General features: G+C 39.7%; 2 protein-coding genes, 2 long non-coding RNA genes and 7 pseudogenes across 91 annotated transcripts, besides 29 other annotated features; 7 read left to right on the top strand and 4 right to left on the bottom strand.

Moving 5' to 3' along the window:
* The first annotated feature begins 17676 nt into the window (after positions 1-17676).
* On the top strand, positions 17677-264344 carry PLEKHA5 (pleckstrin homology domain containing A5). 78 transcript variants are annotated; one of them, NR_169820.1, is made up of 32 exons: positions 17677-17832; positions 17995-18074; positions 20337-20394; positions 141884-141967; positions 142989-143109; positions 145377-145481; positions 148893-148965; positions 153694-153794; positions 157714-157829; positions 158132-158149; positions 162460-162927; positions 171224-171689; positions 175417-175500; positions 178456-178740; positions 179588-179641; positions 202758-202838; positions 207965-208000; positions 208506-208568; positions 210254-210334; positions 210462-210611; positions 224459-224560; positions 231267-231378; positions 233786-233832; positions 234938-235126; positions 236343-236463; positions 241828-241946; positions 246172-246381; positions 247356-247490; positions 249526-249650; positions 253908-254053; positions 257637-257742; positions 263475-264344. NR_169820.1 is itself a non-coding variant. In NM_001256470.2 (32 exons), the coding sequence occupies exons 1-31, from the start codon at positions 17744-17746 to the stop codon at positions 257729-257731; spliced, it is 3849 nt and encodes a 1282-aa protein (NP_001243399.1). In that variant the 5' UTR covers positions 17677-17743; the 3' UTR covers positions 257732-257742; positions 263475-264344. The 78 variants fall into 78 exon arrangements, 71 of the variants coding, with proteins under 71 accessions (NP_001243399.1, NP_001372855.1, NP_001372858.1 ...); NM_001256470.2 differs by having other exon boundaries at positions 178621-178740; NR_169818.1 differs by lacking the exon at positions 207965-208000 and having other exon boundaries at positions 235051-235126.
* Positions 64232-64533, bottom strand: RN7SL459P (RNA, 7SL, cytoplasmic 459, pseudogene; annotated as a pseudogene).
* Positions 85493-85993: an enhancer, noted in NCBI's record as "H3K27ac hESC enhancer chr12:19350483-19350983 (GRCh37/hg19 assembly coordinates)". NCBI's record gives its function as "activates a minimal SCP1, AML or CMV promoter by ChIP-STARR-seq in naive H9 embryonic stem cells {active_cell/tissue: H9 hESC(naive)}" and the evidence as "EXISTENCE:reporter gene assay evidence [ECO:0000049][PMID:30033119]".
* LOC124902892 (uncharacterized) lies at positions 163628-166830 on the bottom strand. Its single transcript, XR_007063235.1, has 3 exons — positions 166741-166830; positions 164510-164686; positions 163628-163709 (listed from the first exon to the last, which is right to left on the bottom strand). It is a non-coding gene; the product is annotated as an uncharacterized LOC124902892 (long non-coding RNA).
* RN7SL67P (RNA, 7SL, cytoplasmic 67, pseudogene) lies at positions 191424-191719 on the top strand (annotated as a pseudogene).
* On the top strand, positions 194615-196180 carry SRSF11P1 (serine and arginine rich splicing factor 11 pseudogene 1; annotated as a pseudogene).
* Positions 270005-270254: an enhancer, noted in NCBI's record as "active region_6073". NCBI's record gives its function as "activates an Ori minimal core promoter by ATAC-STARR-seq in GM12878 lymphoblastoid cells {active_cell/tissue: GM12878}" and the evidence as "EXISTENCE:reporter gene assay evidence [ECO:0000049][PMID:35858748]".
* Positions 270285-270334: an enhancer, noted in NCBI's record as "active region_6074". NCBI's record gives its function as "activates an Ori minimal core promoter by ATAC-STARR-seq in GM12878 lymphoblastoid cells {active_cell/tissue: GM12878}" and the evidence as "EXISTENCE:reporter gene assay evidence [ECO:0000049][PMID:35858748]".
* Positions 292016-410171, top strand: AEBP2 (AE binding protein 2). 8 transcript variants are annotated; one of them, XM_047428299.1, is made up of 9 exons: positions 292016-292160; positions 350454-350661; positions 361192-361299; positions 381744-381930; positions 388041-388165; positions 400342-400409; positions 402615-402728; positions 406031-406057; positions 406619-410171. In XM_047428299.1, the coding sequence occupies exons 2-9, from the start codon at positions 350470-350472 to the stop codon at positions 406662-406664; spliced, it is 867 nt and encodes a 288-aa protein (XP_047284255.1). In that variant the 5' UTR covers positions 292016-292160; positions 350454-350469; the 3' UTR covers positions 406665-410171. The 8 variants fall into 8 exon arrangements, with proteins under 8 accessions (XP_047284255.1, XP_016874295.1, NP_001107648.1 ...); XM_017018806.2 differs by having other exon boundaries at positions 292016-292068; NM_001114176.2 differs by lacking the exon at positions 292016-292160 and adding an exon at positions 327436-328314.
* Positions 295976-296476: an enhancer, noted in NCBI's record as "H3K27ac hESC enhancer chr12:19560966-19561466 (GRCh37/hg19 assembly coordinates)". NCBI's record gives its function as "activates a minimal SCP1, AML or CMV promoter by ChIP-STARR-seq in primed H9 embryonic stem cells {active_cell/tissue: H9 hESC(primed)}" and the evidence as "EXISTENCE:reporter gene assay evidence [ECO:0000049][PMID:30033119]".
* Positions 298513-299405: an enhancer, noted in NCBI's record as "H3K27ac hESC enhancer chr12:19563503-19564395 (GRCh37/hg19 assembly coordinates)". NCBI's record gives its function as "activates a minimal SCP1, AML or CMV promoter by ChIP-STARR-seq in naive H9 embryonic stem cells {active_cell/tissue: H9 hESC(naive)}" and the evidence as "EXISTENCE:reporter gene assay evidence [ECO:0000049][PMID:30033119]".
* On the top strand, positions 301096-301532 carry PDCD5P1 (programmed cell death 5 pseudogene 1; annotated as a pseudogene).
* Positions 319212-320411: an enhancer, noted in NCBI's record as "MED14-independent group 3 enhancer chr12:19584202-19585401 (GRCh37/hg19 assembly coordinates)". NCBI's record gives its function as "activates an origin of replication core promoter dependent on BRD2, BRD4, P300/CBP and CDK7 cofactors, and independent of MED14, by STARR-seq in HCT116 cells {active_cell/tissue: HCT116}" and the evidence as "EXISTENCE:reporter gene assay evidence [ECO:0000049][PMID:35650434]".
* Positions 319540-320271: an enhancer, noted in NCBI's record as "H3K27ac-H3K4me1 hESC enhancer chr12:19584530-19585261 (GRCh37/hg19 assembly coordinates)". NCBI's record gives its function as "activates a minimal SCP1, AML or CMV promoter by ChIP-STARR-seq in primed H9 embryonic stem cells {active_cell/tissue: H9 hESC(primed)}" and the evidence as "EXISTENCE:reporter gene assay evidence [ECO:0000049][PMID:30033119]".
* Positions 319784-319843: an enhancer, noted in NCBI's record as "active region_6075". NCBI's record gives its function as "activates an Ori minimal core promoter by ATAC-STARR-seq in GM12878 lymphoblastoid cells {active_cell/tissue: GM12878}" and the evidence as "EXISTENCE:reporter gene assay evidence [ECO:0000049][PMID:35858748]".
* Positions 319864-320133: an enhancer, noted in NCBI's record as "active region_6076". NCBI's record gives its function as "activates an Ori minimal core promoter by ATAC-STARR-seq in GM12878 lymphoblastoid cells {active_cell/tissue: GM12878}" and the evidence as "EXISTENCE:reporter gene assay evidence [ECO:0000049][PMID:35858748]".
* Positions 322514-322613: an enhancer, noted in NCBI's record as "active region_6077". NCBI's record gives its function as "activates an Ori minimal core promoter by ATAC-STARR-seq in GM12878 lymphoblastoid cells {active_cell/tissue: GM12878}" and the evidence as "EXISTENCE:reporter gene assay evidence [ECO:0000049][PMID:35858748]".
* Positions 327304-327553: a silencer, noted in NCBI's record as "silent region_4283". NCBI's record gives its function as "represses an Ori minimal core promoter by ATAC-STARR-seq in GM12878 lymphoblastoid cells {active_cell/tissue: GM12878}" and the evidence as "EXISTENCE:reporter gene assay evidence [ECO:0000049][PMID:35858748]".
* Positions 327614-327763: a silencer, noted in NCBI's record as "silent region_4284". NCBI's record gives its function as "represses an Ori minimal core promoter by ATAC-STARR-seq in GM12878 lymphoblastoid cells {active_cell/tissue: GM12878}" and the evidence as "EXISTENCE:reporter gene assay evidence [ECO:0000049][PMID:35858748]".
* Positions 327774-327873: a silencer, noted in NCBI's record as "silent region_4285". NCBI's record gives its function as "represses an Ori minimal core promoter by ATAC-STARR-seq in GM12878 lymphoblastoid cells {active_cell/tissue: GM12878}" and the evidence as "EXISTENCE:reporter gene assay evidence [ECO:0000049][PMID:35858748]".
* Positions 328524-328573: an enhancer, noted in NCBI's record as "active region_6078". NCBI's record gives its function as "activates an Ori minimal core promoter by ATAC-STARR-seq in GM12878 lymphoblastoid cells {active_cell/tissue: GM12878}" and the evidence as "EXISTENCE:reporter gene assay evidence [ECO:0000049][PMID:35858748]".
* Positions 328604-328693: an enhancer, noted in NCBI's record as "active region_6079". NCBI's record gives its function as "activates an Ori minimal core promoter by ATAC-STARR-seq in GM12878 lymphoblastoid cells {active_cell/tissue: GM12878}" and the evidence as "EXISTENCE:reporter gene assay evidence [ECO:0000049][PMID:35858748]".
* On the bottom strand, positions 333893-333999 carry RNU6-254P (RNA, U6 small nuclear 254, pseudogene; annotated as a pseudogene).
* EEF1A1P4 (eukaryotic translation elongation factor 1 alpha 1 pseudogene 4) lies at positions 343995-345653 on the bottom strand (annotated as a pseudogene).
* Positions 345682-345731: an enhancer, noted in NCBI's record as "active region_6080". NCBI's record gives its function as "activates an Ori minimal core promoter by ATAC-STARR-seq in GM12878 lymphoblastoid cells {active_cell/tissue: GM12878}" and the evidence as "EXISTENCE:reporter gene assay evidence [ECO:0000049][PMID:35858748]".
* Positions 346242-346291: an enhancer, noted in NCBI's record as "active region_6081". NCBI's record gives its function as "activates an Ori minimal core promoter by ATAC-STARR-seq in GM12878 lymphoblastoid cells {active_cell/tissue: GM12878}" and the evidence as "EXISTENCE:reporter gene assay evidence [ECO:0000049][PMID:35858748]".
* Positions 346372-346451: an enhancer, noted in NCBI's record as "active region_6082". NCBI's record gives its function as "activates an Ori minimal core promoter by ATAC-STARR-seq in GM12878 lymphoblastoid cells {active_cell/tissue: GM12878}" and the evidence as "EXISTENCE:reporter gene assay evidence [ECO:0000049][PMID:35858748]".
* Positions 346807-347330: an enhancer, noted in NCBI's record as "H3K4me1 hESC enhancer chr12:19611797-19612320 (GRCh37/hg19 assembly coordinates)". NCBI's record gives its function as "activates a minimal SCP1, AML or CMV promoter by ChIP-STARR-seq in naive H9 embryonic stem cells {active_cell/tissue: H9 hESC(naive)}" and the evidence as "EXISTENCE:reporter gene assay evidence [ECO:0000049][PMID:30033119]".
* Positions 370799-371093: a silencer, noted in NCBI's record as "tiled region #4185; K562 Repressive DNase matched - State 5:Enh". NCBI's record gives its function as "represses a minimal TATA promoter and a strong SV40 promoter by Sharpr-MPRA in K562 cells {active_cell/tissue: K562}" and the evidence as "EXISTENCE:reporter gene assay evidence [ECO:0000049][PMID:27701403]".
* Positions 370799-371308: a biological region, named in NCBI's record as "Sharpr-MPRA regulatory region 4185".
* Positions 370807-371308: an enhancer, noted in NCBI's record as "H3K27ac-H3K4me1 hESC enhancer chr12:19635797-19636298 (GRCh37/hg19 assembly coordinates)". NCBI's record gives its function as "activates a minimal SCP1, AML or CMV promoter by ChIP-STARR-seq in primed H9 embryonic stem cells {active_cell/tissue: H9 hESC(primed)}" and the evidence as "EXISTENCE:reporter gene assay evidence [ECO:0000049][PMID:30033119]".
* Positions 384039-384668: an enhancer, noted in NCBI's record as "NANOG hESC enhancer chr12:19649029-19649658 (GRCh37/hg19 assembly coordinates)". NCBI's record gives its function as "activates a minimal SCP1, AML or CMV promoter by ChIP-STARR-seq in primed H9 embryonic stem cells {active_cell/tissue: H9 hESC(primed)}" and the evidence as "EXISTENCE:reporter gene assay evidence [ECO:0000049][PMID:30033119]".
* RPL34P25 (ribosomal protein L34 pseudogene 25) lies at positions 396799-397235 on the top strand (annotated as a pseudogene).
* Positions 410172-440987: 30816 nt separating the features above from the next.
* Positions 440988-561033, top strand: LOC101928387 (uncharacterized). 4 transcript variants are annotated; one of them, XR_007063236.1, is made up of 7 exons: positions 440988-441336; positions 446290-446323; positions 448364-448451; positions 538340-538422; positions 539319-539967; positions 559083-560696; positions 560950-561033. It is a non-coding gene; the product is annotated as an uncharacterized LOC101928387 (long non-coding RNA). The 4 variants fall into 4 exon arrangements; XR_001749036.2 differs by lacking the exons at positions 440988-441336; positions 446290-446323; positions 448364-448451; positions 560950-561033 and adding exons at positions 490733-491257; positions 537642-537841 and having other exon boundaries at positions 559083-560029; XR_007063237.1 differs by lacking the exons at positions 440988-441336; positions 446290-446323; positions 448364-448451; positions 559083-560696; positions 560950-561033 and adding exons at positions 507504-508430; positions 541186-541396 and having other exon boundaries at positions 539319-539383; positions 539475-539967.
* Positions 461089-461178: an enhancer, noted in NCBI's record as "active region_6083". NCBI's record gives its function as "activates an Ori minimal core promoter by ATAC-STARR-seq in GM12878 lymphoblastoid cells {active_cell/tissue: GM12878}" and the evidence as "EXISTENCE:reporter gene assay evidence [ECO:0000049][PMID:35858748]".
* Positions 516148-516648: an enhancer, noted in NCBI's record as "H3K27ac hESC enhancer chr12:19781138-19781638 (GRCh37/hg19 assembly coordinates)". NCBI's record gives its function as "activates a minimal SCP1, AML or CMV promoter by ChIP-STARR-seq in primed H9 embryonic stem cells {active_cell/tissue: H9 hESC(primed)}" and the evidence as "EXISTENCE:reporter gene assay evidence [ECO:0000049][PMID:30033119]".
* Positions 531575-532134: an enhancer, noted in NCBI's record as "OCT4-NANOG hESC enhancer chr12:19796565-19797124 (GRCh37/hg19 assembly coordinates)". NCBI's record gives its function as "activates a minimal SCP1, AML or CMV promoter by ChIP-STARR-seq in primed H9 embryonic stem cells {active_cell/tissue: H9 hESC(primed)}" and the evidence as "EXISTENCE:reporter gene assay evidence [ECO:0000049][PMID:30033119]".
* Positions 535591-536092: an enhancer, noted in NCBI's record as "NANOG hESC enhancer chr12:19800581-19801082 (GRCh37/hg19 assembly coordinates)". NCBI's record gives its function as "activates a minimal SCP1, AML or CMV promoter by ChIP-STARR-seq in primed H9 embryonic stem cells {active_cell/tissue: H9 hESC(primed)}" and the evidence as "EXISTENCE:reporter gene assay evidence [ECO:0000049][PMID:30033119]".
* Positions 549523-549688: a silencer, noted in NCBI's record as "fragment chr12:19814513-19814678 (GRCh37/hg19 assembly coordinates)". NCBI's record gives its function as "represses an EF-1alpha promoter that drives an FKBP-Casp9 reporter gene in an ReSE screen in phorbol 12-myristate 13-acetate-treated (for megakaryocytic differentiation) K562 erythroleukemia cells {active_cell/tissue: K562(+PMA)}" and the evidence as "EXISTENCE:reporter gene assay evidence [ECO:0000049][PMID:32094911]".
* Positions 553865-554364: an enhancer, noted in NCBI's record as "H3K4me1 hESC enhancer chr12:19818855-19819354 (GRCh37/hg19 assembly coordinates)". NCBI's record gives its function as "activates a minimal SCP1, AML or CMV promoter by ChIP-STARR-seq in primed H9 embryonic stem cells {active_cell/tissue: H9 hESC(primed)}" and the evidence as "EXISTENCE:reporter gene assay evidence [ECO:0000049][PMID:30033119]".
* Positions 561034-576716: the final 15683 nt, after the last annotated feature.

A 576716-nucleotide genomic window follows, 5' to 3' on the forward strand; every position in this document is an offset into this window, starting at 1 on the left:
TGAGGTCAGGAGTTCAAGACCAGCCTGGCCAACATGGAGAAAACCCATCTCTACTAAAAATACAAAAATTAGCTGGGCGTGCTGGTGGGCACCTATAATCCCAGCTACTCAGGAGGCAGTAGCTGAGGCAGGAGAATCGCTTGAATCCGGGAGGCAGAGGTTGCAGTGACCCAAGATCACACCACTACACTCCAGTCTGGGCGACAGAGCAAGACTCTGTCTCAAAAAAAAAAAAAAAAAGAAAAAGAAGAAAGAAAGAAAGAAGGAAGGAAGGAAGGAAGGGAGGGAAGGAAGGGAAGGAAAGAAAGGAAAGAAAGAAAGAAAGACAGACAGACAGACAGACAGACAGACAGACAGAAAGAAAGAAAAGAAAAGAAAAGAAAAGAAAAGAAAAGAAAAGAAAAGAAAAGAAAAGAAAAGAATATGGGATTTTAGAGTAAAGGAATGACCCTGTTTAATGCAAAAGGTCCTCTTTTAGGCAGCACACTCCTGTGGTTTGTCCAATTTCTTTCTGATACTGTGTTGTATTCAATATTACTCAAAAGGAACTGTCATCTGTAGATCTTAGAAATCTTTTATTATTATTCTGAAATTTCATTATGTTTCCCCCTAAAGATAATTAACATTAACATTTTCTTATAATCCTTCTAGAAATTTTTCTCTGCATATTATTTTACTAATAAAATTGAGATTAAAATAGCACCAGACTACCAGTGTGTGTGTGTGTGTGTGTGTGTGTGTGTGTGTGTATCTGGCTTCTTTAACTTCATATTAATTTTTGAAAGTTGTCTTTTTACTTCACAAAATGTGATGATTATAAAAATATTTTTATCTATACAATTACAAATGTAAAGATAAGTTACTGAGTGAGGTTCTGAATGGATCTATTGTCCTAGGTATTTTTATGGATAGGATTTGTTAAATAAGAACTTATAAAAAGTGCTCTGCAAGAAGTCTTAATAACGTTCCTATCCATGTTTGTTAGTTCATTTTCTGTTGCTGTAAAGGAACAACGGAGCCTGGGTAATAAAGAAGAGAGGTTTATTTGGCTTACAGTTCTTCGGGCTGCACAAAAATGGCACCAGCATCCACTTGGCTTCTGGTGAGGCCTCAGGAAGCTTTGACTTATAGTGAAAAGTGGAAGAGGAGCAGGTGTGTCACATGGCAAGAAAGGGAGCAGAAAGAGAGATGCCAGCCTCTTTAAAACAACCAGGTCTCACATAAACAAATAGAGTAAGAATTCCCTCATTACAAAGGGGATGACACCAAGTCATTCATGAGGAATCAGCCCAAGCATCTGTCACTAGGGGATCACATTTCAACATGAGATTTGGAGGGGACACACATCCAAACTATGTCACCATGCATTTCAAAATAGATTCTTGGCTAGGCATGGTGGCTCACGCCTGTAATCCCAGCACTTTGGGAGGCTGAGGAGAGGGGGATCGCTTGGGCCCAGGAGTTTGAGAACAGCCTGGGCAAAAAAATGAGATCCCATCTTTACAAATAAAATTAACCAGATGTGGAGGGATGCAACTATAGTCCCCGCTACTCAGGAGGCAAAGGCAGATCACCTGAGCCCAGGAGATTTGAGGCCATAGTGAGCTGTGATTGCATCACCATACTCTAGCCTGGGTGACAGAGTGAGACGCTGTCTGAAGTAAAATAAATTCATTAACTTAATTAAATAATAGAAAAATAAAGTCTCTGGTGAATGATGACACTAGACATAGTAAAGAGCAAATACAGTGGCCAAAAGTCAATTTTTCAATTTGAGAATGATTTTTCAAAGAGCATCTATTCACTAAAACCCACTCTTGCCTTTACCATGCACAATTACACCTAAATGACCAGTGTAGTTACCAAATATTGGTGCTGTGATTCCAGATTGGCTTCTATTGGTTATAATTTAGCTAAGATCCAGCTTTTTCATGAATAAAAAAATCTGTCTCTAAATCCAGTAAGCTTAGATCACTTATCAAGTATATTATAGATCCAAATTATACTTTAGTTGGAAGATTAGATATATGACTGGTAAGGATTCTTTCCACTATATGGGGAATATTTTAATTCATTTGTTCATGATAGATATTTAGTTAAGTCTACCATGAGCTTTTACGTGTGAAACTTAAGCTTTAATTTTTTCCAATGGTGAAATGTAGAATTGCTGGCCTTCCTCTCTAGACATTTGAGACAACACAGATTTTCATAGTTTGATACAGATAGAGCTTAAAATTTTTTATTATAAAAAGAAAATATGCTCAGTAAGGAAATATTGGAAAATACAAGTAAGTACAAAGAGAAAGACTATTACAAGAAGCTAATCACTGGCCAGATGTGGTGGCTCATGCCTGTAATCCCAGCACTTTAGGAGGCCAAGACAGCTGGATCACTTGAGGACAGGAGTTCAAGACCAGCCTGGCCAACATGGCAAAACCTCGTCTCTACTAAAAATACAAAAATTAGCCGGGTGTGGTGGCATGCACCTGTAGTCCCAGCTACTTGGGAGGCTGAGGCAGAGGAATCGCTTGAACCCGGGAGGCAGAGGTTGCAGTGAGCCAAGATCATACCACTGCACTCCAGCCTGGGTGACAAAGCACGACTCCATCTCAAAAACAATAATAATAATTATCACTGCTTACAGTTGGATGTATGTCCTCCTCTGCTTTCCTCGTTACAAACATATTTTCTAACCTGCCCCCCAAAATAGGTATCGTGTTATCCATATTACTTTAAGCCTTTCTTTTTCACCATTTATACATTATGAACATTTTCCCAGGTTTGTGGTCTTCTAAAACCACACTTTTAATGGCATGCATTGTTTAATAGCCTAGTTATACCAAAATATGCCCAATAAAACCCAAATTCCTGGGCATTTATAAGGGAAAAAAAGCACTATGGTGAATAACTCTTCACATATCACTTTGCCCACATCTCTTATTATTTCCTTAGGATGAACTCCAGGAAGCATTATTTCTGGGCCAATGGGTATACACATTTTTAGACATTTGTCTCATATGGTCAAGTTGCCTTCCAGAAAATTAATATCTATTTTAACTCCCATTAGTAGTATATGAGAGTTCCACCTTCCCTACAACCTCTATAGAAATGGGTATATTTCCCCCTCAAGTTCTTTTTCTACACCCAGTACTTAAGGAATTGTGTCTTATAACTGTTTCCCTAATTGCTAATAGTGTCTGCCACATAGTCCGTGTTCAAGAAATATTTATTAAAGAGAATGAATGAATAATAAACATTCTTCTAAGCTAAACATGAAGTGGATACGGGGAAATAATAGAATGCAGAGGAAAAAAAAGGAAAACTAAACAAGGAATCAGGAGGCTGGCTCTGCTGCTAAGCTGTTGTATCACTAAGGGCAAATAATTTAACCCTGTCTGACCTCTTCTCAGAAATGGTTTCATGGGCATTCAACCTGAACAGCCACACAGGGCCCTGTACTCAGAGGGACCTGTGATTTACTTACTGCTCTGCTGTTGCCTTCTTGAAACCCTTAACAATTTTTGAGCAGGAAGCCCAACATTTTCATATTGCAGTGTGCACTGCAAATGATGTAGCTGATGCTGCCTCTACCTTAACTGTAAAGCAAGATAGTAGAGAAAATGAGGCCAATTCATGCCAAAGCAATTTGATTCTATGAGTTTTTCCTAAATTCAACCCAAGAGGCTACGATTTAGGTACATAAACATCTCGGAACAAGTTTGAGAGCCATTCTAATTGCTTGATGAAGATTCTTCATTCTGTGAAATACTTGGCCCTTTTCTTCAACCCATCTCTATCAAGTGGTCTCCTTCAGCCATTCCTTCTAATTCTGCTTCATAATTGCATTGGATTATAGTTACTCCTGCAGCACTGCAACCATTAACCTTTAAGTATGAAGGGACTGGAAAAGAGAAAGTTCCTTTTGATGACAAATTCTTCTGGTGTGAAAAGAAAGGCTTATCCAATACAGTTTACTATAATGAAGGTATTTTTTGAGCAGAAAAAAGAAAGACTTTGAAAGATCACTTCGAGCTTCTAAGCAAGTCATAGATAATCAGAATCTTAGTACAATGTGGTTCCTTTCTATTTTGTTTAACTGTTTGTAAAAGCAACTCATTTCCATCCCCAAATTAAGTATAATTTCATAGGGGACAGTTCTCATATACAACATTTAAGAAGGAAACAAACCCTGCTCCAAGTTTATTCTTGAGTAATCATTTCGAAAATAAGTAATGAACTATAGAGAAAAAAAACACAGCAAGCTGTCCAGAGATGGGAACTGCATGTAAATTACTACTAATCTCAAGATTACCTATCCTTCTTCTCTACTCTAGAAAAATGCCATCTTTATTTTAAAACATTGCTTTTTCTTTTTATTTATTTATTTATTATTTTATTTTATTTTTTTGAGACGGAGTCTTGCTCTTGTCACCCAGGCTGGAGTGCAATGGCGCGATCTCGGCTCACTGTAACCTCTACCTCCCGGGTTCAAGCAATTCTCCCTGCCTCAGCCTACCGAGTAGCTGGGATTACAGTCGCTCTCCACCACATCCAGCTAATTTTTGTATTTTTAGTAGCAACAAGGTTTTACCACGGTGGCCAAGCTGGTCTTGAACTCCTGACCTCAGGTGATCCGCCTGCCTCAGCCTCCCAAAGTGCTGGGATTACAGGTGTGAACCACCGTGCCCAGCCTTTTTTAAAACTTTTCTATCTGAGCAGGTCAAGCTATTTTAAGATGTTATCTGTTTCAACACACGCAATGAAATGTGGAGGGCAAACATGCTGCCATTTTACAGAGATAGAAAGTGAAAATAATCTGCACAAAAGTTGCATGAAGCTTAGATCTTTCTGTCTAATGATCTTGGCTCCATCTTGAAATGTTTAATAAAAACTCATGGCCAACTAATGGACTGAAACAATTTGGGAAGTTTTTAATGGTTTTTTTTAGTGTTTACTCTTTAGACTTCATTATATATAGAACAAACCATATGATTTAAATCTTCTTGACAATTTTGTCTTATTCCTAATCATTATTATTATTATTGTTATTTGAGACAGAGTCTCACTTGATCAGCCAGGCTGGAGTGCAGTGGTGTGATCTCGGCTCACTTGCAACCTCTGCCGCACAGGTTCAAGCAATTCTCTTTCCTCCGCCTCCTGAATAGCTGGGATTACATGCGCCTGCCACCATGCCCAGCTAATTTTTGTATTTTTAGTAGAGACGGGGTTTCACCATCTTGGCCAGGCTGGTCTTGAACTCCTGACCTCGTGATCCACCCGCTTCGGCCTCCCAAAGTGCTGGGATTATAGGCATCAACCACCACACCCAGCCAATCATTATTATTATTAATAGTACTTTTCTACAGAGTATGTGTTTGGGAGAATTTTGTTAATATTGGCGTTGTTGATATTCTGAGCCTCTCACTGAGAGCTGAGTAAACAGAATTTAATCACAATATATGTCTGTCAGTGCATAGTTGGCAAAGGTCCCTATTTGGTTCAAGTTTTCTGTCAAGTCTGCTTTCTGGTTGCAATAATATATTTGTAATGGGTAGTCTATAAATAGAGTAAAGTAGTAGGAACATTTGGAAGGTCAACTAACTTTTGACTGTTCAAGTTAAATTATCAAAGAAGTTGAGAGTCTAATTACCAGAATGATTTAAAGCAGCTTCTGTGTTTGCCTCTCTCTCAGGAAACAAGGTAAGCAATGAGAAAATCTGGTTTATCTAAGACTTACTGAGGCATATGGCCACTTTTATGTATGTGATTTTGAATGTGTGTGTGGGGATTCATACGTTCGTTCACTCATGCAAAAAAGATTATTGAACACCTGACATGTACCAGTAATTGTGCTAAGTCCTGGTGAACAAGATAGATATATCAGATAAGACTAAGTTTCACTGAGTGGCGACTGCCCTCCAAATAGCATTAGCTTAATCAAGATAGAATTTGATTTGTCTTTAATTTGTAAGTCTGAAGGAAGCAGTCCAGAGCAGTTATGTTGGCTCTGCTGCCTGAAGTCCTTAGGGACCCAGGCTGTATCCAGGTGTCTGCTCTGCCATTCCTAGGGTGTGGCCCTTGTCTTCATCATCCAAGACGGAGCTACACCCTTCCTATACACATTCCAAGCAGCAGGTAAGGAAGAAGGAAAGAAGCAGGACCAAGTTATTTGCCAACCATCATTTAAGGAAATTTTCCATAACCTGCCATACATTTCTGTTCTCATTTACCAGAACACAATCCTAGGGCTCACATCTAGGTACAGGGAGCCTGGGAAATATGTATTTTGTTCAGGCATCAGTGGGTTCGTTTAAAAATAAGTGGAGGTCTAATAAGGAAGAACTGATGTTAGCAATGTCTGCCATTCATTGCCCCAGACCTCTTCCTCTTGTATCTCATATCCTACCAGAACTGGAGGAGGAAGGAAGGAGGGCAGAATTAGCTTAAAATGTAATTTATGAATTTCAAGAAATACCTGTAAAGGTGATGATAGTTAACAACACAACTCAGGTGTCACTTTTTAGGAAGATTTTCCTAACCACCTCTCCGCACAGTCAAGGATGGATGCCCTTTTTACAAGCTTTTATCTTCCATCTCGTGCAGTACCTATCATGCCATTTATTGATGATACAATAATTGTCTATTTCTCTCTTCCCAACTGTTTCTCACATCAACTTAACTATAATGGCTTCAGTTAAAACCTGAATTTATATTTCTTTGTATCTCCAGTATCTCTCGCCTAATGTATAACATACATTAGATTCACAAAAAGTGTTTATTACTTAAATTGGTTGAAAAAATTGCAAACAAAAAATCTCTACTTAAATGTCATAAAGGTTTTGTAAAGTAATAGTATAGAGAGAACTTCTCCAGCTATCAAAATATTTAGCACCAAATTTTTTGCTTATGAACATAAAAGAATCTTTTATTTCCATCAATATTAAGACTATCATCTGATCTTCTGAACATGTTCAATATTGCTGGCAAACAGAATTACCTGCATTTTGTCAATGATGAATGTTAAGACAATTATAAATATTTTAAAATCATTCTTTTATCAAGGTTGTGAAAAAAAACTCTCATAAAATACTCTAAAAAAACACAAATAGTGAATCCTATCCACTTTATGTAAATGGTAAAGTTGGGCTCAGGGTGACAAAATTTGAAATAGAATAACACATTGACTCTCCAACCAATGTTATCTCCTCCACATAATCCTAGTGGGGCAGGCCTGAAGTGGACAGCAAGACTTTCACCAAAACAGTTCCCACACAGCTCAATCTCTCCTCTTCCCTCTGTTACCCCACATGGCATTGTAAAAAAAACAGAAATTTAAGCTGATATGATTCATTTTCTCAGCCCTTTTCAGTTTAAATCTGTTCACATTTCTTATTGTAGTTATTCATAACTTTTTCTTGATTTTCTTAGGTCGGACACATATGTTCTTCAGATCAGAAATTCAACTGATAAAGATACTTCTGAATTTACAACTGCTTGGTTTTAAGAAAAATGTATCCAAGACAGAGGAGTTTGTTCAAAAGTCTCCATTTTTTCCCCTAGCACTGTACACTGTTATTTTATGATTCATTCAGTTACCAAACATTTGTTGAATACAAACTATGCACAAGGCAAATGCTATGATAATGCGCAAATTTGCATTCGCATTAAATTTTCCTTAATTTGAGCTATAAAATACAATTAACTAAAGATATTGCATTATATATTATTATTTATATAATCCCACATGTAACTGGATCAAACATTGAATTGGAAATTGAGGGAAATTGGTTAAAATCAAATAAGTGTGTGTGTGTATAATTTTCTGTTAAAAGATATGAATTGTCAGATGGGAAAAAATTTCTTGCTTTAAGCAAGTACTGACCCAAAATATTAAATAAAAATAGTCCATTTAGAATCTACTTACAGAGTACTCATGCACTGTGTAAAATGCTAATGATGAGGGAGAAAATGAGTCTCCTTCACTCTTTCACTCATCTCTTGGGCTAAGGGCATGAGATCTGATAGCCATTGTCACTTACAGCTACACACATCTTCAGCAATTATAAATTTACACGTTTTTCCCTCCAGTTAATGTAGCTAAATTTTATTTTATCTTCTAAGTACTACACATTACTTTTATCAATACTACTTTCTCTAGGAAGAATTTGTACATAAATGAAGGACCATAGGTCCCTTAAATATATATCTATATTATATATATATAATATATATAAATATATTTATATAATGCTGAATTCCTTCTGTCCTTCAGTGTCTTACTCAAAATATCTATAAATCCTTAGTAATGTTTAAGCCAGGTAGACAGCTCTATGGAAAGCAGCTATTTTCATATACTGCTATGCTGCTCTTGGGCCCATGCCATTTTTTCTCTTCTATATGGGACAGTCTATAAAAAGCTGAACGGAGTGTTAAATCTAAGAAAGGATAGAACCATAACTCACTGGCAGGTCACAGTAATACAAGCAGAAATAAGTATCAAATATGGAGTGCTTTGTAAAATATAGAGCATTATGTAAATGTTAAGTATTATTCTTCATTCACTTAAATAATGTTTATTGAATGCTAGATGATGAAGATAAATAAAATGTTTCATTTAGGAAGTTTAAGGAGGAGAAAAAGATATAAGCTATAATATTTCAGTCGTGAAGATATGTGAGTATGGTAGAAGAAGTTATCAGATTGGTCCAAAGGAATCAGGGATGATTTCATACCAGAAGCAACTTTTGGGCTAAGAATTTAAACATTGGTAGGCGTTCGTTACATAAACAGGTAAGAGGGCATTTTAGAGAGAGAGAGGGTAGCATGTGCAGAGGCTTGAAAGAAACTGGCTGGTTCAGAGATCAGTGGGCCATTCCATATGACTAACATGTAGGCTGGCAGGGCTTAGATCATCAGGAAGCACCTCAAATGACAAACAACAGGCTTGGGATTTTATCCTGTAAGTGTTTTGAGTCACGAGAGGATTTTAAGCAAGAAAGAACCATAATTAGATTTGCATTTTTGAAAAGATCATTTGGGTGGCAGTGATGAGTGCTCATATTAGGATGTGGAAATAAGGAAGAGAGAATCATGTGATATATTTAATGGATAGATAATACAATTTATTAACTGACTAGTTGTGGGGAAATGATTTTGAAGTTTCTGATGTGGGTATTTTGGTTGGATGCTGGTACCACATTCACTAAGAGGGTAAATGGAGTGTTGCAAGTATTTGGAGGAAAAGTGACTTGTTTTGGCATGTTGAGTTTGAAGTACTTAAGGAACATCCAGAAGTAATGTTCCAGAAGAAACATGTCTAGAAGAAAATTTGACATATGGTCTTCAACTTAGGAGACAGGTCTAGGGCGGAAACATAGATTTAGGAATTATAATCCTATTGGGCAGTAGTTCTCATACATTAGTATATGTAAGAATCACCAAAGTGCTTGTTAAATGCCAACTTCTCTGTCTAACCCTCAGAAGCTCTGGTTGAATGGGTCTGGGGAAGGGCTCAGGAATGAATTTAAATAAGCATCTCCAGTGACTCGGCTGCAGATGATTTATAGAACACACTTTGATAAATATTGCTACAAGAGCAAGAGAACTACAGGAAGTGATGCCATAAAACCAAAAAGTAGAGAGTTTCAAGGAGTAGGAGTGGTGACTATGTCAATACAGTATGAAGGTTGGAAAAGCTCAGAACTGAAATACCCCTGGACTTGGTAGCTTACAGCAGGGCAACTGGTGACCCAGAAGAGCAGGCACAGTGAAGTGGTGAGAGCAGATAACAACTGCAGTGGGTAGAAGAGTGACTGGGGCTGGGGAAATAGACACAATGAATGAAGCTTCACTCAGAAGGGAATGTCTTGTGGACAAAAGTTAAAACCTAATGTCTGAAGAAGGTGGTTCAAGCCCTAAGTCTACCACTTAATGGCTATGGCATATAATATATATGAGGAGCCCATTTTCTTGCTTAGAACGTGCTATAATGTCTATGTTATAGAGCCCTTTATACAAGGGAAATACAAGTGTCTGTGGAAAAAAATGTGTAAATTGCTCTTCCAAACTTTTTTATTAACAAGCCATCTAAGTGGCAGAAAATCCTAAACAATTGTATAGATCAGGCATCTTACTCGTGTCTGTTCACTGTGACAAAACATCCCCAACTTCAGTCATTGGCGTGCACAGGACTTTAGAGGGAAAAAGTGTCATATTTAATGTCTTAAATAGACCTATGGCCTCACTTTCCACATGAGGATCCAGAGGTCTGAGTGGGAAGTGGAGGTTAAAAGATTTGTCTAAAGTCACACAACTAACTAATGGCAAGGCCAAGTATAAAATTCAGCCAGACTCCTGACTCAATGTTCCCCCTCCCTACCCTGCCCCCGCTCCTGCATTATAACATATTTCTTTTCTTAATTCTCTGCTATTGGAATTTTGCTCTTTCTCTTTTATAGCAAAGAGAGGTGTAGATGATTACAGTTTCCCTGACTGAGGTAAAGAAGAGGTGTTTAATTTGAACAGGTCCAGGGGCTCAGACGCAAGCTCTTTGAAAACATTTTAAACCACCTTCTTCCTTTTATTCTCCATGCCTCCAGGCAGATGCCCTAAACTTTGTCTAGAATCCCTGCTGTAGTCAAGAGATCAGCCAGCAGCAAAATAACTAGTGCTATTACATATTTCTTTCAATCCTCCCTTTTCATAACTGAAGAGCACTCCAAAACATCAACATTAAAAGACTGTAGTTCAGGATAGACCTTGAATGGTTCATGGGACACCCTTGAAAAATAACCGTTACAGAAGATTTATAGTCTATGACAAGGACGGATATGCTACTTCCCACACTATACTTACATTACATCTCCATCTCCCTTTCTAAGCTGCCCAAAGTAAGCCGAGTCTTTTAGTTGCTATCACCCAGCAGAATGGTAGGGACCCTATACAGTCTATGGTTGTTGAATGAATGAATGAAAGAAATAATTTTATTTGTATCTCCCTGTATCCAGTTCTTAACAGAAAAAAAAGCTTTAATAAATTGATTTCCAGATTTTATTTTTGTTCTCTGCCTTAGACTCTCAGTCTCCAGTCTTTCTGCCTAGATTTCCACTAAACTAATTGGATCATATATTTTGCCCTTCACTATAGACTTCTGATGGTATGTAACACCTTACTGTTGACTAGTTAAAAGTTAGAGGAACCGTTTACAATATTCTTTATTGTCAGCTGGGTGTGGTGATCACACCTGTAATCCCAGAACTTTGGGAGGCCGAAGTGGGTGGGTGCATTGCCTGAGCTTGGGAGTTCAAGACCAGTCTGAGCAACGTGATGAAACCCCATCTCTAACCAAAAATATAAAAAGTTACCTAGGCCTGGTGGTGTGCACCTGTGGTCCCAGCTATTCGGGAAGCTTAGGTGGGAGCATCACTTGGGCCTGGGAAGCGGAGGTTGCAATGAGCAGAGATCATGCCACTGCACTCCAGCCTGGGCAACAGAGTGAGACCTCATCTCAAAAAAAAGAAAAAAAATCCTTATTTTGTGAATTAATAATGCAACATGTGATATATGAGGTATATCATGCAATAATGTTATATATGAGGTATCACAAATATATTTGGAAAGACAACCACATAAAAGTCACAAAAGTTTGTTGGTAGGTTTTAATAAACATTCATATATATACGAATGATAGATGCTTCTTAATAGTAAAAGGAATTACCTTCTCTCTCATGAGCCTCTTTCTCCATTTTCTAGAACTCATAAATTTTTCCCATTCCTTTTTAAAAAGGAAACAAATTGATTAGCTGCTTTCTCAGATGTCACCTTGTTCTTTTTCCTTTCACATATTTTAGGAAATTTAACTTTGTGTTTTTCTTGTTATTATGTGTGTTTTTCTGCTTTGTTTGAACTATAAGCTCTTTAGAACAAGGATTTTCCTCCATATATGGAGCGAGTGACGTTTATTTTTAGTGTTCAGTACTTGTTAAACCTCCTCTTTTTTTGGCTGTGCTGTGATAGTCATCGGATAATGCTGCTCCAAAAGGCAGATCATGATATAAGAAATTGAATAGTCTCATAGGATGGAAATATGAAAAAAAAAAACAATAAAAAGCAGAGGTTAGATATGAGTTTATATCTGAATCAGTTATTGAAGAGGTATGGGGTGATAAAAAAGGGGATATGTTATTGGGAAATAACTCTGTTGGGAGGTAGAAGCATTGGGAAGAAAATTAAATTCAGTAACCATTCTAGTGCTGACTCAAGGTTGCAGAGATTCTGTGATGGGAAGGGCATGATTCTTACCTCACTACAGTGAAGGAGACTCACATATACACACAACTACAAGATAAAGCAGAACTAGATAAAGACATAGTTACAGAGAGAGGGCATTCTAGAAAAATACCATTTTATTCATTAAGGATGGAAATTATTCACAGCGCCCATCTTTCTAATATTGAGGCTGCTTTTACTGGCTCTTGGAAGTCCTAAGGGCAATTATTTCCCCAAATCAGAAGCATGCCTCTTTTTGTATATGTGTCACTAAGTTTTTTATTTACTGTTTTTCCTAAATTTGGGTGCACATTATAGAATTGTACTTAAGATTCTAGACTGCCATTTAAGCACTGTGAATGTGATTTCTTAAGATACACGTTTTTATGAAGTGAATTTCTATTGATTTTTGAAATGTGCCTTGCAATAATAAATCTTGTAGTATCAAAAGATTTAGAGCTAAAAGGAATACCAGTACTGCATATGGTCAACTTACAGGCTTCCCAGTAGTACACAGTCAAAAAGTCAAATGCTATAGCTGGACTAACTGGTACTAGAATTGCAAAGTTATAATCATATTAAAAGACTAACTTTAGATTTTTTATTTGCAATGACAACATAATACAAAGTCAGTAGCTCTTGATTTTCTTGCTATATTATATCCAGTGACTACTGACGCTAATGTGGAACATTTCCTGCTAGTTATTCATTGATTAAAAAAAAGGAGTCATTTTTTTTTTTTCCAGAGACTGGGCAGGAGATAAGATGTCAAGAAGTAATAAGTAGTGAAATGAAAGAGGAGAATGCAAAGGAACCAAAAGAGAAAACATTAAAATGATGTTATTTTTTCCCCCTTGTGTATGCAGATGGACAGGAAAATTAGAGCAGTAATTGCAGACTCCTTTTCACTGAAGACAGAATGGCCTTGGGGAATCAGAGTATGGGAGAAAAAGTTCAGTGAAACTACATTCTCATCCAGGCCCCAACTGACTTGCTGGATATGGCTTTGTCCGAGGTCATTTACCCTTTCTGTGCCTTAGTTTCCTTAACTGTTGAAAAACATTATTTACCATTTTAAGTTACTGAGAAGATGAATGAGATCATGCTCCAGAAACACCCAAAACTGGTCACAAAATTAGGTGCTATAAGAATACTAAGTAGTACTATTATTACTGTACTGTGCATCCTGTTGGAATGAGTCATCTTGCTGCAAAGATGCATAAGCGATTCCAAGTGTGGTAAAAGACCAGAGACAATGAGAAGAGGCAGTTTACTCTTAGATGGCATTAAGGGAGAAGATCCCAGTCGCAGTGAAATCTGCCCTTGTTCAACGAACAAAAGCAGGAGGAAGGGAGACAAGACTCTCTTTTCTTTTTTCTTTTTTTTTTTTTTTGAGACGGAGTCTAGCTCTGTCGCCCAGGCTGGAGTGCAGTGGTGCGATCTCCTCTCACTGCAAGCTCCGCCTCCCGGGTTCATGCCATTCTCCTGCTTCAGCTTCCGGAGTAGCTGGGGCTACAGGCGCCCGCCACCATGCCCGGAGAATTTTTTGTATTTTTAGTGGAGACGGGGTTTCACCATGTTAGCCAGTATGGTCTCAATCTCCTGACCTCGTGATCCGCCCGCCTCGGCCTCCCAAAGTGCTGGGATTACAGGCGTGAGCCACCGCGCCCAGCCAACAAGACTTATTTTTTAACTACAGGCATACCTAGGAGACACTGCTGGTTCATTTCTAGACCAGCACAATAAAGTGAACATAGCAATAAAGTGAGTCACACCATTTTTTTGGTTCCTAGTGCATATATTAGTTATATTTATTATACTGTAATCCATTAAGTGTGCAATAGCATTATGGCTAAAAAACGTACATGCCTTAATTTAAAAAATACTTTAGCCAGGCGCGGTGGCTCACGCCTGTAATCCTAGCACTTTGAGAGGCCAAGGCAGGTGGATCACCTGAGGTCAGGAGTTCCAGATCAGTCTGGCCAACATGGTGAAACCCTGTCTCTAATAAAAATACAAAAATTAGCTGGGCATGGTGATGCGCACCTGTAGTCCCAGCTACTAGGCAGGCTGAGACAGGAAAATTGCTTGAGCCTGGGAGATGGAGGTTGCAGTGAGCTGAAATTGTGCCACTGCACTCCAGCCTGGGCAACCAAGTGAGACTCCATCTCAAAAACAACAACAACAACAAAAAAAAAACTTTAATGGTTAAAAAATGCTAATGGATCATCTGAGTCTCCAGCAAGTCTTAATCTTTTCGCTGGTGGATCTTGCCTCAATGTTGTTGAAGGCTGCTGACCAGTCAGGCTAGTGTTGATGCAGGTAAGAGCAGTTGTTGCAGTTTCTTAAAGACAATAGAGAAGTTTGCTGCATCGATTGACCCTTCCTTCCATGAAGGATTTCTCTGTAGCATGTGATACTGTTTGACAGCATTTTACACACAGTATAATTTCTTTCAAAATTGGAATCTATCCTTTCAAACCCTGCCACTACTTTATCAACTAAGTTTATATTATATTCTAAACTATTTGTTGTCATTTCAACAATATTTACAGTATCTTCACCAGGAATAGATTCCCTCTCAAGAAATCACTTTCTTTGCTCATCCATAAGAAGCAACTCCTCATCCCTTCAAATTTTACCATGAGATTGTGGCATTTCAGCCCCATCTTCAGGCTCTATCTCTAATTCTAGTTCTCTTGCTATTTCCATATTTCTAGTTACTGCCTCCACTGAAGTCTTGAACCCCTCAAACTCATCCATGAGGGTTGGAATCAACTTCTTCCAAACTCTTGATAATGTTGATCTTTTGGCTTCCTTCCTTAAGTCACAAATGTCCTTGATGGCATCTAGAATTATGAATTTTTTCAATTTACTTTTTCCAGATCCATCCAAGGACCCCCTATCTCTGGCAGCTATAGCCTTATGAAATGTACTTTCTACATAATAAGACTTGAAAGTCACAATGACTCCTTGATCCATGAACTGTGGAATGCATGTTGGGTTAGCCAACATGAAAACAACACTAATCTCTTGTATGTCTCCAGGAGAACTCTTGGGTAAACAGGTACACTGTCAATGAACAGAAATATTTTGAAAGGAATCACTTTTTCTTTTCTTTTTTTTTTTTTTTTTTTGAGCAGTAGGTCTCAACAGCAGACTTAAAATGTTCAGTCAGCCATGACAGATGTGCTGTCATCTAGGCTTTGTTGTTCCATTTATAGAGCACAGGAAGAGTATATTTAGCATAATTTTTAAGGGTCTTAGAATTTTTGGAATGGTCAATGAGAATTGGCTTCAACCTAAAATCACCAGCTGCATTATCTCCTAACAAAAAAGTCAGCCTGCCCTTTGAAGCTTTGAAGCCAGGCATTGACTTTTCCTCTCTAGCAGTGAAAGTCCTAGATGGCATCTTCTTTCAATAGTAGGCTGTTTTGTCTACATTGAAAATATGTTTAGTGTATCCACCTTCAATGATCTTGACTAGATTTTCTGGATAACTTGCTGCAGCTTCTACATCATTTGCTGCTTCATCTTGCACTATTATGTTACGGAGATGGTGTTTTTCCTTAAATCCCTGATAGCTTCAACCTTTTCTTCTGCAGCTTCCTCAGCTCTCTCAACCTTCATAAGATTGAAGAGAGTTAGAGCCTTGCTCTGGATTAGGCTTTGGCTAAAGGGAATGTTGTAGCTAGGTTGATCTTCTCCCCAGACCACTAAAATTTTCTCCCTATCTGCAATGAGGCTGTTTTGTTTTCTTATAATTCATGTTTTCACCAGAGTAGCATTTTCAATTTCCTTCAAGAACATTTCCTTTGCATTCCCAACTTGTCTAATTATTTGACACAAGGCCGAGCTTTTGGCCTCTCTTGGCTGTTGATACATCTGAGCTTAATCGTTTCTAGCTTTTCATTTAAAGTAAGGGACATGCAACTCTTCCTTTCACTTGGTCACTTAAAGGGCATTGTAGGGTTACTGGTTGGCCTAATTTCAATATTAGGCCATTATTATTAGACAATTATTAGTGTTTCATTTCAGGGAATATGGAGGCCCAAGATGAAGCAGAGAGACAGAGGAACAGCTGGTTGGTGGAGCAGTCAGAACACACACATTTATTAAGTCCCTGTCTTACATGGGCTCAGTTCATGGTGCCCTCAAAACAATTTCAACAGTAACATCAAAGATCACTGATTACAGATCACTATAACAGGTACAATAATGAAAAAGTTTGAAAGATTGCAAGAATTACCAAAATGTGCCACAGAGACATGTAGTGAGCAAATGCTGTTGAAAAACGGTGCTAGGACTTGCTTAATGCAGAGTTGCCACAAACCTTCAATTTGTAAGATGTGAAAGATCTGCAAACAGCAATAAAGTGAATCGCAGTAAAACAAAGTGGGCTTGTACAGCAAGGAGGTTATACAAATATACTTTTGAAATCCTACAGCCAGTTTGAATCCAGGCTTTGGCAGTTATTACTATGACTGGGCAAACTACTGTGTTTTTAAACTTCATTTTTCCTATCTGTAAAATGGGGATTTTTTATAGATTGTGTGTGTGTGTGTATATATACACACACACACACACATATATATATATACACACATATATATATAGTTGTTGTGAAGATTTAAAAATGTACACCGTCACAAGGACTCCATAAAATAAGCTATTATTGTAATCTATTGGAGACAGGGCAAGTAAAAATCCACACTGATGTTAAGTGAATCTTTAAAAACAAGTACCAGAAAAAGACGAGTTTTTATTTTATAAGATATGACCTAAGGGGCCTAGGAAGAGAAAAAACTTGTTTTGTCAAGTCTAAATCCACTCATATTTCATGGGGCCACGTATCACGTCCAACCTTTGATATCTGGCACACAACAAACAAACAGGAAAGGCCTTTCGTGTGCTTTAATAAAAACAGCTTTCCATTTTAAAACGATAAATATATTGGAAAAATCTGTTGGCTCTCCAACAGCTCTTATAAAACAAAGCTCAGACGCTGTGTTTTTGTTGTTTGAAAGAGAGAAATCAGGGGCTTGGGCATTATTAGGCTCCCTTTGATCGCGCCCTGGGATGGGAAGCCTTCGGGCAAAGCCCTGGGGGCAGGACGCGTTTTTTTTTTTTTTTTTTTTTTTTTTTAATCGATCCCGGAACCTTCGCGCGGCGGAGGGGGCGGGCGCGCCGCAGGGGCCCGAGGGAGGGGTCTGGGGCGCGGCGCCGCTTGCCCATCCCCCGAGCGCGCGGCGGGGCGGCCGGCCGGCGGCCGCCGGGATGCGGAGGGGCGGCGACGGGGGCCGGACCCTGCCGGGGCGGCGGGGCGGGCACCGCCCGAGGGGGTAGGGCGCGCGCGGGGGCGCGCCGGGCCGGGGAGGCGCGCTCGCTCCGCGCTCCCTTCGCTCGCTCGTTCCCTCCTCCCTCGGCAGCCGCGGCGGCAGCAGGAGAAGGCGGCGGCGGCGGCTAGGGATCAGACATGGCGGCGGATCTGAACCTGGAGTGGATCTCCCTGCCCCGGTCCTGGACTTACGGGATCACCAGGGGCGGCCGAGTCTTCTTCATCAAGTAAAGAGCCGGGGACGGCACGGGGGCCCGCGGGGGCGGGAGGGCAGGAGGCGGGCGGCTGGCGACACGGGGGAGAGCCCGGGTCTGTGCTCCTGCAGCCCCTCGGCTCGCCCCCGCGTCCCCTCTCACGCTCCGTGTCTGCCCCTTCTCTCACCCCTGCAGCGAGGAGGCCAAGAGCACCACCTGGCTGCACCCCGTCACCGGCGAGGCGGTGGTCACCGGACACCGGCGGCAGAGCACAGGTAACGCCGGGCCCAAACGGAGTTGGGCTCCGCCTGGAGGAGGCGGCAGAGCCCGGGCCGCCCGGCTCCCCGCAACCTGCCCCGCGCCGCGGGCCCCGGGAGGCGGCGAGGCGGGGCGGAGGCCGGGCGGGAGCGGCCGCAGGTAGAGGGGCCACGGGGACTCCGCCGCCGGGAGTTCTCTCCAGTCTCGGGGCGCCTCTTTCTCCTCAGCCTTTCATCAGCACTTGGAGACGGCGCCCTCTTCCTGCGCCTTCTCCCCCCATCCCAGCCTAGACGACCCTCGCGACCCTAGAGTGGCGACGCTCCCCTCCCTGAAACCTGGAGTCCTGAGTTTTTCCTCCGCGGCCGCTACTCACTCCCCGGTGACCCCCAGCTGCCGTCTTGCCCCCCAGCAATCTTCAGGCAGTCCTTACCCACTCCCCTCCCTGCAGCCCCGGACCCCGATCGCCCGCCGGGATAACGTAACCACATCCTCCCCCTCCTCCCAGGAGCGCTGCCTCCTGCCGTGCAGCTTCCTCCTCCTAGGTGGGACTTGTGGGTAGGTGGCTGATGAAGGAGGAGGAGGAGGAGGAGAGGAGTTCGGGGGTGCTGCGATCCTCTCTGTGACAGGGAACGGCTCGGGAAACGCTTGGCGCGTTCCCTCCTGCCACGGGAGGAGCAGCCGGAGCCGGAGGAGGCGTTCGCAGCCTCAGTTGCTGGCGATCCGGATCTAAAGTCCCCGCCAGCCGCACGGAGGTTGCACAGACTGCCAGGAGGCGGTGGGCGTGCGAGGGGGTGTCCCGTATGGGGGCACCCGGGCCCTGTTTGGAGGGAGTCCGTGGGGAAGCGGCTCTCTCGGGTGGCTTTGGGAGCTTGTTTGAATGCTAAGTGTGAGTGGAGCTGGAAAAGGCTCCTCGTAGTTTCTGTACTGGTCTGGGTTTCTTTTATCATTCTTTGTTTACATTCGTGACTTGTTTGTCTTTGAAATGTAACATGTGTTCTCTTACTGGCCTGCCTCTAGTCCTGGTGATTGGAAAGGCTTGAGAGCAGTTTGGGTCGAAGGCGAGGCCAGTTTCAGCAGTCCTCAGAGCTGGCCTCTGGGGTACATTCTCTCGGACTCTGACATTCCGTGAATCTGTTAAAGTTGCCAGGATATTGAACAAACCTGCCTCTCTGTGAAATGCTGGAGTTCACTGAAGTGACTAATGTCTCCAAATTTGCAAAAAGGTGGAGGAAGAAAGGAAAGGCTGGTGTAGCAAGCATGATGAGCTTACATTTTTAAGGCATTTCTGACTAATACACTATCATGTTTCTCAATTCCCCGGTGCAGGCTTTTGCTTCAATATACCTTTCTGGTGTTTTACACGCATATTCCAACTTTGATGGCCTCTTTGCTTTTATGGATAATGATAGATTTATTTCATGAAAGACGATATGACATTTAAATTATTTAGACTAATTATCCTATGGAATTATGAGTGATATAAATAAGTGTCCTAGTTAACCCCACAGATTTGGTAACATTCACGCCACAGAAAAATTTTATTCTTTTATGTGATTTCACTTTTTTTTTTTTCTGGTTTGGTTTTACTTTGCTTGGACTCTGGTTTTGTACACACATCGGTTGTTTTTACTTCCAAGAGGCATTTTGATGAAATCCAAACAACTTGTCATTAATAATAATATGTAGCACATAATGACCATTGTTCACCTGAATCATCCCCAACTTTACTACTTGAAACTTCACGTCTCTTAGTCAAATTTTTAGAAACACACACGGAAGTATTCGGTGTCATTTCTTTTCCATTAATTAAGTAGTTAGGAAGTTCTGCCTTCTTTTTGGTGACACTTCCTAGATGGATTCATTTGTGTAGCTGAAAAATACGGTCTTAAATAGACACAATATACCCAAGAAGAGGCAGGCGTTGCCTGTTATACCCAGCTTTTTTTTTTGCTAGTCATTCATGAGTGTTCCACCTGGGATGAGAAGGCTTCCCTTTGCTTTCTTGGGTGCCAGAACATAGTTCCTCTCCACCCTAATATATTACAGTGTGTGCTCAGGTCAGATAATCTCTAATATTATGGTTACTTTTCTGGTGGCTCTAAATTTGAATTGCTGTTTTTCAAAAAATGATATCTGTTGTATTGCCAGCTCAACACTTTTTTTGTTAGTAATCTACTTAATTAAAACAGCTAATAAATGAAAATGGATAATTAAAATGGATTGAGACTTATTTTGCTATCATTGAAGTAATACTAATTGTAATATATGTATTGTTTTAGATTTGCCTACTGGCTGGGAAGAAGCATATACTTTTGAAGGTGCAAGATACTATATAAAGTGAGTTTTTTGACTTTCATTTTTTTCCTTCGTAATTAGAATGCTGTGATTACTCCTCAGCTGAATAGTTGTATGTCCAGTCTTGATCATGATTTTCTGAAGTTTATCATATAATGGTGACTGTATTCTTTATTTTGTATAGTGTCAGAATTTTGAGAGAAGAAAATGGCACTCTTACTTTTCTAATGTTATTTGCCTGGAATATTCATCGATTCATTGATTTGGAAATTAGATCATTTATGGCCACTTTTAAAAATAATTTTGTATCTTCGTTTTTTTCTTTTGGAATCGTCCAGCTTCATCAGAATATGACCACAATTACCTTTTTTTTTTTTTTTTTTTGGTGCTTCTGTGTATATTCCTGGGTAATAGAGGATTATTGGTCATTAGCTATGTGGTACTTAAAGTTTTGATCTTTGATTATCTGTGCTGAGAGATAACAAACAAAAAAAAATCTGAGTTACGTGAACATCTTTTTTTTTTTTTTTTTTTTAGTGAACCTTGTTCATGTATATTTTGACCAGGGCTGTTTATAGGTAGCAAAAGTGATGTAAAGCTAGGCACAATTTGATAAACAATGACGGTCAGGGAGTAAAAATAGAAATAGTTACTGAATATTTCATGAGCATATATTGGAGCATTGTTTGTATTTTTGCCTCAGTTTATTTAAATATGTCTAAGTCAAGATGTTTTATTGATATGTTTGTTTAAAAAAGGCTTTTAGTAGAGCTTGAGAGAAAAGATGACCAGTCAGTCCCAATCTTAAAACCAGTTCTTTAGAATATTAAACTAATTTATGTTCAAACTTAATAACTTAGTACTACTTGGAGACAAATACAAAGCTGGAGGTCAACATCATGTAGGAAAAATTTTAATCCCCCAACGAAAAATATGGGTGGTTTTGTCTTTTTATTTTTATATTAGAAACTATTTACCTAAGAGTTTGTTTTTATTGTTTAACCTTATTTGTTCTTTAATTTTAATAAACTGAGACATGAAAGAGAATGCTGAAATGCCAAACTGGGTTAAGACTTCAGTAGTTTATAAACAATAACAGATACCTAGCTAAAGTTACCTTTATTTCATTGAGCCTAGAAAGTTATTTTTACTGTGACATTTTTAAGATCATGTTATACTTCCAGTAAATTATAATTACCTGTATGGTTCTTTAATCTTTTAGAAAGATACTTAGATAAAACGTCAAGGGCTTTTTTATAAGTATTAGGAATGCTTGCTTTTGGATGTAGAAATAGAGAAAGCAGAAGATACAGGAATGGAATAGTTTCATGGTATGGTCTTTCTGTGAATATTTTTGGGTGAAATCTTTTCTTTGGAGATTATACTATACATTATTAGATGGCCTAAAAAAATACTTGAGTGAAATGCAGTCATCAAATGTTTTTCTATTGGTTATTTCCATCCTAAATTAAAGTGAGTTGATATTGCCACGAAAAGGGATACTTCTTTTCTTGTCAAGCTAGTAGTATGGTATATGTGAAGAAAAACAGTTTTTTCATTTCAGGTCATTTATTCAATGTAATTTTGACTACTGTACATTAAGCCTAGCTCATCTTATAAAAACAGAGGTAACATTTCAATTTTCAATAACATTTTAATTTCTTTGCGTGCATTCTTGGATGAATGTTTATTTGATAGTACAAAATCTTATTCTGTGTGGGCTGAGTATGTATGTTTTAATTTAGAACTAAGCTGTTAGGAAGACATTGAGTGAGTTTCTTTTGTTTTACGAGCCATTTTGATTAGGTTTTCTTTTATGTTTACTTAAACAAATTAGAATTTTATTTGAGTGCCATGTCTAATGCCTAAGTAGGTTTCTCTGGAAAATTAAGACAATATTAAGAAAGCTATAATAATTTTACTTTAAAGACATTTTTAAACTTGTAGGTTTTAATCATTTTGGTATTCATAGCCAGTAATTGTGTCCAAAAGTAGCAATAAATAACTTATAATATTATGGAAGTAATTTCTCCTAAAATTGAGCATAGTGTTGCATATCACTCATTAAACTTTTAAAAAAACTAACCATTGATAAATATATGATGTACTGAATGTTAGGTGCTACTGCTTTATCTTCTGGGTAATGTCAGAAGACTAATTTCTTTTAAGGTTAGTTAAATCCCTAATGTGCACTGTAATTTCCTAGAAACTTTTTACTTGTTTGTATTGTTATTTATCATTCTAATAGGATAGGGGCACTACTTTTATCTTAAACTTTACAATTTAGAGTACCTTCACATACATTATTCATTCATGAAGTAGTCAGAGTTACTACTCCCATTGTCACACACATAATAAAACAGCAGAAACATGCCTTTGGAACTTACAGTTTGCAAAGACAGCAGGATGAGAAACCCCAGGAACATAAACTATATTTAGAATATTCAGAGTGGAGGAAAAGATAGGAGTCTGAAGTAGGAAAGTGATTCGTGTTGGTGGCTATAGTTTTTCATTGTCATTTCTTTCTCAGATGAAGAAAGGTGGTTATTGATCAAATTGTATGTAAAGGAGGTTACAGGGTTATCGGGGTGGATTTTGTTCACATGGGAAGTGGAAAGATAGGAATGCCAATAAAAGACATGTCAGCCCTTTGACTATTCCTAATCCTGTGTTCTGGAAAGTTCTCACTGCAAGAAGGGAGACCTAAAGAATTTCAGTTGTTTCTGCTTCCATTGTGAAGTGAAATATATATAACTCTTAAATTATTCCTCTCCTGGACAAATGTTGGTTGGTGTTAAAAATGGCAGGTTACCAGAAAGAATTTATCTCTTAATTATATTTTGGTATTGACACTTGCATCTCTGTAGGTGGTAAGAGGAGAGGATTGTAGTGGGGAAGTCATAGGAACTGAAATGTGGTCTTGACCTTAATGACTTTGGAGCTCAGTCTTCACGTCTTTAAATTAGGTTACCTGGAAAAGGCAACCTCTAAATTCCATTTCTAAATTTCTTTGAATTTTGTACTGTTCTGGGATTTATAATATTCTGGAAAACAAGGAACTCACAATGCCAAGCAGAGATGATGCGGGAAATATGGAAAGCTAGCTTTTCTATCCTTCTTAACTATTTTATCCTCCCTCTTTAAGCTTTGGATAGACAATCACAGATAAGTATGATGTATGTAGTGCCAGGGTTGTGTGTACTTTCTTTTGCTGCTTTTTGTGCTTACGTTTCCTTGTAAAATGTTTGTATACATATCTTCATGTAAACAGATAGTACTGCTAATGTAAACAAAGGACCTGATCAGCGTAAGAGTTGTATAGGTTTGAGTTAATCAGTTTATTTTATACACTTTGAAATTGGTTCTTTAATACAAGTTTGCAGCTAGATTAAAAAAATATGTAATATAGAGAATGTATTTTCCTTCACATCCATTTGGCCAAAAAACAGTAAAATATGAAAAATCTTACTTTGTTTTTTTTTTTTTTTTTGAGGGGGGTTTCACTGTGTCACCCAGGCTGGAGTGCAGTGGCTCTATCACAACACACTGCAGCCTTGACCTCCTGGGCTTAAGCGATCCTCCCACCTCAGCCTTACGAGTAGCTGGGACCACAAGTGTGTACCACCATGCCTGGCTAATTTGATTGATTGATTGATTGAGAGAGACAGGGTCTTCCTATGTTGCCCAGCCTGATCTTGAACTCCTAGGCTCACGCAATCCTCCTGCCTTGGTCCCCGAAAATGGGGGATTATAGGCATGAGCCATGGTGCCTGGCCAAAAATCTTTATCTTTAAAGATATTTAATACTTTTTTTCTGAATAATTTTTCTATGTGCCCTAAGCTAGCCAGCCTCTTAATTATGTTACTATGTGTTTGTGTGTGTAAATACATTACACAGAGTTTGAGTTTGATTATTGAATTTTCATATTGTTTTTATAACTTAATTTATGCTGTTATCTTTATGAAGAATGCTGAAAATAAGTGAATTTTATAACTTGTAAAGTGTGGCTTTAAATATTCCGTATTCTTATGAGAACGCAAATAACTTAGCCCATAAAGCACAGAAGAAAATCTTATACGTTTGAGTTATAAAGCTTTCTGCTTGCTCCTTGAAAATATTGCTTAATGATTCTGTAATGACAGGCCATGGTAACTTAAAATGGATGTGTCATTTACTATTCCTTTGTGCTTCAAAGCTTTAAGATGGTTAACTTAGAGTGCCAAGTAAATCTTAAGGCTCTCTGAATAGTGAGAAACTTTATTCTGATTATTTAAAGGTCATTGCAGGACTGGGTATCAAAACAATATTTGCGGGGGTAAAATAGTATGCAAATTTTTTAAGGTTATGTTTTCATACTGCTTTTTTTAACTTAAAATTCTAAGTTCTGAAAATTGAACTTTTTCTTACATAGGCAAATAGAGTATGAGGTTTTGTTTCAATATCTGCAATAGCTGGATCTAATGTATGCTAATTCCAAACTTACCAAAACTAGCGTTGCAAGTAAGGAGAAAAATCTGTTTCTTCAGATTTTCACAATTCAAAATATGAATGAAGATGGGGAATCTAACAAGTGCCATAAAAAACATTAGAATATATTAACTATGTATTTGATATTTAAAGTTGTTTTATACTTTACTTTTTTTTTTTCTTTGAGACGGAGTTTCACTCTTGTTGCCCAGGCTGGCATGATCTCAGCTCACGCAACGTCCACCTCCCGGGTTCAAGCAGTTCTCCTGCCTCAGTCTCCCAAGTAGTTGAGATTACAGGTGCCCACCACCACCACGCCTGGCTAATTTTTTGTATTTTTAGTAGAGAAGGGGTTTCGCCACGTTGGCCAGGCTGGTCTCAAACTCCTGACCTCAGGTGATCCGCCCACCTCGGCGTCCCAAAGTGCTGGGATTACCACCACCCCTGGCCAAAAACTGTTTTATACTTTCTATAATAATATAACCAAATTTTGATTACTAGAGCTATATAATTCTTTAGAACACTTTGTGGGCATTATATTTCTTTTCCATATTTATAACAAGAGTTTTGGACTGTTAATATGTGATTCCTTACATTGATAAAGCACTTTATGCTAATTCATTAGTTACAAAACAACTACGAACTATGATCTCAGCTTTCAAGGAGTTTGTAGTGTAGAGATAAATATGCAGTATATTAAAACAGGGAGATGGTTTGGGGAACATAGACTTATTTAGTGCTAGGCACTTCAGCATAGCATTAAACTCCTATAATCCTCACAATAGCCTTTTTGTTGTTGTTGTCTCTTTCGTTTTCAAGTTGGTGTGCCAGGACTACCAGCCTCAGTAGACTTTGTTGTGGAATTCTTTTATTTTTAGCCCCAGGACCACTGCTTAGGGCCAGGTTTGCTCAATATCCTCCTTGTATTTCCTGTGATGCCCAGCATCTAGTCAGCCTCTAAAGAAGTGGTATCTGTGATGATGATGATGCTGGCTCCTAGTTATTTAAGGAGTTAATCAAGATGGGGAAAGAATAGTCCCCACAACTCAAGTGGTTGCATTTTAAGAACACTTTCTGGATTTGTCAAGGGACTTTTTCTTCCCTAATCTGGATAGACCCCTTCGTTTCTTCTTATTCTCAAAGCTGGCCTATATTTAGGAAGGGGGAGGAAGTGGTCAATACAAAAACACAAAAAGTATTGGAAGAGTTGAAGAGTCGATGACCTGGAGACAGGGCCTTACATAGGACCTGTCTGTCCTATACAGGATGGAATTTCTTTGAATTTGTTAGCAGATGCTCTTTTCTTGTGACTGTTTCATTTTTTTAAATAACAGATAAATATAAGATGAAATTAAGGGTGAAAAGTTATGTGTATATGTGTATGTGTAAGTTAGAGTTAATGGTGTAAAAAAATGGCACGGCATGGTGGCTCATGCCTGTAATCCTAGCACCTTGGGAGGCTGAGGCAGGCGGATCACTTGAAGTCAGGAGTTTGAGACCAACCTGGCTAACATGGTAAAACCCTGTCTCTACTAAAAATACAAAAATTAGCCGGGTGTGGTGGCGGGCTCCTGTAGTCCCAGCTACTCGGGAGGCTGAGGCAGGAGAATCGCTTGAACCCAGGAGGGAGAGGTTGCAGTGGGCCGAGATCACGCCACTGCACTCCAGCCTGGGTGACAGAGTAAGACTCTGTCTCAAAAAAAAAAAAAAAAGAAGATGCTAGTTTGAGTCATAAGAATTCAGAGGAGGAAGAGGCAGCCTAGGCTGGGCTGCCCTGGAACGACTTGAAGAGGTGGGAGTTGAGCTAGGCCTGAGGGTATAGATGGGATTCACTTTCAGATGAGTTGATAAGACTGGGAGGATACATTCATGGGGCTGGGAACACGTATAATATGTGAATATGTGTGATGAGTAATACTAACTAGGCTTGTTAGTGATGGTTCTGTAGAAAATGCTAGGATGATGGGAGGTGAGTCTAGGAATGCTGTTTGGAACCATACTGTGTCCGGTCTTTGAATGTCAGGCTGAGGTTTTTATTTTCCGGGCAAGCCTTTGCAGATGTTTTTTAGTATAGCGTTAATTATGCAACATGAAGGTTTTAGGGAGATTTCAATACAGGCAGCATGGATTGGACAGGAGCAAAGTGGGAATCAAGGAGACCATTTCTGAGTCTGTTGCCATAATTGGGTAGTTACTTGAACTAAGTTTGTGGCAGCGGGAATGGAAAGGAAAGGCCATTGATCAAAGATGTTAAAGACGAGCTGACAGGCCTTAGGAGTCTTGCTGAGCAAGGAGGTTGACAGAAAAAAAGAGGTCAAAAGCTCCTCAAAGCCTTTGTGTCTGAGTGTCTACAAGAATGATGATGAGACCCTTGACCGGAATAAAGGAGTAGGTGTGGGAGGGGGAGCCCCAGGTGGACATATTAATGGTGGTTTGGTTTTTGAGCTGCTTGAGAGGACATAGCATTTCAGGTGGCTAAAATCCGACTTTCACAAAGGACTCCTGACATTATCTTTTTACTCCCCTCAAAAAGCAAACACAACCCACTCCCCTATCCTATCTCAGCTACCTAAATGACTATCTAGCTATTTATAGATTCAGGCTGGGAATTTCATATTCATCCATCTAATTATTCATTCAACAAATGCTTATTGAATATTTACTGTGTGCCAAGTGCTTTAAGCTTTATGAATGAAACAGACATGGACACTACTCTTAAGAACTTTATAGTTGAATTAGTGGGGGAGCCAGTAATAAAATAATCATGCAAATATGTAAGATAGACTGTGATAAATGCTATGAAGAATATCTAATGTTTTGACTACGTATATTGAAAGGCCTTAGCCCGTTGTGGGGGTTGCTGGGAGAGGCATTTCTCACAGTTAAGCTCCAAACCCCTGCAGAGTGGATCAGAATAGAGCAGTGTAAAGTCACTGGAAAGATGAAGAATAAATAGCCTCCTGGTCTTGAGATTGGACCACAACCTGAGTGAAAGCATTGCTATATATAAAGAAAGACTTGGGGGATGGGGTTGGTATGGTATGGCAATTTATGAAAAGGAGAAAGCTGCTGCAGAAGCTGCTCTTTATCATCCAATAGATAACAATGTTTAGCCAACTGATTTTAATGATTATCTCAGTCCCAGTGGCAAGGTCTTCCAATTAGTCACTCACTCATGTGTTCTTCCAATTCTCTTGAATACATTTTGAACTCATAGTTGTGTGCCTTAGTGATTAGTGTACATCAGTAAATGAAATAAACCAAAAAATTCTGCCCGTCTGGGGAGTGGGATGATGGGGGAGAGAATGTCAAAGTAAACAATAAATAAGTACATTTTATAGTATGTTAGACTACACATAAATCCTCTAAGCAAAAAGTCTACTTTTTAAGTCTACTTTGGTTTCAAGAAAACAAGGAAATATATTACTGAAGTCTGTACTATCGTGATTAGTATGGAAGAAGTGAATGTAGACTAAATTTTAAAATACTGAAATCAGTGGGTCCAGTAGAAACCCAAAAGAAATAAAGAGGTCCTCATGAGGTACAGATGATAGACATTTCAGAGCCACTGGGGGAACATCTTGGCCACTAAGGAGTGTCCTCTGAACTACTTAGGAATTATGCTCTGAAGTGACCAGTAAGCCACCCACACCAAGAGAATCTTTTGGACTATTAGGTCTCAGAAGGCAGAGATAGTCTTATACTGTAGCCACCTTTATGCTTCCAGTGCCTGGCATGTAATAGACAATTAGGTGTTTGAAATGAAGCCCTAAAACAAATTGTAAGAAAAGCAAGCCTCTTTACCTAAATCTGAACATCCCAGGGCATTTTTTTCTTCTCATTTGTCATCTAGTCACAACCCTTGTTGTTGTAAAAGTCACTGGCCCAAAGCCAACTAGTATAAGCAAAAAGGAAACTATTTTCTTTTTGGAGACAGAGTCTCGCTCTGTTGCCTAGGCTGGAGTACAGTGACTCAGTCTCGGTTCACTGCAACCTCTGCCTCCTGGGTTCAAGTGATTCTCCTGCTTCAGCCTCCTGAGTAGCTGGGATTACAGGTGGCCCGCCACTACGCCCGGCTAATTTTTTTGTATTTTTAGTAGATATGGGAGTTTCACCATGTTTGGCCAGGCTGGTTTCCAACTCCTGACCTCAGGTCATCCACCTGCCTTGGCCTTCCAAAGTGCTGGGATTATAGGCATGAGCCACCGTGCCCAGCCAGGAAACACTTCACACTGATTTCAAGAGTGATGCAAGTAAATTCTTCAAGGCTCTTCCTCACCTGCTTTCCACCCCTCCCCCCCAACAGAAAGCTTCTCTTTAACCAGAAAAAATGGTTACGTGCAGCCCCAAATTACACCCGTTTAGCTTTTTAACCTAAAATGTAAGTTTTCTTCTCTAGTTGCAAATTAAAAAAATCTCGGACAAGGACTTTTGACTACCTTGGATCACATGCCTGTTCCTAGAGCAGACATTGGCCTGCTAGTCTTCAGTCATTGTCTGTCCTTAGCTAGAGCCAAGGCACTAACATTGGCAAGCCATCCAGAAACATACAGTTAGAGAGGAAGGCCCAGTTCATCATTGGAAGTCAAGATGTGAAAGACTAGAGATCAGAGGTCTTCTTATAATATAGTGCAAAATGCCTAAAGGCCAGGGAGACCTGAGCATCTGTAAACTTCTGAGAAAAGAAGTAATGGTACCAGTGATATTCAGGGAAGCTTTTTGCCTTGTGTTGCAGAAGTAATAGTTGAAGTTATTCGGGATGGTTCAGGCCAGGACCAGGGAGGATGAAGAGAAAGTGCTGAATTTTGAGGAAGAATGAGTAGAAGCCAGTCCTAGATTGGCTGTCCTGAGCAAGTGAGTTTGAAGAAACTGATTTAGCACAAGTGGCAGTAGAACTTCACTGTGGTGGAAACCTCACCCTGCTAGGTGAGGCCAGGGATTCTCTTCGGTGCTTCTGAAATTACTGGCCACTTGAAGAGTAATTCCCAAACAGTGTCAGTGCTTGAGTAATATTGCCAATGCTTGCTTGCTATGATGCTGTCTACATGGGGAGTGGTTTTTGTTCCCTATCCCTTCCAAATAACTTGGATTATTTACATATATTGTTTCTTTGGATAGACATGCTCTAAAAAAGTTTGCCTCTAAGGTGAAAATTCCAACTTTCGCTAAAGTGGTTGAAGTTGCATATTATTAAATGTTAAGGCCAGGTGCTGTGGCTCACGCCTGTAATCCCAACACTTTGGGAGGCCGAGGCAGGAGGATTCTTTGAAGCCAGGAGTTCAAGACCAGCCTACACAACATAGTGTGACCCCCAATCTCTACAAAAAAAAATTGTTTTTTTAATTAGCTGGTCATGGTGGTGTACCCCTATAGTCCTGGTTACCCAGGAGGCTGAGGCAGAAGGATTGCTTGAGCCCAGGAACTCAAAGCTGAGGTGAGCTATGATCATGCCACTGCACTTCAGCCTGGGCAACTGAGCGAGACCCCATCTCTAAAAAAATTTTTTTAAAAGCTATTCAACATAAAATATAAAACTCAGTAAAATAGGACATGATGACAAAATTTTGAAAAGAAATAACTCCTTGCCCAATTTTCACAATACAAAGAAATTATATAACATGGTAAAATTAGTGTGAATTTTTTCTCTGTGGAAAACACATCTGTATTTATTTTGAAAAATCAATTCTGTTCTATCACAATATAGATGTAGTCTGATAACAATAGCTTTTTAGTGTATAAGTGTAAGGTGTACATGTTTGATGTACGTAATGAAATCGTTACAGTAGTCAATCAAATTCACATATCCACCTATAATCTACTTGATCAGCAAATTTCCAGTATACAATACATTATCTCAGTCCTCTACTGTAGTCTCTAAATTTATTCATCTTCTATAAGTGTAACTCTATACTCACTTTGATCTGCATATTCCCATCCCCCCATTTCTATTCTATTTTTATGTATTTTACTTTACAAACTTCTTTTAGCTTCCACATTTAAGATCATGCAGTATTTTTCTTTTTGTCTGGTTTATTTCACTTAGCATAATGTCCTCCAGTTCTATCTATGTTGTCACAAAAGGCAAGGTCTCATTTTTTATAAGAATATGATGAATAATATTCCATCATATTTTCTTTATCCATTCATCTCTTGATGGACATGTGGGTTATTTCCTTATTTTGGCTATTGTCAGTAATGCTGCAGTGAACATGGGAGCACAGATGTTCCTATGAGGTGGCAATTCATTTCTTTTGGGTATACACCCAGAGGTGGGATTGTAGATCATATATGGTAGTTCTATTTTTAATTTCTTGAGGAACCTCCATACTGTTTTCCATAATGGCTGCACTAATTTATTTTCCTACCAACAATGTGCAAGGATTTCCTTTTTTCTGCACCTTGCAGGCACTTGCTTGATGGCATTTTTTTAAAGTTAGTAAAGAAATACCACAGAATGATTCCAAATCAAATAATAAAAGTGTACGTTTAGTGTATATGCTTCTTTTTAACCTGTTTTATAATGTTAAGTGTTTTTTTCTTATAGAAGCAATTCATTTTTATTGTAGAACATTTGGAAAATACTAAGGAGTATAAAGATGGAGAAAATAAAAATCATTCACAGTCCTGTTGTGCAGAGAGAATTTCTACTAATATAATTATTGTGTACAATTATATGCATATATTATGCATATATAACACATAATTATATATGCAGCATAGATGCATGTATTATATGTAATTATATGTGCAATTATGCACAATTATGTATGCGGCACATATGCATATATTATGCATTTATAATGTTTCACATTGACAGTTAATATGTATATATATTTTTAAAGATTTGAGTCTTATTGCTATTGATAATACTGTGTCAAATCCTATTTTCATTAGCTGTATTAGTATCCTTATATCGTTATATATTTATTCAGTAGAAGGTTTTTAATAACTATGATGTTCTGTCTTATGAATATATGGTATTTATTCCTCTACTTCCAGGTAACTTTGTTGTTTGTGAGTTTTTGCTGTGAGAAAAATGTTTATATGAATACTCTTGTATGCATGTCTGTTTTTTGTAGAATTGGAATTGAGAAAATACATGAGCTTTTTAGATGGTTCATCACTTAACATTTGCCAAATTGCCCTTTAGAAAATTTGTGCAGATTTATGTTCTCACTTGAGAACATATAAGAATGTATGAAAGTGCCTTCATTTCTCCATAACTGCAATAAGTGCTTCTGATTGAATAGATGAAATTTGAAAGGTAACTGATAGAGAGTCTGTATGGATTATTACTAGAGATTCAGATGGTTTGAAACACAGATTAGTCCTTCAGTTATGTATGTCTACATAAACAACTACCCCAGAACTCAGTGGCTTAAAACGATGATTTCTAATTTCTCACTTTTCTTTAAGTTGACTAGGCTCAGCTGTGCTGGTCTTCAGTTCCATGCGGTATAACTGAGGTCATGAGTCTGGAACAAACACCAGCGTCTCTCCTCGTGGCCTCTCATCAGTTAGTCTGTCTCAAGTTTTCTTTGTAGCGTGGCAGTTGGCTTCTAAGAGGAATTATCCTAGGAGAACAGACCACAGTTTTAGACACTTATAAAACTTCTGCTTATATCATGCTTTCCCATGTGGTCCTGGTTGATGTAAGTCAAAGTCAGATGTGGGAGGAGAGCTACATAGGAGTGCAAATACAAGGAGTGTGGGACGTAATGTAATGGACAGCCAGAGATGATAAATAAGTTTCAGCCAGCATTGCAACTCTGTTTAGCGATAACTGTTTGAAGCAATGTATTCAAAAGAATTTGGAGACCAACTTCTGGATCAGTGGGAAAGCATATTGTGATAAGCTAGTGATGTACGCAAGGATTTAGGTGAGGAAGTGGATATACTGGTGTGTTTACCAGTACTAATTCAATATCTGTTAATTTTTATCATAAAGTCAGAGACTTAGAAAATCAAAGTAAGTCATGAACTTGAATGTAAGCCCAAATATTTTAAAAACATTTGAATACCTGAGTAAATTTAGTCTTGATCTTTAGTTTATTCCAGTTTCACATTGACAGTTAATACACTTGGTAGTAAAAGATATAAATAATTGGTATCTTAAGGCTAGATTACTTTGCACAATACAATTATTTTACACCAGGGCTGCTGTTTCCCACTGATAAATGACACAGCTGTAGCAGAGTTCAAACATGAGGATCAAAGTACCTATGCTAGTAATCAAGATAGTAGTGCCTTGGGTTATATGAGTGTGTAGACAGATATCTCACATATGTGTTTGTGTGAGGGGAGTGTGTGTGTGTGAGAGAGAGAGAGACAGAGATTTTATGTGCTTGACTGAACTGTCGATTTGACCTTTGGACTAACTCTATGATCGTTAGTAGTTATTATCAGTGGCAGTATTTGAATAGGAGTAGCACTATAGCCCTCTGCCTTCCAAGAGGACTTGTAGGAAGATGTTCCTACTCCTCCTGATGCAGTAAAGTCCTCTTTTATGATTTTTCCCTTCTACCCCATACTCTGCTCCCCAAGAAGTTATAAGTATCAGTGGTTTAGGGTCCATTTTTCTACTGTTCTTTCTTTGCATGTACATACTTATATATACATAAATATTTTAACAAAAATGGGATTGTCCTGTAGGTACTATTCTTTAACTTTTTATTTAATAAATATCTTAGGTCTTTTCATAGTACTGGTTAAAGGTCAATATCGTTCTTTCAATAACTGTAAAACATGTCTTGATGGTTTTGTTATACTCCTGTTGTTGGACATCGAGGTTTTTTCCTATTTCCCCCGCCCCCTGCCCAATTGCTAGAAGTATGATAGTGAACCAATTTAAACAGAATCTTTGTGGTCACATGCAAATATTTTTATAAAACAGTTGTTTTATAAAACAACTATTTAGATGTGGAATTGCTGAAATAGGCTGTATTCGTAGTTGAGCTTTGGTAAGTTGTAGTAAGATCCTGCTAAACCCCGTAAGTAGAGTTCAAAAAATTGGAAATGCTTAAATGTGCAATCATAATATTGAAAAATAATACTTTTTAATAAGTCTGTGGAGCTACAAAAAAACTTACAAAAGTAATAATATGACACATTGTGCAAAACTGACTGCATAATGATTCAAAAAGCCCCAAATGATAACAATACATTCACTTCTTAAACTCCTCTGAGAATTAGGGTTGGCCAAATCATTGGAGACATTTGCCAATCACATTCAGATTAATTTCTGGTTTTCCTATTTGGTTTACTGTTAGACAGCTTTCTTCCAAAAAGTCTTAATTATTTATCCTTACTTATATCCTTGCCAGCACTTGGTGTTACTGTACTTAAGTTTTGGCTAGGCCAATGGGCAAAAATGGTATCTTCTTGTTTGAATTTACATGCTCCTGATTTCAGCCATGCATGGCATCTTTTTCAATATTTATTGCCCATTTGAATCTCTTCTGTAAATTTCCTGTTTCACATATTTTCTGTGTTTTTCTATTGAGTTATTTTTCTTAGTGATTTATGTTAGGTATTTATTTGTATTTTTGATATCTAGGCCAGTTAGCTTAGTAGACATCTCGAAAATATTTTGGTTGTGCACCCCTACAAATAAAAAGTTTTTGAGTATATACCCTCAAGTACGAACATTATACATGTATTTATTTAAAAAGTATATACATGTAATGCTGTCAATCTGTGTCTTACATATTAGTAAAGCTGTTTTTTCTTATTATTTAAAAATAAGTGTAAATAGAGGTACTAAATATTTTCTCCTGCAACCCAGTGGAAAGCCCAGTGTGCACCCACTTAGGCAGTTAGGAGTTCAGAACATAATATACCTTAGACCAGTTAGAGTTGCCAACAGGAATATGCTCTCTGTTTTGTGACCACAGTGTGCATCTTCATAAGCCTGTGGGCACCAAGAATTGTGGTGAAGTGGAAAGTAGCAATGTGTTAGACCTTGACTCTCTTACCTTAGTTAGCTGTATTACTTTGATAAAATTGATACTGTTATATACCAGTTTTCTCTCATGTAAAGTGGAGAGGATAATTCTTGTCTTGCCCATTTTAATAGGCTTATGATGTTGTGAGTTAATTTATATGAACAAACTTTGAAAAACTGTGAAACATTACATAAAGAGATAAAGTACGTGGGTATATGTTTTCCAAGTTTATGCCATTGGGGTTCTAAGAGAATATGCCTCAATATCATTTATGCTGAAAAACAACTTAAAATGCATGGCCTGCTCAGAGTGGTTTAGAAATGTGATCATTTAGTCTTCCTCTTATATAGATTTTACACCTCTTGAAAGTAGGAACTGTTACACATAAGTCAATGAGTATTTGTTGATAGTGTAGTGTTCACTTAATAATATACGTATTTCTTTTTTCTATTTAAGAAAGCCTTGTGACTTAGGAATTAGAAATCAGTTTCTTTGTGAAATGCCTAGACAGTGGTACTAAGGAGAGCTTTCCTTAAAGAGAAAGTTTAGGGCTGCACATAAAAGGCAGGACTTAGCTTGAATATATTCTACAGGAATGAAGAATTCAAGGTGTTGTAACGTTAGGGACACTTACATAGGTGAGTGGAACTGAAGTGTGAGGAGGCAATACTAAAGGCAGTATGTGGTATAGGATACCCAGGAGTGACTATGAAAAGACAACTTTGAATGAAGGTGTTGCTGCTGTTTGAAAAAGATATTTTGTAGTTTCTTTTTTCTTTTTTTTTTTTTTTGGCAAATGAATGAATTTAACTGCAGAATGAATTATTACCAGTAAAGGGGGATGGTGGAGAGAGAAGTAAAAGAAACTTATGCCTCAAATTGGGATTGCAACTGTATAATTAAACAGGTTTGAAATATTGTATTTTATTTTTAGAGACAGGGTCTCACTCTGTTGCCCAAGGCTGGAGTGCAGTGGCATGATCAGAGCTCACCTCAGCTTTGAATTCCTGGCTTCAAGTGATCCTTCTGCCTCAGCCTCCCGAGTAGCTGGGACCAAGGCGTGTGCCACCACACCTAGCTAATTTATCTATTTTTTTTTAGAGATGGGGTCTCACTATGTTGCCCAGGTTGATCTCGAACTCCTGGGCCCACGCCATTCTCTTGCCTTGGCCTCCCAAAGTGTTAAGATTATAGGCATTGAGCAGCTGCACCTAGCTTTTGAAGTATTTTATTTTATTTATTTATTTATTTTTTGAGACGGAGTCTCGTTCTGTTGCCCGGGCTGGAGTGCAGTGGCAGGATCTCAGCTCACTGCAACCTCCGCCTCCCAGGTTCAAGCAATTCTCCTGCCTTAGCCTCCTGAGTAGCTGGCATTTCAGGCACCTGCCACCACGCCTGACTAATTTTTGTATTTTTAGTAGAGACAGGGTTTCACTATGTTGGCCAGGCTGGTCTTGAATTCCTGACCTCAAGTGATCCACCCGCCTTGGCCTCCCAAAGTGCTGGGATTACAGGTGTAAGCCACCATGTCCGTGAAGTTATTTTAAATGTATTAATACTCAGGCTCTGCAAAGGTGCTGGAGATTAGGCATGCTCAGGCACGTACTGCTGGCTGACACAGGCAGAGCCCCTGACCAGTAGTAGCCCCTGAACACACTACGTGTGGGCGACGGGCCTAGCAGGTCACATTCCTTCTGAACCCTCTCTTCTTCTCATTTGATTCTCAGGACAACCCCACAGAGTAGGAAACAGGACAGGCCTGGTTCGATTCAAGTTAGTAAACTTTTTATGCTTACCCAGATGAATGAGAAGAGGAGGTAACATGTATATTATCTACTTTCAAAAACTTAATTACTTAAACTCTTGAAGAAGGTGGAAGACTTCAAAAAAGAAATTCTTTTGAGAATTTGGAAAAGTAGATGCATTTCTCAGAAATAGTTCACTGAAAAAATTGTGTATCAGAAAAGAAGGATGAAAATAAAAGGAAATCAGCTAGTTATTTTGTTGTTAACAGAATAATCTCAGGCTCTTTCACACCTAGTCATCTGGATTTTTACAATATCAAGTCAGCCCCTCCCCTCCATTATTCTTATGAAAGTCTGGCTGCTATTCCTTTCTCAGCAGGTTCTCTAAAAGAAGCTCTAGAAAGGAAACAAACATTATTATTGGTAGTAGAAGTAAAGTCCTTTGGGGTTGTGAGTCTTTACTGTATATAACACTTCCTTTCTGACCTGCTATTTAAGCCTCATTACAGAAGATGACCCTGAAATTGAAATATTTCACAATTATTGGTTTCAGTTCCTCAAAAACATTAATGGAGACAATTAATATATTATCAGAGTTGAATAGAGGTAAATCATTATAATCTTGCTGTATCAGTTATTGCTCTATGACAAACCATTCAAAAACTCAGTGGCTTGCCTGTAATCCCAGCACTTTGGGGAGGCCAGCGTGGACGGATCACGAGGTCGGGAGATCGAGACCATCCTGGCTAGCACGGTGAAACCCCATCTCTACTAAAAATGCAAAAAACATTAGCTGGATGTGGTGGTGGGTGCCTGAGGTCCCAGCTACTCAGGAGGCTGAGGCAGGAGAATGGCGTGAACCCGGGAGGCGGAGCTTGCAGTGAGCCGAGAGAGCGCCTCTGTACTCCAGCCTGGGCGACAGAGCGAGACTCCATCTCAAAAAAAAAAAAAAAAAAAAGAAAAGAAAAAAAAACTCAGTGGCTTAAAACAATAACTATATATTATTGTGCATACTTTTCATGGGTTTGCTGGGCAGTTTCTCCCGTTTGTTTCTTTCTCTAGTTTCTGTGGGGCCTGCTCTTATCTGAGATCACCTAGTCAGGTAAGAGGCTTTGCTGATCTTGGCAGGTCTAGCATGGCCTTATCCAGGATGATGGGAATGACTCTTCCTCTAATAGGTTCCGGCTTCATCTGCTAGGCCCAGGCTTGCTGTGATTGATGAAGACAGGCATCCACCCGAGTGAGCAGAAGCACCTAAGGGTCTCTTGAGGCCTAGATTCAGAACTGGGACAGTGTCACTTTTACTGCTTTCTGTTGGCTAAAGGCAGTCACAAGGTCAGTTCAGATTCAAAAAGTGGAGAAATGGACTCCATCTTTGGATAGGAGGAGTTGCAGACTAACATTGTACAAGGTTGTAGATACAAGGAGAGGTGGAAGATGGAGGCATTTTTGTAATCCATGTAAGGTACATGCTGAAAAAATTACTGAACCCAGCTAAAGTTTAGGTTCTTCAGTCTGAAATATGGGATTACACTTGATCCTGAACACACTGCTGATCATATATGTACTCCTTAGATTATATAGAAATCTATGTGGACATGTGTGGGATGACCCTCTTTATTAAAACTGTTAATTCCTAACTCCTGTAGAATAGAGTTATTATGTTTTTTTCTTTTGATGCCCTGTTTAGTTGGTTTGGTACTTTCACTGGGGCTGTGTCAGTTTAAGGTCCAAAATAGATCTGACTGATTCTGTTTTGGGGGATGGAGGAAGGTATCTTAGGTCTCAGTGTGCTTCTGAGAAGTCTTTCAAGTAGATGACCTCCCCTGTTCTGCCCACACCCAAAACCCACTGACCAAGCACTTGCTGTCATGTTACCCTGTTTTGTTTTCCCTGTGGCACTTATCACTGGTTAAAATTCTTATTCACTTACGTGTTTTCTTTTTCTGCCTTGTGATATGAGCCTCACAAGAGTGGGGACCTCCTCTGACCCTCTTTGCTGCTAAATTCTCACAGTTAAGAATAGTGCCTTTCTGTTCTTAGGAAATGCTCAATAAATATCTGTTGAACATTTGTAATAAATATTTTGTAATAAACAAGTCAGCAGTTTGTTAAAATACAGTGTGTTTAAATGCTATGTCACTGGTGCATTGCAGACACTTGTTGGGTATTTATGGAATCTTGAGGGAGGGCCGTGGTCAGTAGGAGCTCAAGGAGAATGAAAGCTTGAAGCCACAAAGGGTTTTTCTAGATTAATCCAGTGAAAGACAGATGAGCAGGAGAGTTAGGGTATGATAGATTTGTTGAAATGTTGAACTGTTAGACTTCAGGCTGGGAAGGAGGGAAGTAGAGCAAAAAGTGATCTGATAGATTGGGATAGAGATTCTTCCAAGACCAGAGAACTCCCACAGGGAAGTAGTTAAACATGTATACTGCAAGGTTGGAGATTTGGTGTTGCAGTGTGATCATTGAAGTCATGATTTTAGATGTGCCAGGTTATGGGTATGACAAGGTTCTGGGATTAAGAGAATGGATGGCTCAGGTAGTTGAAGGACCTTGGGGGAATGGGGAATAAATATCTGTTCTTTGAGAGAATGCAGTAGGACAGCTGATGGGAGAAAGTCCTTAACAGCCAAGGTACTGAGGTAATGCTTTGAAAAGAGGTTGAGGGTATAGAGGAGTTTGCTAATTATGGAGCACCATTTCCATAGGTAGTTAAATTTGTAAGATAGAAGGTGGACTGTAGACTAGGTCAGGGATGGAAAAAACAAAGCCTTGTAGGGTTAATGCCAGGTCAGTAGATGGATTGAGAGAGGAATTGGAGATAAAGTTAATTTGGGCATTGAGAGGTTTGCTGAATTTAGTTTCAGTAGACTCCTAGAGAAAGGTGACCCTGGGACTTACAGAGGCCGTGACTCATTTGGCCAAGAGTGGTGGTCAGCCCAGGAATTTGTGGGTTCTGCCTGTGCTCCTTAAAGGGTATTTGGGTAGGTAGATTGTGAACTCTTAATAGCTTACATACTAAGCAGATACATAGTCATTAGCAGCTTCCATATTTTCACTATGGTTTTTCAGAATATTTTAAGTATTTTTTTATTAGAAATGACATTTTCCAAATGTAAACTCTTTAGAGATGGAAAACATTAATGATATATGCAAATACTAAAGGACAGTGATTTAATTTAAGTAATACTGTTGTCAAGTGTAAAATTCAAAGATCTAAGCCTGGAACCTGGACTTAAAAAAAAAATTCAAGGATCAAGATTTTCAGGTTAGCATTTTCTATTTTTTGGTCATACTTTTTTTTTTTTTTTTTTTTGAGACAGGGTCTTGCACTGTCACCCAGGCTGGAGTGTAGTGACACGATCTCGGCTCACTGCAAGCTCCACCTCCAGAGTTCATGCCATTCTCCTGCCTCAGCCTCCCGAGTAGCTGGGACTACAGGCGCCTGCCACCACGCCCGGCTAATTTTTTGTACTTTTAGTAGAGACAGGGTTTCAGCATGTTAGCCAGGATGGTCTCGATCTCCTGACGTCGTGATCCACCCTCCTTGGCCTCCCAAAGTGCTGGGATTACAGGCGTGAGCCACCGCGCCCGGCCACATTTTTTTTACATTGGTATTAGCAGTAGATATTTTAATGTAAATATTTAATCTTTTTTGCTGTTAGTCATTTTGAAAGTTCAAACTGTGTGATGAACCAGACCAAAACTTCATAATCTTTAAACCACAAAGTTGCCTAATAGGCAACAAAGTAAGCAGGACAACAGTGGAAGATTTTACAAATTCTCAGAAACACCTGGAAATAATTTAGGAAAAGCTTTTGACTCTAGGCTCATAGATAGAGACTGTACATGAAGAATAATTAATAGCAATTACTTTCTTGTCTTTAGTCTTTCGTCAGATTTGTTTCTTTGAAAAGAGCAAGGCAGGTTAAAATAATCTGTATAATATAAATTGCCCATGCAATGCAGGTCAGTTTGTTTTATGCAGGTAGCAGTAGTACGAACTTGGGGTCCAATGATATTTTTTATATACTACTTATATATGATGGTAATAATTAAAATCTTTGAGTATGTTTTATTTCTTTAATTATGACAATTTAATTAAATGCCAAATGAATATAACATTTGTCAGACATAAGGGAAAATAAGATGAATAAGCACTGCACATGATACTCAGCTTAAAATAAGAACATTTTTTTTATGTCAAAGAGCTTCTCTAGGATCTGTAAATAGGAGTGTAATTGAAGTTGTAAAGTACATGCATTTGATTTTGGGAATTTCTTTATTATAATCTTTTATCCATAATATGTGTGGCAAATTTACTCTCCTACATTGTAGCTTACCTTCACATTCCAAGAGATCTTTTGACGAACAGAGTTCTTAATTTTAATAAAATTATGTCAGTCTTCTGTAAATTAACACAGGTTTTTTGTTTTTTTTTTTGTTGTTTTTAATTCCTTTCCAGTACTTTAATCTTTTTCCATTCCAGTCCTTACATTTCTTTATATTGCTGGCTAGTATTGCCAGTACAGTGATAGAAGCAACTACAGCTCTGATGTAAAAATGAAGGATTCTAATTTTTACCACTAAGAATGATATCTGATGAAGATTTTTGGAAGGTATCATTTCCAGGTGAAGGAAATTCTCTATTTCTACTTTAGTAAGAACTTTTATTATGAGTTTAAGTATTGAATTTTATCAACTATTTGTTCTGCATTCATTAAGATTTTTTTTCTTTTAGTTTGCTTATTCAGTGAATTCCATGAATTGCATTAATACTCTTGTTAATGCTAAACCATTAATGGTAAATCTTACATTGTTGGGATCAACCCAACTTGGTCATGAAGTACTCTTTTTTCCAAGTTAATAAAGTTTGTATTTTTTAGAGCACTTTTAGGTTCATGGCAAAATTTAGTAGAAAATGTATAAAGTTCTCTGTTACGCGTACACACACACAAACCTTTACCCCCTCCCCCACTGTGGACATCTTGCACCACAGTGATACAGTTGTTACAATTGTACCTACATTGTCACATCATTATCACCCAAAGTTCATAGTTTACCTTAGGATTCACTCTTGGTGTTGTGTGTTCATTGAGTTTTGACAAATGTAAATGACATGTATCCACCATCACAGTATCATACAGAATAGTTTCACCCCCCTAAAATCATCTGTACATTGTTCTGTTGGGTTTGTTGATACTTCATTTAAGACTTTGATATTTATGATAACAAAGTGAAATTGCCCTGTAATTTTCTTCTCTTGTACTGTCATTGTCTGGCTTTGATAGCAAGGTTGGTCTAGCCTCAGAAAATGAGTTGGAAGGTGTTCCACTTTTTTGTACTCTGGAAGAGTTTGTATGAGGTTAGAATCAGTCATGGAGAAAGGGATATTATAGTTTTCAAATGTTGCAGTGACTTCTTGTTTTCTCTGTGTACTCTGTCCTTTTATTTTGAGTTTATATTATCAGATGCATTTAAGTATAGAATTGTTATGTTCTGTTAAGTGTAGAATATGCCATCAGAATGAAGCCAACATTTTTATCATGAGGGGACCTCCACCTCCGGTAGTACTTGTGCCTTTATCTGTTTTGTCTGATTTTGATATATAAACTTTCTTTTATTTAGCATTACCTACTCTAATTTTTTTTCACCCTTTTAAAATATCTGTTTATCCGTATATTTGGGTGTATCTTTTTAAAATAGTATATAATGAATCTTTTTCCAGTTTTATAAACTTTTTTTTAACTTATAGTCAACTTATGATTGTTGGTATATTTAGGTTTATTTATACCTTATTTTGTTCTTTCTTCTCTTCCTTGTTTTCTTGTTGGTTATTTAAAAGGTATATAGTTTTAAAATTGTGTACAACCAAGATACTCAGCAATGGATAATCAATTTTCCTCTCAATCTTTGACTTTCAAGAAACTGGAATAGATTTCAGTATGTACTACAAATTGAGTGAGAAATTATTCGGGAAAATGCCCAATAAAAGGCCTTCATAATTTTGGAAGAAGTAATTGGAATAAAGGTGACTCATCTCTTATTAGTGAGAATGGTTAAATATGCTAATTAAATGCCTTTCACTTTTTGTGTTTACTTGTTTGTATTCATTGATGGAAGCAGAATGTTTGGTGTGTCTTTTAGATTTAAAAACTGGAATCTACTAGTAACATATTTATATTGGCCTTTTTGTGATTTAAAATATAATGTTATCTTTTATAACGGCATCAGACCACACTGAGTGCCTTCTAATTACAGTCTGTGAGTCTTGTGAGTACAGAGAAATGACAAGCTTTGCCCTGAAGGATTTCATATGCCCCAGCAATGTCTAATGATGTTAAGTTAAAGCCAGATAAGATTGAGAAACCTTTCTGTATGTGTCAGTATTAGGTCAAACCTCTGGATTTACACTGGTGGGGCTCAGGCATCAGAAAGAAAATGAGGAAAGGGGTGAGAAGCTATAAGGGAGTCAGAAACGTAGGAAGGAATACTACAGGAGTTGTGCATGTGGAGTAGAGTGCCACTCACAAGTTCCTTCAGTTGCCTGTCTTGAAGCAGATTATTCAAAAAACGTACATAGGAATTCTTAGTCTTCATCAGGAAGGTCATTATCACTAGGAAGACCTCACAAGCTCTATGTAAAATAAATATGTTTTTATAATATCAACTGCTTTACCTGGCAAGAAGCAAATTCAGACAATCCTAAACCTGTTTTGACCATGAGGTTACATCAAAACACTCCTATTATATGCTTCTGAATCATGAACTCAAGTCCATTTATTTAGTAAGAAGGAGCCTGCTGGGAATGGAAGAAAGCTAGATTTTTCTATTAAGTCCCGAAACCTTGTTTTTTCTTCACGTCCTTTTTTTGTATGTGTGCATTTTGCTTAGTCTTTAGTCAGCCATTTCTAGTGCAGTTTGAGGACCTGTGAATTTTTATATAAGCCTAGGAATCATCGGTATTAGGGCTTTAAATGTGACCTATTTTGAATCAAATGGAATCTGTTTTCCTCTGCAATTGAAGGTAACAGTTTTAAAGTGTTAACCATAGTCTTGGACATAAAATATTATTAGTCTTTATCTTGAATTTGTTACTACTTTGCACTAAGATTACAAGGGCCTTCACTTAGGTGACAAGGTTCTTACTATAGATATAATGTTTTTCTCATAATCCTCATAATAAATCAAACACATGGGGAAGAAGAGTGACCATTTCAGGATTCTGTGGAACTTGAATATGATAATACCTTACTGTCCTGAATGTACGCATACCCCTAGAAATAACTTATATCACTGACTCTGAAAATAACTCATCTGTGGTTGAACATCTTTTTCTTCAGAGACATTCCTGTAAAGTATACGTTGAGTAGCCCCTTTCTCTGTGATAGATTAAGCAGGCAAACCCAGAAGTTCAGAGAAGGTAATTTTTATAATTGCTACATGTTATTTTTGTTTGCTTTTTGAGAGAATTATTTGTGTTAAAAAGTAGTTTCCGTTTTATAATCTTGCTTTTTGAGCTTTCCTATATCAGTTATCGCGCAAAGTTCTTATTGCAGGGACCGCCCTGGAGTATGTTCTTGAATTGTTGGGGGTGGTCAAAAGGTTAGGAGCACTTCCTTGATTTGTTTTTTTTCCTTTTTTTGTTTTTTTTTTTCTCCTCAGGGAGTGAGCAAGCCAGTCATTTCTTCTTCTGTGAGACACAAGAGGAAATAATTAAAGAGTTTTTTATGGAGCAGTGTGAAAATTTGGTTTTTTACTTTAGAAAACTGATTTTATGGAGTATTTCTCAGGTGAAACCCATGTATTATTGGTAAAATTATATACATATGAGAGACTGATTTTTTTTTCATGTTTTATTTTTAGTAAGAAAGGAGGCAAAAGTTCAGTATGCCACTTAGACTAAATGTTTCTAGGATCCAAAATAACATTGATGTTAGTCCCTTTACTGTGATCACCTTACTCTGCTGCTGCTTCTACTTGTCACATCTGAGACTGTTTCTTAAAATAGAGCTCCCCAGCAGCAATTTTTCATTATATGGCCTCATCGTGCATGTATTTGGTATGAACTCTGATAAGAGATTATGATGTTGATATCATAAGAATTTCCCTCTTTTACAGAACATGAAAAAATGCATGCATTTAGGTTAAGCATTGACTATATATTGGAAATGTAGTTAAAAAAAACTGTACAGGTCCAGCACGGTGGCTCACGCCTGTAGTCCCTGCACTTTGGGAGGCCAGGGCAGGTGGGTCACTTGAGATCAGGAGTTAGAGACCAGCCTGGCCAACATGGTAAAAACAAATCTCTACTAACAAAAAATACCAAAAAAAAAAAAAAAATTAGCTGGGCATGGTGGCACTCCTGTAATCCCAGCTACTTGGGGGGCTGAGGCAGGAGAATCGCTTGAACCCGGGAGCCAGAGTGCAGTGACCTGAGATTGAGCCACTGCACCGTAGCCTGGTGACAGAGTGAGAATCTGTCTCCAAAAAAAACCATATATATGGTTTTTATATCTATATGTACATACACACACACACACACACACACACACACACGGAGCTGTATATGTTATACAGCTTACCCTCGTATATGTTATAGTGTAATCACAAAACCCTCATGCTGAGTTTAAAATTACAAAGAAAAAGTTTTAAAAATTCAAATAAATGTACTTTTTGGTTGAGTGGGAAAAGATGAAATTAAACAAATACTTTATGTCAGATAATCTGCCAGGCACTGGGGATACGAAGAGGAAATAAGCAGTCTACAAACTCTTCATGAACTTCATGATTTATTTTGTTGATGGTCATTATTTAGTAATGCAACAAAATTTCTCTAATATCTACCATTTTGTAGGTCTGGTGCTAGATGGTAGAGATAACATACTGCATGCTAATAAGTGGGTTTTTTTTTTTAGATTTTAAGAAAAGTTATTTAAATCCGAAACTATTTTTACTGGTTTTAAATTTTTGTCCACTTGTTTTGTGTATTATCTTCTGTTTATGGAACACTTAACTATATGTTCCAAGCACTCTGCTGGGTCTTTTATATGCATATGTCATTTATTGCATACACCATACCAATCTACCCGTCAGTTATTGAGCATTTATGTACCTGTCACTGTGCAACCATTTAATCTTGCAAATGAGGACCCTAAACCTTACAGGGCTGGCAGAGCTGGGATTCAAGTTTGAATCAGGTGGGTCAGCATTCTACCCAAAAAGATTTTTTATCAATTGTGCTTTATGATAAAACTGCCATGTACAATATAAACAATAGGTCATCAGATTATTAAAAATTCACCAGATTGAAAAAGAGGCAATGGAAGATTTAAGTGATGCCGAACTCTGGAATAATTAGTCATCATTTTGTGTAACATATATGGTATCTATTATGACAGCTTTTTAAAAAACCTCTACTCATGTCAACTAATACAGCTATTGCCATAAACTTGGATCAAGTTTATAATCAAGTTTTAAAAATTTAAGTTTGGCGGGTGCTGGGATTACAGGATTACTCATGCCTGTAATGCTAGCACTTTGGGAGGCCGAGGTGGATGGATCACGAGGTCAGGAGATCGAGACCATTCTAGCTAACACAGTGAAACCCCCATCTCTACTGAAAATACAAAAAATTAGCCGGGCGTGGTGGCGGGTGCCTGTGGTCCCAGCTACTCAGGAGGCTGAGGTAGGAGAATGACGTGAACCCAGGAGGTGGAGCTTGCAGTGAGCCGAGATCGCACCACTGCACTCCAGCCTGGGCGACAGAGTGAGACTCCGACTCAAAAAAAAAAATTTAAGTTTATAAACTTAGATTTAAACTTAGACTATGTCCTACAATCAAGCGTCCTGTGTAAAGGTGGCTGTGGTATGCTGGTGGCATTGAAAACTGGTAGCTTGAAGAATGTGTACTTTCAGTACATTCCGTGGATGTCCTCTTCTTGATTTTTCTTTTTTTTCAGGTTCTGAGCTTCCACTGACTGTGGTTTTCCATTTAAAGGAACAAAAAAGCACTAGTACCTAAAATTTGCTGTAAAAGACATTTCACCTGCTTTGGTATTACCTCACTGCCATCTGACTGTATCCCTGCCTTTCCTGATTTCTGTGGCTATAGTAGAAGTCTTGTGGAGTTTGTGGAGTTTTTGAAGTTTGTGTAGTTTTGAAGTTTTGAGAACAGACCTGTTTGTAGTTATGATCCAGTGGCATAAGCTGACCTCAGGATATACCAGCTTGCTTTATTAGTGACTTAATTTTCTTACTGTAGTAAATTGGGTGTGATTTTAACTTGTTCATTCTTTGTATATGTATACTTTAAGTATACATATTTTGTATATGTATATTTTAACTTGTAAGTGATCAGACATCTCTATCATCATCTCTGAATTAAAATTAAAATTGTTTAACTCCTGAAAAATTCAACTGATGTTATGCAACTTGGAACATAAGACCGGACAAATTACTGAATCTGACATTTCAAATATTTCCTAATGTGCTTTTAACTTTTGCTGGGCACAAATGGAATTTCTCAGCCTCTGTCATAAAAAAAGAGTTTGTTATTGTTTGGTAAGACAGATTAAAACACAGCTGGGAATGAAGTAGTTAGCCCAGTCTCAAAGACATTAGCCTCCCTCTGTTTATTTCCTCCTGTTTGTATTCCTAGAAGCAAACAGCTGTGCATTCCATTTTATTCTTTATTCCTTTACTTAAAATCTGGATCCCAAAAGAAGTAAATTGGGCATTTAGGCTTAGAAAAGTTGCCTTATCTGTAATTTTTATTGCCCTTTTCACTTGAAACAATGATGTATTCATAGTCTTAAATATTTTTAAAAGTAGTTACCCACAATCTCACCATCAAACATTTTCATATAGTTTACCCATAATATAGATACCATTCAGTAGTCTGCTTTTCTCAGATGATTGCTATAACATTTTCTTACCCATCTACAGACTTATAGTTTTAACTTCTGCTGTTCTGTTATTCTGTTTATTCTGTTATTAAATGTTTCATTTAAAATTGTGCACAGTTCACTTAGTTCCAAAATAATATTACTTTCATGTATGAATAACATACATTTTAAACTTTTAAATGTCTTTTCTAGACTGATTAAATGTTTAAATTCTCATAAAGCCATTTATGCTATACAAATTAGCATAGGTCTGCAGGTTTCAGTTCAAAGAATGTCAGGTATAGGTAAATAAAAACTTTAATTTGAAAAATTGAAATAAATACTCAAAAGTATTTGAAGCCCGTAGAGACAGGCAAGGCCTTTAGGAATGCATCAGTGAATTCATTTTTTATGTATATACAGGAATGCATGGTCATGCATAATTATATATAATTGGCAATAGTAAGCTGTTTATTATAGTAAGTTGATGTGGGTCCTTCAGATGACAATTTTGTGGATGGTGGAATTAAGATGATCTTGTGGTAGAGCATAGTTGGCTTCTGTGATTTATTTGTTGATGGGCCCCCATATAGCTCTCATTTTAGTTAACATATTGTTATTTATCTGTCATCCATGGACTTATTTTTACACTGTTAAATCTATTTTTTAGTATGTATTAAGTAAATAACTTTATGTTTTAGTTTTTTCTTTTATTTCTCTTAAAATGATTTATTATGACATGTAGTCATAGAATTCCAGTGTTCTTATTTTTAAGATAAAGTTCATGTTATTGAACACTGACAGTCATCTCATCCCATTCCTATCATTTTCTTCATCATCATCATCATCTGTCTTATAGTATGAAATTATACCTTGGGTCATAAATTACTCCTTTCATTCTTTTTAAACCAAAAGCTTTTTAACTTTAAGTTGTTATATTGCAACCAAATGGGACATAACAACAATATACTCCTTGAAAAAATGTTTTTTCTGAATAGAAAGGAATATGTGCTTCTGTTGGGAAACGTAGAATATCACACCAAAAAATGTTAATACCTGTACTCTACCACTGTATATGTAACTATTGACATGTATTCTTTCAGTTTCCTTCCTATACATTTATATAATAAGAGAATTGGGATTATAGTTCACACATTCATAACTTGATTCACTTAATGTGTCTTGAGTATTTACTATTAAATATTGATGTACATCTTTTTAGTTATTATTAGAAAAGCTATATGTATTGATGATAATTCCCCTGCCTTTTCAGCCTTCTTTTGTCAGCTACTGATGAAACTTTTTTATATAATAATAAACAGTGCTGGGTCAATGTATGTTTTAGATTTTTGACATTTTAATATTAAATTTTAATTTGTAGGGGTGTAGAGGCTTATAATCTCAATATTGTCCTAAGAATTTTTGTTATTCAAGGATTTTATGGATAAACATGGAAATAGAATCAATAATAACAGTATTAGTAATAGTAAAAGCGTACATGTATGAAACAAAAGAGTAAGGTTTTGTTTTCATTTTAATCAAAGGATTTATTATAGAAACACTAGTCTTTTAATCTTTTATTGAAATGTCCAACACTGTTTTGTTTAGTAAATCTGAGTTTTTAGAAGTTCATGTCCCTTCTTAGTAGAGCTATATTAATATTTTAAGTTAGAAATATTCAGATCATTCTCTGAATAAAGGCATTAGAACAATTCTCTGAAGAAAGGGAGTAGGAAAACTTCATGTATTTTTTTTCCCCACTCTTTACTTCCATTATTTTAAAGGAAGAGAAAATGAAATGTGCCAATTGCCCTCACTTGTGCTCCCAAGTGCTTGTTCTCCCTTCCCCCCACAGCTTATTTGAGTTAATCATTGGTTCTTCACTGGAAAAACACTTCAGTGAATGTCATAAAACTTCTATCTGAATTGGAGAAAATACGTTCTCCAAAAATATTAATATCTAACTTATAAGAAAACCCTTTGGGTGTTAAAAACTAACAGACTTACCGGTTAGCTGCTTATTAAAACGCACAATCAGCACCCCTCTCCCACCCCATCTCCGTGTCTCCACCCCTCATATTTGTGGGCATCCCACAGAATTCCATTATAATTTACAGCTTCTCAGGTGATCCCAGTGTGCAGCCAACCAAGGGTGCGAACCACCGTTTTAAACTGATGTAATGATAAAATTTTGCTCAAAGTAAAAACCAAACGTCTATAGATTTAAAATAGGACTTTAACTTTCTAAAGTGTGTTGGCCATTCTTGCTCTCCAGGATTAGCAGATATTGAGATATAGATTGAGAAGATACCAGTAAAACCATTTCTAGGAGCAAAAACTTTTTGGCATTGAAAGAAGAGGATTTACTATAACGTACGTGTTCTGGGAGATTAACCAAGATTGAGTATGTGGATGCCAACTTCAAAACAGAACTGCGAATATTCTTTCCTTCAGGGGAAAGAAGTATAATCTTGATTATATTCATATTAGATGTCTCTTTTTAAAGCGGGTATCTGCAATAACTGTAATTTGATATGAAATATCTAAATTCTATTGGTGACAAATCAGAGATACTGCTAATACAAGTGTGGCTTGTTGCATGCATCCATAATGGAAGGAAATGCTAAATTTTAGTTAGAGAATAGTGAAAATAAAGGAAAATTTATTTTCTACCCAACTTAGTGGGTTTTCTGAATTCATCTCTAGACCCCTTTGATTCCCTGGATTCCATGGAATACTAGGTTTATGTATGTTAGGGGCTGTCTTCATCTAAAAATTATTTATTTCAGTGGATAGTAGAGATAACACTGAAATAATGTGCCTTCCCCCAATGAAATATTCATGTAAACATAGAAGGCAGGCAAAGATTGTAATAAGTATTAAATTATTAACAATTTTTAGGGTTCAGTCAGAAGCTGTTTTGCACATCGATAAATATTTATTGGGTGCTTTTTATGCTAGGTACTGATCTGGCTAATTTTACATACATTAATTTTAGATATTCTCTATTTTATGGATAGCATTTACCTTGTACCCTTTAAAAAAGACATGTGAAATGATTGACAAATTAAAGCACAATGAAAATAAGATATAAATGAAATCAGAAGTAAGTTAGCTTTAAAAAAAAAAAAAAGAGTTGGGGGCAGAGAGCCTGTTGTCTGCTACAGAGACAGGCCATCTTTCTTTTTAATGAACTTCAGCAACTTTATTGAACAAAGATAACCTAATGAACATTAAATTGATATGGAACAAGTCATTCAATCTCCCTGCCTCTCAGTTTGCTCATAGGCTCTGGCAGCTAAGTGCCCTGTCTACCTAAGAGTGTTGTTCTCAGGACTAATGAGACAATGAAAGTAAAGTGGTATAATTATGGGCGGTGATGGTGGTGGTAGAAAGTAACTCACAATATTTAAAGTGTGTGAGGTGTGGCTAACACAACTAAATCTAAGACAGAATTTTATAGGAGGCTAGGACTCTAGACTAGTCTAGTGTCTTCATTTTATGCAGAGAAAAAAACCTAATATTTATTTAGTGCCTTTTAAGTGTTAAGAAACATTGCTGGCTCTTTTTATATATTGTCTCCTTTAATACTTAAAATAATTTGACAAAGGTAGGTATTGTAAATTGTCCCTTCTCCCTTTTAAGCAGATGAGAAACTTAAGACACAAAAAAGTAGCCAGTCCAACATCATGGCTAGTTAACCAGGATCCAGAATTTGAATTCACTTTTTTTTTTTTTTTGAGATGGAGTCTCACTCTATCGCCCAGGCTGGAGTGCAGTGGCACAATCTCGGCTCACTGCAAACTCCACCTCCTGGGTTCACGCCATTCTCCTGCCTCAGCCTCCCTAGTAGCTGGGACTACAGGCGCCAGCCACAACGCCTGGCTTATTTTTTTGTATTTTTAGTAGAGACGGGATTTCACTGTGTTAGCCAGGATGGTCTCAATCTCCTGACCTCGTGATCCGCCCACCTCGGCCTACCAAAGTGCTGGGATTATGGGTGGCTCACACCCACCGCGCCCAGCCTGAATTCACTTTCATTTGCTCTTTTCCGCCATACTGTGGAGGCCCTGAGAGTCTATTTTGTCTGAGATGAAGGTTATGTACCTTCAAATGTTATCCCCGCTGTCCATCACTGATGTGTTTCAGTGTCCTGGAAAACTATGTTTAACTTCTTGTTTGTGATTTTATTACTAGTTTTTCAGTGTGGTCTTCCTATCTATCTATCTATCTATCTATCTCTTTCCTGTTCTCTTGGGAAAAATAAAATAACTCATTTGGGACCATTACAAATTTCTAATTTCCAGATTTCACCTGAGTCCTCAGTAAACACTCAGTGGCTCTTTAAATGGCCCCTAACCTCCTAACCACCTCTGTAGAGGTTACACAACCACACCCTTCTCTCTCAATAGAGAAAAGTTGGCTGACAAGAATGTTCTTTATCCAAATTTTTCCTTCTAGCAACCAAACTCAGAATTTTCTTCCATTTTTACTTCCATTCTTTCTGTTTGAAGGGGTAACCATTATTCTTCTCTCTCAAGAAATTTTTCTTGCCCTTTTGCTATGGATTTCCACCCCCTGACCAAGGCTCTTTAGGATGTTACTTGGGTAACACTCTTTTCACTTTGTTTTATTTCTTCAAATCAGAAAACTTGCTTAAGCCACCCCCTTTCTGAAAAGGCTTCTTTTAACTTGCCCTCATTCTTGATATTTTCCCCACTTCTTGCTCTCCAGATGTTTTTGTTTTTTTTTTTTTTTTTTTGAGATGGAGTCTCTCTCTGTTGCCCAGGGTGGAGTGCAGTGGTGCAAACTCTGCTCACTGTAACTTCCGCCTCCCGGGTTCAAGCGATTCTCCTGCCTCAACCTCCCAAGTAGCTGGGATTACAGGCGTGTGTCACCACAGCTAATTTTTGTATTTTTAGTAGAGACGGAGTTTCACCATGTTGGCCAAACTGGTCTCAAACTCCTGACCCCAAGTGATCCACTCACCTCAGCCTCCCAAAGTGCTGGGATTACAGGCGTGAGCCACTGCTCCTGGCCTTTCCAGATTATTTTTTTAATAGCCAGATTCATTGACACCTTTTGAATGTGGCTATGATGTTAATCTTTCTTTCTTGGCACTATTGCCCACCCCTTAAAATCCCCTTCTTTACCTGGCTCAGCACTGCTCTCAGTGGAACATCTCTGTGCTTCTCTGAAGACAACTCAGTCTTGTCCCTTGGCTCATCTTCTACCTTAAATGCTGGTGGCCTTGCTTGCTTATATCCTTAATGTGTGCTTATTCTCGATATCTGTTCTCCCTGAGTGGCCTTATTCTTTCAATATGTATCATCCACAGCCACAGTTGATACCTCATAAAATTTTATCTCTGGCTGTCTTCTTTCCCCAGCTTCAAACCCTTTTTTTCCATTTCTACTTGCGGATGTCACAGACTTATCAATTGAAGATATTCCAAAGTAAACACATTCTTCCTCCCTGCCGTTTTTCCCCACCTCAACTCCTCTGTTTTCCCTCTATTTTTTCTCCTCAAAGCAAGCAACCAACTAACCTGGACAAAGCTCACCAAACCAACTAACCTCCCCAAAATAAAACAGCAACAGCAAAAATACCCCGTTCTGTCCTTCATGAAGACCCCAGTCTCTGGGACACTCACCCACTCAAATTATATAGAAGACCTTAAGAGTTAGAGTTTTGGAGCTGCTGAAAATTTCTTTTCTTGATGGGGTGGAGATGACGATCCCACCAGTGGATATATTGCAGGTCTTCAAAGAAGTGCTACATGATGTTTGGTTTTCCTGTTTAGTAGTCTATAAATGGCTTTGTAAGAAACACACACTGTCTATCCCATGATCACAGCACTATTTATGTCAAGCTTACACACGTGCATCTTTGCAGCTAATACATGCCTGATGCTCAGTAAACATTTGTTTTTTGATTTAGAAACCGAGGATATGAGTACCTCACCTCTTTTCTGTGTACTCTATTTTTTTTTTTTTTAATTTATGAATTACATTTTGGATCAAAAGAATCTTATTTCTGGGTAGGAACTTTTTATGTTATGGCCTCCTAGACATCATTTTACAGGTTTTTAGAGAGTGTTTATTTAATCAGTTTTAAATTGGCAGTGATAGGCTCTTTGACATTCAGAGGTGAGGTCTGAAGTACAGAAGAGTTAAACTAGAAACCTGTAATACCTGTTCAACCTGTGCTTTAACCAAGACTGGGAAGTTTCTCTGTAGGATTCACTTGGGGGAACTTCCTACACTTAGTAGTTTGTACTGTCATTTACGCTCTAAAACCTCTGTATTTTGGTCTAACTATCAAATGGCCAGACCACTTTGGGGGTGCAATTTCATCATAGTTACACAATGAGCAGTTTTGAAGAAGGTTCGCAAAAGGGAAAGTACAGTACATCCTCACTTAATGTTGTCAGTAGGTTCTTAGAAACTTCAACTTTAAGCAAAAGGACATTCAGCAAGTCCTTGAACCTTGTTTTCCTCCTTGTCATTTTGTTACGAGGTTGATGAAAAAAATGGTTTTATTGTACTTCATTTCATTTTATAGATGGCAACTGAGGCAAAAAGAAGGCAGTAACTGCCCAAGGTCAGACAGGCAGTAAGTGGCAGAGTTGGGATCTGGCTCCCAAGTCCCTGTTCTTCAGTAACATTATGCTGCCTCTCATAATGTTCTTTTTTTCAATAAACTGTGTGTGGGCTTCTAAAATAGTAACAGTTCTTTATATAAAAGGGGAAAAAAGTTTTAAATTAGAGCAGGGTTGAAGAAAGTTCAACTTAAACTTAACATTTGACTGAATTTTATCTGACTTTTTCCATGTAATATTGACGTCATCGAAACATACTGTAGTTATTTAAACGTGTCGTGGTTCTAAATGTCTTGCATCTAATGTTATATAACTAAATGGCCAAAGATAACAGTGTTACCTCGTTATCCCTGCTTTTGCCTCTTTTTATTTGAGTGTCTGTGGCTGTCTTTTCCTGCGGGTTTTTTGCGCCCGTACTCATCTTTCACACATTATTGATTATCACGCCTGAGTGATCTGCCACATCCCAAATTTGTCCTTTTATACCTTACCTGACTAGTGGCTGTGATCCAGGAACTTTCCTCCCTGGCACCTATGCAAAGATCAGTGGCTGCCAGCTCTAAGTTCCAGATCATGATTTCTCTACTCTCTGCAATTTACTAGTTAAGTATCAACTTTCCATGTTTGTAACTATAATAATGTAGATAATGATAAACTGAACTTTAAAGAAAACCCTATATATTTCACTTTTTCCACCTTCTCTTTGAAAGTAGTAATGACCATGGCAACATAAATTTATTTTTCCCTAACTACGTGAATCATCTGACCTTTGATTTGTCAATCTTTGTGACTCCTATTAATGTATAGTCCACCTTATATTTGTTTAAATTAAGTTATCAAATTCCAAATAAGCCATTGGTTTTAAAACTACAAAGTATTATCTTTTTGCTACCAAAAACATAAACAATTAAAGAAGTCACTAAACATATATTCGAGACAGATGATAACTACTCCCTGTAGACTTAACACTTCATTAGCAAACTAATACTCTTCACACACCCATGCCCCACCTTCCCCACCTCATTATTTACCTGTTGTATCTGTTAAGGATTGTTTCCCTTTTTGCAATCCATGCTTTGTATAGAAAAGTGAAGAAAGCAATCTCCAGAGTAACCTTGGAGCAGTAATCTGATCTCAGATTGTTCTGGGAGCTAAGAAGAATAGAGCCAGAGAGGTAAAAAGAATGTCAGTTTCAAAAGGGATACTGAACATAGCCTACTTATATGATATATAAAAGTGACATCAGATGCAATCGCTTGTTTGATTTAGGAACCTATGCAGGAAGAGGCCTTGATTTTAATGTTGGCATCATACTTGCTAACAACACTCTGCAAGTCTTCTGAGGCTTAATTTTTTTTTTTTTTTTTTTTTTTTTTTTTGCTTTGGAAGCATGGTTGTGGGCAGAGCTGGGATAATTTTGTGTGTGCGTGATTCTTAGTTATGCTGACAGCTTTCAGGTTTTGAAATCCTGTCTCTTCCCTGTTGGTTTAACCTGTGTTATCCACATTTTTTTATCTCATTTATTTCATTAATTTCATTCACTCAGCCCAAAGATGATTATTTGGCCTCTACTGTGCACTAGGTGATGTGTTCTTTACTGGGCTTTCTTGTTGTGAGTGAACATAGACATGGTCGTTGTACTTATGGAGTCTTCATTTTACTGGGGCAGGTAGTCATTAAACAGTTGTCATATAAATAAACATAAAATTACAACTATGATCAGCTTGGTGAAGGAGAAGAATGCAGTGTCATAAGATGTCTGCTGGGGAAAGTGACACACCACTTGATATTTTCCTCTTCTACTTGTCATTGGGTGGCTGGAGGTTTTCATAGTTCCCTCAGCCTTCCATAAGTCACCCCTGGTAGTATGTGAATCAGTCTAGTTTCTGTTAGTTGATAATTCCATATTTAATCACAGCCTGCATTACTGTTCTAGTCTGAAAGTATGATATGTATATCGGTTAGTGGAGAGACTAAAACTACTTCATACTGGTTGAGAGCTTCTATTTGTTCCTATCCCCATCCTGTCCCAGAAGGAGTTCTTGATTACTTTCAAAACATAAGATTTCAAGTCATAAAGTCATGGGTTTTAAATAGAGATAAACTTCAGCTTGGCTTTAGGATTTAAGCTATTCTTAGATAATCGGAAGGAATCACCTTCTGGCTGCCATTTTGCTGTATTTCTTTTGAGGTATTCTCTTTGGTGGACTTTACAGTTTTTGAGATTCTATTGAAATTGTGTATTTGGATTCAGTTGGTGGAAAAAATATTATGTTTTATGTATAAATAGACTATTCTAATACAAAATAAAGCTTCAGAGTTTGTATAACCAAAGTGAATTATATCTTATTTGTGCCACAGATGAAACAAATCATTTGTGGCCAATACATGGGTGGAAACCACAAGACCCCAAATTGAAGGCAGTTTATTGCAGTGATTTAAAAAAAAAACAAAAAACAAAAAAACTCAGTAGGAGAAATAAAATTTGATACGATTAGTAGTATTTTTGCCTGTGTTTGAATATTAAATTCACTTAAAATTCTGCACCTTCCTATGCATTCCCCCCTCCCATATATACACCTGCAACATACATATGTGCACATTCTGATTTTCATAATGCTTTACTACAAATAATAACAGCAATAAGAAAGGGCTCTTCAAATGAGTGTAATAATAATGGATAATACTGAATTATAAGATTCCTTCTAAGAATGTGTTATGGTCAGAAACACAGTAAAAGGTGGTAAATGAATAATGGTGAAATAATGAGTCAATATGCTGGAGGTAACTGGGTGAAGTGAAAAGAGCTGGGCATTGGAATCAGCCAGGCTTAGCTTTGAATTCCAGCCCTGATTCTAGCCATATAACCTCTTTGAGTTTCTGTCTCTTTTTCTGTAAAGTGAGCTTAATCACCTGCCATGCAGGATTAGAATAATATTCTTTAAGCTACTGGCACATGATGGATATTCAAATAATTTATCAAAGAAAACAAATTACTGATTTATTCTGTTTGTAGTCCTAGAAAACGTGGCATATTTTCCTTATTTTTACTCTTAAAGAAAAATGGAAAAATCAGCAATTGGCTTAGCAGCTTTACTAATATTGTAGTTAGTTTAGACCCAGGTGGCTAACTTAAGGAACAATGTTGAGTTTTAATATTTGAATTTAAGTAAAGGTCTGTTAATTGCTATTTAAAGGTTGTCAAGTTAAAAAAAAAAAAAAGAGGGTTGTAAACTAAAGCCAACATAGATAAATTAAGTTAGTGTTGCTTGCCTAGGTGGCTTCCGCTGACAGTGAAAGGAATCTGAGCCCTTTCTCCCTGCCTAGTACTGGCAGAGCCTCCAGCATCTTCTGGTCTTCACTTATAGGGCAGTGCTAAGTTGGCTCTGCCCACCAGTGGTAGGCTTGTTTCTAATATTGCCTCCTGACACACTGATTGAAACATCTACCAGTGATTTAATACCATCTTGTCTATGAGAACAAGCTACCACATTAAATGCACACATTGAATCTAAAATGAGCCAAATTTCAAATGCATTAAAATGTTAAACAAAATAGATAAATTCAGGAAATATGTGATTGGAAGAACCCATACAAGTCTTTTCAGACCTTGTATGTGTTGATTCAATTAAGGTCTTCCTAAACCTTGTCTTCCTTCTTTATCCTGCAAACCATCATTGGCTTTTGGGAAATGGCCCGGGTAAAAACCAGGTCAAGATTTAATTGGGCCACAGTCTCTTGGACTTGGATTGAGCATCTTTCTGGGCCATTACCGATAACTTGCAGTTCTTTCTCATCTACTTTGTGTAACTTTTCTCCACTGTTTTTTTGTAAACTGTTTCTGTCATTTTCTTCTGATTCCCGACTCAATGGTGTGCGCTAAGAAATGAATGTTAATCACTATCTGTAGAGAAAAGGCAATATATAAGAGAAACAAATTCATATTTAGTCAGTACTTATTATCTGTTGTTAATTATGTGTAGTCTAACTGTCCTAGAGCTGCCTGGTAACCTCTAGCCCTGAGTTAACCATTTTTAGGAAGCAGCCTACATATAAACCAGGAAATAAGGTATGAAATGAGATCAGGTAGAAACCCCAATCCCAGTATCTGGAAATGCCTCTCTTACCTATTTTCATTCGTTGATAAAATCAAAATGTCTGGCCTTTGCTGAATGACTAAAAATATGTGGATGGCTTATATGGAATGTTTTTTTTCTTTGAGTTAAAAAACCTTGTACAATAACTATACTTGAGTACTGATGTTTCCGCAGATATTTTGTGTATAAATAATAAGAATTGAAAGTGTAGGAATGGGTGAGGTGAAAACTTTTAATTGTATGAGGGAGACTTGTGAGCGTAACAATTCAGAAGACTTTTTTTTTTTTTTTGGAGACAGAGTCTCCCTCTGTTGCCCAGGCTGGAGTGCAGCGGCACAATTTCCACTCCTGCAACCTCTGCCTCCTGGGTTTAAGCAATACTCCTGCCTCCGGAGTAGCTGTGATTACAGGCACCTGCCACCACGCCCAACTAATTTTTGTATTTTTAGTAGAGACGAGGTTTCACCATGTTGGCCAGGATAGTCTCGATCTCTTGACCTCGTGATCCGCCTGCCTTGGCCTCCCAAAGTGTTGGGATTACAGGCGTGAGCCACCGTGCCCAGCCTCTCTAATAATTTTATATTTAACTGACTTATCATTCTTCATTTCTGGAGACGACATACTTTTTTGAAACTTGCTGTCTTTTCTTACATACTTTGGTTCAAAGTAAGCAGCCTTCCTGGCTGAGAGGGCAGGGTAGTTGAATTACTTGGGAGGATGACTGTGCCACAGACCCTACATTTATTAAACCACAGTTGTAAAACTCTTGTTTATAGTTGTAGTCTGTTACCATTGTGTCTTTTGGTGTTTGACTAATAAGACAATTGCAAGAAGTTTATAAAATCTTTAATCAAGTGAAAACTTTTCTGCAGTTTGGTATGTAAAATGAGAATAGTAATTAATTGTGATAGAGATATTTCTCCTTGCTTTTTCCCATCCCCTATTTCAGAGAAAAACCCCAGACACCTTGACTTGACTTATAAAGGGGCTCTATAGAGAGACTACTTTATTAATAGCTTGAGGATTGTGATGTCCAGTTATTCCTGAAAAGACTGTGATTGTTAAGAAGAAATCAATTGAGAGAGGGAGTGAGCATTTACATTCTGTGACAAGACTTTGATGAAAGGACTGAGGAAGATGAAGATAATCAGTTTCTTCATCTGCCTCTGGGAAGATTTTAATGTTTCTTTTAATATAAAAATGAAGAGACACTCATACCCTGTAAAAAAATAGCTACCTGTAAATATAGATTTACCAAGCTTAAGAAAGCTTGATTTAGCTATTCTAAAATTTATGTGGATTTATTTATATTGATATACAATTTTAACTTTTTTGAGATGGAGTTTTGCTTTGTTGCCCAGGCTGGGGTGCAGTGGCGGTACCTCGGCAGAGACAGGGATTTTACCATGTTGGCCAGGCTGGTCTTGAACTACTGACCTCAAATAATCAGCCCACCTTAGCCTCCCAGAGTGCTGGAATTACAGGCATGAGCCACCATGCCTGGCCCTTTAAAATGTTTTAAAATTCTTGCAATTTTTAAAAATTCTTGACTCTTGTAATAACAATTAGCTTAAAACACAAACACGTTGCACAACTACACAAAAATGTTTTCTTTATATCCTTATTCTGTATGCTTTTTTATATTAAACTTTTTTGTTAGCTTTTTAAACTTTTTTGTTAAGAACTAAGGCACAAACACACACATTAGCCTGGGGCTACACAGGGTCAGGATCATCAGTATCACTGTATTCTACCACCACATCTTGTCCCACTGTAAGATCTTCAGGGGCAGTAACACTCATGGAGCTGTCATCTCTTGTGATAACAATGCCTTGCTTCCGGAATACCTCCCTAAGGACCTGCCTGAGGCTGTTTACAGTTAGCTTCTTTTAATAAGTAGAAGGAGTACACTCTAAAATAACAATAAAAAGAAAAGTTTGGTAAATACATAAGCCATTAACAGTCATTTATCATTACCCAATATTATGTACTATACATAATTGTATGTGTTATATACTTTTATATGATTGGCAGCACAGGAGGTTTGTTTACATCAGCATCACTACAAACAGTTGAGTAATGCATTGTGGTATGATATTATGATGGCTACAACTTAACCAGGTGGTAGGAATTTGTCCGCCCCATTATAATCTTAGGGGACTACTGTTATCTATGCTGTCTGTTGTTGACCAAAATGTCATTATGTGGTTCATGACTATATTTGCAGTTCATATATCTGGCAAAGAAATCATATCCAAGTAACATAAAGAACTCCCAAAACTCACCAATAAGAAAACAAACGACCCGGGGGGGCAAAAGATTTGAGCAGTCACTTCCTCAAGAAGATATACAGATTGCAAATACATACTTGAAAATCTGCGCAACATCAGTAGTCATTAGGGAAATGCAAATTAAAATCACAGTTATATACATCGCATACCTGTTAGAATGGTTCAAAACAAAACAATGGAGACAACTGTTTGCTTGATTAAGTGCTTATCATTTACCAGGCACAGTTCTCTTATATATACGAACTCATTGGATCTTTGCAGTAACCCTTAAGAGAGCACCATCATTATTCTTATTTTCAGATGATACACCTGAAGCACAGATAAATCAAATTGGCTACAGTCACATGGCTAGAAAATGGCAGAGCCAGGAAAATAACACAGAATTTCATGAACACTGTATTTATTGCTCCACCATATTCAGTGTGTCCTGTGCTTTTGGGGTGTTAAAGTAGTGGTGGTGATCATTCTCCTCGTGTCTCGGGTATGTTTTGCATCTGAGCAATAGAATGGGAAAAAAGTTGTTTTTTTTTTTTTAAAGAAAATTGCTACTGATTTCCCTTTCTTTTTTTTTTTTTTTTTTTTTTTTTTTTTGAGACGGAGTCTCGCTCTGTCGCCCAGGCCGGACTGCGGACTGCAGTGGCGCAATCTCGGCTCACTGCAAGCTCCACTTCCTGGGTTCACGCCATTCTCCTGCCTCAGCCTCCCGAGTAGCTGGGACTACAGGCGCCCGCCACCGCGCCCGGCTAATTTTTTGTATTTTTAGTAGAGACGGGGTTTCACCTTGTTAGCCAGGATGGTCTCGATCTCCTGACCTCATGATCCACCCGCCTCGGCCTCCCAAAGTGCTGGGATTACAGGCGTGAGCCACCGCGCCCGGCCCTTGATTTCCCTTTCTTGTATGCATACACCCATACACATAAAATTTTGCCATCTGTTTATGAAAAAGTACAGCTTTAATTTCTTTTTATTGCCAGTTTTCAATCTCTGCCCATCAGAATAGTAAAGAAAGGATTCTCCAAAAAAAAAAATGTGCTCCATTATCGGAGCCAGACACAGTTGAGTGTGGGGACGAAACCAGTGCTAGCTGGGAGCAGTGCTTTTTACTTTTTTCCCCCAGGTAACAGTAATGACATGGTACTAATACTTTTTATTAGCAGTAAGACCTCAAAGATTCTCAAATCACTCACTATTTGAAGCTGTCATTATCCCACGAATCCCTTTGGCTCCAGGGAACAGGACAAAGAAGAGGAATACAGCCTAGGGGATAGCTTAAGGTGTCATGTTTGATTTCTTGTAATTAACTTTATCATTTAAAAAGGCATCATGTATTTTTATACTTTTTGAATTTGGCCAGGTCTCATGCGGATGATAGTGGTCTAGATAGTTCATGTTAGTAGTGATAAAAAATTAGGAGCCACCATCAAAAATCAAACATTAGGTTTTAAGTATTGGAATTAGGAGGTTTTTACCTTTCAGGACTCATAGACTGAAGCTACTGTTGCTATAGAAATGATTTTCCACCTACATAATTTGTGTTTGAGACAATTCTTTCTTAAATACATTTTTAAAACTATAAAATGAATAAGCGTAGGCATCACAGCACAGAAATAATTCTTCAGATGGGAGAAAAGTGATTTGTTTTTAATAATATCATGAGTAGAACCATGAAAACCCAACTACAAATCTAATTTTATTTTAAGATATTTCTTTAATACAAGGATTGAAAAATTAAAACAATGTAAATGCCTGTAAGGGGCATGGTACTATTCTGGCAACAAGGAGCTTTTAAGAGCAGTGGGCTCTTAAATAGGTTTCGTTTTTTGTTGTTCTTCCTGCTAAACTGCTCTTAAAATGATTATCAGAAAATCGCACTGGAGGTGTTAATTCTTTGAATATATTCGCTCTATGTGTATATTTCCCCAAGTTTCTAATATTCTGAGAACTTAAAAAAGCAAACATGGGTAGTATCATGTTGCTAATCTTGTTATAATATGATTTGAGTTTTATTTTTAACATATACTTAAATGTTATTTGTTTTTTACTTCATAATAACCAGTTATTTCATTTTGTCCTATAGGTGTTTCATGCTCTAAGAAAAACATTGCGAGCTCTTAGAGGCGTGGGATTTACACTTGGAAGCAGGCGTAGGGACCGTTCTGCCCAACTTTTTCATTTTACTGACCGATGAGCTGATACTTTGAGGGCTAAGGTGACACCTAGGTTATTCAGCTTATTGTAGCAGAGCCGAGACCAGAATTAGATTTACCCTAAGCCTTTTATTATTTACATGATGCTGTGTCTTTGTTAGCCTCTTCCATACTAGAGGGCCACTTGGTTGTATTTTTATCTGTACAATAGATTTATGTATGTAAACATAAATCTCCATGCAGTCATCTCTGTTGGATTTAGATGAATAAGTTCAAGAATCTAAACAAGCAGTTCATACAACACAGGGAAACTACAGCCAGTCTTCAAAATTGTTTTGTAGTGAGAGAAATTTTATTTGCATATGTAGCATTTTAACATAGTTGATTCCCATTAAGAAAATAATGATCAAGCTAATAAGAAATGTGAATAAAAAATGGGAACAGTGAAAGTCAGACAAAAAGAAACATAAATGGCCAATTTTTTAGAAGACAGCTGGAATGAGGTATCTTATTCCTGTATCAAATTGGCAAAGATTTCAATGTGGGAATATCCCTATGTTAGTGAAGGCAGAGGGAAATAGTTAACTCTCTTTTACTACTGATCGAGTGTAAACTGTGAAAATAGTCAAATATAAAATGCTCATTCATCAGTTCTATACCTGGAGATTTATCCTGCAAATTTAATAGTACAGTATTGATATTGAGTTGAACTTGCATATTGTTTTTAAGGATGGCCATTGAAATGTTGTTTATACACCCAACACATACAAAATAGCAAAAATAGAAATTAACCAGACTTTTTTCAGTTTTATAAATTATGGAACAGTAGAATATATGTAGCAATAGATTTGTATGTGCTAACATCTGATATTAAGAGAAAAAAAGCAAGTTTTAAAGCATGTTATATACTAATAAAGTTTTTATTTATGCTTTTCTATATAAAAATTCTGGTAGGACACAAAAGAAAATGTTAGCAATAATTACTTCCAGGTTTTATTGGGTTTTGATGTGGATGCAGTGGAAGAGATTTTCTTTTACACTTTAAATCCTTTGTAGGTTGTGGGAAAAAAATTTATATGTGCACTATACACATGTGTTAGCTTTGTTAAGAAAATTTGAAACAGTAAAGTGTACATAACATTGTTGAAACTCTTTTGCTTAGTAACTGTGACTGAAGAAATCTTTCCCTTATTTTGAAATAATTTTGAAAAGTTTGTTCTTGATTTCTTTATAATTTAAATTCTCTTAAACAAACATATTTAGTACCAAGATACAATTAAAGTATATTGGGAGTCAACCAACAAAGTTTCACAATCAATAGGATTCTGCCCGGGTTGTACCCCACACCTCAGTATTCATTCAGGAAGATAGGTTTGCCTAAGAAATACGTATTAAAAGCCAGAAGGTAATCCCTTTTGAATTCTGTAATTCTGTTTCTGGGTCTAGATGTTAAAAAAAATTAAATAACCTTCAAAATAGTGAGAAGTGAATATAACACAAATGTCTAACAATTGACTTATTTTATTAAACCATGAGATAACAAGATACAATGTTGTATAGCTTTGGAGGGAGTTCTCCAGACACTCTCTCTCTCTCTCTCTGTCCCCCCCCCACCTTCCTCCCTCCCTCTGTCTTCCTCCCTCCCTCTGTCTCTATTATTTAAAATAAATAAAGTAGATAAGTAATTTTTTTTTTTTTTAAGATGGAGCCTTATTATATGCCGAGGCTGGAGTGTAGTGCTGTTCGCGGGCACAATCCCTCTAGTGATCAGATCAGCACAGGAGTTTTGACCTGCTCTGTTTCCAGTCTGGGCCAGTTCACCACTCCTTAAGCAATCTGGTGGTCTCCCGCTCCCAGGAGTTCAGCATATTGATGCTGAACTTAGTACGGACACGCTATCAGCATAGCATGCTGCAGCCCGGAACTTTTGGACTCAAGCAGTCCTCCAGCTTCAGCTTCCTAAGTAGCTGGGACTATAGGCGTGAGCCACCATGCCTGCCTTTCTCTTCATTAACAGAGATTAGCAAGTGTTGTAAAGGTATTAAGTCTTGTACCAAACTGAAGTGTTTTCCTTGATAGAAGCTTAGGTATAGGAAAGAAAACTGAAGAGGAAATCACCTTCTTATTTTGAGACATAAGGCATTTTTTTTAACTTTCTGTATTTACTTAAATTGACAAATAATATATATATCATATGCTACATAATGTTTTGAAATATGTATACACTGTGGAATGGCCAGATCAATCTCATTAGCATATGCATTACCTCACATATTTATCTTTTTTTCTTTTGAGACAGAGTCTCACTCTGTCGCCAGGCTGGAGTGGAGTGGCACGATCTTGGCTCACTGGAACCTCTGACTCCCTGGTTCAAGCGAGTCTCTCTCCCGCCTCGGCCTCCTGAGTAGCTGGGATTACAGGCACGCACCACCACACCCAGCTAATTTTTGTATTTTTAGTGGAGACAGGGTTTCACCATGTTGGCCAGGATGGTCTTGATCTCCTGACCTCGTGATCTACCCATCTTGGCCTCCCAAAGTACTGGAATTACAGGTGTGAGCCACCACGCAGGGCCCACATATTTATCTTTTGTTTTTGTGGTAAGAACACCTAAAATGTCTCTTATCAGTTTCCAAGAATACGATACATTGTTATTTATGTAGCTTTTAAAAATATTGAACATAGAGATGTGATAATTAATGATGTGTTAAAAATACAGTACAAAATAGTACTAGTGATTACAATTATTCTTTTTGAGTGCATATGACTACCAGACACGTGGTAGAAACCAGATTTCATGTATTATCTGTAATCCTCATAACAGAACATATAAGGAAGATGATATTTCATTTGATAGATAGGGAAACTAAGGATGAGGGAGGCTAAGCAGTTGTTATGCAGACGAGTTTCATTTTGAAAGGGTCAAAGCCTTTGGATCAGTTCCCACTGCAACACATCTAATACACCCACAGTGCCGTGTTGTCCTTCGGGAAGAAGTTTTGTGCTCTTCTTTTGGTAATGTTGCTCAAATGATCATAATAATTTTAAAGCACACCAAGAGTTGACCTGGAGCCTGTTTGAACTATGGCATGCCCAAGTAGTGGTTTCCTTTATGCCCCATTTCCAGTTTATAGTTGAGGATAATCAGGCCTGTGCTATGTATTTATTTACTTCAATAAGTTATAATTTATAGGTGCATTTTTAATTCTACGGATCAGTAAGAGGTGATTTCCCTACTCAAAAATACTTGATTTGGCTTTCTAGTGGTAGGAATATTTTCTGCCATGATTACTTTTCTGTGATGTAGCCAGTGCTGATGATCAGCTTCTGTGTGACTAATTGGATAGCTCTGTGAGTTCACTGTGGAAATGTAAACTCTAGCTTTGAAATTGAGCATACTGTTCCTTATGGCAGTTAAGGCTGTGATGTTAGTGTCATCATCTTCATACTCCTGCACACAACTTCCACGGCTCCTGGTGTGCTGTGATTAGGTTTCTGGAACCATTGAGCACTCACCCCCACCCACGTTTCAGAAATCTCCTTGGTCTATTATTCCAGTGTGCTGCCCAAGTATTGTCATTTCCTTTGTGTGCTGTGACGTGAAAAAAACTGAGGATGCATTCACTGGTAGCAAGCCACATATTTATAAATGAGTACAACACAGAAATTGGTTTGATTTTTCTCTTGTACATTATATTTTGTTCAGAATTCATTATTCCCTAGGTAAATGCAGGAGACATCGCTGAAACATCAAACTGATCCCATCATTAAAGACAGTAGCATATTCAGGGATTATGCCAGCATAATTTTGTAGAAAATAAAAGAAGTCACAAGTTAGAGAGACAGGTGCAGCATTGCAGCTACACGAAGTGGAGCGTGCAGTTTTCCAAGTAGGTAGTTAATTTTATCCTTAGTTTTCATGATTGAAGTAATAACATTGATAAAATGAAATAAGTTAAAATATGACAGTGTTGGGAAAATGTAGAATGATAATACTCCGTAGCTTTTGAGAACCTGCTTACCTCTTTCTAGTGAGAGATCCAGGATTTTTCTGGTTGATAGAGATCTGTCCTGGGCAGAAAATGGCAAAACTGAGATTCGGCTCATGACTTCATTGCTTTTATTGTGTCCTTAGTCTGCCTTACTGGGCGTTAGTTTCCTTAATCTCTACAGAGGAGTTGTGGGCTAATATGCAGTGATGTCTGTGGATTGATTTCTTTAAAACAACAACAAAAATAAAAAACAAACAACTCTCAAAACACAAAGTAGTAGAAGTAGAAATATTTATAGTGGCTGGTGGAGTGCTGTTGGATATATCAGTCTAATTTGTTGAAACCTAGAAATCATGTATGTCCTAGTTGGTTTATTCTACTTGGGATTAGAAACCAAGTGCTTAGGGTAAAGGAGGAGAGATTCTGCATTTGTTTTATTTTCATTGCAGATGCACATTACCTCTTTCAGAAATTCCTGAGTCATACATGATTACATTATGTTTTTATGCGAGACATTTAATTCCTTTGCACTGGGAAATAAGTTTTTCAGTTGCAGTTTTTTAAAATGTGAAATTGGCTGCTTTATATAACAATTGTTTAATGCTCTTTTTATTATTCCATTTTTGATCCCATAGGTTGTTGTTAGGGCCTCTGTTTAACAGTATGTATTATTTATATTGAAACAGAAGAAACAGTTGTGTCACACTGTGATCTCAGTTTTATGAATTTATGCATAAGGCTAAGGACTGGAGGGGAACCTGAAAAAACAATTGAACAAAAGAATGAAGTGTTGGCCGGGCGTGGTGGCTCACACCTGTAATCCCAGCACTTTGGGAGGCTGAGGCAGGCAGATCACCTGAGGTCAGGAGTTTGAGACCAGCCTTACCAACATGGAGCGAAAGCCCGTCTTTACTAACAAATAACAAAATTAGCCTGGCGTGGTGGCACATACCTGTAATCTCAGCTACTCGGGAGGCTGAGGCAGGAGAATCGCTTGAACCCGGGAGGCAGAGGCTGCGGTGAGCCAAGACTGCACCGTTGGACTCCAGCCTGGGCAACAGGAGATAAACTCCGTCTCAAAAAAGAAAAAACTAAAACAGTGAAGTGTTAGTTAAATATAAATGTTTAGAGCGTAAATTTTTCCCTGGTATATGGGGGAGAGGTGGGTTTATTGCAGTAATTACAGGTGAGTTAATTAAGTAGCTGAAAGTTAGCCTCTCATTTGTAAAGACACACAATAATAACCTTTTTTAGCTAAAAATTAGAGACACTGAAAAAAAATTAGAAAAATATTTTTTAAAGAGAAAGGGTCTCGCTATATTTCCCAGGCCGGACTTCAACTCCTAGACTCAAGATATCCTCCTGTCTCAGCTTCCTGAGTATCTAGGACTACAGGCATGTGCCATGCACCACCACGCCTGGCTAACAGGATAAATTTATATGAAAAGACTTGTAAACAAAAGTCTTTCAGGCTGCTCTCAAAACACACACATGATTAATGATACTTAGTTTTTGTACCTTGTATCAAGGTGCAGTATGCTGGTGATTATTTTTTAGAGCACGGAAATGCCAGCGGTAGTAAGCAAATCTCAAACTGTCAGCTTAGAGGTTTATTGTGCGTGTCTGCTCTTTGAGTCTATAAAGGGATTAACAGCTGAATATAGACTTTAAATCACTGTTGGGATTTAAATTTTTACTCTGAAAGACTAGGTCATTTGACAGTAATCAAGGGTATTTTCATTCTCAAGACTGTTTTGCAGGCCCAGCAGAAAACCCCTCTATTTAACCCATGAGGGGAGTCATCCTCAGGGCTGAGGCATATGAAATCTGGGGTACTTCACACAGAAAAATAATAAAAATGTAGGGGGATTTGCCTTGTGGTTGAATCCAGGAAGTTCTAAATTGGCAATAAGCAGATAGGGAACAATTTTGTCAGATACTGTGGATTAATGGTATTTAAAAGGCACCTTGTTATTATTTTTGATGCACAAATAATTTTACATCTGCAAGCATATTTTAGAAATTCACCAATATGATGACTAATTATTTGGCCAAAAAAATTGACAGTGATTGTTGCAATTATATTTCTAAAGACCCATGCAATACAATGGTGATTTAAAATATGTTGGTCATATGAGTTTTTAAAACTGAATTGTTTGTTATAGAAGTAATATAAATATTTAAAAAATATATATCTTTGAAAAATATAGTGTTTTTTTTTTTTTAAACTGTATTCCAAAGCCGATTCCTGAGACTGTGCTTTATATGCACCTACGGCTCCTAAAAAACATCAGCCACAGCTTCAAGCCTAAGCTCACCCGAGACCCAAGTCAGACACCTCTGGTGTGGAGCCTGGGGATCTGTTTTTAAAGAACTCCACAGTGCACAGTCAGCATTCAGAACCACCATTCTAAAGTTTTATATGTTTCACATGGATAGGCAGATAGTTGAAATTGTAAAAAAAAAAAAAAATCAATTTTGATTCTCTAATATAATGGAAAATATCAGATTAAAAAGAACTCTATAGTAATATTTCACTATTTACTTGAGATGACCTGAACTAGGTATAACGAAATGGAAGACTATAGCACATTGGATAGCCACAGACCAGTACTGGTATGAATTAGAATTGAATTCTGCTTAGATTGTAAAGGAACTTAAATTTAGCACTAAGATAAGATTATTAAAGGAAAATAATGTGATTAAATGAAGTAGAACAACAGTACCTAAAATGTGTTATCTTTTAAAGTTTTTGAAATCTCTTGTTGAATAAAGCACAATAATTGTATAGCATTGAAATAAAGATTTTGAAGTCTTACTATACCACTAACTCAATATAGTAAAAGGTGATGCTGAAAAAACATTAATGTGGCTGTATTGGTTATTTTGATATTTTAAAAAGCCCTTTAGGGCTGGGCATGGTGGCTAACGCCTGTAATCTCAGCAATTTGGGAGGCCTAGGCGGGTGGATCACTTGAGGTCAGGAGTTTGAGACCAGCCTGGCCAACATGGTGAAACCCCGTCTCTACTAAAAATACAAAAAATTAGCCGGGTGTGGTTGCAGGCGCCTGTAATCCCAGCTGCTCGGGAGGCTGAGACTCGAGAAGTGCTTGAACCTGGGAGGCAGAGGTTACAGTGAGCCGAGATCGCGCCACTGCACTTCAGCCTGGGTAACAAACAGAGTGAGACTCTGACTCAAAAAAAGCCCCTTAGAGAACAAATTATTAATCTAAGACAACTAAGGTAAGGTAATGGGTAATGTCAAGGATGTTTTTGCTGATTGGGACAATTTGTATTCAACTGCAATTCGACTACATTCATTAGCTTCATCAGAAATAAAACTGAGGATTATGTGTCTAGATCTGGGTGAGCTCAAAGATGATTACTGCTACATAGTCCTTGCTCTCAAGAGATTATATATTACATAATTTGCTTTCTATCTTATGGTTTCAGTAGTTATTTTTAGCAGCAAACAGTTATGTTTTTTAAAGGCAGCAAAAATTTATGTTGTTGGGTTATTATTTATTTTTACTTTTTAAGACTTATTTATATACCAATTAAAGCCCAGAAAATTAGTCTTGAGCAAGAGTTAACACATGCTCCTAAAATTTTAAGTTTTTTGTTTGGCCAGATGAGGGCACTTTTTCTTTACATTTCTAGAATTTGAGCTGTGAAGCAGATTGTTTTTTCGCATCCAAGCGATTTCTTTCTTTCTTTTATTATTGCCAGTGAGACAGTTTTGGCATTTTTGATGTTTTGATTGTGCTGTATTCTCATAGATTAATCCTTTCCATCAATCCTTTCCTAAAGGAAAAGCTTCAGTTTCTTGCAAAGGTGTTGTATATGGGAACTTTAAAATGAATGACAAAATTTAATGGAACCAAGGTGGTTTTAGGAAAATGTCCATGTTATTTGTAATTTTGCTTATAGTTAATAATGGAAGTTGAAATGTACTTTTAATTTGAGTACTCTAACAATAGCAAGACGAAGTAGCATTGACTAGACCCTCCTCTTCTCCCTTACCATATTTCTAGTGCCTGCTTTACATTGAATTAATGTTGCCTTGCATTATTGCCGTCAGAATTATACAGAAGTAATGGAGAAGAAATAAAATACCAGAAACATTTTGTCTGCTGCTTAGAAATAAACAAAAATAAGTATAAGTACTGAACCCAACAAGTATAATATTAGAAATACAGCATATTTAACTTTCTTATTTGCTGTCAAATGCCAGACTGAATAGGATAAGGTTTCTAAGGTTATGTGTAATGTACTAAAACAACACAGACTGCAACTATTTGGTGTCAGTGTGAACAGTCTTAAGAAGAAAATCAAAGAGAATAATGTTTAAACGTCCCACAAAACAAAGCTGTTGTCATTTCGTCACAGATGAACAAAACAAGTTTATGTTTTTTGAAAGTTAAATTTCTGAAGAGCAATGAAACAGAGCTGTTGCTAATTAAAGTTTAAAAACCACTAGTGAAAATAAACACCAAAACATGGTTAACTTAAAGGAGATTAAAAGGAGAGTGGGGGAAACAGCAAGGATGAATTCAATGTGCAAGTTTGTTTAAAATTATATACAACTTAAGGAGTCATGAAAAGGAAATATTATTGTATTTTACATAGATAGATAGATGAGTATAAATAGTATCTCCCTTGTATAGATTAAAGAAAGCTGTTATCATTATCAGCTGACTCTGGAAAGAGGTGTCAGCTTAGTGAAGCCAGCAAACCTTAGTTTCCTCTGAGTGCCAGAGAGCCACTGTTATCATATTCTCTTTCATGAGCACCAAATGTGCTTTAGGTACTTTTCCTACATGTTCACTTATTATCAACAACCCTGTGGGATAATTATTAGTATTATCATTTTACAGGTGAGAAAATGTAGAATATTAAGTAGTATGTTTAGTGTCACAGAAACCGATAATAATGAATTTCTCAAACCAAAATTCAGATTGTAACGACACTTTAATGTTAAGAGGCATGTCACTGAGAAGCAAGTGGTTTGGGTTTCAATGATTGAGTTAGTTGTTCTCAGTCTGCTCTGCCCCAAAAGGCCATCTCTTGGTGTTTCAAGGAACAGCAGCTGGATTGCTTGATACTTACAAGGGAAAATTTTTTTATTTTCTTTCTTTTTTTATTTTTTGAGATGGAGTCTTGCTCTATTGCCCAGGCTGGAGCACAGTGGCGTGATCTTGGCTCACCGCACCCTCTGCCTGCCAGGTTCAAACGATTCTCCTGCCTCAGCCTCCCGAGTAGGTGGGACTACAGGTGTGCACCACCACGCCCAGCTAATTTTTGTGTTTTTTTGTAGAGACAGGGTTTCACCATGTTGGCCAGGCTGGTCTCGAACTCCTGACCTCAGATTATCCACCTGCCTTAGCCTCCCAAAGTGCTGGGATTACAGGCATGAGCCACTGTGCCTGGTCTTATAAGGAAAAATTTGTTAAGGCCTCTACAGAAACCACGTCTGGTGCCTATGGATGGACTGTTGTTTTTAGTCCTTTGGAGGAACAAAGTTTCCTAGTGTTTAATATCTATTATTATTATTTTAAAAGTAATTTTAAAAATCCTCGGGGAATGGCTATGAAAAAGATAAGAAGAAAGTAGTGATTTTTAAATTTTCATTCTATTCCCTGACTTTTTGCTGTATAAATTTTGGTAGCAGTCTTGTTGCCTAGACCTTATTTATCAAGCCATAGTCTATTTGAATAGTAAACCCCCAAAAATCTGGTTTTATGGCTGACAGATCTTTAATAAAAATGAATCCCTCTGCCCCTTTCTCATTAAACATTTGCTGGGGACTTTTTATGTACTGGCTATTTGTACTTGGATGTAGGATGTACATGTGAGATACAGCTATGCCCTTGCTAGTGAGTTTATATTCTCGTGTAAGAGCTCAGTAAGTAAGCTAGTCATCACAATGAAATGGGATAAGTACTGTGCCGGTGAGTAGGGTGCTGTGAAAGCATACCCCTGTCTTGTGAAGAGAGAGGGGAAGGAAGTCTTCATGGAAGACAGAATGTCTGAATGATCAGATCATTTCACAGATAGATTGAGAGGTAGGAAAGGCTAATTTTGTTGAAGAGAATAAGTGATGTTTGTTTTGAATATTTTGGGTGTGGCTATAGGTTTTGAGATCTACATTTGGTTTTTAAAAATGCGGGAATGGAATTTTTCAAAGAATTTTTAGCCTGGAAATGAATATTTGAGAGTTACTTGAATAGAAGTGATAAGATAGAAAAAGAGGAGAGGACACTGGGGAATACCTATAAAAATCAGAGAGGTAGAACTCCGCTAATGCAGGTCCTGGAAGCCACAGTCAGAAGACAAAACAGTACTTCAAGAAGTGATTGTTATATAGTCGGTGGAGGCAAATGCAGTGCTTACAAGTTGAGGAAGCAGAGTAAGGCACTGTATTTGATTAAGGTATCAGTTACTTGTGAGCAATATAGTGCAGGGTTAGATTTAAATCGACATTTTAGAAATGTACTTCTTCTCTATACCTTTTTTTTTTTTCTTTTAACATTGGTTCTTCACTTTGGAGAGGAGATTAATGGACCTCTTTGAAACTGTGATACAGAGATGGCGTACATTTCTTTTGTGCCCTGTCCATCCTCTGTTTCTTCTGAGAATCTAACTCACATTTACCTTGGAGAAAAACTCCTTATTCAGTACTTGTTATTATACTCAGGTCTGGTCAGTATTTGTTCCATACCTCCTGATCCTGTCATTGACCAGGGTGTGCACATTATGTAAGCTGGACCAGTAATACTAGATCCTGGGACTTTCCTTAAGCTCTGGAGAACGAGAATGTCTTATGTTGGATTTGAAGCTGTAAAGATGTCAGCCTAGAGCTGTCCTCATGGGGCAATAACAGAGAGAAAGACAGAGAGAGGAGGGGTAGGGATGGCCTGGGAGGAGGAGAGAGAAGAGTAGGAGGTAAAGAACGGAGACAGATAGATACACACTTTATCATATTAGTTGAGTCTCTGGATCTAGCCATTCCTGAATCTACTCCTGAACTTTTAAATTAATTGAACCAATACATTCCCTCCTTTTGTTTAAGCTAATTTGAATTGGATTTTCTGTTATTTGAGGCTGGAAGAGTCCCATTCCCATGAAGAATGCCTGTGTACTTAACATATCTTAAAGAATGCAAATGATTCGGGAGTCTCCATATCTGTAGGGGCCCAATGAAACAAAAAGTAATGAAGATCAAGTTGTTCCAAGGATAGCCATTAACTAATTAATAACACACACATACATATAAAATCTTGTTATTTATTGTAGTTGAGGGGATGGGATATTTTTATTAATGCCTTTTGGATTAATCAAGAATTAACACATTTATCTTCTTCAGTCTCTTTCATAAGAATATCCTTTGTGAAATATTTGGATTGCATTTCATTTGTTATCTGTCTCTCTAGGCTTATAAATATACTTGCCAACCACATACATGTCTTAGGACTCAGACCATAAACCCATAGATACAACGTAATTTGCCAGAGGTCCCATAAAATACTAATAATAAGGCTAGTTGTCCCTGGCTCTAGCTTAGTTAGGTAACTTGAAGAAAAAAGGAAAATGGCTGTGCTAATTTTGTTAGGAGTAAGCTTTCAGTTCAGTAGAAAATGACGATATATAGAAATATAATTCAATAAACTGTTTGATGGGTGGTACCATTAAAAATAACAGAGCAGTTGGGAAGTACTTGATATATAATAAAATATCAAAGGACATTGTCACATCTGCAGTCAGATAATAGTTCTAAGTTAGGTTGGCCACAGTGAGGGTGATTGTTTCTTTCTGGTCACTGCACTTGGCAGTAGATGTAGCTCCTGGCAGGTTCACAATGATGTTCGTTTTGATGAAATAGAACAAGAAAGTTGGATGGTAATAACGTGAATAACTGAAAATAAGCTCGAATTTAGTATACCAAATTTACTTTCTTCTATAGAATAATGCCAACTACTTTCTAATTAGTAGCTAGAAGAAATGGAGTAAGAGTAAAAAGTTTAGATTGAAATTGAGTCCAGTCTACATTCCCTCTGGTCATGTTTTTTTGAAACTGACCCAAAGCTCTCAACCTCTTGTTTTTTGCTTTCTTCCTTTTTTAGAATACCATTTATGGTTCGTATCCACCCCTTGAAGTCCTATATTCTAACTGAGCTTTCATCTATAAGCTTTTTTGGGCATTGTATGCAGAATTTAATAGCTTCCTATTTATTAAGAAACATTCCTTTCTCTTTGGGCAGAATTTATATTTTATTCCTTCTAAATGCTTTGTTAAATCAGAAGGTCGAGGAATAACAATATGCTGTTTCTGCCCTCTGGTGGTTGAAAGAGATGTTGTAAATAAGTAATTACAAAGATGTGTGTCCTATGACTCTAACCACCTATGGCATTATAGTTTCTTTTATTCCACCTGCATTTATTGGTTCACTGATGTATCAAGCATGTAATGAGCATCTTCTATATGAATGTCTTTATCAGTACTCTAAAGTGCCTTGTCTAGTAGCATTCTGGCCATTAGAAACAAGTTAACATATGTGAGGTCTTACAAATGAAGTTCCAAAAGCCCGCTTTTGCTATGTCTAGATCTGACTTTTTGCACTCCAGGTTTGGATTGCAAAGTGTTTTCCTATCTAAATCTAAAATTTCTAGATACACTGAACTTAATTGGTAGTACACATGGTGAATGAAAACTGAGGAAATATTGTGTCTTAGTCAACAGTAAGTATTTAATATCTCAGTTTCTGTGAGTCAGGAATTATGTAAGTGACTTAGCTGGGTGGTTCTGGCTCAGGTTCTCTTAGGAGATTATAGTTAAGATGTTAGTCTTAATTACAGTTAAGATGCAGGCTTGTCTGGGGCTAGAGGAACTGTTTCCAGGTTGATCCAGGTTGTTAGCAGGTGGCTTCAGTTCGTCAGTCATGGTGCTTGGCTTTACCCCTAGTTAGTGATGCAAGAGAAAGCAAAGAGAAGCCACAAGGGCTTCAGTGACCTAGCTCAGAGGTCAAGTTTTGCCATTTCTGCAATATCCTACTGGATATAAAAGTCAGATCTTTTTAGTGTGGAAGGGGACCAGAATATAGATAAGTTCTGTATTCCTATCTGATGATTTTAAATGGAACACTTAGAGAAGTAGGAAAAGAATGGTAATTGAGATGAATGAGTGTCTCTACCTTACTGAGGTGTAGAACCCATAAAGGTAACATACAAGAACATATTTTTATGAAAATGAAACTAGACCATTTTAATATTTTTTAAATGTGATCTGTTTCAATTTATGTTTCTTTCCCAGTTGGGTGAGAAACATTTCTTCTGATAGAGTGCCTAGTAAGTGGTGGCTGACCAAGCTTCACAGAAACGACTACTTGTTTGCTAAGATTCTTTGACAAATTACTTACATATTTGTGTTTTTTTCTTCAAGCAATGAAAACCATTTTTGGTCTGCCACCTGTCAGAACATTGCCATTCTCATCAAGGTCATTATGAAAAATAGAAAAAAATGAAGTCAATTGGGTGGTAAGGAAAGTGTGGCCACTTCACACATATGCAGGTTTGAACATTACTAGGTTGTCAAGAGCAGGTACAAATAGAGTTGAGTGTAAAGAAGTGTCCAGACTAGAATTTTACTTTAACATTAAGGACATAAGGACTTTGAAGTAGAATTAGAGAGGCAATTTAAAGTTACCAATCCTCTCTGCTCCTACCTTCCCCCAAAATTGTTATTTCCCTCCTCTTTCTTTCATCCTACCTTAATACATTTTTTTCATAAATAAAATCTGTTTTCAGATCAGCATGTTATTTTCACTTTGAAAAGACAAAAATTATACTTCTAGTGTAATGAATGTATGAGAAAGAAAAATATAGGAAGATAAGAATTTAAAACATTAAAATTTCATTAATCTGTCTTTCATATAAAGATTTCAATCATATTAGATTAGAAATGATGTTTCTGGTTCTGAAATTTTATTGATGCTTCTGGCAATGGCCAACTTAGAGTAAATATTTCAACGGAATAACTGTATCAGACCATGATGCTTGTTTACCTTTAAGGTCTTATTTTGCAGATTCAACTTATGAAAGTACTGTATTAATAAACTTGTAATCCCTAAAGACAAAAGAACAGATTTATAATACATATTATGTTGATTTAGATTCTATTCCTTTTTCAAATTAAATTCATTTTTTATTTTACCTTGTCATTGTCTGTTTGCATTTATAATTTATGTGTAAAGGCATTATATATACTTAATGGTAAATGGGATTCGATGTAAAAGAAAGCCTTTCAATGACCAATGTTTACTGAGCTTTTATTATACACCAAGACCTCTGGTAACTTTTGGGGTTACAGTGATGAATAAAACAGGCACTGTCCCTGAATTCTTGCAGCTGTCAACATAGAGCAAAGATAGACATTAGTCAAGTTTTTACACAGGTCAATAAAGTGTGTTTAAATGGGTTGAACCTGAGACTGGACATATATTTAGTTTACCAGAGAAGAATCTTCTAGGCTGAAGACACTCACAGGGTCTAAAAGAACCCAGTGTGCCTGGAACTAGGCAAGCAAGATGGGGTCCCCTAGCCATGGCTGGTGAGGGGGACCGGGGCCACACTGTGCAGGACCAAGTAGCTTCATTGAAGTCTTGGCAGTTTTTGGAGAATTAAATGATGTGAGAATTAGAGTAGAAACAAGGAGAATAGTTAAGAAGCTATTGCGTTTGTCTAAATGAAGAAAGATGGTAAATAGATGAAGAAAGTGTCAGCAGAGATGGAGGAAGGTAGACCATTTGAAGTGGAGATTTTGCAGATAGACTACATAGGATTTCTTGGGTTAGAAGAGAGGAATAAATTGCAGCCCTGTGATTCATGCAGCTGAGTGGAGAGTTCATGCTTAGAAATGGGAAAAAATATTTGTTCTTTTGGGGGAAAGGGCAGGGGGTCAGGGAGGAGTTGTGGATTGAAGGTGGGAGATCAACAAGAGATTCGTTTTTGGTAGGTTAAGTTTGAGATGGTTGTGGGAAAGCCAATGGAAATTTCAGGCAGGAAGTTTGGTATACCAGTCTGCAACTCAGGAATGGGTTAGGAAAATAAATTTGACTCATATCAACATATTCATGCTATTCAGACCATTAAACAGACTGCTCTCAAGTCTTGTGTAGACCAATGATAAGGACTAGGGTGACATAACTGCTAAAATTTTATTGACATAAATAACTCCTTTCTGAAAAACTAATAAAAATGAGAATGTTGCTTAGAAAAGGGCTCTTTTGAGAACAGCCAGAATTTTCCTTTCATTAGAGCTTTTGTGATTTAATGCCCCCACTTTCTATTCTTGATCTCATTCTAGTGGAATTTGGTTACTTGCTTTTCTGTGCTTTTCCAAAGACATTAATTTGTTTCTTTATTAATTGTTAAAATCTGCTTACAACGTGCGCTTCTTCATTTCCTCCTTGTGTCGTATATTTTAAAAGTTATTATTCAGCTGAGTCTTACTCTTTGAACTCTTACTCTTAGTGTCAGCTTCACTTCACCTTTTGAAAGAAAAAACCCAATCTTGAAATCCTCCTTTATCTTGTTAAAAAGTTTTAGGAAATATTTTGTTATATTTACTGGTAATTATATTTTCAGGGATAGAAATACTGGTTTAAAGCTAGGAAAACTTCCTTATGGATAATAATGCCTTTCTCTTGAAGCATTGCAAACAAGTAAATGAATTATCAGTTGGATAAATATTTCCTTTTTTGGTCTTTCAATTCCCCAAATAATTTCTTTTAAAAAATACTCATTTATTCAGGTTAATGCAAAGCACTGTGCCAGGTGCTGCAAGAGAGAAGGCTGAGAGATAACTGATTGCATTCAAGATGTGTACTACATGTGTGGCCCTCATCATGAAATCAGAGAGCTTTACATGCTGCGCATGAGTGATAACAATCTAAAAGTCTTAGTAGGAAATATAGTTATTGCTTGGACATTCTAGACTTAAAAATTAACCTTGAAAGCCCAGCATATCTAATCATTTCTAGCATGTTGGAGAACTGAAGATGATTCATTTAGCCAGAAATTTCAGTTATCTCAGTGTTATTGCAAGTTCCCTATCTGATCTTCCTCTTTTTGCTTGCCTTACTCTTGTGAGACAACTATTAGGTGTGTTTTAAATGGGTTGTCCCAAAGGAGAAGAGACTTTCCTATTCTCAGCCCTCTCAAGATAAGCAGAACTGAGATTAGGAAAAAAGCAACTGAGCCAGAGCCAATTTTCACAGGAATTTAAAAATATCAGTGTGAAAACAAAATGAGCAGTGAAGCCTAGCTATTTAAAGGGCATGCAAAAGAGAAGTTGGAAAAGGAACATGAGCTGGCAGCTAACTGGACGAGTGTGGTGACTAATTAGTTTCCTATGATGTAAACATATTTGGTATTTTATGTCATTTATTTTAATTTTTTTTGACCATGACTCGCAATAAGAAATAAATATTATTGGATGACCCACTGTCCACTTTATATAATACTAAAATGAAAATACTTTCTTCCCTTTACCACCTATACCTTCTCTTCTGTTTTGTTATTTTAAAGTACTGGTAGCAAACATCCTGTTAACTGCATTTCATTATCTACTAATGGGTCAGACCAAGATTTAAAAACACAGTGCCCTGTGAAACAGTGAGATTTACATGGGCAAGAATGGGAGTGAAGTAGGGATTATTTCTTGCATGTAACTGTGGGTCATAGACCAGTATGTAGAAATCAAACTGTTAATACTTTAATACCCTGACACACAGCTTCCCACACTGAATGCTTTGAGTTAATGTTGAGTGTTGTTGAATGAACAGCCTAGCATCCATCACTACCATGCGGCCTAATTGGTTGTTGTTGTTGTCAGTCTTGTCCCCTAAACTCATCTTATTGCAGTACAGATGATTGTTTTTCAACTGCTGCTGCCAAGAACCAAAATATTCAGTTATACAAAATAAGATACGTTGTAACCTAATTAGATACAGGTATATCAGCTGTTTTCTCAAATCACCTCTAAACATAATGCAATAATCATTTATTAACATTCCCTGTTCCTGTGAGTCAGGAATTCTCAAGCTGCTTGGTTGGGTAGTTCTGGCTCAGGTTCTCTTACGAGGTTGGATGAGCCTTATGAGCTTAAGGCTTTAGTCTCTGCAAGCTTGAAAGCTCATGCTGGAGGATCACGTGTCTGGCAAGTTGATGGTGGGTAGTTGGTTTCTCTGCATAAGGCTGCGTGACCCATGACATGGTGGTTGGCTTTGTCCATAGTGACCAAGCCTAAGAGAGTAAGGTAGAAGCCGCACTGCCATTATGACTTAGCTTTGGGTGTCACTTTTGTCATATTTTATTGGTGAAAAAGGCCAGCCTTGATTCATTGCAGGAGGGGACTATACAAAGGTGTGTATACCCTTGTATAGTCCGTGTATAGGCTGGGGATCACTGAGGGTCATCTTAGAGGCTTGCTACCATACTTTAAAAGGATATCTTTATTAACAATTGACTTGAATTTAAAAAAAATTTTAGTATTTTTATTTTTAATTTTAATGAAGGAAAAAGTAAACATGTAAATGCTTGCTTTATTTTTCAATTTTATAAAAGCAGTTAATTACAGAGAAGTGCTGACATTTCTACTTTTCATAGGAAACTTGGAGAGAAGTCAAAGGTGTAAAAAGGACAAATTTTAGAAAATGAGATTCATGAGGAAAGACTGATTAAGTTCACTTTAGTTAATGAAATGTGGAATTATGAAAAATTAAATATTAAGGAGAACCCTAATGAAATTATAAGAATAGAAAATAATTTACTCTTGGCCTGGCACAGTGGCTCACACCTATAATCCCAGCACTTTGGGAGGCCGAGGCGGGCAGATCACTTGAAGTCAGGAGTTCAAGACCAGCCTGGCCAACATGGTTGAAACCCCGTCTCTACTCAAAATACAAAAAAAATTTAGCCGGGCGTGGTGGCATTCGCCTCTAGTCCCAGCCACTCGGGTGGCTGAGGCAGGAGAATTGCTTGAACCTGGGAGGTGGAAGCGGTTTCATTGAGCCCAGATGGCACCTCTGCAGTGCAGCGTGGGCCACAGAGTCAGACCCTATGTCTCAAAAAATAAAAAAGAAAAGAATTTATTCTTACTAAAATTAGTAAACCTAATCATTAATAAGTGAAATTGATCTAGTAAATAATTGATCAGAGGCATGTGGTACTAAGCTTTTAAGGAGTGATGAGACTATCATAGACATTCTACTTAACTAATACTTTCGATTAGGGGTTAGTAACTGTGGCTGTGGACCAAATCCAGCCTGCTGCCTGTTTTTGTAAATAAAGCTTTGTTGGAATGCAGCCATACTCATTTATGTAATGTCTATGGCTACTTTCTCACTATAGCAAAGTTGATAGTTTTGACAGACTGTTGGGTCCACAAGGCCTGAAATATTTACTATCTGGTCCTGTACAGAATAAATTTGTTGACCCCTGTTTCAGATTTTAGACTTTTACATTGTAGATTAGGTTTTGGAGTGTTTATGAGGTGCATAAATCCAAGGACAGTAGCATGTGAGTCAACTTTAAACATAAGAGGGTGCAATGTTAATGTGGTTTTGATTTTTTAAGAAGGAAAGTCTTAATACTTAGAAGAGGGGCAGAATATAGTAAGATTCACAAGAATGATGCTTCATTAGGTAAGACTTTGTTTATTAAGATAATTTATGAGCTTTCAGTAGACCCCATGTTGGGAACACATGAAGCCAATATTTTAAAAGCAAATAATGTTGGTTAAATTAGGTTCTTGTGAGAAGGCAGTTTAAATTTTTAATCAATTTCTTACTTCAAATGGAAAGTTAGATATGAATTTTATACTTGGACGTTTATTCTGATTTAGAGTTTTGATTTTTTTAATTTGTATATAATCATAGGGTACAAGTGCAGTTTTACTACATTGATATATATTGCATTGTGGTAAAATCAGGGCCTTCAGTGTGCATCTATCACTGGAGCAATGCACGTTGTACCTACCAGAGAGCCTCCCAGCACATCGTACCTACGAAGCAACCTCCTATCATCCACCCTTCTCCTACCCTCCCATCCCTCTGAGTCCCTGTATTAGGCCATTCTTGCATTGCTATAAAGAAATATCTGAGGCTGGATAATTTATAAAGAAAAGAAATTTAATTGGCTCATGGTTCTGCAAGGCTGTGCAAGGATGGTGCTGGCATTTACTCTGCTTCTGGGGAGGCCTTGGGGAGCTTTTACTTATGGCAGAAGGGAAAGTGGGAGCAGGCATGTCACAGAGCCAGAGCAGGAGCTTTAAAAGAAAGAATGGTAGGGAGAGAGGTGCCTCACACTTTTAACAACCAGATCTCATGAGAACTCACTCAGTATTGCTACTACAGCACCAAGCCATGAGGGATCCACCGCCATGACCCAAACACCTCCCACCAGGCCTCACCTCCAACATTGGGGATTGCATTTCAGCATGAGACTGGGGCAGAACAAATATCCAAATCATGTCAGTCGCCATTGTCCTTCATTCCATACTCTGCTTCCATGTGTACACGTTATTTAGTTCCCACTTATAAGTGAGAGCTGCAGTATTTATCTTTCCTGTGTCTGAGTTGTTTCACTTAAGATAATGACCTTCAGTTCCATCCATGTTGCTGCGAAAGAAATGATTTTATTATTTTTTCATGGCCGAATAGTATTCCACTGTGTATATGCACATTTACTTTATCCAGTCCTCCACTGATGGACAGTTAGATTGATTCCGTATCTTTGCTATTGTGAATGGTGCTACAATAAACATACAAGTGCATGTATCTTTATGATATAATGAATTCTTTTCCTTTGGGTAGATATCCAGTAGTGGGATTGCTAGATCACCTGGTAGTTCTATTTCTGGTTTATTGAGAAATCTTCATACTGATTTCCATAGAGGTTGTACAAATTTACATCCCTACCAAGTGATTTTTTTAAATATGAAAGAATGGTCTGGAGAAATGCCCCTCATTAGTATCCCCCTTTTACCTCTCTACTGCAGAATGACTTCAAGGGGTACAGGTATTTACAAGTTTCATTATACAGACAAATTGAATATTGAAATTTCTGCATAAGAGGCACAGATTTTAGGATTCAAAGTTGTATGAACAAGGACAAGTGCTCTAGGGACTTGCAAAGCTGGAATTGGAAATCTCAGATGAAATACATTTCTAGTAGTACCACCAGCATATATTCTACTGAATTGGCTTTGTGATCATCATTAATACCTACTTATTAAAACTAATGAAAAGGGTTTATATCAAATATACTTTAAGGTATAAAAATCAAATTATAGGTAAAGCTGTTTTCTTTAGCATTTTAATTTCAAAACATAAAATAGCTACCGTCTATTGGGCATTTATACTGTACCAGACACTGTGTTTGTCACATTTCAAAAATGTTCTCATGGTAATGTTCACAATAATTCTGTAGGGTGAGAAATAGTCTTACCGTAGTAAGACTATTCAGTAAACGAAACCTCTGAACCTTGGAGTTCAACTTGCGCAAAGTTAGTAACAGGACTAGGACTTGAACCTGAACCATCACACTCCAGATCTCTCCATACCACACTGCTAGCACATGTGCCTGTCATCTTATTCCTGGCTCCTGTTATTTCCCTTTTTATTTCCTTTCCCTTCCTCCCACAACCCCTTTTTCCCCCCATTTCTTTTCTTTCTTTTTAATTGTTAATTACATAACTAATACATGCTTATCAGAACAATTGATATAGCACAAAAGGATATAAAGTACGGGTGAGTGATAGCTCATCCCTGTAATCCTAGCACTTTGGAAGGCCAAGGCAGGCAGATCACTTGAGTCCAGAGTTCGAGACCAGCCTGGGCAACATGGTGAAACCCTGTCTCTACAAAAAAATACAAAAATTTAGCCGGGCGTGCTGGCACACACCTGTAGTCTCAGCTACTCTGAGGGCTGAGGTGGGAAGATTGATTGAGCCCAGGAGGTGGAAGCTGCAGCAGTGCGCTGAGATTGCGCCATTGCACTCCAGCCTGGGTGAGAGAGAGAGACCCTGTCTCAAAAAAAAAAAAAAAAAAAAAAAAGTGAAAGTAGCCTGTATTTAGGCTATTAACATATACCATTCGGTTACCTGCCTTTTAGGTATATATCTATGAGATATATATATATACACATACATACAAAAATAATGTATGTATATCATAGATATCTTCCATGGCAGTGCACACACTTCTACCTATTATTTTTGACAGCTGCATGATGTGTTCCATACTACAGATGAACTTCAATTTGTGAAGCCATTCTCTATTGACTATTCTGTTTACTTTGGCATCTTTCTCTTTGTTGCAATTAAATAACTTTGTTTAATGAGCATCTGGTGTTTGCCTTACCTACACTAATTGAGATGATTGAAGTGTATCTAGTTTCAATTTTCAAAAAGCAATAGTTATGTTTTTTTCCATGACATTGAACAGTATTTTATTGAGTCTGATTTCTTGAATAATATTTTATTTCTACAATGTGAGCTCTCATGAGTCTTTTCTAAACTTTTTGAAAAATCTATCATCTTCCTTTCTCAGTTGTCAACAAAGATTATATTTTATATGTCAGTACTGATTAAGCATTTTTTAAGGATTAACTATTTCAATCAAATGTTTTCAATTAACACATAAAGACAATTTAATAGTAGATTTTTCATAGGTCTTTAGACTGTAAAATCTTGTATATTGTTAAATGCATATAGTGAAAAAATTTGAACCACAAACTGTCAACAAGTAATTTGTAATTTTTCCAATAGAGCATTAAGGTAACTAACATAATTCCTGGTGTTATAAAGAATAAAAAATATCATATCTAGCTAGCAAGAGTGTCTCTTACAAAGCAAGAAGAAAACCTACCCCTATGTGATCTCTTGTTCTGAGCAGGTGTGAATAAAAGAGGGACACTGGCAAAGTAGAAAAAGCATAAGCTCCTTCTAATCCCTTCCTGCCATTTCCTAGCAGAGAAACCCTGTTTTACCTTTCCTCATACACAGTATGAATAGTAAAACCTCTGTGACAATATTCCTGTACAAACAAAAGATTATTAATGTATCCACAACACCCAGAGTGGATCTCAATAAATGGTGGCTGCTATCGTGTTGCTGCCAAAGCTGCTACTCTGGCTTATGAGTTTTTAACTTGTTTTTTCTTTTTTTTTTCTTTTTTTTTTTTTTTTAGAGAAATAGTGATTTTTCTTTTCATGGTTTATAATTGAATGAGAAAATAAAATGAGTTTTTTGGATTCCAGCACTGATTGACCATGTTGACATAATTAAAATTTTCAAATCCTGTTCACTGGCTGTGATAGAGTAAGAATTTAGTTAAATCCCAAGAGCCAACCTGTCCTATTACCTTTAGAAGTGAATATACCTCCTGCCATCTGTACTTCCTCCCCTGCCCTTCTGTAGAGGTAGCTCTCTTCCCCACTGACTCCACACTGCACTTCCAACACTAGGGACCTCTCTGTTCAGATCTTACTTCACTTCCTGGCAGCGTTCAGCATCGTTGAGCCTTAACACCCTTTTCTCCTGACTTCTATGACATCATACCCTTCTGGGTTTCATGCTGCTTTCATGACCATTCCTTTTCTGGCCCTTTTCTCACTGCTGCAATCCTGCTGGTCTCCCATTCAGACCAGTCTCTCATACTGTTCTGGCTATTTTTCAAATATGTCACCAATACTTATTTTGGAAAATGTTATGTATTCCTGCCTCAGGGTCTTAACACTGACCTTTTCCTCTGCCTGTCTTTTTGTTCCCTTTTTGCTCACGTCTCACCTTTTGAATGATGCTTATCCTGACTCCTCTTTAATTTCACTACGGTAACCACACTCCTGAGCCACACTCTGCTTTTTCTTTCATAGCACTTACCACTTTCTAATGTACTACATCGTTTATTGTGTTTGCACTTGTCTTCTCTGATAGAAGCTCCCTGAAGACAAAGATCTGTTTTTCCCAAAGATACACCGAGCATAGGACTAGGCACACAGTTGGCATTGTTGAAGTCACAGAGTCTATCCGGTGCTGTGTGTGTGTGTGTGTGTGTGTGTGTGTGTGTGTGTGTGTGTGTGTGTGTGTGTGTTTAAGTCGCCTCGTTCACTTCCAAGGCTCTTTTTACACCGTATGCCAGTCAGCCATAAATCTTCATCTCCACCTCTTTCCTCATCTCCACATTCACTGACCTCTTCATATAGTGTCTAATATACAGTCAGAGAAAACAACTTTGCTGCCTTGCAGCCATTCTCAATTTTTCTCTTTCCTTCAGTTAACATCACCCCACCTCCCCTCCAGTCTGTCATCAGTGAGCCCTGTTGACACTTCCTCCCCTCCAAAACGTATCCCAAATCTGCTCACTTCTCTCCATCTCTGCCACACCTCTCGTCTTTGCCACCATCATCTTTCACTCAGACAACTGTGGCAGCCTCTTTGCTTTTCCCCTGCTTCTCCGCTCTTGACCCTTTACAATCCATTCTCCACACTAGCTAGATTCATTTTCTTAAAATATAAAAATGTAATTCAGATCTTGTCAATGTCTTCCAGTGGCTTTCCATAGCACTTAGAATAAAATCCAAAGTTCATTATCTGACTTGTAAGTCTAACCCTAGTTGACTTTTCTACTTCTACAGCTGTTTTCCTCTCACCCTACCATACTCTAGTCACAGAGGCCTTCTTTCATCTCAGATATGCCAGGCTTAGAGCCTTTAAACTAACTGTCCACTCTCTCTATCCGGATTTCTTTTCCCCTTTTTGTGACATTAAGTCAGTGCTTAACTGTTGGCCCTCGGGGCTTTTCCTGACAATCCATTCTCTGAGTCACTGAACCTGTCTTAGTTCTTTGCATAACCCTTTTCCACTATCTCATGTAGTCTTTTGTTTATTGAGTTTCATCCCCCATGAGAATATATGCTCCATGAGAGCATAGACCTTTTTACTGCTGTTATGTGTAATACATAGAACAGTGTCTGGTACATAGTTAATGCTTAGTAGATATTTGTGGAATGAATGATTGTGTGAATGAACAAAGGGAGCAGATTTTTTTAATTACAAATTTTTAATACTTAAGATATTAACTATCTGATTAACAATATCCTTAGGCAGAGTGGGAAAAAAAGTGACTATTCTGATTTTGGGGAAAGGAGCGCTAAGAAATATTTATTTTTCTGTCTTTTAGCAGAATGCAGGAATAGTTATCCCCATTTTTTTATTTACATAGTGAAATATTTTTTAAAAATTTTTCTATAAGACCATTACTCAGCAGCAAAATTATTTCATGTATGGTTTTGTTTTTTTGTTTTTCTAGCAAAACATGACAGATTTTCTTATAGTCTAAACATTGTCTATAGCAAAAGACAGCTTGAATGCCAAAATAATGTATAATTAGGTCTATTCATTATCTTGCCATATGCTAAGTAGATGCTAAGGATTTATCACTGCAGTAAAAGTCACTGGATCATTACAGTTATTTTATGGAAATATGTTTTAAAATTTACAATTCTTTTTTGTAAGACAGTAACAAATTATTATGCAGAATTTATACCTCTGCCTAAGACTCTTGCAAATATAAGCTCCTGATTTGGTAGAGATCTTCCTAAAGATTGAATATTTAAAAATCAAAATACTTGTTTTCTTTTTTTGAAAAAATGCCTTCTGTAGATATATCTGGGTGAGAAAGCAATAAAATATAAATAAAAATCTTTTATCAACAACATGTAGTGTCATTACTTCATGACTGATTGTCAGTGTGTTGTACTGAGGAGTGTCACTGGTTTGTCCCAAAGAATGAAGTGGTGGCAGTGATGGCAGCATCTGTTTCTAACTTGTGGTTTATTTCTCATTTTCAAGATCCTGTTGCCACTGGTTTTTCTCCCCAGTGGTTGGTTAAAATTCAGACTTGTTTCATGAATACATGGCAGTGTGATCTTAGGAGCTTGCAGTTGCTCAGTAGCCAACCACACTTAGAAAGTTTGATGTAAATATTTGTACTGCAAGATACTCTTTGTTGAGATACCAAGTCCCAGCAAAAAGTAGCATTAAACCTGAAGACCACAGAAGCCATGGAGGAAAAGCACATTCTACGACTTGAGCTTTTTTTCTGAAGCTGTGTGTAGCTGATTCTATATTTTATTCTCTAAGGTGAAATCTCAAACTTTTTGAAAAGGGTCACTAAAAGAGAATGAAATCATGTCTTTTGCAGCAACATGGATGGAACTGGAGGTCATTAAGTGAAATAAGCCAGGCACAGAAAGACAAACAGCACATGTTCACATTCTTAAGTGGAAGCTAAAAAAATGAATATCATGGAGGTCGACAGTGGAATGATGACAGTATAGGGGGAAGGGGAGCTGGAGAAAGGTTGGTTAGTGGGTACAAACATACAGTTAGATGGAAGGAAGAAGCTCAAATGTTGGATAGCAGAGTAGGGTGACTATAGTTAACAGCAATGTATTAAATGCATTTCTGAATAAATAGCTAGAAGACCTAAAATGTTCCCAACACAGAAAAATGATTAGTACTTGAGGTGATGGATCCCCTCAAATAACCTAACTTGATCATTACACTTTCCATGCAGCAACAAAAGTATCACCCATCCCCCTTAAATATGTATAGATATTATGTACCAATAAAAAAAAATTTAAACATTAAAACAATTTTTTTTATCCTTTATCCTTCCAGCTGAATAGATTTCCTTTTCATTCTTCCTGGGAATAGAAGATGTAATGGAAGTTCCAGTATCTGTATGCAGGCCTATGACTAGCTTCACTTCTTGGTGACTAATACTAGTTGACAAAACAGCATATTCTAAACTGATTGTCTTCGTTATCCAGTAGCTTTCCTATTCTCCATAACAAATGTTCCAAATCTTTGATTACTCACCTCAGAATGCTTGTCTCACTCCTCTTTTCCTCATTCCTAGTAGATCATACCTTGGAGAAGAAAGTAGAAACTATCAGGCCTGAACTTCATTAGCTTTTTCTTCCTCTTCAATCCAAATCTGTCTGTATCTTCATTCATTTTTCTTAACCCTTTCCTTGCTTGCTATTTCTGCTTTCCAAAACCAAGGAAGGAATTTTGACAGAGGTACCCAAGGAATTCACTGGGGGAAAATGAATGATTCAATAAATGATGTTATGATAATTAGATAGATAGCTATATGTAAGCATAAAAAATTTTTAAAACCTTAGGCCCTTATTATCATATCATGCACAAAAATTAAGTGGATTATTGATTTAAATGTAAAAACAAAAAGTATAAAACTTTTAGAAAAAAGAGATTATTTGTGACATTGGGTCTGGCAAAGATTTCTTAGATGCGATTAAAGATTTACAAAAGAAAAAATTGATAAATTAGACTTCATCAAAATTTAGAAATTTTGCTTTATCTGTGTAGGATACTGAAGAGAATGAAAAGACAAGTCACAGACTGGGAGAAAGTACAGGCAAATCACATATTTGTCAAATAACTCATATCCAGAATTTTTAAAGAACTTTTACAACTCAATAATAACAAGACAAACAGCTCAATTTTTTAAATGAGGGAAAAATTTAAATATATTTCACATGAGAATATACTCAAATAGCCAGTGAGCACATGAAAAGATGTTCAGCATCATTAGACATTAGCAAATTGCAAATTAAAACCACACTGAGGAACCCACTAGGAATGGCTATAATCAAAGACGATCAGTATCAAGTATTGCGGAGAATGTGGAGAAACTCAAACTCTGTTACACTAGTAATAGAAATATAAAATGTTAGAACCACTTTGGAAAGAGATTGGCAGTTTCTGGAAAAAATTAATTGTAAATTTGACCAAGCAATTTTACTACGTAAGTATGTTAAGAATGAAAACGTGTGCACACAAAGATCTGTACTAAAATGTTGATAGCATTATTCATAACAGCCTAACAGTGCAAATGTCTGTCAACTACTGTGAATGGAGAGACAAAATGTGTTTATTAATACAATAAAACTACCCAGCAATAAAAAGAAATAATTGACTGATAAATGGTATACGATGACTGAACTTTAAAACCTTGATGCTGCCTAAAAGAGCCAGACACAGACTACACATTGTATAATTCCATTTTTATGAATTTCCCAGAAAGGCAAATTATAGAGACAAAACAAATCAGTGGTTGCCTAGGGCTGGTGGTGGACGTGGAGATTGACTGTAAATGGGACATGAGGGAATTTTTTTGTGGTGATAGAAATGTTATAAAACTAGATGTGGTAATAGTTGCACAACTCTGTAAATTCACTAAAAGTCACTGAACTGTACACTTAACCATAGGTGGGTTTAATGAAATGTGAATTACACTGCAATAAAACTAAATAAAAGCTGAGTTAGTACCACTTGCCTTGGGTTCATTACTTTTTGTTCGTTCTTAATTATTCCCTTCACAGTTACTCCCCACTCTTCCCCTACCTTTTTCCATATTTCTTTACTCTTGAAAATTATTTTCAGTAGTTTTGCCTGCTGAGTTCACTGCCTTTTAGGTCACATTTAGACCTTGGGTTTCTATTACCACAAAAAAATTCCAAAATCTGGGTCCAAATTTCAACTCTATTCACTTATCTGTGTGACACTGGAGAAGCCTCTGAGTCTCTGTGTCCAGATTTGTTTACCAGGTAGAATATTAATAAGATCTATTATGTGAGGATTTGTGAATATTAAATGAAATCATATATATGAGACATTCCGTAAGTGCTAGCTGTCATTCATCACCTTAAAACAAGACTCATAAGTTGAAAGGCTGTGAACTGGTGAGCATCTAGAGCAGTGGTTCTTAATCAGAGCAAACTCAAAATTTAGGGAGGTTTTACAGACTGGCTCCACTGACAGGTCAGGTTGAAAGGTTTCTGGACCCTGAGAGTATGTGTGTGTGTGTTCTCCAGCTTCACAAATGGTTCTGCTATAACCCAATGGTAAACAAAACAACAACAGATTGCAGTGTTAAGACTCAGCCCGTAGAATGTACAAACGCCAATTGTGAACCCTAACAAACTCCAATTGTGAACCCTAACAAACTGTGGTCTCTGGGTGATAATGATGTGATAATGATAATTGCCGTATAAGGCTCATGTATTCATTTCCAGTCTTGCTCCTCTCATTCCCTCCCTTTGGTTAGGTATCAGATGGAAGGCAGATACGTTTAAGTCATGAGCGAGATCCACCCATCCTCATGTATCAGTTACAAATGCACTGTCCTACCTGCGTTAGGACAAATGCACTAAAACTGTATAAAGTCTTCAGAGGATATTCAGTTGTCATAGAAGTGAGTTATATCTTTGGTTGAGTTTTTAAACATTCATTCTTACTGGGGTAGTATTTGGGAAACATTGTATCAGGTTTTGCTGGTAGAGAAAGGGTAAATCAGTAAGTTAAAGAATAAGTGATATATAAGGATTTAAAAAAGAAGGCCTCAAGTTTAAAGGATATATGTAATTACAAGATGATCTCAATTTTAAATCAGAACACTTAAGTTGGATGTATAGGAGACAGGAAATGCATGTTAGAGAGCAATTTAGTGGTATGGAGGAATTCATAAAGTGAATTTGAAATGAGTAAGTACTATGCCGGTGTGACTGGAATTACCACCTCTTTACCTGTCCTCATTTACCTGTTTTTCTGTCTGTCTCTTAGAGTTGACTCCCTCACTCTTCCATTATCCAGGGTATAGAACACTTCTTGCCATCTGCTTCCAGATTCCATCCCAGAATAATTAGTTTTTATCTCTTTCTTTCTTCCCATTGTTGACAGCCGTCACTTTCTAGTATTCGCATTGTCAATACAAGTTCTCCAGTCTCCACACCACCAGTTCCCAGGTCCTCCACTGTGCCATATCTCAGCCTTGACCTGGCTGTTTCCTCCTCTTTCTCTCTCCTGTCTAGTCTAGATCCTTAGTATTCACCTGGGCATTTCAGAAAGTTCACCCCTCTCACAAAGACTACTAATTGCCTTCCTTCAAATGCTTTCTCTCTTTTCTCTAAACTCTCAAGAACACTAAAGCACCTGTCTTTTGCTGTAATACTTAGATTAGTTATATGTATATGTACTCTTGCCTAGTCTTTCCTATCAGTTGAACTCTTTTAAAAGCAGAGATAGTTGTACTCATTTTTGTTTCCATTGTGTATTGCAGCGTACCGTGACTCATATATAACCTGTTCTCAAATAATACTTAGAGATCACAGTTAGATTTTTTATTTGTTTCTTTTTAGTGAAGAATTTTCACTTTCTCATTTAGGAATCATAGAGCTTTCTTTGAGTACTGTAGGTAACTTACTCTTTCTACAGAACTACCGCACCCCCATACATACAGTACTTAGAGACACAAAACATATGCGTATTGACACATTTTAATTTTTGCGACCTTTTGATAACCTTGTCCCAGGAAGGGCCTTATCTTAGCTGTTTCCATGGGATGGCTATTTCCTATGTCTTCTTACCTTCCCACACCCTCCATGTTAAGAGGCAGGAGGGTAGAGGATTGTGAGGCTACTGTTCTCAAAAATGAGACATTTATATAGAAGGGTGATTTACAATAGGGAAGTAATAGAGGTGACCAGGAAGGGTTGGGAAGAAGGGAAAAGCACTAATTAGCATATGGGTACATTTAAAGATGGGTCAGCCCCACTCTGTCAGTGACTTGCTGTCGTGAGCTTGGTGCATGTCAAGTGTTCAAACACTTCCTATTTTTGCTCATCTACCCAAGGTGAAAGTGGAAAGTAGATATGAAAGAGTTGTCTGGCTGGTTTTAGTGGGGCTGTACTAGATCTGGATTTATGGAGGAAAATTAAAATGGAGCAGAGGAGAAAACTTCTTGACCATATTTTCATCATCCCAGACTAATGGCCATTGCAGCAATTTACTTAACAAACTAGGTGAATTATGTATTTGATGGCATAAACATGCATACACAGAATATTTTGCTGATTTTTGTGCCATTTTTATAAAACTTTTTCTCAAACTTGCAACATTATTTAAAAATTTTTGTATAGGTTTGTCAATATTTGGGTGATGTATGATCTATAAATCAATTATTTAATATGTAAACAACAGATAAGAAAAATCCTATCACTGTAGTTTGAAGATAGCAAACATTTTAATAAATACATTGAACATTTCAGTTTATTAGTCTTTATTAATATTTCCAAAGGAGAAGTTAAAATACCACTGCATAGTTTTCAGATTGTTTTACTTGGTGAACAGGCAAGAGAACAGAATAAGAGATTGAAAAGTGAAATAAGGATAGTTTATAGTTTGTTTAATTTATCACTGGTCCCATTTACATTTTGGGATCACATCTTGGATGTTTTGCAACTTCCAATTCATTCTAGCATTTTGGGATTCTTATGTTGACATAGTTAATTCTATATTGAAACCTAAGGACTTGTTATTTAATAAACTTGTAGAAATAATCATTTCCAGTTAAATGAACCACAAAGATTATGAAGTTAAAAACAAATCAGTTATCATTTGGTAGTTCTGTATAGTTTATTGTCAGTTAATGATCTTTATTAAATTTGCAGCTTTCTCAGTTTATTTGCATGTAGGTCATCATATGCTGAGATGAAATACCAAGTCATTTAAATTAGATACTGAGCATGCTCATATGAAGTACTTACTCTTGGAGACTGCGGTGTGGTTCAGTTTTCTTATAGTGGAAAGAGCAGAAAAGAGATCACGGTGTGCCCCTTTGTCATCGTTCTGTCAGGAAGCATGTAATTTGTCTTTAGAAACCAGAAGCCTGAGACAAAGAAAAGAACACAGATTTTTAGCAAAAGGCTATTTGGTGAGTTAATTGGCTGTTTTGTTCTATTTTGCTCTAATCGGTCAGTTATTCCTAGCTAGTCTATGTATTTACTTATATCTGCTGCTTTTTTGTACTGTGCTGAAGCTTTATGTAGCAAGCAACTTAGCCGAGATGGGGAGAAAATTGTTTCTGCAGTCTAAATCTTATTCTTCTGAAATATTTCCAGTACATTTCTGAGGTGACAAGTTCATAAATTGCTATGATGATACTTTCTCATGTTCTCCACAAATTTTCTTGCTGACTTGTTTTGAATAATGCTGGCGGAATTATGTGCCGAGATACTTCAGGATTTGTTTTTTTGGACAGTATAGCATTTTTGTTCTTACATCTTAATGAAATTACAATTTTTGCTTTCACATTTCTATATTGTATCTACCAAAGTAATAGGTAAGACCCAGTTTGCATAAGATCAAAAATTCTTTAAAGAAAATGATAGGGTATATTACAGTAATATGTACACATATTATTAAAAAGGTCGTTTAAAAATGAAAGTTTGCTGTGTAATACAGTTGATCATATAAACTATTCTAAAATAAAATGAAATTGACAACATTTTGTAAAATAAAAGGTGTTACAGTTATTCTGTATTCATATTTAGAATTCTATCTTTATTTACTGATTAGCTACAGAAGAGTTGCATGATAATAGTTTTGCCAGTTTAGGCTGTTACTTTCTCTGAGCTCATATTATGGTGATCAATAGGAAGATAATCTTATTTAAATGTTTTGTGATTTTTTTTTAAATCCAAAGTGTTCATGTTTTACCATGAAGTTAAAGGGCGATATTTTTATGCGTTTTCTCCATATTATGCTCTTATAATATTATGTAATATTTAAAATCTATACATTGTTATTTTCATGATGAACACAATTTTGATTATGTATTTATAATAGGTGAACTTGGCAACCAAATATTCAGAGTCTTCTCCTGGAGATTAAAATAGCATTACTCTGCTAGAGATAAACCATTATATGTTTTGATGATTTGAAGAAAAAGCATAAAATTACCATATTTATTTCCTTCGGGGAAAATCATGTTTGTTAGTACACATAAATGTCAGGTAGGGAATTTGAGGCTATAAGGTGCTTTAAAGAGGTCTAGAAAAATGATGTGGGGGGTGGGAACGATAGGAAGAGACTACTGAAAGCTTAGTACCTTCAAATGCCAGGCAATTATGTGAGGCTTTCCTGAAATATCTTTATTTTGTGAACTTCCCCCACTATGCCATTTTCCAGGATTGGCACATATGAAGGAGGTGGGTGTATACTTAAGTTTATATATTCATGAAAAGGGAGGGTTAGCGTTTAGAGATGAGGACTGGGTGACAGGACTCAAGAAATCTATTCCCACTTCTTTATACTGACTCACTTGTTTGACCTTGCACATGATGCATACCTTGTTTATTTCTACTTACTTTTAGTGTAATACTTTACCATGGCAATAAAGTGGTTCATTTATAGTTTCTAAAGCAATAAAATTATTTCACAGACTGTGACAAAGATTCATGAGGGGATAAGTCATTCGCTAATAGCCATTGTGGGAAGAAAACAAACAAGTATTGCTTTTCCGAATTCTATTAAATTTTTTTCAACTAAAATATTTCAAGTGTATAAAATCTATAAAGTCCTCTGTAGTCTTTGAAACTAATCTCAGAAATACATATTCTATGTGTATTATGTAATGGTGACAGATGTGGTTTTAACTTCTTTCTCATATTCACTGTAAACTTGATGATCACAAAATTTTCATGGCAAGATTGTATTATTATACTATTTTATACTATTTTCTCTTATTTTTTTAGTCCCAGATACCTCTAATCATAAGTCTTCATAGATCAATAGAAGAGAAATAATGAATAGAAGATCTATGAAAGAAAAGTGTGGAGAAATACTGGGAAAATGAAAGAAGAATACAGAAAGAAAAATTACCAATGGCAAGGGTGTCTTTGCCAGGTTTCTAGATATTAAGCATATACCTATCTATCTTATTGATTTCCAAATCATTACATTCATCTGCTCATTTAACTTAACATCTACCCATTAAGGAACACTTATTTCCTTAATTTTGATGAATCTCAGTAGTGCTTAAAGATCCTAAGTAGTGGTAGATGAAAATGGGTTTTGTGGTCAAGTACGTTTGGGGAATAATAGACCATAAAGGATTGTTCATAGCAGAACTTCTTGCCCTTTAATATCTTATTCAGAACCTTACCCTGGAACTTAATTTTTTCTGGCATATGGTTTACTTTTAAAAGGAAAAACTGTAATATATAATATTAAACATTTGGCAAGCATTTCAGTAATTGTAACTATGAATTTCTATATTAAAATATCTGGATAAGTGAAGGAAAAATTGTCAGTTTGCTTTTTATCTTCTATTTTGTAATCTTAGAATTACACGGTAATGAGAAGTAAAATGTATAATTAGTAGATAAGGTGATTGTAATAGTTATATAAGTTAAAATGGCATTTTTGAAAGCCACTAGGAGTGTAGTCAATGACTACTACATGAAATATTTATAATAAAATAGTAACCAAGTAAAGACTTTGATAATTCTCACAAGTTTCGACTCATTCTCTACTCTAGAGAACCTACTCTCATACTCTAAAGAACCTAGCATGGTGTTAGTCACAAAGTAGGCATTCAATAAATGTTTATCTAGGCCAGGTGTGGTGGCTCACACCTGTAATCCTAGCACTTTGGGAGGCCTAGATGGGTGGATCACCTGAGGTCAAGAGTTCGAGACCAGCCTGGCCAACATGGTGAAACCCTGTCTCTACTAAAAAATACAAAAATTAGCTGGCATGGTGGAAGGCGCCTATAATCCCAGCTACTCAGGAGGCTGAGGAGGAGAATCGCTTGAACCCAGGAGTCGGAGGTTGCAGTGAACCGATATCATGCCATTGCACCCCAGCCTGGGCAACAGAGCAAAAACTCTGTCTCAAAAAAAAAAAAAAGTTCATTTTTTCACTCGAATTTAAACCTTCTGCCTCTTCATTGAAACACATCATACTCATGGACGTAGAATACCTGTTGTCTGCTCCATTGGCCCAGCCACCTACTTTAGGGGACTTTTTCTTAAATTGTATTTTGAAAAATTGATAGTTGGATTTGGTTTCCAGCTAAGCTCTCATTTTTTGGCACTCCTGTGAAATTTGAAACCTAATTTAAATAGCAGTTTTCTTTGCTGTAACCTAATGACTAATACATGTTCTCAAATCATTGTTTATTCTAAAAAGAGAGGATACAAATATTAACAGATCTAGGGGCAAGACTTCCTATTCTTAGCTACTTAAGAGCCTGAGATGGGCTAGTTGCTTGATCCCAGGGTACTCTGCAGATCGAATGTTGGCCTCAAATATTTGACATCAATATGATTGTCCCTGAGAATGGAGATAGATTGAGTTTCCATTAAGATTAGTGTAAAATTGATATTTTGGTAGTTTAGTAGCCATATTTTTCTCAAAATAAAGTACTAGAAATTGAATATGCAATTCAGAGAGAAATAGTGAAAAATATGAGGGGACTTCAAAAATTCATGGAAAATGGATATTGTGATAAAACTATGCATGGATTTAATAAATTTTTTTACACCAAAATAAGCCTGTATGAATGTGTTATAGCAAGTCTGAACAGGACCTAGTTTGAGGCACTAAGAAGGATAAGACATCAGCTTGAAAAGAACTCCTATCAGAGCAACATGAATTCTGCTAAAATTGAAGGAAGAATAAACATCAAATTTATGGTAAAGCTTGGGTGGAAGGATGGTGAAATCATTGATGATTCACAAAAAGTTTATGGGGACAACACTCCAAAGAAATCAGCAGTTTACAAATGGATAACTCATTTTAGGAAGGGACAAGACAATGTTAGAGATGAAGCTTGCACCAACAGACTATCCACATCAGTTTTCAAGGAAAAAATAAATCTTGTTCATGCCCTAATTGAAGACTGACAGTTAACAGCAGAAATAGGAGGCACCACCATAGACCGCTTGATTGATTCAGTATACACAAATCTGACTGAAAAATTAGTTGAGCAAACTTTCCACTCAGTGAGTGCCAAAACTGTTGCACCCAGATTAGCTCCAGAGAAGAGCAGAGCTTCCAGTGGAAATTTTAAACAAGTGGGATCAAGATCCTGAAGCATTTCTTTGAAGAATTGTAGCAGAAGATGAAATATGGCTTTACCAGTATGGTCCTGAAAACAAAGTACAATCAAAGCAGTGGCTACCAAGAGGTGGAAGTGGTTTAGTCAAAGCAAAAGTGAACTGGCCAAGACCAAAGATCACAGCAACGATTTTGAAAGATGCTCAAGGCATTTTCCTTGTTGACTTTCTCAAGGGCCAAGGAACAATAACATCTGCTTATGAGAGTTTTGAGAAAGTTAGTCAAAGCTTTAGTAGAAATGTCTGGGAAGTCATCTTCACAGAGTTCCTCTCCACCACAACAATGCTCCTGCTCATTCCTCTCATCAAACAAAGGAATTTTGTGAGAGTTTCTGTGGGAAGTCATGGGGCATACATCTCATCATCCTGTTTTGGCTTCTTCTGACTTCTTGTTTCCTAATGTTAAAAAAATCTTTAACGGATGTCCATTTGTATTCAGTTAATAACGTGAAAAAGACTACATTGACATGGTTAAATTCTTAGGGCTCTCAGTTATTTAGGGATGGACTAAATGGCTGATATTCTCATTTACGAAAGTGTTTTAACCTTAATGGAGTTTTTGTTAAGGATTAGTTTATAATATTTATCTTTTCTTTCATTTTTCCACAGACGTTTTGAAGTCCCCTGATACATCTTAGTAAAATGTTACAAATATTCAGAGATTTTTATTTCTGACATTTTTAAAAGTATAAGTTCAAAATCTACTTTGTAAAGGTAACAAAGACTGTAAATCCAGAACAGAGGACCTGTGACTTATTAATACAAATGGAACTTTTCCCATTAGTTGTCATTTAACATGAATGATTTCCGGTGGAAGAGTTCTGGATTTTAGGAATTGGAATCTTCTCCCATTCTTCTTGATGTCTGGTGTACAGCTTGTCTGCTGTCTAGCACACATCTTTGGGTTATTTTCCATTCCAGATGAGCTATGATTTTTTATGCATAATTTTTTGGAGCTATACATTTTCCTTGAGAATAAATATCTGAAATTATAGTTTAAGTCAATAAGAAAGTATGATTTTTAAGTATATATCAGAAACATATTTTCCCTTTGAGGTCACATTGTCAGAGGCAGGAAAGGAAGAAGTGCAGCAGTTAATATCTAGCCAGCAAAATTTATCTGGGAGATGGATTACTAAGGTTAATAAGAAGTAGAAATTATAGAGCAAAGGATGTGAATGTTGGGAGACTTAATCAGTGTATATGTTTCCTGATTGGTCAGAGACATTGTCATTTTCACTGCCTTTTCTCCACTTTCTAAAGAGTTGATAAGGAAACAATTTTTTTTTTTATATTTGAAGAGTTGATCTATTTATAAATTTTAACAATGACATTCAATAGAGTTACTGCTGTAAATCTAGACATTAACATGAAACTTAGCCGTGTATTTTAAGGCTTAAGGAGGTATTGTCTAGGGTTTATGGAGGACTATTACATTATATTCTTTTTCTTGTTTTTAATACTTAAAAATTATGAAATAATTAATGTAAAAAATTACAGATATACCAAAGATATGAATAAGATAGAGAGTTGCCCCTACACTTTGTTCTTTGGTTTTATAACACATACCCTGCCCCCACCAAGTTGAATAATACTCCCCCACTTCAGAGTGTGTACTGATAATATTCTGATCCCAGAACCTGTGAAGGCTACTTTCTGTGGCAAATACTTAGCAGATGTGATTAAATTAAGGACTTTGAGATGAGGTTTTCCTTGATCTTGGTGGGGAGGGCGGTGGCGAATGCAGTCACAAGTGTCCTTAGAAGGGGAGGTGGGCAGAGGGAAATTTCAGAGAGCAGCGTGACTCCTGAGGCAGAGATGGAGTGATGGGACCACAAGCCAAGGCATGCAGAAGCTGGAAGAGGCGACCATGAACTTATTCTCCTTTACGGCCTATGGAATCCCTCTCAACACCTTAATATCTGCCCATTAAAACTGATTTTGGCATGAATTCTGGCCTCTAGAGCTGAAAGAAAATAAATTTCTATTTTAAGTCAATAGAAGATATCAAATGACCTAGTCACAAAAAAAATTTATTTTAAAGATCTTAATTGGCTTTTATTTGCAATTCTAGAATCAGATGAGACCTCATCCTATAAAACAGAATGAGTGTTGTGATGAGCTGAGCAGAGGAGGTTGGTTTTATTGACAGAAAAGGGCTGAAGAAAGCCGAAACAGAGAACAAAAAGCAGTTTGGTTGTTTTAAAGTTACTTACCTTTTTTAAAGTTTAAAGCAGGAGGTACTGCCTTATCATGCCAGCTAAAATTGGCCTGCTTGGGGATTTGGCTGTTATCTCCATTCCTCTCCCGATTTCTTGGAAGGTCAGATAAACAACTTGGTTTTGGCTTGGTGGTGTGAACTTCAGCATGAGTAACTCCATTTTGGTTTGGTCTGTTGAGCCTAGTGCAGGAGCTCAGTCCAAACCAATGAACTTCTATAAATTTTATTTAACGGAGGCTTGTATTAGTTTCCAATGACTACTGTAACAAATTACCACAACATTGGTGACTTTGGTAATTCAGTCACATCTGCTAAGTCTTTGTCACAGTTGGGATCACGTGGAATAATCGCTTGAACCCAGGAGGTGAAGGTTGCAGTGAGCTGAGGCGACGGCCACTGCCCTCCAGCCTGGGAGACAGAGCGAGATTCCATCTTAAATTTAAACATGGGGCAGCTATCAACCAAAGTCAAAAGAGAAACAAAAATATAAGGCATCTGTTAAAACATTACTTTCAAGTAAATGTAAGCAGGTTTTGAAAAATTAATTGGCTGCGTGTGGTGGCCCACGCCTGTAATCCCAACACTCAGAGGCCGAGGCGGGCTGATCACCTGAGGCCAGGAGTTCAAGACCAGTCTGGCCAACATGGTGATATCTCATCTCTGCTTAAAATACAAAAATTAGCCAGGCATGGTGGCGGGTGCCTGTAATCCCAGCTACTCCGGAGGCGGAGACACAAGAATTGCTTGAACCCAGGAGGCAGACAGGGCAAAACCCTGTCTCGAATAAAAGAAAAAAAGAAAAAGAAAAATTAATCCATGCTCATTAGTTTAGCTTTAATCTTAAATATTTATAACTTTTGAAATGTTGCATGACCAGTATGTTCATAAATTCATCAAACATATCCTCACAGCATCTACAGGGAAGATATCATTCCCATTTCAGAAAGAGGAAAACATGATGAGAGTGGGTTTTTTTTTGTTGTTTTTTTTTTTTTTTTAATTTCAGGCTCCCGGAGACTGTAAGTGGCAGAGTTAGAATTTAAGCCCAGATCTATGTAACTCCAAAATTCTTAATCTCTAAACTGAAGAATTGTTTTCAGTCTTGTTCCAGTACCTATACTAGATTTCCAAGAATTCAGACAACTCCTAATCTACCACATAGGGGAAATAGGGTCTATAAGAATATCATTTATGTCAGATAGTGAAACAAACATGAGATTATTTACACATTCCAGACCCAGGTGACCTAAATCTTCAAAGAAGGTGACTGATCCCTTTGGAGCAGGTGCTGCGTACAGTGAGAGAGAAGTATGTGTATTGTGTGCAGCGGCATGGATGGGGAACGATTTCTTCTGCCCAAGGATATGAGGGTGTGGGTGGCTTCTCAGAGCAGATTATGTCTGTGTTGGGTTTTGAAGGATGAATAGGCATTTGCTAAGCATGGTTTCTTTGAAAAAAAAAAATTGCTAAGCAGAAAAGCAGGGATGTGTGGCACTCTAGACAAGAGTGAACAGCAAGACCAAAAGATTATAGATGTCTTCAAGGAACAGGTCCTTCAGTGCTGCTAGAGTATTCAATGTGAGGTGCTTGGGGGCAGGGAGCACAGGCAGATGAGGAAGGCAGATCTGAAAAGCCTTGTATGCCATGCTAAGGAGCATAGACAATCCTGCAGGCTTTGGTGAGGGTCATTTTTAAGGGTTTCAGTAGGGGAGCAGAACAGGACAAATTGCATATTAGAGAAACTTGCAGCAGTGTGGAGGACAAATTGAAGGAGGAGGAGATAGGGCATAGATTCCTTAATGTTTGAAATAGTACAGTTGAAAATGGGACAAGGATTTTAAACTGTGGCAGTGGAAATAGAGATAGATCAATACAACGTAAGTTAAGGAGATGGAATGTTAGGTTTGATGAACTGGGATGGCAGGTAGCGAATGTGAGAGGGAGAACTGTTCTCTCTGGCATTTGAATTGTGTTTGAGATGAGACATTTTCAGGGGAAAAACAGGTTTAACTGGGAATGAAGATTGGACCTTTTAAGTTTGAAATGTAGATAGGATATTCTTTTTGTTGAGAAGCAAAAATTGGATATAGGGCTGTACACAACAAAATAATAATAATTATGATAATACTAATATTATCAGAGCAATAGATTTAGAATGTAAAGGTTTAGTTAAAACATCAATATTGTTATTGAATGATAAGGTTAATAAGGAATGGATTGAACCACTTAAGGATGGAGTGTGTAAAATGAAGTAGGTTTGGAGGTAGAACCATAAAAGAAACAAATGTCTAGCTGCTGTGTAAAGGAATGCTAATTCAGCAGAGCAGACCTAGCAGAAGTGATTAGCATAAAAGAACCAGAGGACTGAGATTAGGAAAACCAGGAGAGGGGAGTGTTAACTGTCTCAGGTGCTACACATCAGTCCTTTGAGATGCGGACCAAGAAGCACCTTTTGACTTTGTCAGTTAAAGAGACATCAGTGACCTTTGCTGAGGCAATAGGGAGAATAGAATTAAGATTACAGTTAATGGAGGAGGGAAAGAGGTGGGAGGGAGGAAGTGAGAAGTACAAATAGCCTTTTTGACTGAGAAGGAAAAGAGAAATTCAACAACATCAAAGAATGGGAGTGACTAAAGTGTGTTTTTCAGCTGGTACATAGGAGCCAGTAGAGAGAAAAGGTTGAAGATGGAGGGAAGAGAAGAACCAGTTGTTAGGACAAGGTGCCAGGGATGTTGGGAAGAAAACAGATCCAGCGACATATGATGGAGGGTGGACTTAACTACCCTAAGATTTGAGGGCAACAAATATTTGCTTGGGGCATGGGAGTGATTAGGATGGTGGCTTAAGGAGAGTGACAAAAATTTTAGAATAGCTGCTAAAGGGAGAATGAAAGCAAATGAAAGAGTTGTCTGCCAGATGGTGTTAAGAGCCCATCTGAAAGTGAAAACCATGAATTGTTCATCACATCATTCAATCTGCATGGGTAGATGCTGCCTTTCATTTGAAAGCAGCATATTTCTTTCCTTAAAAAAAAAAAAAATTGGCTGGGTGCGGTGGCTCATGCCTGTAATCCCAGCACTTTGGGAGGCCGAGGTGGGCGGATCACCTGAGGTCAGGAGTTCGAGGCCATCCTGGCCAACATGGTGAAACCCCGTTTCTACTAAAAATAAAAAATTAGCTGGGTGTGGTGGCGCATGCCTGTAATCCCAGCTACTCCAGAGGCTGAGGCAGGAGAATCACTTGAACCTGAGAGGCAGAGGTTGCAGTGAGCTGAGATGGTGCCACTGCACTCCATCCTGGAAGACAGAGTGAGATTCCGTCTCAAAAAAAAAAAATTGCTCTAAAATGTATCTGCTTACTAAAAACTATTTCTTCTTTTGCACTACTTGGAACTTCCTTGTCAGTTTAAGCTGGTTTAGGTTAGCCAGCTAGCCAAAAGTTTTTTTTTAAATGTAAAATATAAAAATATGTTATGAGTTATAAATAATATGGAAGCTATAATAGAATCCAGACGCTGAGTAACTATTTATTGAGTGTTTAGTGCTTTCTAGCATGCAGAAATGGCCAGGGAAATATGTCCTCTGACATGTTAACAGCTAACATTTTATCCTCATGTGTGTGGAGGTAAGGGGCGTTGCATATAGTAGTTTGGATAACAGCATCCCCTGTCACTTCAAGTTATACTTTTTAAAAATTGTAAAGCATTCTTATATTTGAAATCATATAATCATATTCTTCTGAGAACATTTCATAAAATAAGCCATATAAAGAGCCCTGTTCTACTCTGAGACCCCTTTAAAAATTTTAGCAGTTTTAAATTTAGTCTCAAGTAATTCAGCAAGTTTAAAAAAATTGTTCTAGCCAACAAGAGCTATAATAGGCACTTAATAATTGCCAACATGGTAAATATAATATCAATAGCTTGAAGAAGCACTGACTTTTGGCTTTCTGACTAAATTTGTGTCTCCAAAGGTAAAATGGTAATTTAACAACAAGTCAGCCCCCAACTTACAAATAAGATGTGTTAGAAAAGGTTGTATAATATTGAGTTGGGTATGAATTACATTTATTTTTATTGTTTTTTTCTAGAAAACTTAAAAGATAAGTGTAAGCAATAAAATATAGATAAGTTTAGAAGTAAAGAAAATCACAAAATACCGACTTGCTAAACATAGAAGTCAATAACATTGCTGTAATTGAACTTCAGTTTTAGCTCCGTTTCCCATTGTAAAAGGGAAATATAAGTTACCATGCTGTCAGAAAGAAGAGGCATTTTGGTTTATCCGGAGAGACAGTTTTTCCTTGAATAGAATTTCTCATGTGGGTTTTTATTTAGGAACACTGGGTGGTATAATAGACAATTTGCTGTACAAAATTTTTGCAGCTAAATAGGCAGGCTTCCTTTGGTTTTTTATTACAGCTGTCTTTGGAAAAAATCTAAGAGAGTAACATTGAACTCATCTTAATATAGGTGATTCTTAGAGGTCCTAAACTAATGTGATCCTTCTAGTGGTTAAATGTTCTGTTGGCCGGGCACAGTGGCTCATGCCTGTAATCCCAGCACTTTAGGAGGCCAAGGTGGGCAGATCATTTGAGGTCAGGAGTTCGAGACCAGCCTGGCCAACATGCCGAAACCCCATCTCTACTAAAAATACAAAAATTAGCCAGGCGTGGTAGCAGGCACTTGTAGTCCCATCTACTTTGGAGGCTGAGGCAAGAGAATTGCTTGAACCTGGGAGGTGGAGGTTGCAGTGAGCCCAGATCACACCACTGCACTCCAGCCTGGGTGACAGAGCGAGAATCCATCTCAAAAAAAAAAAAAAAAGTTCTGTTAAGGGCAGAGCCTAGACTACCTAAGGGATTCACTGCCTGGATGGCTGTGGGCTAAGAACCGTTATTAGGACAGGGAGAAAATGAAGGTGAGACATAGGTTTTTCCTATCATGTTTTCTTGTAAATGTGATTACTATCTTCCAGATCTACTACTGATTGTCTGCCTGCTACTGTTACCTCTTAATATGTTAAATATAACCTGGGATGCTTCTAATCCTTCTTTCCTTGACTCTCTCTCCAGAAAAAGTCCTCCATGACTTCTTTTCTCAATACTGTAATTACTGATGTAGTTATTTTGATTGTGTTTTATAGTCATAGCAGTGAGACTGCCTTACAACAATATTGTCTAAATTAAGTAAATGCAATAGCCAATATTAGACTGGTTTTGACCTTCAGAATGGCAACGCCAAGGATTCATCCCCATGTTGTAATTATGATTTTTAAACGTATTATAATCAAAAACACAGTATTAAAAGGGATACATGGGGTTTTTCAGTCATGCAACAAATATTTTACTCTGTGCTCCATAAACACCTACTATGTGTTAAGCATTATTCTCTATGCCAGGGAGATGATTGATATGATAGTAAACAAGAGAATTACACGTGTGGAATGCAGTTTACTCCCAGAAAGGGAAAGATTGAATAAAGCAGTAGGTTACCCAGAATTGCAGAAATATTTAGGCACCAAGGAGTAATGGAAAGGCTAAATATGTACAGGATGATATATGTGATAGGAGCTTGGCATACGGCCTGAGCACATAAATGCTTAATAAATTTTAATTGTGCCAGTTGCTTTTGTTGCTGTCACTATGCCAATTGTGGGATAAGGTAGGGATGCAAATCAGAATAAAAATGTTCAACAGGTATGAATAAAAATACAGCCCATGAAGGAAGTTGGAAAATTAGTCCAAGTAGGAAAATTCTCCCTGGGTCAGAGCTAAGGAGAATTCAGTGCTGCGGAAGCCAAGAATGTAAAGATTTCCAGTCGTCAAAAGCTGCGTAGACATCAACAGTATGAGAAAGAAACAGAGATCATTAATGTGGCAATGATGAGAATATTGATTGACCTTTAAGAAAGCAGTTTCAGTAGCATGATTGGTGTGGACTCTCTGGAGGAGTTTGGCAGAAGGAGAAAGATGAAAGAGCTGAGGGAAGAAGTGTGCTTTTTAAATTTGAGGACTTAACAATATTTACAAGCTTTCAGAATAGTTAAATGGATTACATTAAGTTATCTATTGCTGCATAAGAAATCATCCCAAAATACAGTGTTTAAAACAACAATAAATGTTTCTGTGGGTCAGGAAATTGCTACAGTTTAGCTGGATGACTGCCTCAAGATTGTTGGATACCATCTTGGGGGCTGGCTACCACAGGTGGTTGAGAGAAGACGTCAGATGATTTAAGTTATTTCAGTAAATTAGAAAGTAAGATTATCTGCTGGGACTTGTTCGAAGCTTAAGAATAGTTGAAAAATCAGTAGCTTCTCTGTGGCTGGGGGACATTAATCAGAGAGGGATAGGATTGTCAAATAGCATTGTTTTAGATACATCCGAGACATTGCTCCACAGAGAGTTATAACAGGTTACCAGTAATGTTTGCACAAAATGTTTTCTCCTCCAGTGTTACATGAGAAAACGGAGTTATTTTTGCCTAACTTCTAGCTCTTAACCTTCCCTGTAATTTAAAAAAGTCAAAGATGCCAGTGATTTTTTAAAAAGTGATGCCATATATTTAATGTAATTGGCAAGAATAGAGGATAAAGATTGGAATGCTAAACTCTTGAATAGATAACATTTTATTCTCATTTATGAAAGAAACCTAAATTTCATTAGATACAACAAGAATAAGAGATAAGAACATATTAGTCTGTATTTATAAATTCATGATCTTTGTAGCAATATCCAAAAATCCTGTAGAATAAAAATGTTTCTCCATAAAATATTTTCTCTGTAAAAAACATGTCTAAAGTTGTATGATTGATTTTTCTCCAGTAAAAAGGAATGGAGGAGTATTTCAATAATTTGTATATCTGAAACAGTTGATAGAAAGGTTGCCTGGATAGCTTTGAATTATCTAATTATATGTATATATTGTGTTTACTTATTTTTGTATATCAGCAGATTATCCTGGGCAATGGGATCACTGTTCTGTTACATTTTCCTCTATATGTTATTACATTTTTAAAAAAGAAAAAAGGCCACAAATAATTATTATTATTATTTTTTTTTTTACTTTTTAATTTTCTTTTTTTTTTTAATTTTTTTTTTTATTATACTCTAAGTTTTAGGGTACATGTGCACATTGTGCAGGTTACAAATAATTATTATTTATTGAAAAAGAAACTACAGTTGACCCTTGAACAACACAGATTTGAACTGCGCTGGTCCACTTATATGTGGATTTTTTTTCTAACCAAAAGAGGATTGAAAATACAGTATTCTCAGGATGCAAAATCTGCATATACTAAGGGCTGACTTTTCACATACATGGGCTCTGCAAGGACTTGCATATGCACTGATTTGGGTTTACACGGGGGTGATGATTTGGATATAGGCAGGTGGTCCTGAAACCGAATTCCCGAGCATGCTGAGGGATGACTGTATATGTGAATAAGACTTAAATTATATTTCCAAACTTGGGATGGAATCAAACATTTTAGTAACAATTCTGTTGATTACACTTCTATTTTTAATCTTGTAGGACTGTATTTATTTTTTATTTTTGTGTTTGAATATATGTGTGTGTATGTGTGTTGTTTTGGGAAACAATTATAAAAGATTTGTGAATTATTTGGATGTATGCTATTCCAAATACTCCTGTTTCCCTTCTTTTTTTTTTTTTTAAGTTCTTCCCTTGAATTGGCAATCATAATTTACAGAGATTTGTTACTATACATTGAATACTTATAGGTTACCTGTTATTATTTTAAAAGCATGCTAATATAACATTTTACATATGCCTTTATTTTTAAAATATGGTTAAATTGCTTTTAATCTTAGGCTTTAATTGATTTTTTTCCCATGGATTTTTCAGAGGGGAAGGTTATTCTCTGTACCTAATGTATAGGCTCAATTTCTGGTGTCATTCAGAGAAAAATAACTGATACAAGATCTTTATATAATTGGTTTTGGTGTGGGTATGGATGGGGGAGTCATTTAAAAAGTAGGAACAATAGAAGTACCTTTCTGGTTTTGTCAAGCATACCATAAAACAACAGTTAATACTTTCAAAACAATTTTCTTCTTTCTAAAAAACAATTTCACACAAAAGATGAGTTGATAGAAGAATTGTAGATAGATGTGTGGTAAACAAATACAATGTTATGTAATTACAAAACCTAAATGATGAGTATAGATGTTAACCATACAATTAATTCAACTTTTAACTAGAAACTTTTCATAATAAAATGCTGGAAACTGCTCCCATCCCCACCCCACCCCACCCCCAAAAAAAGAAAAAGAAACAATTTCACACAGAGAAAGTCCAAGAAACTCTCCAATTGCTTTTTTCTCTTTTCTTTTTTTTTTTAAGCTTTGAGTAAATGCTTTCATCAATCATATGTGTTCATGGAATGCAGTTGTAATTTCTACATAAAATGAAGTTAATTGTCTTTAAATAGTTGTTAGCCACATTTCCAGATGAAATGCCCAATACTTCCTGAGAAAAGTTATCAGTTAACTGACGTCATCTAGCTTGCAGTCTGCGTCATTAAGTTTGACAGAGGTATGAAAATGAAACATAGATGTATGCTAGAGCCCCGGTTGTGGACAAGCTATGTCATTCATGACTCATTTTAAACAATACAACTTTAGATGTTTTATAAAGCCAAATTGTAGTTAGAATTTATAGTTAGCATGTTAAAAGCTATGGTGTGCACTATTTCTATGAATGTACATTAATATCTTTAATCCCTTCTCCATAAGAGATTGTGACCTTTGGGTTGATTCCATTTTTTGTGCTGCTTTTAAAAAGAAAACTGAAAAGTTGAGTCGTTTATTATTGGTTCCTGTGTGAAATGCAGACCTAGACAAATTGTTGAAATTTATTTGTAATCTATTGTCTAGCAAATTATGTGAATTTTAACAGAAAGCGTAATTCCTTCATTAAAAATATCTGAACTCAATAAGAAAACAGACAACCCAATTAAAATATGAGCAAATGATTTGAACAGACACTTTGTCAAAGAAAACACACAGATGGCAAATGAACATGCAAAAAAAATGCTTAACACGTTTGTCTGTAGGGAATTGCAAATTAAATAACAGTGAGATACTACTACACACCCATTAAAATGGCTAAAATTCAAAAAACTGGCCATACCAACTGCTGGCAAGATTGTGAATCAACAGGAGCTCTTATTCATTGTGGTTGGAATGCAAAATTGGAAGACATTTTGGCAGTCTCTTACTGAAGTTAAACATAGTCTTACCATATGATTCTGCAGTCATGCTCCTAGGTATTTCCCCAAATCAGTTGAAAACATGTCCACACAAAAACCAGCACTTGAATGTCTATAGCAGCTTTATTCATAGTTGCCAAAACTGGAAGCAACCAAGATGTTTTTCAGTGGGTGAATGAATAAATAAACTGTGGTATATCCAAATAATGGAATATTATTCAGCAGTAAGAAGAAATGGGCTGTCAAGCTACAAAAATGACATAAATGGGTCTTAAATGCATATTGCTAAGTGAAAGAAGGCAATGTAAAAAGTCTACTTACTGTATTATTCCCATACACGTTCTGGAAATGGCAAAACTATAGAGTGGAAAGACCAGGGGTTTAGGGGGTGAGAGGAAGGGTTGAATAGGTGAAGCGCAGGAGAGTTTATGGTGGTGAAACTATTCCGTATGACACTGTAATTATGTTCATGCGACACTGTCTGTCAAAACCCATTGAAGTTTACAACACAAAAAGTAAAACCCGACCGTATGCAAAAAATCCTTGGGGATGTCAAAGGAGATCCCAAGGTAGAATGCAGACTATGACAAAGGAGCCTATTACAAATGTATGACACAACCTCACTGAACGGCATGGGGCAAAAAAGGTGCTCACCTAATTAACTTTGGAAGTGTATGGAGTCTGTAAGACGAAAGACAAACAAAACTACATACTTTATTTCAGTAAGGTCATCAAAAACAAGAAAGTCTGGGGAACTATCATAGCCAAGAGAAGCCTAAGGAGACATGATGACTAAATGTAATGTGATATCCTACAACAGAAAAAGCACTGGGTGAAACCTAAGGGAATCTGAAGAAACAATTGACTTTAGTTAATTTTTAAAAATATTGCCAGGCATGGTGACATGTGCCTGTAGTCCCAGCTACTCAGGAGGCTGAGGTTAGAAGGATTGCTTGAGCCTAGGAATTTGAGACCAGCCTGACAGCCTGAGCAACATAACGAGACCCCCGTCTCTAAAATATATATGTGTGTGTATGTATATATATGTATATTTATGAATATGTATATTTGTATACATACTTATATATATTTATACACACGCACCCACAGTCCAGCTTTCTTTGAGATTATCAAAGAAAGATCCTCAAACAAAGCTACATTTTTTTAATCCTTTGGAGTTACAGATGGGTTGGATTTAGGAATATTTATGTTCATTTCCTAGTGTCTGTAATTTCTGTTTTATGCTTCAAATAATTTTGTGCTTTGTAAAAATCTTGGTACAGTTTCCCTTTGCAAATGTAAGCAGAGCCTAATTTAATGATTTGTTCGTTCTCAGCTTTGGGAATTACAGAGTGCACTCACACATGCGGACGCCTCACACTCACCATCCCTTTTTGCAATGTATACTCAATGATTATTGATTGAAATAGCAACTTAGTCATAACCAGCCTCTTCCTATGAAGATTTTGAAATGGCCTATAATAAAAAGGCAATCAATTAATAATATATAAATAAGAGGAAGTGGAAAGTCAGTACCGGAGAAAATATGTGTTTGAGTCAGACCCACAGGGATGTGTAAATGATTTTTGAAATGTCAGCACATCAGGTTTTCTTTTAGCTACTCTTTAATTCTGGAATGACAAGCTCAAATGCCTTTGAGAGCTGGGCAGATGCTGTAAATATGTGCAGTTGGTGAAGTGTAATATAGTAGGAGGTGGTGGAGTCTCTGCTTACCCTGCCAAAGACATTCACTCGATTGAACACCACACTTCGGGGGGTAGCTGCCAGTTTGCTTTAATTTTGGCCTAAATTTTTGCAGTGAATCAGCTCATATAATCCAAGGGATATTATTAAGTAAGCATTTGATTGTTTTATGGAGAAGGAAGAAACAATAGATGTGAGTGAAATTTTGTCTTTTTTTTTTTTTTTTTTTCATTGTTGTGTGACATCAAACCTGATACCCTCCAGATAGCTTTGCAGTTAGGCAGGCCTAGCCTAATTTTGATCCCTGTATCCAAAATGTTGCTGAGTGCCTCCCGCTACAACCCGTGGCTCCTAAGTGGAAATGTGTGCTCTGCTGTTGTCTCTAGGGTTGCCAAGACATTAACACACTCTCTACCTCTGTTATTCAAGCATACATGGGTAATGAAAACAATATCATAATTGCCACCTGGTGGACAGTGATCATAAAATCCATCAGATATGAAAGAAGCCTCTTAATTTCAGCTGTTTCTTAATTTCAGCTGTTAAAATGTTTTTGTTTTTTTAAAAAGTATTAGAGTAAAATAAGTAGGGTACTCTAGGAATGTTTATATAGTTGTTTTCGTTGTGAGATCATATACCAATACTTTAGAACACCAGTAACTTATCTGGGAAATCTGGGACTTTCAATCCACAGCCATACTTGTTTGTTTTGTTATATTTAAATTACTCACTTTTTCTTTGTACAGGTTTAATTTGGTTTTTCCCAAAGCATGGTATACATATCACCGATAGTATATAAAATGATTTTTAGGTATGTTGTGAGCTGAGATAAACAAATTTGGGCATTTGTAATAGGTATAAAAATGGTCATTTAAACTGTTCCTATAAGAATAGAGTCCCTCTCTGTTCTTTTTAGGCATTCCAGCAAGTATCTTACATCAGAGATTAACTCAAAACATAATATTCTGGCAGAGGGATCAGCTCAGTTAATGGGGTCAAGCAGCAGAATCCTTCACTGTGAGGGAGGAAGAGCCAAGTAAAATTCTTTGCTGGACCGCTACTCCAAAGTTGTTTGGCTTCCAGGATAGCCAGGGATCTTGTTTCTTATTTATGTAAAGACTAGAGAACCAGCCACATACTTTGAATATCACTCATCTCACTGTGAAAAAATATTTCCAACATCCCTTATGCTAATTAATGAACCTTCTGATACAGAATTAGTTAGTGATACTTGTAGTGCCTGTGTGATTGTTGTCTAGGTTTCCTTGAATGTGAATCATTAATAGGATATTTAATAGATTAACTGTCTTCCTCCACTGTTTATACTAAAGTGTTTTAAAGTTAATTACAGTGTAACAAGGTAGTATGTGGATGAAATTTTCTCATTTTAATATTGTGTGTTAGAAAACTATAGCTATTTTTTGAATAAAAATCTGCAATTTTGCGGATACTGCTTAGGATGAGACTAGGTTGCTTTTTTAATAAAGTAACTCTCAAGTATGGTTAATAGTACATGTGGCACTCAAGTTCAATGAGATCCAGGAATGATGAAGTTTGGAAGTCTGGTTTAATTGAATGACTTTTGTTTTTGTTTTTGTTTTTTTCCTGGGCAGAATTCTACCATTAACTTCTTTTCCCACTCACTTGCCCATTATCAGTGGGTTTTGCTCTTACATGGTATAAACCAGTTTTCTGCATTTCATAGTAAAACATTATCCCAAGGAACACCTACCTTCTTTACAACCAAATAGGGCCATATGAAAAATTTTTTTAAAAATTGTTGCATAAAATAAGTTTAAATGGCCTTCAGTTTTGGAGAGTTTAATGAAATATTTCTAAATAAATATGACTAAGTTACAGAATTTTAGACAATTTGCTTCAGTGACTATCTCTGCTTAAAGCATTTTCAATGACCATCATTCAGTGTTCTAATGAAATAAAAATTACATTTCATTACATAATGATAGTGATATTTCAAAAGTATATGGCTTTAAATATATAGATACAGTATACACGTTCTAAAAGCAATGTTTTTGACATTTACTTGGAAAAAATTAGTGTTTTAGCCAGGCATGATGGTGTGCACCTTTAGTCTCAGCTGACAGGAGGCTGGAGTGGGAGGATTACTTGAGGCCAGGAGGTCAAGGCTATAGTGTGCTATTGTGACTGTGAATCCAGCCTGGGCAACATAGCAAGACCTCATCGCCATAAAAAGGGGAGAAAAGAATCTGTTAAAATTGGGGTTATCTCTTCTGTTAGCCACAACGGGATGGCAGTTTTAAGACAATGAAGGACAGATACCAGTGGAAAGGGTTTTTGCAATCCCTTGATTCCATACAGTAGGAAGTGCCCATCAGTACTTGTCCTTTTACAGCTACTTTCAGTCCGCTTTCCCAAAGGTGAGAGTCTCAATATTTCACGGCCACAAAACTGCTCCTTTTTACTCCATCTTTGGGGAGAGATGATAAACCATTGCCTACTGCGTGTGTCAGAGCATGTAGTCCTTTTCATAACGTTCCTCAGAGCAGAAATTGTGGACCAGTGCAGAATTTGCTTACTACATCTAAAACATCTGAGGGTAGGATTTTAATTTTCTGTCTCTTTTTTAATTGAAAATTTGCAAACAAGTAAAATTCTAGAAAATATGGGGTTTTAGTTTTAGCATTTGTGGAGTTTTAGTACAGAATTTGCAGTTCTTGCTTATTATTTTCCCTCGTTACATTATGCTGTATGGTCTGCCTTCTAGAGAGGACCACTCTGATCCTTGTAGAAGAACAAGACAGTAGGAAACAATCTGTTAAACCCATTTTTCTCATGAGAAGCAACAAAAGCATTATAAGGTGATGTTAGAGGGTCCCAAACTACCAAAAAGTTTCCTCAAGGATCTTCATAACTGTAAATTATTAGGATCTCCTTCATTTGTGGTTTAGATCAGAATGCTTTTTAACCTGTTTGTCTTCTGAACAAGTTGGATGTGCAGTTTGGCAATTCCATTTGCAGTGTGGGGATTAATCTGAATGTAGACTCACATTTTAAGTCTTCTTAGAGGGCTGGAAGTAATGAAGATCATCCCAGGATATATTCAGTTGGGAAAAAATTGTAGAAAATTGTGCGATTAAAGCAAGTCAAAATCCTACTAACTAGAACTGATTAAATTCCAATGCACATCTTCCTTCAGATCTTTACATATTTCATATTAATGCTACGTTAGTTATTTTTCAATTGTGGTAAAATTCATATCGTGTAAAAGTAACCGTTTTAAAATGTACAGTACATTGGTATTTAATACATTCATTCACAATGGAATGCAACCATCACCTCTATCCAGTTCCAAAGATTAATCTGCTTTCTGTCTCTATGGATTTACTATTTGGGGCATTTCTTATAAATGAAATTCTACAATATGTGATCTTTTGTGTCTAGCTTTTTTCACTTAGCATAATGGTTTTGTGATTCATGTTGTAGCATGTATCAGTACATCATTCCTTTTTATGGCTGAATAATATTCCATCATTTGTAAATGCTACGTTTTGTTTTTCCATTCATTTGTTGATTGGACATGTGGGTTCTTTCCACCTTTTGGCTATTATGAATAGTATTGCTGTGAACATGTATGTACAAGTATTTGTTTGAATACCTGTTTTTAATTATTTGGGTATATATACCTGGGAGTTGAATTGCTAGGTCATATGGCAATTTTGTGTCCAACTTTTTGAGCTAAACTGTTTTCCATAGCACCTGCACCATTTACATTCCTGTCAACACTAAATATTTATGCTGAGATCCTGAACTGACTCTTGGACTTCCAAATTAAATTGTGAACAATCTGGAATTTTTTGTTATAGTTAGGTAACACTAGCATATATTGTTATGAAATTTTTCAAAGAAAAGCTGTGAAACTGGTCCATTTTTAAAGTTTGTGTTTGGATAGTCGTAATTTTTTATGTCTGATCTTCAGTCATCTGAACATACTTTTTAAGAACAGTGTTTAAGAACTGAATGTGCTCTGTTATTTAAATTATTATGCCTTATTCCTTTCTTGTTTTGTCTTTTATATCTAATATGTAGGTAACATTTTTGAAATATTTAGCCAATTTAGGAATCAAAGAGTTATACAGATTATTTAGAATTGGAGAATCTTTCTGGATAGCAATTTTTAAGTTTTTTTTTACTTGATTGACAGTAATTTTACTGTATAAGGAAGTCGGTTATATCCTTCCAGTTCCCAGTTCCATACCTCTTTTGTGATGTTTTCTATTATGCAGAACTTAAAGTTTTGGCAGCTTAATCTTTTGTTGCTCATTGTTAATGTTTTCAGTTTCTTAATACACAGAACTGGCTTTTTCATTTTAAATTACATTTCCATTGATTAAATGTACTTTTTTGGGGGTCACAGAATGTGATAGACCATTCTTGGTGCCTACCAAATTGCTATCCACTCTTCCTTCCAACTTTCTTCCTATTGGAAAGAATCCCAATTTTGTTCTAGTGATTTCTTTTTTTTTTTTTTTTTCCCTCATGTCCTCTGGGAAGGTAAGCTTCCTCAGCCCCAGGGGCTAAATAATAGTTATTCTTGTAGAGTTAATCCTGTTCCCCATGCCAGTAATTGGTTTAAGCTGAAGAGCTTCTGTGAGTAGTTTAAACACAGAGTAGTTTATTCTTTCAAGTAAAGCAGTCCCAGAGATAAGTATTCCAGGGTTGGAATCAGAGTTCCTTCCATTTTCCTGCTTTACTGTCCTAGAATGTGAGTGATTTTCTCAAGATTAATTCATGCTCTGAAATGGCTCTCATTATGTCCAGAAGGTATAAAAATCAGAAGGGCAAATGAATTAATTTCCTAAGGTCCCCCACCTCATTGGCTGTGCCTAATTAACATGCCTGTACCTAGTTGCAAGGGAAGCCAGGAAATGTAGTACTTTTGCAGGGTGCATTCCTTCCCTGAATAAAGTTGAGCAAGAAAAAAAGAATGGGCAGTGGATAGCAATGACCGATCTCTGCCACAGCAGCAGTTGTTGAAGGTTAACCAGGTTTAGAGTTCAGTAGCAGCTGTTTTGCAAAAACCTTTATAAGAGAACGTTTCATTCAAAATCTAAACAGTAATATAAGCTAAGTCAAACTTGTTTTGTGATGTGAACTTAAGTTCATATCACATCTCATTTTCTTTCATATTCATTTCTGTAGTCATTCACTGCATCACCTCTGGACAATGGGAGCCCGCTAAGATCCCAGCTTAGTGCTTTTAATTGTTGTGGTGGGTCCTTAGTATAAGCCCTGCATCACAGTAAGTGAAACTACTTCATGGGAAAATCAGCTTTCTCAAGGGCATTTGTGATAAATCCAAATCCTTGCCAATCCTCCATGTGACTTATGGTCCTCTGCTGATAAATCTCCTTTGATTATAACCCTTGTCTCTTTAGTAGCTGTTTGTGGCCTACTATGTTACACCAGGTCCCTTTGTCTAATACTCACAACCTTTCAGTCCTGCTCTTCATATACCTTACTAAGCCATTGCATTATACAACTAAGCCAAACTAACCATTTCATTTTTACCCCAATATATTTGCATCATGACTTCCTGTTTTCTACTCTCCAGATCCTACCTATCCTTTATAGGATTCAAACTCAAAGCCTATTTATATTTTTCTCTGTTTTTTTCTGATCTACATGTCTTTTAGAACAATAGCTATTGCAAAATGAGCTCTAATTATATGTCAGACACTATTGTTGTAAGTCTTGTAATGTTTTCATTTGTTTCATCGTAACAATTATATGAGGAAGATGTTATTAGACCCATTCTAGAGATGAAGGAAGAACTGAGGCACAGAGACGTACAATAGTTTTCCTCAGACCTGATCCAGAATTCTGATCTAGGCAGCCAAAGTCCATTTGTGCAGTAGCATATCTAATATTCTCACTTGTATTTTACTTCTGTACTTATCTATTCCACTTACCCACCCACACCTAGACATTCTCTTTTTTTCTTTTTAATTTTTTAATTCTCCTACAGGATCTAGAAAAAATGCTTATTTTATGGAAAAAGCATTACACTCTAAATATTTGCTAAACAAATGAAAAATCTATTAGCCAAGTAATCAAATCTCAAACCATTTATGTGATTTTTTTAACACTAGACAGCAGTATGTGTAACATTTTCAATAGATTTCCAAAATAAGGATAAGTGGTTTCATTTAAAAGGGAAGAAAAAACTTGTTGACAAAGGAATTTATACAAATGAAGTGTAAAAACAGACAAAGAAATCTGCCCTCCAGTATCAGAAATATGAATGTAGAAGTGTGGCAAGTTAAAACTTGTTTTTGTTTTTTAAGTCACTCATAGCAGAGAAATGTTTAGTTTGTTTTTTGTTTGGTTTTAAGGGAAAATAGCCATACCCCAGTAAAACTTGATGTTGGCAGGCAGATGGTCTTGGTTAGAGTTGTTGACATGAGACCACATGACTGTGTCTGTTATGCAATATTGTGTCCGGAATTGGTGGGTTCTTGGTGTCACTGACTTCAAGAATGAAGCCGCGGACCCTTGCGGTGAGTGTTACAGTTCTTAAAGGTGGCGTGTCCAGAGTTTGTTCCTTCTGATGTTCAGATGTGTTCGGAGTTTCTTCCTTCTGGTGGGCTCCTGGTCTCACTGGCTTCAGGAGTGAAGCTGCAGACCTTCGCGGTGAGTGTTACAGCTCTTAAGGTGGCATGTCTGGAGTTGTTTGTTCCTCCTGTCTAGAGTTGTTCATTCCTCCCGGTGGGTTTGTGGTCTCGCTGGCCTCAGGAGTGAAGCTACAGACCTTCGCAGTGAGTGTTACAGCTCATAGAGGCAGTGCGGACCCAAAGAGTAAGCAGCAGCAAGATATATCGCAAAGAGCGAAAGAACAAAGCTTCCACAGTGTGGAAGAAGACCCAAGCAGGTTGCCACTGCTGGCTTGGGCAGCCAGCTTTTATTCCCTTATCTGGCCCCACCCACATCCTGCTGATTGATCCATTTTACAGAGAGCTGATTGATCTGTTTTACAGAGAGCTGATTGGTCCGTTTTGACAGGGTGCTGATTGGTGCATTTACAATCCCTGAGCTAGACACAAAAGTTCTCTAAGTCCCCACAGGGCACTGATTGGTGCATTTACAAACCTTGAGCTAGATACAGGGTGCTGATTGGTGTGTTTACAAACCTTGAGCTAGATACAGAGTGCTGATTGGTGTATTTACAATCCCTTAGGTAGACATAAAGGTTCTCCAAGTCCGCACCAGATTAGCTAGATACAGAGTGCTGGTTGGTGTATTTACAATCCCTTAGCTAGACACAGAGTGCTGATTGGTGTATTTATAATCCTTTAGGTAGACATAAGGGTTCTCCAGGTCCCCACCAGATTAGCTAAGATACAGAGTGCTGATTGGTACATTTACAAACCTTAAGCTAGACACAGTGCTGATTGGTGTATTTACAATCCCTTAGGTAGACATAGAGGTTCTCCAAGTCCCCACTAGACTCAGGAGCCCAGCTGGCTTCACCTAGTGGATCCCGCACTGGGCCGCAGGCGGACCTGCCCACCAGTCCCATGCCGTGCGCCCGCACTCCTCAGCCCTTGGGTGGTTGATGGGACCGGGCGTCGCAGAGCGGGGGCGGTGCTCGTCGGGGAGGCTTGGGCCGTGCAGGAACCCATGGCGGAGGGGAGGCTCGGGCATGGCGGGCTGCAGGTCCAGAGCCCTGCCCTGTGGGGAAGCAGCTGAGGCCCGGCGAGAATTTGAGCACGGTGCGGGTAGGCTGGCAGTGCTGGGGCACCCGGCGCCCCCTCCACAGCTGCTGGCCTGGGTGCTAAGCCCCTCACTGCCTGGGGCCAGCAATGCCGGCCGGCCACTCTGAGTGCGGCCCGCGGAGCCTGTGCCCACCTGAAACTTGCGCTGGCCCACAAGCGCTACGTGCACCCCGGTTCCCACCGGCACCTCTCCCTCCACCCCTCCCTGCAAGCAGAGGGAGCCGGCTCCAGCCTTGGCCAGCCCAGAGAGGGGCTCCCACAGTGCAGTGGCAAGCTGATGGGCTCCTCAGGCACGGCCAGAGTGGGCGCCGAGGCCAAGGAGGCGCTGAGAGCACGCGAGGGCTGCCACCACACTGTCACCTCTCAATATCATGGTGAGTAAAGGACAACTTATGAAGTCAGTTACTTTTTCAGGACCTTTCATTGAGTTTGTTGCAGAGATAGAATTGTCTTTTAGGTCCTAAGGCTGTGTCTTAATCATGAGTCTCCATAACACAGTCTGTCCTGTACTGTGGTTTTTTTTAAAACATGGGTATTTTCTTCCTTCCCTACAAAAGGGTAAACAGGAGTTTCTTAATAAGTAAATCAAGCTAACACACAAAGCAACCATTGTAAGAGTTTCTTTGAGGCCTGTTTTTTTGATGATAATGAAACTGGTAACACTATCATATGTTTAATTCTATTCCTACATCAAAAACATACCATGTATCTTCCAAGCAGATGGTACAAGTGTAGAATTGACTGTTAGTACTTGAATAATAGATATTGTTAGTAAATCAGACTCTGTAGAAAACGAGTTAGATTTTATTTCCTTTAGAATGAAAATCATTTTATATACAGTTAGAGTGTAAGTCACAAACTACCATTCACAAGTGTACATTCACATAAATATGTGCAATTTTTGTCCATTTTAAGAAATGTATATTCATCCAAAAGGTTATACTTAGGACCTAGGTAAGGAAACTACAACTAAATTTGTATATATGTACACATATATATGTATATATATTTATATATGTACACATATATATGTATATATATTTATATATGTACACATATATATATATAAATACTCATAAAGCTTGAGTTATTTTATATTCATCATATTTATGATTTCATATTCATCAACGTGTTCTTGAATCAGAATTTATCATGCTAGAATTTGAAGATTATCTTTCATAAGGCACAAATTTTTACAAACCTAATTTTTTATTACTACTATATATTTAATTATAAAATCAGTAAATTTAAGTTTTTATACTACATTTGTTGCATATATACTCTGACTGGAAATTTTTCTAGAACTGTAGTGATTAAGATGAAAATGTAAAGATTCCATTAAAAGAATCACCACTCAATCTGTTTTTTTCCATCGAGAAAAATTGTCTTCAAGCACCCAAAGATAGAGTTTAAATATGCCAAAGGGGATATAAATATAACCACACATTTCTCCTATAGCTCAGAAGCTGAGATGCCCTATGAAAACAAGGACACGGGGAAGAAATAGGATTAGTTTTATTGCTCAAATAATTGCTGCTTTTTAGATTGTATTTCTCATTTTGGTTTGTATTTGGCTGTATGAATGAACTTATTAGATGTTAGTCCAGTCTCCATGAGTACATACTTTCCATCTGTTGTGCAAGATAGTTTATATTAACAGATTATTTGAGATGGAAGTACCCATGTCTCTAAATTTTGTTGGTTATGCTGATTGTTCCTAATATGTAGTACTGGAACTACCTGAGTGAGGGAGATTGGGGTAGATCTCTCTGAGAAGGTAACATTTGAGCTGGACCTGAATAATGTAAATTAGTGAGATATGCAAGTTATGACAGAGTTCAGAAGGAGGAACTTGTGGCTACTAATCTCGTACAAGAAGTGGAAAGAATTTAGAAAGGATTTGGAAGAAATAAGGAGAATAAAAAATGTCTAAGTCTCTTATTAAACTGGCCTTAGAGGGGTAACTCGTCATTGATAACTTGAAAACTTGATATTTTCAAATTAAACAGTTCTGAATCCCATTAGTAAGCAAATGTATTTTAGAAGTTGTCACTCTCTGAGGAGGAAGATTCTAGTGTATGAAGGGCTTTCTCATTATAAATGGTCTCTTCCTAAGCAGGTGTTTATGGATTCATTTGATTCTTAAATCATTCAACTCTTCCAGTTACTGTTTCTAAGAGTTGCTGTGTAGTGAAATTTCACCTCTAAAAGAAAACCAAGATGATAGCATGGAGCAACCCTTGAACATTTCTTGGGTAGTGGATGAAAAATATCTGAACTATTATGTCAGTATCAAATGAGGATGACTAGACTGACATTGTGTTTAGAAGTTGTTGGCCCCATACCCATGTCGATTGTCTTCCTTGGTGGCATAGAGTTTATTCTTATACTCTACTTCAGTTTATATAGTTGTTACCTGTGCCATAAGTTCATGGGATATTTGAAACCTACCTCAGGTAATCATTAGGTGTGAGAGTTTAATTTCTGTAAGCTGATTTACCCCTTACCTGATTACCAACTTTTAGCAGAAGATAATGAGGATATGAGAGAGAGAAAGACACTATATTTTCAAATTATTTTAAAATTTACTTTTGTAATTAGTGTTACTTTGGTTTTTCTTTTTTTAAGTCATGAACAAATGGTATGTGCTATACCAAAATAAATGAATTTGGAAATTTGGGAAAAAGTGAGAAAGGAGGTTTTCATTATCCTTAATTTTTGCCTCTGTTTAAACTTGGGATTTAATGTGCAGTTGTGCTTTTCTCGTACTAGTATTTTTCTGATCTGAACAATTTGTATTAAATGACCTAGGCAATAAAAATCAGTAGTCAACTGATGAAACATTTGCATGCATCATGTCGTACAGCACTGTTAGGTACTGTATGGAAAAGAGATTGGTAGGAGATCTGTTTCTTAACCGTTAAAAGAACTACTTTAAATATGTGTGATGAGTAAATTGGTACCAATTTACGGTATTCAGAACACCTCAATGCTGGATTTAGTTGTTTGAACATAAGCCTGTTTACTAGAGTGAATGCTGGGAAACTAGGTTAAGTCAAGGTCAAGGCTGGCACTTTGAAGAAGAGAGTGGTCAAAGTTTTAAATGGCACTGAGAAGTAAAGTAACATAAGGGCTGAAAAATTACAAATATCACAATTAGATCTTTAGTCATTATCACAAATATTGCTGAGGAATGTGCTGAAACGTTATTTGGTGGAGAGTACTTTGGAGGCCCTCACTGGATTTTTTCTGTGGCTTTTTAATGAAGCATTGTTCTTCACCTATAGTATAGAGATAACGTGAAAAGAGAATCAGGATTAATTGAGATTTAGGATTCCCCTTGATTTAAAGACGTTTATTAGCTCTCACGAAGTAGTGGAGCATTGATCCGCAGTCTACCTCAGCTTCTTTTCCTAAAACGTGGTTTGGGCAGAATTGAGAAAGTTAAACTTGTCATCAGTGACATTTGGGGAAAACTGGGCAGAATTTTACAAGGAACTTGTGAGAATTGCCCTATTTGTAACCTATTCTTTTCCTTAAATGAATAGTTTCTCTTTAACAGGGCATCCTTTTTAAATGTAAAATTTAGATTACATCTTAGATTTGCGCTTTTATAACTACTGCTACCTCTAACTGAAATCGCCTCTTGAAACAGTCAGGTCAGCTGTCAGTTTGTTAAGCCTTTTCCAGATTCCCCCAGGCATTTAGCCATTTCCTCTTCTGTGCTCTACAAATGAGGTTGTGTTATAATGATCTGTTTACAGCTCTTTCTCCTTCTTATTAAACTGTCACTTCAGGCTGTTAGGGCCTTGAGAGCAGGGACCTTATCTTATGGCCCCCTTCACAACTGTGTTTTCCCTGTGGCAGTCCTTCTGTAAACGGTGGCTGTATTAAAGGGCCTGACCTTCACAGGTTCTACAGAAGCTGTGCAGGGTGCTGGTAACTTCATAAGCCAAACACTTGGTTGACTTGATGCCTCTTAGTATCCCTCATAAGCTTCCAGAGTCTCTTGACACATCCCTGCTGATTCGATGTATTGTTTTTCTCCTGGCAGCCATATGCAGAACCACCATACCACTGTGTGATTATGCAAACATTGTGCTGCAATTTTATTACAAAAATGTCTGCCTTCAAATGGGGTGATCTTATAGCATATGCAACAGTGAATACACCTAAACCAACTCTGCCAGGATAATACAAAATTCCTTCTCAGTAAGTTTTAGAGGTGTTTTGTTACAGCTGTCTGATGAGAACAGTGAAGGCTTTATTATATAATAGAAGATCAAATTGATTTGGGGGTAAGGATAGTAAGCTTACTATATTTTAATCTTCATACAGTATTTATAGGTTATGGTTTATGTTTTTTATTATCTTTTAGTTTCTCTGATTTATGTTTTTTAAAGGGGGCTGTCGTTGGCTTTTAGAACTGTGGAAAAGTTGTTTCATTGACTTCTTTTTCATGTTTCTGAGAATGGATTTGTTTTCTTTTATTGTATGAGGAGTTTAAACTTGAACATATTTGAAACTAACAAAGCCTTCACTGAAAAAAATGAGAAGGATCATGAATCACTACTTCTCTAAAACATATGCAAACCCTTCTGGTTATAGCAAACTGTGTTGGCTTGCTTATCTATATTTCAAATTACATGATGAAATAATTTTGTTTTCTCAACTTGAGATGCTATTTTTAATTTTTGTTACAGCAGTTTCATATGAAAGGAATTTGTTTTAGCACCAGTTATGTTGCGTGCTAGATTTAGTTGTAAGACAACTCAGATTGAGGTATCTAAAAATTTTTATATCAGTAGCATTCTAACAAGGTATGTACAATATGTTTTGTAAAATGGTTTGCCCATACACTGTTAAAAATCCCCATTTTGGGTAAAGGGCATGAACTGTAGAAGAAATACAGTCAGCCACTAAATGTCAGTCAGCATTTAATTAAACACTTACAATGTGGTAAGCACTGTTCTAATTGCTTGACATGGTTTTTCTCATACAATAATCAGAAAAATCTCATGAGTATTACATTATTATGTTTATTTTCTGAGTAAGGAAATGGAGTCACGGGGAGGCTAAGTAACCTGCCTGTGGTCAGAAAACTGTTGAGAAAAGGAGCTGGGCTTGAACTGGGGTCATCTGACTTCATAGCTGATGTGCTTTTGACCTTTAAGCTGTACTGCTTTCTGTGTGAATAGGCATATGAAGAAAGGTTTAACCTCACTTTAAATTAAAACATACACACACACAATTAAAACAGTGCAATGGCTTTCTTGCAAAGAAGAAAAATAATTGTCAGTATTCAATATGAGCTGAAATGTGGGGAAAGGAGAAATTTAATGCACTGAGGTACAAATATACATTGTTACCTCTTTTTGGAGGATAGTGTGTGTAAATGTTGAAAACATGCACGTGTTTTGACCTATCCATTCCACTTCTGAGAATTATCCTACATAGCTAAACACAGAAAAGCACAAAGATATCTGAGCAGTCATCACAAAAGGAAAGTTAGGAATGTAATTGCTGACATGGAAACCTGTCCACAGCATATTATTGAGCAAAAGAAAGCATGTTGCAAAACATATATAGTTTTATTTCCTTCTGTTGAATAAATACCAACAAACTCTGGTTTGAAATGATGTTCACCACGATGTTAACAACTCTTACCTTTTCTGCTAGTTAGTATACGTTGGTAATCAAATGTCTGGGCAGCGCAGGCACTCTACCTGGGTTTGAATCCTATTTAATCACTTATTAGCATTGTGACTGTGGGCAAATTACTTAACTACTTTGTGCCTTAGTTACTTCAGTAAAATGGAGATCACTACTATAGAATCTATCTTGTTGGGTTATGAGGCTCACATGAATTTGTAAAGTGCTTAACATAGTAAGTGATCAATAAAACTGAGCAACCATCATCATCGTTTCTGGGTGGTGGAATTCCAGGCAATTTTAGCCTTTTGTATACCTTTTATTGCTTGAATTTTTGAAACAAATATATATCATCTTGGAAAAAACAGGAAAAACTGTTTTTAGAGTCATTTTAGTTGGGGTGCTTACAGTTTAAACAAGAAATATGCATTTATTTAGAGCTAAGTTTATTTTAATACTCAGTAAACGTTTTCTTCAGTAACTATTTGCATCCATATATCTTAGTGTTTTATCCTATGCTATATGCCAATTTTAAGGGAATTGAAATCATATTTTACTCTTATGGCTGGAAGGCATGCATAATCACAACAGATTCTTCCTGGAGGAGCTGCCTTAATTTGCGGCTGCAATGACATGTTCTGATGTGACGTCAGTCTGGTGTCAGACTTCCAGAGTGGCAGGCCAGCCTCACAACCACAGTGTATTTCCTCAGTGCTTCATCCCCACAGTGCTCACTGAGAACAGCTCAAAGACAAAGCAGTTGAGTCTTATTTTTACTCCAGTGTTCTTTTTGCCTGTAATTGAATATCCTTTTAAGAATTGATTTTGATGAAGGCTGGTGAGTAATTCTTGTTACTTTAATGTATTAATAATAAATAGCTAATAGCTAAGTGAACAGTAGTCCTTTTCCTCAGTTAATGATCCTATGGCAAATAATCTTGGTAGCTCTGGTGCCAGGCATAATATCTAGTGCAAAGGATTTACATACTATAAATATTTTTATAAACAAAGTATTGTTTTGTTGTAGAAATATAAGTATATTCATTAGGTTTGCAAATGCTTGAACATTTTAAGATTTGAGCATTGGGAATGTCTTCCTCTTAGTCTCTCCTTAACTTTAGGCTACATGAATACATAGTAGTCACAAATTGCTTTAAAACCTAAAGATTTTTATTTAAAATCTTATTGTTCCTTATTTTTAACTTACTCACAGAAGATGCTTGATTTGCCCCTAGACCTCCAAAGATAATTAGATGAATAATTCCTCAGATGTTCCTGTGGAGGTACTAACAGTATGCATTATGTAATTTTTTTTAAGGTATATCGATACTAGTCTAAACTTATTAATAGAAGCTGCTATGTCTTTAATTCTTCAATTATTTGGGCCATATCAGTGATATGATTCAAAGTAGGAATGTTTATTGACTTAAAATTTAAGAGCAATATAATGGCAGGAGATTATATATTACAGATCGTATTTTATTTAGCATTTAAAGAAATTAAGAAGTTTCTTAATTTTTTAAAGAAATTAAGAGTTCTGCTATTAATTGTAGAGGCCAGGCAAGATTTATTATTAATAATATCAATTCATGTTTCTTTGAATTGTACTATGTAAATTGATTTTGTTGTTTTAAAAGCATTAGTTTAAAAAGTAGGTTATGTTGGGTAAGCTTTTTCTTTTGTTTTTAGACATAGCTATTTTGCTTATAAATTCTTTTTCCCTATTTCATAGGGATGAATGATATTATTGTAATTTCATTCTATTTATATTGTACAAACAAAAGCCTACAAAGTCTTACATTTTGCTATTTCTCGCATAATTGTTTTCTTGCATTTTCAGCAGCAGCATTGTGATTTCAAGGTCTTTTAGAAGAATTTCCAAAGTTTTTTCTTAAAGAATAAAAAAAGATTAGTTTTTTTCTTATAATTGTGCTACTCTAGTTTTTTGTTTGTTTGCTACTCTAGTTTTCAAGTCTAGATGAGGAAAACATGATATGGAAATTCTTACTAAATATGTTAAATATTTTCACTTCAGTTTTCTGAAGCAGTTGAAGAATGACTTGCTGTACATATTTTTTGTGAATAATATAGTTAGGTATTGAAGTGATCTAAATCAGCTTTTTATATGTGAATGTAAAAAGAATAACAAGTTTTAGGAATTAACACTAACTGCTTCATATTATGACTCCCAGTATATTATACATCTATACTTAGAAGCATTGAAATATAGAAGTAGGGTTTCAAGTTTGCTCTATTTGACTTGACAGTCCTAATTTAAGAGCCACAATTTTTTCCTTAAGTTGCAGAATTTTCAGATTCCAACTAAGATTCTACCCAATTTAACTATACAGAGGAATATTTCTATTCCCTTTTAAAATTTATCTTGAATCCGCTGAAAATGTTTTAACGTGGCTTTAAGTCTGTATTTTAAACTTAATCGGTAAGTTACTGTGGTGATGATGAATTGGAATATTCAGTATACATTTTAAACAAAGATGTTTTTGAGACATTATGACATCATAGGTCATGGGTTGCTACTAAAGTTCAAGTGAAGAGAAACTATTTCAACTTTTTTTTGTATGAACAGGAAATTAAATCTGGCCAAAAAAAAAAAAAAAAAAAAAGGAAGAGGGCAATGAGCAGAGCTGTGGGGATAACTTGAAATTAACATAAAAGTTTTACTCAAGAATAAAGCAGTAAAACAGAGCACTTGTCTGTTTTCCAGTGAATAAGGTATGCTTTGAGGAACGCTTTCCACCAATACTATAGACTGCTTGAAAAAGTGTAATTGTGCTACTCTTCTTTGTTTGAAGTTTAGCCTAGTAAACTCAGATGGAATAGTATTTCTTAAGGCCCTTATAGTCTTAAACTATATTTTTGTTCCCTTGTGGTAGACAGTACAAAACGTTGTATATATAGGATGCTTAATAAATAATTTCAACACGAAGAAATGAATTGGCAAAGCAAGTTAAATACGAGGAGGATATCTTGATCTTTGCATTGTAGAGATTCCATCTTCACTCTGATGATCAAAACCTGCTAGTTAACTAGCCTGTTGATAGCATGCCCTGCGTTGTACTCTGCTGGAAGGAAATGTGTCTCCAGAGTGAAATATTGCCATCACAGTGTCCTGTAGTGGCCATTGGATTTCCCCCCATGTCTCCAGTTATTGCCCACTCTGCTCACAATGTCACTGCTATTGGAAACTGGGTTACTTACCCTGCTATTCTGGATTGAATTTCTGTCCCCCTCGTGCCTCATCTGCAAGTGAGAAATTTCTCAGTGCTTGAGGATAATGATTTGTTGACTAAACTGAACCTAAATTAGGTGTTATGTGCATCACATAAAGTGCATTACTATCTGGGCCTTTTCAGAGTTTTAACAAATATATTATTTTGGAATTGAAGTAAAAGAAAACCTAGGAGGGGAGCAAATACATTGTTTCAAAACTTATATAACACATTTTATATACATAAACATATTGTTAGTCAAAGCCTAGATTTTCAACCACATTTCTTTGTGCCCTAGCCAGCTTCAATCTGTGCTGAACTCCAGCCACATCTGACTAATCCCGCTGATTCCACCAGGCTCAATTCAAATGGTAGCCACTTCCGTGATGCCTTCTCTGCTCTTTTCCTTTCTAAGCAAGATCAATCCCTAATCGGTTTCCCCTTTGTATTTTGTTTATGGTTATGAGACTCTTCATGTTTATTTATTTGTATTTGTGATATTATTAAGGCTGTGTCACCAGTGCCTAGCACATATAGAATGAATAAAAGTGTTTGTTATGCTACAAGATAGCTATTTTGAAAGAAAGCCAAACGTTTTTTACAAAATCTTTTTGTATCATAGGAATATCATTTGACTTATGAGTCAGCTCCTTTTTTATTCTTGAAGAAATTGTTTAAAGCTCATGCAGTATATGAAAATGAATACTGCACGATACGGAATAAGTGATTAGCAGTTTTTCCCCTTTTGAATTGAACTGTTACTCTGTCAGTTTGACTCTACTGGAAAGAATGTGTTTTATCTACAATAAAATAATTGGATCTCTTTAAATTGTGTGGCAATTTATGTATAGGTTATAATTTGGTTAACTTTCTAAAGTGGAGTGTGACCACACGCAAAAGAGTGGATACTTAAACTTTTTCTAATTTGCCTTTTGCTTCCTTCCCAAAGGTATAATAAACTTCTATATAATGCATGTTACAATAAAATATTACAAATTAGCATTCATTAGGGAGTTTTTTTTTTTTTTTTTTTAAAGACAGGGTCTTGCTGTTGCCCAGGCTGGAGCATAATGGCACCATCATAGCTCACTGCAGCCTTGAACGCCTAAGCTTAAGGGATCCTCCCACCTCAGCTTCCTGAGTAACTGGGACTACAGGGATGCACCACCTCACCTGGCTAAGTTTTAATATTATTATTATTAATTATTATTATTATTATTTTTTTTTAAGAGACAGGGCCTTTCTTTATTGCCCAGGCTAGCCTCAAACTCCTGGCCTAAAGCAGTCCTCTCACTTCAGCTTCCCAAAGTGCTGGGATTACAGGCTGTGTATATTTTTGAATGCCATGTTATTGCTTTTAAATGACGAGAATATTTCTGATTATTGAAATGTTTCTGAGTTAGGGTTCTGCCCAGTTTTATTTTGAAAGTCAGTAAGACTCTTGTGACACAATATTTTTATACAAGTGACTCTGCAACTTTTCGAGTAAGTATTCTTTTTAACCCGCTAAAATATACCCTGTGAGCATTTTTATTCTGTTATGTGGCTTTATAAGTGCTTTTTCCATATATCATTCAACAGTAAACTTTAACCTTGGATCACATTATCAGTGTTCCTTATTCATTAAATTACAGTTGTATGCAAGCCATTATACTTCACATTAAAGATGATGCAGAGAACCAACAATTATTTAAAGCAAGGAAGTGACATAATTTACTTGTTTTTAAGAAATCTGATTCTACTAACACATTCAAGTTCAGCTGTTATATGGTGAGGACTCTATTAGATCCAGCTAATATGCCTTGATGTGTAACCAGATAATTTATCCTTTTAAAGGGGTAGGGGTTTTGTTGTGCTGCTGGTTTGGTTTTTTGGTTTTAATTCCTATTCTACAGAAAGAAGCTGAAGCTCAGCTTGGAGGATAGACTCAATAGTGAAGAGTCTTGTTACAATGAGGTGGATTCAGATGCTGTTAAGAGAGTCTTATGTTGTACACGATAAATACATACTGTCTTAATTTTTCAGTTGAAAAATAAATTGTAAAAATAGCTGGGTGTGATAGGCTCATGCCTGTAATCCCAGCACTATGGGAAGCCGAGGCGGGCGGATCACTTGAGGCTAGGAGTTCAAGACCAGCCTGGCCAACATGGTAAAACCCCGTCTCTACTAAAAATACACAGATTAGCTGGGCATGGTTGTGGTGCCTGTAATCCCATCTACTTGGGAGGTTGAGGCAGGAGAATCACTTGAACCCAGGAGTTAGAGGTTGCAGTGAGCCCAAAATCACACCACTGTACTCCAGCCTGCCTGGGTAATAGAGTGAGATTCCATCTAAAAAAAAAAAAAGAAAAGAAAAATAAATTGTAAAGATAAATACATACAATTTTTTTTTTAAAAAGAGTCTTAGAACCATATGCGCCTGCACAGTGGCTGAGATGTTATTAGCAGTCAATATCACTTAATTCTTGAATACTTGGCAGAAAATTACTTTGGCAAATTAGTGTGTACATTTTAAGAATCATATTTCTGTTTTAACCATATAGTACCAGTTAACCTTCCCATTCTCTTAAATGGTTAAGTTCAGATTCACTCAAATTACTTACAGGTGAAAGAATTATCTAAATTATGTTAAGCACTTTTGCTTTTAATTTATCAAGTGATCTAAAATGTAACTCTGCTGTAATACTCGGGATGGATGTGATAGGTACATTTTAACTAGCATGGTGTTAATTGAATCATTCTTACATTACTTTCAAAATTGCTTTAAATTCATTAAAAGGTGTTCATTTTGTAAATTCCTTTTTTTGTTTTTTTTTGTTTTTTTTGTTTTGAGACAGAGTCTCACTCTGTCATCCAGGCTGGAGTGCAGTGGCACGATCTTGGCTCACTGCAGCCTCCGCGTCCTGGGTTCAAGCAATACTCATGCCTCATCCTCCCTAGTAGCTGGGACTACAGATGGGCGCCACTGCACACCTGGCTAATTTTTGTATTTTTAGTAGAGACACGGTTTCACCATTTTGGCCAGAGTGGTCTCAAACTCCTGACCTCAGGTGATCCACCTGCCTCTGCCTCCCAAAGTGCTAGAATTACAGGCGTGAGCCACCACACCCAGCCCATTTTGTAGATTCTCAGTGTGTATGCTGGTTTTATTTAAGAGAGCTTTTAAGAAAGATAACTTAGAAATTATCAGTGAAAAACCAAATCCTAAAACAGGTGAGTTGGCATGTGAGCTTTTTATGTTTTGAACATTTAATTTTTTTCCCCTTAATGTTCTTAATGTCTATAATAATGGTTTTAGCTTTGTACTTACAGTGTTACATCATACTCATATTTTCTCACTGGGGTTTAAGTCATCTCTTCTGAGTCAAGCAAGATTTTCAGTTCCTGTTGGGTGCAACACATGCTTTATAATTGTTATTATTTGTATTTAAATTCTTTGATACCTGTAATGGTAGAAATGTGAGGTAACATTTCTAAATCTGTTTTGGAGGTAATTTTGTCTGAACAGCTAAGAGTAGGAAATGATTATGAAGCTTCCAAGGATGAGAGGCATTGGGTTTAAAATTAAACTGGAATTGGGAAAGCTTTCATTACTGTGCTTCAGATAGAAATGATCCTGGGGTGATGGTAGGCAGTGAGATGAGAGGAGGAGGGAAGAGGAGCAGTGAGAGAGGCAGCATGTGCATGGCACATCTGCTGTCAGTGGAAGAAGGAAAGGGCCTCTAAGGAAAGTATGGCTTTATTCTGTTCTAGTGTCATTGAACAGAAGATGAAAGGCAGAACTGAGAAGTCTCATTGGCTGTGGAAGAGTTGGAGAAAGGGGCAGCTGTTGAAAGGTTGGGATCTGAAAAGGAAAGCAGCTCAAGCCTTGGAGGCACTCCTACTTGGAGTATGACTTCTGGCAACTTTCTAAATGCTATGAGCCTCGGTTTATGTATTCATAAACTGCAAATAATAACACCTACCTCAAATGGGCTCTGTGAGGATTGTCAAGGCCATTACGTGACAGCTGAATATGTGAGTAGCACTGAAATGCTTAAGGGTAGCTGTTATGGTGGTGATCATAATATTTATTGCTGGAGGTGAGGTTGAGTGAGGTTTTCACACCTGATTAATCCCTTCCTTTCTCCCAAGAAATTGGAAATTATCCGTTTTCTAAATGATGAGAGGAGAAAGAATAGAAATTAAAGGGTTAAGACCTTAAGGAGAATTTGTAGATGGTGGGTAAATGAAACATTGAGGTTTGAGCAGGATGTCTGGAAGCAGTTAGTTCTAAGTTAAAGGCAAATGACATTTAGAACTAAATGTGGGGAAAGGAAATATATACTTTTCATGTTTTACCCCTCAAAAAAAATTACAGTCTTTGAGATTGCTAACTCAGTGGTTATTTCTTCACATAAAAAAGCCTCAAGAATTCAGTTTCAAGAAAGGCAAAGCACTTTTAATGTTTTTCTTTTGTTCTTAAAACATTGCCTTTAATTGTAGGCACAATTTTCTATGCCAGCGTATTTTCAGTTTAAAAATAAATTGCAGAAACTGTCTTTGTGGCAGCCAGATTTCAACAGGACATTTTTCTCCTTTTTATTACAATGAAAGTAAATGAAAAGTTATCTATGTGAAACATTAAGAAATTTTATATTTAATAATAATTTTTAAATTACTTGACTAGCATAGGCTGAGTTGATTTAATAACTAAATGGCTGCTACAAACATGTTTTTTAAACCTAATTAAGATTTGATTGTTTGAGTTGCAAAATTACAAGACACTGTGTGATTTCTATTGATGAAATCTCTTCAATTTTAAGGCAAGCTAGAGAGTATAATTGTTTTTAATAGAGTAATGAAACTAAGGCCAACTTAAGAAGCTAGTAAATTATAGTTAAAAATTATGGTACTCTTTTTGGTTTCACTAGAAGGATACTGAAAACACAAGTTAAAAGCACACATCTGAGCTTTTTGCTGCATAGTTTTCTTCATAGAGAAATACAGTAGCTTCCATAGTTTCCACACCTCTTCTGCCCCACTCCAGTCTAACATTATTGTGGATGTGTGGCAGCTTTTGTGGGTTGGGCCTTTGCAAAAGTCCAAGTCATGATACTGGCCTTTGTTGCCAGGAGTGGCAGAAGAATTGCCAAATGGCAGCTGCCAAACCACTATGCTATTCTATTTTTCTTAAACTAAATTAAATCTTTTTCTTTTTCCCTTAAGGGAAATACATGATTCAGAGCAAATCATATAAATGGGTACACATGTGAGTTTAGTAAGAAACAACTGAAATCTCTTCTGTGGGATTCTAAAATATATATTACTCGTTTTGCGCAGTAGATACATTTTCAACGATATTACCATGGTTACATATATGAAACACTGCATAATAAAGGTTGCTTTGCCTGACTGTAATGGATCACTCAGAAGAATAGTATTGGCTGTTATTGGCAATATGTTAATAGCAATTTCAATATTCTTTTAAAAAAGCAGAGTGGATTTTGGATTAAAAAGCAGAGTGGATTTTAACTGCTTTGTCACTGAAGTTGCCCATGAAATAGAGATTTAAAAAAAAACCCCACCAAAAACACATGCTCCCACAAGGAAGAATTGCATTATGAAAGGTAGTGTGTAGCCAAAACATTAAAACATTTTTCTGAAGGTAGAAACAAAATCTCTAAAGGTCTGAAGTTCAGGTTAAATTACCCTTTTACCTTCCCAAAGCAAGAAACTAGTAAAACCATTTTCCTCTTTTACCATATAAAACAAGAGAAATCTACTTTTGAATATGCTAGCGCAGATATTTTCTTTGGACCATGTGTAAGTTGCTTTGTCTAAGAAAACAGAATATTTCTTAGCTAATAGCCTCTTCCTTCCCCTTTTTCCTTGCTATTATAATATAACTGCATTTTATTCAGTTTCCTCTAGGTCGGCCACAGACAAAGTTGTGAATTTTGACTGGAGTTAGCTCGCTCACCATAGTAGTCCCACTTATTTTGCCGTTGGTTGAATTGGACATAGAATCTCATATCTCTGACTAGTGAGATTCTTGAGAAAGATGGCCAGGGAGATTTTGGGAAACTTAGAGGGCAGATCACCTGAGGTCAGGAGTTCGAGACCAGCCTGGCCAATATGGTGAAACCCCGTCTCTACTAAAAATACAAAAATTAGCCGGGCGTGGTGGCAGGCGCCTGTAATCCCAGCTACTCGGGAGGCTGAGGCAGGAGAATAGCTTGAACCCGGAGACAGAGCTTGCAGTGAGCCGAGATCACGCCATTGCACTACTGCCTGGGGAACGAGAGTGAGACTGTCAAAAAAAAAAAAAAAAAAAAAAAAAAACCTTCCTTTTAACTCTAGACTTCGTGGTTCAGAGTATTGCTTTGTGATACAGCAGCCACCTTGGGCTTGAGAGGATGCCTAACTAAAAGGCACAGGGCAACCCAATAAAGATGGCAGTGCTGCAGTATTAAGCAATCCTGAGTCATCATCTCTTTGAAATCATAAGTATTATTTTAAAATAGTTCTTTCCGTATGTGGTTTAAAGAATATATCTCATTTACTGCCTTTTTTTTTTTTTTCCTTTTTTTGACAGAGTCTCACTCTGTCGCCCAGGCTGTAGTGTAGTGGCATGATCTTGGCTCACTGCACGCTCCATCTCCCAGGTTCATGCCATTCTCCTGCCTCAGCTTCCCGAGTAGCTGGGACTACAGGCGCCCGCCACCACACCCGGTTAACTTTTTGTATTTTTAGTAGAGACGGGGTTTCACCGTGTTAGCCATGATGGTCTCGAACTCTTGACCTCGTGATCCACCCGCCTTGGCCTCCCAAAGTGCTGGGATTACAGGCATGAGCCACTGCGCCTGGCTTGCTGCTTTGTTATATATATGTAACATTACTTGAATTTTTAAATGTTTAAATCTAGTACATTTAAGGCTGGGTGCGGTGGCTCACGCCTGTAATCCCAGCACTTTGGGATGCTGAGGTGGGTGGATCATGAGGTCAGGAGTTTGAGACCAGCCTGGCTATGATGGTGAAACCGCATCTCTACTAAAAATACAAAAATTAGCCAGGCATGGTGGCAGGCGCCTGTAATCCCAGCTACTTGGGAGGCTGAGGCAGGGAACTGCTTGAACCCAGGAGGCGGATGTTGCATTTAGCCGAGATTGCGCCACTGCACTCCAGCCTGGGCAACAGAGCAAGACCAAAAAAAAAAAAAAAACAATCTAGTACATTTAGTACTGGATTCATTTCTATAAAAATCAAATTCTGATTTTTAAATAACTTCTAATAAGGGTATTTTACCTATAGATATCAGATAAAAAAAGATTTTTGCATTCAATGAAGTTTCGCATGGTTTTGGTCTTATTGGATAACAGGAATCTTAATACCAAATTTCTTTTGTCAGTTAGTACTTAATTCCATTGAATACTTTAGTTTCTTTCCTTGTATAATTTGAAGTAACTCTCCATTAAGAATGAAATAGGCCCCTCACTTTTATGGGCTTTTATTATTTTAACTGGAAATTTGAAACACCATATTAACAAACAAGTTTTTTTTCTAATTGCCTATTTTTATTGGGGTTTATATTGAAATGTGCACTTTATGCGTTTATTTTCATGAGAGAATGTGTGCATGGTTATGATGTTTTTTAAGGAATGCCATTGGCATCCTCCTTTGTATGTCTCCTGAGGAGGGAAAACCATAGCAATGTCGACTCTACGAAAAGTATCTTCCTTTAATTACCCTGGAAAGGGAGGCAAACAACAGCTTCCCCCGTTTTCAGAGTGCTGTCATACAGTTTTAGTTATTTATATAAAAGAAACCTGTCACTTAAAGTTGATTTAAACCTGGTAAATTGCTCTTCCTTCCATCAGTAGTTTATAGGAGCTGTGTGCTTTAGCTTTCTCTTTTTATCTAAGCTTCCAGAAAGCTCAGAACTAAGATGTCTGCTTAAAAGTTCAGCATAGCCCAGGTGTTCCAGTAGTTACCTACGTAATTCATTATTTGGTTTATAAAATACATAAGATTGGAAAAGGAATTAGGTAGACTAATGAATTTCTATTTTATCTCCAGTAGACATGTCATTTTAGTGTTATACAGTTTGATGGAAATATATATACCATTTTATATACACACTGATTTAGTCATCTTAAAATCCTTCACAACCAAATTATTATTAAATGAAATAATAGTTTCATAGAAGCTTTAAAGTATCAGGCCTTTCATTTACTCTTCTGATTGTAGTAAATGATTAAAACTCTGGTAATAAATAGGAAAAAAACAATGCCAAGCCCAAGCAATCTGTGTTGCTATTTATCAATTCCTTGGTATCTTTTCTTTTTTTAAAAAAAAAAAAGGTAGGGGGTGAGGGCATTCGTTCATTTTATGCTGACCTTTAGTAGAGCATAATCATCAAGTTGAGCTTGTAAATATGACCTGTTTTCTTTAGCCCTGGAAGCTCTAGAATAACAGAGTGCTTTTAAAAAAAAAATTAACTTTTAATTTAAATTTAATTAAAAAAAAAAGAGAGAGAGAGAGAGAGACAAGGTCTTGCTCTGCTGCCCAGGCTGGAGTGCAGTGGTAATCATAGCTCACTGCAGCCTCAAACTCCTGGGCTCAAACATTTCTCCTGCTTCAGCCTCCTAAGTAGCTATTTTAAAAATTAGGTGGGTGTGATGGCGTGCACCTTTAGTCCCAGCTACTTGAGAGGCTGAGGTAAGAGGACTGCATGAACTTGGGAGGTTGAGGCTGCAGAGAGTTGTGTTCACATCACTGCATTATGGCCTGAGGGATAGAGTGTTTAATCTTTAATGCCATAGTTTTTTGCCCAGACTTTAGTGCATTGGCACTATCTCAACTCACTGCAGCCTCTGCCTCTTGGGGTCAAGCGATTCTCATGCCGCAGCCACCAGAGTAGCTGGGATTACAGGCGTGTGTCACTATGCCTGGCTAATTTCTGTATTTTTAGTAGAGACAGGGTTTCGCCATGTTGTCCAGGCTGGTCTCAAACTCCCGGCCTCAAGTGATCCACCCTCCTTGGCCTCCCAAAGTGCTGGGATTACAGGCTTAATACCATATTTTTTAATGTACCTTTTCTGTGTTTAGATATATTTAGATACACAAATAATTAACATTATACTGCAATGGCCTATAGTATTCAATACAGTAACATGCGTTACCTGTTTTTATCCTAGAAGCAATAAGCTATACTATATAGCCTAGGTTTATATATAAATATATTTTCTATTTTTATAGTAGGCAGTACCAACTAGGTTTGTGTATATACACTTTATGATGTTCACACAACTAAAATCACCTAATATATTTTAGAATGTATCACCATAGTTGGGGTTGAGTATGATGAAACAAACAAACAAAATGTATTACCATAGTTAAGTGACACATGACTGTATGGGTAGGCACGAAGTTAAACTTTTAATTTAAATAATTGACCAAATACTAATATAATGATGACATATACTGAATGTCCTGCAGTTCATAATAATTGTAAATAACATTTATCAAGTGCTTATTATTTTCTACAGCTTCTATTATAAAGTAAGTTCCATGAGGGCAAGGATTTTTTATGTTTTTCTCACTGCTTTATGATACATTTTAATTTATAAATTAGGCACAGTGGGACAGGCATGCTGATTCATGCCTGTAATCCCAGCAGTTTGGGAAACCAAAGTAGGAAGATCACTTGAGCCCAGGAGTTTGAGGCCAGACTGGGCAACCCAGCAAGACCCCATCTCTGTTTTTTAAAAAATTAGGCACAGTAAAAGATTAACTACAATAACTAATAAAAGTGTAACAGCATGCCAGCATCACTAGTCTTGTACTTTAGGGGGTGGGGTGGGGTCATTATTAAGTAAAGTAAAGGTTGTTTGAACACAAAAACTGCAATACCTCAACAGTTAATCTGAGAACCAAGCCAACTACTAAGTAACTAACGGGGCAGGTTGCATCGACAGTTTAGAGACACTGGACAAAGGGATGATTCACATCATAGATGGGATGGAGCAGGATGGAGAGAGATTTCATCACACTACTCAGAACAGCTCACAATTTAAAACTTAAGAATTGTTTATTTCTGGGATTTTCTATTTAATATTTTTGGGCGGCAATTGACTGAGGGTAACTGAAACCATAGAAAGCAAAACCACAGATAAGGGAGGACTACTGTATATAAATATATGTCTATATAGATGTTATATTTTTGAAAATATTTGTGTGTATATACATGTATATGCTGACTAAATGAAGGAATAACCTGTGACATAGCTGCCTTTATTCAGTTGAGACACAGAGAGGTAAAGTAAGTTGCCAAAGATCACCTAGCTATTAAGTGGAGGAGCTGGGATTCAAACCTATGTAGTCTGATTTCAGAAACTGTGCTCTCAACTGCCATTGTTTTCTGCTACCTCTGTTGTGTTTACAGAAATACAGGAACACGAATAGTAAATATTGCTTTTCTTATTCAGTCGAGTCAGTTATTTTAAGGGTTATGATAGCCTAGTGCAGGGCTTCCCACCCTCAGCACTGCTGACCTTTCTGGAGGTTTATTTGGACATGGAGGGCTCTGCTCTGCATTATAAACTGTTTAGCAGCACCCTGGCCTCTACCCACTAGACACCAGTAACATTTCCCCAGTTATGACATTCAAAATGTTACCAGGGATTGCCAAATGCTCCCCTGGAGGCGAAATCACCCAATTGAGAACCACTTGTCTAGACCTATATATTAAAAGTCTGGAAGTAAGAGTAGGTAAACACTGGCATTGTATTTAGAAAAGTTTGGACTTCCTACTAGGCCACAGTGACTACAGAGACAAGGTGGGAATTAGTTTGTTCTGTGACCATAGGTATGTATTATATCAAGACCTGAATTTGGCCGGGCGCAGAGGCTCATACCTGTAATCCCGGCACTTTGGGAGGCCAAGGCGGGTGGATCGCGTGAGGACAGGAGTTTGAGACCAGCCTGACCAACATGGTGAAACCCCTCTCTACTAAAACTACAAAATTAGCCAGGCGTCGTGGTGCATACCTGTAGTCTCAAATACTTGGGAGGCTGAGGCAGGAGAATCGCTTGAACCTGGGAGGCGGAACTTGCAGTGAGCTGAGATTGTGCCATTGCACTCCAGCCTGGGCAACAAGAGTGAAACTCCGTCTCCAAAAATAAAGATAATAAAATAAAAAAAAATAAAGACTTGAATTTTATCCTTTTTATAAGGATTCTTCTAGAAATACAAATTTTTTAAATACTTTTTTTTATTCTCGGTTTTTATTAAGCATAAAATATCTGGCAAGAATTTTTTAAGTGACACCTTGTTTCAGTGTCTGTTAAAATTCTAATGCATTTTTAATAGGATAGTGATATGTTAGTTTGTAATTTAGTAGTGCAATACGTATTGCAAAAATATAGCATGTGTGTCCCTAAAAATCACCTCTTCATGCAAAATCTGGAAACAAAAAACGCAGGGCTTGGGGGGAAAATGGATCTAGGAGCACACTACACAAAAACTTCATTAGTGACACATGGGAATAAAGATAGGAACCGAATAAAAATGGTAGCATAATAAATATGACATTTGGCCTTGAAAAAGACCCGCATTTTGCTTGTGAAAGTAACTGAGTGTTGAAAGGGTTTCAGCATGTGAATTATTGGGAGGTGCTGGGAGGAAGGTTATCTGAAATTGAGTTGAAAGCTGTAGGCCTGGTGCGGTGGCTCACAGTGTAATCCCAGCACTTTGGGAAGCCAAGGCTGATGGATCACTTGAGGCCAGGAGTTCAAGACCAGCCTGGCCAACATGGCAAAACCCCATCTCTACTAAAAATGGAAAAAATTAGCCAGGCATGGTGACACACGCTCGTAATCCCAGCTAACTTGGGAGGCTGAGGCAGGAGGATCCTTTGAACCCAGGAGGCAGAGGTTGCAGTGATCTGAGATTGCGCCACTTCACTGCAGCCTGGGCAACAGAGCAAAACTCTGTCTCAAAAAAAAAAAAAAAGAAAAGAAAAGAAAAAAAAGTTGTATCACCAGATGAGGATAGGTGTGTTTCATAAAACAGGCAGTGAACTGAAGTAGCTGGTACATGTTTGAGGTGTGTGCAGATATACATTTTGTGTATTCCTACATGGCTGGGTTTTGTTGGGTGCAGTTTTTTGCATCCATCTAGAGTCTCTCACAGATAAAATCATGCATAAGCAAATGCCAAGTTGTGTTGTGCTCAAATTGTTCCTTTAACGTACAAATCATGTTGAAACAGTTCCAGCAAGCGTTATAGCAGAACTGATGATTCTCTTGATCTGAATTTTGAGGCCCATCCAAAAAAAAAAAAAAAAAAAAAAAACTTGTGAAATGCAGAAAAGAATGGCAGCTCTAAGATAAAAACATACAATTTGTAATAATACAGGGGACAAACTTTGGTAGAATTGAGAAAAGGCTAGAATCATTGTCTTCCCTTCCCTGCCCTTCCTGTGGTCCTGAGCAGTCCACTCCTCCGTTGTGCCAAGACAATGGTCAGGACCTAACAGTGAGCCAGCTACCTCCCAGGGTGTCAAGTGCTGTATCTATTAAATTTTTTCTAAATATTAACAGATGGCTCTATGTGCTTCTTAGACTACTTGATTTAAGGAATAATAGAAACACTATGTTTCATTAATGATTCTACTCTTACAATAGTCAATATGGAATTTTTTTAAAACTATCTATATCTTTATATTAATACTGTTTCAATTTTATTTAATGGATAAAGCTTCAGAGTATTGAGTTACCCAAAAAAATATGAAAATTAGGATTTGGAAAAAGAACTTAAGCATATGAAATTTACCTGGAAGTTTGCAGGTTGTGGTTATAGACTTCTCACCATACACAGCACATGTACTAATATTTTAAGATTAACAAAAGAAAACTAATATTCAATACAGACCTTACAAGGTAAATTTTCTAATGTCAGGCATGTCAATGATAGGTCTCTGTTACAGATTACTTTATGGTATATGACTTAATGAAAATTATTATAGACTATTTAATATATCAATGTATATTGCATATTATTTTGAGCATCTAATATTTTTGGCTTAAATAAATAGGGTTTTTTTCCTTCTTTCATTCAAGAAGACAGTTGAAGACCTAATCTTATCATTCAACCTAGAAAGAATACTATTTCTTAGGCAAACATCTTTTTCTCCAAAAATAGTCATAACTTAATTCAAAGCAATTTTTTTCAGTAAATATAACAGATTTTTCTTTGTTTTTGTTGTTGTTTCCACATTTCATTTAAGATTTTTGCTTCTCCTTCAGATTTCATTTTTTTCTACAACATACCTTCCTCAAGTGTCAAAAAATTAATCTCATTACATTATCTATATAAAGGTTATTTTTAAAACAGAAACACTGTAAATTATTCCTGTTTCAGAACCTTCTATTTTTTTAAGGTACTGGTGCCCATATAGTAGTACTGTTAGGTTTTCTTTCCATTTATGAATTTGGCATTAGTACTCTGTAATGCACCCATGTTGGACCATAAAACAGTGGAGGTAAGTAGACACTCATACTTACTTTTCATGACCCACCTATGAAGTGTAAAATACAGTAATCATTGTATTTTACAATGCAGTGTAAAGAGCTAAACAGCCAAATCAACTTACCTTTTTTTTTTTTTTTTTTTTTTTTTTGGGAGACAGAGGCTTGCTCTGTTGCCCAGAGTGGAGTGCAGTGGCACAATCTCAGCTCACTGCAACCTCCATCACCCAGGTTCAAGCGATTCTCCTGCCTCAGCCTCCCGAGTAGCTGGGATTACAGGCACACGCCACCACACCTGGCTAATTTTTGTATTTTTAGTAGAGATGGTGTTTCACCATGTTGGTCAGGCTGGTCTTGAACGCCTGACCTCAAGTGATCCACCTTCCTTGGCGCTCCAAAATGCTGGGATTACAGGCGTGAGCCATGGCACCTGGCCTACAACTTAACCTTTGTTTATAAAATAATGAAAAAGGATTGAGGCCAGACTGAGAAGGGATGCATTTAACTTTTTTGTAAAAATATAAGTAACATTTACACACATATACACTCTCAATAGATAGTAGGAAAGATATATTTAGGAATCTCAAAAGGCTGGCGGCCAGGTGCCGTGTCTCATGCCTGTAATCCCAGCACTTTGTGAGGCCGAGGCGGGTGGATCACCTGAGGTCAGGAGTTCAAGACCAACCTGACCAACATGGTGAAATCCTGTCTCTACTAAAAATACAAAAAATTAACTGGGCGCGTGATGGTGGGCGCCTATAATCCAAGCTACTTGGGAGGCTGAGGCAGAAGAATTGCTTGAACCCAGAAGGCAGAGGTTGTAGTAAGCCGAGAATGCGCCATTGCACTCCAACCTGGGCGACAAGAATAAAACTCCGTCTCAAAAACAAAAAAAAAGGCTGGAAGTTTGAATTTCATTTCCTTTGTAGACTAATGTTACAATAAATAAATGGGAATTTTAAATACCTGCATGTTCTGTTTTTCTTTTTTCCTTTTTTCAGCCATAATGAAAGGAAAGTGACCTGCAAACATCCAGTCACAGGACAACCATCACAGGACAATTGTATTTTTGTAGTGAATGAACAGTAAGTAAAGAGTTTCATGGAATGCCTGTATTCAAAATTGGGTTAGCATTGAAATTGCTGTTATTTATATTTCAATTTAGCAGTTTTCTTATCTGGACATTTGTAGTCAAGTATAATAACAGAATGCCAGCTGTTCACAATGTGTCATATAGAAACCTGAGTTAAACATTTTTTTCATGAAGAATGTAATTTCAGAAGCTGTTTTTATAGTACTTCAAACGCAGTAAGCTCAAGAACCCGGGATGCAAGCTTAGAGAAACTGTGTAAATGGTTAGATTATTAAACTAATTTGAGCTCACTTTTCTCATCCTTAAATCAGATAGTGGTAATTACTATTTCACAAGAGTTTTATAAGCATCAAAGAATGTATTATACTATAAAGCTATTCACAGAGTTAGTTACTGAAATTGTTATTGTTTTTAAAATTAGAATAATCTCATAATTCATTTTTAATTTTTCAGTTGGGTGACCAAGTAGAATATCTGCAATAATGCCTATTATAAATAAACATGATAGGCCGGGCACAGTGGCTCACGCCTGTAATCCTAGCACTTTGGGAGGCCAAGGTGGGCGAATCACTTGAGGTCAGGCATTCAAGACCAGCCTGGCCAACATGGTGAAACCCTGACTGTACTAAAAAAATAGAAAAATTAGCCGGGCATGGTGGAACGTGCTGGTAGTCCCAGCTACTGAGGAGTCTGAGGCAGGAAAATCACTTGAACCTGGGAGGCAGATTCTACAGTGAACCAAGATTACGCCACTGCACTGTAGCCTGAGCAACAGAGTGAGACTCTTGTCTTAAAAACTAATAATAAATAAACATGATAATAATGTATTTTTGGCTTAGGAAAAGCGTTAGCTGTATTTAAAGTTGTTGTAAGTATTAAGGCCTGACTCTAGAGTAACTAGGATCCAAGTACTGTGAAAAAGTAGGACACTCGCATTGTTAACTGTAGAGAAGTGTAATTATAAAGCGGGTTACATACACAGCAAGTTCTAGCATTTTGACATATATTTTCAGGACTGTTGCAACCATGACATCTGAAGAAAAGAAGGAACGGCCAATAAGTATGATAAATGAAGCTTCTAACTATAACGTGACTTCAGATTATGCAGTGCATCCAATGAGCCCTGTAGGCAGAGTAAGTTATTTTGCTTTATATTAATTATTGATAAGGAGTAAACAGTATCTATACCGTTACTCATAATGGACTTAAAAGTATAGAATAATAATTACATTTTTATTATTACATGAATTTGAAGGTAATTGATATAAGAAGCAACAGCCCGAAATACAAAGTAATAAGATTGTAATTCAGTGACTTAAATTTTTAAATTTGGAATAATTTTAGAAATACATTGATATTTGTGAGAGAGAATGGGTACACTTAAGTTTTAAAGGTGATTATTCATGTAATAGCCTAGAAATCAAATTATCTGACTATAAGAATGCTTAGATGGAGAAAACATTTTTCAGCAAAACCATTGTAATAGTATATTATGTTTATTGTAAGGAAATAGATAATTATAAGATAATTATAATAATAGTATTTTAAATGCCAGTTAAGGTTTTTGAAATAAAATTTTGTTAGGAGATTATAAATGAATGTAAATTTTCAAGTAATATAAATAATTTCTGATTATTAAGTAAAATAAATCCAACAGGCTAACTGAGCATAATGCTTTATGAGTATATTTTAATTAAAATCTGGAGAAATTGATGAATGGATTGAGAGCCACTAGGTCATTGTCTTGAAAGAAAGTTGAATCTGTTCCTCATACTTTACACCAGAAATTTTCTAGATGGATCAGTTGTTGAAATGTTAAAAACAAAACTAAGAAAAAAACAATGGAAGATTTGAAAAAAAAAAAAAAAGAAAAGCTCAGAATGCAGATGGGCTTTCTAAATATGACATAAAACTCAGAAGTAACAATATAAAATAATGAGAAATTCAACCACACGTAATTATTATCCATGCAGAGTATCTGTAATTCATATAACAATTAAAGAATAATTTCCTTATAATTAAAGAAGTGCTGTGAATCAATAAGAAAAGGGCTTATGAGCCAGTTTGGAAATGGAAAAATTATATGAAATCAGTTTTCGGGAAAGAAAATGGAATTTACTCTTAAATATATGAAAAAAGATTCTCAGCCTCATCCATAATATGAAAAATACTAATTAAAACCAGAAAAAGACACCATTTCCACCTGCAGATTTCCAAAGATCAGAAAGTTTCATAACACAGCACACTAACAACAGTATGGGTAAATAGGCATTCGGTTTATATAGTGAGCTCCAAGAAATAATGGAACAGAAGAGTGGATATTAAAATATGCAGTCATTTCAGAAAAATACTCATTAATCATGAGAACAATTATTTTAGATAGATAGGCACACACATACAGTGATATTGGTTGCCACACAGTTGTGAGTGGGGCTAGCTGGGTGCTGGAGCCCAAGAGTGAGTAGATTGATCTTTGTGTATCTTTTTGTGTCGTTTGAGTTTTATACTGTTTTTAAGCATTACCTGTTTGAAAGTAAATTAAAATCTATCAAGAAAACATGCTTTAGGAAAAATTTTGTTGATATTGGGCCTTAAAATTTTCTTATATACTAATAAAAGCTTCCCAAAACAAAATTCTAAAGAAGTATGCTGGATTTCCAAAGATTCTGAACAAGTAGAAAAGTAAGAGATAATTTTATGTTACTTTATAGCTTCATTGTTTTCATCTTTGTTGGTCACCATTATGATTCCTGCCAAAATAAATCTTCATGGTAACCATAGCAGTATTTTTAAAGACTGTATATCCTTATGTGTATTTTGAAGAATCCAGTAAACCCCATCTGTCTAGTTTAAGTTCAGAGTTGTCCATAAAAAAGAAAACACTACATCACATTAAGCAGATCCTTCCTGTCCTGTTTTGACTTGATGTGATATATTTGTTTATATTTAATATCTGTATATTTCTCCTCAGACTGAGTGCCATTAACTTTCTTTAATTGAACCTGCACTATTAAATGCAGATATAAAGGGAAAAGTTCTGTCATTTGGTTTATTCTTAAAGATCTGTTAACAGTTTTTACTCAAGATCTATTCATTTTATATAGCAGGTAGGACAAAATACTGCCACATACTCTGTGTTTCTAAAAATTGTATATCCTATCCAGATTTTAAAGGAAAGATTGTAAAACTTGTGATACCCTGGGGGAAAAATTTTTGGTGCGGAATTCTTACACTTCAAAAAACTAACCCAGCAAAAGTAGAATTTTAATAATTTTTCTGAAAAGATTTAAGTCCTGCAAGTCTTGGGAAAATCTGAAAAGAGATTAAATTTTAAGAGGAAGATAAGCTCAAATCTCTAGGCATTAATACCACATTTTCTGTCATGCTCTTTTTCTATTTAGACTTCACGAGCTTCAAAAAAAGTTCATAATTTTGGAAAGAGGTCAAATTCAATTAAAAGGAATCCTAATGCACCGGTTGTCAGACGAGGTTGGCTTTATAAACAGGTATTTTTTTTTTTTTGATATGAAACAAAAGACAGAATTAGAAGGAACCTTTTAAACTGAATGTACCTAAGACAATTCTATAAAATCATAAAATTAAGAAGGAACTATGGAGAAGCCACCCAGGTTATTTGACTGCTTGTTACCCCTGAAGAATATCAAGGGAACAGTGAAGACAGAAAAAGGAGTGGACATTACTTACAACTGAGATTGTGTGTTTGTTATGGGTATTTCTAGACTTAAAATTAAATATATGCTGTATGAAAATGTTAGAAATAGCATGGTAAAAGTATCCAGACAGAAATATTTTTAAAATGTCAAAATTGAAATAAACAACTAAATATTAATACAAGGGTACTCATTTTTCTATTGATATAAAAATTGTTAGAGAAATATACAGTTGTATATTTCCCCCCTTTATACAGAAATTTTACAATAATTTCAGATTTTTCTGAGTTTTTTCAGATTTTTGATTCTATAATATGAGATTATTCTTTCTTCCTCTTATTTTTTTTGGTTATTTATTTTTTCTTTTCTTTTTAATTTGCTCATACAGGGTTTACTCTCAGGCGTCCTGATTGGTTGATATTGCTGCACTGACTGGGGAACTTGCTATCTAAGCTCTTTTGGAACCTTATTAGTTTTGCAATTAGTAAATATATATGTACATTACTTCCTTGGATTTTGACATCATTTCGATTACATAGAGGCTATTTACTTCCCAGTTTGCAGCTAGGTTTCAGATAAGTGACTGGTAGATAACTGAGGTGACATCCTCAATCTTCAAGGCTTTTTTCTTTCTGATTCTATATACGTACAGATGATACAAAGCAAGTTAAATATTAGTTCATTGGTGTCAGTTTATTCTGTTAAATATTGCTGATTGCTTTCAGGTGACCTAATGATTTTTATTTATTGAGTCATAATTTTTATTGAAAGATCATTGACTATATTTTAACCATCTGATATTTAAGCTTTCCAGGCTAAAAGGTTTTTGCACATTTAGTTTCTTTTTTTTTTCTTTTTCTTTTTTTTTTTTTTTGTGAGACAGGGTCTCACTCTGTCACCTGCCCAGACTGGAGGGCAGCGGTGTGATCTCAGCTCACCGCAACCTCTGCCTCCCGGGCTCAAGCAATTCTCCTGCCTCAGCTTCACGAGTAGCTGGGATTACTGGCATGTGCCACTACCGCCAAGCTAATTTTTGTATTTTTAGTAGAGACGGGTTTTCACCACCTTGGCCAGGCTGGCCTTGAATTCCTTTCCTCAAATGACCACCCACCTTGGCCTCTCAAAGTGCTGGGATTACAGGCGTGAGCCACCACACCCAGCCCAGTTTCTAATAGAAAATTTTCTCCATATTTTCCAGCTAGTCTTTCTAATAAGTCCAAATTATGATCCACTATTTCAGTGCAAAACTGAGCCTCATACCCTAATGGCATTCCTTATTTAAAATAGCTCTTGTTCTTATTTCTTGATCCCTTGGTTAATTTAGCATTGCAAAAGTATTACCAAGTAGCTTCTCTAACAAGTGTTTATTTTGGGCCTAGTACAGTGGTTCACGCCTGTAATCCCAGCACTTTGGGAGGCCGAGGCAGGAGAATCACTTGAGCCCAGGAGTTCGAGACCAGCTTGGGCAACATAGTGAGACCTCATCTCTACTTTAAAAAAAAACAAAAAACAAAGATTAACCTGGTGTGGTGGTGTGCATCTGTAGTCCCAGCTACTCCGGAGGCTGAAGTGGGAGGATCACTTGAGCCCAGGATTTGAGCTTGCAGTGAGGTATGATCATGCCACTGCACTCCAGCCTGGGTGACAGAGCAAGACCCTGTCTCCAAAAAAAAAAGTGTTTATTTTGTAATATGTGTGTGACACATATTTGTTTACAGTGTCCCTTATCTGTACTAAAGAAAGAATATAATGAAGTAATTGAAGATGGCTGGGTGTGATGGCTCACACCTGTTATTCCAACACTTTGGGAGGCCAAGGTGGGTGGATCACCTTAGGACAGGAGTTCAAGACCAGCCTGGCCAACATGGAGAAACCCTGTCTCTACCAAAAATACAAAAATTAGCCAGCTGTAGTGGTGCACGACTGTAATCCTAGCTACTCGGGAGGCTGAGACACGAGAATCACTTGAAACCAGGAAGCAGAGGTTGCAGTGAGCTGAGATTGTAGCACTACACACCATCCTGGGTGACAGTGTGAGACTGTCTCGGAAAAAAAAAAAAATTGAAGATATCATTTGCCATTTAATTTTTTTTTTTTTTTTTGGTTTCTTTTTTGGTATAGCTGTCAATTTTAAGGCCAAATCTTTTATTTTGAAAGATTTTACCCATGTTAATTTCTATAATTCTGAAGTCATTACTCACAGCTAGAAATAAATTTAGAAATAATCAATGCACATCCAAACTGGCCTCTCGTTTTTTCTTTTTTCTTTTTTCTTTTTTTTTGGTATCTGTTTAATTCTCACTTCCAATTTTGCTACATTGCATATGGGAAAGTAATTTTTATTAAAATTCTAATTTTGTTTGAGCCTGATATTTTAATGAACTAAATTACTTAGAAATAGCTGCCAAAAAGTCTCTCTTTTTTGCATGATGAGCAAATCCCAAACTATAGGTGTAAGAAAAAAATGTTTATGAATTGCATTTGTATATTAAGGTTTCTTTATTCATAGTCATTTTAAATCACATTACCTTTGGAATAATTTCAATTCACATATTTCTCTTCTTGTTGAAGATTAACATATTTATTAAATCTGGTTTACCAGAACACATGCACTGCTGCATGGTTACATTATTCTCATCCTAGCAGATGTTTGTGTTGAGAAGAGTGAATTCCAAATTGCTTACAAATACGAAGCCAAATCAAATTGCCTTAATATATTCCTTTTGCATGATGGTATTTTCGGAGACCAGTCTAGTTGGGAATATCTAAGGCCCTAGAAAACTACCTCCAAATTTTTAATTGGCCTTTTAGATAGGTTATATTACACATGTATCAAACATACCTTGTTTTAAAAGTTTAAATAAATGCACAAGGCCAGGAACAGTGGCTCAAGCCTGTAATCCCAGCACTTCGGAAGGCCAAGGCGGGTGGATCACCTGAGTCAGGAGTTAGAGACCAGCCTGACCAACATGCTAAAACCCTGTCTCTACTAAAAATACAAAAAAAAATTAACCTGGCATGGTGGCAGGCGCATGTAACCCCAGCTACTCTGGAGGCTGAGACAGGAGAATCGCTTGAACCCAGGAGGCAGAGGTTGCAGTGAGCAGAGGTTGCACCATTGCACTCCAGCCTGGGCAACAAGAGCGAAACTCCATCTCAAAAAAATAAAAATAAATAAATAAATAAATGCACATGTGAGTTTTTGTTGTTTGAGAAATAATCCTTAAATATGCTGATTTAATCCAGGACAGTACTGGCATGAAATTGTGGAAGAAACGCTGGTTTGTGCTTTCTGACCTTTGCCTCTTTTATTATAGAGGTAAGTTTACCCTACTGTCTTAGTGTATTATTTTGTAATTGATATGTAATATAAGTTAAGTATCAGATACTTTAAAAAGTATTGTAACTCTGTGTGCTATTTTATTATCAACAAATAGTATCAAACAGATTTTTTCTCCTTTGACATATCATTCTGAGTTTTGGGGTTATGATAGAATAAATATGGTGCTTCAGACCGTGTTTGGTCTGAGTTTTGGTTCAGCTTCCCTAATCTTTGCTCTATAATGCTACTCTTGAATTCGGTGCTTAATAGATACAATCCTTAGTTTGAGGAGGTTCTTTTCACATGTCAGTTTTGTCAGATCTAGCTTATGGGTCCTTCAAGCACCCAATTCTGCTCCCCAGCAAATGATATTAGAATATTAAGGACTACTATTATGTAATGGCAAATGAAAAAAGTGAAATACAAATTTCATTTTGAACTTTTTTTTTGACCAAACACTGATAGCTTTTCTCTGGTTAGTAAATTATTAATTCAGTTTTAAATAAAAATCCAGAGATGTTTCATACACCACATGGATCTCTTAGATACTACAAGATACTACAAAGTTGTTACCTGCCAATGAAAGGCATACCTGGGTGGCACTCTCCGGAAAAGTCTGTCTCAGCTATAGTATAAAATGATGAATCTGGATAATCTCTCCTTCTTCTCTACTTTAAACTTTGGATAATGAAAGAATTAGATTGTCAAGCCATAATTAATAATTTATGACTTTTCTCTAGAAGTATAGCTTATAAGATATAACAGAGTTTTAGAACTGATTAGCAGTTTCTACATTTTTTGACTGCACAAAAGACCGGTAGCAAAATTTATAGTTGTGTATTGAAGCATTGTAATACATATTAACCTTCAAAATTTGGAATTACTAGAATTGTTTCCATCTGCAAATTGTAGTTGAGAATTACTGCTGAGTCAGAATTAACCAACCGTATAAAATTGCATTTTGTCATAGAGATGTTCCTTAGGCTGCAATTGCGGTGTTGTCTTTAGTTAAATGCTAAGCTTACTCTACAATTTTTCTTAGGGGTTTTCTCACTCTTTCAGAAAGTTAGGAGTTGTATTTCAGGCATTATCCTTAAGCTTATAATTTCTCTTCTCGTCTCTTTTTCAGTATATTTATGGACTACTTATAACAAGAAATGTTTATTATTTCTAATATTTTAAATTTCTAATACAAGAATTTGTTGGGTTTTGTTTTGTTTTGTTTTTGAGACAGAGTCTTGCTCTGTTGCCCAGGCTGGAGTGCAGTGGTGCAATCTTGGCTCACTGCAACCTCCACCTCCCGGGTTCAAGTGATTCTTGTGCCTCAGCCTCCCAAGTAGCTGGGATTACAGGCACGCGCCACCACACTTGGCTAATTTTTTGTGTGTATTTTTAGTAGAGACGGGGTTTCACCATGTTGTCCAGGCTGGTCTCAAACTCCTGACCTTAAATGATCCACCTGCCTCAGCCTCCCAAAGTGCTGGGATTACAGGTGTGAGCCACCATGCCCAGCCAAGAATTTATTGATGTTAATTTGCAACAAAAACCACTGAATTCCTTGTAATTTGCTATTGTTGTTGCTCAGGGAAAGGTGGGACTCATCACTTTTACTATAATAGGAAAGCTTTTGATCATATTTCAAAAATGTAAAAGTGAATCAGAAGCCATGCTGATGGATATAAAGATGAGAACAGTAGACACTGGGGAGCACAAGAGAGGGGAGGGCTGAACATAGTACCAACTGGGTACTGTGCTATCTGGGAGACTGATTCATTTGTACTCCAGACCTCAGCATCACGCAATTTACCTTTGTAACAAATCCACATGTGTACCCCTGAACCTATAATAGAAGTTGGAAAAACAAACAAACAAAAAACAAGCCATGCTGAGTCTGAGATTCCTTATTATTAACCACCTGCATTTTATATGCAATGTATTTATTAATTTTAGTAGTTTCCCAGATGGGGAATATAAAAAAGAAGAAACTGTAGAAACAAGAGAAATATCATTTAACTCATTTCAGATGACTGCTCTGCAGGCTGTTGGAAAGAAGTATATGATATTATACATTTTTACTATTTTATCAATAAGAAATATTAGATTTTAAATTAAAATAATTAGATTTCAGTGAGATCATAATAGCCTATATATTTTTTTTTGCATATTTAGTATTTGTTGAGTACTGTGCTGAGCAAGTTATATAGATGCTCTATTTTATCTAACCCTCACAGCTACCTGATAACGTGGGGAATCTTATGTTCATTGCACGCGAGGGGAAACTCATATACAAAGTGCTTACCTCAGGTCTCACAATTCGCAAGTGGCACAGTCAGGATTTGAACTCAGGCACTCTGACTCCAGAGCTGACACTGTTAGTTTCTATTCTCTTAATCACGAGTTTTTGCCCCCACTCAGATATCCTCTTCACTTAAATGCTGAGGGCAGTGGCCCCATTCATTTCTTCTCCATTTCTCAAAGCATCTAGTCTACTGACATAAAAAGTGTGTTGTCAGAATTTTTTGGAGATCAGTCCATGTTTTACAGATAATGGAAATTAAGACAGAGAAAATAACTGATTTGCTAAAGATATTCCCAAATATCTTTAAAACTAAGTAGAAATGGGGAATCTAAAATGTCACTTGAATCCAGTAAAATGTTGAGATTCTTACGGCTCTTGTCCCAGCTCATCTTCCCTACGAAGCAAATTTTGTGATGGAGATTAATATGTAGAAAGCTTTTTGGAGAGTGTTGTTCTTGGAACCATCAGCTGTGGCAAAGTGAAGGAAGGAAATGGCAGAGACAAAAGAAAATGGGATGCCATGCAGTCTCAGAAAGGCCTCGGCTGACCCCATAGAGAGTTCTTTCATTCTACAAACATTACTGAGTACTTACTCTTTGTCAGTCTATGAGTCTCTCTAGGTAATAGAAACTAGGACAGTGCTTCCATCAGGCTTGATATAGAACTAAACAGAAGAATGTCATGATTAGAAGCAGTTTAAGAAGCTGAAGAACTCAGGATAGTCATTTGATAGAAGGTGAAGATTTTTTACACGCACTGTCTTTGATTTTATATAATAATGGCAATATTTATTTAATGCTTCACTCTCAGTGCTGTTTTTGATGTGTATTAACTCATTTAACCCTCATAACAATCTTTTGAGGTAAGTCCTATTATCCTCAATTTTATAGATGATAAAACAGATACTAAGCATCAATAACTTGGCAAGGATTTCACAGCTAGTTAGTGTTAGGCAGGAAAACGGCCTCACGTAATCTAGGGAAATCACCCTGTGCTTTAGTGCCTCTGTCTATTCTGAAGCAACTTTAGAAAAGATTATTTTATTATGGGACATAGAAGGATGTATTATTTGATTAAAATGATTTTTTAATAAAGATGACTTCATGTGCTGTTTGTGACTATACCCTTTACATGAACATAAAACATAAAATTGGATTCAAAATTAGGGTTTGACTTATTCTTTTAAATTGTCACATTCTCTGTAATTCATGACTGCTTTCCAACTCTTTTTAACCTTTTGGACTAAATCTGTACTTCCGTTCATCCTTTTACGCATTAACGAATCGTACCTGAATGAGCACAGAATAGTAAAAACAAAATTTTGTTCCATTGCTATGAGAAAAGCTATTGAAAAAAGCCTCCATTTAATGTAACTTTTTCCCTTCTGGATGTTTCACCAGATACTCTGGAAATGAGGGCGAAATAAATAAAATCCCATGTTAAGTTTTTGATAATTAGGAAAAACAAAAAAGTCACACACAGCAAACATAATAAAAAGAATTATTTCACTTTTATGATTTCTCATTGGTGAGTTTATTAGCCTGATGACACCGCTTTATTAACTTGTCTTATAGGTCTATAACAATGAAGTACATATTTCAAGTTTCATAAACATCTCTGCCCCCAAGCAGCAAGTTAATAATGTGAATCTATACTGTGTCAAGATTAATGTTTATCATTTTCCTAGGTATATTTTATGTGCTTGCCTTGTAGGCCTGTAATTTAGTCACACTATTGTATATCAGAATGATTAGTAAAAAGCAGACCTTCAAAGTTAAATGTTTTAAAAAGCGTATAATTTATATAGCATAGTTCAAATATGTATTCACATGTCGTCTTCATTTATTCAACAAATTCTTTTGAGCATCTACCACTGTCATTCTAAGTGTCTTTGTAGAACTTACATTCTAGCATGGAGAAAAAGATAATAAGCAAATAAATAGCTAAAACATATAGTTTGCCGGAGGTATTGAGAGTAGGCAATGGTAACATTCTCGAAGGAGAACAGAGAAAACGTTAAATAAATAACATTTTAAAATACAGTAGTCAAGGAAGGCCTCATTGATGAGACCTTTGAGCAAAGCCTGAAGGATGTAACCAAGAAAGCCATGTATTTGTCTGGGGATAGAATGGTTGGGCATTTAAATCCTATCAGAGATGTGGGTGGGTTAATGCCATTACTTATATGCCAGTATGTTTTTCAGTGAATGACATGTAAAGGGGCTTTGTAGAATGCAGTATATATACCAAAGTATAAATTCTTGTGCTATTTGATATTTTCATTTAAAACCTTATAAAGGCCTGCCTGAACATGAATATAGTTCATTTATGTACAAGAACCTTTTGATTTGGCAAAAATAGATCTTGAAAAACTTTGCTTCATAAGAACATTTAAAATTCTAATCAGATGTTAAATTATCTCTTAGATGAGAAAGAAGAGGGTATCCTGGGAAGCATACTGTTACCTAGTTTTCAGATAGCTTTGCTTACCTCTGAAGATCACATTAATCGCAAATATGCTTTTAAGGTAAGGAAATAATGCAGTTTTTAATTCTGTGTTCAAAACTTGCGTTGGTTAAAATGGATATTGAGCCATAGATTATTACAAAAAAGCTACCTTATAGTGATTTTTATATTTAAAATATATTAATTAATGGTCTTATGGTTGTATAGAAGAATGTCCCTCTAATTAGGAAGCACGTGCTAAAATATTTAGGGGTCAAGTGTCTTCATGTCTGTGCTTTCAAATGGTTCTAGATAAAATGAACATGTCAGAATGCTAATAATTGATGAATATAATTATGGATGTCCTGGTGATTATTATACGTTTTTTCAACGTTACTGTATGTTTGAATTTTTTAATAATAAATTTGGGGTCTGGGCACAGTGGCGGTAATTCCAGCACTTCCGGAGACCAAGGTGGGAGGATCACTTGAGTCCAGGAGTTGAGCCTGGGGAATATAGTGAGACCCTGTCTCTAAAACAAAACAAAACAAAACAAAACCAAAAAAAAAAACATACTAGCCGGGCATGGTGGCTAGTCCCAGCTACTTGGGAGGCCGAGGTGAAAGGATCACTTGGGCCTGGGAGGTCAAGGCTGTAGTGAGACAGGATCACGCCACTGCAGTCCGGCCTGGGCAACACAGTAAGACCCTGTCTCAAAAAAAAATTATTAATAAGATGGGCACAGTGGCTCATGCCTGTTATCCTAGCACTTCAGGAGGCCGAGTTGGACAGAAAGCTTGAACCCAGGAGTTCAAGACCAGCCTGGCCAACATGGTAAAACCCCGACTCTACTAAAATTACAAAAATTAGCCAGGTGTGGTGGTGTGTGCCTGTAGTCCCAGCTACAGAAAAGGCTCAGGTGGGAGGATCGCTTGAGCCCTGGAGGCAGAGGTTGCAGTGAGCCAAGATTGCACCACTGTACTCCAGCCTAGGTGACAGAGTGAGACTCTGTATTAATAATTATTAATAATAAATTTGGAGGAAGAGTACTATAAGAGACAACAATATTTTTTAATAAAGATATATATATGTACCTTTATTGAAAAACTTAGAGAATAATTGCAAAGATGTTCTTGGGTCTAAGTACATCATGATCATCGGGTACTTTACAGAGAACACTGAAGTCAGGATGTGAAATCTGCTGTTATTAAATCCAAGCAGACCTGAGATCCCCTTCCCTGATTAATAGTACCCACCAATCTTTGTGGTATTACTGGTTTGTGGATCACTCTCAAGTAAGAGGTCTTCAATGCTATTTTTGGAGATTTTTGTTTTCAAAAATCATTCTGCATTCTTTGCTTTATGATTATGGCTAAAATAAATTTCAGAGGTCACCTAGTTTTTCAGTCTGTTTTAGAGTAAGGAACTATAAGGTTCTTGCAGAAATTTCATTTTAAGAGAAAAGAGGGGGGAAGTGCTGCTGGTTAACAATGAACATGTTTGTACCATTATAAAATTGATTCAATTTTAAATTCCCACCACTTGTAGAGAATACTGAGGACTGCAGCTGATTTATAACTTTTGCTAATTAATATGTTACATGAGCAGGCCGGGCACAGGGGCTCATGCCTGTAATCCCAGCACTTTGGGAGGCTGAGGCAGGTCAGGATCAACTGAGGTCAGGAGTTTGAGACCAGCCTGGCCAACATGGTGAAACCTCGTCTGTACTAAAAATACAAAAATTAACCAGACATTGTGGTGCTTGCCTATAGTCCTTGCTACTGGGGAGGCTGAGGTGGGAGAATCACTCGAACCTGGGAGGCGGAGGTTGCAGTAAGCCGAGATCGTGCCACTGCACTCCAGCCTGGGCGACAGAGTAAGACTCCCTCCCTCCCCCAACCCCCCAAAAAAATAGCCAGGCACGGTGGCTCATGCCTGTAATCCCAGCACTTTGGGAGGCTGAGGCTGGCAGATCACCTGAGGTCAGGAGTTCAAGACCAGCTTGACCAACATGGAAAAACCCTGTCTCTACTAAAAATACAAAATTAGCCAGGTATGGTGGCACATGCCTGTAATCCCAGCTACTTGGGCTGAGGCAGGAAAATCACTTGAACCTGGGAGGCGGAGGTTGCAGTGAGCCGAGATCGCGCCATTGCACTCCAGCCTGGGCAACAAGAGCGAAACTCTGGCTCAAAAAAAAAAAATTGTTACATGAGCTATGGAGAAAAAGAACAGGAAAGGTATAGTGGTGAGGTTAAGGGGTTGGGTGATGGACGGCCTCAATGAGAAGGTAATGTAACTGGAGCAAAGACCTAAGGATAAGAGGGGAGTATCTTCATAGTTAAATTAACTTTATCAAAATAAACTGTATCAACAGTATAAACCAGAGAAACATAATTAAGTATTTTATGATGTTAAAACAAAAGTTAACACTTTGAAAATTTAAAATTATAACTTTATGAAGTACACATGTAGAGGTGCGTGATATTAGCACTATTATTAGGCCATGAATTTAAATTTTTTTGTTGCTTATCAATTTAGCAAATGTTTATCAATTTATGCTATTTGTAGGACTTTTTTCTGCGTTTTTAGACTCTTAAAAAATACTACAATGTTAAAATAGCAATAAAAGTGACCATACATGTTAAGTATATTTTCTCTGCAATTATTTGGTTCAGTTTTAATTTTATCTGTAACAATGATAGTAATTGCTGTTTCACTTTCTCTCTTCTGTGATGTTGTTTCCTCTGAATGTATGAGCTGCTTTACTCCTAAGTTTGCTGACATTGTTGCAAATGCTTATCAGAATGGTAAGTAGAAACTTTATAGACAATTATTGAACACAAGCATGAAACTTAAAGCTAGACTGGGTACTTTGACATCATCTAGTAAATATTTCCATTTGACTGATGGCGAGCATGGTGGGGATTCTTAGTGTCTTGAGTCATGGCTAGAACTGGATCGTCTTGATACCAACCCAGTGTTCCTTACATTGATCACAAATATGGGCAGTGGTCTTTATTTTTCCAAAACCCCACTCAGGGAGTCCAGTAACATTTTGTAGGTGGTTTTAATTATCTTAACATAGAACATTTGAGTAGTTTATTAAGGAACAGCTCAAAAAGAAAACACCATTTCGGATCATTTATAAATCTTTTGTGTTTGGGTGTAGATACCTATAAAGGATTCTATAAAATACAGCAGTGCCTTTTGAGGCCTAAAGAAATTGCTAACGCAGGAGGGAAATGCCATAACATGTACATTTCTATTAATTTTGTTGCTGGTTGCTGGGAATATTCTTAAATAAAGAATATTTATTCAAGAATAAATATTCTTATTCTGGGTGTGGTGGCTCACACCTGTAATCCCAGCACTTTGGGAGGCTGAGGCAGGCAGATCACTTGAGGTCAGAAGTTCGAGACCAGCCTGGCCAACATGGCAAAACCCCGTCTCTACTAAAATACAAAAATTAGTTGGGCATGGTGGCACATGCCTGTAATCCCAGCTAATCGGGATGCTGAGGCAGGAGAATCGCTTGAACCAGGGAGGCAGATGTTGCAGTGAACCAAGATTGCTCCACTGCACTCCAACCTGGGCAACAGAGTGAGACTCTGTCTCAAAAAAAAGAAAAAAAAAAAAAAAGGTGTGAATTGCAGTAAATGGAAATTGCTAGAAATGTGGAGATGGAAGAGGCACCACTAAGTACTTCATTTCTCACCTCCTTTCCTTTCCATGCACTCTTTTTTTTTTTTATTTTTAATTTTAGAGTGTGCACACAACTAAAAGAAAGAGGGTAAAATTAAGGGGGAAATTAATATATATTTTTCAAGTTAATAGTTATATTTTTTCTTGATTCATTTCCATATCTCAGGTAAAAGATAAGTCTACTTTCTCTGAAATTTGATAGCAACGTTCTATGTCAGGAATCACTTACCTTTTTTTCTTTTTCTTTTACAGAATCCTATATTTTTATTTAAAATGATCGTGTCATTTTCAATCAGGCAGCCCATCCAAACATGCGGACCTATTATTTCTGCACTGATACAGGAAAGGAAATGGAGTTGTGGATGAAAGCCATGTTAGATGCTGCCCTAGTACAGACAGAACCTGTGAAAAGGTAAAGGCTTGTAGAAAAAATGATGGTGATTTCCACTTCCATTTTATTCCATGCCTTGCAAGTATTTCACTGTCATAGTACATATCATTTTAATAGTCATGGTATGAAATCATTTTTTCCTCAGAAAGCAAGGATCAATTCCTGTTCTGAATTAAATTAATACACATTTTGTTAGTTTGCGATACCACCTACATTTTTATTCCACTTTTCTTCTTTTTCTTCTTTATTCATTTTCACCTATCGGTGTACTGGGGTGAATCCAGAATCCTAACATTCAAACTGAATGTTCTTTCTTCTTACAGAATTACCTTTAATTTCCGGTGAGTACGTTTTTAATTGTTACCTTAAAGCTACACAGATTTTTATCCTTTGAGATAGTGTTTTTAAGATTCTAAATCTTAGAAGAGAGTTTATTTTTATGAAGTTAATTTGTGTTTTTCTGTAATAGTGTGTTGATGTTTCTAAAGTGTGATGAATTACAGTAAGAAACTTTGATAGTTTCATTTTTTCAACATTTCTGATTAATTTTTATTGTTTTTGTAATGAATGTCTCCAGAAAATAGTTCGTCAAGCATTTAGATTGTTTCCAAATCCACTTCTTGGTGAATTGTACCTTTTTTATATTGAAACTCCACTACTCAGATTCCTTGATAATATAGATAAGTGCTGTTAAAATTGACCCATGTATTTTTCCCTGCTTGAAGATACGAATCATTTTAATATTCTTCAGTATAGCTAGTTAGAGGAAATCTGATTCTCAGACTACATAAATACAAGTAGTATAATGTGCTTTTTAAAAAATATATATTCCTGTAATTCGAAGAAAAAATTATGATGCAAGTTAATTTTTCTTCCAGTCAGTGACAGCTGAGCACATATCTTATGTAAGAAAGATGCTAATGTGCATCTTTTTTCCCTCTTCTTTTTTTTCCCTCTTCTCAGGAAATTAGGGATTGTTACAGTATACATCTAGTCCTTTGTTTTTCTTATTCTAGTGTGCATTTTAATAAAGTCTTGGCTTTTTGGCTAAAAGACTTAGGTTGATGCTGTGTATTTGTGCTATTTTTGTAAATATCAAGTCTAAATCAAGTTACCCAATCACTAGTAATTAGAGCTGGGGAAAAACTGAAAAGAAAAGAGGGTCTAGGATATAGCTCTAGGACATCTATTTTTAAGAAAAACCACTTTTGCCACATGCATATTGCAGGATGAGAGCAGATAGAAGGAAAATCTGTTTTTGGAATTGCATGTGTAAAAATTACCTGAGTAGCATAAAGATGAGGTGGTTAGCACTGATAACGAGAGAAAATGTGTAGGTGAAGAGAATTCATTTAAAATCTTCAGGCTGAGCATGGTGGCTCACACCTGTAATTCTAGCACTTTGGGAGGTTGAGGGATCACTTGAGCCCAGGATTTTGAGATCAGCCTGGGCAACATGATGAAACACCATCTGTACCAAAAATACAAAAATTAGCTGGGCGTAGTACCACACTCTTGTAGTCCCTGCTACTCAGGAGGCTGAAGCATGAGGATCACTTGAATCAGGAGGTTGAGGCTGCTGTGAGCTGTGACTGTGCCACTGCACTCCAGCCTAGACAACGGAGTGAGACCCTGTCAAAAAAAAATAAAAATAAAACTTCAATACTTTTAACTTCAAAGCAAAATTTTTAGGAAATTGTTTAGAATACAGAAATCTGTATAATAATTAAAATATTTATGTCCAAATAATTTCAATATTGTATATTATACTTTTCTCAGAATTTCAGCATGTTTCTACTTTATTTTATTAAATTTACCACTCTAAAAACTGATAATTACTCGTAATTTGGGATGATAAAGATGGCAATTATTTGGCTTGGCTTTTGGCAACCTGATAGTTCACTAGTTAGGTGCTTATACAGTTTTCAGCCGTCTTTGTTAGTGTAATCTACTCAGACAAGATTTATTAATACCACCTGCGTGCCCAGCTTAGAGTCCGTTATCCTGTAGAAATTATGTGTTTTCTTCTACTCCTAGTTGTTGGCATTTTTATCCCACTCTATTAGATTTAGTCATTCAAAGTGAAAGTAAGTATAGAGAGATTTTGTTTGCTTGGTTTTAAGCTAATGCACTCATTTTGCTGTATGGCTCAAATACTTAAAATATTTATCAGAGCTTATCACTGTAATACAACATCCAGTTTTTAACTTGAGAGTTCATTCTCCCTAACTTTATAAAGTATTTCACCTGTTCACGATAATGTCATAGTCTCCTAGTGTGCAGATCATTGATGGCCCAAAGAAAAAAAAATCTAAGTATAATATGGATTCTCTGAATAATTTTCATCTCTAAGCCCATTATTTTCATTTTATATATCTCAGTGTATTTTCTGCAATAACTTAAATGTCACTTTTTAAAATTAGATCACAAGTTTTATATTATTTATGGTACCTTAGCATACTTTTCTGAGTCAGCTTTGTTCCATTTAGAGAAAAGTCATCATATGTGTCTTTTTGACTACTTTTTCAATGATAAATCTTGGGGAAAAAGAAAAAAAACCCACCACAGTTTTAATTTAAAATAATAGCTTTAGGCTGAGCACGGTGGCTCACGCTTGTAACCCCAATAATGTAGGAGGCCAAGGTGGGAGGATTGCTTGAGCCCAGGAGTTCAAGACCAACCTAGGTGACCAGTGAGACCCCGTCTCTAAAAAAATTTAAAAATTAGCTAGGTGTGGTGGCGTGTACCTATAGTCCCGGCTGCTCGGGAGGCTGAGAGGGAAGGATCACTTGAGCCCAGAAAGTTGAGGTTGCAGAGAGCCAAGATCACGTCACTGCACTCCCCCCTGGGTTATACGGCAAGAGACCTTATCTCAAATAATAATGATAATAATCATGATGACAGTAATAATAATAGCTTTAGATAGACTACAGTAAATATGTTTTAAAAATCTTTTCAGTTATTTTATGTTTAATGTTAAAATTCCTACCCTCCCAAATAGCAAGGGATACATATGCTTTTAGTGTAAATGTTCTATGCCTTCTTTGTTGTTCTTGTTTTGAGATGGAGTCTCGCTCTGTCGCCCAGGCTGGAGTGCAGTGGCACGATCTCAGCTCACTCCAAACTCTGCCTCTCAGGTTCAAGCAATTCTCCTGCCTCAGCCTCCCGAGTAGGTGGGATTACAGATGTCCTCCACCAAGCCAGCTAATTTTTTTTTTATTTTTCGTAGAGACGGGGTCTCACCATTTTGGCCCGGCTGGTCTCAAACACCTGATCTTAGGTGATCCACCCACCCTGGCCTCCCAAAGTGCTGGGATTACAGGCATCAGTGGCCACACCTGGCCAACTTTTATTTTTCAAGAGAAAGAAGCACATAGTCTATCTTAGTAAATTTTCCCAATGTCTAATGTTGCCTCCAATCTAGAAGCCATGGTTTATATTTAACCTAAATATATGGATGGTTCATAACTTTACTCCAAGAAAAATAGTCACCTTTTTTTTTTAATTTTTTTTCCTTGGTGACCATATTCCAAAGCTTCTAGATATCTTCATCTATAGTTGATTACAGATATATGTATATAGATCTACATCCTTTCCACACGTCATAAACATTGGCAGCATTACCACACCTAGTTTCTGATAGAAGCATTTTTATTTATTGGAATATGGAGGGTTGGCTGGCTCCTGAGAGGCCTCCTAGAGTGGCATGATCTTGGCAGTTTCGTGCAGGTTCACACACTCAGCTTGATCTTTTCAGAGTCTGGAAGTGATTAGGCTCAGGGAAAGACCTAGATATGGCAACTAGAATAGTGAGCAAGTACAACTGTCGAGTGACCTAGACACATGCTGTTAACGAGCTCATTCTTTCAGTGGCCAGGTGGACATGGGATGCCAGATTCTAACCCAAGATTGCTTGATGTGTTGGAATTATAATGGTAAAATAAGGTCTGTGCCAGCCACTCATTAACTCATCTGATTCTCACAAGAACCCTCTGATCTTGGTGGCACAATCATACCCATTTACCAAAGAGGAAGCATAGGCACTTTAAGTGTTCTGTACTTTGCCTGAAGACTCAGCTAGTAAGAACAGAGTTGCAAGCTGGACATGTGCAGTCAGACTCCAAGAGCTCTAAAATCATACTGAGTTCCTCTTGAATACAAACAAAAGGAGTTAATTATATGGTTCAGATCTTTGATAGCATCAGACTATGATTTCCTGTTGCAGCCATTTCCACAACCAGACTCATGTTTGTCTCATGAGTCAACAAGCAGCTAACCTTGGCTGGGAGCCATGTGGCTCCTTTCAAGGGACTATCTACTGTGGTCCTTTAAGTGTAGACTTTGTGGTTTAACTGTCATAAGGCAATCTTAATTTGCTTTATTTTCAGATTCCTAATGGTGGGAGCACACATCACTTTTTACGCTCTAGTTCTTTATGTTTTCTTTTTCCCCCTTTCTGTTTATACATTCTGGTGTTGTGCTTGAATGTTAATATCACAGCATTGGGTATTTGTGTAGACTTGTCCACTGTGACCCTTTCCAGTCCCCTGGCCCCCACCCCCGTAAAGTATAATTTTTCCTAGATTGAATCCCAGAAGTAATATGTACATTATTTCATCTGATTTACTATGATTTTCTTCTCTGATTTCAGAGTGGACAAGATTACATCTGAAAATGCACCAACTAAAGAAACCAATAACATTCCCAACCATAGAGTGCTAATTAAACCAGAGATCCAAAACAATCAAAAAAACAAGGAAATGAGCAAAATTGAAGAAAAAAAGGCATTAGAAGCTGAAAAATATGGATTTCAGAAGGATGGTCAAGATAGACCCTTAACAAAAATTAATAGTGTAAAGCTGAATTCTCTGCCATCTGAATATGAGAGTGGGTCAGCATGCCCTGCTCAGACTGTGCACTACAGACCAATCAACTTGAGCAGTTCAGAGAACAAAATAGTCAATGTTAGCCTGGCAGATCTTAGAGGTGGAAATCGCCCCAATACAGGGCCCTTATACACAGAGGCCGATCGAGTCATACAGAGAACAAATTCAATGCAGCAGTTGGAACAGTGGATTAAAATCCAGAAGGGGAGGGGTCATGAAGAAGAAACCAGGGGGTAAGTGTCTGTCTTGTCATTATGAACCCAGGTTTCTTTGATGCTGTGTTGGTGGAGATTGGTTTCTGAGCTACTGATTAAAATATTGGTTTAAATTGTGTTTTAGCTGTTATAGCTTCATTACTACGTCTTTTGTTTATAATGATCAGATATAAGTATTTATTCTCTGTCTCTTATGTTCTGTCACCCAACTTTGCTAATGGCAAGGAGTCATCCTTCCTGGCCAAGCACAAGGAAAGGCTTGGGTTACAGGCAGAGATCGAGTTTATTTGGGAGAGGGAGGGAGCAAGCCCTGTCCTCCCAACCCACCCCTGTCTTGTCCCCTGCCATTATCACCTCTTCTCTGACTGTCCTCCATTACCAGTTTCTGCAGGTTGGTACAATGCAAGGATCTCCTGAGACAAGTAATATGGAGGCAGCAAAGGCCTACTGCTCTCTAATTCCCAGTCTTATTCTTGGGCTTTCTTTAAATCAGAATGCACATAACTATTAAATTCAAGGCCAGGCGCAGTTTTTCGGCTTGTAATCCCAGCACTTTGGGAGGCCAAAGCAGGAGAATCGTTTGATGCCAGGAGTTTGAGACCAGCCTGGGCAACCTAGCAAGACCCTATCTCTGTAAAAAATTCTTAAAAATTAGCCAAGCATAGTGGTGCATACCTGTAGTACCTACTACTTGGGGGAAGTTGAAGTGGGAGGATTGCTTGAGCCCAGGAGTTGGGAGCTGCAGTGAGCTATGACTGTGCCAGTGCACTCCAGCGTGGCAGCACAGTGAGAACCCAACTCTAAAAAAAAAAATGTAAATATATTTATATGAGCATTTATTCATTTTTGCATGCACCTTTTCTTAATATATTTATTTTGCAACTACTATATGCTAATTGTGGGACCGCAAAGTAAAATAATGAAAAGATACAGTCCAGATACTCACAGAGATAATTCTCTAGTAGAGGAGACAATTGAATAAGTAGATGCAATTTAGTGTGACAAATACAATGAAGGCAGACCAGGGTGCTGTAGGAACACATTTCGGGACAACAGCACAATCTTAAGGATTCAGAGTCTAGGAAAACCTTTGTAGAGGAAGCAAAACACAAGCAGTGATACGAAGAATAACATGCATATTATGGCTTAGATATGCAAAGCGCCAGGCTTGGTAGAGAACAGAAGAATCAAAAGAAATCCAGTATGACTTGATTGTAACTGGGGAATCAATGAGTGAAGAACAGGCTAGAGACATAAGCTAGGAGAGAGAGATTCAGATTGGTGTCTCAGAAATCTGGATAATAAATTGGAGAAAGTTCAAAAGTTACTTAAGTGATTGAAGTGAGAAGAGGATGAGGATGTATTCGGGATATAATTGACAAGTCTAGTTGATTGCTTTGATGTGCTTGATTGCAAACTCGTCTTGCTCAAGATTAAGTTTGGTGCCGGGCAAGGTGGCTTGAGTCTGTAATCCCAGCACTTCGGGAGGCCAAGGCGGGCAGTTCAGTTGAGGCCAGGAGTTCGAGACCAGCCTGGCCAAGATGGTGAAACCCCATGTCTACTAAAAATACAAAGATTAGCCAGACATTTTAGTGCTCACCTGTAATCTCAGCTACTGGGGAGGCTGAGGCAGGAGAATCTCTTGAACCCGGGAGGCAGAGGTTGCAGTGAGCCAGGATCGTGCCACTGCACTCCAATCTGGAAGTTTCTTGAAGGAAATCAAAAATGACACCCTGCCTTTTAGGCCTGGGCAACTAGGGTGATTTGGTGCCTTTTACTGCAAAGAAAAGATTTGGGAAAAGAGAAGATAGTGGTTGGATGGGTTATGTGAGGTAATACATATGTTAATTAGCTTGGTTTAGCCATTCCACAATATACATATTTCAAAACATGTTGTTCACCATAAATATATATAATCTTATTTGTCAATTTTCTTTAAAAAGGAAACTGGCAGATGCTCAAATTTACCAGTAATCAGGGAATTGCACATTAAAGAAACAATTAGGCATTATTTTTCACTTACCAGATTGACCAAAATCATAAATAAAAGAATTAAGGCATAGATGAATAAAAATTAGATTACTTAATGTTGGATGGAATGACAGACATGAATAAGCTTATATATTACTAGCAGGAAAATAAATTAATACAATGTGATTAGACAGAAAAGAAGCAGGAAGCAGGTCTGGGGGGAAAAAAATGAAAGGATGTTTGGAAGTACTTGGGAAAGTAATCACTTTCAGAAAAATTATAAAAATCCAAATCAGAAGATTGGTGCGTCTCTGCTCACCAAGTTAAATCTTACTTCAAAGAAGAATCACTTTTCCCCGAAAATCATACTTTCTTAAGTTTAAAAGTGTATAGAGAGAGTCAACAGATATCTGGAAATTAGAGGATTTTTAAAAATTGTGAAGTATAAATACTAGTTTTAGGTTCCTTTATGAGTGTAATTAATATCAGTAAAGTCTTTCAGTGACTTCTTCCTTTTGGACATACACCAACAGCTTCTGAAGGCTGGTTTTAGGTTATTTTGAGCTAAGATTTTCTCTGGGTTCCTCCTACATTTTTGGGTTAACTGTTATGCCAGTTTTTATAAATACTGTTATTTAGATGTTCTTTTGAAATGGCTTGAGTCCACTTTGGATCATAAGAAAATATCATCTACATTATGATATAAACTTCATCATAAAAATAGTTGTAGTGTTTTATAATGAAATGATTTTTTATTGGTGGAATGAAACAATTGTAATTCAATATATAAATCATTTTTTAAAAAGCTTTATGAAAGTCTTCTATTATTAAAGTTCTGATAGAAAGAAAAAGGTTTAATATTTAGTCAAAATAGTAGATCCCTGCATCTGTGAACAAAGCTTTAAAGTTTCATTCTGAGTGGCAGGCACTGTTAAGATGCATGGTCCTTAAGCCATTGTTCTGCATGGCAGAATCACAGGGAAAGGGCTTTTATGGTGCTTGACAGGCAGCTGCTGGCCAATGGGGCACTAAATCTGATGTAGGAGCTTAGAGTGTTCATTTCTTAAGCTTTCAGTTAAAAGTAAATCACACTTTGCTTAATTTGAATTTCTTTGGGGAAAAAAGTCACTAAAGGGAATTGTAGTTTTGAAAAACAGGTCTCAAAGTGCTAGAAATATATGGGATAAAAATAAATTTGCTTGATAATAATTTAATTTTTAATTAAAATTCCCCAAATGTGGTTCCAAAGATGACAGAAGAGCCTTTTAATGTCATTAATTAGGCAAGCTTACTAAAAATATATATATCCTGCTGTTAATGATCATATGATAGTTGACAGTTCAGGTTCAATATACGTCTCTACAACAGGGTCCAACCCAAACATTATGAATACTTCAGAGCACTTGACAAAAGTGTTTTAGTGTAATTATATTTTTGAACTATAATTTAGATATTAGTTTATAAGCAACTTTGGGTGTGTTTTAGATTGATAATGTATGTCCCCTTCCTTACATGTTTCTATGATATAGCTCAGTGCTTAATCTCTAGCTTTTTGCATATTAAGCCTCCTGTAGTATTTCTTCAATTTATGAATGACCAAACAAACCAAGGTGTGTCAGAGTAAATTGCTTTAGTACTAGGGCAGTCTCTTTGATGGAGTCAGCTTTCCCTAGCTGACATATTTGCACATAGTCATGGGATTGCCAGCTCTGGATGTTTTCCAGTTTCTGGCTTTCGTGTGATAGGAGACGGTGAAGATGGGGAGGAAGACCAAGCAGAAACAAAATAGGAAATACCCATGGAGGGAAAGCCTCAAGGAATTGAACTCTTTATACTGGTTATATAAGAGCAATTGGGTACCTTTCTCCCTCTCTCCACCCCGAAGGCATCGAATCGGATGGTTGGCCTGAATGCAGCGGTTCTTGTCTGGAGACATTTCGTTCAATTTTGAACAACCTCTTTTTGAGTAGAGACATTGAAATCCTGAAGAACAACCACCATGATGAAGGAAATTTAGTTTAGGAGAAACGGTTGAAAGAATTAGAAATATTTAAAATACAAAATAAGGCATAGAATTTTAGAGCTCTAGAATAAGTTTATGATGAAATCATCTTCTAGATGAGAAAAGAGGATCCCAGTTTCAGTTGGCCATTGGCTAGATTTTAATAGCATATTAAAGAGCTCTCTGGTGCGATAAGATTATATCCTTCCTAATTTTTAATACCTTTTTATTTTTAACTAAGTCATTGTGATAGATGAGTATGGTTTTTTAAAAATAATATTCATATCGTGGCAAAATTTAAAAATAGAGGGATTTTTTTAAAAAATCAAAAAGTTTAGGGATCACTGGCATAGTTAAAAGAGTGCTGCTTTAGAAAGTAGGAGACCTGCATTTTAGTTCTATTTAGCCCGCAAGCTCTTTCTGTAACCCCAAGTATGATCTCTTGGACCAGGTGTGGCTCACACCTGTAATCCTGGCACTTTGGGAGGCCAAGGTGGTTGGATCACCTGAGGTCCGGAGTTCAAGACCAGCCTGGCCAACATGGTGAAACCCTGTCCCTACTAAAAATACAAAAATTAGCTGGGTGTAGCAGCAGGCACCTGTAATCACAGCTACTCGGGAGGCTGAGGCAGGAGAATCGTTTGAACCTGGGAGACAGGTCCAGTGAGCGGAGATCATGCCATTGCACTCCAGCCTGGACGACAGAGTGAGACTCCATCTCAAAAAAAAAAAAAATACATACATATATATATAAAATCTCTTGGTCTTTTCTCCCCTACTCCCCTACCCTGCCCCCAATATTCTGAAAGCCCCAGAATATGTAACTCATCCAAGGTCTAAGTACTTAATAGGAAAGCAAGAATCAAAACTTGGCTGTCTTGATTTTTGATCAACCACTTTTCCTGTTTTACTGTTTTCCCACTATATCCCCTCTGGATGCTTTAACCCACAAAGAGAAGGTATATTTAACATGAGATTTTTCTCTTAGTGTAAAGGTAACATAATTTTACTGCCCCAATAGACACAAATTATGCCGGCAGTTTATTAATTAGGTGCCTCATAGTCCAGAATGCACTTAATTCATCACAATGAAACCTGTTTTTTTTTTTTTTTTTTTTTTTTTTTTTGGAGACAGGGCCATCCCTCTGTTGGCCAGGCTGGAGTACAGTGGCACAATCTCAGCTCACTGCAACCTCTGCCTCCTGGGTTCAAGCAGTTCTCCTGCCTCAACCTCCCGAGTAGCTGGGAGTGCAGGAGCATGCTACCACACCTGACTAATATTTTCTAGTTTTTGTAGAGACGGGATTTTGCTATGTTGAACTCCTGACCTCAAGTGATCCACCCGCCTTGGCCTCCCAAAGTGCTGGGATTACAGGGGTGAGCCGCTGCACCCAGCCTGAAATCTTTTTGTAACTATAATATATCAGTATTTGTGCATTGTTACTGACAGGTCTTTGGGTCAAAAGAGAGCTCTTATATCCAGATTATCAGCGAAGGATTCCCAGATTATTAAGAGTATGGTCAAATGATTTTCCCATCAAATATTTAATCCCTTCGGGTCCATGTAATTACCAATATCTCTGACATTTTCACAACCAGTAGGAGCCCATGTAATATTAGGAAAAAGTTGTTAACTAAACATTGAAAGAAGAGATCAGAAAACCTGAGTTTGTGGAGTCCCAACCCTTCCACATACTTGGTTCATTGAATTCTGTTGATTTTGATATTAGGATATAAATTTATGCCTATGGAGATGATTGTATAAGATGAATACTTGTAATTTAATTTTTCTTTTTCTTTTTTTTTTTTTGAGACAGAGTGTCTGTCACCAGCACGATTTCAGCTCACTGCAACCTCCACCTCCCAGGTTTAAGTGATTCTCCTGCCTCAGCCTCCCGAGTAGCTGGAACTACAGGCGTGCGTCACCACACCTGGCTGATTTTTGTATTTTTAGTAGAGACAGGGTTTCACCATGTTGGCCAAGCTGGTCTTGAACTCCTGGCCTCAAGCGATCTGCCTGCCTCAGCCTCCCAAAGTACTGGGATTACAGGCGCAAGCCACCACGCCCAGCCTAATCTTACTTTTTCTAATCTAGATGTTTCTTGTTCTGGTGGTGGTTAAAAAGTTACGTTTGGGAAAAATAAAAAATTAGCCACACATGGTGGCATATATCTGTAGTCCTAGCTACTTAGGAGGCTGAGGCAGGAAGATCACTTGAGCTCAGGAGGACCGGGCTGCAGTGTACTCCACTGCACTCCAGCCTGGGTGACAGAGTGAGAATCCATCTCAAAAAAAAAAAAAAAAGTATGTTTGTATTTAGAATTTGAATTATACCTACACCTCTGTATCTAAAGGAAATGGAGGCCAGGCGCTCACTCCTGTAATCCTGGCACTTTAGGAGGCTGAGGCAGGCAGATTGCCTGAGCTCAGGAGTTTGAGATCGCCCTGGGCAACATGGCAAAACCCCATCTCTACAAAAGTACAAAAAATTAGCTGGGCATGGTGGCTGGTGCCTGTAGTCCCAGCTACTCAGGGGCCTGAGGCAGGAGAATCACTCGAACCTGAGAGGCGGAGGTTGCAGTGAGCTGAGATTGTGCCAATGCACTTCAGCCTGGGCAACAGAGCAAAACACTATCTCCAAAAAAAAAAAAAGATAATAGGGAAACACAAATGCTAACTTTACGTAGAGTTTTTAATTGATTCTTTTTTTTCTGGCTCACTTCTCCCCTAACTTTTAAAAATCTTTTTTATATCATGAATTTCACCTAGTATGAAGTTGGCACTGTGATAGTTTTATAAACTCAAAAGAGTATGTTTATCAAAGTGGTTTTTGTTGTTGTTGTTGTTGTTGTTGTTGTTTTGAGATGGAGTCTCACTCTGTCGCCCAGGCTGGAGTGCACTGGCGCGATCTTGTCTCGCTGCAAGCTCGGCTTCCTGGGGTCACGCCATTCTCCTGCCTCAGCCTCCCAAGTAGCTGGGACTACAGGCACCTGCCACCACGCCCGGCTAATTTTTTTGTATTTTTCGAAGAGACGGGGTTTCACTGTGTTAGCCAGGATGGTCTCGATCTCCTGACCTCTTGATCCGCCTGCCTCCGCCTCCCAAAGTGCTGGGATTACAGGCGTGAGCCACTGCGCCCGGCCCAAAGTGGTTTTTTTAAAAATAGTAAACTGAAATTGTATTCTTTCATTTTTGGAAATGGTAGTATTCTGTGCTTAGTAATATGCAATTACATATCCAATTCCCAAAATTAACATTTTAAAAGAATTATACTTTGCATGCATAATGTACATGAAGCATTTTTAGATTGCTTTAAGAAGCCTCCTGAAAAATATTCTACCATCTATGAAGTGGAATATTAATTACTGTGCTGGAAACTTTGCAAAATTGCTGAGATTGCACTTTTATATCTGAAATATTGTGATATTTAAGTATTTTATCTTTAATAGAATTCTGAGCATCAGCTCCAAGTCACTTTTATATCTCAAGTTAGGAAAAGCTATGAAAGGAAGTTATTCCTTCAAACCAAATGTACTGATGTATTTACTCCCATAAATAACCATACTTCCTGAAAGAAAACATACAACAGAATAGTCAACATATACTTGTAGTAATTTATTTCCTGTCTTTATGCTCTATGGGTATAACTCACTTCATATTTCATCCATACATAGAAATCCTAGTCCTCTGATGAGATGTATAAAAATGAGAGTTTATTTATATAAAAACAAATAAAATATAGTGACAGAATTGAGATTAGATTTTAAACATTCTTATTTCTCAAATGAAGTATAATACTCTTTCATCTTTAAATCAAACTCTACATTGTGTGGAACTAATAGTCTTTTGTGTAATTGATATAGATGCTGTTTATCTTGTATTAAGTGTGTTAAATCGAATTTCATTAAAAAGATTAAAATCTGTTAATAGTTTATACCTTGGATAATATTTTGATCTTTAAAAAAATACATTCTAAGCTGGGCACGGTGGCTCATGCTTGTAATCCCAGCACTTTGGGAGGCCGAAGTGGGTGGATTACCTGAGGTCAGGAATTCAAGATCAGCCGGGCATGGTGGTGGATGCCTGTAATCCCAGCTACCCAGGAGGCTGAGGCAGGAGAATCGCTTGAGCCCAGGAGGCGGAGGTTGCAGTGAGCCGAGATCACGCCATTGCACTCCAGCTTGGGCAACAGAGCGAGACTCTTGTCTCCCAAAAAAAAAAAAAAAAAAAAAAAATTCTAATGTATATTTTACTTACTGGAACAAAAGAAATGTACTCTAATTTAGAATTTGGAAAATAACCCTCCTTCATGTTTACATTTTAATTATTTTTTTATTTTAGAGTAATTTCTTACCAAACATTACCAAGAAATATGCCAAGTCACAGAGCCCAGATTATGGCCCGCTACCCTGAAGGTTATAGAACACTCCCAAGAAACAGCAAGACAAGGCCTGAAAGTATCTGCAGTGTAACCCCTTCCACTCATGACAAGACATTAGGACCCGGAGCGGAGGAGAAACGGAGGTCCATGAGAGATGACACAATGTGGCAGCTCTACGAATGGCAGCAGCGTCAGTTTTATAACAAACAGAGCACCCTCCCTCGACACAGTACTTTGAGTAGTCCCAAAACCATGGTAAATATTTCTGACCAGACAATGCACTCTATTCCCACATCACCTTCCCACGGGTCAATAGCTGCTTATCAGGGATACTCCCCTCAACGAACTTACAGATCGGAAGTGTCTTCACCAATTCAGAGAGGAGATGTGACAATAGACCGCAGACACAGGGCCCATCACCCTAAGGTAAAATAGCTGCTGATTTTGTGTTAACTCACTACCTTATAAATGCTGTGTTTTCTTTCTAGTATACTATTTTAAATGTGAGAGACAAAAGAATGGGGATAAAGTAAGCAAGGCAGCTCTTTTTTGTTTTAAAAAATAAATAAAAATATTTTACAACATTAAGATCTCATGTATAAAAAATACCTAATTGCAACACTTCATCTCTCAGGAACACAGGAGCAGTTCTTTTGAGCAGATGCATTCTGTTTTCTCTGCTTGATACCATATCTCATCAGTTCTCCGTGTAGCTTAACACCACATGCATTTTTCTGTTGTTTTTGTTGTTGTTGTTGTTTTGTTTTGAGATGGAGTCTCTCTCTGTTGCCCAGGCTGGAATGCAGAGGCATAATCTCAGCTCACTGCAACCTCTGCCTCCCGGGCTCAAGCGATTCTCCTTCCTCAGCCTCCCGAGTAGCTGGGATTACAGACATGCGCCACCACACCTGGCTAATTTTTGTATTTTTAGTAGAGATGTGGTTTCACCGTGATGCCCAGGCTGGTCTTGAACTCCTGATCTCAAGTGACCCACTGGCCTCAGCCTCCCAAAGTGCTGAGATTGCAGGTGTGAGCCACTGTGCCTGGCCTAGACCACATTCATTTTTATTGGCTTTTTACACACTTGGAAATTCTACACCTACTGTCTTCTGGCATACCTGAAATTTTGTATCAAGCTCATCCTGTTGTTCATGAGGATAAAAGTGTTAACTTTATCTTCTAACCAATGAATATATGGCATATTGAGATAACTCCTTAAACACTCGATTTAATATTGTAGCTTAATGGTATGTATACATTTTAAAAATGGAGATCATGTTTTACTTTGTATATTAAGTTGGTTTAAGCATTGCTTAGTATAGATTATTTGAAGTGAATTCAAAGTGCTTTGTATCAATCAGCTTTTCATAATGCTAAAGCAGTGGCTTTGATTAGTCAGCTAGTACACAACCAGTTCCCTAATGTCTATCCTAAAGTGCTTTTTTTTTCATACTGAAGAGTTCTTTGACCGGACATAGTGGCTCACACCTGTATTCCCAACACTTTGGGGAGCCAAGGCCATAGGATCACTTGAACATGGAAGGTTGAGGCTGTAGTAAGCTGTGATTGCACCACTGCACCCAAGCCTGGGAGACAGAGCAGGACTCTGACTCAAAAAATAGTAATAATAAGTTATTGCTTTATACTGTTTTAAAATGCTCTTTTCTTATCCTTGTGACAAGCTGATTTCTTCAGCTGCGTTATTACCTAAGCATTTGCTTGATATTTCCATAAATAAGCATTTGTTAAGATTAATAGATTAATCAGGAATTTTCCTTTGAAGAAAGTTTTAATTTGCCTCACAACAAAAGGCTCACTTTGAACTCCATCGTAACAAAGTTCAGTGTTTCCTCACTTTTTCCAAAGACTAAATCATGATTGATAAAAATAGTAACAATATATAAGAAAAATCTGATCTAATACAACTTAATGTGTATGGTCTAACAATTGGCTCTAAATTACATGCTCTCATGGTTAATAGTATTTTTCATGTTCTTGGCCAGAATATATCATCTGTTTCGACAGCAAATATGAGATGAATCTATATTCTCTATCCAATTCTCAACTGTCTGCTACTGCTACTCCCAAAAGACTTCTCCAAAATTGCCAAATTTTTCTTTCAAACTATCCTATCCTCTTCCTTGATCTAGATCAGTGGTTCTTAAAGTGTAGTTCATGGACCCCTGTGGGGGTTCCCTCCCATGACCGTTTCAGGGAGTCAAAACTATTTTTATGATCATAATAAGGCATTATTCATTGTGTTCCTATTTGCTCTAGTAGTGCAGAAGCGATGGTGAGTAAAATTTCTGGCACCTTAGCATAAATCAAGGCAGTGGATCCAGACTATGCTAGTGGTCATTGTAGCCCTCCCTGCCACACACTTGAAGTAAAAAATAAAGTATCAGGTTCACTTATAAATCTCATTCATGAAACAGTAGAAAATAATTTTATTGAACCTTAACATTTTGTTACATATTCTTTTACTATTACTTGTGATGAAATGGTAAATGCATAAAGCATTTCTATGGCATACCAAAGTGCTAACCGTTGTCTCACAGTAAAACACATGATGGAGTTGCAAGCTGAATTAGTTCCTTTTATTGTGAAACATATTTTTACTTGAACAAAAGACAACTGTCAATATTCAGACGTGGTATTTGATAGACACACTTTCTCAAAGTGAATGCTATCCTGTCACTTCAAGGAAAACAACTGACAGTATTTGTTACTGATAACAACGTTTGAGTTTTCAAGCAAAAAATAGAATTTTGAAAATCATGTATCTGCCACCCTGAACTTGACAGCTTTCCGGTGCTTAAAGATTGGCGGTGATATTAACAGTTGTGATGTTTTTATATTGTATACTGACATATGTCAATATTTAGAACATTGCATAACTCACTGAACCAATATTTTCCAGATGACCAGTGTTTGATGTCACAAGATTCATTTAAAGTACAAATAGACCAAGTGGATATTAATGTAACAGAGTATCAAAAGTTCATTGATAAGGTTTCAGATATCACTTTGTAACTAACCTTTAAAAAATATCAGTTTTTTGAGCTATAGCGCAGTGTCAAAGATGAACATCTATAATTATCAAGAAAAACTATTAAAATTCTCTCCTTTTTTCCAACTATATATATTGAGGGTAGATTTTCTTCACATACTTCCACTAAAAGAGATTATCACAACAGATTAAATACAGAAACAGATACAAGAATCCAGCCAGACATTAAAGATTTGCAAAACTGTAAAACAATGCCACTCTTGCCACTAAATTTTCTTTTTAAGAATATAAAGGGATCCTGAGGTCAAAGAGTTTTTGAGAACCTCTAAACCAGATTTTAGAATTACTCTGTTCAGGCCGGGCAAGTGGCTCAAGCCTGTAATCCTAGCACTTTGGGAGGCCGAGGTAGGTGGATTGCTTGAGGCCAGGAGTTCGAGACCAGCCTGGCCAACATGGTGAAACCCCGTCTCTACTAAAAATACAAAAATTAGTCAGACGTGGTGGCATGCGCCTGTAATCCCAGCTACTTGAGAGGCTGCGGTAGGAGGATCTCTTGAACCCAGGAGGTGGAGGTTGCAGTGAGCTGAGATCTTGCCATACACTCCAGGCTGGGCAACAGAGTGAGACTCTGCTTCAAAAAACAAAAAAAAAAAGAATTACTCTGCTCATCCACATCATTATTTTTTTAGATGGAGCCTCGCTCTGTTGCCCAGGCTGGAGTGCAGTGGTGCTATCTCGGCTCACTGCAACCTCTGCCTCCCGGGGTCAAGCACTTGTCCCACGTCAGCCTTCCGAGTAGCTAGGATTACAGGCCCACGCCACCACACCTGGCTAATTTTTTATACTTTTAGTAGAGAAAGGACAGGGTTTCACCATGTTGGCTAGGCTGGTCTCGAACTCCTGACCTCAAGTGATCTGTCCACCCTGGCCTTTCAAAGTGTTGGGATTACAGGCGTGAGCCACCGCACCCAGCCCCACATCAGTATTTTATGTCAAGAAATGTTAGTCTCTATCATCTTTCATAAGCACTAATAGCAATTTTAAATGGTATTTCATAATAGGAATTTAAGATTTCTCCTTGCTGACATTGATAAGAAAAAAAAAACTTTACCACAGAATTACATTGTGCCTTTACTTTCCTAGCATGTCTATGTGCCTGACAGAAGGTCAGTGCCAGCTGGCCTGACTTTACAGTCTGTTAGTCCCCAGAGCCTCCAAGGGAAAACGGTGAGTAATATCTTTATTTACCATACCATGTTTTATTTATGTGCTGCACAGGAAGGTACATATCTAACATAATTTTTAAGTTTGAATTTTCAGAGGTTCTCCCAAAGAAAAAACATTACTGCTTTTGTGCAAGAGATGCTCATCAGAATTTGAAATCATGTAGCCATTTCAGTGTTTTAGTGGATACCTTTTCCTAAGTGTCTGACTGGCCAAATAAAAGATTATATTTTGAAACTTTATGGCCGGGCACGGTGGCTCATGCCTGTAATCCCAGCACTTTGGGAGGCCAAGGCAGGCGGATCGCTTGAGGTCAGGAGTTCAAGACCAGCCTGGCCAACATGTTGAAACCCCATCTCTACTAAAAATACAAAATTAGCCGGGCATGGTGGTGCGTGCCTGTAATCCCAGCTACTTGGGAGGCTGAGGCAGGAGAATCACTTGAACCCAGGAGGTGGAGTTTGCAGTGAGCCGAGATCCTGCCATTGCACTCCAGCCTGGGCAACAGAGCAAGACTCTGTCTCAAAAAAAAAAAAAAAAAAAAGAAACTTTATTGTATGAACTAGGTGGGTTTCTTTACTTTCATTCCCTTATCCTTAAAACAGAAGTTGCAGTAATTCATTAGTGAACAAATCCAGCAAGCAGTTATTTGTAGTCAAACTACCAGCGTATTAAGTTTTTCGTGTGAATTTTTAGATTAACTTCTTTAGAGCTGTTTGTAAAATAAACTGATTTACATATCAGCAGAAAAAGACTGTAACAAGCGTTCGATCAAAGCAAGTATTTACCATTACCATTTCATTGTCAGTGTTATGTTAATTGGAAAGGAGTTACATTAGCAGGACACTTCTTCTAGTTAAAGAGAAAAGATGACTTTTCCTCACTTCAGTTTATTTTAATGGTATTCTTTTATCAGGGGCACTGGCTTTATTGTCAGTAGATAACCTCAGTTTCTGTAAAGATGTGATTTTAGCACCTGTGTGTATAGTTGTTCATTATTTAAAATTCTCTTCCTGCAGTAATCAAATTCATCTTATGTGTTTTGTAAAAACATTGTTTTATTTTATCTTTTACACATTTAGATAAAATGAAATATTTCCTTGCTTTAAGCTTCCTGCAGTTTATTTGCCAAAGATTATTTGATTAAGACTAAGGACTTTTAAATGTGGGAATCTTAAAACATTAGATTGTTGGCCTGACAAATAGTCATTAATCATAGAGTAAATGCTAAATAGCATACCACAAATGTTTCTCTTCTGCCTTGCTCCCTCTAGTGGATATTTAGCCAAAATTTATTTACCACCACCTACTTTCTTTGGTCAAATGTGCCTCTTTATTTGGCCTCAAAATCTAAATAAAGTTATTGGTATCTTTCATCCTTTTGAAAATCTCTTAGTCTGTTTAGCTCCATAAATAATAAACCAGAGTTTCAGTATTCCTTGCGGTATCACTCTGGGTTCTTAGAATATCTAAATCCCTTTGCCCATCTTACCTTCTCCCTGGCAAGACCTCAAGTGTTGGAGATGATGATCATAAAACAAGGACTATCCTAGCATCATGAGGTCACGAGATAGGATTGGCATCAGAGCAAAAGCAACTGTTCTTTTTCTCTTACATGGTTTATTTAAATCTCATACACCAAATATTCTTTGACCATTTAATATACAGTAAAAAACTGTTGTCTCACCTGTGGATACCCAGTTTTATCTAAGGAATCCAATAGTAACTTCTGCTAACACTTTTTCTTCTGAAGGCAATAATTTTTAATATGATTTTGGATAATGGTTAAAAATGATTTCTGTTTTTGAAAAGAATTGTCAGAAAATAAAGAGCAATAGCAAATAAACAGAACGGAAGAGAGTTAATGCAATGCTGTCGTGTAGGCAAAACAAACCAATCTTGGGAATACTTTTTAGCCTGGAATTTTTAAGAGTACATTGCAGCACTCCAGTGAGGAAAGCCTGTAGCCTGCTTTCAGTTGTTAATCATAACAAAGCTCAGAGAAATACCAAGTAATATTTTATGGGCTATAAGAATGCCAATGATCATACTTTACTGTATTTCTAAGAAAAGTATATTAAATTGGCCCATTAAGGAATTTCATCCACTGTTGAAAATTTATTTTCCTTTGGATCACAGTCACCAATCAGGAACCAAAAAAAGGTTCTCTTCTTTTCCCAGAGTGAAGAAGGAGGGTTTATGTGCCCATGGAAACTCTCTTTTTCTTAAAAAATAAAACTGATCTTTTGGTCATAAAAAATGCTATATGAAAGCACTAACAGTGACATTTCAGAGTATAACTGGGAAGCAATTAATAGAACCCAGATCCCAAATTTAATAATGTGAAGATATCCAAGTTTTATTTTATTTTATTTTATTTTTATTTATTTTTTTATTTATTTATTTTGAGATGGAGTCTCGCCGTGTCGCCCAGGTTGGAATGCAATGGCGTGATCTCGGCTCACTGCAAACTCCACCTCCTGGATTCAAGCGATTCTCCTGCCTCAGCCTCCCGAGTAGCTGGGATTACAGTTGCGTGCCACCATGCCTGGCTAATTTTTCTTTAATCTTTAGTAGAGGCAGGGCTCAGGCTGGTCTCGAACTTCTGACCTTGTGATCCGCCTCCCTCAGCCTCCCAAAGTGCTGGGATTACAGGCGTGAGCCACTGTGCCCGGACTACATTTATTTTAATTATTTTATGTAGTTCTGTTAGAAAGTTGGACATGCAGGTATTTGTACTATTGCTGGGAAAAGGTGTAATTTTTTTAGATATCTTAGTAAAATATCTTTTAATAATTTTTTAGTAGCACTTATGTACAAACCTTTATAATGTTTTTTTGGCATTGTGCTTTTTTGTACTTAACATTTAAATGTTCTCATGAGTTCTGAGAAAATGCCTTAATTTACTGTTGTTTTGCTGTATCTTTTAAAGTAACACTGTTCCTTCTATTTCTCTAGATATCTATGCATTTATGTAGGACCTATCATCATAGTGCCTAGGCACTATGTTTGATGTCAACCATAAGAGGAAACTTGCCAAGAAATCTTGGTTTAATATCTGTCACTTAAGACAACAATTAATCTGTTTTCCACTGTTTGGATTCTTAAATTGTACTCCTTCAGCCAGAGGAGCTTACGCTGCTGCTAATAAAGCTGAGACGGCAGCAAGCCGAACTGAGTAGTATCCGGGAGCATACGTTAGCACAGCTCATGCAGCTAAAGCTTGAGGCCCACAGCCCAAAGGTCAGCTATGGAGAGATTTGTCTGTGTCGTCTGCCATCATCTCTTATTTTGAAACACTCATCAGTCAATATGATCAGCATCATTAGTGTTGAGCATGAGCCCATACCATCATTATAGTGACAACATTAGAATCTCCTATTAACCCTTTGAGAATTCAACTTATTTATACATTACTGAAAGAAAATACAGGTAGGGTGCATTTCTTCTTAGCCTTCTACCCCACCCGCTCACCCACTGGCTTTTGGTTTTGAGGAAGGCAATGCGTACAATACTTCATGTACGCATTAACTTCATGTTGTTACTCACTGAATACTGTGACTTCCATATCTGGTAAAACAAATATTGAGAAGTCCTATAATTTCCAATAAAACAATAAATTAAAAATTCATTATAGCTTTAATAATACTGCCTTTTAAATGTTAAAAATTAATTTTAAAATGTCTTATTTTTAATGAAAAGAACGAACACATAACCGTTTCTCAAAGGGTTTATAGCTCTGGTTATATAAGAAAGATCTTATTTAAAGAAGTAGTACTATATTAGAGGAAATAATTGACATGTAAAAGTTCTAACAGTCAGTTTGCTAAAGCTATTTTAAGGAATTTTTCTGCTTAATAGTTCATTGTTCATATGCATGTCTACGTAATTTCTTACAAAACAAAATATAATTTTGTAATTTAATATGTCAGCGGTACCATTTACAGGGGAGCATGTGCGTGAAAGTTGTCGTGTACTGTGATATAATAGGTTGTAGTAAATTACCTGTTTTTCTTATTCCAAAATTGACCTTTTCTTGAATTCCACATCCTCTTTCTCTGTCCCTTTTTTCTTAATTGGTGCCTACTAGAATGAAATTCTTTCACATCATCTCCAAAGGAACACCATATATTTGGATCATCAGGTGGGATTCATAGAGATTTTCTTACTTTTAATACTTAATAGAACTTCTTAAATATAATACAGTTTTTCAGGCTTCTCAGCTATTTCAGTCACGTTGAATTAATAACATGACTTTTACAAGTGATAGAATATGAAATCTCTGACCAGGTGGATTCAGGAATTCCATAATAAACAGGGAGAAAGGACAGGTGTGGAGGTAAAGAGGGATACAAATGCTGGGTCACCTGAAATTGAGGGCCTAAATTCTCTAGACTTCGTTCTTCTTATCCCATTAAAACACCTACTCCTTGAGGCTTATCTCAGCTTGGAGCTGACCTAATTAAAGGAACAGACACCAAGCTGTGAATTGTCTTGTTGGAAGGCAAGAAGGAGGGTGAATGTAGTGTGCTCTGTATTCCTAAAGGGGAGTTTAAAGGTGGGTGAAGTTGGCTGGATGCAATGGCTCATGCCTGTAATCCCAGCACTTTGGGAGGCTGAGGCAGGCGGCTCACTGGAGGCCAGGAGTTCGAGACGAGGCTGGCCAACATGGAGAAACCCTGCCTCTACTAAAAATACAAAAATGAGCCGGGCGTCACAGTGAACGTCTGTAATCCCAGCAGCTTGGGAGGCTGAGGCATGAGAATTGCTTGAACCCGGGAGGTGGAGGTTGCAGTGAGCCGAGATCATGCACCACTGCACTCCAGCCTGGGCTACAGCGCAAGACTCTGTCTTAAAAATAAAGAAACAGAGAAAGAGAGAGAGGGAGGGAGTAAGGGAGGAAGGAAGATGGGTGAAGTGTGTAGTGGAGGTGATTTGCAGTTGCCTGTCCTTATTCCCTGTTTGCTGTGTACTTCCAATGTTTGGTCTTTGCCAACGTGTGTAGAGCCAGTTTTATAGGAGGCTCACATTCCTAGCATTACCTCAGTGGTGGCACCAGGTGTGCCTGGTTGAGGTGAATGTTCAAAAGTGAAAATGGCAATGGGCCGGGTGTGGTGGCTCCCGCCTGTAATCCCAGCACTTTGGGAGGCTGAGGCAGGTGGATCACCTAAGGTCAGGAATTTGAGACCAGCCCAGCCAACGTGGCGAAACACCGTCTCTACTAAAAATACAAAAACTAGCCGAGCATGGTGGTGTGCACCTGTAATCCCTGCTACTTGGGAGGCTGAGGCAGGAGAATCACTTGAGCCCTGGAGGCAGAGGTTGCAGTGAACCAAGATCACACCACTGCACTCCAGCTTGGGTAACAGAGCGAGACTCTATCTCAAAAAAAAAGAAAGTGGCATTTAACAAGGAGTGACTCAGTTTTTATAAAATGTTCTATTAATATTTAATTTTAATTTGTTGGGAATTTTTTGTTATTAGACATAATTTCTTTCATTGAATACATTTTTTTATATAAATCAAGCTAAAACTTATTCTAGCTTGTTTCAAAATGTCCAAACTTGACTATTTTATCAAATAAAGAGGTTACTGTAGAAAATAAGACAAATGCTTTCATATTTATATTTGCCTGTTTGAAACAAAACAGTAATGTGCTACTTTAAATTAGTTGTATTTAAAGAGGGATTTTGCATTAGGATAACCCTTTGAAAGGTGTTAAATCATTTTCCTTATTTTAATTTTTAAAAGTAACACACTTTTGTTAATATAAAATTTATATATTTTCCACAAAACATTTTCATCAGCATTTTGGCCATTGGAATACTTTAAAAATCAGCATTTCATGTATCCGAATTCCAGATCTTCAATCCAGAGATTGAGGCTATTGAAATTTAACCACAGTGTATATTATGCACTTTGTATATTATGCACTAGAAAAATGCATCTTCCTTCAAAATTCTACACTGCCAGAAAGCTGCTAAGATACATGGGAAATAAAAAACTCCTTTGTATTTAGAGCTGCAAATAGTCCTAAAAAATAGGTTTAAAAAACAATGATATAAACATGAATCTGAAGTTACCCCACATCTCTGAAAATAAACCTTGTGGTTTACTGTAATTTATTACTGACCTCATTGAATCAAAACTTGCAGAGACATAGAACTTCAGAAAATTTTAGAAAAGGACAGGTAAATATATCAAAAACACCACCATATGCTAAGATGCCCTTCCTCAATCACTTTCCCACATCGAGATTGTGTTTTATCCCTTTACCTAAATGACCTAGACCTCGTTGAGGTTCACATTCCCATCTCTCCTCTCAAAGAAAGCTTTGTTGAACCTTTTCTACTGCTCCATGCTTGTGGTCCTACTGGTGACTTCTAAACATCCTAATGTGTTATTGATCTTCTCTATTCTCTCAACATCTCACCAAAGCTTTTCCAGTAATTTATCTGAAGTAAAGCTATTCAATTTTTAAAGTTTGTGATAATGAGAAGAATTACAGAATTGTTTGAATGGTACTTGTGTTTGAAGTAAGAATATTTTGATAGCAAAAATTGGGCCATTTTTAGGTAATAATTAGACAGCATATGAAAACATGGTGGAGACTGCCCAAAAACTCAGATATACTTAAATGTATGTATCCTTAAGGTTTCCTAAAGAAAATCTCTCCTTAGATAATTTTATTAAAAATTTATGATTTAGATAACTTTGAATTTTAATAAAATTTTTCATTCAGCTCAAACATTTCCAGCTTTTAATCTTGTTACTGCCAGTAGCGTAACATTTTAGAGTACCAGGTCCGTTGCTTTTGTAGGGATTATTGGTTCCCTGGATTTATGAATTGATTCATCAGTTTTATGTAACCACAAATTTGAGAGTAAATTATAAAATCTGAAAGAGGAAAAGGCTCTGGTCACATTTTATACTATATATCATAACAAATGAACATGTACTAATCTATTCTCACTCTAACACTTACTCTGCCTCCCCTAATAAATCATCAGAATAACCCAAGACCAGCAACAAAATGTAGTTTTCCTCCTGCCCCTTGTGAGGTATTACAATAATCAAAAGCAAAACTGTAATTTCTTTAAATTCTGTTAATCACTGTCAGTATTCACAAAACACATAGACCCAAAGAGTATTCTCATAGTTACTTCAGAGGTCAACTCATTTCTGATGCTACTGGAATGTTTAATAACAAATAAAAAATAAAATAGCCTTATCTGAAAGTCTGCAGATTTACATATTAAGCAGGCAATCCAAAAATCTTGACTTCTGGTGCCTGTAACTTCAGCAATATAATTTGATTCTCACTGTCACCGTTTATGAGGATGAATCATGTATTAAAGTGGTTTAAAAATAACAATAGATATACTAATTACATGGTAGAATTTTCTTCAGTTTTTTGTTTCATCATTAAGTACACTATTACAGTTTGTTTATGCTTCCATAGCCCAGTTAGTGTATTATTCAAAGTCCACATTTATATAAGACTAGCCCTGGTTTATTTGTCATTTTTGTGAATTTTAAGATAGCATAGGCCCAAAGTAGAACCTGTATACATACAGTAATCCCAACTATATATTTTATGTACCTCATCCATGCTCTATGTAGAGAATGAATAAATGCATAATATATCAGTAACTCATTTTCTTCTCATCCAGCTTAGTTGTTGCTGAATATTGGAGACACTTTTGGTTACAGTTTAAGTGAAACTTGCCAGCTTCATCCTAAAATGCATGTACTGAATGGATTTAACATTTATTAGCTTTTTCCATGTTTATTTTTCTGCCTAACAGAATATAATAGGGATGGAGGGAAGCCATAAGTAAAGTGTTGCCCTTGCTGTGTACTTGCCAGGAGGTTGGAAGTAAATTTCAGATTATCAGCAGTTAAAGTGGGGTCTCCTCCCCTGAAGAATGAAATATCCTGTTGTAGTTCTTTGAAAGTGCCATAGTAGCTGGTGTTTATTTTATGAGGGAAAAAGAAAATTTTGAAAAAAATTTTTTTTCTTAACAGGGCAGATCAAGCATAAGCTGCCCTGCTGAGCAATCATTTTATGATTAGGAGTCCCTAAAAGGTTCCATAGAGCCAACTATAAGTCATTTGTTTGAAACTGGAGTAACAGGTTTCCATAGGAGCTGATTGTAGCCAAACCATTTGATGATATTTGGTTGTAAGATAGAGAAGAAGGAGCACACTGGTTGTTTTGGCTCCTGTACCCTACTGGTTATTAAGGATTTTTCATAGTATCCCTGGTGGTTAGATTCCCAAGCCAGGCCATGAAAGATAGTATTTTACCCTGTGCTATATCTGAAGACCAGACTAACAGTATCACACACCCTAACCACACTGAAGAAAATATCTCTTTTAAAAATGTATTCAGTGGCTGGGCACAGTGGCTCATGCCTGTAATCCCAAAACTTTGGGAGGCCAAGGCAGGTGCATCACCTGAGGGCAGGAGTTCGAGACCAGCCTGGCCAACGTATAGTGAAACCTCGTCTCTACTAAAAACACAAAAATTAGCCAGGCATGGTGGTGGGCACCTGTAATCTCAGCTACTTGGGAGGCTGAGACAGGAGAATCACTTGAATCCGGGAGGTGGAGGCAGAGGTTGTGGTGAGCCAAGATCACGCCACTGCACTACAGCCCGGGCGACAGAGTGAGACTCCGTCTGAAAAAAAAAAAAAATTACTCAGTGTGGCCAGGCACTGTGGCTCACGCCTGTAATCCCAAGACTTTGGGAGGCCAAGGTGGGTGGATCACCTGAGGTCAGGATTCCGAGACCAGCCTGGGACAACATGGTGAAAGCCCATCTCTACTAAAAACACAAAAATTAGCCGGGCCTGGTGGTGTGTGCCTGTAATGCCAGCTACTTGGTAGGCTGAGGAATGAGAATCACTTGAAGCTAGGAAGCAGAGGTTGCAGTGAGCCAAGATCATGCCCTGCACTCCAGCCTGGGTAACAGAGCAAGACTCTATCTCAAAAAAAAAAAAAAAATGTATTCAGTGTGCAAACCTCAGATCTTAGGAACACGTATGCCTTCTTCAGCAGATCTAACATTGGGAGTAGGGACTTGAAGTTTCTCAGTCTTGTCACTTACTAGATCTACGCTAGTTTCTAGTTCTTGGCTCCTGTAGCCTGGACCAGGTCTGGTTGGGTTGAGCAAAAGAATGAAATTAGGCGTTTAGAAACTAGACCAGGAGCTGAAGACAGGAAGCAGTCAAAAACTCTCCATGAGTGAAGAGGTAGCACTTTTTTGATCCAGGCATGAAAGGAGTATTAATAGGAATGGGGAAGTTGGAACGTGTTTCCCTCCATATTCCTCACGTCTATTTTAGCTTTTCCTTCCATTTGTTTCTTACTCTTTTTCTTTCTAACATTCTCTGCTAGTGTTTGAAGAGCAGTTGTGAGGGAACTTAAATGATATTCCCCTTTTCCTTTTCCCTAATAACCTTCCTGCCAGATTTTCAAGTAGGCAATGATAACAGCAGGTGAGATATTAGGAACTGTGACTACGAAGTATGTAGATGGAGATGTGCAGAAGGATCCAGAGACTTAGAGCAATGCTTCACATGCTTTTGGTAAGCATGCTCCCTACTGTGGGTAAACCAAACATGTACCAACCCCCCCAGAATTATGATATTCTACTGCAGTAACCAGCCTCTTCTTTTAACATCAGATAGCTAAAGGACGTTATCCTCAAAGTCATGGAAAAGCAGGAAGTTTTTCATGACAAATCAGTTTGCCATAGTACAGTTAAAAAAAAAAAAATACAGGCCGGGCGCGGTGGCTCACGCCTGTAATCCCAGCACTTTGGGAGGCCGAGGCAGGTGGATCATGAGGTCAGGAGATCGAGACCATCCTGGCTAACAAGGTGAAACCCCGTCTCTACTAAAAATACAAAAAATTAGCCGGGCGCGGTGGCGGGCGCCTGTAGTCCCAGCTACTGGGGAGGCTGAGGCAGGAGAATGGCGTGAACCCGGGAAGCGGAGCTTGCAGTGAGCCGAGATTGCGCCACTGCAGTCCGCAGTCCGGCCTGGGCGACAGAGCGAGGCTCCGTCTCAAAAAAAAAAAAAAAAAAAAAATACAGTGCAAGCATACCTATGTATTCTTTTTTGCATGAAAATGTTTAAGGTTTGCCAGAGTCAATAGCTAAATCCTTCTTTATAATTTACCAGTAAATTATTATTTTTTTTTTTTTTTTGAGAATGAAAAACATTTCATGTTTATTTGGAGATCCAGTAGACTGGGGATAGATTGTCAACAGAGTCAGCACCTATATATGTGTCTTTTTATCAGTACATTTTTTAAAAAACAATTATCAAATTCTGAGGAGGAGGGTAAGAAAATCTTTTTTGGGCTGGGCACAGTGGCTCACGCCTGTAATCCCAGCACTTTGGGAGGCCAAGGTGGGTGGATCACCTGAGGTCAGGAGTTTGAGACAGCCTGGCCAACATGGTGAACCCCATCTCTACTAAAAATACAAAAAATTAGCCGGGCATAGTAGTGCGTACCACCCGCTACTTGGCAGGCTGAGGCAGGAGAATTGCTTGAACCTGGGAGGCAGAGGTTGCAGTGAACCGAGATCGCACCACTGCACTCCAGCCTAGGCAACAGAGGGAGACACCATCTCCAAAAAAAGAAGAGGAGTAGGAGGGACAGAGATAAAACTGAGAAAATCCTTGAGCAGGATATGAAATAATAATAATGGCAGAACTGTAAGACTAAATGGATAATGGAGTAAATTAGAATTTAATATGTGTCTCTTAAATTGGCCTATTTAGTGCTCTTACATTATTATCATGGGTCTGTTCTTAGCAGTAATCTGTCCTATTTTTTTAGCTTTTTTTTTTTTTTTTTTTTTGTAACCTATCTCAGTGCTAACTGGGGAAGATCTCCGTCTCTTGGTGTCCCTGCCTCAGCCTCCCGAGTAGCTGTGATTACAGGCACCCACCACCACGCCTGGTGAATTTTTGTATTTTTAGTAGAGATAGGGTTTCACCATGTTGGCCAGGCTGGTCTCGAACTCCTGCCCTCAGGTGATCCACCCGCCTCAGCCTCCCAAAGTGCTGGGATTACAGGTGTAAGCCACCGCGCCTGGCCCAAAGCTTGTCATCTTTATCCCTCAAGTCCCTCACCAAAAAGCTAAAGCAAAAAAATAAAATAATTTAAAAAAAATGGTTCAGAATATCAGTTGCTATTAACGTTGGTCATGTCACAAGCATTTATTGAATACATCTTCCTTCAGAAGGAACTCACTGGGCTTTGAGAGCCGTCAGCACTCTTGCTTTACTATTTGCTTAGACTAGGAACTTAAGGCTGGCACCTTAAAACCCCCAGCGGAAAAGAGGATAACACATAGAGAAAGTGAGGCCGAGTCTCCTCTACAGGCTATGGCTGGGACAGCCTGACACCAGTCTCTCACAGTCTGGCTGACTGATGAAGAAGAAGAAAAACAAGTGGCAGAATAACTGGAAGGACCTAAGGTATGACAAGCCTCCTTGGCATCCTGCCTGCCTCTCCATCACTGTAAGGATGGAGATTTTCCAAATTTGTGAAAATGGCAGAATTAAGTCAGACAAGTGCCTGGAGTTCTATTATGTTCTCCTAAAATCTTGTCTGCCCAACATCAGCATGTATTAAAGTTAAACTGATGACTTTAAACTGGAATTAAATGTACTTTAAAAACAGTTTCACTGAAAATGGAAAAATCATGAGATTCTGTAGAACTGTCTGAACAGATTTTTTTTAGCTGATTACATGTTGGCATGGTGTTTGCTCAGGAGAACAAAGGCTACCATAACACCTTATGTATATGAGATCCCTCATTACCATTTAGTCAGCAAATCTTGGCAATGCTTCTCCTGAATCTTTAGTCAGCAAATCATTTAGTCAGCAAATCTCTGTAATGCTTCTCCTGAATCTTTGCACGCACATAGCAATATTCCTGGTCTCACATCTAGATTTCGTCACGTATCCCGTTTTATTGTATAATAGTCTTGGATATTCCTCATCTTAATTTCCCTGGCTTTGGATAATAAGTTTGTTAACTGTAAGCCTCCACTCTCACATTTGTAACAGAGTAGTAATGTGAACCTTTAAGGGTTGTTAGGGATTAATTGAGGTAATATCTATAAACTTCTGAACACAGTAAGAGGAGCTTGTAAGCCCTCGGTAAATGGGAAGTCTGTGACTGCTGAAATTGAAATTAGGTCCAGTTGCTCATTTGATCTTCCTAAAGCTCCTGCCACATTATGTCTTTTAGCCAACTCAGGAAATGTCACAGACTCCTTTTGCCTTACAAAAAAAAGTCTCTTTTTGTCATTTAAGCCTTCAGTCTTCCACCACCACGCCACAACTTGTGAAATAATTCCTCCCCCATAAACCCGTTTCTCCAGCCAGTGACTCACCATTTCTCAGATACTTCCAAAGCACTCCGTTCTCTGCATGGTGTACCTGTGTAGTGCCTGTTCAACCTTACTGTGTAAGTATCACTTTACAGTTCACAAAGCACCATCCTATACAACATCCCACTTGTTTCACATACACAGGCTCTGCAGCATATGGACCAATTAACCTTTATCCCCATTAAATCAGATTCCATGACTTGCCCAAAATCATAAGCTAGAGTGAAAACCTTGTATTAATGGATTTTCTTTCATCTTTTAAAAATTCTATTTTAACTTCTTTCAAAGTTAATGGATCATTCTGTTCTTAGAGTTTGGCTGCAGTCTTTGTTACCTGAGGAATATCAGCTTCTAGCTATGGCTCTAACAAGACAGCAAAGTGAAAACAAAATGTCCCTACCTATTCTAAAATGCATAATAGTTATACAATTCTATTTTTATTTACAAAATATTATAAATACTATTTTACAGTTACAAAATTATAAAAGTAGCTCATTATACCAGGCTTTGCTTCTGTCTTAATTTTACAGTAGGTTTTGCCTCTGTCTTAATTTTATGTACATTTTTCAGCAAGTTTATTCATTCTGCAAAGATTTATGGAACTCAGGATGCAAAGATAAGCCATGATGCTAATGCCCACAATGTAGAATTCTTGTTCAAAACTTGGAAGGAAATGAGGTTGAGTATAAATGCCAAAAACATTTCTAAAATTGACCTAAAGGTGTCATTATGTTGTTGAAACATAAGCTGATAAATCTTTGAATTAATGGTAGGAATTCAGCTACTCAGTGCCATTTGTAACTTTGTAAGAACACAGTTAACCATTGATAAAATCCAGATCCTTCTATCTAGAAGTTATTTTAATTTTGATTTAAAATTTGGACGGGTGCGGTGGCTCACACCTGTAATCCTAGCACTTTGGGAGGCCGAGGTGGGCGGATCACCTGAGGTTGGGAGTTCAAGACCAGCCTGACCAACATGGAGAAACCCCATCTCTACTAAAAAAAAAAAAAAAAAAAAATACAAAATTAGCCTGGTGTGGTGGCACATACCTGTAATCCCAGCTACTCAGGATCCTGAGGCAGGAGAATCTCTTTTACCCAGGAGGCGGAGGTCATGGTGAGCCGAGATCGCGCCATTGCATTCCAGCCTGGGCAACAAGAGCGAAACTCCGTCTCAAAAATAAAATAAAATTCAAGTATATTTTAGAATAGATTTATCCATGGCAAGAACAAGTACCTTTTTGACTAACAGAGATGTAAGATTTTCACTTCAGGAATGTTTTTTCACTTAAAAATGGTAGATTTTAGTGTATCCTTAAAATATTTGCAAAGAAGAAAATGTGACAATTTCAAACCTTATGTTCACAGTAAAAGATTTTTTTTAATTCATCTTGAGTTCTTTTAATATTTCCTGTTTCCTGTGGATGCCAGGGATAAACATAGTAGTAGCCTTGCTTGAAATTAAAGGAACAGGGATTAGGAAAAGGCCATTAAACAAGGAAAATACATTAAGCTACTGAAGTAAAAAAAAAATCAGATCTGTAAAACTTATCCCTAGCCAAATGTAAGTAAATTATTTGGAATGGCACTAGCCCAGGCCTTCAAAGTTTGCTTTCAAATATACCACAAGGACATAATCTATCTTCCTTGAAGAAAAGGGGAAATATTATAAAGTCTAGCTATATCTTTAAAAATATTGTTGATTCTTATGACTATATAACAATAGTAATGTTTGCAGGTTTTACTTACAGGAAAAAACGTATGATAATTTATTCAAATTACTTTAAAACTTCTGAAGTAATCTCAATAACCCCTTCAGTTATAAAGAGACTTATTTACATTCTTCTGTTACTGAAGTCACTTCACATTTCCCTGCTTCCTGTTGAAGAGTGGTTTCAATAGGTAGCATACCCTTCAATCTCAGGTTCTTGGACTTTCAGGTGTGCCTAGAGAGAGTGGAAGGCAAATTTACATTGTTATTATCTAAATGACCTATTTATAAAGACCCCTGCATTCCCTAAAGCCTCACCCTGGGCACATCAAATTCTTTAGCTTTTTAGTTTTGCTGCACATCTTAAGAGCTTATTGATGTAGACACAGAAGGACATTCTTGAGAAAATGGAGTATTCTGTGATTACGCTATGGAGTTTTTTGCTTTTGTTAAGACAGATTCCCAACTGAAAAAATCTTTTCCGAAGAAGTCATTAAGAACTCAGGAAAAAGTCCCTTTTTCTCTTAAATGGAAAATGACAGCAAGAGATGGGTCTTCTTCTTAGTTAACAGTGAAGGACAGAAGCTCTGCTCTGTATCCACCCACACTGTTCAAGAAAAAGGAACTATTGGCACAGAATTCAGACTCAAGTAAACTAAGTTACAAGACAGCTTGAGCAAAGGTTTCCCCTCCTGCAAATGACTTGCAGATCATGGGGAAAATCATACTTGCTTTACTGGTCCTCTGTCGCCGAGGCTGGAGTGCAGTGGCATGATTTTGGCTCACTGCAACCTCTACCTCCCAGGTTCAAGTGATTCTCCTGACTCAGCCACCTGAGTAGCTAGGATTACAGGCGCCCACCACCACACCCAGCTAATTTTGGTATTTTTTATTAGAGATGGGGTTTCACCATGTTAGCCAGGCTGGTCTTGAACTCCTGACCTCAAGTGGTCCTCCCACCTTGGCCTCCCAAAGTGCTGCCGTTACAGATGTGAGCCACCACCCCCAGCCTACTGGTGTAGAATTTTTAGACCTGGTATCTAATATGATAGCCACTAGCAACATGTGGCTATTTAAATTTGTAGTTACATATATATATAAGTAAAAACATGTCCTCAGTCATGCTAGCCCCATTTCAAGTAGTCAATATTGAACTACACAGATGTGGAACATTTCCATCATCACAGAAAGTTCTGTTGGACAGCACTGTTCTGTATGAAATTTTTTTTTTTTTTTTTTTTTTTTTTTTTTTTTGAGATGGAGTCCTGCTCTGTTGCCCGGACTGGAGTGCAGCAGCGCCATCTCGGCTCACTGCAACCTCCATTTCCCGGGTTCAACTGATTCTCCTGTCTCAGCCTCCTGAGTGAGTGAGACTACAGGCGCACACCACCGCACCCAGCTAATTTTTGCATTTTTAGTAGAGACGGGGTTTCACCATGTTGGCCAGGCTGGTCTCGAACTCCTGAACTCAGGTGATCCACCCACCTCAGCCTCCCAGAGTGAGTCACCGCATCCAGCCTCTAGATTATTATATAAACTTTTAAGAGAGCAATTAAGCCACTGCTTAATCACTTGTTATTTTTAAAGGGAGTATGGAGAATTAATTTTTTCTAAGGATGAATTATATGAATGACCATCTTGGCTCTGCTCACTACTCATCTCTTTTCCCCCTCCCCAAATGATTCAGGAGCATTTTACCTCATGAGTTAGAATATCCTATTTTTTCTGAGTTCAGAGCTGGTCCAATTTCTCCAGAGATAGATTTGAAACAGACATTTAAAAGCTACTAAAGTAGCTGGCACAGTGGCGCAAGGCTATATAGTCCCAGCTACCAGGTAGACTGAGGCAGAAAGATCACTTGAGTCCAGGAGTTGTGGGCTTTTGTGCACTATGCCGATCAGGTGTCCACACTAAGTTCAGCATCAATATGGCAACCTCCTGGGAACGGAGGACCACTGGGCTGCCTAAGGAGGGGTGAGCCAGCCCAGTAGGAAATGCAGCAGGTCAAGACTTCTGTGCTGATCAGTAGTGGGATCACATCTGTGAATAAGCACTGCACTCAAGCCTGGGCAACATAGTGAGACCCCGTTGTTTTTGTTTTTGTTTTTTTAAGATATCCTTTCTTTGAGCTTTTTTTTTTTTTTTTTTTTTCTTGAGACATGATCTGGCTTTGTCACCCAGGAGTGCAGTGGCAATCATGGCTCACTGCAGCCTCAACCCCCTAGGCTGAAGTGATCCTTCTGCCTCAGCCTCTCAAGTAACTGGGACCACAGGCCTGCACCACCATGCCCAGCTAATTTTTTGTAGAGGGGGGGGTTTCACCATGTTGCCCATGCTGGTCTTGAACTCCTGGCCTCAAGTGATCCACCTGCCTTGGCCTCCCAAAGTGCTGGTACTATAGGCGTGAGCCACCGCGCATGGCCGAGACCCCATCTCTTAAGAAAAAGAGTAACTGGCCAGGCACGGTGGCTCACGCCTGTAATCCCAACACTTTGGGAATCCTGAGGTCAGGCGTTCAAGACCAGCCTGGCCAACATGGTGAAACCCGGTCTCTACTAAAAACTCAAAAATTAGCCGGGCGTAGTAGTGGGCACCTGTAATCCCAGCTACTCACGAGGCTGAGGCAAGAGAATCGATTGAACCAGGGAGGTGGAGGTTGCAGTGAGCTGAGATTGCGCCATTGCACATCAGCTTTTAAAAGGCAGTTAAAATCTCTTAATGCTATATCTTAGACAACAAGAAAATATTTTAATCTAGATCCAATATTTGTGTTTACTTAGTTTGAAGTTTTTTATCTTTGATAGTTGTGCAATTACCTTGATCAGTATCTGATATCAACTCATCTGGACCTTGAAAAATTCTTTGGCAGTCATGTTTACTTGAATTGATGCCAGGATAGGACCATGGTTCACAAGCCTGACTTCTCAGAACTGACAGTAAATCTTCAGAAAGACAAAAACAAAGTACAATACTCAAGGCTGTCTTTCCCCCAGTCCCCAATAAGAATTGCCAGGGCCCAGACCTGTAAAGGTTTTAAATCTCCACAGGTAGTTTTATGGGGGCCGGGGGGCTTTTTTTTTTTTCTTTTGCCAGATATGAGAACTACACCAAAGAAAGAAGAAAAGTCAGCTGGATGTGATGCCTCATGCCTGTAATCCTACCACTTTGGGAGGCCAACACGGGTGGATCTCTTGAGCCCAGGAGTTCGAGACTAGCCTGGCCAACATGGCGAAACCCCTTCTCTCTTTCTTTTTTTAAAATTTTTTAGTTAGAAATGAAAAAAAGAAAGAAGTCTAGGTTTTCTGAAACAAGCACTGTCTTGGTGCTACCTTTTTTCATGTGTGGACACATAGAAAGCGAGGATATTTGTACAGCACCTTGAAACAAATAAGCAGGAGGTGATGTCATGAGCCTTAGCCCTGCAGGGACCAGACTAGGCCTTCTGAAGCTGAGGTGGTCCTTGTCCCCACACCTTGTAACCCATTTCCAGCCCATGGGTGTCAGTTGGGAAATTCTACACAAGATCCTAGTAGATGTAATTACATATAATTCAGTGGTTTTTGATGATGGGGTTTTAAAATCAAGTTATTCAATAGGTGGGGTGCAGTGGCTCACGCCTGTAATTCCAGCACTTTGGGAGGCCGAGGAGGGCAGATCACAAGGTCGGGAGTTCAAGACCAGCCTGACCAACATGGTAAAACTCCGTCTCTACTAAAAATACAAAAATTAGCCTGACAGGGTGATGAGCGCCTGTAATCCCAGCTACTCAGGAGGCTGAGGCAGGAGAATCACTTGAACCTGGGAGGCAGAGGTTGCAGTGAGCCAAGATGGCACTGCTGCACTCCAGCCTGGGTGACAGCGAGACTGTGTCTCAAAAAAAAAAAAAAAAGACCCAGCACGGATGGCTTGAGGCCTGTAATTCCAGCACTTTGGGAGGCCAAGGCGGACGAATCACCTGAGATCAGGAGTTTGAGACCAGCCTGACTACCGTGGAGAAACCCCGTCTCTACTAAAAATACAAAAAATTAACTGGGCATTGTGGCACATGCCTGTAATCCCAGCTGCTCGGGAGTCTGAGACAGGAGAATCGCTTCAACCTGGGAGTCGGAGGTTGCAGTGAGCCAAGATTGCGCCATTGCCCTCCAGCCTGGGGCAACAACAGCAAAACTCCATCTCAAAAAAAAAAAAAAAAAAAAAAACAACTATGAAGACTGGGCGCGGTGGCTCTACTAAAAATACAAAAAATTGGCTGGACTTGGTGGCGCACGCCTGTAATCCCAGCTACTCGGGAGGCTGAAGCAGGAGAATCGCTTGAACCCAGGAGGCAGAGGTTGCAGTGAGCTGAGATCGCCCCATTGTACTCCAGCCCAGGCGACAATCCGATACTCCGTCTAAAAAAAAAACAAGTTATTCGTATTTGCCAAACAGACCTCAAAACTGCTGAAGAGGCCAGGATTAAGTATCAGATTTTCTAGATAGTTTTTCTAAACATTTGGACTTAGAAATTTCAAGTAAAAATGTGTTTTGTTGTGAACAGAAATTCACCGGCATTATTACCTAAGTGTATTTCCGAGATGTTGCCACGTATGTTTTCTTATTTACAGCTAGAGTTAATTATGAAAATTGTGGGGTTGGAGGCGAGGTGGGGGTGGCCGTTTGTTTTCTCGTGCTCTCCAACTAGCGTGCTCTCTTCCCCTCCCCCGCGGCGTGCAGTGGGGTAGAGAAAAGGTGGCGACGGCGACTGGAGCAGCAGAGGCTGTAGCATCGGATACCCACCTCCCACGAACCGGTTCCTCTTCCCCCTCCTTGCTGTGTGTTTGATGTGTTGAAGCAGGAGGGAGAACGCCGCGAGCAGCGCCGTGAGCAACACTACCATCGTCCCCAGCACTGCGGATCCGGGCCCTAGCGGCGGGCCCAGTAGCGGAGGTGGTGGCGGCGGTGGAGGCGGCGGCATCGAGGTAATAGGTGACTGATCTCCCCGGGCGCTAGCTCTGAGCAGATGCGGACTCTCTTCGGTTTCCTAGGCAAGATCGACGAACCACACCTCTTCCCGCCGGATAATTCACCTTTGCCAATCGCAATCTCGTTAAATTCCATGATCCAGACTCAGCAGTTGTCGCACCATGTCTGACAAACACTGTATTCCTTGACAGAGCTTTGATAACGTACCATATGCAGAAGGAGTTATTCCTGATAAGGCTAAGGCTTGTCTCTGTTGGCACCAGCTAATGCAATGGCAGGTCTTCTGCTTGGTGTTGGGCTCCTGCCTACTCCTAACCCACTTACTCAGACTGGCGCTGTTCCACCGGCTGCTTTGGGGGCTCCTACTCTTGTTCCTGCCCTTGCTGCGCTTGGGCTTCCTGGAGCAAACTTGAACTCAATCTGTTGCCACAGATAGTTGCTGAAGCTTATGAGCACTGTTGGTCCCAAGTTGAAGCATGTAGCTGCTGGTCTTGTTTCACCAAGTCTGAAATCGGATACCTCTAGTAAAGAAATAGAGAAAGGGGCCCCACATGGTGGCTCAGGCCAGTAATCCCAGAGCTTTGGGAGGCTGAGGAGGGTGGATCACTTGAGGTCAGGAGTTCGAGACCAACCTGACCAACATGGTGAAACCTTGTCTCTACTAAAAATTCAAAATTAGCCGGGCATGGTGGCGCATGCCTGTAATCCCAAATACTTAGGAGGCTGAGGCAGGAGAATCGCCTGAATCCTGGAGGCGGAGGTTGCAGTGAGCCGAGATTGTGCCATTGCACTCCAGCCTGGGCAACGAGCACAAAACTCTTGGCTCAAAAAAAAATAGAGGAAGCTATGAAAAGAGTACAAGAAGCACACTGCCTAATTTCGGCTGCTATAGAACCAGAGAAAGAAAAAAGAAGGCATTCAAGATCACATTCTAGGAGGAGGAGGACTCTCATCTTCTAGACACAGTCAAGGAGCAGATCAAGAGAGTGATTACATTGTCAGTCTAGGAGTCGTTGATGATTCAAAAGCCCAAGACAGAGAAGATCTCATTCCAGAGAGAGAGGCAGAAGGTCAAGGAGCACATCAAAAACGAGAGACAGAAAGAAAGAAGACAAAAGAAACATTCAAAAACACCCCCAGAAAGTTACAGCACGGCTAGACATTATAGAAGTACAAACAGAGAGACAACAACGAAGAAGCAGGAGTGGAACAAGATCTCCTAAAAAGTCTCGGTGTCCTAAAAGAAAATTGTCTCTCTCACCATCCCCTGGGAAACATAAAAAGAAGAAGAAAGATAAAGAGAGAAATAGGTATGAAAGAGAACGATCAACAAGCAAGAAGAAGAGTAAAGATAGGGAAAAGGACCAGGAAAGAAAATCAGAGAGTGATACAGATGTAAAAGTTACACGGGTTTATGATGAAGAGGAACAAGGGTATGACAGTGAGAGAGAGGAAAAAAAGAGAAGAAAGCAATAGAAGCAGATTCCCCTAAAACAAAGAAACGTTCTGTGGAAAAGGGAACTGGTGATTCACTAGGAGAACCCATAGTGAATGGGAATGATCATCATGAAGAAGACATGGATATGAGTGACTGAATATTGCCTCTATGGGAATCCAGCTGTATACATGCATCAGTGTCATTGCTTTGTGTGATTTCTGAATGTTGTATTTGTTCATCTCAACCCTAGATGTATATAGCTCTGAGTTATTAATGGTTATAAAGCTCTTGTTATTGATATTACCTATTTACATCAAAAAGCTTTTAGAAAATGGTATGATGTAAGCAATTCTTGTCATGGTGAAATCTGATGGTGTAACCCGTTTTACTATTGGCGCTGCTTCATAACAAAAATGAAAAGCTATATACATCTACAGCCAGAATGGATTGTTTATGTCATATAATTTCCTTTACTAAGTTCACTTACATTACTTACAGAGTTTTATTCATTGCCATAATAGAGCCATGTAGGAAATGCACTGACTGCATGTTATTGTGGCAAGAATATCCTAAATGTCATTAAAATCCTCCAACATGATGGATCTCCTTATGGTCTTGTTTGTTGACATGCCAAATTAACATAGTTCCATCTGGAAATGAGCATTTGAAATGATAATCCGGCTGGGCACAGTGGCTCACCCCTGTAATTTTAGCACTTTGGGAGGCCGAAGGGGGGCAGATCACCTGAGGTAAGGAGTTCCAGACCAGCCTGGCTAACATGGCGAAACCTTGTCTCTACTAAAACACAAACGCACACACACACAAAATTAGCCAGGCATGGTGGTGCATGCCTGTAATCCCAGCTACTCCAGATTCTGAGGCAGGAGAATCACTTGAACCCAGGAGGCAGAGTTTGCAGTGAGCCGAGATTGCGCTACTGCACTCTAGCCTAGGCGACAGAGCAAGACTCCATCTCAAAAAAAAAGAAAAAAAGAGAAAAGAAATAGATAATTTTTTAAGCCTTGTAGCAAAATTTTTGTGATTTTGGTTTAACTTTGGACGGTTATTATGCACTAACCTTTTTTGATGGCTAATTAGGGTTTAATTACAGAAACAAGGTTTCAAGTAAAACTGTCTTTGGCAGTGAACAAATAGTATATTTTGAAGTAGAGTTGTATAGTTTTTCATAAGATGTTTGGGAATTTTTTTTCCTGAAATAATTTATTCCACATCTACATCAGTGAAAGCTGTCTACCTATCCTGAGTCCATCTTAAAGAAAAAAAAAACTCATCTCTTGCCCTTATTTTGAATTTTCCACTCTTTCATTAATTTATTTGTTTTAAACTCTGTTGGAAATTGACCTTCATATGCTTTTAAAATAAGACAAATCTGGGTGTAGTGGCTCACACCTGTAATCCCAACACTTTGGGAGGCCGAGGCGGGCGGATCCCCTGAGGTCAGGTGATCGAGATCAGCCTGGCCAACATGGTGAAACCCCGTCTTTACTAAAAATAGAAAAATTACTGGTAGGCGCCTGTAATCCCAGCTACTCGGGAGTCTGAGGCAGGAGAACACTTGAACCCGGGAGGTGGAGGTTGCAGTGAGCCTAGATCGTGCCACTGCACTCCAGCCTGGGCGACAGAGTGAGACTCTGTCTCAAAAAAAAAAATAATAAAATCTCAAGTTGTATAAAACCGATACATTTGTGTTACTGCAGTAGTATTCTTAGGCACACAGTGATTTCATGTTATATATGCAAAGTAGTTAGGCAACTGCTTTCTTTGTTACAGACATTTCAAGCTCCACTATGTGCAGTAAAAACAAAAGTAGGCTACAGTCTGTGCCATGTTGATGTACAATTTCGAAATTATTTTACAAGACTTTGATAATAAAACCCTTTAACTTAAAAAGAAAAGAAAATTGTGTAATGCCTGAATCATACATTTTCATTCCTATTATTATGAAATAATCTGCCTTTTATAATAGCTTTATAATTTAGCAATTAAATGTAAATCTGTATTACCTGTTACTTCAAAGAAGGAATTAAAGTAAGAAGCAAAGCATTTAACTCATTTCAAGTGAATCCTTAAACATCCTACGTGTACTATTTAGTCTTTCCTCTGATTCCTTACACAATATGTAGACTGTTAACACCACTCTTAAAATGGTTTCTTGGATTCTTATATTCAAACCAGAAGTGAATTATATGTATTCTTTATTTATTTATGTATTTATTTTAAGAACTTGAAGGCCAGGCTCATGCCTGTAATCCCAGCACTTTGGGAGGCCGAGGCAGGTGAATCATCTTAGGTCAGGAGTTAGAGACCAGCCTGACCAACATGGTGAAACCCCGTCTCTATTAAAAATACAAAAATTAGCTGAGTGTGGTGGTGGGCACCTGTAATCCCAGCTACTCAGAAGGCTGAGGCAGGAAAATTGCTTGAACTCGGGAGGCAGAGGTTGAAGTGAGCCAAAATGGTGCCATTGCACTCCAGCCTGTGTGACAGAGCGAGACTCCCTCTCAAAAAAAAAAAAAAAAAAGAATGCAGGCTAGGCACAGTAGCTCTCGCCTATAATCCCAGCACTTTGGGAAGCCAAGGCGGGCGGATTGCTTTGAGCTCAGAACTTCAAGACCAGCCTGGGAAACATGGCAAAACCCCATCTCCACAAAAATTAGCTGGGCGTGGTTTTTTGTTTTTTTGTTTTTTTGGTTTCCCAGTGCCTGTAAAAGTAATGATTATACTGTATTCTGTTAAATGTGCAATAGCATTATGTCTAAGAAAAAAAATCCTGTATTGCTAAAAAACACTAATGATCATCTGAGCCTTCAGCAAGTCCTAATCTTTTTGCTAGTGGAAGGTCTTGCCTTGATGTTGATGCTTGCTAACTGATCAGGGTGGTGGTTGCTGAAGGTTGGGATAGCTGTGGCAGTTCCTTAAAATAAGACAACAGTGAAGTTTGTTACATCAATTGACTCTTCTTTTCACGAAAACATTTCTCTGTAGCATGCAGTGGTGTTTGAGAACATATTGCCCGTCGTAGAACCTCTTTCAGAATTGGAGTGGGGTCGGGCATGGTGTCTCATGCCTGTCACTTTGGAAGGATAAGGTGGGAGGCTTGCATGAGGCCAGGAGTTTGAGACCAGCCTTGGCAACATACCAAGACCCTGTCTCTGCAAAAAAAAAAAAAAAAATTTTTAATCAGCCAGGATTAAAAATGTACTTGCCTATAGTCCCAGCTACTTGGGAGGCTGAAGCGGCAGGATCGCTTGAGCCCAGGAGAGGAGGTCAAGGCTGCAGTGAGCTGTGATTACTCCACTGCACTCCAGTCTGGGCAACAGAGCAAAACTCTGTCTCGAAAAATTAAAAAAAAAAAAAAAAGTAAAATTGAACTGAATCCTCTCAAACTCTGCTGCTGCTTTATCAACCAAGTTTATATATTCTAAATGCTTTGTTGTCAACAATGTTCACAGTACCTTCACCAGGAGTAGATTTTATCTCAAGAAACTACTTTCTTTGCTCATCCATAAGATGCAGTTCCTCATCCACTCAAGTTTTAGTATGAGATTGAAGCAATTCGCTCACATCTTCAGGCTTCACTTCTGATTCTTTTTATTTCCACCACATCTGCAGTTCCTTCCTCCACTGAAGTTCTAAACCCCTCAACCTCATTCATGAGAGTTGGAACCAGTGTTTTCAAACTTCTGTTAATGTTGCTATTTTGACCTCCTCTCTTAAATCACAAATATCTAGTATCCAGAATGGTGAATTCTTTCCAGAAGTTTCTTCTTTAATTCACCCATATCCATCAGAAGAATCACTATCTGTAGCAGCTAGAGCCTTATGAAATGCATTTCCTAAATAATAGTAATTGAAAGTTGAAATGACTCCTTGATCCATGGGCTGCAGAATGGATGTTATGTTAACAGTCGTGAAAACCACATTCATCCACTTACATGTTTCCATCAGAGCTCTTGGGTAACTAGGTTCATTGTCAGTGGGCACTCATATTTTGAAAGGAATCTTTCTTTCTGAGCATTAGTTCTCAACAGTGGATTTAAGATATTCAGTAAACCATGCTGTAAACAGATGTGCTATCATCCAGGCTTTGTTCCTTTTTTGGAGCATAAGCAAAGTAGATTTAACATCAGGATTTTCACAATAGTAAATGAGCATCAGCTTCAGCTTGAATTACCAGCTGCATTATCCCCAAACAAGAGTGTCATCCTATTTGAAGCTTTGGAGCCAGGCATTGACTTTCCCTCTCTAGCTATGAAAGTCCTAGGTGGCATCTGATTCCCATACAAGGCTATTTCGTCTACATTGAAAATCTATCATTGAATTCAGCCACCTTCTTCAGTTATCTTAGCTAGATCTTCTGAATAACTTGCTGCAGCTTCTCCATCAGCACCTGCTGCTTCACCTTGCACTTACATGTTATGGAGATGGCTTCTTTCCATAAACCTCATGAACCAAACTGCCAGCTTCCAAGTTTCCTTCTGCAGCTTCCTCATCTCTCTCAACCTTCATAGGATTGAAGAGAGTTAGGGCCTTGCTCTGGAATAGGCTTTGGCTTAAGGGAATGTTGTGACTGTTTGATCTTCTCTTCAGACCACTAAAACTTTCTCCCTATTAGCAGCAAGGCTGTTTTGCTTTCTTATCATTTGTATGTTGACTGGAGTAGCACTTATAATTTCTTTCAACAACTTGTTTCTTTGCCTTCTCAACTTGGGTAAATGTTTACCACAAGAGGTCTAGTTTTCGGCCTGTCTCAGCTTTTCCACATGCCTTCCTCACTAACCTTAATCATTTCTAGCTTTTGATTTAAAGTGATAAGCATGCAAGTCTTCCTTTCACTTGCACTGTTAGAAGCCATTGTAGGGTTATTAATTGGCCTGATTTCAATATTGTTGTGTCTCGAGGAATAGGCAGGCCCAAGGAAAGGAAGAGAGATGGGATAACGGCTGGTCAGTGAAACAGAACACACAACCTTTATCGATTTCATCATCTCTTATGAGCGAGGTTCCTGGCTCCCCCAAAACAATTATAAAGGATGAGCCAGGAGGATTGCTTGAGCCCAGGAGTTCAAGACCAGCCTGGGCAACATAATGAGGCCCCTGTCTCTACAAAAAATAAAAAATTAGCTGGGCATGGTGGCATGTGCCTGTAGTCCTAGCTATGCGAGAGGCTGATGTGGGAGGATCGCCTAAGCCTAGGAGTTTGAGGCTGCAGTGAGCCATGATAGGGCCACTGCATTCCAATCTGGGCAACAGATCACCGTAACACTTAAGAATTTTTTGTTTAACTGATGTGTTGTTCCAAATACCTTTACATGTAATTATTAAGTTTGACAAAATTAATTTATTAATTAATCAGGTTGGTGGTAAAGTAACATGAGGGAACTACCTGGGTAGATGGAAACATTCTGTATGTTTTGATTGTTACATATGTGAATACTTTTGTCAAAAGTCGTTGATGTATAACTAAAATTTGTCAATTTATTCTTCAGTGAAGTTTTTTTTTTAATATCCTCACTTCCAAAAAGCAGTTGTAGGCACAGAGATTTAAAAATAAATGGTCTAGTCTGAATGAAATTTTTAATTGGGATATTGTTAAAAGACAAACATGTGTTTCATTATCACTTAACTGACTAAAAAGTAGATTAAACCAGTCACAGGAGGTTTCTAATTTGATAACTAAACAAATTTTATTGGCAATTAGACTGAAAATATAATTGTCTAGAAAAAGAGTTTTAAGATTTAGTTTTTTCTTACATTATATTAATAAATTTATTAATTTTGAGATTAATGAACTTTTGTTGTAGACTTAGCTGAACCAGTAAAGTAGCATTTGTCAACCACGATAGAAATGCTTATTTTCTGTATATGAAAGATGAAAATTAAGCGTTACAAATTACCATTATAAACAGACCTGTCGACTTACAAATGGTAAAGCTTTCTTGGCCTTTTACTATATACATCATGATGGTCTTTTGAGTGCTTTAACTCAAGTACAGAGCCTGCTAAAACAAATATTTTTCTAGAGGCAGTAATTAAGTACAACATAGCTGGAAATGTTAAGCTTGGTTTCAGACTACCTTTTTAGAAGCTAAGGAGACATACCAAGTCTTTGCTGAATAAGTCTTAGTTTGCATATCCTTGAGTAATTCTACATGTGGTATTATACTGTGAGAAAATCCAAAATAGAGTCTCTATAAATGTCAAGATTACCTTTAATAAAATATGTGATTAAGTGACACATTCAGTATATTATATTTTAATACTTGTAGAGAACTAATTTTTTATAACCTTACACAGAACTGAATATCATTTTCAGCTTTATTACTGAATTCATAATCAAATTGTACCATTTTTCTCCTGATTGTGTAGGTTCTCACCCTTTAGTTTACCCTTTGAATTATGATTTATCATCTATTTTATTATATGTAGAAATATTCATTAATTGACTATATCATGATTATATGTATGAAGTAAAACTAGTTGTGACAGTGTTGCAATTAGTAGTTTTTTCTTGGAAGTATTTCACAGCGTTTAATACTTGTTTGAAATGGTTTATATGAATTAAATCTGTACAACCATGGGGTAAAATGTAAACAACTGCACTATTAGGAAGATATTAAAGTAGAGGCTATATTTACAGTGTCGTCTTTCAAATCTAGCTATGCTGTAAACTGATGTTTGCTGTATGCTCCTCCTGATTTGAAATAGATGAAAGAAAATGAACCTATTATCACCATGGTTCACACAATGATTGAGAACTCGGCGCTAAGACCCCAACTGTACCAGCAAGTAAGGTCTTGGACAGTGAATGATACTGCTTTATCATCTGCAAAATCCCTCAGTGACAGTTTTGATTTATTCTCAGATTTACTCATGACATCAGTGTTTTTCTTATTTTATTTTTTGTTTATGTTTATTTGGAAAACCACAATTCATCCATGCTTTTCAAGATGCTGCAGTATTCTTAGCATGGCTTCGCTGAACATTTTGCTGTTGAATATTAAATGTGCCATTTTCCTAAAGTTTTTGTGCAGAGTATTTGATTGATATGTACTTGGAGGTCTGCAGTACATTTGCAAAATTACTAGATTTTCATATGGTTTTATTAACTTTAAAAGCATTATACCTATTTTTTAGGGAAAAGGCTTTGTAAAAATATTTACTTTCAGGGGTTGCCCTCCACAACTTCCCCCAACCTAGTGTTTTAAGAATACATTATATTTGTATGGGCGTTATTTAAATCTAGTTTCTGTACTATGGTATGGTAAAACTTAAAGATAGCCACTTTTTAACATACTGGGGGTATTTTGTCGCTGTATTCTTACCATTCTCAAGCAGTCGTCAAGACTATCATAAGTTACCCTATTGTTTTTCCTTATTCAAAATGTGTGTCATGGAGTTGGCTGGCTTTAACTTAGGAACCTTAGTAATCTGCAGATCTGCAAAAGAAGTCATATGTTTCTATCAAATTTTTGTGTATCTCATGGTCTAAATGTTTCTAGCTATGTGTTTCTCAACATCAGCTTCTTTCACTTCAACACCCTCAAATTACTCTGGCGTATGACCTTTACAATCTTTAAAAATCATGCAGAAGAAGAAAATTAACTAACATGAAAAATGAATATATATTTTGATTTAAATATATAAGGCACCTAGTAAAAAGAACGACTTTGAGCTCATGCTGGCTTTTAAGGCCTCTATTTGGTTCAGTTGCCATGGGATCTGCATCACAGGGCCATGTAACTGAGGAATGGATACAATTGATCAGAGGGTGACTTATATTTCAGCACAGTTTTCAAAATATTTAAAGTATATTATTAGATGACTGAAAATAGTCTCAAATTTGCAATAAAGAGATTAACAAACTATTAAATATTTAAAGTTAAACAGCTTTACTTATCAAAAGAAAATGGAATCTTTCAATTCTTAAAGTCACCAGATTATAGACCTTGGTACTCTATTCCAAAGTACCACACCGAGAGTATTTGGAATAAGTATTATTCCGAATAAGTATTATTCCAAAACTGATACCTTCTGCAGTGTCTGAAGCTGTCAGTAAAATATATCATCTATAAGATGCTAAATTGACATGAGATCAAAGGGATTTTGTTGTAATAGGTTATGTTTTTATCACATTTTGCATATTTTAGATGAGAATGGTAGCCTGGATTTCAAATCTGTTTGGTTTGGTTGGGTTTTTTTTTATAATGCTCAACATTCATGGTTCAGGATGCGGAAGTCTGATAGTTTAAATTATTTGGTTGCATTAAAAGTTCTAATTGGGGTTTTCCCAAAGTGTGGAGATCTGAAATGGGAAGGGCTGAGGGGGGGGAAAGTGAAGATGTCTGAGACTGGCACATTATAGCATCACTGACCTTGAATACCGAAAGAGCAATAGATTTGTATAAATATTTCTTTATATTAATATGTGAAAGAAAACTAAAATTGTATAGAACAGAAAGATCTGAATGTCTAATGTCAGCAGCCTTGCCTGGGCATGGCTGAGTCACCAGTTACCAGGAAATCAGTGTTAACTCTCAGTGCTGTTAAGGCTAGGGAGTCTTCAGACTGTCTTATTTTTATTCAGCCACTAGTAAAGGACTTAATTATTAAGCAGGGCATCCTTAATAGATTAAAGTGACAGCCCGACACATTTTTTAAACTGTGTTTATAAATTTGCACAAACTGAAATTATATTTTATTTTTCTCCAGGTTTCCCTCATCATGTTATTATCCAGGGAAAATGTACTGCTACAGTTTGCTTTTCTGAAGTTGAATGACAGTGTTTTATTAATAAGTTATTGATATTTAGCTAGAAATACAATGGCAAAATGTTTTATAACCTATTTTATTCTGAATCATAGCCACTCAGTTTTTGGAAATGTTTGCATTTTTCTTCCTTGGAGAACACTCAAGAAATTACCTAGGCAGTAATTTTCTTAAAATTGGTCAATTAAAAAAGACTTAAAACTGAATCCAGGCTTGTCGAGGTGGCTTATGCCTGTAATCCCAACAATTTATGAGGCCAAAGCTGAAGGATCGCTTGAGGCCAGGAGTTTGAGACTAGCCTGGGCAACAAAGCAAGACCCTGTCTCTGCAAAATATAAAAAAATTAGCCAGGCATGGTGGCACACACCTATAGTCCTAGCTACTCAGGAGGCTGAGACAGGAGTCCGAAGCTGCAATGAACTGTGATTACGATTACACCACTGTGCTCTAGCCTGGTGGGTGACAGAATGAGATACTATCTCTTTTTTTTTTTTTTTAAGCATTCTGTATTCTACACCACCTTTCACAGTTACATTTTAGGACCATAGTTTTTATAACATGATTAATACCAGTGAAATTAATCACCTGATAAGTAATTTGTCCTAAAAGATGCAATATCAACAAATGCCTATAGTCCTATGAGCATTTTTTTTGCCATCTGTGGATATAATGTCTAATTTTATCAAATTTTAAAATATTTCCCCAAAACTCCTTTTTGGAGTTTATGTATCATGTTCATATACTCTAAAATATATATAGTCCACATACCTAAGGGATATTGAAGTTGAATTTTAATTAACATATGTAACTTTGTTTTAATGCCAAGACAGTTTATAAAAAAAAAAAGTATCAGATACTTTAAATGGTTCCGACATCCTAAATAAAATATAACACATGTCCTTATGTAGTTAATAAAATCCATATAACACACTCCTCAACCTGAAGTTGGAGCACTGCACAAGTTTATGTAATTACTACATAGCCCATTTTTTCATTTGCTTTTCTAGTGTTGCTAAGGTACTTCGAATGAAGTATTCAAACCAAACCTTTTTTTTTTTTTTTTTTTTTTTTGGCTAAAGGTGTATTTGAAAAAAATGATAAACAGTGTTACCATGAACTTAAATTAACCAGAATGCTCATGAAATTTACTTTTCTTTTTTTTCGGTAGGGCCAGGGGTTGGGATGAGGAGTCAGGATTTTCATGTTGAGGACAAAATAGCAACCTTTTCAATTCTATGAAGGCGTTTTTTGTTTGTTTAAGGAAAAATTTTGTTTTCTTATGCTTTTATTCTGTCATAAAAGCAATGTGTGGGGAGAGGTTTAAGGATTTGGTTAGTTGATGTCTAATGAATATCTTTATTGAATAACTTGATAAAAGATTTCAAGAAAAATTTCGGTGGTACTAAAAGTAGAAATACCACAAAAATCTGATTGATATGTATAATATATTTATATGGCTATAAAGGATATATCGCTCTAAAGTTGTAACTACAGTAGACATTTTTCTCTATTATGATATGCTAACTGATGTAAAAATAAATCTGCAATAAGATTCCCCAAATAAAAATAGTATATCAATATCCTAAAGATTTACTATAAATTAGTAAGTTTTCACTTTAATATACTAATGTTTTTTTCTGTTGACTCTGAGATATAGGGTACATTTGATATTTTAATCTAGATGAAACACTGTCTGCTAGTTATATTCAGATTCTGTAATCTAGTAAAGCTGTTTTGCATTTAACTTTAAATATTAAGCAAACTACGGCTGGGCGTGGTGGCTCACGCCTATAATCCCAGCACTTTGGGAGGCCAAGATGGGAGGATCACTTGAGGTCAGGAGTTCCAGACCAGCCTGGCCAACATGGTGAAACCCCGTCTCTATTAAAAATACAAAAATCAGCCAGGCATGATGGTGCACGTATAATCCCAGCTACTCTGGAGGCTGAGGCAAAAGAATCACTTGAACCCTGGAGGCAGAGGTTGCAATGAGCCGAGATCGCACCACTGCACTCCAGGCTGGGCAATAACGAGACTCCATCTCAAAAAATAAATAAATATTAAGCAAACTATATTTGAACATCTTAGTAGCTTATGACTTTTCATCTTTAATTTGTTATAAATATGAAAATGGAATTTTGGCATTGTCTTACTTTTTTTATCATAGATCTACCTATTTAAAACTTACTTCATATTACTTTTTTTCCAGATAGGAATATAAATTATTTTCTTGGATCTAGGTGCTTTAATTTACAATGACAGTTGACACTTCTCAGGACACACCTGAGGATACTTATTTTGAATAGTATAAGAGTATTCTAACTTTTGTCATTAAATTCATTTTTCATGTAATATTCATTCCTATGAAAGTTTTGTGGTTTAACAATCACTGCATACCCTTAAATAGTCACAGATTCATTTGCATGAGGTATGTGAAAGTAATGTCTTGAAATGAAATATAAATCCAGGATTTATTGTATGTTTGGAATGCTTATATTTTTAACCTTCTCCTGATTCCCACATTTCTAGATCAATTCAAAGTTATCTCCTGTTTAAATGATGCTTCCTTTTAAAGCTGTAACTGTCAAGCAGTTTCTTTCATAGAGAAAACATATAGAATTGTCATTTATACATTCTTATGTATTATGCGTATATGAAATTTAATTTTTTAAACTGGAATGTAATTGGGACACATTACTTCTAACCCCACCTTGAAAACATTGTGCCATTTAGTAAACATGCAATGAGCCCCATTTAAATTTTTTCTACTGTGTTTTTGTTATTTTCTCACAGTCAATATAAAAATCAAAAGACAAGAAAAATAGTGAAGTATTGCCTGCAGAGGCTGTGATGTTATCTGTGGTATAACTGACTGGGATGGCTATTGAAATCTTGCTAAGCACAATCAGAAGTAACCAAAATATCTTTTAACCAAAATGTACTGGGCAGAAGCTGAAGAAAGGATATTTAAGTACACTGAATAATTCCTTACAATATAGTAACATAAATGGAGTCAACTAACACACATAAACTTTTTATGAAATTTGACTATCCATAGTTTATAACATAGGCTTTCAGTTTTATAAGATTTCGAATGATTTTCCTCTTTTCAATTAAACCCATCCTTTTCCTTCATTATCTTTTAGTTCTTAAGACAGAAGAGCAAGATAAGTCTATATTGTGTATGTGTGTTTATATATTATATATATGTATACAATATGTTATAGGTTTTGTTAAGATGTGTTGACATTTGAGTGTACACATACACAGTGTGTGTTTATGTATATACCGTGAAGGATGGTTTTGGCTGTTGAACTATGCTTAATTTAAGTATTTGATTTGACACAGTTGCTACGATTGTATTTGTCAGTTTTTTTATTAAAATAATGTGTGTCTTTAAAAGAAATGATGTAAGATACTGTATTAGTTTTGTTTGACCAGCATATTATTATGTTTAACAAGCTTGTTACATACATCGTTCGTATGTATCTTGCATATTATATCACTGTTAAGTATTTTCTACTTTGTTGATCAGTGTTTGAATTAAACTTCTAAAAGTGTAAGAATCATTAAAATCTATTTTTGTTATGTTATATATATTTAATATAAATCCAAAGTATTAATTAATAGGGTAAATATATTTTTAAATAAGATTTTTTAAGTTGCTATATGATTTTTTTCTTATAGCTGTCACAAGATGAAGGTAGAGGCACATTATACAAATACAGACCTGAAGAAGTAGATATTGATGTAAGTATTAGTATGATATATGTGGTCAGTACTCTGTCGTATTCTCCGCCAAAAACACTGGAAATAAGCATGACCAAAAAACTTCTTTCTCCCAAGTCCTCCAAAGTGACATCAGGTAAATTCATATTTTATGTGTGTGCTCTAAATTATTATTCCCTGCCCTCTACGTCCCACTGCTCCCTATTGTTAGCAGTCCAACGTTATTAAGCATCACTTAAATGAAAGTAAAAACTGTTTCTGATTTTTAGAAGTTACAGATTGGCTGGACACGGTGGCCCACACCTTTAATCCCAGCACTTTGGGAAGCCGAGGCGGGCGGATCAGTTGAGGCCAGGAGTTTGAGACCAGCCTGGGCAACATAGCAAGACCCTGTCTCTACTAAAAATACAAAAATTAGCTGGGCATGGTGGTACACGCTTGTAATCCCAGCTACTCGGGAGTCTGAGGCCTGAGAATCTCTTGAACCCAGGAGGGACAGGTGCAGTGAGCCAAGATCATTCCACTGCACTCTAGCCTGGGTTATGGCGTGAGACCCTGCCTCAAAAAAAAAAAAAAGTTATGGAAGACTAGAGACTGGAGACGAATTGCTGTGTTTTTCAGATAAAGTTCGGCCTTTAGAAATTTTATCACTACTCCTTTTTAAATTTAGTTTCTTTTAAATCATATTTTAGATTGCTGATTTGCCATACATTCTTCACTCATTATACCCCCTTTTCTTTTCTTTTCTTTTCTTTTCTTTTTTTTTTTTTTTTTTTTTGAGTCAGGGTCTCTCTCTGTCACCCGGGTTGGAGTGCAGTGTCATGATCTCAACTCACTGCAACCTCCACCTCCCGGGTTCAAGTGATTCTTATGCCTCAGACACCCAAATAGCTGGGATCACGGGAGCATGCCACCATGCCCAGCTAACTTTTTGTATTTTTTTTTTTTTTTAGTAGACAGGGTTTTGCCATGTTAGCCAGGCTGGTCTCGACCTCCTGACCTCAGGTCATCCACCCACCTTGGCCTCCCAAAGTGCAGAGATACGGGGGTGAGCCACCGAGCCCAGCCCCCTACTTTTTCTTTTTAACACCTTTCATTTTGTGTAGGCTGAGTCTTGTTGTCTGACAAAGATAAGGTAGTTATTTTAATAGATAAATGGCAAAGAAAGTAAAGTCTCAAATTTCTTGCTTATGTGTCATTATGCCATAAAGTTGGGGACATATTTCCAATTTGTCCAGTGTTTTCATTTTGAAACATTAAAACTGGTTTATTGTACTATTGAAATTTTATTAGAATACTTTCTTGTACTTTCATAATTAAGAAATTAGGGTAATATTAAGAATTTAAACACTAAAACCCTGATGAAAGTTATTTTTCTCCATTAATAATATTTTTATTTGTATTTCAATTAGAAGTGATCTATTGTTTATATTATTTTCTAAGAATCTAAGAGTGTGTTTTTTAAACATATAACAATAGAATCCAGTAAGCATTTTAATTAAGGACTGCATATTATCACTTAACCTATTTAGCAGATTGTAGAGGCAAAATGCTTGCATGCCTATTTTTTAAGGATTCTATCTTTGTAAGCTATATTTTAACTTTTATTGATTGAAATATAGATTTTTGGTCATATAATGACTGCCTACCTCCAATTACAGAAAAAATAAAAAATTGCTAACAAGACATCTTCTCTTATAACCTAGGCCAAGTTAAGCCGATTATGTGAACAAGATAAAGTGGTGCATGCTCTGGAAGAGAAACTTCAGCAACTCCACAAGGAGAAAGTAGGACAATTATGTTTATTGTCTACAATTGATGTTACTTAATATGATTATTATCAGGACACTGATAAGTAAAAAGAATTAATACAATGATGCAGAACATTAAGTGTAATTCTTTTTATCATAATAGTACACGCTTGAGCAAGCTTTGCTATCAGCCAGCCAAGAGATAGAAATGCATGCAGATAACCCAGCAGCCATTCAGACAGTGGTGTTACAAAGGGATGATTTACAAAATGGACTGCTTAGTACGTGTCGAGAACTTTCTCGAGCCACTGCCGTAAGTAGATTTTTTTTTTCCCCTAATAAAAGTAGCTTAAATATGTAGTTCTATTTTCTTCTCTTTTTTTTAATACTGGGCTCTCTTTAGGATTCTTCTATATTATTATAGCAGAAAATATTAATTTGTTATTAGTGTGCTTCTGTTTAGGAACATAAAATTAAAAGATTATTTAATTAGTGGGCATTCTGTTATTTACTTATGAGACAAGGTCTCACTCTGTCACCCAGGCTGGAGTACAGTATTTTGACTATAACTCACTTGTAGCCTGAATCTCTTGGACTCAAGTGAGTGCTTCAGCCTCCCAAGTAGCTGGGACTACAGGCTGGCACTACTACACCTGGCTAGATTTTTTTTTTTTTTTTTTTTTTTTTTCATAGAAATGGGGCCTCACTATGTTGCCCAGACTGGTCTCAAACTCCTGGTCTCAAGTGATTCTCCTGGCTTGGCCTGCCAAAGTGCTGCGATTACAGGTGTAAGCCACCACACCCAGCCAAACATTTTGTCCTTTGTGAAATGAGTGTTTTACAGGGGAGATGAGTACTCCTGTTTATTGCATTAAGAAAATAAGTAGTCTGGATGTGGTGGCTCACTCCTGTAATACTAGCACTTTGGGAGGCCAAGGTGGGTGGATCACCTGAAGTCAGGAGTTCAAGACCAGCCTGACCAGCATGGTGAAAACCCATCTCTACTAAAAATACAAAATTAGCCAGGTGTGGTGGCATGCACCTGTAATGAGGCAGGAGAATCATCTGAGCCCGGGAGGCAGAGGTTGCAGTGAGCTGAGATCGCGCCATTACGTTCCAGCCTGGGCAACAAGACTGAAACTCTGTCTCAATCAATCAATCAATAGAAATATAAATAGCAAGGCTGGGTGCGGTGGCTGACACCGTAATCCCAGGACTTTGGGAGGCCGAGGCAGGTGGATCACTTGAGGTCAGGAGTTTGAGACTAGCCTGGCCAACATGGTGAAACCTCGTCTCTACCAAAATACAAAAATTAGCTGGGTGTGGTGGCAGGTGCCTGTAATCCTAGCTACTTGGGAGGCTGAGGCACGAGAATTGCTTGAACCTAGGAGGCAGAGGTTGCAGTGAGCCAAGATCATGCCATTGCACTCCAGCCTGGGCAACAGAGTGAGACTCTGTTTCAAAAAAAAAAAAAAAAAGAAAGAAATGTACGTAACAGAACCGTGTAACTCATAGTCATATAACTATGACTGTGAGTCTCTTGGAATTACCAAATCTAAAAGTCTTAACTTGCAGCTTATAAACTGTTTTATGAGTTTAAACAGCTGGCTTTAGGTCCTATGATGTGGTCATCTCTATAAACATAGTAAGAGCACCAGTCTAAGCAGCTCTTTGAAAGAGAAATCTTAGGAAAAACTGCCATGTTATATAAAACTGCTCCCAAACCCTTGTCTGTACCTTCAATGGGCTAGGGAGCAGCTATCTTTTAAGAAGGGCCACAGACAGTATAGCTTAATTTAGAGGAGTCTTTCCAGGCTGGCAAGATCCCAGAATCTCAACTTGGCTTCTATTCTGAACCCTGAATTCCAAACGTGAGCCATTTTTAAAGGAATATACCATGATTTTAAAATCACTGAAAACTTAGTTTGAGGAATTCTTAAATACCTTACATTTCTATTTCCATTTTTAAAATACTGTTATTTCTGTTGTCTCATTTGAGTCTTAATTATATTGTCATGTTTGTAGACTTTTTTGAAATTTAATATCCTTTCCATTGTGAGTATCTTGAAATAAGAAACTATGTCTCATTCACATTGGATGAATGATTGAGCTGAATGACTTACCCAAGGTTACAAAGCTAATAAATAATATACCTAAAACTCAAATCCAGATCTTCTTACCACATTTCTGAAGATTTAGATCTACATGGATTTCTGTAATATAGTCATAAAGAAAATATAAGCACCTGAAATACTGTCTACAAGGAAGTAGTACTGAGCTAATCAAGGATAGGTAGGATTTGGATACAATGAGAAGAGAAGTGAAGAGTGGTTTATTCAAATAATACAAAACACCCTAAGCCACAGCAAAGATGAGAACATAGGAGACATGTTTGGAAAAGGAGGAAATAGAACTAACAGCCTGACTGGGATAGAGGATTCCTGTGAGAGGATAGAAAATGTGAGATTAGAAAGGGAAAATGGGGTTAAACTGTCAATGCCAAGCTAATGAGAAGCTCAGGGTCTCTGTGACAACTTGAGTCAAATCAAAATGGTAGGCTCTACAGACATTTAGTTGGAAACTATTTAATGATTTGGTATCTGCTCTTGAAATTCCGATTTTAGGGAATCCCTTTCCTTATCAACTGGGATTAATAAATTAAATCTCATCAGTAGGTTTAGAATTTGCTGCATCTCAAGGTTAACTTTAGCCCAGATGGGAAATTTGTTAAAAATATCTTAATAGAAATGAATTTTGCCAGGAGTGCTGGCTCACGCCTGTAATCTCAGTACTTTGGAAGGCTGAGGCAGGAGGATTGCTTGGGCCCAGGAGTTTGAGACCAAACTGGGCAATTTAGGGAGACCCTATCTCTACAAGAAACAAAAAAGTAGCTGGGCATGGTGGTGTACACCTGTGATCCTAGCTACTTAGGAGACTGAGGTGGGAGGATCTCTTGAGCCCAGGAGGTCAAGGTTGTGTGATTGTGCCACTGCACTCCAGCCTGGGTGATAGAGTGATACACTGTCTCTAAAACAAAATCGTTAATAATAGAAGGCCAGGCATGGTGGCTCACGCCTGTAATCCCAGCACTTTGGGAGGCCGAGACGGGCGGATCACAAGGTCAGGAGTTCGAGACCAGACTGGCTGACACGGTGAAACCCCGCCTCTAATAAAAATACAAAAATTAGCCAGGTGTGGGGGCAGATGCCTGTAATCCCAGCTACTCAGGAGGCTGAGGCAGGAGAATTGCTTGAACCCGGGAGGCGGTGGTTGCAGTGAGCCGAGATCGTGCCATTGCACTCCAGCCTGGGCGACAGAGCGAGACTCTGTCTCAAAAAAAAAAAAATAGTAATAATAAATAGAAAATAGGCCAGGCAGGTGCGGTGGCTCAAGCCTGTAATCTTAGCACTTTGGGAGGCCAAGGCAGGCAGATCACCTGCGGCCAGGAGTTCAAACCAGCCTGACCAACATGGAGAAACCCCACCTCTACTAAAAATACAAAATTAGCCAGGCATGGTGGCGCATGCCTGTAATCCCAGCTACTCAGGAGGCTGAGACAGGAGAATCGCTTGAACCCGGGAGGCTGAGGTTGCGGTAAGCCGAGATCACGCCATTGCACTCCGGCCTGGGCAACAAGAGTGAAACTCTGTCTCAAAAAAATAAAATAAATAAAATAAAATAAAATAAATAAAATAGAATAAAATAAAATTTGATCTTGTTTGAGTATCCCTTTTTCTGGTTTTTGTCTTATGTAATCACTTTCCTGGTTTCTTTTTCCTTGCCTTCAACAATAATCAGTGGTTATGACAAACCCTCAGAATATATTCTTCTAAGACAAGTCTTATTGCATAGAATACAAACTATGTTATTTGTGCCTTTATGTAAACTTATTTATATTTGTAGCTTAAGGCTGCAAATGTTAGCATGTGCATAACATCATACTGGGCATATGGTTGGCACTCAGTGAATGTTGATTAGATTTAAATTTGAATTACATTTTTGCTGGCAGAATCTCAAAGGATTTCACTGAATCTTTCACAGTCAGTTCATAGCACTAGTTCAAATCTAAGCCCCAAGCATAAGGGGTATAACATTAGCACCTCTGTAGATCAAAGCTGTGATTCTGAAAACATCTTCTCCTCACCTGGTAGGCCACAAAAGTACACAAAACTAGGATTAGCACAAGGGAAGCATGTAAAGCAGTGTTCCCTATACTTTTTATTTATTTTTATTTTATTTTAGGTTTGGGGGTACATGTGTAGGTTTGTTAACTGGGTCTATTGTGTGATGCTGAGGTTTGGAGTATGAATGAGCCCATCACCCAGGTACCTAGCATAGTACTCGATTTCAACCTTTATCTTCCATTCTTTCCCCACCCACAGTAGTCCCCAGTTTCACTGTTACCATCTTTATGTCCACGAGTACCAGTGTTTAGCTTCCACCTGTAAGTGAGAACATACGGTATTTGGTTTTCTTTTCCTGCATTAATTTACTTAGGATAATGGCCTATGGCTGCATCCATGATGCTGCAAAGGACATGATTTCATTCTTTGTTATGGTTGTGTAGTACCGTGGTATATATGTACCACATTTTCTTTATCCAGTCCACCATTGATGGGCATCTAGGTTGGTTCCATGTCTTTGCTATTGTAAATAGTTCTGTGGTGAACATGCAAGTGCATGTGTATGTTTGGTAGAAAGATTTGCTTTCTTTTGGATATACTTTTGGATATATACCCAGTCAATGCAATTGCTTGGTCAAATGGTAGTTCTGATTTAAGTTCTTTGAGAAATCTCCAAACTGCTGTCCATAGTGGCTGAACTAATTTATATCTCCACTCACTGTGTATAAGCATTTCCTTTTCTCTGCAGTCTTGCCAGCATCTGTTTTTGTTTTTTTTTTTTTTTTTACTTTTTAATAGTAGCCATTCTGATGAATGTGAGATGGTATCTCATTGTGATTTTAATTTGTATTTCTCTGATGATTAGTGATATGGAGCATTTTTTTATATGCTTATTGGCCACTTGTATGTCTTCCTTTAAGTGTCTGTTCATGTCTTTTGCCCATTTTTTAAAAGGGTTATTTGTTTTGTTTTTTCCTCGTTCAATTGCTTAAGCTCCTTATAGATTCTGGATATTCAACCTTTGTCGGATGGGTAGTTTGCGAGTATTTTCTCTCATTCTGTAGGCTGTTTACTCCATTGATAGTTTCTTTTGCTTTACAGAAGCTCTTTAATTAGCTCCCACTTGTCAGTTTTTGTTTTTGTTGCTATTACTTTTTTCTTTTTTCTTTTTTTTTTTTTTTTCTGAGACAGAGACTCACTCTGTTGCCCAGGCTAGAGTGCAGTGGCGCGATCTTTGCTCACTGCAACCTCCACCTTCCAAGTTCAAGCAGTTCTTGTGCCTCAGCCTCCCAAGTAGCTGGGATTGTAAATGCCCGCTACCAAGCCTGGCTACTTTTTGTATTTTTAGTAGAGACAGGGTTTCACCATGTTGGCCAGGCTGGTCTTGAACTCCAAGCCTCATGTGATCTGCCCACTTTGGTCTCCCATAATACTGGGATTACAGGCGTGAGCCACCATGCCTGGCTAAAGGATTCTTATAGTTTGAGGCCTGACACTTAAATCTTTAATCCACCTTGAGTTAATTTTTGTATATGGTGAAAGTAACGGGTCAGTTTCATTCTTCTGCATATGGCTAGCCAGCTATTCCAGCACCATTTATTGAATAAGAAGCCCTTTCCACATTGCTTATTTTTGTCAATTTGATCAAATATCAGATGGCCATAGGTGTATGGCTTAACTGCTGGGTTTTATATTCTGTTCCCTTGGTCTGCGTCTGTTTTTGTACTAGTACCATGAAGTTTTAGTCTGTAGCCTTATAGTATAGTTTGAAGTCAGGTAGTGTAATGCCTCTGGCTTTGTTTTTGTTTAGGATTGCTTTATCTGTTTGGACTCTTGGTTCAATATGAATTTAAGAATTTGTTTTCTAGTTCTGTGAAAAATGATGGTAGTTTGATAGAAATGACATTGAATCTGTAGATTGCTTTGGGCAGTATGACCATTTTAACAATATTGATTCTTCTAATCCATGAACATGGAATGTTTTTCCATTGGTTTGTGTCATCTATGATTTCTTTCAACAGTGTTTTGTAGTTCTTCCTATAGACATCTTTCACCTCCTTGGTTAGATGCTTTCCTAGGAGTGTGTGTGTGTGTGTGTGTGTGTGTGTGTGTGTGTGTGTATTGTAAATGGAATTGCATTCTTGATTTGGCTCTCAGCTTGAACATTATTGGTGTATAGAAATGCCAGTGATTTTTGTACATTGATTTTGTGTCCTGAAACTTTCCTGAAGTCATTTATCAGTTGTAGGAGCCTTTTGATAGGGTCTTTAGGGTTTTCTAGGTATAGGTCACATTGTCCGTGAAGAGAGGTAATTTGACTTCTTTTCCTATTTGGATGCATTTTATTTCTTCCTCTTGCCTGATTGCTCTGACTAGGACTTCCAGTACTATGTTGAATAGGAGTGGTGAGAGTGGGCATCCTTGTCTTTTTCCAGTTCTCAAGGGAAATGCTGCCAGTTTTTGCCCATCTCAGTATGATGTTGGCTGTATATTTGTCATAGATGGCCTTTACTATTTTAGGGCATATTCCTTCAATATGGATTTATTTCGTAAGGGTTTTTATCATGAAGAGATGCTAGATTTTATCAAAAGCCTTTTCCATGTCTACTGAGATGATCATATGTTTTTTGTTTTTTATTCTGTTTATGTGGTGACTCACATTTGTGATTTGTATATGTTGAACCAATCTTGCATCTTAGAAATGAAGCCTATTTTATCATGGTGAATTAACTTTTTGATATGCCACTGAATTTGGCTTGCTTGTATCTTGTTGAGGATTTTTGCATCTATGTTCATCAGGGATATTGGCCTTTGTTTTCTTTCTTCTTTGTGTCTTTACCAAGTTTTGGTATGAGGGTGATGTTGGCTTCATAGAATGAGTTAAAGAGGAGACCCTCCTCCTTATTTTTTTGGAATAGTTTCAGTAGAATTAATACCAGCTCTTTGTATGTCTGGTAGAAATCGGCTGTGAATCCATCTGATCCGTGCCTTTTTTTGTTTGGCAGGTTTTTTATTACAGATTCAATTTCAGAACTCAATATTGGTCTGTTAAGTGTTTCAGTTTCTTCCTGATTCAATCTTGGGAGATTGTATATTTCCAGGAATTTATCTATTTCATCTAGATTTTCTAGTTTGTGTGCATAGTGGTGTTCGTAATTGTCTCTAAGAATCCTTTGTATGTCTGTGGGATCCATTGTAATGTCATCTTTGTTGCTTCTCATTGTGCTTATTTGGATCTTCTTTTTTTCTTTATTATTCTAGCTAACAGTCTGTCAATCTTGTTTTTGTTTTCAAAGAACCAACTTTTGATTTCCCCAGGCTGGTGTGGTGGCTCATACTTGTAATCCTAGCACTTTGGGAGGCTGAGGTAGGCAGATTACTTGAGCCCAGGAGTTTGGGACCAACCTAAGCAATATGGTGAAACTCCATCTCTACAAAAAAAAAAGCAAAAAACAAAAAAAACTAGCCGAGCGCAGTGGCGTGTGCCTGGAGTGCCAACTACTCAGGAGGCTGAGGCAGCAGGATGACCTGAGCCCAGAGAGGTCCCGGACAACAAAGTGAGACCCTGTTTCAAAAAACAAAACAAAAGAAAATCCACAAAAAAGCCAACAGAAGTGTGGCGCAGTAATAGTTATTTATTTAAATCTTCCCCTGTGTGCTAGCCTTTCTATTTTTATTATATCTAGAATTTTTAACAATAAAAAGCAAGCACTTTCTTTGAGATGAGAAGTTAGTTTTGTTTCATTGAAAACATTAGAGAAGAAACTAAACATGGGAGTTAACAATTACAAATAGCTAAAACATAGAATGACTACAATTGTGGTCATAAACTAGAAATTTAAAATATGGATAGCTTTATAATTGTGGCTGATAGTTGAGCCTCACTTTATACAGTTTGAGTTGGTGCCCTTTTAAACATCTTTTTTAGTGTGTTTCAAGTCGAGGCTAAGTGAAAAAATAATAATAAAACGTAAACATCTTTTTAGGTTAAAAAAAGCCAGTGTAGTCATTAGATAGTGTAATGAGGCATGCCATGTGCTTAATAAGTAGTGATTTTATTTGAGAAGCAGTTACATGACAAGTATAAATTCGTAAAAAAAAATTATTTTTTAAAAAACTCCTTAAATAATTAAGCACATTCTTCAAATGTGAGCCAGGAAATCTCTACATCCTGAAGGTAAAATGAAAAAATGAATAAATCAGACATAAGTTTCTTTTGATTGACCTGAAAAATCAACTGCTTCTAATACCAGTTGGCAGGACTGTTATGGTGGAGTATTAGTGACCAAAAATTAACATTTTAATTTTTTTGCCTGATCCTCGAAATATACCAGTAAAATTAATTTAAATATCATAAGGCTTTGATTTTCCAAGATATAGTGGTGGGCATTAATTTGTAATATTACTTAAATTTGGAAAGAGATGTTTGAGTTTAAATTAGGAAGTTAATGAATAATTACACTACATCTATTGCCTCTCCCTCATTTTGATATTAAAAACCTATGTCAATACTTTTCCAAAGTTGTAGGTTTTATTTTTTAATGAAAAGCAGAAAAATGAATTGACATTTCTTAAATTAAAACTTAGAAACCCTAATTGAGAAGCAAACCAGAAGTAAAACAGTTTATTAGCTCTAAGAATAATAGTAATTATTTGCTTTTTTTTAAACTATAGCCACCTGTAGTCTTACAATATTTACTTGATTATTTTAAAAAGAGGCAATGTGACAGCAAAATACAGAGAAAACAATTTGAGATTTGTGTCTAGTGTATTGTGTAACCATTCCCTTGAGTAGATTTTGTTGTAAATTGCCATTGATTTTAGATAAGAAAAGGAAAGTTTTCCTCATATTAAAAACTTGGAAATGCATCATTGGTTTTGATTTTTTTTTAAATAGAATTTTTTTGTAGAGATGAGATCTCCCTATGTTGCCCAGGCTGGTCTTGAGTTCCTGAGCTCAGGAGATTTCTCCCACCTCAGCCTCCCAAACTGCTGGGATTACAGGCGTAAGCCACCATGCCCGGCCATTAATCCTTTCTTAATAAAGGACATAGTATATATCTGCTATATAGCCGTCTAGCTAAATATTAAAATCCTTAACTGATTTTTTTGGAAATCTGGAATTTCATTACATTCCTGCTTCACTTTCTCCCCCGCACAGTGGCCAAGTCTTGTCTCAGTACAGACTACATAGAAGTAAGCACTATTAAAATTTACTTGTTCCATACCCTAAACTTAGACAATTTTTTTAAAAAAAATCTTGGCCGGGCCTGCTGGCTCCTATGTGTAATCCCAGCACTTTGGGAGGCTGAGGCAGGAGAATTGCTTTAGCCTAGGAGTTCAGGACCAGCCTGGACAACATAGTGAGACCTCAAGTTTACAGAAGATTAAAAAACAATGCCCCAGCATGGTGGTGTGCACCTGTACTACTCAGGAGGCCAAGGTGGGAGGATTGCTTGAGCCTGGGGAGTTGAGGCTGCAGTGAGCTGAGATCACACCACTGCACTCCAGCCCAGGTGACAGAGTAAGAAAAGTCTGGCCTGGCACAGAGGCTCACACCTGTAATCCCAGTTCTTTGGAAAGATTGCTTGAGCCCAGGAGTTCAAGACCAGCCTGAGCAACATGGTGAAACCCCAAATTAAAAAATTATCTGGACATGGTGGTGCAAACCTGTAGTCCTAGCTACTTGGGAGACTGAGGCAGGAGGATCGCTTGAGCCCAGGAGTTCAAGGCTGCAGTGAATTATGATCATGCCACTGCCTTCTAGCCTGGGCAGCAGAGCAAAACCCTGTCTCTAGAAAACTCTGCAGCAATCCCTCCTCCTGCCCAACATGCACACTATTTTTTTCTTTTCTTGGAATATAACATGTTCTCAGAAAAGCACACAGTTTAGGAGTTTAGCCAATATCTATATCAAGACATTGAATTTTACTAGCATACCAGAAGCTCCTCTCCCAAAAGGAACACTGCCAGACTTTTTTCTTCTTTCTTTTCCTTTAACTTTTTAAAATTGTTTTAGAGACAGGGTATTGCTACATTGCCCAGATGGGAGTGCAGTGGCTATTCACAGGTGCAGTCATAGCACACCACAGCCTCCAACTCTTAGCCTCAAGTGATCCTCCCCCTGCCCAGTCTCCTGAGTAGCTATAGCCTAGCACCTGACATTTAAACTATAGGTGAGTTTTGCCTATTTTTGAACTTGTTTTTTGGAGACAAAGTCTCTTACACAGGCTGGAGTACAATGGCACAATCTCAGCTCACTGCAACCTGCACCTCGCTCAAGCGATCCTCTCACCTCAGCCTCCCAAGTAGCTGGGACTACAGACATGCGCCACCATACCTAATTTCTGTATACTTTGCAGAGATGGGATTTCACCATGTTGCCCAGGCTGGTCTCAGATTCCTGGGCTCAAGCGATCCGTCCATCTCGGCCTCCTAAACTGCTGGGATTACAGGCATGAGCCACTGCACTCAGTCTTGAACTTTATGTGAAGTGTAACCATATACTCTTTGCCTGGCTTCCTTTAACTTACGAGGTTCATCCATATAGTTCCAGATTGAAAGAATCCATTCAGGCGGGCAGATCACCTGAGGTCAGGAGTTCAAGACCAGCCTGACCAACATGGAGAAACCCCGTCTCTACTAAAAATACAAAAATTAGCCGGACATGGTGGCGCATGCCTGTAATCCCAACTACTCGGGAGCCTGAGGCAGGCGAATCGCTTGAACCCAGGAGGCAGAGGTTGCGATGAGCTGAGATCGCACCGTTACACTCCAGCCTGGGCAACAAGAGTGAAACTCCATCTCAAAAAAAAGAAGGCCAGCCGCGGGTGGCTCATGGGTGTAATCCCAGCACTTTGGGAGGCTGAGGCAGGCGGATCATGAGGTCAGGAGATTAAGACCATCCTGGCTAACACGATGAAACCACGTCTCTACTAAAAATAAAAAAAAATTATCCAAGCGTGGTGGTGCGCACCTGTAGTCCCAAGTATCCCAGCTACTCGGGAGGTCGATGCAGAAGAATCACTTGAACCCGGGAGGCAGAGGTTGCAGTGAGCCAAGGTCATGCCACTGCACTCCAGCCTAGGCAACAGCATAAGGCTCCATCTCAAAAAAGAGTTCATTCATTCTCTTTTTTTTTTTTTTTTGAGATGGAGTCTCGCACTGTCGCCCGAGCTGGAGTGCAGTGACACCATCTCGGCTCACTGCAACCTCCACCCCCCAGGTTCAAGCAATTCTCCTGTCTCGGCCTCCCAAGTAGCTGGGACTACAGGCACCCACCACCAAGCCCAGATAATTTTTTTGTATTTTTAGTAGAGACAGGGTTTCACTATGTTGACCAGGCTGGTCTTAAACTCCTGACCTCGTGATCCCCCTGCCTCAGCCTCCCAGAGTGCTGAGATTACAGGCGTGAGCCACCGCACCTGGCCTTCATTTATTCTTTTAACTGTATAGCCTGGCATTCTCTACTTTTTATTGAAAGCACTATTTTGTGGCAAGTACTTGAGATTTTAAGGTAATTGTATATTTGAAAAGTATTAGCCCTTGTAAATTATCTTGCTATATTAGCTTCTTGACCACAAATACGTAAGGTCATATTTAAAGATTATTAGCATGGTACTCATATAATCTAGTAAATTCTTTAATGAAATACCCAGCCAGATGTTGGGAGGAAATGTGTTGTGCCATTGCTGTCCTTTCCTCGCTGTCCTCTGTTGTCTTGTGTTCCTACCCACCTGGTAATCATGTTTGAGGAGCTGAAGTAAAGACAGAAACAGGTAGGCCTAGCAGGATTACAGGACTTGGGCCAGTTCAGTGGCAGGACTCTCCAGGTTAGGAAAATTGAAAGTATACTGTGCCTCTTCACTTCTAAAATACTGATAAAGGAATGTCTAGCTCTCAATCTGTATTTTTAATGTTTCTTTAAGAAAGAGAAGGATTCCTACCATCCTGAAATGTTCTTATACTTAAATGCCTCTGCAGTGCAGTTAAGCCTACCCTGAACTCTGCATTTCCACAAGGGAGCTTAGGTGTTAGCCTGTAATACCCTCTTAGCCACTGGGCTGTCATTGGATCTGTTGTCTTAATTTACTCTCCCTAAAGCCATCAAAGACCCACTATTTGCAGTTTTTGTGGTGCACACAAATTAAACCATGGCTAGAATTAATTTTTGTTAAAGGAAATTAATTTTCATATTTATTCATGTAAAAAGAATTTGCTGACTAGATGTGGTGGCTCACACCTGTAATCTCAGCACTATGAGAGGCCAAGGCTGGTGGAATCACTTGAGACCAGCAGTTAGAGAGCAACCTGGGCAACATGGCAAAATCCTGTCTTCACAAAAAAAAAAAATATATATATATATATATATATATATATATATATATATATCTCTGTATACGCACACACACACAAAATATTAGCCGGGCATAGGGGTGATGGCACACATCTGTTTTCCCAGTACATTTTGAATAATTTTTCTTCACCTAAGATTTTTTTTTTATGAAAAAAAAAAAAAAAAAAAAGACTGGCAAGATAGCTTCAGTTTTTTGTTTTTTTTTTTTTCTTTTTGGAGACATGGTCATCTGTCACCCAGGCTGGAGTGCAGTAGCACAATTTTGGCTCACTGCAACCTCCGCCTCTGGGCTCAAGCAATCCTCCCACCTCAGCCCTGCCCCGAGTAGCTGGGACCACAGGCAAGCGCCACCGCACCCAGAGAATTTTTGTATTTTTTCGTAGAGATGGGGTCTCTCTATGTTGCCCAGGCTGGTCTCGAGCTCCTGGGCTCAAGTGATCCACCTGCCTCAGCCTCCTAAAGTGCTGGGATTATAGGCGAGAACCACCACACCCAGCCAATCACCTAAATTTTCTAAAGTTATTTTAAGTTAGTTACAGAATATACAAAATAAGATAGCTCTTTATTTTTTTTCTTTTACTTTATTTATTTTTTTTTTTGAGTCGGAGTCTCGCACTGTCACCCAGGGTGGAGTGCAATGGTGCAATCTCGGCTCACTGCAACCTCCGCCTCCCAGGTTCAAGCGATTCTCCTGCCTCAGCCTCCTAAGCAGCTGGGATTACAGGCGCCTGCCACTGCGCCTGGCTAATTTTTTTTTTTTTTTTTTTTGTATTTTTAGTAGAGACAGGGTTTGGTTACGTTGGTCAGGTAGTTTCAAACTCCTGACCTCGTGATCTGCCTGCCTCAGCCTCCTGAGGCGCAATCTCGGCTCACTGCAACCTCTGCTTCCTAGGTTCAAGCGATTCTCCCTCCACAGGCTTCCAAGTAGCTAGGACCACAGGCACAAGTCATCGGGCCCAGCTAATTTTTGTGTTTTCAGTAGAGACAGGGTTTCACCATGTTGGCCAGGGTGGTCTCAAACTGCTGAGCTCAAGTGATCTGCCCCCGTCAGCCTCCCAAAGTGCTGAGATTACAGATGTGAGCCACTGCGTCTGGCAGATGATGTATTTTTAAGCACCTCTAGAATTATTCTATATTCAACAAATGACAAGCTGTTAAAGACCAAACATCAAAATCTTCTCTGTGATATTATTGGTTTGGGGGTGATTTTTTTTCCAAAGGAGAAAAGTACAGATGGATAATAGTGTCTATATTGAGTCCTCACAAACAGGATTCACTGAATTGTTTAAATAGCTAGCTAAATTCATTTGTTTTATTGTATTACTATAAGCTTATTGTAAGTAAAGTCATGTCAAGCCTCTGATGTTATTGAAATTCCAATATGCTAAAATACAAACTATTTCCATTCATGGAGAACTTTTAATGAAGACAGATAAGAAAATGCTTTATTTATGCCTCTTCTACATTTTAGGAAATAAACAGCAGCACAATAATACTTAGGTTGCTTAGTAAATTTTTGTTGAATTGAGTTTTAAAAAGGGACAAAAATGGTTATAAAAATTCCTGTTTTGCTAAGTATAAACTATATGACTTTCTAAAATCTAGAAAGTTACAATTGGAGTGATAACACCATAAAAGCACATTTTCCCCATTAAAGTAATTAACACTTTTTGGTTTTAGGAATTGGAACGAGCATGGAGAGAATATGATAAGTTAGAATACGATGTAACTGTTACCAGGAACCAGATGCAAGAGCAGCTGGATCACCTTGGTGAAGTTCAGGTACAAAAGTATAATATTCTTTATATTGTTTTAACTGTTTTTACTGGTACTGTACAATCCACCTTGTTAGATTTACGCATACCCATAACAGTTTTTACATTATTGGCTACCTGAGACCTGGATTTGAATACTTTTAATGACAGGAATCTTACTATCTCACAAAGGAGACCATCCCCTCTTGTTTAAGAGTTCTTTGTTCTGTTGGGCACATGGTGAGCCCTGGAGTGTTCTGTGCTCCTATCAGTCTCAGCTCTACAGTTTCCTAAAAACATGGTTTCATATCCTTTCACAGGTCCATCTGTGTCACTTGGTATTGAGATGTTGAATTATATGGATTTATCAAATAATGAATATTTTATCTTTTATCTTTTTTTTTTTTTTTTTTTTTGAGACAGAGTTTTGCTCTTGTTGCCCAGGCTGGAGTGCAATGGCGCGATCTTGGCTCACCGCAACCTCTGCCTCCCGGGTTCAAGCGATTCTCCTGCCTCAGCCTCCCGAGTAGCTGGGATCACAGGCATGCACCACCAAGCCTTATTAGAATAGGGGAAGATACAGCACCATTTGCTATAAAGAATCCAGTTAATAAGCAAACAGATCTGAGACCTAGTTCCAAGGGTTAGTTTTCTTATCTATAAAATAGAAATAATAATACTTGGCCGGGCATAGTGGCTCACGCCTATAGTCCCAGCACTTTCGGAGGCTGAAGTGGGTAGATCACCTGAGGTCAGGAGTTTGAGACCAGCCTGGCCAACATGGCGAAACCCTGTCTCTACTATAAATACAAAAATTAGGTGTAGTGGCAGGCATCTGTAATCCCAGCTACTTGGGAGGCTGAGGCAGGAGAATCACTTGAACCCACGAGGTGGAGGTTGCAGTGAGCTGAGATCGCACCACTGTACTCCAGCCTGAGCGACAGAGCGAGACTCTATCTCAAAAAAAAAAAAAAAAAAAAAGAAATAATAATACTTGTCTTAAAATGTTGCTCTGAGGAACGCAGATAATACATGTTTAAGAAAATAATAAAAGTTACGTCACGCTTATGACCCAATGTAAATTTGAACATTTTAGTTGGAAATGCATGGACTTAACAGACAGATCAATACAATGAATGAAAAATTAGTTAAGTTCAAGACCAACCAGCCTGACCAACATGGGGAAACCCCATCTGTACTAAAAAATACAAAATTAGCCAGGATCACGAGGTCAGGAGCTCAAGACCAGCCTGGCCAAGATTGTGAAAGCCCATCTCTACTAAAAATACAAAATTAGCCGAGCTTGGTGGCAGGCACCTGTAATCCCAGCTACTCCAGAGGCTGAGGCAGGAGAATCGCTTGAACCCGGGAGGTGGAGGTTGCAGGGAGCCAAGACCACTCCATTGTACTCCACCCTGGGCAACAAGGGCGAAGCTCCATCTCAAAAAAAAAAAAAAAAAGATTAGTAAGGTTGAATCAGAAATTCAGCTGCCCTCTATCTGTGCTGTCCAGCATAGTACTGGCCACATGTAGTTGTTGGGCATATGAAATGTGACTATTGTGACTACACAATTAAAACTGAACTTTTAGTTGTATTCATGTTAACTATCTAAATGTATTTACTTGTTTATTGAATCAGGGTTTTGTTCTGTCACCCAGGCTGGAGTGCAGTAGCATGATCCTAGATGAAACCTTGAACTCCTGGGCCCAAGTGATCCTCCCACCTCAGCCTTCCAAAGTTCTGGGATCGGCTGGACACATTGGCTCATGCCTGTAATCCCAGCACTTTGGGAGGCCGTGGTGGGAGGATCACTTGAGGCCAGAAGTTTGAGACCAGCCTGGCCAACGCAGTGAAACCCCACCTCTACAAAAATACAAAAATTAGCTGGGCACTTGTGGTCCCAGCTACTTGGAAGGCTGAGGCAGGAGAATCGCATGAGCCTGGGAGGCAGAGGTTGCAGTGGAGTGGAGATCACGCAACTGTATGCCAGCCTGGGCGACAAAGGGAGACTCTGTCTCAAAAAAAAAAAACACAAAGTGCTGAGATTACAGGCATGAGTCACCAAGCCCAGTTTGTCTAAATTTAAATGGCCACATGTGGCTGGGACTTCTGTATTGGACACTGAAGTTACACTGTCAGTAATCAGCTACAATAATCAGCTACAGGCACCTGTAATCCCAGCTACTCGGGAGGCTGTGGCAGGAGAATCACTTCAACCTGGGAGGCGGAGGTTGCAGTGATCGGAGATCACACCATTGCACTCCAGCCTGAGTGATGGGCAAAAGTCCATCTCAAAAAAAAAAAAAAATAAGAAATCAGCTACAAAAATGAGATGCTAAATACACTAGAAAAATAGCTATAAATACCTAAGATATTACTAGAGGTCAGCAAACTTTCTGTAAAAGGCCAGATCTGTCACATATTATTTAATGTTTTTTGTTATTTTATAACTTCTCTTTTTTTTTTTTGAGACAGAGTTTCACTCTTGTTGCCCAGGCTGGTGTGCAGTGGTGTGATCTCTGCTCACTGCAACCTCCGCCTCTCATGTTGAAGTGATTCTCCTGCCTCAGCCTTCCTAGTAGCTGGGATTACAGGCATGTGCCACCATACCTGGCTAATTTTTGTATTTTTAGTAGAGACAAGGTTTCACCATGTTAGCCAGGCTGGTCTTGAACACCTGACCTCAGGTGATCTGCCCGCCTTGGCCTCCCAGAGTGCTAGGATTACAGGCATGAGCCACCGTGCCCGGCTATAACTTCTTAAAAATAGTAAAATTTGTTCTTAACTCACAGGCCATACCAAAAGAGGCTGCAGGCCACAGAAATTTGCCAATCCCAGATTTAACCTGCCAAAAAATATATTTATTATGAAAATTTAGTAACCTTATTACAGGATATAAGAGAAGACCTGAATTAATGGAGAGGTGTAATTGGTATACCATATTCATGGATGGTCTGATTTAACATTATCACAATGAAAATTCTTCCTGTAAATGCAATTTTATTCCAACCAAATTTCCAGTAGAATTTTCTAAAGAAATTTCTGAAATGGCTCTAATATTTTTAAGGTATAATAAAAACCACAAGTAGTTAAGACATTTCAAAAAAAAATAAAAGAATGAGAAGTCATACTCTATGAATGGTAACATTGCATATACAGCCTTAGACCAGTTACATAACAACTCTGGGTCTCAGTTTCCACAACTATAAAATAAAATAATACCTACTCCTGCTAGGTTATTATGAGGATAAATATGTTTATATTTTGCAGCATGTAGAATAAAACCAGGCATATAAAACACGCTATATAAGTGTTTGTTAAATAAATAAACAAGGAAACATAATGTAAAACTATAGTGTTAAACATGGTACAGGAAAAAATAGACCAATGGAACAGAATAGAGAGTTTAGCAGCAGGCCATGAATATCCACAAAGCAGAGAGAGAAAGAAAGAGAGAGAATTGTTGAACAGCATTTGGCTTTATCAAAGTTAAAGATTTACCCTCAATGAAGGCAACATAGACAGAGTAAAAAGATGACCTACTGGGAGGATGTATGTTTTACCTCAAAAATTCAACAAGGGATAACTATTTAGATTTGCAAGGAAGTTTTTCTTTTTGATTTGGAGAAATAATCCTTTAGAAAAACATACAAAAAACATGAGTAACTAATCATAGGAAAACTCAAATTACTAACACGTGTTTGAAAAATAGTTCAAAGTTACTGGGAAGAGAGGAGCCCCTCTGCCCGGCCAGCCGCCCCGTCCAGGAGGGAGGCGGGGAGGTCAGCCCCCCGCCCGGCCAGCCGCCCCGTCCGGGAGGTGAGGGGCGCCTCTGCCCGGCCACCACCCCGTCTGGGAGGTGTACTCAACAGCTCATTGAGAACGGGCCATGATGACAATGGCGGTTTTGTGGAATAGAAAGGGGGGAAAGGTGGGGAAAAGATTGAGAAATCGGATGGTTGCCGTGTCTGTGTAGAAAGAGGTAGACATGGGAGACTTTTCATTTTGTTCTGTACTAAGAAAAATTCTTCTGCCTTGGGATCCTGTTGATCTGTGACCTTACCCCCAACCCTGTGCTCTCTGAAACATGTGCTGTGTCCACTCAGGGTTGAATGGATTAAGGGTGGTGCAAGATGTGCTTTGTTAAACAGATGCTTGAAGGCAGCATGCTCGTTAAGAGTCATCACCACTCCCTAATCTCAAGTACCCAGGGACTCAAACACTGCGGAAGGCCGCAGGGTCCTCTGCCTAGGAAAACCAGAGACCTTTGTTCACTTATCTGCTGACCTTCCCTCCACTATTGTCCTGTGACCCTGCCAAATCCCCCTCTGCGAGAAACACCCAAGAATGATCAATAAAAAAAAAAAAAAAAAGAAAGAAAAGAAAAATAGTTCAAAGTTGGCTGGGCACAGTGGCGTATGCCTGTAATCCCAGCACTTTGGGAGGCCAAGTCAGACAGATCACTTGAGGGTCAGGAGTTCAAGACCAGCCTGGCCAACATGGCGAAACCTCATCTCTACTAAAATACAAAAAAAGAGAGAGCTGGGCATGGTGTCACACACCTGTAATTCCAGCTATTTGGGAGGCTGAGGCAGGAGGATTGCTTGAACCCAAGAGGCAGAGGTCACAGTGAGCCAAGATCACATCGCTGCACTCCAGCCTGGGTGGCCGAGTGAGACTCAGCCTCAAAAAAAATGAAAGGAAAAGAAAAATAGTTCAAAGTTAGTAGTAACCAGAGAAATGCAAATAAAATAAAAATTAGATTTGCATTGTATACCGTTTCAGATTGGCAAAAATGTGTCTATACATATATATATCTTTTAAATTTTATGAAAGTAATACATGTTGTATATAGATGTGCAAGGATCTGTTATTTATAGTGACCTTCCCATCCTCTGTGTCAGTATTTACATCTCTGGGCTGTCGTTGTGTTTGGCTCTTGCATGGGTACTTTCTTTTTTTTTACTTTTTGATGCTTCCAGGCTGTAGCTTGGAAAACTAGATAACTTAGGTTATGTAGTGCCTTTTTGGAGCAGCATTAATTCATAGTCTTTAGGCTTATAGACTTTTCTTGAGTTTTTTCTTTTTCTTTTTTTAATCTTTTGATCAACTCCCAAGTGCTTGGAAGACTTTGAAAACATATTGCTTTTTTTTTCCCCCTGTGACAGAGTCTCACTCTGTCACCTAGGCTGGAGGACAGTGGCACGATCTTGGCTCACTGCAACCTCTTCCCCCAGGCTCAAGTGATCCTCTCACCTCAGCCTCCCAAGTAGCTGGGACCACAGACATACACCACCCCGCCCAGCTAAGTTTTTGTATTTTTGGTAGAGATGGGGTTTTTCTGTGTTGCCCAGGCAGGTCTTGAACTCCTGAGCTTAAGCAATCCACCCACTTCAGCCTCCCAAAGTGCTGGGATTATAGGTGTGAGCCACTGTGCCTGGCTGAAAACATATTTCTACCCATTAGAGGACTTTTTTAGCATATTGATGCAATACTGATTATATTCTAATATCTATAGTCATTAATAACTGATACTCAGCCAAAGAAAGTATTGTTCTAGGCAATGTGACAGTTTTTGTATGTCATTGCCTATTTTTAAAAATAAAGTTACATTCCTAGAATAGTGTTTAGTATTATCCAGAATGGTGTTATTATTACCCTATTTATGAATAAGAGTCATAGATTTCTAATAGAATCTCAGAGAAAACCAATGTAATCTTATTTTGGTTTCAGTTAGTGTATTTAACCTGAGGGCATGATGTGGAATTTTAGAAGTAAGAAAATTGGCCGGGCGCGGTGGCTCACACCTGTAATCCCAGCACTTTGGGAGGCTGAGGAGAGCGGATCACCTGAGGTCAGGAGTTCAAGACCAGCCTGGCCAACATGGTGAAACCCCATCTCTACTAAAAATACAAAATTAGCCGGGTGTGGTGGCACATGCCTGTAATCCTAGCTACTCGGGAGGCTGAGGCAGGGCAATTGCTTGAACCTGGGAGGTAGAGTTTGCAGTGAGCTGAGATTATGTCGTTGCACAAAATACAAAAATTATGGCATAGCACGTGCCGTAATCCCCACTACTGAGGAAGCTGAGGCAGCAGAATCACTTGCGCCCAGGAGGCAGAGGCTGCAGTGAACTGAGAGCTTGCCACTGCACTCCAGCCTGGGCGACAGAGCAAGACTCTGTCTCAAAAAAAAATAAAAATAAAAAAATACATTTAAACTCTGTCAGTCAAAATTCATCTTGATATATTTTGTTAGTTGTACCTTTGTTGTTGTTTTTATGTTCTAGAACCTAGGAAGTTAGTACACCTTCCATTTCTCACCCATTCCCCAATGCCCTGCCACATCTCCCCCTCCCAGAAATTATTTTTTCTTTTGGGGTTTGTTTCTGCTCTGTTTTCATTCTCTCTGTTTGTATTTTCCATTTTGGGTCCCTTTTAATCAATATGCCTTCCTGGTATCATAAATAATGTAAGACAAAGCTTATTGGAAAGATTTAAAATAGTATATTTAAGTATGAAAATTAAATATTTTTCTTGCTCTGCTCAGTCTTTTATATTTGCCACTGGACTTGCAAAATTGGGAGAGTCACATCAATCATATTAAATATTCGTAACACTTAATTCACTGCAATTTGCATTTTTAGATGTAATTTATATAATTAATATATAATCATTTAACTTCAGTGAATGATTTTTTTTCTTATATATGGTCTATCCATTTTTACTGATAGACGGAATCAGCAGGAATTCAGCGTGCACAGATTCAGAAAGAACTTTGGCGAATTCAGGATGTCATGGAAGGGCTGAGTAAACATAAGCAGCAAAGAGGTACTACAGAAATAGGTAAATTAGCTTTGCATTTTATTTTGTGACTGACCACAGTATTACAGTCATGTGTCGCTTGGTGACAGATTACATTCTGAGAAATGCATTGTTAGGTGATTGTGTTGTACAATCAGAGTGTACTTAAACAAATCTAGTTGTATGGCCTACTACACACCTAGGCTATGTGGTATATAGCTTATTGCTCCCAGGTTGCAAACCTGCACAGCATGTGACTGTACTGAATACTGTAGACAGTTGTAACACAATGTTATTTGTATATCTAAACATAGAAAAGGTAATGTGTTACACTCTGACATGAGGGCAACAACTAGGCAATAGATATTTCTCAGCTCTGGCTGGGCACAGTGGCTCACACCTGTAATCCCAGCATTTTGGGAGGCTGAGGTGGGCAGATCACCTGAGGTCAGGAGTTCAAGACCAGCTTGGCCAACGTGGTGAAACCCTGTCTCTACTAAAAATACAAAAAAAGCCAGGCATGGTGGCGCATGCCTGTAGTCCCAAATACTCAGGAAGCTTAGACAGGAGAATCGCTTGAACCCGGGAGGTGGAGGTTGCAGTGAGCCAAGATCATGCCAGTGTGCTCCAGCATGGGCAGCAGAGGGAAACTGTCCCAAAAAAAAAAAAAAAAATTTTCTCAGCTGCATTATAATCTTATGGGACCACTGTCGTATATGTAGTCTGTTGCTGACCAAAACATTGGTATGTGGCACATGACTGAATGTCTAAATGGAATGACATATATAATTGAGTTTCTTTTGTTATTTTAATGCATTTTTCTGAACAGGCACTCTTAACATTGAATCAGAGCACAGGTTTATAAAGTAAAAAGTGAAAGCTCTGTCAACCATACCTAAACAAAAATAATTATTGTCTTGTGTGTATAATTATAAATATCCACAATGTTTACACTTTAGAAGTTTTATCCCCACAACAAGAACTGGGATCATCCTATATCTATTTTTCAATAATTTGCTTTTTTCTCCATAACAATGCAGTGTAAGAATCCATTGTATAAGGGAACTGTAATATATTTATCCATTTCCATATTGATGGATAATGTATGTTGTTTCCAGAGTTTTTTATGAATGCTGTCATAAGCCATGCCATAGTGAACATTATTAATACATACAACTAAACACATATGTTAGTACTTAATGGATTTTAAAAGGTGAGAAATAAGCACATGTTTTCCATTTGGATAACTGCGGCCAAAATGCCCTCCTGAAGGATTATTTCACATTATGTTAATACCAGTAATGTTTGAGAAAACCCATTTCCCCATACTCTTGTTTAAATATTTGTTGCCTTTTTAATGTAATTGCTTTCCAATTCTGAAAACAATAAGTGAATGATTAGAAACTGAAGACTTCATTTAAAATATGTGAAATCGGCCAGGCGTGGTTGCTCACGCCTGTAATCCCAGCACTTTGGGAGGCCGAGGCAGGCGGATCACTTGAGGTCAGGAGTTCAAGACCAACCTGGCCAACATGACAAAACCCCGGCTCTACTGAAAAAAAAAAAAAAAAGTACAAAAATTGGCCAGGTGTGGTGGTACGCACCTGTGGTCCCAGCTACTTGGAAGTCTGAGGCAAGAGAATCTCTTGAACCCGGGAGGCAGAGATCACGCCACTGCACTCCAACCTGGGCAACAGAGTGAAAAACAATAAAGAAATAAAAATAAGCCGGGCGCAGTGGCTCATGCCTGTAATCCGAGCACTTTGGGAGGCCAAGGCGGGCAGATCACCTGAGGTCAGGAGTTCGAGACCAGGCTGGCCAACTTGTTGAGACCCCATCTCTACTAAAAATACAAAAATTAGCCATGCATGGTGGCGTGCACCTATAGTCCCAGCTGCTCGGGAGGCTGAGGCAGAAGAATTGCTTGAACCTGGGACGCAGAGGTTGCAGTGAGCCGAGATCTTGCCACTGCACTCCAGCCTGGGCGACAGAGCGAAACTCTGTCTCAAAAAAAAATAAAAATAAAAAATAAAAATAAATAAAAATAAAAATAAATTTAAAAAAAAATACATGAAATTGTTCTTTTTTTGGCTGGACGCCATGGCTCACGCCTGTAATCCCAGCACTTTGGGAGGCCGAGGCAGGTGGATCACTTGAGGTTAGGAGTTCAAGACCAGCCTGACCAACACGGTGAAACCCCATCTCTACTAAAAATAAAAAAAATCAGTTGGGCGTGGTGGCGCACGCCTGTAGTCCCAGCTACGAGAGGCTGAGGCACAAGAATTGCTTGAACCCAGGAGGCGGAGGTTGCAGTGAGCTGAGATCACGCCACTACACTCCAGCTTGGGCAAACAGCAAGACTTCATTTCAAAAAAACAAAAGAAATTGTTCTTTTTTTATAGTATTAGAAAGATATGTTTAATATAGTTACGTTTTCTAATATTCCCAGGTATGATAGGATCAAAGCCTTTCTCAACAGTTAAGTACAAAAATGAGGTAAGTTTGGATTGTTTTTCTAATTATAAATTACTTTTAATGCTTAAGAGATGAATTAGAAGTAATTGTCTTCTCTAATCTTAATAACAAAAATATTTTTTAAATATATTGAACAGATATTGTTTTAGTCTTGAAATTTTATTGGATCAGTAATTTGGTGCTTCTAATATGTGATTTTTCTTCCCTTTTTTAATGCAAAAAAATGGAATCTCTGCTTTTTATCTGTTAGAATTTTAACGTTGTCATACTTTTTCTAATCTAAGTAATGTTTGAATACTTATCATTGTTTCTTATACTATGTAAAATTTATAGGATGATCGATAGATAAGTTGGTTGTATGTCATGCGTAGCATAAAGAAATTACAACTACAAAGAGATACTGTCAACCTAACCAAAAGAATCTATTATTTTGAATTTCGTATAAAAACCAAAGAGGTAACTTTTTTTTTTCCTCTCTTAAAAATTGGGGGGCCAGGTGCAGTGGCTCATGCCTGTAATCCCAGCACTTTAGGAGGCCAAGGCAGGAGGATGTCTTGAGCCCAGGAGTTTGAGACCAGCCTGGTAAACATAGCAAGACCCCCATCTCTAGAAAACATTGAAAAATTAGACGGGCATGGTGTGCCTGTGGTCCCAGCTACTCGGGAGGCTGAGCCAGGAGGATCCCTTGAGCCCAGGAGTTCAAAGGTGCAGTGAGCTATGTATGATCAAATCACTGCACTATAGCGAGACCCCATCTCTACCAAATAAATAAATAAGATAAATTGTGAAAATATAAGAATAGGATTTTAAAATCAGTTCTTTCCTTCTAGTTTTAAAATGAAACCCAGTAATTAGTTTTAAATAGTAATCTCTTTCAATGTTGAGTTTCAGTGTGAAGCTAACCTATATGTTACAGGAAAGAATCAGATGTAATTATATGTTAAATTCCAATTATTGGCTATGATAAAAAATTTTTGATTTTACTTTTCATTATTAGACTTTTGGCTTGGCAGTGTCCCTTTTAGTATCTTAAAGTAAATTTAAGTTAATATACCATTGCAAAGAATTTAGATATGCTTAATTCAATCTGCTTATCTAAATAAGGTGACTGTTCTACAATCTTTAGGAAGAGGAAGTAGTCCCACCTCGTCCTCCACTTCCTCGGTCCTATGACTTTACAGAGCAGCCTCCCATAATCCCCCCTCTGCCCAGTGATAGCAGCTCCTTGCTCTGTTATAGCAGGGGCCCAGTTCATCTGCCTGAAGAAAAGAAGATGTATCAAGTTCAAGGATATCCAAGAAATGGATCTCACTGTGTAAGTGGCTGGAATAGCCACAGAATAATCAATCCTACATGTCCTCTCATTTTTGAAAATTAATTTATTTTACACTCAAACTTTTTTTTTATTATAACCTTTATAACCTCATTTTTGGCCAGCAGTTTTTAGTTTATATATGACTTTATCATTTGTGTCTTTCCTGTTTTGGTTTTGCTATTCTCATTTTTAATATTTTTATAATTTTAATATTTTATAATTTCATAGCATTTTTCATATTTTCATAAAGTGGTAACTTTTCCCATGATGAAGCAGCCGTATTTTAGATATACCATTTTAGGGTATTGGAGGCAAGATTATACCTTCAGATCAGAAAGAAGGGAGAAAGAAAAAGACCGTTACTAGGGATGGTAAAGGGGCTGGGATGTGGACATTTTGGTCTAGGAAAACTACTCAAAGATGTGGATGTTGCTAAGGAGAGATGTCACCCCTGAAAATGGGAAATACGTTTAGGGTTAAGCAAATAATGTAGGATATAATAAGCAAAGAGAAAAAGGAAATTAGAATTGAGCTAATTTGAGAACAACAAAATGTCTGTGACAGGAATTTTAGTGCTGGGATGGGCCTCACTTAGACTACCTTGTGAATGAAAATTTATTGAATTAATATAGTTATTTTTAGCCCTCAATTATTCCATCATAAAAATGTGACTTTGTTCCTAAGAGGAACAGAAATATTCTTTTTTTTTTTTTTTTTTTTGAGACAGGGTCTCACTCTTTCCCAGGCTGGAGTGCAGTAGAGCAATCTCAGCTCACTGCAAGCTCCGCCTCCCAGGTTCAAGTGATTCTCCTGCCTCAGCCTTCTGAATGGCTGGGATTATAGGCGCACACCACCATGCCCAGCTAATTTTTGTATTTTTAGTAGAGACAGGGTTTCACCATGTTGGCTGGGCTGGTCTCAAACTCCTGGCCTCAGGTGATACACCCACCTTGGCCTCCCAAAGTGCTGAGATTACAGGTGTGAGCCACTGCACCCGGCCAGAAATATTCTTAATATTAAAACGAAGTTTTGCCACTTAAAAATTTCTCAAATTTCTTCTTTCCACGTAATTGTGACATAGGTATTATTTGTGTTATATCCCAGATGGCTCACTAGGGCTACTAATGTTTAGAGTTTGATTTGTGTCTTTAGCAGTAAACATTTTAAAAGAAACTTTTAGCAGTTTTTTAGGGTAATTACATGTCTTCCTTTCAAGGGTCCAGATTATAGACTCTACAAGAGTGAACCAGAGTTAACAACAGTGGCAGAAGTTGATGAATCTAATGGAGAAGAAAAATCAGAACCTGTTTCAGAGATAGAAACTTCAGTTGTTAAAGGTCAGCATTTGTAATATGTTTTACCTCTTGGTTTTTGTTTTTGAAGACAATTTACTGCCAAAATAGTAGTAAATTCCATTTACATGTTGACTCATATATGAGTCCAACCCTTTATCTGAAACCTTTGGACTCTGATGAGTTTCTAAATTAAGAAATTTTCAGATATTAAAAGATAAAATGGCCCATAAATGATATATGTCATCTCAGCTAGGTATGAGGCAGCACCCTTTTTTTAACACTATTTCTACAATATTCATTCCAAGTGGCATAAATAAATGCTAAAAATAAAAGACATTAGCTGGGCATGGTGGCACGTGCCTGAATCCCAGTTACCCGGGAGGCTGAGGCAGGAGAATCACTGGAACCCAGGAGGTGCAGGCTGCAGTGAGCCGAGATCGCACCACTGCACTCCAGCCTGGGCAACAGAGCAAGACTTCGTCTCATAAATAAAAATAAAAGACATCACATCAGATTAGGTTTTACTAAGAAATAAGTTTATGTCAAACTTTAAAGTTTCCCATTTCCTGGGAGAGTTTTCTTTTTTTTTTTTTCTGTTTCTGGTGGTTGTTTTTGTTGTTGTTGTTGTTGTTGTTGTTGTTGTTTGTGATGTGTTGTTGTGTGTGAGGTCTCACTCTGTCACCTGAGCTGCTGTACTGGAGCAAACATGGCTCACTGTAGCCTCGACCTCCCAGACTCGGTGATCCTCTCACTTCAGCCTTCCAAGTAGCTGGGACTACAGGCACACACCACCATACCCAACTAATTTTTTAAGTATTTGTAGAGACAAGGTCTTGCCGTGTTGCCTAAGCTGGTCTTGAACTCTGGGGATCAAGCATTCCTTCCACCTCAGCCTCCCAAGGTGTTGGGATTACAAGCATGTGCCACCACACCTGGACAGGGTCTTTTCTGTGTGTGTGTTTAAAATTATGCATAAGGTATTAATGGCTGAAACAAATTTTCACACAATATCAACAAAGTAAATTCTAAAATAATATTTCTGTAATGTATACTCTGATTTTTTTCTTAATGCTGGTCATTTTTCTAGAAGGCAATTGCGTAAAGAAAAGAGTAGAGAGAGAACTATCCTAGATTAAAAAGATAGATAGGCCAGGGGTGGTGGCTAACGCCTGTAATCCCAGCACTTCAGGAGGCCGAGGTGGGCGGATCACCTGAGGTCAGGAGATCAACAACAACAGCAACAACAACAACAACCAGAAACAGAAAAAAAAAAAAAACTCTCCCAAGAAATGGAAACTCTACCAGCCTGGCCAATATGGTGAAACCCCATCTCTACTAAAAATACAAAAGTTTGGCTGGGCACGGTGGCTCACTCCTGTAATCCCAGCACTTTGGGAGGTGGAGGCGGGCAGATCGCAAGGTCAGGAGGTGGAGACCATCCTGGCTAACATGGTGAAACCCTGTCTCTACTAAAAATACAAAAAATTAGCCATGCATGGTAGCACACACCTGTAGTCCCAGCTACTCAGGAGACTGAGACAGGAGAATCACTTGAACCCAGGAGTCAGAGGTTGCAGTGAGCCAAGATCGTGCCACTGCACTCCAGTCTGGGTGACAGAGTGAGACTCCGTCACACACAAAAAAATAACAGATAGATATATCGCACTGTTTGAAACTTGATTGGACCATGGTTTAAAAGAAGAATCTCTAAAGTAGCACAATTAATGGAAATTTAAACATGTTCTAGATATTAGCTAACAGTGTGATTGTGATATTGTGGTTGTGTAGTAGAATGTAGTATGTGAATTCTGAAACACTTAGGACAAAAGCATCTGCCACTTTTAAAGGATTCGCCAGAAAGAATGTGTATGTATTTATGCAGAGATAATGTAAGTGTGACAAAATGTAAAACTTTTTAGAAAAATAAGTGCTTATCATAACCCACTGGACTGATTTTTGTAATCTGCTAAAGGATCACTAAGTAAAGTTTGAAAAACATCAAAGTGAGGCCAGGCTTGGTGGCTCACGCCTATCTATAATCCCAGCATTTTGGAAGGCAGAGGCGGGCGGATCACAAGGTCAGGAGTTCAAGACCAGCCTGGCCAACATGGCGAAGCCCCATCTCTACTAAAAATACAAAAATTAGCCAGGTGTGGTGGCGGGCACCTGTAATTCCAGCTACTCGGGAGGCAGAGGCAGGAGAATCACTTGAACTGGGAGGCAGAGGTTACAGTGAGCCAAGATCGTGCCACTGCACTCCAGCCTAGACAGTGACTCCATCTCAAAAAAAAACACAAAAGCAAACAAACAAGAAAACACCTAAGTGGTAGTAATGTTCACATAGCTTTTTTCATTGTTGGAATATTTTTCTAGGTTATCTAATGTCGTTTTTTAAATTTAAAAATACTGGCATCTTGAAAATTTAATATTTATACACCTTTTCTTTCTCATCCTAATCCTGTCTCCTTATTCAAAGTCTTTTTTTTTTTTTTTTTTTTTGAGACAGGATCTCACCATCGGCCCAGGCTGGAGTACAGTGGTGAGATCATGGCTCACTGTAGCCTCCTTCCTCCTCTGCCTGCCAAGTAGCTGAGACTACACACGTGTGCCACCACACCTGGCTAATTTTTGTATTTATTGTAGAGACAGGGTTTCACCATGTTGCCCAGGCTTGTCTCAAACTTCTAGGCTCAAGCAATCTGCCTGCCTCAGCCTCCCAGAGTGTTGGGATTACAGGCGTGAGCCACCACACCTGGCCACAACAAAGACTTTAAATGGGCTGGGAATGATGGCTCATTCCTGTAATCTCAGCACTTTGGGAGGCCGAAGCAGATGGATTGCTTGAGTCCAGGAGTTCAAGACCAGCCTGGGCAACATAACCAGACCTCATCTCTATTTTATAAAGTAAAAAATGTATTTAGCTTTTTTTTAAGCATATACAACAACTATTTGACAAAAATAGCATATAAATGAGGAGGAAGTTTATTGATATTAATACGCTTTAACATCTTTGTTTTGTTCTGAATCATGGTAATGATTTTGACTAACTTCAGACTTTCATAAGTTTAAGTATGCATGCTAGGGTTTAAGATAAAAGAAATTGTTGAGACTGCAGAGAGCTGTGATCGTGCCACTTACACTTCAGCCTGAACAACACAGCAGGACTCTGGAAGGAGAGAAAGATAATCCAAAAAAGAAAAGAAGCTGGAGAAAATGCAAAGCAAAAAAATACATTGTTAGAAATAAATCTAAATACATTGGCAATTACAACAAATATAATTGGACTGAATGCTTCACTTAAAAAGACTGGCCAAGGCAGGGCGCAGTGGCTCACACCTGTAATCTCAGCATTTTGGGAGGCCGAGACAGGCAGATCACCTGAGGTCAGGAGTTCCAGACCAGCCTGACCAACATGGCGAAACCCTGTCTCTACTAAAAATACAAAATTAGCTAGGCATGGTGGCATAGTTTGCCTGTAATCCCAGTTACTCAGGAGGCTGAGGCAGGAGAATCGCTTGAATGCAGGAAGCAGAGATTACAGTGAGCCGAGATCACGCCATTGTACTCCAGCCTGGGCAACAAGAGCGAAACTCCATCTCAAAAAAAAAAAAAAAAAAAAAGACTGGCTGGGCCTAGTGGCACGCGCTTGTAATCCCAGCACTTTGGGAAGCTGAGGCAGGAGGATGGTTTGAGCCCAAGAGTTCAAGACCAGCCTGGACAACGTGGCAAGATCCTGTCTGTCTCTACAAAAAAATAAATTAGCCAGGCGTGGTAGCACATGCCTGTAGTCCCACCTACTCAGGAGGCTGAGGTGGGAGGATCGCTTGAGCCCAGGAGGCAGAGGTTGCAGTGAGCCGAGATCGTGCCATTGTACTTCAGCCTGGGTGACACAGCAAGACTCCATCTCAAAAAAAAAAAAGAAAAATACAGAAGATAAAGTGAAAATGAGTACCTATAGTTAGCTATTGTTAACATTGTTAGTGGACACTTTGAGGCAATATTGTATGATTTTTTTAAAGCCAAGCAGAAATTAAGAACATTTAGGTTGAACTAACTTGTTAACGATGATGATAGAGATGTATCAGTATGACAAAGAAGGCTTTTTTTTTTTTTTTTTTTTTAAATAGAGATGGGTCTGTGTTGAGCAGGCTGGTCTCAAACTCCTGGCCTCAAGTGATCCTCCCATCTCAGCCTCCCAAAGTGCTAGGATTATAGGCAATGAGCCACAGCACCTGGCCAAAAGAGGGCATTTTATAATTAATGTTCTTAAAAATGTCATCAGTTAATCTGTACAATTTTTTCTTCTCTTTTTTCTTTTTTTTTGTTTTAAGGAGACAAGTTCTTACTTGCTCTGTTGCCCAGGCTGGAGTGCAGTGGTGCGATCTCAACTCACTGTAACCTCTGCAGTGATCCTCTCACCTCAGCCTCCTGAGTAGCTGGGACTATAGGTGTACACCACCACACCCAGCTTTTTTTTTTTTTTCAATTTTTTTGGAGACAGGGTCTCACTATATTACCCAGGCTGGTCTGAAAATCCTGAGCTCAAGTGATCATCCCGCCTCAGCCTCCCAAAGTGCTAGGATTACAGGCATGAACAGAATTTTGTTTTTAAATATAACCCTAAATTTATCTGGTGGTATCATTGACTGACTTTGACTCTTTTATTTTTATTTATTTATTTTTTTATTTATTTTTGAGACAGAGTCTTCTCTGTCACCCAGGCTGGAGTGCCGTGGCGCTATCTCAGCTCACTGCAACCTGCACCTCCTGAGTTCAAGCGATTCTCCTGCCTCAGCTTCCTGAGTTGCTGGAATTATAGACACCTGACACCATGCCTGGCTAATTTTTGTATTTTTTATAGTAGAGATAGGGTTTCACCATGTTGGCTAAGCTGGTCTTGAACTCCTGAGTTCAGGTGATTCACCCGCCTCAGCCTCCCAAAGTGCTGGGATTACAGGCGTGAGTCACCACGCCCAGCCTGACTCTTTTTTTTTTATTTTTAGACAGAGTTTCGTTCTTTGTTGCCCACGCTGGTGCAATGGTGCGATCTCGGTTTACTGCAACCTCTGACTGCTGGGTTCAAGTGATTCTCCTGCCTCAGCCTCCCGAGTAGTTGGGATTACAGGCATGCGCCACCACGCCCATCTAATTTTGTATTTTTAGTGGAGACGGGGTTTCTCCATGTTGGTCAGGCTGGTCTCAAACTCCTGACCTCAGGTCATCCGCCTGCCTTGGCCTCCCAAAGTGCTGGGATTACAGGCGTGAGCCACCGCGCCAGGCCAGCCTGACTCTTTTTAAATAAATTTGCTTTCTGATTTTAAAAAGTGTCAGAAATTAAGTAAGCTAAAAGAAAGCAATGCTGTATAAAAGATGTTTTGTAAAACTTACTGCTGTTTTAATTTTTAGGTTCCCACTTTCCTGTTGGAGTAGTCCCTCCAAGAGCAAAATCACCAACACCCGAATCTTCGACAATAGCTTCCTATGTAACCTTGAGGAAAACTAAGAAGATGATGGATCTAAGAACGGTATTTAACTGGAAATTAATCTTCTAGGAAGATTCTCACATCTATTTATTGCTTTCTTACATGTTTTCATTTTCAGTGTCTTATCAAAATTATTTTTGCATACTCAAAGAAAAACTTAGTAATCTTAGTTATTCTTTATTCTTTTTTTTTTTTTTTTTTTTTTTTTTGAGACGGAGTCTCGCTCTGTCGCCCAGGCTGGAGTGCTGTGGCGCGATCTCGGCTCACTGCAAGCTCCGCCTCCCGGGTTCACGCCATTCTCCTGCCTTAGCCTCCGGAGTAGCTGGGACTACAGGCGCCCGCCACCACGCCCGGCTAATTTTTTTTGTATTTTTAGTAGAGACGGGGTTTCACCGTGTTAGCCAGGATGGTCTCGATCTCCTGACCTCGTGATCTGCCCACCTCGGCCTCCCAAAGTGCTGGGATTACAGGTGTGAGCCACCGCCCCCCAGCCCGATCTTAGTTATTCTTAAAAAAAAAAAATTGTTTTTTTTTTTTTGAGATGGAGTCTCGCTCTCTCGCCTGGGCTGGAGTGCAGTGGCGTGATTTCAGCTCACTGCAAACTCTGCCTCCCGGGTTCACACCATCCTCCTGCCTCAGCCTCCCAAGTAGCTGGGACTACAGGCGCCCACCACCACGCCTGGCTAAATTTTTTTGTATTTTTATTAGAGACAGGGTTTCACCATGTTAGCCAGGATGGTCTCAATCTCCTGACCTTGTGATCCGCCCGCCTCGGCCTCCCAAACTGCTGGGATTACAGGCGTGAGCCACCGCGCCCGGCCTTAAAATTTTGTTTAAAGAATTAGCACGTCAGAGGACAGACCTAGTCAACACCTAATTTAAGTTTCTTTTGATCAGCCTAGACATGGGGTCATAGTCGTAGTCCACAATTTGTAGAATCTATTCTCTAATCACTGTACTACACTCCTTGATGCCTCTTAAGAATTTTCTCGATGAGAGGTATAGATGTGTCCTGTGGCCTCCCAAAAGTTAGTGGATTTTCTAGCTATCATGAGGTTGCAGGGCCTTTTAGCTATGGTATTAATAGCTTTAGAGTTTGCCAGTCCTCTGGTTACTCTGAGAAATGTGAGTTGGAACTAGAAAATAAATCCTATATTTTACATTTTCATCTGAGATTCATTTAATTCAAACTCCAAACCAGTCGAGTTTTGTTCTTTGGAAAATGCTGAGAACACTTAACTCCCTTTCTTCAAGTATTCTCTAGAAATTTGGGCTGCAAAAATGCTTCTACTTCTTATCTTTATCAATACTCTACCTATTTGGTATGAGATAATTTTAGGCTATAAGACAAGAAAGGTACTACATATAAGATATATGGCTAGTCTTTTTTTTTTTTTTTTTTTTTTCAATGGATAGGGTTTCACTCTATTGCCTGGGCTGAAGTGCAGTGGCATGATCATAGCTCACTGCAGCCTCCAACTCGTGGACTCAAGGGATCCTCTCACCCCAGCCTCCTGGCTAGCTGGGACAATAAGCACGTACCACCATACTCGGCTAAATTTTTTTTTCTTTTTTATTAGTAGTGACGGGGTCTCTCTCTGTTGCCCAGGCTAGCTGTTCTTCAAAGATATTAAAGTACAACTACAAAGTACATGCCAAAAAAAACTCAGCTGCATTTATACATAGGAAATGTAATGTTTTCAATTAGTACAAAAGTATAAAGATCTATAGAAATAATTATCATGGAATAAAGATAATATATCAGCATTAACATTAATGGTCATGATTCTGTAATACTATTGTTTGTTCAGAGTTAGGCATTTTTTACAGATTGGAAGATTTCATTGGAAATGGTAAAGCTAAAATAACAAGTCTACAGAAAAAGGACTACAAAAAGTGCATGTTAAAATCAAGCAGAGGCCAGGTGCTGTAGCTTACACCTGTCATCCCAGCACTTTGAGAGGCCAAGGCTGGCAGGCAGATCATTTGAAGTCAGGAGTTCGAGACCAGCCTGGCCAACATGGTGAAACGCTGTCTCAACTAAAAATCCAAAAATTAGCCGGGAATGGTGGCAGGCACCTGTAGTCTCAGCTACTCGGGAGGCTGAGGCATAAGAATTACTTGAACCCAGGAGGCGGAGGTCGCAGTGAGTCGAGATTGTACCACTGCACTCCAGCCTGGGCAACAGAGTGAGACTCTGTCTCAAAAAAAAACAAAAAAAAACAACACACACACAAATATAAAATCAAGCAGAAAGATACTAGCAGGTTTAGGCCAGGCATAGTAGCTCATACCTATAATTCCAGCACTTTGGGAGGCCAGGTCTGGAGGATTGCTTGAGCTCAGGAATTCAAGACTAGCCTGAGCAACATAAGGAGACCCCATCTCTACAAAAATTACCAAAAAAAATTAGCCAGGCATGGTGGCCTGTGCCTATGGTCTCACCTACTCAAGAAGCTGAGATAGGGTGGATCACTTGAGCCCAGGAGGTCGAGGTGAGCCATGATTGCTCCACTGCACCCCAGCCTAGGCAGCAGAGTGACAGCCTGTCTCAAAAAATAAATACATAAATAAATAAAATTAATTAAAATTATAAGGGAAAATATATTTTACCACTTATTAAGTGGAAATAGTTCATCATAAAGATCTTCATCCTCATCATCTTCACATTGACTGGGTGGAAGAAGAGGAAGTTGTTTTTCTTTTTTTTTTTTTTTTTTTTTTGAGACAGAGTCTCTCCCTGTCGCCCAGGTGCAATGGCGTGATCTCAGCTCATTGCAACCTCTGCCTCCCGGGTTCAAATGATTCTCCTGCCTCGGCCTCCCGAGTAGCTGGGCCTACAGGCGCCCGCCATCATGCCCAGCTAATTTCTGTATTTTTAGTAGACACAGGGTTTCACCATGTTGGCCAGGCTGGTCTCTAACTCCTGACCTCGTGATCTGCCTGCCTCGGCCTTCCAAAGTGTTGGGATTACAGGTGTGAGCCACCGCGCCCGGCCTAAGCATTTTCAAATATGACTGATTTATAGAAAATAAGTGTTTTCGTAGTTTTATTACTGATGAGAAAGAAAATAGAGGTGTTTGTTTTATTAGTCTTTTCACGGTAAATGTATAACTTAAAACATTACGTTTTCATCAAAATAAAAGAAATCTCTAATATTTAGACACTGTGCCCCTGCTTTTCTCCTCATTTGAGTTTTATTCAGTTTTCTCTTTCAGGGTCAAGTTTTATGCAATTTTCTATTTCAGGGTCATGGGACTGGCTTGCTCCAGAGCTGCCATATTCTTTATATTCTTTTTTTTTTTTTTTTTTTGAGACAGACTCTCACTCATTGCCCAGGTTGGCACAATCTCAGTTCACTACAACCTCTGCCTCCTGGGTTCAAGCAATTCTCCCACCTCAGCCTCCCGAGTAGCTGGGACTACTGGCATGAGCCACCATGCCTGGCTAAATTTTTTGTACTTTTATAGAGACAGGGTTTCGCCATGTTGGCCAGGCTGGTCTTGAACTCCTGATCTCAAGTGATCCACCTGCCTCAGCCTCCCAAAGTACTGGGATTATAGGCGTGAGCCACTGCACCCAGCCTGCCCTGCCCTTTTATGGTGGTGGTGATGGTGTTTTTTGTTTTACCCAGATTTACTGGAACTGAGTTATGGGGGTTTGTTTGTTTGTTTGTTTGTTTGTTTGAGATGGCATCTGGCTCTGTCATGTCATCTGCATGCTGGAGTGCAGTAGCACGATCTCAGCTCGCTGCAACCTCCACCTCCTGGGCTCAAACCATCCTCCTACCTCAGCCTCCCAAGTAGCTGGGACTATAGGCATATACCACCACACCTGCCTGGCTAATTTTTGTATTTTTGGTAGAGACGGGTTTTTACCATGTTGCCCAGGCTGGTCTCAAACTCCTGGGCTCAAGTAATCCACCCACCTCAGGGTCCCAAAGTGCTGGGATTATAGGTGTGAGCCACCACTCCTGGTCCATATTTTTTTTTTAAGCCAAAAAAATATTTTCTATTCCTCTTTTCTCTCTCCTCCCTTATAATATCGTCTCTTTTTCTTTCTGTTATTGAGCATACATCACCAATTACTAGTTAAGGATCAAATAGCAATTTCATGTGCCTTTCTGGTGATATCTAAATGACATTCAAAACCTCTTCTTGTGATTTTGAAAACAAAATAAATAAATGCACTTTACAACATTTTTTATTCCATCATACTTTTCAGAAGTTTTCATTTATGTATTGATATGTTCATTTTTACATTGAAGGAAAGACCAAGAAGTGCAGTGGAACAGCTCTGTTTGGCTGAAAGTACTCGACCAAGGATGACTGTGGAAGAGCAAATGGAAAGAATAAGAAGACATCAACAAGCGTGCCTGAGGGAGAAGAAAAAAGGGTTAAATGTTATCGGTGCTTCAGACCAGTCACCCTTACAAAGCCCTTCAAATTTAAGGGATAATCCATTTAGGACTACTCAGGTATATGAATTGCATTTGATTATTATTTTGTGTAAATCTAGTATCACTGAATTTTGGAATCAGAGTTACATGATTGATAGGTCTTAAAAGGTCTGCAGTATGGATACTTATTTTATATTATTTAATTCTCCTAATAATAAGCTAAGACAGCTAAGTAAAATGTAAATAACCCTGAGTTCAAGAGACCAGAGCTAAACTACATGTTGGATGCCCGTGGACTAGTTGTGGACTTAATGTCTTCAACTTTACAGTGATGATACAGCTGCCCAGACTCCTTAGAGACACTAAGAAAATAAAAGGGTTTTCAACAAATGTAAAATGCTATGCAGGTTACCAAGATAGTCCCCAATTCCCCTCTCAATAAAATATGTATTGCTCTGTGTCCTGATTTAACATGACCTAAATTGTAGCAGGAGAGAGCTTCTAAATAAAGTTCCAAGTGTGCTGTCCATCACCTCTCAACTTCAGGCTTATAAAGTGATGCCATTTTGTTTCTTTTTGTTTTTTGCCCCTCTTTATAAATTCAGAGACAGCAGCCTAGCCAACCTGTTCAGTAGCTTCTGTCTGGTCTTTCCCTGTTTGTAGACACTTGTCACCTAGCAATAGTATCTTAAAAGTTTGTCTATAATGGCATAAACTGAATGCATCAGCTGAACATGCTTTCCTGTCCTAATGAATATCCCCTCTTTCCACCGAATCAAGTGCAGGCATTGCTAATGGAGACTAAACAAAGCAACAGTTTGAATTGTGGCACATTCTGCAAATTACAAAATGAATGGTTTTTTTTAAAAGAGTTGAGAAAAATGTGTGGAATAGTGCTATATATATAAATTTTCTTTGTTAGTTTTCATAGGAAAACTTCTTCATGAGTGGAGATCCAGCTTTGTTCTATTTTGAGAATTAACAGGCACTATTTATAAAATATACATGCATGCACAGTATGAGTATAAAAATGCTATATGTCTTTTGAGCAGACTCGAAGGAGGGATGATAAGGAACTGGACACTGCCATTAGAGAAAATGATGTAAAGCCAGACCATGAAACTCCTGCAACAGAAATTGTTCAACTAAAAGAAACCGAACCCCAAAATGTGGACTTCAGCAAAGAGGTAGCGAGATTATTTTATGAAAGGTATTCCAAAGGAATAGATTTGTGAAGATTAAATCAAGTGGTAAGGTTGAAAATAAAGTGTGTTTCTTTCAGTCACAGAGTCCATAGAGCTAAATGAAAAAATAAGCTTTCTGGCCGGGCGCGGTGGCTCACGTCTGTAATCCCAGCACTTTGGGAGGCTGAGGCAGGCGAATCACGAGGTCAGGAGATCGAGACCATCCTGGCTAACACGGTAAAACCCCGTCTCTACTAAAAATGCAAAAAAAAATTAGCCGGGCTTGGTGGCAGGCTCCTGTAGTCCCAGCTACTGGGGAGGCTGAGGCAGGAGAATGGCGTGAATCTGGGAGGCGGAGCTTGCAGTGAGCCGAGATCGCGCCACTACACTCCAGCCTGGGCGACAGAGGGAGGGAGACTCCATCTCAAAAAAAAAAAGAAAAAGGAAAAATTAAGCTTTCTTTAGTTTGATTGATGTATTCAGCCACATCAAGATATGCATTAATTGACTGGGCACGGTGGCTGGTGTGTGTAATCCCAGCACTTTGAGAAGCTGAGGCAGGCGGATCACTTGAGCCCAGAAGTTTGAGACCAGCCTGGGCAACATGGTGAAACCCTGCCAATACTGAATACAAAAATTAGCCAGGTGTGGTGGCATGCACCTGTAGTCCCAACTGCTACTGGGGAAGCTGAGGTGGGAGGATCACCTGAGCCCAAGTCGCAGTGAGTAGAGATGGGCCACAGAGTGAGATCCTGTTTCAAAAAAAAAAACAAAAAAAACGTGGCGGGCACAGTGGCTCATGCCTGTAATCCCAGCACTTTGGAGGCCAAGGCGAGTGGATCACTTGAGGCCCGGAGTTCGAGATCAGCCTCGCAAACATAGTGAAACCCCATATCTACTAAAAAATACAAGAGTTAGCCAGGCACAGTGACACATGCCTGTAATCACTACTTGGGAGGCTGAAGCAGGAGAATCGCTTGAACCCGGGAGTCAGAGGTTGCAATGAGCTGAGATCGCGCCACACTACCCTGCAGCCTGGAGGACAGAGTGAGATTCCGTCTCAAAAAAAAGAAAAAAGAAAAAGAAAAAAAGAAAAATTAAAAAAAAATGCATTAACTGAAAATTTAAAACATAATCAGTCACAGCTAGATTAAATTATCATTAATCCCGGTTAAGGAATCTTATATCCCAACAGCTAGGTCTTAGCAATATGCACCATCTCTTTTTTTTGAGACAGAATCTGACCCTGTCGCCCAGGCTGGAGTACAGTGGCGTGATCTTGGCTCACTGCAACCTCTGCCTCCCAGGTTCAAGTGATTCTCCTGCCTTAGCCTCCCAAGTAGCTAGGATTACAGGCATGTGCCACCACGCCCAGCTAATTTTTTGTGTTATTAGTAGAGACGGAGTTTCACCATGTTGACCAGGCTGGTCTCGAACTCCTGACCTCGTGATCTGCCCGCCTCAGCCTCCCAAAGTGCTGGGATTACAGGTGTGAGCCACTGTGCCCGGCCTGCATCATCTCTTTAGACAAATAACTTTTTGCATCCTAGTAGTAAAGAATGTTAATATTATTAATATACTTGAACCTAAATTTATTATCAGTAAATATTTGATAGAGTGTGATTGTTTATTTATTTTTTTGTTTGTTTGTTTGTTTTGAGACGGAGTCTCGCTCTGTCACCCAGGCTGGAGTGCAGTCCGCGATCTCCGCTCACTGCATGCTCCACCTGCCAGGTTCACGCCATTCTCCTGCCTCAGCCTCCCGAGTAGCTGGGACTACAGGCGCCCGCCACCACACCCCACTAATTTTTTTGTATTTTCAGTAGAGACAGTGTTTCACCGTGTTAGCCAGGATGGTCTCAATCTCCTGACCTCGTGATCCGCCCTTCTCGGCCTCCCAAAGTGCTGGGATTACAGGCGTGAGCCATCACGCCCGACCGTGATTGTTCAATAAACTTTATTTTGGAATTATTTTAGATATGCTAATCTAATGTGATAAGAATTCTTTGAAAAGAAAATTTTTCTTTTTATTCTACAGTTAAAAAAAACTGAAAACATTTCATATGAAATGCTTTTTGAACCTGAGCCAAATGGAGTAAATTCTGTGGAAATGATGGATAAAGAAAGAAACAAAGACAAAATGCCTGAGGATGTTACATTCAGGTAATATTTAAGAAAAGCAAAGGAATCATTCACAAAACTGTGTAACTGCTTAAAAATGGTGAACTTCAGAGTCAAAAGTACTGGATTTCAGCCCCAGCTTAGCTACCTAGGAGCTATAGAATCTTGAGCAAGTTATATAACCTCTTAAACTACACATTCCTCACTTGTAAAAATGGCAATAGGGCTGGACGCACTGGTGCACATCTATAATTCCAGCACTTTGAAAGGCCAAGGCAGGAGGATCACCTGAGCCCAGGAATTCAAGACCAGCCTGGGCAACATAATGAGACCTCATCTCTGAAAAAAAAAATTAGCCAGGCATGGTGGCATGTGCCTGTAGTCCTAGTCTGTACTCGGAGGCTGAGGTGAGAAGATCACTTGAGCCCAAGAGCTCGAGGCTGCAGTGACCCATGATTGTGCCAGTATACTCCAGCCTGGGCAACAGAGTGAGACTCTGTCTCAAAAAAAAAAAAAAAAAAAAAAAAGGCATAATAACAGTATCTATCTGACAGGTGTGTTGTAAAGATTAATACGAAAACACATGTGGCCAGGAGCAGTGGCTTATGCCTGTAATCCCAGCACTTTGGGAGGCCAACGGGGGCAGATCACTAGAAGTCAGGAGTTTGAGACCAGCCTGGCCAACATGGTAAAACCCTGTCTCTACTAAAAGTACAAAAATTAGCCAGACATGGTGGTGCATGTCTGTGGTCCCAGCTACTTGGGAGGCTGAGGCAGGAGAAATGCTTGAACCCAGGAGGCAGAGGTTGCAGTGAGCCAAGATCACACCACTACACTCCAGCCTGGGCGTCAGAGTGAGACTCCATCTCAAAAGAAAAGGAAAAAAAAAGAAAATACATGTACAGCACTTTACACTGTGCTTAGCACCTAGGAAGTATTCAATAAATGATACCTTACCCCAGGTGCATGCCTGTAGTTCCAGCTACTCAGGAAACTGAGGTGGGAGGATTGCTTGAACATGGGAGGTCAAGGCTGCAGTGAGCCATGATCACGTTACTACACTCCAGCCTCGGCAACAGAGCAAGACCCTGTCTCAAAAAAATTTTAAAAAGAGAGATAAATACCTTAAAAAAAAAAAGTCAAAAGGCATATAAGCTGTAGCAGAGTAAGCAATTCATCACTGCCTATGCAGTCGGCCCTCCATATTCATGGATTTATGCCTTTACAGTCGGCCCTCCATATCCATGGATTCCGAACCCATGGATCTGGAGGGCCAACTGTACTATGCCATTTGATATAAGGGACTGGAGCATCTGCAGATTTTGCTATCTGTGGGGGGGCCCTGAAATCAGTCTTCCCAGGTAATGATTGACATTGGTCAAAATTCTAAGCTGTCTCATAAGAGTTCCAGAAATTATGGTGATTTTCTTTTTTCTTTTAGCTATATTTCTTTTTTTGTTTTTTTTTTGTTGTTGTTTTTTTGTTTTTGAGACAGAGTCTCGCTCTGTTGCCCTGGCTGGAGTGCAATGGCGCAATCTTGGTCCACTGCACTCGGTTCCCGGAGGGAACCTCTGCCTCCTGGGTTCAAGCAATTCTCCTGCCTCAGCCTCCTGAGTAGCTCAGACTACAGGCGCGTGTCACCACGCATGGCTAATTTTTATTTTTTTATTTTTTTTTTTATTTTTAGTAGAGACGGGGTTTCACCGTGTTAGCCAGGATGGTCTCGATCTCCTGACTCATGATCAGCCCGCCTTGGCCTCCCAAAGTGCTGGTATTACAGGCGTGAGCCATCGTGCCTGGCCATTTTTAGCTATATTTCTTAACTAGCCTTCTTTTTTTTTTTTTGAGACAGAGTCTCACTCTGTCACCCAGGCTGGAGTGCAGTAGTGCAATCTAGGCACACTGCAACCTCCACCTCCTGGGTTCAAGCGATTCTCCTGCCTCAGCCTCCCAAGTAGCTGGGATTACAAGCGTGTGCCACCATGCCCAGCTAATTTTTGTATTTTTAGTAGAGACGGGGTTTCGCCATGTTGGCCAGGCTGGCCTCAAATTCCTGACCTCAGGTGATCCACCCGCCTCAGCCTCCCAAAGTGCTGGGATTACAGACATAAGCCACCATACCCAGCCTTAACTGGCCTTAAGAGTATATCTTCAATCTTTCCCTCCATTAAACATATTACCGGCACTAGAAAACAGAAATGCTGTGGTTTACTGTTATTAGGAATGCCTTGATTTCTTAAATGAATAGCAAGATTGAATTTGAAAAGTATTTGGCAATGTCTGCTAAGAAAAATATCTCTGCTGAATTTTTGTATTAAGAAGCATAGATTAAAACACAGTATATTAAAAATTGATGAGTTCATAATGATACAACAACAAAAAAATTACTTGTTGGCCATTTTGGAGGATGCTAGAGAATCAACTTTTAATTCCAAAACTTGGTACATTAAGGGAAAGGATCAAGTATTTATCATGTTTTTTTCCCAAATTGTAACCAAATAGTTTGAGGAAACTTATTTTTAGAAGAATTTCAAGTGGGAGTCAGAGTATCATTGTTTTGTGGCAGGGTGCAGTGGCTCGTGCCTGAAATCCCAGCAGTTTGGGAGGCTGAGGTGGGCAGATCAATTGAGGTCAGGAGTTTGAAACTAGCCTGGCCAATAATATGGTGAAACACTGTCTCTACTAAAAATACAAAAATTATCCGGGCATAGTGGTACATTCCTGTAATCCCACCTGCTTGTGAGACTGAGGCACAAGAATTGCTTGAGCCAGGGAGGCGGAGGTCTCAGTGAGCCGAGATCCCGCCACTGTACTCCAGCCTGGGCGACAGAGTGAGAATCTGCCTCAAAAAAAAAATATATATGTGTCATTGCTTTGCTAGCCCTAATGCCATAATGGATTTGAACAATATTCCTCAGTGGCTGCCAAAGCTATCAGCTGAAAATCTGACAAGGATCTTTATATGAATGGGTCAACCCAATAACCCCTGAACTCACTAATGTTTGTTTTTTTTTTGAGACGGGATCTCACTCTGTCGCCCAGGCTGGCGTGCAGTGGCGCAATCTTGGCTCACTGCAACCTCTGCCCCGCCGCCCGATTCAAGCAGTTCTCCTGCCTCAGCCTCCCAAGTAGCTGGGTTTATAGGCGCCTGCCACTGTGCCCGGCTAATTTTTGTATTTTAGTAGAAACAGAGTTTCACCATCTTGGCTAGGCTGGTCTTGAACTCCTGACCTCATGATCCTGCCTTGGCCTCTCAAAGTGCTGTGATTACAGGCGTGAGCCACCGCGCTCAGCCACACTGATCATTTTTAACATCACAAAAAGAAACAATCTGTTAATGCAATAGTTCATGACACCCACCTAATGAAGTGCTACTTGCCCCTCCAAAACCTAAATTTGAATAAGCCTTAAAATCATATAACTTTGGCCAGGCGCAGTAGGTCACGCCTGTAATCCCACCACTTTGGGAGGCTGAGGTGGGCAGATCAAGAGGTCAGGAGATCGAGACCATCCTGGCTAACACGGTGAAACCCCGTCTCTACTAAAAATACAAAAAGCCGGACGTGGTGGCAGGCGCCCGTAGTCCCTGCTACTCGGGAGGCTGAGGCAGGAGAATGGTGAGAACCTGGGAGGTGAGCTTGCAGTGAGCCTAGATCGCGCCACTGCACTCCAGCCTGGGCGACAGAGTGAGACTCCGTCTCAAAAAAAAAAAAAAAAATCTTATAACTTTATAGAAAATCCTGAGGGATACAATCATCAGAATCCAGAATGTGATAAACTATATAGGACAGATAGACCAAGTTCTTTTACATATAAATGGCAAAGAATAAAAGGGATCTGGGGCAGTTTGTTTTGGATTAAAGTAGACTTTAAGGAATTTGTCAGGCAATATATGGACCTTGTTTGGATCCTGATTCTAATTCTAAAATGACATTATGAGGCACCAGGAAAATTTAAGCACTGACTGGATATTTGATGGCATTAACATATTAAAAATATGTTCTGAAGTACTTACAAATTAAATATCATATGTAGAATCTGCTTTAAATGGTTTAGGGAGCAAGGATTTTAGGGCTTAGATGAAGCAAGATTGGCAAACCAAGTAATTATTGAAATGAATATACAGGTTTATTATTTGCTCTAATTCTTTTGTTTGAAACTTTCAAAAGAAAGAAAAGATTAATTGTAAGAAAATGTTCGTTGTTAAACATAGGTGGTGGCATCTTTTATAACAAAAAAAAGAAAAATTAATTGTATTCTATAGTGACAAATTTTTAAATACCAATCTATTTTCATCAGCCCTCAAGATGAAACACAGACCGCAAATCATAAACCAGAAGAGCATCCTGAAGAAAATACAAAGAACAGTGTTGACGAACAGGAAGAAACTGTTATTTCTTACGAATCAACTCCTGAGGTTTCTAGAGGAAATCAAACAATGGCAGGTAGGTAGTATACACTTCATAATTTTCTACCTGGTGCTTCCTCTGAACTTCTAAATTTATTTTCCATGGGGAGATTCTAAGAAGGGAATCGCTTAAGTACCTTGACTACAGATGAGTCAACGTTTGCCTCCCCAAGTGTACCTTCAGGAGGATGCAGCCCCTGCCAGAGTCTACCCTGGCAGAGGGATCAACACATTGGCTTTGGTTTTGCTTTTTCCTTTCAATTTTAACACATAGAGTAAACTTTTTCTAATAAAATCTTTTGGCCGGGTGCGGTGGCTCACACCTGTAATCCAGCATTTTGGGAGGCCGAGGCAGGTGGACCACGAGGTCAGGGGTTCAAGACCAGCCTGGCCAAGATAGTGAAACCCCGTCTCTACTAAAAATACAAAAAATTAGCCGGGCATGGTGGCAGCCACCTCCAATCCCAGCTACTCAGGAGGCTGAGGCAGAGAATTGCTTGAACCCCAGAGGCGGAGGTTGCAGTGAGCCGAGATCGTGCCACTGCACTCCAGCCTGGGTGACAGAGCGAGACTCCTTCTCAGAAAAGAAAAGAAAATCTTTCAGTACTTGGAAAATCTATCTGTTCTCAGGGCTAGATTCTCAGAGTATTCACAAGCCTGCCACATTGGGAACTGTGGAGGATTTAATATCTAAACTAATAGAATGGGTTTGTTTACTCCAGCATTGCTATAATCCATACCTGGCTGTTCCTTCAATTGTAGAAAATTATTATCCATGGCATTTTAAAAAAAACAAGTTGTTCTGTGCTCTATTCTCTCATATTTTTTGGACTCTTCACAAATCTTTTCTTTTTTTTTCCTGGAGGCAGAGTACTCCCTCTGTTGCCAGCGCTGGAGTGCAGTGGCGCTATCTTGGCTCACTGCAACCTCTGCCTCCCTAGTAGCTGGGACTACAGGTGTGTGCCACCACACCCGGCTAATTTTTTGTATTTGTAGTACAGATGGGGGTTACTATGTTGGCCAGGCTGGTCTGGAACTCCTGACCTCCAGTGATCAGCGCGCCTCAACCTCCCAAAGTGCTGGGATTACAGGCATAAGCCACCATGCCCGGCCCTTTTACTCTTTTTCTTTATGATTTTTTGGGAACAGGGATGGGAATTAGTGCATATTATCGCTTTGCTTCTTCTTTTTTTTTTTTTTTTTTTTTTTTTGAAGCTCTTTCACCCAGGCTGGAGTGATGTGGCGTGATCTCAGCTCACTGCAATCTCCACCTCCCAGGTTCAAGCGATTCTCCTGCCTCAGCCTCCCAAGTAGCTGGGATTATAGGTGCCCACCACCACGCCCAGCTAATTTTTGTATTTTTGTAGAGGCAGGGTCTCGCCATGTTGGCCAGGCTGGTCTTGAACTCCTGACCTCAGGTGATCCACCCACCTCAGCTTCCCAAAGTGCTAGGATTACAGGCGTGAGCCACCATGCCCAGCCAGCTTTGCTTCTTTTTTATTTTATTTTATTTTATTTTATTTTTGAGATGGAGTCTTGCTCTGTTGCCCAGGCTGGAGTGCAGTGGCGCGATCTCCACTCACTGCAAGCTCCGCCTCCTGGGTTCATGCCATTCTTCTGCCTCAGCCTCCTGAGTAGCTGGGACTGTAGGTGTCCGTCACCACGCCTGGCTAATTTTTTGTATTTTTTTTTTTTTTAGTAGAGATAGGGTTTCACTGTTAGCCAGGTTGGTCTCAATCTCCTGGCCTCGTGATCCGCCCGCCTCGGCCTCCCAAAGTGCTGGGATTATAGGCATGAGCCACTGCGCCCGGCCCAGCTTTGCTTCTTGTAGTCCATAAGTAAAAAACCATTCCTACAAAACCCCGCCACCACTCCTGCCCTTTTGCAGAAGAGTAAGAAACAATGAAATTCAAGTATTCAGGACCATTCTTCTTAGGAAAAGCATGGGGTTCTGGGCAGAACATCTTCCGTATCTTATATAAATATAACGTGTATGTTATAAATTTAAATAAAATAAACTTTATTTAATTTACTTATTTAAAATAAATTATAAATTTATATTACCAGTCATGTTCCCTTGTAACAAATACTAAGCACTGCCTTTTCCTTTGCCTCTGTCACTTACAAGGCAGTATGAGCTGGGTGCAGTGGCTCACGCCTATAATCTCAGCACTTTCGGAAGCCAAGGCAGGAGTATTGCTTGAGCTCAGGAGTTCAAGACCAGCCTAGGCAATGTAACAAGACAACGTTTCTACTAAAAATAATGCTTTTAAAAAATTAGCCGGATGGGATGGCACTATAGACCCAGCTTCTCAGGAGGCTGAGGTAGGAGGATCACCTGAGCCCAGGAGGTTGAGGCTACAATGAGCTGTGTGACTGCATTACTGCTTTCCAGCCTGAGCAACAGAGCAAGACCCTGTCTCAAAAAATAAATAAATAGCCAGGCACAGTGGCTCACGCCTATAATCCCAGCACTTTGGGAGACTGAGGCAGGTGGATCACCTGAGGTTTGGAGTTCGAGACCAGCCTGACCAACATGGAGAAACCCCGTCTCTACTAAAAATACAAAATTAGCCAGGCATGGTGGCCATGCCTGTAATCCCAGCTACTCAGGAGGCTGAGGCAGGAGAATCGCTTGAACTTGGGAGGCAGAGGTTGTGATGAGCCGAGATCACGCCACTGCACTCCAGCCTGGGCAACAAAGAGCGAAATTCTGTCTCTAAATAAATGAATAAGGTAGTGTGCACAGGAGGTCTCACTTGTTAAAAAAAAAATTGTCACTGGCCAGTTTTGGTTATTATGCAGCAGGTCTGGATCAAAGTGTTATGATAGTATTAAAACCACAACATTTAAATCATCCATAGTATTTAGCTGCATAGAACTAAAAAAAGTTCCAACAGAAAATTAACCTCAAAGCAGAAAAAAAAAATGTAAAGTATTTTTTTTGTTTGTTTGTTTTTTGTTGTTGTTGTTGTTGTTTGAGACAAAGTCTTGCTCTCTTGCCCAGGCTAGAGTACAGTGGTACAATCTCAGCTCATTGCAGCCTCTGGCTCTTGGGTTCAAGCATTTCTCCTACCCCGGCCTCCTAAGTAGCTAGGACTACAGGCACGAGCTACCATGTCTGACTAATTTTTGTATTTTTAGTAGAGTCGGGGTTTCACCATGTTGGCCTGGCTGGTCTCGAACTCCTGACCTCAAATGATCCGCCTGCCTCGGCCTCCCAAAGTGGTGGGATTACAGACATGAGCCACCACGCCCAGCCAAAAAAAAAAAAATTTTTAAGTAGTTGTCAGGAAATATTTTATACTGAATAATTAGATTGCAAATTAGAAAATAACAGGCTGGGCACATAATCCCAACACTTCGGGAGACCAAGATGGGAGGATTGCATGATGCCAGGAGTTCAAGACCAGCCTGGTCAACATGGTGAGACCCCATCTCAATTAATAAAAATTTGTTTTTAATTATTTAAAAAGAAAAAATCACAATAGAACCAAATGTATCTATTACTTCCTTCTCAAAACATGTTCTAATTTTTGTGGGATTACAGCATCAGGATTTACTTCTCCAAATGTGTCTTAAAGATTTTTATCTTCTCCCATTTTCTTTGTGTGTTTTAGTGAAAAGTCTGTCCCCATCTCCTGAGTCCTCGGCATCGCCAGTTCCATCCACTCAGCCGCAGCTCACAGAAGGATCACATTTCATGTGTGTGTAGTCTTAGAAGAAGTACGTCATTTCCCTTTGCATTTGTGCTTTAGTTTTTTACTTGAATTTTATGACTTATCTGTTGGTTTAGTGAATCAAAACTGGGATTAGTTCTGGACTGTACATAGGGATAGTTGGCAGAACAAGTAGGCATATCTTGGAACCAGGGTTGGTAACAGATTGCTAACATTGGCTCCTCTGATGATTTGCTGTGTGACAGCATTTTCTTTGTCTCTTATTTCATCATCCAGAAAAACAACAAAATTTGGAGGGTATGGCCTGTGCCAAGACTTGCAGTGTTGTGCAGCTGTGCTTCTACTTAATGTTCCTTTCCATAGCGACCTGAGAATTTTGTTTAAGTCATTACACGTTGACTATGTAATGCTTTTTACAGTTAGGGTGACATGTCTGCCCACTGGGAGTTTGCTAATTATTGTAAATGACAATGAAATGTTTATGGTACAGCCAACTTGATGGAATATTAAAATCTTTAATGTCTATCTGATATTATTTCTAAGTAATTGAATTCTATTAAGTCAGGGAGGTAATTACTAAAACCATGGATGGTATCAGGGAGAAGAAGGAATCCTTTCTTGAACAATGTTCCTTAGAGCACAGATTTATAATTGAGAATAGTTTCCTGAATTCTTACTTTTAAACTTTCTAGACAATTGCTAATTTTAACCTAGAATTTAGTACTTATAGCGTACTCTAAAAGTTTTTTAACTTTTTATAAAAGCTCTGGTGTAGAGTAAGAATGTTATGCCTTTTTCTGCATTTTCTTTCTCACAGCATCTACCATATCTAGTAAGTTTGGTGCTTTAGGATTACCACCATTTTCTGCTGAACAGCAGCAGAAACATATAGAGACATTATAAGCATTAGTACTAACATCTTTTTGTTTTTTTATTTTCTTGTTTTTTTTATGTTATTTCTTTTTTCAGAGATGTCCCCCATGCTGGAGTGTAGTGGCATAATCACAGCTCACTGCAGCCTTGACCTCCTGGGCTCAAGCAGTCGTCCTGCCTCAGCCTCACAAGTAGCTGGGATCACAAGTGCACGCCACCACACTCGGCTGATATTTCGATTTTCTTATAGAGACAGTCTTACTAAGTTGTCCACGCTGGTCTCAAACTCCTGAATTCAAGCTACCCTCCCACTGCATGAGCCACTGTGCCTAGCCTCTTTGATTTTCACATTCTCAAAATATTTCTTTTATTTTCTCTCCTTTTTTTTTTTTTTTCGAGGCAAGGTCTTACTCTGTCACCCAGGCTGGAGTGCAGTGGTGCAAGATCATGGCTCAATGGCTCACTGAAGGCTGACCTCCCAGGCTCAAGCAATCCTCCCACCTCAGCCCCCTGAGTAGCTGGGACTACAGGTGTATGCCACCATGCCAGGCTAATTGTTTTGCAGAGATGGAGTTTTCACCATGTTGCCCAGGCTGATCTCAAGCTCCTGAGCTCAAGTGATCTGTCCGCCTCAGCCTCCCAAAGTGCTGAGATTACAGGTGTGAGCCACCACACCCAGCCTTTTTTCTTCCTTTTCAAGCATTTTTTAAATTTCACTAGCTTTGGGTACAAGTGGTTTTGGGTTACATGGAAGAATTGTATAGTGGTGAAGTCTGAGATTTTAGTGCACCCATTACCCGAGTAGTGTATGTTGTACCCAATCCTTCACCGACCTTCCACCCTCTCCCTTCTGAGTCTCCAAAGTCCATTATACCACACTGTATGCCTTTGCATACCCATAGTGTAGCTCCAACTTATAAGTGAGAACATATGATATTTGGTTTTCCTTTCCTGAGTTACTTTACTTAGAATAATGGCCTCCAGCTCCATCCAAGTTGCTGCAAAATACATTATTTTGTTCCTTTTTATTGCTGAGTAGTATTCCATGGTGTATATAAACCACATTTTCTTTATCCACTCCTTGGTTGGTGGACTCTTAGGTTGGTTCCATACCCTTGGAGTTGCAAATTGTGCTGCTATAAACATGCATGTGCATGTATCTTTTTTATGTAATGACTTGTTTTCTTTTGGGTCGATACTCAGTAGTGGGATTGCTGGATCAAATGCTGGATCTACTTTTAGTTCTTTAAGGAATCTCCACACTGTTTTCCGTAGTGGTTGTACTAGTTTACATTCCCACCAGCAGTGTAAAAGTGTTTTCTTCTCACCACATCCATACCAACATCTGTTGTTTTTTGACTTTTAAATTATGGCCATTCTTTTTTTTTGTTTTTGAGATGGAGTCTCGCTCTGTCAGCAGGCTGGAGTGCAGTGGCGTGATCTTGGCTCACTGCAACCTCCTCCTCCAGGGTTCAAGTGATTCTCCTGCCTCAGCCTCCCCCGTAGCTGGGACTACAGGCGTGTGCCACCACACCCAGCTAATTTTTGAATTTTTAGTAGAGATGGGGTTTCACCATGTTGGCCAGTATGGTCTCGATCTCTTGACCTCATGATCCGCCCACCTCGGCCTCCCAAAGTGCTGGCGTGACCCACTGCACCCGGCCAATTATGGCCATTCTTGCAGGAATAAGGAGGCATCTCATTGTTGTGTACCTTCTTTTGAGAAATGCCTATTCGCGTCATTTGCCCACTTTTTGATGGGATTATTTGTTTTTGTTTTTTTTTTCTTGCTGATTTGTTTTGAGTTCCTTCCAGATTCTGGATATTAGTCCTTTGTTGGATGCATAGTTTGCAAATATTTCCTCCCATCCTGTTTTCTGGAATCTACTTCCTTTCACACCTTATTGTAGGAACTATAATCTGTGCCCTTTTTTTCAGCCCAAAGTATTTTGTTGTCTTTTCATATTTGTAACTTTTATTTGAGATTATGTCTACCTGGAACCTCAAAGAGGCTTCTGTTTTTGTCAGTTGGTATCTGTGCAGGACTGAAGTGCTTGCTGGAGAGTTACAAATAACCTAACTGTGATAGTCTTACCTGTGTTCTGCCTTTGTCACTTGTGTTTAAGCCTTTTTTCTTTTTTCTTTTTTCTTTTTTTTTTTTTTGTTGAGACCAGGTCTCACCCTGTCACCCACACTGGAGTGCAATGGTGAGATCTTGGAGCCTTGCCCTCCTGGGCTTAAGTGATCCTCCCACGACAGCCTCCCAAGTAGCTGGGACCACACGCCTGTGCCACCAAGCCTGGCTGATTTTTTTGTATTTTTTGTAGAGTAGGGGTTTCACCGTGTTGCCCAGGCTGGTCTCAAACTCCTGAGCTCAAGCGCTCTGCCCGCCTCAATCTCCCAAAGTGCTGAGATTACAAGATTGAGCCATCACGCCTGGCTATGTTTAAACTTTTAATTTAATATGTTTAGAAATGACTGTTGAGGCCAGGTGCGGTAATGCCAGCACTTTGGGAGGCCAGGGCTGGTGGATCACTTGAGGTCGGGAGTTCAGGACCAGCCTGGCCAACATGGTAAAACCCCATCTCTACTTAAAAATACAAAAATTAGCTGGGCATGGTGTCAGGCGCCTGTAATCCCAGCTACCTGGGAGGCTGAGACAGGAGAATCGCTTGAACCTGGGAGGCAGAGGTTGCAGTGAGCCGAGATCACACCATCGCACTCCGGCCTGGGTGACAGAACAAGACTTTGTCTCAAAAAAAAAAAAAAAAATCTGGGTGTGGTGGCCCACACCTGTAATCCCAGCACTTTGGGAGGCCGAGGCAGGCAGATCACCTGGCTCCTGACCAGCGTGACCAACATGGAGAAACCCAGTCTCTACTAAAATTACAAAATTAGCTGGGCGTGGTGGCACATGCCTGTAATCCCAGCTACTTGGGAGGCTGAGGCAGGAGAATCGCTTGAACCCAGAGGCAGTGGTTGCAGTGAGCCGAGGTCGTGCCATTGCACTCCAGCCTGGGCAACAAGAACGAAACTCTGTCTCAAAAAAAAAAAAAAATGGTGACTGTTGCTACTGGTGACGTAATAACACAAAACATAGGAAAAATAAACATTGGACTCATTTGATTTCATCTATGTAAAGACTTGATGACCTCTTAGTAGAAAAATGTATACATTAAGAGCCATTCACATAATATTTTGATTCAATAAACAGATTATGACTGTACACATATCCTTCCAATAATAAAGGATATTCAGAGTTAAAACTCAAGTATATTTCCAGGTTCCTTAAATTGTTATAGGATTTTATTTTGTTTTCTTCTTATTCCAAGAGCAGTGGCATACTGTAATGAGGTATGATTATTGTCGGATATTTTCTAGTCTCATGGTATGCAACTACCACAAATAACTAAAGGCATGAAAACTTGTATTATTTCATATCTTCCTATTATGCATATGCCATCTTTCTGAACTAGTGGTTTTGGCAGGATTTAGGAAACCTTTACAAATGACACTACGATGTAGGCAGCTCAATAATTATTACGTATTTTAGTGGAGTTATGCAAATGTTTGCTCATTTTGTTGATCTTTTGGATTCAGCTACGTTTGGTACTTTTTTTTTTTTTTTGCAGTTGCAAGATTTAATAGAGTGAAAACAGAGCTCCCCTAAAATGGGAGGGGACCCAAAGGGGGTTGCCGTTGCCAGCGGTACATTTTTTATTCTGTATTGCTATTTATAATCACATTATGTTGGCCGGGCACAGTGGCTCACGGCTGTAATCCCAACACTTTGTGAGGCCGAGGCGGGCGGAACACAAGGTCAGGAGATCGAGACCATTGTGGCCAACATGGTTGAAACTCCGTCTCTACTGAAAATACAAAAATTAGCTGGGCGTGGTGGCATGCACCTGTAGTCTCAGCTACTCTAGAGGCTGAGGCAGGAAAATCACTTGAACCCGGGAGGTGGAGGTTGCAGTGAGCCAAGATTGCGCCACTGCACTCCAGCCTGGGCGACAGAGCGAGACTCAGTCTCAAAAATAATAAGAAGGCCAGGTGCAGTGGCTCACACCTGGAATCCTAGCACTTTGGGAGGCCGAGGCGGGCGGATTGCCTGAGTTCAGGAGTTTGAGACCAGCCTGGGCAACACGGTGAAACCCCGTCTCTACTAAAATACAAAAAATTAGCTGGATGTGGTGATGTGCACCTGTAGTCCCAGCTACTCAGGAGGCTGAGGCAGGAGAATTGTTGGAACCCAGGAGGCAGAGGTTGCAGTGAACTGAGATCGTGCCACTGCACTCCACCCTGGGCAACAGAGCAAGACTCCGTCTCCAAAATGATGATAATAATAATAATAATGAAGAGAAGGAGGAGGAGGAGGAAGGAAGAAGAATTGCATTACATTATGTTTCCTTGTGGGGCCGGGTATAGTGGCTCATGCCTGTAATCCTAGCACTTTGGGAGGCCAAGGCAGTCAGATCAGTTGAGGCCAGGGGTTCGAGACCAGCCTGGCCAACATGGTGAAACCCCGTCTCTACTAAAAATACAAAAATTAGCCAGGCATGGTGATATGTGCCTGTAATCCCAGCTAGTTGGGAGACTGAGGCAGGAGAATCGCTTGAACCCAGGACGCAGAGGTTGCAGAGAGCCGGGATCATACCACTGCACCCCAGCCTAGGCGATAGTGATACCCTGTCTCAAAAAAAAAAAATTGCATTATGTTTCTTTGCTTTGTGAATTAAGCTATGGAAATGAAGAAAAATATCCTTTGATGTATTGTATTTTAGGATTTTCATGGCCATGCTTGTCAGTTCTGTTGTTACAGAATGTCACCCTTAGTTACTTTGGGAAATGGTAATTAATTAACGTTGCAGGTGTCAAAGTAATTTCCTCTCTCTTATTTTTCAGCTATACTGACTTCTGTTGAAACCATTCAAAGCTAAAGACATGGACCTTCAGCAGTGTAAGAAGATATTGTACAGTATATTTTAAATCTATGAAATTCATAGTTCTGATGCTTTTGGTCACAGAGCATCATTTTATCACTTCTGGAAAATGTTTATTCCAAAACAGCTTTAATGGCCCATATGTACACTTCGTAATCTCAAGGTTATTATTCTGACACCAGCTTGCTGCTATGATTTCAGAGCACATAAGTAAAGGTGCTTTTTAATGTGCAGTCTATTTCCAGAGCTTACTTAGTTGCTGATTTCCAGATTTCGATGTTTCTTAAGTCTAGGTGAATTTATATATATATTTTTTTGCTTTTCATTTTCTAAAGTTAGTTATTATTTCCATTGAAGCTTGTTTTCTTTTTTTTCTTCCCATTTTAGCTACTGCAGTGCTTTTGTTTCACACTTGATTTGTAAAAATTTTATATATATGTATTTAAAATGTGCCATTTTATTGCTAAGTGAAGTATGTCCTGTTTTCTGCTATAATTCTTTCTCGGTCAGATTGCAATGTCAGCAGTTACTGCCACACTCCTGTCAGCTTAAACACAAATGTTACTGCTTATCTTTTCTTAAAAAAAAAAAAAACAAAGTGTAGGTATTTTGAAGTACTGGGCTTATATTTCATTGGAATACATGTGTACAGCAATAAGCAGGTTTCCAAATCCGGTACTTAGTTTGTGTACAAATGTAATTATGTTCATTGTGTATATATTATACAATGAGCACATGTAATGTATTAAAGGCTACTTACTATTGTTTAAATGCAAATGTTCATATCTCATTTCTTTTTTTATCATGTTAAATAAATGTTGATGTTCTTAAATCAGTGTTAGAATTTTTGTTCTTTCCATCCAAAATTGAAAGTCTTAAGACTCAAGAGACCTCTAGAAGAAAAGGTACTCTGTTAATTTTATAATCCTAGACAACATCTTAAAAGATCCTTGTCGGTCCAACCCTCCCATGTCAAAGTTGAGGACCTTGAGGCTCAAAGAGATCAATTGAGTTGGCCACAATTTAATGACAGAATTTTGACCAGACTATAGTTTTTTCTGACTTTTTCTCTAAGTACATTACATTAGCTCATTACCACTAGAGGAGTTTAGTTTTGTGAAGTCTTTTACCACGTTTCTATTTGCTTCCATGTTTCAGAAAGTAACTTCAAGCATCAGTAGTCCTGCTCTGTTTAGGGATTGGACTTTGAGAGAGGTGTGTAAGGCAGCTGTTTGTCTGACATGGGTAGCTAGAAACCGTTTCATCGTAAGTAGGACCCTCAGAGATCATTTTCTCTTACAATACATTCTTTGCAGATGTTCACGCTCTTCAGAATCAATTACATTTTCTTCCCTCTGTAACCTTTTGTTCATGCTATATATTGTTCCCAGAAAACACGGAAATTTGATGCTTTTGGATTCCTGCATAAAATGGCTGAAACTAAATTGGCACTAGTCAGTCTTTTTTTCCTCCCCATCCTATGTTAAAGAGGATTTTGATTTAATTCAAAATGCAAATGTATAAAAATTCTTCTGCAAACACAATGAAATGAAAATAGATACAATGTATATTGGGAGGTGAAAGAAAACAGAAGTTAAAATGGACACCTCTCTGTGTCCATGTACATATGTGTAATATGTTTACACATACTACCTTTCTCTAAAGGTGTCACACAAAAGTCTTCTCAAAAGAAATAGTCACCAAATTATTATTTCCCTTTAGTCATGATACAATGATTGTTTCAGATCCTTTGTCAGTGTGTTGGGGAACAATTGCTATTATTCGGGTTTTGTTTGGGGTTTTTTTATTTTTATTTATTTATTTATTTATTTTTTTTTTGAGATGGAGTCTTGCTCTGTCACGCAGTCTGCAGTATAGTGGTGTGATCTCGGCTCACTGCAACCTCTGCCTCCTGGGTTCAAGCGATTCTCCTGCCTCAGCCTCCTGAGTAGCTGGGATTACAGGCTCATTTTGGGGGGTTTTGGGGGGATTTTTTGAGATGGAGTCTCGCTCTGTTGCCAGGCTGGAGTGCAGAGGCCTGATCAAGGCTCACTGCAACCTCCGCCTCTTGGGTTCAAGGGATTCTCCTGCCTCAGCCTCCCGAGTAGCTGGGATTACAGGAGCCCGCCACCACGCCCAGCTGATTTTTGTATTTCTTTGTTTTGTTTTTTTGAGATGGAGTCTTGCTCTGTCGCCCAGGCTGGAGTGCAGTGGCACGATCTCCGCTCACTGCAAGCTCCACCTCCCAGGTTCACGCCATTCTCCTGCCTCAGCCTCCTGAGTAGCTTGGACTACAGGCGCCCGCCACCATGCCCGGCTAATTTTTTGTATTCTTTAGTAGAGACGGGGTTTCACCATGTTAGCCAGGATGGTCTCAATCTCCTGACCTCATGATCCACCCACCTTGGCCTCCCAAAGTGCTGGGATTACAGGTGTGAGCCACCGCACCCAGCTGATTTTTGTATTTTTAGTAGAGATGGGGTTTCACCGTGTTGACTAGGATGGTCTCGATCTCTTGACCTCATGATCCGCCCACCACAGCCTCTCAAAGTGCTGCGATTACACCGAGCCTGGCCTAATTTTTGTATTTTTAAATAGAAACGGGGTTTCACCATGTTAGCCAGGCTGGTCTCAAATTCCTGACCTTGTGATCCACCCACCTTGGCTTCCCAAAGTGCTAGGATTACAGGCATGAGCTACCGTGCCCAGCCTTGTTTGGGTTTTTGTGGGAAGGGAGTATATGTGTGTGTGTGTCTCTTTGGTTTTATTAAGCACAACATTTTTTAACTATTCCAAGAAGGAAAAATGTTACTTACTGGGATCCCTAGAAGCCTAGGAAATATGGAGAAAGCAGCATGAACTAGTTGTGATTCTTGTCAACATTTCAGAAAGCCAGATGAAAATCATTTATTCACAAACAGTAAGTCCATCAGGCATGGTGGCTCATGCCTGTAATCCCAGCATTCTGGGAGTCTGAGGCAGGTGGATCACCTGAAGTCGGGAATTCGAGACCAGCCTGGCCAACATGGTGAAATCCTCTCTCTACTAAAAATACAAAAAGTAGCCAGGCATGGTGGCGCGTGCCTGTAATCCCAGCTACTTGGGAGGCTGAGGCAGGAGAATCGCTTGAACCCGAGGTTGTGGTGAGACAAGATCGCATCACTGCACTCTAGCTTGGGCGACATAACGAAACTCTGTCTCAAAAAAAACACAAAAACAGTAAGTCAGCACAGATGCTTATTACATGCCATAACAAAAAGGAATACTAGTTCTTCAAAATTTTTAATTAGATCAGTACCTTCCATCTTACCCAGAGTTTGCCTTATCTAACTCCCCCTTACTGGAGTGGTGCACACACAGTCCTGGAAGTGTGGAGACTAATGGTAAGGAAGGCAGACAGGTTGGCATGGCCTTTACTTCAGGTGGGGAAATCAGCATGAGGGAGCTGCTTCCCAGAGGCTTAGAAGCTTGCTCTGAAGTTCTTAGTGCTCACTCTCCTGGTGAGTTGATGGCTGTCTTAGTGCTCAGTGTCCTGTTGGGTTGATGGCTTTACAAGTCCCTCATACCTACCTACCCCCAGTTTATAGAAAGATGACAGTCATACTGCTATGGTGATCAAAAATGAAACATAACATTTTTTTGCTGGCATACCCTCAAAATTGTTTTTAAAAACTCAGCTGGGTACAGTGTCTCACATCTGTAATCCCAGCACTTTGGGAGGCTGGGATGGGAGGATCACTTGAGGCCAGGAGTTCAAGACCAGCCTGGCTGACATAGTGAGAACCCATCTCTACAAAAATAAAATAAAAAAATTAGCTGGGTACAGTGGTGCATGCCTGTAGTCCTAGCTACTCAGGAGACCAAAGCAGGAGGATCACTTGAGCCTGGGAGATGAAGGCTGCAGTGAGGTGTGATTGCACTGCTGTACTCCAGCCTGGGTGACAGAGCAAGACCCTCTCTAAAAAAACCAAAAAACAAAAACCAACTCTGTACCTCCTTGTACATTTTCAAGTTGACATCTACAACTTTTCATAAATTCAAATAGAAGAAAAGGGCCAAGTGCGGTGGCTCACGCCTGTAATCCTAGCACTTTGAGAGGCCAAGGTGGGCGGATCACTTGAGGTCAGGAGTTCGAGACCAGCCTGGCCAACATGATGAAACCTCGTCTGTACTAAAACTGCAAAATTTAGGCAGGCATGGTTGGGGGTGCCTGTAATCCTAGCTACTCAGGAGGCTGCAGCAGGAGAATTGCTTGAACCCGGGAGGCGGAGGTTGCAGTGAACCAGGATCATATCACTGCACTCCAGCCTGGGCAATACAGCAAAACTCAGCCTCAAAAAAAAAAAAAAAACAGAAGAAAAGGATGCAAGTTCTGACATACTGTCAGTACTGCCTGTTTTTTTGTTTTTTTTCTGAGATGAAGTTTTGCTCTGTCCCCCAGGCTGGAGTGCAATGGCAAAATCCCAGCTTACTGCAACCTCTGCCTCCAGGGTTCAAGCGACTCCCCTGTCTCAGCCTCCTGAGTAGCTGGTATTACAGGTGCCTGCCCACCGTGCCCAGCTAATTTTTGTATTTTCAGTAGAGATGGGGTTTCATCGTGTCGGCCAGGCTGTTCTCGAACTCCTGACCTCAAGTGATCCGCTTGCCTCGGCCTCCCAAAGTGCTGAAATTACAGGCATCAGCCACCGTGCCTGGCCCAATACTGACTTTTTAAATAAATTGTTACATCAGTCTTTATTTTATTTTATTTTATTTTGAGACAGAGTTTCACTGTTGTTGCCCAGGCTGGAGTGCAATGGTGCAGTCTCAACTCACTGCAACCTCTGCCTCCTGGGTTTAAGTGATTCTCCCGCCTCAGCCTCCTGAGTAGCTGAGAGTACAGGCACCCGCCACCACTCCTGGCTAATTTTTTTGTATTGTTAGTAGAAATGGGCTTTCACTGTGTTGTCCAGGCTGGTCTTGAACTCCTGACCTCAGGTGATCTGCCCACCTCAGCCTCCCAAAGTGCTGGGATTACAGGCATGAGCCACCATACCCAGCCCTATACCTTTTTTAATAGGGGTTTTACATCATTCCTTTTTCTTCTTGAACTTTTATTTTTACTTTATTTCTCTTATACTTTGTCGCAATAAATTATGATATGTTAAATTTAATGACTTTAGTTATTTCTAATTCCATCCATCCATTTCTGTGAAATCTTGTTCCTTGGACATTACAGTCATTCACTTCTCACCACCCTGGAGGATTTTACACCCTGAGGTAAGTATGTTTCAGAGAAGTAAGTTTTTCATGTGTAAAGAAGAACTCATGTGAGGCCGGACCCCATTCACTTCTCACCACCCTGGAGGATTTTACACCCTGAGGTAAGTATGATTCAGAGAAGGAAGGTTTTCATGTGTAAAGAAGAGCTCATGTGGGGCCGGACCAGGTGGCTCATGCTGGTAATCCCAGCACTTTAGGAGGCTGAGGCAGGTGGATCACCTGATGTCAGGAGTTCGAGACCAGCCTGACTAACATGGTAAAACCCCACCTCTACTGAAAATACAAAATTAGCCGGGCGTGGTGGCACATGCCTGTAATCCCAGCTACTCGGGAGGCTGAGGCAGGAGAATCACTTGAACCTGGGAGGTGGAGGTTGCGGTGAGCCGAGATAATGCCATTGCACTTCAGCTCCGTCTCAAAAAAAAAAAAAAAAAAAAACTCATCACAGGACCTCTGGAGCCTTGGGGCAGGAAATCAGAGAGAAGGTAACTAGAGACTGAGTTCAAGAAAATTATGAAAATTCTTCTCGCTCACAAACCCTTGAGATGTTTCTGTGTACTGATTTGAAGAAAGCTGTCCCAGACTATTTGGCCTCTAAAATATTTGTAAGTTTATTGATTTGTGCATACTTCTCACTTTACCCACAACAAGGTTTTGTTTTGTTTTGTTTTTTGAGACGGTTTTGTTCTGTCACCCAGTCTGGAGTGCAGTGGCACCATATTGGCTCACTGCAACCTTTGACTCCCAGGCCCAAGCGATCCTCTTACCTCAGCCTTCCGAGTAGCCGGGACTACAGGCACACGTCACCACAGCTAATTTTCGTACTTCTTGTAGAGATGGGTTTCACCATGTTGCCCAGGCAGGTCTCAAACTCCTGAGCTCAAGCAGCTTCTCACCTCAGCCTCCCAAAGTGCTGGGATTACAGGCATGAGCCACTGTGCCTGGCCCAAAACAGTTTTATATAGATTTAGCATATGGCAGAGAGACTCACTTTTGAGCAACTGTATGAATGTGTAAGGAATAAACTGATTCACTTAATGCAGGAACAAATGATTTTTTTGTTATGCTAAAGTAATTTGGGAGGAGTTTTCCCAGAACTGTTTCTGAAAAATGGATCAAATGCTTCATGGATAGGTTGAAAATAAATGTTTAAAGTGTATGATTGGTATTTTAAAAGCAGAAATTTTAAATGTTTTATTTAGTTTTAAAATTATTTACAGTGAAAAGTCAACCGAAAACAAAGTAAAAGGCTGGGTGAAAGGCATGGAGAAAATATGGCAGGACTAGTTTATGTAATTCAAGCCTGAGACAACACATTTAAGAACAGGAGATAGAACCCCCAGCTATGTCCCGGCGCTCAGTGACTCACCAGCTTACTGGAAAGTCCCTCGAGTCCTCTATTAACTAGATTCAGAAAAGCCTACCCAATCTCTTTGAGTGAAAGCTCACTCATTCCAGCCCTTCCCTAGAAGGAGCTTCACCTTCATTCTTCTGGTGTAGGAAACAGTATAGGCGATTATTCTAGCTTGGCAGGAGGGACCCTCCACCAACTCTGTTGCCAGGAAGCCTGAGTTCCTCCAGAACACCCTGTTGCTGCTATGGGGCCTCATTGTATATTGGGGAGGAGCACAGAGGCTGGTGCTAGGCTACCTGAGTTGGAACTGAGCTCTGCCACTTTTACTGTGTGTTCTCAGGCCAAGGTATTCATCCTTCCTAAACCTAAGTTTTTCCACGAAATTGGTCCGTGTCTTAGTTTGTTTTCTGTTGCTTATAACAGAACACCTAAAATGGTATCTTATAAAGAAAAGGAATATATTTTTTACAGTTCTGGAGACTGAGAAGTCCAAGGTCAAGAGGCCGTGTCTGGCGAGGGCTTTGTTGCTGGTGGGTATGCTACAGAGTCCCAGGGAGGCTCAGGGCATCACACACAATGAGAGGCAGAGCGTGTCACCATGCTGACAAGCTAGCTCAGGCCTGTCTTCCACGTACAAAGCTGACAGTTCTCCAGTGATAACCCATTCATTCATCAACCCACGAATAAATGAATCCCTGGCCTCGAGATGCAGTCATCTCTCTCAAAGGCCCCTGCCACATTGAGAATTAAATTTCGACATGAGTTTTGGAGTGGACTGATACTCAAACCATAACAGCCTACTAAGAGTTATTACACTATATGGTTGTAAAGACTAAATATGTTAACACATCAGGTGTAGAATAGTGCCTAGCAGCATATAAATACTTGCTACCATTAGCTGTTATTCACTAAGGCTAACCTCATCTAACTGTAACTGTTTCTAAGTTTACCAGAGCACTGTTGTTAATCATCTTAGTTAATCAGCATTTAATTTTTATTCATTTATTTATTTATTTATTTAGAGACGGAGTCTTGCTCTGTCACCCAGGCTGGACTGCAGTGGCACAATCTCAGCTCACTGCAAGCTCCACCTCCCGGGTTCACGCCATTCTCCTGCCTCAGCCTCCCAAGTAGCTGGGACTATAGGCGCCCGCCACCACGCCCGGCTAATTTTTTTGTATTTTTAGTAGTGACGGGGTTTCACCATGTTAGCCAGGATGGTCTCGGATCTCCTGACCTCGTGATCCACCTGCCTTGGCCTCCCAAAGTGCTGGGATTACAGGCAGGAGCCACCGCGCCCAGCTGTTAATCAGCATTTTAAAACTGAGTCACATGCCAGGAGCCGTGGCTCACGCCTGTAATCGCAGCACTTTGGGAGGCTGAGGCGGGCAGATCACCTGAGGTCAGGAGTTCGAGACCAGCCTGACCAACATGGCAAAACCCCATTTCTACTAAAAATACAAAATTAGTTGGGCATGGTGGTGGGCACCTGTATTCCCAGCTACTTGGGAGTCTGAGGCAGGAGAATTGCTTGAACCCGGGAGGCGGAGGTTGTGGTGAGCCGAGATCGCGCCATTGCACTCCAGCCTGGGCAACAAGAGCAAAACTCCGTCTCAAAAGACAAACAAAACTGGTCACAATTTAGAATGCATCAGACTCACCAGAAGGGCCTTTTAAAACTTTGCTATTGCTGGGCCTCGTCCCTAAAATAACTTATTCAGTCAGTCTGGAGGGAGATCCAAGAATTTGCTTTCTAATAAATTCCCAGGTAATACTAATGCTGATAGTCCAACATCACTTTGAGGTCTAGTCACTTTGAGAACTGGCATATAGTAAGCCTCTGTGTTTATTGGATTTTTGTTTTATTTGTGGGGATAAATTCAGGAGTGTTTATTTACAAAGGTATGCACAGAGTATAGAAGGACTGAAGATTGATAATCCAAGAGCTGTTTTCACTCCTAGGCCCAAAGGGAAGAGGGGAGGAGTAACTGGAATCCATAGGAAACAATCATTTGAGAGAAGCCCTTACGCTCCTTTCAAGAGACACAGCCAGCCTCGGTGTGAGCAATCTCTACAAGGATCGAGCCAAGAGAATAAATACTTTGATGGCATGCTTCCTTGACACAATTTCTTTTTTTTTTTTTTTTTTTTTTGAGACAGAGTCTCGCTCTGTCACCCAGGCTGGAGTGCACTGGCGCAGTCTCAGCTCACTGCAACCTCCACCTCCCAGGTTCACGCCATTCTCCTGCCTCAGCCTCCCAAGCAGCTGGGACTACAGGCACCCGCCACCATGCCTGGCTAATTTTTTGTATTTTTAGTAGAGAGGGGGTTTCACCGTGTTAGCCAGGATGGTCTCGATCTCCTGACCTCATGATCCACCCGCCTCGGCCTCCCAAAGTGCTGGCATTTGTGCCGGCCCCTTGTCACAATTTCTTAATGGGGCTCCCACTGGCTGAACCCAACAGGATTCAAAGGTCACAGGAGTTCTGCTGGGTGTTGCCAGGAACTCCTGGGGATCTCCAAGACCTTTTCAGGAAATCCCATGAAGTCACAACTGTTTTCATAGTAATGGTAAGATGTTATTTGCCTTTTTTACTCATTCTCTCAATAGTGAACAGTGGAGTTTCCAAAAGGCTGCATGGCCTGTGATATCTCAGCAGATTGAATGCAGAAGCAGACATGAATATCTGTCTTCTATTAACCCAGATATTAAAGAAAGTTATAGCCGGGTGTGGTGGCTCACACCTGTAATCCCAGCTCTCAGGGAGGCTAAGAGGCGGGAGGATAGCTTGAGCCCAGGAGTTCGAGACCTGCCTGGGCAATATAGCGAGACCCCGTTCTCCAGAAAAAGGAAAAAAAAAAAAAGTTATAAAAGTGAAAAACAGTGTCTGTCTTCTCAGTTTTGTTTTGGAACATAGAGGTTTTTATTTATTAAAAACTATGTTATTTGTATTAAGTTATAGCAGGTTTATTGTTATTTTAGATGAATGAGTAAATATTTTAAACATTTCTCAGTTTTCACTTCCACTGCAGTGAATACACATAGATGTAACCTACACAAACAAGCTATCTAGGATCCTCAATAGTTGTTAAGCATGTGAGAATCCTGAGACCCCAAAAGTTTGGGAACCACCCATATAGTCCATACAGCTTGGCCTCCTGTGACAGGGCACTGCTGAAAAATGTGAGATCTGGAGGTGCAAATAGAAGATATCAGCTCATCCCAGCCTGGGCAACATACAGAGACTCTGTCTCTACAACATAAATAATTAAAAAAACAACCTAGCCAAGTAAGTGCCTGTGGTCCCACTTACTTGGGAGGCTGAGGTAGGAGGATTGCTTGGGCCTGGGAGGTCAATGCTGCAGTGAGCCATAATTGCATCACTGCACTCCAGCCTGGGTGACAAAGTGAGACCCTGTCTCAAAAAACAAAGACAAAAACAAAAATATTAGCCCATCTTCCCAAGTAAGATGCCAATCGCTGTTGCCGCTTCCAAATCAGCGGTAGTCTGCGTGTGTGTGTGTGTGTGTGTGTGTGTGTGTGTGTGTGACGGAGTTTTGCTCTTGTCGCCCAGGCTGAAGCGCAACGGCATGATCTCGGCTCACTGCAACCTCTGCCTCCCGGTTTCAAGCAATTGTCCTACCTCAGCCTCCCGAGTAGCTAGGATTACAGGAGCCCCACACCATGCCCGGCTTATTTTTGTATTTTTAGTAGAGGTGGGGTTTCACCACGTTGGCCAGGCTGGTCTCAAATTTCTGACCTCAGGTGATCTGCCCGCCTCGGCCTCCCAAAGTGCTGGAATTACAGGCGTGAGTCACCACGCCCGGCGGTAGTCTGCTTCTTTTTTTTTTTGAGACGGAGTCTCGCTCTGTCGCCCAGGCTGGAGTACAGTGGCGGGATCTCCGCTCACTGCAAGCTCCGCCTCCCGGGTTCACACCATTCTCCTGCCTCAGCCTCCCGAGTAGCTGGGACTGCAGGCGCCCGCCACCACGCCCGGCTAATTTTTTGTATTTTTAGTAGAGACGGCGTTTCAGCACGTTAGCCAGGATGGTCTCGATCTCCTGACCTTGTGATCCGCCCGCCTCGGCCTCCCAAAGTGCTGGGATTACAGGCGTGAGCCACCGCGCCCGGCCGGTAATCTGCTTCTTGAAGTGAAAGCCCCAGTGTCTAAGAATGCTAGCCTGAGCCTGTAGGTTCCCCTTGGGCCCTGCAGGCTGAGAATCACTCACGGAAAATGATTTGGAAAGGCAGAGACCATACATGCAAAGGTCTAGACAGCCAGAGTCTCCCTAGACTCTCTGTTCTCTTTTTTCTGTGTCAGCTTCAGCACATACTTTTGGCCCTGCCTCTGTCCCCAGGTGTAACGGACTTAGAATCTAGCCCTTATAACCAGTCAAAACTTATTTTTATTAGCCCTGGGTGATTACAAAAACATGCGTTAAAAATGGATCGGCCGGGCGCAGTGGCTCACGCCTGTGATCCCAGCACTTTGGGAGGCCGAGGCGGGCGGATCACGAGGTCAGGAGATCGAGACCATCCTGGCTAACACGGTGAAACCCCGTCTCTACTAAAAATACAAAAAATTAGCTGGGAGTGGTGGCGGGCACCTGTAGTCCCAGCTACTCGGGAGGCTGAGGCAGGGGAATGGCGTCAACCCAGGAGGCGGAGCTTGCAGTGAGCGGAGATCGTGCCACTGCACTCCAGCCTGGGCGACAGAGCGAGACTCCGTCTCAAAAAAAATCGATGAAGACTTGACTTGTTATTCCATGTCAAAATGGAGTGGCGCCCACGAAAAAAATCCATGTTATCTATCCAAATTATCATATTACTTGAAATGTGTGATTTATGTGGAGGCATTTGTGTTGCTTATAAGAAATTACTGTTCTTTGCCTTATTAGGCTATCTGGGTCTACCCAACATAAGAAAATGAAAGATTCGTCACACTGTATTTGAAGTAGCAACCAAAGCTGTCCAAAAACTTGTTCAGCATATATGCCTTAAGTAGCAGATGCTGAAGGGACCCCAGTTTTTTTTTCTCATCTAGATTTTTGCCAAGTGTTTTGGGGGTTGTGCAGCATCTAAAAGCAGGCCAAAGAGCAGGCCTGAGACAGAGTTAATGCCTGTAATACCCTCTGGAAAATAGCAGGGACATAATGGAGTTGCTAACATTTCAAACCGGTTGGCTTCTAGCCATATCCCCGAAAACTGTCCACAAGCAAAGATGAGGGAAGCAGCTGCTTCTAGTCAAATTCCCTAACTTGAAGCTTACAAAAGAAGAAATACAAGCATTGGATAAACATATGAACAGATGCTCAGTATCTGTGGTAATCAAAGATATGCAAATTAAAATGATGAGTTATCCTTTTTTACCCATCAGATTGGAAAAGACTAAGAAGAGTGATAATGCACAGAGTTAGCAGGATGTAGGGAAAGCGATGTACTCACATGGGAATGGTGGGAGTGTAATTGATAAAACCTTTCCAAAGCCTTACAAATGTATCCTCTTTGACCCAGCAATTCTACTTCTGGGAATATATCTCCAAGAAATCACCTGGTGAGTACCCAGAGGCATTTCGCAGTTTGTTTTAGATGTGGTTTAAATACAGGGTCTACTTATCTCTGGCCTGGCAGGTGCGGTGGCTCACACCTGTAGTAATCCCAGCACTTTGGGAGGCCAAGGCGGGCAGATCACCTGAGGTCAGGAGTTCAAGACCAGCCTAGGCAATATGGCGAAACCCCGTCTCTATCAAAAAATACAAAAATTAGCCAGGCTTGGTGGCACACGCCTGTAGTCCCAGCTACTCGGGAGGTTGCAGTGAGTCAAGATTGCACCACTGCACTCCAGCCTGGGTGACAGAGCGAGACTCTGCCTCAAAAAAAAAAATAAAATAAAATAAAATAAAATAAGTAAGTAAATAAATAAATACAGGGCCTACTTATCTCATGCCATAAGAAGTCCAACGTGGGGAGGGAGTGCAGGGCTTGCTGGAGACTCCAGGGTGCTATGAAGAAGCCAAGCCCCTCTCTCCCTGTTCTATCAGCAGTGATTGCTCCAACTCAGGCATTGCCACCTGTGCAGAACGGGAAGCCAAAGAGGCATTCTCAGCTGTCTCCTTTTGTGTCTCTGTGCTGTTGTGAAATATATATTAGGTCTTCATCTGGTTTCCTGCTCCTAAAATTCTTGGAATCTCCATAGTGATGAGTGTTTTTTGAGACAGGATCTTGCTCCATCACCCAGGCTGGAGTGCAGTAGAGCAATCACAGCTGACTACAGCCTTGACTTCCTGACTTCCTGGGTCCAAGCAATCCTCCAACCTCAGCCTCCTGAGTAGCTGGGACCATAGGTGAATGCTGCCTCACCTGGTTAGGTTCTTGTTTCTTTTGGTGTTTTGTTGTTGTTGTTGTTTATTTTTTTTACTTCTTTCTCTTTTCTCTTCTTTTTTTTTCTTCTTTTCTTCTTCTTCTTCTTCTTCTTCTTCTTCTTCTTCTTCTTCTTCTTCTTCTTCTTCTTTCTTCTCCTCCTCCTCCTCCTTCTTCTTTGTGTGGTTTTATTTTGTTTGTTTGTTTTATAGGGACGAGGTCTTGTGATGTTACCCAGGTTGGTGTCAAACTCCTGGGCTCAAGCAATCTTCCCGCCTCAGCCTCCCACAGTGCTGGATTACAGGCGTGAGCAACCACTTTTAGCCAAAGAGTGTATTTTGTCTGCTAATGAGAAGACTCGTAGCTGAGGCTCCTAGATAGGCTCTGGTTGGGGATTCGTTGTCAGGGGAACTAACTAGATGACTAAAGGGTTGGACCTCTCAGCCCCACCCCTAGACCTATGGGGAAGGGAGAAAACCTGAAGGTTAAGTTGATCAGCAATGGTCAATGATTGAATCAATCTTACCTGTGCCATGAAGCCTCCATAAAAGACACGGTTCTGATGAGCTTCCAGATGATTGAATGTATGGAGGTTCCTGGAGAGTGTGGAAGCTCCACACCCCTTACCCCATACCTCACCCTATGCATCTCTTCATCTGTATCCTTTATTATAAACCATCAGCGTAAGTGTTTCCCTGAGTTCTGTGAGCCCTCCTAGCAAATTAATCAAGCCCAAGAGAGGGTCTGGTTTGTAGCCAGTCAGAAAGTCTGGGGAGGCACGGACTTGTGATTGGCATCTGAAGTGGAGGCAGTTTTAGTGGGGCTGATCCTTCCACCTGTGGGAACGGACACTATCTCCAGGTATGTAGTGTCAGAATTGAATTAGAGGACACCTAGCCGGTATGCGCTGGAGAATCTGCTGGAGGTTTGCTTGGTGGGCTGATGGGGAGAAATCCACACACATTTTGGTGAGCAGGTGTGCTATGTCAAATTGAGTGGTCTCAACACAGTCTCATATTCTCACTGGCCAGAACCAAATGACATGGCCACCCTAGCCATCGGGGTGTCTGGGAAAACAAGTGTTTCTCTTCCCAAACTTTAGAATAGAGAAAGGCAAGGAGAAAAGAGTTGAAATGGGTGTTGAGTGAGCCAAGCTGCAAAAAATATCCCACAAACTAACATCCACCTCACAAACTAAATGTCACCTGCAGCGAACTGGTTAAATAAATCAGAGACTATCCAGTGCATGTTGTTCCTTATTGTATGGTGTGGTTAATCTATGAAAAGCTGTTCACTGTATATGTAGTAAACAGGGCAGTTTATAAAACAATATGTCCTGCAGGATCCCATTTTGTTAAAGAGACATGTATACTATTCATTCACAGAAAAGCCTGGATATACACGATAATGTTCATTCTGGATCTTCTTTAAACACTTCCACATTCTATGATTTATTTTTGGCAAGAAATCACGTCTTTGTTTTAGAATAAGGAGCAGAAAGTAAATTTCCATTTTTAGTTTCCCATTGGGCCAGAAACTGGAGATAAACTAGTCAGTTAAAATCAACCTGATGATGCCTTCTGCCCCCCACGTGACCTCTAAATGTTAGCTGTAAAACTTTGTGAGTTGAGTCAAAGCCAAGTTTAAAGGGAAAACCATAAATAAGCCATTTTGGAAAATATAGCTATTGGCAATCTGTTACATTTCACTTGTATTTCTAAGAGGACACACTCCAGCACATCCCTAGTTGCCTGACTAAAGCTCGCTTGGTAAAACAAAGTGATAATTATTTCAGCAATAGGCTCAGCGCACAATCATGTAGAACCTGTTTTTGAAGGAAGACTGATTGGCATGCCAAAAAGAAAGTCTTGGGTCAGGATGCTAAGTAAAAACTTATTTGTGAAATGGTCTGGAAGAATTTGATAGTGTGAATGTATCATCTCTGAGGAAATCTCAGGAACATCAACATAAAACAAGCTCTCCTTTGAGTTTCCAGTGATTTGGTTCATTTGCTTGTTTTTTGGAATGACTCATAGTTGATTTAAAACATTGTAATAGACAACTTACACAGTTACCTTTTTTTTTTTTTTTTCTGAGACAGAGTCCTGCTCTGTTGCCCAGGCTGGAGTGCAGTGGCGCGATCTCTGCTCACTGCAAGCTCCACCTCCTGGGTTCATGCCATTCTCCTGCCTCAGCCTCCCGAGTAGCTGGGACTACAGGTGCCCGCCACCAGGCCCGGCTAATTTTTTTGTATTTTTAGTAGAGACGGGGTTTCACCATGTTAGCCAGGATGGTCTCGATCTCCTGACCTCGTGATCCACCTGCCTCAGCCTCCCAAAGTGCTGGGATTACAGGCTTGAGCCACCCACCACGCCCGGCCACAGTTACATTTTAAAATCAAACCTAGCCCTAAAAAAATAATACCAGCATAACATAAGTCTATTATCTTGTCTACTATCTTGATCTGAAGAGAACTCTAGGCTTTGGTCCTTAACACCATCTGGGCTAAAATGTTCTGGGAGACTCAAGGAAGGACTGTGATTGCTTTCAGAGAGACAATAACCAGTTCTCGTAAGATTCCTGTGGATGGACCAAAAGTAGACTCAGCACATACATTTTGTGGAAACAACATATAATCCGTGGCACATCTGCCTCCTTTTACAAAAGTAAAAGAAATAAGAATTTAAAGGAAGGAAAGAAAGTGGAATCTGGAAGCAGTAAAAAGGCTATAAGCTTGAGGATTGGAGGCAGAAGGGAGCAAGGATCAGAAGGTGCATCAGGCATCAGGTTCAACTGAAGAGAACAATGAAGGTCACAGCCAGCAATAGAACTCACTGAGAATCTTCATAAATGTCTGATGAAACCACCAAAGAATATATTGTTTAAAATCTATTTTTATTTTCTTTTATTTTACTTTATTTTTGAGACAGAATCATGCTCTGTCGCCCAGGTGGGAGTGCAGTGGTACGATCTCAGCTCACTGCAACCTCTGCCTCCTCGGTTCAAGTGATTCTCACGCCTCAGCCTCCTGAGTAGCTGGGATTACAGGCATGTGCCACCACACCCAGCTAATATTTGTATCTCCTTTTTTTTTTTTTTTTTTTTGGAGAAGGAGTTTCGCTCTTGTTGCCCACGCTGGAGTGCAATGGCGCCATCTCGGCTCACTGCAACCTCCGGCTCCTGCGTTCAAGCTATTCTCCTGCCTCAGCCCCCCGAGTAGCTGGGATAACAGGCATGTACCACCACGCTCGGCTAATTTTGTATTTTTAGTAGAGACAGGGTTTCTCCATGTTGGTCAGGCTGGTCTCAAATTCCTGACATCAGGTGATCCGCCCACCTCAGCCTCCCAAAGTGCTGGGATTACAGGCATGAGCCACCACACCCAGCCGTCTCTCTCTCTTTTATTGTGAACAGGGTCTCACTGTGTCACCCAGGCTGGAGTGCAGTAGCATGATCCTGGCTTACTTCTTACTTCAGCCTCAACCTCCTGGGATCAAGCAATCCTCCCACCTCAGCCTACTGAGTAACTGGGACTATAGGCTCATGCCACTACACCCGGCTAATTTTTAAATTTTTTTATAGAGACAAGGTCTCACTATGTTGCCCAGGCTGCTCTCAAACTCCTAAACTCAAGCAATCTTCCAGCTCCAGCTGGAAAAATATGTATATGTTTTGCTCTTTGTTGCCCAGGCTGGAGTGCAATGGTGTGATCTCAGCTCACAGCAATGTCTGCCTCCCGGGTTCAAACAATTCTCCTGCCTCAGCCTCCCAAGTAGCTGGAATTACAGGAGCCTGCCTCCACACCTGGCTAATTTTTTTTATTTTTAGTAGAGATGGGGGTTTCACTGTGTTAGCCAGGATGGTCTCGATCCCCTGACCTCATGATCCGCCCACCTCGGCCTCTGAAAGTGCTGGGATTACAGGAGTGAGCCACTGTGCCTGGACTGTTTTGTTTTTGTTTTTGTTTTTGTTTTTTTTTGAGACAGAGTTTTGCTCTTGTTGCCCAGAGTGGAGTGCAATGGCACGATCTTAGCTCACCGCAACCTCTGCCTCCTGGGTTCAAGCGATTCTCCTGCCTTAGTCTCCCGAGTAGCTGGGATTACAGACATGTGCCACCACACCCGGCTAATTTTGTATTTTTAGTAAAGACGGGGTTTCTCCATGTTGGTCAGGCTGGTCTCGAACTCCTGACCTCAGGTGATCCACCTGCCTCGGCCTCCAACAGTGCTGGGATTACAGACTTAAGCCACCACGCCCGGCCCTGAGGTATTTTAAGTAGGAGATTGACAGGACCAGATTTGCCTTTTGAATAGATAACTGTGTCACTTTTGTATATTCATACAATGAAAAGGTTATGCTGCACTGAAAATAGACTTGGATGACACGTCTCAGCATGAAAATTTCACACAGATGTAAGATTAGTGGGCTAGGGGTAGCGACCAAGTGACAGAAGGATACATACAATGTAATTTTATCTATATAAGCATAAAATATTCATGAAAATATACACACACATATATGGACACATAAATATTGTAAAAATATAAAGACCTGTGGAAAAGGATAAATGGCAAAATCAGGTTATAGTTATCTCTGGAATGCTAGGCCGGGCAAGGTTGCCCATGCCTGTAATCCCAGCACTTTGGGAGGCTGAGGCAGTGACAGAGCGAGACTCCATCAAAAGGAAGGAAGGAAGGAAGGAGGGAGGGAGGGAGGGAGGGAGGAAAGGGGAAGGGGAAGGGGAAGGGGGAAGGGGGAAGAAAGGAAGCATTATGCTAAGTGAAGAACGAATTTACAAAAGGCCACATATTGTATGATTCCATTGATATGAAATATCCATCATAGGCAAATTCATAAAGACAGAAAGCTGATTAGTAGTTGCCAGGTGCTTAGAAAGAGGGAAATGAGAAGTGACTACTTGATGGGTATGGGGTTTCCATTTGGGATGAAGAAAAGGTTTTGTTAACGAGGTCATGATGTCTGCACACTATGAATGAATGTCTGCACATCATGAATACCTGTACTTAATGCCACCGAATTGTACACTTTCAAATTGTTAAAATGGTAAATTTTATGTTATGTGCCTTTTACCACAATTTAAAGGGAAAGAAAATGAGGAGGCTCAGGTTTGTGCACTTAACCATACCACTCATCTAACTTTATGTACTTGCTCATGCTTCACAGAATGTAGAGATCCAGGCTGGGTGTGATGGCTCACGCCTGTAATCCCAGCATTTTGGGAGGCTGAGGTGGATGGATCATCTTAGGTTGGGAGTTTGAGACCAGCCTGGCCAACATGGTGAAACCCGGTCTCTACTAAAAATACAAAAATTAGATGGGCGTGGTGGCGGGCGCATGTAATCCCAGCTACTAGGGAGACTGAGCCACGAGAATCACTTGAACCTGGGAGGTGGAGGTGACAGTGAGCTGAGGTCATGCCACTGCACTGCAGCCTGGGTGACAGAGTGAGACTACATCTCAAAAAAAATAAATAAATAAAAAATAAAATTAGAGACTGTGTCTCAAAAATAAATAAATAAAATTTAAAAATAGGCCAGGGGCAGTGGCTCACACCTGTAATCCCAGCACTTTGGGAGGCCGAGGCGGGTGGATCACGAGGTCAGGAGATCGAGACCATCCTGGCTAACACAGTGAAACCCTGTCTCTACTAAAAAAATATAAAAAATTAGCCGGGCGTGGTGGCCGACACCTGTAGTCCCAGCTACTTGGGAGGCTGAGGCAGGAGAATGGCGTGAACCCGGGAGGTGGAGCTTGCAGAGAGCCAAGATCACTGCCACTGCACTCCAGCCTGGGCAACAGAGCGAGACTCCGTCTCAAAAAAAAAAAAAAGAATGTGGAGATCCAAGTTGATCAAAAAGACATGGTGTTCCCTCTGCTTGAGACAATCTCCTTTCAGGCACACATGAACTCACACCCACACACCCTTTCCTTTGTTCTAGGAAATCCTACCTACCTTTCAGCTAAGACCTCACTACTTCCAGAAATATTTTCCTGACTGCCTTATGCCTCTTGGGACAAAACATCCCTCTATTGTGTACTTCACAGCTTTAGCTTCTTCCCTATTGTAGCATTAATAGACTTGTGAGTCCCCCACTGTATCCCCACGGTATCTCCCGACTTAGCAGAGTGTTATGCACATAGTAAATCTTTGCTGAGTGAAAACATATGTTATAAATATCTTGTTTTTTAATAAAAAAGATTATTATCTCTCTGTCTCCCAAAATTACAAGGATCTGGAATCTCACAGACAGGAGGAGAGAATAGGGCGGGACACTATGGCTCATGCCTGTAATCCCATCACTTTGGGAGGCTGAGATGGGAGGATCACTTAAGCCCAGGAGATGAAGGCTGCGGTGAGCAAGCATTGGGCCACTGCAATTCAGCCTGGGCAACAGAGTGATGAGAACTTGTCCAAAAAAAAAAAAAAAAAAAAAAAAGGTTAACCAAGTTCTGAGCTGTTAACATGACAGTAATAACAGACTTTTTTTGTTTTTATTTTTGTTTTTTTGAGACAGAATCTCACTCTGTCATCCAGGCTGGAGTGCAGTGGCGCCATCTTGGCTCACTGCAACCTCCGCCTCCCGGGTTCACGCCATTCTCCTGCCTCAGCCTCCCGACTAGTTGAGACTACAGGCGCCCACCACCACGCCCGGCTAATTTTTGTATTTTTAGTAGAGACGAAGTTTCACCATATTGGCCAGGCTGGTCTCAAACTCCTGACCTTGTGATCTGCCTGCCTTGGCGTTCCAAAGTGCTAGGATTACAGGCATGAGCCACTGCATCCGGCCTGGACTTATGTTTTAAATGGTGCTAATCTAGATTAATTAATTAGAAAAACCTCCTTTGAGCACCCACCATGTTTCTAGTATTGTGTTCCATGTGGTTTAAGTTGCATAAGACACAGTTACAACCCAGAAGGATCCTGTACTACCACTGCTCAAGCAATGGGGTCACCCACAACTTCATCACTTTTCTCTCCTCCCTGCTCCAGTTGTGCAGCAATGATCCCTCCACTTCTATTCTTTCTCTCTTCCTACCAGGGACCAGTTCTTCAGCGAGGTGCTGGGGATAACAGCATGAGCCAGACTAGAGACCCTGCTTACGGTTTACTTACCCATCATCCTCAGATATCCTAGATGAGTTTTCTCATCTGTATAAAAAGGAAATAGGGACTGGGCGCGGTGGCTTATGCCTGTAATCCCAGCACTTTGGGAGGCCGAAGTGGATGGATCACTTGAGGCCAGGAGTTCAAGGCCAGCCTGGCCAACACAATGAAACCCTGTCTTTACCAAAAAATGCAAAAATTAGCTGGGCATGGTGGCATGTGCCTGTAATCCCAGCTACTCGGGAGGCTGAGGCAGGAGAATTGCTTGAACCCAGGAGGGGGAGGTTGCAGTGAGCCAAGATCACACCACTGCACTCCAGCCTGTGCAACAGAGTGAGACCCTGTTTAAACAAACAAACAAACAAACAAACAAAAAGAGGAAATAGAGTTACCTGATCCTGAACCTGGCCCTAAGGTATGCTTTCAAAATAGGTTATTTCCCTTTCCCTCCTCTCATTTGACCAAGAGCTATGAAAGAAGTGTTGTGTGCTCAGAAAGTCCAGCTCCAAGTTCAACCAGCCAAGCATGGTGACTCACGCCTCTAATCCCAATATTTTGGGAGATCAAGGTGGAAGGATCACTTGAGGCCAGGAGCTCAGGAGGTCAAGATCAGATTGGGCAACACGGCAAGTCCCCGTCTCTTAAAAAGAAAAAAAAAATTAAAAAAGAAATTGGCCGGACGCGGTGGCTCATGCCTGTAATCCCAGCACTTTCGGGGGCAGAGGTGGGCAGATCATGAGGTCAAGAGATCAAGACCATCCTGGCCAATATGGTGAAAACCCGTCTCTACTAAAAGTACAAAAAAATTAGCTGAGCATGGTGGCATGTGCCTGTAGTCCCAGCTACTCTGGAGGCTGAGGCAGGAGAATCGCTTGAACCTGAGAGGGGGAGGTTGCAGTCAGCCGAGATTGCGCCACTTCACTCCAGCCTGGGTGACAGAGCGAGACCCCGTCTCAAAAAAAAAAAAAAAAAAGAGGGAAATTAGTCACTTAGGAAAATAATACCTTTTCTTTTTCTAAATAAAATACAAACAGAGTCTTGCTGTGTTGCCGACAATTGTCTTGAACTCCTGCTCTTAAGTAATCCTACTCCTTTGACCTCCCATGGTGCTGAGAACAGGCGTGAGCCACTGCACCCAGGCTGCCTTTCTAAAATAGAAAGATGGCTTTCAAGGCTGGACGCAGTGGCTCAAGCCTGGGAGGCCAAGGTGGGTGGATCATTTGAGGTCAGGAGTTCGTGACCAGCCTGGCCAACATGGTGAAACCCCATCTCTACTAAAAATACAAAAATTGTCGGGCGTGGTGGCTCACACCTGCAGTCCCGGCACTTTGGGAGGCCGAGGCGGGCAGATTACCTGAGGTCGGGAGTTTGAGACCAGCCTGACCAACATGGAGAAACCCCGTCTCTACTAAAAATACAAAATTAGCCATGTGTGGTGGCGCATGCGTGTAATCCCAGCTACTCAGGAGGCTGAGGCAGGACAATCACTTGAACCCGGGAGGTGGAGGTTGCAGTGAGCCGAGATGGCACCATTGCACTCCAGCCTGGGCAACAAGAGCGAAACTCCATCTCAAAACAAAACAAAACAAAACAAAACAAAACAAAACAAAAATTACCTGGGCATGGTGTTGCGCACCTGTAGTCTCAGCTACTCGGGAGGCTGAGGCAGGAGACTCTCTTGAACCTGGGAGGTGGAGCTTGCAATGAGCTGAGATCTCGCCATTGCACTCCAGCCTGGGTGACAAGACTGAAATTCTGTATCAAAAAAAAAAAATTTTAAATGAACCAGGCATAATGGCACATCCATGTAGTCCCAGCTACCTGGGAGGCTAAGGTAGGAGGATCACTGGAGCCCAGGAGTTCTAGGCTGCAGTGAGCTATGATGGTGACACTGCACTCCAGCCTAGGAGACAGAGCAAGATGTTGTCTCTAAAAAAAAACAAAACGAAAACCTTTCTTTATCAAATTCTTATTTCGCCTCCGGGGACTCCGCCCCATCTAAGATAGTCTGCCTTTGATAGCTGTTTCAGCTGCCTGCTGAATCTTGCCTACAAAGATTACAAACAAATGACACATCATGAAGCCATCTTGCTGGCAGGTTGGATGAGAAAGTTTTCCATCTGAGAACTTGCTCTGGAGCTGTGCTGAAGGATAACAGGTTGTAACTTGGCTCTAAACTCTGGGACTGTTCAGCAGGTCCCAGTGGTGACCTCCAGTTATAATTAGGCAATGACCCATAAATGTGCAGACAGATTAGAAAATTAGAGGAGGCCAGCAGCGAGTCTCATGCCTATAATTGCAGCAGTTGGGGAGGCCAAGGCGGGTGGATCTCTTCAACTCAAGAGTTCAAGACAAGCCTTGGCAACATGGTGAGACCCCTGTTTCCGTTTCTACTAAAAATACAAAAATATGTGTGTGTGTGTGTGTGTGTGTGTGTGTATATATATATATATGTATATATATATAGCTAGGTGTGGTGGTGTGCACCTGTAGTACCAGCTACTCGGGAGGCTGATGTAGGAGGCGGGAGGATCACTTGGGCCCAGGAGGCAGAGGTTGCAGTGAGCCCAGATGGTGTCAGCCTGAGCGACAGAGTGAGACACCATCTCAAAAAAAAAAAAAAAAAAAAATTAGGGGAGAGAGACAGGGATTTTTTTTTCCCCTGCACCATGTGTCTCACTTAAAACATTGAGATGTGGCCTGGCACAGTGGCTCCCCCCTCTAATCCCAGCACTTTGGGAGGCTAAGGAGAGAGAATTGTTTGAGCCCAGGAGTTCAAGACCAACATAGGGAGTTCAAGGGAAACACAGGGAGACCCCATCTCTAAAAATATTTCAAAAATTAGCTGGGTGTGGTGGCTCACACCTGTAGTTGCAGCTACCCAGGAGGCTGAAGAGAAAAGATCACTTGAGCTCAGGAGGTCAAGGCTACAGTGAGCAGGGCATGGGGCCACTGCATAGCAGCCTAGGTGACAGAGCAATACTCTGTCACAAAAACAAACAAAAAACAAAGCAGCAACATAAAGAAAACAACCAAACATTCAGCTGTGAAATAATTGCCTTTAAGTAGAGTATGTACCAATTCACTCAGCTTGTTGGACTCTGATGTCAATGAGGCCAGGAGCTTACCCCCCCCGGGGGGCCAGGAGATTCAAATACAGGCAACATTTCTTCCATCATCAACATCCCTACTTCCAATTTGTCATCGCAAAAGTGCTGTTATTCCCAAGGGATTTTAAGGAGGTGATGTAGACAGGACATTTTCAACACTCCTGGGGAAAGTGTGTCTTTATATATTTGTAATGTCAGATCAGTAGTATCATCTTGATATTCAAGGGACTGCCCTATCCTAAAACATAAACTTGAGAAACTTATGTTAAGTGAATAGCATGGAAGTTAATGGTCAAATGCAGTATGTCTCTTACCAAAGGAGACTTGGACACAGAAGAGCCTCACATTTGTAAATGCTTTAAATCCTGATTTCCTTTTAGGTCACAAGTCTGTCTTCCCTTGCCAACTTCATACGTAATGCAATGGCATCAGCTTTTGGTGAAAGCTTGATTGATTCCTTCTTCTTCTTCTTTTTTTTTTTTTGAGACGGAGTTTTGCTCTTGTTGCCCAGGCTGGAGTGCAATGGCGCAATCTTGGCTCATCGCAACCTCTGCCTCCCAGGTTCAAGTGATTCTCCTGCCTCAGCCTCCTGAGTAGCTGGGATTACAGGCATGTGCCACCACACCCAGCTAATTTTTTTGTATTTTTAGTAGAGTCGGCGTTTCACCATGTTGGCCAGGCTGGTCTCAAACTCCTGACCTTGTAATCCGCCTGCCTCGGCCTCCCAAAGTGCTGGGATTATAGGTGTGAGCCACCACACCCGGCCGATTCCTTCTCTTTCAAAAGCAATCAAGAGAATGAAGCAATTAAACTTAATAACACACAGTAGAAAGAAAACAGCTTTGTTTGTGTTTCAGTCCTACCTTAGGAAGATCCTGTAGCTTTGCATTAATTTTAAAGAATTTTATGACAATAGTTATATTGGTTATTCGTATACTCCTAATTGAATCAACCTGTCCCAACAGTTCAAATTTTATGGAGTTAAAGTGTTCTTAAGTAATTAAATAGAAGGTTTCTTAGTAGGATATTTAAGGGCATTTCAAGTGAATAAGGCCAGCATTATAGATCTAAATTATGACTCGGGCTCATCTTACACATAGGCAAACATTAAGGACCTACTAGCCTACTTCTTCCTAAATTATACAGGGCAACAAATTGTTGTGATTCATTTTAATCAGTAGAGATTAATAAACTTCCTGAAATGGTTCTTTATAAGTTTTTAACTAACTCCCTCATTAAGATTTCCTTACTAATCGACCTGTAGATGTAATCAGTGCCTAGTCCTTTATGGCCTTACTAATATGCCAATGCTATGCTTGCTATATGAATATAGAGAAGACTTTTTGTATACTGATTGGAGCCAAACAGATAAAACCTAAGTTTTATTTCCAAATCTAATTTTGTGTGTGTGTGTGTGTGTGTGTGTGTGTGTGTGTTTTGAGACAGAGTCTCACTCTGTTGCCCAGGCTGGAGTGCAGTGGCGCAATCTTGGCTCACGGCAACCTCCGCCTCCCGAGTTCAATTGATTCTCCTGCCTCAGCCTCCCAAGTAGCTGGGATTACAGGCACCTACCACCACACCCAACTAACTTTTTTTTGGATTTTTAGTAGAGATGGGGTTTCACCATGTAGGCCAGGCTGGTCTCAAACACCTGCCCTCAGGTGATCCACTCACCTCGGCTGCCCAAAGTGCTGGGATTTCAGGCGTGAGCCACCGCGCCTGGCCTATTTTTTTTTTTTCTTTTTTGAGATGGAGTCTCGCTCTGTTGCCCAGAGTGCAGTGGCGCAATCTTGGCTCACTGCAACCTCTGCCTCCCGGGTTCAAGCATATCTTCTGCCTCAGCTTCCCGAGTAGCTGGGATTACAGGTGCGCACCACCCCACTGGCCAATTTTTAAATTTTTGGTAGAGACAGGGTTTCACCATGTTAGTCAGGCTGGTCTTGAACTCCTGACCTCGTGATCCGCTCTCCTTGGCCTCCCAAAGTGCTGGAATTACAGGCTTGAGCCACTGCGCCTGGCCTTCAACTATTTCTTTTAATTATTTTTGAATTTATTTTTTATTTGACTGACTTTTATTTATTTATTATTTATTTATTTATTTGAGACAGGGCCTCTGTCTCAAAATGGCATGATCTCAGCTCACCTCAACCTCTGCCTCCCAGTCTCAAACAATCCTCCTGTCTTAGCCTCCTGAGTAGCTGGGACTACAAGTGTGCATCCCCATGCCTCGTTACGTTTTGTGTTTTTTGTAGAGTCAGGGTTTCTCCATGTTGCCCAGGCATGTCTCAACTACTGGGATCAAGTGTCTGCCTGCCTCTGCCTCCTGAAGTGCCGAGATTACACTGAGATGACATGCCTGAGCCACTGCGTCCAACTGTGTTTTTGGTTTTGTTTTGTTTTGTTTTGTTTTGTTTTGTTTGAGACAGAGTCTTGCTTTGTCACCCAGGCTGGAGTGCAATGGCAATGGCACGATCTCAGCTCACTGCAAACTCCACCTCCCAGGTTCAAACGATTTTCCTGCCTCAGTCTCCCAAGTAGCTGGGACTACAGGAGACTGCCACCATGCCAGGCTAATTTTTTTTATTTTGGTTTGTTTGTTTTTTTGAGACAGAGTCTCGCTGTTACCCAGGCTGGAGTACAGTGGCACGATCTTGGCTCACTGCAACCTCCGCTTCCCGGGTTCAAGCGATTCTCCTGCCTCAGCCTTCCAAGTAGCTGGGACTACAGGAGGGTGCCACCAAGCCCAGTTAATTTTTGTATTTTTAGTAGAGATGAGGTTTCACTATATTAGCCAGGCTGGTCTCAAACTCCCGACCTCAGGTGATCTCCCGCCTCGGCCTCCCAAAGTGCTAGGATTACAGACATGAGCCACCATGCCCGGCCTGTTGTTGTGTTTTTGTTTGTTTGTTTGTTTTTCTATTTTCAAGATGAGGTCTTGCCATGTTGCCAAGACTCATCTCAAATTACTGGGGTCAAGTGATCCACCTGCCTCAGCCTCCTAAAGTGTTGGGATTACAAGTATGAACAACTGTGCCCAGCCAAGTTTTTAAATTTTATTTTTATTTCCCCCTTGAGGATGTCACTTTAATACTTACAGTTTACTGTCAGCTACCTTTGGCTCCGGGTGCTTTCAGTGATGCAGATTCTGTATGTGCTCCTTGGTTAAAGAGAATCTTTGTGCAATGGCTTCCTCAGATGCTGGTTGTAGTAGCAAGGTACAGGCTGTGTACATTGTTTCACTGTCTCTTGTGGGGCTGGAATAGCAGAGGTCTCACGAAGCTTACCTCATTCCCCAATGTGCACACTTAAAGAAGTTTTTCCCCCAGTATTTTATTCACTGGGTTGAACAGTTCAGGCTTCAAGCCAGTAGGAGTTACCCATGGGTAGAAACTGGCTGCAGCTAAAGCAGGTGGGTAAATGCAATACCCCAATGATTGGCAGAGGCCCCACTCTTGACAGAGGCAGCTGAGGAGGCTCTCAGCGAAACGCACTGTCTTTTCAGGGGGAAGAGAGGGAGCCACCTCAGCTCCCTTGCCAGGTCAGCAGGAAGCGGATCTACCTCCTAGTTACACTTCTGACCCAGCATTCCGACTGTTCTGGTGAGACAAGCACCTCTGTTCATCTGCAGGAATGCTGTTGTTCCACATAGAGAGGGACTGCGACTCTCCCTCTCATGCAAGCCTGAACCTGGATGGCACTCCTCCTGTGGGGTTGCAGTCACCCTATAGTGTTCCAGAAAGGTTGTCTACGAATGCACCTATGCCAAGTTCTCATGGGGGAAGGTCCAGCTATGTCTGCAGTGGTGGGAAAGGGAGAGGAGAAGTTCTCTTCTCCAAGACCCTTCATGAGTGCCAGGGATGCTTGACTATTGGGGTAGGGCCACAGACTTTCCTCACTGAGCCTACCACTGAACCTGTGGCTTTGCTGAAAGAAACTTCCCACAAGTGGAAATACTAGGAACTCAAGTCCTGCAGCCTGGTTTCTTTTGTCCCAGAGGGTGCTCCCTTAAGGTAGTACACTTCCCTTTCCCCTAGGAGTAGCAGTCCCTGAGGGCCAGACTACTGTGAATACTGCTCCTCTGGGTCTAGCTGCTCAGTGGGGCTGTCACACTCCAGATTGGTGCTGGGGAATGTCTGCAAGGGATCCAGAGATGTGACCTGTCCTCAAGTCTCCCAGCAGCAGGTACCAGCACCAGCTCTGATGGGGTCAGGAGGAGAGTGACACAGACTCTGAGATTTCCTTGGTTACAAATGGCTTAGTGTGTTGGCCTCCTCAAATGCCAGCTGTCGTAGTAATGTACTGGGCATGTGGACAGACTCAAGACCTCCTAGTTAGCCAAGGTGATGCAGGCAGTGGCAATAGCTGAGGTCACTCAAGTTTTCTCCTTCCTGAACACTGCGTTATTGTGTCTGCAAATGTACTGGGCTGCACTGGTTGGCCTCCAGCCAGGAATTGGTGCTTGCAAAAAGCGCCAGCTGTGGTGGTAGCAATGGAATTTGTGCTTGCCTTATGTCACCCAGGAGAAGTACTCTGGCCTCTCAGACCATGGGTAGGGCCATGGAGCTCCACTCCTAAATGTCCCAGTCCCTTGTGTTACACTATCTGTGCGGGTGGATTGGCAAAACCAGGTGGGGGCTGGGTCAGGCAAGTCCACCCTCCGGCTCCCCAGATGTAGGCACAAGCAGTGGCCTTAGTGGGGATCAGAGGGAAGTTTCCTGGCTGCTGGAGTAATGTTCCAGGGAAAAGCACAGCTGCCTCTGCTGCACGAAAGAATCTGCATGGGGAACCGAGGGTAGCAGGCGGCAGTAAGCCCCAAACAGCTCCCACCCGCAGTGTTCCACTAGCAACAGTTAGGTAGGTTCCAGGCAGCCTGCACTCAGAACTCAAAAATGCTCCAGGCCGGCGGGGCGCGGTGGCTCACGCCTGTAATCCCAGCACTTTGGGAGGCCAAGGCAGGCGGTTCACGGGTCAGGAGATCGAGACTATCCTGGCTAACACGGTGAAACCCCGTCTCTACTAAAAATACTAAAAATTAGCCAGGCGTGGTGGCTGGCGCTGTAGTCCCAGCTACTTGGAGGCTGAGGCAGGAGAATGGCGTGAACCCGGGAGGCGGAGGTTGAAATGAGCCAAGATCACGGTACTGCACTCCAGCCTGGGCGACAGAAGGAGACTCCGTTTCAAAAAAAAAGCTCCAGGCCATAAGCCTTCCTAGAGAGATAGCAACCCTGGCTTTCAGGCCACGCCCCTCCCAGCGTCCACCTGTAAAGCAAGGGCAACCAGCTCCTTCGCCGCACTTCCCGCTCGACCCTCGGTTCTGGACAACGGAGATCGTCCCCAGTCAAGGTGATTATATCGCAGATCTCACTTGGGAGCTTCTCTTAACCTGTGACCATCGCCTGAGTTAGCTGGCCGACTTCCCAGCGGTCCTTTGTGAGGTAGGATCAGGAATGGCTTCCCTCTGTCCCTGCGTGAGTCTGGGAGTGCGTGCAGAGCACTTCCCAGAGCCACTCTTTCTCACACATTCCCCATCACTCACTAAATCAGCAACAGCTGGGTAGGGTTAAGGCCTTCCCCTGTGGCCTGGGTTGCCCAGCTCTTTTAGGGCGTGTGTGGCATGGCGGCCATCGCGCTTCCTCTCAGGCTCTGAAAACTCAACAGTTTTCTACTTCACAGTGTAGGGTGCTACCCACTGCTTCTTTCAAAGGGTCTGTGGTTTTCTGTTAAGTTCCTGTGTTGCTTCTCGGAAAAATGTTCACAGTGTGAATCTCTACACACTATTCTGTCTTTCCAAGTGGGAGAGGCACGCTAACACCGGCTCCTATCCGCCATATTGGAAAAACAAGGTTTCAAAGATTTTCTGATTTACAACTGGTTAAGGAAGGGAAGCATTTATAAAGACTGGGTTCCGCAGAAAAGAACGTTGGGTCTGGCTCGTGGGTGTGGCTTTCTCCAGGCTCCTCAGGAAGAAATTTAGAACAAAGAATGCGGGAGAGTTGAGTTCTCAGTTCTCCCTTATCTGAGGTCTATGTGGCAGTGGATCCATTTGTTAGGGATCCATGTTTATGAAACGCAGGGCCATATGTTACGATATTATTTTTAGTTTCTATAGGGAACCAAACATCTCGTGATTCCAACTTCCTTGGCTACTCTTTTTTTTTTTTTTTTTTTTTTCAGACAAGGTCTCACTGTGTTGCCCAGGCTGGAGTGCAGTGGCGAGATCTGGACTCACTGCAACCTCTGCCTCCAGGGTTCAAGTGATTCTCCTGCCTCAAGCCTCCTGAGTAGCTGGGACTACAGGCATGCCCCACCACGCCCAGCTAATTTTTTGCCTTTTTAGTAGAGATGGGGTTTCACCATGTTGCCAAGGCTGTTCTGGAACTCAAGTGATCTGTCCGACTCGTCCTCCCAAAGTGCTGGGGTTACAGGCGTGAGCCACCTCGCCCAGTTGGCTATCGTTTTAGGCTACTATTACCTTCTTGCTTATCAAATTGCTTATTTACTTCTCAGCACTAGCTAGGTATCTGGAATTGTTATTTTTATTTTATTTACTTATTTTTTTTTTTGAGACGGAGTCTCGCTCTGTCGCCAGGCTGGAGTGCAGTGGCGCGATCTCGGCTCACTGCAACCTCTGACTCCGATTTCAAGCAATTCTCCTGCCTCAGCCTCCTGAGTAGCTGGGACTGACAGGCATGTACCACCATACCCAGCTAATTTTTGTATTTTTAGTACAGACAGGGTTTCACCATGTTGGTCAGGATGGTCTCCATCTCTTGACCTCGTGATCCGCCCACCTCACCCTCCCAAAGTCCTGGGATTACAGGCGTGATCCACTGCGCCCGGCTGGATTTGTTCTTAAAGAAATTCAAGATTTTCCTCTATTTTCATGCTTGTGGCAGGATGGTAGAGAGGTGGGAGGACTGGCAGGCCCCTAACAGGGGTTCCTGCTTCGTCTCACACCCCCATTATGAACATCCCTCACCAGAGGATACATTTATTAAAATCAATGAACCTATAAACCTACATTGATACTTTATCTTTTTTTTTGAGATGGAGTCTGTGTCCCCAGGCTGGAGTACAGTGGGCCATCTCAGCTCACTGCAACCTCCACCTCCCGAGTTCAAGTGATTCTCCTGTGTCAGCCTCCGGAGTAGCTGGGACTACAGATGTGCACCACCATGCCTGGCCAGTTTTTTTTTTTTTTTTCTTTTTTGAGACGGAGTCTCACTCCAGGCTGGAGTGCAGTGGTGCAATCTTGGCTCACTGCAACCTCTGCCTCCCGAGTCAAAGGACTCTCCTGCTTTAGCCTCCCAAGTAGCTGGGATTACAGGAGCCTGCCACCACGCCTGGCTAATTTTTGCATTTTTAGTAGAGATGGGGTTTCACCATATTGGCCAGGCTAGTCTCGAACTTCTGACCTCAAGTGATCCACTGCCTAGGGCTCCCAAAGTGCTGGGATTATAGGCATGAGCCACCACACCCAGCCTACATTGATACATCATTATCACCCAAAGTCCATAGTTTACATTAGGGCTCACTCTTGGCATCATACATTCTGTGGGTTTACAAAAATGTATAATGACATGCATCATGATTATATTATCATACAAAATAGTTTAACTGCACTAACAATCTTCAGATAAATAGACGCACACTTTGGGAGGCCCAGGTGGGTGGATTACCTGAGGTCAGGAGTTCGAGATCAGCCTGACCAATATGATGAAACCCCGTCTCTACTAAAAATACAGAAAATAGCCGAACGTGGTGGCATGCACCTGTAATCCCAGCTTACTCTGGAGGCTGAGACAGGAGAATTCGCTTGAACCCAGGAGGCGGAGGTTGCAGTGAGCTGAGATTGCGCCATTGCACTCCAGCCTGGGCAGCAAGAGCGAAACTCTGTCTCAAAAAAAAAAAAAAATTTTACTGAGGTCTATTTTATCAATTATTTCTCTCACGGATCTTGCCTTTGGTGTTCTATCTAAAAAGTGATCACCAAATTCAAGATCATCTGGATTTTCTCCTATGTTATCTTCTGTGAGCTTTATAGTTTTGCGTTTTACATTTAGGTCTGTGATCCATTTTGAACTAATTTTTGTGAAGGATGTAAGGTCTGTCTAGTTTCATATTTTGCATGTGGATGTCCAGTTGTTCAACAACATTTGTTGAAAAGACTATCTTTTCTCTATTGTATTACCTTTGCTCCTCTGTCAAAGAAATTTTTTACGTTTAAAAAAATGTAAAGATTGGGCATGGTGTCTCACACTTGTAATCTCGGCTACTCAGGAGGCTGAGACAGGAAGATTACTCAAGCCCAATAATTTGAGAACATTATGAACAACATAGCGAAACCCCATCTCTAACAACAAAAAAGAATTAGCCTGGCATGGTGCACACCTGTAGTCCCAGCTACTCCGGAGGCTAAGGTGGGAAGATTATTTGAGCCCAGAAGTTCAACGCAAGGTTGCAGTAAGCTATTGGTACCGCTGCACTTCAGCTCGGGTGACACAGAAAGACCCCATCTCTTTTTTCTTTTTTCTTTTTTTTTTCTTTTGAGATGGAGTCTGGGTCTGTAGCCCGGGCGCAATCTTGGCTCACTGCAACCTCCACCTCCCAGGTCCCAGCTCAAGCAATTCTCCTGCCTCAGCCTCCCAAGTAGCTGGGATTACAGGCGCACGCCACCATGCCCAGTTAATTTCTGTATTTTTAGTAGAGACGGGGTTTCACCATGTTGGCCAGGCAGGTCTTGAACTCCTGACCTCATGATCTGACTGCCTTGGCCTCCCAAAGTGCTGGTATTACAGGCGTGAGCCACTACGCCCAGCCTCCATCTCTTTTTTCTTTTTAGAGACAGGGTCTTACTATGTTGCCCAGGCTGGTCCTGAACTCCTGGGCTCAAGCAATCCTTCTGTCTTGGCCTCCCAAAGTGCTGGGATTACAGGTGTGAGCCACTGAGCCCAGCCGAGCCTATTGCTTAAAAAAGTTAAAAATGGCTGGACGTGGTGGCTTACTCCTGTAATCCCAGTACTTTGGGAGGCCGAGGCGGGCGGGTCACCTGAGGTTGGGAGTTCGAGACCAGCCTGACCAACATGGAGAAACTCCGTCTCTACTGAAAATACAAAAAACTTATCCCGGCTAGGTGGTGCATGCCTGTAATCCCAGCTACTCAGGAGTCTGAGGCAGAAGAATTGCTTGAACCCCGGAGGCGGAGGTTATAGTGAGCTGAGATTGCGCCATTGCACTCCAGCCTGGGCAACAAGAGTGAAACTCTGTCTCAAAAAAAAAAAAAAAGTTTAAAATGTAAGGAAGATGTTTCTGTTAAGCTATGCTGTTCTTTTTGTAAGGATTAAGTTTGGGACTTAGAGAATACGTATGTGTAGCTACTTAAGTATACATAAAATATCTCACCATAACAAAAATACAAAACCAAATTAGAATATTAGTTGTTTTGGAAAGGGAAACTGGGCAGTTGGGAGGCAGAAGTAGAAAGACTTTTCTTGGCCGGGTGTGCTGGCTCATGCCTGTAATCCCAGCACTATGGGAGGCCGAGGTGGACGGATCACCTGAGGTCAGGAGTTCGAGACCAGCCTGGCCAACATGGTGAAACTCTGTCTCTACTATAAATACAACAAAAAATTAGCTGAGCATGGTGGTGCATAGTTACTTGGGAGGCTGAGACAGGAGAATCGCTTGAACCCAGGAGGTGGAAGTTGCGGTGAGCCGAGATTGCACCACTGCGCTCCAGCCTGGGCCACAGAGCAAGAAAAAAAAAAAAAAAGAAAGCGTTTTCTCGTATACACTTTCTGGATTTAATGTGAATGAATCGCCTATTTCAAAAATGCAAGGCCGGGCGCGGTGACTCACACCTAAAATCCCAGCACTTTGGGAGGCCGAGGCAGGTGGATCACGAGGTCAGGAGTTCAAGAGCAGCCTAACCAACGTGGTGAAACCCCGTCTCTACTAAAAAAATGCAAAAAATTAGCTGGGCATGGTGGCGCACACCTGTAATTCCAGCTGCTCAGGAGGCTGAGGTAGGAGAATCGCTTGAACCCGGGAGGCAGAGGTTGCAGTGACCCGAGATCTCGCTACTGCACTCCAGCATGGGTGACAGAGTGAGACTCTGTCTCAAATAAATAAATAAATAAATAAATAAAGTAAAAATAAATAAAGCAAAACAGCAAAAAAAATTTTTTTTTGTTTCTTTTCCGGAAGATATATTTTATGTAAATATAAGCAAACACATATCTATCTTTTTTACCTGGCATAGAGTTTGGCATAGAATCGGGGAAAAATTGGGCAAAGGAAGTCAGGTACCCCCAAAAGAACCCAACTTGACTACAAAAGCTTGCAGCCTTCAACTAGTGATTTTTAATTAGTTTATTTAATTTTGCAACACCAAAACAAAAAAGTTTTTCCTGCATCATTTAATCTACTTGCGTTAGTGTTGCCCTGAGAGGTGGCTGCAAAATCATATTAGTTCAATTACAGAACTTCGCATTATATTAGGCATAACTATTCCCTTTGGGTCCTAATTAAATAAGGTTGAATCAACTTTCTGCCTTCAGCATTTGTGCTAAAAAAAAAAAAAAATCCCTATTGCATTATCCTACATACCCTTGGAAAAATAAAAAAAGAGAGAATGAATATCTTGTCCCAAAGGGTTAAAACCTCAGAATCATATTTTTTTAACTCACTGGAAAATGGCTTCCACATTCCACAGGATAAGGAAGGAAAACTGTGAAATCACTTTGAATGGATTTGTTCAGCAAGGGAAGAGCTGGCTCATTTTCCACGTGGACTGCCAAGTTCACCAGCCGTGGGGGGAAATGATTTTAGTCTTACTTTCTTACTTCACATACATTTTTAAACTGCAGTCTTATGGAAATGAAAATCCCATTTGGAGATCAGATTCTTCAGATGGATTTAATTTATATACCATTTGACCAAGTCAATCAGACCAGCTTAGTGGAAGGCTTTTTTCATTATAATGTCGTGGGCTTTGCCTAGGAATCTTCTTTTCTAAGTTATAGAAAGTCAATTTAGTAAGTACAGCATCTAATTTAGGCTTTGTACTTAATTACCTTGGGACTGCATTAAAACTTTCTTCTGAGCAATAATTACATTGCTTCTCCTTAAAATGCAAACTCTCTGAATCATAGTCTGATTTAACCTTCCAAAAGCTAGAGTTTCCCTAGATTGACTGGTAGCTAAAAATGCTCCAGGGACCTGATTTCAACCCATAGCTTTTTTGTGTAGTAGTTATAAAAGTGCAAAAATGGAGCAGACCAGGGCAAGAAAACAGAACATGTAGGGCTTCTCTCTCAAGAAATTAGACCCTCTCTCACTCTAAGATAGGGCCAGCGCCCTAATCTTCACTGCTCAACCTCCTTTTTCTCATCCCCCGCTATGGTTGTGGAGTATAAATGAATTAATTTACTCTTATCTGACAGAGCTGGAGCCAGTTGGATTTAACAAAAACTGCAAACCAGCACGTGCTCCCACTCTTATATGTGTACCCTGGGGTTCACCGAAGAACTTTCTGCCACTATTCTTTCCCTTCAAGGGAAGCTGGAGTAAACACACCTCCTGCCACTTCATTACATCAGAGGTTTGTCTCTCCCATTAGTAAATCCACAGAGAGTAGGGACTTCCTGTCTGCCAAATGGTGTAGATGGAAGAGATTCAAATATTTGAGACAGAACCTGCATTGCGTCTGGCCCTTTATAGATGTTTTCTCTAGCTGAGACAGCCAATTCGAATACCCTGCGCTCTCCCTAGCTTCCTTGTGCCTCTAGGAACTGCTTCTCCCCTGTTTCGTGACCTTCATCTACCCCCTTCCCCAACCAAAAGATTTTTGTATTCTTTACCAGAGACCCTACAAAATCCTGGTACATAGTAGGTGTTCAGTAATTATTTGTTGAGTAAATTAAAATACTAAATTATGACTATCTAGGACCTGTTTCCCAGGCTTCTGGAAATAATCAGGATGGTTTCAGCCCATGCGGATCTCAGTATCTAAGAATTCGGGAGCAGGAAACATTTGTAAGACCGTTTAATGCTTGAGCTTGAAGAGACCTGTCAGTGAAGTGCTAATAAATGTAAATAGCTGTGTTTGAGGAAGGAGGGACGGCTTAACTTGCATTGCAGGTGCTAAAATGCGTAATTGGTTTTGGGTAAACTAATTTTACTTAAACTAAACTTAACTTCCATATCAATGGCAGAGAAATTGCTGATGTCAGCAATGATTAAGTTCACTGGCTGTGAGGCGGTCACGGCAAAAAAAAACATTCACTGAAAGCTTATAGGGATGTTAACAGATGTGGAACAACACCCATTTTACTGACATAAACTAAAGAAAAGGCAAAGCTATTAGCAAAAGTCACTTGGAAGCTTGGACTACAATTTGAGAGTGGATCTCCTGAAATTATTTAACTCTGTAAAACAAACAAATTAGCCTATTCTCATCTATAATCCTTGTTCACTCTTAGCTGGAGTGTTAGAACAACTATCCAGCTGATTTACTAATTCGCAATATTAAAGGAAGCTTGGTCCAGAGGGAGGATGTAGCTCACTGTTTCAGCCTGGGAACCTCCTCTACCACATCCCGTGCCCTGATGGGGAGACCCAGCCTTGCCAGAGAGCCACACAGACTGAAAATGCAGAGAGAATTTCCTCTTCTGTCTTTGGTTCTTAGCTCTTACTGAGCCAGAGGAGCCCCAGGACATTTTGGCCAGGGCCTTTTTGCATCTCTAAAAGGGGATTTTACAAATTCCTGCTTCTTAGAGTTGGGAGGATTAAATGAGTTAATCCATGTAAAGTTCTCAGAACAGTGCCTGGCACAAGTAAAGACTTATAATACATACTTGTTATTATTACTATGATTATTCTTCTCTCAGGTTCTGGCACATCTAAGACCTCTACAGTGCTGGAACATCGCCCGAAGGAAACACATTCATTCACATTTCTATTAAGCTCTTCCAGGGAAACTAGCATTTAATGAGCAGCAACTATAAGACAGAAAGAAAACACTTGACATAGATTGACTCGTTTACTCCTCATAATAACTCTAAAAATTATTGCGCACATTTTAGAGGTTGGAGAACAGACTCAGACCATGTACAGTGAAGCTCAGAATTTCCTGGCATAAGGCTGGCTTGGAATTGAAAAGGTATGTCTGACTCTAAACTGGGTCCTCATTCACATCACCCACGTGAAAGGCATGAATCACCAGACTCCTGTCCGTAAGTGCTGCGCAGGTTCTGTACTACAAGGGCACTGGTGGAGACAGCAAGGCTGAGTTCTTCTTATTCTGCAGCTGCTCTCAGCAGGGCTGTATCTGTCCGGAGGTAGTGCCTTTTCCAAGTCACACAGAGGTGTTCTGTGGACTCTCAGAGGCCCTGGAATCTTGTATCTTAAGATTCAAAATTGAAGTCACATATGAACACTAGAGCTGATGTGAAGACTGCATATTTTGATTCCCAAAGTTTTTTATTTTTTTAATTTTTTTTATCTTTTATTTTTGAGACAGGGTCTTGTGCTATCGCCAGGCTGGAGTGCAGTGGTGTGATCTTAGTTCACTACAACCTCCACCTCCTGGGTTCAAGCGATTCTCCTGCCTCAGCCTCCCGAGTAGCTGGGACTATAGGCACACGCCACCACACCTAGCGAATTTTTTTGTATTTTTAGTAGAGAAGGGGTTTCACCATGTTGGCCAGGATGGTCTCGATGTCTTGACCTCTTGATCTGCCCACCTTGGTCTTCCAAAGTGCTGGGATTACAGGTGTGAGCCACTGCACCCGGCCTCCGAAGGTTATTATTATTATTATTATTTTTAATTTTATGGAGACAGAATCTCACTATGTTGCCCAGGCTAGTCTCAAACTCCTGGCCTCAAACAATCCTCCTGCCTCGGCCTCGCAAAGTGCTGGTGTTACAGGACAGAGAAATATGTTATGGAAAGGGGTCCCGAACAAGACCCTAAGAGAGCGTTCTTGGATTTCGTGCAAGAAAGAATTCAGGGAGAGTCCGCAGTGCAAAGTGAAAGCAAGTTTATTAAGACAGTAAAGAAATAAAAGAATGGGGAGGCTCTGGGTGCCTCCCCGGGGGCCCGGTCCCTGGCGCTGCCCTGGCGGCCTCATGGCCGGCTCCGAGGTGGCCATGCCGCTTTCCCCGTCACGAGGGGCCCAGGAGGCTCGCGGCAGGGGCTGCCACATGCAGGACCTGCCCCGGCGTTGGGGTGTGGGGTCCCCTGGCCTGGAGCGGGCTCGTCCTGGCGGGCCTGGATCCAAGCACAGTCTCAGCTTTTGGAGCCAGCAGCAGCCGGGCCGAATTCAGTTTTTCCGGAATTCATTTGTTCTGACCCAAGTTTAGCCGACAGGATCCTGGCGATGCAGCCCAACAGGAAGCAAAGCACAGGGAAGCAGAAATGAGAAACAGTATCTTAACCCAAGTTTTGGATCAGTCGGCCGGGCCAGGTTTAAGTAACTTAGCACTTGTAAAGCCTGAAAAAACTAAAGCAGTAGAGAATTACCTTATACAGATGGCAAGATATGGACAACTGAGAAGGTGTCAGAACAAGGTTTAATAGAAATCCTTTAAAAAGTAAGCCAACAAACAGAAAAGACAACAACAGTGAAATTCAACAGAAGAAAAGTAATGGACTCTGATGAAGAAGACGATTATTGAACTACAAGTGCTCACAGACTAGAACTTAACAGAACAATTCTAGGACAGAAGTTAAGATCTGATTAAATATTTAGTTTGTTTATTGTCTATATGCCTTTTAAAAAATAAACTTGTTATGCAAAATAAAAAAAAAGAAATAAAAGAATGGCTATTCCATAGACAGAGCAGCCCAGCGGGCCGCTGGTTGTCCATTTTTATGGTTATTTATTGATGATATGCTAAACGAGGGGTGGATTATTCATGCCTCCCCTTTTTAGACCATATTGGGTAACTGCCTGATGTTGCCATGGCATTTGTAAACTGTCATGGTGCTGCTGGTAGTGAGCAGTGAGGACAACCAGAGGTCACTCTTGTGGCCATCTTGGTTTTGGTAGGATTTAGCTGGATTCCTTACTGCAACCTATTTTATCAAGGTTTTTTTTTTGTTTGTTTTTGTTTTTTGTTTTTTTTTTTGAGACAGTCTCACTGTGTCACCCAGGCTGGAGTGCAGCGCCGCCATCTCAGCTCACTGCAACCTCTGCTGCCTAGGTCCAAGCGATTCTCCTGCCTTAACCTCCCGAGTAGCTGAGATTACAGGCGCCTGCCATCGTGCCTGGCTAATTTTTGTATTTTTAGTAGAGATGTGGTTTCACCATGTTTGCCAGGCTGATCTTGAACTCCTGACCTCGTGATCCTCCCGCCTCAGCCTCCCAAAGTGCTGGGATTACAGGTGTGAGCCATTGCGCCCGGCCAACAAGGTCTTTATGACCCGTATCTTGTGCTGATCTCCTATCTCATCCTGTGATTTAGAATGCCTTAACTGTCTGGGAATACAGCCCCGTAGGTTTCAGCCTCATTTTACCCAGCTCCTATTCAAGATGGAGTTGTTCTGGTTCACATGCCTCTGACACTGGCATGACAGGCAGCCAGCATACCTGGCCAATTCCCAAAGTTACTTTAAGAGGGCATCTCAAAATCAGTGGGCTTTCAGGATGCACTGAAATTGTATGTGCATGTGAAGTGCCTAAGATTTTCAGGGAATAGGCCTGGCACTAGGATGAGGTGAGAGAGGCACCCAGGATGCAAAAGCTAAGGAGGCATCACTCTCAACATGGGACAAGTGCAGGCTCAGCACTGGAGGGCGATGTCTTTTTCCATTTTGTGCTCTAGGCACCTCACTCTTCTCACCCTAGTCCCAGCTTTATCTGAACAATGAAGAGCTTGGGGACCAGCACAGATAATGTAGGAAAGTGGTTTGAGATCACTTGAGGTCAAGAGTTCGAGACCAACCTGGCCAACATGGTCAAACCTCGTCTGTACCAAAAATACAAAAATTAGCCAGATGTGGTGGTGGGCACCTGTAATCCCAGCTACTCAGGAGGCTGAGGCAGGAGAATTGCTTGAATCTGGAAAGTGGAGGTTTTAGTGAGCCGAGATTGTGCCACTGCACTCCAGCTTGGGCAACAGAATAAGATTCTATCTCCAAAAAAAAAAAAACAGTTTGAGTCCAAATCCCAGAGAACCTTCAGGGTCATACCTGAGAGTTTGCATGTTTCATTATACTTGTCTCTGTACTTTTCTATCTATATGGATATGGGCCAGGTGTGGTGGCTCATGCCTGTAACTTTGGGAGACTGAGGCGGGTGGATCAGTTGAGGCCAGGAGTTCAAGACAGTCCTGGACAACGTGGCGAAACCCCATCTCTACTAAAAAAAAATACAAAAATTAGCCTGGCATGGTGGTGGGCACCTGTAGTCCTAGCTACTTGGGGGGCTGACGTGGGAGAATCGCTTGAGCTGGAAGGCAGAGGTTGCAGTGAGACAAGATTGTGCCACTGCACTCCAGCCTGGATGATAGACGGAATGAGACCCTGTCTCAAAAAAAAAAAAAAAAAAAAAAAAAAAAAAAAAAATATATATATATATATATATATATATATGAAAAATTAAAAAGTGCACAGTCTAGGGGTGGTGATTTTCTAGCATTCAGAGGCCACTTTTGCAAATACTTCTGTTACTAGTATCTTGATCATAGCAACACTTTGTAATTCACCTACTAAATGTGAGAAATGGGTTTTTACTGTTAAAAAGTGACATGTTGACCAACATGATGAATGTTAGAAATCAGATTTTTTTGTCAAAATGAAGGATACTCAATATATCTGATTACCTAAAATTTTTCCAGATCCAGAGGTTTACAGAGATGAGAGATTAAATCAATACAATACAATACAATACAATACAATACAATACAATACAATACAATACAATACAATACCTCCAGAGGCTCTCTTTGCCCTTTCATTACTAGGGTGTAGGAATCCCTAGAGGCCTGTAACCCACACCCATGGCAATGATGTTTTCAGCTAAATCCCTTAAGCAGTCTCTGGCCAAGAACACTAGAGGATTCTGGATGCCTGACCCAACTGATATTCTTTCTGGAATCTTGGCTTTTTCTTGAAATTTCTGGCCAGGTGTGGTGGCTCATGCCTGTAAACCCAGCATTTTGGGAGGCCAAGGAGGGAGGATCACTTGAGAGTTCCAGACCAGCCTGGGTAACATAAGGAGACACTGTCTCTACAAAAATAGAAAAGTTAGCTGGGCATGGTGGTGCGTGCCTGTGGTCTCAACTACTTGGGAGGCTGAGGTGGAAGAATCACTTGAATCTGAGAGGTCAAGGCCACAGTGAGCCACGATAGCGTTGCCGTACTCCAGCTTTAGTGACAGAGTGAAACCTTGTCTTTAAAAAACAAAAGAAAACAAAACAAAACCCAACTTTGGTTACTTGTATCTGCCAAACAGAATTTATCTAAAAGTCATTCATGTCCAAATTGGTTCAGGTTAGTTTGGAATAATAGGATTTGCATATAATTGGTATTCAATATTGCTCATTACTTCCATTTCTAAGTTTTGAGCTTTTTGCTATTATAAATAATCTGAGATACAAATGGTCTTAGCTATCTTTTCTTTTTTTTTCTTTTTTTGAGACAGAGTTTCACTCTTGTCACCCAGGCTGGAGTGCAGTGGCACCATCTTGGCTCACTGCAACCTCCGTCTCCCAGGCTCAAGCGATTCTCCTGCCTCAGGCTCCCGAGTAGCTGGGATTACAGGCACATGCCACCACACACAGCTAATTTTGTATTTTTAGTAGAGATGGGGTTTCACCATGTTGGCCAGGCTGGTCTTTTTTTTTTTTTTTTCTTGAGACAGAGTCTCGTTCTGTCGCTTGGGCTGGAGTGCAGTGGCGTGATCTCAACTCACTGCAGCCTCCGCTTCCTGGGTTCAAGCAATTCTCCGGGTTCAGGATTTCTCCATGTTTGCCAGGCTAGTCTTGAACTCCTGACCTCAGGTAATCAGCCCACCTCAGCCTCCCAAAGTGTTGGAATTACAGGTGTCAGCCACCACTCCTGGCCTATCTTTTCTGTTCTTTTCTTTTTTCTTTTTTTTTTTTGAGTTGGAATCTCGCTCTGTCGCCCGGGCTGGAGTGCAGTGGCGTGATCTTGGCTCCCTGCAACCTCCACCTCTCAGGTTCAAGTGATTCTCCTGCCTCAGCCTCCTGAGTAGCTGAGACTACAGCCATGTGCCACCATGCGTGACTAATTGTTTGTATTTTTAGTAGAGACGGGATTTCACCGTGTTAACCAGGATGGTCTCGATCTCCTGATCTCATGATCCGGCCCACCTCAGCCTCCCAAAGTGCTGGGATTACAGGCGTAAACCACTGCGCCCGGCCCCTATCCTTTCAAGATAAAAATGCCTCATAATTTCCTTTTACTTACCACACACTCCAGCTAAAGTGATTATTCAAACTACTACCTAGATCTTCTAAATACACGCCGTACAACTTTCTTTTCTTTGAAACATCAGACATAAAGTAAACACCAATAAATACTGTGATGTTCTTAAAAGAATCATTCTGTATATATTTCTTAGAAGTTGATGTCGTGGATACATGTCACAGTTTTCTTATGATTCTTTCTTTTATTGAGACAGAGTCTCACTCTGTCACCCAGGCTGGAGTGCAGTCATATGATCTCGGCTCACTGCAACCTCCGCCTCCCGGGCTCAACCGATTCTCCTGCCTCAGCCTCCCAGAGTAGCTGGGATTATAGGCACGCACCACCACACCCGGCCAATTTTTATATTTTTAGTAGAGACGGGGTTTCTCCATGTTGGCCAGGCTGATCTCGAACTCTTGGCCTCAAGTGATCCTCTTGCCTCAGCCTCCCAAAGTGCTGGGATAACAGGTGTGAGCCACTGAGCCCAGCCTCTTTTTTTTTTTTTGAGACTGAGTCTCACTCTGTTGCTTAGGCTGGAGTGCAGTGGCACGATCTCGGCTCACTGCAATTTCCACGTCCTGGGTTCAAACGATTCTCCTGCCTCAGCCTCCTGAGTAGCTGGGACTATAGGCATGTGCCACCACGCCCAGCTATTTTTTGTGTTTTTAGTAGAGATGGGGTTTTATCATGTTGGCCAGGATTGTCTCAATCTCCTGACCTCTGATCCACCTGCCTCGGCCTCCCAAAGTGTTGGGATTACAGTCATGAGGCACTGCGCCCGGCCTAAGAATCTCTATTAACACAACTAGATCTTTCCCCTTCCAGGCCCTCCCAATCCTGAAGCGAATGGAGAGTCTAGCTTCTTTTTAAAGGTCTAAATAGGAAACATTCACCATCTGTTGTCTCTAAGGGTGACCCTCTATGAGACTTCATCTACATAATAAGAGCCTTGGTCTCTACAACCCCTTATCGTAACTGAGACACCCCTTTCTATTGATTACAGGTCTTTATTTTATTTATTTTTTGAGACAGGGTCTCACTTTGTAGCCCAGGCTAGAGTGCAGTGGCACAATTATGGCTCACTGCAGCCTCGACCTCCTGGGTTCAAGTGATCCTCCCACCTCAGCCTCCTGAGTACCTGGGACTACAGGTGCATGCTAACTATGCCTGGCTTTTTTTTTTTTTTTTTTTTTTGTGGATATGAGGTCTCACCATATTGCCCAGGCTAGTCTTGAACTCCTGGGCTCAAGCAGTCTTCTTGCCTTGGCCAGCTAATATGCTGAGATTACTGGCGTGAGCCACCATACTTGGCCCCAGATCTTTATAATTTAACTCTTTCAACTAACTGCCAATCAGAAAATATTTGAATCTACCCAATATGAGTCTGTAAGAATCCCCCCACTTTGAGTTGTCCTGCCTTTCCAGACCAAAACAATGTATACATCACATGTATTGATTGATGTCTTATGTATCCCTAAAATGTATAAAGCCAAGCTGTAACCCAACTACCTTGGGCATGTGTGGTCAGGACCTCTTGGCACTGTGCCTCGGGCCATGGTTTCTAGTATTTGGCTCATAATAAACCTCTGTAAATATCCTGACGAAAGGATCACTTGAGCCCAGGAGGTCGAGGCTGCAGTGAGCCATGATAGTGCCACTGCACTCTAGCCTGGGTGACAGCCTCTGAGCCAGCCTCTGAGCCAACCTCTCCTACATTGAGCACAAGACAATTTTCGTCAATATCTCAAAGATGTGCTTAGTGTAGGAGAGGTTGTCTTTGTCCGGCTAGTGGCTCTTCAGGAAGCTAAACCAGACATCGCCAGTAGTGATCTCCTCACTCTTTTCACTGGGGATGTCCTTCTTACAGGTTGACTTGTGCTGTTTCAGATCTTTAAGGGTGATATTGTTGGTCAGATCCTGGAGGAGGGTCCCATACCCAGCCATCATGCCTCTGGAGCTGAACACTCAGGGTGCAGGCACTCGTGGGTCCCCAGTTCCTGAGCAGCACCCGGAGCCTCCTCCTCCTCGGCTCCCAGCGCCGCCGCTTCCACCTGCCTCAGTTTCCTTGTAATGATAAGATATGGAAAATAGGCCGGGTGCGGTGGCTCATGCCTGTAATCCCAGCACATTGGGAGGCCCAAGCTGGCGGATCACGAGGTCAGGAAATCGAGACCATCCTGGCTACAACAGTGAAACCCCGTCTCTACTAAAAATACAAAAACTTAGCCAGGCGTAGTGGCACGTGCCTATAGTCCTAGCTACTCAGGAGGCTGAGGCAGGAGAATCGCTTGAACCCAGGAGGCAGAGGTTGCAGTGAGCTGAGATCGCGCCACTGCACTCCAGCCTGGGCGACAGAGAGAGACTCCGTCTCAAAAAATAATAATAAAAAAAAAAAGATGGGAAAAACATCTTTGTGTTAAAGTAGCAGTCGGCCGGGCATGGCGGCTCACCCCTGTAATCCCAGCACTTTGGGAGGCCGAAGCGGGCAGATAGACTGAACTCCGGAGTTTGAGACTAGACTGGCCAACATGGCGAAACCCTGTCTCTACTAAAAATACAAAAATTAGCCGGGCGTGGTGGTGTGCGTCTGTAATCCCAGATACTCATGAGGCTGAGGCAGGAGAATCATTTGAACCCGGGAGGTGGAGGTTGCAGTGAGCTGAGATCGCACCACTGCGCTCCAGCCTGGGCCACAGAGTGAGACTCCGTCCTTCCAAAACATCAGATTATCCTTGGTACGGTATCTATATACCTATATAAACTGACCATAACCTAGGACAATAATTTCAAGTGTGCATTAATAGTTTTTTTTTTTTTTTTTTTGAGATGGAGTTTTGCTTTTGTCGCCCAGGCTGGAGTGCAATGGCACGATCTCAACTCACTGCAACTTACGCCTCCCAGGTTCAAGGGATTCTCCTGCCTCAGCCTCCCCAGTAGCTGGGATTACAGGCACCCGACACCTTGATTGGCTAATTTTTTTTTTGTATTTTTAGTAGAGACGGGGTTTCACCACGTTGGCCAGGCTGGTCTCGAACTCCTGACCTCAGGTGATCCACCCACCTTGGCCTCCCAAAGTGCTGGGATTACAGGCATGAGCCACTGTGCTGACCATTTTTTTTTTTTTTTTTTTTTTTGAGACAGAGTCTCACTCTGTCACCCAGGCTGGAGTACGATGGTGCTATCTCGGCTCACTACAGTCTCTACCTCCCGGGTTCAAGAGATTCTCCTATCTCAGCCTCCCAAGTAGCTGGGATTACAGGTGTGCACCACCATGCCTTGCTAATTTTTCTATTTCTAGTAGAGACAGGGTTTTGCTGTGTTGGCCAGGCTGGTCTTGAACTCCTGTGATCTGCCTGCCTCTGCCTCCCAAAGTGCTGGGATTACAGGCTTGAGCCACTGCGCCCGGCCAATAGCTCTTTTTATGTAAGTAAAATTGTCTATTACACATAATTTAATAAAGTCCTGTTTTTACTTCCCTTTCCATCCAATTTACGTTCCATGTCCACTATCCTGCTTACACCTTTAACTGTTTTGGTTCTTTGCCCTCTTGATTGACCTTCCTGGCAAAATGCTGACACTGGGGCAATCCAGTAACCCTGCCATGGACACCTGCAGATTGTCTGCAAGCATCTCCATCACCCCACCCCACAAGCAGCCTCCCATGTCAAGGTCCTGTGGCACAGCCAATCCTAGTAAATTTTGGCGTAAGTCCCAGGCCCAACCTGGGATGTTGAAAATTTCTTCCCCAGGGTATTTAAGGTTGAGATTCAGAAAATCTTCTCAGTTTCTTCATGGCTGAAGATTTGAGTAAGAGTGCTATTCACTAATTAGAATGGCTTGAGAGGGGTTGGGCGAGGTGACTCACACCTGTAATCCAAGCACTTTGGAAGACCAAGGTGGAAGGATCATCTGAGGTCAGGAGTTCGAGACCAGCCTGGCCACATAGTGAAACCCTGTCTCTACTGTAAATACAAAAATTAGCTGGGCGTAGTGCTGGACACCTGTAATCCCTGCTACTCAGGATGCTGAGCCAGAAGAATTGCTTGAACCCAGGAAGTGGAAGTTGCAGTGAGCTAAGATTGCACTACTGTACTCCCCGCCTGGGTGACAGAGCGAGACTCTGTCTCAAAAAAAAAAAAAAAAAAAAAAGAAACAAACAAAAAAAAGAATGGCATGAGAGGGCCCAGTATTTTGGCAGGCTGAGGTGGGTGATTGCTTGAACCCTGGAGTTCGAGACCAGTCTGGAAAAGAAAAATTAGCTGGGCATTGTGGTATGTGCCTGTGGTCCCAGCTATTTGGGAGGCTGAGGTGGGAGAGTCATTTGAGCCCAGGAGGTTGAGGCTGCAGTAAACTGTAATCATGCTACTGCACTCCAACATGGATTACAGAGTGAGACTCTGTCTCAAAAAAATAAAACAAAAAGGAAACATTCAAAAAAGAAAACGAAACATTCAGAATGGATGCAAACCTTGTCACATAGCAGGGGGGCCTGGAGGCCCCTGATGTGCATGTTGTTGTTCCTGTAGTTAGTTGTTTGATGGTGGGGAGGCTAAGGAAGCTATTTAGCATGAGGAGGGTGTTCCAGGAACTCACACAGTAGAATTTACCTGCAGTACAAATATCTTCAGTATTTAAAAAGCAGTATATCAAGGATAGGTGTGGTGGCTCTCGCCTGTAATCCCAGCACTTTGGGAGGCTGAGACAGGTGGATCACAGGAGTTCGAGACTAGCTTGGCCAACATGGAGAAACCCCACCTCTATTAAAAACACAAAAATTAGCTGGGTGTGGTGGCTCGCACCTGTGGTCCCAGCTACTCGGGAGGCTGAGGCAGGAGAATCACTTCAACCTGGGAGGCAGAGCTTTCAGTGAGCTGAGATTGCGCCACTGCACTCTGGCCTGGGTGATAGAGCAAGACTCTGGGTGGAGGGGGGAGGGGAAAGAAACTTTATAAAACCAGTATGTCATACTTGGAAGATCTGGGCAACCATACTTCCTGTCATGTTGTTATATTGCCTTTGTTATAATTTACTTTAAAATACCTACTTATAAACACTGTAATGTACTAGTGTGTAAATTAACTTTAATCTACACTCGAAAGGAAGTTAGTTATTATTAGAGTTACCCTATTAGGAATTCACACCCTGGGGCTGGTTGGTTATAGTTTGAAATGCCCTAATCAGAAAATCCATACTCCCCAGGTGGCTACTTAGGCATTTCAAGGATTTTTTAAAAAATTTATACCGGAAGGTTAAGTAATTAGCAAAAGGGATGCTAGAAATACATTTTTTTTTTTTTGAGACAGAGTTTTACTCTTGTTGCCCAAGCTGGAGTGCAGTGGTGCAATATTGGCTCACTGCAACGTCCACCTCCCGGATTCAAGCGATTCTCCTGCCTCAGCCTCCTGAGTAGCTGGGATTACAGGCATGTGCCACCATGCCTGGTTAATTTTTGTAGAAATCCGTTTTCATTGGTGAAATGTATGGTGTTCCAGATATATGGGAGGGTAGAAAGATTTCACAGTCTGATAACTCTTGTGTGAAAGAGCTGTAAGAACATCTGCCCAGGCCGGGCATGGTGGCTCATGGCTGTAATCACAGCACTTTGGGAGGCCAAGGCGGGCAGATCACCTGAGGTCAGGAGTTCGAGACCAGGCTGGCCAACTTGTTGAGACCCCATCTCTACTAAAAATACAAAATATTAGCTGGGCATGGTGGTGCATGCCTGTAATCCCAGCTACTCAGGAGGCTGAGGCAGGACAATCACTTGAACCCGGAAGGCAGAGGTTGCAGTGAGCCGAGATTGTGCCACTGCACTCCAGGCTGGGTGACAGAGTGAGACTCTGTCTCAAAAAAAAAAAAAAAAAAAAAAAAAAAAAAGAACATCTGACCAGAGTATAAGTTTCATGAGAGCAGAGTTATTAATTGACTTTATTCACAGCTATATGCCCAGTGCTAAGAGCAGTGCCTCATACATAGTAGACACTCAATATATGGTGAATAAGCTGCTAGAAAACCCAGCAACCTCCTACTTTCCAGGTCTAAGTTCTATTTGATTTTATATTGTTCATCCCTCCCCATTGCCTTCAGTTCAATTTTTGGAAGCCTCTGCTGACAGATCTGAATAGAAGATTGGCTGATCCTGCTATTTGGCTAGTACTGCAGCCACGTCAGAGTGAAGCTCCCATACAAGATGCTTTAGGCATGCTTGAAGACAGAGTGAGGATTTCCTCAAGCTTACATGAGCAGATGAGATGAGTTTTTTTGGGCCCACTTGCTAATACAGGTTAATACATTTGGAATAATCTGGGCTAAGACTAACTTGCATGGTAATCTACTACCTGATATCAAGGTCGCAGGGGCAGGCATGTTTAGCTTCCACTTATATAAATCAGCGGATGCTATTGATCTTTACTAAAATAATCTGACAGCTGCTGAAGGGCCACATAGGCTGAGGTTAATGTAAAATACATGAGAGGGGCCGGGCACCATGGCTTACGCCTGTAATCCCAGCTACTCAGGAGGCTGAAGCAGGAGAATTGCTTGAACCCCCGAGACGGAGGCTGCAGTGAGCCGAGATTGCGCCACTGCGCTCCAGCCTGGGCGACAGAGTGAGATTCTGTCTCAAAAACAAATAAATAAATGAATAAATAAAAAATAAAATACATGAGAGGTGTCCAGTCCTCCTCATGTTATGTGAGACGGAAACACATAAAATTTTATATATTGGTCCCAGTATAATTAAGGGTCCCATATCTCAAGGAGGCATCAATACTGTACGGCAGCATGGAGGATGAATCTGGGAGGCTCTCAGCAGAGATCAGCATCATGAGAATGGATGTTATTTACCGGGAAGACCTTGTAGAATAAGAAGAGAGTTGGGCCAAGTAGGTAGACTTGGAAATCAATACTTAAAAAGCAAGGAGATCAAGAAGAAACCATGAAAGCTATAGATCATTGAAATGAGTGTGGTATCAGAGAAATCAAGAGAAGAGTGGCAAGGAAGGAAAAGGAGAGGGGAAAACGTGGCAAAGCATGCAACACAGAAAAGACTTGATCATGCTCATGAACAGCAGAGAAGGAGCCAGTACAGAGGACAGTGTTGAACACACAGTAGAGGACATGAAAGATGATGGGATCAAGATGCAAAGTAAAGGTTTGTTAAGTAAAGGCTAAGATGTCTTTTTTTCTTTTTTTTTTGAGACGGAGTCTTGCTCTGTCATCCAGGCTGGAGTGCAGTGGCGCGATCTCGGCTCACTGCAAGCTCTGCCTCCCGGGTTCACGCCACTCTCCTGCCTCAGCCTCCTGAGTAGCTGGGACTACAGGCGCCCGCCACCTCGCCTGGCTAATTTTTTGTATTTTTAGTAGAGACGGGGTTTCACCCTGTTAGCCAGGATGGTCTCGATCTCCTGACCTCATGATCCGCCCGCCTCAGCCTCCTAAAGTGCTGGGATTACAGGCGTGAGCCACCGCGCCCGGCCTAAGATGTCATTTTTTAAAAAAAGTACCCTAGCTAGGTGTGGTGGCTCACACCTACAATCCCAGCACTTTGGGAAGTCGAGGTGGGTGGATCACTTGAGGTCAGGAGTTCAAGACCAGCCTGGCCAACATGGTGAAACCCCATCTCTACTAAAAATACAAAAAATTAGCCAGGCATGGTTGTGTGCACCTGTAGGCCCAGCTACTCAGGAGGCTGAGGCGGGAGAATCACTTGAACCCAGGAGGTGGAGGTTGCATTGAGCTGAGATTGAGCCACTGCACTCTAGCCAGGGTGACAATGTGAGACTCCATCTCAAAACAAACAAACAAACAAAGACCTTAAAATATAGTAGCTTAAATAAGATAGAGGTTTATTTTTCTCTGTCATGTAACAGTCTAGCCACTAAACTGGCATGCAACTTTGCACCACAAGTCACTCAGGGACCCACCTTCCTTCCATATTGTTGCTTCACTGTCTCTACATGTTGAAGGTGGGTCAACGACACAGTCCTGTTCCAGCACACGGGAAAGGAAGTCAAGCTAGCATTACATCAGAAAGGGACCATACACAGAGATTACTGCTAATAAATTCTTCTACTGTTAATACCTCTATAACATCATGCTAGCTGGTATTTTGAATGTTAAAATGTGTTTTGTATTGGTGAAGCTAGTGATTTGTTAAATAGCATGATGAATATTAGAAATAGTGGAATTAGGCCAGGCACGGTGGCTCATGCCTGTAATCCCAGCACTTTGGGAGGCCGAGCTGGGTGGATCAAATAGATGAATTAGGCCAGGTCTGGCGGCTCATGCTGTAATCCCAGCACTTTGGGAAGGCAAGCTGGGTGGATCACCTGAGGTCAGGAGTTTGAGAGTTCGAGACCAGGCTGGCCAACATGCTGAAACCCTGTCTCTACTAAAAATACAAAATTAGCCGGGTATGATGGCACACCCCTGTAGTCCCAGCTACTTGGAAGGCTGAGACAGGAGAATCACTTGACCTGGGAGGTGTAGGCTGCAGCAAGCCGAGATCCTGCCACTGCACTCCAGCCTGAGTGAGACAGAGTGAGACTCCATCTCAAAAAAAAAAAAAAAAAAAAAGTGGAATTAAAGGTATTCAAGGTACGAGGGTTGTCTGTAATAGTTGGGAGACTTTCCTTATGTTTGCATGAACAGCAAATTTTGTTATCTGATATCTTAGGATGCTTTCTGATGCTTGATTCCCAAGCTGTCCTATGGTGGGATTTCTGTTTTTCTTTTTGAGACAGGGTCTTGCTCTGTTTCCCAGGCTGGAATGCAGTGGCACCATCATGGCTCACTGCAAGCTTTGCCTCCTGGCTCAAGCGATCCTCCCACCTCAGCCTCCTGAGTAGCTGGGACTACAGGCGTGCACCACCACAACTGGCTAATTTTTATATTTTTTGTAGAAACGGGGTTTCACCATGTTGCCCAGGCTGATCTCAAACTCCGGAGCTCAAGTGATCACCCACTTCAGCCTCCCAAAGTGCTGGGATTACAGGCATGAGCCACCGCAGCCGACCCTATGTTGGGATTTCTAATTCAATGATGGTGACTAGAGGGCACATGATACTGCTCCTGAAATGTGTTTGTCTGTCTTGAGTGCATCTGTCATTCAACAGCACCTAAAAGGACAGAGGAGAGAGCTGAAATTCCACTGACTTTACAGAATCGGTTATATTCACAATTCTTTGGTAACTACTGTTATCTACCTAAAAAATTCCAACACTTAGATTAACTAAATATGCTTAGGTTAATTAACTGGGTGTAAGACAGCATAAAAGAGTCTGGGAAATGTGGTCTCCAGCTGAGCTGCCATGTACCGAAGAAGAGAGGTGTGATGGTTAATTTTATGTGTCAACCTTGAATGGACTAAGGGGTGCCCAGATAGCTGGTTAAACATTATTTCTGGCCAGGCGTGGTGACTCACTCCTGTAATCCCAGCACTTTGGGAGGCCGAGGAGGGAGGGTCACCTGAGGTCAGGAGTTCAAGACCAGCCTGGCCAACATGGTGAAACCCCATCTCTACTAAAAATACAAAAATTAGCCGGCTGTGGTGTGCACCTGTAATCCCAGCTACTCAGGAGGCTGAGGCAGGAGAATCGCTTGAACCCAAGAAGCGGAGGTTGCAGTGGGCCAAGATCATGCCACTGCACTTCAGCGTGGGCAACAGAGCGAGACTCAAAAACAAACAAAATAACCAAAAAACATTATTTCTGAGACTGTCTGTGAGGACGTTTCTGGAAGAGATTAGTGTTGGAATCTGTAAACTGAGTAAAGATCTACACTCATAAATGTGGGCAAGCATTATCCAATTGATTGAGGATTTGTGGGCAAGCATTATCCAACTGACTGAGGATTCGATAGAATAAAAAGGCAGAGGAAGGTCGGGCACGGTGGCTTATGCCGCCTGTAATCCCTTTGGGAGGCTGAGGTGGGTGGATCACATGAGGTCAGGAGTTTGAAACCATCCTTGCCAACATGGTGAAACCCCATCTCTACTAAAAATACAAAAGTTAGCCAGGTGTGTTGGCATGTGCCTGTAGCCCCAGCTACTCTGGAAGCTGAGGCAGGAGAATCGCTTCTTGAACCCGGGAGGCAGAGGTTGCAGTGAGCCGAGAATGTGCCACTGCTTTCCAGTTTGGCCAACATAGTGAGTCTGTCTCAAAAAAAAAAAAAAAAAAAAAACGCAGAGGAAGGGTGAACTCTCTCTGTTCTTGAGGTGTGACATGCATCTTCTCCTATGTTTGAAACTTCTGGTTTAGACTCTGGGACTTATACCAGTGACTCCATCCAATTCTCAGCCTTTGAACTTGGTCTGAATTACATAACCAGCTTTCCTGGTTCTCCAGCTTGTAGACAGTAGGTTGCTGGACTTCTATGAGCGAATTTCCATAATAAGTAACCTTTCCTATTGCCCTTGTTTCTCTAAAATTCCCTAAAACAAGGAGGCAAAAAACCATACATACAAACATAGTATTTTTATTATTTTTTTTAGAACACCTAAGAGTCTGTCATAGTAGAAAGCTTTGGCTTTTATAGTGAAGGAAACAATAGGCAAGGACAGAGATGAGTTTATAGATAGTAGGGTGGGAAGGACAGGAAATTGAAGGATTTTACTCCTCAGAGCCTCCGTTTTCTGGGAATTAAAAAAAATCACATTTGTGTGTTTATTTTACCTGCACTAATTAGGATTTTTTTTTTCTTTTTTCTGAGACGAAGTTTCTCTCTTGTTGCCCAGGCTGGAGTGCAATGGTGTGATCTCCCGTAATCCCAGCACTTTTAGAGGCTGAGGCTGGTGGATCGCTTGAGCTCAGGAGTTCGAGACCAGCCTGGGCAACATGGCAAAACTCTGTCTCCACAAAAAAATACAAAAATTAGCTGGCATGGTGGCATGTGCCTGTAGTCCCTGCTACTTGGGAGACAGGCGGGAGGATCACCTGGGTCCTGGGAGGTCAAGGCAGCAATGAGCCGAGATTGCACCACTGCACTCCAGCCTGGGCAAAAAACCAAGACCCTGTCTCAAAAAAATAAAAGAGACAAACTGGATAAAAGATTTCTTTCTCCCTTACAAAATGTCTGAGTTTTCAGTCCACGGGGTGGATGGCATTGCAAAATGAGGTCATCTAGAGGTCCATGTTTCTTTTGTGGTTCTGTCCTTCTCCAATGTGGTGATGGTATGCATGGCTGAGGTTGCTTCACCTTCACCATCATGTCTGTGTCCCAGCCCATGAACAGGAAGGAGATAGGAATCAGACACATGTGGTGTTAGGGAGGAGGAAGGAGGATTAGCAGGTTCTGCAAAAACAGAAACAAAAGGCTGGGTGCGGTGGCTCACGCCTGTAATTCCAGCACTTTGGGAGACTGAGGTGGGCGGATCACCTGATGTCAGGAGTTTCAGGCCAGCCTGGCCAACATAGTGAAACGCTGTCTCTACTAAAAATACAACAAATTAGCTGGGTGTGGTGGTGCACACCTGTAGTTCCAGCTACTTGGGAGGGTGAGGCAGGAGAATCCCTTGAACCTGGGAGGCAGAGGTTACAGTGAGCCGACATCACACCATTGCACTGCAGCCTAGGCTACAAGAGTGAAACTCCATCTCAAAAAAAAAAAAGGAAAGAAAATGTACTTTAAAAAATCATTTAGGCGGGGCCTGGTGGCACATGCCTGTAATTCCAGCACGTTGGGAGGCCAAAGTGAGAGGACTGCTTGAGCCCAGGAGTTCGAGCCCAGCCTGGGCAACGTGACAAAACCCCATCTCTACAATTTTTTTTTTCCATTATACTTTAAGTTTTAGGATACATGTGCACAACGTGCAGTTTTGTTACATGTGTATACATGTGCCATGTTGGTGTGCTGCATCTATTAACTCGTCATTTAACATTAGGTATATCTCCGAATGCTATCCCTCCCCAATCCTCTCACCCCACAACAGGCCCCGGTGTGTGATGTTCCCCTTCCTGTGTCCATGTGTTCTCATTGTTCAATTCCCACCTATGAGTGAGAACATGCGGTGTTTGGTTTTTTGTCCTAGTGATAGTTTGCTGAGAATGATGGTTTCCAGCTTCATCCATGTCCCTACAAAGGACATGAACTCATCCTTTTTTATGGCTGCATAGTATTCCTTGGTGTATATGTGCCACATTTTCTTAATCCAGTCTATCACTGGTGGACATTTGGGTTGGTTCCAAGTCTTTGCTATTGTGAATAGTGCCGCAATAAACACACGTGTGCATGTGTCTTTATAGCAGCATGATTTATAATCCTTTGGGTATATACCCAGTAATGGGATGGCTGGGTCAAATGGTATTTCTAGTTCTAGATCCCTGAGGAATCGCCACACTGACTTCCACAATGGTTGAACTGATTTACAGTCCCACCAACAGTATAAAAGTGTTCCTATTTCTCCACATCCTCTCCAGCACCTGTTGTTTCCTGACTTTTGAATGATTGCCATTCTAACTAGTGTGAGATGGTATCTCATTGTGGTTTTGATTTGCATTTCTCTGATGGCCAGTGATGATGAGCATTTTTTCATGTGTCTTTTGGCTGCATAAATGTCTTCTTTTGAGAAGTGTCTGTTCATATCCTTCGCCCACTTGTTGATGGGAGTTTTTTTTTTTTCTTGTAAATTTGTTTGAGTTCATTGTACATTCTGAATATTAGCCCTTTGTCAGATGAGTAGATTGCAAAATTTTCTCCCATTCTGTAGGTTGCCTGTTCACTCTGATGGTAGTTTCTTTTGCTCTGCAGAAGCTATTTAGTTGAATTAGATCCCATTTGTCAATTTTGGCTTTTGTTGCCATTGCTTTTGGTGTTTTAGACATGAAGTCCTTGCCCATGCCTATGTCCTGAATGGTATTGCCTAGGTTTTCTTCTAGGGTTTTTATGGTTTTAGGTCTAACATTTAAGTCTTTAATCCATCTTGAATTGATTTTTGTATAAGGTGTAAGGAAGGGATCCAGTTTCAGCTTTCTACATATGGCTAGCCAGTTTTCCCAGCACCATTTATTAAACAGGAATCCTTTCCCCATTTCTTGTTTTTGTCAGGTTTGTCAAAGATCAGATAGTTGTAGATATGTGGCATTATTTCTGAGGGCTCTGTTCTGTTCCATTGGTCTATATATCTGTTTTGGTACCAGTACCATGCTGTTTTGGTTACTGTAGTCTTGTAGTATAGTTTGAAGTCAGGTAGTGTGATGCCTCCAGCTTTGTTCCTTTGGCTTAGGATTGACTCGGCAATGCAGGCTCTTTTTTGGTTCCATACGGATTTTAAAGTAGTTTTTTCCATTTCTATGAAGAAAGTCATTGGTAGCTTGACGGGGATGGCATTGAATCTATAAATTACCTAGGGGAGTATGGCCAATTTTCACGATATTGATTCTTCCTACCCATGAGCATGGAATGTCCTTCCATTTGTTTGTATCCTCTTTTATTTCATTGAGCAGTAGTTTGTAGTTCTCCTTGAAGAGGTCCTTCACATCCCTTGTAAGTTGGATTCCTAGGTATTTTATTCTCTTTGAAGCAATTGTGAATGGGAGTTCACTCATGATTTGGCTCTCTGTCTGTGTGTTATTGGTGTATAAGAATGCTTGTGATTTTTGCACATTGATTTTGTATCCTGAGACTTTGCTGAAGTTGCTTATGAGCTTAAGGAGATTTTTAGCTGGGTGTGATGGCGCATTCCTGTAGTTACAGCTACTCAGGAGGCTGGGGCAGAAGGATAGCTTGAGCCCCAGAGGTTGAGGTTGCAGTGAGCCACTGCACTCCAGTCCAGGCAATAGAGCCAGACCCTGTCTAAAAAAAAAAAAAAGAAAAAAATTATTTAAGGATTATTTAAGGTAGTTTACCAAGATGTAGACATGACAAAATAGATATACAGGCAAGTAAAGAAATAAGGGAGAAAGTGAAAAAGGAGGAAAAATAGGGGTATGACTAAAGCTAGCAAGGAAAATAGCTGCCATACATACTTAAGAAAGGAGGGCTGGTTGCTTTATTTTGGCTGAAGGCCAAGTTGATTTATCCAGACTGCTGATAGACTTTTATTTTATATTTCACTTATTAAATATTAAGTTTAGGTTTTTCTACCCTACCTTCCCAGGGATTTGATGGATAAAGTACTAACTGGTATTGTGACTTGTATGTTACAATAAACAATCTGTCAATTTCAATTTTTTTAATAATCGAGAGAGTTTTGAACATCACATGAAGTTTTTTGGCAAGTCAGATATAAAATACACGAAAAGACAAAAAATGTGGCAGCTATGCTATTCACCTTTCACATTTTGCCTATCTTTTTATCTGAAGTTTATAGAAAAGGCATTTTACTAAATTCAAAGTGAGAACTACTAATACTACACCTACATATGACCTCCTTATGGTGGACGGGTGTCAGCCAAAGCAGTTAAGTTTCAAAATGGCTATACTGATAGACTTTAACTCAAAAACTATAATCATTATTTGGTCATGTTTTGGTTGGATTACAATCTACAGAATGGGAAAACTTGCATCAGATTTCTAGTTCTTTCCAGCTTTAAGATCCTATCATTTCCATCATCCTGTAAGATGTTATCTCTTTTTATGCATACTTTCTTTAAAGTCCAAGTCACTCAGAGAATGAGGTCATTATGCTGCTATTGATCTTGCTCACCATGGCAATATCAACACACAGAACCTAAATAAAGGAGCCTAAAATAAAAGTGCAAAATGTAACACAGCTGCCAATTTTAGAGAATTTTTCAGAAGTATGTCATTTGTAGTATAGTAGGAATCTCAGCTCCAGTCTAAGCTGGGTCTGTTGCTGGGCTCAAGCATGTCTGGGCATGTCTGGCAAACTGGCGAGGCAGGACTACAAGAAACCTGCTGCCATGGGGGCTGAAGCTGCTTCCTGGAACAGAACTCATTTTAGTGGAAGAGAGAATTAGAGAAGCCCTACAAGAAAGACTTAGTCATTGAATGGAGAGTAACAAATGCAGCGTGGGGTAGCTGTTACTCAAATCTGTCGCCAGTCTAGGCCCATGAAAGCATGTCTGGATCCCTAAGAGAAACAGAGCTCTGAGTAAAAACATAAAGGGCTGTTTCACTAAAAACCATATGATATTGGGCACAAGCAGTCTGCTTCGGGGTTCCCCTAACACAATGATCTCCATTTCTTCTGACTGTACTATGACTTTGGCTGTTTTGTTTGTATCCCAAATTTTGGCAGGGCATGGTGGCTCATGCTTGTAATCCCAGCACTTTGCTAGGCCAAGTTGGGCGGATCGCTTGAACTTGGGAGTTAGAAACCAGCCTGGGCAACATGGCAAAATCCCATCTCTACAAAAAATGCAAAAATTAGCCCGGCATGATGGCATGCACCTGTAGTACCAGCTACTCAGGGGGCTGATGTGGGAGGATGGCTTGAATCCAGAAGGTTGAGTCTACAGTGAGCCATGATTGCGTCACTGCACTCCAGCCTGGGCAACAGAGCAAGACCCTGTCTCAAGAAAACCCAGAAGACAAAGTAAACACACACACACAAATCCTGGTAGGTGTCTGCAGTACCTAGAATAGCAGAGCAGAGGAAGGGGTCCTGGGAGAGGATTTGACTTAGTGAGAGACCCTTGCCCTTCTGGGACTCCCAGAAGGCTGGAGATGTCCTGACTACCTTAGTAGGCTTGGTAGGTAGATGAACCAATGAAATTCAAATTATTGTTGCTAATTTGACCCCATCAGTGCTGTGGTTGATGAGTTTGAATATGACTCCTAATCAAATAGCCCTTATGCAATAGTGTGTTATTGGGCAACTTACAATTACCTATAGCATCACACGTTCACCAAGCTGGAAAAAAAGAACTGTAGAACAGTGATTCTCAATTTGTGAAAGACCAGTATTTAAAAAAAAAAATTTCTGGGCTGGGCACAGTGGCTCACGCCTATAATCTTGGCACTTTGGGCGGCCAAGGCAGGCGGATCATTTGAGTTCAGGAGTTCGAGACCAGCCTGGCCAACATGGTGAAACTTTGTCTCTACTAAAAATACAAACAAATGAGTCAGGTGTGGTGGCGCATGCCTGTAATCCCAACTACTTGGGAGGATGAGGCAGGACAATTGCTTGAACCCAGGAGGCAGAGGTTGCAGTGAGCCAGGATCTCACCACTGCATGCCAGCCTGGGTGACAGAGTGAGACCCCTTCTCCAAAAAAACAAAAAATTCTAGTGGACTGGTACTTTTGTAAAATACAGTAAAAATGAATTCCCAGTGTAATAAAATAAAATAACTGATGACATAGAAAGTATAAACTCTAAGGCCAGGCACGGTGGTTCATGCCTGTAATCCTAGCACTTTGGCGGGCTGAGGCAGGTGGATCACATTAGGTCAGGAGTTTGAGACCAGCCTGGCCAACATAATGAAACCCCATCTCTATTAAAAATGCATAAATTAGCTGGGCGTGATGGCAGGCGCCTGTGATCCCAGCTACTCGGGAGGCTGAGGCAGGAGAATCACTTGAACCGTGGGTGGAAAGGGGTGGGAGGGTGGCAGGTGGAGGTTGCAGTGAACCGAGATCATGCCACTTTGCTCTAGCCTGGGTGAAAGAGTGAAACTCCGTCTCAAAAAAAAAAAAGTATAAACTCTAGTTTTTAAATTTTTATTTATTTATTTGTTTGTTTATTTGAGATGGAGTCTCGCTCTGTCACCTAGGCTGGAGTGTAGTGGCGCGATCTCGGCTCACTGCAACCTCTGCCTCCTGGGTTCAAGTGATTCCTCTGCCTCAGCCTCCCTAGTAGCCGGGACTACAGGCACACGCCACCATGCCCGACTAATTTTTTTTATTTTAGTAGGGACGAGGTTTTACCATGTTGGCCAGGATGGTCTCGATCTCCTGACCTTGTGATCCACCCACCTCACCCTCCCAAAGTGCTGGGATTATAGGCATGAGCCACTGCGCCCAGCCAACTCTAGTTTTTTTATTGTTAGATTAGTAATTTTTTTTTTTTTTTGAGATGGAGTTTTGCTCTTGTTGCCCAGGCTGGAGTGCAATGGTGTGCTCTTCACTCACCACAACCTCCACCTCCCGGGTTCAAGCGATTCTCCTGCCTCAGCCTCCCGAGTAGCTGGGGTTACAGGCATGTGCCACCATGCCTGGCTAATTTTGTATTTGTAGTAGAAATGGGGTTTCTCCATGTTGGTCAGGCTGGTCTTGAACTCCCGACCTCAGGTGATCCACTCGCCTTGGCCTCCCAAAGTGCTGGGATTACAGGCGTAAGCCACTGTGCCTGGCCCTTAGATTAGTAATTTTATGCAGACATAAAACTGCTCTGTCAAGTTGTTATAAAAGTTTATAAAAGTTTATGAAAGCTACTTTTAGTACCTATGTAGCTACAAACCGGGAATGCACAGTTTATGAATGGGTACTGAGCTGGGGAATGACTTTGGTCCTCAGGATCATCAAACCTGTCACCTGATGCTGCCAAAAGAAACTGTCACACAGAGGTTCTGCTCTAGTTCAACACTTCAGTTATTTAAATTTTGAGAGTGAAATAATGACATCCTGTCACTGTGGTTATGGAGGAGTGTGGCCTTGTTCTAAGGAGATGCATGCAGAGCAGTGATGTCTGCAACTAAACCAAGAGGAAGACAGGGAAACTCTCCAGTGATGGGAAACACAATTTTCTGCAAAATGCCAATTCCGAGACAGTTCATTTTAGTCTTCAAGTATAAATACCACAGCTAAAATATTCGTTTGTGGCTTTGATACTTGCCATTTCCATGTGTCTAATCTCCATTCACTTTTGACACTTTTTTTTTCCCTTAATAAATCCTTCACTGGAACTTTTCACACTTTTCATCCTATCTCCTATATATTAGATTCTACAGATGTACAATATAATCTAATCATATCATACCTTTATTAAAATATCTTAGTACATACCTGTCAGAACTTTTTTTTTTTTTTTGAGACAAAGTCTCACTCTGTCACCCAGGCTGAAGTGCAGTGGTGCTTGGCTTACTGAAAGCCTGGACCTCCCTAGGCTCAGGTGATCCTCCCACCTCAGCCTCCCATAGCTGTGTGCCACCATGACTGGCTAATTTTTTTTTTTTTTTCTTGAGACGGTGTCATGCTCCGTCACCCAGGCTGGAGTGCAGTGGCGCAATTTCGGCTCACTGCAACCTCCACCTCCCGGGTTCAAGTGATTCTCCTGTGCCTGGCTAATTTTTTTATTTTTTGTAGAGATAGGGTTTCACCTTGTTGGCCAGGCTGGCCTTGAACTCGTAACCTCAAGTGATTTGTCTGTCTCAGCTCTCCACAGTGCTGGATTACAGGCATGAGCCACTGTGACTGGTCCCCAACATCAACTTTTTATTCATGTCCTTCTTCAATCTAATATTTAACTATTTTTAGCTTTCTTGCCATGATTTCTTATGGTTAATTAACCTTGTCATGAATAAATGTTGATGCTTTTCCGTATATTGCTTCTCAGTTTGAGTTCCCCAACACAGAATTCTGTTCGCTCTTCAAAATCCAGCTCAAATTAATGAAACCAGATATAGTTATTGTATGTCTTACTATACACTTTGTCGAAATCCTACATTTTTCATGAAGCTTTCCTTGATTAACTCGGCCAAACATGAACCATAATCTCCAGGGCTTAACACAGTGTCTGGCACATACATTTGTTGGGGCTCAGAAAATGATACCCCAAAGTATGGTGCTTTGGCATGCTGAGTACTTTTGTCAGAGGTGTTCGAACCACAGCGACTCGCATCGTGAATACGGGATGGGTAAAATAAGGCTGAAACCTACTGGGCTGCATTCCCAGGAGGTTAGGCATTCTAAGTTAGGATAAGATAGCAGGTCAGCACAAGATACAGGTCACAAACTCCTTGCTGGTAAAAGGATGTGGTAAAGAAGCTGACCAAAACACACAAAAACCAAGATGCGATGTAAGTGACCTCTGGTCATCGTAGCTACTCATTATGTGCTAATTATAATACATTAGCATGCTAAGAGACAACTCCCACCAGTGCCTTGACAGTTTACAAATGCCATGCCAATGTCGGGAAGTTACCCTATCGTCTAAAAAATGGAGAAACCCTCATTTCCAGGAACTGCCCACCCTTTTCCTGGAAAACTCATGAATAATCTACCCCTTGTTTAGCGTATAATCAGGAGATGACCATAAAAGTGGCCAGCCAGAAGCCCTCAGTGCTGCTCTGTCTATGGAGTAGCCATTCTTTTATTCCTTTACTTTCTTAATAAACTTGCTTTCACTTTACTGTATGGACTTACCCCAAATTCTTTCTTGTGTGAGGTCCAAGAACCCTCTCCTGGGGTCGGGATCGGGGCCCCTTTCTGGTAACACTTTGTGTTTTCTTTTGTTTTCTTTTCTTTTTTCTTTTTTTTTTGGGGGGGGGATAAGGTCTTACTCTATTGCCCAAACTGGAGTGCAATGGCTCTTGATCACTCACAGTTCACTGCAGCCTCAATCTCCTGGCTCAAGCTGTCCTCCCACCTCAGCCTCCCAAGTAGCTGGGACTACAGGTGCACACCACCACACCTGGCTAGTTAACAACAAAAAAAAGTGTTTTGTAGCGATGGAGTTTCATCCCATTGCTCAGGCTGGTCTCGAACTCCTGGGCTCAAGTGATCCCCCTGCTTCAGTTTCCCAAAGTGCTGGGATTACAAGAGTGAGCCACTGCACCTGGCCCCCATGCTGAGTACTTTGAACTAAAGGAGATTGGAAAGCCTGAGAAGCAAAGTCTCTCACTGAACCTCTGTCCTGCTGTCTCCTATCCCTGTTACTCACCCTAGGCTAGTCATATAAACCAGAACTCCTTTCCCCACAAAGTAAGCCATGAAACGAAGAAAGGTCACTCTCTGCCTTCTCATTTGAAGACTCTCATTCCAGAGAAGTCTGCTCTATACCTGGGTGTGGAAGGAATGCTACACAGAGAGGTCAAGACGAATCTGGACAGGCCTTGCTGGGTTTCCACACTCAGTCTATTACTATTAGTTCATTCTCTTTTTGTACAATCACATTTCTACATGGATGTCCACTCTGTTGAATCTAGGCATACAAATGGACAGCTTTCTCTGGGTCTTTACTTCTGAAGGCTCCTGTGTCACATAAGACTTCCATTAAATTAATTTGTTACACTTTTCTCTTGTTAACCTGTCTTTTGTTGTAGAAGTGTTGGCCATGACCCTTATGATGGGTGAGGAAAGGTATGGAGTGCAGTGGCATGATCATGGCTCACTGCAGCCTCAACCTCCAGGGCTCAAGTGAACCTCCCACTTCAGCCTCCTGAGTAGCTGGGACTACAGGTGTGCCGTAGAGACAGGGTCTCGCTATTTTACCCAGGCTGGTCTCAAACTCCTGGGCTCAAGTGAGCCTCCTACTTTGGCCTCCCAAAGTGCTGGGATTACAGGTATAAGCCACCCTGCCGGCCTTCTGATAGTTTTTAATTTACAGTTTACAGTGTATTTCACTTTAATACATTCCTTATCTAAGATTGCCTTTGAGGTTTAAAATGTTGGAAGTTAATACCTTACATTGTATGTGCCTCTGAAGGTATCTGTAAATGATGTCCCATGTTATTATTTTTGCATTCCCTTAGAGGCAACATTTTATATAACAGTTGTCCAAAGGCCTAAGGCAGAGGATGTAATACTGGGTACTCACGGTATATGACGACTTTCCCAAATGGGAAATGAGCATGGAGGCTCTGTTTTCAGGCAGTCAGTTCTATCCTCATTTTCCTTGAGTAGAAGCATCCCTAAAATTGGCCTGAAAATGTGTCCTTGGGTCAGGGTGTAATGTGGGCTCTTTTCCAGTCTCCTTTCTTCCAATGACCTCTTCCCTACTTTACAAAAGAAAGGCATAATTCTTCCTCATGCTAAATCTTAGTAAGGTGCAATACCCGGTTATGCAAAAACCTCCAGGACACCAAAGAAAGGCACAATTGACTGGTGAATAAGAATGGGGTAACACATCCTTTCACAAGTCAGGTGGTTTTCAGTTGCTTGCTTTCAACAAGTTGAAAGAGAACCTAATCAGAGTTGTCAGCTGACAGATCATTAAAAGTATTTTTTCTTTGTTAGATCTTTATGCGATTTTTGGGCATATAATGCGAAAGGCATTCAAAGAATTGTGTGGCATTACTATAACAAAACTCCATTCATTCTCATCTGCTTTTTTTATGCGAACAAGTTTTCTCAACACTTATATCCATGGAATTGAAAACTTGGAATAGAACTGATGCTGAACTATTTCTCAAAAAAATCCATCCACTGAAGGTCATAATGTATATTAGAAAAAAGTCCACCCAAGTTCATTTCTGCAAGATGCATTGCCAATAAAATTTTGCTTTTGTGTTTAGTACTTACAAACATTTGAAATAGATTTGTTTTGATCGGTTGAAATAAGAGCTTTATGATCACAGAAAATATAAAAAACAACCCAGATACTTCAATTTATGTTCACATTTTTATTACAAGTAAGACGATCAAAATAGTTCAAATATAAAATATATTACTAGGATAAAATTCTAGAGGAGATATGCAACGTCAATATGAGTTCCAGAAAACAATATTTGGAAATTGTATTTTCCAAACTGTATTTTAAAAAAATGGATATTAGTGGGTGTTAAATCCCTATGGTATTTAGAATCCATTGGCTATACAGTATTTAAACAATGCGACAGATGAAATATTTATAAGCCGGAAAAATGTAGCTGTCATTCTAAACTGTATAAGAACATACACAGCTTTACGAAATTGTTTTAGAAGGCTCATGAAGTAAAAAGTTTGAGGACCCTGAACCAAGATGTTTGCTCTGGGTTCAGGATGTCAACATCTCCAGGGGTATTCAAACATAGGGTGTATTAAAACCTGTCGCCCTGTGTTGCGCATAAAAATTTAGTACCTTACACCGTAGTGTTTTAATTTTTGCCCATTTTAAACCGCTCTCTTCGTAGACTGTAGGCTCGTTCTATTCCTGGCTCAGCTCCTGTACAGAGGGGACACTCCTCAAACACCCCCGGAATGAATGAGTTTATCGTGAGAACTCGGAAGGCTGCTAAAATCCCCGGCCAGCGTTGGAGTTTTCAGTCCGCGTGTCCCTGGGCTTCGAAGCCCGGCAGGGCGTGGGAAGGCCCCGAGGAAACGCTGAGCACTTGCAGGCGCCGGGGCGGGGGCGGGGGCGGGCACTGGGCAGCGGGGCGGGCGCCGGGCGGGGGCGGGGGCGCAGAACCCGCAGCCGGGGGAGGTGCTGCCTCGTGCCGCCGCGCAGGCGCGCAGCAGTCTCCGTGTGAGTGCGCGTAGTCGCGCGCCTGTCCCCGCGCGGGCTCCGTAGCGCGTGTGCAGGCTGACGCAGCTCGCGGGCCCTCCTCCTGCTCTGCAGCGGCGTCGGCGGAGTTTTGGGCGTTTGGGAGGGGGGCGAGGGAGAGAGAGTCGAGAGAGGGAGGCGGCGGTGGGGAGGAGGAGGAGGAGGAGGAGCAGGCGCCGCCATGGCCGCCGCTATCACCGACATGGCCGACCTGGAGGAGCTCTCCCGCCTGAGCCCTCTGCCCCCCGGCAGCCCGGGTTCGGCGGCGCGGGGCCGGGCTGAGCCCCCCGAGGAGGAGGAGGAAGAGGAGGAGGAGGAAGAGGAGGCGGAGGCCGAGGCGGTGGCGGCGCTGCTGCTGAACGGCGGCAGCGGTGGGGGCGGCGGAGGCGGCGGCGGAGGAGTGGGGGGCGGCGAGGCAGAGACGATGTCGGAGCCGAGCCCCGAGAGCGCCAGCCAGGCCGGGGAGGACGAAGACGAGGAGGAGGACGACGAGGAGGAGGAAGATGAGAGCAGCAGCAGCGGCGGGGGTGAGGAGGAGAGTAGCGCCGAGAGCCTGGTGGGCAGCAGCGGCGGGAGCAGCAGCGACGAGACCCGCTCGTTGAGCCCCGGCGCCGCCAGCAGCAGCAGCGGGGATGGGGACGGCAAGGAGGGCCTGGAGGAGCCCAAGGGACCGCGGGGCAGCCAGGGCGGCGGCGGGGGCGGCAGCAGTAGCAGCAGCGTAGTCTCCAGCGGCGGCGACGAGGGCTACGGGACTGGGGGAGGCGGAAGCAGCGCGACCTCCGGGGGCCGGCGGGGCAGCTTGGAGATGTCGTCGGATGGGGAACCCCTGAGCCGCATGGACTCGGAGGACAGGTCAGTGCTCTGAAGCGTTTCCCCTTCCCTTCCTCCTCTTGAACTCCCGGGCCCCTCAGAGGGGGACCAAGGCGACGTTTTGCCGCGATCCCCCTGCTCCCCGAATCCTCGGCCCCTCCCCCAGACTCTCAACTCGGAAATCTCTCGCCGTCGCCGCCGCGCCCCTCTCGCAGCGCATCGCGGCTTCCAACTCTCAAACCGTTCCCCCCCAACTCTCCTTTCCCCGCCCTCTTTCCCCTCGGCGCTTCGCTCCTCACGGACCTCAGGACGGCTCTAACTCGGAAACAGTCCCCAAACGGGCCCAGATCCTCTGGCGGAGCAGAAGAGGGCCTTGATGTACACACGTCGGTACTCAAGGTTAGCTTCTTCCAACCGTGTTCGGGAACACTTGTCAGAACTACAATTGACAAGTGTTTCCAATATGGCTGGTCTCGCCTGGATTTAACAGAACTTCCTTGTCCATGGGAGAGACCCCAGCTATCACTTTTCTCTACTTAAACAAAAAAAGGACTGTTCTTTTATATTAAATCATTGCCTCCCAAATCCCTCATTTGTAGTCAGTCATGTGGTCTCCAACGTGATTTTAACAATCTTTTCTATTTGTTTTGGGAGCATATCTGGGAAAAAGTTTTAAACACGTATAAATGGTTGTGGAAAAGAATAGTGAATTGATGGCCTTTTAAGATAACTTTGCGGAATCAGAGAGTTGGAATCGTAACAAAATACAGTCTTGAAGGTACAACGTAGTTTGCGGCTTTATAGTAATGTTTCAACATGAGAGTCATGATTTTAAATGATAATATTTAAAGTCATGCATTGGAGAGGTCTCGGAAGGAATGAGTATTATTTTTCTTACTAAAGCTTGTTAGAAGTAACTGGAGAGTGACAAAAATGCGCATTTTTTCAGAACATTTAAAAAGTGTGATAGTGTATGTTTCAATTGTCTTATCATTACTTTTGATCTGTTTGGGTTAGTTGGTTTTTAATGTACTTTTAAAAAAACGAGAATCACATGCATATTATGCCACTTCTAAAGTGTATTAGCGTTTATTTTGACCATCTATGTTTTGACAATCACATTTTTTTTAAACATGCTCTCCAGAAAAGTATAGCAATGGAAATTTTAGTGGTCGATAGTGATTTTCATTTAAGAGTTTAATATTCTAAAGTTCTAGGAATTCTGATTAATTGATTAAAAACGAACACCTTAGTATTTAATGCTACAAGTAATACAGAGTCCTGGATATTTTGAAAATCTGGCATTAGATTCTGTTTGACATTAACGTCTAGTTAAGAAAATATCTTCGGGTAAAGTAGACTGTATAAACCTTAGAAAAATTGTGTTGAACTGTGTAGGCATGGGTAGGAAGGAGAATGTCTTCAAGAAAATTAAAAATTGATGTAAACTGCACAATGAAGCATGTGCTATTTTTACCATTTTATGCTCCTCTGATACCATTACATATCTGAAAGTTGACATTAGTTTATAAAATCAGCGTTTTTCATTTACTCAGTATACACGTATTATGCTTGCCTACCACTGTACAAATTAGATGTCTTCCATTTCATTCCCACAACTATGGTGCAAGATAGGTATTATTTTGACTTCTGTTTAACAGATGAAGAAGCAAGTTGAGTATCTTACTCAGGACAGTAAATACAGCATGGAAATGGTGGGCTGGATATGAGCAAAGGTTCTCAAGTCCCCTATTATTTCCACTGAAGAGTTAAAATAATTCGCCTTAAATAAGTTGAGGCCGGGCGCGGTGGCTCAGGCCTGTTAACCCCAGGACTTTGGGAGGCCGAGGTGGGCGGATCACCTGAGTTGGGAGTTTGAGATCAGCCTGGCCAACATAGTGAAACCTTATCTACATTAAAAATACAAAAATTACCCGAGAGTGGTGGCGCGCGCCTGTGTTCCCAGCTACTCGGGAGGCTGAGGCAGGAGAATCGCTTGAACCCGGGAGGCAGAGGTTGCAGTGAGCTGAGATGGTGCCACTGCACTCCAGCCTGGGCGACAGAGCGAGACTCCGTCTCAAAAAAAAACCAAGTGATATGTGTCAGAGTTTTGTTTTTAGTTAGTGTCCATTTACTACATCACTTCAGGAGACGAATTATTGGTTAAGTACATTTAGGAAGTGGAGTTGTGGCTTTTATTTGACATTAATGAGATATTTACTTGAGTATATAATTTTTACATCTTATTTCAGAATAAGAAGTAAAATACGGGTGTCACAAATCCAACTACAGTTAAAACTTGATAACCAAGCAAACTTGGTTTTCTTAATGCTTAATTTTAGAGACTACAGAATACTGTTTTTAATGTCACCATTTCAGGGTAATAGATTTGTCACTTGTATGAAGAAGGCTTACTAGTGAAACTGGCTTGGGGTCTTAATAATCTTAATTCTGAAACATCTTCTTGTTGCCTTTGAGATTTTTCTCCCAGTTATTTTGAGTTTGGAAAGGATCCCTAATTCTTATAAATTACTGTAGATTACATCAATCTGTGGATTTTATAGGTTGATTTCATGGTAAGAAAACTTCATTTTTGTAACCAGTGGAAGGATAATCTTAGTTTTAAAGTGCTCTATAACATTTTTAGGCATTCCTATTACAAAGATTCTATTATAATGCCCATTTACCTTTCCCATCGTTTTGGTTACGTTGTGCTTTTTAGTTTATCTGATATGCTCTAGAATTTGTTGAACATCTTTGTTAAATATCTTTTTCTTTTTTTTTTTTGAGACGAGTCTCACTCTATCGCCCAGGCTGGAGTGCAGTGGTACGATCTCGGCTCACTGCAACCTCTGCCTTGTGGGTTCAAGCGATTCTCCTTCCTCAGCCTCCTGAGTAACTGGGATTACAGGTGAGTGCCACCACCCCTGGCTAATTTTTGTTTTTAGTAGAGATGCGATTTCACCATGTTGTCCAGGCTGGTCTTGAAATTCCTTGACCTCAAATGATCCTCCCACCTGGGTCTTCCAAAGTGCTGGGATTACAGGAGTGAGCCGCCACCGCAGGCCATGTTAAATATCTTAAGTGCTACTTTTAAAAAGATAATTAGGCCGGGCATGGTGGCTCACCCCTGTAATCCCAGCACTTTGGGAGGCCGAGTCGGGTGGATCATTTGAGGTCAAGGAATTCCAAGACCAGCCTGGACAACATGGTGAAACCCCATCTCTACTAAAAATACAAAAAAATGAGCCAGGCATGGTGGTGCAGGCATGTAATCCCAGCTACTCAGGAGGCTGGGGCAGGAGAATGGCTTGAATCTGGGAGGCGGAGGTTACAGTGAGCTGAGATTGCACCACTGCACTCCAGCGTGGGCGACAGAGCAAGACTCCATCTCAAAAAAAGATAATTAAATATAAAGACATAGATATTAGAGGTTATGACCTGAGATGTCATTTATGGTATTGGAAGGTTTTGTGGTAAAAAGTGACTAATTTATGAAATGATTAAATACCACTTGGTACAAAAAGTTGATTTTTTTCCCCCCAGAAGAAAGTTTTTCAAAACCAGTGTAAGTTTATAGCGTGTTTATTTTAGTAAATTTAGAAATTCTTGAAATTTATATGTAATTTTATTTTTACTTTGGTTATAAAGATAGTAGGGAGAAGTATTTTGGTTATAAAGATAGTAGGGAGAAGTATTTAGCTATGTGAAACCGCTAAAAACTAGCTTTTCTTTACTCTGAACTTTTTTTCTCTTCAGTGAAGCTGAAGTACTTTTTAAAAAAGTTATGCTCTTAGGTTAATTTCAGAGGCTATGGTAACTTTAAAAAAAATTTAAAAAATTTTAAACATAATTTTATTTTCATTCTTCCAACACAGTATCATGTAAAAATAGTTTAAAATATGGTTGAATGAATGAGTCATCCAAAAAGTGATCAAATGTCAGCACTTGTTACTGAACGTGTATTTATGCTAAAAAAGTTAATGCCGAGAAAATAGAAGACAGTCTCAAGTTCAAGTAGTAAATTAGCTTTTAAATGGAATTTTAATATTTAAAATGCCCGTGGAGTTAGTTAACAAATTAGTACTAGCTATTGAATCAGTTAATATATGAAAGTACTCTTGGCCAGGCATGTGGCCCACACCTGTGATTCCAGCACTTTGGGAGGCCGAGGAGGGCAGATCACATGAGGTCAGGAGACTAGCCTGAGCATGAACCACCAGACCTGGCGCAAATCTTAATATTACTGCCTATATTTCAATTTTTGAGTAGTATATCTTTGAACTTTAGTTCCTCAACTACAAAACAGGTATTACTCTGAAGTGTTGTTTTGTGGTTCAAGTGAAATAATTTCTGTTAAAGAGCGCTGTGAACTGTTTGGAGGAATCCATCCACGTTGCTTGAATGCGTGCATCTTTTCTGTTGTAGAATGGTATTTTGGAGGGCAGGGACATTTTTGCTTTTTTAGTATCTTTGTAAGTACCTAACATAATATCTTGGGTGTGGTGAATACTCCATTAATTACTAGCATTAAATTGAGAATACCAACAGTAGTATGTATGTATGCATTTATGTATTTATTTTGAGACAGAGTCTTGCTCTGTCACGCAGGCTGGAGTGCAGTGGCGCGATCTCAGCTCACTGCAGCCTCTGCCTCCTGAGTAGCTGGGACCACAGGCACCTGGCCCAACAGTAGTATTTATTTAACGTCTTACTACTTGAGGTCTCTTGTCTATGAAAGGGGGACAATAATGGTTCCTATCCTGTAAGATTGCAATGTGAATTGTAGAGTATTTGGTACACGTTCATTAAGTGTTTACTGTGTGATGGGTATATTCTACAGATGTATATAGAATCCATGTTATGTGACAGATGCTTTATTTTTTTTGATATAGGGTCTCACTCTGTCACCCAGGCTGGAGTGCAGTGGTGCGATCTTGGCTCACGGCAGCCTCTGCCTCCCGGGTTCAAGCAATTCTCCTGCCTCAGCCTCCTGAGTATCTGGGATTACAGGCGCATGCCACCGTGCCCTGCTCGTTTTCTTTTTTTTTTTTTTTTTGTATTTTTAGTAGAGAGGGTTGCACCATGTTGGCCAGGCTGGTCTCAAACTCTTGACCTCAAATGATCCGCTTGCCTCGGCCTCCCAAAGTGCCGGGATTATGGGCATGAGCCACCGTGCCCGGCCTCATGCCAGGTACTCTTCTAAATGCTGGGGATACAGCAGGGTATAAAACAAAACCCTTACCTCATGAGTGGCAGAGAGAATCACTGCACAAATGAATTGATAATAGCTAGTAACGTCTGTTATTGTGAAGTGCTGTACGATCTGGAATGCCCAAAAGTACTGTATCAATCAGGTGTTAGATGTATGACAAGAGTCTGCAAATGAGTGTTGCAGAAATTTGCAAAAGGATATGGTAGACTAAAATATTTGATTACAGCATGTACATTTTAATCAGTTTTCTATGACTGTTCTGTGGTGGGCCTAAAAGCCTTCATATGAAACCTTTCATTTTAAATTGTTTTTAATATGTACGTGCAGCTAGTTATAAAAAAATATAACTAGCTTTCTTTTTTTTGGACGATAACTAGCTGAACGTACATATTAAAAACAATTAGAAAAGAAATGGAATGCTTCATGAATTTGCATGTCATCCTTGTGCAGGGGCCATGCTCATTTTCTCTGTATTGTTCCAAGTTTATCATATATGTTGCTGAAGCAAGCATGCCAGTTATCTATTGGTAAAAAGTTTTGGAATAAGTTTTCTAGTAATGGCAGTGGTCTAACCTATGATTAATTTATTTTTGCGATGAATAGTTTGTATTTGTGAAAGTAGTAATTATATTGGTCTTAAATACTAAGACCCATTGCGCCCCATTTAGTGATAAGAAACATGACGGTATCTCCTCAGATACTTTGTTTTTAAAGAGCAGGCTAAAGAGATTATTGTATTCTGTTTTTTCTGTAAATTGCGACATGGTGCATTCAAATTAGAACTGGAGGCAGGTATGGTTACTCACACCTGTCATCCCTGCACTTTGGAAGGCCAAGGTGGGAGGATCCCTTGAGCCTAGGGGTTCGAGACCAGCCAGGACAGTGTAACAAGATCCCATCTACAGGCGGGACACGGTAGCTCACGCCTGTAATCCCAGCACTTTTGGAGGCTGAAGCAGGCAGATCACAAGGTCAGGAGATCAAGACCATCCTGGCTAACACGGTGAAACCCCGTCTCTACTAAAAATACAGAAAAAAATTAGCTGGGCGTGGTGGCGGGCACCTGTAGTCCCAGCTACTTGGGAGACTGAGGCAGGAGAACGGCGTGAACCCAGGAGGCGGAGCTTGCAGTGAGCAGAGTTTGCGCCACTGCACTCCAGCCTGGGCGACAGAGCGAGACTCCGTTTCCAAAAAAAAAAAAAAAAAAAGATCTCATCTACAAAAAATGAAAAAATTAGCCAGATGTGGTGTCACATGCCTCAATTCCTAGCTACTTGAAAGGCTGAGGCAGGAGGATCACTTGGATCCAGGAGTCTGAGGCTGCAGTGAGCTGTGATTGTGCCACTGTAGTCAAACCTGGGTGACAGCAAGACTCTCACAAAAAACAAAAAAACAAAAAAACAAAAAAATTAGAGTTGGAACGTGTTGTATAGTTAGTGACTAAAGATTTTGTGTGGGAAGGGGGACAGATTTTAGGCTTGCGTAAATGATGAAGAGAGAATTCTAGAAAGCCTAACTGAAAACATGTAGGCAGGAATGAGCGTAGCATGTTCAGGAGACTTCCTGCCAACATCTAAGGATGCGCCACTGGACCTGGGAAGTAAGAATTAATGGTGCAAGTGAGGCCTTTCATGCCAACACAAGTGTGTACGTCTCTCAGTATAGGTTTGTGAATCAAATTCTTTTTATTCTCTTCACTTTCTTTCTGTGTAATTCCCTAGTTCACATTCAAGTCTTACGTTGAACAGGCTGGTTCCTTGTTAGACATATTGTCAGCATTCCGAGTTCTTTCTTGCCCTCACCCCAATATGGGTAATTGTTTACCATTTATCTCCACTGCTGGGTTGTGTGCTCCCTGAGAAGAAAAACCATGTCTATCTTGATTGGCACTTTATCTGTAGCACCTGGCTATGTAAACGTTATTTCTGAATACGTTTTCTTGAGGATTTAATTTGAACAATAGTTTGCATTGTTTTTCCAGACACAACCGTCACTAGAATAACTAAAGGAACATTGAGTAGTGAAAGAGCATGGACGTAATCTAACTTCTCAGAAGTTGCTTCCTTATCTGTAAAATAGGAGCAGTGTTAGGATTAAGTGAGATGACATGCAAAGGGGTTACGTATTTACTTCGTAGAGTCATTTATATATCCCCATTTCTCATGCAGAGATGGTGCAGTGGAAAGAATACTCCAGCTGAGGATAAGCGATCAGTATTGTAGTCTTGACTTTATTGCCGTCAGGAAATGTGGCAAATTGTTTATTTCTGTGAAGCTCAGATTGATTCTTTTTCTTAAAAATGAGGGTTTTTGACAAAACAGTATAAAGTAATTTGGAGCTCGAATGCGAGGGTGCTGCTGTAGAGTTGGCAAGTACTTTAAATACAGTTAAACAAATAGATAATGGATTATCTTCTTTAGACAAACTCGGAATATTGCCGTGTGTGGCTTTGTTATATCCAGGATCTCAAGGATATCTTAGGTAGGTTCTTTTGGGTTTAAAAATCACCATATTTCTTTTTAAAACATTTTTTTATTTTTGAAAATGGAGACTAGGTCTTGCTATGTTGCCGAGACTGGTTTTCAACTCTTGGGCTCCAGTGATTCTCTCTGCTTGACCTCCCAAAGTGCTGGGATTACAGGCGTGAGCCACTGTGCCTTGCCAGAAGTCATCATATTTCTACTTCATATTTATGATGTTGTATTGAAATATCCATTTGTGTTTATTTCCTCTAGGCTATAACATTTTAAAAGTAAAGATCAGGCCGGACATGGTGGCTCACATCCGTAGTAAAAATACAAAAATTAGGCGCATGCCTGTAATCCCAGCTACTTGGGAGGCTGAGGCAGGAGAATAGCTTGAACCCGGGAGGTGGAGGTTGCAGTGATCTGAGATCGTGCCATTGTGCTCCAGCCTGGGCAACAGAGCAAGACTCCATCTCAAAAAAAAAAAAAAGTAAAGATCAGGTCTCATATATACTTGCAGAACTTGCCTTCTGCACTCACTCAGTATGTCGTAGCCTGTATTCATTCTCAGTAATTGGTTGAATTCAACTTAATGTGGAAATACCTGATTGCATATTTCTTTCTCAGTTTCATTAGTGTGGCTGATTAAAGAAAAAGAGAACAGTTTTTTTTTGTTTTGTTTGTACTTCGAGACAGGGTCTTGCTCTGTCACTCAGGCTGGAGTGCAGTGGTACCGTCACAGCTCACTGCAGCCTCAAACTCCTGGACCCAAGTGACTGTCCTGCCTCAGCCTTCCAAATAGCTGGAGCTACAGGCATGCACTACCATGCCCAGCTGCTTTTTTCATTTTTTGTAGAGATGGGGTCTCCGTGTGTTGCCCAGGCTGGTCTCGAACCCCTGAGCTCAAGCAGTCCTCCCACCTTGGCCTCCCAAAGTGCAGGGATTACAGGTGTGAGCCACCACACCTGGCCATCATTACTTTTCATAAATATTTTTTAAAGTACAAAGAGTAGATGAATTGGCAATAGATTTTTTAGTGTTTTAAATTAATCTTGGAAATTGTTATATCAACATGTGTTTTGAGGTGTTCAGTCAAGAATGACAGTAGTCATTCTTGTCAGAAATGCATACTGAAATCATCTGATATTTTTCCTCAAAATTTCCTTAGGAAAGATCTTTTTATGATTTAATACTAATTAAACCTTCAGATGCAATTGCTTCTTTATTAAATGGGGGGTGTTCTTCATAGTGGATTTCTTTTTTTAAACATACCATCTTTGTGTATATACATTTCTCTGGAAATGTTTGTGAAAAGGTAAAGATAACTTCCTTAGTGTAATTGTGTTGAAGTGGAATGTTTCTAGTGTTTGTGAAGATATCAATTGCTGGCTGATATTTTAAGCTGGATGAAAAATGTGGGTGAAGTAATCTTAAAGGGTGATAGATTTGATATGAGAAATTTAAAGTAATGTGCTCAGTGCGTAGTGGTGATAAAAGAATGTAGCCTACTTGTTTTCCATAGACTATATTTCATCATTGTTGCATAAAGTCCCTTTTGGCCAATTTAGTGAATGCTGCTGGGTCTTCAGGAAAGAAAATCGTTTGTCTTTAACCAGAGAAATAATTGTGGGGATAGAAAGTAGTCTTTTTCTTGATGATAAAAATTCATTTTAGCTTTTTAAATTACAGTGGTAATAGCTTGTAGTAATAGTGGTAATATCTTGGTTTTGGCTAATGATTTTTAGTGTGCTTCCAGTTAATTTTTTTTGAATTATTTTAGTGTGACAAAGCCATATATTTTACTTGCCTTAAAAAATACTACTTAAGTTTCTCGCTAAAAATGATGAGCATTTACTACGTGCAAGGCTCTAACTAGGTTTGGGAGTTTACTCTGAATAGAGGTTTATAGGTGGCTACAAATTAACTGGATCATATGGGAGCAGAATTCCTTCCACCTTAGATGAATAAGAAGGGCCTTAGGGAAATTTGACTTATTTATAACACACAGATGTAATAAAATAGGCACTTGTCTTTACTTTTTTTTCCTAACTGAGTTTATAGACCAAAAAGCCTACAGCACCACCGCAGTTTTGAAAGCAAAATCAGGTAGCCTTACAGAATCTGATGTGTCTAAATTCCTTAATCCTGTTTAAGACCAGTTTTATAATTTGTTCTTTGTCCTTCGTAAGTAGAAAAAGTGACCACCCCATTGCCCTGGGAAGGAATGTTTGGAGTTGGATTTGATGTTGTCATTGTTAGGCTCAAATCTGTTTCAGTGGCCTAAGTTCTAAATTTGGGACAATTTCTTTCTACCCTCAGTGTTGCTTTCTATGACCTTGAATTTTTATGAAGCTAACTGACGTGTAGGAATCAAATTTAATAGTTTTTATTTTTAGTAAAACTGTCTGCCTGAATGGGTCAAATTTTATGTAGATGTTAAATATCTCTTTTGTGTTATGCACTATGAATGTACAAAACCAAAGAACTTTTGCTTGTGTGCTACACTAGATAAAAGTTTTGCATACTAGATGAAAATGTCAGCCTGGCACGGTGACTCATGCCTGTAATCTCAGCACTTTGGGAGGCTGAGGAGGGAGGATAGCTTCAACCCAGGAGTTTGAGACCAGCCTAAGCAACAAAGTGAGATCCCATCTCTACCAAAAAAAAAAAAAAGAAAAAAAAAAGACAGATGTAGTGGTGGTGCATACTTGTAGTCCCAGCTACTCAGGAGGCTGAGACGGGAAGATCGTTTGAATCTGGGAAGTTGAGGCTGCAATGAACTATGATTGTGCCACTGTACTCCTGCCTGAGTGACAAGAGTGAGACATTGTCTCAAAAAAAAAAAGGGTCATTTTTTTTTTTAGTTGCACTAAAGGAGTATTAGTGCCATTTTGATGTATACTATAGGCTGTATTTCAATTATTTCTTAAATCAGTAATTCATTCAAGTTTCTCCTTTGAATATATAGTAGTATGACAGTTTTTTTTTTGGCATTACTGTTTTGCACTTGTTTGACTATGGGCAAATCTTAATTTATCTGAAAGAAAAGGATACGAATAACAGTTTATTAGAGTTGTAAGCATTACAGAGTTAATACACATCAAACATTGTTCCAGTTATTATGGCTGCATGACAGCCCTTTTCCAACATTTAGTAGTTTAAAACGACAGCATTTATTTTACTTATGAATCTATGATTTGGGCCGGGTTCTGCAGGGTCAGCTCATTTCTGCTCTACTTGGTATCAGCTCGTGGAAGCAGCTTAAAGACTGGGGACTGGAATCAGAATGCCCACTGACTCATGTCATGTATCTGTCACATGTCTGGTGCCTGGGCTGGGAAGACTCAAAACAGCTGGGGGTCAGAACAGCTGGGGCTTCTCAGGCATCCCTCTCTAGCTCTGTGTATGTTCTTCACGGGATCTGTTCCACTTTGCGGCTTCAAGGGAGCCAGATTTCTTAAATGGTGGTTGAAGACTCCCGAGCTGAGTGTTCCAAGAGCGAGCCAGGCTGAAACTGTGTTCCCTTTTATGACTTAGCCTTGGAAGTCTGGCATCATCACTTCTGCAGTAGTCTCAGGCCTGATTAAATTCAAGGGGAGGTAATACAGACCACACCTATTAGTGCTGTATAATAAGAGGAGTTAAGGATGGGGTCTTTCAAAAGTGACCATCTTTTAATTTTTTTTTTTTTTTTAAGAGACAAGGTCTCGCTTGCTGGGTTGCCCAGGCTGGAGTACAGTGGCTGTTCACAGGCACAGTCATGGCATACTGCAATGTTGAGCTCTGATACTCAAGCCATCCTACCACCTTAGCCTCCTGAGTAGCTGGGACTACAGTTGTGCATCACTGCACCTGGCATTAAAGTGGCCATCTTTTGTTTTATTTTTATTTATTTATTTTTGAGATGGATTCTTGCTCTGTCACCCAGACGGGAGTGCAGTGGCACAATCTTGCTTCACTGCACCTCTGCCTCTCGGGTTTAAGCGATCCTCCTGCCTCAGCCTCCTAAGTAGCTGGGATTACAGGCATGCGCCCCCACACCCAGCTAATTTTTGTATTTTTAGTAGAGGTAGGGTTTCACCATGTTGGCCAGGCTGGTCTCGAACTCCTGACCTCAAGTGATCCGCCCACCTCAGCCTCCCAAAGTGCTGGGATTTTTATTTTTATTGGGATGGAGTTTCACCATATTACACAGGTTGGTCTTGAACTCCTGGATTCAAGTGATGTGTCTGCCTCGACCTCCCAAAGTGCTGGGATTACAGGCAAGAGCAACTGCTCCTGGCCAAAAGTGGCCATCTTTAAAAAAATACGATCTCACACAAGCACATAGAACAATGCAGGATATATAGCAAATGCTGTGTTAGCTGTTAATATAAAAAGTAGAAACAAGATTTAGAGTGCCTTTTGCTATTTTATATAGTAGGTTACATAATTGCTTTTTTCCCCTTAATAGTCATAACCTGTAACAAGCAAGGTTGTTAATGGTTTTCTTTTTCTTTTTTTTTTGTTGTTAATGGTTTTCTTGAAGTACCTGTTTCATTTGGTTGTTTTAACTTTTAATCCCTTTGTCAAGCCTAGACTAAATATTAGGGCAAATAATTATAATCTGTTCCAATGAATGGAGACGAGAAATGGTAACTCAAGTAAAGAATTTTTACTCTTAGAGTTGTGCATTAGGTGTACAACTTCAGAGTTCTTAAGATATAGGGGATTCTTAAATGCTTTTGCAATGTTTTGAATTTTACCCTTTAAGAAATTGATTATAAGGGCGGGAGAGACATAGTGTAATCTTTCTAGTATAAGTGGCAGTTTTATAGATGAAAGGAATATCACCTGTTAGCTGAATGATAGTTTACCTGTTAATATGATTAGATTAGGATTTCCTTTGTATCATTGTAATGTTTACCTAGTTTGATAAATAGGCCTGTGAAAAACTATTATAGACTTACGTTCTTTTTTTTTTTTTTTTTTTTTTGAGACGGAGTCTCGCTTTGTCGCCCAAGCTGGAATGCAGTAGTAGCATGATCTCGGCTCATTGCAAGCTCCGCCTCCCAGGTTCACGCCATTCTCCTGCCTCAGCCTCCCGAGTAGCTGGGACCACGGGTACCCGCCACCAGCCCCGGATGATTTTTTTGTATTTTTAGTAAAGATGGAGTTTCACTGTGTTAGCCAGGATGGTCTCGATCTCCTGACCTCGTGATCCACCCGCCTCAGCCTCCCAAAGTGCTGGGATTACAGGCGTGAGCCACCGTGCCCGGCCGACTTAACGTACTTTCTTAAAAGTTTTTTTGTAGAGATGGGGTCTTGTCATGTTGCCCAGGCTGGTCTCGAACTCTTGGCCTCAAGCAGTCCTCTCACCTTGGCCTCCCAACATGTTGGGATTATAGGCATGAACCACTGTGCCTGACCTATATACTTTCTTTTTTTTTGAGAAGGAGTCTTGCTCTTTTGCTCAGGCTGGAGTGCAGTGGCTCGATTGAGCTCAGCTCACTGTAGCCTCCGCTTCCTGGGTTCAAACGATTCTCCTGCCTCAGCCTCCTGTGTAGCTGGGATTACAGGCACGCGACACCATGCCCAGCTAATTTTTGTGTTTTTATTAGAGATGGGGTTTTGCCATGTTGGCTAGGCTGGTCTCAAACTCCCAACCTCAGGTGATCCACCCGCCTTGGCCTCCCAAAGTGCTGGGATTATAGGCGTGAGCCACCGCACCCGGACAAATGAATTTAAATTTGAAGTGGGTGTTTGTGGATGATACATGTTTATGTCAGTTTTAGCATCCAGTTTCTTTCTTTCTTTGTTTTTTGAGACAGAGTATTGCTCTGTCACCCGGGCTGGAGTGCGGTGGAGGCGGGATCACAGCTCACTGCAAACTCCACCTCCACGGCTCAAGTGATTCTCCCCCCCTCGGCCTCCCAAAGTGCTGGGATTACAGGCTTGATCCACCATGCCTGGCCCCCAGTTTATGTCTTTATTCTGTTTTGGCTGCTTGGTTCTGCAAATCTGATTTGGAGATATGGACAGTCTCCATGTCTCCATGTGTACCTTAGTTTGTTCTTTTTTAAAAATGGAGACGGGGTCTCGCCATGTTGCCAGGCTGATCTCCAACTCCTGAGCTCAAGCCGTTCGCCGCCTCTGCCTCTCAAAGTGCTGGGATTAACAGATGTGAGCAACTGCGCTGACCACATTAGTTCTACTGATTTAGGAACAGGGATTAGTAGTAAGGACGTTTTATTTGGAAGACAACATTGTTTATTGACTTTAATTGTTTTCACTTCCTGTCACAAATGCAAAAGTGACCAGAACCTCACACTGAACTCTTAATACTGTTTTATGTCAACTTTTAATTGTTACCACACACACACACTTGGCTAGACCCTTAAGTGAAGGGAGGATTCACAAAGTAATTGTGGGGAAAGGTCTTTAATTGGTTAAGGTATAAGGTATACGATTTGCAAGCATGATTTTATGTGAATGAAGATGTGAAGGCTTAAATTAGGGTGGTAGAAACACCAGTGCAGCAGAGCCGTAGCCTTTTTACTCAGTGATGTATTCATAGAAAATTCTGAAATTCGTAGATTTTAGTTTTTTTGAATGTCAATAAATTATGCTTGATTTCAGGTTATATACTCTAAATCCTTCAAGTCCTTGTCCTCTACCTTCCTTTAAAGTTAGATATTACAGTGCTTGCTTTGGCGGCACATACACTAAAAAAAATAAAGTTGGACATTTCAGTAGGCTAGACCTCACCAAAGATACGGCAGGTGGGTGGAGGGGGGAGAACGACCCAAAGTTACCAAGGAGGAGCTACAACACAAATGAATTTGCTCACAGAACTGAAAAGAAGACTGCCGATAAGGCTTGCCCCTATCCATTTGACCTCAGACTGAATTTCAAATTCAGCAGTTAACCTCAGAATAAAATAAAAGTATTCCCGTTTAGAAACATATTCTTTTGATCTGTTTTAGGGAGGTGCTCAAGCTTTGGTGGTTCTCAGATTTTTTTTTTTTTTCATGAGATAGAATCTTGCTCTGTCATCCAGGCTGGAGTGCAGTGGCACAATCATAGCTCACTGCAGCCTTGGACTTCTAGCAATCCTCACCTTAGCCTCCTGTGTAGCTGGGATTACAGGCACATACCAACATGCCCAGCTAATTTTTTTTTTTTTTAAGAGACAGGGTCTTGCTATGTTGCCCAGGTTGCTCTTGAACTTCCAGCTTCTAGAAATCCTCCCGCTCCAGCCTCCCAAGTTGCTGGGATTGTAGGCGTGAGCCACTGCGCCTGGCAGAAGTCATATTTCAATAGCCCTTTAAGATAATTGTGTTGCTATTTGGTAATAAGACAACACTTGGCAAGTGGTAGTTTCTTAAAGATTATTTGCAATGTGTAATCAGAAACCATGTTAGTGAACTTTTCTCAGTTACTTTAAGACCATAGTTTTGTCCTTCTCAGTCATGGTAACATAAGCATCCATGTATTGCTTCCTATGCTCATGCACCTTGTCATTTAGCAAAGTGATCTTTATAACTTTCTCAGTATTGGCAACCCTGTCAGCCCTGGTCACGTCCACCAAGCAGATACTTGCCTAGAAGTAATTTAAGACTCAAAGTTGGGGCTGTTCTGGATGTATGAGTGAGACAGGCTTCGAATTTCCAAAGGAAACCATTTTTATAAAATCATACAGTTGATCGCTCTAGCTGTTGGGTGGAAAACTGGTCTGCTAGATAGTTTCTAAACTAAGGGAAAAGAGGAAAAGGAGAATGTTGTTGATGTTGAAAATATCTCAGGTTGCTCCCTAAATATTCCATTGACATCTCTAACAACGTGTGTGTAGGTGTTTTTTAAACTTAAAAATTTGGTTTACCATTTTACCATATGAAACAATTTCTTAGATGGTCTCATCAGTTTCAGTTGGGTAACAATACTAGTCAAAGAGATCTTTTTTTTTTTCCTCATTAAACTTTTTTAGGGGCTCTCAAAATTCCTTGACAAATTTTTAGTCAAGTTGTTTCCATTAAAAAGTACTGATTTTAAAAACTAATAACTTAAAACTGCCACGCGCAAAAAAGAAAACCAAAGTGGTCCACAAAACATTCTCCTTTCCTTCTGAAGGTTTTACAATGCATTGTTGTAACCAGTCTTTTACTACTAAACTTAAATGGCCAATTGAAACAAACAGTTCTGAGACCATTCTTCCACCACTGATTAAGACCGGGGTGGCAGGTATTAGGGATAATATTCATTTAGCCTTTTGAGCTTTCTGGGCAGATTTGGTGACCTTGCCAGCTCCAGCAGCCTTCTTGTTCACTGCTTTGATGACATCCACTGCAACTGTCTGTCTCATATCATGAACAGCAGCGCGACCCAGAGGTGGGTAGTCTGAGAAGCACTCAACACACACGGGCTTGCCAGGAACCATATCAACGTTGGCAGCATCACCAGAGTTCAAGAAGTTAGGGCCATCTTCCAGCTTTTTACCAACATGGCGATCCATCTTTTCCTTCAGCTCAGCAAACTTGCATGCAGTGTGAGCCGTGTGGCAATCCAGTACAGGGGCATAGCCAGCACTTATTTGGCCTGGAAGGTTCAGGATAATCACCTGAGCAGTGAAGCCAGCCGCTTCCATTGGTGGGTCATCTTTGCTGTCACCAGCATCATTGCCATGACGAACATCCTTGACAGACACATTCTTGACATTGAAGCCCACATTGTCCCCAGAAAGAGTTTCACTCAAAGCTTCATGGTGCATTTCGACAGATTTTACTTCAGTTTTAATGTTGACTGGAGCAAAGGTGACCACCATACCAGGTTTGAGAACACCAGTCTCCACTCGGCCAACAGGAACAGTACCAATACCACCAATTTTTGTAGACATCCTGGAGAGGCAGGCAAAGGGGCTTGTTAGTTGGATGAGTTGGTGGTAGGATGTAGTCCAGAGCCTCAAGCAGCATGGTTCCACTGGTATTGCCATCCTTACAGGAGGATTTTCGTCCCTTGAACCAAGGCATGTTAAAACTTGGCTCCAGCATGTTGTCACCATTCCAACCAGAAATTGGCACAAATGCTTCTGTGTCGGGGTTGTAGCCAATTTTCTTAATTTAAGTGTTGACTTCCTTAACAATTTCCTCATATCTCTTCTGGCTGTAGGGTGGCTCAGTGGAATCCATTTTGTTAACACCGACAATTAGTTGTTTCACACCCAGTGTGTAAGCCAAAAGGGCATGCTCCTAGGTTTGTCCATTCTTGGAGATACCAGCTTCAAATTCACCAACACTGGCAGCAACAATCAGGACAGCACAGTCAGCCTGAGATGTCCCTGTAATCATGTTTTTGATGAAGTCTCTGTGGTTAAGTCTCTGTGTCCTAGGGCATCAATGATAGTCACGTAGCACTTGCTGTTCTCAAATTTCCACAAGGAGGTATTAATGGTGATACCACGTTCACGCTCAGCTTTCAGTTTATCCAAGACCCAGGCCTACTTGAAGGAGCCCTTTCCCATCTCAGCAGCCTCCTTCTCAATTTTTTCAATGGTTCTTTTGTTGATGCTACCACATTTGTAGTTCAGATGGCCAGTAGTGGTGGACTTGTACGAATCTACGTGTCCAATGACGACAATGTGGATATGAGTCTTTTCCTTTCCCATTTTGGCTTTTAGGGGTAGTTTTCACAACACCTGTGTTCTGGCGGCAAACCCATTGTGAAAAGAAAAAAAAGCTAGTCAGAGAGATCTTTTCGGTTCCTACTAGTCAAAATGTCACAGCAGCATCAAGCGGGCACTTGTTAGAAATGCTTTATCTCAGGACCTACCCTAAACCTGCTGAATCAGAATCTGCAGTTAATAATACTGAATGCAGAATCTGCATTTGATTTGTATACACATGAAAGTTTGAGAAACACTGCTTTAGATTATCTAAGCTATCTGCATAGTGTGAGTGTATTGTCTGGCTTAGGTATTCTTCCAAATATCAGGGTGTATAGGTCTTCACATTTCATGAAATCAGTAGGTGTTCATTGAAAAGGAGAATTAACTGTGTGAAAAAATTTAACATATGTATGGTCCTAGAAATACTATAAGTTTAGGTGGATTGTCTCTTGTTACATAACGTATTATAGGAGGAAGGGCACTGCTTTCTGTGAAATTGCTATCTAGCTCAGGGTCCTGTCACAATCAGAAGTTACCTGTCATTTGTTTTCTGTCCTCTACTGTTGCATCAGGTCTGTTGCCTTCATCAGTCGAGAGAATGGAGAGGACCACTGGTGGCAGCATGGGTCTGGGGCCAAAAGGGAGCCTAGAGGCTTAGGATTGGATACTTCCTAGAAGTTGGAGGAGCCTAAGAGGGGTTGTGAAGCAGAACTTCTGTTGGCCCTGTTCAGCTTGGGGGAGACTCTGTGTGGGATGTCTTGAGTGTTCCAGGACGTGCCTCTCACCTTGTCTGCCATTGTATTCACAGCTTAGTCCCCAGTGGTAGGCAAAGCTCATGCTCTTAACATTTACATTATGTTGTCTTTATGAGGAGCTATATCCACATGAAGTATTGTTTCAAGTGTGTGATATCACACATAGACTCAACAATGATTACCGTTACCAGATTTTGGACTTTTTTATATGGTTCCTTTTCTTTGGCAAAGGTAATAAGCAAAAGTACATGAAGTACTATGTAGACAGACAGATTCCATAATGATGTTTCGCAGCTATATAAATCTCTCTTAACCTTACTGTGTCCAGTTAAAAAAAATCGATTTGGTTTTCAACTAATTTTGGACTTTTTAATAAAAGCAGTATAGGTACAGCATGGTTAAAATGGTATAAAAGGGTATATACAGTGAAAGATAAGTTTCTCTCCCACTCTTCCCTTCCCCCAAATATTTACTAGGTTTCGTATATCTTTCTGTGCCCTTGGAGACTAGCTATGTCTCTGTCTCCCTCCCCAACTTAGGTATGCAAATTGGATCATGACTACCCTGCACTTGTGTGTGTTTTACTTAACTATACCTTGGAGATTGTTCCATATCACATTGAGTTTTTATTGCTTTTCCTGAGATTGTTTATAAATTGGTTATGATTGGTTGTTCACTTAGAATTATTAGTATTTGCCTTGGAGTTAAATTAGTATAGTTTATGTAAGTATGTGCTTTACAGTTGAATGTTTTAAAATATTTAAAGCAAGTGATAGGGAAAATAGGTAACCATTTCAGGGTTAAGGGCCTCATGAAACTTGAAATTTCTTTTTTTTTCTTTTTTTTGAGACAGAGTCTCGCTCTGTTGCCCAGGCTGGAGTGCAGTGGTGCGATCTGGGCTCACCGCAAGCTCTGCCTCCTGGGTTCATGCCATTCTCCTGCCTTAGCCTCCTGAGTAGCTGGGACTACAGGCTCCTGCCACTATGCCTGGCTAATTTTTTGTGTTTTTAATAGAGACAGGGTTTCACTGTGTTAGCCAGGCTGGTCTCGATCTCCTGACCTCGTGATCCGCCCGCCTCAGCCTCCCAAACTGCTGGGATTACAGGCGTGAGCCACCGCGCCCGGCCGGGGGAAACTTGAAATTTCTAGGGTTTAAATAAAATATGTATTTCGGTATAGAAAAACCACCATACCCAAGGTTAGTCTTGCAACAACAAACAATATATGTATATTCAGATATTCAAGAGCTGATTCACATTTGAGAGTTTTACAGAGATTACAGAGTTTTAGAATGAAGCCTTAGAGTTGCACTTTAGAATCTATATTGACTAGGCAGGTAAATATATATTTATTGCATTTAACTAACTAGGTAGGTAGATAGATGAGCTTAAATACTAGAATATCCTTTAAAGGAAAACCTGAGACATTTTTCATATCTGAAGCATCCTACAAAAATATCTTTGCTTTTAAAAATGGATACGTTTCTAGCATGGGCAGCAAAACAAGACTCTGCCGCTACAAAAAAATAGAAAAATTAGCTCGGTGCAGTGGCTAATGCCTGTAGTCCCAGTACTTTGGGAGGCCAAGGCAGGAGGATTGCTTGAGCCCAGCCTGGACAACATAAAGAGACCTCATCTCTACAGAAATTTAAAAAATTTAGTTGGCCATAGTGGTGCACACCTGTAGGCCCGGCTACTCAGGAGGCTGAGGTGGGAGGATCACTTGAGCCTGGTAGGTCAAGGCTGCAATGAGCCGTGATAGCACCACCGCACTATAGGCTTGGCAACGGAGTGAAGACCCTGTCTTAACATCCCCCCACCCCTCACAATAGGTACATTTGATGTTAGACACAGATCATTATAAAGCTTACTTAAGCTAACAAAATTCATGTAAATTTTCTCAGGTGTGAGTGAATAGGTTGTATTGGTATATAGGTGAACGTTCTTTTTGTTTTTTGAGACAGAGTCTCGCTCTGTCGCCCAGGCTCGAGTGCAGTGGCGTTACCTTGGCTCACTGCAACCTCCTACTGCAACCTCCTCCTCCCAGGTTCAAGCAATTCTCTGTCTCAGCCTCCCGAGTAGCTGGGATTACAGGCGTGTGCCACCATGCCCAGCTGATTTTTGTATTTTTAGTAGAGATGTGGTTTCACCATCTTGATCAGGCTGGTCTTGAACTCCTGACCTTGTGATCCACCCACCTCGGCCTCCCAGAGTGCTGGGATTATAGGCGTGAGCCACCACGCCCGGCCTGAAAGTTTTTTTTTTTTTTTGAGACAGAGTCTAGCTCTGTCGCCCAGGTTGGAGTCCAGTGCCGCTATCTCTGCTCACAGCAGTCTCCGCCTCCTGGGTTCACACCATTCTCCTGCCTCAGTCTCCCGAGTAGCTGGGACTGCAGGCGCACACTACCATGCCTGGCTAATTTTTTATATTTTTAGTAGAGACAGGGTTTCACCATGTTAGCCAGGATGGTCTCGATCTCCTGATCTTGTGATCTGCCTGCTGCGGCCTCCCAAAGTGCTGCGATTACAGGCATGCGCCACTGTGCCCGGCCTGAATGTTCTTTTTTTTTAAGAAGGTATATACTGTGGTTGATTGTCATGATGCCTGCAATTTTAAAATGATTCAGAGAAACAGATTACAGATAGCAAATAGGGTAAAATGTTAATTGAATTCAGATTTAGCTGTATTTTGTGTCTTTGAACTTTTCCATGATAAAAACTTGGCGGGAGGGAAACATACCTCTTTAAAGTTAATATAATTTTCACAACTTGACTTGTGTTGTTTCTTAAATTGCAAGCAGATACACACCTTTTCATAGATTTAATCTGAAAACATTCTTTCTCTTGACCCTTATGATTGAAGTGACTTTCATGTAATTTATTTATTGAGAAGATTTTGAAAAAAGAAAATAAGTGAATTGCTTTTAAAATGAAGGCGGAAGTGTGATACATTTTATTAAGATGTGAATTTTTGAGCATTTTGACCACTAGTATATACTTTTTTTAGTAAATAAAAGAGTTACTACTGTGTAATACTTTATTTTATTTTTTGAGATGGTGTTTTGCTCTTGTTGACCAGGCTGGAGTGCAATGGCGTGATACTTTATTTTATTTTATTTTATTTTTTGAGACGGAGTTTTGCTCGTTGACCAGGTTGGAGTGCAATGGTGCGATCTCGGCTCACTCCAACCTCCGCCTCCTGGGTTCAAGAGATTCTCCTGCCTCAGCCTCCTGAGTAGCTGGGATTACAGGCACCTGCCACCACACCCGGATAATTTTTTGTATTTTTAGTAGCAGTGGGATTTCACCATGTTGGCCAGGCTGGTTTCAAACTCCTGGCATCAGGTAGTCCACCCGCCTCGGCCTCCCAAAGTGCTGGAATTACAGGAGTGAGCCACTGCGTCCAGCCATATGTAATACTTTAGTAAATAAAAAGTAAAAGGGATTGATTGGCATTTTCAGTCTTTTTTTTTATGGCTAGAGATGAGTTAAAAAAATAAAATTTTAGGGCTAGGAAAAGATTTTTTATTTGGACTTTAGAAAAATCAGAGACCAGTTTTCTCTCTTCTGCTTTTTTATTTAGCTGGGAAAATACTGCAAAATTTCCCCAATTCTTTGACATGAAAAGAAGTAGGATGTGGCAGCAGTTATATTTTCAGATTAATGAATAGAAGAGATTTCAGGTCAACAAGTGATTTGCAGAGCTATAAAGATAATGCTTTGATTGTGAATTATTTACAGCTGGAAACTCTTACTTTCTTATGCTTCTTTGAACTGTAGAAGGGATGAGATGTGATAAGCTGTGTGTGTGGGGGTGTGGGTGTGGTTTGTTTTCTGTAAGATGTAGTATTGAGTTCATGCCTGCCAAAAGTTGCTTAAATTATTCCATTTCTGATTTTGAGGTACTGTCGTGTTTCTGTCTTGATTTGTACTTCATTGCCAACTAATTAATTTAAAAGCATTGTTGTTTTCTCATGGAGAATATGGTTACTATGCTTTGTTCACATGGAGCAGAATGTCAAGTGGTAATCTTAATTAAATATTTATAAGATCATATTCATGTTAGTGAATTTCTAGGAATAACACAGCCTTTTTTCTTCTTTTGTAGCATAAGCAGTACTATAATGGATGTAGACAGCACAATTTCCAGTGGGCGTTCAACTCCAGCAATGATGAATGGACAAGGAAGCACTACTTCTTCAAGCAAAAATATTGCCTATAATTGTTGTTGGGACCAGTGCCAGGCTTGCTTCAACTCTAGCCCAGATCTGGCAGATCACATCCGTTCCATACATGTAGATGGTCAGCGAGGAGGGGTTGGTTTTGTCATTTCTTTTTTTCGCTCCCTGTTTTCGTTAGTTTTATTAATTTATAATTGCTAGTTAGGCTTTTTTGCTGAAAGTAATTTGGGATTATTTTTACACAGGCTTAGTTTTTTCAAGTGAATTTTTAATAATTATTTCCCATATACTTGATAGAATCAAATAAAAATAGGGTATGTGCTGGATTTTAGTTTGTTTTTAGATACGTTATTTTGAAGAAATTAGACTTTTAAAAGTATAGTAGGTGACAGTATTATTAATGAATACAGTGTATTCCAGGGTTCTGATGTTTTGAGTTGAGAACATTTAGAATTAGCACTTTCTTGATTTTCCTTTGTTAGAGGATCCTAAATTATTCCTGACGCTTAAATTAACTGGGGAGACTATTGGTACCAGGATTAGTGTATGCAATTCTATTAAATAACAACCTGAACTCATTATTTGTGAGTGAGAATTGATCATCTTTCCCAGGTCTTGTCAGAGCTGATTTAGATGGAAAGTTCTGATTAGTTAGTATTGACCTATATGTCCTTTCAGGAATACATTTAATTGTGTCAGTTCATGTAACTTCTATTAGGTACTGAATAAAGAGCTAAGCAAATTGGGTAAGCCAAAAGTAATGTGCCAAAATATTAATTTATACATTGTTTCAACTTTACCTAGAATTTTGTTGAATAGTTATCACACTTAGTGCATTTTTCAGAAATTAATGTCACAGTGTAAGGGCAGGTAATTTATTAATATTAGGCCACACATTTCCTATCAGCCTGGCATCACTATTGAAGAACAGATAACTAACACAGTAAAAATCATCATGGTTTAAGTTAGTGGGTAACTGTTTCCAAGGTTCTGTTGATATTTAGAGTATAGTATTGATCTTTTTTTTTTAAACATCCAACCGGGTCAACGTTTCTAACATTTTAAGCAGTGATGTCATACTTGAATTTTTTTTTTTTTTTTTTTTTTTTGAGACGGAGTCTCACTCTGTTGCCCAGGCTGGAGTGCAGTGGCGTGATCTCAGCTCACCGCAGCCTCTGCCCCAAGTGATTCTCCTGCCTCAGCCTCCCGAGTAGCTGGGATTACAGGTGCCCGCCACCATGCCTGGCTAATTTTTGTATTTTTAGTAGAGATGAGGTTTTGCCATGTTGGCCAGGCTGGTCTCGAACTCCTGAACTCAGTTGATCCGCCCACCTCGGCCTCCCAGAGTGCTGGGATTACAGGCGTGAGTCACCGTGTGTGACCGAAATTTCTTTTAAGACATATTCATCCCTGTCACAATATATTATAATGTGTCAGCAGTTTTTTGATTACTCAAACTTGATAAGTATAGCAATTGTACATTTGTCTTCTTGTTAGAGTTAATATGTATGATGTCTGAGTAACCAGTAAAATGTTATACTTACCTATGATCTGTTAACTAACTGTGTCCATCATATGGTATTTTCAGTGTAAAACCCAGCTCAGTGGTTGGGCTACTTTGGTAACCCAGTCTTCTCCCCCAAGCCATATGTCAGATACTTAGTGTGAAGTATCTTAGCAAGTTGGTTTTCTGGCTTTTGTAGATCTGCTTTTTGTGAGCCAGTGCTTGATGTCACTTGGTATATACCATTTTTGAGCATCATGGCATGATGCTTTTTTGTCACTTGACTTAGCAACTGTGTATAGAATCATGAGCTATTTGGAAGATCACTGGGCTTCTCTTAGTAGATGTGGGAGAGGGAGAATTTCACATTTCTGAGTCTTGGAATCCCACAAGTTGAGCTGGCATACAACCTGATGAGAATTTCAGCCCTTCCCAGATTTGTAGAAAAAATGCAGTTACAGTCTGATTTTTATTTTATTTTTATTTTTTTAAAATTAATTAATTAATTTTTTTTTTTGAGACAGAGTTTGGTTCTTGTTGCCCAGGCTGGAGGGTAATGGTGCGGTCTCAGCTCACTGCAACCTCTGCCTCCCGGGTTCAGGTGATTCTCCTGCCTCACCCTCCCGAGTAGCTGGGATTACAGGCCTGAGCCACCATGCCTGGCTAAATTTTTTTGTATTTTTGGTAGAGATGGGGTTTCACCATGTTGGCCAGGCTGGTCTCGAACTCCTGACCTCAGGTGATCCACCCGCCTCGGCCTCCCAAAGTGCTAGGATTACAAGTGTGAGCCATCGCACCCGGCCAAGACTGGTTTTTAAAATAATTAAATATGTCATGTAATCACAGTAATTATATACCTGTACCTTATTGATATTATAGAATTAGACATGAAATGTTGGCATTTGTCCCGTAAGTGTAATATTGAAATGAAAAATCTCCCATGTGATTTCTTGAACCCTTATTCAAAAATATCACTTGATTACCAATAATAAGATTCTCTAGCTGATTTTAAGAGTGATGCTGTTTGGCCGGGCGCGGTGGCTCGTGCCTATAATCCCAGCACTTTGGGAGGCTGAGGCGCGCGGATCACGGGGTCAGGAGTTTGAGACCAGCCTGGCCAATATGGTGAAACCCCGTCTCTACTAAAAAATACAAAAATTAGCTGGGTATAGTTGCGTCCCCCTGTAGTCCCAGCTACTCAGGAGGCTGAGACAGAAGAACCGCTTGAACCCGGGAGGCGGAGGTTGCAGTGAGCTGAGATCACGCCACTGCACTCCAGCCTGGGTGACAGAATGAGACTCTGTCTCAAAAAAAAAATAAATAAAATAAAAAGAGTAATGTTATTTTGATCAAAGATAGGAGTCCTGATCTTTGAAGGACATTATTTGCTAAACTATAAATGTAAAGGATCAAATAATGTAGGAAATGCATCCCAGTTTTTTCCTACATACCAGTCATTAGAATATAGACTATGGTTTGTTTGTTTGTAGAGATGAGGTTTCACCATGTTGCCCAGGCTGGTCTCCAACTCCTCGACTCAAGCGATCTGCCCGCCTTGGCCTCTGAAAATGCTGAGATTACAATAGACTATGTGTTTTGAATGATAAAATATGAATGAGAGTTTGGAAACTTAGTACTACTATAAAAGACAAGAAAACTTGATCTGATTTTGTGCTTTGAGATTGGCTTTTGTGATTGTTTTTTCTTTTTTTTTTTTTTTTTTGAGATGGAGTGTTGCTCTGTTTCCCGGGCTGGAGTGCAGTGGCACGACCTCAGCTCACTACAGCCTCCGTCTCCTGGGTTCAAGCAATTCTGCTGCCTCAGCATCTTGAGTAGCTGGGATTACAAGTGTGCACCACCACGCCCAGCCAATTTTTGTATTTTTAGTATAGATGGGATTTCACCATATTGGACAGGCTGGTCTCGAACTCCTGATCTCAGGAGTTCCTGAGGAGGACTTGATCATCCTCCTCAGCCTCCCAAGGTGCTGGGATTACAGGCCTCTGAGCCACCATGCCTAGCGGGTTTTGTCTTTTGAAGAGTAGTTGTTGGTAGGAACATCAGATTTTTTTCTTTGAAATGAACTTTAAAAAAACAAAAACATTTTCGGCTGGTCACAGTAATCCCAGCACTTTGGAAAGCTGAGGTTGGTAGATCGCTTGAGCTCAGGAGTTTTGAGTCCAGCCTGGGCAACGTGACAAAATCCTGTCTCTACAAAAATTAGCTGGGTGTAGTGGCACACGCCTGTGGTCTTAGCCACTCCGGGGGATGAGGTGGGAGAATTGCTTGAGCCCAGGAGGTTGAGGCTGCTGTGAGATCGTGCCACCGCACTCCAGCCTGGATGACAGAGTGAGATCCTGTCTCAAAAAAAAGAACAAAAAACATTTTTAATGTATAGTTCAGGGGCTTTAAGTACATTCACCTTATTGTGTAATCGCCACCCGCTCTCTGTCTCCAGAACTTGTAAATTATCATCCCAAATTGAAATCTATACCCATTAAACAAACTTACTCTCTGCTCTTACTAGCTCCTGGTAACCACAGTTCTACTTTCTATCTCTGTGTGTTTGACTGTTGTAGGTATCTAATATAAGTAGAAAACACCTGATTTTGTTGGCCTAATTATTTTTTTAGATTTCTTATTTCTTCTTTCTCTCTTAAGTGTTAAAGTGTCATCATGGAACAGAAACAGATGAGGAAAAAATTGGTAACCCTAGAAGATTTTATGCTTCTGATTATTGAAAGATGACAGTTTTACTGGAGCAGTAAGTTAGCAAGATCTAAACTATATTAATTTCTGTTCTTTTTCTCATTCCACTATAATCTTTGCCCTGGGGAGAAAAGCAAAACCATTATATATCCACTTAGCATTGTTTTTTTCCCCCTTTTAAGTTGTTTATGTTGCTATGTTCATGTGGACTTCTTTGGAGGCTGAAGTCAAGTGGAGTTTAGATTTTCCTGGCCTGATTTCTACATTAAAATTAAACTAATCTAAACACCAAATTATGAATACACTTTTTTTTCTTAAACAGAGATGAGGTCTCACTGTGTTGCCCATGCTGGTCTTGCCTTGGCCTCCCAAAGTGCTAGGATTACAGGTGTGAGCCACCATGCCCAGACCAATACACCTTTTTTTTTAAAAACATCATGAGAGTGCTTTCTGCAATTTCAAAAATAAAAACAAAACAGGCAAAGAGAGAATCAAACCTATCTCTAGTGTTAAGTATGATAGAATTTTGTTATTGTTGCCCAGGCTGAAATGCAGTGGTGCAATCTCCACTCACTGCAACCTCCACCTCCCAGGTTCGAGTGATGCTCCTGTGTCAGCCTCCTAAGTAGCTGGGACTACAGGTGTGCGCCACCACACCTGACTTACTTTTGTATTTTTAGTAGAGATGGGGTTTCACCATGTTGGCCCGCCTAGTCTCGAACACCTGACCTCAGGTGATCCACCCGCCTCTGGCTCCCAAAGTGCTGGGATTACAGGCCTGAGCCACCGTGCCCGGCCTAGGTCCGTACGTCTATGTGTGACTGGTTTCTGAAGATTAGACTCTGAGTTATCTTACTAATCGAATTTCAAATCCCAGTGTCCTCTTAATATAAGTCTTGGAAAGTGGGGAACTTGTAGGACTTTAGAGGCTCAGTGTAAAATATATTACTGTTCTTTCTTAGCTATTTCTCACATAAAAACAATTTCTGGAAAGAAAGCCAGAGGTTTAGGTTTCTTGATATAGGATTTATTTTCTGTGTCATTTGAGGTTTACTTTTGCATATATTCTTTGGTGTGTTTTTTTGTTGAGAGGCAAAGCGAGGAGATTGTGGGCAAGGGAGGAATATGGTACAGTATTATTGGAAGACTTGAATGAGTCCAGTTAACTATAGCACTCAGGAGGTCAAGGTTGCAGTGAGCTATAATTGTGCCACTGCCTTCCAGCCTGGATGATAGAGCAAGACTCTGTCTCATTAAAAAAAAGAAAAAGAAAATAAAAATTGGGCTTGGTGGTACCGTGGAATCATCCATCCAACCCCTCTGCCTGACTTTGTGTGTGTGTGTGTGTGTGTGTGTGTGTGTATGTGTTTTTAATGAGACAGTCTTACTATGTTGTCCAAGCTAGTCTTACTATGTTGTCCAGCTCCTGGGCTTAAGCAGTGCTCCCATCTCAGCTTCTTGAGTTCCTGGGATTCCAGGCATATATCACCACACTCACCTGGCCTATCTGACTTTAGATGGTGTCTCTCTTTTCTTTTTGTGTAATTTTACTGAAAACAAGATCATTTACTCAGTATAATTAGGCCTTTATTTTGGCATGTAGATTATTCTGTTAACTTGCTCTGCATTTAGAATATATTTGGCTGATTTTAATTTACTGGTAATAACTGAATTTCCTTGTGCATACTTACTCTGACAGATTAACATTGCACTTTTTTGCAGTGGATTTTTCATTTATTTACAGAAAGATTTCATGGATTCATTTGTGTTCTTCAGGTGCATAGATGTTTGTGCATTTATCTATATTATCATACAAGCCATTTTAAGTATAGGCCATTCAAATACATTCAGATACATACACTGGTACAAGGATACACTGGTTCATACACTGGTTCAAGGATATTGACCAAAGTGAAGGAGACTCAGACTACCCTTGGCTCCTAGGTTTGTACCATTCTTATTCACTTTGGGCATTTTGGAGAAGATTCCCAGAGGCAAAACCTGTTCTGACAGAAACTCAGTACTTTGTAGAGTTCTCAACAGAAAGCCAAAACCTCCCTGTAACACTGAAATTTTAGACATCTACATCTTACATGTAAGGAACTTGAAGATTTCTTTAGCAGTCCAAAAATATATGTATGTTTTTTGAGATGGGGTCTCACTCTGTCACCCAGGCTGGAGTGTAGTGGCGCCATCTCAGCTCACTGCAACTTTCGCCTCCCAGGTTCAAGCGATCCTCCTCCCTCAGCCTCCCAAGTAGCTGGGATTACAGGCGTGTGTCATCACACCTGGTTAAGTTTTTGTATTTTTAGTAGAGGTGGGGTTTCGCCATGTTGGCCAGGCTGGTCTTGAACTCCTGACCTCAAGTGATCCACTCACCTCGGCCTCTCAGAGTGCTGGGATTACAGGCGTGAGCCACTGCACCTGGCCCAAAAATATTCTTTTAATGGCTGTGTGGGTTTAAAATTTTTTTTTCCTGGACATTCTGGCAGGAAAACCTGATGGCAGTTACTTTGAGAAGGAACCTTCAGTGTCTAATATAAACCCAGTTGTTTCATTGGCTGGTCTTTCTGAGATAATATAACATCTTATATTTTCATAGTGTTTTGGACTTACCACGTGTGCTCAGAGTATTTCTGATGAAAAAGGAAGTAGATGATTCTTCCAAGATTACATAGCTGCAAAGTGAAAGAACTGGATTGAATTCAGTTTAGCAGTGGCATGATCTTAGCTCACATAGCCTCAAACTCCTGGACTCAAGCAATCCTTCTACCTCTAGTGTAGTAGTTGGGACTACAGGCATGCATCACCACGTCTGGCTAATTTAAACATTTTCAGAGTTGGGATCTTGCTTTGTTGCCCATACTGGTTTGAAATCTGTCTTCTAGCCATCATCTTGCCTCAGCCTCCAGAGCAGCTGGGATTCTACGCACAAGTCACTGTGCTCAGCAGGTTGTTTTCTATTTCTGTTATGTCTGATACAACCTAATACAACACAATTTGCTGTACCATGAGAGACTGGACTTGGGACCCCTGTGTCTTATTCTGTTAAAATAGCCAGACCTTAATTCATTTTAAAATAGAAGAACCATGGCAAATTATATTCTTGAACATACTTCTTCCAAATTTGGATGTAATTGGAATCCTTTGGTATTTGATTTTTCAGGGTTAATTTTAACAGTAGGAGAGTTTCTAAAAATAGCATAAAAATGTTTTTCAGATATTATACGTCTAAAAAGTCTCAGATTTGAAGAAGACCCTTTTGTCAGATTTGGGAGTATTTTTATCAAAACGTCGTCCTAATACAGGCTAAGAAAGAAAATATAGCCTCGAACAGTTTTGTGTATTTTTGTGGATCTTTCTTTTTTCTTTTTTTTTTTTAAGACGGAGTTTTGCTTTGAGTGCAGGTTTGAGTGCAATGGCGCAATCTCAGCTCACTGGAACCTCCCCCTCCCAGGTTCAAGCGATTCTCCTGCCTCAGCCTCCTGAGTAGCTGAGGTTACAGGCATGTGCCACCACACTCGGCTAATTTTGTATTTTCAGTAGAGACATGGTTTCACCATGTTGGTCAGGCTGGTCTCGAACTCCTGGCCTGAAGTGATCCACCCACCTCGGCCTCCTAAAGTGTTAGGATTACAGGCATGAGCCATTACACCAGGCCTTTTTTGGATCTTTCTACACATTTCACCCCAATATAGCTAAACACAGTTAACTTTGATCTCTTTACGCCTACTTCATTTGGTATAAAATTCACTAGGCTGAAGATTTTGGTTTTTCTTTGAATCTGAAGGTGTTGCCTTAATCGTGTTACTAGACATTATTCCATGTAGAGTCTAAACCATACTTAATAAGGCTGTATCAGATGTGATTTCAGACCTGCCATTATCTCTATAGTCATGTTTGCTCATAGGAAAAAAATTAGAAGCCAGATACTGCTGTTTCTACCAAATTTAGTGATTGAGTGTTGTTAGGTAGAGGCAGTGCTTATTTCGAAGGAACTAAATCTTATCTTTAAGAGTATTTCAGAGTAGGGCGGGGGGGTCACTTAAGAATCCTTTTAACATTAAGGAGAATCCTTCTGTCAAAAAAGTTGTTACAGGAATGATGTTGATATTGTTCCCAAATACTTTCTTTAAGGCATTTCTGTTTACGTATTAGGTTGGTGCACAAGTAATTGCGTTTTTTTTCAATTAATGGCAAAAACGGCAATGACTTGTGCACCAAACTAATAATATGATTTCTGAGAGAATTTTAAACCAACCCCTGATTCCTCCTCTTTGTTACTTGGATTGCAGAGTAACACTTTGAATCTAGTAGTAGTTGTGTTTTTTTTTCTTGAGAGATGATCTGTCTCTTACTGCCCAGGCTGGAGTGCAGTGGCATGATTATAGCAGTTCATTGTAGCCTTGCCCTCTCCAGTGCAAGCAATTCTCCCACCTCAGCCTCTTAAGTAGCTGGGACCACAGGTGGGCACCACCATGCCTGGTTAATTTTTGTATATTTTGTATAGACAGGGTTATGGCATGTTGCCCAGGCTGGCCTCATTCCTGGGCTCAAGCAATCCTCCTGCCTTGGCCTTCCAAAGTGCTGGGGTTAGAGGTGTGAGCCACTGTGCCTGGTGAGTCTAGTAGTCTTGATTTCAAAAATTGATAGCATTAATTACCCATGTGTGATTATTAAACAATATTGAATTAATTTCTATAGCATTTAAGTTTTTTTTTTTGGAGAGAAGGTCTCACTGTGTCACCTACACTGGAGTGCAGTAGTGCCATCATGGCTCACTGCAGCCTCCATCTCTTGGACTTAAGCAATCATCCTGCCTCAGCTGCTAGCCCTATGCCCCACCACCACCCCTGAGTAGCTGGGACTACGAGTGCATATGCCATTATGCCTAGCCAATTTTTTTTGTTACTTTTGTAGAGACAGGGTCTTGCTGTGTTGCCCAGGCTGGTCTCGAACTCCTGAGCTCAAGCCGTCCCCCTACCTCGGTCTCCCAAAGTGCTGGAATTGCTGGTGTGAGCCACCACATCGGGTGCATATAAGTATTGCTTTGTATTTTTTTTCTGTTCCTACATTTATTTTTAAAAGTTACTTTTAACTCTGAGAACCTTGGCCATTAGTTTATAAACATGTTCTAGGGTTGGGAATTTTGAGTATGAAGGAGGAAACGTTATGACTTCCTTTATCTCATACTTAAAGAAACTAGCAAATTCGTTGTGGAGTCAGGATATGCAGTAACTTCTCTAAACAGTCTTGTCAAATGGCAGTGGTGGTATTGCCTTGTTATACCTATTTGACATAAGATGGTATTGTTTTTGAGTAAAAATTGACCTCAATTATTTGTTTATAGACTGTCAGTTTTTCTAGTCTATTAAAAATTTTATTTTAGGCTGGCTGAAGAAAGATTCTTCAGTTCTTTGTATATCTTTCTTGTGTTCTATATGTATGTAGTATATTACAGTCTTCAAAGTGTGACTCTGTAATTGTTCTTAACCTTAGAAAAGAACAGAGCCTTTCAAGATAATGATTCTTTCAAGATAATGATTGTGGTAGACCCTTCTTTACCTGATGTTGGGAAGCAGTTTTCAGTGTTTGGTTTGATGGAAATAGCATCAGTTAGGAAATTGACATGTCACTGGTAGGAAGATGATAAAGATTAATTTGTTAGTTTTGGTGCTTTCCACACCTAGTTATACTTAGTACCCTGAACCTAGAATGTGGATCTGTTATGAAAGTAGGGTAGCTCATGTCTGTTGTTTTTATTACTATATTCACTTAATATTTCGTATTCTATTTGTTTCATTACAAAATTTCATATTCCAGACAGGGTCTCAAATATCTCTCTATGTCATAATCGAGATAGAAATAATTCTTCATGATTAGAACAATATGGGAACAAATATTGTCAGTATGCATGTGAGACCAGGATATCACCAGTAAAAGATTGTAATTTGATAATTTTCATTCATTCTTTGAAGTTGAAAATATCAGTATCTTCTAATTAACATTTATTGGTCATTTCATTAATTTTTTTATACCTTTAAAAAGGTATATTTTTACAAAATATACCTTTCATAAAAGGTAAAAGGTGTATTTTTCCTATTTAAAATTAATAGATGTTTGTTCTTTTGTGCAGTAAATACAAAAATGTAAATAATGGCCCATGGTCTCAGTTCCAAGGGATATATTGCTAATATTATATATATTTCCTTCTGAATGGTATTCTGTGATCGGTGTGTTAATTCCTTATCGAAGGTGTGGACAGTAGCATTAAGGGTGGCTTATACTAGGATGTTTTGACAGTTTATGTATATTAAGCATTTTGATTGGCTTGTACATTCAGTAGCTCTTGTCAGTTGAAGAGTTGTAACATGTTAATTTGAATGTATGAGGAATCAAACTCTTCTTGAGATAAGTCATGAAAATTAATATGGTTCTGTTTTTCTTAACAGGTATTTGTTTGCTTATGGAAAGGTTGTAAAGTATATAACACTCCATCTACCAGTCAAAGTTGGTTACAAAGGCATATGCTGACACACAGTGGAGACAAACCTTTCAAGGTAAGGATGCATGTATATAAAATTTATTTATTTATTTATTTATTTATTTATTTATTTATTTATTTATGACAGAAGAGTCTCACTCTGTTGCCCAGGCTGGAGTGCAATGGTGCCATCTTGGCTCCCTGCAGCCTCCACCTGCTGTGTTCAATTGATTTTCCTGCCTCAGTCTCCTGAGTAGCTGGGACTACAGGCGTGTGCCACCACACCTGGCTAATTTTTGTACTTTTAGTAGAGATGGTGTTTCACCATGTTGGCCAGGATGGTCTTGAACTCTTGACCTCAGGTGATTCTCCCGCCTTGGCCACCCAAAGTGCTGGGATTACAGGCATGAGCCACTGCGCCTGGCTGTTTTTTCTTTTAAATGTTAGCTTAAGCTGACATGTTTCCTAATAGGCATAATTAAAAGCTCCTCTAAATTTTTTTAAAAACAACCATTTGTTTTAACATTCTTGTACACGCATTGAATTTCAAAAGTAGATGGAGATAAAGCTCATTTGATCAATTTTTTTCTATTTGAAGTACAGGAGAAATGTTGCTGTTGGATTAGGGTCTTGAAAATAGCTAGTGGGTAGACTAATGACTGGAAGCCATGTTGGTTTTTTTTAATACCTTGTGGTCTGATTATGTTTTCTTATTGTTAAAGGTTTCGGCATTTTCATTAGCAAACAACATTGACTATTATATAAAATAAATAAATTGTAGGACATTAAAGGATTTGATTCCTTTCACTCAGTTTTGAGGTCACACTACTGAGCTTAGTTGTAATTAGTTGTAAATCACTTTTGTCAAATTAGATGTATTCTGGGAAATCTTTATAAAGAGCAAGTTTCTGTAAAAATCTTTTCCATTTATCTTTATGAAAAATTAAGTATTTTGGTTTCTATTTATGGAAAGCAGCATATACCATAGAGATTAACAGTTTATGTTTAAAGGAGTTTAATAGTTGTTAAAACCACATTTACTGGAATGAATACTGTGCCAGTTATTTCCCTTGGGTTTTGTAGAGAGTGAGGTAATTCTTGTGGAGTTGCTTTTAAAAACAACCTTTTTGGAAAAAGCAATCAGCAAGTTAAAACATTATAGCAAAGGTTTACACTAAGAATTATTTGTCTCTCTCTTTTTCCTGTTTCCCCCCTTCCTCCCAAATATATAATTATTATTTGTTTCTTGTGATTTTTTTTCTAGTATTTCCTTATGCAACCATAAGCAGATAAATATGTAGTCTCATTCTCCTTTCTTTCTTACACAAAGTCTAGTAAATTAAATACTGTCTGTGCCTTGCTTTAAAAAGAAACAAACTTAATTTTAGAGCAGCTTTAAATACACAGATTACTTGTTTTTCTATATACTTGTTTTTCTATATACCAAGTTTCTTCCATTCTTGAAATACTATATTGTATATGGGTACCTTGCTTTTTTGTTTTAATTTGAATAGTTTTTTTTTCCCCCCTCAAGATGGAGTCTTGCTCTGTTGCCCGGGCTGGGGTACAGTGGCATGATCTTGGCTCACTGCAACCTCCGCCTCTTGGGTTCCAGCGATTCTCCTGCCTCAGCCTCCCGAGTAGCTGGGATTACCGGCATGCGCCATCACGCCTGGCGAATTTTTATACTCTTAGTAGAGATGGGGTTTCACCATGTTGGCCAGGCTGGTCTTGGACTCTTGACCTCGTGATCTGCCCACCTTGGCCTCCCAAAGTGCTGGGATTAACCACACCTGGCCCTAATTTGAATAGTTTTTGGGGAACAGGTGGTTTTTGGTTACATTGGATAAATTCCTTAGTGGTGATTTCTGAGATTTTGGTGCACCTGTCACCTGAGCTGTGTACACTGTACACTGTACCCACTGTGTAGTCTTTTATACCTAACCACCCCCACCCTTCCCTCCTAGTCCCCAAAGTCTATTATATCATTCTTATGCCTGCTCATAGCTTAGCTCCTAATTATAAGTGAGAACAAAACGATATTTGATTTTCCTTTCCTGAATTACTTCACTTAGAATAATGGTCTCCAACTCCATCCAGGTTTCTGTGAAAGCCATATTTTGTTCCTTCTTATGGCTTGAGTAGTATTCCATGGTATGTATGTATGTATGTGTGTATGTGTGTGTATATATATATATACTGCATTTTCTTTATCCACTTATTGATTGAAGGGCACACTTGTGTGTGCAAGTGTCTTTTTCATATAATGACTTTTCCCAGTAGTCATTCATATAATGACTTTTTCCCAGTGTCATTCATATAGTGACAATCCCAGTAGTGGGATTGCAGGATCAAATGGTAGTTCTACTTTTAGTTCTTTAAGAAATCTCTGTACGGTTTTCTATAGTGGTTGTATTATATTCTCACCAGCAGTGTAAAAGTGTTCCCTTTTCACCACATCCATGCCAACATCTGTTGTTTTTTGCCTTTTAAATTATGGCCATTATTGTAGGAATAAGGTGGTATTGTGTTGTATATCTTCTTTTGAGAAATGCTTATTCATGTAATTTGCCCACTTTTCGATGGGATTATTATTATTTTTTTCTTGTTGATTTCTTTGAGTGCCTTGTCAATTTTGAACATTAGTCCTTTGTTGGATGCATAGTTTGCAAATATTTTCTCCCATTCTGTGGGTTGTCTGTTTATTCTGCTGATTATTTCTTTTATGTGCAGAAGCTGATAATCTGCTGATTATTTCTTTTTATGTGCAGAAGCTTTTTAGTTTAATTAGGTTTCATCTGTTTGTTGTTGTTCTTATTGCATTTGCTTTAGGGTTCTTGGTCATAAACTCTTTGCCTAAGCCAATGTCTGGAAGAGTTTTTCCAATGTTATCTTCCAGAATTTTTATGGTTTAAGGTCTTAGATTTAAGTCTTTGCTCCATCTTGAGTTGATTTTTGTATAAGGTGAGAAATGAGGATCCAGTTTCATTCTTCTACATGTGGCTTGGCAGTTATCCCAGCAGCATTTGTTGCAAAGGGTGTCCTTTCCCCACTTTATGGTTTTTAGTTTTTATTTTTTTGAGACTGAGTCTCGCTCTGTCACCCAGGCTGGACTGCAGTGGTGTGATCTTGACTTACTGCAACCTCTGCCTCCCGAGTTCAAGCAATTCTCCCGCCTCAGACTCCCGAGTAGCTGGGATTACAGGTGGCTGCCACTATGTCTGGCTAATTTTTAAATTTTTAGTAGAGACAGAGCTTCACCCTGTTGGTCAGGCTGGTCTCGAACTCCTGACCTCAAGTGATCCGCCCGCCTTAGCCTCCCAAAATGCTGGGATTACAGGCGTGAGTCACCAATATTTGGCTTTATTTCTGGGATCTCTATTACATTGGTCTATGTGTCTGTTTTATTCCAGGACCATGCTGTTTTGGTAAGCATAGCCTTGCAGTATAAAAAGTCAGATAATGTGATACCTCCAGATTTGCTCTTTTTGCTTAGTCTTGCTTTGGCTATCTGGGCTCTCTTTCGGTTCCATATGAATTTTAGGATAGTGTGTTTCTAGTTCTGTGAAGATTGATGATGGTACTTTGATGGGAATTGCGTTGAATCTGTAGATTGCTTTTGGCAGTATTGTCATATTCACAATATTAATTCTACCCATCCATGAGCATGGGATGTGTTTTCATTTGTTGGTGTTGTCGATGATTTCTTTCAGCAGTGTTTTGTAGTTTTCCTTGTAGAGGTCTTTCACCTCCTTGGTTAGGTATATTCCTAAGTATTTTATTTTTTTGTAGCTTTTGTAATAGGGGTTAAGTTCTTTAGTTGTTTCTCAACTTCGTCATTGTTGGTGTAGAGCAGTGTTATTAATTTACGTTGATTTTTGTATCCTGAAAGTTTACTGAATTTATCAGATTACAAGCTTTTTGGATGAGTCTTTAGGGTTTCCTAGGTATATGATCATATCGTCAGCAAACAGCGACAGTTTTATTTCCTCTTACCTATTCGGATGTCCTTTATTTCTTTTCTCTGATTGCTCTGGCTAGGACTTCTAGTACTTATGTTGAATGGAAGTGGTGAGGGTGGACCATCCTTGTCTTCTTCCAGTTGTCACGGGGAATGCTTTCAACTTTTCCCCGTTCAGTAGAATATGGGCTGTGGGTTTGTTTATTACGTTAAGGTATGTTACTTCTGTGCCAGTTTTGTTGAGGGTTTTAATCATAAAGGGATGCTGGATTTTTTTGTTATATGCTTTTTCTGCATCTATTGAGATCACATGATTTTCAGTTCTTTTTATGTGATACATCACATTTACTGACTTGTGTATGTTAAACCATCTCTGCATCCATGGTATGAAACCCACTTGATCATGGTGGATTATCTTTTTGATAGGCTGTTGGATTCGGTTAGCTAGTATTTTGTTGAGGATGTTTGCATCTGTTATCAGGGATATTGGTCTGTAGATTTATTTTTTTGTTATGTCCTTTCCTGATTTTGGTATTAGGGTGATACTGGCTTCATAGAATGACTTAGGGAGGATTCCCTCTTTCTCTGTCTTTTGGAATAGTTACATTAAGATTGGCACCAGTTTTTCTTTGAATGTCTGATAGAGTTCAGCTGTGAATCCAACTGGTCCCAGAAGGGTCGTGTATTTCCCAGAGTTTATCCTCTCCTCTACATTTTCTACTTCGTGCATGTAAAGGTGTTCATAGTAGCCTTGAATGATCTTTTGTATTTCTGTGGTATTGGTTGTAATATCTTTTGTTTTGTTTCTAATTGGGCTTATTTAGATATCGTTCTTCTTTTCTTGGTTAGTTTCACTAATGGTCTGTCACTTTTGTCTTTTCAAAGAACCAGCTTGTTCATTTACCTTTTGTATTGTTGTTGTTCTTTTGGTTTCATTTAGCACCACTCTGGTCTTTGTTATTTCTTTTCTTCTACTGGGTTTGGGTTTTGTTTGTTCTTTCTTGTTTCTCTAGTTCCTTGAGGTATGACCTTAGATTGCCTATTTGTGACCTTTCAGACTTTTCTTTTTTTTTGAGACAGAGTCTCACTCTGTCGCCCAGGCTGGAGTGCAGTGGCATGATCTCAGCTCACTGCAACCTCTGCTTCCTGGGTTCAAGTGAGTCTCCTGTCTCAGCCTCCCAAGTAAGCTGAGATTACAGGTGTGGGCCACCACACCCAGCTAAGTTTTGTATTTTTACAGGGTTTCACCATGTTGCCCAGGCTGGTCTCAAACTCCTGACCTCAGGTGATCCACCTGCCTAGGCCTCCTAAAGTGCTGGAATTATAGACGTCAACCACCTTGCCTGGCATTTGATGTAGGCATTTAATGCTATGAACTTTTCCTCTTAGCACCGCTTTTGCTGTTGCCCACTGGTTTTGATAAGTTGTGACACTATTATTGTTCAAATAATTTTTTAATTTCCACCTTGATTTCATTGTTGACTCAAGGATCATTCAGGAGCAGATTATTTAATTTCCATGTGTTTGTGTAGTTTTGAGGGTTCCTTTTGGAGTTAATTTCCAGTTTCATTCCACTGTGGTCTGATAGGATACTTGATATAATTTAGATTTTTTAAAAAATTTATAGAGACTTGTTTTGTGACCTATCATATGGTCTATCTTGGTCTATCCATGTCCTGATGAAAATAATGTATATCCTGGCCAGGCATGGTAGGTCTCGCACTTTGGGAGGCCGAAGCAGGTGGATTGCTTTAGCTCAGGAGTTTGAGACCAGCCTGGGCAACATGGCAAAACCTTGTCTCAACAAAAAATAAAAGAATTAGTTGAACATGGTGGTGCACACTTGTAGTCCTAGCTATGCGGGAGGCTGAAGTGGGAGGATTGCCTGAGCCTGGGAGGCAGAGATTGCCATGAGCCAAGATTGTGCCACTGCACTTTAACCAGGGTGACGGGCCTCAAAAAAAAGTATATTCTGCAGTTTTTGGTAGAATGTTCTGTAAATACTTGTTAAGTTAATTTGTTACAGGGTGTAGTTTAAATCCATTATTTCTTTGTTGACTTTCGGTCTTGATGACCTGTCTAATGCTGTCAGTGGAGTATTGAAGTCCCCCACTATTATTTGGAAAACTTACTTGAGGGGAATAACTGAGGAAAACTTCCCTGGCCTTGCTAGAGATGTAGATATCCAAATACAAGAAGCTCAAAGAACAGCTGAGAAATTCATCACAAAAAGATCATCACCTAGGCACACAGTCATCAGGTTATCTGAAGTCAGGATACAATTATTATTACATAATTATGTTGCTAGGATTATTATTATTTTACTGTGTTTATTGTGTTGCTGTCTATCCTATTTCTTAGGTTTAGTAATTATTTTATAAATTTGGGAGCTCCAGTTGGGTGCATATATATTTAGGATTGTTATTTTCCTGTTGGACTAATTCTTTTATTATTATTTAATGTCACCTCTTTGTGGGTTTTTTTTTTTTTTTTTTTTTTTTTTTTTTTACTATTGTTGCTTTAAAGTCTGTTATATTTGATATAATAATAGCTATGCCTGCTTGCTTTTGGTTTCTATTTGCATGGAGTATCTTTTTCCACCCCTTTACCTTAAGTTTATTTGAGTCCTTATGTGTTAGGTGAGTCTCTTGAAGACAGCAGATACTTGGTTGGTGGAATTTTATCCATTTTCCCATTCCATACCTTTTAAATGTAGCATTTAGGCCATTTACATTCGGTGTTAGTATTGAGATATGAAGTACTGTTGTATTCATCATGCTTGTTGTTGCCTTAATAGCTGTTTTTTTTTCTTCATTGTGTTATTGTTTTATAGGTCCTATGAGATTTATGCTTTAAGGAGATTCTTTTTGTCTTGTTTTTGTCATGGAGTCTCACTCTGTTGCCCAGGCTGGAGTGCAGTGGCACAATCTTGGCTCACTGCAACCTCAGCCTCTTGGGTTCAAGCAATTCTGCCTGCCTCACCCTCCCAAGTAGCTGGGATTATAGGTGCCCACCACCACGCCTGGCTAATTTTTGTATTTTTTACTAGAGACAGGGTTTCTCCATGTTGGCCAGGCTGGTCTTGAATTCCTGACCTCAGGTGATCTGCCCACCTCGGCCTCCCAGAGTGCTGGGATTACAGGCATGGGCCACTGCGCCCTGCCAAGGAGGTTCTATTTTGGTGTGTTTCGAGGTTTTATTTCAAGATTTAGAACTTCTTTTAGCATTTCTTGTAGTGCTGGCTTGGTAGTGACAAATTCTCTTAGCCTTTGTCTGAAAAAGACTTGATCTCTCCTTCATTTATGAAGCTTAGTTTTGCTGGATACAATATTCTTGGCTGATAATTATTGTTTCAGGCAGCAGAAGGTGGTACCCCAGTCTCTTCTGGCTTGTAAGGTTTCTGCTGAGAAGTCTGCTGTTAATCTGATAGGTTTTTCTTTATAGGTTATCTGATGCTTTTGTCCCACAACTCGTAATATTCTTTCCTGCATCTTGACTTTAGATAACCTGATGACTGTGTGCCTAGGTGATAATATTTTTGGGAGGAATTTCTCAGTTGTTCTTTGAGCTTCTTGTATTTGGGTGTCTACCTCTTTAGCAAGGCCAGGGAAGTTTTCCTCAGTTATTCACCTCGAGTAAGTTTTCCAAACTTGTAGATTTCTCTTCTTTCTCAGAAACACCAGTTATTCTTAGGTTTGGTTGTTTGATGTAATCCCACATTTCGTGGAGACTTTGTTAATTTTTTTTTAAGTGTCTTTTCTTTGTCTTTGTCTGATTGGGTTATTTCGAAAGCCTTGTCTTTGAGCTCTGAAATTCTTTCTTCTACTGTTATTGAAACTTTGCAGTGCATCCTTTTTTTTTTTTTTTTTTTTTTTTTTGAGACCGAGTCTCACTCTGTTGCCCAGGCTGGAGTGTAGTGATGCTATCTCCACTCACTTCAACCTCCGCCTTCCAGGTTCAAGTGATTCTCTTGCCTCATCCTCCCGAGTAACTGGGATTACAGGTGCCCACCACCACACCCAGCTAAGTTTTGTATTTTTTTAGTAGAGGCAGGGTTTCATCATGTTGGCCAGGCTCGTCTTGAACTGCTGACCTCAGGTGATCCACCCGCCTCTGCCTCCCAGAGTGCTGGGATTACAGGCATGAGCCACTGTGCCTGGCCTTCAGTGCGTTTTCTGTTTCTCTTAAGTGTGCCTTTTATTTCTAGAAGTTGTGATTGTTGTTTCTTTTCTTTTCTTTTTTTTTTTGTGAGGCAGAGTCTTGTTCTGTCACCCAGGCTGGAGCGCAGTGGTACAGTCTTGGTTTATTGCAACCTCCCACCTTCACCTCCTGGGTTCAAGTGATTCTCATGCCTCATCCTCCCGAGTAGCTGGGATTACAGGCACTTGCCAACATGCCTGGCTAAATTTTGTATTTTTAGTAGAGACGGGGTTTCACCGTGGTGGCAAGGCTGGCCTTGAACTCCTGAACTCATTTGATCTGCCTGCCTCAGCCTCCCACAGTGCTGGGATTACAGGCATGAGCCACGGTGCCCAGCCTCCAGTGCATTTTCTGTTTCTCTAAGTGTGACTTTTATTTCTAGAAGTTGTGATTGCTGTTTCTTTATGATATTTTTTCTCTGGAGAATTTTTCATCCGTATCCTGTATTGTTGTCTTTAATTTGGTTTTCACCTTTCTCTGATATCTCCTTGAGTATCTTAATAATCAACCTTCTGAATTCTTTATCTGGAAATTCAGAAATTTATTCTTGGTTTGGATACATTACTGGGGTTATAGAACCCTGTTTTGTCATATTACCAGAATTACTTTTCTGGTTCCTTCTCATTTGTTTAGACTATTTCGGTGGAAAAGACTGGATCTCAGGGCCTGCTGTCTCCCACTTCCTCTAGGGATGGGGCTTCCTGAGAGCTGGACTGCAGTGATTGTTATTGCTCTTCTGAGTGTAGCCATCCAGCAGCAGGGCTACTAGGCTCTGGGATGGTGCTGGGGAATGCCTACAAGGAGTCCTGTGATGTGATTCATCTTCAGGTCTCCGAGCTGTGGATACCAGCACCTGCTCTGCTGGAGGTGGCAGGGGAGTGAAGTGGACTCTTTGGTGGTGTTCGGTTGTAGATATGTTGAGTGTACTTGCTTTCTTGAATACTGGTTATGCTAGCAATGAACTTGTAATGTGGACACACTCAGGACCTCTGGTTGGCCAGGATGTCGCAGGCAGTGGAATTAGCTGTTGTTTTCCGCTTCCTGGGATCTGGGTTATTCTGTCATGAGTTGCTCTAATGGCCTGAATTGGTTGGCCTCCAACCAGGAGGTGACACTTTGAAGAGTGCACCAGTTGCAGTAGTAGTTAAGTAGGGAGATTGCTTGCCCTAAGTTGGCCTGGGCAAGTATTTTGGCTTCTGGCGAGATGGGTGGGGCTATGTTTCCTGTTCTGCTAAAGGGGCAGGTAGAGAAATACCATCAGGTGGGAGCAGGGTTAGGCGGAACTGGGCTCAGACTCACTTTCATTAGGCGGGGCTTGCCACAGCCACTGTGGGAGATAGGGCGTTGGTTTTCAGGCCAGTGGGGTTATGTTCCATAGGGGATTTTGGCTGCCTCTGCTGTGTCATATAGTTCACCAGGGAAGTGGGGGGTTGTGAGAGTCCTGGTTGCGAGAGACCTCATTCAGCTCCCATGCAGTGGGTGAAGCCACTCTCACTCCCTTGGTGTACTGCTCAGACCTTGCCCCAGGCTTCCCTGCTGAGAAAGCAAGGCCTTCAGACCTCGCCCCTCCCCGTCTGCCTACTCTGTCAGCAGCTCTGCGCTGGTATCTGCAGCAGTTCCTGTTCCCTCGCCACCTCCCTTTTCTGCTCAAGAAAATCCATGTCCAGCTGAAATTGTTACTATCTCATTTAGAAGCTTCTTTTGCCCTGTTACCCTTCCCTAATTCTACTGGCTGTCTTCTGCTAGTACCCTTGTGAGATATAGTCGGGGATGGCTTCCCTGGGCTCTAGCTAGAGGCTGGGAATGCTTACAAGGCATTTCCCACTGCTGCTTCTACTTTTATATTTTGCACGTTCCCTTAAATCTGTTTCAGCCCTAGGTAAGGTTAAATCCGTCTCGTCTCCCATGATCTGGATTTTCAGATTCCCCAGTGGGGTTGTGTGTGTGGAGGCAGGTTTTCTCTCTCTTACACTTTGGGAACTCACAGTTTTTTACCTGTCTCACGGAATTTGCAGCAGTGTACCGCTTCTTTGAAAGGATCTGTGAATTTTTTCGGTTTGCCTGGTATATTCCTGGGGTGGTTCTTGAAGCAAAAGTTCACGGTGCGAGTCTCCACATGGTGTTCTCTCTGCCAAAGTGGGAGCTGCATGTTAGCCCTTTCTCCTATCTCCATCTTCCTCCTCCCGATTGTACCTTGCTTTTTGAATATACTTTATGCTGGGATCTTTTCATATCAGTTCATAGTGAATAGTCTCATTTTTTCAGCTTCATCGCTTTCCATTGTGTAATATTAGCGGTTTAACCAAACTTTGTAGATACACTTGGGTTGCTTCTTGTCTTATTGTTACAAATAGTGCTATAGTGATGAATCCTGAATATGTATCATTTTGTACATGTATAATTATGTATGTAGGAAAAATCCCCTAAAATGATGTGAGTGGGTGGATCAAAGGTTAATGTAAACATTGCTAATTTTGATAACTTGCCAAATTGTCGTTCCCTAGAGCTAGTGCCGTCATCAGTAATGTTAGAGTGTCTGCCTAATGTTGGAGTGTCTCCAAGGCTTTGCTGAGAGAGGATTGTCAAACTTTTGGATTTTTGCTAATCTCATAGGTGAGACATTACATCTTTTTGTTTGTTTGTTTGTTTTTTGTTGGGATACAGAGTTTGGCTCTGTCGCCCAGGCTAGATGGAGTGCAGTGGCATGATGTGGGCTCACTGCAACATCCACCTCCTCAGTTCAATTGATTCTCATGCTTCAGCCTCTGGAGTAGCTGGGATTACAGGCAGGCACCACAACGCCCAGCCAATTTTTTTTTTTTTTTTTTTTTTTTTGGTATTTTTAGTAGAGATGGGGTTTCACTACATTGGCCAGGCTGGTCTTGGACTTCTGGTGATCCGCCTCCCCTTGGTCTCAGAGAAGTTACATCTTAATAGTTTATTTTTTTGAGACGGAGTCTTGCTGTGCTCTGTTGCCAGGCTGGAGTGCAGTGGTGTGATCTCGGTTCACTGCAACCTCCGCTTCCCATGTTCAAGTGATTCTCCTGCCTCAGCCTCCCGAGTAGCTGGGACTACAGGTACCCACCACCACGCCCAGCTAATTTTTGTATTTTTAGTAGAAACGGGGTTTCACCATGTTGGCCAGGATGGTCTCGATCTCTTGACCTCGTGATCCGCCCGCCTTGGCCTCACAAAGTGCTGGGATTACAGGTGTGAGCCACCGCGCCTGGCCCATCTTAATAGTTTTAATTAGTATTTCTTTCATTATGGGTTAGGTTGAACATCTTTTCATATGTCTAACCGTTCAGATTTTTTTTCTTAATTTTTTTTTTAAGTAAGTGGTCTCTGAAGAAAAAAATGAAGGAGGTAGTAAATGAATAAATGAATGAATAAGTAAATCAATGGTCTAATTAATTTTCTGGGGCACAGGTCCTATTACTTTAACACCCCAGTGTTTCCTGTAGTCATACTGCAGATCTTGGCCGTGACATTTGCTGGAAATGTGACTGCGAACTGCTTTTTTAACTTCCTGTCTAATGTGTAGTTGGTAGTACTAATTACATCATGAAGTTCTTGTTCAGTGTGTGCACACTAAATATAAGAGATTATTTATTAAAGTAAAAGAATCATTTAAATCATTTACATCTTCATTGTATTTCCATGTGTGTATGTGTGTGTAAGTATATTTTAAGGCAGCCTTTCTGCTGGTTGATGATGATGTATATGCAGGTTAATTTCAAAGCCTATACAAATGTTTTGTGTTTTTTGTTTTTTCCAAATCCTCTTCTAGAAACTGTAGACGTTTCCTATTGGAGAGGGGAAAGAAATTGTCTTTGAAAGAAAAAAAGTTAAGGTATATGATTTAGTGAGGTATTGTTCCATACATGAATCATAGGAATTATTTAAATCAACAAAACATTGATGTCTGAAGTACCTGGCACTATGCTGGGCAATATGGAAACGAGGTAATGAGAAAAACAGAGTAGGCCGGGTGTCCTGGCTCATGCTGTAATCCCAGCACTTTGGGAGGCTGACACAAGCAGATTGCTTAAGCCCAGGAGTTTGAGACCAGCCTGGGCAACATGACGAAACCCTGTCTGTACAAAAAAAATACAAAAATTAGCCGGGCGTGTTGGCATGTACCTGTAGACCCACCTACTCAGGAAGGTGAGGTGGAAGGATCACTTGAGTCTGGGTGTTTGGGGCTGCAGTGAGCTGAGACTGCACTCCAGCCTGGGTGACAGAGAGAGAGAGAGAGACCCTGTCTCAAAAAAAAAAAAAAAAGAAAAGCAGGCCTCTATACTCAGGGAACTTGTAGTCTCTGGGTTTATACAGATCTAAAGAAACTTAAATAATGAAATGTAAGTTCTTCAATAGTGACCTATGAGATTCTCTGGGTTAGGGATCAATTAAATTATAACAGGGGCTGGGAAAGGATAGTAGAAGATGAGTGGCAGGTGACTATAGAGAGAGGAAGTGATAAGGTGATGTTTGAGGTGAGCCTCTGCTTTTTTTTTTTTTTTTTTTTCATTTTGTTTGAAGGTCTGATATAATGTATAGTTGTGTCTAATGCACACTTGTTTAACAGTTTAATGATTTGTTTCTTATGTTCGTATGCACATTTGTAACTACCATCCTGATAGAGAATATTTCAGTAAGACAAGATTTCTAATGTCCTTTTCTGGTCTATCTCTTCTCCTGCCCTCCACCCATCTGCCCAGACTATATTCTAATTTCTTTCATACTTACTTTATGAACTCTTGTATGAACTCTTAGTTGTGTGAACTCTTGTATCTGGCTTTTTGTTCACTCAACAAAATATCAGCGAGATTTGTACGAATTGTATCAAGCAGTCATTTAAAAACATTGCTCTGTAGTATTCCACTGTACAGATAAATCCATTCACTTCCTTTTGGGCATTTGGATTGTTTCCAATCATTGGCTGCTATTTTTTTTTGTTTTGTTTTTTGAGACGGGGTCTCACTCTGTCACCAATGTTGGAGTACAGTGGCCTGATCTCTACGCACTGCAGCCTCAATCTCCCTGGCTCAGGTGTTACTCATACTACAGTCTCCCAAGTAGCTGGGATTCAGGCCTGTGCTACCACGTCCAGCTAATTTTTTGTAGAGAGAGGGTTTTGCCACGTTGCCCAGGCTGGTTTCGAACTCGCAGGCCCAAGCGATCCTCCCCCTGTGACCTCCCAAAATGCTGGCATTACGGGCATGAGGCACCATGCTCGACCATCTTTGGCTACTATTAACCAAGTTGCCCCATGGACATTCCTTTACATGTCCTCTAATTACACACACATATTCATTCCTCTTAACTATATGATATCTTAATACTACCAGTCCTTTCTTTTCTTTTCTTTTTTTTTTGAGATAAAGTTTCTGTAACCCAGGCTGGAGTGCAGTGGTGCGATCTCAAATGTAACCCCCACCTCCTGGCCTCCAACGATCTACCCGCCTCGGCCTTCCAAGGTGCTGGGATTACAGGCATCTACCGATCCTTTTAATTTTGGCCATTCTAGTGGATGAGTAGTGGTATCTCACTGTCGCTTTAATTTTTGTTTCAGCAATTTGCAATGATGTTGACCACATTTTGTGCTATGGGTATCTGAATATTCTATTTTGGGTGAAGTGCCTATTCAAGTCTTTGCCAATTGTGTTCATTGGGTGGTTTGTCTTTTATTATTGAGTTAATAGAAATTCTTCAGAAATTTTGAATATGTCTTGTGTTAGATATATGTATTATAAATAACCTTCTCCTAGTCTTCGGTTATCCTTCTCCCTGTTTCTAATGGAGTCTATTGTGTTATGGTGAAAAGGGGGATCATTTCAGGTATTTTTTTTTAAGTACATAATTTATATACATAAAATTCAACATTTTTAAGGTTACTGTAGTTCAGTGATTATTTAGTATATTCACAGTTTTGTAAAATTATTACCACTGTCTGGTTACAGAAAGTACGTATGCTTTTGAAAGAGAAAAAAGGGGCCAGGTGCAGTGGTTCACACCTGTAATCCCAGCACTTTGGGAGGCCAAGGCGGGTGGATCATTTGAGGTCAGGAGTTCGAGACCAGTCTGACCAACATGGTGAAACCCTGTCTTTTCTAAAAATACAAAAATTAGCCAAGTGTGGTGGCATGCACCTGTAATCTCAGGTACTTGGGAGGCTGAGGCAGGAGAATCCCTTGAAGCTGGGAGGCAGAGGTTGCAGTGAACCGAGGTCACGCCACTGCACTCGTCTGGGTGAGAGAGCGAGACCCCACCTTAAAAAACATAAAGAAAAAAAAAGAGTGAAAAAAGGGAGCATTTAAAAAAGTGAACTGTTTAGGGAAGAGCATGTAGTTTCATATATGTAAGCGATTATTGTAGCAATTTGAAAATATTTAAAAACAAATATTTCTGATTAGTGAGCTTTGATTATCTAGAAGTTAAATATTAATGCAATTGGTGAAAAAAGTTGAGATCTCATGTTTGTTTTGTGGTGCGCAAGATGAAGTAAGGGTCAGAAAGAATTATAGCAAAGACTCGATTGATGCATTGCAGAGCCTTGCACATTGCATATGTATATTATTATATTACATATTTTGACTAAATTAATTCTTACAATAATTCTTTGAGTTAATTACTGTTGTTGCCCTCATTTTTTACATAAGGAACTGAGGCAAGAACAGATTAAATTTTTTTTTTTTTTTGAGGCGTAGTTTTGTTCTGTTGCCCAGGCTAGAGTGCAGTGGTATAGTCTCAGCTCACTGCAACCTCTGGCTCCTGGGCTCAGGTGGTCCTCCCACCTCAGCCTCCAAAGTAGCTGGGACCACAGGCACATGCCTGGCTAATTTTTGTATTTTTTTTTTTTTTTTTTGTAGAGACAGGGTTTTGCCATGTTGGCTAGGCTGGTCTCGAGCTCCTGGGCTTAATCGATCCGCTCACCTCGGCCTCCCAAAGTGTTGGAATTACAGGCGTGAGTCATCGCTCCTATCCATATTAAATATTGTTTGTGGTCATGGTCAGTGGCAGATTCTGAATTTCAGAGGCAGAAAGAATCCGGGGTTGTTAATTATGTTACTCTGGTGTATTTGTCGAAACCAAGAAATCAACATTTCTTTTTGGAATTTTTCTTCCTTTAGATCGCCTCCTCATTATTTGTAAGACTGGTGCTTTCTGATTTGTGTTCTGATAGCCCCTTGTTGATCTTCAGAAGGACTTCTGGGAATATGAATAAGATGATCTTAGCACTTACAAAGACAGTCTTAGTATTGCTTCGTCCAAATAAATTTGTTCGGAAAAAGAAAAAACCAGTTCAGTAATTCTGTGTTTCAAATTTTAGAAAAGCTACTTGGCCACCAGCATATTTTTTTTTTGTTATTTGAGATGGACTCTTGCTCTGTCACCCAGAGCAATGGTGCGATCTTGGCTCACCACAACCTCCGCCTCCCAGGTTCAAGCTATTCTCCTGCTTCATCCTCCAAGTAGCTGGGATTACAGGCATCTGCTACCACGCCCGGCTAATTTTAGTATTTTTAGTAGAGGCGTGGTTTCACCAAGTTGGCCAGGCTGGTCTCAAACTCCTGACCTCAGGTGATCCACCTGCCTCGGCCTGCCAGAGTGCTGGGATTACAGGCGTGAGCCACCATGCCTGGCCAACATACATTAATATATAGGGTATTTCAGTGGGAGACCACATTTAAAACAGTCAATGTTTGTATTAGTCCGTTTTTCACACTGCTATAAAGATACTACCTGAGACTTAGTAATTTATAAACAAAAGAGGTTTAATTGACTCACAGTTCTGCATGGCTGGGGAAACCTCAGGAAAACTACAGTCATGGTGGAAGGTGAAGGGGAAGCAGTATCTCTTCTTCACAAGGTGGTGGCAGAGAGAGTGCAGGGGAACCTGCCATTTTTAAAAACCATCAGATCTTGTGAGAACTCCCACACTATGACAAGAACAGCATCGGGGAAACCGCCCCCGCCATGATCCAGTCACTTGGGAGGTTTCTCACCCAGTACATGGGGATTATAATTCAAGATGAGATTTGGATGGGGACACAGAGCCAAACCATATCAGTGTTCAACAACCAGCTTTCCCCTCATCATTGAAATCGGTTTCTTTTTCATCAGAACACCATGTGTAGTGGCTTGAGTTCAGTGATGATATATTTATGAGTGAAAATATAAAACATATTTGAAAACTAAAACCATACTCAGCAACATGAAATGCTCATGTAAAGAGGATGGTACTAGACTATTTGAAGCAACAGCAGATTTGTCTCTGCCTCATATTCTGTGTAGGATGTTGATTAGTTGATGCCTAAAATTATTTTTTCCTTTAGCAGAGAAGAGTTTGTATTTAAGTGAAATATGTGTGATTCTATTATATTTTTCTTTAATGTAAGCACTCTTTAGTTCTAAATTTTACTTCTGTTTTTTTTTAATGATTTTTGATTGATAAATGACCAAAATCAAAGATAAAACAATTTTCTGTTAGAATTCTCATTACTGGTTTCATTTCTAGAGACTGAATCATTGATAATTAAAATAAACTTTTTTTTTTTTTTTTTTTTTTTTTGCATGGGGGAGGTTAGAGATGGAGTCTCCCTTTTTTGCCCAGGCTAGTCTCAAACTCCTGGGCTCAAGTGATTTTCCCACCTTGGCCTCCCAGAATGTTGGAATTGTGCGTGCACTTGGACTAAAATAAACTCTTGATGGTAACATTACTCTCTGAGTTCTAGATGCTACTAGGGCCTATTCTTTGCTGTCTGGAAGGATGCTGGGACAAAATGACTCTTAAGACTTACAACATTTCTCAATTCAGACTAGCCAAGTTTCAAATGCTTAGAAGTTACCTATATCTAATAGATGTACGTATTGAATGGTACAAAACTAACCCATTAGGGTAATTAAACACTCTCAATTCAAGTATCAAGCAATTTTGAGTATCAGGTTTTTTATCGTGACTGAGTGTCACTCTGTTGCCCAGGCTGGAGTGCAGTGGCATGATCTTGGCTCACTGCTCTGCATCCCAGGCTGAAGTGATTCTTGTGCCTCAGCTTCCTGAGTGGCTGGGTTACAGGCTTGTGCCACCATGCCCGGCTAATTTTTTTTTCTTTTTGAGACAGAGTCTCACTTCTGCCCAGGCTGGAGTGCAGTGGCATGATCTCAGCTCACTGCAACCTCCCTGGCTAATTTTTGTATTTTTATTAGAGACAGGGTTTCACTGTGTTGGCCAGGCTGGTCTCAAACTCCTGGCTTCAAGTGATCCACCCACCTCAACCTCCCAAAGTATTGGGATTACAGGCATGAGCCACTGTGCTCGGCTCAGGTTTTAAATTAAAAGTTAAATTGGCCATTATGGAAATGCAGTTGAAAACCACAAGATACCACTTCACACTCACTAGGATGATTTTAATAAAAAAATGGAAATAGTGTTGGCGAGAATGTGGAGCTAGCTGGTGATTATACAACATTGTGAATACACTAAATTCCACTGAATTGTACACTTTCAAATGGTTAATTTTGTGATGTGAATTTCACTTTAATGAATAATATTAATTTAAATGAAATAAAGTTAAAAATTCATTTACTCAGTTACAATAACCATATTTAAAGTGTTGAGTAGCAATATTTGGCTAGTGGTTCGTAGGTTTGCAGTGACCTTGGCAGTGGACCAGGTAGTTCTGTGGCAACGTGGTACTCTACAGAAGAGATGGCAGCTTTAAAAAGCGTTATTATTTCTTGGTACTCAAAATATGTGTGGTAAAATTTTAAATTTTAAATATAGAAATCATTAAATGCTGACTTCTCATGGTCAGAGTCTGTAGGTGAAAATTCTTGATGCAGCCTATTTGAGGACCATGCCATTCTTAGGGTTGTTGTATGAATTAAATACTAATTTCAGAGCAATGAATATGGCTAATTGCCTCTATTCAGGGTTTCCCATAGCCCTGTGCTTTAGTTAGGCCTTACTGTACTCCTTTGAAGTTATACTGCTTTATATGTATGTTTTGCGGAACATATAGAAGCTCTTTTAGTGTAGTATCTATATCTTATTCATCTTTATCCTTCTAGCATATTATGTAATACTGGACATAGATAAGTATTTGAACTAAAGTCTTGAATCATTTCTACCTCTTTTTTAACTTAGTGTGCACCATAGAGTAAGTAAACATTTTTCATAGAGACGCTGAGGGCCATAAGGAGCCCCCAAAATATATTTTGTATGTCAAAATAGAGTAATTATTAATGGATACCATATAAGAAGAATGTGTGATTTTTTTTTTTATCAGCATCAGTAAACATATAACTGTTCTGCTAATATACTTAGTAATATCTATGATTTGCAAGATGCTTCTGGGAATATAAATATTCATAAATATACATCTCTGTGTTCAAAATGGAAAGTGTGAGTTGACATAGATATGCAGTGAAGTGTGAGGACAGCCTCAAGGGAGAATTAGCTCTTGTCCATTTGTGGCAGATTTAGAGAGACTTTATGAGGAAAGTTATGATTTTTACAAATAAAGGGCTGTGTTGTGATTTTAGCAGCTTACAATTGGTAGAGGTACCTCGATTGAAGGAAAGAGCCTGAGGCATGTGATTTTTTTAAATGCTATTATCTAGATGAACTTTTACAAGATGAACCGCCTGGGGATAACAAGATGAATATATTTGGTTTTTAACATGACACATTTATATGCTTAGAGTTTGGTAAGTCAAAAACTAAGTAAATTGGTTAAATGACTAATGGAAAAGTCATTATCCATCCAACTGTGGATATTTTCTGTTTTGTTTTGTTTTAATTACCACGATTCATTTGTTAGAAGACCTGCAAATTTTTTTCCCCCAAGATATAATTAGAAATCACACACTTATACCGCAGTTAATTTGTATATATTAATTCTGGTGCTACCTGAACATTCTGCATTCTTTGTTAAAATAGCACATCTGTCAGGTGACTCGGGTAGTTAACCTTTTGATTTCTTAACATTGCAAGTACAGAAGGCTAAAGAGGCAGTATTTAATGGATATTGTAGAGGGCGGCATATGACCAACACTGAGCATGTCTTTTCTAAGAGAGAGGCTAGATCTAATTGTTTAACAAATTAAAAAATTTATACAAACAAAATATAAATAAAAAAACAAAATAAAATAAAAAAAATTTATTTATTTTTAAAATATTAAATGTAGTCCGTATGGGTTTTCATTTGAAGTTTAAGAAATTTATAAGAAAGTAATTTACAAAGACAAGGCAGGTGTGGTGGTGCACACCTAGCTCTGTGGGGGGCCTAGGCAAATGGATGGTTTGAGCCCAGGAGTTCAGGACCAGCTTACCCAACATGGTGAAACCCCCTTTTGACAAAAAATGCAACAACAACAAAATATTAGTAGAGTGTGGTGGCGTGTGCCTATAGTACCACCACCTGGGAGGCTGAGGTGGGAGGATCACTTGAGCCTGGGAGGTTGAGGCTGCAGTGAGCCGAGATCATGCCACTGCACTTCAGCCTGGGTGATAGACTGAGACCCTGTCTCAAAAAAAACAAAACCCAAAATACAAAATACATTAAAAAGTCAATATTGAACTTTTCTCTCACCTGTTTTAATAGTGTGTAACACTAGGAAGTCTGCTGAAGGTTTTGAAGTAGCATGTAACGTAAAAAAAATACTTTAAAAATCCAGAAATACAGCTGGCTTACACCTGTAATCCCAGCACTTTGGGAGGCCAAAGCAGGCAGATCACATGAGGCCAGGAGTTCGAGACCAGCCTGGCCAATGTGGTGAAACCATAGCTCTACTAAAAATACAAAATTAGCCAGGCATGGTAGCACACACGTGTAATCCCAGCTACTCGGGAGGCTGAGGCACAAAAATCACTTGAACCCAGGAGGCAGAGGTTGCAGTGAGCGGAGATCACACCACTGCATCCCAGCCTGGGCAATAACAATACGCTGTCTCAAAAAAATAAAAATAAAATTCAGGAATCCAGTCATTGCCAGGATATCTAATTATTTGTTGCAAAAACAGCTTAGTGCTTCTGCTATAACAATGATTAATTCAAAACCAGATTTTTCTGGGAAGAAGATCCCATTATTTTTGTATTGCATATAGTGGAAATAGCAGTAAACTGGGAGGTCGTGAAACTTGTTGCATTTTCAAGCTTTGTCTAATGTATGTCATCTTACTTGGCAACTTACTTCGTAAAGTGAAAAGACTACTAGTCCCTTATGCTTCCTTTCTGGAATTAGTTCTATTGTACTACTTATTTACTTCCGAAAATACTAGATATTCACTCATTGATATTCTTCTCGTGCCCTACACAGCATGCCTGACGTTATTTCTGTTTTATTTTCTTTTAGTGTGTTGTTGGTGGCTGCAATGCCAGCTTTGCTTCTCAGGGAGGGCTAGCTCGTCATGTACCCACACACTTCAGTCAGCAGAACTCCTCAAAAGTTTCTAGCCAGCCAAAGGCCAAAGAAGAATCTCCTTCTAAAGCTGGAATGAACAAAAGGAGGAAATTAAAGAACAAAAGACGACGCTCATTACGTAAGTGTTACACTGAGAAAATCTGGTGTATTTCATGGTTTTAAAAGATATCTTAGACTTTTATGCAAATCCACTTTGAACTTCAACTCCTCTTCTATTAAAAGTAACAAACAGGTAGGATGCCTGTCTGTCAGTGAGAGTGAGAATTCAGTGGCACATGTTTGTAGTAGCTAAGGGAGTATATGTGGCCTTCAAATATAAACTGTATAAAATTAGATTTGGGGGCTACTCTGATTCTCTTCCAAAATAACATTTAAAATATAGTAACATTGGTATTTCTAGAAATATTTTAGAAAATTTGAACATGTTAAAAGTAAATATCAAGTGAAAGTTAAGTAATCTATCTACTCCAAAGTAGTGTGTGTACCTGAGCTGGGAGGTAGAGGCTGCAGTGAGCCGTGATCGCGCCACCACACTTGAACCTGGGAGACAGAGTGAGACCCTGTCTCAAAAAACCAACAACAAAAAAAACCACCACAAAGCAATGTGTGTGGATAACAAAGCAGTGTTGCTTTTTTTTTTTTTTTTTTTTTGAGATGGAGTCTCGCTCTGTCAGCCAGGCCGGAGTGCAATGGCGTGAGACAGGGTTTCACTGTGTTGGACGGGCTGGTCTCAAACTCCCGACCTCAGGTGATTGCCTGTCTCGGCCTCCCAAAATGCTGGGATTACAGGTGTGAGCCACCACACCCAGCCGATAGCAAAACAATTTGAATGTAATGGGTGTCATAGTACCTAGTCTATTGTAACATATGTATAATGTTTATGTGTTTACTTACCAAAATGTATCCTTGATGTTTAGGATAGAAAATAAGTAGATGATAAGGCTTGTAAATGCTGGGAGTAGGAACAGACTTTGCAACCTCAGAGTGTAGCTGGTCACTGCTTCTTTGTGTCAGCTGGTTAGTTTGTGGCTTTATTTTATTATTATTATTATTTTTTTGATGGGGTCTCACACTGTCGCCCAGGCTGGAGCGCAGTGGTGTGATCTCGGCTCACTGCAACCTCCGACTTCCGGGTTCAAGCAGTTCTCTGTCTCAGCCTTCCGAGCAGCTGGGATTACAGGCACCCGCCACCACGACTGGCTAATCATTATATTTTTAGTAGAGGTGGGGTTTCGCCATGTGGCCAGGCTGGTCTTGAACTCCTGACCTCTTGATCCACCCGCCTTGGCCTCCCAAAGTGCTGGGATTACAGGCATGAGCCACTGTGCTCGAGCAGCTGGTTAGTTTTAACTACATATCCTCAATGAAGAAATACCAATGGGTGAATGAGTGAATAAAGCTTTCATTGAAAGGGAGTCTACTCCAAAGGTGAATTAGAAAGAAAAAATAGATTGTACTTTACCCTTTTTCTCTGGGGATTGATTAGTATAGACAAGACTCCAGACACTAATTCCAGACTACGAAATTAGTCTGTAAAACATTGAAATCTTTTTGTTACTACAGATTTATAGCGGACAAATGAACAAACCAGAAAACTTTATATTTCGTTTTTATTTTTTTTCTACCTCATTAACTGAGAAAAGTAAACTTTCTTAAACTCTCTTAAATTTCATTCTTGCTTTTTTTTTTTTTTGATACAGGGTCTTACTCTTGCCCAGGCTGGAGTGCAGTAGTGAGATCATGGCTTACCGCAGTTTCAGACTCCTGGGCTCAAGCAATTCTCCCACCTCAGCCTCCCAAGTAGCTGGGACTACAGGCCTGAGCCACCATGCCTGGCTAGTTTTTATTTTTGGAAGAGATGGTGGGGGTCTCTCTGTGTTCTCCAGGCTGGTCTTGAACTCCTGGGCTCAAGTGATCCTTCCACTTCAGCCTCCCAAAGTGCTAGGATTACAGGCATGACCCACCATACCTGGCCTTAAGTTTCTTTTTGTTAAAGTAATCATGTTTAATTTTAATCAACGTTGGCTATTTATGGTACCATTTTCATTTTGACATCCTTTATAAAAACAGAAATTTAGCATTGCGATCATTTTACTTGTGTTAATATCAAGTAGCTTGCAGTTGCACACAGAAAATTGCTAAATATATATTATGGTACTCAAAAACCAGATGACTTTTCCACCAGTTTCACCTATCCTCATTATTATTTTAGTCTCAGTGTATACAGTAATCATTTAAATTTTCTGACTTTTCACATTATATACTTGGAAATATCTATGCAATTCGCTACTCTTTGTCTTGTAAAGAGAAGAGAGATTCAGTTAAATACCCAGTTCTTGCTTAGAAACAAAGTACTGGTGCCGGCTTAAGTATATGTTTCTTTTGACGGTGGTGTTTTTCCTCATATTAACTTAGCTAGTAAGGCAGGCTGCGTAGGGAGAGTTGGCAGAGAGAGGTGGTGGATGAAAATACCTTTTTGTCATCTGTTTTATTGAGGAGAATGGGGTTAGTCCTGAATATATTACTTTATAAACTTTAAAAAGGATCCAAGGCCTTTTCACTGTGGGGAGCCATTGTTAAGACAGTGCTGTGATTTGAATTAGCATGGTTAACAGCTGCTGCATTTCACTCTTTCTTTAAAAGCATACATATCTGTAGCAGTTAACTTTACCTAGTATCTTCCTCATGTAATTCAAGAAGACAGTTTTTACGAAACTGTGAAAAATATACCTTATAAATAGCAGCACTGCAGCAAATGTAATTTTCTGTTTGATAAAATTTGTTTTTTTTTTAACCTTTTTTTTTTTTTCTGAGACAGGGTCTCTCTCTGTCACCCAGGCTGGAATGCAGTGGTGCAATCATGACTCACTGCAGCCTCGACCTCCTGGGCTCAGGTGATTCTCCCACCTCAGCCTCCCAGGTAGCTTGGGCTACAGGCACACACCACCACACCCAACTAATTTTTGTATTTTTTTTTGGTAGAAGTGGGGTTTTGTCTTTTTGACCAGGCTGGTCTTGAGCTCTTGAGCTCAAATGGTCCACCCATCTCAGCCTCCCAAAGGGCTGGGATGACAGGTGTGAGTCACCGCACCCGGCCTGATAAAATTTATATATATACATATTTTTAATTTTTATTTATTTTTTCATTATTTTTAAAAATCTTTAAAATATATTTTTAATGCTTTTTAAATATACTTTAAAGTGGAAAGAATAGTATAATAAATACTTGTATTGCTCTTCACTTAGAGATTTACCAATATGGTACATTTGTTTTATCTTCCTACCTATATACTTTTTTGGTCATGGACCCAAAATTCTTAAGATGCATCTCCTAAGAATAAAGATATTTTTCTGCATAACCACATCATCATCATTACACCTAAGGAGAAGATAAATCATACAATATATGTAATTTTGAACCATGGGAAAATAGTTTCTATTTTTGTGGTTTCCAAAGGTGTTTTTTTTTTTTTTTTTTTTTTTTGAGACAGAGTCTCACACTTACTGCCCGGGCTGGAGTGCAGTGGTGCGATCTTGGCTCACAGCAACCTGTAATGTTAGGTTGTCAGTTTGTGATCTTTCAACCTTTTTGCTTTGTTCTGTTTTTGTTTTTTGTTTTTTTGAGACAAGGTCTCACTTTGTTGCCGAGGCTGGAGTGCAGTGGTGCAATCTTAGCTCACAGCAACCAGTGCCTCCCAGGTGCAATCAATTCCCGTGCGTCAGCTTCTTGAGTAGCTGGGACTACCGGCACACACTACCATGCCGGGCTAATTTTTGTATTTTTAGTAGAGATGGGGTTTTACCATGTTGGCCACCAAGTCTCAAACTCCTGGTATCAAGTGATCCGCCTCCTGCCTTGGCCTCCCAAAGTGCTGGGATTACAGGCATGAGCCGCTGTGTCCAGCACCAAAGGTTTTTGATTATATATCTTATTAGTTAAAAAAATACTGAGCACACAGTCTTAACGTATGTAATTTATACATTGTATACGGGTAATACTACTACTGCACATTATACAAAATTGCCAAGAAGGAATATTGAAAAAGAATGAGATGAAGAAATTAACAAGGGTATTCTATTCTTTACGTACTCTAATGGATCATGACACACACCTACTTTGGAACTACTGTTCTAGTTTGGTATTCTTGATAAATGCAGTGGAGATAGTGTGGTTAAGGTCTGAATGCATAGGCTGAAGATTGAGGACTCCTTTCATTATTGTGAATTTAAGTGATGGCTTCAATGTTTAAATTTGAGTGAGGAGTGGTTAATTTTAGTGATTTAGAGTGATGAGTTATTATTTTCCCCAAGTGTTTATTCTTAGGAAAAAGCATATATTTGGAGAGCTTGGAGAAAGTTACACATTTTTTTTCGAGTAGCCACTTATCTAACAGGAAAGTGATGTATTTCTCAGAACTCTCCCTTGCTCACCCCTGGAAATGTCAAGTACTTTTTTCTTTCTGATTTCTCATTGTCACTGCCTTCTTAGTCTTTTGGCTTCTGCTCGTTTATTACTAGTTGGTGTTTTGTTTATTTTTTCTTGAGGAAATATCTAGAGAAAAGACCTGTTTGTTTAGGTATGTTCTATTTGATGTGCCAACTGGTGAAAATATTCCCCCATAAAAGCTATGGTGGATTTGTGTAGATGTTTTGAGAACTCTTTGAATAGCCATAGTGTGGGAAATCAGCATATATGTAATTCAGAATATGCTGTACCAGGGAATCAAGCCAACTCTTTTATTAGTGAAATTGAATTTTCAATTACAGATCTTGAAAAATTACATGTATTAGTAAGCTCCACAAATGTAAAATAATCAACTTATTTTGAGCAACTTTCTTATTAGGAATAAGAATAGAATAATTTATTATAATTAGTGGGATGAAAATTGAAATTTGAAAAATGTTCTTACCAAATTAAATCTTCAGTGTATAATTTTTTTGATCACACTAAAATACTGCCTACTCTATATTTGTGAAACGTTTTATCCTTTAAAAAAAATTCCATGGTGGAACATGCCTATAGTCCTAGCTACTCAAGAGGCTGAGACAGGAGGATTACTTGAGCCCAGAAGTTAGTTTGAGGCTACAGTGAGCCATGATCACGCCACTGGACTCTAGCACCTTGGGCAGCAGAATGAGACTGTGTCTAAAAGAAAAAGAAAAAAACCAGTTATATAAGCTGATTAATACAAATGGCCTTATGATTTATAAGGCATTTTTATATGCATTTGTTTTATTTAATTACAATTGAAAATTGTTACAATAATTTACATTTTACAAATAATCCACAGTGTAATGCAGGTTAAGTAGTTTGCCCACAGTCACACACGTGATAACTGGTGGAGCTGATTGGCAGCTTTGGTGGACTGATCGGCGTCCAAAAATTTGTTTGTAATTTTATTAGATCATTGTTCAAATAGTTGTTCATAATCAAGAAAATACTTGTCAAAAACCTCAAAATAGGCTGGGAGCAGTGGCTCATGCCTGTATACCCAGCACTTTTGGAGGCCGAGGTAGGCAGATCACATGAAGCCAGGAGTTCAAGACCAGCCCAGCCAACATGGTGAAACCCCAGCTCTACTAAAAATAACAAAAATCAGCCGGGCTTGGTGGTGTGCGCCTGTAGTCCCAGCTACGCAGGAGGTTGAGGCATGAGAATTGCTTGAACCTGGGAGGCAGAGGTTGCAGTGAGCTGAGATGGCGCCACTGCACTTCAGCCTGGGTGAAGGAGTGAGACTCTGTCTCTTAAAAAAAAAAAAAAAAACCTCAAAATAATATTATTGTATTGTCAGATTTGTACAATTTGAAATTACATGGTAACACAAAATGTTCACAAAATTTATTTTGTATGTTTGGCAATGGTGAGTTTGAAATCCTGATATATAGATGGTGTTCCTCAGATCGCTGATAACAGACCTTATGCTGAGGCGAGATGTTGGAGTAAAAGATAACATTTTATGAAAAATGAAGTAGCTGAGATGTGGAATCATGAGGTTTGAGGTTAGAACTTAACTCACCAAGGGTCAGAATTAACCCACATTCACTCATTTGTTGAAATAATGCTTTTGCATATTAGTCTTCTTATCTAGAGTCCATGTTTTGTAAGCAAATAATAATCTTGAATTTAAATACTATTGATAGATATGTATTTGTTAATTGTTTCCATCTTTATTACTTATTACTGTTATGTTTTTCTAAATATTCTTTACTTTTTATGTTGACTTTTAGCACGGCCACATGATTTCTTCGATGCACAAACACTGGATGCGATAAGACATCGAGCCATATGCTTTAACCTCTCAGCTCATATAGAAAGTTTAGGGAAGGGACACAGTGTTGTTTTTCATAGTACTGTAAGTATTCTTTTATTTTTTCAAATTAAATATAAAACTTTGCAAAAAAATATTTCCACAATCATTTCTAAATCTCTCAAAATCTAAGAAAGTACAATTTAACAGAAATCACAAAACCTTTTGTTTTATCAGTATTTAAAACATTGTATTATTGGTTATAAAGCACACATTTCTTATAATTTTACATGTTTGTGATTAAACTGAATATGTTAGCCTTTAGTTTGAGTTACTTAGGAATAATGGGATGACACACCATACAGTGTTACTAGGCATTACTGGTCTCTGACATTAGCTAAACCAGGTGTCTTTTCTCACCTGGTTTCCTCATTTGCAAAATTAGAACATGAGACTCCTTTTACCTCTAAAAAGTTTCATTCACATTTCTGTGTACTGCATGGAGCCACCTCTTACCCCACGTACCCATCCAAAGTTTATGTTAAACAGAATATAAGATTATATTTGCTATCAGAGCTTCATGAAGGAAAGGATTTTAGTCTCTTTTGTTCCACTCATCTATCCCAAGTGCCTAGAATTTTGCCTGGCACATGGTAGGCACTCAGTATAGTTGTTGAATGACTATGTTGTCAACAGAGAAGAAGAAAAGTACCAAATTTGAAAAAGAATAAATACATTTTATTTTTTGGTTAATTAGGAGTTGTAATAGAGAGTTATTCTTTCTTCCATGCCTCTTCTCATTTTGTTTTTCAGTCATTTTTAAATTGGTGTAGTTTGGTGTAATTAAGTTAATAAATGTACATTGTAGATCATACTTTTGGTGATTTGAATCTCTGAAAAATATGTGTTTAATTTAGGCTGACAAAATACAGGCCGGGCGTGGTGGCTCATGCCTGTAATCCCAAAATTTTGGGAGGCCTAGGCAGGTGGATCACCTGAGGCCAGGAGTTCGAGACCAGCCTGGCCAACGTGGCAAAACCCTGTCTCTACTAAAAATACAAAAAATTACCTGGGTGTGGTAGTGGTCATCTGCAATCCCAGTTACTTGGGAGGCTGAGGCAGGAGAATTGCTTGAGCCCAGGAGTTGGAGGCTGCTGTGAGCCGAGATCGCACCACTGCACTCCGACCTAGGCAGCAAGAGCGAAACTCCATCTCAAAAAAAAAAAAAAAAAATACAGCCAGGCTTCATGGCTCACACCTATAATCCTAGTACTTTGGGAGGCCAAGGCAGGCAGATTGCTTGAACCTAGGAATTCAATACCAGCCTGGATAATATGGCAAATCCCTGTCTCTACAAAAACATGCAAAAAATTAGCCAGGCATAGTGGTGTGCACCTGTAGTCCCAGTTACCCAGGAGGCTGAGGTGGGAGGATTGGCTGAGCCCAGGAGGTCAAGGGTGCAGTGAGCTGTGATCATGGCACTGCACTGCAGCCTGGGCTACAAAGTGAGACCCTGTCTGGAAAAAAAAAAATTATATATACACTAAATTTGGGTTACTTTTATTTTTTATATTTCAATTGAAAAGTGCATGAAAATTGAAATACAAAAGGTCCTTATTGATATCAATATGTTGTTTGGTTTGAACCTCTATTTCCGTCGTCTCCTATAAAAATGAGTTTGTTTTTTTTTTTTTTTTTTTTGCATTTTCATGTTTTCTTCTGCGTGCAGTCATCCCTCTGTATTCACAGGTTCTGCGACCGTGGTTACAACCAACCACGGATTGATCATATTTGCGGGGACAAGAACCACAATAAAAATCATACAAATTAAAAAGTACAGTGTACCAACTATTTACGTAGTATCGACTTAATTATATGGGAGGTTTTGCATAGATTATATGCAACACCATGTTATTTTATATAAAGGCCTTTTAGAGCATCCTTGGATTTCACTATTCAAGGCAATTGGACATGTCCTTACTTACTTCCCAATTATATATGTTTTCCTGTTATTTGTACCTACTTTTTTTTCTTTTGAGACAGAGTCTTGCTCTGTTGCCCAGGTTGAAGTGCAGTGGCATGATCTAGGCTCACTGCAACCTCCACCCTCTAGGTTCAAGCGATCCCCCTCCCTCAGCCTCCCGAGTAGCCGGATTACAGGTGCATGCCACCAAGCCCAGCTAATTTTTGTATTTTTAGTAGAGATGGGGTTTTGCCATGTTGGCCAGGCTGGTATTGAACTCCTGACCTCAAGTGATCTGCCTGCCTTGGCCTCCCAAAGTGCTGGGATTACAGGCATGAGCCACCATGCCCGGCCTATCTTGAGTTAATTTTTTATATGGTGAGAGCTCAGTAGAGGTCCAGTTTCATTCTTTGGCATATGGTTAGCCAATTTCTCCAGTGCCATTTATTGAATTAGGGAGTCCTTTCCTCACCGTTTTTATTTTTGTCAACTTTTTTGAAGATCAGTTGGTTGTAGGTGTGCAGTTTTATTTCAGGGGCTTCTGTCCTATTTCATTGGTCTGTTTGTCTATTCTTTTTTTTTTTTTGAGATGGACTTTCGCTCTTGTTGCCCAGGCTGGAGTGCAATGGCATGATCTCGGCTCACTGCAACCTCTGCCTCCTGGGTTCAAGCGATTCTTGTGCCTCAGCCTCCCAAGTAGCTGGGATTACAGGCGTGTACCACCACGCCTGGCTAATCTTGTATTTTTAGTAGAGATGGGGTTTCTCCACGTTGGTCAGGCTGGTCTCGAACTCCCAACCTCAGGTGATCCAGCCGCTTCAGCTTCCCAGAGTGCTGGGATTAATAGGCGCGAGCCACCACGCTTGGCTGTTTGTTTATTTTTGTACCAATGCTGCACTGTTTTGGTTACTGTAGCCTTGTAGTGTAGTTTGAAGTCGGGTAAGGTGGTGTCTCTGGCTTTGTTCTTTTTGCTTAGGATTGCCTTGGCTCTTTGCGCTCCTTTTCATTCCATGTGAATTTTAGAATACTTTTTTGTAATTCTGTGAAAAAATATTGGTAGCTTGATAGGAATAGCATTGAATCTGTAAATTCCTTTGGGCGTTGTCACCATTTTAATGATACTGATTCTTCCAATCTGTGAGCATGGAATATTTTTCTATTTTTTTGTGTCATCTATGATTTCTTTTAGCAGCCTTTTGTAGTTCTCCTTGTAGAGATTGTTTACCTCCTTGGTTAGATGTATTCCTTGGTGTGTGTGTGTGTGTGTATGTGTGTGTGTGTGTTATGGTGAATGGAATTGCATTCTTGATTTGGTTGTCAGCTTGAGTGTTATTGGGGTATAGAAATGCTACTGATTTTTGTACATTGATTTTTTTTGTATCCTGAGACTTTGCTAAAGTTGTTTATCAGGTTTATGAGCTTTTTGGTGAAATCTTCAGGTTTTTCTAGGTGTAGAATCATATTGGCAGTGAAGAAAGTAAATTCGATTTCCTCTTTTCCTATTTGGATGCCTTTTATTGATCTTACCTGATTGATTGCTCTGGCTAGGACTTCCAGTACTGTGTTGAATAGGAATGGTGAGAGGAGACATCCTTGGGTTTTTTTTTTTTTAAACATTTATTTTTATAGAGACAGGATCTTGCTGTGTTGCCCAGGCTGGTTTTGAACTCTTTGCCTCAAGCAGTCCTCCTGTCCTAGCTTCCCAAAGTGTCGAGATTACAGGTGAGCCACCACGCCCTACTGATATCCTTTGTCTTTCTTTCCCTTTCCAAGACAGGGTCTTACTCTGTCATCCAGGCTGGAGTGCAGTGGCACAAACATGGCTCACTGTAGCCTCAATCTCCTGGGTTCAAGAGATCCTCCCACCTCAGTCTTCTGAGTAGCTGGGACCACAGGCATGAGCTACCACACCTGGCTAATTTATTTTTGGTAGAGGCAAGGTCTCACCATGTTGCCCAGGCTAACCTTGTCTTGTTTATGGACTAAATTTAAATGGAGGCGTGCTTGACATAATGTAGGTTATTAAATGTATCATTTAAATTAATTTATGTTTTTAGTTACTGCATAACCAATGTTGTCCCCTAACTTGAATTTTTCAGATAATGAAACTAGGAACTAAAAAGGTTGTATTGTCTTTCCTATTGTGATCTAGTATAGTTGTATATATTTTTTTGAGACGGAGTCTTGCTCTGTCGCCCAGGCTGGAGTGCAGTGGCGCGATCTCGGCTCACTGCAAGCTCCGCCTCCCAGGTTCACACCATTCTCCTGCCTCAGCCTCCCGAGTAGCTGGGAATACAGGCGCCCCCCCCACCACGCCTGGCTAATTTTTTTGTATTTTTTTTAGTAGAGACGGGATTTCACCGTGTTAGCAAGGATGCTCTCGATCTCCTGACCTTGTGATCCACCCACCTCGGCCTCCCAAAGCCCTGGGATTACAGGTGTGAGCCACCGCACCTGACTGACTAGTTGTGTACTTTTATTACATAGGGTTTATGGACCTTTACCCACACCCTATTCATGGATTCCAGGATGAGAACTCTTGTGGTATTTAGATTGATATGTGTGATACTACAGGGAAGATAGATCCTGCTTGAGCCTGGCAGGAGAGCCTGGTTAGGAGCTCACCCTTTTGTTCTTCCTTGTGTTGCCAATTTATTGACAGCAAATATACCAATTAAATGGACACTATTAAATAACTTTATTTAAAAAAAGGCAAGATAGAAAATGGAGCAATAGGTATCAGTACATTCCACTCAAGTTTTAGAATATTTAAAGGTAGAATTGTATATTTTAGAAATTAGATAAGGATATAAAGGAGAGAGTGATAGAACAAAATTTGGAGTCAAAGGCAAGAAAGTGGAAAATTAGATGCAAAGGAAAGGAGACTTTTTCTGAGATTGGAAGACACAAGAGACATGAATTTGAGGAAAGGTGTCCTTATTCTCTTTTAAATAACATAGGAAATACATTTATCTAAATAAGGATGAAAGAGTTGGCGGGTAAAATACAGGATTTGGAGACCAGAAAGAGTTAATATGGCTGCTCTGGGGACTTTGTGGGGATTCAGCAAGGTTAGAGCCTTGCTCACCGAGGCTGGTTGAAGTCCTCCTTTGAAATTTGGGAACATAGTTTTATGATATGGTAGGTCTGTAATACAGATTTTTTTTGTTTTAACAGGTCAGTAAGATGTTGTCACCATGTCCAGAGTGTGGCATCAGAGCTAGTTTGTTCATTCACTTATTAAACTGTTTTAAATATTAAGGTGATCATTAAATATTGAGCACCTACTGTGAGCCAGGTACTAATGTAATGACATAGCAGTGAACAAAACAGATTAAAACCAACCAAACAAAAAATACCATGCAGCTACTCTAATGGAAGAGACATGATAAAACAAGATAAATTAGTAAAATTGTAAAAACTTGTAATGAGGGCATAAGCCATTCAATTATTAGTGGGGTATAAGCATTTTAGCTAGAGGGAAGATGAGGTGTAACATCTTGAGGTGGGACAACAGTGAGTAGGCAGAGTAGGCAGCGTAGCTGGAGGGAACAAGGGAAGAGGAGAGAGTAGGAGTTAAGTTTGAGAGGTAATAGGCAGAACCTTGGTGGACTAAGACCTTAGCTTTTATTCTGTGTGAGATGGGAAGCCATTGAAGGGGGTTGAATAGGCATGGTCTGATTTTGTTTGTTTGTTTGTTTGTTTTGTTTTTTTGAGTCAGAGTTTCACTGTGTCACCCAGGGTGAAATGTGGTGGTATCATCATGGCTCACTGTTGCCTCAAACTCCTGGGCTCAAGCAGTCCTCTCTCCTCAGTCTCCCAGGTAGTTTGGTCTGTAGGAGCACACCACGATGCCTGGCTAATTTTTTGAGTTTTTTTTTTATTTTTTCTTGTAGAGATGACATCTTGCTATGTTGCCCAGGCTGATCTCAAACTCCTGGGCTCAAGTGATCCTCCTGGCTTTGCCTCCCAGAGTGCTGGAGTGAGCCACCGTGCCTGGCCTAGTTTTTAAAATAATATATATAATATCTTTTTGAGACAGAGCCTTGCTGTGTCACCCAGGCCGGAGTGCAGTGACACCATACTGGCTCACTGCAACCTCTGCCTCCCAGGTTCAAGTGATTCTTGTGCTGCAGCTTCCCTAGTAGCTGGGACTGTACTAAATTAGCGTCCCCATGCCCAGCTAATTTTTGTATTTTTAGTAGAGATGGGATTTCGCCATGTTGGCCAGGCTGGTCTCGAACTCCTGAACTGTAGTGATCCACTCACCTTGGCCTCCCAAAGTGCTGGGATTACAGGCATGAGCCACGGTGCCTGGCCCTTTTATTTCTCTCTTAGTAAAGAAACTTGCTGTCAATAATTTTTATTGAGGTACAATTTATATATAATAAACTGTACCCATTGAAAGTATACATTTCTGTGAGTTTTGAAAGTTGTACTCACTGAGGCAAGCACCACCACAGTTAAGATAGAATAGTTCCAGCACTCTGAAGTTTTCTGGTGTAGCTTTGTAGTACATTCCTACCTCCACCTCCTGCCCTAGAAAACCTACTGTTGTTCTTTTCCCTCATGCAGGCTTTAACATGTTCACTTTGGTTTCTGTGTTGAGAACAAATTGTAGAAAGTCAGGGGTGAGAGTAAAGGGGAATTTGTCTTTTCAGTATTTCAAGTGAGAATGATAGTGGCTTAGACTGGAATGTTTGCAGTGGAGATAAGGGTTGGATTCTGGTTATCTTTTGGAGTTACTATGGACAAGAATTATGGATGGATGAGATACTGGGTTTTAGAATAAGAGGTAACAGCAACTCCAAGGCTTTTTGGCCTGGGCAGCTCCGTGGCAGAGCCGTGGAGGCTCTCAGGCAAGCAGATTGGGGAGAGGGGAGTATCAAGAGATCTAATTTGGACATATTTAGAGGCCTATAGGGCATTCAGTGGCTCTGTCACTTAGGCTGATGGCTATAAATTGAGAGCTCAGAGGAGAGAGGTGTGGCTACAGATAGAAAATATGGGAATTTTTAGTGTATTTGTGGTATTTATAGGTATCAGACTGGATGAGATTACCTAGGAAATAAGTGTAAATAAAGAGAAAGTTAGCATAAGGATTGAAGTGTTTGGGGCTTACCAAACATTTAATGATTTAAAGGGCAATAGATTTAGTGAAATGGTGGTCTAGTAATGAGCTAGTGTCTCTACAGATAAGGGAGAAGTGATGTAAAAGGGAAGCACTAACTTGCATATGCTTTCATTAGAGCAGCTCCTTTTGATGAAATCCTTAGCTTCACCATGGGAGGAATAGCGATGGCTCCAAAAGAAGGAAAATGAAGGAACCAAAAATAGTGGTAATAATATTAGAAGTCTAGAAAGAAAATAAAAAATTTGCGCAGACTCAAAATAGTCCATGAAAATGAAAAGCTTTTGAGCTATGGAAAACATCTGAGAGGGCTTAAGAACATTGACACTTACATATATTGTAAGCTTAAAAACCTAGGAATGAGTGATGTCCACCCTTAAGTCACAGTGAGGAGGCAGAGGTACCTTAACTGAGGAAAAGTCACAAAGGTGGAATGTAATCTGAAGAATGATTTTTTTTCCTGGGGAAGGAAAGTGGAAGGAAGAGACATCCATAATGAGATAAGGTCTTCGCTGGACACAATAGAAAGGAAAGGAGCTAGGTGAGCAAATTGGAGCTCCAAAGTTCTATAACTGGGAAGGTTTTGATGGAGGCAGTACATGTTAAACAGAATCAATTCTGTTAGTAGTAAAAAACATTCAGTACTAACTGCAAATTTAAGTTACTTTGTTATCAAATTAACTTTTATAGAAAATAATACAAATAATGAAACAATTGGTTAAAAGAAGGCTATGAGGTACTATACTGTTTGGTTTGCCTAATGTGCCTTATTTCATTAATTGAAATATTTTCTTTCGAGCCTTCTCCAGAAGAGGTCAGCAAAATCCTAGTTACCAATCAGTTGGCTTGCTGTGCTTGGTTGGCTTGCATTGTTTTTGTGTATTATTTCATTGTAGAGGTATTTTGTTTTAGCAGCTCCAGACCTGTGTTTGGGCTTTTAAATTTTGTTGCCAAGTCTAGAATCAGAGTATTTATTTGACTACAGACTTTTTTTGTTGTTTTTAAAAAAACCATATTTTAAAAAATAAAAACTAGAAACGGGGATTCACCATGTTGTCCAGGCTGGCCTCGAATTCCTGGGCTCAAGCAGTCCTCCTGCCTCAGCCTCCCAAAGTGCTGGGATTATAGGTGTGAGCCACTGCGTCTGGCCTCACCATAGGTTTTTATATAGTGGAGACAGTGTTTTGTTTTTGCTTAAAGCTCTGCTTTTACTCAGTCCTAATATGTTTTCAGGATTACAAGATTATTTTGTTTGGGTGGTTGGAACTTGATTAAAAAAATTGAGATTAAGACTATTAAAACACTAAAGTTCTAATTTTGTTTATATGGAAATTTTAAGAGTTTGACGTTATTGTTTTGCCTGATTTTATTTTATTTAAGCATTATCTTAATTTTCAGAATCTGGTAATGAAAGGAAAATATATTGCTTTTCTTATACTTTTTTGGGTCTTTCTGTTAGATCGATGTTAACTTGCATAGATTCCTTAAGCTTAAACCTAGACTGATTGGCCTACCTTTCATTTAAAATAAAACCAACTACAGCAAAAAACTCCAGGAGATAAACAAATGCCTTAAGTTGTAAATTAGAGACTTTTCCTTCTCATTAGTATTTTTTCTTTACTGTTTATTCATTTAAAAATATTTCAAAGGCTTTCTTCTTCCTCTTCCGGAACGTTGTCTGCAGGCACTCAGAATGGTCCAGCATTTGACATACTGTCGTAGGCTTTTCTACAATACAGCCTCTAACAAAACAAGTCTGTCCCAGACCCTTGGTAATAGAGTTGTTTACCTTTTTACTAAGAACGTTGGGAAAGCACCAAAATCTGCATGTGGCATGTGCCCAGGCAGACATGGAGGGGTTCGTGCTGTGAGACCTAAAGTTCTTAATGAGATTGTCCAAAGCAAAGAACATGTCAGCAGGGCCTGTGGTGGTTCCATGTGTGCTAAATGTGTTTGTGACAGGATCAAACATGCTTTCCTTATTAAGGAGTAGAAAATTGGGGTGTAAGTGTTGAAGGCACAAGCACAGAGTCAGCTAAATTGAAAAATGCAACTTTTTTAAGTAATAAAAATGAAAAGACTTGAAAAAATTTCATCTACTATGAATGCTTTTGGTTGGCTAAGCTAAGCCACATACTTAGTAAAACAAATGGCATTTTCATTCTCTTAATAATAACATGGCTTTGGCTTGATTAGTTAAAGCTTCTTTAATTCACATATATTTGTGAAAATATATGATTAAAAGTGAAGTTGAGGCTGGGTGCTGTGGCTCACACCTGTAATCTCAGCACTTGGGAGGCTGAGGTAGGCAGATCAGCTGAGCTCAGGAGTTTGATACCAGCCTGGGCAAAATGGTAAAACCCCGTCTCTAGAAAAAATAAAAAAGACATACCTAGGCGTAGTGGCTGCGCCTGTGGTTCTGGCTGCTCAGGAGGCCAAGGCGGGAAGAATACTCAAGGCTAGGAGACAGAGGTTGCAGTGAGCTGAGATTATGTCACTGCACTGCCTGGGTGACAGAGTGAGACTTTGGCTTGAAAAATAAAAGTGAAATTGAGACAGGGTTGTTGAAAAACCTTTTACTTCGATAATATTAGTAACATGGCTACTTTCTTTTTTTTTTTTTTTTTTTTTTTTTTGAGATGGAGTCTCACTCACTTTGTTGCTTGGACTGGAGTGCAGTGGCATGATCTCGGCTCACTGTAGCTTCCGCTGCCCAGGTTTAAGCAATTCTCCTGCCTCAGCCTCCTGAGTAGCTGGGATTACTGACGTGCACCATCACACCTGGCTAATTTTTATATTTTTAGTAGAGATAGGGTTTCACCATGTTGGCCAGGCTGGTCACAAACTTCTAACCTCAAGTGTTCTGCCCACCTATCACTTGTTTTTATTAGTGTGTGTGTAAACCCAATGTTAAATGACTGCATAGTATTCCAGTATATTGCATTGCATTCTCCATTTATTGGAAATGTTTGGGTTAGTACCTAAGGTAGAGACTGAATTGTCTACCATATTCTACATTCCACACTCGGTGAGGGAAGGTAGGCACATAAAGCAATGGCAGTACGGTGTAATACATGCTAATGTAGAGTAAGCACTCAGCATTTTGAAGACATGGACTAGAGACTTTTCACCCATTATTGGAGTTGTGGGGGAGGGGCAACGCAGAAAAGGTGATAATGCATGTGTCCTATGTATAATTGTGTATGCGCATGGGCAGACACGGCATATGCCAGGCAGGAAAGTGTTGGGATGGTGGGAGTAAAAATTTGATGTGAATTTTATTTGACTTAACTGAGACCTATAGTTGCCTAGGTTAATTGCCTGAGTTAAAATGAGTAATCAAAAAATGAAGCGTACGTAACTTAAACATTTTTGCTGAATATGTAAATGAATGTTTAGTAATTTGTTTTATATAGAGCCAAAGTCATACTTTGGAGTCTAGATATGTTAATTGGGGTTTCTGGTCACATTTCTTGAATAAAACACATTTAAATGTGTACATAATCTAATGGTTTGCAGCTTTTATTTATTAAAGCGGAGCCAGAACTTGTAGACAATTGAAAAGCTATTAGAGATACCCTAATGAGACATGTTACAGTTTTTGTTCTCAATTTTTACTGTAATTCTGCAGTACATCGCTTTTTAAGGTAGTGACTTTTTTTTTTTTTTTTTGAGGTGGGGCCTCTGTTGCTCAGCCTGGAGTGCAGTGGCGCAGTCACAGCTCCTGGGCAGGTGATCCTGTCACCTCAGCCTCCCAAGTAGCTGGGACTACAGGCAAGCACCACCATAACCTGGCTAATTTTTTGTATTGAGACAGGATCTCCCTATGTTGCCTAGGCTGGTCTAGAACTCCTGGGCTCAGGTGATCCTCCCACCTTGGCCTCCCAAGGTACTGGTATTGCAGGCGTGAGCTACTGAGGAAATGACCTTTAGTAAGCCTTCCAAAAGCTATGAACTCCAGTTTTCATATAAATAAGTCTTTAGTTTTAGTAGAGTGGGATTTGTTTTGTTTTACTGTTGTGTGCCCAGCACTCTAAAATGGTATCTGAATATGATAACTGTTCTTCTGTAAAACATTAATGCTGCTGGTGCACAGAAAGCCCCGGAGAGTTGGTTGTTCCATTAAGTTAGAGAGCAGGACAGTATTTCTATTATGTTCCATAGTTTGGGAAACTGTTCTCAGTATGAGGCTAAAGGCGTTCAAGGCAGAAAACCATGAAATAGCTGAGGCCTAGAGAGGCCAGATCCTGAAGAGTTTTCTGCACCATACTAAGAGTGACCCTTTCCTAAGTGCTCGGGGGAACTGTTGAAGAGTTTGTCAGGAAAGTGATGCTACTGAATTTGTACTTTGGAAAAAGCCTTCTGGGCACTGAGTGGGAGGTAGCTTTGATGACTTGAGGAGGTCCAGAAGAATGGAGACCTGAACTTGGGTTTATGGCAGCTTGGATGGAGAGAATGGGTATTAATGAGTACAGTTCCTAGATCTTAGTGTTGGAATATTTGCTGTCCCCTTTTTGGGCCTGAAGTGCTCGAAGGTGTTCACTGTAACACAAACATCCTTGGCCACAGAGCTTTTACTGAATCTAGGTTTTTTTTTTTAGGATAGATTTCCAAACAATTAATTTATTTTATACTAAACACTACTATAGGTGGTATGACACAAAGGTTCACAGGATAAGAAATATTCCTGTGTCATGGAGTTTTCAGTCTTGTGGGAAAGACAAAGGTTTGAGTGCTACAAGACAGGGAAGAACTACAAAGCAGGCAGGATTACTATCTCTTCCAGGGTATGAACACTTAAGTTCTTGATTAGGGGTGAAAGTTTTTTTTTTTCTCTGAGATGGAGTCTTGCCCAGGCTGGAGTGCAGTGGCGTGATCTTGGCTCACTGCAACCGCCACCTCCTGGGTTCAAGTGATTCTCCTGCCTCAGCCTCCTGAGTAGCTGGGACTGCAGAAGCCCACCACCACTCCCGGCTAATTTTTGTGTTTTTAGTAGAGACGGGGTTTCACCATATTGGCCAAGCTGGTCTCAAACTCCTGACCTTATGATCCACCCGCCTTGGCCTCCCAAAGTGCTGGGATTACAGGCATGAGCCATCGCGCCCAGCCCCAAAAGTGTTTTTTAACAATACATGAAAATGATGTTTTACACATTGTTTTTATGATTTCTTTTCATGTCATTATCAGGTAATAGCTAAGAGAAAAGAAGATTCTGGGAAGATCAAACTTTTGCTTCATTGGATGCCTGAAGACATGTAAGTATTTGAAATATTATGCCTTAGTAATAAGTTCATGTTTTATTTTTGTTAAAATCTTACACACAAAAATTATTTATTAAATTCAAATAAAAAGAAATTACATTTTACAACGTTTTGAGGTTGTCAGGATTAAAGAGATAATCTGAAAGGTCTTACACTATCAGGTTCACGTTTTACGCTTCAAAACTTAAGCCCCCCCTCTTTTTTTTTTTGCTGGAGGCGGTGGCTCACACCTGTAATCCCAGCACTTTGGGAGGCTGGGGGAGGCCGGCAGTTCGAGACCAGCCTGGCCAACGTGGTAAAACCCTGTCTCTACTAAAAATACAAAAATTAGCCGGGTGTGGTGGTGCGCACCCATAATCCCAGCTGCTCGGGAGGCTGAGGCACGAGAGTCACTTGAACCCGGGAGGCAAAGGTTGCAGTGAGCCGAGATCATGCCACTGCATTCTAGCCTGGGTAACAGAGTGAGACTGTCTCAAAAACAAAAACAACAAAACAAACAAAAATCTTAAGCTTTTTAAATCTTGTGTGGTGTTTTTTGTTTTGTTTTTGTTTTTTTGTTTTGTTTTTTGAGATGCTCAACCTGGGCATCAGTGAGACTCTGTCTCAAAAATAAAAAAGTAGTTAGAGAAAATTTAAATCATTTTTAGCATTTTTAGTGACCTCCAAGCAGTATACAAGCAGCCATAGCTGTGCCTTTGTTTGAATCTTTTATTTAAAAAATTTGTAAATGTTCTTTAGTGCACAGTGAATGGTATTTTATAGAAAAAGCAATTGACTAATTTTCTAGCAGTGATTACATTTTTCTTTAAGTTTTAGTGCCCATTTAGAGCTTAGTTCATATATTTCATGTATTTTTTTATCTTTCTTATTAAAATTTTCTTTTTATAAAAGGAAATGAGGGTATATTATAGACATATTGGACAAAATTAATAAGCATCAAGAATAGAATAAATTTCATTGAAGGAGATTTCATTATGTGTACCTAATTCACGTATGTGGCCAATGGCTGGGCGCAGTGGTTTATGCTGGTAATCCCAGTGCTTTGTGAGGCTGAGGCAGAAAGATTGCTTTTAGGGCAGGAGTTTGAGATCAGCCTGGGCAGTATAGTGAATCCTCGTCTCTACAGGAAAACAAAAAAAGAAATTAGCTGGTTGTGATGGTGTCGCCTGTAGTCCCAGATACTCAGGAGACTGAGGCGGGAAGATTGATTGAGCCCAGGAGGTTGAAGCTGCAGTGAGCCGTGATTGTACCACTGCAACTCAAGCTTGGGTGACAGAGTGAGACCCTGTTCAAAAAAGTCAAATTCAAATGTGTATATTCCTAATGTTTTGGAAATTGATTAATCCAAATATCAAAATACATTCATTTGAATTTTCTTGTAGAGTTGAATTTCTTTGAATTCAGTGTTATGGCCGCATGCATTTTTTTTTTTTTTTTTAATGGAGTTTAGTCTTACAGGGTTTTTATTTATTTCTTTTTTTTTTTTTTAAATGGACTTTAATCTTACAGGTTTTGTTTCTGTTTTTTGTTTTTTTGGTTTTTTTTGGAGAGAGAGTCTCACTTTGACGCCCATGCTGCAGTGCAGTGGTGCACTCTTGGCTCACTGCAACCTCTGTCTCCTGGGTTCAAGCGATTCTTGTGCCTCGTTCTCCGGAGTTGATGGGAATACAGGTGTGCGCCACCATGCCCAGCTAATTTTTGTATTTTTAGTACAGATGGGGTTTCACCATGTTGGCCAGTGTGGTCTTAAACTCCTGGGCTCAAGTTATCTTCCCCCCTTGGCCTCCCAAAGTGCTGGAATTAGAGGAAGGAGCCACCGCACTGGGCCCTTTTATTTCTCTCTTAGTAAAGAAACTTGCTGTCAGATTTCCAGCAAGTCAAAATCAAGTATGAATTTCACTCATTGAGTTAAAAGCTAGCCAGTGTGTTCTGACAAATTTCTAATTTGATAAGATATTGCCACTGAAAATGTTTAATTTATTCCTCAATTCATGTTTAAAATTTAACACTGCCATTTCTTATCTGGGACTCCAAGTCCTGCTATTAAGGTTGATAGCTGAGCTTCCCTGGCTTCTGGGAAACTTGTTCACTTAACGTGGACTGATCAAAGTAGCAGAAAATGCCAGAATGTGAAGGCACATGGAAGTGTAAATCTAAAATTAATGTTACTTTATTATTGACTTGTTTTTTAATTCATAGTCTGCCTGATGTGTGGGTGAATGAAAGTGAACGACATCAGTTAAAAACTAAAGTAGTTCATTTATCAAAGCTACCCAAAGATACTGCCTTGCTTTTGGACCCAAACATATACAGGTAATTTAATTCTTGCCTTTATGTTTTACTTTTTGATTTGTAATTTTCTCTCCCCAAATTTTGGATAAATTAGGACTTAGTTTTAAGTGCTGAATTTTAATACCAAGCATATCTCATTACTTCCTGGCTTTTTTTTTTTTGGATGTGGACTCACAAAGAGTTAAAAATTGTAGAATCCAGAAAAACAGTATTTTGCTAATAAAGTTTATATGCTTGTTTAATCCCAGATTTATCTTAAGTATGTTAGATTGTAATATACATAGTAATTTGAAAATAAGTGCCCTTTAACAAGGTAATTCTTTTTATAATAACAGACTTTTGTGGACCTAAGAATATGTTGCATGAGTCTGAATACCAAAACTGTTTGATTTTTTTTAGCTTACCCTTTCTCCAAACTTTCCAAAAGAGCAATTCAAATATTATTTGTTTTTTAAGACATAGCTTAGAGTGTTCACATTTCTAGTAATTTTATGTTTTGAGCTTTTTTTAGTGTGCTGTGCTTATGAAGGTATGTGGGGGAAGGAGAAGAGACCAACATTTCTCTTTTATGTGCTGAGTCACTTTGCTAGGTGCTTTGCGTATACGTCATCCTCACGGCTGCTCTGTGAAGTAGGTTTTACTATCTCTGCTTTACAGGTTGGAAAACTGAGGCAAGAGGTTAAATAGTTAATCTGCCCAAGTTTGCACGAATGTGGTTGAACTCCATAGTGCCTGTATCCAAATGATGTACACGAGAGTGATTAAAAAAGTGGTGGAAATGCTTAAAACCAGCTTTTAAAAGGCACTCTTATTGAAAGGACTTTATATCTTTTTTCAATGAAACTTTGTAAATTTTAGCTATCATAAAGATAGCAAATTTTATATTAATTAAGTGCTTTGAAGGGTATATTCATTCCACGATGCACCTTTTTGGAGTGCTATTCACCTGGAGATTTCCTGTAATTTGAGACATTATTCTGTGAGTGAAATTCCAACATAATGGGCATTGCTATGTAGAAGCATAGTTTTCCCTATTACAATAAAAGGTTTTTTTGGCTGGGCCCAGTGGCTCATGCCTATCATCACAGCATTTTGGGAGGCTGAGGTGGGCAGGTCGCTGAAGTCTAGGAGTTCGAGACCAGCCTCGGCAACATAGTGAGACCCTGTCTCTACAAAAAATACATGGTGGCACATGCCTGTGGTCCCAGCTACTCAGGAGGCTGAGGTAGGAGGATTGCTTCAGCCTGGAAGTTCGAGGCTGCAGTGAGCCAGGATTACACCACTGCACTCCAGCCTGGCTGACAGAGCGAGAACCTGTCTCAAAAAAATTTTTTTCTTCTCAAACATCTTTTGGTGAAAGTGCTAATTAATACAATAAAACTTATTCTTTGTGGAATGAACTAGATCATCAAGGAGAAGAAGATTGAGAGTAATCTACCAAAAATTTGGGAAGGTTACGAGTTACTTCTCTATAAAGAAAAATAATTGAGTGTTGTTGATTTATTTGTACCTAATTTAGAGTTATTTCTGTTTACTCTTTGGAGAGATGAATTAAAATTAGCATCCTAAAAGAGTGATATTTTGGGAGAGCCACTCTTGCCTTTTAGAACTAGTCGTAAACCTCTCTTAGAGAGTTGTCAAAGGGCCATGAATCTTAAATTAAGATTAATCTGTGTTTCTGCCTGCATCCTGCTTCCTTCTTTCCAAGAGTCTTGCTTTCTCACCAAACCAGCTTATTTTTTTTCTGTTCTTATGCCATATAGGAAGCAATTTAGACATTTTAGTGAAAGTGACTTAAAACAAAATTTAAGCTTGAACTGATGTTCTGAAGTGCATAGGAACAATGTTGCATATACTCAAATTTATGTGTGTGATTCCACAAGTCTTGTTGATTTTATTCTTGGAAATGAGGTTGTTCTTAAGATATATTAGGTGCTTCTGTAGATTTAATTTTCCTTACCTGTATCAAAAAAGCCGTCTTGGCCCGGTGAGGTGGTTCACGCCCATTATCCCAACACTTTGGGAGGCCGAGGTGGGTGGATCACTTGAGGCCAGGAGTTTGAGACCAGCCTGGCCAACATGATGAAACCCTGTTTCAACTAAAAATGCAAAAATCAGTCGGACGTAGTGTTGCACGCCTGTAATCTCAGCTACTCTGGAGGCTGAGGCACGAGAATCACTTGAACCCAGGAGGCGGAGGTTGCAGTGAGCCGAGATCACGTCCTACACTCCAGCCTCAGCTACAGAGCAAGAGTCTGTCCAAAAAATAAAAAAGGCCATCTTAAAACTTAATTTTGACTCTAAACCTCTGTGCTTTCACTATTCTGGAAATCAGAATTGAGTGTACTGTAAAGTGGCATAGAGTCATAGAAGCCCCTACATTTGTCCTAGTGTACAATCTTTTCTTAAATTTCTGGATTTTGACTGGGAAAATTTGTGAAATTAATTAAAAGAAGAAAAACAATTATTCTTACTTGTTTTTAGGAGAAATAACTTCCTGCTTGTGCACATGTCAAAATGAAAGTATGGCAAACCTTCTGCAAAATAGATATATTCCTTCAAAATGAGTCTAACAGGAATATACAGTTGGTCCTGTGTATCCACAACTTCCACATCCATGAATTCAACCAACTGCATATCAAAGCTATTTAGGGGAAAAAGATAACAATACAACAATACAAAATAATACAAATAAGACCAATATAGTGTAACAATGATTTACATAGCATTTATATTATATTGTTATAAGTAATCTTGAGGTGATTTAAAGTATACAGAAGGATGTATGTAGGTTATTTGCAAATACTGCTGTTTCCTTGGATTTTGGAATCTGCAGGGGATTCTGGGGACCCCCCACTCCCACTGTGCATGCCGAGAGACAACTGTATTTATTTGGGATTTAAGCACTGGGGTTTGTTGTTTTTGAGACCACTTCTCTCTCTGTTTCTAGGCTCATCTTGAACTCCTGGGCTCAAGCAGTCTTTCTGCCTTGGCTTCCCAATGTGCTGGGAAGATTACAGGCATGAGCCTCTGGGACCCAGCCAAGCATCAGTTTTAAAGTATTAGTTGGCTAAAATATATGTATTACACATGGAATTCTTTCTTAGAAATGCACTAGCAGGCTACATTTAAAACTTTTATTAAACAACTATATTATGTAACTAAGTATAGATCCATATGTATAAATGTTTTGGAAATACATTTTTATTATAATCTATGATCATCACATTGCCTGTATCTTATTAATATTTTTAATGTCTCTTGAAGCACTCAAATGTGTTTGATTCAGTTGAATAAAAGGATTTCTTTTTCTCTTTTTCTAGAACAATGCCGCAGAAGAGGTTGAAGAGGTAAAAAATAAATAAATACATAAAAAGCAAACAAGCGGGGACACCTGCAGTCTTAGTCACTGACAATGGGTTTAGGGAAAGTTGCACATTAGAGTCAACCCCTTCTTTTTTTTTTTTTTTTTTTTAAATCCAGTATTTAGGATAATATTTATGCTTAGTGTAAACATTCTGTGAATGAAGTAGACTCTTCGGTGGAATATATTAATATATTACTGTATATCCACATTTTCATGGAATGGTACTGTGGGAGACTGAGCAAACACTCTTTTGGCAACTTAGTAGAACAGCTTCTTAAAGGCTTTGCATGCTTGCTGCTTTAAGCTGCTTTTTTTTTTCTTTTCTTCCCTTTAGTGATTTCAGTAGTTTATATTGGAAAGAAAAACAATTACAACATGTGCCCTTACAAATACCAAAAGCACTGTAAGGATATTTGTCTTGACAGTGTTTATTGATTTGAAGTCATATTAGGAAATATTTAGACAATGAAAATTATCAAGAGATAATTTACCTTTCAATTATGATAAATAGATGTGATTGGTTGCCATTTGTGTTCTTTTGCAGAACTCTGATAAGAAAAGTGTTCAATTTGTATTTAAGCAAACAGTGAACGACGTTTGCAATCAACTAAAAATTCGTCTATCGAATTAGGGCTGAAAATTACTGTTAAAGAGTGTTGCAGTATGTCTGGTGGCTCCCTTTTCAGGACTAGGGCTTTCTCATGGAGTACAGTATGTTAATATTTACCTATATAACTAATCTGTTAACGGTTTTTGAAAAACCTTTCAAATTATTTGAATAATCTTCATATTTTCATTTAACCTATATGACTCTAATTTTTTTTCTGAGGAAATCATTTGGTTTTTGAGTTGTTTTTTCTTAATGTAAGAAAAATTGTATTTTTTTTACAAGTATCTTCAAACTGAATCTTTTATGCACCAAAGTTGGTCTTGAAAAGGAAAATAAAATCACTTTCTTGCTTGGTAAGCAAGAAGCCATATCGATTTTTTTTAACTTACAGAAATGGAAATATGTGTAACTTGTTAGTATTGTATTAAACAAATGTTGCATAGAGATAATAGAACATTGCTTGTAAATAATTCAGCAGATTTGTAATATATTTTTATATTTTGAAATGTACTGTAGATGTTTTCTAGAGGCATGAAAGTTAAATGTATATATTATGGTAGAAATAATATTGAAGGATATTGTACTTCACTAGTGCTGCCAGAGGAATTGTTAATAAAAGCACCTTCTTTAACAATAAATGTCTTTCACAGACTTAAGGGACTATGTACTACTGTTAATATCTCTAAGAACAAAACACATTGAACATCCTTCCAGAAAGTCTTTGAGGGAGGACCTATACCCATAATAGAATTATGGCACTCATTTCTGACAGTGATCAAGAAATCAGTTATTTCCTTACTGTTGGAAGGACATTGTAAAGTATGTGGTTATATGCAGTGAAACTGCAGAAAATACTCCTGGTTGAGGAGTTTTCACTTTACTACAGTGATATAAAAACCAGCAGTTTTTACACTAAATTTTTTAAAGAAATATTAGACAAAAATATAGAATTAAAACCTTTGGTTCCAAAATGGGAAAGGTTCCACGATACATAAATCATTTCTCATTTGCTTTAAAAAATTTAAAAGTGTAAAAATTATGAGAGACTTTATTCGTTAACAATGGGGGTAAAGAGCTATATACATGAAAATGAGTCTTATAAAATTAAGTGAAGTGCAAATAAAAGCACTGCTACTATAAGACATTCTGGAATGGTTGTTTAATAAGGGTATTATCCATTTGATCTATAGCAATGTGATTTTATTTTTAAAAAGAAAAGCAGTGTGTTTTCTTTTTTTGTTGTTTTCTTTTGCTTAAGCACTTCATCAATTGCTTTATTCTGTATCTGCGAAGTAATCTGCAATCTCTTTTGTTCTTTTTAAAATTTGATTTGTTATAAAATTGCCAAATAGAAGTGTTTCAGATACATAGTTTGTACCTGTATTTTTATTTTATTGCCTCATGTTCTTGTAAGTCATTCTTAATTGACCAATGATTGTAGACCTTGCTTGAGTATTTTTTCTAATAAAACAAAGCAAATCACATTTAGCTTCAAATTGTAACAATTCAATTGAATTTTAAAATGACACCTGAAAAGATACATCTGATATTTTCTATATAGAGCACAGTAAATAAGTTTTTTCATTGTGTAGAAATACTTAGATGTCAAAACCAGATTTCGTGATCCTTGATTAACTTCTGAGTACTCAATCAATCATAATCCTTTTGCTGCTTATCTGATGTTGGTTTGATACTGTTAACACACCAAAAAGAATATGGAATTGAAATGAGCTAGCTTTATAACTTGTATGTATACATATATACACATAACATCCAATTATGACTGGGTAATAAGTGTGAAAATTTTAATTTGTGGTTTTCATTTATTAATGTCTGCCCATCTGTATTGTTGCTCCTACCTTCAAATATGACACCTGAAATAATAAGTCTGTTGTCCAGAATTTATGTATTGTTCAGCATCAAGCAAACTACAGCTCACAAGCATACCCATTTATATGTTGTCTATGCCTGCTTTCTCCTGCAGTGGCAGAATTGAGTGGTGAGACCTTAGGTCCTGCAAGCCCCCAATTTTTACTACAGGTTGGCAATCCCTAATCCAAAAATCTGACATAAAAAATGCTCCAAAGTTCAAAACTTTCTGAGTGCTGACATCATGCTGCAAGTGGAAAATTCCACGCCTGACCTCATGTGACTGGTCATAGTCAAAACAATTAAGACTTTGTTTCATGCACAAAATTATTAAAACTGTTGTATAAAATTACCTTCAGTCTATGTGTATAAGGTGTTTGTGAGATATAAATGAACTTTATGTTTAGTCTTGGATCGCATTTCTGAGTCTCATTATGTATATGCAGATACTCAAAAATCTGAAAAAAATCAAAAATCTGAAATACTTCTGGTCCCAAGCATTTCGGATAAGGGATACTCAGCCTGTCTCTGGTCCTTTAAGAAAAAGTTTTCGATTCCTTTGTCTAGTTGACAAAAAGTTTGGAAACATAAACTTAGACCACACAACTTGCATTTTAATATGACAATGTTGATCTTGGTAATAAGCCAGTACATTAAATTTTAGTGAAAGCTGTTTCATGTATTTTACAGTAAATACTGCCATATTAGGTACCTACAACAAATGGTGGTTTTTGGAAACTTTTACGGTGGGTTTTTAAAGTTATTAATAGTCCATCATTTCATCATTTGTGTTTCTGTATTTATTTTGCTAAGAACTAAATAAGATTTTGTACATCAGATTGTGTTTGAACCGTAAGGCACATCTGCTTTATCTAAAAGAATCTTAAGGTGGAAATAGTGTAAAATTTAAAATTTTTTATATTTCTAATAAACTTTTTATATATAAATGTTACCTAAAGTGGACACATGTTACTTCTGAATTTCACATGAAAGGAAATTAAAGATGGACAATAATTATCTCTCAATATTTTAAGATTTGTTTTACTAATTGAAAACAGTATGTCAGTAAATCTTTGGCCTTAGTGCTTTTTTCCCCCTTTTACACATTAATAAAATGTTTTAAATATGGTAATACTCTTAAAACGGTAGAATTTGCCACAGTTGTTTAAAGCATTTTTATTTTTTCTTTGAATTCTTAATTCATGGTGAACAGATGTTGGGTTCTTAAAATATAAAAATGAGAAAATATGTATTAAAAATACTTGATAGAGGGTTTTCTCTTTAATCACAACTTAAAAAAAGAAACCTTTAATACCTCTGCATAAGTTCTCTGAAAGAACTTAAATTCTTAGTTTATATGAAAACTGATATGTATGTCTGTGTAACAAAGCCTGTTGGGTACAGGTCTACAAGGAGATACTTTGTTTCTAAAAAAGGAGTTAAATCGTGTCACCTGAATTTTTTTTTTTTGAGATAAGTGGACATTTTGGGGATTTTGGTTAAAACATATTTCTCTATTCTAAAAATTACAGAATATGTATTCATAAAAGGGAAGAAATTGTTAGAAAATTTCCTGTGTACGTAGTTTGTTTTTAAATTAAAGAATCTTGTGACCTGGTGTAGGACATTTTGCATTTGTAACACTGCAGTTTTAATATATTTGCTGTTTTTTTTAAAATTAGAATATGTTTAAAATTTAATGGTTATGAGGCTCTGTAGCCTTAAAATGTTTTATAGTAGTAAAATGTATTATTTTCATCTTAAAAAAAACTAAATATTTACATTGCATAATTTATTTATTGAATCAAGTTTACGTGGTCTAACACATGGTTCTGTTAATCTGAAAATTGAAAAGGATTTGTAAGCAGGTTAGAGCAGGAATTGCAACCCAGATTTTTTTTTTTCTAGGTCAGAATTCTTTTCACTATACCAAACTGCTGCTCACAGTGTGAGAACATGAATGTACATTGTGATACCACTATAAAGTTGTGTCCAGTGTTTCTGCCACAGCCAGTCTAGCATGATCATTCATGGCACAAAATAGTCTGTAAAATTTGTTAAATGAGTATTATAGGTGAGTAATTTTTACAGTAAAATACTTTGGAGAATTAACAGTGATAAAACAGTAGTAGGGTTGAAGTGACCTGGCTTAAGCCACATTCTGTGATAGTGTCAGGTACCTTTTCATAAGAACCTTATATACGGATATAGTGGTTCATGCTTGTAATCCCAACTACTTGGGAGGGTAAGAAGGGAGGATTGCTTGAGGCCAAGAGTTCCAGGCTACAGTGAGCTATGATTGGACCACTGCATTCCAGTCTGGGTGACACAGCGAGACCCCACCTCTTTATTTTTCGCTACGGAGTCTTGCTCTCTTGCTGAGGCTGAAGTGCAGTGGTGTGATCTCAGCTCACTGCACCCTCTGCTTCCGGCTTCAAGTGGTTCTTGTGGCTCAGCCTCCCACGTAGCTGGGACTACAGGTGCGTGCCACCATGCCCAGCTAATTTTTGTATTTTTTAGTAGGGACGGGGTTTTGCCATGTTGGCCAGCCTGGGCTTGAAATCCTTACCGCAGGTGATTCTCCCACCTCTGCCTCCCAAAGTGCTGGCATTACAGGCATGAGCCACTGTGCCTGGCCCCCGCCTCTTTAAACAACAACAAAAGTTCTAATAAAAGGAACTGTGCTTCAGTTTGTTTAGACATTCTTAGTGTAAAGGGTTATTGATGTTATGTTTTTACATATTGGATGTAATATTTTGGCTTACTTGATTTTATTTAAAAATGTTCCTTTTTGTCCTGTTTTATGATGTAAATAACTTTTTTTTTTTTTTTTTTTTTTGAGACAGATTCTTACTCTGTCGCCCAGGCTGTAGTGCAGTGGCGGGATTGTAGCTCGCTGCAGCTTCAAAACGCCTTGGGCTCAAGTGACCCTGTCGCGTTGGCCTCCCGAGTAGCTAGGCCTCCAGGCATGCACCACCACGCTGGCTTTTTTAATATATTGCCCAGGCTGGTCTTCAACTCATGGTATTACAGGTGTGAGCCGAGCCACTGCACCTGGCCCAACATTTTTTTTTTAAAAAACACTATTTTGAAGGAGCTATGCAGTATTTGGTTTCCTGTTTTTTGAGATGGAATCTCTCTCTCTTGCTCAGGCTGGGGTGCAATGGCACAATCGCTGCTCACTGCAGCTGCTGCCTCCCGGGTTCAAGCGATTGTCTTGCCTCAGCCTCCTGAGTAGCTGGGATTACAGACACACACCACCACGCCCGGCTAATTTTTGTATTTTTAGTAGAGACTGTTTCACCATGTTGGCCAGGCTGGTCTGGAACTCCTGACCTTGTGATCCATCCACCTCAGCCTCCCAAAGTGCTGGGATTACAGGCATGAGCCACCATGCCTGGCCAGTTTCTTTCTCCCTTCCTCCATCTCTCCCTCCCTCCCTCCCTTCCCTCCCTCCCTCCCTCCCTCCCTCGTTCCGTCTTTCTCTCTCTCCTTCCTTCCTTTTTCTTTCTCTCTTTCTTCCTTTTTCTCTCTCTTTCTCTCTCTCTTCTCTCTCTCTTTTTTTTTTTTTAAACAGAGTTTCACTCTTTTGACCAGGCTGGAGTGCAGTGGCACAATCTTGGCTCACTGCAACCTCCACTTCCCAGGTTCAAGCAATTCTCTTGCCTCTGCCTCCGAGTAGCTGGGATTACAGGCACGTGCTACCATGCCGGGCTGATTTTTGTATTTTTAGTAGAGACTGGGTTTCGCCAGGATGGTCTTGAACACCTGACCTCAGGTGGTTTGCGCCCCTCCGCCTCCCAAAGTGCTGGGATTACAGGTGTGAGCCACCGTGCTCGGCCTGGTTTCTTTATTTGAATGTTTTGTCTTGATCCCAGAGCGTTGCTGCTTTCAGAGGACCTTTTTTCCTCTTCAGTGTTCAGATGCTTCTGCTAAAGAATACCTATGTTTAACTAGTCTTTATTATGAAATTGCAGTGAACTTACGTATTTCTGTTGAAAACTGAATTTATATTTGCATGCCTAATGCATCTTGTGTGTACATAAGATTATTATATTTTGGGGGCCTTTTTTGGTTAGAAAAACTATTTTTAGAGGAAGGTGTGTAGCTAGGAAATAGTAATAGATTGTAAAACTGTGATAGCTTACTCTTGAGAGCTGGGCTCAGTGCAAGTAATTTAGTATAGACATCATCGAGCATTGCAGGAGAATGGGTCATAAGGTTCCCAGCTTGTGTCTGCTTGAATTTCATAAATTAAAAGAGAGCCTAGTTATTTTTTTAATGCCCGTAAAGTAAATGTCAGTCTTTGTAGAAGTTAGCTTATTTAAATTTCAGACTTTTGAATTCTTACGTGACCTCCACAAATCTGAAAGATCTGATTTCTTTTTAAATGTAATTTCAGAAGTCAGCAGTTTTTTCAGAATTTGTCCTAAGGATCAATAGTATTTTTTAAAGTAACTTTTTATATTAAGTTATAATGACCAAATTGAAGAAATCAATTATAGAAAGTAGGAACAAAATGGAAGTCTTTACTTTCAGTTAACCACACCTTCCTGGTCTCCTGATTAATATTTTTCTTTTGTGCTTTTTAAAATTGTTTAACACTCAGTTCTATGGTTTGGCCTTTTTTTTTCTTTTCTTTCTTTTTTGTTTTTTTTTGAGACATTCTTGCTCTGTCGCCTAGTCTGACTCGGCTGTGGCTTGATCTCGGCTCACTGTACTCTCCGCCTCCTGGGTTCACAAAATTCTCATACCTCAGCCTCCCGAGTAGCTGGGACTACAGGCACGGCTTACTCAGGGCACTCAAATAGATCTTCCTTTCCTTTCCCTTTCCCTCTTTCCCTTTCCCTTTCCTTTTCCTTTTCCCTTCCCCTCCTTTCCTTTCCTTTTTTTTTTTTTTTTTTAAAAAAGATACTGTCACCGAGGCTGGAGTGCAGTGGCATGAATATGACTCATTGCAACCTCCACTTCCCTCATTTAAGTGATTCTCCTGCCTCAGCCTCCTGTGCCTTAGCTGGGATTATGGGCATGTGTCACCATGCCCAGCTAATTTTTGTATTTTTGGTAGAGATGAAGTTTCACCATGTTGCCAGGCTGGACTTGAACTCCTGACTTCAGATGATCCGCCCGCCTTGGCCTCCTGAAGTGCTGGGATTATAGGGGTGAGCCACCACGCCTGGCCTGAAAATATACTTTGAATGATATTTGTGTAGTTTAATTTCCTAGAAGACACTGTTAACTGACTTAAAGAATTTTGTTCATTATAAGTTGTGAGTTGCATTATAAGTTTTGGCATTGCCAAAATGTTTTCCTTAAAAGGTGGTACCAACATAAACTTCCATCGACTGAGTGTGAGTAAATATTGTTGCTCACACTGTGTTACTATTACTCTAGTCTAAGGTGGACAAATGACATAAGTATCTTTCAGTCCATTTAGGTTGTACAGTTAGATGAGTTTTGACAGATGTCTATGTAATCACCAAACAAGATACAGAACATTTCCATCACCTTGCATAGGTTCCCCCATGCTTCCTTCCTTTGATCCTTAGCCCCAGGCAACCACTGATCTACTGTGTGGCACTAGAGATTGGTTGCATTTTCTAGAATTTTATATAAATGGAATAACAACAGTGTATACTCTTGTGTATGTTTTCCAGCATAAATGATTTTGAAATGCATCACATACTGTAAAAAATATTTGCATTTTTTACTTCTCCAGTGATATTGAACATATTTTTTCCTGTAGCTTTTAGTTATTTATACTTGAAGTAGATACTGGAGACACTAAAAATTATCTAAACTCTTCTGACTTCAGATTGCCCTTTAAGATTTACTAAATAAATAAAAAAGACTTCTTGTTCTGGAGTATGGCTGGGCAGCATTAAAGACATTAAGGCAGCTTAAAAATGAATTTTTGTCTGTTTAATCAGTTTCAGTTTATTATCAGTTTTTAAGGTATTTATGTGGCTTATGATGGGGGTCTTTATGTTTCTTTGTGCTGGAGATGTTAAAACAAGTATAATTTGTTACTGTTATACTAGCAATGTTATCAAGTCAACTTTTAGCCTACAAAATAAAAATCCTATTAATAGAGAGCAAAATCTTAGAGGACTTGGAAATACATTTAAAAACTTTCCAGAAAGATAATCCTCAGACTACCCAAATGGTATAAATTGAAATATACATAGAAAAATGTACCCATTCAATATCAAGCATCCGCAAATTGCAAGGCACTGTTCTAGATGCTACAGATTCAGCAGTGGAGAAAATAAACATTCTTGATCTCACGGACCTTAGAATTGTGTGTATGAGAGATGGCAGACAATATGCAAGTGAGTGAAACGTATGGTGTAAATGCTATGAAGAAAAAATGGGGACAGGGATAGGGGAAGTGAATTTGTGATAGAATTTTAAGTAGGGTGCTTGGTAAGGCCTTACTGAGCAAAGCCCTGAAGGAGCTGAGTGAGAATACATGCAGGTATCTGAGAGTAGAGAACCCCCAGCTAAGAGAACAGCAACTATAAAGCCCCTTGAAGCAAGAGCATTTATTAAAATGCTTTATGCTTGCTGTTCTTTTATACTGTCCCAAGCGTGATTACAGGTGTTGGAGGTGCTGCACTGAACAAAACGTTAAAATACAATTCCACCTTTTTGGAGCTTAACATTTCATCATGCTTGGTGTGTTTGTAAAGCTGAGGTTGATGTGAAGAGACTGAGGAGGTGGAAAGCCTTAGGAGAGTTTTGAGGAGAGAAGGGTTATGATCTGAACTATGTCTTAAAAGGATCACTGATTACTCTGAAGAATTAACTAATAATGGGAGCAAAGGCAGAAACAGGAAGAGCAATAAAAAGTCTCTTTTTTTTAAGTCATTGATTTTTTAATCAGTGGCTTGAACCAGAATGGATGGTGTTAAATAATGGTTGGTTTTGCTGTGAACCTAAAACTGCTGTAAAAAAAAAAAGCGATTTGGATTTGGATTTTCATTTGAAGGTAGATTTGTTGATAGCATGGTTATAGTATGAGAGAGTCAGGGTGGACTGCAGCGTTTATGGCTTAAACTACTGGTAGGATGGAACTGCTGTGAGATAGTGATAGCAAGAAGGACTGCAGTGTGGAGCAGGTTTGGGGAGGGATGAGTTTCAGAATTAAGCTTTGAATGTTTTGTGATTGGGATGCTTATTAGATATCCAAGTTGGGGGGGTATCATGAGTCAGAGATGTATAATGGAAATGATGTCAGGAAGGCTGAGGATGTAATTTATATATATTTTTGAAATCTGTGGTAAGTCATTACACATGCATAAAGGTAAGTTTATCATTTCACCTCCAGTGAACAGTTCTAACTGCTTGGGATCAGCTTGAACAAGAGCAGGACGCTGGACACTTGAGTTGCAAGCAGTACGGATTTAACCTAAGACCTAGTAGAAATATACTTCTGATAAGCTTATCAGCTGCCAAGTGGTGGTCAGGAATGATTGGTCCATGGTTCAAGTTGCTGGTGATTAAAAAAAAAAAAATTAGAAACAGAAAGAAAACTGCTTAGCTTTTATTTCCTGTGTACTGAATACCAATTTAAATCAGCCATCCTGCCAGGCGCAGTGGCTCATGCCTGTAATCCCAACACTTTGGGAGGCTGAGATGGGTGGATTACTTGAGGTCAGGCGTTCGAGACCAGCCTGGCCAACATGGTGAAACCGCGTCTCTACTAAAAAATAAAAAAATTAGGCTGGGCGCGGTGGCTCACGCCTATAATCCCAGCACTTTGAGAGGCTGAGGCAGGGGGATCCGCACTTTGAGTGGTTTACAGGCACGCCAGGCATGGTGGTATTTCTATTATTTTTTTGAGACAGAATCTCACTCTGTCGCCCAGGCTAGAGTGCAGTGGCGCGATTTCAGCTCACTGCAACCTCCGCTTCCCGGGTTCAAATGATTCTCCTGCCTCAGGCTCCTGAGTAGCTGGGATTACAGGCATGCGCCACCATGCTCGGCTAATTTTGTATTTTTAGTAGAGACAGGGTTTCTCCATGTTGGTCAGGCTGGTCTCCTACTCCCCATCTCAGGTGATTGGTCTGCCTTGGCCTCCCAAAGTGCTGGGATTACAGGCATGAGCCACTGTACCCGGCTAGCAGGAAGTGATTTTTCAAAAGATGTAGGAAGAATAAGGTGAAATTTGCAAGAGGAAACAGGAAATGTAAAAAAATATAAAAAGTTTACCACAATTTTATGAATTTTTAGTACCCAGCATATACTTGGTACTTGGGATATAAATGAGTAAGGTGTTTTGTTTACACTTTCCAGATGTGGGCACAGGAAGAGCATAGTGACATTAGCGTAATTTCTATACAGTGTGAAGTGCCCTGTTGGAGGTACGCCTGGAGTAATGTGGAAGCACAGAGAGCACTTGACCCACCTCTAGAGCATTCAGGCAGGCTCACCTCAGAGGTTACCTTTGAAGTAATACCTGGGACTTAGTGATGGGGAATGGAGGGGAAGATGGAGGGGTTTAAGACAGGGATTTCTGTGACTGTAGAGTGGAACAAGAGCTTTGTGTCTAGGTGACGGCCAGGAGTGGTGGGAGCTAAGTCTGAAGAGGTAGAGAGGACCAGTTGTTGAGGGCCTTGTGTTCCAAATAAGCTAGAGCTTGGGCTTTATGTGAAAGATTTACTGGTAAGATAACTGTTTTGATGTACCTACGTGACTGGTGATGGGGAAACTAGCCCAAAGGCTGCTGTTCTGCCCTGCTCCCCAGTGAGGGAAAAACATAAAATAAATCACTTTTTGAAAACATTCAAGACTTACTGAAGAGTAAGATTTGAAAATATTAGAATTCATTACTGGGGAAATTAATTTTTTTTAACAGTTCTTAATAAAATATGTTACCTATTAAATCAGTTCCAACTTCCTTGGGTATCGTGGGGGGTACCTGAACTTACTCATGAAGGTGGTGGCCTTTCTGGCTATGTATTGGTCTTATAGTAGCCATATATGTTTTCTTTCTATGTGGGATGTTAAAGTACTAGAATAGCAGTGCTAGAATAAATTTCCCATTTTATCTTTGTGAGAAGTAATAAAACACCAAAAACATCCTTAAAACACTAAAATACACAAAAATATGGTATGCCATTATGGTATGTCATATTCAAACTGGTAGAGAAGTCCAGCCTACACCTATTTCCAAATTGGGGGAAAGTAGGCTCATTAACATGGGACTGAGCCAACAATTATTTTTTTCCTCCAGCATGATGGATGGCTTATTTTGTGACATTGTGTAGATTGTATAGGAACTTAGCAACATAGGAGATATTTCCTGAAATAGAGAATGACATTTGGCATAGAGAGTTAGTTGATATTTACTGTTTATAACGAAATTTGAACATTAGACATGTATTCCAAGCAGATTGTACAAACAGGAAATAATTGATTTTTTTTTTTTTTGCCAGAAAAGGGAAAAAGTGAAAGTACAGAAATGAATCATATAACAAATATGTGTGTACCAGGCACTTCCTGTGGCTGGGAATATGGACTAGCAGGCCTGCATTGGATACTTGATTATGAAGATTAGAGGTTGAGATACTTCTAGAACGCTGTTTCTGGCGTTGTTTCATCCATCTCTTGGAAAAAATATAAAACTATTAGTTTGGTATCTTACCTTTTAATCTTCTCCCACCCGTAATTCAAAAAGGTTTCATGATACAGCAAGATAACAATTTAAAAAATGAATAGAAATAAGAGAGGAAAAATTTTAAAGTAAGGCGCAGCTGGAGTGATCTCTACGAAATGCATGCTCTTAAATTTTATATGCTTATCAGAGGTTGGCCATAAACTTGCTAGCTTTGAACTAATTTATGAAGGAGTGCATGAGGATGTTGGAAGATTCATAGCATTTATAACTGGGTAGTAAGCATTTAGAATTAGCTGGACAGTGGGCTAGGGGAATTTGTTTAGCCTTCACATTTAGTCCTTACAGTTAATGTATGAAATGTGGGTTTTACTATTTTTGTTTTACAAATGAGATACTTGGGTAACTTGTCCAAGACATACAGTCAGCAACAGTTCTGCTTGACTATAAATCCAGAAATCTTACTAATGTGCCACTTTGATAAATAGTTAATTGAATGTATTTTGCAAGGCTGTGTTAAAAGAATAAGCATCTTTGAAAGTATATTAATCAGTGTCATACACATTCTAACCAAGCTTTGCTCATCTCTCTGCATGCTTTGAAACTATTTCCAGTTGTTATGCAACTGATTGCCTAGGGATTGAAATGACTTTTAGTTGATGACAAACAAGATAAATATGTTGCAAAATCATTAAAAATACTTCACCTTCACTGATTCCTTCTCTACTGCTCTTTTTTCCTTTATATAGACCTGAGTTTCTCACCTGTATCATTATCCTTCTCTCTGAGAAACTTCTTTTAATATTTGTTGCAAGGCAAGACCACCGGCAACGCATTCCCTCAAATTTTGTTTGAGAAGGTCTTTATTTCTCCCTAATTTTTGAAGGATAATTTCACAGGATATAGGATTCTAGATTGGTGGGGGGTTTTTTTCCCCCTCTCTCAACGCTTTAAGCATCTCACTCTCTTCTTGCTTACATGTTTTCTGAAAAGGATGATGTTATTCTTATCCTTGGTGCTCTGTAGATAAGGTGAGTTTTTTCCTCTAGCTCTTTCCAAGATTTTTCTTTATCTTTGATTTTCTGCAGTTTGAATATGAAATGCCTACTTGCAAGTTTTTTGCATTTATCCTGCTTGGTGTTCTCTGAGCTTCCTAGATTTGTGGTTTGTTGTCTGATATTAATTTTAGGAAATTATCAGTTATTATTGCTTCATATATTTCCTTTGTTCTTCTGTCTCTCCTTGTATTCCCATTACATGTATTTTACACATTTTTAATTAGGTTGGTGCAAAAGTAATTGTGGTTTTTGCCATTACTTTGAATGCCACTTTGCCATTACTTTGAATCCCACTTCTTGGATATTCTGTTTCCTTTTCCTTTTCCCTTTTCCATTCTCCCCCTGCCCCTGCCCCACTTTCTTTTTCTTTTCAGTTTTGGAAGTTTCTTTTGACATATCCTCAAGTTCAGAGATTTTTTCCTCACCTGTGTCCAGTCTCCTAATGAACCCATGAAAAGCATTCTTTATTTCTATTACAGTGTTTTTTGCTTTCTAGCATTTTTTTATTCTTTCTTAGAATTTCCATTTTTCTGCTTATATTACCCATCTGTTCTTGCACATTGTTTACTTTTTTCATAAGAGCCCTTAGCATATTAATTATAATTATTTTAAATTCTTATCTGATAATTCCAATGTCTCTGCTATATCTGAGTCTGTGTTTCTTAAAAAATTGTGGTTTTTGGCTGGATGTGGTGGCTCACACCTGTAGTTCCAGCACTTTGGGAGGCCGAGGCAGGTGGATCACCTGAGGTCAGGAGTTCAAGACCAGCCTGACCAACGTGGTGAAACCTTGTTTCTACAAAAATGCAAAAATTAGGCATGATGGCGGGTGCCTGTAATCCCAGCTACTTGGGAGACTGAGGTGGGAGAATTGTTTGAACCCAGGAGGCAGAGGTTGCAGTGAGCCGAGATCCCGCCATTGCACTCCAGCCTGGGCAACAGAGCGACGCTCTGCCTTAAAACAAAACAAAACAACAAACAAAAAACTGGTTTTTGCCTTTTGGTTTGCCTTGTACTTTTTTGTTGAAAGGTGGACATTTGTTGAAAGGTGGTCATAAATAGGCCCTTAATAAAGTGGTGGTGAAGTGTTGGGGATGAGGAAGCATTCTATAGTCCTACAATTATGTCTCAGTCTTTTAGTGAACTTGTGCCCCTGGGGCTGTGACCTTTACAAGTGCTTTTCAGTTTTTCCCCCTCTTTAATTGGGATAGGATGACTAGAGGGGGCTGTGGTTTAGATGGCTGAGTTTCAGTGTTCCCATCTATAGGACCTTTCCCAAATTGGTTGGTCTCTGATAAAACGTTAGTAAGTTAAGCTCTGGTTAAATAGTTTCCCTTAAAGAATTTTTTTTCTTTGAGGGCAGGCCTTATTAAGAACAGAATGCTCCGGGTATATTCCACATGGCTGGTTTTCTCATCCCCCTGCTGAAAATGTGTGGGTTTTTTTTTCTGTCTTCACTGTGAGAACCTGGTAGAAGTTCTGGAGATGAACTCACAAAAGTATGTGGGCAGAGGGGGATGGTAGGCACTAAGACTGGGCCCTTTGGATTTTTAAACTTTTAGACTTGTCCACATTGAGCCTCCAGCAATTTGACAGATTTAAGAAGAGTTGTTGCTGGACGTGGTGGTTCTCGCCTGTAATCCCAGCACTTTGAGAGGCAGAGGTGGGTGGGTTGCTTGAGTTCATGAGTTCCAGAGCAGCCTGGGCAACATGGCAAAACCCTGTGTCTACAAAAAAAAATACAAGAATTAGTCAGGTGTGGTGGCATGTGCCTGTAGTCTCAACTACTCAGAAGGCTGAGGTGGGAGGATGGCTTGAGCCTGGGAGATAGAGCTTGCAGTAAGCCAAGATTGTGCCACTGTACTCCAGCCTGGACAATAGAGCCAGGCCTTGTCTCAAAAAACACAAAAAGAGTTCTTGATTTTCGGCTCAGTTTTTTACTTGCTGGGATGGATTGATGACTTCCAAGCTCCTTACATGCTGGACTGGGAGCTGGAAGTTCACACCATTAGAAATAAATAGTAGTTTGTTAACATCCATTGCCGTGGCTTCACTAGTGTGAATGAGAGTTAAGCAGATACAAGGATCAGGGATGTATTCTCAGACTGTATGTTATGCAATTTATATCAGCTTAGATTAAGCATTCTCAGGCAAAATTAAAGTACAGTATTTCTGTTTTTATGATTAATTGTTTTCCACTCTGTTTAAAATGCAGGAACTCGAAGAAGAAGGAGGAATCAAATGAGGAAAAAGGAGAAATCAGTTATCTTAGGCAGTTTGAGCTGCTAACAAAGTAGCATAGACTGGGTGGCTTATAAACAACAGAAATGTATTTTCAGTTCTGTAGATTGAAACTCTGAGATCAGGGTGTCAGTATACCCAGGTTCCGGAGAATGTCCTCTTTCAGGCTGTCTTGAGACTGCTGTCTTCTTGTAGTCTCACATTCTAAAAAGCTTATGGGAGGAGAGCTCTCTGGGGGTGTCTTTCATGACACTAATCCTATTCATGAGGGCTTTACCCTCATGATGCCTCCCAAAGGCCCCAGGAGGGCCTTACTATCTTATTACTATTACATTGTGGGTTAGGATTTCAACATGGCTTTTGGGGAACTCAAACAGTCAATATCATCCCACCCCTCCTCCACAATTCATGTTCTTGCGTGCAAAATACATTAATTCCGCCCAGCAACCTCAAATGTCTTAACTCATTCCAGCATCAATTCTAAACTCTAAAATCCAAAGTCTTGTCTAAATTAGATGGTAATCAGGTGGTAATGTCGGAGCAGCGACCTGAAGAGCATGAGGGAGCTAGGCCTGGGCTACGTGGCAGAGTGTGTTCCAGGCAGGTGGTGCGAGCGCAGAGGCCTGAAGCGTGGGGACGGGGGGCAGGGGCGGTGGCTGGTGGTGTGGCTGGAACACAGCCAGCGAGGCACGACTAGGGGCACACCATGAAGGGCAGGGGTTGGCGAAACTTCTCTGCAAACTTTTTTTTGTAAAAATGTATTTTTTTTATTTTTTATTTTTTGCCGGGTATGGCTGGCGTGTAGGTTGTAAAAGGGGTCTGTCTCCACTACTCATCTCTGTCGTAGTGGGAAAGCAGCCATAGATGTTATATAGAAAAATGGGCATGGCTGCATTCCAGTAAAAGTTATATTTACAAAAGTAGAGAGTGAGCCAGATTTGGCACATTGGCCATGGTTAGCTGCTTGCCGATATAGGGGCTCATAAGCCATTGGAAAGCACCTTGGATTTTATTCTAAATATGATGGAAGTTTTTGGAGGGTTATGAACAAGTGAGTGAAATGATAGGATTTCTTTTAAAAGGATTACAGGCCAGGCAGAGTGGCTCACACCTGTAATCCCAGTACTTTGGGAGGCCAAGGCAGGAGGATCACTTGAGGCCAGGAGGGTTTTTTGTTTGTGTTTTGAGATGGAGACTCACTCTGTCCTTCAGGCTGGAGTGCAATGGTGCGATCTCAGTTCACTGCAACCTCTGCCTCCTGGGTTCAAGCAATTCTCCTGCCTCAGCCTCCTGAGTAGCTGGGATTACAGGTGCACATCACCATGCCTGGCTAATTTTTTTTTTTTTCCAGTAGATACAGGGTTTTGCCATGTTGGCCAGGCTGGTCTCGAACTCCTGATCTCAGGTGATCCACCTGCCTCGGCCTCCCAAAGGGCTGGGATTACAGACATGAGCCACCGTGCCCAGCCAAGGCTAGGGGTCTGAGACTGCAGTGGGCCATGATTGTGCCACTGGACTCCAGCCTGGGTGACAGAGCGAGACCCTGTCTCAAAAAAAAAAAAAAAACCCAAAACCAACAAAGGATTACAGGTTGCTTTATGGAGAACAGAACATATCCTCCACACAAATGGAAAGAAGAAAAGCTATTTGGGGTTTCATATGAATCTAGGAAAACGACCATGGTGACTTGGACTCAGGTAGTAGCAATGGAGTTGGCAAGAAGGGGTAACAGTAGATGTATTCGAGATGAAGTGCGTGTGTATGGGCTAGCTAAATATGATGCTAGTATTAGTGCAACTGAGTGAAAGATGGAGCATCTTACTAGTTTAGAAAAGACTTTACAAGAATGAGCTTTGGTGGAGAAATTGAGTTTGGTTAAGTTTGAGATGCCTATTAAGCATCTAAGTGACAAAATGGAGCATGCAGTGGGGTGTATTCCAGTCTCCTCTCTTTCAGAGAAAGAGGAGAAGGTATGAAAAATAATGATCTGGAAGAGTGAATGGAATAAGGAAATCCAACTGAAATATTGGACAGTTCTGAAATAACACATGAGGTTTGCTGTCAAATTTAGAGTGAGAGCAAATACCGTTGTATGTTTTCCCCTAGTTATAATGAGCTGTGTGGGTACAGGTATGGAGTAGGTGGAGAGCTGGGTTTAACTGAAACTGAGGTTTTATTAGGCAGATAGAGTGAAGGGAAAGAGGTCCTAGGAAAATATGTGGTTTGTACCAATTTGGATGAGGAAGGAAGTGAGGTCGTGATAGTGAGACTGTGAAAGATTGAGAGATCTTAGGTACTGATGGGGTTGAAGAATTGCTGGACTTATTGTTACTAGAGGAAGTGAAATGGAAAGTCAGAAGTTTGGTCAGAGATGCTTAGAATTAAGTTTTGCTCATGATACATCAATTGCCAGCACAAAGATCCAACATATTACCGTGAGAATGGGTGATGGTGGGGCACTGAGGCTGTGATCAATGGATTTAAGGGAGTTGAGTAACTGAGAGGTCAGAGTGTGGCATTAATCCCCTTAACATGCATTTCAGAATCAGCAAAAATGATTGTAAGAGTTGTAGAGATCAACACACGAAGCTTGGAACCAAGTGTAAAATCTTCAGTGAATATGAATGATGGGGAGTGAGCAGGAAGATGGTTGTAAATGTTAATTCCAAGCGGCCTTGTGACTTTAGGCCAAGTCACTTAACCACTCAGGTGTCCATTTCCTTGTGTGTATAAATGATGAGTGAAGACCCAGTTTTTAAACCTGAAAACCTAGACTGTAGTAGGTATTGGAGGAAGCAAGAGTGGGTTGGGAAGGGAAAGACAGGGGATTTTCCTCTAGTGCTGTGATTACCTCTGCTCATTATTTACCTCTGGCATCAGTTTAATAAACTCTGATCCAGGATGTTCTTCAGTGGCACAGTCACAAAGTTATCACCAAGGTCAAAAGACTACTTGGCAAAATCATATATACATTTCTGTTATTATAACCAGCTGTTGTATCCCATGTTAAATTTGTCTATATTATTTGGTCTTTACTGTAATGTTGTATTTTAGCAGATCTTTACTAAATTAAGTGAATGTAGTGAAGACTTTCTAAAATAGCTATTTTTAAGAATGTATTGATCACCCTTTATGCAAATATGGCATGATGAAAGTAGAAAGTAGTGGTAGTAATTCTGCATATTAAGCTTAAAGTGTGGGGCATTTACTATATTTTTTAATGCAAATAATTCTAATGGTTATAAAGTCAGTTGTTAAGGATATTGTAATCGATTGATCAAGCAGTGTGTGTTTTAGCTAAGGTTTATTTATAACAGGATATGATAGTAGGAAAATGAATCCATTTCTGATGAGATTTTTGCAATTTGTCCTTCACTCTTTAGAAAAGATCGCAATCTCAGATATAAAGTATTTCTAACTTTAAGTAGCTTCTAAAAAGTGATCTCTAGCTAGGTGTGGTGGCTCACGCCTGTAATCCCAGCACTTTCGGAGGCTGAGACAGGTGGATCACCTGAGGTCAGGAGTTTGAGACCAGCCTGGCAAACATGGTGAAACCCTGTGTCGGGTGTTCTTGGGGGGTGTTGCTTGAGCCCAGAAAGTCGAGAATGCAGTGAGCCACGATCACGTCACTGAACTCCAGCCTGATCAACAGAGCAAGACCCTGTCTCAAAAAAGAAAAGAAAAAAAAAACTGTATAAAAGTAACAAAAGTTAGACAAATATTTTTTGCAACATGTGACAGAAGAAAAGGATTAACACACTTACATAGGGCCGGGCACGGTGGCTCATGCCTATAATCCCAGCACTTTGGAAGGCCGAGGTGGGTGGATCACCTGAGGTCAGGAGTTTGAGAACAGTCTGACCAACATGGTGAAACCCTGTCTCTTACTAAAAATACAAAAATTAGCTTGGCGTGGTGGTGGGTGCCTGTAATCCCAGCTACTCAGGAGGCTCAAGCAGGGGAATTGCTTGAACCCGGGAAGCAGAGGTTGCAGTGAGCTGAGATTGCGCCATTGCACTCCAGCCTGGGCAACAGAGCAAGACTCTGTCTCAAAAAAAAAACAAAAGAAAAGAAATACACTTACATAGATGAATAATAAAACCAGGCACGGTGGTTCATGCCTGTAATCTTAGCACTTTGGGAGGCTGAGGCAGGAGGATGACTAGAGCTCAGACGTTCATGACCAGCCTGGGCAACATAATGAGATCTTGTCTCTATAAAAAAATTTTAAAAAATAGCCACATGTGGTGGCACGCACCTGTAATCCCAGCTACTCAGGAGGCTGAGGTGGAAGGATTGCTTAAACCCAGCAGGAGGAGGCATATATATATATATATATGTAATTGGCCAATAAACAATATATCCAGCCTTTGTTGTAATAAACGTAAATTTTAAAAATGAACTGCCCTTTTTACCTATCAATTTTTCTCTTTAATGGTAATATTCAGGGTTGGAAAGGGAACTTAAAACAATGCTGCAGAACATTTCTAGAAAGGAAATAACAAAAGACACTAAAGACTGAAAAATGTTTCTCCTCTTTGAGTAAATATTTTTCATTGTAGGAAATTAAATAAATACAAATACAAGGATGTTTATTAAATCTTTATTGATACTGGGAGACACTGGAAACTATAATATTCAACAATAGGGAACTGGCTAACTATAGCACACACACACTGGAACACCTCATGGGTATCAGGAGTCCAGTGACGTGCTGATGCTCAACACATTATATGTTATGAAACCAATCAGGGAGAAAAAATCTTGTCTGTACATAAAAGGAAATATCCTAATATATCACATACTAATAACGTTTATTATTAAAACGTGATTATACTTTTTTTTTGTTTTGAGACAGAGTCTTGTTCTGTTGCTCAGGCTGGGGTGCACCATCACTGCTGTCTGCAACCTCTGCCTCCTAAATTGCTAGGATTACAGGTGTGAGCCACCGCACCTGGCCATCTTTATGTGTTTCTATGCATAGAGTTTTGTTTGTTTGTTTGTTTATAAAGAGGGTCTCACTCTGTCACACAGACTGGAATGCAGTGGTGCAAACACAGCTCACTGCCTTCTCTACCTCCTGGGCTTAAGTGGTCCTCCTGCTTCAGCCTCCAGTGTAGCTGGTACCACAGGCATGCACCACCACACTTGGCTAATTTTTTTATAATTTTAAAGACAGGCTCTTATTTTGTTGCCCAAGCTGGTCTCGAACTCCTAGGATCAAGCAATCCTCCCACCACCCAAAGTGTTGGGATTACAGGCATGAGTCACTGAGCCCAGCCTGTAGAGGTATTTTGAAGAATACATTTTAGAAGTGGGATTCCTGGGTCAAAATTGATACATACAGTGCTGGCAAGTTACCCTCCCAAAGGGCAATACCAATTTGTAGTCTCAGGAAAGGGAATATTTATTTTTTTACACTTTCATCAATCTTGGATACTATCAGTCTTTATAAAAATTTTTTTGGTAAATATGAAGGTCAGAGATTTTTACTTCTTAAAGTCTATGAAAAAAAAACCTTAAAAACAGTCACCATGGGCAGGAGGATTGTAATAATCAGCTGTGATCCTTACTGTTGCTGCTTGATGTTTTTAAAATAAATTCTGTTATAGTCATCTCCAGGCATTTTTCCAGTTAGATAGGCTATGCATTCATCTCTTTTCCCCATATCCCTCCCCAAAATTAGAGCATCTGGGGAGTGTCAGTTATCCCATAAGACTTTCATTCATTCCCATGATGAATGCATCAACCAGCACAGTGCTGATTTGCAGGAGGAGGACTTGAATGGGATTTTGGCCTCCTCCCCATTTAGGCTAGGCCTGCAGTCAAATTCAAAGTACAACTGACAGAAATTTCTTGGATATTTAAATTCCAGGCCTTGTGCTAGACATTAGGGTTATGGAAGTAAACAAAACACACCATACTGCCTTCACTGGAGTTACAGTCTAGCTAGGAAGACATGCATACTGAAGTAATTAAAGTCGGGTGAGTGTGAACAAAAGGGAAGTTAGCAAAAACAACTATGGAGTTACAAAGCAAGGACAATAACCTAGTCTCTGATGAAGGGATTTGCCAGGCGAAAAAACAGTGTGCATGAAAAATGGGAGTGACCATGGCAAGAGGGAGAGTGGCACAAAGCAAGGCTGGAAAGTTAGGTGCTAGATCACGCAGGGCCTTAGAGGTCATAGGATTTCATCCCGAGACAGCCATTGCAGGGCATTTAGTATGGTAGGGCATGATCAGATGTTAATTTATAATGTTATGAGAATAGATAGGAGAAAGTGTGTGGATACAAGGAGGCCTGTGGGATGACCATTGCCATGGGCCAGGTGAGGGAAGATGTTAACTTAGATTGGTAGAAGTAATGATGAGAAGAAATGAGTGGATTTGAGAAATACTTGGGAAATATATCACTAGGATTAGGTGAGGTTTCTGGCTTGAGCAACTGCATGACTTGGTCCCATTGTGTTGAGAAAGGGAAGCGAGCTCTGGAGGACTAATCCCTAGGTTTGGCCTACATTGATTGTTTATAAACAGTGACCAAGAGACAGACTAGTTGGAGGATTTTTTCCTTTGTCCCTTTGTTCTCTGCTTAAGGCAGAGAATCTTAATCACCAATCAGATATTACCTGACCTGCTTTTCAGCTCTCTGACAAAGATGTGTGTGAATTACAGAGTGGATATTTTTGTTTTTTTTTCACATTTTGTCCCATTTGTTTCTTCTTTCTCTCTGACTCAATTCCCCTCATTATAAAAAATTTTGATTGATACTTAATAATTGTACATATTTATGGGGTACAGTGTGATGTTTTGATACATGTATACATTGTGTAAAGAACAAATCAGGGTAATTAGCACATCCCTCACCTTAAACATTTATTTCTTTGTGAACATTTGAATAGCTCTCTTCTAGCTGTTCTGAAATATATCATGCATTATTGTTAACTCTAGTTATTCTACTGTGCATTAAAACTCCAGAACTTATTCTTTCTATCTTACTGTAGCTTTATACCAATTGACTAACCTTCCCCCTGCCTCCCTATCTTCTGGTAACCACTATTCTACTCTGTACTTCTGTGAGAACAACTTTTAAGATTCCACACATGAGTGAGATCATACAGTATTTGCCTTTCTGTGCCTGGCTTATTTCACTTAATGTAATGTCCTCCAGATTCATTCGTGTTGTCACAAATGACAAGATTTGATTCATTTTTTTAATGGCTGAATTGTATTCCATTGTTATTTTCTTCATCCATTTATCCATTAATAGACATTTACTTTGATTTCATATCTTGGCTATTGTGAATAGTGCTGCAATAAACATAGGAATGCAGATATCTGCATACTAATTTCATTTCCTTTGGCTATTTATCCAATAGTGGGATTGCTGGATCATGTGGTAGTTCTAAGTTATTGAAGAATCTTCATATTGTTTTCCATAATGGCTGTATTAATTTACATTCCCACCAGCAGTGTGTAAGTGTTCCCTTTCCTCATGTCCTCACCAGCTCTTGTTATAGTTCATCTTTTTGATAGTAGCTATTCTAACTGGAGTGAGGTAGTATCTCAGTTGTAGATTTGATTTGCATTTCCCTGATGACTAGCAACGTGAGCATTTTTTCATATATCTGTTGGCCATTTGTGTATCTTTTGAGAAAAGTCTATTCAGGTATTTTGCACAATTTTAAATCAGGTTATATATTTTTTTGTTGCTGAGATGTTTGAGTTCCTTATATATTTTGAATAATTAACCCCTTATCAGGTGTATAGTTTGCCAATATATTCTCCCATACTGTAGGCTGTCCCTTTTACTCCGTTGATTGTTTCCTTTGCTGTATAGAAACTTTTTAGTTTGATGTAATCCCACTTATCTGTATTTGCTTGTGTTACTTATGCCTTTGAGGTTTTATTTTAAAAAATCTTTTATGCAAATGGACTAAAAAATAAAAATAAACCCTTGCCTTGATCAATGTGATGGAGCTTTCCCCTTATGTTTTCTTCTAGTAGTTTTATTGTTTTAGGTCTTACATTTAAGTCTTAAATCCATTTTGAGTTAATGTTTTTTAACATGGTGAGAGATTGGGGACTAATTCCATTCTTCTGCATGCCCTCCCACATATTTTGTTGAATAACTTGAGTGCTAGTTATAGATATCACTCCTAAATACTCCAGCTTGTATCTTGTAAGATACAATGATCACATTCAAAACATTTAATATGAATACTGCACATATCTAGTGAGTAGCTCATGTTCAAATTTCCCCTTCTTGTCCTAATGACCTTTGTAGCTGTTTCCCCCTTTATTTTTTTGAGACAGGGTCTCACTCTGTCGCGATCTTGGCTCACTGCAACCTCCGCCGCCTAGGTTCAACTGATTCTTGTGGCTCAGCCTCCCAAGTAGCTGGGACTACAGGTGCATGCCACCACTCTCAGCTAATTTTTGTATTTTCAGTAGAGAAGGGTTTCACCATGTTGCCCAGGCTGGTCTTGAACTCCTGACCGCAAGCCATCCGCCCACCTTGGCCTCCCAACGTTCTGGGATTACAAGCATGAGCCACTGCCTCTGGCCTATAGCTGTTTACAAAATGAGGACCCAATCAAGGAGCAAGTGGTATATTTATTTATTGTATCTCTTTAAATCTCTTTTAATTTATCTAGGACAGTTCCTTAAACTAATTATGTGTCTTTTATGACATTGACAGTTTTTGAAGTATCCAGGTCAGTTGTTTTACAGAATATCCCTCAATTCAGTTTTGTCCAACAGCTTTCTCATGATTCAGCTAGTAATACATAGGCGATATTTTAGCCATTTCAGTGTAATGCAAGAAGAGGCACATGATATCAAGTTTGCCCAGTTATTTTTGGTGCTAGGTTGATCATTTGGTAAGCTGTTTTCTGCTGTGATTCTCTATATCCTGTTCTCCATCAAACTTACATCCAGCAGTTTTAGTATCCATTGATAATTATAGCCTGAATCAGTTATTATTTTTGTGGTTATAAATGGTGACTTTCTATTTCTATCATCTTTCTATACTTATTTGTTGGCGTGCTTTCATCTTCCTTTCCCCCTTTCTGACGTGTCCCCATTAGTTTTTTGAGCACTTCCTTTGTGGCACAAGCTTTTCTAGGCTTACTGTCTACTTTCCCTCTTCATTTTTACACGTTTCCAAATATCTCTCTATAGAGCCTGAGATAAGAGGAAAGAACAGCTGGGACTGCATCTCAGAGGCCCCTGATGTAATGGTGGGCGGTGCTTTTAGTATCTTCAGGTGCAGGAGAAACAATGGTAACCATGACAACCACCACAGTCCCCGATTTTCCAAGCACGATGAACTCCCCAAATTCTTATATGATCCTGGACAAACAGATGGGATGACCTTACTCCAAATAACAAGAGGGAGAACCAAATTGAATTTTCCATTAACCCTACTAGCTAAGGGTAGATTGGGACCACAGTTAATTTGACTAATAAAAATACAGAAATGAAACATTGTCTTATTACCAAATATGAAGCAAATTCATACCTACTCACCAAACCTATGGGAGTCAAGTGAAAACTGCTTTGCAAATGGTGCTTTGCAAAGCACTTTGCTTTTGAAGTATTTTTGTAAATGATTAATTTCTCTCATTCCCTCTCTAATTAAGAAAAAAATCCCACCCTCAAATATATAACATATTCATTAATTTTCAGCCTTATAGTGAAACCAGATTATTCTGGTCTCTTTTTGGAAATATATCTTTTTTTTTTTTTTTTTTTTGAGACAGAGTCTCACTCTGTCACCCAGGCTGGAGCACAGTGGCACTGTCTCAGCGCACTGCAACCTCTGCCTTCTGGGTTCAAGTGATCCTCCCGCCTCAGCCTCCCAAGTAGCTGGGATTACAAGTGCGCGCCACCATGCCTGGCTAATTTTGGTATTTTTACTAGAGACGGGGTTTCATCATGTTGGCCAGGCTGGTCTCAAACTCCTGTCCTCATGTGATTCGTCCGTCTCAGCCTCCCAAAGTGCTGGGATTACAGGCATTAGCCACCGCGCCAGGCCAGAAATCCATTTTTTGATAGAGGGGCTGTCTGTCGTATTCATTCGCAAGGTGATGGCAGGTGACCTGGCTGAATGATGACTGCCAGAAACGTATTTAGGTATTTATTTATTTACTTATTTGCACTCTTACAGCACTTGTTATGCTCCTTATAAAGTTGAAGATCTTCATATATCTTGGCATATGGGTTATGTGGGGATTCTTGCTTCTTCCTTTTGTCCTCCCTATGTGAGTATTTAGCTAGTGGAGAGAAGCCATATTGGATTTGTTTCTGTTCTTCCAGCATTTTCTACCCTTTTCTGCTTTTTTTTCTTTTCTTTTTTTTAATTTTTGAGAAAACACAATGATATTTGTTGATGGTAACGACATTGTTATGCTTCTGCAGCTTTCAGCATGCTCTTCTGCCGCTCTCCACAACCTTTCCTTCTGGAAACCTGCCCTTGATCATTCATCCTTCTGATCTTGACTTGAGCGTCACTTCAAAACGGCCTTTCTTGGTGCCCTTTTGTCTAGGTTAGTCCCTCCTGTTTTAGGTTAATGTCCTGTGGCACCCAAGTACCTATCATGTTTGTTTCTATCTATGTCAACAGTCTGAGCGGAAGAGAAAGCCCCCCTGGGCAGAAATGTACAACCATGGCTCTTTCCGGGCAATGTGGAGGACGATGGGCTTTGGGCCAACATCCTGGCATGGCACAGTGAGCACAGCCTCTTCCCTAGACTGTAGGTTCCATGAAGCCAAGGGCCTGTTTCTCTTGCCCTCCCCATTCCCCTTTCCATTGTTTGTGTTGTCTGGCACTCAGTTGGCATAAAACAAACTGAAGTGAAGTTGCAAATAAATGTTATTTTCACTGGTATTCTTGCCTTTTATTATGGAGACCTTCAAAACTCAGTTTTCAGTTACCACAATAGCAGATATTTTTTGACTCATAAGACAAAGCTGGAGATAGGTGTGACCTGGCCCTTGTTCATAAGCCTGGGATGTGATTTGATTCTTAACTCATTGCATGTGGAAAGTTCATTGATGAGGTAATTGGAGCTCAACTCCTGATCACTTGAGCAAAGATAATAACACTGTTGAGAATCTGTTATTAGTTGCTGTGGTGAGAAAAACCAATTGTATCTAACTGGTGTTTAGGTTTTACTAGGGTAGAATATATTTTGGTGTATCTTGAGTATCTAAAGAACTGGTCTATTTCTGGTTAATGGGATAATCTAGGAATTTAGTCAAAGTATGCTCAGCATGGTCTGGGAGCTTATTAGAAATGCAGAATCTCAGACCCCACCTCAGACTTATTGACCCCAGAATATGCATTTTGTTTGTTTGTTTTTGGTTTTAGACAGGGCCTCACTCTGTTGCCTAGGCTGGAGTGCAGTGGCACGATCATAGCTTACTTCAGCCTCAATCTCCCAGGCTCAAGCGATACTCCCACCTCAGCCTCCTGAATAGCGGGGACTACAGGTGTGCTCTACTGTGGCCAGTGAGTTTTTTAAAAAGTTTTTAGTAGAGATGAGATCTTCCTATGTTGTCCAGGCGAATTCCTGGTCTCAAGTGCTCCTCCCACCTTGCCCGCGAATGTGCATTTTAACAAGATTTCCAAGCGATTAATGTGTCCCTTAAAGTTTGAGAGGCACTGCTTTAGTATATTGATTTTGTCACAGGCAATTGAGGGTCCCTAAGGAGAACTGTTGGTAAATATTCATTAATTCATCCACAAAGCAAATATCTTTTAAGCATGTAATTTTTATTAGGCATTAGTAGTACTGGTCATAATAATAACAACAATAATACAAGGAGAGTAATCTAATGAGCCAGGCATTTTACGCAGTATATTATTTCTAATTGTCACACCAACCTTGAAAGCAAGATGGTATTAGTTTTATTTTATGGTGCAGTTCCTGGGGGTTAAGTATGCACGCCCATAACTCAGCAAGTGCATGACGGAGCCATGATTTCAGCCCAGTCCCATCTGACATGACCCCTATCTTTCTACCAGTTCTGTCCTAGAAACAGATGGTGTAAGATCTTATGCTGTGAATTCCTTGATAAGCACACAGCTCATTTTTGGTATATATATATATATGTATGTATGTATATACGTGTGTGTGTGTATATGTGTATATATATATATATATATATGAAACATGATCTGTTTACTTATGTTCCAGGCTAAGGCTTCAAATGGGAAGGAAGCAGAAAGGAGAAAGCAGAAACTCCTATGTAAAAATGTTAACACTTCTGTGTCCACACCAGGTATAATAAATGGCACAAAATACCCATTTGCCTCACAATCTTTTTGTGGAGGAGTAAATTATTTCAAAACATTGCATCTGAAAAGTCCCTAGAGAACTTTGCATTTCTCAATGTTTTGCAGAAAATCTTTTGTTTGACCTCAAAATCTCAGTGGTAATTTCAGGTGAAAATCAGAATAGAGAGCAATGTGATACGTGATATATTCATCTGCATGACTACGAGCTGGTCACTGATTTCTCTGGCTGGTCGCTGATTTCTCTGGCTCTCGGCACATATCATTCACTAGGAGGTAAATAGAGAACACTGCTTTGGATGCCTCTCCGTGAAGTGAGGCAAGATAATACTATTTATTACCAGTCAGAAGTCAGCTTGCTTCATGTCCTCAGAATGCTGCCTGAGGTCCTGCTCTGTGTCTTCACCTTCTTGTTTGCCTGGAGAGATTCCAGCTACAGGCCATTCACACAATGAAATGCCTTTGATTTCTATTCCAGAGTATTGGGACATGCATGTTTGCTGGGCAGTAAACATAGTTTTCACAGTTATAGTCATATTTTCCAATGCTGCAAGAAAGACCATTTATGATTTTAGCACCAAAAACCCAAGAAGATTGTTTTCTTTTTTTTTTTTTGAAGATTGTTTTCTTATTAGCCTTATTAGCAAAAAGAAAAAAAAAGAAAGAATAGAAAAAACCCTTACAAAATATTGGCCAGTTCAGGTGAAGCAATAAAGATGTTTGAGGGAAAATGATTCTAATCGTTTTAAAGCTAAAGCTGAGGAATTGGGCTATCTAAATGTAGCTTTAGGATTGCCATCGGTTGCACGAGCTTGCTTTCTGTTTGTGAAGGAGAACTTGCCTGTTGAAGAAATGCGGCACACAAGCTGTAATATAACAGGAAAGGAAGGCTTTTTGTGCCAAGAAATCACTCACGTGAGCTGGGATCCTTTTAACAAATCTGGTGGCAAGCTCTTTCTGAAAGCTTGAATGAAGAAGGAGATAATCTAAAATTGTGTTCATGGCAACCACCCTCAGCCTTTCATATGGAGTTTGCAGGGCCTGTCTGAAGCACATATTCAGCCCTTGCCGTTCAGCTTTTGTGCAGCCAAATGGTGCACAAAGACGGCTTCTCTGGCTAATTGGAATAGCTTCCAGTGGGTGGTGATGGTTTTTACATTTATAGCAAGTTCTAGATCTGACTAGAGATACAGCACACCCCCAAAAATGAGCCATCGGTACTTCTGGGGTGGAGTTAACCAACCAGTGCCTCTCAGAGTAAGGTTCAAGTTCAGACCTGCAAGGGCATACAGTTCCAGGAGGGGAACAAGCTCCTTCAGAGTTGTTTCTTCCCCCTATAACCAAGGACTGAACTTTTTCCTCTATCACATTTGGCTCCATAATTTTCTTAAGTAGTGGCCCCATCTGCAAATAATGTTTTACTTAGGATATTTTTATGTTGATGAAAACTCAAAAGCTTTCAGCCTTCAACTCCCTGAGCCTGGGTAAAACTCCACCCTTCTTCATATTTGTAAGTCTGTTTTCTCATCCTGTTAACATTCCTCTTTGAAAGGGAAACACACTGTTTCCATCTCAGGCCTGCATACTTGACCTTCCATATCACTGATGATTTGAGAAATAAAAAAGGAATTGCTGCCCCTGCATTCTTTTCCCAATTTGAGTCCTTTCTCAGTGAGGTCCCTTTGACCTTGACCTCTGGAGAGAATTCAACAAAGGCAAGAACTGGGCCAAGAATTAAGTTGGATGAGACTTCTGAATAGTGTCCAAAACACTATACTGGGGCTTCTAACATCCTGAATAAGGACCAAAATGACCCCTAAAATTTACTGTCCTCAGCAGCACAAGCATGACAGGAAATATGGGGGTTGTTACTACTTTTTTCTTCCTTTTAAATAAGTATAATATCCCAGGGTAAAAAAAAGTATTGTTTTGTTCATATAGAAAGTAGTAGACATAAATCCTCCATTTCTTCCTCCCTCCCTCCCTCCCTCCCTTCTTTCTTTCCCTCCCTCCCTCCTTTCTTCCTTTTTTCCTGAAGCAACAGAACAGTTTGGTTTGAAGTTTGCTTTTGCCATCATGAAAGGCAGAATTTAGCTCTTCATCTGAATAAATAATACATAATTTTAGATTTGTGATAAATTCTAGACCTGTCTAGGATAAGAAATATATTTTTATTTAAATATGAAAGGCAATCTCTTGAGAGCATTATGTGGGAACCATGCTATTTAAATATCTTTATGCTGGAAAGAATGTCTTCTTAAATAATTCTAAGCTTCCACCTGGAGAATGAAGCCTTGTCACAGGGTCAAGAGAAAAATACTGAACTAGAAATCAGGAGATGTAAAAGTCCTAGCTTCAAGCTCAACGGCAAATAAATTACTTCTTTCTTTCTTTTTCTTTCCTTCTTTCTTTCTTTCTTTCTTTTCTTTCTTTATTCCTTTTCTTTCTTTCCTTTCTTTCCTTCTCTTTCTTTCCTTCCTTCCTTCCTTCCTTCCTTCCCTTTCTCTCTCTCTTTCTTTCTCTCTCTTTCTCTCTCTCTCTCTTTCTCTCTTTCTTTCTTTCTCCAAGTCTCACTCTGTCACCCAGGCTGGAGTGCAGTCGCATGATCTCTGCTCACGGCAACCTCTGCTTCCCGGGTTCAAGTGATTCTCCTGCCTCAGCCTCCCAAGTAGCTGGGAGTACAGGCATGTACAAAAAATACTAATTTTTGTATTTTTAGTAGAGATGGGGTTTTACCATGTTGGCCAGGCTAATGTCAAACTCCTGACCTCAAACGATCTGCCTGCCTAGGTCTCCCAAAGTGTTGGGATTACAGACGTGAGCCACCACACCTGGCTTCAAATTTTCTTTGTTGTCTTGGGCAAGTCATTTTCTCTCCCTTTACACCTTAGCGAACTGATAGGTAAAATGAGGTGGTGGAACTAAGGCAGTGTATTTATTTATCTATTTTGAAATTTCCATTTTTATTTTAGGTTCAGAAGGTGTACCTGCAGGTCTGTTACATGGGCATATTGTGTGATGCTGTGATTGATTTGAACTTCTATTGATCCCTTCCCAGAGATAGTGAACGTAGTACTCAATAAGAAGGTTCTCAGCTCTTGGCTCCCTCCCTTCTTCCCTTCCTCCTTTTAGAGTCCCCAGTGACTATAGTTCTCATCTTTATGGCCATGTATGCCAAAGATGTAGCTCCCGCCTGTAAGTGAGAGCATGCGGTATTTGGTTTTCTGTTTCTGTGGGAATTGGCTTAGGATATGGCCTCCAGCTGCATCCATCTTGCTCTAAGGCAGTGAACTTAAGTTCTCCTTTTTAATTTTATTTTTTCCATTGTGATGTCCTATTGTCAAATGCAATTTTACGTAAACTCTAGTATGTAACAGATTAAAACTATATTTTATTAGATAATTTATGAATTCACAATTATAATCTTTATCCAAAAGTTATGCAATGAGAACAGAGGCTGTTTTGGTGTTCATAAACAATTGAAATGGGAGTTGCATTCGTTTCCCAGGACTGCCCTAACCAACTACCACAAACTGGTGGCTTTAAGCAACAGAAATTTGTTCTTTACCCGTTCTGGAGTCTATAAGTCTAAAATCAAGGTGTTGCCAGGCCATCGGCCCTCTAGAGTATTAGCGGGGAATCTTTCCTGGCCTCTTCCAGCATCTGGTAGTGCCAGGCTTGGTGTGGCATGTGGCAGCAAAACTCCAATCACTGCCTTTATATGGCCGCCTTCTCTCTGTGTCTGAGTTATCACGGCATTCTCCTGTCTGTGTCACTGTTTTCTCTGTCCCCTAGACTGGAGTACAGTGGTGCAATCTCCGCTCACTGCAACCTCCACCTCCCGGACTCAAGCAATTCTCCTGCCTCAGCCTCCCAAGTAGCTGGGTTTACAGGTGCGCACCACCATACCCGGCTAATTTTTGTATTTTTAGTAGAGACTGGGTTTCGCCATGTTGGCCAGGCTGGTCTCGAACTCCTGACCTCAAGTGATCCGCCCGCCTCGGCCTCCCAAAGTGCTGGGATTACAAACGTGAGCCACCGCACCCGGCCCTGTTTTTCTTTTCTTATAAGGACACCACTCATATTGGATTAAGGGCCTATCCTAATTGACTATCACCTCATCTTAACTTGATTACATCTGATTCAAGTTAGGAATGCAACATATTGTTTTGGGGGACACAAATCAATATACAGTAAGAGTTATAGATAACGACTGCAGTGTTATACTAACATTATTATCTAACTTATTTTTGTATTTTGTTTGGTGGTACCATATGGAGAAAAATTTTGGCCCACACAGATAATTAATTAAAAATGGTAGTTTTTTTTTTTTTAAACATTTAACCATGTCACTTTGCAATCTCAATTTCAATTCCTTCAGTCAAACTGATCCAGAAGTCTGAAAGAACAACATTAGGGAATTTATATACCAGTGTTAAATTACTGACAATATCTTTAAAAACACTCACCTTCCTTACTGGGGAGTATTCACTTTTTAAAAGGAGCTGATGAATGGACTCCCGGGGAAGCTTAAATCATCGTCATATTTGGCCAACGCTGTGTGGCCAAATGTCATAATAGCCTGAGTTATTCAATGGTGACTTTTTTTTTGAGACAGGGTCTCACTCTGTTGCCTAGGCTGGAGTGCAGTGGTGCGATCTCGGCTCACTGCAACCTCTGCCTCCCAGGTTCAAGAGATTCTCCTACCTCAGCCTCCCGAATAGCTGGGATTACAGAGGCATGCCACCATGCCCTGCTAATTTTTGTATTTTTGGTAGAGACAGGGTTTCACCATGTTGGCCAGGCTGGTCTCAAACTCCTGGCCTCAAGTGATTCACCTGTCTCAGCCTCCCAAAGTGTTGAGATTACAGACGTGAGCCACCGGGCCCAGCCTCAAGGTGACTTTTGAAAACATCTTGTTAGTGGCATGTTCTGTCAGACGTTCCCTTGAGATTTCAAAAGAGTAATAATAGTTTTGTATTTTAGTGTAAACTTGGTTTCAGCTGTGTTGCTAACACATTCCTGCTGTTGTGAGCAGTGATGTGGAAACCATGTACCACTGAATTAAAAGTAGCATCTAGGTACTTTACCTCGTACAGCTATGTTCCAGAGATGTTTACTTACTGGAGTTTTTTTAAAAACAAAAATGTTATTTATATTTTTATTGGAAATATCTGTACCAGAACCTTGTCTTGAAAGTATTAAAAACTTCAATGTTAAAACATACATTCTAGAACTGACCATCCTTATTAGTATAAATAACTCTGAAAGGTGCTCAGTTTACAGGCAATGCCTTAATACGGTTAACAATTATGAAGCTTTACCCAACATCTTTCAGAATATTGCAGAGAAAACTATTAAGCACAAATACAATGACCACGAGCGTATTTCAGCAACTGCTTTATCTGAGCAACTCTTTTCACTCCACCAGAATAGACTTGGTTACATTTTCAACAGGTTACTCAATGGCGTATTAAAACTGAATGTAAACACTTTTTCCCCCTCCAGTTGTATTTTAAATAATAACTCTTCTTTATGCTCATTTGTGTGGCTAAATATAAAAACAAGCAAAATACAGAGATCGGCAAATCCACATTTTCATCCAGGTGAAGTGAAATTTAAATTTTATTTATTTTTTGGAAAAATTTAGGTTTTAAAGGAATTTATTAGATACATATTTTGTTTTGTTTTGTTTTGTTTTGAGATGGAGTTTCACTCTCGTTGCCTAGGCTGGAGTGCAATGGTGCAATCTCAGCTCACTGTAACCTCCACCTCCCAGGTTCAAGTGATTCTCCTGCCTCAGACTCCCAAGGAGCTGGGATCACAGGTGTGTGCCACAATGTCCGGCTAGTTTTGTATTTTTTTTTTTTTTTTTTGAGACAGAGCTTCGCTTTTGTTGCCCAGGCTGGAGTGCAATGGTGCGATCTCAGCACACTGCAACCTCCGCCTCCTAAGTTCAAGCGATTCTCCTGCTTCAGTCTCCTGAGTAGCTGGGATTACAGGCATGCACCACCACACCCAGCTAATTTAGTATTTTTAGTAGAGACAGGGTTTCTCCATGTTGGTGAGGCTGGTCTCGAACTCCCGAATTCAGGAGATCCACCCACCTTGGCTTCCCAAAGTGCAGGGATTACAGGTGTGAGCCACTGCACCTGGCCTGTATTTTTAGTAGAGACGGGCTTTCACCATGTTGATCAGGCTGGTCTCGAACTCCTGACCTCAAGTGATGCACCCACCTCAGCCTCTCAAAGTGCTGGGATTACAGGCGTAAGCCACTGCACCAGGCAAATATGTATTTTGGATGTGTATTTTTGGATTAGATCAGTGATACCAGCCAGTATGGTATGGTCTCTCAAGGATATTTGCAGATATGTGGGGGCAATTTTGGTTGTCTTAATACCTAAAAGTGCAACTGGGGCTTAGTTTTCTGGCACCAAGGATGCTGGGTGACTTGCACCTGTCCCACCTTAAATGCCAATAGGGCTTGGACTTTATCAGAAAATGAGACTAATTATGTTTTTGTAAATGCCTGTTTATTTAACATAGCCCAGACCTTAATAAGCTCTTTTTGATAGAATAAAGAGCTTTCATTTTCACATTTAAATTTTGTTCATATAAAATTTTTTCGATAACTCTAAGTAGTTCAATTAGGCAGGAACATCTGAGTTACTTACTTTTGAACTTACTGTGTTTTGTTTGAAAATCATGTAATTTGGGAGGACTCTGGAACTGTTGTGTAAGATTTCACTGCATGAAATACAAGTTGAGCAGTTTTAGTCACACTAAAAATGAAACTGGGTGACAGATCATTCCCACTGTACTTTCTTACCTTCAAAAGATTTTCTGTGAAACTTAGAGGCACTTGCTCTCTTATCATATGCTGTGTTAGAGCGGTGTGGTTGGCCAGTAATTGAGTAACAATGCCAGATTGGCATTTTTCATCAGGAGGTGCAGTCTTGTTTTATTTATCATCATATTTCCTCATTAAGTTTAATTTTCTTTTTCTTTTCTTTCTTTTTTTGAGATGGAGTTTCACTCTTGTTGCCCAGGCTGGTGTGCAATGGCGCGATCTTGGCTCACCGCAACCTCCGCTTCCCGGGTTCAAGCGATTCTTCTGCCTCAGCTTCCTGAGTAGCTGGGATTAAAGACACCCGCCACCACGCCCAGCTAATTTTGTATTTTAAGTAGAGACGGGGTTTCACCATATTGACCAGGCTGGTCTCAAACTCCCGACCTCAGGTGATCTGCCCACCTCGGCCTCCCAAAGTGCTGAGATTACAGGCGTGAGCCACCGTGCCCAGCCAAGTTTAATTTTTACACCAATGATTCATTTCTGCTTTTACAGGTGATTACTTTATCTCACTAGAAAAAAAAAATGTAAAAATCTAAACAAAAAGTGTCCAAAACTTACAATAAGCCTTAATCTCGAATAATTACCATGACATGTGTTACTTGTGTGCTTATTGCTGTACAGCCTTCTTTGGCTTTCTGACAAGAGCAACTGCTGAGCAGAAGCACTTCAGCCTCGTCTGGCATTTGATGAATTTGATTAATGTGTGCTATGGTAAGTCTATTCCCCTGTATAATTTTATGGGAGAGGCCATGTGCAAGTCTGAATTTAAAAAAAAGAAAAGAAAAAGCCTTGTGCAGAATTATTACCTACTCAATACATTATATATATGCCAGAGATGGCTAAAGCAGCTATATGTCAAGGTCTGCAAAAACATGAAGAAGCTGGCATGGAAATTAACACGTTGGTGGTCTGCAATGTGTTCAAAGTTGGTGTTTTTAATGACACTTAAAAATAGTTAAAATATGTAATGGCTGATTTCTGACCAGACTAAACTCTCAGCCTGTCTAATGTTAGGCAGCTTGATCTAATCAATCTCATCCTTTTCTTTTCCTCAGTCCAATCTTGCAATTGCTATGTCAGTTTCAGTTCACAATAATACCAGTGCAGACATGGCTCCTTAAGATTTTCTCCTTTTCCCTCACGCGGGTCCCAATTCTAAATTCCCAAGGGCTGACATGATTGACATTTGCCATAGCCTGAGGAGGGAGCATTTCCTTTTGTGGTCTTTCCTTGGTTTGTTTTATTGGGCAGTGAATGGCAAGTCTGTCTGTGTTTCTTTGCTTCACCCCAAACACCTTGGCAAAAATGAAAGCCTTCTAATTTAGCTGTGTCCTCCTTTACTTATGTCAGGAAGCCTGAGCCATAACCTTTGATTAAAAAAATTTTTTTTTGTTTTTTGTTTTTGAGACAGGGTCTTGCTCTGTCACCCAGGCTGAAATGCAGTGGCACGACTGCAGCTCATTGCAGCCTTGACCTCACTGGAGTGTAGTGGCATGACTGCAGCTCACTGCAGTCCCAAGTAGCTGGCACTTACAGGCAGGTGCCACCATGCCTGGCTAATTTTTAAATTTTTTGTAGAAACAGGGTCTTGCTGGCTGGGCACGGTGGCTCACACCTGTAATCCCAGCACTTTGGGAGGCCAAAGCGGGCGGGTCACGAGGTCAGGAGTTTGAGACCAGCCTGGCCAACATGGTGAAATCCTGTTTCCACTAAAAATACCAAAAAAAAAAAAAAAAAAAAAAAAAAAATTAGCTGGGCGTGGTGGCGTATGCCTGTAATCCCAGCTACTCTGGAGGCTGAGTCAGGATAATTGCTTAAACCCGAGAGGCAGAGGTTGCAGTGAGCCAAGATCATGCCACTGCACTCCAGCCTGGGTGACAGAGCAAGATTACGTCTTGAAAAAAACCCCAAAACAAAAAACAAACGAAAAAACCCAGGATCTTGCTATGTCGCCCAGGCTGGTCTCAAACTCTTGGGCTCAAGCAGTGCTCCTGCCTCAGCCTCCCAAAGTGTTAGGATTACAGGTGTGAGCCACTGCACCTGGCCTTTTAAAAATTTTTTAAATTTAAATTTTTGTGAATACATAGTAGGTACATATGTATGGGGTACATGAGATAGTTTGATAAAGGCATACAATGCATAATGATCACATTATTATGATTATGTAAATGAGGTATCTATCACTTCAATACATTTCTTGTTTGTGTTATAAACAATCCAATTATACGCTTTAGTTATTTTTAAATGTACAGTTAAATTATTGACTACAGTCACCCTGTTGTGCTATAATAAATACTAGATCTTATTCATTCTTTCTATTTTTTTGTACCTACTAACCATTCCCACTTCCTCCCCAGTCTCCCCCACTACCCTTCCTAGCCTCTGGTAACCATCATTTACCCTGTTCTACTCTGTATCTCCATGAGTTTAATTGTTTTAATTTTTAGCTTCCACAAATAAGTGAGAAGGCAAAGTTTGTCTTTCTGTATCTGGCTTATTTCACTTAACATAATGACCTCCAGTTCCATCCACACTGTTGCAAATGACAGTATCTTGTTCTTATTTTATGGCAGAATAGTACACCATTGTGTATAAGTACCATATTTTCTTTATCCATTCATCTGTTCACAGACACTTTGGTTGTTTCCAAATCTTGTGAATAGTGCTGCAGTAAACATGCAAATGCAGATCTCTCTTTGATATACTGATTTGCTTTTTTTTTGAGACAGCATCTTGCTCCACTGCCTAGGCTCCTGGAGTGCAGTGGTGTGATCATGGTTCACTCAGGCCTCAACCTTATGGGCTCATGCAATCCTCCTGCCTCAGCCTCCCAAGTAGATGGGATTATAGGTGCGCAGCACCATGCCCAGCTAATTTTTATATTTTTTGTAGAGATGAGGTTTTGGCATGTTGCTCAGACTGGTATTGAACTCCCGAGCTCAAGCGATTCTCCTGCCTTGGTCTCCTACAGTGGTGGGATTAGAGGCATGAGCCACTGCGCCCGACTGGAATTTCCTTTCCTTTGGATAGAAAACTAGCAGTGGGATTGCTGGATCATATGGTAGCTCTATTTTTAGTTTTTTGAGGAGCCTCCGAACTGTTCTCCCCAGTGATTATACTAATTTACCTTCCCACCACCTGTGTACAAGGGTTCTCTTTTCTCCACATCTTTGCCAGCATTTGCGATTGCCTGTCTTTTGGATAAAAGCCATTTTAACTGGAGTGAGATGATATCTCATCGTAGTTTTGATTTGCATTATCTGGTGATAATGATGTTGAGCACTTTTTCATGTATCTGTATGCCTTTTGTATGTCTTTTGAGAAATGTTGATTCTGATATTTTGCCAATTTTTAATCGGATTATTAGATTTTTTCTTATAGAGTTGTTAGAGCTCCTTATATATTCTGGATATTGATCCCTTGTCACGTGAGTAGTTGAAAATATTTTCTTCTATTCTGTGGGTTGTCTCTTCACTTTTTGTTGATTGTTTCCTTTGCTGTGCAGAAGCTTTCTAACTTGATGTGATCCCATATGCCCATTTCTGCTTTGGTTTCCTGTACTTATGAGGTATTATTCAAGAAATCTTTGCCCAGACTGATGTCCTGGAGAGTTTCCCAATGTTCTCTCTCTCTTTATTGTTATTATTATTATACATAATAGTATTTAAAATATTTTCTTTTAGTAGTTTCATAGTTTGAGATCTTAGATTTCAGTCTTTAATCCACTTTGATTTGATTTTTGTATATGGAGAAAGATAGGGGCCTAATTTCATTCTTTTGGGTATAAAAATCCAGTTTTCCCTGCACCATTTATTGAGGAGACTGCCACTTCCCCAGTGTTTGTTCTTGGCACTTTGTCAAAAATGAGTTCACTGTAGACGTACGGATTTGTTTTGGGGTTCGCTGTTCTGTCCTACTGGTCTATGTGTCTGTCTGTTTTTATGCCAGTACAATGCTGTTTTGGTTACTATAGCTCTATAGAAGTCAGGTAATGTGATTCTTCCAGTTTTATTCTTTTTGCTTAAAATTTTCTGTTTTTTTTTGTTTGTTTTTGTTGGTCTTTTTTTTTTTGTGGTTCCATATAAATTTTAGGATTGTTTTACCTTTTTTTCCCTCTTTTTGAGACTGGGACTCACTCTGTCACCCAGGCTGGAGTGCAGTGGCATGATCTCGGCTCACTGCAACCTCTGCCTCCTGGGCTCAGGTGATCCTCCCACCTCAGCCTTCCAAATAGCTGGGACTACAGGCCTGTGCCACCATACCCAGCTAATTTTTGTAATTTTTTTTTAGTAGAAAGGAGGTTTTACCATGTTTCCCACGTTGAAATTTGGGATTGTTTTTTTCTTTTTCTGTGAAGAACGTCATTGGTATTTTGATAGAGATTGCATTGAGTCTGTAGATTGCTTGGGTAGTGTGGACTTTTTAACAATATTGATTCTTCCAATCTATGAAGATGGAATATCTTTACATTTTTTGATGTCCTCTTCAATTTCTTGCATCAGTGTTTTATAGTTTTCATTATAGAGATCTTTCATTTCTTTGGTTAATTCCTAAGTATTTAATTTTATTTGTGGCTATTGTAAATGGGATTACTTTCTTGATTTCTTTTTCAGATTTCACTATTGGCATATAGAAATGCTACCGATTTTGGTATGTTGATTTTGTTTCCTGTAACTTTATTGAATTTATTTAATAGTTTTTTGGTTGAGTCTTTAGGTTTTTCCAAATATAAGGTCATATCATCTGCAAACAAGGGTAATTTGACTTCTTCCGTTCAATTTGGATGATCTTTATTTATTTCTCTTGTCTGATACCTCCAGTGCTATGTCGAATAACAGAGGTGAAAGTGGGCATCCTTGTCATGTTCCAGATCTTAGAGAAAAGGCTTTCAGTCTTTCCCCATTCAATATGATAATAGCTGTGGGTCTGTCATATATGGCTTTTATTATGTTGAGATATGTTCCTTCTATATCCAGTTATTTGAGGGTTTTATCATGACGGGATGTTGAATTTTATCAAATGCTTTTTCAACATCAGTTGAAAGTAATCACATGGTTTTTGTCTTTCAATCTGTTGATATGATATATCCCATTGATTGATTTCTATATGTTGAACTATCCTTGAATCTCTGGAGTAAATCACACTTGTTCATGATGAATGGTCTTTTGAATGTGTTGTTGAATTAGTATTTTGTTGACGATTTTCACATCAATATCAGGGATATTGACCTATAGTTTTCCTTTTAAATGTGTAATTGTCTGGTGTTGGTATCGGGGTAATACTGGCCTTGTGGCATGAGCTTGGAAGTATTCCTTCCTTCTTTATTTTTTGGAATAGTTTGAGTAGGATTGAAGTTAATTCTTCTTTTTTTTTTCTCCCCTCCCTGTCCCTCACCAATCCTCTGCCCTACTCCGATGTTAATTCTTCTTTAAATGTTTGGTAAAATTCAGTAGTGAAGCCATCGGGCCCAGGTCTTTTCTTTGCTGAGAGACCTTTTATTATGAATTGCTTCAATCTCATTACTCGTTATTGGTCTGTTCAGGTTTTGGGTTTCTTCATGGTTTAATCATGGTAGGTTGTAAGTATCTAGGAATTTATAAATTTCTTCTAGATTTTCCTATTTATTTATTTTTAATTATTTATCAATTTTTTTTATTTCCACAGGTTTTTGGGGAACAGGTGACATTTGGTTACATGAGTAAGTTCTTTAGTGGTGATTTGTGAGATTTTGGTGCACCCATCACCCGAACGTATACACTGAACCCAATTTGTAGTCTTTTATTCCTCACCCGCTTTCCACCCTTTCCTCCTGAGTCCCCAAAGTTCACTGTGTTATTCTTACACCTTTGCATCCTCATAACTTAGCTCTCACTTGTGAGTGAGAATGTATGATGTTTAGTTTTCCATTCCCGAGTTACTTCACTTAGATTAATAGTCTCCAATCTATCCAGGTTGCTATGAATGCTGTTAATTTGTTCCTTTTTATGGTTGAGTAGTATTCCATTGTGTATATATATATACACCACAGTTTCTTTATCCATGCTAAAAATGTGTGTGCCAATCAATGAAAAATTTGTAGCTGAAAAAGACTACAAAAACAAGAGCTCAGGCCCTCTTGCCTCCCCCTCCGCCCAAAACAATGAGAACTTACAATTTAAACTCACAAAGCTTATGAAACCTATTACTAATGAGACAGGAAACATAGAGAATCTTGAGAAAAACATAGCTCAAGGTAGAAAAGGCCTTACTTTCATACATAATATTAATCCTGGCAATAGAAGGGGAACAAAAGATTGCAGCACTAAAATTAAGAGAAAATCCAACATGAAATTAAACTTTATTAAATAAATAAATCAAGATAATGAGGAAAAGTTTATTGGTACCCCTTTCAGTAATACCAGATAGTTTATTTTTTTGAGAATAACTAGAAAACTAGACAGAGTGAAAAGAAAGTATGCTTGGCTGGGCCTGGTTGCTCACACTTGTTAATCTCAGCACTTTGGGAGGCTAAGGCAGGCAGATCACTTGAGGTCAAGAGTTCCAGACCAGCCTGGCCAACATGGCGAAACCCCATGTCTACTAAAAATACAAAAATTAGCTGGGTATGGTGGTGCATGCCTGTATTTCCAGCTACTCAGGAGACAGAGGCATGAGAATCGGCTGAACCCAAGACGTGGAGGTTGCAGTGAGCCCAGATCACGCCACTGCACTCCAGCCTGAGTAATGGAGTGAGACTCTGTCTAAAAAAAAAAAAAAAAAAAGGAAAAGAAAGTATGCTGGATAGCAATGGAGAGCTAATGAGGCAGTAAAGGAATTATGGGACCAAGATTCAGGAAAAGGAAATTCAAAGAGCTGAACCCAACATTGCAACATTGGGAAATATTTTTTCCCTGAAAGCATCAGTGGATTCCAGAAGGGACAGCTGAGAGGCTAAACAGAGAATGGACTCTCTTGTGAGGGTGGTGGGACACAAATTGCAGTCCAGATCCACTGAGGGGGATGCCCCCGGAAGCTTTGAGTTAGAGCCTAAAGAGCTACACAGGAAGACTAAGGTCCAACCAGAAGTGGAACAGTTCTCGTAGAGAATGAAGCCCAGGTTTTAATAATCTCAATTTCTGATAAATTAATGTGATTAGGTATTGCTATTGTCCATAGCCTTATGTCTATGGCAAATGTAAAATTTTCTTTGGGGGAAGATAAAATTATTTTAAGTCTTAAATAATTTTTGCAGTTTTGTACATATACAATGTTTTGCACTTAATCACAAATAACTGGTAGACGCACAGAAGGCAAGACAATGTGAGTGAGAAACAAGAGAAGCAATAGACAATATCACTGGGCTCACAGGGGATTCATATAATGGATGTACATATTTAATATACATATTTAAAACTATGGTAATTATGCTAAATAAGTAAAAGACAATTCAAGAACTTTGACAGAAAGCTGAAAAATATTTAAAAAGAACAAAATAGAAAATCTAGAAATAAAAAAATAACCGAAATTAAGAACTTAATCGATGGATTTAGTAACAAATTAATTATAGCTGAAGAGGAAATTAGTAAATTATAAGGTAAGTCAGAAACAATTACCCAGAATTATGTACAGAAGGAATAAAAGATGGAAAAATGTGTATGAACAAAAGATACATAAGGAATAAAAAGATACATAAGGAATACAGTGAGATGATGTAACATGAATATTCTCTTTCTCTTTTCCATTTCGCTATTACATACAGTTGTCCTGAAGCTAGGAACTTATCCACAGGGCAAAAATTGGAGAATGCTTCTCTAACACAGTTGAAAGAATGATCCAGTGAGAATTAGGTTAGTTAATATTTATGCTAACCCCTTTTTAATAAGTCGTCTGTAATTAGATAAGTGTTAAGTATTTAAAGAAAATTCATAAAAAATTAGAAGTGATATGCTTATCCTAATGTGAGTGAGAATCTTTTTTCCTTTAGGTGCACAGGTAAGGCTTCTGTGCAACGAAAGTAAAAGAAACAAAATGGCAAATATATGTAATAAATGATTAAGACCTAATATAAAAATATTTATGGAGAAAAATATTAAGGAAAGCATTAAGTTAATGGAAAAATGGACAATGGTTATGGTAGTAGAGAAAGATTCCATAAAACAACTTACAAATATTAATCTAAAATTTAAAAATTGGTAAAAAAACCAAACTAAGAATGATATAAACAAAAATGAGGAATTCAATATTGACAAGATGTTGGAGACACTGGCAATATTCCCTTTTTCTGGAGGCACTGTAAATCCCTTCACTCTTTTTCAAAAGTGACTTGGCAATAAATAATGAACCACAGAATTGTAGATTTTTTTCCCTCCAGTAATCATAATTCTAATAATTTTTCCTGTAGTTATAATTGCAAGGAACAAATAAGCTATGTTTAGAGAGATTATCTTAACATCTCTATTTATTATAGGAAGAGAACCTATATTAATAAGGGAGAAAATAAAGCAATTTGCATTTTTCTAATTTAACTATTTTGCAATCATGAGAAAAATTAGTTATAAAGAATGAGAGTATATGTGTATGTATATAGCAAAATAATGTTAAAAGTTTTATCAACAAATACTGTTTATGTAAAACAAGTTCTTTCTTTATCCCAGGGTGTCTGGGATTCTTTGGTGTGGTTTCTTAGGAAAAGGGCCCTGTAAATAAAAGTGGCAAGTTGTCTGACAGCCATATACATTGCATATAAAGATGGGACAGAGGTAGGATAACCACACTGGACAATCCTGTTTAAAAGGGGTAAGAAAGGAGGCAAGTAGCTGTTATTGGTCTATAGCAGTTTTGAAATCAAGCTGGGCACATGTCACCATTTCTACTTACTCTGGGAAGAGGGAATACTCACTCATTCTTGCTCCTTTAGAGTGGTTCCCTGTGGCTCTTGGGTCTTCCTTCAGAGTTGTGGGTCAAACTTCTGAGTCACACTTACTTTTTCATTAAGAAATGGCTTGTGCTTGCATCTGAGTAGCATTCTCAGCTTGATTTCTTTTTGAGATCTCTTTTTCATTTTGAACTGTCTTTGACCCATTTAGCCTAAGCTTTTGAAAAACTTTGTAGGCTTCCTGTATATCAAGTTGTGATCTGCTGCTTTAGACAAAAACCACAGCTCAGGCATCTCATCAGCAGAAAATTATCTCACTGCAGGAAAGAAACTTATTGGCACTTTTGGGACCAGATGCCTATTCCTTGGCCAATTATTGTAATTAAGGGATCAGGTACTTTGTCCATCTTGAGTCCTACAACCTCCTTTTTGTCCAAGGCATGGGCCCCTTGATTGAAAAGCACTACAGATACACATGGAGTGTAGGAGGAAGGTACAATTTGCAAAATGAAATGGATATGGGGAAATTAAATTAATAAATGTACATAATTTTAAGCATGGTTGGACTCAGGCCATGCCTTGTGGCATAAGAGCTGGATTTCTACTTACAGCTGCATAAATTGTTCACCCTAAAATAACACCCTGCCTCGTCAGTGAATGGGGGCTGATGTCCAGCCTGTGCCTTGCATATTAAAACATAGCATGCCTATAATCCTCCCAGAAGTGTCCCTTTAACTGATACCCACAAATGTCCCATAGTAGCCCTGAATGAAGAACCTCTGAGACCTCTCTTCTGTGTCAGTTTAGTGTATGGTGTAATATAAGAGTTTGATTTTATTCTTTTGCATATATATATGTATATCGTTTCCCAACACCATTCATTGAGGAAACTATCTTTTTTCATTGTTTATTATTGGCACCTTTGATGTGATTTCAATCTTCTTAAATTTGTTAAGACTTGTTTTGTGGCCTAATATGTAACCTATCCTGGAGAATGTTCAATGTGCCCTTGCAAAGAATGTTCTGTATATGTCTATTAGATTCAGTTGGTCTATAGTGTTGGTCATGTCTGCTATTTCTTTATTGATTTTTTTTTTTGGTATGGATAATATATCCAATGTTGAAAGTGAGGTATTGAAATTCCTCTGTTTACACTGTTATTGTATTGCTGCCTATTTCTCCCTTCAGTTCTGATAATGTTTGTTTAATATATTTGAGTGTTGTGGTGTTGGGTGCATATGTGTTTACAGTTATTATATTCACTTGATGAAATGATGCCTTTATTGTTACATAATACTCTTCTGTGTCTCTTGTAGCAGTATTTGTGTGTCTCTTGCAGCAGTATTTGACTTAAAGTCTATTTTGTCTGATAAAAATATAGCCACACCTACTCTTTTTGGGTTACCATTTGCATGTAATATCTCTTTCATCTCTCACTTTCAGTCTATGTTTGTGTCCCCTTGAAGTTAAAGTAAGTCTCTTGTAGGCAACATATAGTTGAATATTTTTCTTCAATCCATTCAGCCAATTAAAAGTACTTTTACATTTAAAGTACTTATTGGTAGGTAAGGACTTACTATTGTCATTTTGTTAATTGTTTTCTGACTTTTGTAGTCCCTTTCTTAATCTTTTACTGTCTTCCTTTGTGATTTGATAATTTTTTTTGTAGTGTTATGCATTTATTCTTTTTTCTTTATCTTTTCTGTATCTATTACAGGTTTTTTCTTTGTGATTACCATGAAGCTTACATAAAACACTTGTAGTTTTTTTTTTTTTACCATTTATTTTAGGTTCACAGGTACATATGCAGGTTTTTTTATATAGGTAAACTCATGTTACAGGGTACAGATTATTTTATCACTCAGGTTCTCAGCCTAGTACTCAATAGTTATTTTTTGTTGCTGTTGTTCTTCTCCCTCCTACTACCCTTCACTCTTAAATAGGCTCCAGTATCTTTTGTTACACTCTTAGTGTCCATATGTTCTAATCATTTAGCTCCCACTTATAAATGAGAACATGCAGCATTTGTTTTTCTGTTTCTGCATTAGTTTGCTAAGGACAGTGACCTCCAGCTCCATCCATGTTCCAGCAAAGGACATGATCTCATTCATTTTTATGGCTGTGCAGTACTCTATGGTGTATAGGTACCACATTTTCTTTATCCAGCCTACCATTGATGGGCATTTAGGTTGATTCCATATCTTCGCTATTGTGAATAGTGCTGCGATGAACATACGCGTGCATGTGTCTTTATGATAGAATGATTTATATTCCTTTGGGTATATACCCAGCAATGGGATTGCTGGGTCAAATGGTATTTCTGGTTTTAGCTCTTTGAGGACTCACCACACTGCTTTCCACAATAGTCGAACTAATTTACACTCCTACCAACAGTGTGTAAGCATTCCTTTTTCTCTGCCACCTTGCCAGCGTCTGTTATTTTTTACTTTTTAGTAATAGCCATTCTGACTGATGTGAGACAGTATCTCATTGTGGTTTTGATTTGTATTTCTGTAAGTGATATTGGACTCTTTTTCATATGCTAGTTGGCCACATTTATGTCCTCTTTTGAAAAGTGTCTGCTTACATCCTTTGCTCACTTTTTAATATGGTTGTTTGTTTTTTCTTTTAAATTTGTTTAAGTTCCTTACAGATGCTGGACATTAGACCTTTGTCAAATGCATAGTTTTCAAATATTTTCTGTCATTCTATAGGTTGTCTGTTTACTCTGTTGATTGTTTCTTTTGCTGTGAAGAAGCTCTTAAGTTTAATTAGGTCCCGTTTGTCAATTTTTGTTTTCATTGCAATTGGTTTTGGCATCTTCATCATGAAATCTTTGCCAGGGTCTATGCTCAGACTAGTATTTCCTAGGTTATCTTCCAGGGTTTTTATAGTTTTGTGTTTTATGTCTAAGTCTTTACTCCATCTAGAATTGATACATCTTATGGTGTAAGAAAGGGGCCCATTTCAATCTTCTGCATATGGTTAGCCTGTTATCCAAGCACTGTTTATTGAATATGGAGTCCTTTCCCCATTGCTTCTTTTTGTCAACTTTGTCAAAGATCAGATGATTGTAGGTGTGCAACATTATTTCTGGGCTCTCTGTTTTGTCCCTCTGGGCTACGTGTCTGTTTTTGTACCAGTACCATATGGTTTTCGTTACTATATTTTGTAGTGTAGTTTGAAGCTAGGTAACATAATGCCTTCAGCCTGGTTCTTTTTGCTTAGGATTGCCTTGGGTATTCAGGCTCTTTTTTTGGTTCCATATGAATTTTAAAATATATGTATTTTTCTAGTTCTGTGAAGAATGTCATTGGTAGTTTGATAGGTATAACATTTTTGCTATAGACAGTATGGCCATTTTAATGATACTGATTCTCCCTATCCTTGAGCATGGAATGTTTTTCCATTTGTTAGTGTAATCTCTGATTTCTTTTAGCAGTATTTTGTAATTCTCATTGTAGAGATCTTTCAACTCCCTGGTTAGCTGTACTCTTAGGTATTTTATTCTTTTTGTGGCTATTGTGAATGGGGCTGTTTTCTTGATTTGGCTCTTACCTTGGTCATTGTTGGTGTATAGAAGTACTACTGATTTTTGTACATTGGTTTTGTATCCTCAAACTTTGCAGAAGTTGTTTATGAGACCAAAGAACTTTTGGGCAGAGACTATGGGGTTTTTTACATGTAGAATCATTTTGACTGCAAACAGAGATAGTTTGACTTCCTGTCTTCCTGTTTGGATGCCTTTTCTTTCTTTCTTTCTTTCTTTCTTTTTTTTTTTTAATTTGGCTTAAACATTTAGAGGCTTTATTTTGCCAGTTATTTCTGGAAGTGGTTTAAAAAAACACTTCAACAGGCATACGTTTTCATTGCCACTCTTCCCTTCCCCCCAAATTCTTGTGCTTTTCTTCTGAACCATTATCTTCTCCTTTTTTTTTCTTTTTTTTTAAATTTTATTATTACTATACTTTAAGTTTTAGGGTACATGTGCACAATGTGCAGGTTTGTTACATATGTGTACATGTGTCATGTTGGTGTGCTGCACCCATTAACTCATCATTTAGCATTAGGTTTATCTCCTAATGCTATCCCTCCCCGCTCCCCCGACCCCACAACAGTCCCCGGTGTGTGATGTTCCCCTTCCCGTGTCCATGTGTTCTCATTGTTCAGTTCCCACCTATGAATGAGAACATGTGGTGTTTGGTTTTTTGTCCTTGCGATAGTTTGCTGAGAATGATGGTTTCCAGTTTCATCCATGTCCCTACAAAGGACATGAACTCATCCTTTTTTATGGCTGCATAGTATTCCATGGTGTATATGTGCCACATTTTCTTAATCCAGTCTATCACTGTTGGACATTTGGGTTGGTTCCAAGTCTTTGCTATTGTGAATAGTGCTGCAATAAACATACGTGTGCATGTGTCTTTATAGCGGCATGATTTATAATCCTTTGGGTATATACCCAGTAATGGGATGGCTGGGTCAAATGGTATTTCTAGTTCTAGATCCCTGAGGAATCGCCACACTGACTTCCACAATGGTTGAACTAGTTTACAGTCCCACCAACAGTGTAAAAGTGTTCCTATTTCTCCACATCCTCTCCAGCACCTGTTGTTTCCTGACTTTTTAATGATCACCATTCTAACTGGTGTGAGATGGTATCTCCTTGTGGTTTTCATTTGCATTTCTCTGATGGTCAGTGATGATGAGCATTTTTTTCATGTGTCTTTTGGCTGCATAAATGTCTTCTTTTGAGAAGTGTCTGTTCATATCCTTCGCCCACTTTTTGATGGGGTTGTTTGTTTTTTTCTTGTAAATTTGTTTGAGTTCATTGTAGATTCTGGATATTAGCCCTTTGTCAGACGAGCAGGTTGCAAAAATTTTCTCCCATTCTGTAGGTTGCCTGTTCACTCTGATGGTAGTTTCTTTTGCTGTGCAGAAGCTCTTTAGTTTAATTAGATCCCATTTGTCAATTTTGGCTTCTGTTGCCATTGCTTTTGGTGTTTTAGACATGAAGTCCTTGCCCATGCCTATAGTCCTTAGTGACCTACAAAGAGATTTAGACTCCCACACAATAATAATGGGAGACTTTAACACCCCACTGTCAACATTAGACAGATCAGCGAGACAGAAAGTTAACAAGGATACCCAGGAACTGAACTCAGCTCTGCACCAAGCAGACCTAATAGACATCTACAGAACTCTCCACCCCAAATCAACAGAATATATATTCTTTTCAGCACCACACCACACCTACTCCAAAATTGACCACATAGTTGGAAGTAAAGCACTCCTCAGCAAATGTAAAAGAACAGAAATTATAACAAACTGTCTCTCAGACCACAGTGCAATCAAACTAGAACTCAGGATTAAGAAACTCACTCAAAACCGCTCAACTACATGGAAACTGAACAACCTGCTCCTGAGTGATTACTGGGTACATAACGAAATGAAGGCAGAAATAAAGATGTTCTTTGAAACCAATGAGAACAAAGACACAACATACCAGAATCTCTGGGACACATTCAAAGCAGTGTGTAGAGGGAAATTTATAGCACTAAATGCCCACAACAGAAAGCAGGAACGATCTAAAATTGACACCCTAACATCACAATTAAAAGAACTAGAAAAGCAAGAGCAAACACATTCAAAAGCTAGCAGAAGGCAAGAAATAACTACCATCAGAGCAGAACTGAAGGAAATAGAGACACAAAAAACCCTTCAAAAAATTAATGAATCCAGGAGCTGGTTTTTTGAAAAGATCAATAAAATTGATAGACCACTAGCAAGACTAATAAAGAAGAAAAGAGAGAAGAATCAAATAGACGCAATAAAAAATGATCAAGGGGATAGCACCACCGATCCCACAGAAATACAAACTACCATCAGAGAATACTATAAACACCTCTATGCAAATAAACTAGAAAATCTAGAAGAAATGGATAAGTTCCTTGACACATCCTCCCAAGACTAAACCAGGAAGAAGTTGAATCTCTGAATAGACCAATAACAGGCTCTGAAATTGAGGCAATGATCAATAGCTTACCGACCAAAAAAAGTCCAGGACCAGATGGATTCACAGCTGAATTCTACCAGAGGTACAAGGAGGAGCTGGTACCATTCCTTCTGAAACTATTCCAATCAATAGAAAAAGAGGGAATCCTCCCTAACTCCTTTTATGAGGCCAGCATCATCCTGATACCAAAGCCTGGCAGAGACACAACCAAAAAAGGAATTTTAGACCAATATCCTTGATGAACATTGATGCAAAAATCCTCAATAAAATACTGGCAAACAGAATCCAGCAGCACATCAAAAAGCTTATCCACCATGATCAAGTGGGCTTCACCCCTGGGATGCAAGGCTGGTTCAACATACACAAATCAATAAATGTAATCCAGCATATAAACAGAACCAAAGACGAAAACCACATAATTATCTCAATAGATGCAGAAAAGGCCTTTGACAAAATTCAACAACCCTTCATGCTAAAAACTCTCAATAAATTAGGTATTGATGGGACGTATCTCAAAATAATAAGAGCTATGTATGACGAACCCACAGCCAATATCATACTGAATGGGCAAAAACTGGAAGCATTCCCTTTGAAAACTGGCACAAGACAGGGATGTCCTCTCTCACCACTCCTATTCAACATAGTGTTGGAAGTTCTGGCCAGGGTAATCAGGCAGGAGAAGGAAATAAAGGGTATTCAATTAGGAAAAGAGGAAGTCAAATTGTCCCTGTTTGCAGATGACATGATTGTATATCTAGAAAACCCCATCGTCTCAGCTCAAAATCTCCTCAAGCTGATAAGCAACTTCAGCAGTCTCAGGATACAAAATCAATGTACAAAAATCACAAGCATTCTTATACACCAATAACAGACAAACAGAGAGCCAAATCATGAGTGAACTCCCATTCGCAATTGCTTCAAAGGGAATAAAATACCTAGGAATCCAACTTACAAGGGATGTGAAGGACCTCTTCAAGGAGAACTACAAACCACTGCTCAATGAAATAAAGGAGGATACAAACAAATGGAAGAACATTCCATGCTCATGGGTAGGAAGAATCAATATCGTGAAAATGGCCATACTGCCCAAGGTAATTTATAGATTCAATGCCATCCCCATCAAGCTACCAATGACTTTCTTCACAGAATTGGAAAAAACTACTTTAAAGTTCCTATGGAACCAAAAAAGAGTCCACATCACCAAGTCAATCCTAAGCCAAAAGAACAAAGCTGGAGGCATCACACTACCTGACTTCAAACTATACTACAAGACTACAGGAACCAAAACAGCATGGTACTGGTACCAAAACAGAGATATAGACCAATGGAACAGAACAGAGCCCCCAGAAATAATGCCGCATATCTTCAACTATCTGATCTTTGACAAACCTGACAAAAATAAGAAATGGGGAAAGGATTCCCTATTTAATAAATAGTGCTGGGAAAACTGGATAGTCATATGTAGAAAGCTGAAACTGGATCCCTTCCTTACACCTTATACAAAAATTAATTCAAGATGGGTTAAAGACTTACATGTTAGATCTAAAACCATAAAAACCCTAGAAGAAAACCTAGGCAATACCATTCAGGACATAGGCATGGGCCTTTTCTTTCTTTTACGTGGTTGTTCTGGGTACCACTTCCAGTACTGCATTGAATAAGAGTGATGAGAGTGAGCATCCTTGTCTCATTTCAGTTTTCAATGGGAATGCTTCCAGCTTTTTCCCATTCAGTAAAATGTTGGTTGTGGATTTGTCATAGATGACTCTTATTACTTTGAAGTATGTTCCTTTAATGCCTAGTTTGTTGAGGGTTTTGTTGAAAGCTTTTTCTGCATCTATTAAGATGATAATGTGTTTTTGCCTTTAGTTCTGTTTATGTGATAAATCACATTTATTGATTTGTGCATGTTGAAGCAACCTTGCATCCCGGGGATAAAGCCTACTTGACTGTGGTGGATTAGCTTTTTGATGGGCTGCTGCATTTGGTTTGCTAGTATTTTGTTGAGGACTTTTGCATCTACATTCATCAAGAATATTGGGGCTGGGTGCGGTGGCTCATGCCTATAATCCCTGCACTTTGGGAGGCCGGGACAGGTGGATCACCTGAGGTCGGGAGTTCGAGACCAGCCTGACCAACATGGAGAAATCTCGTCTCTACTAAAAGTATAAAATTAGCTGGGTGTGGTAGTGCATGCCTGTAATCCCAGCTACTTGGGAGAGTCATGAACCCAGGAGGGGAGGTTGCAGTGAGCTGAGATTGTGCCATTGCACTCCAGCTTGGGCAACAAGAATGAAACTCCGTCTCAAAAAAAAAAAAAAAAAAAAAAAAAAAAAAAATTGGCCTGAAGTTTTCTTGTTTCGTTGTGTCTTTGTCAGATTTTGGTATCAGGATGATGATGCTGGCCTCATAGAATGAGTTAGAGAGGATTCTCTCCTCCTCAATTTTTTGGAATAGTTTCAGTAGGAATGGTACCAACTCTTCTTTGTACATCTGGTAGAATTCAGCTATGAATCTGTCTGGTCCAGTGCTTTTTCTGGTTGGTGGGCTTTTTATTATTGATTCAATTTTGGAACCCATTATTGGTCTATTGAGGAATTCAATTTCTTCCTGCTTCCATCTTGGGAGGTTGTATGTTTCCAGGAACTCATCCATTTCTTCTAGGTTTTTTAGTTTGTGTATATTGAGGTGTTCATAGTAGTCTCTGAGAGGTTTCTATATTTCTGTGGGGTCAGTGGTAGTGTTCTCTTTGTATTTCTCATTGTGTTTGTTTGAAGAACGCTCTTATTTGCTTTATTAGTCTAACTAGTCTTCTATCAATCTGATTTTTTCTTCCAAAGAGCAAACTCCCGAATTTGATCATCTTGTATGTTTTTTTTGCATCTCAATTCCCTTCGGTTCAGCTCCGATTTGGTTATTTCTTTTCTCCTGCTAGCTTTGGGATTTGTTTGCTCTTGTTTTTCTAGTTCCTGTAGGTATGATGTTATGTTTTTAATATGAGATCTTTCTAATGTTTCGCTGTGTGTTTAGCACTATAAACTTTTCTCTTAACATGGCTTTAGCTGTGTCCCTGAGAGTCAGATATGTTGTGTTTTTGTTCTCTTTAGTTTTACAGGGTTTCTTTATTTTTACCTTAATTTCATTGTTTATCCAAAGTCAATCAAGAACAGGTTGTTTAACTTACATGTAATTATATAGTTTTGACCAATTTTCTTTTCTTTTTTTTTTTTTTTTTTTGAGACCGAGTCTTGCTCTGTCGCCCAGGCTGGAGTGCAGTGGCGCGATCTTGGCTCACTGCAAGCTCTGCCTCCCGGGTTCACGCCATTCTCCCATCTCAGCCTCCCGAGTAGTTGGGACTACAGGAGCCTGCCACCACGCCCGGCTAATTTTTTTTTGTATTTTTTAGTAGAGACGGGGTTTCACCATGTTAGCAAGGATGGTCTCGATCTCCTGATCTTGTGATCCACCCGCCTTGGCCTCCCAAAGTGCTGGGATTACAGGCTTGAGCCACCGTGCCCGGCCGACCAATTTTCTTAGTGTTGATTTCTATTTTTATTGCCCTGTGGTCTGAGAGTGTGTTTGGTATGATTTTTTAATTTTGCTGATGATCACTTTATGGACAATTCTGTGGTCAATTTTAGAGTATAAGCCACATGCAGATGAGAAGAATGTATATTTTGTTGGTTTTGGGTGGTGAGTTCTGTAGATATCTATTAGGCCCATTTGGTCAAATGTCAAGTTGAGGTCCTGTATTTCTTTTTAGCCTTCTGCCTCAATAACCTGTTTAATACTGTCAGTGGGGTGTTGAAGTCTCTCAGTATTATTATGTGGTTATCTAAATCTCTTCATAGGTCTCTAAGAACTTGTTTTATGATTCTGGGTACTCCTGGGCTGGGTGCATATATGTTTAGGATACTTAGGTCTTATTATTGAATTGAACTCTTTACCATTATGTAATGCTCTTTTCATCTTTTTTTGATCATTATTGGTTTAAAGTCTATTTCATCTGAAATTAGAATAGCAACCTCTGCTTTTTTCTGTTTACTGTTTGCTTGGTAGGTTTCTCTCCATCCTTTTACTTTAAGCTTATGGTGTCATTGCATGTGAGATGGATCTCTTAAAGACAGCGTAGAGTTGGGTTTTGCTTCTTTATCCAACTTGCCACTCTGTGTCTTTTAACTGGGACATTTAGCCAACTTACGTTTAAGGTCAATATTGACGTGTAGATTTGATGCTGCTATCTTATTGTTAGCTGGTTACTATGCAGACTTGATTGTATGGTTGCTTTGGTTGCATTATAGTGTCAGTGGTCTCTGTACTTAAGTGTGTTTTTGTAGTGGCTGGTGAAGGTCTTTTGTTTTCAGATTTAGCACCTTCTTAGGTACCTCTTGTAAGGCAATGGTAATGAATCCCCTTGACATTTGCTTCTCTGAAAATGATCTTATTTCTCCTTCGCTCATGAAGCTTAATTTGTCGGTTTATGAAATTCTTAGTTGTAATTTCTTTTTTTAAGGAATGCTGAGTATAGGCCCCCAATCTCTTCTGGCTTGTAGAGATTCTGCAGAAAAATCCACGGTTAACCTGATGTATTTCCCGTCGCAGGTGACCTGCCTCTTCTCTCTAGGTGCCTTTAATATTTTTTCTTTCATGTTTACCTTGGATAATCTGATGATTATGTGTCTTGGAGATGGTCATTTCTCTGCATTTCCTGAATTTGAATGTTGGTCTCTCTGTCGAGGCTGGGGAAATTTTCCTGGATGATATCCTCAAATACGTTTTCCAAGTTGTTTGTTTTCTCTTCCTCTCTTTCAGGGATGCCAGTGAGTCATAGGTTTTCTCTCTTTACATAATCCCATATTTCTTGTAGTTTTTGTTTATTCTTCTTTATACCTTTTTTCTGACAGTTATTTTTGAGAATCAGTCTTCAAGCTCTAAGATTCTTTCCTCAGGTTGGTCTGTTCTGCTGTTAATACTTGTGATTGTATTATATAATTTCTGTAATGCGTTTTTTGGCTCTATTAGATCAGTTTGGTTTTTTCTTATAAAAGCCATTTCATTTTTCAGCTCCTGGATTGTTTTACTGCAATCCTTAGATTCCTTGAATTGGGTTTTGACTTTCTCCCCAGTCTTGATGATATTCAATCCTATTTATATTCTGAATTCTGGCTCTGTCATTTCATCCATTTCAATCTGTTAAAGAACCCTTGCTGGGGAACCAGTGCCATCATTTGGAGGAAAGAAGACACTCTTGTCTTTTTGAGTTGCCAGAGTTCTCGCACTGGTTCTTTCTCATCTGGGCTGAAGTTCCTTTATCTGTGCTGTAATTTGAGTACAGTCAGTTTTCTGGATGTTTTCAGAGGGCCGAGGCTTTGTGCAGGGTCTTTATTTGTATTAACAGGTGAATTCTTATCTTTGGTTTCACAGGAGGATGTATTAGCAAAACGTTTTTGGTGTTGAAATTTGGGCTGTGATCCAGCAGATGGCGCTTAAGTGTAATGGCCAATTAGGTAGGCTCTTGCTCAGCCATGTGGGTCCTCTGTATTTCCTTGTGTTTGTAGTTGTACTCCCTCTCAGCACTCCCAATGTTTGGGCTCCTCTACTCCTCGATTCTGGCTGCAGATCTCGGCTTGCCACTCCCGGGCTGCACACTGAAGTCCTGAGCCGAGCTCAGGCTTTATGTTCCCTCCACAGCTTGGAGGAAGCAGGGGAAGGGATCTTGGCGGTGGCTGTGGAAGAGGTCCTTTCACTTGTCTCTTGGGGATCCATCCCAGAGAAATGCCGAGCCGCTCCCAATCAGCGGGATTGGCCGAGGGTGAGGTGGCTGGGTTGTGGGCCTAAGCCAAGGGGCCCGGCCTGGTGGTGAACAGGGGGGCCGATGGCTCACAGGAGAGACAGACTGGCCTCTTCTCCTTAGGACGGCTGTGGTGTGCTGGAAGTGTGGGTAAAGCACTCAGGGTTTTTGTTCCTTTCCCAATCTGAAGGCAGCAAGGGCAGGACCGCTGCGGTGGCAGTGAGAGACGGGCTTCTGGTTGTCTCTGGGAGCTCTCTATCTTGGAGATGCGCAGAGCTGCTGCTAATGGGAATGTTCAGCCAGGGGGTGAGACGGCTGCGCTGCTGGCCTGAGCCGGCCCTGCTTGGTGAAGAGTGGGGGCCGAGGGCTCACAGGAAAGGAGACTGGGCCCCTCTCTCTGCGGTGACTGTGGCGTGCTGGAGGCGCCAGTAAAATTTCCAGGCTCTGTTCCTTCTCCAGTCCAAGGGCAGCAAGGGCAGAACCGATGCAGTGGCTGCGACAGAGGGGCTGTCGGTTGCCTTTGGGACCGCCCCCCCTCTCCAGGGAAACTCAGAGCCCCCAGCAAAATGGGTGTGCTCAGCCGGGGGTGGGGCGGCTGCTCTGTGGTCCAGAGCTGGGGGCCCTGCCTGGTGAAGAGTGGGGGTGGGGGCTCTCAGGGAAGAGAGACTGGGCTTCTCTCTGCATGGTGGCTGCCATGCGCTCGCTCGAGGTTCCAGAGTAGCGAGCAGGCCCTTTGTTCCTTCCCTAGTTCAGGCTGGTCGTGCGGGGGCCCAGGTTGGGAGGCCCTGCCCAGTGAGGAGGAGCAAGGGCTGTCACCCCATGGAAAACAGTCTGGCAGCTTTTCCACGAAGCGCTGCTGTGCTGGAGGCCTGTCTTAGTTCCTAATCACAGCTTCCCTCAGGAACCTGGGGGGCAACAGGAGAGAGGATGGCAGAGCAGCAAAAATGGTGGCCTGCCTGCATCCTCTAGGAGCCGTGGCCCAGGGAAGTGGAGAGTTGCCCCCCACCTAAGAGTTAGGCGGGGCTGGCTGCGCTAGGGTCCCAGGCCAGTGGGTCTTGTCCAGTGAGGTGCAGTGGTGCGAGGCTCAAACTCCTGGGCTCACACAATTCTCCTGCCTCGGCCTAAGTGCTGGGATTACAGGCATTAGCCACTGCGCACTCTACCTTTTTTTTTTTTTTTCTTATTTTTTCTTCCAAACAGGATTTTGAGAGCCAAAAGAAAGGAACTGAAAGAATCTAGGCACATTATACTATAGCTATATAATTAGCAAGAAACTTGAGGAAGAATGAGATTGCCTCATCTGTGGCCTTGGGGAGAGGAGAGGAGGACATCTGGGTTATGGGATTAGAGTTTACAGGAGATTAGAGTTATGGGGTGATAAGCCCTCTGCTGGAGGGTGGAGAGAAATGAGGTGGGTATCAGGAACCTGGTGAGTTTCACTGGTGGCTGTCCTGAGGCAGCAAATGGGAGCCAAGCTGAAGCTTATAGAGAATTCACCCATCAAAGGTGGACCATGTGCCATGTGTGGATTGTGCAGTGGGCCACCTGCCCACACACCAACACTGACAAGCTCTATCAAAATTGTCCAGTCTGTACATTTCAAGAGTTCAGTGTACTTCTCTTCCTGTTTTTCCCCTCTTCTCTTCAAATGCAAGGAAAGGGTAATCTTAAGATTCAGAAGAGTGATTTGTTTTTCCCCGCGTAGTGAGCAGTTTTCTCGCCCCCAACTAATAAACCATCTATTCTTTTCCCATTAAGCAATATATATCACATAAAAATTTCATTTAGAAATGAGCCTGTCTCTGGCAGATTCACCATTTTAATAAGAGGCCCTAAACTTTTCCATGCTTTCCATGAAAGCTAAAGGTCATTAGCACAGAAGGAAAAGAAAGAGCTGTGAAACATATCCATACTCTGTCAATGACCTGAGGTGGGGTAGGCAACTGCAACTGCAAGACTCATCAATTGAACATATGTAGGTTTTTAGTATCTAGTAGATTACACAAAACACATACAGGACTTTGTAAATTTGAAGGGAGAAGGTTGGAGAATATGGCAAAGGAGGATCATATCCGTACTAGTCAGCTAGGAAAAACAAGCTGGGAAAAAATGAGAACAGAGTAGATGAATTGCATAGGAATTTCTGAAATATTCTAAGAATGCCATGGATTAAATAGGATTTTATGAACTTGCCTGGGAAGCTAATGATCGTTTCTATGAGAAAATGTATTTCACTTTTCAACTCAGGATATCTGGAACATATCTCTCTTTGTCACAGTTCCAGAAGAATTCCCAGGAATTTAGCTTTCCCTTTACTCTAATCTCAGAAGGAGCTATACCCTCTTTGAAGCTCCATAGAGAGAAATAGGAACAAACTTACCCAAAACACACGGTGGGTATGAGTGCTGATTTTTATCCCCATGGAGAAAGGGAATTTTACAGCAATGAGCATAGGGTCTCTGGTGAAAGGTCATATCCATACATATCTTTATAGAAAAAAAAAAAGAAGGCTTGGAAATAGTGAGAACAAAGCCCAGAGCCCAGGGCTTGGTGGGAAAGCAGGCCCTGGCTCCCCTTCCTGCATGTGAGTTTTGACTTCTTCCTGTGCTGGTCAGGGCTGCAAATGGCTGATAATATCACTGAAGCCTGGACTATCTTCAAAGCCCGACTGGCACAAAATGACATATTAATGTAGTATCTCATTTCCTTTGCATTCTGGGGACAAGTGGGATTGGCTCGATGCCCAGGGATATCCTGTGAACTCATGGAATAGGACTGGGCTAAGCCTGGCTAGCACCTGACAGATCCTGTCTATGGAACTAGGGACATTTTTTCTCACTGCTTGAATTGGTTGGAACATAAAACTAAGATGGCATTTGATCTGTCTTGCAAAGATTTGGTTCAGAAAAATCTTACAAATATGCTGATAGTAACTAAAATTTTCTCTGTATCTGTTGCTTAGATGCAATAATTATGTGTTGAAAATTGTATATATATCATATTTATATACTTTAGCACCTAGAAATGGAAGTATTTAGTGTTATGGAAAAACAGATGGATAGATGAATAAGCTCTCTCTCTCCTCTATTTTTCTTTCCCCATTTTATACTTTTTAAAAGTTAATTTAATAGGTAGATTAAAGACATCTTTAAATGACTGTAAAAATAAAGTTCATGTTTAGACAAATTTCCCAGTTGGAATTCTCTGTTTAAAACACTCTGTTTTCATGACCTGCACTGTTTATTTTACATTCAGAGATGTGAGCACATGGGAACCATTTGCAGAAAATGTCTCTGTTTACTTCTAAAACTGATATAATAGAGAAGCAGTGGGTAGAGGTTCAACCAGCTGACTTTCTAAAGCTAGCTGTATAATCTTTCTTTTTATTACTACTGACATGCATTTATGAAAAGAAAATGGAAGTTACGGAGTGTAATGAAGAGATAAATTCAGGCTATCTCTGAAAGTCTATGTAACACCCAGAATTTACAGAAATAAGGAAGTTCATAGTGATCCTTTGTGGTTGAAGTCTGGTAAGAAATGCTCAATGCCATTTTACCTCTTTGGACTGACAAATAATAATTGATTATAAAATAAAATGGACAGTCCCAGTTTGGACTGTCAGCACATCTACTACCAACAGTAGATTGCAAGAGCCTTCCAACTCATCTCTCTACACTCAATTTCTCCCCCCACACTCAATCCATCCTACAGCCTGCTGCCAGAGTGATCTTTAACACTGACCATAGCTTTCCCTGTCTTAAAATGTTGTAATGTTTTTTCCCTGTTGGTTTTGGGAGAGGTGAAAACTTGAGGTCTGTTGGTTAAAACAAGCTGAAGCTAGTTTACTTAAAAAATGTATATATGTGTGCGTAGTTTACTTAAAAAATTGTGTGTGTGTGTGTGTGTGTGTGTGTGTGTGTGTAATACACACAGACACACTTTTTCCTCCATAAACTGTGAGCCTGGAAAAACATGTAATAGTTGCCAACTGGGAAATTTGACAGGAAATCTAGATAGCCTGCTCTTATTAAAAACAAACAAACAAACAAAAAACCCAGAAGCTCTGGTAATGCCAGCCTTACATTTTTGCATAAGAATAATTACATTGTTCTCTTTGGAAGGACATGATTTCCCCTGTTTTTCACAGGATTCTATACTTTCTATTCTTCTTCTCATTCATATGATCTCATTTTGCTAATTTCCATGATCTATTTGGTATTTACAGGTATTTAAGTGTTTAACTCTTGGACTGTGGGCTCAAGTCCAGGTCCTTAGATTTGTGTATAAGAACCATCTGGTTTACATTAACTTTTTAAGGCTCATTTCTCACATCTTCTCCTCTTTAATTTTATTCTCCAAAAATAAGGTTGTCCTAATACACTATGTGATTTTTACTATTTCTAGGTCTTTCTATCTATCTGAAAAGGCTTCTCTATTTCCTAAATTATTTCTTCCCTCTTGAATGTGTTTCCTGATTTCCTTAGCGTTAGACATTCTTTCTTGGTATATATTTCTTGATACTAAAAATACTGTACTTTCATTATTGATTGTATTACTCTATATTTTACTTATTTGTATAAAATAAGGAGACACTTTCTTTTATATGAGCAGCAGGTGTAAAATTTCTTGTGGGGAAATCCAAGCCTTTGAAGAGGAGTAGCTTTGACCAGCTTGTTCAGGAGCTGAAGTGGAGGCCTCCAGGCTGAGGTGGGAGCTGTCCTGGGACTCAGAGAACCAGAGGAACCTCTGCATGAGTTACTGTTATGGAGGCAAACAGGAGGCTATGGACTGGGGCTGGAAGGAAAATTGAAGGACACAGAGAAGAGACTTAGGAGACTTGGGAGGAGAGAATTTTTTTTTTTTTTTTTTTTTTTTTTTTTTGAGACAGTCTCACTCTTTTGCCCAGGCTGGAGTGCAGTGGCACAATCCCAGCTCACTGCAGCCTCAACCTCCTGTGCTCAAGGGATCCTCCCACTTTAGCCTCTGTAGTAGCTGGGACTACAGCCACGGATCACCATGCCTGGCTAATTTTTTTGTATTTTTTTGTAGCAATGGGTTTTTGCCATGTTGTCTAGGCTAGTCTGGAACTCCTGGGCTCAAGCGATTTGCCTGTCTTTGCCTCCCAAAGTTTTGGGATTCCAGGCATGAGCCACTATGCCTAGCCACAAGAACTTTCAAATGGAGGATTTTAAAAGTAAACACCACCAGAAGAAGCATTAGTTGAAAAGCATTAAAAGAGACTGACCCTGGAGAATGGAGTAGGAATAGAAAGCAGGTAGGGTGAGGCAATTGCTTTTCACTGTAAGCTGTTTATAGTTTTTGAATTTCAAAACTCAAGTGCATGTAATAGTTTGATAAGTGATTTAAACATTACTTTTAGGAAAACCTAAATGTAACAATTCATTGCGTGTAATGTGAAACATGTGCATGGTGTAATAAATCACCAAATTTGGAGTGATTGTTTTTTTCACGAAAACCAGTGAAGAAGCTGATATCTGAGGACTGGCTGATGTGAGACCAGAAGTGTCAGCTTGTGAAGGTACGAAAGCAGCTAATATCTTAGCCACATTTGTATTTTTCTAAATGCACTCTTAAAAAAATTATCAAACTAGTACATGCCCTGGATTTAAAAAATTACAGAAGGCTGGCCGGGCATGGTGGCTCATGCTTGTAATCCCAGCACTTTGGGAGGCTGGGATGGGCGGATCACCTGAGGTCATGAGTTCGAGACCACCCTGGCCAACATGGTGAAACCCCGTCTCTACTAAAAACACAAAAAATTAGCTAGACTTGGTGGTGGGTGCCTGTAATCCCAGCTACTCGGGAGGCTGAGGCAGGAGAATCGCTTGAACCCAGGAGGCTGAGGCAGGAGAATCACTTGAACCCAGGAGGCGGAGGTTGCAGTGAGCTGAGATTGTGCCATTGTACTCCAGCCTGGGCAACAAGAGCAAAACTCTGTCTCAGAAAAAAAAAAAAAATTACAGAAGGCTTTAAATTAAAGAATCACAGTCCCTCTCACCCCCTCTGCGACTGTTTTCCAGCTACAGTCTCATCCTCTAGGGTCAACTTCTTTTAATTCTTTCAAACTTACTCTATATTGAGCTCTTCTGGTTAACTTTATATCTCCAAATAATATGCTAAGGTTACTGAGGCAGATTATATTTTCTAAAGATCATCACAACAATACCTCCTTTTTCCACATAACTCTCTAGAAACTGGCTTTTCTCCTATCAAGAGGTAGAGTATTTGCCCTTCCTTTGAACCTTGGAGACAGCCTTTTTGACTGTCTTGGCCAATAGACTATTGTAGAAGTGATGTTATATGACTTCCAAGGCTAGGTCCTAAAAATGTCATGAGCTTCTGCCTTATTTTTTTTTTGAGATTTTTGTCCTTGGCACTTAGCCACCTTGCTGTGAGGAAGCCTAACACACAAGTAGAGTGATCCAGGTTGAGGGAGCTGAGCCTTTGGCCCTCAGCTCTGCAGCCCTAACTGAGTTACCAGTTCACATTGAGCATCAGCTTGTCATACATGTGCATTAAACATTTTATTTTATTTTTTATTTTTCTTTGAGACAGAGTCTCACCCTGTCACCCAGGCTGGAATGCAGGCACGTGTTCTTGACTCACTGCCACCTCCGCCTCCCAGGCTTAAGCGATTCTCGCATCTCAGCCTCCTGAAGAGCTGGGATTATAGGCTTGCGCCCTGATGCCTGGCTAATTTTTTTATTTTTAGTAGAGATGGGGTTTTGCCATGTTGGCCAGGCTGATCTTGAACTCCTGACCTCAAGTGATCTGCCCCCTCGGCCTCCCAAAGTGCTGGGATTACAGGCGTGAGCCACCATGCCTGGCCTACCTGTGCATGAAACATTTAAAACATGCATTGTTCCAGATCCAGTTTGATCGATATCAGTTGATGATTCCTGGAAATAAGCTCCTGCCAAATCCTGCCTAAATGGCAAATTTATGAGCAAAATGATTCGTTGCTGTTGTTTTAATCTACAGATAAGTTACTATTTCTTGATTTATTGGCTTGAGGGTTTATCTCTTACTGCTGTGCTAGATTGATTTAGTGTCCTTATAGATATTTTTTATTAGTCTATTGTACCTTCTTGTAGAGTGTTCTTTCATCTTTCTGTTTTCTATTATCTTTTTTTGTGACTACACCTGATAGGATGTTTGACTTCTTGAATTGATCTGAAATGTCTCTTGTTTTTTTCTCTACATTTTTTTTGTTTTTTTCTATGGAAGATTTTCTCAACTTTATTTTCCAATTCTTCTATTGACTATTGTGGTAGGCTAAATAATGGCACCCAAAGGTATCTATTCTTAATCCCTGGAACCCATAAATATTACCTTATATGGCAAAAGGGAGACTACTCCCTTATAAAGCAAAAGGTGTGATTAAATTAAGGACTATGAGATGGAGAGATTACCCTGGATTATCCAGGTGGGCCTAAGGCAATCACAAGTATCCATAGAAGAGAAGGCCATATTATGAAAGTGCTATAATTTGGATATGGTTTATCCTCACCAAAACTAATATTGAAATTTGATTCCCAATGTGGTGGTACTGGAGGCGGGGCCTAGTGGGAGGTATTTGGGTCATGAGGGTGGATCCCTCATGAATGGGTTGGTGCTGTTCTCACAGCAGTGAGTTCTTGTTCTGATGAGACTGGATTAGTTCTCTTGAGAATTGATTAGTTCCCTCAGGAGCAAGTTGTTATATTATAAAGTGAGGTTCCTCCTCCTGTTTGGTCCTCTCTCTTTGCATGTGTTAACTTCTGCTTTGGCCTTCTCTGCCGTGTTATGATGCAGCATAAAAGAAGCACTTCTGGCTTTGTCAGAAACCAAGGCCATACCCTTGAACTTCCCAGCCTGCAGAATCACAAGCTAAATACACCTTTTTTCTTTATATATTATCCAGTCTCAGGTATTCTGTTATAGCAACACAAAATGGATTAAGACACTTGCTGAACCTTAATTTTAGCTCAGCGATACTGATTTTAAACTTTGGGCCTCTAGAACTATGAGAGAATAAACTTCCATCATTTTAAATCATCAAGATTGTGGTAATATATTACACAAGCCATAGGAAACTGTTATAGATGGCAAAAGAACACATGAAAAGATACTCAACATTGTTACTCTTGGGAGAAGTGCAAATTAAAACCACAATGAGATATCACTTTACATCTATTCGAATGGCTAACATTGAAAAAATAAACTGAACAGTGTTCATCATATACTATTTTTAAATGAAAATGGGATATGCAAACATATTTTCTTATATTTGCATGAAAATTCTAGAATAATAGTCAAGAAATTAATAAGAAGTGTTACCTTTGGGGTGGAAGTGGGTGGGAAACAGGGAGAGAGAGAGTTTGACTTTTTATATTATTTTATTTTTAAATTCTGAACATGTGCACATATTTGATTTCTTAAAAATGAAGACTTACACAATAGAAAATTAGTTCTGGGTGCCTGTGAGTGAGGCTTTTTGACCGGTAGGTTTCATATTAAAGGGCATGGCCAGCGAGACTGCTGCTAAGCTGGGGGATCCCTAAGTTCCAGAAGAGATTTGTTGAGGGGCAACAACATTGACATTGTCTATTCTGGTTCTTCCCAGATGGTTCAGTCTTATTTCACTGGAGATAAGTCAGTCTTTCTCCTGGTGGTGGAGGTGTGGGGGTTGTGTGACTGCTAAACGTTCTGGTCAAGGAGGTAGGGACAAAGAGAAAACCAACGTATGCACTGTCAGCCAATTCCAGCGTCCAGCCCTGTCTCTTTCTCTCACCCTCCATGGTAATCAGTGTTTCTGAGTTTGTAGACCTTCTGGGGGCTCTGCTGGGCAGACCTTCCATCCTTATCCTTAGCCCTCTGATGTGGTTTGTCTCTGTGTTCCCACCCAAATCTCATCTTGAATTGTAATCCTCGTGTGTCAGGGGAGGGACCTAGTGGGAGGTGATTGGATAATGGGGGCGGTCTTCCCCATGCTGTTCTCATGATGGTGAGTTCTCACCAGATCTGATGGTTTAAAAATGTGTGTCAGTTTCCTCCCTCTCTGTCTCTCTTGCTGCCTTGTGAAGAAGGTGCTTGCTTCTCCTTTGTCTTCCATAATGATTGTAAATTTCCTGAGGCTTCCCTAGTTATGCAGAACTGTGAGTCAATTAAACCTCTTTTCTTAAAAAATTATGCAGCCTCAGGTAGTTCTTTATAGCAGTGTAAAAACAGACTAATACAGAAAATTGGTACGAGGAATGGGATACTGCTATAAAGACACCTGAAAATGTGGAAGCAACTTTGGAACTGGGTAACGGACAGATGTTGGAAGAGTTCGAAGGCCTCAGAAGAGGACAGGAAGATGTAGGAAAGTTTGGAACTTCCTAGAAACTTGTTGAATGGTTTTGACCAAAATGCTGATAGTGATATGGACAATGAAGTCCAGGCTGAGGTGGTCTCAGATGGAGATGAAGAACTTATTGGGAACTGGAGCAAAGGTCACTCTTGCTGCTTTGACAAAGAGACTGGTGGTATTTTGCCCCTGCACTGGAGATCTTTCAAATTTTAAACTTGAAAGAGATGACTTAGTATATCTGGCAGAAGAAACGTCAAAGCAGCAAAGCATTCAGGAGGTGCCTGGCTGTTTCTGAAAGTTTACAGTCATATGCATTCACAAAGAGATGGTCTGAAATTGGAACTTATGTTGAAAAGGGAAGCAGCGCATAAAAGCTTGGAAAATTTGCAGCCTCACCATGTGGTAGAAAATAAAAACCCATTTTTCTGGGGAGAAATTTAAGCCATCTGGCTGCCAAAATTTGCATATGCAACGAGGAGCTGAGTGGTAATATCCAAGACAATGGGGAAAATGTCTCCACAGCATGTCAGAGACCTTTGTGCTAGCCCCTCCCATCACAGGCCTAGAGGCCTAGGAGGGAAAATTGGTTTCTTGGACCAGACCCAGGGCCCCACTGCTCTGTGCAGCATGAGGACATGGCACTCTGTGTCCCAGCTACTCCAGCTCCAGCCATGGCAAAAATGACCAAGGTACAGCTTGGGCTGTTGCTTCAAATGGTGCAAGCCCCAAGTTTCTGCAGCCTCCACATGGTGTTGGGCCTGTGGGTGTGCAGAAGGCAGGAATTTAGGAGCCTTTGCCTAGATTTTAGAGGATGTATGGAAATGCCTGGATGTCCAGGCACAAGTCTGTTGCAGGGGTGGAGCCCTCATGAAGACCCTCTACTAGGGCAGCACAGAGGGGAAATGTGGGGTTGGAGCCCCCACACAGAGTCTGCACTAGGCACTGCCTAGTGGAGCTGTGAAAAGAGGGCCACCATCCTCCAGACCCAAGAATGGTAGATTCATTGACAGCTTGCACCATGTGCCTTGAGGAACCACAGGCACTCAATGCCAGCCAGTGAAAACAGCCATGGAGGCTGTACTCTGCAGAGCCACAGAGGCAGAGCTACCCAAAGCTGTGGGAGCCCACCCCTTGCATCAGCATGCCCTCAATGTGAGACATGGAGTCAAAGGAGATTATTTTGGAGCTTTAAGATTCATTGACTCTTCTGCTGGGTTTTGGACTTGCACGGGTTCTGTAGCCCCTTTGTTTTGGCCAATTTCTCCCATTTGGAATGAGAACATTTACCCAAAGCCCATCACCTCATTGTATCTTGGAAGTAACCAATTTGTTTTTGATTTTACAGGCTCATAAGTGGAAGGGATTTACCTTGTCTCAGATGAGACTTTGGACTTGGACTTTTGTGTTAATGCTGGAATGAGTTAAGACTTTGGGAGACTGTTGAGAAGGCATGATTGTGTTTTAAAATGTGAGGACATGAGATTTGGGAGGGACTGGGGCAGAATGACATGGTTTGCTCTGTGTCCACCCAAGTCTCATCTCAAATTGTAATCCCCATGTGTTGGGGGAGGGACCTGGTTGGAGGTGATTGGATCATGGGGGTGGTTTCCCAATTCTTATGATAGTGAGTGAGTTCTTATGAGATTTGGTGGTTTAAAACTGTGTGGCACCTGCCTCCTGCCTTCTCTGGTCGCCTTGTGAAGAAGGTGCTTGCTTCTCTGTTATGGTTTGGCTGTGTCCCCAACAAAATCTCATCTTGAATTTTAACTCCCACAATTCTCATGTGTCGTGGGAGGAACCCAGTTGTTGGGGGGAGGGGGCGGTGATTGAATTATGGGAGTGGGTCTTTCCTGTGTTTTTCTCGTGATGGTGAATGAGTCTCATGAGATCTGATGGTTTTAAAAACGGTAATTTCCCTGCACAAGCTCTCTTTTTGCCTGCTGCCATCCACGTAAGATGTGACTTGCTCCTCCTCGTCTTCCACCACGATTGTGAGGCCTCCCCAGACATGTGGAACTGTAAGTCCAATAAACCTCTTTCTTTTGTAAATTGCCCAGTCTCAAGTATGTCTTTATCAGCGGCATGAAAACGGACTAATACATTCTTCTTCACCTTCTTCAATGATTATAAGTTTCCTGAGGCCTCCCCAGCTTTGTGGAACTGTGAGTCAGTTAAACCTCTTTTCTTTATGAATTGCGCAGTCTAATACACCCTCTCTATGCATATTCCAGGATGCGGTTTCCTCTGCCCTACTTAATCACTAACACATCTTATACTGTCTAACCTCCAGAATTTTGTTGAGATTCTCTGCTGATGTGTTTCCTTTGTTTCCTGTTCTCTCTATCACTTAGAGTTTGTTGTATTTAATACCTTTGCTATCATTTTATTGTGGTTTTGGTTGGGAGAGGAAATAAAATGGCCAATCCACTACCTCGAAAATAAATTAGTACATTTATTTGCCTATCTTCATCTCCTAACTAGTCTGTGAGCTCCTTAAGGGTAGGGAAGGTTATTATTCATTTTTATATACCCAAAGTACATCAGTCACAGCCCAGCCAGAAAAATAGAAACCACAAGAAAGATTTCACCAGAGGGAATTTACTAGAGGAATTAGTTTACACATGTATTAGAGGATAGAAAGGACAAAAGGGAGCACTGGGCTCACCTGGAGATATTACTGAGGAAGCTGCTACCAACCTAGCCCTGGGGGAACCAAACAGGGGAAACTGGGATTGTCAAAAGCTCTAGAACCTCAGAGTAGGGGACCTATGTAGTGGGAGCTCAGGCCACTGAGGGGTGTTTATGACCAGGTTGTAGTTGGACCTCTAGGGCCCAGTGTTGATGTCGTAGGGATCTCTGAGGGCCAGTGATGAGGCTAGATGTGAGTTGCCAAAAATGTTCAAGCAGAAGCCAGCTGTTGCAGCTGGGGCTAAGTGCCACTGACAGGAACACTAAGCAAAGAGAAGAAGGAAGAAGGAAGGTGATTGTCTCTTTGTCCTGCCTGCCTTCCCACCTCTCTCCAGAATTTAACAGGAAGCCAGCTGGCAAAGGGGTCTCAGAAATGTAGTTTACAGAGTCCCTGTCCCAGTATGACAAAGCACAGTATGGAAGAGTAAATTTGGAGTTGAGACGCAATAGTTGAAAAAGGGCACAAAGGATCTAACACAATATATATATTTCTAGGCAAAATCTTTCTTAACAGTTTCAGACTTTATTTCTAACCATTTGTCAGTCATTGCTTTTTGTTGTTCCTTGGGGATATCAAAGGCAAACATAGAAAATTAATTACCAAGCACAAATCAGTTTTCCAGCATTGCACTGTACCCCGCAAATGCCTCAACTTTAAATGAAGAAACCAGCAACATGGTGGGAATGTAAATTAGTACAACCACTATGGAAAACAGTGTGGACAGTCCTTAAAGAACTAAAAGTAGAACTACTATTTGATCCAGCAATCCCACTACTGGGTATTTACCTAGAGGAAAAGAAGTCATTATATGAAAAAGGCACTTGCACATACATGTTTATAGCGGCACAATTCACAACTGCAAAAATATGGAACCTAAATGTCCATCAACAAACGAGTGGATCAAGAAAATGTGGTATATATACACCATGGAATTTTACTCAGCCATATAAAAGAATGAAATGATGGCATTCACAGCAACCTGAATGGAGATGGAGACCATTATTCCAAGTGAAGTAATTCAGGAATGGAAAACCAAATGTCATGTCTTCTCACTTATAAGTGGGAGTTAAGCTATGAGGACACAAAGGCATAAGAATGATATAATGGACTTTGGGGACTCAGGGGGAAGGGTGGGAGGGAAGTGAGAGATAAGACTACACATTGGGTACTGTTTATATTGCTCAGGTGATGGGTGCACCAAAATCTAAGAAATCACCACTAGAGAACTTATCCATGTAACCAAACACCACCTGTTCCTCCAAAACTAATGAAAAAAAAAAAGTTAAAAAAAAAAAAAAAAGAAAACAGCAACAAAGTGTTGTTTTCAGAGGAAGTATAATTACCAAAATGGAATGAACCATGTTTTTACCAAAACTTGCCTTCTTCTTGTGTCTTCTTATCTCCAAAAAGGTCAACATTGCCCAGCTACCAAAGCCCAACTCAGGGGGTAATTCCTACAACTTATTCTCCTTCAACCTCCACATTCCAATCACTGAGTCTTGTCAATTTCACTTCACAGAGTCTCTTAATTCCATCTTCTCTCCTCAGTTGCCTTTGCGATTGCCTCGATCTGGCCCTGATTACATTTCCTGTGGACCACTGCAGTTACGTCCAAGTGGTCTCATCTTATCTTTCTTCTTATTTGTTCTTCAGTTGATGACTAGAGTGATTTTAAAAGTTATACAGATCTGATCAGATTAATATCAAGGTTATATCCTTCTATTGATAAAGATGTTAGTGTTGCTTAATTCTTCAAGGTCATTGAGAGCAGTGTTCTAGCAAGTGTCAATAACTGATGGAAGGGAGAAAGAGAAGAGGGCTGCACATGCCTGCAGGCGTGTTTGAAATGACTGAATTTCCATTTTGTGCAAGTGCTAGAGGGTGGTATGGAGAAGTAAAGGGCAAAGATTGATCTTGATTCTGAGCATTTGAAAAAGTGAGATAAAAGGAACATGAGGTAAAGATTGGAAAGAGAAGAGAGAAGAGTAAAATTAGAATCATAACTTTTGTTTCTAATGAGTTGGCAAGCAATGGAATTTTTGCATTAATGTGAAGGAAATTAGTTTTATAAATTCCAGAAGTATCTATAACAGTTCCCTAAAAAGATGAAAAGACCCTAGATGATATTGTAAAGGAGGAGAAAAAAATGTAAAACAGAGAATGAAGTTATTGTGCTTTTTTGAGTTTCAAGAGAATACCAAAAAAAGTTACAAAAATTTTTTCGCAGTTGCTCTGCATGTGTGTGTGTATGTGTGTGTATTTAATATGAAGAGAATCACCACCATTTTCATGAGCCTATAATAGCAGTTTCTGACATCTGCAAAGCATCCTGAAATAAGAACAGTGCAGACCTGGTTGGAGGCATAAATCTGTGGAATATGGATTAGGTTTGCCTCTTATTTTATTTTATGAGACAGAGTCTGCTCTGTCACCCAGGCTGGAGTGCAATGGCATGATCTCAGCTCACTGCAACCTCTGCCTCCTGTGTTCAAGTGACTCTCCTGCCTCAGCTTCCCAAGAAGCTGGGACTGCAGGCGTGCACCACCATGCCTAGCTAATTTTTGTATTTTTCTTTAATAGAGACAGGATTTCACTATATGTTGGCCAGTCTGGTCTGGAACTCCTGACCTCAGGTGATCTGCCCGCCTCAGCCTCCCAAAGTGCTGGGATTATAGGCGTGAGCCACCGTGGCTGGCCTAGGTTTGCCTTTTAAATGGTTAAGTCTGGTACATCCTCTATTTGAAGCAAGGGAATTAAAAATAGAGAAAGAAGGTGGTGGATTGTTCCTGTAATCCCAGCTATTTGGGAGGCTGAGGCAGGAGGATCATTTGAGCCCAGGAGTTTGAGGCTGCAATGAGCTATGATTGCATTACTGCACTCCAACCTGAGCAACAGAGTGAGACCCTGTCTTTAAAAAAAAGAAAACAAAAAAGAAAGAAAGAAAATTTGGAAAATTGACAGCCAACAAAAGAAAACGTGCTTACATCTCCCTCTATTAGAAACAGCTATAAGTGAACTCATTAAAATCCAACCAAACTGAAATAAAATAAAAGAGGCAAAGTTATTTTCATTTCCTGAGCTGGGAAATTTACCTTTTCCAGCAAGACAGAAGATTGATGAGAAAGAGATTATACATCTATTCAGAATTATCTGGCACAGTGCTATAAGTATTTGAAGATGATGGTGATAGGAAGAATAAGAAAATAAAATAGCTGTTTTATTGTGATGTGAATAAAAATATTGCCATCAAAGCTTACTCAATAATGCTTTGAGTTTAGATACATTATAAAAAGTCAAAAAACCAGGAAAAGCATTTTACGGTATAAATACCTCATAGAATTAATAAAGGAAGCCCTGTATAATTTAAAAACAAAATCAAAAGGAATCCCTGAACTTCAGTTTACAGACAGGCTATAACAGATTGCATGATGTGTACACGTCTGTATGATTGGGTAGGATAGACTTCGCACAGAATCTCCTGGCCAAGGGGGGCTGAGCCCTGGTGGGGCTCACTTAGCCAGGAGGACGGAGGGCCGTTTTCCAATTTGTTTTCTTAGAGGAAATAACTTTTTATAATCCAACCCTGTCAAAGGGGGCGCTTTTCCTAATTCATTAAAAGTCTTGCACTAAGTTGGTAGTATAAATATTAATAAAGACCAAGAAGAGTCCTTGGATAGCTGTAGTAGAACATTGGTCTAGAAATACGTAGGCGCAATTTTAAGTCCTTCCTGCGTCACTAACCATGAATGTGGTCTTAGCGTCTCTTAGTCTCATTTCCTCATTTGCAAAATTAGTTGGATTACCTCACAATGTTGCTGTGAGCATTAAATGTGGTAATATATTTAAAAGTGCTTTGCAAACTCATAAAGCACCATTCAGTCTTCATTTAGTGAACATACATTGAGCACTTACTATGTGCCAGGTACTTTGTTAAGCTTTGCACATACAGAGCTGCAAGAGACATAGTCCTTTAGTCCTTGCCCTTGGAAAGCTCTGTGGGGATGCAGATTATAATGCATTACAATCTTTAATGTGAAAGATGCTATGGACTTATGGAGCATTGAGAGGCCCAAGGCCCTCTGTTTTTTGTTTTTTTTTTTCAAGACAGTCTTGCTCTGTCGCCTGGGCTGTAGTGCAGTGGCATGATCTTGGCTCACTGCAACCTCCGCTCTTCAGAGGTTCAAGCAATTCTCTTACCTCAGCCTCCCGAGTAGCTGGGATTATAGGCACCAACCACCATGCCTGGCTAATTTTTTGTGTGTTTTTAGTAGAGACAGGGTTTTGCCATGTTGGCCAGGCTGGTCTCAAACTCCTGATCTCAAGAGATCCACCTGCCTCGGCCTCCCAAAGTGCTGCAATTACAGGCATAAGCCACTGTGCCTGGCCGAGAGGCCCTCTTAATGTAAGACCCTCAGACCTCCAATGCTACTCATTAGAAATTTATACAGTTAGATGACTTCAGATCTATAGTACTATGTGTATCTGGATAGGAAAATAAAAGACACCATACAGAGCTACCTCTGCCACAAAGTTACCTTCTTGCAAATCAGAAAGAGAAATCTCTGCTAAACAGACAAGTTGCAAAACATGGCTCTTCTGCAAAGACTAGTCAGAAGAAGGCATCCCTTTTGGTGGGCCAGGGCATAGGAGGACCAGATTGGAGTCATCTCTTATATACAGGGGCCACTCTATCGGGCACAACCTCAGCCAGTAAACATGGTGGCTTGGCAGTGTAAAATACCTCAGGATACAGCATACACACATATATGTGCGTGCAATTTAGGGGGAGGAATTAATTTTGTGAACTTGGCCTATGTAAGCAGACTGATAAACTCCTGGAAGGGATGGGAGTTTGCAAAAACTAACAACTACATGCCAACTTTACCATGTGGGCACAAGAGGATTTTGTAGAGGTGTATGAGGGCCCACCAGGAACACAGAAACAATTATGGGGAGTTAGAACAGATGAAGTTTAATGCAGGAATTGGTCACCAAGGTGATGGGATTGCTGAGAAGTCAAATAGGAGATACTGAGCCAACCTAGATACTGGCAATGGCAGGAAGCTAATGTCACTCTTAGGTGGGGGTGACAAAGAGAGGAGTCAGTTATGCTGGAGTCCAGAGGCCAGGACCACTCTATGGAAAATGAGGCCACAGTAGGCCTGGGTGATGTGAGCTGACACTGCAGAGAGAGCCACTGCTGGAGATGCTGGTGAAGGCAGAGAAGGAGGGGGAGAAACCCACTGGCCTCTCCTTTCCTTTACTTCTTCAGTGTCACTCAAGTACTTCTCCTGGCTGATCCCAGATCCTCCAACCAGAAGGAACCTTGGAAATGCAGCTTGCGTGGCTCAGCACTCTGCTACCCAAAGCAGGCCGGGGAAGGGAGTGGAAAGACATCTGAGGGCTCCAGGTTGGTACAGAGAGTGGGAAGAAAATATGAGACTGAACTGAGTAACCACAAAATGACACAAAGTTCTTTTTTATAAAGCTGTATAGAAAGAAGCAACATAGGCCCATCGTGGTGGTTCATGCCTGTAATCCCGGCACTTTGGGAGGCCGAGGTGGGTGGATTACTTGAAGTCAAGACTTTGAGACTAGCCTGGCCAACATGGCGAAACCCCGTCTCTACTAAAAATACAAAAGTTAGCTGGGCATGGTGGCATGTGCCTGTCATCCCAGCTACTTGGGAGGCTGAGGCATGAGAATCACTTGAACCCAAAAGGCAGAGGTTGCAGTGAGCCGACATCGTGCCACTATACTCCAGCCTGGTGACAGAGAGATACTTTGTCTAAAAAAAAAAAAAAAAAAAGACAACATAGAGGAAGAAAACTTTGATATACAATGCAATCTCTCGGAAACTGCCCATTACCCCTGTTGTGAGACCCTCTGGCCTTTAGTTTTCTTGGATACTGAAATGAAACCCAGTTACTGCAGTTGTGAATCTGGATACCTAGTGCCAATATCAGTCATCCACTGATCCTGCTGTTTGCAATCACAATGTCTTTAGCGTACCCACTTTGCTCTCTCTCATGCAAGTATCCTGTAAGACAGTGCCATCCAGTAGAGTTTTCTGTGATGATGGAAATGTTCTATGTCTGTGTTGTCCAATAGGGAAGCCACCAGCCACATGTGGTCACTAAACACTTGAAATGTGTCTAGTGTAACTGAGGAACTGTATTTTAAATTTTATTTAATTTTAATTATTTATAATTTAAACTTAAATCTCCATTATGTGGCTAGGGGCTACCATATTGGATAGATTTTCTCTAAGGTATTGGGACTGAGTGTTTGGATAATCTCACTGGTTTATTCTACAAGGGAGAACAGTCTTTACTTTACTTTCCAGGTAATCCCAGCAATTAAACTAACTAACTCAGATCATCAGAATAGGTTGAAATTTCACTGCATCCTCAGGCTTCGTTGATAATTCTATCATGTCCTTAATGCTTCATGCAACCAGGGAGATTCCAAGCCTCTCTTCCTGATGAAGTCAGGGGAGACAGAGAGACTTGTGGAAAGGTCCCTTTGCCAATATGCATCTGGGGAGAGCACGGAAGGCAGCACTCCAATTGCTAGCCACAGAGTGGCATGGAGGCATCTGGAAGGTTCTTTTTGTTTCTGTTTTTTGGCCTCTGAGAGAGGCACAGAAAAGGCTAAAAGGGGGAATTATAACACCTCAGAGGCTGCCACCAAAGAAAATGGCCCAGACCAAAACCAAAACAATAATAACAGTAACGAAACCAGGATGACACACATCCCAAAGGATATGAGAAAGACAGAGTATGACAGTGGACCTGAAGCCTTGCTTGCATTACAAAATTATGGTTCCTCCTAGGGCCACCTGGAGTACATTTGACTCCTTTGGATGACAAGATCAGCGCAAAAAACCCTGGATGCACTGAGCTTACGTCCAAACAGAGAAAATACAAAAATGACTAAAATTACTCCCCAGAAAACCTGAGTTGCAGACAAAACAATAATAGTTATTATTGTACATAGATAATGTAGGCATGGTCAAGTGTATTCACAGCAGTTTTGTTTATAGTGGTGAAAAAAAAAAGAGAGAGAGAGAGACGGAGAGATTAGAACAATAATACAAACAACAACAGAATAAAATCCTGTCAATAGTAGAGTGGATAATTTGCAGAATTACTGAGAAAGTAGCACTATACCATAGTGAAAATATGTTCATTAGTGTGGAAGAATTTCCAAGATATTGAATGGAGGAAGCAAGTCCCAAAATAATATTTGAAAACATTATATAAGGTAGTGGACAAAGCTGAGTAATACTTGATTTAGGGATACATATGTAAGTGGTAGCAACTATAAAAAAAAAAGTAGAGGCCAGGCACGATGGCTCACACCTATAATCTCAGCACTTTGGGAGGGTGAGATGGGGGGATCAGTTGAGCTCAGAAGTTGGAGACCAGTCTGGGCAACATGGTGAAACCCTGTCTCTACCAAAAATACAAAAAAATTAGCCAGGCATGGTGGCACATGCCTGTAGTCCCAGCTACTCAGGAGGCTGAGGTGGGAGGATCGCTCAAGCCCAGAAGGTAGAGACTGCAGTGTGCCGAGATTGCACCACTGCACTCCAGCCTGGGTGACAGAGTCAGATCCTGTCCTTAAACCAGGCTGGGTGCTGTGGCTCATGCCTGTAATCCCAGCACTTTGGGAGGCCAAGGTGGGCAGATCACCTGAGGTCAGGAGCTCGAGACCAGCCTGGCCAACATGGTAAAACCCCGTCTTTACTGAAAATACAAAAATTAGCCTGGAATGGTGGTGCACGCCTGTAATCCCAGCTACTTGGAAGGCTGAGGCAGGAGAATCGCTTGAACCCGGGAAGCAAAGGTTGCAATGAGCTGAGCTTGCACCACTGCACTCCAGCCTGGGTGACAGAGCAAGACTTTGTCTAAAACAAAACAAAAAACCCCAAAAAACAAAACCAAACAAACAACTCCCTACCCCTGCAAACAAATAAATAAACAAAAAACCCCCCCAAACCCCCAAAAAAGTAGAGAAGCAAGGCAAAGCCAGGATAGTGGTTACCTCTGGGAGGCGAGGTGAAATGGAATCAGGAGACGCTCACTCGGGGCTCGCATGGCAATAGGAATGCTCTTTTTCTTAACCTGTGTCATGGGGAGAAAGTTTTTATTTTCTTCCACTTATTATTAAAGTGACCTATAATGCTGAGCAAATAGCATATGTACAATATGATACCCTTTCTGTAAAGTTTAAGATCAAGTAGAACCATATACTCTTTATGAAGTCATATTAAAAGCATACAAAATACCCCAAGTTCAGGGTAGGGGTTGATTCAGGGGAGAGAAAAGAACAAAGGATCATGCAGAGTTCACAGGGGCTTCAACTGAGGCAGTTATTTTCATTTTTTATTTCTTTAGCCTACTGGGGCTTGTTATATTTTAATATGCCTGAGATATTTCAACAGAATTATAAAAAGCTGACGCCAGTGCGGCTTCACGGGAGAATCTGCAGGTAATGCAGACCTGGAACTGCAGATGGACTGCAGAGGAGAGCAAATGAGGAAAGAGGAACGCTGGCTGACCTGTAGGTACATGACAGATGCCAGAGACAGGAAGAAGTCCACAGAAAACCTGCGTTCAGAGCAAGGAGATCGATAGGGAAGTGTTAGGCCTGCTGGCTGGGAATAATAATGGCAGCAGATGGCTGAGAGAAAGCAGAGGGGCTCAGTAGCTCATTCATTCACTCATTCATTCATTGGGCATATTTTAATGGACTGTTTCCACGTGGAAGGCTTTGTTTCACTCATCTCCTATTTTGTGTGTCTTCTTGAGCAAGTGGAGACCACACTGAAGGGATTGAAAAATTTCAAACATAATCAGTGTATGATAGGAAAGGGATTATTAAGAGACCACTTTGCATCTTGCCTTTTTTGTTTGTTTGCTTGCTTGTTTTTGAGGGACAGCCTAGGACAGGAGTTAAGGATATGGGCTCTTCAAACAGACTGCCAGGGTTTGAATTCCAACCAATTTTAGCTGTGAGCTGAGCTCTTGAGCCAGTTGCTTTACTTCTCTATGCCTTAATTCCATAGTCTGTGCAAATATGAATGACAGTATCTACCTTAGGGGTGGAGTTGTGAGGATTGAGTGAATTAATGTACACAGAGAGCTCAGAACACGTGCCATATAAGGTTTCCTATTATTATTAGTTCTAGCATCCCTAAGTTTACTTAAGTTTGAAGGACAAATTAATTAACACCTTAGAAACGACGTCAGAAATGGTCATGGCAATTGGTTACTCAAGAGGACATGAGTGTGGAGAAATGCGATGGGGTTGGAATAGGAAAGGAAGATAATGAGATATGTCCAGGTAGAGAAATAGACTGGAGATAAAAATTCAGGATCAGTAGCAGATCTCAGTGGTTGACCTTAGAAACAGATGTTAAACTCACTGGATACATTTCATTATGAATAAAAGCTTTCCCTACTACTATTCAAGCGAGAAATTTTATCTTGGCTTCATAGCTCCCATATACTTTCCTTGTAGGATAGCGTAAGTTTGGAGTTCTAGCTTGCTTCCTGTATTCCATTTCTGAAGTGACTTGAATGGACAGCACTCAACATCAAGGAGGGAGAAGATAATGTCATCTATAAAAGTTATTAGTAGCTCACATGGGACCAAATAACATAATTTGGAAAAGGGATGCAAGCTTGTTTTAAAGAAGGAAAAGCAAATTCCAGCCTGATTTCCTTCTGATTCATCACAAAAAACTTTATGGGCATTTAACCCTCTAGTTCTCTGCTCTATTCACTGATAATGAGGCCCAGAAAGTATGTATTAACATTTTGTTACTTTATATTTTTTCCAGGTTTATTTCAGTAAGTAGAGATCTGAAAATAGTATTTTTGAGGTACTTCTATACAGCATTTATTTCTTATATCTGGGATTTTTTTCTTTCTTTCTTTTTTTTTTTTTTTTTTTGAGACGGAGTCTCGTTCTGTCACCCAGGCTGGAGTGCAGTGGCATGATCTCGGCTCACTGCAAGCTCCGCCTCCCAGGTTCATGCCATTGTCCTGCCTCAGCCTCCCGAGTAGCTGGGACTGCAGGCGCCTGCCACCATGCCCGGCTAATTTTTTGTATTTTTTAGTAGAGAGGGGGTTTCACCGTGTTAGCCAGGATGGTCTCGATCTCCTGACCTTGTGATCCGCCTGCCTTGGCCTTCCAAAGTGCTGGGATTACAGGTGTGAGCCACCGTGCCCGGCCATATCTGGGATATTTTAATATCATTGAAATGTATGTAAATTCTAGATGCATATGTTACTATGCTGAGGGTCATTCAAAGCAGTGTAAGTTGATGTCGTCCTCAGGAGGCCTTGCCAATTACAGTCTGTGTCAGAGACTTGTGCTCATTTTTCTTTTTCTTTTTCCTTTTTTTTTTTTTTTTTTTTTTTTGAGACAAGGTCTTGCTCTTTTACCCAGCCTGGAGTGCAGTGGCACTATCATAGCTCACTGCAGCCTCAAACTCCTGGGCTCAAGTTATCCTTGCATCTCAGCATCTCCAGTAGCTGGGACTACATGCATGCACCACCTTGCCCAGCTAATTTTTTAAAAATTTTCTTCCCTAGAGATGGAGTCTTCCTATGTTGACAAGGCTGGTTTTGAACTCCTGACCTCAAGCAACCCTCCCACCTCAGCCTCCCAAAGGGCAGGGACTACAGGTAGGAGCCACCGTGGCTGGCCCAGGTGCTTGTTATTTTTGCACTTCTTTAGCAATACCAGCAACTTTCTGTAGCCCTAAAAGCCAAGGGTTGAAAACTAAATTTCTGGAGAAAAATAAACCTTGGATAATTTTGCAGACTGCCTAAGCTTTCCGTTTTATTTATTCAATTATTATTGAATGCCTAAGTCGGGTGGGTCATATTGATTCTGAAGACACTGAATCTAATGGTAGATTTTTGGGGGAACACTTCATTAAGCTTCTAATTTAGTTGGTTTCTTGTGTCACTATGTTCATTGTTATTGACTTTCTCTTTCTGCCTATTGATTTCTTGGACTCTATGTGCTTTTTCCAATAGTGTCAATCTGAAGTGGTTTTCTTCTAATAAGAAATGCCAGGTCACTGTCTGGGGAGCCATAGACAATTTGATGGTGATTGTGCTTGGAAGGTGTTTTAGGCAAGGAATTGGCCTAAACAGGGCCACCTCATCTTATTTTGCTTGGCTCACTTATCACTTGTTTTAGTCTTGAAACCAAGAAATCTCAATATCCATCTCAGTGTGTGGTCTCTGATTTGGAAGAAATGACTTGACAAGATTTTTAGAAACAGTAAGAGCTCCTCTGGATCATGTACTTACTCAACATCATGGAAAAATGGGACAAAATTCTTTCCGAAATTGCAGCTAATTGATAAGAATAATGAAGAGGGATGTATTGAGAGAGAGCATTTCACTGCTTGGTGATAATTTAGCTTTTAAAACTACGTTAAGAAAGAAATCACTAACCAAAGCAATAGCAGCAACTTTTCTACCAGAACAGACATTTCTAATTAATTCCTTGGCCATTAAACCCTACAGGCCAATCCAGATGAGCAATAAAAAAACAGTGAGAGAAGAGTGCTGGAGAAAGTTTTCCTTTTTTGACTGTCAGCATTAACAGTCATATTTTTTCACTGTTCTAAGTAGCAAATTGTGAGTTGCAAAAATGGCTAGGGGAAAATTTTAAAGTCTGAAATATTCATTACCTACTTACTAAAGTAGAAATTCCATCTGTGTGCCATAAAATTAAGTGATTCTAAGGAAAGTAATAGCTTTTAATATTCCTTCAGTAGGTCCTTTGTGACAGTTTCTGAGTTTGGCTAAAAAGAAGCAACACGGCTCTGATTTTCTTTCCAGAAGATGATGATTTTGGAATGGGAGCATTAATTTCCCTTTTGAATTGTGTACACAGCTACTTTCCCAAAAATACTGAAACTGAACATATCTTGTCCCTGTTTTCCTTCTGATTTCAGGACATATAATGATTTGCCTTCCGTAACTGCAGATGGGTGGGGGCCCTCCCCTTTCCCTTAGCACCCTTCTTAAATTCTTTGCTGGGATTAACATTAAGCCTAATTTGAATAGGAATTCACTCTCCTGTGTCGGGTGGCCAGCAAAACCGCAGGTTCTGCTGCTTTTCACATTAAATGGTGTCAAAAATTACTCGAGTTGAGGATGAGTGTCTTTCACTGCGTAGATGGAAAACATCTAGGACTGGACTGGATGCATCCCGGCCCAAGGCAACACCTCTAAATGTGCGTGCACAAAAACAATGCCTGACTTTCATGAGTTCTTCACAACTTATAAGATATATTGACGTAATAACTTGACATACACTATGATCTTAATGTTTATGCTCCCCCATCCCTAATTCATATGATGAACTCAAATCCCCAGAGTGATGGTATTAGGAGGTGGGGCCTTAGGGAGCTAATTAGGTCATGGGGGCAGAGCCCTCATGAATGGGATTAGTTCTTTTATAAAAGAGGCCAAGGGGAGACTCCTAGCTTCTTCCACCGTGTGAGGACACAGCCTCTAGCCATGCTAGATCTTTGATGCTGAATCTGCCAGTGCCTAAATATTGGATGTCTCAGCCTCTAGAATTATGATATATAAATTTCTGTTGTTTATAATCTACCCACTTTATTATACTTACTAAAAAAATAGTCCAAATACAATAAATATATAGTCCAAAAACAATAAATGTTTTCTTAGCTTGAATGGACCAAGAAAACATAATTGTTATTATTGTATCCTGAAACAATTGAGGTAGGCATGGCAGAGATTACTGTCTCCTCTGTACAGGATAAGGAAACTGAGGTATGAAAACAAAACTAAAAGAATTTTCCAAGTTCACTCATCCAGTAAGTGGTGGAAACAGAACTAAAACTCAAGCTTCTGAATCCTTTATTTTTGAGACAGAGTCTCACTCCGTTGCCCAGGCTGGAGTGCAGTGGCGCGATCTCAGCTCACTGCAATGTCCGCCTCCCAGGTTCAAGCAATTCTCCTGCCTCAGCCTTTCAAGTAGCTGGGCATGAATCACAATGCCCGGCTAATTTTTTTGTATTTTTAGTAGAGATGGAGTTTCACCATGTTGTCCAGGCTGGTCTCGAATTCCTGACCTCAGATGATTCACCTACCTTGGCCTCCCAAAGTGGTGGGATTACAGGCGAGAGCCACCGTGCCTGGCCCTGAATCCTTTCTAGGTTTTCTTCCTCCCAATTAAACCACATTTGTTCTATGCCACATTGGGTCATGCTAACATGGGGCTTTTTTTAATTATTATTTTTTTTACATTTAAAAAAAAATAGAGATGGGGGTCTCATTATGTTGGCTAGGTTGGTCTTGAACTTCTGGCCTCAAGCAATCCTCTTGCCTTGGCCTCCCAATGTGCTAGGATTATAGGTGTGAGCCACCGCGCCCAGCGCTATAATGGAGTTTTTAGATATCCACAAAGATGCAGCTACAGCAAAAATCAAAATGACGACAACAGATTTGGGAATGAGAATGAGGGCTCAAGGTGCAATTCTACTGCTTTACGGGACCTTGAAACTTTTAAGTCAAGTGATTTTGTTTTTCCAAGGGAAGCATCCTCCTCCCCACAAAACCCCCCAAAATGTTACACTCCAGAGTTTCACAAGCCTTTCTCTCAGTTGTGGGATAGAAAATCTGACTACTTTGTCCCAAATGAATGAAATAAATTTTTTCCTATGTTTAAAATTTTTTGACTCAATAAATTGGTTATTATTATATCTTCACTGTATGAAAAAAGAAACAAAAGCTTAGGACTTCCACATGTACCTTTTCTTTTTTTTTGAGACTGAGTCTCACTCTGTCACCCAGGCTAGCGTGCAGTGGCTCAATCTTGGCTCACTGCAGCCTCAGCCTCCTAGGTTCAAGCGATTCTCCTGCCTCAGCCTCCTGAGCAACTAGGATTACAGGTGCATGCCACCATGCCTGGCTAATTTTTATATTTTTAGTAGAGATGGGGTTTCACCATGTTGGCCAGGCTGTTCTCAAACTTCTGACCTCAAGTGATCCACCTGCCTCAGCCTCCCAAAGTGCTTGAATTACAGGTGTGAGCCACCGCACCTGGCTACCACATGTACTGTTTTTAAACTTTTCTGATTAAAACACACTGTACTGATATATTATTAGGGCAATACAAAAATTCTAAAGAATGAGATAAAAAATATAAATAACATTTCTCATATTTTCTTCTTTTATGTCTCCAGTGGATCAGTTGATTTACTGGAGTATGTGCAACCCACATTGGAAATTGCTGTTCTAAAATAGGAAGAAAATATTAATAGCAGACTATATTTATCAAGAACATATAAAACTTGTCACCTGTTTTTGTGACTCAATTTCACTAGTTCAAATCAAACACGGATTTCCAAGTACACATGTTAAGAATTAGAGCCTTAGACCTGCTTCATTCTGAAGGGAGAATTGTTACAATGAAGTAACTTGAAAAGATTAAATATATCAATATTAACCAATAATTTGGAGAATAATTCTCATTCTCCAATAATTTGGAGGTACTTTAACAAGAAGCATATAGAAAAAGTCCCTATGCATGAGGCTGTATGCCAATAACTGAGGCTGACTATAAGATTGAATGTTTATGTTCCCTTAAAATTCATATGTTGAAACCTACCTCTCAATCTGATGACATTAGGAGGTGGAGCCTTTGGGAGGTGAGTAGGTCATGAAGGCAGAGCCCTCAAAAATGGGACTAGTGCTTTATAAAAGAGAACCTGGAGACCTCCCTTGCTCCTTCTGCCACCTGAGTAAGAAGATGGCCATCTAGGCCAGGCACGGTGGCTCACGCCTGTAATCCCAACATTTTGGGAGGCCAAGGCAGGTGGATCACCTGAGGCCAGGAGTTCAAGACCAGCCTGGCCAACATGGTGAAAACCCATCTCTACTAAAAATACAAAAATTAGCCAGGCGTGGGGGCACGCACTTATAATCCCAGCTACTCAGGAGGCTGAGGCAGGAGGATCACTTGAACCCGGGGGGCAGAGGTTGCAGTGAGCCAAGATCGTGCCATTGCACTCCAGCCTGGGTGACAGAGTGAGACTCCATCTCAAAAAAAAAAAAAAAAAAAGAAGCAGATGGCCATCTATGAACAAGGAAGTGGACTCTCACAAGACAGTGAATCTGCCAACAGCTTGAGCCTGAACTTTCTAGCCTCCTGAACTGTGAGGAATAAATTTCTGTTGTTTATAAGCCAACAAGTTTATGGTATTTTGTTATAGTAGTCCGAATGGATTAAGACAGAAATTGGTACCAAGAAGTGGGAGTGTTGCTATAACAAATATCTGTAATGTGGAAGTGTCTTTGAAACTGAGTAATGGGTAGAAGCTGGAAAACTTTTGAGGTGCATGCTAGAAAAAGCCTACATTGCCATAAATAGTCCTTTGAAAGCAATGTTGATGAGGGCTCAGAAAGAAAAGAGAACAGTAGAGAAAGGATCAATCTTCTTAGAGAACACCTAAATAATCTTGAACAGAATGTTGGTAGAAATATGAAGAGTAAAAGCTGTTCTGATGAGGTCTCAGACAGAAAAGAAGAACTTGTTATTGAAAACTGGAAGAAGGTGGTCTCTATTATAAAGTCTTAAGGAACTTGGCTGAATTGTGTTCCTGTCCCAGTGTTTTGTGTAAAGTAGAACTTGCAAGAAATGAAATTGGATATTTGGCTGTGAATTTCTAAGTGAAGTGTTGAAGGAGTGGACTGGTTTCTCCTGACTGCTTATAATAAAATGAGAAAAAAGAAGTTATTTAAAGATGGGATGGTTCATCAAAAGGGAGGCAGAACTTAAAGATTTGGAAAATTCTCAGCCTATCCATATTGGAATGAGAAACCTGGTTTAAGAGAGAAAACTAAGGGGGTGGCCAAATGACTGTTTGATAAGGAGATTTGTCAACCATCTCAAAAGAAGCTACCAGCTATTCTCCAAGAGAATGGAGAACCCCTGGAGGCAATTCAGAAACCATCAGAGTTGTCCCTTCTATTGCAGGCCCATAGTACAAGGGTTGGGGGCAGGGAGGGATAGAATGGTTTCCAAGAAGAGGCTTGCTGATGCCTGGTGCCCGCAGGAGTTTGGCACACAGGCCTTGCCTCACATCAAGGACTCCATTCCCTACACTCCAGCTCTGTTCTCCTCAGCAACCCTAGGTAGCGTTCCGGTGGATCCCAGGGTGGCATGAGCTATGTTCAGCACAGCTGTCAGGCTATGGTTGTCCCCACCTAGATTTCAAAGGACGAGGCCTCCTGGTAGAGTCATGGACTAGGGACCCCAGCCCTGGAAAGCTGCAGGGTCAAGGCAGAGAACTGCCATGGGTACAGAGCTGCCTGAAGCCTTGGGCCAACCCCTGCCCAACAAGTCTGCAGGGGCCAGACTGCTGCCTCAATGGGTCTGATAGATGGGATCCATGCCCCAGTGGGCCTGGAGGGCAGAGCATCAGGTCAAAGTTTCTTCTCAAGCTCTGTTACTCCTTTCTTATTTACTGTTTTTCCCTTTTGGAATGGGAATGTTTATCCTATGCCTATCACACCACTGTATTTTGAAAGCACGTAACTCTTTCGGGTTCACAGGTTCACAGTGGACAGGATGAATTGCCTCAGGGTGGATTGCACCTTGACTCTTACCCATATCTGATTTAGATGATATTTAGAGGAGACTTTGGATTTTAGATTTTAGAATTAAAGATGGAACGAGTTAAGACTTTTGGTGCTGTTGGGATGCAGTGAGTGTATGTTATATGTGAGAAAAACATGAATTTTGCGGGGGTAAGTATGAAATGCTGTAGATTGAATGTTTAGGTGACACCAATGTTCATGAGTTAAAATCTAACCCCCAATATGATAGTATTAGGAGAGGAGGGCTTTGAGAGGTGATTAGATCCTGAAGACAGAACCCTCATGAATCATATTTGTGCCCTTATAAAAGAAACTGTTAAAAGCTCCCATGCCCCCTCTGCCATATGAGGACACTGTGAAAAGATGGTGGTCCATGAACCAGGAAGTCAGCCCTCACCAGAATCTGCTGGCAACTTGATCCTGGACGTCCTCAACTCCAGAACTGTGAGAAATAAATTTCGTGGTTTTTTTTTTTTTTTTTTTTTTTTTTTTTTTGAGGCAAAGTCATGCTCTGTCTCCCAGGCTGGAATGCAGTGGCACAACTTCAGCTCACTGCTACCTCTGCCTCCTGGGTTCAAGCAATTCTTGTGCCTCAGCCTCCCAAGAAGCTGGGATTACAGCAGTGTGCCACCACGCCCAGCTGATTTTTGTATTTTTAGTAGAGATGGGATTTTACCATGTTGGCCAGGTTGGTTTCAGACTCCTGGCCTTAAGCAATCTGCTTGCCTTGGCCTCCCAAAGTGCTGGGATTACAGCTGTGAACCACCCTGCCTGGCCTTTGTTGTTTATAAGCCATCTAATTTAGGGTACGTTATTATGGTAGCCCAAGTGGACTAAGACAAGGATCTAAAGCCTTCTCTCATGTACTGTTTTAATGACTTCCATAACTCAACATCAGAGAAAGTATCCAGAGAACATGAGAAAATTAAAGTTTTGTGGAGAATGAAAGTGAGCACATGAATAATTTCTCACCCCACGCAAAGGGTATTTGCAACCTCACTGTTTTATTTGTTCTTTACCACAGCTTTGTGATTTTGGCACATTTTTTCCCATTTCTTTTGGTGAGAAAAATGAAGCTCAGAGAGATTAAGTGACCTGTGCAAGATTGCCTAGCCAGTAAGGGTGGATTCTACGCTGCTCATGGTAAATCTGGACTCTTCTCTGTGACAGTCTGCCAAACACCTGGTTATGCATCCTTCCTTGTCATTCCTGAAGTGAAAAATGAAGGCAAGAAATGCTCCTGAAGTGAAGAATCAGGTATTTTTTCCCTCCAAAGGACTAAACCTAGTAGTGTGGCTAAGAATCCTTAGGAAACTTGGCAAAAGACCAACAGAGGCAAAGCAAATTAGTGGAAGATGCAGGAAGAAAAGTATGGAGGACTCAGTAAAAACCTTGCATGAAGATAAGAAATATAAATTATATTTTGTCAAAACCAACAGTTTTTTCAAATATAGAAGAAAGGGCAAGAGTGGAATTTGGATTTATATCCAAATTCCATCTCTCTAGGGCCTGTGCTGTTAACCATTTGCTATACTGAGACTCAGAGGAGAAAAAGAGCCTCGGCAGTGGGGGATCCTTTGACCAGATAGGACATGGTGGATTTTCATTTTTGGCTCTGTGGAAATTCTGTTGTTTCAATGCCCATACAATCAACAAATGACAAGCGAATTGATGACTTAGCTATCTAAAAGCACCTCATGGACATTTCTGCTTCCTTGTGCACTGTGTATGGAAGTGCACATCATCTTGTTCGCTGGTGATTTGTGTTTTCTGGGTTCTGATGTTCTAGCACACTCAGATAGGAAAGGCCAAGAGAACTAAAATGATGGGCGCCCTCTCCAGTTTCGGAAGGAGATAGATTAGAATGGAGGGGCAGGAAAGAAGTGGGAATCGGGTTGTCTGAGGAGGTGGAGAGAGTTCCCAGTAATTACTGGGCTACAGGTGTAGGGGTAGCTCTCTGTATCCCAGTAACTACTCAGAACAGGTAAGGGGTAGCCCCTCAATTGTTCTTAACCAGGCGTGGGTCATCCTCATCAAGCACTTGGAAATGAATGGAGGATTTTTTTTGTTGCCAATTACTTGGGTGTGCTATGATATTTAATGCCCAGGGTCAGAGAAGCTAAACGTCCTGCCATGCCTAAGTCAGGCTTACATAAAGTAGAATGATCTTTCCTCAAATGCTGATACCACCCCTATTGAAATTTACTGTGAGCTAGTCCTACTGACCTCAAAGACATTCTGGTGTCAGCAGTTGAAGAATGAGGGAAAAGCATAAAGAAGGTTTGAAAAGATTCTGGGAAGAAACTAGATGTATCTTTAATATGTTTTATTCATATGGTTAGAGTGTGTGTGTATAAGAGATAGATCTATTTGACCGGGTGCAGTGTCTCATGCCTGTAATCCCAGCACTTTGGGAGGCCAAGGCGGGTGGATCATGATGTCAGGAGATCAAGGCCATCCTGGCCAACATGGTGAAACACTGTCTCTACTAAAAATTAAAAAAAAAATTAGCTGGGCGTGGTGGCATGTGCCCATAATCCCAGCTACTCTGGAGGCTGAGGCAGGAGAATTGCTTGAACCTGGGAGGCAGAGGTTGCCGTAAGCCGAGATCACACCATTGCACTCCAGTCTGGCGATAGAGCAAGACTCTGTCTCAAAAAAAGAAAAAAAAAAAAAAAAAAAAAAAAGAGATAGATCTTTTTGAAGGGTCTTGTGTTATGTTAAGAAAATTATTAAATTATCTCATACATGTTTACATTTATGTGATCTGCTAATGTGATTTAAAATTCGGTTATTATGTTGATATGGTTTGGATTTGTGGCCCCACTTAAATCTCATGTTGAATTGTAATCTCCATTGTTGGAGGAGTGGCCTGGTGGGAAGTGACCGGATCTTGGGGTTGGCTTTTAATGGTTTAGCACCATCCTCCTAGTGCTGTCTTGTGATAGAGTTCTCACAAGATCTGGTTGTTTGAAAGTGTGTAGCAACTCCTCCTCTGCTCTCTCTCTCCTGCCGATCATGTGAAGGTGTATCTACTTTCCCTTTGCCTTCTGCCATGATGATAAGTTCCCTGAGACTTCCCCAGAAACAGAAGCCTGTACAGCCCATAGAACCATGGGCAGATTAAACCTCTTTTCTTTATAAAATTACCCAGTCTCAGGTATGTCTATAGCAGTGTGAGAATGGACTCATACAGATGAATTGTTCTTTTAATGCATTGTCAAAATTCATTTGATGTCATTTTTAAATGTTTGCATCTTTATTCATAAGTGAAATTTGCCTATAGTTTTCTTTTTTTGAATTATCTTTATTATGCTATGTTAATAGCACAATAATGCATAACATAAATAAAATGAATTGCCTGGTTGAGAATGGAGAAAATAAATTAGGAATTATTTGTACTTTAAAACTTAAATATAATTCAGCTGTTGTATTTTCTGGGCTTAGTATCTTTTAAAAAATGGCAGACCTTTACTTAGCTTTCCAGTGTTTTCTGTGATGACTGATCTGGTCAGATTTTCTATCTCTTACTTGGCAAAACATAGTAGTTTTTATTTTGGTAGAAAACTAACCATGTCCTCTAAATTTTCAAATTTATCACTGTCCCTAAAAAACAGAGGCTGAAGCAAGACAAGTGGTAAGGTTTTATTGAAAGGTGATATTCTGGGATAGAGAGACACGGAACAGGGAAACAAGAGAAAGAAGGATGGAAAGCAAATGGAAACTGGCATGTTACCAAGCTGGCCACCGCCTCATGAACTGTGAAGAATATGATGTCCACTCAGACAGGACAATACCAGACAGGCTGTACATACAGAAAAGACATGTTGGAATAGTCCACTGGAGGGGGAAAGAGAGATGGATTGCTCCATTACCTTCCTTCCGTCTCATTTCTCTCCTATTGGTCAATGTTTGCCTCATGGCGAGTTCAGTCCATGCACTTTTAGGTGGTATCACCTGGCTTCTTTGGGCAGCTGCTGCGGAGGCCACGTCCCACCCTGTGGAATGCCAATTCTTTGGAGTCTGCATTGGAGTTTAGAAGGGCAGGAGGAATCGGAACCTACACGGGTCCGACTGAATTGCGCCAAGAGGTGCCAGAGCTTCTGCAGCTTCTGGCATGATGAGAAGGCATTAGGAAGGCCATGTTTCCAGAGCCTAGCATTCACCTCAGGACAGAATGAGATAGCCAGAGATGTCAGTAGATGCGGTGGTGGTGGCAGCAGGGGCAGTTGTGTGCCTGAGAGACAGGTGAAGCTTTGGGAATCTGAGGTGACTATAACATGTCTCTGAAATAATTTCCATAGATATGCATGTATATTCTTTTTTTTTTTTTTTTTTTTTGAGACGGAGTTTTGCTCTCGTTGCCCAGGCTGGAGTGCAATGGCGCGATCTCAGCTCACTGCAACCTCCACCTGCCAGGTTCAAGTGAGTCTCCTGTCTCAGCCTCCCGAGTAGCTGGGATTACAGGCATGCACCACCACGCCTAGCTGATTTTGAATTTTTAGTAGAGACCGGGTTTCACCATGTTGTCCAGGCTGATCTTGAACTCCCAAACTCAGGTAATCCACCCGCCTTGGCCTCCCAAAGTGCTAGAATTACAGGCATGAGCCACTGCACCCGGCCTAAAGTGCTTTTCAAAAGAACTGGTACTTCCCTTAGTCTTTAAATATTTCTCAGGGCCCTGGTAAAGACCTGGAGACCTGGACCTTTTTAGGAGACAAATCTGGGGACAGATAAGTTAGTTGCATATGATAATTTTAGTTTATTATTGGGAGACAAAGTTGGGGACAGATAAGTTAGTTGCATATGATAATTTTAGTTTATTACTCTCATCTCTCTAGATCTTTTTTTTTTTTTTCCTTCTCATTGCATGATCTGGGAACTCAGCCTCATTTAGCATAGGTGACGACTGACTCCAGATTTGAGTTAAGCAACCAAGAAAACAGCTGAAAGCCATGTGGGTTACCTAGAACTCGTATATTGGATCCAGAATTTTTGGCATTTGTTTCCATGTTTATAAGTTTAGAAAATCTAAAATTATGTTCCGTTCCCTCTAATCTGTCATTCCCAGAATCCCTTTTTACATTTATTCTCCAGGTTTCTGGTGATATAAATTAGTCAATTCTTGTAATTTATTGTTGTTGTATATTTCATGGTTTGACTTTGTAACTTATCTTAAAGGGCATGTTGGATTACGTCTTTAGTCATGAGTATAGAAGCAAGGAGGAGAGAGGCTTGGGGGGAATTGGCACCCCTTGAGAAGCAACTACCTTAGGAGAGGTATTTAAAAATCAAGGCTCCTATATTGTCAGGAGCAGACTTAACTTAATGGACAAGGAAATTATTTCATCTGGCAAGAGAGGCTTAGTAGTTTTAAGGGTTTTGGATGCCATTGGACTCCATTCCAACTCTTAGGGCCCCACTCTTTCTCAATTAGCTACTTAACAGAGGGCTGTGAAAGCAACCTACTTTGCAATTGGGCAAATTCTGTCTGAGTTTCAGTAGTCTTGGCCAAACAACTGCAAGATATAGGGGACTCTTTTTTAGGGTAGTCATAGAAACCCTTTAATCGTGATTGTGCCTTGAGCTGATAACTTTAATATTGAGCTTGGAATTTTCTTTATTTAAGCTTTCCTGTGTGGAAGCAGGAGTCATTCAGTCTTGCCAACAGAAGGTTACCTCATTCCAGGTTACTGCAGGTGATCACGTAAGGAACACTTTCGTCCCATGTAAGATGAACTACCAGTCCTGTAATGATAATAGGATCGTCACTGCTTTCAAATCCAACTGAGGAAAAAAAATTAGTCCAAGATTCTTACTTCTTTGCGTGTCTGTTGACAGCAAAATGTTTGGCCTTAGTTATTCTGTGGTTTACTGTTCTTAGTTTGAATCCCTCTTGCTAGTTGTAACAGAAAGGGCTTTATTAAAGGGTGTTAGGTAGCTCACAGAATTTCTGCAACGACTAGATCATCAGGCTTTGACATTACAAATGCAAACATATTTCAAGTTCTACCAATTATATTTAAAGGAAATCCAGCCTGTCCCTCTTTCAGGGCCCTAATACCATTTCCTTTTACCCTGACAATAATTTCCAGTGAAGACAGTTTTGCAGATACATGTTATCCAGTCGTTTCCTTAATCCCTTTGGCTTATGTTACTATTATAAAGGTTAGGCAAAGATAATAAAACTAAAAGGCAAATGCCACACTCACCTTTAATTGGCAAGGAAACATTGCATAAAATGTTTTATAAACACTATCCTGTAACAACAGGATAGTAGCCAGGAATTTACATATTTGTTCTTGCTTTTCCCTAAAAAGATTGGCAATTGATTCTGATTTACCTTTGTGTAAACTTCAGCTTTTGATAGTTAGCAGACTTTTTTTGCGCTGAGCTTGAAGAGTTGGTGGTTTTACTTTTAATTTTTAAGGAAAATAACCACCCTAGTGCCTTTTGATTCTCTGGAAACCCAAGTCCTGTTTTATTAAAGCCAATTCTTCAGTAAAAGAACATTGGCAAAGGACTATTTTCTGTACTTCTTTCAAAATGACCTTGGGGTCCCATGCATAAAGTTTTTGGAATTTAAAAAAAAACCCTGGTAATTGATGATTTTAGGTTAAGTGACCAGATTCCCGGCAATCAGATCTTTTAGGCAAAGAAACTCTATTTTTTATCTCCAAAACACTCTTTAATAGAACAGGAAACAAACATGAAAGGAAGGCCTAAAGGAAGGTTGGCTGTTTATTCTGGTTATAGTGTTCAGATAATTGTTCCATTATTTGCCTCCCTTTTTTGCTAATGCTGATGCCCCAAGAACAATTATTTTGTTCTCTTAGAAGTAGACCGTGGTTTTAGAAGATTTACGCAGTGAGGGAGAGGTAAACTCATACAAAATCTTTACCTAATATGTTGTGAGTTTACTATCCCATGAGGTTCCATCTCCATCTAAGAAGCGTTTCAAGAGACTTATCTTTTTGTATTTTTTTTGAGACAGAGTTTCACTCTTGTTGCCCAGGCTGGAGTGCAATGGCGTGATCTTGGCTCATTGCAACCTCTGCCTCCCAGGTTCCAGCGATTCTCTTGCCTCAGCCTACTGAGATGCTGGGATTATAGGCTAGTGCCACCACGCCTGGCTAATTTTCGTATTTTTAGTAGAGACGGGGTTTCACCATGTTGGTCAGGCTGGTCTTGAACTCCTGACCTCAAGTGATCCAACCGCCTCGACCTTCCAAAGTGTTGGGATGATGGGCGTGAGCCACAGCGCCCAGCCTGTATTAGTCCCATTTTAGGCATTACTGCTTGAATGTTTTGCATAAAAAGTGAGTCAGTGATTCATCAGTTTTTCAGGTTATTCTATTGTCGCTTCATTTTGTAAGTTTCTGGGTTCTATCCGTAATGCTTCATGTCTCAATTGATTTGTTAGAAGAGGAAATTGGTTTCTTGAATTGGTTTGAAAACCTTTAGGATAAAAACTCAAGTTAAAAATTTTTATCAAGGACATAAATATGTACAAAGCACTGTGTTAGACTTTTGGAAACAGAAAAGAATTTATGATTTAGTAATCTTGATAGAAGCAAATGAAATAATAAACAGTTGCCTAGGTGAAGCTAATCCTTTGCTTTGAAGATTTTCAGGCTAAATCAACTCATTAAGGGCTGGTCTTATGATTATTAAAAACATATAATTACCCATGAGGTATGATAGGAGAGGTATTCTGAATATATTCACACATGTGTGCTCCATGTCCCCAGTTCCCCAAGCTCAAGGCCTTGTAATTTGGTCTAAAATTTTACAGTTAGGGATTTCATTCCTTTGAGATCTAGTAGCTTTTTAGACTTTATGAGCGCTCTATTAAAGTTCAAGACTTTTTTTTTTTCTCTTTCCAATTTTTATTTTAGGTTCAGAGGGTAAATGTGCAGGTTTGTTACATGGGCAAATTGCATAACATAAGGGTTTGGTGTGCAGATTATTTTATTATCCAGGTAACAAGCATGGTACCTGATAGATAGTTTTTCAATCTTCACCCTCCTCCCAGTCTCCACCCTCAAGTAGGCCCAGGTGTCTTTTGTTCCCTTCTTTGTGTCTATGTGTACTCAATGTTTAGCTCCCACTTATGAGTGAGAACATGTGGTGTTTTCTGTTCCTGTGTTAGTTTGCTTAGGATAATGGCCTCCAGCTGCATCCACATTGCTACAAAGGGCATTATCTCATTGTTTTTTATGGCTGCATAGAATTCCACAGTGTATATGAACCACATTTTCTTTATACAGTTTACTGTTGATGGGCATTTAGGTTGATTCCATGCCTTTGCTATTGTGAATAGTGCTGCAACGAACATACACATGCTTGTGTCTTTATGGTAGAACAATTTATATTCCTTTGGCTACATACCCAGCAATGGGATTGCTGGATCAAATGGTAGTGCTGTTTTAAGTTCTTTGAGAACTCTCCAAACTGAATTCCGCAATGGCTGAACTAATTCACATTCCTGTGAGCTGTGTATAAGCATTCCCTTTTCTCTGCCACCTTGCTGGCATCTGATATTTTTTGCCTTTTTAGTAATAGCCATTCTGACTGGTATGAGATGGTAACTCATTGTGATTTTGATTTGCATTGATCTGACGATCAGTGATGTTGACCATTTTTTCATCTGCTTGTTGACCACATGTAAGTCATCTTTTGAAAAGTGTCTCTTCATGTCCTTTACCCATTTGTTAATGTTTTTTTTTTCTTCTTAATTTGTTTAAGTTCCTTATAGGTGCTGGGTATTAGACCTTTGTTGGATGCATAATTTGCAAATATTTTCTCCCTTTCTGTAGGTTGTTTACTCTGTTGATAATTTCTTTTGCTGTGCAGAAGCTCTTTAATTAGGTACCATTTGTCAATTTTTGTTTTTGTTGCAACTGCGTTTGGGGTCTTCATTATGAAATCTTTTCCAGGGCTGATGTCCAGTATGGTATCTCCTAGGTTTTCTATAATTTTAGGCTTTACATTTAAGTCTTTAACCATCTTGGATTGATTTTTGTATATGGTGAAAGGAAGGGGTTTAGCTTCAACCATCTGCACATGGTTAGCCTATTATCCCAGCACAATTTATTGACTAGAGATTCCTTTCCGCATCGCTTGTTTTTGGCAGCTTTGTCAAAGATCATATGGTTGAAGGTATGCAGTATTATTTCTGAGTTCTGTAACCTGTTCCATTGGTCTATGTGTCTGCTTTTGTACCATTACCATGCTGCTTTGGTTACTGTAGCTTTGCAGTGTAGTTTGAAGTTGGGTAGTATGATGCCTCCGGCTTGGTTATTTTTACTTAGTATTGTTTTTGCTATTCAGGCTCTTTTTTGGTTCCACATGAATTTTAGAATAGGTTTTTCTAATTTTGTAAAAAATTAGAATTTTTCTAATTCTGTAAAAGTTTGATAGGAATAGCACTGAATCTGTAAATTGCTTTGGGCAGTATGGCCATTTTAACCATATTGATTCTTTCTATCCACGAGCATGGAAACTATTTCCATTTGTTTGTGTTGTCTCTGATTTCTTTGAGCAGAGTTTTGTAATTGTTGTTGTAGGGATCCTTCACCTCCCTGGCTAGCTCTATTCCTAGGTATTTTATTTTTGTTGTGGGTATTGTGAATTGGATTGCGTTCTTGATTTGGCTTTCAGCTTGGATATTGTTGATATGTAGAAATGCTACTGATTTTTGTACATCATTTTTGTATTCTGAAATTTTGCTGAAGTTGTTTATCAGATCTAGGAGCTTTTGGGCATAGAGCGTGGGATTTTCTAGGTATAGAATGATATCATCTCCAGAGAGAGAGAGTTTGACTTCCTCTCTTCCTATTTGGATGCCTTTTATTTCTTTCTCTTGCCTGATTGCTCTGGCTAGGATTTCCAGTACCACGTGAACAGGAGTGGTGAGAGTGAGCATCCTTGTGCTGTTCTGGTTCTCAAGGGAATGCTTCGAGTGTTTGCCTATTTAGTATGATATTGGCTGTGGGTTTGTCATAGATGGTTCTTATTATTTTGAGGTATGTTCCTTCAGTGCCTAGTGGTGGATTAGCAGTAGGTGGGGGATACAGGTGAGTGTGTGCCAGCAAAGTGGTGGGGGGAGGCCAGGGGTGGGTGTGCACTGTGGTAGGTGAGGTTAGTCTGTGAAGGAGCTATGGTGGGGCCAATGGGAAGTGCTCCCTTCTGGCATCTGACGCTGCCCTGCAAGTGGGTACTGCTGGGCAGAGAACCTGAAAAAGGCGGGCAGACTGTGGGCTACTCAAATCAGATGGGGCCCATCCCATGGACAAGATAGCCATGTTCTGTCCAGCTCCATCAGTGAACAAAAGTCAAACCACCTGGAGGAGCTTGGCAAGCCTTGGCGGATGGGTGTCCCTAGCCAGTGCTCCACCTCAGCTGTTCCATGCCAAACCTTCTGGTCTCATCACAAGCTAGAGTTCTGTCCCTGCCACCTCTCCAAACAGCTCTGTCAGCTCAAATGTCCACGAGGGTCGTGGGCTCTCCTGCAACTACGAGGTTCTTGGTGAGAGTGGGCCACTCCTCGCCTGTTTAACTCAAACCATGCAAAGGAGTCGCTGGGGGTCAGGAATGAGTTCTGGTGCTCTGTAGTCCGGTGCAGGGTTCCCAGCTTCCTTCCCCTTCAGCCCAGAGTTTATGTCTTCCTTCGGTACACTCTCAATGCCTTTCTTATTTGATCTGCTGGGAGTGTACTGGTCTGCTTGATGGTCTTGTCTTGTGGTGGGAGATGCTCTCCTGGCAGTGACTAGTTGACCATCTTGGCTTTTTCCTGAATCAAAGTTCAAGACTTTGACTACATCTATGTGAGTTTCTAGGAGGGAATACCTTAAAGAGTTTGCTCACACCTAAGGGAGGAGAGTGGACAGCTAGCTGAGAGCAGCACTGAGGATTGAGAGGCTCTCTGGGATGGAAAGGAACCTGTTTTCTACCTTGGAACTCTTAGTCTTCCCTTCCTGAATGTGTCTTACCTGAACTTTGAATTTCTTTAAATTTTACTGCAGAACATATTGTTTGCGTTTCACATTTGTTTCCATGTTGCCATATAATTGCTCCCTAGCTCTGTTGAAAACATATTTTTGTTTTGGACGTGCACGCATGCACTTGTCTCAAACCAAACAACTAACGCAGGAGTGGAGATAGAGATGATCTCTTGGACTTCGGTGTCTAGTGCAGTAGTAGTTAGAGGTCAGAGTTCAGAATAAATGACTTTTGTGTCCTGTCTGGGAATAGAATTTGACAACGTAGTGAGTAATTTAGGAAGTGGCAAAGTTGTGTTTCTGTCTCTAAGTCCAGTATTCACTTTCATACCCAAGAAGCTGTCTGTTTTGTTTTGTTCACAGGAAGGAAATAAAAGGATCAGGGCCCAGAATATAAGCTTTACCTATTCCATAACTCATCTTAGCTTTTCTGTATGTGTGTAATACAAATTAAACCTTTATTTTCTTCTGGATATCCTAATCTCTGATTTTTCTTGGAGCTCTGGAGAGATAGCATCCTAATTGCCTAAAACTTGTTTCTCTCAGAATCTCTGTTTTTTCTTCAACCAGTAGGATTGGGCAGCATTGTGTCAGAAAAGCTGGACATTCTTGTCCAGCTGAGTCTTTGGAGGAAATGCTGTTTTTTATTGATTGACACCACTGGAGAGGAACCCCTTGGAAATGACAGATTTGGGATGTAAGGGTTACATTTGCTTTTGTTATGATGTCTGACTTTTATGATCCTTAAGACTGAACTGTTGCCCAGCCGAAATAGCTCAGTTGGGAGAGCGTTAGACTGAAGACTGAACTGTGAAATAATTTTTTATTTGAAATCAGCTCATTTTTTAAATACTTGTAGCTCTTAAAGCGATAATTTAATACCACATTAATTATGTTGCAGCAGTAATTGTGTAGGAATGCTAGGCTGTTATGATTGGTATTTCTATGATTGGTATTTATATATTCTTTCCATGAGGGTATTTATTATCAGGTTCATTCATAGCAGTGATTTAGAGTACCCCACATCAAGTGTTTTTCTTTGCATCTTTGCCTTCTCCCATTCTCTCCTTCTCCACTGTCCTTTTCACTACCCTTGTTGGGTCTTTAAGCTGAGGCTGGGGTCATACTGGTTAACGTCTTTGTGCAAATGGATCTCTGACCACATTTCACAGTGAAATCAGAGAGTTTTGTAGGTTTGTTTAATCTATAGTTGCTTTTGGTTCCTGCTATGAAAATGAACATTTAAAAAATTGGTCAACTGTCTAGGTGTGGTGGCTCACACCTGTAATCCCAGGACTTTGGGAGGCCAAGGTGGGTGGATCACCTGTGGTCAGGAGTTCCAGACCAGTCTGGCCAAGATGGCGAAAACCCGTCTCTACTAAAAATATAAAAATTAGCTGGGCTTGGTGGCACGTAATCCCAGCTACTCGGGAGGCTGAGGCAGGAGAATCGCTTGAACCCCAGAGGTGGAGGTTGCAGTGAGCCGAGATAGCGCCATTGCACTCCAGCCTGGGTGACAAGAGCGAAACTCCGTCTCAAAAAAAAAAACATAAATAAAATAAAATAAATAAATAAAAAATAAAAAAATAAAATAAAATAATTCGTCGATTATATGATGTAAATAAAAGATTTCCATCTAGCTAAGGGTTCAGTCAGCCTTAAAAAAAAATACCTTACTTGCAAAACCAGTTTCCATTCAAGAACCAGGAAGCACCAGAGAGCTTTGATTCACATGTTAATTTTGCATTAGAAGATTAATCTTCACACTCTGATTTTATTGAGGCCCAGATGAATCCCATCTCCATGACTATGGCTTGAATTCCAGGAATATAGGCATGCCTTTTTTGTTTTCCTGCTTTTTCACGGATATATTTGAAAATCACTGTGGTCTAAATGTTTAATTCTGGAAGAACCAAAGTGATAAAGAGCTGGAATTGCTTTATACTCTACCATCTGTTTTGCCATTTGTCTTCTGTAAGGAGAGCATTACATCGGGCCTCCCCACCTAGTTCTCTTTGAGGCTCTGATTTAGCACATACCAGAAAGAAATGAACCATATGCAGGTCTTTCCGGCCAGTGAGATTTTGTTGCCATTTAAAAAAATAACGGTCTTCTATTGAGCAATAAGTTATATCAGAGGGCAATTCACTGGTCTTTATTCCCAATTTGTGTACAAACTCTGTAGTAAAACATTTGTGAGTATACCATGTGGTGAAATGAAGTTACCTATTGCATAGATAGCAGGCTGTATTTGGATAGGACTTCCTTGTGTTTGCTTATTTGGTTTACCCTCAAATTGGTTAATGTTTCAAGAGTATTTTAGAAGTGAAACAAGGGAAAACCTAGAAAAATATGATTTCTAAGCCTCTTACTTCATAGGGGTACACAGCAGCCTGTGGGTTTAGCTCTATGCATGTGAACACAAAAAGAAGACAGCTGCTAGATACCATAAAATAGTTAAGTTCTCCATCTGGTTTGCAATATGGGTGAAGATTTGCTGCAAATCTGGGTTGACTGCCATGCCCCAGTTAGTTTACAAATACACTGGTCCTTTTAGTTATAGAACATGAAGAGTGGTCCTAAGTGCCCAAGTATTAAACTCTTATACAAGCATTCAGCAAAAATGGGGTAAAGATGAAAGCAATACCACTTTATTTAAAATGTGCTCTACTTAATTTCTAAAAGTCTGGCAAAGAATAGAAAAATCTTAGGTCTAGTTTAAGTTGGGGATGACAGTGAAATGAAAAGGAACACATATATTTGTGTTACAATTGAAGCTGGCATAATACATAAGATTTAGCACTTTGAATATAATGTTTTTTCATTGAGAACATTATTTTTCTTAACAAAACAACCAATATTTTTGTAATTTATAATTAATATATGACAATCCCTGTAATTCTGGTATCAGAAGATCTGGTAAAATCTAATATGTTCCGTGTGTTGTAAGATTTTTACTTTCTGAATATAAATAAAGTCATAGTATCATTGAATGCTTTTATTCATTCAAAATCAGTTATTGAAGCAATCTCTGGGTAGCTGAGGTAATGCTGGCAGTCTAAATTCAAATGTCTTCACGAATTCTCCAGAAAAACAATAGCGATTTATGAGAAAAAAGAAATCCACGCGAATCCTATGCTTGCAGTATTATTCAAAGACTGAAGGCACTACAAATTTCAGATTACTTGAGTGTACAAAAATGAACACCTATTTCCCGTAGAGTTTTCTCTGAAGCTCTGTTGAAAGACTTGTGGACTGTTGTGGGTGGGGTAAGGGGTCTAAAACATTGCACAGAAGATAGAAGAGGAAATGAGATAAAATCACTTCCAGAAATAGAAGGTCCACCCTAAATTTTTTTTTTAAAAACTGAAAAAAATTCTAAAAACCAACAGCCATGAAGCAAAAAATATATTCTAAACTGAAATAAATAATCCCAAACATGCACTTCAAGATATTAAAAGGCATCTTGAAACAGAAATTCAAAAACTAAGAATAAGAATGAGCAAAAATTGTTCTGTGGTGAGCAGGTGCATGAAATCATACTCCCAAAGGTTGAGGGAGCTGAGAGGCTGAAGAAAAGAGGTTAACAAATTCAGTTTCTCAACAAGAAATATTTTATAGGGACTCGCCAACAGAAGCAATGTCCTGGGCAATCGGGAGGTGGTGGATCCCTGCACTCACCCTCCAGAAAGTACTCTTTATAGAACAAGCAATTTACGGTAAAATGCGTGCAGCTGGTTACATCTTCAGACTTTTTTTTGCCACAATATGTGGCTACTATGTGGATTATATCAGCAGCTTTATGACGAGTAATCTACGCTCCAGGCATTGATGACCTTGCTGCAGAACACCTTGGTAGGTGGGGGTTAAACGTCTGTCATCATGGCAGTGTCCCTTCAAGATGGCACCACTGGCCCGGCGCCGTGGGTCACGCCTGTAATCCCAGCACTTTGAAAGGCAGAGGCGGGCGGATTACTTGAGGTCAAGAGTTCGAGACCAGTCTGCCCAACATGGCGAAACCCCGTTTCTACAAAAAATGAAAAAATTAGCAGGGCGTGGTGGTGCATGCCTGAAATCCCAGCTACTCAGGATGCTGAGGCAGGAGAATCGCTTGAACCCAGGAGGCGGAGGTTGCAGTGACCTGAGATCATGCCACTGCACTCCAGCCTGGGCAACAGAGCGAGACCCTGTTTCAAAAAAAAAAAAAGAAAAAAAAGAAAAAGAAAGGTGGCATCATGGCATCACTCCTACCATGCAAGAGGCTGTTCTTCTACAAAAAGAGAAATAAAATTACAGTTGTTTGAATCTAGGAAAGAAAAAGAAGAAACCCAAATATCAGACAGGAAAGACTAAATTCTTAGATATAACAAGGTACCTAAGAGAAAATATATTTGAATGAAAATTCAGCAAAAGGAAAAGTAGAAAAACAACTAAGAGAGTGAAAATGAAATAATAAAAGAAATAAAAAGGGTTAGGGTAAAATGATTGGAATGGAAGATAAGCAAAAAAAAAAAAGTTGCTCTAGGCATAACTGGAATTCCAGAAGAACAACAAAATAATGGAATAGTATAAAATAATTAAAACCATAATTCTAGAAAACCTTCTGGAAATAAAAAAAGGACTGACTTCATATATATATGTACATATGTATACACAAATATATGTGTGTGTGTGTGTATATATACATATGTGTGTATATATATATGTGTGTATATATATATATGTGTATATATATATATATATGTGTGTATATATATATATTTTTTGAGACAGGGTCTCGCTATGTTGCCCAGGCTGGTCTCAAACTCCTGAGCTCAAGAGATCCTCCTGCCTTGGCCTCCCAAAGTGCTGGGATTACTGGCATGAGCCACCACTCCCAGCCTGACTTTATATTGAAAGAATTTAGTAGGTACTTGGGAATAATGACCTGGAACAACAAACTCTGAGGCATGTCCTAGTAAAATTATTTATTTCAAGATAGAGACAAAAATTCTTCATGGCTTTTAGGCAGAAAGGTCAAAGAACAAGATAATTATACTGGCATCAGATTTCTCACAAGCAACAGAGAAAACAAGGCAACTGAACAGCCTTTTCAAGAAAATCAAGGAAATAAAGTGTGAACCAAAACTTTATATCCAATTAAGCTCTTGTTTAGCTGTCAAGGCTATAGAAAAGCAATTTTAAACATGACAGAAATGAAGGAACACTCTCCTAAGGAGCTATTTTTGAAGAGTCCACTAGAGGATGATTTTCATCCAACCAAAAATATGACTGGAAAAACTTTGACAAAAGGACTAATGGTAAGAAATTAATATCTTTCATGAATCATTTAGAGAATAAGTTGAGACATCATGCCGCTTTAGCCCTAAATACTTCAGGGTGTATATACTAATAACAAAAATTTTGTCTTTCATAACCTCAGTACAATTGCCAAAATTAGGATTGTAACATGGATTGAAGTACTGTGTACATGTATGAGAGAGAGACTGATCCAGACTCCCGGGTCACAAATCCCTATTAGCACTCGTGACTTTCTTTCGTCTGCAACCACTCTGTAGTCCTTTTTTTGGTCTTTCACGACCTTCATGTTTTTGAAGAATATAGACTAGTTATTGCATAGAATGCCCCTCAATGTGAGTTTGCCTGATGTTGGGCTAATTCATGATATTTCTTCACGATTAGATTTGGGTTATGCTTTTGTTCTTTTCTTTTTTTTTTCTTTTGAGACAAAGTCTCGTTCTGCCGCCCAGGCTGGAGTGCAGTGGTGCGATTTCGGCTCACTGCAACCTCCGCCTCCTGGGTTCAAGCGATTCTCCTGCCTCAGCTTCCTGAGTAGCCAGGACTACAAGTGCGCGCCACTATGCCTGGCTAATTTTTGTATTTTTAGTAGACACAGGGTTCAGGTGATCCACCCACCTCAGCCTCCTAAAGTGCTGGGATTACAGGCGTGAGCCACTGCGTCCGACCTAAAATTTCTTTTAGTGTTTTAAAAATCTATATTTTGTTCTAGTATTCGGTCTTTTATTGTTTTATGCATATGTTAATGCTCTTGCCCCCTGTTTTTTTTTTTTTTTTCATTTTTATTTTAAATGAGGTGGGGTTCTTGCTAGGTTGCCTCAAACCTGGCCTCAAGCTATCTTTCAAGTAGCTTCCCAAGTAGCTTCCCTACTCAAGCTAGCTTCCCAAGTAGCTGAAACTGCAGGTGTGGGTCACCATGCCTGGCTTTTTTTTTTTTTTTTTGATTTGGAGTCTCGCTTTGTTGCCCGGGCTGGAGTGCTGTGGCGCGATCTCGGCTCACTGCAAGCTCCGCCTCCCGGGTTCACGCCATTCTCCTGCCTCAGCCTCCCGAGTAGCTGGGACTACAGGCGCCCACCAACACGCCTGACTAATTTTTTGTATTTTTTTAGTAGAGAGGGGGTGTCACTGTGTTAGCCCCCATCCTGGTCTCGATCTCCTGACCTTGTGATCCGCCCACCTCGGCCTCCCAAAGTGCTGGGGTTACAGGCGTTAGCCACTGCGCCCGGCCATGCCTGGCTATTTTTATTAATTTTTTTTTTTTAATGAGATGGGGTCTGTGTCCCCTGTTTTAAAAATTTACTTTTGCCTTGGTCTGCCAGTTTTTTTTTAAACTTTTCCTTTGGTGCAGCTGGTTTGCCATTTTTTAATGGTTTCTTTGACTCTCACCTATTGCTTATATACCAATCAATGAACTTTTTTCTATTTTTACCCTTTCTCTCTATTCTCCTTCAATTTTAATTAAATTAGTAATTTATTTCTATGTCATCAAAACATACAAGATGTATATATTATGTTCCTGAGCTTATCTCCTTCTATTTTTTCCCTTAAATCTACCTTCAATGTATTAATTTTTTACCCTCAGTCCTTTTGCACAAATTTTTCCAGTCATATTTGGTTGGATGAAAATCATCCTCCAGTGGACTTTTTATGGCTCATTAGCAGAGTGTTCCTTCATTGAGGGGATTTGTATTGAGTTTGTTAAAATCCTTACTTTGGTGATTATGCTGTGGTTATGAAAGACAAAATCTTTTTAATTAGGAAATATACCCTGAAGTTTTTAGGGGCAAAGAACATGATGTCTCAACTTATTCTCAGATAATTCATGAAACACACACACACACACACACACACACACAGAAGTAAATAATAGTAATTGTGGAATCTGCTGAAAGGTACATAGAATTTCTTGGAACTTTTTTGTAAATTTGAAATGACATCAAAATTATATAAACAATAAGTGTGGCGCAGGTCCAAGTAGACAGGCAGTGGACTCATGGTGCGTACGTAAGCCCTGTGGCATGTGCTGTCTCAGGGTGACGGGCAGAGGACACCACACCCTTCGACAACCTGGGGCAAACAACACAGTGGAGGAGGAAGTACAGTCCTTACTTGCTTCACAACAAGTTGAGGTAGGAGAATCTCACCAGCAAAGTGCCCCTTGGTGCTACATTAGCGAGTCTGCAGAGGTGGTCACGGCACAGGCCTTGGAGCATAAGCTGTGCTGGGTCAACAGCTGGTAGGAAACATGAAGAGCCAGGTCAGGGCTTTCTTTGCTGTATAATTCAGAATTCCTGATGTGTTTTCCTTGTTGTTTGGTTCTCTTCTTATAATAAAGAGAACGTATGTACCAGACTAAAATAAATTTTATATGGAATTTAAAAATCACATACATGTTATTATCTAATATATTTAATAGTTTCTATAACTGCTGAATGAGTTGATTATTGCTGCTCTTGCCACAGGAGGGAAAAATGGGAAAAATGCTCTTGCCACAGGAGGGAAAAATGAGATGATGGATATGTTAATTTATTTCACTATAGTAACCATTTTACTATATATGTATCTCATAACAAGTTATAGACCTTAAATATACACAATAAAATTTATTTAAGAAACCCAAAACCCTACATCACATTGTACACCTGAAAAATTATCATATTATAATTATATAGTTATATATTATAATTATAGTTATATTTACTTTATATAAATAATATACATTTTATATAAAATTTATTAAATTAATTTTAATACATTTAATTTAATTTTACTGACTCTCTCATCCACCTAAGCCCTGGCAACCATTGATCTTTTTACTGTCTTCATGATTTTGCCTTTTCCAGAATGTCATGTATAGCAGTTGGAATCACAAAGTATGTAGCCTTCTCAGATTGGCTTCTTTTACTTAGTAATATGCATTTAAGTTTCCTCCATGTCTTTTCATAGTTTGGTAACTATGAAAAGTTTTTTATTGCTGAGTAATATTCCATTGTCTGGTTGTACTGCAGTTTATTTACCCATTATTTTACTGAGGACATCTTGGTTGCTTCTAAGTTTTGGCAATTATGAATAAGGTTACTATAAACATGCATGTGCAGGCTTTTGTGTAGATGTAAGTTTCCAACTTACTTGGGCAAATACCAAGGAGCACAATTGCTGGATCATATGGCAAGAGTGTGATTAGTTTTGTAAGAAACTGCTAAACTGTTCCAAAGTGGCCGTAACATTTTACATTCCCATCAGCAATGGATGAGAATTCCTGCTGCTCCACATCCTCACCAGCATTTGGTGTTGTCAGTGTTTTAGATTTTGGCCATTCTAATTGGTGTGTAGTGGCACCTCATTGTTTCAACTCACATTTTCCTAGTAACATATGATGTTGAGCATCTTTCCATGTGATTACTTGCCATCTTATATCTTCTTTGGCAATGTGTCTGTTCAAAAGTCTTTTGCCAATTTTTAATTGAGTTGTTTGTTTTCTGATTGTTGAGTTTTAAGAGTTCTTTGCATATTTTAGATAATAGTGCTTTATCAGATAAGTATTTTGCAAATATTTTCTCCCAGTCTGAGGTTTGTATTCTCTCTTAAGGATTTATGCTTTTTATCAAATCAAAATGCAAACAGAGGCCAGGCGCAGTGGCTCACACTTGTAATCCCAGCACTTTGGGAGGCTGAAGCTGGAGGATTGCTTGAAGTCAGCAGGAGTTCAAGACCAGCCTGGGCAACATAGTGGGACCCCATCTCTACAAAAAAATTTAAAAAAAAATTAGCCACGCATGGTGGTGCGTGCCTGTGGTCCCAGATACTTGGGAAGCTGAGGTGAGTGGATTGCTTGAACTTGGGATGTGGAGGTTGCAGTGAGCTGTGATCGTGCCATTGCACTCCAGCCTGGGTGACAGAGTGAGACCCTGACTGTATAAAAAAAAATGCAAAGAGAGAAACTATCAAATACACAAATCAGAATGTCTATAGGTAAAAGCAATCCAATTCCTTAAAGAGAAACATCAGCATTCTTGCTTTTCACAGCACAAAGGCGTTTATCCCAAGGTCTTCAATAAAGGGGATTTTATGTAATGTAATGAAGAATACTTACCACAGGCTTCTCTTTCCTATGCACCAAACCATGTAATGACCTCGCCTTTGTTTTGAAGGAACCTCAGAGCATTGACTACTGTGTGTTAAGGTTATAAAGCAGGAAGATATTCCTAGAAATAGAATTTATATAAGAAATCTAAGTTGGCCTTTGCAACTCTTCTTTTTTTGCTCTCTCTCCCTCTGCTCTTTGTCTTAACCTCGCCTTCCTCTTTTTAATTTCCTCTCTCCCCCACTTCTTTCTTTTTCTTCTTCCATTCTCTATATTTAACTATTGAGAGGAAAAGAAAAAGGAAATAGAACTCCTTGTTGAAAAGCTGTCTCAAAAGTCTCTGGAATTGTGTTCTCTCACTTCGCTTCCCAAGCGAAGGCCTTAGGCTAAAGTTAATGGCGTGGACTTCTATTCACAATCATTGCATGAAATGTGCTGTCTTCCCAAAAAACCTTATGGTAAATATAACTCCCATGTTTGCAGATGAATTTCTGTATGATCTATTAATATAGATCAATAACATAACATGAATATAGCATCTCAACATCTTTTTCTGCATTCCTTGTCTTTGCCCGTGCCAGCCATATCGGTGGGCATCTGCTCTGGATGGCACCTGAAGGGCATCTCCCTTCCTAAGGGAAGGGAGAGTGTGGCTCTGCCCTGGAGATGTGGTGGGGGTTGGACTGTAGGTGTTACTTAGGGCTATGGGAGTTTGAAACATACATGGCCATAGATACGTGGGGGTAATGAGAGATGATTAGGAGTAAGGGAGAAAGTGTCTGGGCACAAGAGAAATGGTAATTGCATTTATCAGGTTCAGAAAAAGTCCTTAAAAAGTTAGCTGCCCCATGGGATTTGTATCAGAAATCGCCTTGCCAATGATTTGCTGTAGGGAAACAAAGCTGATGTCTCCATTGTACTGCATTACTACCTCTAATGATATACTGTGTGCCTTTTAGGAAAACAAATAAAATTCAGGCCATAGGTTCACTTTAATCTTGTTCTCTGGCTGCTGGAGCTTTTATGGAAACTGTAGTTAGGGCATTTTATATGAACTCCAGAGAGAATGTCTGAAAGCACATCTCAATAACGATGTATCACCACTAGTTCTGGTGTAGAACATCTAGATAACACCTTCATACTTACCCCTGTTTCCAAACATGAGGGAAGTTTGGGAACAGCATATTGTCTCTCTGCTCTGCCCATTGGAGTAGACAACCAGGTAACTGTTAGCACAGAAGCCTCCTTTCTCCCTTCGTCCTGCAAACTTGGTGAGTCCTGGGGAGTGTAGTGAAGAAATAAATATCCCTGGATATTGGTTTAAGCCAGGAGGTGTAGTGTTGTTTTCTTTTGATAACTAACAGAATTGCATGGCCCCTTCTGTTAGTTATCAAAAGAAAAACTAACATGCAGGGGTCGTGCTGTAACGTGTAGCAATTTTGGCTACATATTCGGGGACTCATAAATGACTGTCAGCATCCAAAGCCTTGGCACCAGGTCTTGGAGGTGGCACGTGGGCCAACAAATGACATCCTAGCAATCGAGTTATCCTCCATCTTATGTTTATAGTCATTTATGCAGTATTTTGATGTATCTGACAGTAATGAAACTCCTGGCCTTTAGTGTTCTGTAATAATTCACCATATTGTTGAATCTGTAGGCAGAAAACAGACTCGGAAACATTTACTAGTGCTTATTATGCAGCAAACATCTAACAATGTCTGTCACTGCCTAAGCCACTTCCTCCACCTCTGGCCTTCTATCTTCCCTGCAACCCTCAGCCTCTGCCTGCAGCACAGTCAGTACCCAGTGAGACACCACTTATATAATGAGATGGTAGAGATGGGAGAGAAGTGAACTTAGTTACTTAACTATGCGCAACCAGAGAGAATTTGCCTCATATGGAATCGATAGAACCAGAAAGAAAACGTAAAATTTTATGTCATACTCAGGATATGGAAATTGCTTGGTTGTATTGAACATTCTCTTGAAATAATCCTTGCTTCTCCAATACAGCTGCCTTTAGTGGGTATTAATTTTGCCCACAATGACAAAATGAGTATAAATATCATATGGCAAGCAGTGTCGTGTGGACCTTTCAAAATAGGAGTTAATCGGTTAACTATCAGCAGGACTCCACTTTTAGGAAGGGCCCAACTTTCCCTAGTTGGTAACGCCTTAAGCAGAGAAGAGGTGCATGTGGTCTTGAAAAAAATGTGCACATCATCTGTTCTCTTCCTTCAGTCACTTCGGAATGTGCTGACCTTGCTTTCGTCTGTTGAGTCTTAATGAAGTATCTGCGGGGGTTTTTAGGGCCAGACAAGAAAATGCTCTGAAGGCAGATGAAAGGGAAGTCTGTGCAGGGAGCTCCAGCATAAGCCAGAGAAAAATATCTGTATCTGAAGGCAATCTTCTTTATTGCTTCTGAGCAGGCTCTGAGTGGGAGGGGAAATATCTGCTGCCTTTCAAATGGAAAGGGCCATCGTGTCAAACTCTTGTTGGCATGAGCTGTCCTATAACACCTCTGTCCCTCCCCAGCCATGAGTAAAGATAGAAACAACACAAACTAGAGCTCTCCATTGCTACCTGCCTCTTCTAAAATACCTTCAATTTGGGGGAAGTTTTGTGTTTTATCTAGAAATCAACTATTGTGAATATGTATTTGGAAATACTTGGTTTCTATCAAATATGAAATAAAAAAAATGTAATATTAGCTAGAAAGGTAATGAAAGGTACAAGTTAAACCTTACAAGAAAACACAATGCATTTTTTAAAAATTCCATTTTAGCCCAGGCACGGTGGCTCACGCCTGTAATCGCAGCACTTTGGGAGGCTGAGGCGGGAGGATCATCTGAGATCAGGAGTTCGAGAGCAGCCTGGCTAACACAGTGAAACCCTGTCTCTACCGAAAATACAAAAATTAGGCAGGCATGCTGGCACACGCCTGTAGTCCCAGCTACTCAAGAAGCTGAGGCAAGGCAGGAGAATCGCTTGAACCCAGGAGCGGGAGGTTGCAGTGAGCCAAGATCCTGCCACTGCACTCCAGCCTGGGTGACAGAGTGAGACTCCATCTCAAAAAAAAAAAAAAAATTCCATTTTAATTTTAGATTCAGGGGGTACATGTGCAGGTTTGTTACATGGACAACAATGTGTGTGATGCTGAGCCTGGGGCTTCTATCGATCCCATTACTCAGTTAGTGAACTAAACACCCAACCAGAAGTTTTTCAGCCCTTGCCCCTCCCTCCCTTCTTCCTTTTGGAGTCCTCAGTGTCTATTGTTACCATCTGATATGGTTTGGCTGTGTTCCAACCCAAATAGCAACTTGAATTGTGTCTCCCAGAATTCCCACGTGTTGTGGGAAGGACCCAGGGGGAGGTAATTGAATCATGGGGGCTGGTCTTTCCCGTGCTATTCTTGTGATAGTGAATACGTCTCATGAGATCTAATGGGTTTTTCAGGGGTTTCCACTTTTGCTTCTTCCTCATTTTTCTCTTGCCACTGCCTTGTAAGAAGTGCCTCTCTCCTCCTGCCATGGTTCTGAGGCCTCCCCAGCCACGTGGAACTGTAAGTCCAATTAAACCTCTTTTTCCTCCCAGTTTTGGGTACGTCTTTATCAGCAGCATGAAAATGGACTAATATACCATCCTTATGTCCATGTGTACCCAAAATTTAGCACCCACTTATAAGTGAGAACACACAGTATTTAGTTTTCTGTTTCTGCATTAATCACTTAGGATAATTGCCTCCAGCTGCATTCATGTTCCTGCAAAGGACATGATTTTATTCTTTTTTTTTTTTTTTGGCTGTATAGTATTCTATTGGTGTATATATGCCACAGTTTCTTTGTCTGGTCTACCATGAATGGGCACCTAGCTTGATTCCGTGTGTTTACTATTGTGAATAGTGCTGCAGTGAATGTATGAGTGCATGTGTCTTTTTGGCAGAATGGTTTATTTTACTGGTATATATCCAGTAATGTGATTGCTGGGTCAAATGGTAGTTCTATTTTTAGCTCTTTGAAAAATCTCCAAACTGCTTTTCATAATGGCTGAATTATTTTATGTTCCCACCAACAGCATATAAACATTCCCTTTTCTCCACAGATTTATGAACATCTTTTTTTTTATTTTTTTAATAATAGTCATTTGAATGGTGTGAGATTATATTTCATTGCGGTTTTGAGTTGCATTTCTCCAATGACTAGTGAGGTCGAGAGCCTTTATCATATATTTGTTGGCTGCTTGTATGTCATCTTTTGTGAAGAGTCTGTTCATGTCCTTTACCCACTTTCTAATGGGGTTAATTTTTTTTCTTGTTGATTTGTTTATGTTTCTTATAGATTCAGGATATTAGTCCTTTGTCAGGTGCATAGTTTGCAAGTATTTTCTCCCATTCTGTAAACCTACTGGTGCTAGTTAGTGAGTCTACCTAGAAGAATAAGGCCTTGCCCTTAGGGAGCCTAAGCCCAGTGAGGCAGTCACACTACCCAGTGCAGTATAAAAAGTACTGGAATGGAGTCACATACGACATGCCATTGGGAGGCAGATGAGGCAGGTGCTAAATGTATCTGGAGAAGCTTGGAAAAGTGTCCCTTAGGGAGATGCCTTTCTTAAATAGGTGTAGAACAGAGGAAAGGACATTGTAATCAGAAGAATGGATGCATGCAAAGACAATGATGCTTGCACAGATGACCTGTGCTGGAACAGTGGAAGGCTAAAGGGGCTAGAGCTTTGTGGTGGAGATGGCATGAGGTGAGTCTAGGATCTCCTGGGGATGGGTAAAAATGGGAGGTTGGGAGCATGGAGATAGGATGAGGGTTACAGGGGCATTCCTCAGTCTGAAGGGGGTTCAGTCTGAAGGGGGGCAGTGCTGGGGCACAGGAGGCAAATGGTGCCTATAAATAGCTTGGATGTTGAATAAGTAAAATAGGTTAGATGTCAGCACAATAAAAATTTATTGTTGTCTTCTATCACCCTGTATAATTTATTCAGTGGGATAAGAACCCCTTGCTTTGGGATGAAGACCCAGGCAGGCCCATGACTTTTCTGCTTGCTCGTAGTAAGTTGACCGTTCTGCTTCAGTGCAGCTGCATCAGACCAATCTGTTTCAACTTTTATGTACAGTTGTGAGTTGTTTTTCAGTTGCCATGCCCCCTGCTCCCAGTTGAAGGTCATATAATCTGAGCATGCCCAGAGAAACCAGCGTGTAACCACTAGTAGAACCTGAGCGCTCAGACCGAGGAGTGGGGACTGTATTAAGAAGTGGACATCGTCTGGCAGGAGCCCTGGTGCCACCCCATGGCAGGATCCAGTCCCTTATGCCTACTGCCATCACCTCACCGTAAGATCCAATCAGATCACACCTCATTGCCCTCTGTCTATAAAACTTGCCCCAGCCCTCAGCTCAGGGAGACAGATTTGAGCATTTCCTCTTGTCTCCTTGCTAGTCAACACACAATAAATCTTTCTCTTTGCAAAAGCCTGGTGCTTTGATGTTTGACTTTCCATTACTGTAGGCAAATGAACTCAGTTTGGTTCTGCGACATTAATTTGCATACACTCAGTCCCAATTTAGTATTTAAAAATGTCCAGTTTATTCTGGGTGTGGTGGCTCATGCCTATAATCCCAGCACTTTGGGAGGCAGAGGTGGGAGGATTGCTTTAGACCCAGAGTTCAAGACCAGCTTGGACAACGTAGTGAGACCCCTGTCTTTGCAAAAAATAAAAAAATTATCTGGGCATGGTTGCATGTGCCTGTGGTCTCAGCTGAGGTGGGAGGATCACCTGAGCTGAGGAGTTCGAGGCTGCAGTGAGCAGAAATCATGCCACTGCACTCCAACTTGGGCGATAGAGTGAAACCCTGTTTCAGAAAACAAACAAATGAACAAACAAAAAACAAATAAAAATGTCGAGTTTAATATATTAATTAACACTTAAATCTTCATTCAAAGATAAGACCACTCCCCCTCCACCTTCCAGCAGGGGTTCTTAAGAGTTCCTTCCCCAACCTTAGATGGTCTGGAGCATGTGCGAGGGAGCCAGGAGTCTCTGAAGGGGAGGCCTAGGCGAGTTCTTCTGTGGCTCTCCATTCTTCTCTTCCACTCTCTAGATGCCATTTTGACCCCAGGAGATGGTGAGTGCTTTCTGTGCCTGGATGGCGTCACCCTCTCCAGGCTTGACAGATGTTTAAAGCTGTCTTTCTTCCTTGTGACACTTTTGTGAGCCCAGCGAGTGCCCATGCATTTCACGTGGTAGCCTGTAGATGAGGATGATGCCTCCCCTCTGGCTTGCTGATGCCCCTCTGCTGCTGGTCCTCACAGCACAGCATTCCTTACAGACTTACCCTGTTGGAAGCACCTTGTCCTCCTAGGTGGTCCCCTTGGTTGGGAATTAAAATGGCTCCAAGTCCACCTTCTCTGGCCCTTGGTCCCCAGGGATCCCCAGGAGACCTGTACACATCTTCACCTTGGCAAACTCCGGGCATGTAGGCCCCTCCTATTCGGGTGCAACAGCCTCTGTCCTGCTGCTACCGGCTGCGTTATTTCCCGAGACACAAGTTGGACACACATCTCCGGTGGCTCACAAGACATTTCCTACCCTCTGAGTGGTCCCTTGGAAGCCCCACATTGAGCTTGAGGTGAAGATGGAAGTACCTCACAGGGTGAACAGGGTTCCAAATAAGTCTCATTACAGATTTTCTATTTCTCCACCTCAATCCTTCTATATTCCAGAGGCAAAGACTTCTAAGGGTGGAGAAGAGAAGGGCAGGGCCAAGAGTTTGGGAACCAGTTTTTGGACCTGCATTTGTAAATTTTGGCTATGGTCACATGGCACCTCTCTTTGAAGTTTTACAATTGTTATTTCTTGGGATATCTATGAAAATGTTAATGTTAATGTCCTATTAAGTGTGTAACAATCTGGCTGTGTGCAGTATAAAAAGCTGGCTTGGAATATGTTGGGGAAAGGGAGGAATGGCATGGGTAGTTAACATAATAAAATCATTGAGAATTCATAATGTGTTAGGTGCTGTTCTAAGCATGTTGTAAAGAATAACGATCTAAATGGTCATAACTCTGTGAGTTGATAGGAATATTCCCTCCCCTGCTTTTTTATAGATTAGGAGAGAGGTACAGAGGAGATAGTTAGCTTGCCCAAGATGGCAGAGCTGAATAGCATAGCTGGGATTCCAGTCTGGGCAGTCTGACCCTACAGAATGGACTAAATTGCTATGTATCATTGGCTGCCAGAAATTATGCTAAGTGCTTTACATAGATTCTCTCACTGACGTGCTTTTAATAACTCTATGAGGTATATGTTACTATAGTCTGTATTTTATATGAAGAAACAATCTCAGGGAGGTTAATTAATTTGCTGAAGGTCATCTAATCAATGAGTGGTGGGGCTGGAATACTAATCCAGGTGGAATTGATTCCCGAGGTTTGCTGGTCGCTGCTGCAATACTGGTTTCCTCACAGAGAATGAAGATGTGCGACTTTTCCAGGAAAATGCAAAGGTGCAGACTCTGCATCCAGACCCCCTGAGGTTCAAGTCATGACCCCTCACTTCCCAGCTGGGGGGCATTGGTGTCTGGCTCCAGAATGTCCTCTTAATTGCTCTGCTATGTAGAGCTCCTACTCCGTGCCTCAGTCAACTTCACCTGTAAACTGACCATAATAATTGTATGACAGTGTAGGGTCATTATGAAGATAAAATGAGTTAATATGGGTAAAATGCTTAGAAGAATGTTTAGTGCATAATAAATGCTCTATAAATGTTAACTGTTATTGTTACACTAATTCAAGATGGAATCAGAACATTTTGCTGGGTGCAGTGCCTCAAACATGTAATCCCAGAACTTTGGGAGGACCACTTGAGCACAGGAATTTGAGACAAGCCTGGGCAACATAGTGAGACACTCTCTACAAAACAAACAAACAAACAAAAAAATTAGCCAGAGGTGGTGGCATGTGCCTGTAGTCCTAGCTACTTGGAAGGATGAAGCCAGAGAAGAGCTTGAGCCTGGGAGATCCAGGCTGTAGTGAGCAGTGATTATGCCGCTGCACTCCAGCCTGCACAACAGAGTAAGATCCTATCAAAAAAAAAAAAAAAAAGAGAAAATTTTACTGTTACCGTGTGTCTGTTCCTAGACTATTAGTACATAGAAAGTACAAATTTAGGTTGTGGAAATTATGCTTTGTTCCTCAATGTTCCCAGGGACTAAGAACTTCCATACAGAAGCAAATTGGCTCTCTGTCAAGGTGGTAATAATTATTAGGTTTCTTTTACTGTTTGCTTATCCTGTCACCTGAATACACCCATAAGCAATTACATAGGAATCAAGAACTGCAGTTTTTCTTGTAAAGAGCAAATTTGAATAGTCAGATATCTTGCTCTGATCAAAAGCTTGGCTGAGAAAAAATGATGTTTATGAACAGGATAGAGTCTTCCCCTAATTTATTCCTTCCTTCCTTCCTTCCTTCCTTCCTTCCTTCCTTCCTTCCTTCCTTCCTTCCTTCCTTCCTCCTTCCCTCCCTCTCTCTCTTTCTCTCTTTCTTTTTTTCTCTCTTTCTCTCTTTCCTCTCTCTCTCTCTCTCTCTCTGCCTTTCTTTCTTTTTTTTTTTTTGACAGAATCTTGCTCTGTTACCCAGGCTGGAGTGCAATGGCGAGATCTCGGCTCACTGCAACCTCCGCCTCCTTGGTTCGAGTGATTCCCTACCTCAGCCTCCTGAGTACAGGTACCTGCCACTACGCCCAGCTAATTTTTTGTATTTTTTACTAGAGACAGGGTTTCACCATATTGGTCAGGCTGGTCTTGAACTCCTGACCTCAGGCTGCCTTGGCCTCCCAAAGTGTTGAGATTGCAGGCATGAGCCACTGCACCCGGCCCCCTAATTTCATCATATGGATCCAATCTGTTCTTTTGACTTAGATGGATTCATTTACTCAGGGGCAGACTATTGAGTGCACAATTCTAGATACTGGGGATACATCCAGGAACAAACAAAACAGACAAAACCACCTGCCATCAGGGAGCGTATGTTGCAGTGGGTGAGAGAGACAATGAACAAATATGTGAAATATATAGTAAGTCAGAAGGAAATAAAGGAATAGTGAAAGATAGGAAAAGAGGGGAAATGCTAGGGGGTTTGCAATTTTGAATAGAGTAGTGTTGGCCCAAAAGGAAGAAGCTGAGGCCCAAATGATAATTTAAATAGTCTACTAGACCCAAAGTGAGGACAGTTGCCCAGAAGGCTCAGAGCCACATAACCTTGGACATGAGCTTCCTTTGGCCTTTGTTACAAGTAAGTTTCTAAAGGCAAAAAGGGGACAGGGAGCGTATCAGCGGACAACTGATACAAAGTTTTTTGTCAGATATTTTCACTGGTTTACAGAAATAATATTGATTTGTGATTGGCTATCCATGGTTAAGCTATAGGGTGGGTTATAAGTGTCTGGTGTGGCATTATTAGGCTAATTTACATCTACTGTGGCAACAACAAGCAGTTTCAAGAGATGAATACACAGCTCAAAGTGGGGAGTAGAGTGTGATTGCTGTCTGATTTTAATGTCTTTCTGGGCTTGAGAGAGAGATATATATAAATATAATATTATAATAATATAATCATATTATAGTATATATAATATGTTATATATTTTTATAGTATATATAATATATATTTATATAATATATTATTATAATGATATACAATATATTATATAAATATATATTATAATGACATATATATTATATGTGATATATATAATATATATCACATATATAATATATAAATATAATATATATTATATAATATATAATGTATAATATAATATATTATTATATAATATATAATAATATAATAATATACAATATAATATTATTATATATAATAATATATAATATAATATTATAATATATAATAATATATAATATAATATTATATTATATATAACAATATATAATATATTATTGTATTATATATAACAATATATATTATTGTATTATATATAACAATATATATTATTATATTATATATAATTATATATACATAATATATAATATAATATATTATATATAATATAGAATATAATAATATATAATATATAATATAATTATATATAATATATAATTATATAATATACAATAATATATTATAGTATATTATATATAATATATAATATAATATTATATAGTATATACAATAATATATAATATTATTATATTATAATAATAATATAGCTGTTGCTGGGGGAGGGATGCTATCCTTGCACAGGGCAAATGGTTGATGATGATGCCATTCATTTATATTGCACTTTGCAGTTTAGGAAGGTCTTTACAAATCTACATGGCAGGGCCGTGTCTTATTCATCACTGCTTCCCCAGTGCCTAGCAGACATCCTGTGCTCCCTGAGTGTTGAACATTCATTTTCTCATTTCTTCTCCTACAACAAACCTATAGGACAGTCAGGCAAGAAATCTTTATTTCCATTTAATATTTATTTCATTTAGGATCATTAGGAGTGAAATCACAGAGCCGCCTGCTAAGTGGTGAAGCTACTGGACTTTTAAGTCCTGTGGGTCTTTCCCTTCTATCTTGGAAGGTATTAAGAAGCCCAGTCCTTTCCTACAGAATGATTGGCAGATAATTAACTTTTTGGTGGTGCCGTTTATTTGAGAGGTAAACGAAACCAGTAGTGCCTCATGCCTAGAATTTGAAGGCCAAATTAAATTTTCTCCTATCGTGTGTGGCTAGAGAAAATAAGAAATCCTGTTAAAGTATAAACTCAGGCATGAAACTGTTGCTCTGAATCTTGTTATCATTTAACATTGAACAAAGCGAACCAGAACAAGACATGCAAAGGCCTTTTACATGCTGCTTAAAGTTACACACCCAGGAAATCATATGCACATGTCTATGTGCACATACATTGAATTGCAAGTTCAGTGGCTTTAAATCTTCTTTCCATATGCAGAATTTTTATAAGCAGCAAATGCTACAGATGTGACTTTGGGGTTTAATGAAAAAATTTGTATGGATAACATATGTTTCCTTTATAGAAAACAATCTCAGCCTGTTGAAATTGCCTGAGTTTTCAAGTGATCGTGGAATAATTTGATTTGACTCTTAAGTCTTAGTTTCCTTCCCATTTTTTTTGGTGTGTCATGGTTCCTGGGAGAGTCTTATTTTTAATTCTGGAGTCCTGTTCTAAATAAGAAAAAGGAATACTTCTTTATTTGTAGTTGATTCTATGTAAATATGTCTTTGACAAATGTGAAAATGTTTTAGGTGCTGGGAGGTACATGGTATATGTAAAATTGTAACTTCATGTTCTTTGCTTCAACTTTGGGGGACAGATTTAATTAGCAGCCTAACTGAGTTTCTTTAGCCTAATTGAGTTTCTCTGCTCTTGGAAGAGCATGCGTTAGGGAAATTATCTTAGAATAAGTTAGAAGCGAGCCTGCAATTTTCTTGATCTTGAATGCCCTTTGGGAGAAATGGTATGAGTTAGTATTAAGTTACTCTATTTGAAGATTCATCATCTTTCAAACACACACCTTAAAGAGGCCATACATTTCTCATAGAACTTACTACAGGGTCTGATTTTATATTTTAGTCTCATCTTGGATATGCCCTAAACTCTGCAATATGTCTCCTGTAGCTTTTCTAAAGGATCAGCAGTTTGAGATTTCTAAGGAAACCAAATTAATTTTGGCAGAAATAGTTAAAGCCATGGTGAGAATGGGGTTCAAGACACTCTACCCCAAAATATGGTACCTTGCGATATTGAATATTTTAAACTGAGGGTCTTGGAGAAAATGGCAGAAGTAGGAAGGTCACTCTGATCTCCTCCCATTCTGCTCTTACCTTTCTCCCATGGAGCAGGTTATAAAACCCAGGAAGGATTTTCTGATGTTCCTCTGAAGCAGGTCATAAGCCCCTCATGGGAGAGGTATCTTCTCTATACCTGGAGAAAAGGAGCATTCTTATTTCCAAAGGCACAGGGTCACAAGAGAGGAATCTGCATGAACAGGCCTTGTTTACTTATGCTATGGAGCAAATGGGCTCACTGCCTGATGCATACAGAAGTGAAGAACTATGGCACCAGTTTTTGAGAAAAGAAGGCCTTTATTGTAAGACCAGTCAGCAAAGGAGGCAGGAGGGGGCTCAAATCTGCCTCTCTAATTTGAGGTCTGGGGCAAGTTTTAAAGAATCAGAGGGCAAGGGAAAGGATTGAAGAGTGTTGGCTGAGCGGGGTCTGATTGGAGGCCTTCACATTTCACCATTTACAGTAAGATATGTTACGGCAGATTTTAGCCCTGGATCTTCGGGGCCAACAGACCTCTTGCTTCTGAAAGAGCTATGTGTTTAGGTTCTGGTCATGTTCTAGAACTTCTTGGTTCTGAGGGGAGGGAATCATTGGTTCCGGGTGTGTTAGAGGTAAAAGCTTTTTCTATTGCACATGCCCGTGCTACAGAATTTGTAGTTTTTGGCTCTGTTATACCCAAAAGGTAACTTGACAATTTGTTATCAACAGAATAGGCCCAGTTTGGGCTGGTTTCATGGTTACACTTACACCCTTTACCCTATCACATTATTCTACCATGACTCTCCATTTTTCTTCAAAAACCTACTATAAAAAGCACTCAGATTTAACTGTTTCTTTGGGTCTTCGTTTCCTCATGAAGGGTCTCATGACACATAAAACTTATATTAAAAGCATTTGTATGCTTTTCTCTTGTTAGTCTTTCTTTTGTTAGAGGGTCCCCAGCCATGAATGTAGAAGGGTAGGTAGGGGAGAAAAAGTGATATTCTTTCTTCCCCCATTGCAAGGTTCATGGCTGACACCACCACAACAAAAGATGGACTAACAAGATAAAAGCATGGCACATTTAAAAAATACTAGTTTTACATGACCTGGGAGTCTTCAGAAATGAAGACCCAGAGACCCAGGGAAAACTGTGTTTTTGTGCTTAGGTTCAATGAGCAGTGGACACTTGTGTAGAAGAATGACTGGATAAAAAAGGGGGTATGATTTAATGTTAATAAACTAGGGGGAGTTGAGCAGAACATGTTTGTTCAGATTCTTCTTGTCCTCTCTGGGTAACATTCCATCCCTGTAGGTATAGGGCAGGACACCTGTCACATGTGGGACTTCAAAAGATGGGGGGATAGAGGAGGTCAGAGATACCTTTCTGCTTATGCACTTTTCTCAGTTTCCTTCATCTTAAAACACTCAGTATGCCAAGGTGACATAATTTGGGATAGCATTTCCTGCATCCTATCAGGTAGAAGAAAAAAAATATTTTTCCTTCAGTGACAGTTTTTGGTAAATAATAGCAAGAAAACCTTTTCTGAAGTTATAGTTAAAAATATGAGCATCACCTGAAAGTCATTTGGACAGATGCATTTAAGTTGACAAGTCTTTTTGGTTTATACTTTAATTATTATTTGCTACTTTTATTGCGTTATGGTCACCAACTGTGGCCTGGATTATTTTTTGAATTTTCCATTTATGAAGTTTTCTTTTTCACTTACTATATAGTTGACTTTTGTAAATGCTACCTGATGGCTTAAAAAGTGGCATATTATCTGCTTTTGGTTAATGTATCTTTGTATGTTTGTGTGGAATACTGTGTGTCTAATTCTAGGCAGCACAAATATATGTTGGTAGAATAACACCTGGTTTTTGGCAATATAATATTTCTCTTTCTGTAAAAATGTGTGACACTTTTGCTTGGTATAAAATTCTTGCTTGGTATAAAAACATATTCGTTAGATAAAAGATATTCGACAATCTCACTGAGAGACACGAAGGCTACTTGGGTTATGGGGAGGTATGTCATCCCCTTTGCAAATTATGAGTATTTTTGGATCATCTGTAGCTGGGGGCAGGACTCTTTCAAAGGAGAGGCGATGTGGGCTATAGTGAGGAGACACTGTTTCTCAAATTCCATGTGAATCTCTGGCCTTCAGGGGCATTTGATACGTGAACGTGGCTAAAGGATCTCAAGATGAGAAACTTGCTTCATTGTTAAAGTTATGGGCTCAGCTGTCAGGGTCATACTCTGCACAGAGCAGGAGGAAAGTTCCTAGGCATTCCTGCCTGCCAACAGGGCCAGCCGCTGGTGCTGCACAATGGATCCTTAGAAGATGAACCTGGAAGAGAAGGCAAGTAGACTTTTCAGCAGGAGTCTGCTGGGAGAAAGGAGTGCCATTCTCTCTGGTGTAAAAGAATCTTCATGGTTGGGTGCGGTGGCTCACGCTTGTAATCCCAGCACTTTGGGAGGCCGAGACGGGTGGAACACAAGGTCAGGAGTTTGAGACCAGCCTGGCCAATATGGTGAAACCCTGTCTCAACTAAAAATACAAAAATTAGCCAGGCGTGGTGGCGGGCACCTGTAGTCCCAGCTACTCGGGAGTCTGAGGCAGGAGAATCGCTTGGACTTGGGAGGCAGAGGTTGCAGTGAGCTGAGATCATGCCACTGCACTCCAGCCTGGGTGACAGAGCGAGACTCTGTCTCAAAAAAAAAGAAAAAGAAAAAGAAAAAAAAAGATTCTTCATTTGGGACTGTCACTAATATGGAAGAACGGGGATATTTACCCCGTTGACATTGAGAATGTATGTACATTTAGGTAATTTTTGACCTACTATAAATGTTTGTTAGTTTTGCTTTCTAGTAAGATATCTTTTTTGATATATATATTGGCTACTGTGATAAAAAATTTAGGGAAATAATGTCATACTATTGTGGTTGTCCAGTGGTAAAATTGTCCTGAAATTTCTTAGAAGGGTTCCTCAGGCAAATGAGATATGAAGCCACCTTAAAATAAAATCACCTGGGCCACTCTTATCTTGATTTTTTTTTTTTAGCATTAATATTTTCCTACTGTTTGAAGTCCACCATTTTCTTAAGACTTTTAAAGTGTGAAATGGCACACCTGCATCCAAAGGATTCGACCAGTGGGGCACCTGCTGCATTTAAAATCTAGGGCTCTCAAATAAATCCAGCTTTACTTAAGCCTGACCAAATAAGTATTGAAAATCTTAATGAAAAGGAGCTTGATGTTATTGGCTTATTTTCCACTTTATTGAGTTTCTGTCACAGTTGCCTGAACAATGTTCGATGACTTAATTTAATTTATTTTCTTTCTGGGGGACAGGCAGGAAAGAAATTCACACAGAAAGAGGAAGACCTTAAAGGTAAACAGATGTATGTAGAAAATTAGAATGTGGACTGGCAAATCTAAGATAATTGTACTGAAATACTGATTAGACATTACAAAAGGGGCTGAGTTCTCTGATAAGCTTACTTGAAATTATAAATACTTTAACAAATAAGTTGAAGAAAAAGTGATCTACTAGAAAAGAACACCAGCCAGGAACCAGGAGACTTGGTTTGTGTTTTAAAAAGCCCATAAATTCATGGGCTCCAGAATTTAAGCCTTAAAGGGACTACTTCCTAGCTCTGTGACTTTGGGCAGGTTGCCTTCTTTTTCTGCAAAATGGGGATGGGAATTGTAACCTACCTGATAGATATTTTTCAAGAACAAAATGAGTAAGTACATGCGAAATGCATAGAACAGTGCCTGGCAAATAGTTAAGTGCTCAATAAATGTTGAAAATTATAATTTCCAAGTAATTTAATTTTTTTTAGAGCTCAGCTTTCTCATTTGTTTAAGAATAATTCTTCCTGCCCTTCTTGTATGGGCAATAAGAAGGTTTTACCCTCATTTGTTTAAGAATAGTTTTTTCCTGCCCTTCTTGTATGGGTAATAAGAATAGTTTTTCCTGCCCTTCTTGTACGGGAATAAGAAAGATCACTTGCCTGAAAGAATTTTCTCTCCAGGAGGAGAGATAAAACATTAAAGTCAAGCGCTCAAAGCATCAGACGTCACTAAAAGACATCCGAGGTCACTTTGGTCTGGGAGGATAATGAAAGTCTTCCTAACCTTAGTGCCAGCACTGGTTGCTGAACTTGAGTATATAAAGTAATGACATTTAGAAAACAATTTTGGAAACGAAACACAGATGTCCAACTTTATTTTGCCAAATAATGGGGTTAAAAACCTCTCTCTAGGCTGGGCATAGTGTCTCATGCCTGTAATTCCAGCACTTTGGGAGGCCGAGGTGGTAGGATCATGAGGTCAAGAGATCGAGACCATCCTGGCCAACATGGTGAAACCCTGTCTCTACTAAAAATACAAAAATTAGCTGAGCGTGGTGGCGGGCGCCTGTAATCCCAGCTACTCGGGAGGCTGAGGCAGGGGAATCGCTTGAACCCGGTAGGTGGAGGTTGCAGTGAGCCAAGATCGCGCCACTGCACTCCTGCCTGGCGACAGGGTAAGACTCCGTCTCAAACAAAACAAAACAAAACAAAACAAAACAAAACAAAACAAAACCTCTCTCTCTTGCCATCAAATACCACCATTAATTTATAATAGAAGTCACTTGAATATGGAAGGAGTTATCTCAGTCCAAAGACAGTGCTTTAAATTGAATCTATTTACTTTTACGGAATCTTGTTCGGTTGTAATTTTTCTTTTACCCCTTTGACTTAGGTGGAATTTAATCATGGACCAAACAACCTACATACCAGCATTTGGGAAGGTCTACTTTTGAGAGTGAGGATTTCAATAGCCAAAGGTCATGAATAGGAAGAGGAGAAAGCATTTGAGCAAAGGCATCTGTATAAACAAAGACACAGGGCTGCAGCATTGGGACAGTAAATGCTAGCTGCTTCATTAGGCAAATCCCGAATTCCAGTGTTGTAACAAAATACATGTATTTTTCACTTACGTAAAACCTGATATAGGTCAGACAATCCTCTTTCGTCATGTAGCTATGCCATTTGGAGCATGTGCCCTCCAAGGTGACTGGCAGGGGAGGAGAGAGGTGAACGCACTTGGCTCACAACTGCATTCACCTGGAAGTGATGCCTGTCATGAGCAGAACCAGTCAAAGGGCCCCATTCTTAGTGCCCAAGGGCCTGGAAGAGTGGACGTTTCCATGGGTATTGGTGAGCATCGGACTGACCAGCATGGTGGGAAAGTAGGAGGAAAACTGTTCAGTTGGGAGTGTATACAATTCTGGAAGGGGGTGATGTGAGGTAAGAGCTGGGAAAAAACCAGCTGTAATGATTACAGCAAGAACATGAACTCAGGGCTAAGGATTTTAAGGGTTAATAGGAATATCTTTATATTTTTGAGCGGGGACTAATACTAGACCCTTCTTCACAAATAATAGTTACCACAGGAAATAGATTTAAGGAGAAACAGCATAAATGAGGCAGTGATTCTGAAGCCAAATTTGAAAAACACTATGGTAGTAGAATTGATAGAAATTCTCAACAACTTCATGTACACAGGGGAACAGAGAAAACTAAGAAGAGGGAGACATTGAAGACCAATCTAAGGCCTCTTGTCTTGAAGGTTGGATAGATGATGTTAAATGAAACAGAATATCACAGGAAAAGCAAGCTTTGAAGAGCAGCATGATGATTGTGCCAAGTAATTCACTGCTGCACCTGCTGGGTTTTATGAGCCAGAGGGATATCAAGACGCAGATGCCCAAGAGACAAACATTTCGGTCTGGAGGGAAAGCAGAGATTGGGACTGCCATTCAGAAGATAGCTAAAGGTCTGGGAGTGAATGAGATCTCTGAGTGGCCTAAGTGCAGAGGTATAGGAGCAGGTGGCAGAAAAAGAGCCTTCCACACTACATTTGGGCCCTTTTTTTAGTGCAGACGGGAGAGAAAGTTAAGATGTGAAGAAGCCAGAGGAGTGATAAGAGAGGCCTGGGGACGATAGGGATGGAGGGGAGGGTTGGGGGTGTGGCTCAGACCTGCCTGGCTTGCTGGCATGTGGCTGGAAGAAAAAAAATCAACATGTGCTGCCAGGAATCAGTTTAAACTTTCAAACCTCAGATGAGCCTACAGAGCCTTCCCGAAATCTTCTTGTATTCTCCCTAGTGAATTCACCTTCCCGCTTCCAAAAAGGAATATTCTACACTTTCTCCTCTCTCATTAAGCCTTCAACACTCCCTCCCATTCCTTACTCTTGGTCGATAACCTTGTTTCTTGTGTCATTAAGAAAAATGGGCTGAGTGCAGTGGCTCACACCTGTAATCCCAGCACTTTGGGAGGCCAAGTCGGGTGGCTCACTTGAGGTCAGGAGTTGGAGACCAGCCTGGCCAACATGGTGAAACCTCGTCTCTACTAAAAATACAAAATTAACCAGGTGTGGTAGCTGGTGCTTGTAATCCCAGCTACTTGGGAGGCTGAGGCAGGAGAATTGCTTGAACCTGGGAGGCGGAGCTTGCAGTGAGCCGAGATCGCGCCGTTGCACTCCAGCCTGGGCAACAAGCGTGAAACTCTGACTCAAAAAAGAAAAGAAAAAAAGAGAGACAATGACCTCATCTTCCCACCACCACATCTACCCGGGGGTCCGCGCTCCCTCCATGCCTCCATGTGTGCAATGATGTCCTCCTCATCTGGTTCCCCCTGCATCACTCTGACCTCCTCTCTCCTGGATCGTCTCCATCAGCACATACATGTGTTGAAATATCTCCCATCTTGAAAAGCTCTTCCTAGCACCCCCACCCCCTCCCATTTCTACCTCACTTATCATTCCTTGATAGCAAAACTCCTCAGCAGGATTTCCCAGCTTAACGGCCTTCGCCTGGTGTTCTCTATTTCACACTAATCAATCCTGTTCTCATATTCTGCTTAGAGGGCTCTTGCCAACATCCGCAATGACATTCATCTTGCCAAATCCAGTGGTCCGTTCTTGGTATTCATTTACCTGAATGCTTACAAGCTTCTGACAAAATTGATCACTTCCTCCCTATTGAAATGCTCACTTCTGGGACCCCTAACTGCCATGGTTTCCTCTTTACCTTGCTTGGCCTTCCTTCTCGGTTTCTTTAGCTGGCTGCTCTAAACGCAGGAGCGCCCCAGGCCTCTGTCCCTGGATTGTTCTCTACCCACACTTGCTCTCTGCATGACCTTATTCAGCTATTTGGTTACATGTACTATCTCCATACACAGGACTTCCAAGTTTTCTCCAGTTCTGACCTTTCCATTGAGTTTTAGATTTCTGTATCCATCACCTATTTGACATCTGTAACGGAATGACTAATAGCAACTTAAACCCAACTGCCCAAAATAGAACTATTGGTTCCCTGCCACACCACTTCCAAGTCCTCCCAGCACTCAAGCCCTCCCTGTCTTCCAGCTCTCCATTTCCCTTCCTCCCCCACAGACCACACCATCCCTCCACTGGCTTTTGCAACAGCCTCTGGAGTGGCCTTTCTATTTCCACTCTTGCCTCTTCCCATACTTAGGATGTACTCTGTGCCATAGCCAGAGTGATCCTTTTCAAATGGAAATTAGGCCATGTTACTTCACATAAAGGTTTTCCATAACCTTTATAATAAAACCCAGCACCCCTTCTGGGGACTCCAAGGCCCTATGTGCCCTCTTCTTTCTGACCTCATCTCTCTCTGGCTACTCCTTGCTTTGCTTGTCCCGTTCTAGCCATACCAGCTTCCTCTTGTTCCTCCAACAACCAAGGATGCCTGGATGCCACAGCCTTTGCATTGCTGTTCCCTTTGCCTTACTTTCTCCCAGGTGCCTAGTGGCTCACTCCCTCACTTGCTTCATCAGGTCTCTGCTCAAATATCACCTCCCAAGAGAAGCATGCCTTGACAATCCTGTCTAAAACGGCCACTCCCTACACCCTTTCTAGCCTTTTTGTTATGTTTGGTTTTTCCTCATGGTCCTTGTCACTACCTAAATTTATATCTGTTTCCTTTTAAATTGTCTGCCTCTAATACTAGAACATGAGATGCACAAGGGCAGAATAAGGGAGAACGATCTGCTTTATTTACACCTGTGTCCAGTGTTGACTACGGGCCTACTGCTCAGCGGTACAGCTGTCTAGACTGTCTGCTCTCTTACTGTGTCTGGCACACAGCAGGAAGTCAATAAATATGTACTGAATGAATGAATGAGCACATTTTATTGTGCAGAATCTTGCAAACCACAGTGAGTGGGATATGACAGGGATAACCCATGAACAGCCTTCATTTCCCGTTTTTAAGATTTTGGCTTTCTTGTTTTTGAGAAAGGGTTTCACTCTGTCACCCAGGCCATAGTGCAGTGATGTCATCACAGCTGACTGCAGCCTTAACTTTCCCCTAGTGTATTCACCTTCTCACTTCCAAAGTGATCCTCCTGCTACAGCCTCCTGAGTAGTTGGGACCACAGGCGTGCACCACCATGTCTGGCTAATTAAAAAAAATTTTTTTTTTTTTTTGTAGAAATGGTGTCTCCCTATGTTGTCCAGGCAAATCTCGAGCTCCTGGGCTTAGGCAATCCTCCCACCTCAACCTCCCAATGTGCTGGGATTACAGATGTGAGCCACTGTGCCCAGCCTGCCCCCGCCTCTTTTTTTTTTTTTTTAACCTTTTTGTTTAACTTTTCCCTTCACCCCATCCCAATCCATCTACATGTATGCACACTTATTTGGAAAGCAGGTTTGAGGTAAAAACAAAGACCTTCACTATATTTTGCTTTGACAGAAGGAAAGAGGAAGAGTTTCTATTAAAATCTATCATATGAATAGTGTGACTTAAGTCCTGTTTCAGGAGATAAAAATAGCTTTCTGGACTGGTTAAAGTCCCCCAGAAACAATACAGTTAATTTAATTTATTTTTTTGAGACAGAGTCTCCCTCTGTCGCCCGGGCTGGAGTACAGGGGTGCGATCTCAGCTCACTGCAACCTCTGCTTCCCAGGTTCAAGTGATTCTCATGCCTCAGCCTCCCAAGTAGCTGGGATTACAGGTGCCCACCACCATGCCTGCTAATTTTTGTATTTTCAGTAGAGATGGCGTTTCACCATGTTGGCCAGGCTGGTCTCAAATTCCTGACCTCAAGTGATCTGCCCGCCTTGGCCTCCCAAAGTGCTGGGATTACAGGCCGGAGCCACTCTGCCCAGCTGACAATACAGTTAAGAACGATTTTTATTTTAACTCTTATCACTTTGTAATTTTGACTCAATCCTTTTCAGGACCATTTTTGTTAATAAATATCAAAATGTAAAAAATAAAATTCCAGTTACCACATAGATGTGTATCCATCACCTATTTGCTATCTGTAATGGGATAGGGGTAGATGTGGTAACTGGAAACATTCAGATTCCACACGCAAATTCTGGCTTCTCCATTTTTCATACCTTCATCCTCAATGGCTCCTCTTTCCCCTCCTAATTTCTCCAGCTCCTCAGCACTCCCTCAGAAAATTAAACCTTTTTTTTTTAATTGCAAGAATTGCATAACTTGGGAAAAAAGGCCGTAAAGTGTTAGAGATCATGCTGCCATCTAAAGGATGGAAACGGTAGGAGGCTTGCCTTGTTAGCAAAAGCCAGAGACAAAACTGGGAATTTCATTAGCGGAGAGGCAGGTAAGAACCACTCAGCCTGCTGAGAAAAGCTCTTGTTCTCTTCGGTGACCTAAGGAAATGAAGGTTGCTGGGTAATTAGCATAAGTGTCTGCAACAGATTTAAAGGCAGGAAATCACATTTGGATCTGCTTTTACTCCCCTTTTTTATTTTTGGTGGTTGGTGTGTGTGTGTGTGTGTGTGTGTGTGTGTGTGTGTGTGTGTGTGTGTAGTAGGAGAAGGAGATTTTTTTTTCTTCTCACAAAAAAAGAGTTTAAAAAGATTAACATGGTTGTCTTTGGGTGATGAAAATGTGGTATTTTATCCCTCTTTGTTTCATTTCTCTGAAGTGTCTTCAAAGTACATTATTACTTAAGTGATTTAAAAAATGATTTAATTTTTAAATTTAAATAGGGGTAGGAGCAAGGTTGTTCCAGAAAAGTCTATGCCTTGTGAAGATCGAATTAAAAGAAATCTTTGATCACACTGAAAATCAATTACACTGAAGAGTTAATCCGACATTTTGTGTTTTCGTTCTTTGAAGAGGCCTATTTCCTAGGCTCCGCTTGAAAAAAAAAAAGACAGGTTTAAATTGCAGAACAAATTTAAGTTAGAATTCTAGAAAATAGTTGGATAGTTCAATAATCTATCTATCTAAGCAGCCCCAGGATGCTCACAGAACTGCATTTGGGCTGACAAACGGAGAGTTTGAAGAGAGCCACACACATGCCAAATGACAGGAAAACCCTCAAAATGTTTACCAAAGTAAACATGCCTGGTCTGCAAGGCTTACAGCTGAAACAGACAGATGAAGGAACTTGAGGGTTCCATTGCTAGAGCACTTTCTGGAGGAAAACTGGAGATAATATACATTATGAACTGAGGTTGGGATTTAGGACCAATCTTTTAGTGTCTAGCCATGGAGCCTCAGGGATTTACTAGCAGAGAGGATCAGAGAAAAGCTAAGCAGGCAAGACAAGCCTGGTGTGAGTTCTTGCATTTATAGGTCTTCGTGGATTTATGTTCTACAACTGACATCTGCTGAATAATAATAATAGCTGGCGTTTGTTGAGGAGTTATTCTGTGCCAGAAATTGTGCTAAGTGCTTTGAAGATATTATGTCACTTAATCTACCTCCAAATCTGATCGATAAGTGCTAATAATATAGCATATTAAATAACATTCCCCAAAACCGAGGAATTTCATTTATTTCCCTAAATTCACACAGCTAATATGTAGGTACAGTACAGTCTGAGTCCATAAATTTAGCAACAATACTGTAAGGCCTCACTAACATCATCAATAAGTTCCTGGAAACTTCAACTTTAAGTGAAAGGAGGTACAGCAAGTCCTCAAATAGCATTTCCTTCAATGTCTCATTTTGTTACAACATTGATAAAAAAAAATTGGTTTTGTTATACATAATTTCACTTAAAGTCAGTTTCCAAGAATCTATCAATAATGATAAGTGAGAACTTACTGTACTCTGTTATCCTAGCTAGAACTTGTCTTCAGTTTTGCTTGCATAACCCCTACCGGAATTTTGATAATCAATACTTGCATACTTTTATGTTGACATATACTGTTTTTCATCATAAGTCAAAAACCTTACAAAAGATGTAATATATGTTTTAAAACACTCTTAAGAGGCTGGTCACAGTGGTTCATGCCTGTAATCTCAACACTTTGGGAAGCTAAGGTGGGAGGATCTCTTGAGGCCAGGAGTTTGAGACAGCTTGGGCAACATAGTGAGACCCCATTTCTGCAAAAAATTTACAAAAATTAGCCAGGTGTGGTGGGCCGTACCTGTAGTCCCAGCTCCTGGGGAGGCTGAGGTGGGAGGATTGCTTGACCTCAGGAGTTTGAGCTTGCAATGAGCTTTCATGGCTTCACTGCACTCCAGCCTGGGCAACAGAGGGAGACCTTGTCTCTAAAAACACAAAAAAGATGAAAAATAAAACACTCTTAAAATATTTGATATTTGAAATTGTATTTTTACCCTACTTCTCTTACAGAATTTTATCATAATGTAACATATTTTTGCACTTCTATGGTTGTTCAAGGTGATGGTTAGTTTTTGTGTCAACTTGTCTAGGCTATAGTTCCCAGTTGTTCAATCAACACTGTCTAAGTATTGCTGACAAGGCATTTTACAGATGTTGTTAACATCTACAATCAGTTGACTTTAAGTAAAGGTTAACATCTACAATCAGTTTACTTGAGTTAAAGGAGACCATCCTTGATAATGTGGGTGGTTGAATTAGTTTGTACTTGCACTGCTATAAAGAAATACCTGAGACTAGGCAATTTATAAAGAAAAGAGGTTTAATTGGCTTATGGTTCTGCAGGCTGTACAGGAAGCATGACTGGGGAGGCTTCAGGAAACTTACAATCTTGGTGGAAGGCGAAGGGGAAGCATGCACCTCTTACATGGCCGGAGCAAGAGGAAGGTGGGGGAGGTGCCACTCACTTTTAAACAACCAGATCGCGTGAGCACTCTATCAGGAGAAGAGCACCAAAGGGGGAAATCTGTCGCCATGATTCAATCACCTCTCACCAAACCCACCTCCAACATTAGGGATTATTATTTAACATGACAGTTGGGTGGGGACACAAATCCAAACCATGTCAGTGGTGATTCATCTAGTTAGGTGAAGGCCCTAAGAGCAAAAATTGAGAAAGATTTTCTGAAGATGAAAACTCAAGACTGCAACATTAACTCCTGCCTGAGTCTCCAGCCTGTCAGCCTACCCCACAGATTTGTTAAAATATAAACTAAGTCACATTCAAATTTGGGTGGACAATGAATCATAAGTTGGGCAGTTCCAGACCATAGGCAGTTCAGGGCTCCAGAAAAGGAGAACAAGGGGGAGCTTTTATATGGTGAATGTGGAAGCAAGGCAAAGCAATCATTCCAGTGGAAAGTCCCTAGCTAGAGGTGAGGTGGTGGTTTCTGACAGGCCTGGACTATGACCATTTACATCTAGTTGGGTTTCAGTTTGCTTACATAGGAACCCAGGGTGCTGGAGCTGCCGTGGTTTAATGGCCTTCCAAAAATTATTTCAACAGATTTCAGGATTCCAAGGCTCCACAATCAAATGAGTCAATTACAAAAAAAAAAAAAAAAACAAAAAACAACAACAAAAAAACTCTTTCTCTCCCTCTTTCTGGCTGTCCATTATCTTCTGTTTCTCTTGAGTCCCTGGATACATTCACCCTAGTAAACTTAAACGCAGCAGCAACAACAAATATATAAAATTGAAGTTAAAAATTACCTATAATTTTTTGTGATGATAAGGTTACTAGTGTTAAAATATTTCTTTGGCATCAAATTATCACTGTAATTATTAATAGTCTGCAGCTACTCAAAATGGTATAAATGTATTAAAACATTTGGTAATTATTTTTAAAAAGGAGAAATATATAGAAAATGCATCTCAATTAGATTCACTGAGGGGTATGTTTGTGAAACTATGGGGGCTTGATTAAAATAATTAATGTAATTGTATCTTTGGTTCTAGAACCATCTTAAGGTTTGAGATGGGTGACAGGTAGACCTTTTTTTTTTTTTTTTTTTTTTTTTTTTGGTAAATCAGGAGAAAAATGACCAAGAAATAGGAGAGTGCATTATCAGGCTGTTAACAGTTATAGGAAGAGTACCTGTAAAAGCAGAGGATAGGAAGACGGATTACTTTAAAACCCTCGGGGACCTAGTAACTTCTAAAATCTTTTTGCATCTCTGGAGCAACTGTGCCCCCCTTGGAAGGCTGTTGCTTATTTCTCTGGGTTTCAAAGTTACCCTGTTTCACTCTCAAATATCCTAGTCGTGGACCTGGTTTGAACTTAGCAATTTTGGCAAATCTCTGGTTTTCGCCTATTTTCTGGCTTCTGTTAATTTGGGTGCATTGTCATCCTTTGGCTTTCATGTCCATGCTGGGTCTGGACTATCTTCCTTATTTGTTCTCAAGGCTCCTGTTCAGGGAGTTTCCTTGGTTTCCCAGCTTTTTACCTTCACAGCTTGATGTTCTGTTATTCACATCCCCAAATGGTGCGATTGAGTATGATCACCTCAGGGGGGCTAGACAGCTGTTGGAGGCTGTGGCTGGATCCGTCTGTCAGCCATCTTGCTTTTACTGATTAGTTCATGAGGGACCAATTACATTAAAAAGCATCACATTGTTCTTCTTGGAAATCTGGCCCCTTTGTCTGCTGCAAACTGTTTCCATTTTTCCTGCTTTATTTTTATATACCTTTTGGTCTTCTGTCCCTTTTAAACTTAATTGCTTTTGTACTTCCTTCCTTGGCTTTAGATTGCTTTTGTTTTGTGATTCTCTTGATAAAAGAAAAAACTTCAGCCAAATTAACTTTAAAGGAGTTTAATTGAGCAACGAACAATTCGTGAATCAGGCAGCCTTCTGAGCAGTAGTAGGCTCAGAGAGACTCCAGCGTAGCCATGTGGTGGAAGATTTATGGGCAGAAAAAGGAAAGTGACATACAGAAAGCAGAAGTGAGGTGCAGAAACAACTGGATTGGTTACAGCTCAGCGTTTGCCTTATTTGAACACGGTTTGAACAATTGGCTACATTAATTGGCCAGAACTCAGTGTAGGCTAAAGTCTGATTATACCTCCATTTGTTATAGTTCACGAAGTACAGAATAACCTTTAGGGCAAACTTAAAATATGGAAGGAAGCAGCTTTAGGCTAAACTTGATTTAGCACTCTAAATGCCAGTAAAGATCAAACTATAAAAAATAATGTTAAAATTTACTAAAATTTTGAGATGGAAGGAACATCATAAATCATAATTCCTGCATGTGTGTGAACTAGGTTTTGGGAATGTGCAGAAGTTATTTAAGCCTAGGGGGTTTCTGAGGGTATGAGAGAAGCAACCAACATTCCTCTAGGACTTTCCAACCTAGATGTGATGTGGTGCATTACACGTGCTTCTGTCATGCTTTCCATCTTGTCAACCATGCTACTGACCCTAGTGGTTGAAATAGGATGGAAGAAGAAGGATTGGTGGTTTGCCAATATTTAACCTGAACGCTTTCTCTCTCCTGGGATGCTTTTTTTTTTTTTAATTTTTTTTTTCAAGACGGAGTCTTACTCTGTCACCCAGGCTGGAGTGCAGTGGCATGATCTCAGCTCACTGCAACATACGCCTCCTGGGTTCAAGCAATTCTCCTGCCTCAGCCTCCTGAGTAGCTGCGATTATGGGCACGCACCACCATGCCTGGTTAGTTTTTGTATTTTTAGTAGAGATGGGGTTATACCATGTTGGCCAGGCTGGTCTCAAACTCTTGACCTCGTGATCCGCCCACCTCAGCCTCCCAAAGTGGTGGGATTACAGGCGTGAGCCACGGCACCCAGCCTGGGATGCTTTCTTTTGTTCTGTAGGCACCAACTTCTTCTCCTGATGGTGGATTTCTAATCTGTAGTTCTCTTGTTCCAGTGGAATGCTCTTGCTTATTTCATCTTTAGATCCTTGCAATCAGGGGGTCTACCTCTGGCTTCTGTTTGCTGAGGTTTCATTAGCTTCTCTAGGTAGCTCTATTGAATGGGATGAAAAACAACCTCTCTGCTGGCTCTTTCTCTCACACATGAAACTCACATAGTGCCCATGCTTGTCCATGTGGTTCTTTGTGTTTATTAGAAAGAGGTGCCCATTTCTCAAGACACTTTATGGGGAAGTTGTTGTAATATATACTGGTTTTGTTAGAACAAGAACTTCTATTGCCGTCTACTAGAAAGTAAATATACAAACTTACGATGACTACCATGTGAATAAATCTTGACATTAGATGTTGTACCCTTGACAGCATACAACTTGCGCACCATGCATGGTGACCCTAGGCCCACACATTGTATAGAAGAAACACATGATTTGCCTAGATGAACTTTGGAAATGAAGGCTGATTCCAAAACAGAAGCAAACTCTTCTTTATCCAGCTTTCATCAGTTAGGAGGATTGCCTTACTCTCAGAGTAGTCTTCTTGAAGCTCTCTCTTGCCCTCATGAGGTAAGGGTCAGGTTTTCCCTAAACTCCTTTGCGATGTTGAAGCACTGGGATTCAGAGAGGGGCAACAGCTGTTCCCAAATAAATTATTTTCACAAATTCTTACCAATATTTATCAATATGCCCTTTTATAACCTTGATGTACACGAAGGATTTTAAGAGCTATTGTTAAGGAGTTTTTGGCTAACTCCTTTGCAACTTCTGCATATGGTCTCGTACTTTATCATCTATTTTTTTCCTTGCTGTTTCAGTTGTAACTTCTGTTTTAACTTATTACAAACAAAATAGAAAATGCAAATCTTTCTCCAAAGATGATAAACATCTCTCCGCTTACTCCAATGAGAATATTTTAGTATGGATAGAATTAATCTTCACTAGAAAACTAAAATTTACCGAAGCATATATCTTTTATGGGTTTGGTATAAGAGCAGCAGGGAAAATTTCTTTCAGAACAATTTATTGTGGAGAGTATCATGAGAGTCTCATCTTTGTCCTTTCTAGAAGACACTAAGGATCATGTGAAAGAGCTCCCTGAGGACAGATTAAGAGGAGATGAGTTAAAGCTGCAAATACCAAGATTTAAGGTTAAGTATGAAGAATTTCCTGATAGAGAAAATTCTTTAGCACTGGAATTAAATATCAAAAGACTCTTTCCCCAACATTGACCTCCAAGCAAACTTTGTTGGGTTGTTCAAACCACTTTGTTTCCTGTAAGTGTTCATTGATTTCTGTGAGTGGATGATGGTTGATTACACACTTCATCCGTGATTAAACTGGGAAACGTCTGTTAAAAAGATTCAGTATAGTTTCTCTTTCCATGAATATATGGAATTATATAGTGATTTTAACCTATATTGACCAAGATAACTTTGTGATCCAAATGGTCAGGTGTCATATTTAAAAAATATATGCATATAGTTTAAAGCAATTAAATATCCTTACTCGATTTCTTATGCCGATATGTAAGAGTAGCAGCTGGTCATGAGGGTCCATCTTCTATGGCTCTTTCACATGTCTGTGTGTTTTGTGAAGCAAAGCATTGACTTCTCCTTGTTATAAACTATCTTTTGAAGGGTGCTTGTATAGTATAGTTAACAGCCTTGGACAACAGACATTGTATCTCCCTCTAGAAAAGGGGTGTCTAATCTTTTGGCTTCCCTGGGCCACATTGGAAGAATAATTATCTTCGGCCACAAATAAAACATACTCACTATAGCTGATGAGCTAAAAAAATCTCAAAAAACCCTCATAATGTTTTAAGAAAGTTTACCAATTTGTGTTGGGCTACATTCAAAGCCATTCTAGTCCACATGTGACCCGTGGGCTGCAGGTTGGACAAGCTTGCTCTAGAACAAAGGGCAGATTTTCTTATTATTTTGTGTAGTAGGCAGTATAATGGCTCCCCAAATATGTCCATAGCTTAATCCCAGAAACCTGTGAATACGTTACCTTGCATAACAAATGAAAATTTATGTTACAGATGAAATTAAGAATGCTGATCAGCTAAAGGACCTTCACATACAAAGGTTATCCTGGATTATTCAGGTGGGCTCAACGTAATCACAAGGATCCTTTAAAGTGGAAGAATGAGGTCAGAGTGATGTGATGTGAAAAGCACTCAATTTGCCTTTGCTAGTTTTGAAGATGGAAGAATGGGGCCATGGTCCAAGGCATGCTGGTGACCTCTAGAAGCTGAAAAAGTTAAGAAAATGGAAAAGAAACTTCAGCGCAGTGAGGCCCAATTTGGACTTCTGACTCCAGAACTGCAAGATAATACATTTGTATCCATTAAGCCACTAAGTTTGTGCTAATTTGCTATGGCAGCAACAGGAGACTAATACACCTTGGCAGGTAGAGGTAGTCCTCCTCTGGGGCAAACATATAAGCATGCTTACTATACAATATAATAAGGATGATGTCTCTTTCCAGGACATAGGCAGGCATGCTTATTTCCTGTTATAAAATATTCAGGTTTTCTAAGTTCAGTTTTTTGTTTTTTTGTTTTTTTTTTGCTGGAACACAATTGACTGTGGATGCTGGTATTATCTAGCCCTATTTGCATCACCTTGCGGGTACTGGGGTTTGGAGGAATTGGCTCAGATGCTGATACCGTGGCTACTACTATTGTGGTGAGTAATAGCCTCTCATTTGCCTGTAATCCAGGAGTCTCACGTCTTCTCCCAGCATCCATAAACTCTAGCAGGGTAACTTGTTAGTTTGCAAGTAGGCCCTTCACGGTGTGCTCGTTTTAACGCACTTCTGCAAAATTTATTTTAAAATCTGCTAGACCAGGGCTAAGCAATTCTGTAATTATTACCTTCAAGATAGTGTTTGCTCTCTTTCCATACTTTAGAGATGAAGTGTTACGATGTCTCTCTCTAACTTAACAAAGATCAGAGATCAGCTTACAATAAAATTAGAAATAAAAAACAAAACAAGTTGTTTACCATAGTTTGAAAAGCATGTCTCTATTGACAATTTACGACTAGGGCAGGTACTAAGAAGTTCCCTGTCTTTTTTCTCATCTACAGAATTTTTTTACTGCCACATTTCTCCATTTATCTTTCTTTCTCCACGACGTGCTATTTGAAGAGAAAATCCTTGGGAATTAGTCTCTCATTCTTTTCTCATGAGAAGCACTCCCCTCTCTGAATTTTTGGTGAATTAGATTTCTCTCTTAGCTATACCATGAAGGGCCCTGGCTTTTACAGCTACTTTCTTGTTTCTAGCTTGAACTCTGTGGCAAAATTTAAGTCAGTGTGTCAGAAGTCATTTAGACCAAGGATTTTGTTTTACAGATGTGAAAACCAAGGCCTCTGATGACAAGAAGAGCTATTGCCTTATTTAAGTTTCTCCTGACCTAACTACCTAGTGTTTTGGAGGAAATTGCCTTAGCCACTGTCAGCCCCCATCTTTCTGACACAAGGCCTGGCTCAGTTGCTAGTTTGGCCTAACATGATTGCTTCCCCTCAACAGCTCTAGAAATACAATTGTGAAATTGAAATTACTGTATTTGCAGGCTGACTCTGGCCAGAGAAACTGACCTGTGGATGAGTTGAAAATAAGCTTATAACCATGCTCGTTTTATAGTTAATTAACTTAGGGCACAGGTATTGAGAACCCAACATGTGCCAGGGCCTCTTGGGTACTGGAAAAATGCCTGGAGTGAGGCTGGGAGGGAAGCTTCCTAAAAGGTTGAGGAGGACTTTATTTGGGAAGAAACTGAGGGCAGGGTTCTGGGGCCTGGACTGTGTGAGAGTTTGAGGACTCTAAGGAAAGGAGAATGTTATGGAGTTCATCTTTGATTTTTTTTTTTTTAACCAGTAACTTATCATTTTTTTCCACAGTCAGAAACGTGACTGAAACATTTCTTCCTCTTAAGAGGCATTAAGAGAAAAGGATAGATTTCCTGTTTCTTTTGCAATTTTCCTCTTTAAGAAACAGAAAGAAAAAAAGATCTTATGTCCATGCTCCTGGAAGTCACCAATAAATAATACGGGCCAGGGCTTTTTCTTTTCAGCAGTGGGCTGATTAAATCCTTATACTTGTTCTGGGTTATATGTCTGAAATTTGTGTTCCTTTTGTTCTGAGGAGTACAAAATAATCAATTCCTCTAATGGAGATTACCAGCTTGATTAATAGATAATCCTAATGTGTTCTTTGTAAAATACATTATAAATGATCTTTAAAGTTGAAGGAAAGAAGATTGGGCCATGTAGAAATTTGGTTCTCAACAGAACCTCTTCTTGATTGAAGAAATATAAGCAAAGAGTTTTATATATTTCGGTAAGGGTAGGTAGTCTATGCATTTTCTGTTCTGAGTATTACAAAAGGAAAAGGGAATAAAAGCTTCTGCATATAGCAGAGATAAACTCCAAAAGCAGGAGACCAGTGAAGCCCTGGATCACTGCACTCCTCCAGCCTTCAAGGAGCATGAAGAGGGTCCACATAACAACAGAAGATGCTTCAGAACAAATTATGAGTCCATAAGAGATAAATTAGTGTCTTTATTCATTGCAAAGGAATGGTTATTATAAAAAAATCCCTGATGCTGTCTCTCAGACTGAACTTACGTATAGGCAGGAGAACACATGTAATTTATTGACTGATAAAACTGTAGGTAAGAATACATATGACTTCTATAACTTGTATGAAAAATGAAACTACACTTAAATGTAGGAGCAGTTTATATTGTTTGATATTTAACTGGTTGAGTGGTTAACATATAATATTTAAAAAAATCTTCTTTTAGTAGGCAGTTTAATGCTTATGGTCTAATTTTTATTTGAAGACATTTTGCTGCAGCAGAAACATAGCTGTGATTCATATACCTACTCTTGATATTAGCCTGGCCGTTTGTCCTGTGACGCTTAAGCTAGTTACCACCATTTATCTGGTAACTGTTTCCAGAATTGAAGAGATGATGCCTGGAAGGAGATAAACTTCAGGAGTTCACCTTTAAGCCTAAAAAGTACCAGCAAAATGCAATGACAGGATAAAAAGTTTGTCATAAATATTTTCACAAGATGGAAGACAAGAAAGCAAAGAGCAGCATAGAAAGAATGAAGGAATAAATAAAAATAAGTGAAAATGCTGCATTTTCTCTCATGGGATAGATTTTTCAACAACTCCTGAACTATGACCTCTCAAGTTCTTTTGCAGTTCTGTTCTAAGAAGTAATGAAATACATTTAATATTCCTGTCTTTTCACAACATTAATTCATTCCTACTTTAGCCTTAAGAATTTTAGTAGAATCTATTGTTTATTCATGCGTATAAATATTGTGGAAAAATATCTTTAGATGAGTTAGTATATATGAGACACTTAGGCCAGGATTTGGCACATGTCTGTACTTCATAAGTGTTTGTTATTGTTATTTTTAACAAGAGTAAAAAAAGATCTTATGACGCATCTAATATCATTTAAGCTGTTTATGGTTACTCCTTGGAATGCCTTCTGGTCAAAAGTTTCTGCAGCCCAGCACGACATTAATTTGAATGCATTGAGCCGGTTTCCCAGAGGGCTGGATGACATTTTTGACTTTTTAGGATTTTTGAGACTTTTTCTAATGACTAAGGTCAAAATCTCCCTTTCCTTGTCTCTTGAGTTTTAGGGGGCAACCAGAGATGTTTTGAAGGAAACCAACCATTAGATGTCACTTTCTTCTCACTGCTTTTGGTTTTAGGACCTATGACCTGGGTTTAAGCCTTTTGATTTTCTTCTTTTTTTTGAATGTCTATAAATAGTCTCTATGTCAAAGCTAAACGGGAAATTTAATTTTAGATTAGTAGATAAGAGACAATACTCAACTCCTTGGAATGATGAAATTTTGGACCTGTTTTAAATTGGCCTGACTCAATGTCCCTAGTTGACTAAATTTGGAAATGTAGTATTTGTGCTTTTCTTTCTCACTGAAGTTAGTGTGGCACTGTTTCTACACCAGACACTTAGGCCTGAGTGTATGAGTGTATCCTTATTCAGGTCAAAGCTAATGAGTTTTTTTTTTTTTTTCCTTAGCAATCACTGAATGAAAAACATATTCTTCAGATATCTGTTTAGAATTGCTTTTCCAGAAAACCTTTGTGATCTTTCTCCCCCAACAGAAGGGCTCAGAAACACATAACAGTTTGAAAAAGAGAAAAAATACTGCTGCTATGGTCTGAACATTTATGTCTGCTCCAAAATTCATGTTGAGACTTAATCCCCATTGTGGTGGTAGTAGGAGGGGTGCCTTTAGCAGGTGGTTAGGCCATGGGGGCTCTGCCCTTGTGAATGGATTAGTGTCTTGTAAAAGGACTAGAGGGAACTGGCTTAAGGTCTCCTTACTCCTCCTCCTTCTGCCATGTGAGGATGCCACTGCAAGAACATGCCACTGATGGAGCAGTCCTCACCAGACGCCAAACCTACCAGTGCCTTGACCTTGGACTTCTCAGCCTCTAGAGCTGAGAGAAATACATTTATATTCTTTATCAATTGCCCAGTGTCAGGAACTTTATTATAGCAGCACAAATGGATGAAGATAACTGCCAATCATGATTTTAGGAAAGAACCTGACTCAAGAACATCTTCTTGGCCGGGCCCGGTGGCTCACGCCTGTAATCCCAGCACCTTGGGAGGCTGAGGTGGGCAGATTACGAGGTCAGGAGATCGAGACCATCCTGGCTAACATGGTGAAACCCCGTCTCTACTAAAAATACAAAAAATTTAGCCGGGCATGGTAGCGGGTGCCTGTAGTCCCAGCTACTTGGGAGGCTGAGGCAGGAGAATGGCGTGAACTTGGGAGGTGGAGCTTGCAGTGAGCTAAGATTGTGCCACTGCACTCCAGCCTGGGTGAGAGCGAGACTCCGTCTCAAAAAAAAAAAAAAAAAAAGAATATCTTCTTTCCAGTCTTATACCTTCTGCTTCCCCTCATCATTTCTATCCTGTAGAAGCCTGACACTGAGCAGTGGCCAGAAGGAGGTTTTGAGCTCTTTGAGACTTGTTTCCTTGGTGGCCATAGGCTTTGCTCTATTGAAGACCTTTAACTAGTAAAGGTTATTCGTATCTTTGGGTCTGAGAATGTGTCCAAAACCTATGAAGCACTCATCCTATATGACAGGATTAAAATGCCCACGGATGTCCAAAACCAAAAAACAAACAAGTAGCTTTTTACATTTTATTTAACCGACATTTCATCTTGCTTTTGCTCCTACTGATATGAAATGAACACCCCACAACCCTTAAAATGCTGTATTAGTTTGCTATGGCTGCCGTAATGAAATGCCAGGGACTGGATGGCTGAAACAACAGAAATTAATTTTTTTATGGTTTTAGAGGCTGGAAGTCCAAGATTCGGGTGTTGGCAGTGCTCGTTTCTCATGAAGCCTCTCTCCTCGGCTTGCAAATGGCTGCCTTCTCTCTGTGTTCTCACATGGTCTTTCCTCTGTGTGTGGGCATCTAGTGTTTCCTTGTATGTCCAAATTTCCTTTGCTTATAATACCAGTCAGATTGGATTACTGTCTACCCTTAGGGCCTCGTTTTAACTTCATCACCTCTTTAAAGGCCCTATCTCTAAATACAGTTAAGTTCTGGGGTATGGAGGGTTAGGGCTTCAACACACAAATTTGTGTGTGTGAGGGCACAATTCAGCATATGCCCCTGGTCAATAAAAAGCAACCCAGTTTCTTCTGTTTCAAATCAATTGCTTTCTGCTAAATACTCATTAAAAGTTTAAGCTTTTCTTATCTCTCAAGGGGTCTCTCCTCATTCCTCCTTCCCAAGTTGGTGCCTGGGTTCATGCAGAAGCTTAGTATCTTGAAGAGAGTGGAAGAGGCCTTTACCCTCTGGGACTTTGCTGGACTCTACCAGCTGGACCCTTATCCCACTGTGGTGACCAGGCCTTCTGTGCTGGTGTTCCTCATAGTGGGCTGGTTGGATCCTATTCTTGGTCATTCTCTTGACTGTCACTGCTAGTGGCTGTGAGATTTGCCATTGCCTCGGGAGGTAAGGTCTCTGTAGACTCTCATTTTTTTTCTCCAGATCACAGGTATCTTCCAATCATTGCGAAAGACTGTAAATTGAAAGAAAAGATTACTGCGAGTCTTTAATGAAAAACAAAGCATAGTCTAGTGTATCCTTCTAGTTATCTGGTTCCTTTCATTGTGTTTGAGCTATTTTACAGTTCTGTAAATTGTAGGAAACTAAAAGTGATGTATATGATTCTTGTCTGCAGCAATGCAAATGACTTGTATCTAGTGGAATGCAATAATTTATTGCCCTGCAGACAGCTCCATTTTGCATCTATTTGTAAATTTGTTGCAGCATTTATATATATATTCTTTGAATTCTCTTTAGAGCCAGATGTAACATCTTACCAATTCCCTCATTAATTAATGAGTTAAAAACAGTCTTTGAATTGTGTTCAGTTTGTATTTGTATGGGAGTCATTATACTTCCCTGAAAAAATGAAATTATCTTTTAAAAAGTCTATTGTTCTTAGAATTTCCATGTTACCCATGTGAGCATATGCAAATTTCAGGATCTACTGCATGCTATTCTCAAGTAATGGACTACTAGAAATGCTAGCTCTAGCTCATCTAGCTAGCCAGGCATGGAGATTTGGGGAATTTTTTTTTTTGGCAGGAGTGTGGTAGTGGTGGTGGTGGCGTTTCTGTCAGGTTGTGGCCCAGGAAGGTGGTATGTAGGCCCTGATTTCTTTCTTGGAATCTCAGGCATTATATTACGCTAGCTTTACCTTTTCAATTTTTAATATTTAATATTTTTTGGGATGGATTCTTTCTCTGTCACCCAGACTGGAGTGCAGTGGCACGATCTCGGCTCCCTGCAACCTCTGCCTCCTGGATTCAAGCGATTCTCCTGCTTCAGCCTCCCAAGTAGCTGGGATTACAGGTGCACATCACTATGCCTGGCTAATTTTTGTATTTTTAGTAGAGACAGGGTTTCACTATGTTGGCCAGGCTGGTCTCGAACTCCCAACCTCAAGTGATCCTCCAGTCTCAGCCTCCCAAAATGCTGGGATTACAGGCCTGAGCCACTGTGCCCGGCCTAGCTTTACCTTTTCAATTCTTTCTACTTCTTGCCTTGCTACTTGAGCTTTTACTTCCTTTCCTATGTACAGGAAGCTGCTTTGATGTCATAACCTGCATTCTTTCTATTTTAGTCTCATAAATTCTATATTCTGAACTTAATAAAAGATTTTAGGATTAAAACAATTTATTTCTCTGAAAGTAAAACCTGTTGATTCACTTGTATTAAAATATAACCTAAAACTTAAAATTGACTACTTTTTTTTTTTTTTTTAGAGACAGTGTCTTGCTCTGTTGCCCAGGCTGAAGTGCAGTGGTGCAATCTCTACTCACTGCAACCTCCGTCTCCCAGGTTCAAGCAATCCTCCTGCCTCAGCCTCCTGAGTAGCTGGGACTACAGGCACATGCTGCCGCGCCTGGCTAATTTCTTTTGTATTTTATTAGAGATGGGGTTTCACCATGTTGCCCGGTCTGGTCTCGAACTCCTGAGCTCAGGCAATGCACCTGCCTCGGCCTCCCAAAGTACTAGGATTATAGGCGTGAGCCACCATGCCTGGCCAAAACTGACTTCTTTTAAGTAATTAATACCATTGATTCAATGTAAGGGAGACCCCTGGGAAAACTGGGAACTAGAAATTAGTGTAAGAAAATATATTGACTTTATATTTAAAAATATTATCTACTTTTTATGATTGTGATTTTTCATCTGCGCTGAGTATTTGTTGATATATAACGCAGTGTATTCTTTGCTGTGAAAGAAAATGCTCCTATAGCAACATGCTAAGTTAATGATGTATCTCATGTGCACTTCATATTTCTGGGGAAAATTCTCTGTTAACACTTTAAATGTACTTTTATTCACAGCAAAGGTCAGTCCAGTGCCCTCACTCCCTATTAGTTTCCCTACTACTTAAAAAAAAAAAAAAAGTAAGCTTCCAGCTTTTTCTCTAATCACATTTACCCTGAGTCATCTGTTATATATCCCTTTATTTTGTAAGTTGAGCCCCTTTTTAATTTAAAATATGGTTTGATTTCTCATATAGAAGCAATGTTTGCATTTTATTGGAACACTCCTTGAAACAGTCTAAAGAATGGCTCTTTCTTGTTTTTATATAGAGCATCTGGTGAACTTTACATCATACATCCCAGCTTTGGCTGAGTTTAATATTTTGTCTTTTAATTTATCCAAAACTTACATTTTCTGGCTTCGAATCATCCCTTTCTTAAATTTATTTACTTAATATTTTCTTACATCAACAGCCAACATTTTTAGGGGGGTGGGTTGGAAGGGTATTTTCCAGAGAGAATCAAAGAAAGTTTTATTACTTAATAACCCATTGGTCAGGCTGTCGGAAGCCATGTTGAAACTAGAGTTTGGGCCATTGTCCAGGGCCACTCACACTAAAACCATACTCACATTCTGCTCAATTTGATTCCTTCCTTTGCAAAACTAGATATTGAGATGGTATGAAACTTTAGTGTTTCTCACGTATTGCTAAACCCATGCGTGCTAAATATATGACTATCAAAACTAAAAGTAATTGTCTTGGACTGTTCCTGCCACTGTAACAGAACGCCAAAGACTGGGTAATTTATAACAAAGGGAAATTTATTTCTCACAGTTCTGGAGGCTGGGAAGACCAACAGCATGGTACTGGCGTCTGTTGAGGGCCTTCTTGCTGCATGATAACATGGTGCAAAGGCAAGTGATCATGTGCGACAGCAGGATGGAGAGAGGAAATTTGGCCAAACTCACTTTTAGGACAAACCCAGTCTCTATAAAACTAACCCACTCCTGTGATAATGGTATTAATCCATTCATGAGGGCAGAACCCTCATGAACACAGAAGGCAGCCATCTGATGAGCCCTCATGACTTAATCACCTCTTAAAATCCCACCTCTTAATACTGTTACAAAGGCAATTAAATCTCAACATGTGTTTAGGAGGAGACATTCAAGCCATAGCAGTAATCCATAGTTTATAAAGTATATTGGTTTAGAATGCTAATTTTTTTTTTTTTTTTCACAGAGACAGAGTCTCATGTTGCCCATGCTGGATTGCAGTGGCATGATCTCAGCTCACTGCAACCTCCACTTCCCAGGCTCAAGCAATTCTCGTGCCTCAGCCTCCTGAGTAGCTCAGATTACAGGCGTGTGCCACCATGCCTGGCTAATTTTTTTGTATTTTTAGTAGAGATGGGGTTTTGCCATGTTGCCCAGGCTGGTCTTGAACTTATGAGCTCAGGTGATCCACCTGCCTTGACCTTCCAAAGTGTTAGGATTACAGGCGTGAGCCACTGCACCCAGCCTAGAATGCTAATTTTAGAATACATTATTTTTATGACTTATTAATCATTATAATAACACCTAACAGCTATTAAATGTACCCTATGTATTGAGTACTGAACTCAACATTTTCTCTATATTAATTATATTCATAACAGTTTGAGGCAGGTGATATTATTACTTTCATTGTAAACATGTGGAGACTGAATCACAGGAAGGTTAGGAAACTCCCCCAATATCACAATTTAAAAATGTATCTGGGATTTGTTTTAATCGTGTATGGTAAGACATGCAGACATGGAAATGACTATTATGGAGGAAGACATTTTTACTCACAGTTCCCTAGACACAGGAGGCACAGCATGCCACACAGGGCCACATGAGGGAAGCACCAGGGTCACCCAGGAGGCAGAAGGAACAGGAGGAAAGCATGAGCAAGAGCCTTTATTGTGGGTGCACAGGAAGGAACAAGTGAGGCAGGGTACCTAAGCTTAGGATTGGCTAGTTTGAATGTCAATGGGCTCCAGTGTGTAGGGACCGCCCCTAGTTTTCTGGTAAGTGGCCCAGGTATGCTTAGGGCAGAAGAATAATGCCTTCTGGAGTGGAAAAGCCAGAGAGAGGAGGCGGTTTGAAGTAAGGACTCTGGATTAGTTGGGTTGCATATGAAAGGCACACTTGCAGGGGAGCGGGCTGCTGTCTCTAAGAATTGGCTAGCCCTGGAAGGGGCAATCTTGCCCCCGTCAGTGGGGATTCAGATGCCAGAGCATCAAGAATACGAAAAATAGGCCGGGCTGGTGGCTCACGCCTGTAATCCCAGCACTTTGGGAGGTCGAGGCAGGTGGATCACTTGAGGTCAGGAGTTCAAGATCAGGCTGGTCAACATGGCAAAAACCCTGTCTCTACTAAAAATGCCAAAATTAGCTGAGTGTGGTGGCATATACCTGTAATCCCAGCTACTCAGGGGGCGGAGGCACGAGAATCCCTTGAACCTGGGAGTGAACCTGGAAGGTGGAGGTTGCAGTGAGCCGATACCACACCACTGCACTCCAGCCTGGGCAACAGAGAGAAACTCAATCTAAAAAAAAAAAAAAAAAAAAAAAAATTAGTTAATATGGTCACACAGTATAAGTAGCAGAGTATGGATTTCTTAGCATTTTGATCAAGGAACTTCTGAATCCACTTGGTTGATGCTAATGGATTCTAGGCAATTCTAAGACATGACAGATGAGCCTGGAGCGGTGGCCAGGCTCATCTTGGGAGGCCAAGGTGGGCGGATTGCTTGAGCCCAAGGAGTTTGAGACCAGGCTCGACATCATGTTGAAAACCTGTCTCTTTAAATACAAAAATTAGCTGGTTTGGGAGGACGAGGCGGGCGAATTGCCTGAGCTCAGGAGTTCGAGACCAACCTGGGCAACATGGTGAATCCTTGTCTGTACTAAAATACAAAAAATTGGCCAGGGTGGTGGCCCACTCCTGTATTCCCAGCTTCTCGGAGGCTGAGGCACGGGAATTGCTTGAACCCGGGAGGTGGAGGTTGCAGTGAGCTGAGATCATGCCACTACATTCCAATGTGGGCAACAGAGTGAGACTCTGTCTCAAAAAAAGAAAAAAAAAAGTGACAGATGGATTAAAATCCCTTCCATTGTTATTACTGCATTCCTGTATGACTGAATGAAGAGTTTCAAAAAGCCTTATAATGCTGCTCTAAAGCATTATTTGCCATTTGTTGGGTCCCAGCAGTGTTCCTGTTATGTCTTCACATACTGAGGTAGGGGCAGGGGCTGGTCTGCCCCCTTTGCAGTCAACTTTGCAGACTTTGGTTGACCTGCATTGTGATCATTATCAGCCTGGCCATGATGGACGAAAAGCTAATAGAATCAATGATCTTTTCAGTTACGAAAACCACCATAAAAACAATAGTCTTGACTTGCATTTCAATGCAAAGCTTTAATAGATAAGTTGTAAAAGAGCCTTATATGGATTTATTTAAGTGACTTTTAAGCTAGAATGTTTACATATTTATGCTTTTCCCAGCTCTTTGCAAGATGCTGTAGAAAAAATTAAAGAAAATATTGCTTTATTTTGTTCCCCAATTTGGGAGCTATGGTGATCAGAAGGACAATAAATGAATGTCAAGCTTTGGATAATACAGACTAAAAGTGCAATGTGAATTTAGATAAAGGAATTTAGATTGCTTTGAAATGAGCTTAATCAGGTTACTTAATATCTTTGGGCCTTAGTTGCCTTATTTGTAAAATCAGAATAATTAATTTCCAGTACTGTCATGAGATGTAAGTGAAATAATATATGTAAAATAATTAGCAGAGCACTGACTTGTAGTTATAAATAAACAAATATGGGCTGCAATTATTATAAGTATTAAAGAAGCAGGTGCTAACCAGAGCAGTGTAGGGTAAACTCTAGATATCCATACAAAAGCTTTCCCCCACACCTTGTCTCTTTTTTTTAAATTATTATTATACTTTAAGTTCTGGGATACATGTGCAGAGTGTGCAGTTTTGTTACACAGGTATACATGTGCCATGGTGGTTTGCTGCACCCATCAACCTGTCACCTACATTAGGTATTTCTCCTAATGTTATCCCTCCTCTAGGCCCCCACCCCATGACATACCCCAGTGTGTGATGTTCCCCTCCCTGTGTCCATGTGTTCTCATTGTTCAACTCCCACTTATGAGTGAGAACATGGGATGGTTGGTTTTCTCTTCTTGTGTTAGTTTGCTGAGAATGATGGTTTCCAGCTTCATCCTTGTCCCTGCAAAGGACGTGAACTCATCCTTTTTTATGGCTGCCTAGTATTCCATGGTGTATGTGTGCCACATTTTCTTTATCCAGTCTATCATCAATGGACATTTGGGTTGGTTCCAAGTCTTTGCTATTGTGAATAGTGCCACAATAAACATACGTGTGCATGTGTCTTTATAGTAGCATGATTTATAATCTCTTGGGTATATACCCAGTAATGGGATCGCTGAGTCAAATGGTATTTCTAGTTATAGATTCTTGAGGAATTGCCACACTGTCTTTCACAATGGTTGAACTAATTTACACTCCCACCAACAGTGTAAAAGTGTTCCTATTTCTCCACATCCTCTCCAGCATCTGTTGTTTTCTGACTTTTTAATGACCACCGTTCTAACTGTTGTGAGACCTTATCTCTTATTTCATGCTTACCTGTCTTGCAACTTCCACTTCAATTATGCTGGGTGAACTAGACCGTAATCTACTGCTTCTCTGTGCTGTGTCTCATGTTGCTTCCTCCTGTGGAAGTGCCCCTTCCATGATGTAGCACTCCAAGCACCTCAGTCTTTCTCGAACCCTCCCACTGATCACCTTCCCTTCTTTGCTATTTCACTGTATTTTTCAAATATTACTAAAGGTGCCTATAGCATGAATCTATAGTTTGAATATTTGTCTCCTCCTAAACTCATGCTGAAGTTTAATCCCCAGTGTGTCAGTACTGAGAGGTGGAGACTTTAAGAGGTGATTGGGTCATGAAGGCTTTGCCCTCATGAATGGATAAATTCATTAATGGAATAATAGATTAATGGGTTAATGGATTAATATGGTATCATGGGAGCAGGACTGGTGGCTTTGTAAGAAGAGGAAGAGAGACCTGAGTAACCACGTGAGGATGCTCAGCTCCTTCCGCATATGATGCCCTCCATTGCCTTGGGACTCTGCAGAGAGTCCCCACCAGCAAGAAGATCCTCACCAGATGTGGTCCCTTGACCTTGGACTTCTCAGGCTCCATAATCATGAGAAATAAACTCCTTTTCTTTATAAATTATCCAGTTTTAGATACTCTCTTATATGAAACAGAAATGAACTAGGACAGAAAATTGGAATTGAGAGTAGGGTGGTGCTGATAATGAATACCTGAAAAGGTAAAGGTGGCTTTTGAACTGGGTAATGGGCAGAGGCTGGAAGAATTTGGAGAAGCAGTCTAGAAAAAAACCTGCATTCTGATAAGGGCTTAGAATTGGCTAGTTTGAATAATTTCAACGGGCTCCCAGGGTCTCAGTGGACTCCTAGAAGACTAGGGAAAGTTTGGAACTCCTTGGAGACTGGTTCAGTGGTCATGACCTGAATGAAATCTGGATAGTAAAGGCCATTCTAATGAGGTTTCAGATGGAACTCAGGAGCAAGGTATTGAAAATGGTAGTAGCTGGGTGTGGTGGCTCACGCCTATAATCCCAGCACTTTGGGAGGCCAAGGCTGGTGGATTTCCTGAGTTCACAGGTTTGAGACCAGTCTGGGCAACATGGCAAATCCTTGTTTCTACAAAAAATACAAAAACTTGTTGGGTGCGATGGGGCATGCCTGTAGTCCAAGCTATTTGGGAGGCTGAGGTGGGAGGATGGCTTGAGCCTGGGGTTGCAGTGAGTGAGGTTGCAGTCTAAGTGACAGAGCCAGACGTTGTCTCAAAAAAAAAAAAAAAAAAAAAGAAAAGAAAGAAAACTGTAATAAAAGCTATCCTTCTTTCCTTGTTATAAACTGGCAAATAACTTGGCTGAACTGTGTCCATGGCCAAGGGCTTTGTGGAAGGCTGAACTTGAGATTGATGAATTAGGGTAGCTGGCAGAAGAAATATCCAAGCAGCAAAACATTCAGGCTTCTGCCTGGCTGCTTTTAATTGCTTATGCTAAGCTGCAAGAGGGAAAATATGACTTGAAGATGGAATTTATGATCAAAAGAGAAGCAAAGTAGAAAGATTTGGAAAGCTCAGCCAGACCATGTAAAGGGTGAAAAAGCATGTTCAGGAGAGGAAACCAAGGGTATAGTCCAGCTACATTTGCCAAAGAGATTAGCATGGATAGAAGGGAGCCAGGTGCTATTTTTTAAGACAGTGGGAGACAGACCCTGAAGGCATTTCACAGATCTTTGAGTCTGCCCCTCCCATCACAGGCCATCACAGGCCCACAGGCCTATAAGGGCACAGTGATTTCAAGGGAGGTACCCAATGCACACTCCACAGGCTTGCTGCCCTGGGCCACCTTGGAACTCTGCTCCCAAATTCTGGTGCAGTGTTTCTTGGCCACTCTAACTGGAGTTCAAATGGCCTGAGGTGTTAAGTAAGCCTTGGCAGTGTCCATGTGGTGCTAATTCTGCAGGCTTGCAGAAAGCAAGAGCTGTGGAGGCTTGTCAGCCTTCAGCCAGATTTCAAGGAATGTTGCTAAAGCCTGGGAGCCCAGGCAGAGACCTGTTGCCGGGGCAGAGCCACTGCAGAAAGCCCCCACTAGAGCAATGCCAGAGTGAAAACGTGATGTTGGAGCTGCCACAGAGTCCTCACCTGGGCAATGCCTAGTAGAGCTGTGGAAGTGAGGCCACTACAGAAAGTCCCCACTGGAGCAATTACCTAGTGGAGCCATGGGAGCCAGACAGCCATCAGGACCCCAGAACTGTTGAACCACAGGCAGCATGCAATCAGTGTCTGGGAAAATTACAGGTACTGGACTCTAACCCTTATGAGCAGCCATGTGGACTGCTCCAAGTAAAGCCATAGGGATGGGACTGCCTTAGGCCCTGGGGGCCTAATCCCCACCTCAGTCTCTCCAGGAAGTAGCACATGATAACAAGAGATTATTTTCCAGCTTTGAGGTCTGCCCTGCTGGGGTTTGGACTTTCTTGGGGCCCATTACTCCTTTATCCTGGCCTATTTTTTCCTTTTGCCATGGGAATGTTTACTCTATGCCTGTCTCACCATTGTATCCTGGCAGTAAATAACTTGTTTTGATTTCAAAGACTCATAGATGAGGCTCTGGAATTTAGACTTTTGAGTTGGTGCTGGAAGTAGTTTAGACTTTGGGACTATGAGGATGGAATGAATGTATTTGTATAGGAGGAGGACGTGAGTTTTGGGGGGGCTGGTAAAAGAATGCTATGGTTTGAGTATTTGTCCCCTCCAAAAGTCATGTTAAAATTTAATCCTCAACGTGGCAGCATTGAGAGGTGGGGACTTTAAGAGATGATTGGGTCATGAAGGCTCTGCCCTCATGTATGGATAAATCCACTAGTAGATTAATGGAATAATGAATTCATGGGTTATCATGGGAGTAGGACTTTATAAGAAGAGACAGTGAGACTTGAGCAGACATCATCATGTGATGCCCTTTGCTCCCTCAGGACTCTGCAGAGAGTCCCTACTAACGAGAAAGCCCTCACCAGATGTGGCCCTTCAACCTTGGACTTAGACTCCATAACTGTAAGAAATAAATTTCTTTTCTTTGTAAATTACCCAATTTAAGATATCTTGTTATAAGCAACAGAAAACGGACTTAGACACGTACTCTTTCACATTCTTATTTAAGTGTCTGCTTTCTCTTACTGGACTGTAAGTTCTCTGATGGCAAGGACTCTATCCCTCTGTGTCCCCAGTGTGAAACAAACACTTGTGAAGTAGGTGCAAAAATGCTGTAGAAGCCCAATTTTTAGCAGGAGAAACCTGGATATCTGGATATAATCTGAGAAATAATAGGGCTTCTTAATTAGGGGACTATGTGATGATCACAGTGTATGTAAAGTTTTGTTTTTCTGGAGGTGCATGTTATGGGTGAGATGGGAACTGTTAAGTGGGGAGGCTAGTTTTATGGTGAGAGCCTGGATTTGGCAATGGAAATTGACAAGGGATCAATCTGGGATACTCTGTTGAAGAAACTACTACATAGGATCAAATGAGAGGAAAGAGCCAGATGTCCCTCTGTTATGGAGGCCAATGGCTGGCTTGTGTCCTGGCTTTGTCACCCTTTGGTTGTGCAACTTTGGGAAATTTACCTAGATTTCTGTGCTTCAGTTTCCTGAGCTCCAAAATGGGAGTAAAAGCTACTGTGGAAGTTGATGAAATGAAGCGGTCTTTAAAGCCAACAGGGTCTAACACTTAATAGGTGCTATATAAGTTAATCTAAGCCTATTTTGAAAGAGTTTGTATTATCTTTTGGAAATTATATGGGGATAATGCAAACATTTGTGTGTGTGTGTGTGTAGAGAGAGTGGGTGGGGCTGGAGGACCAGATATGCTAGCTTGTAATATTCTAGGAAACTAATTATCTGAGATAATTTATTTAAATTTGGGGCGATTTTGGTGCCATAAATGCCAGGATAAATGTATATATGAGCTGCATAAATACTATGGAGAAGGAGGTGGCTAAGCCTAGTGTGGTGGGGTATGAGATGAAGGGGAAGGAGTTGGAGCAGAAATAAAAGTTTAAAAACAATACTATGGAGATCTTAAAAGAATTTTTTTGTTTAAAAAAAAAACAGTAAACAGTACATCACAACTGAGGATCTCCAGGACCACTCAAAAAGTGTTCTGTGAATCTTTCAAATCAATAGCACTACTTACTCCAGATAAAGGCGTGAAAGGACCTCAAGGTGACAGAGTTCTGTTAACAGCGAGAGAGCAGCATGGTCAAAGGCAGTGGATAGATAATCTGGAATTTTCCAGGATGGCAAGAGGATAAATGAATTTTAATTTTAATAAATGGAAATTGGGACAGAGAGAGTAGGTGGTTAGAAAAGACTTTCTTTAAGAAAAATTTACTTTAAATATTTACAAAATATTTAAAACATATTTTGTTTTAAATTGAAGGTTAGGGGACTTTTCTATATGTTTCTTTTTAGGTTTCCGTTAAGAATTGTCTGAATTCTGATATTTGGATTGTTTGATTATTCCACATGGAATTGTGTGTTAGGGTAAGACTTTTTAACTTAAGCACATAAAGAACCTTTGATTGCCACTCCGAGAGGTTCAAGATGAAGAGTAAAGTTTCAGAAAATATTGATTTGGTTTCTACTTCTTTGAATCTTTATGTCTACTTCTACAATCCTCATTATTAATTAGCTTCAGAAGTGGTTTTGCCTAAGAACCTGAAAATGGTCTCTCTGTTTATACATTTTCTAATTAGAAATATATATATGGACATACATACTATGTATAATAATATACACAGTATGTGTATCTATATTCATATATAAGTATATATATAATAGACTATACTTATATAGTCTATATGTATATAGATTTATATATACATCAACCAATTATGTACAGATAGAACATCTTGACTACTAAGATGTCAACTCTCCTTTTTCCTTCCTTTTTTCCTCCTTCCCTTCCACTGTATGAAAAATATTCTTTCATATCAGTAAAGGTAAAGGTATATTATTTCTGATGTCACAGTTGCTTTAGATAATTCTAAACAGCTGATACAGATACCTTCTTTACCATGACATAGAATGACGAATGGGAATTGGTAATTGACAAGATTACAAATACTCTAATTTTTTTAAATAAAAAAATGTAATAGCAATAGCTATTCTGAATTGTAGCAGGTAAGAGATCCTGCTGATTACAATGGAGGGTTAGTGTCACCATTCTGACTTTCTGGAGAGGTCCTGTCTCCTCAGGTACGTCCTGTCTGCCTCAGTCATCATGGGACAGAGAACCTCCTTGGGTTCTAGGGATCCTCCAGATCAAGGACTCTTAATCTGGTACATCAGAAAGACCTTGAACTCCATAAAGTTAATGCAAATATTACAGCTACTTTATTGTGGTAAAATACTTATAACATGACATCTACCCTCTTAACAAAATTTTAACTATAAGCATAATGTCGTACAGCAGATATTTAGAACTTTTTCATCTTGTACAACTGAAACTTTACACCCATTGAACAGCAACTCCCTACTTCCACCTCCCTCCACCTTTTGCAACCATCATTCTACTTTTTGTTTCTGTGAGTCCGACTACTTTAAAAACCTCATATAAATGAAATCATGCAGTCTTGTCCTTCTGTGACTGGCTGATTTCAGGTAGCATGATGTCCACTTTTGTGGAAAACAGTATGGAGGTTCTTCAAAAAATTAAAAAACAGAACTACCATCCAGCATTCCCATTTCTGGGTGTTTATCCAAAAGAACTGAAATCAGGATTTGGAAGAGATATTTGAACTCCCATGTTCATTGCAGCATTACTTGCAACAGTCAAAAGGTGGAAAGCACCTTAATGTCTATTGATTGATGACTGAATAAAGAAAATTTGATACATGCATACAATGGAATATTACTTATCCATACAAAGAAGGAAATCCTGTCACATACTATCACATGAATTATAGCCATGCCTTAAGGGAAAATTCTGTGGGAAACTTAGCTCTCTATCACATTCTGGAAGGAATCTGCCATACAAACAAAGTTAAACATCACTGCATTAAGGCATGCCTAACAATGAACAAATTCAAAGAAGTTAAACTTGACTTACTTTGTCATTTCATGTTTGGGCCTGCTCCAGATAATTAATGTGCTCATGACACTCTCCCTGCCCAACTTTTAAAAGGTCTTTTTCTGTAGGTGATTACTCCAGTCTGGTCTTGCTAGGTAGAGCTCCAGTGGGGACACTAACATCCTATCTCTTTTTTTTTGAGACCAAGTCTCGCTCTGTCACCCAGGTTGGAGTGCAGTGGCACAATCTTGGCTCACTGAAACCTCCGCCTCCTGGGTTCAAGCGATTCTTCTGCCTCAGTCTTCCGAGTAGCTGGGACTACAGGCGCCCGCCACCACGCCCGGATAATTTTTGTATTTTTTTTAGTAGAGACAGGGTTTCACCATATGGGCCATGCTGGTCTTGAACCCCTGACCTCGCGATCTGCCTGCCTTGGCCTCTCAAAGGGCTGGGCTTATAAGCATGAGCCACTGCACCCGGCTACTTGCATCCTATCTTATGGAAACATACTTATTCTATTTTCTCAGCACACTATTCTTTGCTAGGGAAATGCAAATAAACTGAGCTGACATGTCATGGTTTGTCTTTCTCAGATGTGAGTATTTCTTCAGGGAATTTCAATGACCTAAACGGATAAAAGCAGACAGTAGAGATTTGGGGCTCAAGAGCAAGTTAGAGTGGTAGATAAGGCTGTAACAGTGACATTCTTCTCAACTCTTCTAAAGAAGTCATCGAACATGTGCCTTCTCTATATGCAAGACTGATCTACCTACTTAAAAAAGAAGAAAATAATCCATTGGACAATGCCATATAAGATTATTTTTTTGCATCTTTAAGAAAGTCTTCTTAAAATTAATGGTTTTTTTTTGGTAGGAAATGTAGCCATTAAAATAATTGCCTTTCTTAGTACCAAAGTCTCAATAGTTAAAGATTAAGGGTTCTGTTGGTTTTTCTTCTCTGTAAGATCTTGTGGCAGATTTCAGTCACATATGACTGAAGAATAAATAATAAATCTTGGATGAAAGTTTAATTTTTTTCAAAACAGGACACTTCTCATGGTCCTAATTATTTTTGAAGCCATTCTCTATTAACATTATGACAAGGATTTGGTAGTGGGAAAAGAAGTTCCAAACTTGTGTGACACATAGCTCCCATCTGGCTTTTAGTAAGTTTTTTTTTTTTTTTTTAAAGGTGTCTTGGTCCATTGTGCTGCTATAATAGAATACATGAGACTTGACAATTTAAAATGAACAGATATTTATCGGCTCAGAGTTCTGGAGGCTGGGAAGTACAATATCAAGATGCTGGCTGTTTGCGAGGGTCTTCTTGCTACATCATTTCATGGCAGAAGGTGAGAGGATGAGAGAGAGCAAGAGGGGGCTGAACTTGCCCTTTTATAATGGCACCAATTCCACCCATGACGGTGGAACTCTCCTGGCCTAAACACCTTTGAATGGTCCCACATCATTAAAGCTGTTATAATAGCAATTAAATTTCAACATGAGTTTTGGAGGAGCAAACATTGAAACTATAGTGTAAAGGAGACCTTACCCTTTTATATAATCCTTAGTAAAACTTGTGTAATTCATGTGATGGAGACTGCTAATATCTGGTTATATTGGGAAGCTTGGATATTTCCTATACATTTTAAGTATTGGATAAACTTAAGAATATTCTGTATAGGATACTTTCTCCTTGGAATCTAAATCATTTTTCTGATTTAGAAACTAAGGAGAAGCCTGTAGTCATTGGCTTAAAAATTGATTACAAATGAATTTGTAGAAATAGTACTTCCCATCCCAACTTCACTTCTATTTTACATCAGTTTTCTTTTTTTTACATAACAGATGTGACATTTAAATATTTCTCTAATGTTATGGCATAATGAACTTTGTCAAAGAGCCATATGGTTTATGCAAACACAAAGATAATCTTGGAACATTGACATATGTAAGCTTAATTTAAAAAGTCTGTGAAAATAGTGAAAAGCAGATGGAGAGTTGCCATGGAAATTACTAACACTTAGAGGAAGAAAAATATTACTTTAGGGTCATTGTGATTTCTAAAGGAATGGTCAGACTTGCAAAATTGTTTTCCTACCCAATTGTCAGTAATAAAAACAGATATTGGCAGGTAAATATATTTTTTATTTATCTATGATTTTATGATTTCACTGCATTCTGAATATATTACAGGTATGCACATTTTTATTGGTAAAGACTTTTAGTAGTGGAAGAAAATCTAACTATTTACCACTACTTTAAATAAGAAATGTTCTTTTCAATTTTTCTGAATGAAAGTACAAGTTGTGACTTATTAGTTTTTGTTCTCCTTATGTAGGTTTTTATCTTGATATAAGATAAAATTAGTATCAGAATGACATAGTCTTTAAAGGAAGATGACTAAAATTTGCTCTTATAGATTAATTGTACCAATTGTAAAAAATAGAGAGAAGTCTAGATAGCTCAATAAAAGTAATGAAAAAACCTTTTAGGCCAGATTCTTTATTAGAAATTATAATTGGTAGACACTGCTCTTTACCATAGCTTAGTCATAGAGAAAGTTTAAAAATCTCAATAGGAAGTCATTTGCACTGCTCATTTTGTACCAGCAATTATTTATCACCTGATTGGTTTATATATTCATTTCCATGAACTTTCGAAAAGTCAGTAACTAAACTCTAATTCTTTCTCTTTTCTTCTGAGGCAATTTCAGTTGCTGTGGTTCTCATGGAATAGACTAATCAAAAGTGGGAAGGAATTAAAGTTGGGGCCAGGCGGTTTTGGAACATCGACATAACATTTGGTAAAATGTGAAGCTGAATTAACGCTGTTTTTGATGTTGAAAATGAAATATCAAGAATAAAGGGATAAATATCTATGATTCCAACCTGTAGGAAATCATAAAAACTTGTTTCTTTGCAAAACACTAAAATTATACAATAAGATTCAATGGGAATTTAAAATGAGGATGCTGGGATCAACTAATGCAGATGGATTAGCATTTAAGTTGTTTTTTTCTTTGTTCTTTCTTTCCTTTCCTTTTTTTTTTTTTAAAGATTTGGATGGCAAATCGTCTTTCTGCAATTGTTTTATGGCTGCCATTGCAATTAAGAAATGGAAAATAAATTTCTGAAATCCAACAAAGTCTGATCTTATCAGCATCAGAACCATGTATGGAAAAATCCTCATAAGTGGAGCGGTTGAACCTTGGAAATATATCAGCCTTCGAAAATTGCAGCTGGAGACATCTGTCATTTGTGAGAGTGAAGGTTTAGTTGGCTTCATACCTGAGCTAGGGGTTCTTGAGATCCCGCATTTGTTTTAGGCGAAGAGAAATCAGTGTTTCTCTCTTGTGAAATGCTTTGGATGTTTGAGGAAAAATACACGTTTATTGAAGTATAACAAATATACAGAAAAGTGTACAGACCACAGGTCATAGTTTTATCAATTTCCACAAAGGAAGTTACTAATACCCTGAAAAATAAATACACTATGATTAGAAGCCCAAAGTCCATTCTGGTATAACCATCCAGTCTTTACAGCCCCAAATGTAACCACCACCTTGACTTTTTTTTTTTTTTAAGATGGAGTTTTGCTCTGTTGCCCAGGCTGGCGTGCAATGGTGTGATCTCGGCTCACTGCAACCTCCACCTCCTGGGTTCAAGCAATTCTTCTGCCTCAGACTCCTGAGTAGCTGGGATTACAGGTGTGTGCCACCATGCCCAGCTAATTTTGTATTTTTAGTAGAGATGGGTTTCACCATGTTGGTCAGGCTGGTCTCAAACTCCTGACCTCAGATGATCCGCCCACCTCGGCCTCCCAAAGTGCTGGGATTACAAGCGTGAGCCACTGTGCTGGGCCCATCTTGACTTCTAAACTGTGGAATAGTTTTGCCTGATTCTGGAATTTATATAAATGTAACCAAAGAGGATATACTTTTTGGGTCTGTCTCTGTTAGCTGAACATTATGTTTGTAAGATTTATTCCTGGTGTTGCATGTAGCAAATCGGTGTCATCCTCACTGCTCTATAGTACTAACTATTCTGTTGTATGAAAAGTCCACAATTTTTCATTAATATTAACAATGTTCCTATAAACATTCTTATATATGTTTTTTAGGGAAGATAGAGACACATTTGTGTGTGTGCGTGTGTGTGTGTCTGTGTGTATATATACCAAGGAGTGGAACTGCTGGAGCATATGGTAATCATTTCTAGTGGAAACTGCTGAATAGTTTTTCCCAAGAAGTTTTATGTGAATTCCACCTGCTTTTCATCCTTGTCAACTCTTGGTACTGTCATTTTTATTTTTACCCTTAATGGCAGATGGTCGTGGTGTCTCATTCTTGTTTCAGCTGAAGAAGCTGAGTGCCTTTAGATATGTTTACTGGCCCTTTGGATATCCTCTTTTGCAAAGTGTCTGTTCAAGTTTCTTGGCCAGTTTTTCTATTGGATTGTCTGTATTTTTCTTATTGATTTTAGGAGTTCTCTTGTATTCTGAATCGGAGCCTTTTGTCAGTAAGATGTATGGAAACATCTTCCACTCTGGGGCTTAACTTTTTACTTCTTAGTGATGTCTTTGATGAACAGACGTTATTAATTTTAACATAATATAATTGATCAATTTTTGTTTATTTTATGGTTAGTCCCTTTTAAATTCTGTTTAATAAATCTGTTTAATAAATTTTATATTTTTTGTTTTTTATAAATTTTATTAAAATATTCTTTTATGATTTATTCCAGAAGCCCTATTTTTTTAAACAAATTTAATTGATATATAATAATTATACAGTCAGGTGTGGTGGCTCATGCCTGTAATACCAGCACCTTGGGAGGCTGAGGCGGGCAGATTACTTGGGCCTAGGAGTTCAACATGGTGAAACCCCATCTCTACAAAAAATACAAAAATTAGCCGAGTATGGTAGCATGTGTCTGTAGTCCTAGCTACTTGGGAGGCTGAGGTGGGAGGATCACTGGAGCCTGGGAGGTCGAGGCTGCAGTGAACCGAGATCTCAGCACTGCACCACAGCCTGGGCAACAGAGCAAGACCTTGTCGCAACAAAAATAGTTATACATATTTTTGGGGTACCTGTGATATTTTGATACATGTATACAATGTGTAACAATCAGGGTAACTGGGATATCCATCACCTCAAACATTTATCTTTTCTTTGTGTCGGGAATATTATAATTATCTTCTAGCTATTTTGATATGTACAATAAATTATTCTTAATTGTAATTTCCCTACTGTACTATTGAATGTTAGAACTTATTCCTACTATTTAACTGCACTTTTGTACCTATTAACTAACTTCTTTTTATGCCCCCTTCTCCCTTCCCTTCCCAGCCCCTGGTAACCAGCATTCTATCCTCTACTGCCATGGGATCCACTTTTTTAGCTCCCACAGATGAATGAGAACATGTGATATTTGACTTTCTGTGCGCCAAGAAGCTCAGTTTTTTAGCTTTCACATATAGATAGATCTACAGTATATCTGGAACTGGTATTTGCATATGAGGTGAGGCAGAAGCTCAAGATTCACATTTTCCCCTGTGGTTACCCAACTGATTCATATCCAGTTGACCCAGCAACACTGACTAAAAAGAATATCCTTTTCCTAACTAATCGTGTGTTACTTTAATCATACATCAAGTGGACTCTTTTCTTTTCCATTGACTAATATCTATCCTTTCACTAATTCTCTTAATTACTGCAGCAATGTAATAAGTCTTGATACCTGAAAGTGAAAGACTAACTGTTCTTTGTATTACTATACAAATATTTGAACCAGCTTGTTAAATTTATTAAACAAAATTTAGCTGGGATTTGGACTGGGATTGCACTGAATTTATAGATCAATTTGGGAGAAAATGATAATTTTACAATATTGAGTCTTCTAATTTATGAATATAATATCTCTCTCCCAATAATTTTAGTTATTTTTTATTTTATTTATTTTATTTTTGGGGACAGGGTCTTGCACTGTCACCCAGGTTGGAGTACAGTGGCACAATCATCTCTCACTGCAATCTTAACCTCCTGGGCTCAATCAATTCTCCTACCTCAGCCTTCCAAGTAGCTAGGACTACAAACGTGTGCCAGTAGGCATGGCTAATTTTTGTTTGTTTGTTTGTTTGTTTTGGAGAGATGGGGTTTCGCTATGTTGCCCAGGCTGTTCTCAAACTCCTGGTCTCTAGCAATCTGTTCACCTTGGCCTCCCAAAGTGCTGGGATTATAGGCATGAGCCACCATGCCCAGCCAACATTTTGTATTTTTTTGGAGTAGAGATGTTACACTTCACTCATTAGATTTATTTCTAAGTACTTGATGATTTATTCCAGAATAAATTATTTATTTATTCATTTTTGTGATAAAGTGACTTGTATTTAGTAAAATTCTCATGAATGCGCTATCAAGTTCCATATAGCAGTACGGTTACCCAGCCAATTCTGGAATGCAGAAAAACTTGGAGTATGTCAGTTGTGTCTTTTCCCAATCTTCTGTTTTTACAACAGAAGCAGAAGAGGAGGGATTGTAGGGTAATCTTCTTTATTTTTATATTTATTTTTCCATAGGTTATTGGGGTACAGGTTGTATTCGGTTACATGAATAAGTTCTTTAGTGGAGCTTTGTGAGATTTTGGTGCACCCATCACCCGAGCAGTGTACACCGTATCCTATTTGTAGTCTTTTATCCCTCGCCCTGCTCCCACCGTTCCCTTCAAGTCCCCAAAGTCCATTGTATCATTCTATGCCTTTGCGTCCTCATAGCTTAGCTCCCACATATCAGTGAGAACATACGGTGTTTGATTTTCCATTCCTGAATTACTTCACTTAGAATAATAGTCTCCAGTCTCAACCAGGTCACTGCAAATGCTGTGAATTCTTTCCTTTTTATGGCTGAGTAGTATTCCATCATTCTTCTACATGTGGCTAGCCATTTGTTGAAAAGGGTGTCCTTTCCCCACTTTATGTTTTTGTTTGTTTTGTCGAAGATCAGTTGGCTGTAAGTATTTGGGTTTATTTTTGGGTTCTCTATTCTGTTCCATTGGTCTATGTGCCTATTTTAATATTAGTACCACACTGTTTTGGTGACTATAGCCTTATAGCATAGTGTGAAATCAGGTAGTGTGATGCCTTCAGATTTGTTCTTTTTGCTTAGTCTTGCTTTGGCTATGCAGGCTCTTTTTTGGTTTCATATGACTTTTAGAATTGTTGTTTCTAATTCTGTGAAGTATAATGGTGGTATTTTGATGGGGATTGTGTTGAATTTGTGGATTGCTTTTGGCAGTATGGTCATTTTCACAATATTGATTCTACCCATTCATGAGCATGGGATGTGTTTCCATTTGTTTGTGTCATCTATGATTTCTTTCAGCAGTGTTTTGTAGTTTTCCTCATAGTGGTCTTTTGCCTCCTTGGTTAGGTATATTCCTAAGTATTTTATTTTATTTTTTGCAGCTATTGTAAAAGGAGTTGAGTTCTTGATTTGACTCTCCACTTGGTCGCTGTTGGTGTATAGAAGAGCTATTGATTTGTGTACATTAATCTTGCATCTGGAAACTTTGCTGAATTCTTTGATTTGTTCTAGGAACTTTCCAGAGGAGTCCTTAGGGCTTTCAAGGTAAACGATCATATCACCAGCAAACAGTGACAATTTGACTTCCTCTTTACCAGTTTGGATGCCCTTTATTTCTTTCTCTTGTCTGATTGCTCTGGCTAGGACTTCTAGTACTATGTTGAAGAGGAGTGGTGAGAGTGGGCATCCTTGTCTTGTTCCGGTTCTCTGAGGGAATGCTTTCAACTTTTCCCCATTCAGTATTATGTGGCTGTGGGTTTGTCATAGATGGCTTTTATTACATTGAGGTATGTCCCTTGTATGCCAATTTTGCTGCGAGTTTTAATCATAAAGGAATGCTGGATTTTGTCAAATGCTTTTTTTGCATCTTTAAGATGATCGTGTGATTTTTGTTTTTAATTCTGTTTATGTGGTGTATCACATTTATTGACTTGTGTATGTTAAACCATCCCTGCATCCGTGGTATGAAACCCACTTGATCATGGTGCATTATCTTTTCGACATGTTATTGGATTAGTTAGCTAGTATTTTGTGAAGGATTTTAGCATCTATGTTCATCAGGGACATCAGTCTGTAGTTTTCTTTTTTGGTTATGTCCTTTCCTGGTTTTGGTATTAGGGTAATGCTGGCTTCATATAATGAAATAGGGAGAGTTCCCTCTTTCTCTATCTTGTGGAATAGTGTCAAAAGGATTGGAACCAATTCTTCTTTGAATGTCTGGTAGAATTCTGCTGTGAATCCATCTGGTCCCGAACTTTTTTTTGTTGGTAATTTTTTAATTACCATTTCAATCTCACTGCTTGTTATTGGTCTGCTCAGGGTATCTAATTCTTCCTGATTTAAGGTAGGAGGGTTGTATTTTTCCAGGAATTTATCCACCTCTTCTAGGTTTTCTAGTTTATGTGGGTAAAGGTATTCATAGTAGCCTTGAATGATCTTTTGTATTTCTGTTGTGTCAGTTGTAGTATCTCCTGTTTTGTTTCTTACTGAGGTTATTCGGATTTTCTCTCTTTTTTTCTTGGTTAATCTTGCTAATGGTCTATCAATTTTATTTATCTTTTCGAAGAACCAGCTTTTTGTTTCATTTACCTTTTGTATTTTTTTGTTTCAATTTCATTTTATTCTGCTCTGATCTTGGTTATTTCCTTTCTTCTGCTGGGTTTGGATGTGGTTTGTTCTTGTTTCTCTAGTTCCTTGAGGTGTGACCTTAGAGTGTCAGTTTGTGTTCTTTCAGTTTTCTTGATGTAGGCCCTTAGGGCTGTGAACTTTCCTTTTAGCACTGCGTTTGCTGTATCCCAGAAGTTTTGATAGGTTGTGTCATTGTCATTCAGTTTGAAGAATTTTTAAATTTCCATCTTGATTTTGTTTTTGGCCCAATGATCACTCAGGATCAGGTTATTTTATTTTCATGTATTTGCATGGTTTTCAAGGTTCCTTTTAGAGTTGATTTCCAGTTTTATTTCACTGTGGTCTGAGAGAGTGCTTGATATAATCTCAATTTTCTTAACTTTATTGAGGCTCATTTTGTGGCCTATCATATGGTCTATCTTGGAGAAAGTTCCATGTGCTGTTGAATAGAATGTGAATTCTGCAGTTGTTGAAAGAAATGTTCTGTATATATCTGTTAAGTGCATTTGTTCCAAGGCAGAGTTTAAATCCATTGTTTCTTTGTTGACTTTCTGTCCTGATGACCTGTCTAGTGCTGTCAGTGGTGTATTGAAGTCCCCCACTATTATTGTATTGCTGTCTGTCTCCTTTCTTAGGTCTATTAGTAATTGTTTTATAAATTTGGGAGCTCCAGTGTTAGGTGCATATATGTTTAGGATTGTGATATTTTCTTGTTGGACAAGGCCTTTTACTGTTATATAATGTGTCTTTAAACCACTGTTGCTTTAAAGTTTTTTTTTTTCTAATACAAGAATAGCTACCCCTGCTCACTTTTGGTGTCCATTTTCATGAAATGCCTTTTTCCATCCCTTTACTTTAAGTTTATGTGAGTCCTTTTGTGTTAGGTGAGTCTCCTGCAGGCAGCAGATAGTTGGTTGGTGAGTTCTTATCCATTCTGCAGTTCTGTATCTTTTAAGTGGAGCATTTAGGCCATTTATGTTCAATATTAGTATTGAGATGTTAGGTACTGTTGCATTCATTCTACTATTTGTTGCCTGTGTACCTTGGTTTTTTTGTTTGTGCTTTTTAACTTGTATTTTTGTTTTATAGGTCCTGTGTGATTTATGCTTTAAAGAGGTTCTGTTTTGATGTGTTTCCAGGATTTGTTTGAAGATTTAGAGCTCCTTTTAGCAGTTCTTGTAGTGGTGGCTTGGTAGTGGTGAATTCTCTCAGCATTTGTTGGTCTGAAAATGACTGTATCTTTCTTTCATATATGATGCTTAGTTTCACTGGATACAAAATCCTTGGCTGATAATTGTTTCGTTTGAGGAGGCCAAAGATAGGGCCTCAATCCCTTCTAGCTCGTAGAGTTTCTGCTGAGAAATCTGCTGTTAATATGATAGGTTTTCTTTTATAGGTTACCTGGTATCTTTGTCTCACAGCTCTTAAGATTCTTTCCTTCATTTTAACTTTAGATAACCTGATGACAATGTGCCTAGGCAATGACCTTTTTTTGATGGATTTCCCAGGTGTTCTTTATGCTTCTTGTATTTGGATGTCTAGGTCTCTAGCAAGGCTGGGGAATTTTTCCTCAATTATTCCCCTAAATATGTTTTCCAAACTTTCAGATTTCTCTTCTTCCTCAGGAACACCATTTATTCTTAGGTTTGGTCATTTAACATAATCTCAGACTTCTTGGAGGCTTTGTTTATATTTTCTTATTCTTTTTTGTCTTTGTAGGATTGGGTTAATTAGAAGACCTTGTCTTTGAGCTCTGAATTTCTTTCTTCTACTTGTTCAATTCTATAGCTGAGGCTTTCCAGAGCATTTTGTGTTTCTCTAAGTGGGTCCAATGTTTCCTGAAGTTTTAATAGTTTTTTGTTTTGCTATTTCCTTGAATATTTTTCCCTTCACTTCTTCTATCATTTTTTGGATTTCCTTTTATTGGGCTTCACCTTTCTCTCGTGCCTCCCTGATTAGCTTAATAACTAACCTCCTGAATTCTTTATCAGGTAAGTCAGGGATTTCTTCTTGGTTTGGATCCATTGCTGGTGAGCTAGTGTGATTTTTTTGGGCGGGGGCGGGGGGGGGTGGGGTGGGTGGGTATTGAAGAGCCTTGTTTTATCATATTACCAGAGTTGATTTTCTGGTTCCTTCTCATTTGGGTAGCCTCTGTCAGAGGGAAGGTCTAGGACTGAAGACTGTTGTTCAGATTCTTTTGTCCCATGGGATGCTCCCTTGATGTAGTACTCTCCCCCTTTTCCTGTGGATGTGGCTTCCTGTGAGCTGAGCTGCAGTGATTGTTATCTGTCTTCTGGGTCTAGCCACCCAGCAAGTCTACCTGGCTCTGGGTTGGTCCTGGGGGTTGTCTGCACATAGTCCTGTGATGTGAACTGAATATGGGTCTCTCAGCTGTGGATACCAGCACCTCTTCTGGTGGAGGTGGCAGGGCAGTGAAATGGACTCTGTGAGGGTCCTTAGCTTTGGTGGTTTAATGTTCTATTTTTGTGCTTCTTGGCCTCATGCCAGGAGGTGGCGCTTTCCAGAGAGCATCAGCTGTGGTAGCATGGAGAGGAACTGTTGGTAAGCGAGGGCCCCAGAACTCCCAGGAGTGTATGCCCTTTGTCTTCAGCTACCAGGGTGGGTAGGGAAGGCCCATCAGGTGGGGGCAGGGCTAGGCATGTTTGAGCTCAGGCTCTGCCTGGGCGGGTCTTGCTGTGGCTGCTGTGGGGAATGGGGGTGAGGGTCCCAGGTCAATAGACTTGTGTTCCTAGGAGGATTATGGCTGCCTTTGCTGAGTCACGCAGGTTGTAAGGGAAGTGGGGGAAAGCCAGCAGTCACAGGTCTCACCCAGCTCCCATGCAATCTGACCGGCTGGCCCACCATGCCCCCTAACAGCCCCAAGTCTGTTTCCAGGCAGTGGGCGAGCAGGGCTTAAGAACTTTCCCCAGGCTACCCGCCTCCCAGCTGTGAAAGGAAAGGGTTTTGGTTCTTCCCCCACCTGTGGAGTCGGCACACCGGATTTGGATTTGCGGCATCCCCTGAGTTCTGACCAGGAGGCTTCTTGCCCTGTTCAAATTGTTACAAAGTTCAGCTGGAGACTTCCTTTTCTCTGTGGCATTTTCTCCTGCGCCTCTGGCCGCCCTCCCAAAGGATCCCTGTGGTGCCAGGTAGGAATGGCCTGCTTGGGGGTCCAGCAAGCTCCCAGGGCGTTTCTCACTGCTTCCTTTACCCCTGTGTTTCGCTCGGCTATCTAAATTGACTCAGCTCCAGGTAAGGTCGGAAACTTCTCTTGCAAACTAGACCTTCAATTGCCCCAGTGGAGGTGTGTTCGGGGGTGGAGGACCTCCCTTTCCCACTTCCGCAGTTTGGGCACTTACAGCATTTGGGGTGTCTCCCGGGTCCTGCAGGAGCAATCCGCTTCCTTCAGAGGGTCTGTAGGTCCTGGGGATTCCCAGTTTGTTCTTGCAGTTGTTTCAGAGCTAAAATTCACAATGTGGGCCTCCACACACTGCTCTGTCCATCTGATTCGGAGCTGCAATCTAGTCCTGCCTCTTGTCCGCCATGATGATTCTTTAATGCTTTTTAAATGTTATTTTTCAAATTATATTTTATATTTGTGTGTTGCCAGTATATGTAATATTATATAGTCATGCTTTTTCTAAAATGATAAGACTTTAGTAAGGAACAAATATTTTTTACTTTTAATATAGAATATTGGCTGTTAATGACATACATATTCAAAAGGTAACAATTAGAGCAACACCTAAAATCTCCAACTGTTCTCAGCGTTTGCCTAGTTTGATTACAGTTCTTGTTGCGTATTGAGCAGAAGTGTAACAATTCCTCTTTCCAAACATCTTTGATGGTAGAAGATCCCTAGATCTGTGCATGATTTCCCAGATACTTTAAAAGTTGCTACAACTTTTAGCTGTTGCCTGTTCCGTATTGATGATGACCAGTGACTAGCTCTTGGTAACTAACTAGATCTTTTTTGTATCTTCTCTTCCTCTTTGCCTGGGGTAGGTATTATTTTCTATATAGAAAGTCTACAGTTTTTTTCCCTCAGTAAGAAGAGATTAGGAGCTTCATTTTCATCACATGATCCTCCTTTGATCTAAGCAGGAGATTTCTTTTTCATCCACATCCTCTTTCTCACTGAAGTCTTTAAAATGCAAGCTGGTATATACAATATTTGTTTCATTTGAGTATATGTATTATATATATTCACTGATTGTTTTAAGATTATCTTTTAATTCATTTTTTTTTCTCAAAATATGGCTGAGAACTACCTGCATCAGAACTAGTCATGGTGCTTGTAAAAAGTGCAGATTTTTTAGTTTCTCTCCAGAGCTATGAATAAGCAATTCTGAAGATGGGGTTAGGGACAATTTTATTTTATATTTTGTTTTGTTTTATTTATTTTTGAGGCAGTCTTTTTATTTTGAGACAGGTCTTACTCTGTTGCCTAGGGTGGAGTGCAGTGGTCCTATAATAGCTCACTACAGCCTTGAACTCCTGGGCTCAATTGATCCTCCCTCCTCAACCTCCCAAGTAGCTATAAATCTTTTAAACAAACAAACAAATAAAAAAGACCAGTTGTTTGGAAGCAATTTATCCTGATTTATCAAAACTGTAGACATGAAGAGCCCTAAGAAGTGCCATTTAAGGTATTAGAAATAATTCCACATGGAAATTCATGCTTCATTTTAGTGGTGAATCATTCCGTAAACATCCAGTGCTTGAACTGGGAGGAAGTGAGAGATAGTAATGTGCTCTTTTCGGTGACTTAAAAACTGTTCTCTGCTGAAGAATGCTTCGGTTTAACGCTTGCCATCTTTTTCCTACGAAGGGGGGTGAAGTGGATTTTGGGAAGTGCACTCAAATTCCCCTTCAGCACTGAGGGAATTTATTCCCCCATTGTTTGCCCTCTGATGAAGAAAGCCACTTTGCCAAGGTTATGACCCCTTCCTGAGGTAGCCTGCATCCAATGACAGGTTGATATCTGGTATAAAGACCCAACCGCTCGTCCCAACTCAGAAAAAACATCACAGAACTAGTCTAGCCTCAGAACTGCCTGTGAGTCAGCTGAGGTCTTTCTTGAGATGGCTTCTCTGCCCAGTTTCTCACTCTCCCCAATCCTGCTTCATTTCCTTACCCCACAGTTATCAATCACTCCCAGACAAACTTCCTGCATGCTAACCTCTGACTCCAAGGCTGTTTCCCATGGAATCCAACCTGCAATATAGGGTATTGAGAAGGCATATTTTCATGGCTGTAGGGTGGAAGTCACAATTAGTGTACACAGTGGGTTTAAATACTGATAAGCATAGTAACGATTCCCAGTTGTAGAATACTAAAGAGACCCTAGAGATTCAGCAGTTATTTAGATCAGTAGTTCTTAAACTTGTACCAAGATATGTACCAGAATATCTTCAACAGAGTGTTTTTTTTTTTTTTTTAAATACGATTTCCTCAGCTTTACTCAGACTTTCTGAATCATGATCTTTAGGGGTGAGACCCAAGATTAAAAAAATAATTTCCGGCAGGTGTGGTGGCTCACACCTGTAATCCTGGTACTTTGGGAGGCTGAGGTGGGTGGATCACTTGAGGTCAGGAGTTCAAGACCAGCCTGCCCAACATGGTGAAACCCTGTCTCTACTAAAAATACAAAAGTTAGCTGGGGGTAGTGGCACAAGCCTGTAATCCCAGCTACTGGGGTGGCTGAGGCACAAGAGAATTGCTTGAACCTGGGAGATGGAGGTTTCAGTGAGCCTAGATTGCACCACTGCACTCCAGGCTGGGTGACAGAATGAGACCCTGTCTCAAAATAATAATAATAATAATAATAATAATAATAATAATAAAATTTCCCATCTATAGATCAGCACTTTAAAAATGACTGGCCAGAAATAAAAAGTTTATAAGTGAGAAAAAATTACAACCCCAAGTGCCTAAGCTCTTATTTTTGCTATATGTATTTTTAATGACTGAAGATTAAGGTCCTACTGAACATGGAGACACGTAAAAAGTGTTGGGTAAATGGAATGAATGAGAGAACAAACCTGCCATCCTCATACAGTTTGATTATTGCCTCTCTTGTGGAGGTAGTCATGTCTAATAACCCATGGGACATTTAGACAAACATTAGCAGACTCCATGACCAATATAGGAAAAAACTCATACTAAAGCTGCTCCTGCAATGCACAGATTGCCTCAGGAAGTGCTAGTGAGTTTTCCATCATTTAAGGCCATTCAAGCAGAATATGGATGGCCTATTGTTCCTTCAGCGGGGATTTCTGCACAGGGAAGGAAGTTTAGATTGTCTGGAAGAGTCTATGATGCAAAAGGCAGATGGGGAATCTATATCATCAGAGAGGAGAGAGGACAATTTCGGTGGGAATGCTTAAGTAAGGCCTGAGAGCATTTAGCTATGATTTTCGGCACATCGACTTTGGAAGAGAGTATGACCTTTGCTGGGCTTATAGACAAAAATGAATGAGTGCTGTGATATATCTTCAAAAAAGTAACACTGGTTAATCTTACATGGAAAGGATACCATAGGAAGGCCGTGTGTGTGAGTGAGATACAGTATGAGTGGTCTCTTTCCCACCCTATACCCAGGACAGTTCACATAGTCAAATTCCACTGGGACTCTAATTGAGAGAGCAGAGCTGTTTTTCTTAATGAAATTCAAGTTTTCCCCCTAGAGATGAGCTCAGAACAAAAATGGGACTATGTTTTCTTATAGAACAGCTCAATACAGGTCACAGTGGGATAAATTTCACATACTTAATTGAATCTTTTTGTGAATGGCATTCTTTAATGAATTTTTAATAGAAGATACAGTGTTTTCATTTAGTAGCAATAAAAAGAATTGCTTCCTAAACATTTTAATAGAGAATTTATATATTGAAAGCTGTAATGCTTACTCAAGAGGTTATACCATGTTTATTCCCCAAAAGCAGATAGTGTATCAGTACGTGGCCTCCAGGTATTGTCCTTACAGTCTCCAGTGTTCAAGTTGTGTGAATAGACAGGAGAGCTGTTTAAAATTCCTTTTTAAAAGAATCCATCTGGGGAAGAGTATATTATCAGGGTAATTTTTTGAAGGCAAATATTCAATCATTTTGATTTAAACTCAGCGATCAGGGAACAAAGCATGCTATAGTGGAAAGAATGATGAAACGATAATTCTGGAATTGGTGTTACTACCTTTAACAAGTTGTGTGGTCATTAATCTCTTTTCTCTCTGAATATTGAAATCTTCTTGGTATAGTTTGGCTCTGTGTTCCCACTCAAATCTCATCTTGAACTGGAATCCCCCACTGTTCAGGGAGGAGGTGATTGGATCATGGGGGTGGTTTCCCCCGTGCTGTTCTTGTGATAGTGAGTGAGTTCTCATGAGATCTGCTGGTTTTATAAGCATCTGGCATTTCCCCTGCTTGCACTTCTCTCTCCTGCTGCCATGTGAAGAAGGTCTTTGCTTCCCCTTTGCCTTCTGCCATAATTGTAAGTTTCCTGAGGCCTCCCCAGCCATGCAAGACTGTGAGTCAATTAAAACTCCTTTGTTTATAAATTACACAGCCTTGGATAGTATCTTTATAGAAATGTGAGAACGGACTTATACATTCCTCATCTGTGACATATTAGGATAGCTAATCTTTGGGGGCACTTTCAGTTGTAAAATAGAACCTGATATTACCTGAGAATTTAGTTTAAGACTCATCAGTAAACCTACTTTCCTGGTTCTACTTATTATATGTAGATGAAAAGCCATGAGTCCATGCTCTTAACTACCTCTGCAAATGATGATATCTCTATCATAGGGTTACTCTGAGGATTAAAATGAAAAATGAGATAATATATTTAAAGTAATTAGCACAGTGCCTAGGTATAGCATAGAAAATGTGTAATAAATGTTCCACCCAGTCTCTTTATTATTTATTCACATAACCTCAGTGACAATGAACCTAGGTGCTTTCTAGGCATAAACACTTAATATTCCAAATTACACATTTCAATTTTTTCTTGGTGGTTATGACTGATGTAAAATTACAGCTAAAGTCCCTATTCTTCAAGGCTTTATTTGAAATTTAGTGGAACTTCTCTTATCAAGGATAAATTGCATTGGTATTTACATGCAAATATGAAATGTTTTCTTTAAATTTGTTTCACTGTAAAACTAACTTAAGGCCAGGTGCAGTGGCTCACACCTGTAATGCCAGCAATTTGGGAGGTGAAGCAGGAGGATTGCTTGAGCCCAGGAATTCAAGGCCAGCCTGGGCGATGTAGCAAGATGATGTCTCCACAAAAAAATACAAAAATTAGCTGGGCATGGTGGTGTGTGCTTGTAGTCCCAGCTACTTGGGAGGCTGAGATGGGAGGATTGCTTGAGCCACGGAGGTCGAGGCTGCAGTGAGCCATGATTGCATTACTGTACTCTAGCCTGGGTGATTGCATTACCATACTCTAGAGCAAGACCCTGTGTCAAAAAACAAAAACAGAAACCAAAAAAACCCCCTAACTTATGTGTATAAAATAAAACTAGGAAGTAGGAAAAAATTTGTCCTCCCAAATATGATGGCCATTAATGTTAACATTTTAGTATATTTCTGTAACATTTATTTCATATTTAGGTTTTTTAAAACTTTGATTAGACCATATGGTAGATATAATTTAAAATTCTGTTTTTATCAGCTAACATTATAAGCATGTCTCACATAATTTGGTATCTTTACACACATTTTAATAGATGCAAACATTTTAACAATTGCTCTAAAGGCTTATTAACTTTGTTTTTCAAATGACTTTTTCTGGATTTTCTACAGTTATATTGCCCCCAAATATAGATTTTACTTTTTAATAACTTCATGTTCTCAAGAATTGTCAGTGGTTTGGTGTAGTTGAATCAAGGTTTCACAGGGTGGCAGTCAGAGATAACACAGGGGAGATAAAGTGGATCTTGATCACGAAGTCCCCTGAATGTTATGCTAATATTTTTGGGCTTTATTCTGTAGAAATGAAGAGATGTGAACAATGAAATTAAATTCTTACTTACTGCATAAACAAAATCAATTCCATATGGATTATGAATTAAATGTGAAAGGCAAAAATGTAATGCAATTAGAAGAAAAGAGGACTATCTTTATGACCTAAGCATATGGAATAATTTATAAAACAAACACAAAAGACATAATCCATAGATTTTCGCTAACAAATATTTATTGAATGCCTACTAAGCCAGACACTATTCTATGTACTTGTGATATATCAGGGGACTGAACAGAAAAGACAAAAATCCCTCCCCTCATGTAATTTTATATTCTTAGACTTTATAAAAAATAAGCACAATATATCATAAATTATATAGTATATAAGAAGAAGATGAAGCCAGATGTGGTGGCTCACACCTGTAACCCCAGTACTTTGGCAGCCTGGGGTGGGCCGATCACTGGAGCTCAGGAGTTTAAGACCAGCCTGGGCAACATGGCAAAACCCTGTCTCTACGAAAAATACACAAATTAGCCAGGCGTAGTGGCATGTGCCTGTAATCCTAGCTACTTGGGAGGCTGAGATGGGAGGATGGCTTGAGCCTGAAAGGTCAAGGCTGCAGTGAGCCATGATCACACACACCACTGCTCTCCCACCTGGGTGACAGAGCAAGACCCTGTCTCAATCAATCAATCAATTAAAATAAGAAGGTGGAAAGTATTGTCTTGTCCTGGATATCTCTCCAAAACTCAGTCCTGGTTGTCTTCATTTTTTTCTATCAGTTTCCTCCCTCTGGTGCTCTGACTCCCATTCCCTGGATGTAAATACTATCTGTATGTTGATGGTTTCCACATTTGGTTTGTGGCCCAGAACTTCAGGTTTATATATCCAACTGCCTACATGACAGCTTCACATGGATGTACTATAAACATCTTAAACATACAGTATTCAAAACTTCTGATTTCTCCCAGCAAACCTACCTCAACCAGTCTTGCTCTATTCAACTGATGCCAGTTCCATCCTACCAGTTACTCATAATTTGGCTTCCTGTTGCAACCTGACTCCATCTCATACAATTTTCCTCGTTATGTTCCAGCTTCACTGGGCTGCTTTTTGTGCTTCTTAACTCTTAGACAGACTCCC

Source organism: Homo sapiens, chromosome 12 (genome assembly GCF_000001405.40).
Source record: "Homo sapiens chromosome 12, GRCh38.p14 Primary Assembly".
Classification (NCBI taxonomy): Eukaryota; Metazoa; Chordata; class Mammalia; order Primates; family Hominidae; genus Homo; species Homo sapiens.

Bases quoted from the DNA above. Each gene is read 5' to 3' on its own strand.
- PLEKHA5 (NM_001256470.2), top strand. From the start codon at position 17,744: ATGGCGGCGGATCTGAACCTGGAGTGGATCTCCCTGCCCCGGTCCTGG. The intron at 202,839-207,964 runs GTAAGGTCTTGG...ATTATCTTTTAG, and splicing joins GACCCCAACTGTACCAGCAA to TTCTTAAGACAGAAGAGCAA. The intron at 208,569-210,253 runs GTAAGTATTAGT...CTTATAACCTAG, and splicing joins CTGAAGAAGTAGATATTGAT to GCCAAGTTAAGCCGATTATG.
- AEBP2 (NM_001114176.2), top strand. From the start codon at position 327,644: ATGGCCGCCGCTATCACCGACATGGCCGACCTGGAGGAGCTCTCCCGC. The intron at 350,662-361,191 runs GTTGGTTTTGTC...TTTTCTTAACAG, and splicing joins TAGATGGTCAGCGAGGAGGG to GTATTTGTTTGCTTATGGAA. The intron at 361,300-381,743 runs GTAAGGATGCAT...ATTTTCTTTTAG, and splicing joins GTGGAGACAAACCTTTCAAG to TGTGTTGTTGGTGGCTGCAA.